Genomic DNA, 560,656 nt, shown 5'->3' with positions numbered 1-560,656 from the left:
AACCCATTCTATCTTTTCCCTTGGTACTTGAAATGACTTAAAAAACTGTAATTTACATTTAGAAACACCCCCAAGTATAGGAATACCCCATATGCATGAGTAGGGTATGCCTCTTTGGTGCTGCAGGTTCAAAATTTGAACATACACATTACAGTGTCATGTGAAGACCGATGAAACCTTGGACCCTGCTCCTGAAGCTGCCTCTGCAGCAGGGACACAATTGCCGGTAAACCTGTAGGATTGATCAAAGGGCTTGTGGAGGATATTTTTTGTTGTTGCTGGTCTGCCTGGGCTTTCCGACAATGTCTGCCTCAGTATATAGTGGTAGGTGTTATACCGTACCCCGGTCAATGTCTGCCTCAGTATATAGTGATAGGTGTTATGCTGTACCACTGTCAATGTCTTCCTCAGTATATAGTGACAGGTGTTATGCTGTACCACCGTCAATGTCTGCCTCAGTATATAATGATAACAGTAATGCTGTACCACCTTCAATGTCTGTGCCAGTATATAACGATAGAAGCTATGCAGTTTTAAAGTGTTTGTGTGGGGGGTGCCACATACAGGATCTGCCCCAGGTGCCAAATACTCTAGGTACGCCCCTGGTCCGCACAGGGCGCCAGAACACTTAAGGCCGGCTCTGCTCGTACAAAATGGGTATTAACTCCTAAAATGCTGGGATTGCAGAATATTGATCCATAGGTATAGTGGGCAAATCACAGTGATAGTTCCTATTTTCTGTGATGCATGCCAACGTATACACGCAACCAACTTATTTTCATATTTTGAGTACTCTGAATGCAGTACTATGAACATCCATCCCCTGAAGGAATATCGGTATTTATACAAAAAATGTAGACATAAGTAATATTTCATACCTGGGTTTTATCTTGAGTTTCTTACCTGGGACTATGACCCCGCCATACCCACTCACTGTCCAGGTTTTGCCCACTCCTGCCTATTCTCTGCCCACTCCATGCACCTTTCAAGTCCAACAAGGGTGAAGCTTGCCCCCTTATTGTAGCCACACTCACAGGAGAGGGGGCTCTGGGCAGGTAACCCATGGAAGTTCGACTAAATGCCCATAGGCACAGGTAAGTTCTGCAAGCCGTGTCGAGAGCTCAGGCACTGCTGGTAGATTTTTCATTAGTATTAAGAATTACTACCGACGTGACCTTCTAAAGGCCCTGATTGTACTCTATAAGAATAAACCCTTCAAAGCTTTGATTTCAAAGTTTTATTTCTATTGTTTTCAAGTAAATGTCTTTTGTATGTTCTAGGCAAAGATTCACGTAGGTTTGCAAGCCTTCATTATCATCGCAAGCCCCTTACTGGGTTGAGACAGGACAACTCACAAAAGGCCTTCTGTGAACGAACAATTCTCAGTGGTTCCCTCTAAGAAATGTGACATTGTAAGCCTTTCACTTTTCCATCGCTCATAGTTGTTGTTCTTGCTTATCTGCCCCATTCTCTTGTTTTCTGTTAGTTTTAGGCAATCTATACTTGTCATGGCTGCTGGGCGGATGTTTATGCTGAGCGGGGCTTTGTTTATGGCTTGAAGAGACACTTTAAAATTAAAACTGCACCGAAATTAAGCCAGATGTCAAGAAACGATCGGTTGAATTCTTTCTCACAGCCACAAGCATTACTCCGATATAAACAGCCCTTCCACTCAACTTTGGGGTCTCCGTCTGAGGATGGAGTGGAGAGACCATGGAGTTACATCAAAAATGGGAACAAGCTTATTATTATGTATACAAACAAAACGCAAAGAATATTTACTTATTTTACAAGCTTCTTCTAAAGAAATGAGAAGCCTAATGCTCTTTACCTAATGTATACCCATTGTACAGCGCTACGGAATTTGATGGCGCTATATAAAACAATAAATAATAATAATATGCCTGTCAATTCTCGTTTTGTTGGACACTTTGAATGTATGGACCGTAAGAAGCACTGCTTAAATTGTCGTAGCTATATAAATAAAACTATATGTATATCTATATCTAATACATTTATTAACCTCTACTACTTCTGCTGGGAGGCTGTTCCACTTATCTACCACCCTCTCAAATTATATTAAGGCCTTTCAGGAGTTACTGAGGAGCATAATGTAACCAAAATAAATGTCGTTAAATGTAGTGAATGACAGCGTGAAACATTGGTGTGTCACTGGTTTACAGCAACCTGGATTGCAAACAGATAAACAAATGAAGGTAGATAAACAAATGATCTGTGTCAGGACCAGGCTGCTAACCAGCTGGGAAAAATTGCCCGGGGTGACTATATTTACCCCTGCCAAGTAGAGGGCAGCTTGGGGTACAAATCCAGAGAAATCGCTCAGTAATACAGTAGTACACAACCAATGCAGAATACCAAGCCCTGTCCAACACACGTTCAAGAAACAGGACTGCACCGAATGCTCATGAAATGAGCACATAAAGGATCCAGTAGTGTCTAATTGCTATGCCGCCTTTGCACCTCTCTTCCCTTTGCATCTCTCTTTCCCTGCTCTCAGTTTTCTCTCAGTTTCCCCATTTCTTTAAATCCTTGTCCTCCCTAAATGGTTAGCACCTTCGCTTCCCAGCTGTCCCACGTTCTCTATTCCTTAACCCTTTTCCTCTTCCTCTCTTCCTTGACTTCCTGCTTCTATGTCCTCTATCATCATCAGAAACAAACATCAGACTACTCATTAATAATTACACATTCATATTGATGCTGTGAAAAAAGTGCAGCATTTCATTCAAGCGAAAAATCCCATCATTATCTAATTTGGAAATATTATATTAATAATAATGGTGACACTCGAGGCTGTCATTTATACTTATTGAATTCTTCATGATTTTTTAGAAGTAGTTGAAGGGTTACTTTTCACTTCTTGATACAAATATTTGTGGTAAGATATTTCTTTCAACATGGGAACAGTAGCATCCAGATATTGGAAACACATTTGAAATTGTAGCAGAAATAAAATTGGTCATGGAAAACCGGAAGTGAATTTCACAATTATCCAATGATTCGCCGTTTTGTCATGTTTTAAGTAACCTTCATATCCATGTACTTTGTTTTTGAATTTCTTTACATAAATGCTAAAAGGCTCATTAAAATGATAACTAATGAAACTATTTTGAATAATAATTCATTTTCTAGCAAATATAATGGCATCCAAAATAAATATTCAAGTCAAAGATGCCAAACTGGTAGGTCCTTGATAAATGAAACATAAATTCATATCATTTTGTTCAGCGGCTTCAAAATAGCCTCAGAAATAGTAAGAATATTTCAGACTTGTCTATTTGCACAATGAGCATACTCTTTTAACCCAAGGAAATATACAATATTAAAGAAACATTAAACAGTTTCATGCGACTTACGGAATCCGTAAGAGAACGTTTATCAGGCATCTGTGATGAAGTAGGAGGAAAGATGAGGATCAGCCCTGTTAAGAGTTTGGTGAACATTGAAAGGCAGGAGAGGAGAGATGAAATTATGAAAATGGATAATCTTCATCCATGATAATAGGCTCGTAGAAAGGTCTGGCATTATAATTGTACTAGGTATATGTGTCTAATGTAATGACTTGCAGAAGAGAAGTGCCCAGATTGGCCATCTGTCACACCGGGTAAATATTCACCCGATCTGCCTCCCCTGTGCAGTGAGCGTACCTGGGAAACCTCCAGGTTTGGCTCGGAGAACTCCAGGAGAAGCGTCGCTCCGCTGGTTCACCCAAATCCTCCGGGTAGTGGGAAGGGGGTCCTGATGCACTCCCCGCCCATTTCCCCTTTAAATGGGGGTGTTCCCCACAATATCAGTGAGAGTGCCCACTAATGTCAGTGGGAACACCCACCGATGTCAGTGGGCAGTTCTGGCCGCGTCCCGCAGGGGTAGGCTCCGGGTAGCCGGAGCCCACACGTTCCCAGGTATGGCAATGAGTGGCCAGCGACTGGATATGCCCAGCCACGCATTAGATTAGCAAGAAAATGTAAAAGTACCAGAGCCACCTCGTCATCGCCAGTCTGGCCCTGGTGGGCATGTACCTGTCATATATGTCATACGGTATATCTGCCACTCCTGAATGTGAATGGATTCTATCACTGCCTGAATTGTAGACACCCAGGGAAAAAAAAGGATTCTTACAATTCTTACAATTCTTTTTTTCATCACTACAGAAATGAAAAGGAGGAGACTGAAGAACACCCTCATAAATGAATATCTAGTGAAGGCAGACATGATGGCGTAGAGCTTGAGAGGTGTAGCATTGGTGGATTTTGTAATATTTCCATGCTTTCTATGAAAAGTGAAAGCCAGTCTGTGAGAGCGTGCTAGCAACACCCAAACTTATACCTTTGTTATGTGATAATGAGAATCAGAAATATGACAACAAGTTGTAACAAACCCCCTAATTTCTCAAACGCTGCATGTTTAGAACTGAAGCTCAATAACAGGAAATATCTGAACACATCTTAAAATATATATGTAAAATAACTGGAAGAAAGCGGCATTTTTTCTTCTGTAAGCAGTGTACGCATAAAGCAGATTAATACAAAACCACAAATCTATATTAAATCTTCACAAATATAATACAATACAGCTACTGTGCTGACTTTAGATTTATAACATCCATTCATTCTTTATCACACGTTGTGCTGCAATGCCATTTTATCCACAGACCAGATCTGGGTAAAACTCTAGCACCATTAGGTAAGTCCTCAACGTGCTCTAAACTCAGTTTCTTTTAGATTGTAAGCTTTTTGGAACAGGGGCTTTTGTTTCTGCTAGTTCAACATGTTATATGATGTTCTGTTGGCTCATTGTACGGATTATGGAGGGTTCCATATAAGGCGATAAAAATAATACGGTAATAATTTTCAGAATCTATTTGATTTATCAATCTGTTTACCTTTAATTACATGTTACGCTCAGTGTATGTGGTATGCTGGGAATCATAATCAATAAGCTATTGTTCCTGGCTTGCCTTGTCACACATACTCCGTTTTACTCTTAAATGCCTCATTGTAATTCTTGTTGAATAAAATTAGTTTTCAAATTTACAAAGACTTACATTTTACACAATATGCAATCACTAAACATTAGACATGGGAGAAAAGGGGAAAATGAGAAATGGTTTAACAAAAGCACGGCCCCTCCCAGACTCGCTTGGGCTACGTCTCTTGGATTTATTAAGTAAAGAGAGATTGCATGTGAGATGACAGTTCTTGTAAGCCTCTCCTGAAGGTAATAATACAGGCGGTAGAAGAAACAGGACACTCATAGACCCACTTGGCTCTCTTTTTAAATGTAATTATTTTATTATTAAACACATGACCTTGATTGCAACTCACAAACTTTAAAGACCAATTAGTATTGACAAATATACACGTTACTTAGTCTTCATTCAAATCTGGTTAGTCTTAGCTCAACTTTTTTGTTAATTGAACCCAAAGACCTAGAGTCAAAAACCTTGGATGGGCTGTCATCAAAGTGTCATCAAAATGAAATGCTACACAGCATTACAAGTTGCTTCATATTTCTTTGTATTTTGAACACTAGACATCCCATTTTTTCTCTTGATAGATGAGTCGCTTTACAGTGGACTCAGGTCAACTGTGTCCGGGGTACTAAAGGAAGCGAACAAAAAATAATCTGCCCAAGGAGAACAATCACACCAGTCAGGCAATGTCTCTAATTCTAAATGCCTAGAACGACAAGCAAACAACAAAACAATCAATTAAAAAGAAAAGCAAAAAGAAAATCGTTGTGGCCGGACCAATCTCTTCTAAAGATTAGTTCGACCAAGACACAAACGGAGCTCTACATTTTATCCATGGCTCACAGGGACAAGATAACAATTTTCAGCCTAGGGAGAAAGCTTAGATTTGCAGCTCTATAGTATCTCATCCATAAATAAATCTGGTGCCCTAGGACTTCAGCAACATGACCTATTGGCCAGTGTTGAGTAAAATCATTATTATTTTTCAAGAGAGGATAGTAAAGAAACTTCACAAAAGGATCACAGAGGAACGAATCGAGTGTGAAGTATCTACTAACTAATAGAAAAATACACATTAACAAAAATACTAAAAAGAACAAAATCTTCATATCTGAGCATCCAAACCCAGTAGACTTTGCCCATGTACAGCAAAAACTTGAGTAGTTTATTGTTGTGGGAGTTATTGATTTCTAGTGCCGCTTTCAAGATTTTGGGTTTCATTCCATCTGCCATACTGGAAAGGTTCATAAGCATTGGCTAAATTGTCTCTGGGTTACCCCTTAGACCTCTTATACTAGTATATCAGTACTGTATAGAACGGAAGGGTATTCAGAATGTTGCCAAATTATATGCTTACACGTTCAATCAGTAGAGGAGACATCTAAAGTCCTTAAAACATATGTAGCTTCACATCATTTTTCTTGGATGGCTCAATAAATGGTATCAGCTTTGACTATAAAGTCCAGCACATAGAGCACCTGGTTTCAACAATATCCAGGCCTAAGTAGTACCTCGATCATTTAATTTTACCTTTCCGCACATTTTACATTGGCAACGTTGTGAAAACAATCATATAATTTGGAATGCAAAAAAAAAAACCATGTAAAAAAAGATACCATATGCTATGTAGGCTGTGCCAACTAGATTGGCCCTTTAAGTAAGCAGTGCACTGAGGAGCCTGATTGCCCTATATAAAATAAGCCATTGGTTATATAAAGTGTATATACTGTATATCATATTTATCAACACATTAAAAATGTAGAACTCAACAAAAGGCAATGGACAGTAGTCTCCATCAAGCTGAAGGCAAAGTTGAACATAAAAAGTTCTCAGATGCCTGACTGATAGATCTTCGAGTCATCTGCAATACATTTTACATCACAGTGGCTAACATCTTAAAGTCCTATAGTGTTAAACTTTGGTGATGCAATAGAAAGGCATGTTTTACCATTTCATTAGACTATACTTTATACGTTTACTTTATACGTTGACTTTATCTGCTTTGAAATTGTGTGTTTGTTGAAGGATGATCTTACAGGCATTTCAACTGGACCAAGGAACTCAAAGGCTAAAAGCATCCTCTTGTTTTAATAGGCACTGGAACTAATGCAGATCCAGTTAAATGAATCCATGGAAATAATGTAGCTGGAAAGGACTTTTGCTTTCATTTGAAATTAATTAGTTCACGGTAAATGGCCGGATTCACCACGCAAAATAAAAAATAACTCTAAAAATCAACTGCATTGCATAAAAGGTTTCAAATTAAACTGTATCCACTGAAGCATCCAGCCAAACAATTATTTACTGGGATTTCTATTCATTAAGAGTTATTGTTACTATTATAAACCACAATTATTTTAAATATTATGGTAGCACTGGCACTTTGCTTCCAAATGCAGTGTATTTTTCTATAAAATGTGTTCTTTATTCCTGCTTTCAATTCTTTCTGCTAAAAGTAAACAAAATAGACCTTTATCTTTTTGAATCATCCACTAAATAATCAGGGGAAAATGTGATCCATCCATATCCTTCTCTTTATCCCTTGGGAATGTATACTACAAGACATCACACATAAAAGACAGAGGTAATATGTACAAAGAGCAAAATGCAATGTGATCAAAGCAGAGCAGTAAGCAAGAACTTTACTATAGTTGCTATGGTGATTGCACCAGTGTTACCATTTTGCACCAGAACTACTCTTTGTGCAAATGATCCAGTCTGTCTCTAAATACATGCCTTAAACTACATAAATATTTAGTTCACCGTGTTCCTAGGCTTTAAGTTATTATATTTACTTTTTATCCATTCTATTCTCTTCTGCATCGTTCATACTGAGACAAATTCCTTACATTGGTTTACTAGCGGTATAATACTTGTCATTTTATCTAATTAGATTTACAGTGGATGTATCAAAATAATCAAGAATATATATATATTTATATACAGACTGGGGTGTTCTAGACCAGTATGAATAAACAAGAGGCTTTGTTGACCTCACACTAGGTTATAGAATGTGGAATGATAGTGTTTAACGTTTGTTAACATTCTATATACATATGTTTCTTTAAATACAATCCTTTAAAGGGACATTGAAGGATGGGAAAAGCAATCCCCAAAAATATTTTAAATTGCAATAAAATGTTTATTTCAAAAAAAAATATATATATATAAATAAATATTCTAGAAGAGTTCTAAATAGCCACATGTGCTAAAAAAGTTTCAACTGACTTTTCAAGATAAGGTTCAGAGAAAGAGAATTAAAATGGTGAATGGGTTGCAGGCTATCGGGATACTAATGGATTTCAGAATGTTGGAGGAGAGAAAAGAAATGATGTGATAGAAACATTTAAATACATAAAAGTACAGGAAAAAGGAGAAATGTTAGGACAAGAGTTTATAGTCAAAAACTATAGAGTCAGAGGTGAAATGTAAGAGAGTTTATGTTTGTATAATATGTTTTGTATAATCTTGTCTTTGTTTCTTCATTTTTTGTTGTTTGTTAAAATATTTTAAAAAATAAAAATTTGCCTACCATGAGTGGATGATGATAAGTAAAATAACTTCCCAGCAGAAGTGGTTGAGGGTAAAACAGTGAGGGCACTTAAACATGCATGGGATGCAAAAAAAAAAGACCAAAGAATGATTAAGGCTTGAGAGTCGATGGTTGTTCCTGATATGTTAAAATGATGATGTTCAGCATAAAACCTGTAAAGCTACAAACAAGAGAGAAAAAGATCAGGAGCCTCTTATCCTTGTCTACCAGTATGTCTTATGTATTTTATTGTTAAATTGTACATTGTCAATTATAATGCTGTTACGTCCCACTGCCCCCCTATTGTAATAGGACCATGGAATATGCATACGCAGCGTGTCGATGGTACCATTCGAGGTTTGTGACCTGCAGAAAGTCTCTGAAGGTCCTGTTGTCCTGCTGCAGGGGTACATGGGCTAAATGGGGTGCTGCATAAAGAGCAATTCTGATGACAAGTAGTAAAGTGCTGTAATCACTATAAAACGATTAGCATACACGGGTTTACTATCCCTATTTATACACAATAACCAGAGCTACTTGAAACAATGAATTTTGCACTTGGGAAATGCTATGTAGTCATTAAGAACCTTAACTACCTACTGCTTCATGATGCTGCTTTACATACAGCCTGAATAAAAGCAAGAAGATTTATTGTGCCCTCTATGCACAAATTAGCTTAAAACCTACTGAACACCTCCACAATTCTATCATGGGAAATATATTTACCAGATTAACTAGGACTTGAGCCTGATGTTCTGCTTTGAAACTCTTTAATGCCTCATGCCTTCATAAAATAATTACAAAGTATAGGTGATTAGCTAGCCGGAGGGAGAGATAAGCCAGACCAGGGCTCAGCTCATGGAGTAATGTTCGAGCCAAGCTCATCTGCAACATAAAGAAGATCAATGTTAACATCCATATGGACTCTCTTGTCAATAATTAGCAGAACAGAAGTCAGTTCAACCTTGGCTTGCACCCCCCAGTCTAGATGAGCTGGGCCATCCCATATGTTGGCCCAACTATAACCATAAACTTAGAACTTTCAAGGGTAGGTTACCAAGAGCTCTCCTTCTTCTTGGGGGTGGCTTTGCAGAAGCCCAAACACTGCTCCACTGCCCAAAGAAATAGGACACTGATCCGGAAATCAAATCAGAGACTTCAGGTCAAAAATGTTTACAGGCATGGCTATAAAACGAAGAGGATATTTTTTAATTTCTATCCCAGTGCCCAAAATCTTATTGATATTAGTAGTACCACTAGACAAAATTCCATGCAACATATCCAATTTTCTATATCAAAATGTACGCTTGCTATATGAATCTGCCCATTAAGGGGACAGAGTAATGTGAACTAATTTAAAAGAAAAGAGAACATTGGTAAATAACCTGTGTTCTATCAAGTTCTCAAATGCTGCGTGTGTCTGTCTACGGCTCTCATGACCGGATTAAAGAATAATTTCTGCCAATATATACCCCTGCTCTCACTGCAGGGTGGAAAGATAAGGAATACTCACTATTCTGGTTTTAAGGAAAATGGTGGTGAATAAACCCAATTTTGCCATTTTAAGCATTCTCACAGGTTGCTGGGAATATGAAATGTGTTTATACTCATGAAGTAAAAGGAATGGAGCACTATAGTTATGAAGAAAGGTTAACAAATTTAAATCTGTTTAGTTTAGAGAAAGTCGCCTCAGAGGGGATATGATAACATTATATAAATATATTCGGGGCCAATACAAACCATTGTGTGGAAATCTGTTCATAAACAGGACTATGCATAGGACACGTGGTCACGCGTTTAGACTGGAAGAAAGGAGATTTAGACTAAAGCAGAGGAAAGGGTTTTTTACAGTAAGGATGTGGAATTCTCTGCCTGCCGGTAGTTTTATCGGAGTCTATACAGACGTTTAAACTGCAACTGGATGGATACCTGGATAAACATAATATTCGGGGATATAATCTTTAATTATGGGGAAACAGCTTATTGATCCAAGGAGAAATCTGACTGCCATTTTGGGATCAAGAAGGATTTTTTTCCTGGCAAAATTGGAAAGAGCCAAACTGGGTTTTTTTGCCTTCTTTTGGATCAACAGCAACAAATTAACAGATATAGGAAAGGCTGAACCTGATGGACGCATGTCTTTTTTCAGTCTATATAACTATGTAACCATGAAAAAGACTCATTCAATTTAAAGTGATCAGGAAAAAGCATTTAACTATGTTGCATATTTTTTCAGTTTTTTTTATACAGTATAATGTATACAGTGTCTTTTATACGGTTTCTAAACTACATAATTTGCAGCTATTCTAACGCAGAATTTACCAGCCATTATAACGGAGCCTTCTCCCATTAACTATTAATTTATATATATCTTGTAGTGATCCCTCCAAAGACTCTTGAGCACTCTATCCACAGTATAGGCCAACAGTGCTATTTTATTATTAAAAATCTTCTTTTGTTTGATAGTTTATGTGCCTTTTGATTCTTTTGAGTTAGAATTGAGACACACATTGTCATAAGTCACATTATGATGTCACAGGATTCTGTCCTCACAGATGTGGGTATAGCATTCCTTCCCTACTTGTGGATGCACAGTGATGAACAGCTTTTACAGACTAAGTTGTACATTATAATTATGTTTCATAAGAATAAGAAACCGTCCAATCACATTTTTCTGCAGCTAGCACTCAAATATGTATTGTTATTTGGTTATGTATTAAAATCTAATCTGCTTTTTTTCATCATGGTGCCCCAACCATCAATTAAATATGAAGTAGCCAAAAACCTTCTCTAAAATCTGCCCCTTTTTGTGATATCATTTTACAGTACCTTATCCAGATTATCTCTTCAGCCTCCCAATTTGTTTGCATATAGTGCCTTGTGGTGACATCATAAATAGGGCACAGTGCAAACAAATATGAAATTACTGTAAAGACAGGGCTTTTGACCAAATAGCTCCCTAGGAAAGAAGGCCTCTACATGCACACGCCACGTGTTTTCATATGTTTAAAATGCCACGGTTGGTATAGATCTCTTCTGAGCGTACCCCATACATCGTGGTGGCTTCTGTTAAACCCCTGACAGGTACCAGATTGACTTCTACACTTTCTAGAGTGGCTGTTGGCACCCCTTAATGTTTACTCACGCTCCACTGTAATGACGATGACTCAGATAAAGTTATATATGGACACACAATTAGGGCCTGCGCATCCATGTTATCATGGGGTGGGGTAAACTATGTCGGCTTGCAAACTCTCTATGTGTGCCCTGGATATTACAGCTGATTACTTGGTCTTCAGGGAAGTTTCTCATCTCCTTGTGAAGGGATGATTTCCCCCGTACTACCCATTTGATTTCCATCTCCACTTTGGCAATATCCTGTCTATAGCTAAAAAAACCCTTGGTTTGGCCAATCCTCCCACTCTGGCAGATACCATATGGAGAGAGAGTTGGAGATGTTTCCAACCAGCACACCTGAGAAGTCCCTAGACATACCTGGGAACTTTCTAGTGTGCCATCCAGAGCTCTCCGGGGCTAGACAACCTTTAGTGGAAGGAAAAGGGGCATGGACCAGGTGAATGTGGGTGGAGAGTGGGCATGGGCGCCCACCGCTCCCCTGCCCAGAGAAAGGAGAAGTTGACCTGGATAGCCAGGGAGACTGTTTCAGTGTGTCCAACCCATATAGGTCCCAGCTATGTCCCTAGGTCAGGTGTTGGGTACGTTCATGCATAGCCGAAATTAGTTGGTGGTGCCCACTGTCCACTTGTTTCTAGGGGCCCTTTGCATAACTCTCGTTGCCCAATAGTTAAATCATGAGTATGGCTGTCATTTGGCTTTATTAAACAAAATATTGATACGTAATAATAATACATCTTATAAAATATACATGTCTATTTAAAAAGTATATAAAATAAATGTTATTATTCGAACACACCCTCGAGTGCATATTTATTTTGTGTAATGTTTCAACATTACCTTTTTAATTGCCCAATCCTGCATTAGAGATTAAATATTAAATCCGATTCTATATTTCAATCACTTAAGCACTGAATTTTAGAGTAGCAGATGCTTTATGTTGGAAACGGTACAGAGAAATATTTGCTAAGTGATACCAAATTAGTGGGAGCAAAGCAAAACGAGGAAAAAAACCCAATCTCCTTCGATGTGAAATCATATTAAAATAAATAGAAGCTTTTTGGTTAGATCCATTTTATGCTCTGATAAGATTGGATTTGGACTGTGTTACAAATCTTTCAGCATGAGAGAGAATAATTGTATAGATGTAAACGCTAGTTATTTGTTATAAATTCTATTTACAGTAATAAATGTGTGCTTACAGACTGAAGGACACCTGAGCTTGTGTCAAAGAGTTTGAAAGGAAAGCAAAAGCCAGGTTTAAAGCATAATTCTTTTGTTATATCCCTGTCTTTCCGTATCAGGCCATACGGTCTGATTCAAACCTCATTGTACAGCCCCACAGAAAATGATGCCGCTAGATAAGTCAACAAAGGAATCTTTTAGGTTGGTGCTGGGATAAAGTCTGTGTTGGAGCAAAGGAGCATCACCCAAAGTTTCCCCAGAGGTTTAAGGTTGCTCGTTAATAAAGGATATTTAAAACAAGGATATCATGGGTAAAAAAGACTTTGATTGAAGGTTGAAGATCATGAGTTCAGTACAAAACAAATGTAGCATGTATGTTGCTTAACAGCTAAATAGTTGGCAGAATGGATTGTTAAATCTCTCTCCCTATCCCCCCCTCCTCTCTCCATATCCCCAGCTCCTCTCTCCCTATTCCTCCCTATCTCTCTCTCTCTCATTTAAGTTCATTTTGTAGAAGTATAAATGTTTGTAGGAATAGCAGGCATCATAGTTACATTACTTTCCAGGATCGGTGTTCATCCACGAGTGTCTAGAACCCTTGGAACAGATTAGTAGGTTACACCTGATTTGTAGAGATGGATGCCAGCTATCATGGGGGTAAAGCTGTATGGAGCCGAGCCAATTGCGCTCAACATTACCTTAAATACCGATGCATTATTTTCAAGGATGGAAACTTAAACACAGGGTCAGTTGGGGGGGGGCTGTACTTTTTAAATATTGGAGCACCTAGAAGGAGAGGGCTTTTTTCCAACATGGTAGGGCTCTTTTGGAGCGGATTAACATGGGGGGCCATGACCTAAATTGATACTTGGACCAAAATTTGTGATGTGGCCCTGTTGATACACCTTTTAAACTAGAAAGGTATGTTAAGAGAAGAATAAATGTTATTTACAAATGCATGCTAGGCTCTGATGTACTGATGTATTCATTTTTCATAAAAATTTTAGAAATACAATTTACCATAAAGGAAAGTCACCTTGAATATGTACCACAAAACCAGAAAATGCATTAGCAGTTTGGTTTAACACTTGTGTGTGACCTTCCCGGCTGACACGAGAAATCGTAAAGCAAACTTCTCCGTTCACTGAAAAGCCAGTGTTCTTGCCCAAATAAGCAAAATATACCACAAAAAATAACTTTCATTTCTACTACTTGTTGCAAATCTCTGCACCTTTCAAACATAAGCATCACCGTGCAAAACAAATTAGCATTACAAATGACATATTACAGCAATCGCCTAGAATACTCTTTCCCGATGGTGCATGATCCCTCAGTTTCCTTCCTACTGAATATTGAGCTGCATCATGTCCATGGACGTGACCACTATGCCCCGCTGATCTCTTCCTAGCAGCTATAAATGTTTAAATGCTCCTGAAAAATCTCTCTTCGATGAATTACGTTTACACTTAAACACCCAAATACACAAGGAGAACTCTGAGACTGCCCTTGCCATCCCTTCTCTCCTTTTCCAAATATTTTACAGGCTTTGCACTTGGCTAAAACCCAGAATGTCCCTGGTTTATCTGCCTAATCTCAACATCTGGCCCTGTAATAGCTAGTATGTGGATTCTGATATGGCCCATGTGATTTGAGTTTGCATGGTCTTGTGAGACTCAGTTTATAGACCTCTATCTTCATGGCTGTGACATACAACTTGTTATTCCTGGAAGCATAACACATCAGTGTGGAATTTGTCAGTGTTTTATAAATACACATGAATATCGGAAATGTGTGGTTAGGTTGGTTGGCTTTGGTGGTTTCTATGTGTAGGAAGAAGTTACAAGAAGACCCGATATGTACTTCAGAACACATTCATTTTTTATTGGATTAAATTAAGATATTGAGGATTCTTTTACCAGTGATTCTTGCATGGTAACAATGTTTTGAAGGAACAATGACTTTAGTTGTTTGAATTCTTTTAATCTGGCCCTTCTGGAATCCTTGCTGCTAAAGGAGAAAGCATCAGAAGCACACAACAGCATACCCAGTGGGGCAACTGGTAAAATAAAAGCGTTCTGTTTCTAACACTGGCTCCTTGGTGCCAAGAAAAATATATGGCCGCATCACCTCATTAAAACACCAGCAGGCCATTTTAGCTCCGCTAAGGAGAGGTATCAAGAGAGTTTGCATGAGAGTTGTGGTTTCCGCTCTATTGCTTCACTATTCATTATGGATGTCCAACAGTGACGCATTTCTCCAGCAAGATGGGTCGAGTTGGACCTCTATATGGGTTAAGGAGACTCTGAACAAATCTTGCAGGCATTAAACAGAGCCAGCTAAGTTATTCATGCACCAACAGGGTTGACCCTGTATAATGAATTTTAGTACATAACATAAAACACTAGATTTCACAGAGGTTGATACAAATGTCTTCCAAGGTATCACTTTCTCAAAGATAAAGTAAGGAACATGCGCACATCAGTAAAGAGAAAAAAAACAACTAAAGCCGAGACAAACGGTCGGTTGAGCACAATTACAACATATTCTAAAATATTTTAAGAAAACCGCACTTTATTTTGACAGAAGAGGACAGATGTTTTTTTGTTGTTGCCATAGGAGAAACTATAAAATACTGGGGTCTACTGAAAAACATTTCAACTTAACTCCCTTACTGCATTATATATTGTCCTCTGCAATCTGTGTCCTGACATGCTGCAGCTTCTGTAATATGTATCTCTACCACTAGTGGTCGCTGTTTCATAGACTTTATTTTATTATCTACCCTATCCAAATAAGACACAGCATACATAAAACATTGAGCTTTATTCACTAAAGAGAGAGTGGGTAGAATAGTTGTGGCTTTAACTCTCTCTCTCACTTGAGTCTTATGAAAGAGCAACACTAGCATGTTTCTCCAGAGAAAAGGGCTGAGCTGGCCCTGTATAATGCATATTTCAAACTGTAAGGATAATATGAAGGAATCTCACCGATGTAACTGTACATTATACAGGGCCAGCCAAGCTCTTAGTGCAGCAGAAGCTCACTAGGGCTGGCTCGTCATAATGTATAGTGAAGGAGCTGAAACACAACTCTTCAGCTATCTAATTAGCTCTTAGTCCTCCCACTGAGATGTGATGTATCACGGATAATTCCACTTGTGATGCCAGGGCTATTGGGGAACTGTGAACTCTCCGGGTCAATACCGGAACCCTCTGGGTCCCGGGAGCGGGGTCTTGACAGGCCCCACATCCCGCCTATTTCCCCTTCAAAGGGTGGTGTTTCCCACTGATGTCAGTGAAAACGCCTCTTGACATCAGTGAGAACTCCTCAACGTCAGTGGGCAGTCCTGGCAGAAGGAGCCAAGAAGTTCCCAGGTATGGTTACTGGGCATCCAACATATTTGTTTCACAGAAGTGGCTAGCACAATATATAGGTGAAATGTTAAGCAGATCCAGGGGACGGCAGCCCTTCTGGTGCATAACAGGGAGCCTCAGGCTCAGTGCAATGCCATTACTCAATGGGCCAGTTAAAAAGAAGATCCCTGGCCACCCTAACCAGCCCATTAACACTGTGGAGGACTGTGCCAAGTATCCTTCTGTGCTGCACTTCCTTAAAAGTAGGGTGCTGCCTTATGGCGTCATAGCCAAATGCCAGAAGTATGGACAGTGGCATGGAGGGGGGGGGGCTGCTATACAGTGACCCTTTTTCATTCTTGTCAATTTAAAAATACAGTTGCGTGCAGATGCTTTTTTGCAGGATATTCCATGTTTTCGGATTCAATTTACAGAGTTCAGCTAAACCTCCAATTCCTTAACAAGTCACTGGAGATTTCAATCATTAGAACTTGGCAGAATCATCATGAAACACAACAAACATTCTGTTTACTGGCTGCCGCTCGCTGGTCCGGCTTGAGTTTGGCCGAGCTTTAGACCCAAGATTGTGTTAACATTTGAGGTTTGAAGAATACACCCAGACTCTGAGATTGGATGTTCTCAAATTCCTACGGATACCGGTGGAAAAAGAAACTCTAGCGAAATTATCATACCCACACACCCTGTTTGAGAGGACAGCGAGGAATTGCTTTGCAGCGTGATGCAATTTACAGCTGGCAGCCAATGGATCTCACTTAGATCATGGCTAAAATGCTGTTTGGTTGCTAACAAATTGGAGCAAGTCACAGTTTGCCTTCGTTTTTTTCAATTATTCGGAGCAGATCTTCCAAAGATGTCTGCAACCTAAAGCGCGGTAAGGTAAGCGGATCCGGCAATGTCTACCGTAAACAAAATTGTCAAGCTTCTAGACGGGGCAGACACATCTCTAAGCAACCTTACAGCTATAATGACAAGTGGTAAGAAAAATGAGGAGCTAATCCAAAGAGGAAAAAAAAATGGTGTAGAATGACCAACAATATGACAATAGTGTGATGTGTGTAGAATGTTGCACTCACAAACAGACTTGTGTAAACAAGCTCATCGTAAAAAGCAATTGCTTCCATGGTGTCTAAAAAGAAAAAAAGAAACATCAATGGCACAGAGCACTTCACAACAAAAAAAGTCCAGAGTCCCACGCAGGTGGGATGGTGCGTGCAAAAAACGGCTTCCATAAAGCGCAGCAGCCAGCAAATGAATGATTGTAAGCTTGCGAGTCTCAGTCTGTCAGTTCTCGTCTTGTCAGACCCCTTGAATTTATGTATTATATTAAGCGCTGCGTAAACTGCTGGCGCTATATAAATAAAAGATAATAATAATAATAATGGACAATGTGTTAATGTAAGGCAGTCAGAAGGTTTCTCCTCCGCTAAGCAGATCCTATATCCTCTCTGTTTAATGACTGCCTGCTTGATAACAGTTGCTTACATTTCTGTAGCCACTTTTTACTTGTTCAGAAGTCAGGAAACATGGGGGAGGTTTAGATAAATACTCCGATGCTCATATTATATGGAGTTCACGAGAGGCAGGCGAAACCAGTTTTTTTTTAATAAAAAGTCATATAGCGTGCTGAAAAATGATAAAACAACTGAAAAGTCCTAGCGGATTTTGCACGGACTATTTAACCATTTAAAAACTAGAAGCCCTACAAACCATGGATCTTAAGGCCAGGATTGCTTGCTGGGAATTTATTAACCAATAAAAGACACGGCACTTTGCACTGAATCCGATTAGCGCGTCCATATCATATGCGCTGTATAATTATCTCTCGCATAGAAAGCAGGGTTAAAATAAGCCACTGAAATGCCTGCAAATAGAAACATTAGAATTGGAAGGCGGATAAGGGCCGTTGGGCTCCATCCGGCCTGACCGTTTTTTCCAGTTATAAAGATTCAATTTCTTAATCAGTCCTTGGACTCATCTTGGACTCAGGATAGCTTTATCCATGTAAGAATTCCGTTGCTGTAATTGCCTCTACCACCTCTGCTGGGCGGCTGTTCCACTTACGCGATTATTTGACCAAATAAAGCAAGTGAGCGGCTGCCTGCGCAATGTGCATTATAAGGAAGGCCATGCACTCGCTGTGTCCCTTTATTTGTGTCTGTACAGACCATTATACAAAGAGAACATGGAAATCCCTGAAGGCTCGTCTCAGCCGAGCTCCCACCACAGCAAGAAACACACACAGCCAGCAGAGCGAGCTGCATTGGGGGTGGGCGGGGCTTCGTGAATGACATGCATTTCTTCCAATGAAACTCCCCCAAATTCCAGTTCCAATATAAACATCCAGCTCTGCCCGCTATATCGATGTGGGAAGCAGGAGAGGGGGAATCGTTGTTCGTGCGTCTGCCTGTCGCAAGCCGTCCGAGCTCTGCGGAGTAGCGCAACCATTACGGCTGGGGCAGTGTGTGGATACACGGAGCGAGAGCCCGGACTTCTCCTCTGGGGCAAAAGTGGAGGTTTTCTGGGCGTGAGGTGGCAGCAAGTCCCGGGGGCGTCGGGCTGATCCGCACGGAGGGGGAGCTCGCAGCCCGGCCGGATTGTGCGTTCCATTGTTAGAATCCGGAGCGAAGTTTAAGCGTTCCGTGCGCCGGGAATACGGAGACTGTTGATTTCCTTTGGCGGGGAGGTCACGACCCCCGCATCATGATATGCAGTCAGTAGAAGTCCCGATCTCGGAGAGGAAGGCGCCGGGCTGCTGGGAGATGCACGGCTGGAGCCGCTTTCGGTGCCCCGGGAGTGACCCGCGACGGGTTAAATGGAGTCTGCCCTCAGTATGATCCTCAACTCCCCAAACTTTGCTCATCGCCTCCTATGCTGCAGCCGGAGGGGGGCTGCGAGCAACAGCGTCTCCGGATAATCTCCTCTCCCGTCCCCGCTCTAGCCGCTGGCTCGTTCCCCGTAGCCCAGGATGAAGGTGTTCCGCAGGAAGGCGATCATCCTCTGCCTGGGCTACATCCTGCTGCTGGTGCTCACCATGCTGAACCTGATGGACAAATGGCACAAGGAACCCCAGCAGTGCAACGACCAAGTGCGGTACACGCCGTACCAGACCCGCTCCGATATCCGCTACCTCTACCGACCCTCCCCGCCTAGGAAGAGGCAGCTGGTGTACGTGTTCACCACCTGGCGGTCCGGTTCGTCCTTCTTCGGGGAACTCTTCAACCAGAACCCCGACGTGTTTTTCCTGTACGAGCCGGTGTGGCATGTGTGGCAGAAACTGTACCCGGGGGATGCCATGTCTCTTCAGGGGGCTGCCCGCGACCTCCTGAGTGCCCTCTACCGGTGTGACCTGTCCGCCCTGCAGCTCTACAACACGGCGGGCGCTAAAAACATCAGCACCCTGGGCATCTTCGGCGCAGCCACCAATAAAGTCATCTGCTCTTCCCCCATCTGCTCGGCCTACAAGAAGGACGTAGTGGGGCTGGTGGACGACAAGGTGTGCAAGAAATGCCCCCCACAGAGCCTGAGCATGCTGGAGGAAGAGTGCCACAAGTACAACACCATAGTCATCAAGGGGGTGAGGATCTTTGACATCAACGTGCTGGCCCCATTGATGGTAGATCCTTCCTTGGACCTGAAGGTCATACATTTAGTCCGGGATCCCCGGGCCGTGGCCAGTTCCCGTATAAAGTCCAGGCATGGCTTGATCAGAGAGAGCCTGCAGGTGGTCCGTAGCAGAGATCCCCGGATCCGCAGGGTTCCCTTTATAGATCCCGGGCACAAGCTGAACAAGAAGGACGGCTCTGACTATCATGCTATAGGTGCCATGGAGGTTATCTGCAGCAGTATGGGGAAGACCCTGAGGACTGCCCTCAACCCACCGAGCTGGCTCAAGGGTAACTACATGGTGGTGAGGTACGAGGATCTGGTGGTGGATCCCATTAAGACTTTGAGACAGGTTTATGGCTTTGTAAATCTCTCGGTGAGTCCAGACATCGAGAAATTCTCTCTGAACATGACCAGTGGCTCGGGCTACTCCTCCAAGCCTTTCGTGGTGTCGGCTCGCAATGCCACCCAGGCTGTGAGCGCCTGGAGGACACTGCTTACCTTCCTGCAGATCAGGCAGGTGGAAGAGTACTGCCAGGTGCCCATGAACATCTTGGGCTATGAAACTGTCAGAGGCCTAGAAGAAGTCAAAGATCTTGGCAAATCCTTACTTAGGAAACCCATGTTGTGACAACTTTGAGTCAAAAGATGCATTGCCTGCAAAAAAAACAACCCCACCAACTTCATTGCTTCCTTAGTGGTAACTCACCTGTCTATCACTGCAGTTTAGCTCTCCTAGTCTTCTGATCGACCAGGACGGTTTGAAGGGAATCTGGAAGCTTTCCATGTGTCTTATGATAGTCTACTTTAGTGCATTGGGTGCCCATAGAAAAAATATGTTCCAAGTGCAACTGTGTTTACTGGTTGATGACCATTGGGGAAGGAAAAGGGCATTAAGATGTTAGACAAAATCCATTTAAAAGCTGGATGCACAAAATATTTGTGTCACTGTTCTCCACGTTAATACTGGGGATGGAAAGCACCAACATTCTGGTTTGTAAGAAATGTGACCACTTGTTGAGTTTACAATGCTGGGTAGCAAGCACTCTATAACATACTCATTGCATATGGCATGAGCACCCCAAAGGGCAATGCTATATGGAGCAAAAAGCCCAATGGGAGGATATGCCTAAATGTTTAAAGTGCTTAATAAAATGAATAATTTATGTTCATTTCTAATGTGTTGGCTAATGATTATTTTTGTACTTCTTTTGGATTTACTAATGTTTTTCATGTTAACGAGTTGGTTTCCTTGTGCGCTGTTAACATCTTAAATTAGTTTCTTAATCTGGAGCTGCAGCTGCTTCTTTTCCTATTAAATGTAAGTGACAGATATAAGTAGTAAAGGAACTGCTTTATTCAGCAGATTGGCTGTCTGATTAATAAAATCTCTGATTTTTAACTTTTAAAATGCCAATTTCCTACATAGACAAGAGGATACATGCTAAGCCATAGATTCACCCAGATAGTTCTAATATTTGAATTAAAAGTAAATGTACATTTTTGGCATGTTCCCTGACATTTAACTTTTTGTGTTCTAGTTGACTATTTGGTGTTGGAAGGGGGCAGATTGATTGATTGAAAGTGTACAATCACAATTATACTGTTCTTGGCTCCTTAAAGAAACCTCTATATATCCTTACATTTGTACATATAGACAGACGTATGTGCATGGATGTTACAAGAATCCATTTAGTTGGTTTTTTTTTTTACTTATTTATTTTTATTTTTTTTTCACCCAGTTTTTAAAACAAGTTGCATTAATGCAATTTCACTGCCCCTCCTTCTCCGTGCCTTCAGCTAAATTCCTCCATAGGGCCGGGGGGGGGGGGGTTGTGCCAGTTTCATCTTGTGTTGTCTTCCTGCACAGCCCAGAATGCAGTGGTTTACAATTATTCCATTTGTGGTAACGTGTAACACACCCACACACGCTTTCTCATATGATCTGGTATGGAAACTTCTGTATTGGAGGCTAGTGCGGTGTTGTAAGTATACCTACGCTCACAGCGTACAAAATGTGAGCCGCGTGTATGTGTCTGCACTTAACAGCATGCAGTCCATTAAAAGGTGTGTAATTCTACAAAGTGTTGTATGTTAAAACCTTCTTTTATTAGTGGTGTGGGAAGATAACTAGCATTTAGGCCATGGTTAAATCATGAATATCCCCACCAAAAAAAAAAAGTTGAGTAAAATAACAGGATTTTTGTAAACGTAACTCTGCGGTTTGTGGTCTAATGTGCCGAAAGTGTGAATGCCTAAGGAACCTTCCATCCGTATGACATTACATCTTATCGCCCAAAGTGATAGTCAATTTGTGTTAAGAATGGTCTACAAATATTTTAATTTTACTGACGTCATCATTACTACTGCTTGCTGACATCACACACTGAGCCCTATCCTTTTATTAATATAATGCAGGTGGACACGTTGTAACGCTATATGGAACGGTTAATTCAGTGATCTGGAAAACAGTTCAGGGTAATTTGATAGATCTTACAATAGCAGAAGTGCCCCTTCTTGACAGTTCACTGTTTTTGTTCATATGTTTTGTATGTGTAGTGCTCTCTGTGCTGTATTTATTTTATTATTCCACTGGTTGCATTAATCGGTAAATTCTTGTACATGCTCAGTAAAACTCCTGCTCTAGTCAGTGGCCTCTAAGCTTACATTAAAATCAGGGGGTCTTTTTTTTATTTTGACGCAGGCCTGTGAATGGCCGGCTGCTGCAATAGGAGCGCCGCTATGTGATATTTAATGTTGTAGCAAAGCGTGTGACATTGCTTGTGTTTGACAATTAATAGCAGGAAATTAAAAATGTGTTGCATTGAAAAGGTTAAACATTTTGTAACAAGTAACGATGACAGAATACATTCTTTTCAAGGGTCCAACTTTCAATTGTTTTGTAATAAGTAATGTTTGGGGCCACAGAAGGCTGACATTCACACTCACACCCTCACACACATAGTGGGTTTCTTAGCTGGTGCTGACTGCGGCTTATAAGGAGCGCCTTGTGAAGGAGTGACTCAGCCAATCAGGTGCATTGAGAAGTCTTTCCTGATTGGTTGAGAGTATGACTGTAAAGGGTTCTTCTGTGTATTTTTTATTTTATTTTTACAAATGTATTAAAACAAAACAGGAGACTGTCTCCTTAAGCAGACCCCCAAGACAGCTGTGCCCCTTCCAACTGTAATGGCTGTACCTCCCTGGTGGTGGCCCTGCTGAGCAGGTGCGGATTACACTCCTGGTTTTGTAGAAGTCAGCCAGGCCTACACGAGACAGAATCCCTAGTTTCTAACACCAGTAACTAAACAATGGATGCTCTGATTTGCCTGCAGTCAAATGCTGTCAACATGGACTTCAACATACATAAAAACGGACCATTTATAGCCTTTTATTGAAAATGAGCCATTATCTATGAGACCGCTTCCAAAACCACCACTCTATGACTTACAGCATTCCTTATTTAACATTGTGATGTTATATAGGTGGGACTCGCACAAACCGTCCAGCAGCGTTGATGAAATTCCCATAAAACACAAGTTTTTGTTTTTTTTAATTACATTTATATAATGGGTAGGCACATTATTTAATGTTATGTTTTGGGAGAAATACACAGACTAGGGCTCATGTGCTGTAAATGGATTCTAGGAAACGTAAATGGTGGAAATCTTCGGTAATTTACCAGCAAACAAGACTGTTGCAATCTGACATTGGTCATTCCTTTCAGCCCCCAGAGTGCCTTTTCTACATGACTCGTGGCTGGAGGTGTTAATACCGTATATACAGGTTTAACCCCTCTTTTTTTTGTGGGGGGGCTGGTTAATTTGCTTGGATTGTGGTACGATTGCATCAGATTCTTATGCTTCTTGGTTTATTTTTACGTCTTTCCTTTTAGCCTATGCATTTGCATGAGATGATTAATGCACAGTTTCGGTGTTCTGCTTAAATTCTCTAATAATGTAATTCAAGGCTAATTGAATGCATTTTCACTGGGAGATGTTTGTGTTTGAATTGGCGCAAAAAGGTTGAACAAATGTTTTCTTTTTCCGCTTAACATATTCAAAAGACTAAAATAAGCAGAAAAAAAGATTGCTTTGCTAGAACTCTTACCGCTTTGCTAGAAGCGATGGCATGGAGTTACAGGCGCTCTTCCACACAAGACTGGGCGGCAGCAAAAAATAAATACTGTATCCGTATAAAGTGACAGATTCTAGCGTTCCCAGCAAACACACAGAATGAACCGAGATGGATAAAAAAAGAGGGTAGACTGTTTATTCTTCTTTAAAATTATTTTAGCAAATAAAAGTAAAATGCACTGCTGCATGGCAGGGTCAGCTTTTCCTTACGAGTGCATGCGCTAAATGCCTGAGGTGACAATCAGCAGGGGTGTTTTTTGAGCAATAATATACCAAATAGCAATGGTTTTAGTAAACCGAGTGAAATTAATCAAAAATCAAAGCTGTGTTCCTGGGTGACTGAGTTATAAGCCCCGAGGGCAACGTGTTATATATATATTTATAATATATAGGAATAGACCACGCAATTTAGTTTTTGTATAATGTTTGCAGGTAGCCGCGTGCTAGCCATTTGTATGTGTTATCTTAGCCCAGTATACCAGACGTACTTCCTGCCTCCTTATCAAACTGCTTATGTAAAGAATAGAATGAGTAAGTCTTACTCCCACAGCAGGATACACTGACTAAAGAAAGTCTATGTATGAAGGAACTTCACGGCGCTGCCATAAAGCATCAGCTCAGTGTGGCGGTTAAACAGGGAAACCCAACACATTTCACGACAGAAGACAATGGCAGCTTCCAGGTCTGCAGATAAAGGAAGTTTATTGGAACGTCGTGAGATAAAATCAAGTTTTTGACAACGCTACCTGACATTACTATACACATCAGTGGATTTTATGCTGAAGGAGAACACATGGTAAAATGTTTACTGTGTTGTCACTCGCCTTTATATGTTATCTCATATATTATGCACCAACCACGTGCTGTTGAGAGCAGACTAATCTTACTTTGAGAATCAATCTTACATGGAACATGCTAACCCTGCTGCTTATCTGGCTTACATGGGGTTGTTATAATACAAAAAGAATAAAATATGTGTGAAGCTAGACTGTCTCTTTTAAAATGTGAGATGAACTACATTCATTCTCTCCAATTTCAGTCTGCATTATGAGGTTGTCACCTTTTTTTATTAAGTCACGGCTCACAGATTTTTTTTTCTATCCCCCATGAATGCCTAATGTTGTTTTTATTTTTATTTTGCCTGATGCCAAATGTACGTTGTTTTTCCCCTTGTTTCTTGAAGAACTGTGCTCCTGTGCAGTGACTTGGTGCTCCAAGATGTAAGGTGGTGGTAGTGGATACCAGGTCCCCAATCTTTTTCTGAGCTGGACTCCCCCACAAGAGGATACGCAGCCCTTTTTATTCCTACTCTGGCCACGACTACTGGGGAGCAATTGAATTCTTCAAAGGAGCGATGGTGGCCAAAAGACACAGCCCATCCCCCCCCCCCACACACACACACACCAAAAACCATATCTTCTGGGACCCAATTCAACTGTGACATCATTGTCACGCAGCCACAAAAATAAACTAAATCGGTGTGCTAGTGAAACCTGGGAAGAGAATCCCAGAATTCATTAGTTGTGACTATGCTGTACTAATTCTGACACCTTTTTCATTTTTACCATCCGTAACATCAAAATAAGATTACTAAAAACTGCCGTGTTTCTCTTAATCAAGACAGTGATGACACACTATACACTATAGGCGGTGATGACACACTATACACTATAGACAGTGATGACACACTATACACTATAGGCGGCGATGACACACTACACTATAGGCGGTGATGATACACTATAGACGGTGATGACACACTACACTATAGGCGGTGATGACACACTATACACTATAGACAGTGATGACACACTATGCAGTATCCATCTATACAATTACTGAATATATCGGCAACATTCTCATTCAATCCTCATATCCGTAAGGCTTATTCTAAATTTTAAGTACTCAAAATGTACTTTAAAAACTCAACAGGTATACTTTATACTGTCTCAATTATTTACTCAATTACTTTGTTTATCTTTCATTAAAATTCCTTTCACCTGCCTGAGAGATTATAATAATAACTCACAATATGGTAATTTGATGTAAAATATACTATAATTACTCTCTCAATTCCATGGTGGATACAATACTGCCATGTTTTTTCCAATATACATCGCACTCTTAAAATCATTTATAGCGGTCACTTCATTAAAGCGGATCACTTTTCCAAACCCCATCCTCCTGTTGTTAAGTCAACCTTTGTAAAGGTCAGTAAAAAGATATTTGAATAGATGTGCTAGATATCAGATTCTGCCAAACATTTTAGCTTCCGTAAGGTCCGTTACTTTTAACACCTTGGGGGCCAGCTGTGGAGAGGATACACAGCAGCCAATGTTGACTCGGACTGCCTTCTAAGTTTCTCCTACATGGTAGGTGGTACTTCACGCCATCCGGTAAGTGGTGGCTAAAAACAATGCATTAAATAGGATATGATAGCTGGAGTATCTCTTAAAGAAAAGGTGAGTGACGGGGAAGAGCACCATGCCGTCATTAGAAAGTTAAAAGACTGACTTAAATGAAAAAAAGAGCCATTTGTGGAAGATGATAAAGGTAATAAGTACTCTGGAATCAACTGGGTCCAGTATGCATGGGTAAATTTTTAATTGTTTGTGTCTGCATGTTAAGTGGTCAGCTTCCCCAAATAATCTGTCGATGTTATTATTCCACAATACGGTGATATATTACCCAACGGTATTGATTTGTGACCTAACAGTAGCCATGGTGCAGCTCTCCGGACTGTCATTCTTCAATGTTCATCATCACCTTGATGGGTAAACATAGAATTTGCCAGCAGATGAGAACCACTCTGTCCGTCTAGACTGTCTATTAGTCCCGCTATAAAGACTTAAACCTGAACGAGTCCTTGGTCCTGTGTGATTAAGGATGTTTCAATTATCTCACTATATTAACCTTTACCACTTCTGCTGTTCCACTTCTTACCTCTCTTAATGATATAAAATTATTTAAAAGAATCTGTGGCCGAAGGTGGCATAGTAAGCATATCTAAGCGATTTTGTGTCCTAATTTTCCTTTTCTTGACACACAAGCTGCCTGGACCAATGAACCACAATCAGCAACAACAATAATGGAGAGATAACTTGAAATTGAGTGGAATATCATTCAGATCCTGAGTTCAGGAGGTTTTATACATGAGACAGGTTTTAAATACATAAATAATGCCAAGTTCATTTGTCAATGTACTTAAATGGGTTAATAACCCCCACCAGAATTATTTCAGAGAGATAAAATGGCTTTAAGCCATTGTGTCTACATAGAACAGGGGTTTCCAAGTTTTTTCTGCAGTGGACCACTTCATCAGATTTGTATAGGTGCAGTGGCGTCGCTACAGGGGGGCAAGGGGGGGCAATTGCCCCCCCTAGGTTAATCCTTGCCCCCCCTGTTGCCCCCCTGCTAAATTTGGATCCCGTCTTTCTTTCTTTTTTTTAATTTATTTTTTTAACGCGGAGGAGAGAGAGGTACGGCCCGAGTAAGATCGGCAGCCAAGGCAACCGATCTTACGCGGGCCGCACCTCGAGCCCTGCTACTTACCTGTGGGAGGGTCTTCTGTACTGCAAAGAGGAAGCGGAACCTAGCAGAGTTCACGTGACATCACATGACTCTGCTCCAGTCCCGCTTCCTCTGTGCTTTACCAGAGAACGCAGAGGGAGGCCGCGCCCTCTGCTGAAGTCTGTGAGCGGCTTCAAGGAGCTGCAGTGCAGGTAAGGGGGTGGGGAGGGAGTTTAAATGAGAATGTATGATTGAGGGAATGAATCTGTGAATGAATGATTATATGAATAAATGAGTGTGTGTGTGATAGCATGGATGTGTAAGTGCTGGAACCTAGGCATGATGGGACTGTGATTGCTGGGGGTTATGCTGCACTATTGTCAATGTCTGGCTCAATGTATAGTGATAGGGATTACGCTGTACCACTGTCAATGTGTGCCTCAGTATATAGTGATAGGTGTTATGCTGTACCACCGTCATTGTCTGCCTCAGTATATAGTGGTAGGTGTTATGCTGTACCACCGTCAATTTCTGCCTCAGTATATAGTGGTAAGTATTATGCTGTACCACCGTCAATGTCTGCCTCAGTATATAATGATAACAGTGAGAAGAGGCAGAGGTGGTAGATAGTGATACAGGGGGATAGATAGTGAGAAAGGGGAGTTTTGTTACAAGTTTTTATTCCTTTCTTTTTTTGGGATGGGGGGGCACCAGAGGAGTAGTCCGCACAGGGCGCCAGAACACCTAAGGCCGGCTCTGCCTTAGAGTGGCGGACCCGGTTGCAGTTGCGGCGGGCTTAAGGGGCTCTGCCTTAATGCGGCCATATAGGCCCAGTCAGTCCGGTCCTGACTGGGCCTATTTTAAGGTAGGAGCCTGGAGCTGCAGCTCCATCAGCCCCTAAGTCAGTCCTGCCCTGCCACAGGCGCGGTCGCAGTTGCTGCTTGCTCTGGCAACAAGGTAAATAGGGTGAGGGAAGGGGCTGCAGTGAGAAGGGGCAGAGGGGGGTTAGGTAGTGAGAAAGGGGGAGAGGGGATAGATAGAGGCGGTACATATTGAGAAGTGGGGAAGGGGGTTACATAGTGAAAAGGGGGAACATAGTGAGAAGGGGCAGATAAGATGATGAGAGGGGGTAGTGTGAATGCGTATGAGAATGAATGAATAAATGTGTGGATGAATTGTGTGAATGCGTATGACAATTAATGAATTCATGTGTGGATGAATTGCTTGAATGATTTGTAAGACTGCATTAATGAATGTGTTAATGATTTGTGTGAATGATTAAATGCAAAGATGGTACATGAAGGGTGGGCTTTAACAATAAATAAATAAATAAATATGGGCTGCTCAGGCTTAAATGCCCGGGCCTATTTTTTGTCCCAGTCCGGGCCTGCTTACAGCAATCACAGTCCCATCATGCCTAGGTTTCAGCATTTACTGGTTGGATGTGTAAGTGCTGGAACCTAGGCATGATGGGACTTTGATTGCTGTTAGCAATCACACTCCTATCATGCCAAGTCAGCCAGTACATGCTGAAACCTAGCTAGCTGCCCCCCTTGTCTATGGATGCTGCCAGCAGTATGGGGTCTGCACATCACTTACAGCCATCCTGTACCAGCATGTACTGGCTGACTTGGCATGATAGGAGTGTGATTGCTAACAGCAATCACAGTCCCATCATCCCTAGGTTTCAGCATTTACTGGTTGGATGTGTAAATGCTGGAACCTAGGCATGATGGTACTTTGATTGCTGTTAGCAATCAAACTCCTATCATGCCAAGTCAGCCAGTACATGCTGAAACCTAGCTAGCTGCCCCCCTTGTCTATGGATGCTGCCAGCAGTATGGGGTCTGCACATCACTTACAGCCATCCTGTACCAGCATGTACTGGCTGACTTGGCATGATAGGAGTGTGATTGCTAACAGCAATCACAGCAAGCACAGTCCCATCATGCCTAGGTACCAGCATTTACTGGTTGCCTGGGTATGATAGGAGTGTGATTGCTGTGTGGACGGCAGGGCCGGCTTTGGGGTGCGCAACCTGTGATCTATGCATGTAATTTAGGGGGTTTTAAATATACCTTTTAATGCTGTGTTTTTATGTGAATTCCAATTGATCTTTACTTGCAAAGCTGGGTTTTTGCGTTATTCTGTAGATCCATATCTATATATTTCCATACATTATTTATGTATACCTGCAAATACAGTGTTTGTATGTCTTATTCAGTTGATTAATACCTGCAATGCTGTTTCCATGTATTTATTTGATCTATACCTGCAATGCTACGTTTCATATACTACTGTATACCTGCAAATACAGGATTTGTATGTCTGATTCTGTTTATTTGATATATATCTTCAGTGCTGAGATCACAGGTGAATTTCAGTTGATCTATCCATGCAAAGCTTGGTTTGTGTGTTAATGTGTTGATCTATACCTGCTATCGGCAACTGGGGCTAATATTAATATATATGGGCAGCAGGGGCAAAAACACTAAGGGGGGTATAAACGACAATGCAGTGTGAAAAATCCATCCTGATGCAGACGTCTGTGACGTGGATTGTGTCCTGCTGTTTGTGTGTTTTTGGTTATCAGTGTGGCAGAGCCTGTCCTCGGGTGTGTGTATAGGTGTTGGTGTGGCAGAGCCTGTCCTGGTGTGTGTTCAGTTGTCAGTGTGGCAGAGCCTGTCCTAGGGTGTGTGTTTGGGTGTCAGTGTGTCAGAGCCTGTCTGTGTGTGTGTGTTTGGATGTGGGTGTGGAAGAGCCTGCCCTGATGTGTGTGTTCAGTTGTCAGTGTGGCAGAGCCTGTCCTGGTGTGTGTGGGTGTCTGTGTGGCAGAGCCTGTCCTGGTGTGTGTGTGTTTGGATGTGGCAAAGCCTGTCCTGATGTGTGTGGGTGTCTGTGTGGCAGAGCCTGTCCTGGTGTGTGTGTGTTTGGATGTGGGTGTGGCAGAGCCTGTCCTGATGTGTGTGGGTGTCTGTGTGGCAGAGCCTGTCCTGGTGTGTTTGTGTGTATGTTTGGTTATCGGTGTCGCAGAGCCTGTCCTGGTGTGTGTGTCTGAGTGTTGGTGTGACAGAGCCTGTGTTGGTGTGTGTGTCTGAGTGTTGGTGTGACAGAGCCTGTGTTGGTGTGTGTGTCTGGGTGTCAGTGTGTCAGAGCCTGTCCTGGTGTGTGTGTGTGTGTTTGGATGTGGCAGAGCCTGTCCTGATGTGTGTGTGTGTGTGTTTTTGGTTGTCGGTGTGGCAGAGCCTGTCCTGGTGTGTGTGTGTGTGTGTGTGTGTTTGGATGTGGCAGAGCCTGTCCTGGTGTGTTTGTGTGTATGTTTGGTTGTCGGTGTCGCAGAGCCTGTCCTGGTGTGTGTGTCTGGGTGTTGGTGTGACAGAGCCTGTGTTGGTGTGTGTGTCTGGGTGTTGGTGTGACAGAGCCTGTGTTGGTGTGTGTGTTTGGTCATCTGTTCCTGGCACTTAACTTACAGTAGGAATTATTTAATTTATATTTATCCAGAGATAAAACGCCCTCCTGAAGTTGTAGTGACTTCAGGGGACAAAACGTTCACGGTTCACTTAGCCAAAACCGAAAATGACCCCCCACCTTTTAAAAATAATAATAAAAACTCACATTTTTAATAAAAGTAGGTAACACACCACAATTGGACAAAAAAAATAGCAATATGACTTGGCATGATAGGAGTGTGTTTGCTAACAGCAAAATTTTCAGTTTCGGTCCAGAATTTTAATTTCGGTGCATCCCTACTATATACTATGCCAGTCACTGAAGTGTTAGGCCTACACCACATCAATGTTTGGCTTAGTATATAGTGATAGGGGTTGTACTGCAGTATTGTCAGTGTCTGGCTCAAAGTATAGGCACACATTGACGGTGGTACAGCGTAATCCCTAAGTATATAATGATAACAGTTATGAGTTATGCTGTACCACCGTCAATGTGTGCCTCAGTATATAATGATAACAATTTTGCTGTACCCCTGTCAATGTTTGCCTAACCATAGAAAATATGCAGTTTTAAAGTGTGTGTGTGGGGGGGGGGTGCCAAATACAGGATCTGCCACAGGTGCCAAATACTCTAGGTACGCCCTTGCGTCGTGCGGCAGTCAGACCCAATGGCCATTTCTCAGCTCTTAGTCCCACGTCTTAAAAGGGGTGGGATAAAGAGCTGAGGCACGGCTATTGGGCGGCGCGGTGCGTGCACGCCGGCCGCTTTAATTTCATTAGGCGCCAGTGGAGTGACTGCTATCAATGTCGCTCGCAGCCGCTTTGGTGGCGCAATGGGTCACTTGACTAGACTTGCCCCCCAGGCCTTAGGCTGCCAGCCCTCCCCTGCGCGTAAGATAGGTTGCCCTTGCTGCCGATCTTACGCGGGCCGCACCTCGAGGTCTCGCGGGCCGCATGTTGGACGCCCCTGACATAGAATCTTAGGTAGAGACCTGTGGCTAAGTTAGAGTTAATAAATGATAACACTGGATTAACAACGTGATCATCCAATACTTCTTATCAAATGTCATTATCCTTACGCTAAATGCTATAGATTTCAGCTTTAATTTGGTGATATACGATCCAACAATATTCTTACCGCAAACTCAGTAACACCTGAGGGTGAGTCGGAAAAATATGGTGCAACTGGTCCAGAGAATGCAATGGTTTAGAACATTTCAATTCAGTTAACCCTTAAGGTGAATGGAACTCAAAAAAAGAACTCAGGTGACCCTTTGTAACTCACAGCAAAGAAAGATGATCTCACCAATTTAATTATGCATTATACAGGGCACACTCTTGCAGGAGAAACTGCAGGGTTTCCAAGGTTGGTGCTTCATGATGCATAGATAAGTTGCTGCGATAAAATGTTATTTTCAAAATAATATGCAAATCTGAGATTTAATAAAAGAGAAAGAAATGCTTAGACCGTGCGAACAATTTTATACAAATTGTTGATAATTAGATTTCTTATTTGTAGTATTTTTTGCTTTAGAACTCAGTAGATAAAAACCACATAATAGGACGATGAAACCCTGTAAGACAATTTATCAACTAATATATTCAATTTCTCTATAAACGAATGTATTAATTGGCTGATGAAATTTCCATGTAATGTGCTGCATATGGTGGCTCGGTATAAAAGCAGCATTTGTAAAAGAATCTGCTTTTAAGAAATAAATCTCTCTTGTATGCATGATTAATGTCAACTGAATGTTTTATGAAGTTGCCTGTATGTACAGCCAAAATAACATTTAGATCAAGCACATAAAACAAAAATATTGAACAAGATGCTCTCAGAATAAATATTTTTATAGGTTATCTTTTTATGTAAAGTGGAAGTTAAGCCAAACTTTGAAAGTTTTAGCTTTGTGCAGAAGAACTTGGCAACTTTAATTCATTCAGGGCCAGCCTAAGACATTGTGCTGCCTGGCTCCAAGGATGAAATGCTGCCCCCACCACCACAACCACCAAAACTGTGCTCACATTCATTATGTTATATCATGATTAATAAATTCACTCTCTCATACTCTCTCATGTTCATTCACAGTCTCTCATAATGTCTTCCTAACTTCTCCACCAACTGCTTCTGGGCCCCTTCCATTATTCCAGCAGATCCGCTTCTTCTCTTGTCTCTTCTTGTTCTTTTGTCATCTTTCTTCGTCCTCTTCTCCAAGTGTCTTTTTTTCTTTGTCCGCATCTCTGTGAGCCTGGACTCCTGAATCCTCTATTTGGCACCCCCATTGGCCCTTTGCCCCCCAATAACTTACGTACACACTGACACACATTTTTACACACACATACATACTCAGGCCAGCACACATACTCACACACACCTACACATACACATCAATGCGCACACATACATATTCATACTCACATACAAGCATTCACAAATTAATGCTCAAATCTACACAGATATACACCCATGCACACACACATACACAGATATACACCCATGCTCACATATACACATCAAAACTCACACAGAAACACTTACACATCTTTGCTCACAATCACGCATACACATCTATGCTTACACGTACACATTCATGGTTATACACACACATCTAAACACATCCATGCCCTCACACAAGACCTGGTAACTCACATACACATTGGACCACATTTTTACATTCACTCTCACATTTGCACAGACATACACACTCACACATACTGACACATTTACCTATACACATTCATGCATACATACACTTATACATGCTCACACACACATCCATACTCCACACAAATCCACATCCATGCATACTTTTTAGGTAGCTGCATATTAGCTATTTATATGAGGTCTAGCTGTTACCTTATCCCAATCTGCTAGACAAACACACTGATGTCTTATCTTACTGCCTGTGATAAACAATATAATGGCTCACTGTTAACCACCCAGCCAGACTAATGAAAATCTATGGAGGAACAGACTTCATTGGCATTGCCATAAAGAATTGGCTCAGTGTGGTGCTGAATAAGAGAAAGTCACCCTTGAGCAGACACATGAGTGACAAAAATGGTAGGATCCAAATCCACATATAAAGAGTGAAGTAGCAAATAAGGAGTGAATCAAACAATAAAATAGCCAATAAGGAGTGGGTTTACGGTGCTAGCTGATCTTTGTCAGTGGTATCCTAAATTACTGTATACAGTCTTTAATGTCCAGGAAGAAAAATATTTTTTCCCATGAGATTTCCACTTTAAGAAAAAATAGTTAAAGAAGTATATGAGCAATGACACACCTTCACACAGCTAACAACTTTCTTTCTTCAGAAAATTAGAATTATCTTCATAAATTAGAAATATCTAAATTATTTTGAGATCTTTCCAATTTTAGCAAAACCCGCTACCTAATTTTCTACAGCAGACACATTAGCAAAGCCTTTGAGAACATTTTGCTGGTATTAAATAATTGGTTTCCAATCCTAATTGAAACATATCTCGAATGAGCTGCAATTCCAATTAGGCTACCGTTTATATCTATATCGGATAACACCATATTCTTAGTGGAGTTCTAGAGCTCCCGCACATAAAACAATAAGACAATGATGTGCAAAAAAGTTGTTGAGATAAGAGGTTGCCTGCAAGTAGTCCAGACCTGCACGTCGAGCTAATGTTTCTTGTCTGATGAAATAAGAGAATTATATGTCAACCTGCCACAGTTTGAGCAATAAGGGGAGGAAAATCAACTAATAAGATGTCTGCCAACGTCAAGACAGTATAAAAACAGTCTACACATCAGGTGTAAACTCCTATGTTCCTTAGCTTACCGCAAAGTGATGGCTGTACCATTTACTGCAGCCAACATCTCTTTGTAATATGGACTAAGTCTCCTGAATATACAGTTGGGGTTACATAGAATTTTATGGCAGATAACCATCTAGTCTGCCCATTTTCCTGCTCAAACCTTCATCAGTCATTGGTCTTGTCTTAGAGGCATTTGTCCATCCCATGCCTGTTTAAATTCCCGCATTGTATTAACATCTATTATTTCTTCGAGGGTGTTCTACTTATCTACCCTCTTGGTAAAGGAAAAATAAGTGCTAATTTCAGAGACTAGCCATTTATAGACTATTATAGAACTATACAATCAATGACAGAATTAAAGAGACATCTCTCTTATTATACCGTTAGTGTTGGAGATTAGTGGATTTAAGACCATGCATATAAATTTACGCCATTGTGCTTGAATATACACTAAATAAGTAGAGTGCTTCAGGAAATAAAATATTTAACAGACAAAGCTATTTTAGAAAACCAACACCAACACCAAAACCATTGTGTATTGTCTGAAGATGCCATTTGGAAGTCACTAGGGTGCTCATGACGACCTTTAAGCAGGCTTGGTGGTGGGTAGCTTTTGAATCTATGGCCGCATTTATATATCAGAATCTCTCAAGTACAAATAATAAAAGCTCATTGGTCAAACACTTTCAATCACAATGTTTGATGGGGCAGGGTGTGAACAGAAATGGTTTTGAGAGGGGTATGCAGAATTGTTGTTGACCCACAACCATTAAGTGCCATGTCATATTTCATGAGAAATCTATCTTCTTTCACAGAAGTCAATAATATATATATATATATATATATATATACACACTCAGTACTTCTTTCTGGTGTTACAATATATTTATTTAATTCACATCTGTGTTGCGAACACATATAAAATGTATTAGATTTCAGGCATTAAAAAATAGACTGTAGCAGTTGTTTGAGTGGCATTTATTAAATTTAATATAAAATAACATGTAATATACCAGAGGGTGACCTCTTGCAACAAATCAATCGTAAATATATTGTGATTGCTGGTAAGAATTACGCTCTTAAATGTTACTGCATGTGTTCAACAGCAGTGACATTCTGCAGTAAATGTGAGAAATGGTGTAAAATGGAATTTCTTTGTTAAAAGATTTAATTCTTTAAAGGTATACTCCAGCTCTTATGTACATATGATAGCCGAGTGCTTTGTTAATTGTTTCCCGAATGAAAATGCATTGAGGGATTCCTCAGAATTTTGCATGGATTTTTAAGGGGGGGGGGCTAAAAATGGCTATTGGTTTTCCAAGTTTCTGCTAACTAACTGCATAATAGATACCAAAAAATGTTAAAATACATGTATTCCTGTTCATTAGATAAAATACTGTTTTACTATTCCACTAATGTGTATTTTTTCTTTAAAAATACATTTTTCTTTAAAATAGCACCAAACTATAAGGGTGCAGCCTATACTCGAGCCAATACGGTATATAGTATAGCATGCAGCTGTTATTTTTTTTTTGTCTGCTAACTCCACCATACAATACAATGTTAAGAGGAACGCCGTGCACACTCAAGTCTTAAGTTAAACATTTACGATATATATGTTGCCGTACAACAAAGCAAAGAATCGGCACACACCCAGCAAACACTATGTAAGAGCACCTATCTCAATCATTAATATTGGGGACTCCATCACACCGTATGGCTATAGAATGCTTACCCAGTCACTACATCAAAGTACCACAATCTGGGCAACTCCTGTCCAATCATAACTTGATTATGCATTATAAAGGGCCATCCCTGCCAAATGTCTCTGCAAAAAATGGCTGTTCTGGCCCTGCAAAATGCATAGCTCTTCCAGTGAGGTGACTTTACTAGTCTCACTGATTTTACTATTAATTATATTACTACAACAGAAGCTCACTGGGGCTGGTCATTCATAATGCAACGTAAAGATGAAACTGCAATTATCCATCAAACTCTCCTGCCAACCGCCTCTTTAGTAAATACATCCCAAGTGTAAGCATGTATGCTAGTGTTAACCTTGACATGGATTGACTAATTTGTTTATGTCATGTTTGCATAGTATAAGGTTGCCAAAACCCAGTCAATTAAATCTAGCACCTGTCAGTATTTTTGGAAAATGCGCTATATAACTGTTATTCTCTTAAAATAGCTATTAAGAACAGTGATGGCTTTGGATATATATTTGTTTTCCGAGTATCACATTACAAGCCTTCTTCTCTGTTGAATATTAAAGAGCAACTGGGGACATAGAGGATGATTCTATTCAACTGCCACAGTTGTCCAGATGTATTCTCCGGAGATATGGCTGAAAACAGAGTTAAAGTTATCATGAGTATTATCCTGGAAATAACACTAGAAGTACAAAGCCATGCAGACACTGCTCTAATGGAATACTGTATACCAGAAGGCAAGTTTTCATACATGACATTGTTTTCTTTTCTCAAACATATGACATAATACAGATGTCACATTGTTTCATTTTTACATTGGGAGACCCAAATATGTAGCCAGCTGTCATTATAAAGGCGTGGGACTGATTTTATGTCACTTTTTCCCACAGTGCTGTGGAACTGTATTTCAGATTAGCTTGTACAAAATGTATTTTCTATAATTGGGCCACTTTGACTAGGCCTGGCCCTGGGGTTCCCATAGTAGATGTTTCCTTGAAACAAATGGCACATTTTTACATGTTGCTGGCCACCACCAATCCTTATGTAGGGGCCCAGGAATGCTGTTACTTACCGCTCTCACTTGTGCTTGCGATCTTTCCAGGTCTCAGTGAAGTGAAGTGATGAGGTCATAGCCCAGCCAGAGCCTCACTTGCCCCTTCCTAAGGTCAAATCAGCCCCACAAATCCTGAGGACAGCTTTGAGTGTTTGGGTTATCTAAAAAGGAAATCAATTACTTCATCAAGATTAAGTATCCCCCCAATGTAAGGAAAAATAGGATGAGGATAGCAACCCCACCCCCAGACAGGAAGCTGACATATCTCTCTTGTCTTTATATATCTACAATTGAATAATCTGTAAGTCTTCTACCACCAAGTGTCAGAGTCGCGTCAAACAGGAAGTAAAAACACAAGAACCATTAAGGGCTCTTAGACAAAACATATGACATCAGTTGATAGGACTGAGTTCTGAAAACATGGATAAGGAAATGGATATGCAATTAAAATTGACTCCAAGGCTGCACAAAGATGTGATCTTTATGAATAAGACATAATTAAAGGAAGATGGGAACATGAGAAGATTGATGAGCAGAGTGACTGACAATACTAAATAAATAATAGAAAATAAATCATGAATTAATAATGTGAGATCAAAGATTATTTCAACTGAAAGCCAGGACAAATCCTTACACATATCCAGAAGAAGTCTGAACATTATCAGGATATGCCCTTGGCGACAGACATTTTAACACCGTAACAAACCTGGCAATAGGAGGCATGCTCTGTCTAGAATGGGTATAATACTCCAAAAATGTCAGGACAACCATCAGCCAACAGCATACCAACAAAAATGGCATTGTCCTAGTTATTAAATTGGGGAACAAAGGAACACCAAACCCTTTTTTTAAATTTTCCAAATTGAAGGGATATTAAACCTCTTAACAAATGCTATCATGGTTAGTGATACCAATGGGAAAATGTTTGGGGAGTTAATGACGGCAATGAACTTTGACCCTCCAGCAAACTCCTGGACTTCCAGCCTTGTTTTCCACTGGAAGTTCACAGGGGGGCAAAGTTTTACAATGGCAATCAGAGTAGAGATTTATTCTCAGATTGATCTTCATTAATAAGAAGCTCACAGCAATTTGTCCTCCACAATGCACAATAAAGATGGCGAGAAAAAACCACAAGTCCTATGCAAACTCTCACTTAAGTGAATAAACAGCATTATCAGGAGTACACAGAGGAACACTTTAGATGACAGGCAATAGTTAAATCACTGGCTTTAAGAGCCACACATGATCTAAAACAGGCATATCAATAAAACATATGTTTTCAGTAATAATTAAGGCCCAGAGCCAGTGATTGCAATCATGAAGCATGACTGTTGAACATTATAAAGAACTCAGGTTGAAAAACACAGGGAATACAAAAGCACAAGAATAACTAAATATATTTACTGACGCTTCCAAATAAATTCTGCAAAATAGACTACAAAAGTTTAATATATGTGTATAGCGAATTATGGAGGTACTGAACATTACAGCATGCACTTTATTTTCATATTTTTGCTTATTAACGTATCGAAAAAAAGAAAAGTTCTACAGGAGAGGACGTACTCTAGCGAGCTACAAGATTTATCTCCACATAAAGCATAGCTATATTTGAAGGTCGAAACACCTTTTTCTCTTCACTGTTTTTGGCCCCTTAACGACAATCCACGTACATGTACGGGGTTGCCGTGCAACGTGATAACGACAATGCCCGTACATGTTAAATAGCTGCGATCGGCGGCTTTGCAGCATCCACGGAAGCCTCACAAGTGAAAGCCCTCCCCGGAAGAAAAATGTCGGGCTAAAACAGATTAGGAAGCGATCGGAATCGCTTCCTAAGCATAAACTGTGTTTTTGACATGCCTCGTAACACTACCCCCATACCCCGATACCCCCCTACCCCCGTTGCCATCATTCACAGGATGGCATTAACAATAGAAAATGAGTTCACAGAGGGTCTATCCAGACCCTCTTAAGAACTCTCGAGCTCCTCCTGCAGGTTGAATGCAAAAAATATGGTAACGTAAAAATCCCCACTGTCACCAAAAAAAAAAAAAAGTTTTTAACTTAATTGCAAGTCCTACAATTCTTTATCTTCACAAAAATTCCAGCATGGAAAGAGTTAAAATATTGGCATTTTAAATGCCCATAGGGTGTCTAGTTGTATGAAATGTATGATTTGATGGGGTAAATTGAATTAGCCGGGTTCAAAGATGTCCCAAATATGGGACATGGGGGCAGTAGGATCAGATGTCTTAATGGCAAAAAAATACACACCTCACAAAGGTGGCCTTTTACCTCCCAAATAATCCAACAAACCCATGCATGTGGTGTATCACTGCGCTCAGGAGATGTTACTGAACACATATTGGGGTGTTGTTTCACATGGACATATACCAGGAGCGATAAATTTATACACAATGTGTGTGAAAAAAATACACCTTGGGGTGTCTAGTTTTTAAAAATATATGATTTGATGAGGTAAATTACATTGGCCGGCTTCAAAGATACCCGAAATGGCACATGGGGGAAGAATTACCAGATTTGGAAAAAATGGTTTTAAAATAGCAAAACGCTACCTGTACTTATTGCCCCATAATGTGCAGAAAAAAGCAAAAAAAACATAAAAACATTGGGTATTTCTAAACTCAGGACAAATAGTAGAATCTTTTTAGCAGGTTTTTTTTCATTAGTTTTTGCAGATGAGTAAAAGTTTTTTGTTTAAAAAGTGAGAAAAAATAATTTTTTAACAAAAAATACCCATATTTTATCATTTTTTTATAGTAAATTAGATGATATGATAAAATTAATGGTATCTAAAGAAAACCCTGTTTGTCCTCAAAAAAACAATATAAAATATGTGTGGGAGCATGAAATGAGAAAGAAAAAAATCACAGCTAAACAGCAACACTGAAAAATGTTAAAAGAGCCATTGTCCCACGATATACTTTGAGTAAAAACCCCTATTGTCTTTAAGGGGATAAAGAAAATGTACTACAAGACTGCAATAAAAGAAAAATCACTGGCATTATACATGATATTTTTCGATATGTGTCCTATTAAACAGTATGTATGTGTGGTTGGGCGGAAATTTGGCTGCCCTAACTTTTTTTTTGGCAGTTAGCATAATTAGACTGTATGACCCGCTTTCGGCCCACTTTCCCCCTAAAAATCAGCTGAACTGCTCGCCAACGTCATCGGGACATTCTACTCGTATCCCGAGCCATAGAGCTCCCAGGTATGATTAGTCACCATGCATGGCATGGCTCGAGTGTCCCTTTAAGTACTGTAGGCTTGTAGACATAGATTAATTCATTGTCAACATCCTGACGCATCATACAGGGCAGCAGATATCGACAGTATCTATTTTCCAATTTTTCAATAAAACTTTTTTTTTTTTTTAAATCTATTTTTTGTGTGGGTACATAGGGAACCTACCCACCCTTATATTGGTATGTAGGCTGAAAACATCTGATGTAGCATGTCAGTCAAGCCAAAATATTAGTGTACAGTTATACAACTCATTAAAAACAACAGCGTAGAGGTGAGGCACTACTTTATTAATTAGCTTTGTTATCTACTTAAAGAAATCAATGTAATACATATTGTAATATGCTGGTTCTCACGAGTCCTAATCTTCTGTTTTCAGATTTGAACTCATCACCATCACTGTCCCCAGCGATTAGTCTATCACTTTTTTTATTTGTCTTTATGTACTTGATACTGATGAGTTAATGATTTACTAACAATCCGTTTCAGCCAGTGATTTGAATGATATGCTGGCTGAACATTATTTTGCTGCAAAATTAGCCATTAGGTAAGATTATGTTATGGATATTGGCACCAACGAGGCCACTGTGCACACGACAAACATAAACTCATCATTAAATGATAAATTAAAACAATTTGTTTTAACTGTGTCATCATTGAGATTATTTTTCCTCTTATGACTTTCCGAGCCTCCCCTGAATTTCCATATAATTGTGGCCATAATTGCTAAAACTGTATTGTGTTGCACATAATTAAAGGAGAACAGTACAGTTTATCATTAGGGGTTTATGGCATAATTCAGAATTCAGAAATTTCAGTAATGCAAATTACATCTAGTAATAAACTCAAACTGATCAATTTATTATAGTAATGTGTATAATTGGGGGGGGGGGGTTTGCACATCATATGACTTTCTCGAGCATTTTAAAAAAGTATAAATTGAACACTTGGACTTTTATCCAAAGTACCATGGTGGGAGATGCCACTCAGTGCACATCGTGCTAAATGAATACACTCATGGAGCAAGTGCCCCAGGGGCTGTTTTGTTGTGTGAAGTGTGAGCAACACCGAGGGACAATGATAACATGGAGAGGATCCTACTCCTTACTGAGCCAGCACTGTCTGGGGTCAGTGGTGGTGAGGGTGGAGATGAGGTGGAGACAATATTTAGAGCACAAAGAAGGGTACGTTGGAAGAGGGGAAGTAGGGGTAATAGGTTTAGGGAGATCAGTTCGGATTTGGCATTACTAAGGCAGGCTAATTTACATAGCAGCCAGGTTAGTAGCCTCTTTAGTACAGATGGGGAAGAAAAGGCTTAGGAAGGTAAGACAGGTTGTGGTGGTAAGGTAATCTGTCGCCAAGACCATGAATACCGAACACTTTGCTGTCTCCCGGGTGCTTGGGTTCTGCATGCTGCGAATCGGGTGGACAGATTGCTGGGAGAGGCTTGTGATGATCTATTGGTCTTTAAAAAAGTTTTCAGGGCACTAGGTGACAAACATAGGGGTTATGTATTATGTGCTATGTCAAGAAGGCATCGGGAGCTTCAGGTAAATGCGTGGCTGCAAAAGTGGTGGAGGAAGGAGAGATTTGAGTTTTAAGACAATTTGGCAGACTTTTCAGTCAGCTACAGACTCTATAGCTGTGATGAGGGGGCTTCTGTAATGTGGAGAAGATGGTTAGAGAGCTGGATGAGATTTGATGGGGTGTGTGATGAGGAGGGTGAAGATAGCATTAAATGGGTAGCTATTGTAGGTTCAGGTCAGGGCTTAGCTTTGGGGAGTTGGGAAAGAAATGGTGGGATCAGCATACGTACATAAATAGCTAAACTTGTGGTGATACATAGGTTGAAAAATTTCTTGAGAGTGATGTGTACAACTGCTGGCACTACTGCATTGGTAACAAGTGATAATGTAGATATATAGACTAAGACCTGTTACAATGAGCAAAATGATTGGAATGTTGCCATTACAGTATACATGTTATACCGAAAGGATAGAGATGGCAGAAAAGGAGGATGGGTTGGCCCTATTAAAAATATAGCTTTAAAGTCAATCTTATACAAAGTAATAGGGAGAAACTAGAGACAGTTTGGGTAACTTTAGATCTTAGTAACACACAGTGGAGCTCGACCATGTCAAGGAAAAGATGTCAAGGAAAGGCGAGGTTATCATTACAGGGGCATTAGCTTCCTGGATGTTGATTGTAAAAACCAAACAGCAGGGTCAGCCTGGAGTAGAGACATCCTAAATTCCTTAAAGGGACAGTGTCTAAAATAGTTGGAAAAGGAGCCAACAAGGAAGGAGGCTGTGCTGGATTTAGTATGTAAGAGGAGGTTACTGTAGGAGCATTTGGGCTCCAGTGATCATCAATTCAGATTTCAGTAAGGCAATTGACACTGTCCCCATAGAAAAAATAAATTGCAGTCTTTGTGTTGGACATCCATAGGGCATGTGCATGGGATAGACACAAAATTAGGACTTAGGACTTTTACATCAGGAAAAATGGGTAGGCTAGATAGGCTGAATTTTTCTTATTTGTAATCAAATTCCATGTTTCTATGAGAACAATGTGGTCCCTTAAATTTGAATGTTATACTCCTTGCAATTCTGCAGAACCCTCATATGCATCTGCATCCCCAGCCATTTGCTATGCAGGAGATGTGCAAAGATTTCTCCATGCATGTGATAAACTTACCATCAGGGCCAAACTCGCAGCGGCCTGCTGGTCCCGGCACAAAGTGGTGGCCGCATGATGACACTGCCTGGCTGCTTTACAGATTAATTACATATGCATTATCCTTTGGTGGGAGTGTCAGAAACAGTAAACCGTCCCTCTAATCCATAACACCCCCATAACATATCACAGCTTCCAATAGCATATTAAAAGTATAATTTATCGAGGGACAGTTATTTTATGAGTGGTTGTCTTGCTTTTCTCAAACCCCAGATTCATAGCACCCGTGATTTACGCAATTACAATATATACAATACATACAACACATTAGGTAAAGAGAGCCGACTCACAATCTTACAATATAGACAAAATGAACAAGTATACACCAAAAACTGACGTGTCAATAATAATGCTATGAGAATGTTTTCCAATTTACCCTTTATCACAACATAGTGAACTATGGATGGATATCGCATTGCACTAATAAACCGTGACTGCTCCCGTGGTATAACATGTGGTCAGTACTGCGGGGTCATATTGCTCACAATGTTTATGACTCTATTGTTTGGCTATTGAAGTCATGCTGCGCTCTTGTGATGCCCCAGCACTTCATGTGACTCGTGGAATAGTATGCACACCCGCATCATAACTTTATCATCGTGGAAGTATATTGTCAGACTGAAAAAAATGCTGTTTGTGGCCAGTATTACTTTATTGGTTTACATCCAGATGATGTAAAGCAGTAATAACATATTTTCAAACGTGGAGATACATATACGTTACACAACTGTTCAAACGTTTGGGGTCACATAGAATTTTTTTTTATTTTTTTAAAGGAATAGCTAATTTTGTCCATTGAAATAACATGAAATGGATTAGAAATACAGTGTAGACGTTGTTAATGTTGTAAATAATTATTGTAGCTTGAAATGACTGATTTTTTATGGAATATCTTCTTAGCGTCCAGAGGCCCTTTATCACTCCCATCACTTCTGGGTTCCAGCAGCATGCTGTGTTCTTTAATCCAAGTTTAAGTCTAAAAGGCTAATTGATCATACAAAAACCCAATTATGTTACAGCTACAAAGTTTCTTGTGACCACAAACTTTTGAACGGTAGTATATATTTTATAAGTACACCTACTGTATACCCACAACATATCCATTTAAAACAAAGCCTATGCTGTACGTGGAACGGAACGGTGGTTCCCAGACTCCCAGTTACTGCCTGCGCTATCTGCGTATTAAGCTAAATAAGCACACATATTTACCTATTTAGAGCTGCTCATAAAAACACCCTAAAATGCAAATACCAATATAAGACTATGTACAATGAGGTTAATATTTGCATACTCGTACATTTAAAGCACTGAGCAAATATTTAACACTTTTAGGTATTCCAGCATTGGCTCTAAATTCATAGCGACTATGCGGTGAAAGATAGAAGTCACTATCCATGAACAGAGGGCAGTTACCTTGAAATCTTGGTTATTTGGGGTTCTGCACTCTAGCTTTTCTGCATAGTTGGCAATTGGCAGAAGCACGATGCATCCTGCGCATAAGCAAAGACTGCTTCTCGAGGAAACAAGCTTTGCATCGGTACAAATTGTGTTTCGCTGGGATATGGTGTGAAATCACAGCCACGTTCTGTCCTGACAGATTGGCACAGAATGGGGTCAGCTATAGTTCTGTTGTAACCTTTTCCTAGTTTTATACCAGAACAAGTAATCCTCGATTAATAGTAGAAACCACTAGTATCTTCGAAATGGGCACATTCACATAATGCAACTTTTATTGAATTCTAGAACAGTATGTACATATCCAAAGACACTGTACATAGGGATAATCATTTCAGAGGTTCCCTCTTCTAAACCCCCTGACTGATGTGTTCCAAATTTAATTCCCTTCATTATTCTCTTATGACAAAACTGTCCCAGAGTATGGTGATGATGGCTCTTGGATAAACCCCTTTCTAAAGTAGACAAAAAAGTTTAGGGACCACTGTATTGGAATATTTGTACTCTACGGCATTCTTTAAAGGGTGGTAGAGATCTAGAGACAAACATATGGGCAAACCATGGACTTGAAGTGAGAATGGGGCAGAGGGGGGTAGATAGTGAGAAGGGGCAGAGGGGGGGAGATTTTTTTCCTTTCTTTTTTTGGGGATGGGGGGCGCCAGAGGAGTAGTCCGCACAGGGCGCCAGAACACTTAAGGCCGGCTCTGACTGTAATCACACTGGGAATACTAAGTAAATATCTCCTTCTTGAATTTGCAGATTTTTATACAAAGGTTGTACTTATTAGAATAGTTTTGTAATTGTTATTATTATTTTTATTATTTAGGATAATTAACTTACTTATTATTTACTTATTTCAGGATAATTTCTATTGTCATCCTTGTTTTAGGGGTGTTGTATGAGGTATTATTGTGCACAGTATGGTTAAGATAACTAGAGATTTTTTTCTCTTTTATTTAGTGATTCAATACAGTGTTTATAGCACCCAGTTAAATTTTTTACTATATCGGTAACAATTAAGCCACTTTGTACAGTTTTTTGAGCTAGAAATGGTCGCTTTTCTGAATTAGCTATACATATTGAACTGACATAACCATTTAGAGGTCTGTAGATCCGTGGAAATGCTTCACATTTCTGGCTCCCTAAGGTCTCAACAAAAATAAATACAATGTTATAAAAATGAAATTTGAGTTCTCGTTTATAAGGTCTTGTCTGTGACATTTCAAATACCGACAGGGTTGTATAAAGAAACATTTGTTCCGACGTCTACTTTGGTGTACATTTTGAAAAGGGTAACATTTAATTAATTGAGAAATTCATTATTTCCTCATCATTCTTTTTAGTCACAAAACGTAAATCATTGTTATCAAGACAGAAGAACAACTACAATGACAAATATATCATGGAGCTGATTAACAAGTGCTACATCTTTGATCTATATTGTATTTGAAATCATTGCTATTAGAATCAAAACATAATTGGCTCCACCATTGAAGCTGTCGAGGTCCCCACAAGTTTATGCCCCCTACGTGAGAAACTACAGAGACCTATTCAAGTAGCACACATACAGTATTTATCATAGAGTTACATCGCGGTTAATGTCTGAATATGTGTCAGATCTCTTTATGTAAATACAAAGGGCAATGATAGCTATGCTCGATGCATTGAAATTGAACTATGTACAATAAAACATAACCTTTATTCCTTGCTCCTCAAATACATACTAGTCAGTTCTATTTTCATCACACAATTATATTAAAAACAACAAAGAATACTATCTCTACTAAATTCCTATATAAGAAGAATTCTCCTAATGCTGTTCGGAGAAGTAGAATTGAATGGCACAGCTACGCTCATGAGAGTGGCCTTTGGTATTATTAATAATATGACCTTTATAGGGAGATGATGAGGGATGCCTTGTTTTCTATGACTAATTCTCTAAATCGTTCACAATGTAATAGTGAGGTGCATGATATAAGCCCATACACACTTATACTAAAATATGTTACATTTAACCATGGTGGGGTCCTGCTCAGCATGCACATTATCCATACAGGTACATCTTGTACTACTTATGTTTGTTGAGTGACATATGTCAAATATTTACCTTCCTCTTTAGATATTAAGTGGCAGTTTTCAATATGAATTTTTCAAACCTGACTCTTTAATATCATATCCTATATTTTCTATTGCAGCTCTGGACCTACTTGTACTCGGCCCAGTTGAGTTGGCCTACGCACCTCATGTCTTGCCACTCAGTTGACATTAATGTAAAGTCTCCTATTAACTCTACATCTGTGGTTTATCCATGTGGTTATGAAACTCAATCTGGTACAACAGACACATAATTCCTTTAGTAATGAATTTGCACCATCTAAGTAGAGTTTGTTACTAAAAGTATGATAACTATGCAGTAAATTACTGTTAAATCCTGGTTACTTTATTGAATCAGCATAAAACTTCATTAACGTCCAAGGACCTGACCTTTTATTGTGTAATTTGCAACATCTAATTAGTATTTTTCTAAAACCCAGGTATCAGGGAAATACAATGATAAATGTACTTTATTCCCTTGCATGTCTTTGAAGTAATTACTGCTTGGGTAAGTCCATGGCATTGGCAAGCTAATTCATTATGTGCTTTAAAACCAATAACAATTTACATTAACTAGGAACGTAGGTCATTGAACTTTGGAATATGTTAAAAAGTAAAATATTTAATGTAGAAATGTAATGACATTGAATTTATGAAGAAGAAGGACCTATGCATGCAAACTCAGGTTTAATTTATAAATCACTGGTTTTAAAAAAAATACATTCTCCTCTTCAATGACAACAGTTTCCATTCAGATTAAACCAGATCCAAAATCCTTACAGTGATGAATTGAGTTTAATAATATTTTTCTCCATAATAATAATACCAGCAACATTACAGTAGATATGGCATTTTTAATAGATAAGAACATTAATTTCCTGTTCAAACCCAGTAGCGTGAAAAAATAGCGAACACTAACAAAAATTACATGTTTAAGAGAAATGCCATAGTTACAAATATGACTCTGCCTCAGCAAGGTGCTTGGGTATCAGTGTTCTTTGATGCTTCATCATAATTGAGTATTTAACCAATGCTTGTACAGTAGAGAGTACAATGAGGCATCCAGTACCTAAAGAAATTAAAAATGCATTAAAATATACAACAATACAAACAAAATTCTCAGGCAAAGCCCCAAATGGGACATTCTATCAGTTGCTATGGTAATTTTTCCCATTTATTGTTCAATATGAGCACGGTCTATTAATATAGACTTTTCAACTGACAATTTACCTGTTGGCTACCCATGTTCCAGACGTTCTGTGAATGCTCAGGGTCCCCAACCCCTTAAAGGGTAGTAGTCGGTTTACATTGACATAGGGCAGTTCATTCTAGATCTTTTAATTATTATGGGTTGTAAGCTAGATTTAGCCACATAGTTGGCAATTGTAGTGATTTTGGTCAGGACAGTGTGAGAATTGTCTGTCTCATTAGAGGTTAAGCAATATAGACAATGCATGCCAAGGTCATACACAATAGGACAATCCAAAGCAGAATCAAATAGCAAGTCAGGAGCCCGTCTGGATGGGTTTAGGCAGGATCACTGTGTAGCCAAACATGTTAGAGCAGTCCAAGCAGGGGCAGGTAGCAAGACAGAAGGGTAATGGGTACCAACTGTTTATATAGGCGCAGGAAGGCACATGGGAGGGGAAAGAGTTAAAAAGGCTCCTTAGACTCAAAGTAAGTTGCTGCCTTCCATTGCAGAATCACTGCTGGCAAACAGTCTGCTGGAAGGACCACCTCATTCTGGGTAGCAGTGGCTCTCTGCTATCTACTAGGTACTGATATTTAACTGGAGATCAGGCTCGTGTGCATGAGCAATGATTCAATTTTGGAGAAAAAAAAGCTTAGTCATGTGCAATGTGAGGTTTACTGGGATTTGGTGTTAAGTCTCAACAAACTGGAAAAAAATAGTGTCAATTTAGCTTCTGCTTTCCTATCATTCTTAAAAAAAATACAAGTCAGTCGTGATCTTAATTAACCATGGACTCATAGAAACGTTTAGAATGGTCACATTCATATAATGCAACATGTATACAGTCTTTAGAACTGTAAATGGTGTATGCGCTCTAGCTGCACGGTTTGAATGTTTCATCATTCGCTCATGACAAAGACTGATTCACTTGGTTTTAATTAATATCCTTAATAGTTGGCAATATGTTTAATACTTTATGTATTTTATGGCTTCTAGCAGTTTGGGGAGACCAAACATAGTTTGAAATCACTGTACATGCAGGAGTTTCAGTCTAACTCCCAAAAATATTAAATGTGGCAAAAGGAATTATACTGAAATATCCACTGGTTCTCACTAGACTTCTCTGAGTCTATGACCTCTCATTAATATAAAGGAAACTCAAAACAAACTTATTTAATTTACAATACATACAAATGCATAGGAATAATATGCGTTTAGCATAATTAAATATAAATACAAAAAAAACCCCCAAGAAATACTTAGCAAATACCTTTAAGTGTTACAGTCTATCAATAACCCTGAGTATAGCAAATTATGGAAGGCTCAGAGGTATCTCACGTGGAACTGCTAATTCACATCGTCATTCACTAAGCATCTCCCACCTGCTGTCAGTTTTTTTGAGTTGAATCTGTGTTTGTTTCAATAGGAACTCAACTTGAAAGCACAGATACTTGGATAGTGTTGGGGAGAAGTTGCCATTCCCAGTAAATGCATTTCTCTTGCTGGAATGAACACACTATACTTTTTGTGTAGGTTTAAGTGTGGAAATATAATGTTTTATCTAGTATTTTCAATAGTTGATTTACAGTATTTACATTAGAAGTACAGCAAAATGCTGGTTATAAGTAGCCATCTTGATTTAGCGTGGAAACATCTCAAGAATCACATCTTGTTTTTTTTTCCTTTTTCTATTTTTTGGAAAACCAGATAATGCTTGAAGTTGTTACTCTTTATAAATGATGAGTGTTACTCTTAATGAGTGAGCCAAGTTACAACTTTGCCAAGTTTCCCTGCTTCTGCTGTCTGGACACTGCAGGACATGCTACAGAAGAAAGAGTTGAGGGTGATGGGGCAAAGTAGTAGATGGCTTAGTCTTCTGTGGTAAATGTGCTTTCATTATGTAATGCACCTGTGAAATTAAGATATCTTTTTGATGTACAGGATTTTTTTTTTTTGTGTGTGTGTGTGTGTTTATAGTATCCAGGTTTGGATTGACAATCTGGCACATTGGGCAAATTCACAAAGAGCCGGTTGCTAATAGTTACAGATACTGCTGCTCCAGAATCAGATTGGGTCTAGATGGAGGCTACACTGAAAGGCACACTGAAAGAGTATAAAAACATATCACGGGTATGCCGGCCGGCAGAGACCTCTCCGCAAGCAGTTTTTCCATTATGGCAACATCATCCGCTACTACAGAGAGCAAAAAGATATGATGTCATGTCCTGGTGCCAAGCAGCAGATGGCATGAAAACCATGAATGATGGAATGTTTTTGGGCAGCTCTATGCTGGAGGTTTTAAAGCTCTTCACCTTGCACTCGGGTAAGGGGGTGCTACATGTTGGGAAGCCTGCCTCAGGCCCCATTAGATATAACGAGAGTCCTGTTATAGATATCCTGTTATCTGGGTTATTCAATCAGACTTTAGAACCTGAAGTTATTTGGACACCAAACATTCTCCTCTTGGAGTGTTAAATGCTTCGGTTTAATGGTAGCTCAGCTTCTATGAGACAGATGATTCCTTTTAACAGCTAGAAGTATCATATATTTCACATGCATAAATCACTCGAGTGGGGCACATTTTGTCTTCTGGCCATTTCAGTAAATGTTTCATTCCTAAACTATACCATACCTCCTCCTTATTGGCTTCGGGAAGATTATCTGGAAGTGAAGAGAAAAAGTAAGGATACTGTTACATAATGGAGGTGATTAGTGACCACAGATTACCGTAATTTGAGGCAGCCCCAGAGATTATTCTAGAAATAAATACTTTGCATTCAGTGAGATATTAAAATGTAGTTGTTCCACTTCATAGACATATTCTTCTCCCTCCCAATGGTTTTTAAATGACAACAATTTTTTAAGTACCCAAGCTGACCTGTGTTCTACCACGATGAGAAATGGTAAAATTATTTCTGTCTTTCATGACTTTCTCATGCAAATAATTGATTTGTTGGCTCATAATAGAAAGATGCAATCAATCAAAGTAATCTAAGTTTAATGGGCAAGATGAAATTAGCCTGATACATTCTGCATTGTCCTATTTGAGCTGACCTAGAACAATTTGCATTTAACTATTCTCAAGAGGCAAGATCTGCACTACCCATCCCTCTGGTGTTCAAAAGTTTAATTTCAATAGCTATTGAAATTCTACTTTTTAGCATCGTTTTAGCATTATTTCGGACATCCTCCAAGGAAAAGAAAAGTTATAAAGAAACAAATTTAAAATTTTTTTTAATTGTTTTTTTTATTTTTTTTTTAAAAGATGTTTCAAAGCCATATTGAAGCTACAGCTGAAAAAATATTTTTGGAGTCCGGAGGTAGGACAGCACAGCTGCCCAACAAGACATTGGCCTGCTGTCAGGAATACCCCAACAGACTCAGGATAGTTAGCAAGTAGGCTTTAGGCTACCCAACACATTGTGCACCCCTCTGTTGCTTAACGGTGATCACAAGTAGTATAAAAAGGCCTAGGGAATTAATGAAAATATTCAAGAAATATGTTTATGTCAGTAATATCAAATTTAACCAAACATGCCTCGGATATGTGCGTGTTGGATCTGTGCTTGAAACGTTGAGGTAAAAGGTACTTAATATAATGTGGTGCTATTTTGGGTTGTTCCCCTTTTGTTTTGCTCAGAATTGACACTTTATCAGCCTGAGGAATCTGAAAAGCATCTGTAACATTTGATGAAGATGCTAATGGATAGCCTTTTCTAGTTAATGGCACTAACACGGCCTTCCTGATACTCCGTCTGTATTGTATGCCTTCATAACGTGGCTACACAAAATCAGCGGAGCTCCGTCATTATTCAAAGTACTTTCAGAAAAGAAATGTCCCTCGATTAAAATGAATGACTTACATTGTTAGTCCTGGATACGGTAGAATCGCAATGACCCAATATCATGTAAAATACAATTTATCAACAGATATAGCATAGTCATTTGATATCGTCCCCCATAGAAGACTCATAAATTAATTGCAGAGTATGGGTTTGGATGTTAAAATAGTTGAATGGATTGTACATCATACTGACATCTATTGTTGCCACTGCGGTGGGAAGAGTTAGGCTTATCCAGGCTATGGGATGGATAGTTAACTACATGCCCCACAGGCACCAACACAAGCCTCAGTACAGATGCCGGGGTCTGCATACCCTTTGTCTACACCTGCCGGGCAATAGTTTGATATACCTTGGCTTTTTATATAATGCACAAAAAATGCAACTGATAATTTACTGCACTGTACAGAAACGCTAAGACCAGTTACAAACCAGTTGATCCGTGAAGCCCACCTGTTTCCTTCTGCCGCGAAAACCTTAAATCTTATTAGTACATGCGAATTTAATATAACAGGCTGCTGATTCCTCAGATTATACCTGTTAGCGTATGTAGAGGACAACCCTTTCTCCTACATGCCTACCGGAGAAGATAAAACAGCTTGATGGGACTAAATGGAGCATGGCACAGGTTGTATTAGATATAATAGAGTTCATGCTGCTACAGGTCCTTAAGTATTTAATATCTTATGGACAAACTATTCACCCATTTCTAAAACTTGGGTGAAAGGAGAATTTCCACCCAAAGGAAACACTCATGGGAAAAACCCAAGGCCTGCATTCAAGCTTCTTTCCAGGTAGTCATTATGTGCCCACATTGGAAGCAGATAATAAAGCTAGCTCTTATAATGATGACTTTTGTAATTATTCTGGTGAGGACATCTAATGTAGTTTTCTGCTCTAATAAATCTCGGTATAGCATAGGGCTTCTTTTGTTTTTTAAAGCATCAGTTGCAATATACATATTTGACTTTGGTAATTGAGATCTTCCAGCCTTTGAAGGGTATCGGAGATTGCAAAAAACTTCATTTTATAGATAAGTATGCTCCCTGATGAGTTCTTTCAAATTACGGTATGAAAATAAATGCATATACATGGGTTTCTTGCTATTATCATAATGATTCCATGGAGACCGTGAGCAGTTTTCCAAGTATTATTCTAAACACAGCAGTGGACTTGAGTTGAAAAATATTCTTCATTAAATGAATGGACTAACAATGGACTGGTAAATAGCATCTTCTTTAAATTGCAAATTGTTTATATTGTTCTTGATTCATAGGCTTTATTCTTTTTACTTTTAATAATCAGACCTTTCCTTTGCTGCTGCCCAGGCTACAGCTCTGAAGGTTTTTGCAATATAGGATACAAAGAAAGATAAGATCAAGGTAAAGTATTTGAACCCTTTTCCTCTTAGGAGACAACATTTAATGTTCAGATAACATGGGGGGCAGCAGGTACCACATCACGTAAACATTAGGAGGTTTTTAACCCCTTAATGACAAAGCCCATACATGTACGGGCTCAAAATGCATTGTTTTCAATGGGTTTAGGGACCGCCCATTGTCCTTAAGGGGTTAAATGCATTGCATGTTTTCATTTGTTACATACATTTTACCAAGCTATTATTGGTCTGCTTTAAGGCCTCCTCCTTGATGCAATGTGTCATGTAAGACCTGGTTGAGAGCAGTGAAAGTGGATGTCGGTGAATAATATATATTTTTATGAATACATAAGATATTGTAAATATGAAATTTAAATGAACACCATTTTGTATTAAATATACATGTTGTTGTAGACACTTTTGCCAACGTAGACAAGTCTTGTTAATGATTTCTTTCTCATCCTTAAGTAACAAGATAACATATGTTTACCTGTCTGGATGCTAGGAAGATATTTACTCTTGTGTAAATAAGAACTTTTTACCTTAGTCTATGTTTGATGTGGATTAGTTGTACCCACTATATGCTGAGTGTTACTTTTATTTTTCTTTGCGAATGGTTTTGTAACAGTCTACCTGAAATAGTATTTAAACCCGCTCGCAACAATGGATAAAGTGAGAAGTGACTGAGAACGAACACCTTGTGTGTGTCTGAATTATTTACTTCTCCCAGATATCTGCGCTTGCCACTCTGAAGGTTCTGCAGATTTACTCAAGAGCTCCCAGGAGGCTTTCGGCTCAAGAGAGGTGTCCCCCATAAGAGGAGGGGCGAAACATTTTCAGATATTTTGTAGCTATTTAAATATTTAGCTTTGCGACAAGCAGTGGCGTCGCTACAGGGGGGCAATTCCCCCCCTAGGATATTCCTTGCCCCCCCCTGTTGCCCCCCGCCGAATTTGTAACCACCCAGGACAGACCTTGACTGCTAACGATGGCATGGTGCCGTCGCTAGCAGTCCCAGTCAGGTGCTAACGACGGCACCATGCCGTCGCTAGCACTATCTTACCTTGATGGAGGTCTGTGGACCCCCATCACCACCTACCCCAGCGATCTGCCCCTCACACTGAAGGGCATCACCGGGGCCACCCGATCCGGCCGGTGACGTCTCGCGCAATGACGCGATGACGTCACCGCGCAACTTTATTAACAACTGACAATTGTCTCAGGCATCTAAGCAGCTACAGACCCCCAACATATACCGTTGGAAAGCTAATTATCTCACCTTTCCAACGGTATATAGCTTGTAAAAAAATAATTTAAAAAAATTATGTTAAAAAAAAAGTAAAAAAAATGATTTAAACATAAAGTAGTTAAACTTTAAAAAAAAAAAAAAAAAAAGTTTAAGTATTCTAGCTAAATGATCACTGTGGTAGCCAATGTTACCACAGCGATCATATAGCTATAAAAAGTCACATTCCCTTTTTAAAAACGGCCGATACTAATTTTTAATCCCATGATCCCTTTGATCATGGGGTTAAATTTAGCCAACAGTAGAGGGAGGCAATTTTTGAAATCCTGATGAACTGCAAATATTATTAAAATCAGCCAGTTAGCCTGTGCGGTACGTGAGTAACCATATCATCCCTGGAGCGCCTTGCATTTTTACTGCAAACCTTTTTTTTCCTGTAAAAGTGATTTTTTTTTCTCCCTTTACCATCATTTCTTTGGGATTGTAAGGGGAAAGAATGGTGTGTGCTTCTGTGAGTGAATGTATGGAAAGTATGGTGTGTGCTTCTGCGAGTGAAAAACGATATATTCCATCATTATTTGTGCACTCAACTTTTGTCCTAGAATCACATGTAGCCCCTTATTTGAAGCTCCAAGGGGCGTAGTTTCTTTAAATGGATGAATTGTCTGAATGAGGGAGAGCATGAGTTAATGTGTTTGTGTGTATCATAGATGTATAATTGTGGAAGGGCAAAGATGGCACTAGCAGGATGTTTGAGCCTTGGACCCCGAGATGGCACAGCCCGGGTGTATATGGGACAAAGATGGCAAATCTAATGTGTGTTATCTGGGTGCTGGTCAGGTTCTATGTGGGCAATGGGGACGCCAGGGCTTGCTTTGGGGTGTGCAACCTGTGATCTATGCCTGTAATTTAGGGGGTTTTAAATATACCTTTAATGCTGTGTTTCTATGTGAATTCCAATTGATCTGTACCTGCAAAGCTGGGTTTCTGTGTTCTTCTGTAGATCCATATCTGCTATGCTATGTTTCCATACATTATTTATGTATACCTGCAAATACAGTGTTTGTATGTCTTGTTCAGTTGATTAATACCTGCAATGCTGTTTCCATGTATTTATTTGATCTATACCTGCGATGCTACGTTTCATATATTATTATTGTATACCTGCAAATACAGGATTTGTATGTCTGATTCTGTTTATTTGATATATACCTTCAGTGCTGAGATCACAAGTGAATTGCAATTGATCTATACATGCAAAGCTGGGTTTGTGTGTTAATGTGTTGATCTATACCTGCTATCGGCAGCAGGGTCTAATATTTATATATATATTTATATATATATATATATACATATATATATCGGCAGCAGGGACTAATATTAATATATATCGGCAACTGGGGCTAATATTAATATATATGGGCAGCAGGGGCTAATATATATATATATCAGCAGCAGGATCTAATATTAGGCCCTGAAATCATTTAGTGCAAAAGTTAAGGTATTGTGTTGTTAAAAGGATTTCAAGGATTAGTCGTACTAAATTGTGGCTTCAGGCTTCCCATGTTGAATGATCAAGTATTGTATTGTCCAATAATAAAAGTATCATTCCATAGCACATTACTTTTGGCTATATATATATATATGTATATATATGTATATGTTTCTTCAGTGGTATGATTTAATGGTGGAAATTATTAATGCCCCCCCAGTTTGACTGTGGTATCTTGTGTGCCCCCCTATATACTGTCGACAAGGGACATGCATAGCTTTTTTAGCTCTTTTAGTATGTGGTTGCTGGAGGTGTAATACAATAAGCTGCAGAAGTATGCAGAAGGTCTGGTGTAGGTACATCATATTATAGGCGTGTATCTGTGTTACATGAGAAGGTACATAGACACACACATGAATGCCTTTGCTAGTTATCACTTAAGGCTGAATAAAGGCAGAGAAAGTTACCAGCGCCTGCACTGTCTCCTGTGCGATACACAGTCCTCAGTTAGAAGGGAATTTGAATTCATAAATGCACACTTCTTGTTAAATTGCGGTAAATATGTGTATTTAGAGGCATGCGTGTTTGTGATCTTTAGATACAAAAACAAAAAGTGAGCTGTAATATAAAATGTCTGTTTAGATGGTCTTGTTCAAGGCTATAGAAAAGGCGTCTTGATGGGTAGCAGTTCTTCCAGAAGCGGGCGTTCTATTCGTTGCTCATATTGGATGCAGCATTTTCGTAAGGTTAATACATGCTTTGCGTTTTATTAGATTACAAGATGGTACAATTCTCAATAAACTCTTAAAGAGGGCAATATTACCGGAGTTGTTTTCCAGATAATATAGCTCCAAAGATAAAAAAAATTAATAAGTGTTTCCACCAGTGTTAGATGATGCACATTAAATGCCTGGATGACCGTAAAAAGAAATGATATAGAGAATTATATAGCAGAGCAGCTGAGCTGGCAGTAGTTACCAGGTAACAAATATATACACATATTTATTCTATTTTTTTAAGGCAGTCATAGAATGTAGCTTTTATTTTTATTTTGTTTTTCAGGACGTTGTTTCATAACCCCTTTGTACCAAGGTGGAGGGTTCTAGTGCTATAAACGTCAGCTTATATATCATTTTCATGGTCATCCCCATACCTGGGAACGTCTGGGCTTGAACTACCCTAAGACTTCCCTTGTGGGACGCGGCCAGGACTGCCGGCAGCGGGAAACACCCCCTTTTAAAGGGAAAATGGGCGGCTCCCGCGGCCCGGAGGATTTGGGTCTCGACCCGGAGAACCGGTGCTTCACCCAGTAATCTCCGGGTCAAACCCGGAGAGTTCCCAGGTATGGTCATCCCACATCAAAGCTATTTAATTATACAAATACAGACATATTTGCATACTTGTCCCAGGGGGTCTGGAGCTCATTTACCATAGTTTGAGCTCTGTGTGTCGCTCACACCTACACCACTTGTATGCAATGCTGCCTGGGCACAGTGTAATGCATAAACAGAGCCGAATTTGACAGGACCGAAAAAAAGGGACTGTCTCAAAAAAGTCGGGTAGGTATTTGTCATTAGACACGAAAGCCACAGTAACTTAAATATAAACAAAGTGGTTGTTTAATACCCAGTACTTACAAAAAAAGATTTCAGGAAGAGTCACAATCTACTAGAAGACACAGGTTTCTCATGAGAATATGTAAACCAGTCGCAGGTCTAGGATAAGTCCTTCCATGTATGCTTGTGAGCTCACCAAACAAGATGAAAAAAAAAAAGAATACTTCCATAACTCTCTGCAACCCATGGAACTCTATGATAAGTTAAAGTCCTACAGACCGAGGAAAAGGGCCTAGGACATGGAAGGGCAACAGATTCCTCTCACCCCCAGAAGACTTCTAGGAAACACATTGTTCACAACTAATGATTTTGATAATGTTATAATAAAAATTGCCACCAGAAATGATCTAAATCTTAGTAGTTGGATTTCCGCATCTTTCTAATAGCATGTTCTATAAGTTTACAATGCTTAGGGCCATGTTGAAGCACATTTATTTAAAGCCCCCATGAAGGTGCTATTATTATCTCTTTTTTTTTTTCAGAAATTGTCATAAAATTACAAGGATATAACGGCACTCCCACAATCCATAATTTAAAAAGATAAATTTTGTGGCAGATGTTTAGACAAGATCTTGGCCCTCAAGGCATAAGAAGTAGAGTATCATATCCTACACAACATACCCTCCAAATACAGCACTATATAAACAATTCACACATGGCAAACACGCCATAAAAATCAAGTGCAGGCATATATGTATTCTGGATCCTTGTGAATTAAGACCGAGGGCTTTTCATTCCGATAGTGTCCCACCACCAATCATACCGATGACACGTATTATGCAAAAAAAAATTGTCATAACATCAGTGCGGTTTTTAGCAGAATTTTACTTTAGCTACCAGAGTTTAAATTTGAATGTATCCCTTTAGTCCCATGATGGTAGTAAACAACAAATGTAAAACCCAAATCACATAAAAAAAACCCCTATGTATCAAGGTTAAAGAAATGTATATGTAAAAAATTTTTCAATTTTCAAGATGTATCTGTATTTGAATTCACTTTTAAGTTGTATTTCTTAAATGATATGTAGTTTTATCTTCAAGCCCCACCTTTCAGTCTAACAGTGTGTGACCGCCTACAAAAGGTGTCGTGAATTTTGCATTTTCCCTTCTCATTAGAATAATGCTAATCACAGTATAATGTCATTAAAATTGCCTCTAGTGCATAACACTTGTTAGAAATCAATTATATTCAACCATGTATCTTACTTTGCAGTTAATTTAGCTTTAAAAAAAAACATTAAAGTCGTTACTGAGCTCTTCCGTTTGAAAGCATTGTGATGACCTACTACTACTACTCGCTTAGTTACCCAAGTCTGTCTTATTATAGACAAGATGCAAGAGAACACTTTATTGGGACTGGGCTCGGTTAATACAGCCACTTTTCCAGGGGAGGACAAATTGACATATACAGGAAATGGTTGACACAGTTAACATAACATAACATAACGGCAAGGGATTACACATTGGCTCCAGACTAATCACTAGACTTGGGCACCAGGGGGCTCTTCGTGTTCGTCTTCGTGCTCGTCTTCGGGGAAAAAAAAATCTTCGTATTCCGCGAATATTCGCCCGTTCCTGTCTTCTCTTCGGGCGAATATTCGCGGACATTCTTCGTGCTCGTTTAATCTTCGTTTTCCTCCTGGTTGCCTAGCAGGGGTTAATACGGGGTTAATAACACATCACAGCAGCAGCAGCTGCCGTGAAGGTACGTGTGTGCAGCTCTATTGGTCGTTTCGGCAGGGGGCTGGTCTGGCATCAACGAGTGAATTGCAGAACTGCAGAATGCACTTCATTCGTTGATGGCAGGCGAGCCCCCTGCCGAAACGACCAATAGAGTTGCACACACATACCGAGGTGTACTGTCCATAGATGTTTAATAAAAGAATAGGGAATATTTTACATTTTTAAATTGATTTTGGACCACTTTACATGCCTAACATTTGCTACCTATTTACAATGGCATACTTTGCAACAACCCAACTTACTTATTGGACAGGACTGGAAAATAGCAGGACTGTCCACCAAAATCTTGGGTGTGTTGGCAGGTATGCTGATGGAAAAATGTTGGACAAGAACTAAAAAATAGCTTAGGGTTAATGTACGGTTATGTTTAAGATTAGTAGCAGTGCACTGGTTTGGTTAAAGATGGATTATGTCTAAATAATAATAATTAAATTTTAATGTTTTTTTTTAAAAAAAAATAGGGGTTTATTTAAATGTATTTTAAAGTTAGATTTATTATTTAGTACTTGATTATATTTATTAAATGTTTATAGTAGCGTTACCTACCGAGCTATAACTACCTATGTGTATTTGCATTTTGCATACCTAGTTTAGCTAAATTAGATGGGACAGGACTGGAAAAAAGCAGGACTGTCCCTGAAAAAGTTGGGTCTGTTGGCAGGTATGTGGATGGAAAAATGTTATAGGGTGAAGTGTGAGTTATAGTGTTAATGTAATGCTATTAGTGAGTGAAGGCCAGGGCAAATAACAAGGAAAAGGTCCTTGTGTTTTGTGCATTGTAAGTGTGTGTGTATGTGTGTTATGTGTGATGTCACTGTGTGTTATATGTGTTATATGTGTTATTGTGTGTGTTATGTTTGGTTGGTTGTGTATCAGAAGGAAAATAATGAAATGGAAAAGGAAATGGGAAAGGCAAATGAGTGGGCAATTGGCGACCCGCTCACCTGTTTCACCCCAGGGCAAAGCACCCAAACACTGTCAGTCTTAGACGTTTGGCAGCAGACTTCCAGAGCTCAGACACAAGGCCCTAGCGTAAGCTGGCCACTCCGGCGGAGGTAGCAGGCGTTGCCACACCGCAAACAGAGGCAGCCAGGGGGGAGAAACTGCCCTTACCATTAGGGACATTTTGGGCATGACTCTAGCCAGGAAGCGAACTGGCAGAGAAGAGATGCTGGCACCACCACCAGCAGCAGCATTGAAAAGGCGAATGAGTGGGCAATTGGCGACCCACTCACCTGTTTCACCCCAGGGCAAAGCACCCAAACACTGTCAGTCTTAGACGTTTGGCAGCAGACTTCCAGAGCTCAGACACAAGGCCCTAGCGTAAGCTGGCCACTCCGGCGGAGGTAGCAGGCGTTGCCACACCGCAGACAGAGGCAGCCAGGGGGGAGAAACTGCCCTTACAATTAGGGACATTTTGGGCATGACTCTAGCCAGGAAGCGAACTGGCAGAGAAGAGATGCTGGCACCACCACCACCACCACCACCACCAGCAGCATTGAAAAATTGGAAAGGCGAATGAGAGGGCAATTGGCGACCCGCTCACCTGTTTCACCCCAGGGCAAAGCACCCAAACACTGTCAGTCTTAGACGTTTGGCAGCAGACTTCCAGAGCTCAGACACAAGGCCCTAGCGTAAGCTGGCCACTCCGGCGGAGGTAGCAGGCGTTGCCACACCGCAGACAGAGGCAGCCAGGGGGGAGAAACTGCCCTTACAATTAGGGACATTTGAGGCATGACACTAGCCAGGAAGCGAACTGGCAGAGAAGAGATGCTGGCACCACCACCAGCAGCAGCATTGAAAAGGCGAATGAGTGGGCAATTGGCGACCCACTCACCTGTTTCACCCCAGGGCAAAGCACCCAAACACTGTCAGTCTTAGACGTTTGGCAGCAGACTTCCAGAGCTCAGACACAAGGCCCTAGCGTAAGCTGGCCACTCCGGCGGAGGTAGCAGGCGTTGCCACACCGCAGACAGAGGCAGCCAGGGGGGAGAAACTGCCCTTACAATTAGGGACATTTTGGGCATGACTCTAGCCAGGAAGCGAACTGGCAGAGAAGAGATGCTGGCACCACCACCACCACCACCACCACCAGCAGCATTGAAAAATTGGAAAGGCGAATGAGAGGGCAATTGGCGACCCGCTCACCTGTTTCACCCCAGGGCAAAGCACCCAAACACTGTCAGTCTTAGACGTTTGGCAGCAGACTTCCAGAGCTCAGACACAAGGCCCTAGCGTAAGCTGGCCACTCCGGCGGAGGTAGCAGGCGTTGCCACACCGCAAACAGACGCAGCCAGAGGGGAGAAACTGCCCTTACCACTAGGGACATTTTGGGCATGACTCTAGCCAGGAAGCGAACTGGCAAAAGATACTGGCACCACCACCAGCAGCAGCGTTGGAAACGGAAAAAGGTGAATGAGTGGGCAATTGACGACCCACTCACCTGTTTCACCCCAGGGCAAAGCATCCAAAGACTGTCAGTCCTAGGCGTTTGGGAGCGGACTTACAGAGCTCAGACACTAGGCCCTAGCGTAAATTGGCTACACCAGCGGAGGTAGCAGGCATTGCCACACCGCAGCAAGTGCAACCAGGGGGAGAAACTACCTTAAACATTAGAGAGAAAAAATTTAACTTTCCAAGCTAAGAGCTGGGTAACCCAATTTGGGCAGATTGAATTTAAGAAAGGCAATCTGCTCCATCAGATGAGGTGCCATGCGTGAGCGCTGTGGACTCAGTATGTTTCCAGTCATAGAAAACACGCGCTCACTTTGAACAGTGGTTGGCGGACATGATAGAAGCTGCTGCGCAACCCATGAGAGTGCAGGCCACACACTCTTCTTTTCATCCCAGTAGCTAAGAGGATCAACATTAGGAGCAGAAGGAACTTCACAGAGGTAAAGTTTGACCATTTCAGCAGCACTACTCTCCTTTCTGCTGCTAGCTCTGTCAGATGGTCCAACTATACTGCCAAGTGCCTCTTCCCAAAACGCAGCTGCTCCACTCAGCTGTGTTGTGCTGCTTGTGGCACTGCTGCTGATGCTGCTGCTAGGGGTAGCAGACCACATCATCTCTTCCTCCTCCTGCACCTCACCCTCCTCGGACAGCATTCCCATTTTACGCTGCCAGTCACGCACCTTGTTGACCAATTGCTCCCGGTAGCTACTGAGAACATTGAATTTCAAAGCTAGCTTTCCCTTAATTCTTGGATCACAAAGGCACGCTAGCATCATTTCGGGACTCTCTTCCATTCGCTTGCGAAGGTGTACTTTTAGCAGATCCTTCAGCTTCCTGACTATGGCTGCTACGTCAGGATGTAGAGTGCCACCTTGAACAGCCTCACGGTTTCCAAGGAACACATCCATCTTGCTGCCTAGATGGGAGAACACTGGGATTACCTGGGCCAGACTGGCAGTGTTTGAGCTTAAATTTTCTGTGGCATCCCTGAATGGTTTAAGGACTGCCACTAGCTGGGCGATCACTGTCCAATCCTCCCTATTCAATGGAGAGGTAATCCCAATATTGTGCTCTGAGGCAAGATTATGGATTGCCCTCTGCTGCTCCAAAATCCTCTCTAGCATGTCTAACGTGGAGTTCCACCGTGTACTGACATCCTGACGTAGGCAGTGTACGGGAAGACCTGACCTCTCTTGCTCTTCCCTCAAAAGTTGGCTAGCCTTAACACTATGGTGAAAGTGCCCAGCGATCTTTCTGCAGCGGGACAGAACTACTGCTGCCACATTAGTTCCTTCTGACATTGCTGCCTTCACTACAAGATGGATGATGTGGGCTGCACAGCGCACACCAACAATATGACCATCTCGCAGCGCTTTCACCATATTGGCACCTCCGTCAGTTACCACAAAACCAACTTCAACATTGGTGCCCGCCTCTGCTCCCACCCAAAGGCTAAACATTTTCCTAATCGCATGCAGAATATTTTGGGAAGTGTGCTTTTCATCCATCACTTCTGCATGGAGAAGGAATGATCGGTAGCCTGCTGCAGCAACTTCCTTAGACACACCGGGCTGCCACCAGTGTGCTGTCAAAGAAAGAAAGGCATGCTGGGCGCTAGGTGCACTCCACAAATCTGTAGTGAAATGAACACACTGACCAGCAGCCTTGGAAAGCTCCTCTTTCACTGCTGCAACACAGGACCGATACAGCGAGGGGACAATGTTCCTGCTGAAAGTGGAACGTGACGGAACTGTGTATTGTGGAGCCACAGCCGCCATCAATTGTTTGAAAGGCTCCCCTTCAATCATGGAGAAGGATGCCCCTCCAACAGCAATGAACTGACCAATAAGTCGCGTTACTTTATTGGCCTGCTGTTTGGGCATCGTTCTCTTGGAGTGGAATGCCCCAAATTCTTCCAGGGTGGGCTGGGCATGCAGTGCTCCAACCTGCCTTGGTCTCTGGCTGCCAGCACTAGTTGCTGCTGCTGCTGCTGCTGCTGCTATTGGCTCAGAAGAAGAAGCTGTTGGGGTTTTTCCACGGCCACCAGCTATGCTGCCTGCACTAAGTTTTACCTCTGCATCTTTCCCCAATAGCACAGCGTTGTGTTGAGTGCTGAGGTGATGCTTCATGCTAGCACTGGTAAAATGGCCAGACACTTTCCCTCTGCTTATTAGCTTCCCACAATGTTTGCACTTTCCATAGCGCCCTTCTTCAACATTTTCAAAGTGCTCCCAAATTGGGGCGCGCATAGCCTTGGAGTGTGCCTTGGGTGCTGCTCTTACTGCTCGGGGTGGATGAACAGAGGCAGAACTAGTGGTGGTGGGACTGGTGGTAACAGTACTGGCCATAGTGGGACTGCTAATTGCTTTAGATTTGCTAGGTTTTGCTGCTGCTGCTGGTGGTGGTGATGGTGATGATCGTAGCGGAGAAGGTGGAGGCTCAGGGGAAAATTGTGCACTAGTCATTTGGACACTGCTCCCTGAGGAATCTGATTCCTGACCACTCATCTCCTCTACTTCCTCTGGCTCATAGTCTAGCTCTTCATTAGCCAGATCGAATGGAATTCCTGCTAGGCTGGAGCTAAGACTGATATCGTCGTGAGACTCGTGACTAGTAGTAGTGCGAGCAGGAAGAATAGACTCTGCACTTGGCCTCTCAGTCTCAGGCTCCTCTGCTACCTCGCTAGGTGGAGTTCCACTATGTGTAGCCCTCTCTCTAACTGTCTTTACAAAAATTTTGTAAGGACTTGGTGGCTTGCTAGAGGTACTAGGAGGACATGGCGTGGCGGTACCAGTGGGAACAGTAGGCGCAGCACTAGTGGTGGTAGAGGCGGGGGTGGTGGTGGTGGTGGTTTTCCCTACAAAGGAATGAGATCGCTTTGGTTTGGGACCCCTCTGAGTCTTGCTGCTAATTTGGCTCTGCTTGGTACCTTGCATGCTGCTGGTGGATGGGGAAGATGCTGCTTGGGGCAAAAGGCACTTCTTTTTAGTCACTGGGCTGGTACTACTTGTGCTACCCTTTAACTTTGAACGTGCTTCTGGTGCTTTAGGCTTTCCGTAAAAAACCATAGAGCTTGTGGGCCTAGCCGCACTACTACTGCCTGCTTTTGGTGCCTTTCCTTTACTTGATGATCCTTCAAGCAATGCTTCCCCAAATGATAAGCGAGAGCTTGGCCTACTTGGCCGACTAGACTGACGCAAAGGCTGCATCTTAGAGCTGGTGGTGGTGCTGGTGGTGGTGCTGGTGGTGGTGGTGGTGGTGGTAGATGGAGCTTGTCCCTCCTTAGTCCCAAAAGGAGGATCCATTTCAAATTTTGTGTTGTGTGTGTAGTGTAGTGTAGTGTAGTGTAGTGTAGTGTTTAAAAAACTATAAAAAATAAAATAAAAAAATAAAAATAAAAAAAAGGAAAAACGAATTAAAGACAAAAAAATTAGAGGAAGTTCTCTTCAGTGCTACTGCTTAAAAAGTAAAACTATGCACTACTGCACTGTGCTGTGTGCAATCTGCCAAAATCCTAAAGTTATTGAAATTATTAACTCAAGATTAACTATTTAATAACTAGCAGTATTTTATTTTTAATTTGAATTTACACGGGCCTAAGAGCTTAGCCTACCACTATGCTAGCCTAAAGCTATATTTCCTTACTATAAGTCTACCTCTAGGCAGACGCTCTCAAACCCACTAAGCTAAAGTGAGGTTAAATCAGATTCAGTATATGATTTATTAATTAATATTAAGTTATATAATATTAATAGATTAGAACTAATTTACTTATATATTATGTATTATAGATAGAAGAATATAGATTATGAATTAGAATTTAGAATTAGAATTACTTATATTATAGATTATGAATTAGAATATTATTATTTATAATATATTATAGATTAAGATTAAAGAAGATTAGAATTATTTTAGTACTACAGCTAGTAGCTTGAAGCTTTGCTTAGTACAGCTCGTCACAGTCAATTTTTCTTGAAAAGAATTAGAAATAAAATAAAATGTCACAGCAAAACGGTTATCTTCACTGCTTGCTGCACTCACTAGCCCAACAAGTTCACTTCACTGATGGACTGAGGTGAGCAAAACACTAAGGGTACTTTTAATAAAATTGAAATAAAATGTAAAATAAATGAGAAAATCTTTGCAAAACAGTTAACGTCACTGCTTGCTGATCAAAAAAAAACACAGCACTTATGCGGCTGCACTCACTAGCCCAACAAGTTCACTTCACTGATGGACTGAGGTGAGCAAAACAAATGAAATAAAATGAAAGATTAATTAAGAAAAATTGACTTGGTCTCTTACTGTTGCTAAAACAAAGCACAAACTATAGAGCTGCAGCACCAGTACTAATAAGATTAGCTGAACTATACGCTAGTAGTAATTAATTAATATTATTACTTTTATTTATAGCTAATTTAATTAACTATTAAGATAAGAAAGAATTAGAGAATTATTGATATTACTGATTTTAGATTAGACACTAGTAGATGTTCTGAATGTCTACAGTACACTCTACACTAGTATACTATTACTAACTATAACTGACAAATATATATATAATTTTATAATGAATTCAATTATTAATTATATTAATTAATATTACTGATTTTAAATTAGACACTAGTAGATGAATGTCTACAGTACACTCTACACTAGTATACTATAGTATATATATATATGACTGACAAATATATATATATATATATAATATTATAATGAACTATTAAATTATAGATTCTATTAAATTGTAATTTATAAATTCTATTTAATTTATTTAAGCAGGACAGGCAATAGGCACTAGTGCCAGCCCAGGGCAAGGGCACCCCAGTGCCACTGAGGCACTGGGTGCACTGTCAACTCAACAGCACTTACACTAAAGTTGATGACAAATTAATTTTAAAAAAATTAAATTAATCAAATTATTATTATTAAATATATTAATTAAGTAGCACTGAAGTGAGGATGAAGTACACAGTGAGAAATGGCAGGCTAAGGCTTACCAGTCTCACACAGAACAGAACAATCTCTCTCTGTAACGCTCGGATGCAGCACAGCAGTGTTGCCAAAGCAGTCACAGCGAAAAATGAATGGATCTCTCAGGCAAGCTCTGGTCTTATAAAGGCGCCTTCAGAATTCAAAAAACAGCAGCACAGGCATTGGACGAGACCCTTAGCGTTACGTCACAAGAGTGAGCTGATTGGACAGACGAGGATCAGCTCACTCCTGTTTGAAATTTTGGCGGTTGCGCGGCAAAAACGAAGACGATCACGAAGAATCTTCGAATCTTCGTGATTGTGAGTCTTCGTCTTCGCCTACGGTTTGCCGGCACTGTATTCTGTTCTACGTTCCTTCGGAACGAACAAAAAAACGGCCTCTTCGTGCTCGTTTTCATGTTCGCCCGAAGACGAATGCACAAGTCTACTAATCACACATGCAACAATGACACGTGCACAACAGAGGCAAAGGGATTAGGGAAGTAACACTTAAACATAGAGTCATTTTAATATTCTTAAAACAAGGGTCCAACATTATAACTATACCCAACGAAACAAATACATTTTACACATTTATACACAAAACATATCAATATGCTGAACAAAACAAATAAACTATAACAGAGATATAACCAAAATAATCACATATTAACAGGACCGTGTTCTGTTACAGATGGGACACCACTAAACTTTATACTGAAACCGGCCGTAACGAATTAGAATAAAAGAGGGGAGAGCTTGCAACATAATGAACCTCATAAAAGATCTACTCATCACAGAAATACCAGCTAAGGTCCATCTTCCTCTCAATGTTATGGTGTGCTATATGTAAAAGTGCTATCAAAAAATCCAGAAAAGCTTCAGGCTGTGACCCAAAATTATATTAGACCAGCTCAGCCCCTCTGTCCCAAAGAATATAATTTGCCTCAATGGAACGATAGGCATAACTGCGCCTTTAAAACCATTTATTAAAGTCATATGATACATTATATCTTCCATCGTGAGACTGTCTGCTATGCCTTCAGGTTAAAGGTGGACTGGAACCACCCTGTCCAAGTTTTTAAAAATGCAGAATTACGTGTGTGAATAATTACATACTGAGCTTTTTTTGTTTTAATTCACTTTTAACATTTGATTTAATTTACCTGAATCTTTAATATGACTATTTGCCAATCCATTCACCATCTGGAGGCCTCGCAGATGTAGAGTAGCATGCAGTGACATCACATTAGTGCAGCAATTTGTGCCACACACAAGGGGTGTCTGACATCATCAGAGGATGTCACTGCCCTGTCAGCGGTCTGTGTGGGAGAGGAGATGCTGGGGCACTGAGAAGAAACAAGCGGCTGCCCTTTAAGAAACAATTGCAGTAGACACACAAACTGTAGACTGTATTGCAAATAGCTTAGGTTACCAAGAGTTTTGCTGCAGTCATATTTGTTTTTTCCCATTAACAATCAGGACAATGGATTTTTTTTGTCATTTCTTACTCTGACATATGTCCAAAATATTTTGCTAGGAGCACATTTATTTCTTTAAATTGCATTAGTCTCTCTCCATGATAGATTCATTGCCTATAGCACTGGCAAGTACGTGGTGTACTTAAAAGTCCAGGCTGGGTAGCAGATATCGAGGGACCAATTTTTCAAATGCATTTTAAGTGCTTTTCTGCTCGGTACGTTTAGGGACACATCCTGCGTCGATTGTAGAAATGTGTTGAAATGATTAGAGCAGCGTTTGGAGACCGGACAGCCTTAGAGATGCATGGCAAAACAGGGGACACAAAGTGATAGATTTATTATCTGCTGTGTATGTCTTGTATTACTACCGGCAACCTATAAAACTGAGCCAAGGCTATGATATTATACTGTAATAATACAGCTCCCAGACAGGGCTGTCACTTACACAAATCAATCAGGGCAGCTTCACACGGTCCATCTACCATAAGGTACCAAAACCATTCCTCTTTAATCGCCGTCTGTAGAAGGAAGGTAGGATACAGAGGTAACCGTGTCACCACCGTGTCAATATGCAGCCAAAAGTTTCCTAGGTCCATCTGGATCTATTCACTAAAGTATTCAGAAGGAGAGTTGAACATCTCAAATCCATGATATCACTATTGAGTATCAAAGGCAAACCTCAGTGAGCTTTTTCGTGGAAGAAGGGCTGAGCTTGCGCTGTATAATCCATTGGTAATTTGTGAGATTCTTAAAACTCCCCTTGGTGTATACACCTTAGGTATAACGTATATATATCTAGCACAGGGCAGGCTCAGCCCCTCTTGTGGGGGAAACGTACCTCAGTTTTCCCTTGATCTACATAGTGATATCAGTTGATTAAAACAGCCAACCCTTTCTTCACACTTCCTCTTTGAATAGATCCCACTGACATTGAAACCAATTAGTAGGGTGAGGACATCCGCCATGTTTTCCATGACACTTAATTTTAAACGGCTGAAGTGAAGTTTGCGAGATGTATAATAATGATTGGTTCCATTACATGAGTTTATGCATTCCACATACTTCAAGGAGCAGAACTTCTCATGTGCTGATCAGCAATTTGTGCAAATTATATGTCCCAGAAAACATGGCTGATGTAGTTATCCAATGCCGCAGCCGGGTTAGCCCCTAGCATATGTGTGTCCCTATTACTCCTACTTGGTTTCCAGGTAAATATACCTCTTTGAGTTGTATTCACAAAGTGCTGAGTTGCTCAGGCCAATGTTACAGAAGTGACGTAAGCAACACTTAGTGAACCATACTGTAAACTTGACTGCCGTGCAAATTGACTCAACGCCGTGTGTCACAACTTATCTCAGGAATTGGATGTTCATCAAGTTGAAAACGTTCCAAATTGGCAAAAATCAACTTGCCTTCTTGAGTAGGGGAAGTAATACAGAACACCTTTAATTAACCTTTAATAATATTGACAGGCTCCTTAACCTCCAATTTAACCATTTCACAGACTTTATTCTTTGTGAGATTAAAGATTAATTACATATTATTTAGAAAAAACAAAATCAAGGATAATTTCCCAAAATAATGACACACCTGAATTACAGATTATAAAGATTCTGGATCAGTAACAGAAATTCTAGTAGTAACAAATCCTAATGTTAAGTTATTTTAAATTACACATATACTTTAATAATGTTGGGTGTGCAATCTGCTACAAATTATCAATAATGGAACCACGGTGAAGCGATCATGCATTAGAGCTTGTATTGATAATATGGTTGAAAAGGACTAGACACAGGCACTGTTGCTTTAAAAAAAAATAAAAAAAAATAATAATAATAATAATAAAAATAATAAAAAAAAAATTATATAAATAATCATTAAAGAGCCCGCTGCTCAGCGTTACCAGTTTAAGGGAGGAGAACCCAAAATATGAATGCCTCGGGCCCCATATTTCCACCACTAATTCTAAAGCTATATTTTTATACCTGTACTTGCATACGATGATGACTTTAAGAGTTTTCTTGATTTAAAATCATTTTTAATGTATTGGCTTATTAGTGATAATTTATAGTAAATGTTTTGCATGGGTCTTTAGTTCCAGGTCATGTCCTTTACTCTAAGTGAATTTTGCTGATTAGGTAATAGACTTGAGCTTTATTATAGAGACGCATTAGCATGCATAATAGCAAGTGCTCTTAATACTGTTGGAATGTAAATGTAATAATTACTATATCGTTTTCAGTTTATAATGAGAGAATAAATGCATGAATCATATGTAGATCTGCTTCTCTGATTCAGCATTTTTTTCAAAGTAATGTTTCCTTATTTTCCAGAAGTAGAACTGGAGCATTTAACTCTTGCCCCTCCATTTACAATGTGATTTTGCTCTACTTCCCACTGGAAAAATATGTAAATACTAAAAAAATGTATTAGCAAAGGCCAACAGACCACAGAAATGGGCAACTGGGTGGAAAATGTATATACAGGTAAATAAAAATAGCCTGTGTGATGAATGCTTTTCGCTTGATGACCCCAACTCACTGTTTATTACCATTGATACTAGTATTTGGGTGTTAATTACATTTTTATATGGTGGTGTATATTCTGTGTGTTTCTGCAAGGCTGTCAGGGTGGTGGGGCACGTTTTGATGTGCTTTGGTTGTTTCGTACTGTATATGGAGTCTCGTTTTATTCAATGCGCTACTCTGGTGACAAATGTATCTTCCCTTCTTCTTTCTCTATGCCTGTGACGTGAAGCTCATTAGGTATCAGTTTCTGTGTCCCCTGTGCTGTCATTTTTCAGATTTTTTCCAAATGTTTTTAGATTTAAGATTGTATTATGTGTGTTTTACATGCCGATGACTACGTACCACCTGAACTGGGACATTCATATCATGCATTAGTTTGTATGGCACAGTGATATTACACAGAGCTGTACAACATAATTGCCTATAATTACTTCTAGAAGCATTATAGGAATACTATCATCATAGGCAGGAGTCACAAGTTTTGCAAAAGTTCTTTTCATCACTAAGATTCATGACAAGACCCATAAGTACCAGTCCATTATGATACCCATTGCTTGATAAAATATGAGACTGCCTTCTACAACGTGACCTTGGGTTAATAATTTTCTAACATGAGGAATTTCCAAGTTCAAGGTATAGATGAATCAACTTGTTTGAAATATTACACTGTTCACAAGTTTCATGAGCTGTCATTTGAATTTTACACATCAAGAATGTGACTTTTAATCAAATTACAAATGCAGGAAAGGTGAAATGCTTTTCAATCAGCACTTTGGCATTTAACATAGAAAAGCAAACGCAAAAAATGATAGCCTTTTCCTGAAATCATACACTAAGGTAAGATAATGTAAACATAGTTAATGCCAATGAGCAAACACATTGTAAAACATGCATGCTATTAAGCTGTGTTTTGGCGGAGAAAAACAAATAAGATATCTCGTCATTTTCTTCAACCTACTGTGTTGGGTTTAAAAGGGGACACATGCTTAGTACGTAACACCAAGCTTTTCACCTGGCTGAATAAAGGTATAGAGGCGGCACGAGGAGATGGGACTTCAGAACCTTCTAAAGCCAAGTGCTGAGATAATACATCAGCTATGGTCAGGTTCTGTAGCTCTGTGGGACAATATAGGGAGTTCCTCGGACAGCCACTTATGGCCAATGTCTGCAGAAGTGGGCCAGTTCAGCAGCTCGGCAGTACATCTTTCTTACTAAAAACAGGACCGTTGGGAGGTATGTTAGTTTTCTCCCACCTTTTGTCCACATAAAGTGGGATAGGTCTTATTAATATAATGTCAAGCTTTTTACTTTACCCCATCCAACCTCACCTACTTAGAACACTGAGATTATATTTAAATAGTCATTCTGGGGCAAGCGGTCATGTCCGCAGAGCTACTAATGAAATGTCCTTATTGATTGGCCGGTTTCATTGGTTGTTATGGATATAAATCACTTTCAACATATAATCTCTTGTATTCTAGACAATTTGCTACAGAACTTTCAAATGCTTTCTTCATTTGAAACATTAATGGTATTTTTTTTATTTTTTTTGAGAACAAGGTAGGTACTGGCGATATTTTTTAGACCAAATTTGTTGCTAATGTTGCTGAGCAAGGCAGAGAAACGGTAGCCTAGAACTGCAAACACCATGAAGGTGCAGCAGAAGACTGGCATTCGGACGTTCCCAGATGGTTTATGGCAGATGCATTATGGCTGTGTAGACTCAGTAACGACATCGTAGGGATGTCTGTTACTGAAGGTGGCGTATGTATAGCACCCGAATGAATGTGTAAAAAGTTCATCAGTGAATGAAATGCGAAGTATACAGACTCAGTTAACTGTGTGTAACATGCAAGCGCGCAGCTCAATTACTTACCATGTGCAGACAGTTAAATAAATGAAGCATACAAAACAGACTGTCAGTTCACGGTAATGTGAAAGAGCGTTTATACATATCTGACTGGGAATAGAGCGCTTCTAAATTCATCCAGTGGCCTCAAGCTCCTGAGGGTAACAGCAACCCAGTTCCAACCCAGCAGAATCATTTAATGGAATCATAAAATGCTATTGGACTTAATGATGTATCAGGAGAATCTGCAATGGACTTAGACAATTTATGTGACTTTATTACAAAATCTAGGCCATCCATTGGTGTAACACACAAAAATACATATGTTAACCATATTAACCCCTTCAATCCCAGGGGTTTTTGGTACCTCAAAGCCCAGAGCAATTTTGCCATTTTTGGGGTATGTCGGTTTAGCGATTATTCTCCTTTCCTGTGAATAGTTTACCCATGTAAACTATATATTGTTTTTTCAAGGAGAGATAGAGCTTTCGTTTGATACCATAGTTGGATGATTAGCTGAAAATTTAGAATGAGAAATTTAGTAAAAACTAGCGAAGATTAGAAAAATAAACTAATTTTTTTTTACATTTTCCCTCTGAATCCTCACAAAATTAGGTAAAGTGATGGAAAATCCCCTCCAAGTTTATCAATTCAGGTGTCCTGATTTCAGAAATACCTAATTTATATAGATTTTCCAGACTTTCCCAGCACCAGGGAGCATACTATTAGGTGTACAATTTTGTATAATTTTTATGCCTATGGCTTAACGGGTTTGGGGGTTGTGAACGGGGGCAGGAGGGTTATACTGGCTAGATGTTATGCTAGGGCAATGGGATGTAAGGTTTTTTTAAGAATTTTTTTTATTATCTTTTTTTATATATTTTTTTTAATTTTTTTTTATTTTAATTTTTTTTACATTTTTTTTATTTTTTATATTTTTTTTAAACAGTAATGGTTAGAGGTCCTCCTAGGGACCTCCTGAACATACCAGTGATGTCACAGTGACATCACAGCTCATATTATATTTTTTTTTAGTATTATTTATATTATTATTTTAATGATTTTTTTAATATTATTTTTAAATGGACTAACGTTTTTTTTTTTTCTGCTTTTCTGTTTCAGGACGGGAGGGGGGGTGAGAGAGATGGTTTCTCACTCCCCTCCCCGCGATCCCCCTGCACCGATCACACTGTGATCTCTATGCAGGTCCTCACAGACCTGCATAGAGATCGCAACGTCTCTGTGCCTCATCGGAGGGCAGGATATCCCCGCAGGGGATATCCTGTCCTCCGATGACCTTCCGGGTTACGTCAGCAGTGACGTAACCCGGAAGGGAATGCCCGATCGCGCGTTTGCAACTGCGCGATCGGGCAGTTTACCGGTAACAGCTTACCGGCTTTCATGCCGGAAGCTGTTGCGGGAGATCGGACAGCAGAAAGCCGGCAAAGCCGGCTTCTGCTGTCAGTGGGGAGTCCAGGCTGTCAAACGACAGCCTGGTCTCCCGTGCAGCGGCAGGGATGTGTCCCTGACGCTGCACGAAGGGCTGGACGTACCGGGACGTCCATAGGGGTTTCTTTGTGGGCGTTTTTTGGACGTCCCGGTACGTCTATAGGGGATTGAAGGGGTTAAGCAATATACCGTATTTGCTCGATTATAAGACGAGGTTTTTTCCAGAGCAAATGCTCTGAAAAATACCCCTCGTCTTATAATCGAGGTCGTCTTCTAATCAGACCTCATTCTGCTGGGGCCAGGCTGCTTACCAGGCTTTGGTCGCGAGCAGCGTCACTCCTACTAGCAGCAGGAGAACAGGAAGCTAGCAGAGTGTCACATAATTCTACCTCCCCCCTCCTTCCTCTGGGGGCGGGGCCAGAGAAGTTGCTCGCACAGCCGGGCCCCTGCAGAAGTCTGCGAGTGGGAGATCTGCAGTTCAGGTAAGGGGGTGGGGGAGGGTTTTTGTGATTAATGTGTGAAGTATGTGTGATTAATGGAATGAATGAGTATTTAAATGTTTGTGAATGAGTGTGTGTGTGTGTGTGTGTGTGTGTGTGATAGCATGGATGTGTAAGGGGGTGGTGGTGGTAGCATGGCATAGGGAGGCTGTAATCCCACTACTATCATCCCCAGGTTCCAGCATGTACTGGCTGCCTTGGCTTGATAGGAGTGTGATTGCTGTTAGCAGTTATATATATATATATATACCTCCAGAAATGCATTTTAACCCCCTATATGCCACTCAGCCCAATGATGTGCATTTTAACCCCCTATATGCCACTCAGCCCCATGATATGCCTTTTAACCCCCTATATGCCAGAGTGGCATATAGGGGTATAAGGCATATCATGGGGCAGAGGGGCATATATGGGGTTAAAAGGCATATCATGGGGCACAGTGGCATATAGGAGGGTAGAAGACATTTCTGGAGGCAGAGTGGCATGTAGAGGGTTAAAAGGCACATCAAGGGGCAGAGTGGCAAATAGGGGGGTATAAGGCATTTATGGGGGCAGATGTGCATAACTGGGGGGGCAGGTTGGCAAATAGAAGGAAATAAAAAATATATATTTTTCTCAATCATAGCTTTTATTAAATATGAAAAAATAGTTTACATGAATTAATATTTACTAGTAAAACGTTTTTCCTATAGGGTAGTCTTATATTCAGGCTTTTTGGTTTTTTCCTAAATTAATATTTAGATTTTGGGGGGTTGTCTTATAATCAGGCAAATACGGTACTCAGAAGCACTAAAGTTAATTATCTCTACTATATAAGTGGGCTGTAATGTGACTCAGAGGAACAAGTCTCATCATCAACTAAAACTGGTTACCATAGAATGGTCAACTGAGAAGGATCCCAAGGAATAGAGCATAAAAATTAATATTTTAATAAAAGAGGTCAGTAGTTAACAGAAAAACTTGCCTGCCTTTTGAGCTCTGAAACATTTCCAAACTGGAACTTCTAGGTACTGCACTATTTTGGTATTTATGTGACATATGCATTCTGTCGCTCCTCAAGCTTTGCAGTTGGCTCCTGTTTTTTCCACCTGCACCTATTACCTGTTTAATTCGCTATTAAACCGACCTCCAGCCTGAATTCCTTGCTCAGTGAAAGTTTACCTGTTGAGCTTGCGCTCCTGTACCTGACTTTTTCTGTGTTTACCTGACTATAAATAGTCAGGGTACTAGAGTGGGAGCTCACAGACACACACAGACACACACAGACACACACAGACACACAGACACACAGACACACAGACACACACACACTGCAAGCTGCACTAAAGAGAGTGCTCTGCACTAAGTAGGACAGAGGGAGCGAGATAGAACCGTACTTATAATGGAGGAGAGAAATGGAAAGAGTATACATGTGTAAGTATGTTTATGGATAGTGTGTGTTAGTGTGTACATGTTAGTGTGTAGTGTTAGCATTAGTGTGTGCGTGTTAGTATTTGGTGTTAGTGTGTATATGTGTATAGGTTTGTGACCCCTGGGGGAGGGGAAGATATAGCGTGTGTGTGTATGTATGTTTAACTGTAGTGTATGGTGTTAGAGTGAGTTTGCTTGTTAGTAAGTGAGAGTGTTTGTTAGTTTTGGGGGGGGGAGGATAAAAAAAAAGATTTCACCCAGATGCCACTAACCATATGGTTTACCCATGGATTTTACCCTTGGTTGATCTGTTCCCAGTAAACACATTATCAATGTATTAACTTTTTTACCGATACATAGGTTGAGTGCCCTTATTTTTCCCTACAGGCTATGAAATACCCTATATGTGTATATATACGAGTACTTTTTTATTATTAGTTTTTCTAATAATGTTAGGATGCATGTTAGTACTAGATACAATACATTTTCAAGGTGTTGCTTGTGTTTGAAATAAAAGCAGCTAATAGTTCATGTTCTTTGAGCAAAGTCTTGCATGTATATAACTGAAATTTAATGAATCATTTTCTTTGCTTGGAAACTTAATTTCATATTTCATAGTTTCATATTACTTAAACTAGTGACTCCTGACGGTTGCAAAAATTCCACAGATCAAAAGGATACTTGTCTAAAGCATGTGGAAACAAAAAAATAATTAGTGATGCTTTCAAGTACAGACGTGAGTGCAGCTCTCATAATTAATCAGTTTTCCATTTTTTAAGTTTTAATTTCAGAAGTAAGTCATTAAGTTCTCCTGTGGTAATCAATAAATGGTTAAAGCATCAGAAATGACTGCAAAAGCCTAATTTTATTCTTTTTACTAAATGTAAGGTTAAGAATGATTGATTTTTTTTTTTAATTTGCACAAATGTTTCCATTAAAGTAAGAAACACCATTCTACTTTCATCTGTGAATTCACAAGCTCCATGGCTCAGAAGAAAGTTTAATTTGCTGGTGAAGACTTTTTTTAATCAACATGTTATATTAAATGGAAACTCCAGTCATCATGTGCACTTTAATGTTTATGATAGCTAAGTGGTCCCTTTAAATTTTCATGGTGTCCCTCTAGCAAATGCTTGGAAGTATACTGCAGAATCCCACCATACGCATTAGCCCCTTTCTCTGCTGCTTTAATAGTGGAATACCTCTTCAGTACTTTTAGAAAACACAGAAAAGAATAAATGAATATGGAAGATAATACATTTGGGGTATCTCAATCCATTGCCCCCCCCCCCATCATTTTCCCTTTATTCCAATCCTAAGCCTCAGAATATTTGGCGGGTGCAAAGATATCGAAGAGACTCAATAATAAAACTCACAATAATTTGTTTAAATTGTAGGAATACTTTTTAGCTTTGTTTGTTTCATTAAAATATTGTTTTATTGTTAAACAACATTACAACCACCTTATCAAAATGTTATAAAGTCTCCTAAGACATGTTTGTAAAGCCCTGACCCTAACAGGGCTTCAACTATTGGAACTCAAATTTTAAAAATCCACCTTTTGCCATACATCGTGACAATTGATCTTCCCAGATATCAGGTCTAATTTCTTGATTTGTTAATTTACTGTGATTACCACATCCTGTACACCAAGTAAGTTCCATTGATGTTTGAGGAGGTGGAAGGGAGGCTCGCAAGTCACCTTTGCAATCCACTTGCGAGCCTCCCTTCCACCTCTCAAAACATTGATGCATTTTAAAAAATTAGACCAAAAAGGGGGGGGGGGAATGGAGGTTTCCCAGGACCCCAGTAACCAAGGTGGAGGGGCTGATGATGTCCCCCTTCTCCCACCCTGTGTGTGGTTGGTAATAAATTAACTGGTAAAAATGGGTCTATTCAAGTATTAATTGGATACCATTAAAGTTAAATGAGTATGTGGTGCATCGCTCCAGGCTGCTGGTAGTCATGAGTATATATATACGCTCTCATGTGCAATGAGCTGCCATTTTTCAATAGATGAATGACTTACACATTTATATATATTTGTGGCATCACTCTTTGCCTTTTGCCTTTTAACTGTCCTGGATTGACCCTGGAAAGGTGAGCGATGGGTTTTTTTCCAGGTTTGCATATGGCAATGCTCAAAACCATAGAGTTAGAGGGGTAAGTAGGACTTCTAGCAGCCACAATATTACCACCGGGTTATATAACATTGTGTAACATTGGCACTCACTCCAGATCGCCCCTGCTGTTTAGCCTGCTAGTTGCAGTGGACTGCCAGTTGAGCTGCACGTTGAGCTGCACGTTGAGCTGCACGTTGAGCTGCACGTTGAGCTGCACGTTGAGCTGCACGTTGAGCTGCACGTTGAGCTGCACGTTGAGCTGCACGTTGAGCTGCACTGTGCTAAAGGAATATTCCCTCTTATGATTTGACCATTCAAAGTAACCACAGAGGTTGGGTTTACACAGCTGCAATCTCCAAGTTGCAAAAAAGGAGTCTGCTCTAAATATTTTCAGAATGATGTATTGCGTATGATACAGGAACCATCTCCACACTGCAATCTATGTACAATACCGCTATGTGTTGGAGCATTATGTATGTGTATACCATTAACATTACTTTTTTAGCATTCATATGGCTTACTTACACAGTTGATGCATTGCACAGTTTTCCTCTAATGGAAAGGACCCTGCAGTGAAATATGTACTCCAGAAAGTCAAGCTTATGATATGTACATTTTGACTACAGTAAGATTGCAGGGAGCAACAATATTGTTTTGTTTTTTTTATAATTGTTAACTCATATATTTTATACCTATGATCAAATAAAAACTTTGCTATATTATGCAGAACAATTGCAGATGATTCATAGCTGTCATCGCGGAAACAAATTCTGGTGCACCCAGTTCCTGTCCAATAGTTAAAAGTGAAACTCATTAGCCATCCTTGTCATAAGCAAACATTTTTCTTGAAATGAGTACAGTCAAAGGGTTGCAGAGATGACACAGATCAGTCCATTAAATAAAAGATATATCTCAAATGATTACCCAACAAGATGAAGCATGATGATAATGAAAAATGTATCCCTTTGATCAAACTGCTTCGTTTGCCATATCTTCAAAACAGAAATATCTTTAGACTCGTGCTGCTTAAACATTTTATGTATTATCGATCCCCATTCTAATTTGTGTAATTCATTGCTTTCCTGGTTTAAACGCTGCTTTTAAAAAAAAAAAAATTACACCGATCTTCATTTCTTCCCCTTTTTCAATTTTGTTCAGCCACTCATTCTGATCTGTTTTTGTTTTATGTATTTGTTCTTCAGGTGGTCAGGAATAGCACATCCTTCCAATGACTTTTATGAAGATTAAGCACTTTCCTTCAATTTATTCTCATAAATAATTAATCTTTATAGTTTTGCGTTAGGAAAAACTCTTGAGAATTTGATACCCTGTAATACTCTGGTTTAAAGCCAACCTGAAATCATGTAAGAGAGAATCATTTAACAAGATGCTCGTTTGTATAAAGAAATGTCTACACCTTAATTAAACCATGCAAAGCAGATTTTTAGTTGGTTCTTACAAATGCGCCAGGCACTTGACACTTTTCTGCATGCCTTTATTTTTGTTTTTCGATTGATAGGTTAAAGGGACAATCATGCCCAGGAGTGTCCATAAGTGAATCAAACTGTGCTTTAGGCGATGGCTTACAAGAGTGGCCTGGTGTCCCTTGGGCTGATCTGATAACAAAAAATGGCCCACTACCTTAAACTGGTTTGTGTGTTTGCAGTTCCACATACAGCCACCAGGGTGACTAGAGCAACAAGGACTTAACACCCTTTCTGGGTCACGTCTGCCAATTGTGTTCTGTTGGCTTATCACTGGGCCACATGGTGATTAAATACAAAACCTTATGACATAATATTATACAATAACATATATATATATAAATGGACTGAAGAGGACATCGCTCCCACGCATTACATCCAGGCATTACTAGTTATTGTTTATTTTGGAAAAAATAAACAAACATTGTTCGCGTTTCCTTCCTAAAGACATCTAAATCCTTGAGGGGATGCTGTTATCCTTTCATTTATCTTGTGTTGTTTTTAAATTTTTTTTTAAATAGCAGCGTTTCTGACCATGGCATTGTTTGTCATCGTTCATGCCCCCTCCCGACTTCCTGCACCACAATTGCCATAGCCTAAAAACTGCCATTGCTTTGAAGTTCCTCCCTACGTGTATTAACCAACTTTATCTGAAAATAAAAAAGTATTTTCTCAATTGCATCAAACTATAACTAAGAGGATAATGAAGGTATGAAATTAAAAGAAGCAATGTTATATCCACATAGCATATCAAATTACATTTTTGGAATCATTAGCTGGCTTATAACCACATTTTTCAACCCATAGTCACAAAATTACTACATATTTGTTATCATTAATTATGATTTGAGGAAGATGACAGTTTTTTCCATGTCACTTATTTCCAGTATTGAAATTTTAATTTGATGAATAGCATGTGTCATATGTTTCCAATTTTTAGCAAAGCACCATGTCGTGAATTAGCATAGAAATATTATATTCTTATGTAGACAACTTTTATTTAAAGCAAGAACTGGACCTAACAATATTAGTTTATTCAGAACCAATTTATACCAATTCTATCTATAATACAACATTCTGTATCCAATGCTTAATCCAATTACAGATGATTCTATTGTAGCTTTGGAATTTGACTAATAATTGTTAGTCAACATATAAAGTGCTGTGAAAAAAATATTTCCCCCTGATTTCTTCTATTTTTGCATATTTGTTACACTTAACTGTTTCAGTTAACCCAAGTAAACACAAAATGCATTTTTTTAATGATGATTTTATAAATAGGTTGTAAAAGCTGTCCAACCCTACCTGACCCTATGTAAAAAACTGATTGCCCCTTAGTTACTAATTCAACCAATTAACCCCAGGCATGATTACTGCCAGCCCTGTTGAAGTCTTGCAAGATGACTTCTGGTCCCATTTTCCAGACTGATAGATATACATGACTTTGTTTCATGTGTTCTAAAATCTTGAAGGAGAACGTTCGGCCATCAGTTTGTGGCCTAAAGCTCAAGCACAATTGGGTTATGTAGTAGGACAATGATCCGGAACACACAAGCAAGTCTCTGAAGGGCTCAAAGGAAATAAAATAAAGGTTCTGGAGTGTCCTAGTCAAAGTCCTGACTTGAATCTGACTGAGATGCGGTGACATGACCTTAAAAAGTTCATGCTTGAAAACTCTCCAGTGTGGCTGAATTAAAATAATTCTGCCAAGAAGTAGACTTGTGCATTTGTCTTCGGGCGAACATGAAAACGAACACGAAGAGTGCGTTTTCGTGTTCGTTCTGAAGACACGCCGAAGAGAAGACAGCGGCGGTAAAACATAGGCGAAGACGAAGACACACACCACGAAGATCTTCGTGATCGTCTTCGTCTACCACTCTCCCCGGTCCCTTCCCTTCTAACTTACCTTGGCATCGCGGCAGTTCCCGGAAGTGGAAATCCGCAGGTTCGCCGTCACGGGTTACAGGGCAGTGTGAATGAGCCTATTGGTCGCCTACAGCTGACCAATAGGCTCACTCGCACAGCCTTTGTAACCCCTGACAGCGAACCTATGGATTTCCGCTTCCGTTAACCCCTTCGATTCTGCGTTAGATAACGGGAGCGGAAATCCATAGGTTAAAGGGCCGTGCAAGGGACCAATAGGCTCACTCGCACGGCCCCTTAACCCCTTAAGGTGCAACAAGTGCACCAGGAGCCTAAAAGTCTGTACGAGTCGCTCGTACAGACTTTAAAAAGTTAACCCCAATGCTGCAACTTACCCGGCATATCCCACTGGTCTCACTGTTCTATCAGTTAAATGTCCGTACGAGCGACTTTATTGGTCGAAGACGAGCACGAAGACGAACACGAAGAGCCCCCTGGTGCCCAAGTCTAGCAAGAAGACTGGGCCAAAATCCCTCAACAGCGATGAGACTCAATGCCAGTTATCACAAAACAATTGATTGCAGTTGTTGCCACGCTGGGTGAAGCTCCGCTTCTCTGGGCGTCCAGCCTACTAAAGGGGATACTCCGGGTCGTGGGAGCAGAGTTGTGGCACACCCTGTAATAGCGTGTGTCCCGAGACATCAGCGGGACATCCTACAAGGGGGCTTCGAGTAGCTGGAGCCATTTATTTATTTTCCTGTCAATTACTGGCTACGAATATATCCCATGATTTCTAATTGTTAATATTTCAGTTTTGAGTTAAAGGACTGTGTGTCTTACTCACACTCATCCCAATATACTGTTTAAATGTGTTTGTCAATATACGCTTGCCAAGTTTGAAGGACCTTACCCATGCAAGATATACCCTTCCAAAGTAATAAGCTTTCCCATATCATATGTAAAGCAGTAATTAGCCCCCACTAAAAGTTCAGACTTAGCCATTATAGTACTACAGCTCCTGTAAAGTATACAATATGGACTCGTATCTTTTTCCTGTTGGTTTTGGCCAGGAGACTTAATGGAGGTGACACTGCTTTCCAAATCCTAAATGTTACTATACTATATACTAAATAAACTAAGTGTAACGATGCTTACAGATTAAAATAAACAATACTTATGTGTTACAAACTTACTTCATATTGATAACATGGGAGCATTCATCTTTCTTCTCTTGAGATCTTGATGGGCTGGTTGGGCTCCAAAGGGCATGACAGCAGTTGTAAGGGGGGACCTGCAATACTGCCGAGGTAAGATGTCCAGGGTTATGCTGAGGTAAGATCTTTAATTTTTGATTAATTTATGTTGTTGGTCCCCATAGCCATGTAAACTTTATCAGTGTATGTTTATAAAATTTTCTTGACTTTTTTATACCTGCTCATCATCCTTTTCACTTAATTCCAAATGTATACCTGCATATATAAAGTGAGCACCAGTCCTTCCCTGTCCAATTCTAAGCTGCTGAACGTATATGTGGCAGTTGCGTCCTGTTATATTCCATTGACACACAATGTAAGGAACTGGCGGTATTAAAGAGCCTGGCATGTTTTCTCAAATAGCTTGGCATCTACATCCAGACATGAGCTCAGATCTTCCAATCACACTTCAAATGAATAATAGTTGAAAGCTACAGTCCCGCAGATTAAAAATAGTCTTTATACATGTGGGAGCTGCAGCTGTATGAACTGAAAAGTTAATGCTGTCTCATCGGCTTCTTGAAAGGGAATATTTCATTAAAATAAAAGAACCCCTGCTGAGATTGTGTAAAATTCAGCTTAACAACTTACAAAATTCTCACTTTTTTTAAGAATTTGTTGTTGTCAACTGAACAATTAATCAACAATTTAAGAAAAAATGTTTCAAAAAAGGCAAAACTCCAATTTGTTAGAAGAAGAAATTCACACGAAACTGTGAAAAGGGTGAAGGACAATGCTTTGTAAACTTCCCACTTTGTATCAAATGTTGATGTCAATTTTGGAAATAAAAATCGTGTCGTTTATTTTGACATTCAACATGCGTGCCAAGTAGATCTTTTCGTAAACAGTTCTTTTTAAAAGTTTAGTGTCCTATAGTTTAAGTTAGATCTTCCTAATTTAATCTTTTTATTTTTTTTGGTTGGTTTATTAATGGACAGGTTTCCCAAAAGGTATCCAGTTAGTACCCAAAAATTGTCATCTTAGTTATTCTTTTTATATCACAACAACTATCTATTTCAAACATACCAGATGTGTATACTACAGAGAAAGGTATTGTAACAAGATTATCCGATTATCTTATCTCTGCTTTTAAGGTGCTGATTTTTTCTGATTGGTTCAGACAACTCTTGTAAGGGTGAGGTAAGGAAAAGGGAGAACAAATTAGGATAAGAAATTGATTAGGTAATGATGTCACAGATAGCAGCTTTCATGGTGTTAATGTTTAAACTAAGTATCTCCAAAACAAATTACGCTGACATTTGCTCTAAAAAACCAACAGGTCTTATATTCTAGCAAATACGGTTATTTAAGAAAATACACCACAGGGTAATATGTAGGGGACAGAAGTGACCCTCTAGAACATAAAACCAACTATGGATGTGGCGTATTATTGTAATCAGGGAAATTTGCTGAACATAAATTGGGTTCACCTACTCTGTGGAAGAAATCCTAAGCATTACGTGTGGCCATGCATATCCAGTAGCCACATGTATGTCATTTAATGGCCACCTGCCTTAAAGTGCCAGCACTGATTTTAATCCCCTGTACGTTTTTATGCCTAGAACCAACTTCAACTCTGATTCAATCGTATATTCATTTAATGCTTAATATGCAATCTATTACATGATCAGTGAAGAAACACACTCCCTTTACTGTGGAAAGAACGTTTCTACCGAGCCATTTATATTAATACTTATTTTTTAGTGCAACCACAATCACAAATGTTCCTAAATCATTGCATACAGAGCAAGATGAAGTGATCTGTTGAAAATGTTCAATCTATCTCATTTGAAGAGATAAGTGCCTTCGGGAAAACACAAGAGCCCATTGCTTTGCACCTCGTCTGTACAGATACAATTTTTAACTTCTTAATGAGTCGGATTGTCAGGTTGCTGTGTTTCCGTTAAAGGTAATATAAACAAATAAAGCCGAGTTAGTGTCTCTAGAGAAGGTGCCGGTAATTCGGTGCAATAGGACCTACAATTGGAGCAGAATATGGATTCAAGCTTAAACAGAATGCAGCGTGTAAATACTTTAAAATATATCTAACTACCGTTATATTTTACAGGCAAGGGGATTGATATAACGGTGTCAAAAGCATACAATAGGCAAATTCAAGTTTGTGGCTTAATGATATGCAGACATTGGATTGTCTGCCTTTATACGTTTTTCTAGATGTGATATTGTCAATTTCATCTTTTTTTTTTTGCCATAAAAACTAACATTTATACTTGGGATGCATCACATTGTATGCACTCACTATAACTTAATACATAACCGCCACATTGTGTATTCCATTTTTACATGAAAAAATCAGTACGGTAATAGGAAGAAAATGTAATATACTGTAAGCTCACCGGGCATGAGCCTGTTCTTCTTCAGTACTGGTATGCCTTAATGTGTGTTCATATCAGCTTTGTATAGTATTAAGTTTAGTGTTATTGTGAACTCTTACTATTGTACTGGAGTTACGTTTGTTGCTGGCGCTCTATGAATAAAAAGGTTACGTAATCAAGGCAGGGCTGGTACCTTCTGGCCTGAATACTGGGGTTGGCAAGTGGCCCCTTTCCCCCCTAATAACATACACTCACACTAACACACACTCACTCTAAAACATCATCTCACACACATCACACACCCTTACCTTGCCTTGAGCATTTCTTTTATAGCTGTTTATAAAAATATCATAGAAAACATGTTCAAAAATACTTTCATAGTTTTATTAAAATATTTGTTTCATACAATATTAGACAGAATTTAAAAAGTTTATAAAAAGTGAATAAGTTGCTCACATTATCTGTTTACATATTGCTTCGTGTTCTTCCATGTGTGGTGCCAGGAATAAGGGTGAAATGCACACTGAAGTTATTCTGCCACACCATGTCAGCCATTCTTCCGCAGACACATATAGATTTCACATGTTGATGATCATTGATGATCATGTGCAGGGCCGGCCCAAGGCAAAATGCCGCCTGGGGCGAATTTTAAAATGCCGCCCCCCCCCCTTATTTACCCTTCCTCGCCGCCCCCCCATTATCTACCCTCCCCCCCCCTTGTACTTACCTTTCAGCAGTCCTGCGGCGAGTCTCCCTGTTCGGTCTCGGTGCCGGCTTGTAATGCTGAGCGCCGGAAATCTTCCGGCACTCAGCATTACAAGCCGGCACCGAGACCGAACAGGAAGACTTGCCGCAGAGGAGAGAGAGAGGCGCCCCTCTCTCTCTTTCGCTTTCAAAAAAAAAAAAAAAAGGGGCTTGGGGCGGCAAAGTGCCGCCTGGAGCGGTTGCCCCACTTGGCTCCATTGTCGGGCCGGCCCTGGTCATGTGTAGTATGTGAGATTTTTAGTTTCTACATACCACATACTAAAGGGCAGCACCGTGCATATGCTGGTCAGCAATACGGAAACGTACATCTGTACTGGAAAACATGATCACCCAGCATGGAAGGACGGAGTTAAATGAATTTTAACAAAATAAATACATTCAATATCAAACTATTGCTGACTTAAACCAAAAGCAATTAAAAGAAAAAAAAAATACATTGAACATTACAGTAGTTCGAATGTACAATTAACATAATGAGGATTATTTCTGCAAAGCAATTCAGAAGCAACAATTAAAAATATGCCCTTCTTGTCATAGCAGCAGGTAGAATATTCCTTTTATTGAAGTGCTCCATTGGCTGCCATGGTGATAAAACCATTCCATAATCAATCTTTATGAATAACCACCTGAGGATTGCTCACCAATCTGGCAGTCAAGGATTACAATACATGGAAAGATTTCTAATTCTAAATCAGATGTTGGAGGCCCACATAATGATCAAGATAAATCCAAAATAATTTATCGTGTTAAACACTATTGTGTGCAAGGATCTTTCTACCTGAAATGTGTTTGAGTTTGTACACACTATACTGGGATAATAGTTTTTCCAGGACCTGTCTTTATGTATACTCACCGGTACTCATGTCCACTACCAGGACACAAATCTGAAAACCGGTAACCGCTGAAATGTGTACCACTGTACACATTTAGTGAATATATTTATTTATTTATAATCCTAGTGTGTGCTGCCTCCGAGTCTAAATCACTGTGAGCCTAATAAGATCAACACAAACGTCAGCACATCTAAGTTAGATGAAAGGAACTGACAAATTAAGTTAAATTCAGTTAAAACATACATAAAAATGCGTAGAGCTCATCGTAAGTTACTCTTGCTATAGCCAAAATATGTTGGGATCCTTAAGAAAATCTCAAAAAAAGTCTCACTTGCACAAAAAAGTTTCTTATAAGTTTAGGTCTAATTATACCAATTACTAAAGTTTATGTAGCACTGGGGTAGCCTGGATTTATTTTTGTTACTAATTAAATATGGACCAGCATTGAAAGGGTTAACATTGCTACCACTATTCAATTGAAATAACCATTAGTTGAACTGCTTTCTACATATTTGTTTCTTTTCTCACTAAGAAAGCACTGAAAAGCTCTATGTAACAAACTGGGATACCGGAAAACTAAAGCCGAAAAAAAATGAACCCTTTTCCTAGTAAGGATGGAGACCTTTCATCCAGTTCTACTGTAATCCTGCATTCATTGGTTTGCTGCTTCTTTGAAGTTTTGTTTTTGTACATTTACTAACTATACATTTAAAATTATTTTCATCCTAGCAGAAAGATCCAAGTCCCTTTTTTAAGGTTACATGTTATAAATTATAGATCTAGGTGAGATACAAAAATGGTTTTATATTTGAAGAACATAAAGAAGGTTAAAGCAGTTAACCACAGGTTGACTACACTGTAATCAAGAATAAGTGCTTAGCTTTCACAAGTGGGATAAATGACAGCTTTGGTTCTAAAAGTAGATTTAGTAGAAAACAAAGGTCAGATGTATTTATGAGGGGAAAACATGTGGAGTCCACTGTCCACATGACATGGAGTGACTGGACGCTCCTGGAATGTCCTGAATGAACTTAGGACCACAGTGACATCAGTCTGTGAATACAAACAGATCGTGTGTGTGTTAGCAGGTATAGCCTGTCTTTGACATACTGCAAAGGATTGTTAGCGCTATCAAGGTTGAAAATGATTTCTGACCCTAATTGAGCCTGGCTAACATAAGTCAGTTTAACCATTTGAAGACCACACAGGGGAGCAAGACTTTGTAATTGACGCTACATACAGAGATATAGCTGCTCAAAGGACAGTATATTGACACAGTACTGGTCACAGCAACAGAAACTAAAAACAATGAAGTCCTGTAATTATTTTTGTACAGAAGGCATCTCTTACAGAATGAAATACGGAAGTGTTGATCTTTACTCCTTGAAGCCTACAACTGCAATGGGCTTCCAGGATAATCACACATTACCCATGACAGACAGTATTAATTGATTACGTACATCTTTGATTAGAACAATTCTAGAATGGAGGTATTCTGAGAAGGACTGAATGCAGAGCACCTCTCTCATAAAAATCAGCATATCAACAGTAATGCATTTATCTTGAGCGCTCTCCTAGGTCTGACCCAGGAAAGCACCCCCAGCCATCCCCTGGGCTCACATCCGCAGCAGCTCTCCTTATTTTGAGTGCCAGGATAAGAAGTCATATCTCCCTATGTTCCACTTCTTAAGATCACTTAAGAGCTGACAAAACTTGTTAAAAGGTTAATGCTGTTTGCCCCCCGGGCAGTTCATGAAGCAATTTGAATATTCTGTCAAACACCATTGAGTTAATGGTGTGCTTCTAAATAAGTAAGTGAGGCAACCAGCAAGGTTGAATGAGACTACTCAACAGCAACTTGTATTTTTTAAAATTTATACCATGTGAATGTAAAATCCTTTTAATACCGTATTGGCTCGGATATAGGCCGCCCCCATATATAGGCCGCACCCTAAAAGTTTGGTGCTTTTTTAAAGAAAAAGTTTTTTTCTTTAAAAAAGCACCAAAAAAACATGCTGCCACTCTGTCTCCCCCCCGAGATATGCTGCCACTCTGTCTCTCCCCCCCGAGATATGCTGCCACTGTCCTCCTCCCCCCTCGAGATATGCTGCCACTCTGTCTCCCCCCCGAGATATGCTGCCACTCTGTCTCCCCCCCCCGAGATATGCTGCCACTGTCCTCCTCCCCCCTCGAGATATGCTGCCACTGTCCTCCTCCCCCCTCGAGATATGCTGCCACTGTCCTCCTCCCCCCTCGAGATATGCTGCCACTGTCCTCCTCCCCCTTCGAGATATGCTGCCACTGTCCCCCCCCCGAGATATGCTGCCACTCTGCCCCCCCCGACTTACCAGAGGAGACTCCCGGGTGTCTTGCGGGGCTGGCGGGGGACATCTACGCAATACGCGTACACAACTTCCGGTGCCGGCACTCAGCCGTGTACAGTTGTGTACGCTTATTGCGTAGATGTCCCCCGCCGGCCCCGCAAGACACCCGGGAGTCTCCTCTGGTAAGTCTTGGGGGCAGAGGTAAAACGCATCGTGCGGACCATCCGCACGATGCGCTTAGACAACCTCCCGTGGCGGCACCCCCCCGTGGAAAGTGCTGGCAGGGGAGGCTGTCTGAGCGTATCGGGGAGTAGGATGCAGGTCCCCTGCACCGCTGCGGGGGATCTGTATCCTAAAGACTTAAAGTGGGGGGAAAAAGTGCGGCCTATATTCGAGTATACGGAATATAAGAATTAAAAATGAACATCCCGAAAACAACAAAAATGCATTGAAAAGACTGCCCTTCGTTAATTTGTGCCTGTAAAGAGCAATTAAGAATTAATTCATACAGAATGAATTTCTTACTGGGATGGTAGGTAATTTAATAAACATTTTTATTTCTTATTCGTCAATACCCAATCCTTAAACATAATATAAGAAAGAGCCTTCCTCTCAGTGACAAAATACTTGGAAGTCACTTGTTTAATCATACCATCCAAGTATCTATCTATCTATCTATCTAAGCATGCACCCCACCAGATGTAAGGCTACATTCTGATGATATGCAAGTAAGCAGTAGAACCAGGGCAAGCATTTTCTTTCCACAATAGAATTCAAGGATATTTCGTGTTAATTTACTTGTTGGGGAAATCCCAAATGGGGTTGCCAAGACCAACAAAAAATAACGCAGGAATTTTAAATATATGCTCACTGAATGTCATACCTCATGTGTCAACTCAACTTACTTCCTGAAACGTCATGATGCAACTAACTAGGGAAACGAATTAGTTACAGCGAAGGTTTTCTGCCGGCTTTCACCTCTAGTCTGCAGCCCTGATTAACATGACACCTAGTAATCATATGTACATGGCTGCTGGAAACTCACACACATATTAAGGAATTGTATTGGACATGTACACAAGCTTTTGTGGACCCCGATTTCCTCCATCCAACATCAAAGAATGAATGAAGGCAATGGAAAATGTATTCCGGAACACATAGAAATTATCAACACACCATGGTTAACGGATTTTGATTATGTAAACAAAGAAATATTTCCCCTACGATATAAAGTAATTTTATGTCCAGGAGTGAGGACACCTTGAATAAAGAATATATATAGGTTCTGTTTGCAACATCCTATTATAACTGCATGGTTCCACCAGATGTCTCTTGATGAGGTTGATGAGAAGTAATATCAAGTTTAAATGCATATCCTCCCAACCCAAGATCTCCTTCGTTCACATTTTCTCTGGCCTCCTCCTGTGCGGCCTCCCTCTCCTCTCGTGGATGTTGCATTGTTGGTGATAGATTTGAGGCTAAAGTGTTTTCTTCATAAGCGGCAGTTAGTTCATCATGGTTTACTATGCAGTCCGTGTCATCATTCTTTAGTTCTTCCTGTTTGGTAAAAAGATAAATAAATCTGCATTGATTTGCATGCAGTAAAATAAAATAGAGCCTGTGCCATGTGGTTTGATAAGAAAATAATGGAGTACTCTTAAAATAGCCTACTACCTCACTGTTTAGTTGATTTTTTAATATCATGAACTCAACAACCCAATCCAAGGGCTAGACTGGGCCCATCCATCTTGATTTTTTCAAAATCAAAACATGCCCCATTACCCAATGGCTAAGGGGAGGACTCTTCATTCATTTAATTGGAAAACAACATTCTTGACATGATTTTGTAACATATAATTAACTCTCACTCCTTCCCTCTTTGACATTCCTTACCCATCTCTTGAAGAATGGTTTGACACATAGCATGGTTTTATATGTCTTTAAATATGCTTTAATAACACGCTCTCTCTTATCATCACTTATCCAATCTTTCTTACTCTTGCTAACATCCCCCTCCTACAGGGTCCCAACGTTTCTGTCATCTGTTGCCTGTGCCACTATTTCTTGGCAATCTAATTATCTTATTTGGTAATCTGATTGTGTTGCACAATATTGCCTTTAAACTACTCCAAACTGTTTGCAAATACATTATTTATCTGTTCAAAATACATTTTAACTTTAACTCCTAACGTACAAAATGTCCACAGTTATGCTCCTCCTCTACATCTTGCATGACTTGCAACTCTTTCACCTACAAGACTCTAACTTGCTCATTAGCAACATTCCTCACACTTTACTAATAACAACTCTGGCTAACATGTGTCCCATCTTCATCCATGTGACTTATCTTCTCTGACCATTGTAGCTTGTGTTATCCATGCCCTGGCAAAACAACCAGTGCCAAACACCAAAAACCAAAGGTTTTGAGCTGTCACTTAGCCTTGCCTAGATTTATATTCCCCATTCATTGACTGATATCACACATTTCACGAGTTGCAGGTAAAGATACTGAAGTACTTCAATTGCAACCCTTCCAATATTGCCACTTCAAGGAACTTAGCAGAATATTACTAGAATTCAGCCCTCCTCCTTTCTCTCTTGTGGTCCTCAAGCTACAATATTACTGTGCCCCTATTGAATAGTGCCTACCTTTGCTATATTCAGCTACCTTTGGAGCTATTTAAATAACGCTACATGTGAGCACTAGGAGGCATCCATTATATGAGATGACTGGTTAGGAAGCCCCTCTTGTAAGTATTATTGTGGGAACGAAAATTCTGCAGGCTTTCCAAATGATTAAAATATTGGGTGGTCCCAATGTTGAGAAGCACATCAAAGACGTGCTAACTATAAAGGAGGAGACTCAGTGAATCCCCACACTGTATAAAACTTTGTAAAGTACATATGGCGGAGAAAGTTGGGGGACAAATGGGTCGTTGGCTGCCATGAACATACCAAAGTATAGCCAGATAGATGGATAGATGTAACGTGATTTAACGTATAATACCATGCTAAAGGAGACCGGCACACTGACAGCTTGGCTCCAAACAGCAGTTCTTTTCTACATTTTAGAATTTCCTTAAGATTGAAGAGGCTTTATAGTTTCTATTTAGCCTCGGAAAGTTCATGGTATGGCTATTGGCTGTATTAGTGTTTTTTCCTTAACCAATTAAGACTGTTATTGTTCTAGAATTAGGTATTCATGTTGCTATCTTCCATATTGGTCTAGATAGAGTACGTTTGGCAACCCTTTTAATTTACAAATGCTACTGAGAGTCTCGGGGTGTGTGTCCTGTTTCCTGAATTCTGATTATTGCAAAAGAAAACAAAAGAACAAAAAGATCACCAAAAGTGAAATTTAAAAAATAAAAACATCAATAACAATAGATTAATAAACAATTTTCACTTACGGCATAGGCTTTGGGACTTGTCAGGAGCTGAGCGACGGGGCCACACCATTGCGGGAAGGTGCTTGTGAGGGGGGGCCCAGTGTGCGTTAATATCGGCTTGAGGTATCTGTTCAAATTGTTAAGGTTATAAAACTGTGGGGGGGAAAAACTAGTCGAAGCATCACTATACGCAACCAACCACATATAAATTATGCATTGTCTTCATGTTGGGCCAAATGTAGGTTTGCTTTTTCCCATATCTATTAGTCACTCAGAAGACCCATTTGCATACCTGGGAACTTTTGGCCTCCGGCTACCCGGAGCCTTCCCTTGCGGGACGCGGCCAGGACTGCCCACTGATGACGGCGGTACCATTGACGATGGTGGGCGATCACCTGTCATCAGAGGGAGGTACCGCTGATGTTAGGGCCGTTCCCGCCGACGTCAGTTGGAAACACCCCTATTTCAAGTCAATTTACATGGTAAAAAGTAAAGGATCGGACATTCTAACATGATAGAATATGCGTTTTGGGACGCAGCACCCATAACATAACCTACATATCATAACAAAAGGGCAGGCAGTCTATAACTACCATGACCCTCAGTCACAATAATAATGAGGGTCATTTTAGCTGTTCCCTTCACGGGCTTTGTGTAATCTACACGCAGATACAACCAAATATATCAAGTACACTTGAATATGTGGTTTCGCAAATACAGAGAAATAAGTAGGGACATTTTTTTTTTGCATTCGTAAGATTATTTCATATGCTGAAAAGCATCATTTCCCTTAAACTAAGCATCTATAAAATAGGATAAAATGGTTAAAAGACCCATTCAAATTTTAATTAGATTCTTTTAACTAAAAAAAATATATAAATAGATTTGATCAAATCAGTTACCCCAATGAGATACAGAACGTTTGACAAGGACTTGCCTGACAGCTGATGTTTTATTAACAGAAAGAAAGTAGAATCAAAGCAGGTGACACCAATCCAAAAAAGATATACAAAACATACACACTCTGGCAACATTAAACTGCACTACACTAAACAAAACATAAATGTTTTAACATCAGTATAATACACGTTAATGTCCATCTTAAGATGAGACCTCTGAGGTCCCAAAAGCTGTTATAATTTTACATATATGTGTTGTCTCAATAAAGGGTATTAACTAGGACTCCCTCTTCTCTTGGCCCAATATGGCTGTATCCGTTTTTCTTATAAAACGTGGGCAATGCAGAACAGCTCCAGTTGATTTAGGTCATACAATAAATACTGGGACTATTCAGTATTCTGGCTCGTGACATCATACACAAACAATGTGAGCTTTGCAGATGTGAGAGAGCAGGCGACAGTCAGACACGTACCAGGCTGCTTATAAAAAACGTCATTTTCCACATAACTGTTGCTGGCAAAATGGCACAACACGGTGTGAGTGAGCTCATCGGAAATGCCGGCGACTAGTTTACTTCACCCTAAATTCAGGTCAAGAATGATCACACAGGGAAGGTTTTAGGATAAGGTGGGGACCTTATAGATTTAACATTGTCTTAAAGGGACAGTTATGACACCCCCACTAAAAATAATTCATGTTAAAGTGCTCTGTAAAAATGAAAAAAACCAAAACCTGATGTAGAAGCAGCTTCTTCTAGATTTTGCGAGCAGACCCCTGCCCACAGCGGGACAGAATCTGGCAGGGGCACCATGAAATTGTAAAGGGCCCCCACTGCTAACATATACATTATAGTACATATAATGTCTGTAGTGTCCCTTCAAGCATCTGCTTGATGGTAGAATATATAGTCACTTTTTAATTTAATATGAAATAGGTGTAAAAGACCCAACTCATTGGTTATATCCCCATATGTTTGTCTGATTTTTTCCAGATTCAGCAGAAAACCATACTTCTCAATTTAATACCTGTTTTAAAGCAATAAAATGTTTAATTGTGCAACTACCATGTTTTGTGTCTATACATATCCTGCTAGCTAATTATCGCCGGACTGCTAACTGCAGCTGACACTGGGGTTTCACATTTTAATTGGTGTCGTGGCTCATGTTACAGATATAGTTGACGGCTAACAGATTATCTTGTGTTATAATAGCCTTACAAATAAATTGCATAATCTTAACAAAAAAAATAAAAAATCTCATTCCGTAGATCAGGTCAGGATTAGAAACTTGCACAGCAATTACATTTTAATTGGCCAAAAGAGACCCCTGGGGGTATTGTGTAAGTGCATGGTAGCACAGTGGTAAAAATCTATGTTGATATGCATACTTCTATTGCTGATCAGGTATGGAGTGGTCATCTGGCAAACCAGGGAAATGTCAGATGATGTGGGCTACTTAACTTTACTACTGCTAACGTGGGATTTACCCCTTTACTGTACGGGCGCACACAGCACGAACGTAAGAGCATAGCATGCGGCCGTGTAACAAGCTCGTAATTTAATGGCTACTGGCCTTAAAGTGCCAGAGCTTCTTTTTGATGCTAGCCCTGGATACAATACCACCACTTTAAATGTGCAAAACCCAAGAAATATTTCTACATGAGCTGCAACTTGACTGTGGACCCTCTTGCTTCACAGTTCTATGTTTTGATGTCACAGTCATATTCTGGAAACTTTTTGAAGGTCTGCTTGAGAGTTCCGGGGGGGTGACTGACTTGTTGCTTTAAGCAGCCAAAAATGGAGTAACAACCAGACCATTGGGTGGGGCAGCGTTTGGAGCTGCAGCTTCACTTAAAGGCAAGTGACTTTTTTGTTCCTAACAAGTTAAATAATGCACATTAGAGTACATGCAAAATACTTTAATATGCATGTTTGGTTGGTGGAGCTGTATGGGACACTTGTATTCTCCCTTTATTGTATTAGTGCTAATGAATCTGCTGGTGCAGAGTTAATCCCTTAGTGAAATGTTTGAGACAATCTTTGATTAAAATTCACCCAGTCCCTATAGGTAACTCAAGAAACACAGATGTTATGGGATTAAGATACAGATCAATAAATACAACCAAGTTAGTAGGCCTTTTTTGACAGAGCTCTGAACCTTTGCAAAAAAACATGTTAGGGGAAGGTTAGGAAAACAGGTTAGAGAGACTGTGGATAGTGTATTTTTATCCTGCCTTTTGAGAGAAACACTCTGGCCTCCTACCTGATGATGTTGCAAAGCACCCAAAGTTTGATAAAGGTGGAGGAGGTAGGACATGAATCCAGTTTAAGATGACCAGGAGACCCTTTTGGCCTATGAAGTTATGGCCATGACTAGAAGAACTGTGCCATAAGTGTAACGTATTTGCCTGCTTACACATGCATCCAGCAGCAAAACTGATTTCATTTATACACCTCCTATAATATTATTTTATTCCTAAATATCCCATTCGCAGTGAAATTCTCAGCAAGGCGTGATACCTGAACCTGTTTGTCAGTTTAGAGTTTTGCCTTGATTTGGTTTACTGAAGTTTAAAGGGGTGTGCTACATGGATTGGGATTGTTATGTATTAAACATTTCCAATAACTCCCAGTATAAAAATTTGCTTTACCATAGTATGCCAGCTATCCTTTAGGTGATGTTATTTACACATATTAATGCATACCAAATGTGTGTCTTCAGGTTTAATGCATGTAGAAGGCAATATTGCAATGTACCGTATGAATGTTTTTTTTAGAGTTTGAGAATTAGATTTATGACTCTTCTTACCAATCGAAATAGACAGCATACATATTCAGGGGTGTGCTAAATCAGCTGCCTACTGCGTTACGTAATCCAGCAGTAGCAGGGCAGCAGCGCTATGGCTCACACGGAGAGTGCAAGCTGCAGTGTAGACAGGGCTCTGTGCAAGGTAAGGAGGGAGGGCTGTGTAGATAACCGGAGACAGAGTATGTGTGTGATGTTAGCGTGTGTGTAATGTGTATGTAAGTGTATGGTGTTAGCATGAGTGCGTGCATCAGTGTGTGGTGCTAAAGTGTCAGGGGTAAGCATAGGGTTAGTGGTTTGAGGCAGAGGAGGTACATAGCAAATGTATTGTGTTAGAGTGAGTGGGTGGGTGTTGCGCTAGTACATGCACGTTTAATTATAAGGAGGCTGAAGATATACAGTACCTAGGCTCAATCATATATATTATATACATACATACACACACACACCAACTCGTTACTGCACAGAAGTGGATGTTGGCCCAGCACTGACATATGCACTTGATTTCGATGAGAGCGATGCTAGGAACCATGAATGTGCATTTTACATGAGAGGAGTGGCTGAAGTGTTCTTTTAAAAGGAAAGCAAATTTAGACTCATTTCTGCTCTACAAAAGAAAATTTTCTAGTATTCACAATGATTTCGTTCAGGTCTGATCACAACACGCCGCACATTTCCTGTTCGCTTATTCTCCCACTTCTTTTACTTCCTGCACATCTGAGTGCTGTAAGACACAACAGGAATTAAAACGAGGGAGCGGTAATTGCTTCCTACAGCAAAATGGGAATACCCCAACTAAAAAGGTTTTGAAAGTGTTTTTTAAATGTATAGAAACTATGACTATTTCTGTCTGTGTAGCAGGAATGGAAGAACCCAATACACTATGTAAATGTGTAAGTTGCTTAATACTTCTCTAGGAATGTTGTATCTCAATCATTACAAAGAGTAATATCTAAATGAAAATACTTATCCTTGGTAAGAGTGATAGGTCTAGAGGAGGTTAAAGTTTCCCCCTTTTTGCCACTTATAATTTCTTATGAACTTCCACAAACTAAACTTAAAGTTTAGCACAGGTTAGGCATAGGATTTGGTGAATAAAACCCAGTAACATATATAAAAACACTTAGAAAACTATATATTTACTGTATATACATAATACTGTTAAGAAAAAAACACAAAGATTTTCTTTGGGGTGGGGTTTAAAGAAATTAGAAGCCACCTACGCAGCCTTTGTCATTAAATCTAAGTGTGAATTGAATAAACTGCGCACTTCACGATTATTTTCAACCATGACAAATGATTTAGAGGTCTTTTGGTTTGTGACCAAGGGCTATTTACCTTGGGATTGCTATGTTTCAGTGGCACTTGGGAAAAAGAACAGCTTACCTAATTATACCTGTCCCTTTCTCCTCAATCCTTCTTCTCGGCGTATACTGACCTGTGAAATGCTTAGTTTTCTTTATAAGCCTGCATAGAACTTGCATTTCTATTTAATCACTCAGTAAAAGAAATAAATTGGTATGGGGCCTGAATACTGACCTGATAACCCACATTATTCGCTCTAGACAAGTAACACTGCCAGTTTTTGTAAGAGCTGTAACAATGCTTAGAATACAAGTGATAGTGGATGGAATAACAGAAAGTGTGGAAGGGAGGAGAAGTAATTACTAGGATTGATGTGGGAACAGGAGAGACACTGGTGAGTGGCCCGAATTGGCAAACAGATAACAATGTCAGCATAGTCTAGAGTAAATCTTTCCAAGCAAAGAGGCTTTTAATCTTAGGAGAGGTTTCGCTTTTGGGGATTGCATAGCACACAATGTTTTGTGCATTTAATTTCCACTTAGCGAGTTTTATTATTCATTAGGGGAAAGAAAACATCTTGCTAAATATGTGTAATTCTGAAGAACTTTGAACTCAATTTTCACATGTACAAAAGACTTCAAAGTAGTGAGCGCCAAGGCATAATTACCATCCTTCTTTGGATAAGATGGCAAGCTACAAAGGAGAGTCGTGAAGTTTTCAGAATATGTTGTGGGGGATCATGGAAACACTTGCAGAAGCGTCCAGCAAGCCTAAAAGTGTTGCCCTGTCCATCTCCAATTAAGTATTACTACAAGCAAACATAGGCTTCCAACGCTATGTTCTTGCCAGTCACATTCAGCAATGCAGGATGTTCTCAGCACATTCAAAAAGTAGGACTTGTTTGCCACAATGTATTATTGTAGTGAAGCAGACTTCTCTATTAAATGTGGGAGAAAGTTCCACCCATCTGACATCACAGAATTCAGGAATCAAAGTCTGCTACATTCATATTTATGCCAGATGCTATAACATGATTTTTTCCCTTACATTTAGTGACTTTTATGCTCAGCTGGCAATGTACAGGACCCAACTATTCCAACACATTGGTTATTATTATTATCATTATTATTATAGTAAGGTCACATTACACACTCATTATTTTCATACGTATACTTTAACTATTAAAAGGACACTCTCGGGCCCCATCCAGGCAAATCAAAGAATGCATATTAAAGTGATTTGATGTAAAATAAGAAAAAAAAACAATTACTTTTAGGACATGCTGCAGCTCCAGAGATGCAATGCACTGTCCCTCAGCTAAATTTGGATGCCTGAAACATCCAATCACTGTCAGGAAGACGCTAGCATTGCTGAATCACTCCATGCATTTGTAGAGGGCATACAAAGTTAACTGAAAAGGGACACTCAGCTATCATATACATAAAAATACTTAAGATAATATGTTATCTTAAAGAACTATATAACACTTAAGGCTCTTCTGGTAGTACTTCGGAATGTCACTAGTTTTCCATTTAAAATCTACCCTATCATGTGAACAGGCCCGGACTGGCCATCGGGCAAACCGGGCGTTGGCCCGGTGGGCCGGGCCGCGGCAGGGCCGGATTGATTTAGGGGCTGATGGAGCTGCAGCTCCAGGCCCCTACCTTAAAATAAGCCCTGTCAGGACCAAACTGACTGGGCCTATGCGGCCTCTACGGCCGCATTAACCCAGGGCATAAGGGGCACCTGCCCCTTAAGCCCGCCGCAACTGCGACCGGGTCCGCCACTCTAAGGAACCGGGAAGCCCCCACCAGGGCCGGCCTCACGGGTGTGCGGCCGCACAGGGTTTAAATTAAAACATATGGGGTTTTTTGGTTTTTTTTTTTTACTTTATTTAACATCCTCCATGTTAAATAAAGTTTTTTTTTACTTTATTTAACATGGAGGATGTTAAATAAAGTAAAAAAAAAAAACCCACCGATGTTTTAATGTAAGCCCTGTGCGGCCGCAGACCCCTAAGAGGGGCTTCCCGGCCCCTTAGAGTGGCGGACCCGGTCGCAGTTGCGGCGGGCTTAAGGGGCAGGTGCCCCTTATGCCCTGTGTTAATGCGGCCGTAGAGGCCGAATAGGCCCAGTCAGTCCGGTCCTGCCGCGGGCCCGGCCGCAGTTGCTGCTTGCTCTGGCAACAAGGTAAGTAGGGTGAGGGAGGGGGGTGCAGTGAGAAGTGGCAGAGGGGGGTTAGATAGTGAGAAATGGGGAGAGGGGATAGATAGTGAGAGGGGGTACATAGTGAGAAGGGGCAGATAAGATGGGGAGAGGGGGTAGTGTGAATGCGTATGAGAATGAATGAATAAATGTGTGGATGAATTGTGTGAATGCGTATGACAATTAATGAATTCATGTGTGGATGAATTGCTTGAATGATTTGTGAGACTGCATTAATTAATGTGTTAATGATTTGTGTGAATGAGTAAATGCAAAGATGGTACATGAAGGGTGGGCTTTAACAATAAATAAATAAAAATGGGCTGCTCGGGCTTAAATGCCCGGGCCTATTTTGTGTCCCAGTCCGGGCCTGCATGTGAATCAGACAGAGCTGGAAGGACTTGTTCCCCGATGCTTCTATATCGGAATTTGGGGTGTCCAAACATGCTCCAGGAGGCCACTACTCAACAGTAAGCTTTAAGATGTCCAATTTTACAGACATACACATGTCAATTTACTGTAATAAACAGACTGTGACATTTTGCATTCAAATCACACTGGCTACAAATAATCAATAGTTTGATATGGGACTTTTTTGCTACACCTTGTTAAGGACAGCTCCCTCAGCCTTCCTCAGGACCTATCTTACACTGGGTGTCCTCTGTACGCATTCTGTTCTGGTCAATGTTGGATATGCAGTCTTGAAGGACAAAGCTAATAGGCCCAACTGGCGCATTGAGCAAGCAGTGGGCCAGTAATTTACTATACACAGCCAATTATTGCTCTAACGCATTTGAAAATTGCCATTTTATACTGGTATTATCCTACTTAGTATAGGATAATAGGATGTATTCTTGCATTTAAAATGAGGTTTCTTGAATATCTCACCACAATCCTTTCATTATTTTTTTATTACTAATAATTTTTAAATTACTACTGCAAACGGTTTATAACAGCAATAAGCACAAACTTCCAAAACTAGCTCAAAACGTCCTTATAAATAAAGCAGTTTAGACATAGCTCATCTCAGTCTGAAATTCTATTAGAAAATTACATAAACACGGGGCGTGTGAAATTAAATTGAAAATCAAGCTTAGTTTATATTATTTATGTTTTGCTATTAAAAACGAGATATCACACCATGAAAACCAGAAAAATATAGTTTTTCCTTTATACTTTTAATCAATAATGTATTTTCCATTAGTGATTCTAGCTCCATTACATTATGGATTTCAATTTTGTGAACAGGAACATTTTCTTTTGGATTCAATTTTAAGCTCTATTTTACATTTCCCCTCTGTTCCTGCAGTGACTTTTTTCCATCCATAAATTAAACAGCATAGTGAATTGTTCCCTCAGTGTTTCAAATTAATAGGCATCATGGTTGGTTAGTAAAAGCAACACACCGAGAGGCAGACAATGCTAAGAAGTATCAAGGGAAAAAACTATCCAACCTATGCCTTTAGAATACATTCAAAAATTACACAAGCCATTTATGTATGTTCAAAAAAACCATAGATCTTATTTTATACATTCAAAACGCATTCCCCAATACCATATCATAACTTGATCAAGCACGGCACGATTATCCCTCCCCATTAAGTTATCTCTAGCCTATAGTTAAGTTGCTGATTGTCGTTGACTGGTTTGGGCAGGGTAAGGGAAATGACTTCAGGACATTACATTGAATAGATGATGCTAGTGCTTCCAGATCTCAACTCCCTGGTTTAAAGGTGTTAATAGAAAAACACCAACACAACTGAAAAACATTAAGAAACTTTTTTCGTTTCTATTGGAAAATCTATTAAATGTTTGCTTTTATGTCACATGACAAATAAGTGTTGCCTTATAGTGAAATATTTAGTGAATGGAAGTGCACTCAATCGAAGCAAAAAAGAGCCCAAAAAGAGATATACATACCAAAAGTATTAGTGTGATGCTGTTCCACAGTTAATATGCAAAAAAACAGCAAATCATTTAAAATAAGTTTCAAATTCAGACATTCAGGGCAGATGAGTGGAGAAATGCGTGTAAGATCCCCGATTCAGGTAAATAATTACCATATTTACCTGAATATAGGCCACACGTTTCCCCCCACAATTTAAGTGGGGGGTGGGGGCACGGCCTATAATCGGGGTTTAGCGCAGGGATGTGCAATTCTTATTGCCTGACGCCTGGAACATGCAGTTCCGGGTGCCAGGCGGGTGTTTTTTTTCTTTTAGCCCTGCTGCGGGCAAGGGGACTCTCTGGCAGCTGGTGGACTTCCCGGCGGAAGTGCTGGCAGCGGAGGTTGTCTGCGCACATCGCACAGGGGTCCAACGGCCAGCCCCGCTAGACACCAGGGAGTCTGGGAGTGCATTGGTAAGTATCGGGGGGGTATTTCAGGGGGGCATAAAGCATATCTGGGGGGCGGAGTGGCAAATATTGGCTTTCCAAATGTCTGTATATAACCTATGCTGCCTAACTGCATAATAGATACCAAAAATGTTAAAATACCATATTTGCTCGATTATAAGACGACCCCCCAAATCTGAATATTAATTTAGGAAAAAAGAAAAAGCCTAAATATAAGACGACCCTATAGGAAAAAAGTTTTACCAGTAAATGTTAATTCATCTAAACTATTTTTTTTTTAATAAAAGCTATGATTGAGAAAAATATTTTGGTTTTATTTCCTTCTATTTTCCAACCTGCCCCCCAGTTATGCACATCTGCCCCAGAAATGCCTTATACCCCCCTATATGCCACTGTGCCCCATGGTATGCCTTTTAACCCTCTAAATGCCACTGTGCCCCATGATATGCCTTTTAACCCTATATGCCACTGTGCCCCATGATATGCCTTTTGACCCCCTATGTGCCACTCTGCCTCCAGAAATGCCTTATACCCCTATTTGCCACTCTGGCATTTAGAGGGTTAAAAGGCATATTATGGGGAAGAGTGGCATATAGGGAGGTTTAAGGCATTTCAGGAGGCAGAGTGGCGTATAGAGGGTTAAAAAAGGCATTTCTGGAGGCAGAGTGGCATTAAGGGGGTTAAAAGGCATTTCACAGAGCACTCTGCCTCCACAAAGAAATAATAAAGGGTGGATCATTTGCTCATTAGTATCATGGTTATCATTATTAGTATTAATACAAGTTATTTAAGATCTGTTCAGGGCTACTCACTGATAGGTAGGTTTCTTTATCTGCAGGGAATCAGTAGCTGTTAAAGGGTTTTATTGCTTGTTTTTCATGTGTTAAGAATAAGAGTAACTGTCTAATATCATTGTAAAGTCCCCTGCAGCATTTTTCAAGGGCAAAACCCAATAATTCAGAGCTACAGTGACAGGAACATTAGTTAAAGGCGGCTCAAATATATTAACTCCTGCATAGTGCATATCCTCTTTGTAGGGGTATTTACAGATATAAAAGGAATATTGAATTACTATGGATTACTCTGGCTGACATGCAATCGGATTAGAAAACTCCTTGCAATTGCATTTTCTAGCTTTCCCAATAATATCTCATCTTGCTTATTACTGGCACATTTGTTACAATTAGAAGGACATTTTTCTGTCCTAAATATATGTAGCTGGATTTGTCTTTAGAGCAGCACCTCCTCCCAGATTCATTCTTCTTTTCATTAAGTTAATTTTCTGGAAGTTATTTCGAGAAAAGAGGTCATCACTGAAAACTATAAACTTCTCAGAATCTTTAGCATCTCTTAAAAAATTTGATGCTGACCCAAACAGGCTACATATATAAGTAAGCCAGTGACTGTGCCCTCAGACAGGGACTGAGGGCCACTGGTGTAAGTACAAGGGTCACAGAGCTTGCAGCTGTGGCTATAGGGGGCACAGTGCAACCTCTTTCTAAACTATTTTGAACCGGCACGGGGAGACAGAAGCGTATCGTTATGTCATGTGTCCCCACGGTGAAACAGAGGCATGCCTGCACAGTGTGCGAGCAGCTGGATAGCAAGCTGCATGAGCGGTGAGAGGTAAGTGTGGTGGGGGGGTGTTTGTATATATGTGTGTGAGCATGAATGTGTAATTGTGTGTGTGAGCATGAATGTGTAATTGTGTACGTGTGTGTAAGCATGAATGTGTAATTGCGTGTGAGAGCATGAACGTGTAATTGTGTGTGTGAGAGCATGAATGTGTAATTGTGTGTGCGTGAGCATAATTGGGTAGTTTTGTGAGTGTGTCAATAAAAACATAGTTTGACGTGTTTGGTGTGGAGGAACTCAAGTGACCTGCATAAAGCTCTGACCATTGACCATTGGAAGCCAATATATCACAAGCCATCTGATCTCAGCCTAAAGGCACTAATCTTTTTTTTCTTCTTCTTCGGTGGTTAGAATAGTATTTTTTCAATTTTGTATTAGAGTCTATGGCCAATCAGCAGCTTTTGCTGCTGGGGTCTACAGCAAAAACCATACATGGTTGGCTCTAAAAGGGTTACAATGCCAGGGCTGAATTTTATCCATGCAACTCATTCTTACATATACTTACTGCCCTTATTGTATCATGTATACTGTATTGTATATATACGTTTCTGATATTTGTAAAATTCAGTTAAAGAGAAATATGGACAGTACAACTTTTCCTTTTTATGCTGCATTAAATATTAAAAATATCAGAAAGAATTTGGTTTCCTAGATCAGGAGTGCTAAGGTATACACGTATAAAAACAGGATTACATCTGAACTAGGTGCCATGTACATATTGTTATAAACAATGCAGTGAAGATTATGCAGAGACGTAAACATTGTCCCTTACATCTAAAAATATGAGATGCCAGTCTGATCGGCTGCTACAGGCAGGACTGTGCTCCTTTACTTCACAAGTTTTGGAATATAGAAATGGAGGTTAAATTGCCCGGATGAGACAATAATAATGTATGGAAACAACTTGTTAAGCCTCACAGTCACAAGCAATCTGATAGACAAGCATTTCTAAGTAAAAATGCTTGTCTGAAAGTAGGTAATCACTTCTCGTTTAAGGCTGTCTGAAAAGAACTCAAGACTACGAATGTAAACTAAGTAAAATATGTGACCTGGAAATTGTAGTCATGGATAAACAATATGATATTATTCAAATTCTAGACATTTTAAATCAGGTCACTGACAAATGCTCATCTACAATATATGAGACATGCTAACTTAGCTTATATATAAAAATATTACTTCTTCCATATAGTCTTAGGACATAATACTCATTTCCTTGTACTTTGGCACATATCTTCGTTCCTCTAACATAGAAGGATAAATCCTGAAGATGCAAAGTATCCATCTTTCACAGTGTTGGCCAATTACCAAAAAGTGAACGTACGTTTTTATAACTCAATAACCACTTTTACAGTGGTGTACACCTAAGAAATATTATACCGTATTATTATATTCCAGAATTAATAGTACATATGATACAGAATTACCAACACATATATGTAAGCATTCATGAGGATTTTATGCTTAGATGTATTTTTAATCAGCTTCAACAAACATCTCAAATGTGCCATCTGGTGAGATCAGAGATGCAGAGGAACAGCTGCTAATGCACTAACTTTTAACCATATCCGTTCTGAACTATTTTAAAGGTACTTAGCTTCATATTGCCTATGATTATTTCAACTTTAACTACACTGTTCATCCTTTCCTGACCAGTTTAATGCCACCTCTATCTAAATATTTATCAAACACGTGCATCCCTCCCCATGTTTATTAAATACGTTACAAACTGTATACACGTGCATGTATAATGTACATGACACTAGATATTCACCATTCCAGAATATGGTTTTGCCCCGAGACAAAACATTTCTTAAGCAGTCTCAACATACTCTGAGATTCAAAAATGGAGAAAAGGAGAGCTGTCATATTTCATTTTCCAGAGTAATTGCTGTTAATGGCATTTCTGTCGTTAGCATAAACGCCTGTACCCAAGGCACAGTCACAAGACTTTTTCTAGAACGTCCTTTTACTACTGTCATGAATGGGTTGCTTTATATGCTGATCGCTGCTTAATGTGTAGTGACATCACAGTCACACACTATCAACGCGGGAAACGTAACTTCTTCAGGGAATGCTGTGTAAGACAAGAGAACAGTGGCATAAGATTAACACTAACTGTTAGAAATACTAACCCCTGTATGTTTGCGATGTATTATATACATCGCATTGAAAAACTGTAGGCAGGCCAACTATCATGATTGCTGGGTTTTCTTTTTTAAATTACAATTATCTTTGGAAGACACACAGATTTTTAACTGGTAGCTCACTTTGGATTTCCTTGTAGCTAATCCAAAACCAGAAAATGTCATGGGGTATCAGAGAGAAGTTCTACAACATCCTCGTTCCCTGGAGCCTGATTTTAAGGCAAGCATAGAGGTATGGCAACACAGAACCGTGACTGCGTCTACATCAAGCAGAGCATAACAGCACTATATGTTTTACACCATTATGTAAGAATATGCTATATAAATGGTGTGTGCCCCTTTAATGCCATCTGTTGTCACCAAAATAATACTGACACATTTCTAAATGTTTTTACTTTCTCAAACTCTATATTATTATCTTCTCTACATGTGCCCTCCTACACACAGAATATACATATTACTCCTTATTCTGTATGTAGAATTATACAATAAATAAAACATTAGCTCTGTTTTCCCTCCGATACATATACAGGGACAGGCAGGCTGGCTGGCTGGCTGGGGAGGGGGGAGGGGGGGCATAACCCATAACCCTCCTTACTGGACCAAAATTATTTTCAGGGGTGGGAATGCATCAAAGTCACGTAATGCGATGTTACATAATCCCACAGTACAAGCTACAAAGAAGGCTCTGGGCAAGGTAGGGAATGAGGGAAAGAGTATGAATGTGAGGCAGTTAGGTAGAGAATGAGCATAAAGTGTAATTGAAAATTAAATTCAAAGTGTGGATGATGTCTTCTGTGAGACAAATGAACCGCATCTCACAAGGGCCACATGATGTTCTATGCTGTCATAAATAGGTGTTCCTAACACCTACAATGATGGCATAGTACACTGTGTCTTAAGTAGCACTGTTCGTATCCGTGCACACTACTATCTGTTGGCTCCAGATGCACGGGACTGCCTCAGACTCTAAGGATTGGTGGGGGCATGCAGTACAGTCTTGCAAAAACACCATTGTACAAATTAATCAGAGAATATAAATATTCAACAGTTTCATAAGATCAAGGTCCTGTGTACTGTGCTTTAAAAAAAAATCACTTGCGTATGGAAAAATCAATAACGTGAATTAATTTTCAATTTCTTTCTGGGTTTTTATAATGTAATATGCTGCACCACCTCCGTAGACTGCTTGCATATTGATTTCTTTTGCTTGGGGCTTGCACTTAAAAGAATGCTACTGCCGTATATCTAGTTAACAGTTAAATAACTCCAAACGTGCAGTGACAGCAGGTAGTTCCCCTGCTGCTAAACCAGGGGGCAGATTGTCTATTGGGAGATCAGGCACTGGTGGCCCGCTGCTCATTTTCTTCAAATATAATTGTACAGGTAAAATAATAGACACAGTCACGATAATCCCAGAGCATTCCACGGATTTGCCTCAGAGGCTCTGGATTTAACATCTTATTTTAGTGTACCTCTTCCTCTTCTCCAGACTTATTCTCATCCTCCTGGGGACATGATCTGCCAGTACAATACTACTCACTGTCCTGTCAGCTCAGAGCTCTGTCCTTTTCACTGATACAATCATCAGGGTTAGAAGGGAAATGAGAACTCAGAATGTTATCTCCCTCTTTATTTATTTACATTATAGTTCTCTGGGGGCTTGGAAGCTAACTAGATTTCTTCATTTTTTGCATATTTGTCACACTTAAATGTTTCAGATGAAACTAATTTTATTATTAGACAAAGATAACCCAAGTAAATCCAAAATGCAGTTTTTAAATGATGATTTATAGAAGAAAAGCTATCCAACCCTTTCTGACACTATGGAAAAAAGTAATTGCCCCCTTAGTTACTAACTTAACAAATTAATCAAACTGAATTGACAACAATTAAATTTCACTAGACGCACCCAGCCCTGTTTAATCTAAATACCAATTGAATAGTCTTGCAAAGTGAAGTGGGCTACAAGGTCTCAAAATGATCAGATGAGAAGCATTGAGAACTATCAGTCTGGAAAGGGTTACAATGCCATTTCTAAGGCTGTGGGACTCCAGTTAACCATGGCGAGAGCCATTATCTACTCATGTCGTCTTTGTCTTATATTAAAACTAGTTGGATGATCCAGCACTGTAAATATTACTTTGTTAAAAGATATCTATTATATTTTTTAAAGGCAAAAACAGTGGTTAAAAAAAAAAGTGAAAGTGATAATTTCCTTTTCTAAAGGTCACATTAAACAGCTTGCTGAATTTCAATTTATATAATGTCAGCTATATTTTGATATTTTTTTTTTTTTTTTTAACAAGTTAAAGTTTAACAAGGAATACAACTGAAGGAACGTCAAGCATAGCATATGATTTCAACTGAAAGTGTCAAGAAAGAACAAAAAAAGGAGAAATTTGTCTAGTGATCTCAGCAGGAGATTTCCTACAATAGAAACTGGCTTAGACAGTCTGTACAAATGTGTTGTTGCACAAAATAAAAAATGAGGATTTATATATATATATATATCTCATAGAACACATTTATCCCCTAACAGGTGGTGTAACATATACCTGCCAACCCCGAAAGGGCAGTTGATCCAACATGAATCCACATGCCACTGGTCGGTGGAGTACATTATTAATAAGCGAGTTGCTTGATCCAACCTCCATTGTGTACTTTATAGCTATTCTGGACTTTTTCCTGACCTTGTGGGTGGAAGGAGAACCCGCAAGGTACCACAAGATGTTAAACCAATGTAGATAACAGTACATGACTAACTGGTACAGGGAAGGCCTTTCTAAAAGGAGTTTAACTAGAATTGACAAATGTATTATTAATATTTACTGATTTATACAGTGTTATCTTATTTCACTGCCCTGTACAATGGGTAAAGCGTATATGGCAAGTAGTGCATAACAGCAATTTGGGCTTACAGAAACAAAATATACAATCTAGAAGTTCCATGGCTAACCATGCAAGTTCTCAGCAGGATCACAATAACACATCACTTTAGACATATGTTCATCAACCTTGCTACACAGTCATACTCAGATTTGCACCCGAGTCTCAGGGTGAATGGGCCAAGTCCTGGGGACAGTCATTTAGAAACTGCCTACTTCACACTACTGTGATCTAATGCTTAATCTTCACATGAAATTGGTGCTTTTCTCCATGTTGTATTAATGTTGAAATACATACAGTGCATTCAGGCGATTAGTTCAGAATGACTGTTAGTGGAACAGTTTGGTTGCCATCATTAGCAAGCTACTACAATCTTATTTGTGTTATGCTATTAAAGAGTTATTTTAAACAGAGTCTCATTGGCGGATCTTTTATAAAGCTCTCATGTATGAGTTTAGTCTTCCAGCTGCTTCATCACCCAGGTTGCCTCAACTAGCATTAGGGCCAAAAAGACTTAGCAGTGTAGAACATGTTTTGTGTGGAGGGTCCAAGTGAATTACTAGACGCACAGTGGTCACAAGAGGTTTGCAATGCACAATGATCTTCACTAAAATTACAGACTTGCCTCCTGCTTCTGCCAACGTGTGGGGAGTGGTTTTTGGAGTTGTCCAAGGCTGTGCATATGACACATTGTGTTTAAGGATCAGCCAGGCAGCCCCAATAGGCTTTCTGTTAAAGTCCAGAACCTCCCCAGTTTTTGGCATCTCAGCACGGCTCTCACCATGCTCTTGGATCACAGGCCAGACTCTGAGTCAGAAGTCTCCAGCAAATCCATCTTGTTTTGGATGGATCAACCACAATAAACTTCTTTGTCTCCGACAGCTTAGTGAAATCACACTCAGGGAATTTATAAGGAAAAACGGAAGATGATCCTAAAAGAGAACTGTAGGCTGCACTACATTTATTATTAACCCCATAAACTAATGAAAGATTAATAATATCTGCAAATCACAGACATTTCCACTCCCAAAAGCACATGCAATTAGATAAGAAATATTAATTTTGTCATTTGGTTCACTAAGCGCTCTTAAAACAACTCCAATTCTATGATAAATATATTTTGAAATATAGCATATCCTATATCAGAACACAGGGGGATTGTAGCTAGAAACCCATCAATACAGATGTTGGCTCTTGAAGGTAGGCAATCGATATCAGGAACGTTTAAAGTTTCCGCTCCACCTACTCTTCAGAATTTTGCATTTTTAGAGCAAAATGCTGTATTAGAAACATCATTCCCAGAACTTCTGACTTACCAAACACTTCAAAGACATAATTTGTTTAACCATGTAACATTTTAATCATGTGAAACAAAAGCAAGCACCTATAGGATGTTGGCATAGAAACTAAAAATGCATCTTAAACATTTGTGTTGTTTCACAGGATTAACCCTTCAGAAAAAAACCAAGAATGATCTGCCAAACATGCCAGGGAGCTCAATTAAGGATTAATTGCAACTTTATACTCTCGTCTCTCTGTAAAACCACAAATCCCGGAAGAAACATATACTGAATTCTAAACTTTCATGTAATAAATTGCTTTTGTGAGGGAGCTGTTAAGCTAAGTACTGCTGCGTGATGCACTGCGATGTGCTTTATTACAAAGTATGGTTTGAGTATGTCTTAAATACTCGGTTACATCTGCAGAACAAGCAACATTGCCTTTATTCATCCAGGTTTAGTGGCAGGATAATGCACATGTCTGTTAAAGATGAAACTTCAATTAAAAAAACAAAAACAAAAGATGTTTAGTTTAGGGATCAAGGCAGATAACAAAAAATCTGTAATTAATACGCACAGTAAGCGGAACTTAATTAAAATTTTGTAAATGATCTGCTTTTTTTCTTTAGATCACTAAAGACCTCTTTATATCTTGCTGAGAAATGTAATAAACTTAATGTGCTAATTCATCTCTACCTCTTTGCTAATTTCTTTAGCTTAATAAAATCATGAACTATTTATTGAACAACTGGAGACAATTTAATAATTCTACCTAAGTGAGACTAAAAAGACTTCTAGTAGTCGTTCTTTGCAATATCCATTGAAGAAAAAAAACCATAAAAGTTATTCTTTGTGTATAGCATTATATCACTCAGACATATGGATAATTTATAAAATAATGTTACAAATATTCCGTCTCTAATATAACAAAGTATAAGGCAGGTAAATGCATTCTGATTACAGAGCCCAGACCTCAATCCCATTAAACACCTTTGGGATGAACTGGAATGGAGATTGCGAGCCAGGTCTTCTCATCCAACATCAGTGTCTGACCTCACAAATGCTCTACTGCATGAATGAGCAAATATTCCAAAATAGAAGCTGTGCAAAGAAGAGTGGAAGCTGTTATAGCTGCACATGGGGGATCAACTACATATTAATGTCTATGTATTTAGAATGTGATGCCATCTGCAGATCTGCAATATCTGCAGATATTGACAAGAAACCACATTATTATTATTTATAATATAAGTGAATACTTAAACTGCCCAATCTAAGTTATGGAGTTTTCACTCAGATAATAACTTTAGAGTTATACAATATAAGAGTCAGTTAGTTGCAGTAGGATAATTGCAATGGAAATCCCAGCATGATTATTAAGGGCCAGTATGGACATCCCCTATGATTTATTTGGTAAGCAGAATACTGTATATACCCCATAGGGGATCCATTTTGATTTATAAAAAAGGCAAAACAGGGACATCTTTTGAGGTTAGAGAAGAAACAGTTCCTATTAAGTGATTCAGTTGATACTTTCAAAACGGAGTTGCTTTTCTAAAGGACATATGTAACAACAATTTACATTTACTTTAGGTTGCATTGCCCTTATTTTGTGGAAACAGAGGCTGGTCAGCTCAAAACTGAAATTGGTATTTTCATCAAGTGTCATCTACAGAGAACTGGACTTAAATGGACACTTAGGCCAACCAATTTACTTTAATAGATAGTCTAGTGATCCCTTAAATTCTCCATTGAGAGGTCCCCTTTCCAAATGCATGGAGGGATTCTGCAAAATCCCCCTATGCATTTTCCTCTATCCTCACTCCACACATCTCCTGCTGCCTGCACCCACATGGTATATTCGCTGCTTGAATCCGTGCTGTAAAAACTAGATCACTTAGGGGAATTGCACTCAAGCCATGGACCTGCAGCTTCTCCCAAACGTAAGTGCCTTTAACATGCATTCTTTTGTTGGTGAGGCTGCATAGGTTGACTTCATAGGCTGACTTCCCTTTAATCTACTCCTGTATTTTAGTGCCATAATTACCGGATGTTTTTTGCCATTTGTACCATATGTGGATTTCATCTAGATTCCTCTTTACCATGTGTAATGTACCCAAAAAAATAGAGCTTTCAGAAACATGCAAAGCAAAACTGAGTGCTTGTATGTAAAATAACTATACTAAAAAAACTGATTTTTTTTTTACAATTTTGCATACAGTTTCTTCTACACAGTAGGTGCCACAGATGAACGATGATCCAATTCATGTTCAGCACCATCCCGATTACAGATATACCCCACATACATATTTAAGGTTCTAGAGGTCCAAATTCATCTCTTACATAGTACCCTATTGGGTAATATTTTTTGTACTTCTAACATAAGGGGTTGGGGGCAGTGAATGGTAAAAAAATATATTTTAATTTCCTTTTGTGGGAAGAGGGAGAAATGCTCATGTCTCCACTGCACTGATCACAAGCCATAGTCTAGGCAGACCCTGCTGAGTCTCTCCTGTCCTCCAGTAAACTTCCAGTGGGCATCTGCCAGCAGGGGGAGCAACAAGAGAGCCCAGACCCTAGAAAGACCCTGATTCCCCTCTCTCTCTTTAAGTGAGCACTGACATCCACCAGAAGGCAACGTCCAATTGTGTAATCACATTCCTGTGAGCAGCATTACACATGATCAGTCAGAAGGCAGCAAGCAACTGACAGCATGATCTTCTGGGCGAAAACAACAGACATACAGGTATATCCTAAAGGCCATCTTGTCACACCTTTTGTGGACCTACCTGTATGTTTTCCAGTAGAACCCAAAAGGCAGGTGCCTATACAAGAGTATAGGATTCTCGGGAGGTGAATCAGGTAGTTTCCAAACACAACGCACAAAAGAGGCAATCCAAGCTTTGTAGGCAAAACATAGAATAAGTATACCTGGGAACTTCTAGGCTCCGGCTACCCGGAGCCTTCCCTTGCGGGATGCGGCCAGAACTGCCCACTGACGTCAGCGGGCAGTCCCGTGACGTTGGTGGGAGTCCGCACTCACCGTAGCTGTGGCTCCCACATTTTACTAATAAAGGTGATAAATACATATTAATACTTTAATATGCATTCCTGACTGGTGGGGCTATGTGGAACATTAAACTGTCCCTTTAACTTGTGTAGCACAACACCCAGTGTCAAAATGAAAGAAACCCACTAAATAACACCCTGCTTGCTCACCTAAGATATTGCTCTGCTCCATTCTGTATAACGCGTCTAATAACAACGTGGCTCATATAATTAATATCACTTTATCATTGACATGGGTTTAAAATTGATCAGGTCATTCTACCCTGAATGTCTTCCTAGTGATGGTAATCTTGGGTGGTTGTCAGGATTACACAGAATCTATATCACCAATCAATGATGGCATTATTTCAGGGATGCAACGCAATAAAAGAGGTGTATTGAATCTGATCTACTGTTCGTAGATTCTAAATGGAATGAAATATAATTTTGTGAAATGACACAAATGATAAAGGGTTTGTTCAATAAGGTACGCAAGCTGAGAAAATAAGTATGAATTTGATATCATTATAAAAAATTGTCTTGCTAATGGCTGAAAATAGTTTTAGATGTATTTTTCTTTACTTTGCACTTGTCTTTATTTAAAGTAACAATAATATGAAGAAAATTTACTCAGTAATTTTAACGTTTTGTGTGCCAGAGGTTGGGATATGCAAACAGTAGGGGATATATCCTAAAGTGTTGGAAAATATGATCATGATCATCAGACTCAAGGTAGAGTTACTAGGAGACAGCTGGAGTCTGGAGAACTATACTCTCTTTATTTAGAGTTGTCACTAGTATTTTATCTGAGTTATCTCTAGTGAGTGTTGAAAATGAGTAACAGCTAGATTATTGGGGGGGGAGTGCGTAGAATTGCAAGAGTAGATACGGTCATAAAAACATGTTTTTGAAAAAGAATTATACACAACTAAATAGTCCATCCTTTTTTTAAATTTTCCTTCTGGGCAGGAACTGTACGCCAGAAACCTCTGCCATAGCATACATGAATAAGGAATACTACGTTTATCCCATTCTACAAAACCAACTCATTTAAAAAAAAAACCAAACACTCGAGAACCTTGAACTTCATATAACCTATAGTTCAGTTCTTGAAGCCCTGTCCATGGGCCAAGCATCTGTCACTCAAACATTTTTATCAAAATAAATGTAAACACAGTTCTCCATCTGTCAAATAATTTACTCCTCAGTCTCATGTGTATTTCCACAAGGGCCAAAGACACTAACAACGAGAATAAGCAATTATAGAGCATTTACAGATGCCTCTCTTAATAACATCGTTTCCAGTGTGCCCTGGTCTGACATTGCATGTCTTGTTATATTTTGCCATTTAGAGGACAGCGGTGTGAAATGTCATACTGATGCAGACAGATATGCAATCACCTCTCACAAGACTTGTCAGCTCATGAAATTCGGAATTAGTTTCAAAACTGCTAGGTCACTCAGGACAGTGTAACCCAAATATGTGGTCAGAGAATGTGATGGTTGATATTTACTTACATATTTCATTTAAATAACAATGAGATGTGTACCAATTAATGGTAAACCATTTTAACAGATATCTATAAGTATAGTCTATATACTGTACATGGCATTTTTACAGGATAACAAAACCCTCAATGTCTGGAGGGAAGAATCTGGCTTGAGGAGCTGTGGTTTTGGAGGAGGTGTCAGTATTATTATTACTTGTGTGTTCCAGACAAACAGGGCACTGGAAGAAAAGCCTAAGCAGAAGAACCTGGATCCAAAATCAGGACAGTCTCCCTGAATACAGGAATATGAGAAATCAAACCTAGTGTATACTTACTATACATAGTGTATAAAAATGATTTAAATGTTTTAGGCATGTATGATATGGTACATTACTGGTTAACCATTGATTTTCTTTAGATTGGACATGTTTTGGCTGGTTGACACTCATGAGATTTGTAAAAAACAAACAAATGCAAATATAGCATTGTGTTATTCTCGTCTTCCAACAAATCCAGTTCTTATCTACATGTTTTATCCTCATTTAGAAACACCTTAATAAATATACATTTTCCCTGACAGAAGACTTGACCTTTGTGAAGGTGCTTGCTTTGTCATAACCTGAAAATCACATTTTATTTCGAGCAGAACGGATGAGAGACATTGTCAGCCAGCAGTCGCATGAACATTTTTTTTTCTTTCATAAAAAAAAAATAGCTTCCCGGTTTAAATATTTGAATTCACAAATAAAATGTATAATTTTTAGTTTGATTATAATATATGTTTAAAAGGGGACTGCCACATTCCACATTTCTCAAGAAATCTTACTATAAAACATTGCTGTGTGTGAATATGTGTGATACTCTTACAGAGGAGCTTCACAGTTCTACACAATACATAGCGTTAGACAATCATGCCCACCCTGCTAAAGAAGAGTCCCGGAAGTGTGCGACAACTGCATACTGCACATGAGTAATTAAAAAGACAAATCCTTACGTACCTATATATTATAGTGGCAGATGGTTTTCAGTCCGGGTTTTTTTTTTTTTTACATTCTACAAGCTGTTGTACAATTAGAACATTTTAGTATGTAAATGATTTCACTTTTCACAACTTGATCTCCTGTGGCCTTAAATAATTATCAACCCAAATTATTCCATAAAAGTTTAGAGCACTGGTGGTGTTCGAAGCACTTGATCATGTTAAGTCAACTCAGCTCAGTACAGCAACTCTTTATCTCTAGCACAACTCTCCTTTCTAGCCACAATCTTAATTAAGGGCATTTCTGAGGCTTGAGCAGAGACCAAAACAATGTGTAAAGTATACACTATGTTCAGTGTGCATTGATTTTTCCCCAACACATCACATTAAAGAATAAATGGGCCATCTCTTGAATGGATTTTCTTGTATCTGTCCTGATGTTGTTAGTCAAGATGTGACAGCTCCTTAATAAAGAGAGCATTCTAGGAGAGATACTCTGAACCTCAGTCATTAAGGTACTTGAAAGATGTGCTTTCTCACTTTGGGAAGAGCACAATGAATGGACAGAAACAAAAGGCAAAGAAGTATAAATTAATTAGGTTGTGTTGACTGAAGGTCATCAGCTTTGCTTGATTAAGCTCTCATACTGATGTAGTACTACTGTGTACTGATCTCCTGGGACCTGTTAACTATTTTCAGAAAACCAGTTCCAGTTTCATTCTTCAGTAGCCTCATACTACCTTAGCCACCATCTGCCTCAGCCTGTGCAAAGAAGACTACTTATTGACATATACTGTATGTTCCTACTCAAAAGAACCATTGCATATGGAAAGGTCTAAAGTGTAGACATACAATCTATAAATTAAATATATCAATAAAACCAAAACGTTCACTGGAGGATTTTGCTAAATGTGATCTCTAGGTCTATCTTTTATTTTTCACTTAGCAGATTATTCATGGGCGAGGGGATGTGTAAGGGGTAAGCTTAATGGTAACTCTGCCTATGCTGCCAAAACGTTAAATGTTTGCCCACTTCTTGATGATTTGCTGCTCACCCTTTTAATGCCTATGCCCCTCCTACACAGCCAGTTTAATGTATTTACAATTTTTGTAACAAGAGGGGCGGTGGTCTTTATGTCTAAGTACCCCTTTATTAGAAATCTTGGCTTGTCTACCATTATGCTTACAGGCTGAGTTAGCATTAGAGCCCGTAATAACACATATATATCGGTAAGCGGCTAGTTACAATACTTCATGTCTTGATTCAATAATTCCTACCTTCCAATGAGCTTCTACCTGAGGGTCGATCGTCTTTTGGATTATTTTATCACACACGTCTGTTTTAGTATTGTTTAACAATGCGTGATGCATGACTGGCCGCCTGGATGCCTTACAAAGTGCCCTGGTAAAAAAAAAAAAAACTATTCCCCACAGTCTTACCTACTGTATTACCTACTTCATGCAGATCTCACTAAGGAACCATTAAAATGAGGACTTTGTGACAACCGTCAACCCGAACCGAAAGCCTTCCCTTATGGAAACGTATCTCAACCATCTCGTAACATGTTTTAAACCACCTTCCCAACAAGATCACTAAACCTGACTGTCCCTGACTGCCTACTGTAGAAAGTAGAGTCCAGCTAACTAATTAAAGTTGGCATTGGAGTAATGGTGGCAAAAACACATCACATGAGAGCTCACAATACACACATACACATTATGCATTTCCTTTTTGTTACAGAGGCCAATATCACAACATACACTATATGCCACTGTTGTCAGAAAGGCAGTCGGCCTATTCTATTAACAGCAATGAAAAAAAAACCTATAGCACAAAGTCAAAAGGTGATTTAGCAATATGAGTTATATGCAGCATGACAGAAACAAGCCAGATAAAACACTTTTGCCTACAATTGCGACAGCAGTATTTATTTGGCCAGGAGATACCACTGTAATCTCTACACACATTTGATCTAGCCTATAAAGCTAATCATGTTAGCCTGCAACACCAAGGGAAACTCATTTAGAGGTGGTGAAGAAACATACCATAGACTAGGAAAAAAATGCTTATCCTAAGCTGTGAGTGGCATATCGTTTCTGAAATCAGACAGACAGGACCAGACACGCTTCAAGATAAATTGTTTATGTGTCTTTGCTACAAACTGTTAAGGAAGCCAGTTGATGGAAACGTCTCAATTTTAGACTAAAACCTGCACAGCCATAAACCTGTTTCTGTTATTTATTGGAAAATCACCCTTGGGTGGGAGATACTTTCATATGCACCACCATGCAACTTGCTTCGCTGGTACATTAAACATATGGAGCACACGCATTTGGAAGGTCGTAATTATTGTCTACCGTGTTAACCCATTGGGTGCCAGAGCTCTGTGTATTTAACATCTTAGTTAAGGGACATTGTTATTTAGTACTTATCTTTCATGCGGTTAAGTTCTGCTTTTTTCTTTGGTGTGTGTGTTAAGGATTGTGCATGACTCAGGAGCGAATCTGAATACTTGCCAGCATTCTTTCAAGGGCTTTTGAGAGAGGTACTTCTAGTGGTTGTTGGTGGATGAAAAGTTTCACCCACATTCTAAACACGGTAGAAAATGCCTTGTGAAAAGTTTGTCAGAAAACGTATCATTTTTGTCAAGAATGAGGCACATGAGGAAGTAATAGTCATTGTGTTTGTAAGAGTGGGTGGATATAAAAGTTCCATTCAAAAACCACATTTCCACCCTACTTCCCCAGGTGTTGGTATTCCCAGCAGGGGTTTTCCAAAAATCAGAAAACACACAAGGGTGTTTCCAAATACTACCAATGTCAAAAGTATTAATCGTGATTAACAACAAAAATATAATGCTCCTTAACCACAGTCTACCTCGTTAAATGCCATGAAACAGGAATTATTAATGATCAGACTTTCAGTTAGTAAGGACAACTGGCCAGCTGGTCATATTTTAAATTAGGACACTGACAGCTGCACATTAGATGCTGGGTTGTGACCATGCCTAAGTTTCCAGGCAAAAATTTAATTGCTGATGGATACTATCATGGAAGCAAAAAGCTCAATGGGTATATGTTTCTGATAATGTATCAAACTCACTACTCTGTTGGAATGTCCAAAACATCAAAATGTACACATCTAATATACATATACATTATATAAATGAATAGCAGAATGATAAAAGGAAGAAAACATCCATGAATCACCATATTCAGTTGATGTTGAATTTCCGTTTGTTGTCACAGATGTACGGATTTTAAAAGGGAAATAATGTATAGCTTATTGTAGATGGGATTAACAAATCATATATATGGCTTACTCCTCCAATTATATTCCTCCTGACGCTGCAGAATCAAGCCACTTCACAAAAAGGGGAGAACAGAGGTTAAAAATAATCATGAAGTCAAATCAAAAAAAAATTTGCTAAAAAATACAAAATGACCATCATGCGCTAGGAAAAATTTATCAGAAAAAAATCCTATTTGTATGCATAAAATCAACACTGACAGGGTGGATTCATCAGTTTATGAATTATAGTCATAGCCACAAACAGGGTCTTCTGCTTCACAGATAATTTCTTTGTGATTTTTCCTATGCCACGTGTCCAGCCATTTGAAATAAAATGATGGGAAACGTGAGCCCCAACAATCTAATTCCGGTCATATAAATGATGCGTTGCATATGCATATGTCTGATTGCTATAAAATATAAAAGCAATTTATATTCCATATCTAATGAGTTGTTTTGTTAGAAATTGACCAGAGGTCACCTTTTGGGTGCTGTATCACAGATGCCAATAAGCTTACACAGAGATAACACCTGTCTACCCTGATTACCTGTAATGGCACCTCAGTTATGATAAAACCCTGTGGATTAAACACAGGGTTGCATGTGGTTGTTGGGGATGGTAGTTAGGCTGTAAGGGTTAATGGCAAGAGGTCAAACAAAGGACACCTTCAGAATGTGCTTAGTTTTACCGCCTTTTTGTCCTGGAATGCGCTCGCGAGCAGCTTGCGCGCAGCTCACGCCGCTTAGTTAGCCCGCGCTTTTGCATTTGGTTGCGCTCACGGACAGCTCGTGCTATGTTTGGGCGGGATTTTAAGCTATAAAAGAAGGGCATCTGAGGCGTCCGTTTCACTTACCCCTGGCTAGCGCTAACTGACTGCACTGACCTTAGAGTCTGGTGAGCGGCGGTTTTCAGCAGGGCCACGGGGAGCAGCATGGAAGAGCTGCTGAATTGTCTGCGTGAGCGAGCCGGAAGAAGAGGCTTCGAAGAGTGGCTTAAAACTTGCTTGTCGTCCTCTCCGGTCCCTGAAGAGATGGAAGCTGCCATCGACGCGGTTGACGCTGGAGAAGTGGCGGATGAGGAGTCAACAGCTGGGGAAGATGGCGGTTCTACTGTGAATGTGTTCCCGATCTCGCGAGATGTTCCGGTGTCATCGCGGGATCAAGAGGTGGTCGCGGCTACGTCAGTGTCATGCGCGGAACGCGGAAGAAGATCTGCTAGACCGGCTTCTTCTCAGCGTTCTCAAGCATCTAGGGCTGTTAGAGGGAAGCAGCCCTGTAAAAAGCGGAAACACCGGCAGACGGAGGATGAAGAAGATTCTCAGAGTCTCCCGGATCTAATGGTTTTAAAAATGGTTTTAGGATTCCATTATATAATGTTGATGAATATATTTGGGTTAACAATCTAAAATCGGTTGCTGAAAATGTTCAAGTGGTTCGTGACAAGATTGGGAAAGAGTTATGTTTGGGTAGGATTGAAGGTCCTTTCAGGAATCCGCCATTTGAGAGGTTTAGGTTGTCCCCTTTGGGGCTAGTGCCAAAAAAGGAAAAGGGTGCTTTTAGATTGATTCACCATCTGTCATTTCCCAAGGGTGAATCACTGAATGACCAAATCAGTACGGACGATTTTCCAGTGAAATATGCATCGTTTGAGGATGCATTATTCTGGGTTAGGCTTTATGGTAAGGATGCTTTGTTAGCAAAAGTAGATATAGAATCTGCATTCAGATTGTTGCCAATACATCCGGAATGTTTTCATTCCTTAGGTTTTCAATTTGAGGGTCAATTTTATTTTGACAAATGCTTACCGATGGGTTGTTCAATTTCATGTTTGTATTTCGAAGCATTTTCTGTTTTTTTAGAATGGTTAGTTAAGGAGGTTGCTGGTTGTAGTTCGGTTGTGCATTATTTAGATGATTTTTTGTTCATAGGTAGAAAAGGTTCAGATGATTGTAGTATGTTGTTGAATTCATTTATTGAGATGGCTGAGTTTCTAGGTATTCCATTAGCTAAGGATAAAACTGTTTATGTCTACAGTTCTTAGGTATTGTTATTGACACTGTTAAAATGGAATTTCGTCTACCTTTAGAGAAGATTAATAAATTAAGAGCTATCATTAATGAGGTTTTAGTTTCTAAAAAGGTGACAGTTAAAAAATTTCAGTCATTATTAGGTCAGCTTAATTTTGCCGTTAGAGTTTTTTCTCGGCATATGGCAAAAAGTATAGCTGGGAAAAAGATAGGTTATCATAGGGTGAGGGTTAATAAACAGGTTAAGGAAGATTTAAAAGTTTGGAGTATGTTCCTTAAAAATTTTAATGGTGCTATGGTTTGACAAAGTGATTTTATAAATGCGAGTGATTTAGAGTTATATACAGATGCTGCCGGTTCTGTAGGATTTGGCATATATTGGCAGGGTAAATGGGCAGCTGAGATGTGGCCAGCAACTTGGGTTTCAGCAGGTTGGACCAAGAATTTAGTATTGCTGGACTTATTTCCTGTGGTGGTGGCTGTTTTTCTGTGGGGTAAAAATTGGGCTAATAGAAGAATTCTATTAAATTGTGATAACATGGGTGTAGTCTGGGTGATAAATACACTTAGAGCCAAATCAATACCGGTCATTAGTTTGCTTAGGCATTTGGTGTTCTTGTGTTTACAGCATAATATCTGGTTAAAATCTAAGCATATTGAAGGGATTAAAAATGGAATCGCTGATGCATTATCTCGATTTGATTTTAAGATTTTCAGGCATTTGGCGCCGATGGCGTACAAGGAGGGCTTAGCAGTTCCGGGGGATGTTTGGCAGTTAACATCGCCGAGTTAAGTTATTATTTGTTCAATTCTATCTCCAAGGCAACTTGGGTTAACTATTCTAAGGCTTGGAGGGAATGGGTTAATTTTATGCATGAAAAAGGTAGAAATGAGTTTGAGAGTACTATTGAACAGACATTGGAATTTGTTTTCATGTTAATCAATAGGGGTTTTTTACGCAGTAGAATTGATTGATCTATTGGGTGTTTCGTTCTTCATGAAGTTAGCAGGCAAACAACCAGTAGGTAAAGATTTTTTTAACAAAGCAAATATTGAAAGGTTTTGGAAAAAAGCAAAAGAATTTGGATAATAGGAAGCCAATTTCATTTCGTTTATTGCAGGATTTGGTTGGTATTGTACATAAAAATTGCTGGGATGACTATGAAGCTCTGTTGTTTAAAACGGCTTTTATTATGGCATTTTTTGGCGCCTTTCGTGTAAGCGAATTGGTGGCAGCAAATAAAAAAGGGGGTTCTGGTATCAGGTATGGGGATGTTTTGTGTAATGATCAACTGTTGATTTGTTTAAGATCGTCAAAAACGGACACATCGGGTAAGGGTTGTTGGGTCAAACTGAACAGAGTTTGAAATTGCGAAATTTGCCCGGTTAAAGCAGCCGAACTATTCAATAGAAACAGGCCAGACTGCAACGGTAATTGTTTAATACACAGGTCTGGTTAACCTCTAACGCAGTTTCAGTTTAAAAAAGTCTTGCAAAACTGTTTGATAAGCCTAGGTTTGGGTTCTGAGAAAATCTCTTTGCATTCCTTTTGGATAGGTGCTGCAACGGAGGCAGCGCTGCTGGGTCTTGATGATTCTATTATTAAAAGATTGGGGCGGTGGGACTCTAATAGGTTTAAGTTATACATAAAACCTCATTTGTTGTAATAATCATAATGCTGTGTTAATATCAATTTTCCTTTCAGGTAATCGTCCAATAGTGGTTTGGATAGTAGGAGACTCTTATTTTCTGGGCACATCGAAGAGCCGCTGAGAGATGTTATGGAGAAAATCTCGGTTTCAACCCAGAAAAAAATCATTATTTATTGGATTGGTATAAGGGGTTTAAGCATATTTCAATTAAAAGTTAATGTGTTAGGTTTCATTCAGGTTTTTCCGTGGCCGGATATTATGATTATACACTGTGGGGGAAATGATATTGGTAAAATTAAATGTGTTCAACTGTTTTGATGGATTTTAAAAGTATTTTGGAGCAGCTTAAAGATGTATTCATCGGTACTATGTTTATATGGTCTGAGATTGTTCCACGTTTAATTTGGCTTCAAAGACAGGGTTTTAAAGCCTTAGAAAGAGTAAGGCGCAAATTGAATAGATCCATTGAAAAATTCATGGTATTGGAGGGTGGTTTGAGTTTGACATGTGGATTTGGAAGGGGGCTGCGAGGGCCTTTACAGAAAAGATGGCATTCATTTATCTGCGATTGGTTGTGATATATTTAATGCTGATTTGCAAAGTATGGTGGATAAGGCCGTGGTTTTTATGGAAGGGGCCACAAATGGTTTTTAAGTATCCATTTGTGGCAGTTGGGGGTTTTTATAGGTGTCAGGCTGACCGGCTTTTGGGGCAGTTGGCCTGGTTTAAATTATTTGATTACTCTGTGGTTTGGGCCAAGAGTTTCTGTTTGGTTTGATACTTGTTGATACAAATTGTTTTGATTGGTTATTGTGTAATAAATTGGTATATAAGCTAAATAAAAGACCACGGCCTTTGTTCATCCAAAATTTGTTTCAGTTGTCATTTATTTATTATTGGTACAGTTGGTTACAAACATTTACACCATACAACCACATGTTCCTGTCACTTGTTACTACGTATAAGCATAGTTGTCCATAAACAAATAAACATCATCCAACACACAGCTTCTTATCACCATTCCATGTTTTCAGGATCTCATCAGGGAAACTAGGTGACTTTTTGAGCAACCCACTTGACTCTATAGTGGGTAAAACAATAACCGTGTGTGGATACCCTATAGCTGTATTCTAACTACCGTATTTGCTCGATTATAAGACAAGGTTTTTTTCAGAGCAAATGCTCTGAAAAATACCCCTCGTCTTCTAATCGGGGTCGTCTTATAATCAGACCTCAAATAGAGGTCTGACTATGAGACTAAGATCCAGATCCCCCGCACCGCTGCAGGGGACTTGGGTCCTTCTGTCTCCCCCCCATTTTCCAATTTTCCCATTTTCCAATTTTTCCGACTGTCAGAGATCTCTGATCTCTGACAGTCGGGGAAGGTCTGCGCGATGGACGCAGACAACCCCCGCTGCTAGCCACACCTCCTTCCGGCTGCAGCGTAAGGAAGACTGCTGCCCCGGTATACAGCAGGAAATTGGAAGCACCGGTAAGTGTGTGTGGGGTGGGGGAGTGTTAAATGGGGGGGGCAGAAGGAAGACTGCTGCCCCGGTATACAGCAGGAAATTGGAAGCACCGGTAAGTGTGTGTGTGTGGAGGGGAGTGTTAAATGGGGGCATAGGGCATTTCTGGAGGCAGAGTGCTCTATGAAATGCCTTTAACCCCCTGAACGCCACTCTGCCTCCTGAAATGCCTTATACCTCCCTATATGCCACTCTGCCCCATAATATGCCTTTTAACCCCCTAAATGCCAGAGTGGCATATAGGGGTATAAGGCATTTCTGGAGGTAGAGTGGCACATAGGGGGTTAAAAGGCATATCATGGGGCACAGTGGCATATAGAGGGTTAAAAGGCATATCACGGGCGACAGTGCCATATTGGAGTGGCAAGCCTGGGGGCAGATGTGTGTAACTGGGGGGCAGGTTGGAAAATACAAGGAAATAAAAAGAAAAAAATATTTTTCTCAATCATAGCTTTTATTAAAAAATGTAATAGTTTACATGAATTAACATTTACTGGTAAAACTTTTTTCCTATAGGGTCGTCTTATATTCAGGCTTTTTCTTTTTTTCCTAAATTAATATTCAGATTTTGGGGGGTCGTCTTATAATCAGGGTCATCTTATAATCGAGCAAATACGGTACATTACTCACAGTTTTATAGTTTTAGGTTAATACATTTTTTTGGGGAAATGAGAACAAACATAGAATAAATCTGATGTCTCTAAGAAGGAATTCATTACCAGGTGAAATCTAAGTTGAATAGGTCAATCTCCGTCTAGGGCAGGATCATTCAAACAGAACTCTAAATCGCTTATCCTTTATGTTGACATTATTAACATAATCAACCTTAGACAAATCTTAAAGGCCACAAGACATATTTTGGTCACACAAAGATGATCCATTATTTCAGGTTTGAAATAAAGGGTTACGGGCAAGACTGAATAAGGCTCATTTGTAACCATCCTCATATAATGGAAGAGGATAAGCATCATTTTGGCAAGCTAGAGCTAAGCAGATATAATTAAAATCTCTGAGGTCATACTACTTGAGATGGCTGTGAGCTACAAACTTTCAACAGAATTCACCAAGGACGAGATTTACTCCTTATGTAATAAAAGACTACAGAAGATTATTTTTCTAAGATGAAAGGAGAGATAACAAGATTCTTGCTTCAGGAAACAGACATCTCTTTAACAAGAAGCAGGCAGAGTGAATTCTGAATGTTATGCTAGGTTTTAAATGCCATTAGACTGAATTTATTGAATGCACTTCTGTTGATAAGTACCAGATAAAATACAATACATGTACCAAGTGAAATCAACCTTGCCAAATCCCATGTCTGTCATGCCGTTTGAATCTAAAAACAAAACTCTGTCCTTGCCACCAACTCCATGTGTGTAAGCTGTTTTGGGGCTTATATAATGTAATATAATAATTACATAATGAGCAGTGGTGACATTGGTCCTCACTTATGTACGGTTATATTATGGAATAATTAAAGGGCTGGAGATGCAGCATGTTCGTTCTGTATAAGCAATTCTTTGCTCCTGACTACATACAGTGCCTTGCAAAAGTATTCACCCCCTGGGCATTTGTTCCTATTTTGTTGCACTACAACCTGGAATTAAAATTGATTTTTATTTAGATTTTCATTTAATGGAAATACACAAAATAGTCCATACTGGTGAAGTGAAATAAAGAAAATATTTTTTTGAAAACAATTCTAAAAAAATTAAAAATGGAAAATGATGCAAGTCACATAATTGGTTAAGTAAAGTCTACCTGTGTGCAATTAAAGTGTCACATGATCTCAGTATATATACACCTGTACTGAAAGGCCCCAACACCGCAATACCACCAAGTAAGCAGCACCATAAAGCGCAAGGAGCTCTCCAAACAGGTCAGGGACAAAGTTGTGTACAGATCATATATCTGTTATAAAATAAAATATCCAAAATGTTTAACAACTCACAGAGCACCATTAAATCCATTATTAAGAAATTTAAAGAATATGGCACCACAACATACTTGCCAAGAGATGGCAGCCCACCAAAAATCATGGACCAGGCAAGGAGGACATTAATCAGACAAAGATAACTCCACATAGTTGATTGGAGTATCTGTCCACGGGACCACTTTAAGCCGTACACTCCACAGAGCTGGGAGTTCCATAACAGTGTTACTAAAAACTTCTAAAGGACACTTGAATAGTGGTTATAATATTGGTTTACTGACTGATGCAAATACTTTTCTGACATGTTCACTTTAAAATAAAAATGTGATGTTCTGCTGCTATATGTTACGCACTAGCACCTTGGTCAAGTGTAAGGAAAGACCGAACAATGTTTACCTTACAAAATTGCTGGAACAAGAAAAGGAGCTCCAGTGGAGGCCAGCAAAGAATTTTGTATTGTATATAATGGCTCAACTCATAATCAACAGCAGAAATGCAACAAATCTATACATTCTTCTGAAAGATCAGACAATGTGTGCCGGGCTAAAGAATAAACTAATCTTTAGAAACATGGCAGCACTGGCTTTGTATGTAAGATGGCAAATATGTTAAGCATGATGAGAAAAAAAGCAGACGCAATTAGAGAACATATGTAAGAATGCCAGATGAGAAGTATGAAGTCTAAAGCACCACCCCTGGTTGCGGTGCTATGCTAAAAGAATACAGAAGGGTGACACTCTGAAATGAAAGTCATTAAAGTGATGTTTTAGCAGCTATTTTTTCCAATTCTCAAAGTATAAAAAGAAACCTCAGAGCAGCGTAGTGAGTCACTGTGCAAACTGCATGGCGACAAGAAATCAGACGAAAATATCCTTGTCTGTCAGGATCACGGATGAAGCCACAGCACTGCTTATAAACTGTGTTTATGGGAACCTGGGTGTGTATGCAAGTAACTGTAATTATAGACAACGGCATTCTGCAGCTCTTTAAAGTGGAGAGACATTCATTCCTTTACAAATAACTGTTCAGAGTATTTTTTTGCATATTTTTTCAGATAGATTTGGTCGCTACACCCACTTTTATGTAACAGCATTTTGTGACCCTGCAAAATGCAAAGCTTGTTCATACACAAAGATCACTTTTAATGTAACAGAGAATAAAAGGATACTTGTGATCAAAGCCATACCATATCCTGAACAGCCAAGCACTTTCTGCCTTTGTTGAGCTCTTATTCTGGGATTCTGTTCTCTATAATGATAAATAAAAAAAAAGAAATAAAAATATAATATCAGAAGTCTGTTTTTTCCTACAATAACATTGTAAGCAAACAATGTTTGCATCTCAGGTAAAGCTTATCAGAACTGTGATTGGTTAGTTTGCTTTGCCAATTACGACTATATTAAGCATGCCATTTTACCAAGCCACAAGGTGACAAGCTGGGATTACTCTTGATCAACAATTGGCCCTTCTGAAAATGCAAAGGCCATTAATAACCATGAGCTAAATAGAAAATGCCCTTAACCGCAAATTATAATCAAAATATATTTATTATATAGCGCCATATATAGGATGTTGCATGAAAGTAAAAAGAACAAATATCTCACAATTGTGATCTGCGCCCATCTAGGCATCCTTACTGGAGGTTGAGTTTACAATTTTTAATAGCCCTTTATTATGTATGATAAATAGTCGGTCTATTCTTTAAATAAAAAATTTCAAAGAGAGTTGAATTCGCATTATGAATTTGATCATAATTGATCATACAATTTTATTGGCGAGATGGAGACTCTTTCTTATTAACCCTGCATTATGGAGAGCCAGATTATGTGGGCAAAGCGAGTACAACAGCAGCAGGGCCCCACCATACCCTATGTGGGCCTATGGGACCTGACAACTTTTCCGCAGCAAGACATATTCTTTTGGGATAGATTTGTGGACAAAGAGAAGCATTTCTACACCTCTTGTTCTTCGTCGAATTTTGGCCTCTTGTTGCATTTTCGCAAAAGGGTGGAGTCAGAGAGACAGCCTCTTCTCGTTCTTCCAATAGGGGGAGGGTGTGCCCAGAAGTGCATTGCGGAAGTGCACCGGGAGTACAGCATGAGAATCGTGTTTTTAACTAACCGCAAAATTGCTAAACAATAGTTAATAAACATAATCACGTAAACAGATAATTGTGTAGAGTTTCATGTATTACTAAAATATATAAAAGTAGGACCCTGCAGACTCTGGCCCTTTAAAGGGCATGAGATGCCTTTATTCCAAGACTTCTCACTCATTACTATTCACTTCAGAAGAGCACTTCACCCTATTACCTCCACCATAGGTACCTATGTCTACCTCCGATCCAGTTGGAGGGCTGGTCTTTGATCCGCTTCTTACAATCTGTGCTACATGCTGGACATTCTTAGAGTCTACTCCCAACGTCTGAGATGTATAAGGGCAACTCAGCTGCCTGGTCCCCTGGCCCCATGGCACTCCAATGGGGAATAGCTCTAAATGATCCTCATTGGAAACTAACTGGAGATCTCTCCTGGGAGCCAATTCATTTTTTTCTTTTTATTCTGATCAAGATATAGCTCTCGTTCACCCACACATCATCTGGGTGCTGATGACAACTGTTATGGACCATACCCATCATAGCTCTCACCCTCCTTTGGTCGGCCACCCAGATTTGTACCAAACTCAAGTCCCACATTGTACTTTCTACCATAGACTACATTGATTTTCATAGATAAACTCACAGGTAACCCCACGTTCATGTCCACACACTTGGCCCTGTTTGTTTGTCCCCTCAGATGTCTCGCTGCCATGAGCAGATTTCATGGGTGGTACCCTCCTGCAGGACTACCTCGCTCTGTATCCTATGTTTGGCGTGGCTTGCCCACAGAGCCCAACACCTCACATGCCATCCTGACAGCGGGTCGCATTACCTGGCCTATGACTTATCTAAATTTGCAGTGTTTATGGCATTTTTCCTACAAGATTATGTTTCTTCATACAACGGTATAACTTTCTACAGCCAGCGCTGCCCTCTAGCTACCACCCAATATCGTTGCTAAACATAATCCTGAAGATTTTGGGGGGTTATCGCCTCCAGGATCAATCGTGTACTGCCCAAGCTGATACAATACTATCAGAGCCCTTAACCTAATGCACCTGTCCAGTTCATCTGATCAAGACTACCTACTACTATCCACAGAGGCCAGAACTGGTCTTCGATACACCATTGTATATTCCTTCCTCTTTCTACTTGTGTTCCTTGCATCTATGATGTGTGAAAATATACAATGTAATATAACCATGAAATTCTGCCATAACCTTGTTGCCATGTCCTCTGCGCAAGTTTTTCCTTTCTCTCTTCCCTCATTTGTTTTTCCTTTTCATCTGTATAACAAGCAAAAACCTCAAACTTTGATCAACAAAAAATTAAACGGCTTTACTATAAAAGAACAACCTAGATTTAAGAATTACCATTATATCATATATGCTTGGTTATATAAATAGTGGGACAGCTCAGACCACTTGTGTCACTCATCAAGGCTGTAGCAAATAAAAACATCTAGTGTTACAAATGAAGCAATCACAATTTCAGACAATGCAAACTATTGACAGTAGTAGAAATAACCTCCTGGCTGTAGAAATTGGAAAATCTAGTATCACAAATTCTCTTGTAATTTAACAATTTTTACAGATGTGTATTAGGTTCAGCAAGATGGAGATCCAAACCATAATTTATTAAAGATTATTTAAATATTCACATGACACAGGGTACTGGTCACTGATGGGTTAGAAAACAATGCCTATCTGCTATATTATCTGTCTAGATACAAGACCATTCTTTACAGCCATGCAGAGCTTATGTAGTGTGTATTTTATGTTTGGTCTAATAAATAGTGCTTTTATTTGTCATCTAACCCTCATTGGTATAAACTTCCATTTGGGAATTAAGGAATTACCGCAGTCCAGCTCTGGAATGGTATTTTGGGCCTGGTTGATTTATTATGTTTATTCATATGTTCATCATTCTAGTATCAATGCATTGTATCTTCATGTGTTGACTTGAAGATAAACCCCCTTGGTCTACAGTGATTAGTTAGCAATTCTACCTGTTTAAAGGGTAACTCATTAAAGGATTAGTAAATGCTAGCTAAGAAGTGTACTGTACCTTTAACTAGATTTGTTCATTCATTTTAATGAAAATTGTGCCTGATGTGACAATGCCTTAAGTATATTGACTGCTATGAGACGGCTGCTTAGCCAACAATCATGGACATCACAGTTACACAGTGACTAGTCACCAAACTATGGGTTACATCTTAATTACAGATGATTACTGCTCAATGAAAAGCAATCATTAATATACATGGACATCAAACCGCCCATGTCATAGCAAAGCAGTTGGACCAAATGCAAATCAGAACACACTTACCTGAGCCTTGGTATCAGACAGATTAATCACGAAGTGGTCAACAGCATGATGCCCGGAATAACCTATTTATCATGGTTTTTTTATGTTGTCTGTAGCTAGAAAGCAAGAGTCAATTCTGAATAAGGCTTTGTTATATTTGTGTTCTGAGCACCACTGGGTGTGTAGCAACTTCTCGTGACAATGAAGACAATACCTCAGCTTTTTGTAAGCACTGCAGTGCATCTGCCCCAGAATCACAGGAAATTAAACACAACTGCAGATAAGTAATGTTAAGACAAATTGGGTCTCAATGCGTAACTTTAAGTATATACTGGGATCTGATATGAGAACACGGTGCTTTTTGTTATTAAGAAATGAGGTCTAATTTCAGAATTAAGGGAGTTTCTAAAAGATTTAGAAGTGCTGTTATCACTATGGAAAAAACAATGCAATTTTTCTTCTGCATCCACCTTCCCATTAGAGGATTGCGCTATTCCGTTGGTTCCTATGGTGATAAGACCACTTCTCAAAGTTTGCACCAGATTCACTTTTTACTTGTAATCTCCCTCAAAGAGTTTCATCTGTAGCTAGTTGATCGGCCCCACAAATGTGTGACTTGCAAAAGTCATGAAAAGCGCACAGACAAAGGCTAAATATAACTATGTGCCTTTGAAATGGCCTGTATAAGTGCATTTTTCGCTTTTCTCCTCCTTTAGATCATTGTGTCCAGATGGTTTGCGTTAGGATAAAATAGCGAGAGAAAGGGAGAAAAGTCAAGGAAAGTTGGATACAAGACCATTCTTTACAGCCATGCAGAGCTTATGTAGTGTGTATTTTATGTTTGGTCTAATAAATAGTGCTTTTATTTGTCATCTAACCCTCATTGGTATAAACTTCCATTTGGGAATTAAGGAATTACCGCAGTCCAGCTCTGGAATGGTATTTTGGGCCTGGTTGATTTATTATGTTTATTCATATGTTCATCATTCTAGTATCAATGCATTGTATCTTCATGTGTTGACTTGAAGATAAACCCCCTTGGTCTACAGTGATTAGTTAGCAATTCTACCTGTTTAAAGGGTAACTCATTAAAGGATTAGTAAATGCTAGCTAAGAAGTGTACTGTACCTTTAACTAGATTTGTTCATTCATTTTAATGAAAATTGTGCCTGATGTGACAATGCCTTAAGTATATTGACTGCTATGAGACGGCTGCTTAGCCAACAATCATGGACATCACAGTTACACAGTGACTAGTCACCAAACTATGGGTTACATCTTAATTACAGATGATTACTGCTCAATGAAAAGCAATCATTAATATACATGGACATCAAACCGCCCATGTCATAGCAAAGCAGTTGGACCAAATGCAAATCAGAACACACTTACCTGAGCCTTGGTATCAGACAGATTAATCACGAAGTGGTCAACAGCATGATGCCCGGAATAACCTATTTATCATGGTTTTTTTATGTTGTCTGTAGCTAGAAAGCAAGAGTCAATTCTGAATAAGGCTTTGTTATATTTGTGTTCTGAGCACCACTGGGTGTGTAGCAACTTCTCGTGACAATGAAGACAATACCTCAGCTTTTTGTAAGCACTGCAGTGCATCTGCCCCAGAATCACAGGAAATTAAACACAACTGCAGATAAGTAATGTTAAGACAAATTGGGTCTCAATGCGTAACTTTAAGTATATACTGGGATCTGATATGAGAACACGGTGCTTTTTGTTATTAAGAAATGAGGTCTAATTTCAGAATTAAGGGAGTTTCTAAAAGATTTAGAAGTGCTGTTATCACTATGGAAAAAACAATGCAATTTTTCTTCTGCATCCACCTTCCCATTAGAGGATTGCGCTATTCCGTTGGTTCCTATGGTGATAAGACCACTTCTCAAAGTTTGCACCAGATTCACTTTTTACTTGTAATCTCCCTCAAAGAGTTTCATCTGTAGCTAGTTGATCGGCCCCACAAATGTGTGACTTGCAAAAGTCATGAAAAGCGCACAGACAAAGGCTAAATATAACTATGTGCCTTTGAAATGGCCTGTATAAGTGCATTTTTCGCTTTTCTCCTTGTTCTTCGTCGAATTTTGGCCTCTTGTTGCATTTTCGCAAAAGGGTGGAGTCAGAGAGACAGCCTCTTCTCGTTCTTCCAATAGGGGGAGGGTGTGCCCAGAAGTGCATTGCGGAAGTGCACCGGGAGTACAGCATGAGAATCGTGTTTTTAACTAACCGCAAAATTGCTAAACAATAGTTAATAAACATAATCACGTAAACAGATAATTGTGTAGAGTTTCATGTATTACTAAAATATATAAAAGTAGGACCCTGCAGACTCTGGCCCTTTAAAGGGCATGAGATGCCTTTATTCCAAGACTTCTCACTCATTACTATTCACTTCAGAAGAGCACTTCACCCTATTACCTCCACCATAGGTACCTATGTCTACCTCCGATCCAGTTGGAGGGCTGGTCTTTGATCCGCTTCTTACAATCTGTGCTACATGCTGGACATTCTTAGAGTCTACTCCCAACGTCTGAGATGTATAAGGGCAACTCAGCTGCCTGGTCCCCTGGCCCCATGGCACTCCAATGGGGAATAGCTCTAAATGATCCTCATTGGAAACTAACTGGAGATCTCTCCTGGGAGCCAATTCATTTTTTTCTTTTTATTCTGATCAAGATATAGCTCTCGTTCACCCACACATCATCTGGGTGCTGATGACAACTGTTATGGACCATACCCATCATAGCTCTCACCCTCCTTTGGTCGGCCACCCAGATTTGTACCAAACTCAAGTCCCACATTGTACTTTCTACCATAGACTACATTGATTTTCATAGATAAACTCACAGGTAACCCCACGTTCATGTCCACACACTTGGCCCTGTTTGTTTGTCCCCTCAGATGTCTCGCTGCCATGAGCAGATTTCATGGGTGGTACCCTCCTGCAGGACTACCTCGCTCTGTATCCTATGTTTGGCGTGGCTTGCCCACAGAGCCCAACACCTCACATGCCATCCTGACAGCGGGTCGCATTACCTGGCCTATGACTTATCTAAATTTGCAGTGTTTATGGCATTTTTCCTACAAGATTATGTTTCTTCATACAACGGTATAACTTTCTACAGCCAGCGCTGCCCTCTAGCTACCACCCAATATCGTTGCTAAACATAATCCTGAAGATTTTGGGGGGTTATCGCCTCCAGGATCAATCGTGTACTGCCCAAGCTGATACAATACTATCAGAGCCCTTAACCTAATGCACCTGTCCAGTTCATCTGATCAAGACTACCTACTACTATCCACAGAGGCCAGAACTGGTCTTCGATACACCATTGTATATTCCTTCCTCTTTCTACTTGTGTTCCTTGCATCTATGATGTGTGAAAATATACAATGTAATATAACCATGAAATTCTGCCATAACCTTGTTGCCATGTCCTCTGCGCAAGTTTTTCCTTTCTCTCTTCCCTCATTTGTTTTTCCTTTTCATCTGTATAACAAGCAAAAACCTCAAACTTTGATCAACAAAAAATTAAACGGCTTTACTATAAAAGAACAACCTAGATTTAAGAATTACCATTATATCATATATGCTTGGTTATATAAATAGTGGGACAGCTCAGACCACTTGTGTCACTCATCAAGGCTGTAGCAAATAAAAACATCTAGTGTTACAAATGAAGCAATCACAATTTCAGACAATGCAAACTATTGACAGTAGTAGAAATAACCTCCTGGCTGTAGAAATTGGAAAATCTAGTATCACAAATTCTCTTGTAATTTAACAATTTTTACAGATGTGTATTAGGTTCAGCAAGATGGAGATCCAAACCATAATTTATTAAAGATTATTTAAATATTCACATGACACAGGGTACTGGTCACTGATGGGTTAGAAAACAATGCCTATCTGCTATATTATCTGTCTAGATACAAGACCATTCTTTACAGCCATGCAGAGCTTATGTAGTGTGTATTTTATGTTTGGTCTAATAAATAGTGCTTTTATTTGTCATCTAACCCTCATTGGTATAAACTTCCATTTGGGAATTAAGGAATTACCGCAGTCCAGCTCTGGAATGGTATTTTGGGCCTGGTTGATTTATTATGTTTATTCATATGTTCATCATTCTAGTATCAATGCATTGTATCTTCATGTGTTGACTTGAAGATAAACCCCCTTGGTCTACAGTGATTAGTTAGCAATTCTACCTGTTTAAAGGGTAACTCATTAAAGGATTAGTAAATGCTAGCTAAGAAGTGTACTGTACCTTTAACTAGATTTGTTCATTCATTTTAATGAAAATTGTGCCTGATGTGACAATGCCTTAAGTATATTGACTGCTATGAGACGGCTGCTTAGCCAACAATCATGGACATCACAGTTACACAGTGACTAGTCACCAAACTATGGGTTACATCTTAATTACAGATGATTACTGCTCAATGAAAAGCAATCATTAATATACATGGACATCAAACCGCCCATGTCATAGCAAAGCAGTTGGACCAAATGCAAATCAGAACACACTTACCTGAGCCTTGGTATCAGACAGATTAATCACGAAGTGGTCAACAGCATGATGCCCGGAATAACCTATTTATCATGGTTTTTTTATGTTGTCTGTAGCTAGAAAGCAAGAGTCAATTCTGAATAAGGCTTTGTTATATTTGTGTTCTGAGCACCACTGGGTGTGTAGCAACTTCTCGTGACAATGAAGACAATACCTCAGCTTTTTGTAAGCACTGCAGTGCATCTGCCCCAGAATCACAGGAAATTAAACACAACTGCAGATAAGTAATGTTAAGACAAATTGGGTCTCAATGCGTAACTTTAAGTATATACTGGGATCTGATATGAGAACACGGTGCTTTTTGTTATTAAGAAATGAGGTCTAATTTCAGAATTAAGGGAGTTTCTAAAAGATTTAGAAGTGCTGTTATCACTATGGAAAAAACAATGCAATTTTTCTTCTGCATCCACCTTCCCATTAGAGGATTGCGCTATTCCGTTGGTTCCTATGGTGATAAGACCACTTCTCAAAGTTTGCACCAGATTCACTTTTTACTTGTAATCTCCCTCAAAGAGTTTCATCTGTAGCTAGTTGATCGGCCCCACAAATGTGTGACTTGCAAAAGTCATGAAAAGCGCACAGACAAAGGCTAAATATAACTATGTGCCTTTGAAATGGCCTGTATAAGTGCATTTTTCGCTTTTCTCCTCCTTTAGATCATTGTGTCCAGATGGTTTGCGTTAGGATAAAATAGCGAGAGAAAGGGAGAAAAGTCAAGGAAAGTTGGATACAAGACCATTCTTTACAGCCATGCAGAGCTTATGTAGTGTGTATTTTATGTTTGGTCTAATAAATAGTGCTTTTATTTGTCATCTAACCCTCATTGGTATAAACTTCCATTTGGGAATTAAGGAATTACCGCAGTCCAGCTCTGGAATGGTATTTTGGGCCTGGTTGATTTATTATGTTTATTCATATGTTCATCATTCTAGTATCAATGCATTGTATCTTCATGTGTTGACTTGAAGATAAACCCCCTTGGTCTACAGTGATTAGTTAGCAATTCTACCTGTTTAAAGGGTAACTCATTAAAGGATTAGTAAATGCTAGCTAAGAAGTGTACTGTACCTTTAACTAGATTTGTTCATTCATTTTAATGAAAATTGTGCCTGATGTGACAATGCCTTAAGTATATTGACTGCTATGAGACGGCTGCTTAGCCAACAATCATGGACATCACAGTTACACAGTGACTAGTCACCAAACTATGGGTTACATCTTAATTACAGATGATTACTGCTCAATGAAAAGCAATCATTAATATACATGGACATCAAACCGCCCATGTCATAGCAAAGCAGTTGGACCAAATGCAAATCAGAACACACTTACCTGAGCCTTGGTATCAGACAGATTAATCACGAAGTGGTCAACAGCATGATGCCCGGAATAACCTATTTATCATGGTTTTTTTATGTTGTCTGTAGCTAGAAAGCAAGAGTCAATTCTGAATAAGGCTTTGTTATATTTGTGTTCTGAGCACCACTGGGTGTGTAGCAACTTCTCGTGACAATGAAGACAATACCTCAGCTTTTTGTAAGCACTGCAGTGCATCTGCCCCAGAATCACAGGAAATTAAACACAACTGCAGATAAGTAATGTTAAGACAAATTGGGTCTCAATGCGTAACTTTAAGTATATACTGGGATCTGATATGAGAACACGGTGCTTTTTGTTATTAAGAAATGAGGTCTAATTTCAGAATTAAGGGAGTTTCTAAAAGATTTAGAAGTGCTGTTATCACTATGGAAAAAACAATGCAATTTTTCTTCTGCATCCACCTTCCCATTAGAGGATTGCGCTATTCCGTTGGTTCCTATGGTGATAAGACCACTTCTCAAAGTTTGCACCAGATTCACTTTTTACTTGTAATCTCCCTCAAAGAGTTTCATCTGTAGCTAGTTGATCGGCCCCACAAATGTGTGACTTGCAAAAGTCATGAAAAGCGCACAGACAAAGGCTAAATATAACTATGTGCCTTTGAAATGGCCTGTATAAGTGCATTTTTCGCTTTTCTCCTCCTTTAGATCATTGTGTCCAGATGGTTTGCGTTAGGATAAAATAGCGAGAGAAAGGGAGAAAAGTCAAGGAAAGTGGCATGTTTGTCTGGCGAGAGCTGGCATCGGCCCTGCTCCCCTCTAGGAAACGCTATTCACAGTTCAGCTAAAGAGAGTTTGTTGCTATGGATACAGATGTAACAGAGAGAATAGAAAAGGACTGAAAAGCTTTCACTGAGCATGGCGGTGGCTGGTTCACAACCATTCTGTTTTGCTAAATTTGCAATTAACCTCCTGACTTTCATTTTTTTGCTTACCATATATTGGTTTATTTCTCTCATACATATAACTGCACATTTTCAAAAAAAAAATGACACTCATTTTTTATTATGCTGAAAGGCATTTCACGTAAATCAAATGCTAAAAATGAAAGCAGGTCAGAAGCACTTACTGCTCTAGTAATGTGCGAATTTCTTTATTTGCCAGACACAGTTTACTTTATTAGCGCAATACGTGTAGGCCAGGGCCTGCTGAGCACAATTCACAAGAGTAAATAACAGGTCAGGCTTCCAGGGCAGTACATAACTAATTAATTTGCTGTAGCTAAAATTAGAACTATGCTAATTGGTTTATGAGGCCCTAACAATAGAAGTCTTAAAATAAAAGAGATTTATTGCCGGATCTTTAAAAGACTTATCACGGAATGATTCTCTAACGTATCTTTTACAAATATAATAATGGGAATTAACAACGTGAATGACGATGCTTTATCAAGATAGATGGATGGATAGATTGATGAAGCTCATCTAGCTACTTCATAATGCACAACTGTACCTAGCAAAAATGATGCTGTATTTATTTAAGTGATCTTTAATAAACTGTGGTTTTAATCTCCATCTTGCTGAACCTAATGCGCATGTGTAGAGTGGTACCCATGAATTACAGGAAAATCTGTGATATTAGATTTAAACTAGTGTCAGTAGTCTGCATTGTCCCACTGTGATATGTATACTTCATGATTCATCCTTTTGTTATAGTGTTCCATAAAAGTACTTTTGAAGACCCCCAAATCACCCTTTTAATACACCACACAATCCTTCCAATTGGCTCAATGTTGAGTGTCATGAGGGGGGCCACACGGTGAGGTAGACAGGAAGCTCTCCCCTACCTCCAACCACGTCCCTCAACAAAGGTGTTCTGCTCCCGACCTAAAATGTTATGCCGTATGGTCATTATTAAACCTGTGCATTTGGATTTGTAAGATCTTTTTTTTTTTAAAGAATTTTGACAATTTAGTACGTTTGTATGAATCTCCGATAACGAGAAGGACCCTCAATGAAAAAGACGAATGGCAAGACCTCAGAAATTTTAAGATTCATTTGTTTGCCTGCTGTAGCTGAGTTATCTCTCTTTCTCCCTTTCACACATTTTTGGGAGGTTGCCAGTTAATTAGAAGAGGTTACTTTTGTTAAATAAGCTGTGATTGGCATTTTGGCAATGTTCCCAGAAAATATGGTTAGGGTTCAATGTGGGTACATGTGTTAAGCATCCACAAGTCAAACAAATCTAATAGGTGCTGCTATTAAGCATTAGCAAATGCAAACTCCCCAGGAAACAATCAAGGCCATGTTGCAAGAGGTTACATACAGCAAAACCATTGCAATGCCAGAGGTATATAGCACCATTACTACTGTTTAAAAATCCTACCTCAGGTCACTCTAAAACTAAGTTTTTAATTATAGCTTTAAAAATCTCCACCAAAGTATAAAAGGTACAAAGATGAGAAAAATAAAAACCCTCAAGGGTTCTCTGTACTTCAAGCAACTTTTGGTGGGACGCTGTTCCACATATCCACCACCCTATCGGTAAAGTAAATCTTTCTTACATTAAGGAAAACATCCTCAGATTAAATTAAAGTAGAAATCTAAAGGGGTTTCATGGACCTCAAGCTACTACAATGAAATATTAGTCTCAACTAGTGCTGTGGAAGCAGCAAAAGATTCCCCACAATTACCAAACAGTGTCTTGAATAGACAATGACGGTGGTACAGCATAACACCTATCACTATATACAGAGGCAGACAATGACGGTGGTACAGCATAACACCTATCACTATATTCACTATATACTGAGGCAGACTTTGACGGTGGTACAGCATAACACCTATCACTATATACTGAGGCAGACATTGACGGTGGTACAGCATAACACCTATCACTATATACTGAGGCAGACATTGACGGTGGTACAGCATAACACCTACCACTATATAGTGAGGCAGACAATGACGGTGGTACAGCATAACACCTATCACTAGATACAGAGGCAGACATTGACGGTGGTACAGCGTAATCCCTATCACTATACATTGAGCCAGACATTGACAATAGTGCAGCATATCTCTTATCACTATATAGTAAGCCAAACATTGATATGATGTAGGCCTACCACTTCATTGTCTGGCTTAGTAGTAGGGATGCACCGAAACAAATTCTGGACTGAAACCGAAAATGCAGCATTTACCTGGCCGAAACCGAATATGACCCCCCACCATAAAAAAAATATCTCACACTTTTATTTAAAGTAAGTAACACACCAAAATAGGACAAAAAAATAAACAATATTAATATATATATATATATATATATATATATAAATATATATATATATATATAAATATATATATATATATAAATATATATATATATATATATATATATATGATTGTTAACAGCAATCACAATCCTATCATGCCCAGGCATACCCAGATTCCTGCATGTAGTAGCTGGCTTGGCATGATAGGAGTATGATTGCTAACAATGCATTCTCACAAACTCATTCATTTTATCCCTCATTCAGACAATTCATCCATTCTCTCACTCATTCTCACAATGCATCCACACATTCATTTATTCTCTCACTCATTCTCACTGTTTATTTATTCCAATATACTTTCTTCCCCCCTCCCTTCCCACTCTCTACCTCCCTCCCTCTCTACCCCCTCCCCCGGAATTATTTCCTACCTTTCCTCCTCTTCGATCTCCTTCTTCTGTCTTCTTCCGGTTCAGAGGGCACGGACGGCGGTGGGCGCGGCTTCAGTGTTGTGCGCCGGGATCTGACAACAAACCCCGGCGCACAGCAGCAGTTGAGTGATTTTAAGCCGGTTAAAGGGAGATCCTTGATCTCCCCAACCGAGCTTGCTCCTCCAGCGGCGGACATTACTGTCCGGCAAGTTGGCACCCCCCCCGGATGACCGGCACCCGGTGCGGAACGCCCCCCCCCCCGCTAGGTACGCCACTGACTATAATATCACATTGTTCACATTTGTTCAGAGTACTGTAACTTAATCAAAGACTGTCATTGTGAATCATTGTATGTCTATGAGAACATCAGAACTCTAGTCATTAATAATCATTGGGCTCTTGGGAAACATTTGTCACAAATTAGGTGCTGTGAATGAATGGTAAACTAATTATTCTTAATATCAAATACAAAGCAATAATTTATCATTTATGACTTTGGCCATACCTTTTGAGGTTCTTTGTTGTCTAACAATTCCTGCAGTTGGCTCCACTTACAAAAAAAGTACACATCTTAACTAGGACAGGGAATCAGAAAACTTCTCAGAACCGTATGAGATCATAACTTCAGGTGGAATAGAGATTATTAGCCTGCCATTGTAAACTCCACAATGTTGTAATTTTGTAATTTTTTTTGTAACAGTTTTTTGTAGATTTTCCACATATTCCTTTGTCATCAAATCATCTGCATATGGAGCAACAGTACTTGAACTATAGCTACATTATGATGTCACTGGATTCATATTTACATAGGTCATTTTACATTAAATTCATTCAACAATATATAACTGGAACCTCGACACTTTCTTTTCATACATTTTGTTAATGCAAGTAAAAGCAACATAGTGTTGGGCAAGTATCAAAGTGCTTCAAAAACTGCATTTCACATTTAAGAACGGAATTATGTTATGTTATTATCCCTTCTTCCAAATCCTAAATATTTTTAATCTTATGTCTATTTATGTCCAAAAAAAGTTGTTGTCACAAATGTGTAGCATATATTTTCTGCTGCTTCCTCCTCATCTTGTCACTCCCAGAAAACCCCATGAAGAATCCAAAGAGATGTAATGCCAGCATCAGAAAGACATTTGCTAACTATAATACACACCTTAGTAGATCTGTCATTGTTTTGGTTTTTATGGCAATAACCTATCAGTGCTTGTTTTGTGTCATATGACAATTAAGTGTTCCCAGCAAAATATGAATGAGGCAAATTGTGATTAAATTAAATAATTTGTTCCAGGAAGGGGCTGAGCATTCAAAAGTACAAATAATGGTATTTCTGATGCCGCGGTTAGTTATAAAAGTGGTTAATTAAGCAGGGTATGTGAAACAGCACCTCCTGCTTAAACATGGTGCAACAATTTGATTTCTAGAGCTACTCATTTGAGGCAGCTGACATCTTATATATTGACTTAAAATGACCAATGTTGCCAGTTCCCATTTGTTTTCTTCAAACTAACCTGATCCGCAGATTCTCCTCTCAAGTCCTGGTCTGGGTCCACACCAACCCTGTTCAGAAACAAACTAAAGTTAGGATTGCAGTCTACTGTAACAGTACTATAATGTAGTCCATACAGCATAATAAAGCAGACATTTGAGCATCATTACCTCCTGAATATAGTATACAATATTGAATCTGCAGTAAATATAGATTGTTATTATTTGGCACACAGACAAATCTAGGATTAGAAGTGAATCTGATGTTTTAAGGGCTATTAGAGATTAGAGAGATCAATAAGATAAAGCAAAGGTAAAATGTTATGGTGAGGAATTTCCTCTGACCTTCATAACTGATAAAAGGTATTTTTGAAGCAAGTTACAATTTTGTAAAGCGGATGTGTGTATTGATCTAAATGTTTTATTAAATAATTTAAATCATGATTAATGTTAAAAAACATTATCTATGATGAAAGGTACCATGTCACCCAAATGAATATTCAACCATTAATTGCTGGGTTTTTAGAAGAGACGAGCCAAAAACCAAACATTAGGATTTAATATGACATGGTAAGTGCTTAAATTGCATAGTAATTTCTGAGTGGGTACATTTAATAGTGAAAATAGCACGTTTGTCCCGTTTCAATCACTTGGAAGGCCACATAACAGCAATTTAAATCACATGAACGTTGCATCGAGTATTTTTATCCAGTGAAATATGTGTAGTTAGTGGTATCATTTATATGAAAGTGTGTCGTATGAACAATTGTTTTAATTGGGATTACAGAGTATAAGGTTGAAAACGTGGTTGGAATTTGCACGAAATACAATTGTGAACAGTTCTAACATAGTAACATAGTTCATAAGGTTGAAAAAAGACCAAAGTCCATCAAGTTCAACCTATATACATATTGTGTTCCTACTGTGTTGATCCAGAGGAAGGCAAAAAACCCTTATGAAGCAGACGCCAATTGCCCCATACCAGGGGGAAAATTCCTTCCCGACTCCAAATATGGCATCAGAATAAATCCCTGGATCAACGTTCTGTCCCTATTAATCTAATATCTATAACTTGTAATATTATTGCTTTCAAGAAACACGTCAAGGCTCCTTTTGAACTCTTTTATTGAGTTTACCATTACCACTTCCTCTGGCAGAGAGTTCCATAATCTCACCACTCTTACTGTAAAGAACCCCCGTCTGTGCTGGTCTAGAAACCTTCTTTCCTCCAGCCGTAGAGGATGTCCCCTTGTTATAGATACAGTCCTGGGTATAAATAGGTCCTGGGAGTGATCTCTGTACTGCCCTCTTATATATTTATACATAGTTATTAAGTCCCCCCTAAACCGTCTTTTTTCCAAACTAAATAACCCTAATTCTGATAATCTTTCTGGGTACTGTAGTCCTCCCATTCCCCTTATTACTCTGGTTGCCCGTCTTTGAACCCTCTCCAGCTCCACTATATCTTTCTTGTACACTGGTGCCCAGTACTGTACACAGTATTCCATGTGTGGTCTGACTAGTGACTTGTACAGTGGTAGAATTATTTCCTTGTCGTGATGCACCCCATGATTTTATTTGTCTTAGCAGCAGCTGCCTGACACTGGTCGCTACAGGTAAATTTACTGTTAACTAAAACTCCTAAGTCCTTTTCCATGTCAGTCGTCCCCAGTGTTTTCCCATTTAACACATATTCCCAGCCTGGATTTCTCTTCCCCATGTGCATAACCTTACATTTATCTGTGTTGAACCTCATCTGTCACATCCCAGCACAAGCTTCCAACCTATGCAGATCCATTTGTAATTGTGCACTGTCCTCTATTGTGTTAACCACGTTACAGAGCTTAGTATCGTCTGCAAAGATTGATACTTTACTATACAATCCCTCTACAAGGTCATTAATAAATATATTAAAAAGAATAGGACCCAAAACTGACCCCTGTGGTACCCCACTAGCAACAGTCACCCACTCAGAGTATGTACCATTAATAACCACCCTCTGTTTCCTATCACTAAGCCAGTTACTTACCCACATACACACATTCTCCCCCAGCCCAAGCATTCTCATTTTATGTACCAGCCTTTTATGTGGCACCGTATCAAATGCTTTGGAAAAATCAAGATATACGACATCCAGCGATTCACCCCGATCCAGTCTTGAGCTCACCTCCTCATAAAAGCTGATCAGGTTAGTTTGACAGGACCGATCCCTTGTAAACCCATGCTGATATGGAGTCATACACTTATTTTCATTGAGATACTCCAAAATAGCATCTCTTAGGAAACCCTCAAACAGTTTACATACAACAGGGGTTAGACTAACAGGCCTATAATTCCCCGGATCACTTTTTGTCCCCTTTTTGAATATTGGCACAACATTTGCTATGCGCCAGTCCTGGGGAACAGACCCTGTCACTATAGAGTCCTTGAATATTAGAAATAGGGGTCTGTCTATTACATTACTTAACTCCCTTAGAACACGGGGGTGAATGCCATCTGGACCTGGTGATTTGTCTATTTTGATTTTTTTTAGGCGGCACTGCACTTCTTCCTGGGGGGATATCCTGCCCTCCGATGAGACGCAGCGATCTCTATGCAGGTCTGTGAGGACCTGCATAGAGATCACAGTGTGATCGGTGCAGGGGGATCGCGGGGAGGGGAGTGAGAAACCATCTCTCTCACTCCCCCTCCCGTCCTGAAAGAGAAAAGCAGGAAAAAAAAGTTAATTCATTTAAAAAATAATATTAAATAAATCATTAAAATAATAATATATATAATAAATAAAAAAAAATTATAATGTGAGCTGTGATGTCATTGTGACATCACTGGCATGTTCAGGAGGTGCCTAGGAGGACCTCTAACCATTTCTGTGTAAAAAAAATATATAAAAAATAAAAAAAATGTAAAAAAAATTAAATTAAAAAATATATATAAAAAAAGATAATAAAAAAAATATTAAAAAACCTTACTTCCCATTGCCCTATCATAACATCTAGCCAGTATAACCCTTCTGCCCCCGTTCACAACCCCCAAACCCGTTAAGCCATAGGCATAAAAATTATACAAAATTGTACACCTTATGCTCCCTGGTGCTGGGAAAGTCTGGAAAATCTATATAAATTAGGTATTTCTGAAATCAGGACACCTGAGTTAATAAACTTGGAGGGGATTTTCCATCACTTTACCTAATTTTGTGAGGATTCAGAGGGAAAATGTAAAAAAAATTAGTTTATTTTTCTAATCTTCGCTAGTTTTTACTAAATTTCTCATTCTAAATTTTCAGCTAATCATCCAACTATGGCATCAAACGAAAGCTCTATCTCTCCTTGAAAAAACAATATATAGTTTATTTGGGTACACTATTCACAGGAAAGGAGAATAATCGCTAAACCGACATACCCCAAAAATGGCAAAATTGCTCTGGGCTTTGAGGTACCAAACACCCCTGGGATTGAAGGGGTTAAGGGGCCAACGCTTTAATTTTTAACCTTTTTACTATTTATATAGTTAAAGAACATTTTGGGGTTTGTTTTACTCTCTTTGGCAATGAGTCTTTCTGTCTCCATTTTTGCTGCTTTTATCTGATTTTTACATATTTTATTTTTTTCCCGATAGATTTTTAGTGCTTCCTCACTGCCTTCCTGTTTTAGTAGCTTAAATGCCTTTTTTTGCCATTTATTGCCCCCTTTACATTTTTATTTATCCACATTGGTTTTCTCTTGTTCCTGACTCTTTTATTCCCATACGGTATGTACCTTTCACAGTGAGAATTTAAGATATTCTTAAAAATCTCCCATACCTGGTTACCTTAATTGCCTTATCTCCAAATTGTAAAGGCACTATCTGGCTGATGGAACCTTGGTCTAAGGATAGCCCCAAGAGAAAAGATCTTCAGCCCATAATAGTCAGTTGGGCCTCCAGGTGCTGTGACTGTCAGGACATCTGCTGCTTCAGACGCCATTTATGTCAGAGCCCAGACCTTATACTTTAGATATCTCAAGAAAGCCATTCACACCAGACATCCTAAGAATATGGCTGAGCTTAAGAAGTTCTTAAATACCTCCTGAATGTTGTCTGATCCGCAGCTATGGGAAGCTTTCGTTTGAGGTTATTGCTACCAAACGAGGTTCCACCAGTCGTTAAATCCAAGGGTTCACTTATTTTTTACTTTAATTGATTAGTTCAATAAAGACATGAAAGATTATCATTGTTTGTGTGTTATTAGTTTAAGAACATTGTGTTTGTCTATAATTGTGACTTAGGTGTAGATCAGATCACATTTTATGAACAATTAATTCCAAAAGGTTTCATCTACTTTATCTTGCCACTGTACTTTAAGATACTATGCATCCATATCAAGCGTGCATATTGCTAAAAAAAACGAGAATCCCAGAAAACATGGTATAAAATTAGTACAAAAAATAATAATCTACAGTGTTGGGTAACACTCCAAATGTTATATACAGAACCATGCTAGACTGGGCGAGAATTCATGGTAACATATACACTGCAGGGTTTTTTTGCGTTTCTATATGTGTTTGCATGCACTTGTGTTTTCTCAACATCAGGCAGCACCACATTGGACTATCATTTGAAAATACACTGTGACGGAAGCCTCCATCACTGGGACCACTGGAGAAGCCTGACTGCCAGACTCCTCCCTATTGACTATGGGCCCTGGGTTTGTAAAGGCTTCTGTGGCTACCCCCAGCAGTATCATCTCATCACTGGTTGAGGGGATTATCTCCAGCAGACAGCCAGGATCTGCCACCAGGCAGTGACCACCATTCTTTCAGTTTAATGTTATATAAATCAGTCTCCCCCCACCTATTGTATTGTTAATCTCGTTACTGCCCCTGTTGTCTCTGGGAGGCAGATTAAGGGGGCGATTTGTGTCCCAATATCTTGTTTTATGTAAATATGTGTTTTGCTGGATATATCCAGCCCTGTGTGTCCAAAATAAATCAGTCTTCATTTGGTTTTACCCTACACAGAGTCTCGGCTAGTGACTGGGGAACCGGGGAAAGTGTGTTGTCCCAGGCTAAGGGAGCACAAGACAGTGGAGGTAGTCGGTCGGACTAGCCAGCTCCGTGACATACACATTGTTTCCACTGCATGTGCATTGGGTGCTTTTAGATTACAATAATGAACCTGATTATAATAGAATGTCTTATCTAATCTTGGAATTTTTTATTCTGAGTACATTGGCGCATGTTCCCAATGAAAATGTCTTGCGAAATGCATGTTTATGGGATGAATTATTTTCTATGAAAAAAAAAATTGTGAAATCTTGTTTCTTAGCAAAGTGTGAAAAAGAAAGTACACCCTTATTGCTTCCATAGAAATTAAGATGCAAAGTAACAGACAGGTGTTGCTAATCAAATTCCCTTGATTAACTGATCATCAGCAAGTGTGACCACCTCTAGTCTGGAGCATTCAGGTGTGTGTTAACACAATGTCAAAAGGGAAAAGACATGAGCAATGATCTTAGAGAAACTGTTGCTGAACATCAATCTGGGAAGGGTTATAAGGCAATTTCAAACCAATTTAAAGTTCATAATTCTACAGTGAGAAAGATTATAAAAAAAAAGTGTAAAAAATTCACAGCAGTGGATGTCCCAGCAAATTCAACCCAAGGTCAGGCCGTGCAAAGCTCAGAGAAATTGCAAAAAACCCAAAAGTTCCATCTCAGACTCTAATCTTAAATGTTAAAGTTCAAGACAGTAAAATTAGAAAAAGACTGAACAAGTATGGTTTGTTTGGAGCGGTTGCCAGGAGAAAGCCTCCTTTATCTTAAAAAAAACAAAACATGGCTTTTCTTTGCAAAGTTGCATCTCAACAATCCACAAGACTTCTGAAACAATGTCGTTTGGACAGACAAGACCAAAGTGGAGATGCTTGGCCATAATACACAGGGCCATGTTTGGCGAAAACCAAACACAGCATGTCAGCACAATCACCTCATACCAACTGTCAAGCAAGTTGGTCGAGGGGTGATGATTTGGGCTTGTTTAGCAGCCACAGGACCTGGGAATCTTGCAGTCATTGAGTCAACTATGAACTCCTCTTATACCAAAGTACTCTATAGTCAAATGTGAGGCCATCTGTCTGAAAGATAAAGCTTGGCTGAAATTGGGTCATTCAACAGGACAGTGATGCCAAGCATGCCAGCAAATCTATAACAGAATGGCTGAAAAGGAAAATAATCAAGATGTTGCAATGATTCAGTAAAAGTCCAGACCTCAACCCAACTGAAATGTTGTGGCGGGAGCTTAAGAGAGCTCTGTATAAACAATGCAATCAGGGGAGAAGGTGTGCCTGGAAGCGCCTCCCTTTTGCAGAAGTGCACCGGGAGGCAGGATCAAGGAGAAGCATTAAAAAAAAAAAGAAGACACAGGGAGAAAAGGATGAAGATAGAAGAACAAAAAGGGGCAGGAGAAGAAGAGCTGGAAAGGAGACAGGGACACGGAAGCAGTCGGCTGACAAGTTAGGAAGACATACAAGAGAACGTGAGAGGACGTGAATGAGAGTGTGAGTAAGAAAGCTGAGAGCATGAAAGAGAGATGTGGATGTGGTGTGGTTTTGGTGGGCATGGTTTTTTGGGGGGCAGCATTTTATCCTTGGACCCAGCCAGCACAATGTCTGGCTGTATACCTACTTTGTCCAGCACCTCAGACAAGAGTGTGTTTTGTCATATGTATCATTTTTTCCATATACAAAGGGTGTTTTATAATAATGTTGCCTGCCTCAACATTTTCCTAAACACTTCACTTATGATGATCTCCTTCTGACCCAGAAAGATCAGTCTCCTTAGGTAGAATTAATCTAGTTCCTCTGCAGTACTTTGCCAACAGGCTGCAGGTTGTGACTGATTATGTGTAAAAAGCTTGTGATGGGTTTATTATTGACATTGCTGAGAAAACACAACTCATTTTGTGTGTTAATTTAAAAAACGGCAGTACTTGATGTGAAAAGCGATTGACTGAGACAAGTGTTAGAAGTCCCAATTCCTCCCTGAATTTAAGCTTGCTTTTACTATTTTAATGTGAGATTAAATATCTCTCAGATGTTTATATATATATATATATATATATATATATATATATATATATATATAGTTTTGATGTGCATCCAAAAATGTAAATAGAACCAAAAAATAAACCTCTCTGTGTAGAAGTTTAATTGATTGGAATTTAGCATATTGAGAAAATCATCTTATCAGTGTGGGATAGAAACATTAAAGGGACAGTTTAGTGTCCCTGACACCCACACTATAGACGAATGGATATTAACCTCTTACTGACGGTATTTTATATCCAAAAACCTAGGGCTTTTTTTGTATTTGTACGCCATGTCTTTTAGCCATGATTCTTCTTTTGTGTGCACCCGCACAAATTATATACTGTTTTATCAAGTGCATATGATGGATGGAATGTCCCTTTAAGCTGCCATGAGGCCTGTTAGGAGACAAACCAGCAGAAGGAGAGAACAAAGGTATGTTTTTAATTTCATTTTGTCAATCAGTATGCTTGTTTCAGTTTAGTTTAAAGTTTATGAATATTTTCCTACATATTTTCCTAATTTCCTGTCTTGAACGTTTCTCCCTTCTTCTCCCTCACACCTTTCAAATGCTGTCTGACCCAATCAACAACAATTCCCCCTCAAAGATTTCAGTTTGTTTTGCAATTGAATTGTTCACATTATAGGTCACATTAAAGGTGGAAAAAGTTCTGACATGATTTATCTTTGTCTCATTCCTTAACATCACAAGAACCTGTTATTTTAACAGGGGTGTAGACTTTTTATATCCACTGTATAATATTTCGTTTTTATTTTATTTTTAGTGTACAGAACCGTATAATGCAACACTGTTACAATGTCAAGAATTTATTTTTGTGTAACATCGTTCTATTTTACTAATTATCTATATTACGTAGGCTGTGACCTTTATCACCATTTGAAATACTACCATTCTCCAGAAGTTTTTTTAATGCGGTATTTTGGGGATATTTAAATTAAAGGTAAGGGACTATTTTAGTACATAGAAGCTGGTATCTTAGGAAAAAGGTGGCAAAATCACTTTCCATTTTTAAATCTGTCTGCCTTTTCTTCACCCTACGCTTGTCTGAACAATAAATTTGCACCTTAATAAAGGAGTTAATTCTAGGCCAAGTCAAGAAGGCTGCCCCAGGTAGAATACACATATGGCATATATATATATACCGTATTTGCTCGATTATAAGACGAGGTTTTTTTCAGAGCTCAAAAAAATGTCCGCTGGGGCCAGGCTGCTTACCGGTGCTTTGGTCGCGAGCAGCGTCTCTTCTACTAGCAGCAGGAGAACAGGAAGCTAGCAGAGTGTCACATAATTCTTCCTCCCCCCTCCTTCCTCTGGGGGCGGGGCCAGAGAAGTTGCTCGCACAGCCGGGCCCCTGCAAAAGTCTTCGAGTGAGAGATCTGCAGTTCATGTAAGGGGGTGGGGGAGGGTTTTTGAGCAAGTATGTGTGATTAATGGAATGAATGAGTATTTAAATGTTTGTGAATGAGTGTGTGTGTGATAGCATGGATGTGTAAGGGGGGTGGTGGTGGTAGCATGGCATAGGGAGGCTGTACTCACACTCCTATCATCCCCAGGTTCCAGCATGTACTGGCTGCCTTGGCTTGATAGGAGTGTGATTGCTGTTAGCAGTTATATATATATACCTCCAGATATGCCTTTTAACCCCCTATATGCCACTCTGCCCCATGATATGCCTTTTAACCCCTATATGCCACTCGGCATATAGGGGGTTAAAAGGCATATCATGGGGCAGAGTGACATATAGGAGGGTATAAGACATTTCTGGAGGCAGAGTGGCATATAGAGGGTTAAAAGGCACATCATGGGGCAGAGTGGCAAATAGGGGGTATAAGGCATTTCTGGGGGCAGAGTGGCAACCCTGGGGGCTGATGTGCATAACTGGGGGGGCAGGTTGGCAAATAAAAGGAAATAAAAAAAATATATTTTTCTCAATCATAGCTTTTATTAAATATGAAAAAATAGTTTACATGAATTAATATTTACTAGTAAAACTTTTTTTCCTATAGGGTAGTCTTATATTCAGGCTTTTTGTTTTTTCCTAAATTAATATTTAGATTTTGGGGGGTCGTCTTATAATCGAGCAAATACGGTGTGTGTGTGTGTGTGTGTGTATATATATATACTATATGTATAGTATAGTATATGTATATGTTTATAGTATATGTATATATATTATATATATATAATCTTAATTTCAGCTATACCTCTTCCTGAAGTAAGTAATTCGATGTTAACCATCTGCATCATACTACACATAAACTGACCACTCTGCCTTTAAGTGACAACAAGATGCTAAGATTTATTTTCTACAAGGATCATTCATCCATCAAACAAAAACCTGCAAAATCTACTGTCAGAAAATGAACTCCTTAGCTCTGGAGCAAAACAGCATATACTGCGGCATTTTATTCCGTGCACAAATGTATTGCATGAGCTTGTTCATAGTAACACAAACCTTATTTGATTCATATAGAAATCTTTAGGTCCAGCGTAAGTGGTTTCAACAGGATTTCAGAATTTGAAATGCATTTGTGTATTACTTTTAACTAGATACTTCATGTATTCGTACACAAATGTATCCGTAACGGCAGGCACATCAGAAAATATATAAATAATACTGAAGGACCCTGTAATGAATGGCAATATTATGCATTCAATACATCAGGGCATTGTATATCCACGGATTAAGCACGGTCATTCTAGCTTGGAACTTACACTGTTAGTCAATGGAATTCAAGACCATTTTATGTTATGTTATTCATAGCATTTCCTTCAGAGATCTTATTAAATGTCAGTTACCTAGTGAAAGAGGTAATTTGTAATGCTGACATAGGTTGCTTAAATATACTGATGTGGAAACTCCAATTTTATGGATTATCTATACAAACAGGAGACACTAGCTATACTGACAGCTAAGTACCGTCAGATGATGTTTTTAGTGCACTATGATGGTCCTAGTTCTGGTAATTCTGGTCAAGTAAAATCAAAAAAGGAAAGCCTTTAATATTTGTGATAAAAAGACTTTCTGTAATGTTTTGTGTACAAAGAATTCAACAAGATATTTTGTCAGGTGAATAACATACCTTTCAACAGTACCAGTATCTATGAGACAGTCACAATTTGTGGGCTCTGTCTTGCTGTCCCTGGCAGCTGCCCACTATCCTGCTTTTACAGATACCTGACCAGCCCAGGGAGATATTTAATCAATGGAGACCTCCGTCACAGATCCTACATGGCTACCAAGTGCCTTTACAGGCTCGTTTGAGTAAAGTTGACAGTGCCCTGCCCAGTCTCACCTTTCTCCATCTCTTGTCACAACCCACAACACAAGTATTCCAGAATGATTGGGGGAGTCAAAAAGTGAGGTGTACTTTAACTTGCTAAACATTACATACATTCATGTGAACAGCACGGGCATTTCTCAGAGTGCGTGCCCACCAAACTGTAAACTACGATGGTGTCATCTTCGAAAAACGTCTCTAAAAGTCTTGGCTAGCCTCCCCAATTCATGTCCTTATTCTATTTTTGTTTAAAAAGTGCAAAGAAATAATCTGAGAATAATACAGTTGTTAAACAAAATCATTTTAAATAAGTAAGCAAGTAAGCAATGCAATAAAGTGTCACAAAAAGCAAGCAGGGTGCTGGGTTGTATAGTAAGAGGCAATACATGAAGAGGGAGGTGGTTCTGCCACTTTAGAGATCTCTGGTCAGGCCTCTCCTATTATTGCGTACAGTTTTGAAGACCCCATCTTAACAAGGATATTATCATATTGGAGAGGAGGGCAACCAAATGGGGAATGATTGGCAAGAAAAAATTATCAGGAAAGATTATGGGAACTCAAAATAAATATATATATAAATGGGCAGACTAGATAGGCCCAATGGTTCTTACCTGTCATTAGCTCATTTTGTCCCTGTGGTTTCTTGATCAGACATCTTACTTTTTGTGATACCACAGTAGGAGAGCTGAAAGCTTCCCGTGACTCGATTATGTCCTGTAGCTGATTTATGTATATGTCAGCAGTAAAGAAGATATGGAGTCAGGAGCTAAATCCAGTCTTTTTCACTGAAGCATGTGAGTAATTTTCATAATTCCACAATATGACAGGAAATCAATTAATCTTGGGGGTTAACAGATGGAGATAAATGCTTGCGAATCCAAAAGATGACAGGGCATCACAGTACTAGTTCGATGAATTGTACGGTGTAATTAATATGATTAAAAAAATCTTCTGATAAGCACTTGGGGCTCATAACACAGAACTTACATTCTAAAAACAAACATGCAGTGTCTAGATCTGTATGTGAAGTCTAAAGATCATTAACTATGTACGTATTTATTCTAAACAATGACGTTTATGGTGCATTCCAGACAGGTGGACATTCATGGTTATCAGATAATTGACATGTTATTGGTTACAAGGTGTTTTGGGCTTCATGTATGTTGACTTTATAGGGTAATGTGTTATTTTAAAGTAAGGTTTGGCCTGTTAATTTTTGTTGTTGGTACCGCTTTATGTTTAGGGATAGCCTTAAGCATATTTTATGCACGCTTAAAATGTTCTACTGTATTAACCTTTACTATTCCCTCTGCAAGGTGATTTCACTTCCCAACCACTGTCTCCGAACAAATACCTGACTACCTTCTAGTTTTAGACTATAGCCTCTTATGCTAGTATTTTATCTCCTCTGAATGAAGCAGGGGCTATATAATAAAATCCATTATTACTATAACAATAACAGACACATTTAACTGGGGAAGCAAATGCCTGTTTAGATAACCATATTTTGGGCAAAGTACTTGATATCCTGGTGATTATATCATGCTAGTCAAACAGATGCATTCTGGAAGTCATCCAACAAGATGTTTCGTGACATCTCCTTATCCAATAAAGACATGGAACTATCTGGCACATGTTGATACGGAAGCATATTTTAACACAAAGCGTGTGGCTATGGAGCCAGATTTTACAATTCAGAAAACTACAATTGATATGGTTTATAATTAGGCATTTCCTAGAGAGTCCTTTGTTAACAGTGGAGGTAAAAAAAATAATATATATATATATACCCTCTAGATTGTAAGCTTGCGAGCAGGGCTCTCTCCACCTAATGTATCGGTTTGTCTTAGTCTGTCAATTCTTGTCTTGTCATATCCCTTGACTTTATGTATTGTATTAAGCGCTGCGTAAACTGTTGGCGCTATATAAATAAAGGATAATAATAATAATATATATATATATATATATATATATATATATATATATATATATATATATCCAGAGGTCTTTTGGCTCTCCTTTAGTTTTACATCATCCTTTTGGAAAATAATTTTTACAGATAATTATTTCAATGGAAACTCTGATTTCTGGAGTTGCCCATTTTTTCAGTCAATACCACTGACCAGTAAACAGACTCCATGCCAGCAAATTTGCTACAAAGTACTTTCATTGTTTAAAGTAAGTGGAACAGAACATTTCTTGAGGAAAATGAAAAGCAGGAGCCTCAACTTTATGAACTGCTTATTACAATTTTCAGAATACTGATTTAAAACAAGAAGTTCAAATGAGGTAAAGACACCTAGAAAAGAATGTCAGTAAGAATGAGACAACTGTCAGAAACATGTCTGGTATGGTCCAATTTGCTTTTTTTTTTTTTATAATAACCGACGAACACAGGGGTATTTCATTTCTTATTAAAGTTTACAAAAACTCATATCCCACTTTGCAATCCCATAACTCATAGACTATAGTTACTGCCAACTCTAAAGCTAATAAAAAACAAGACCTCATTTAAATTAATAACGAGAATTACCACTTAGAAATATCTGTTTACAACACTTACACATCGACTGCTATTGTATGTATGAGGTTCTTGTTGCAGCTCAACTCTCTTTTTGAGCTACTTTTCTTCTATGCTGTATTAAAAATGTGTGCTTAAAACTATGAGCTCATTGTAATATGCAGTAAGACAGGTCCCATCACTGTCAACTGGATGCGGTCTTTACAAGGAGCTCTAACGGGTGAAGATCCTGCTAAGTTCAGTTGCCTTCAAATTAACCTCACAATAGGTATTGGTAAAATCCAAGTTCCCAGTGAAGTGTAAGGTATAGTTATTAGCTATCAGATCATTCAACAAATCTGATTTTGTATAACATCTGGAGCAGCTCAACCCTTGGGTATGGCCTGTTTAGGTTAAGGGGATCCAATCATTGCTATAGCCTGATACCATTGCTCATTATCAGCAATAAAGTTAGAAACAAAACAATTCATTATTAATGAATGGCAATGCACATGATTATGTGATTAGGCATACAATCTGAAGTACTTAAAATATAAACGAGAATGCAGCTCAAGAGGCACTCACTAATTTTGTGTATTCCGGACCATTTTCTTTCTGACAGCTCAGTGGGGGATAGTGCCAAATCCGTTACAGGACTTGCACTTCTAAAAGAAAAAATGCTCATCAGCAGAAGGCTGCCATCCATGTCTTTAACAGCCATATCTCCTGCTTCAAGCTCTCTGCTTCTAAAGATAAATCCCTCTGTCCCAATGTCTTCATGGTTGAGCAGTTAGTCCTGCTGACTTCAGAAATGTAGCCTTTCCAAAAAGAACATGATAGTTTAAGTTAAATGTACTAAGTAAGCCAAGGAGGAAGGGCAGGCAGCTGATAAACTACTGCAGTCGGACTAACCCTCTTGTATTTTAAATTGTGGTGTTTCAGAAACTAAAATAAAGAATTCTGGGAATTCTAAAATACTTCAAACTGTTCTTTTTTAATAGGTTAAACCTTCCTTGAATGGACTACTACAAACATAAATCACTTTCTCACAAACGTTAACAGTGGATTTCACCCGTGACTTGTCCAAAAATGGTTAGTATATTATATTAGGGCATTAATGGCCAGACTGTCACTCCACATCCGTTTTGGATTAGGCCATATCTATATACTGTATAGCTGAATTTGTACCAGTTCTGGGTAGGCATTCCATATTCCAGTTCATATTTGTCTGTCAAAATTAATTTCTGTAGAATGATATAATGGCCATCCCTATTCCATTTGTTTGTCCAAATAGCTGTTGCATTTGCTAAGTCCACAAATGTCATGTAGCCGACATATTGTTTTATGCACATTGTTTGAAAGCATTTTACAGACAAAGGTGTCCCAGTTTGCAGTACATGAACGTTGCCCCGTTCCCAAAATATAAAAATACCCTAAAAGGTCTGTAAATCACTATGGTGCTGTTTGAAAAAAAAACTGCAGGGATTCAAGCCTAAGCCACATTTATGTGTCCTTTAAACGCTCTATTTTTTTCCTCCTGTAAATACCTCAAATCCTATGTAGTCCTTGTTCTTGTCTTAGAGTCAAGAGGATACCTTTTAAGCCACATTTTCATTTTTTTCTATATATCCCAGGTTTAATATTAAATACCCTAGGATGACAAATAGTCCAATATAAAGAAACTGTTAGTAGCCATCCATTGCTGAGTTGGCCATCTTCAGTCTGTAGAGGTCATCTTTATATAGTATCAAAAAAGATCTGCATCTCTTTACAATGGTGCCTTTTAACAATAATTAAATTTTAAGACAAAGAGAGGACATGGTGATTTCTTGTTCATTTAAAGGTGACTCTTATGCAAAGCAAGTGGCAGAGAAAAGCATTAGAAAAGCATTTTGTTGAGGAAATTGTTTCACATATTGCTGACCACCAGAGGCATGGAGTAAGCACATCATGCATTCCCCTTGGCAAACTGCAATGGAAACGACTGCCATCCAGGGGAGCATTAAAGTGGAATAAGTTAACTTGACAGACCTGCTAATTCAGCACCGTGTTAAATTGATGAAGTGGAAAGTTGTCAGAGAACAAAGTCATCAGGAGGTAAGTGTGATGGAGCACATTCACATTAAACATGGTAGCAGGCTATAATTTGATTAACAGTGTAGAAGTTTTGAAATCTGATAGCACCTACGATGGCAGATGATATAGTTAAGGACATGATAAAAAGATGGGTCGCTACTTTTCATATAATCAAACAGAAATGTAGAAACAAACATAGAAAGGTCTTATTTCAGTTAAATGCCTAAATAATGAAGTATTTCTATGTAGCTTATACGACCGGCTGCCCTATGCAGTTGAGTGATACATGAAAATGAACTGTTTTGAACCCAATAAATAGAACACTGTTATCACATGCTACCTGTGTTATACTTGAGAGAGCTATATATTCCAGCCAAAATTAATTTAAGAGGTCTGCTGCAGAAAAGTTTCAAATTACAGATAAAGCCCAAAATACTTCAAGCAAAGGTTAACAAAAAGGTAAAATATGTGCATATTACATACTGTGAGCATGTTCCAAAAGCTCAGCAATTGTATTGATACCTTATAACATGACCTGACCTGTGCCTTTGAGGGACATTTTCAATTTGAGGGGCAATGCTGAAGGCGCAGATTGTGGCACATCCTTAACAATATTTTAGAAGTAAGCCGATGATCTTTTAGTAGCTATCAATGTACAGGTCGTAAAACAAGGTAAACAAATTTCATTCTGTCTTATTCATAGTTGCTAACAGTCTCACATTCCAAACAACCTAGCTTATGTCCTATCTAACATCTGTACCATAACTATGCATGCACAAGGGCCTAAATATTTTCTATTTTCATCCAAATATGCCACTTATTTTGACAGGACAATCACAGTACTGTAACCAATGTCTACATCAATTGATTCTTATTTGGGAAAAAATAACATTAAATAACACAACAATAAGTAAATAACATTGCCGCTGAATGATATACCGTTTTTAAGTCATCTGTGGGCAAGAGATTTCATTTTTACAGTAGTCCTGCCAGGTTTTAGGGACAGAATTAGAGGAAAAACAGGTAAAGAATATCACTGTCTGCATGGGTACCGTGGCGTGTATCTCTTCTGCATGCATAGAACCTCAGTGACATCTCACATGAATAATACAAAGCTCAGTGACAACACACATGAATTGTAGGCCAGGAATAAACATCTACAATCCAGTATGGATTACTAGATGTCACCATTGCTTTGCAAGTCTTTATAAAAAAAGCAGCAATCACTTTATAGCACAATATAACTATTGTTACCTTACAGGCAATTATGTATTATTCCAATGTTATTATTTTAATATATTAAAGAGGATTGATAACATCAAGGCAGAAGACGGTATTTCCCTCCTTCATTATGTCTTTTAAATGAGATTGCCGGTTAAATAAATGTGTCAGATGTTTCTAATATATAGCCATAAACCCATTTTGTTGTAACCACCATTGTAACATACTATTTCCTACATATGTTCAGATGCAATTGTTGATGGTGAATAATTTAGGTCAAAACAAAATTAAAAAGGAGGTCTATCCGGCGGTCACGTCTCCTGCAAGTGAAATACATGGGAGGATATCAACCTCCCATATCACCTTACTGCAAAACATTTAAAGTGATAAACAAACAAAACACAAAGCTTTGGGTACTTTTAATAAATAATTTCAGTCATGCTGACTGTTCCCCTTTAAGGGTGAAAACTGTGCATTCAAAGGCTGAAAATGTCCAGCCAGATACCTTAATAAGAAAATCTGCCATTCTCATCTATTCCCTATTTTAATTTCATTCCACTTTGCAATCTGCTCACAAAGTTACGTGCCAGTGTTTGGATCACCGTGATGTTTATTGGACAGATGGAGAGTGGTCCTCACTGCCTGCAAGCTTACAGTATGTGTGTGTTTTATGGAAGACTGATTTCCAAAGGTGGTTCTGGGACGTAAACATGTCAAGGTCCCTTGAAAGTCACTGTCTAAAATGTACTTCCCGTCAGAATGCTAAAAGCTTAAAATATATTTGACAGTTAACCTGTTCATTGCCATAGAAGGGTTTGCTTTTTTTTGTTTACATGATATTAAAAGTCAGCTGTCTACAGCCAAGAAGTGACTTTCGTTGAGGTTCCTTAATCAAAATATGTATTTCCCTCCTTCATTATGTCCTTCAAATGAGATTGCCAGTTAGATAAATGTGTCAGATGTTTCTAATACATAGCCATGTGCCCATTTTGTTGTAACCACCAAGTTCATTTCTTTCAGGACATGGGCCAGGTTTTAAAAGCAATTTTTAAGAATTATAGGATTTAAACAGCAACCCTTCTGCACTCAGTGTCCAAACAGAAAACATCTCATATGGACACAAATCAGCTGATCAAACTCATGGTTACTATATATCACCACAAACTAGAAAACATTTCATTACATGCGAAAACCATGTCTTTTGCACACACAATGTGATTGTAGGGCAATAGCCCAAATTCTAACTAGAATAGACACATTAAATAAAATGATTGACTAAACCAAAGAGTTACTATACAATATCCTGAAAGTGCCTCTTCCACTCTTGATCTCTGATCAACATGAATCATGTAACTTGTCATAAATCTTGATCTAAAACCACATAAAATATTCATGACATCATGTTTCCTTTTTTTCGCTAGTGCTAAGCATGACCTCGATCAGATTATAATGCAACAACAGGAACACCATGAAATTGTTTTACTTTACAGAGAGGGTAGATAAATGGAACAGCCTCACATTAGAAGTGGTAGAGGCTAACGCCAGTGTTATTGAAGGAATTGAAACATGCATGGCATTGGCAAGAAGCCAATCTAAGATAATATCAAGGATTGATCAAAGTCCTTACGTCATTAAAAATGGGCAGACTAGATGGGTTGATGGTTCTGCCGTATAATTCTATGAAATCCACTTCCTAAGCAATTGCATGGATCAATGGGAACAAAAAATGTTAATGAAGGCAGCTGGTAAAAATATAGGCAGATATTTATACAACATTAAACAATAAACATTTGGTCATTAGGACTGGATAGCCTTTTTAGCATTAATTTAAATCAAAACTTTGTATTTTGCTATAGCAGAGCTATAGGGAGGTTCCGTCCTGTTAAGAATTACCTAGACAAGGATCAGTATACTGGCTCTCCCTTTACATGGTTGGTATATGGTAGCCAGTGGAAAAACTGGCACAATGAGGCAGGGAGATGGGATGAAAGGTAGCCTGGCAGAGGTGTTCAAAATTGGTTGCGGTGCCGAAAGGTTGGGGAGGGGGTGGCAAATTAGTAAGGAGTTGCTATAATCGAGACAAGATATCACTAGGAAATTGATTAGTACTTTAGTAGTCTCTTGTCTGTCTTTTGTTTTTCAGTCTTTGTGGCTCTTACCTTGACCAGTAGTGCAGACATGTATACCATAAGCTTAGATTAGAGTTATCCAAAAAAATCAATTTGTGAGCTATTCACATTCATATAGTAACCTGGGCCTATCTGTGTTTCTGGAGCACCCTGTTATTCTACATAAGTCCCAGGATGGGGTTTAGTCCCCACTCCCCCCTACTTCTGATAATTACAGCATATAGACATATTTAAAGAGCCACTCAATGCATATAATTACACTCATAGAAACATGATATAAACTTTAAGAAAACTAAATAACAGCTAAAATAATATACTTTACAAATATGAAATTTTCCTTTTAAGTGACTAAGCAAAGGATGAGTCAGGAATAAATCTTATCTCCATTACAGAAGGTAGGAAAAAGCCATAATGCGTTGGAGTTATAGCTTAAGACAAAATGTAATTACAGCCAAAGGACTTAGCAATGAATAATAGGTAGTACTTAAGGATGCCCTGCAACAAGTTCAATATTGTCCTGAACACTATAACGACTTCTCACAATAGAAAAAGGTCCCTTAAGGGCACAAGTGCTTTGGCTACAAGAAGGGCTGTGCAGAGCTGTTTCCATCTTTTTAATGAGAACAATACTTAAATGTAATTTAACTGACAAATCCAATCTACTTGTGCCTCCAGCAAAAGTATTTTGTCTTCTATAAGGATTGATCAAACCACAATTTGTATTGTATTAAACAAACTTCTTTTTATTGTAACCCTGCAAGTGAGTTTGGAATATATTACTCTACAAATTGCAAAAGTTCATAAACTCTCAATCTAAAACTCCTTTTAGTATAACGAGGGCTGAGGGGTCTAGTATAGCCAGATGTTTAGCTACTCCCAGGTTGGTAATTGTCATACTACTCAGCAGCTCCTTTTTGTCAAAACCTTTTTATTGTAGACAAGGATGAATGCAACATTTTAGTAATTAGGATAATGTAGAACAGTTACAATGAGGAAGACCAACTTCTGTGTCAGTTGCACATATTAGATATGACCATGCCTCCTTGGTTACAGATAGGGTACAATTAAGAGAAAAAATAATGTTTGAGTTAATAAAATGTGTGACAATTACAATGTTGTAATGAACTGTGCATTCGCTTGTCTCTGTCAAATGGTCAAGTGTCTTGTGTAGAGTGTGGATAGGACCATCTCCAAGGGTGCAACTCGATTTTTAGAGTGCAGTTGCCTTATATATGAAGAATTGAATTATGCATCCCATCTCGAGCCCCCATACAAAAAGGTTCTCCACCTCCATGTCTAGCCAGTAACAGAACATGACTCTCAAGATGTCAATTATCTACTTTCTGTATTTATCACACCCTGTCACCACTCTTCCCGCCATCACCCAACAAACCTATTGTAAAGTGTGCTGATCTAATATGCGCAATTGATACAGAGATCCCAGCTGTGGCTAATAACTCACATTAATGTAGTTGAGACTCTAGCTCACTGGAGCACCAAATGGTCATCTTGTGAACAAAGCATGGGGTGAAAGATAATTGTTAACTAATTCATCTGTATGTATATGAACATGTTTATAGTTCCACTCTTTTATTATCCACCCCGTATCTCCTACTCTTCCTAATCCCTTTTCCCCTCTTCTTCTCAGAATCTTGCAATACATTTCTCTGTACATTGTGGTGGGAATTTTAGGTATTTCTAAAAAGCAGCTCACACTTTTGCCATTTTATAATGGGGGTACTAAGGAGTTTTACATGAAGTCAAGGGAGCTAGATCTATGGATACAGTTTAAATTCAGAATTTGAAGCCATAATTTGTGTCTGTTTTGCAATCTGACAAACTGGAGGCAAAGGAACTCACAAGCTGTTTGGGGCAAAGGTGGCACTCTGGGACATATTGCTTGGTGAAGTTGGGGGGGCCCAGGGCACTTTTTTGCACCAATGTCCTGTGGTTTCTAGTTATGCCCCTGCACAAAACTATTCTTGTTTATGAAGAAAGTAATTTGTTATTGGTCTACATGTCAAAATAGACAAGCAGGTGTTTTGCAATCTAATTATTGCCCAGATGCCAGAAAAATGGCAGATTTAGGAGATATCTTTACTTGAGCGCATGCAGTTTAACCTCTGGTTCTGTCGCTTTAACACATTCTCCTATAAACAAGCAATGATGTCTGTAATAGCTGCCTTAGGACTGACATTGAAACCTCTGTTCTAATACAATGCCTTTTTTCTTGAATTCAATTGCCGCATTAGGATAATCAATTCTAGATCATTACAGGAACCGGTGGTATAGTTTTACAGTCTACTGCCTAACTTAGATAAAACATTCTAGAATTATCGCTGGATACTTATGGCCTCTGTTATCTTCCTAACCCACATAAAAGCATTGTTTAATCTAACTGTCTAGACAGACTAATGCAGGCTTGCATCATTATTACTGTTTAATACAAACTTTGTTATAATCTTCTTACTACAAATGTTTACTACAATCTGTAGTTAATCCTATTGAAATACTTGAGAATATTTAGATCTAAGGGAAAATCGGTAAATTAATAAAACTGATTATAAATCAAGTAAAATGGTTTTAACTTATTGCATGACAGATCATTTTGTCACTTTTATAGTCATATCAGGTTTGATATAATTCTGTTCTTTTTATATTCATGTGAACAGCCACAGTTTCTTCTCTGGGTAGAAGAGCAGCTTGTGGACCCCCCCCCCCCCACTTAAGGGCTTTTGGGGCTAGCCCTGTCCATACATGCAGCTACCCAGCCCCCACACAAAGCCAATGTCCCCCATGAGGGAGAGCTCCAGGAAGACAACACTGGGATGTACCTAGGTATGCTTTCCCCCAGGCTGCATGTACAATAAAATGTAAAAAAATAAAACTAGCAATAAATAAAAGGGATGCTCTAGCCATCACATGCACTAAAACGATACAGCTTATGTGTTAGGTAAAATATTTTTTTTGTTTTGTTTTGAAAGAATGCACGTTAATTCGCTTACAGAATACTTTAATATGCATTTTTTCTACAGTGTTAGTGTCAGGGATATTAAATTATATATAGTGTTCTTTTGAGACTTTCAGCACTAAGGAAAACAAAATGGGATTTTTCTATATTAATACTTAAATTAATACTTAAAATGAAATGAAAAGAAAATTTGATCAAAAAAATGAAGATCTGGAGTTTTTATGAATGGGCAGCTCCCTTGTAACAGTGTTTAATTGGCTTTTATTGGAGAACATTGCCTTACATCTGCTGGATACGTTTTTGATGATCTCCGAGAGAAGGAGAGGTGCCGGCTAGGACTACGATGGAAAGACAATTGATTTAATTCTTCTCTTCAAAATCATATAAAGTATTTCCTTCGGAGTCTAGAAAATAAACTCAGGCACATTTCATCTATGGATCCCCTTCCGTAAAATGTTCCCATCTATATATAATGGATTGCCTGGCCCTTTTTGTGAAACGAGAACAAATTTCAGATGCATCTCTTTCAGATACCATTTGTAACTGTGACATAACGGTGTCAGCTCCTTCAAAGGAGAAAAGAAGAAAAACAGTTTCTAGTCACACAATAACACTGGCATTATGTCTTTAAATGCCCGGAAATAAATTACTTTCTTACCTAGAGTAGATACTTTTTGTCCCCGTGTGTCATACAATACAAATGTTGACAGAGTGAGGATAATTGTAGTTTTGCACAGTAATTGTAATACATTACAGTGTAATCTGGCATGCCCTATTTCAGCATTTTTCCCCCAATTCACAGGTGCTTTTTATAATAATGTTAACAATTTTAAAACAGGTTTGCATAAGGTGATTCTACTCCCTCTTACATCGTTGCAGAAAAAAAGCTTCCAAGGCAGCGTGTTTCTCAAGGCTATCTAAATTATGTGTGGCGTGCCATGCGAGCCTCTGCTTGTGGGCCACCATGAAATGTTGGTCCACAAAATTAACAGTCAATAGCACTAATTAAGGGTGCATATATATATATATACACATACATCATTGCTCTTCATCCCTTAAATAAATGCAAATCTCATCCCCCCAGTGCTATTGTGGCTCTTTTAATGCTTCACAACAGATGGTTAGGCTAAAATCACATTTTAATTAGATAATATAAACGTTGCTACCACTACTACTGACCATGTAAGCCCCCCTTCAGCGAGCTCAGAGACTTATCTGGAATGACTGCTGAGTCATGTTTAGAACCGTCAGATCAAAAAGTGTTCCGATTGGAGCAAGCTGTTGCCATGGATACCTGGATTTAGAAATGCTGCCTCTTTGACTATCAAAATATGCGCGTCTATTGGTGTGTACTGTGTAGCTATTCTCTAATCTATAATAAATTCATGGATTTAGAAGAACCTTGATTTATGCGATTACATGATGCCTATTAATGGATTACAGAGAGCTAAGAATTACCTGCGCTTGACCACTTATCCTCTTTGACCCAGATGCTGAAATATCATGTGATCACATGAAACGTCTGAACAGCTACAACGTCACAGTAAATCTTGTGACCTTGGGTGAAAAATTACAATGTCGATACAGCAGTTTAATAATAAATGTTAGATGTTCACCCTCCCATAAAACAATACAGAAATCTCACTCACCATTATGCTTCCAGACACAATGGCATTTTCATCTAGCCAACTATGCGTTAGTAAGTATGGAAAGTATGTGATGCTAATAAGATGCTGTTGGGTTCCCTTTACTTTCTTTTAACAGCTAAAGTCCACGCTGGGATAACTGATGCAACATATTTTACTCCATCAGTAACTTGCACTATATTACTTTGAAATGGAAAACAAATCACCTCCAAAAGTTTTTTCTTTGAATTTTGGATCATTAATAAAGAAAGAAGTGTTCGAATTAAAAATCACTCATATACTAAATGCTGTTCTTTCACTAAATTAACTGGTTATGGCGACTTTGAATCTGCTATAACCACATTTCACAAAACTTGTTGGAAAAGCCTGACCTACTCCAACCACTTTGGTGTATTATCTTCCAGTTTAGCCCCCCTTGTTGAGGTAGAGCTCTTGTCCCCTGTTTACCATTTCAGACACTACAACAAAAAAAAGTAGTATTTGTAATAGTGCATGGAATGTTTTGGCGGGGTGTATGAGCCATCTCTCTGCAAAAGGTTAGGCGTATAAATAAACTAACAAACATTTTCTGATTTAATATGTTGCCCGCTTCCCATAAGTGCCCTGCTGTGTGTGTGTTATCGTTGTTTTTCTTTCCATATGAAAGAGGTCTGGTGCATAATTAATTCTTCTCTTTCTCAATGTATAATTAAAACTATCTGGTTATGTCAACCGGCTGCACTGAAGGGCCATTTTCTCCACATACTTGTGGATATTGGATCCACTACTTACTTCTAGAATCTCCAATGGCCCTATGTCAGCTTGAGAGCCTTTTGGTCCAGCACATATGCCCCATATTGGTCACAGGCTTGAGGGTTTCTGAAAATGCCACCACTAGTGTCTGGACCAATCAATAACCTAGGGTAGCCCACCCACAAACATGGGAAGGATGGAAAAAAAGCAAACAGTGTCTAAAATAGTTAGCCAAGTAATGATGTAACATAATAAATACTGCATTATACAAAATACAAGATGTTTACAAGGCTGAGTTGTATATCTCCAGCGAAAGAAATCCCCAAAGTCAAGTGGCCAAATGTTCCATTTAATCAAGAACACACATGAAAAATGCATTCTATGTAAATAATTGCTGCTCTCCATGATGCATATTTTATATGTCACCCTGGTTAAGTGGGGGCATCTGCTCACTTGATCTAAAGCTCTTATTTTATAAGAGCTTTGTGAATGGCCAATCATTTAAAATCCAGCAATTAGCTAATTATTCTTGAGACCTAATTTACCCCACTGTTACTTCGCATTTGCATTAATGTAGTTATGTTTAGAGGGGTAAAAGGTCTATAATATTTCTATCACCAAACAGCAGAATCGCATTAATTAAGTTCTTAGAAAGAAGCTAAGCACATACTCTCACGTATACTTTATCCCTTACTGTACCTCATAGGCAATTATAAATGATGCTGTACAATAAACCCCCAACATAAATATTTTTAGGGTGTGTAAAAATAAACAGTAACATCACAAAATATATATTCTTTAGTTTTAAGGCTTTTAGTCTTCTTCTTTAGTGAAATCAGTTTGAAAAAAGTCATAGGTATTCAAGTAGGTATTTCTTCCAAAGTAAGCAAGCTCAAATTAGAAAGTCTGTCTTCATCTTGGTCACATACATAATGAAACACCGTACTCTAAAGCACACCCACACACCAAAAGTACAACAAACGTTCCGTCTGCCCTCCATGTTTAAGAAATACAGCCCCACCTCTGGCTCCCATGTCCCTACAGTTAGAAAATACATTGTTATTCAAGCTAGTGACGTGGGGCTACCCCAGTGTTGGTGGCTTTGCTTGGGTAAACAAATTATGGTTATATAAAAAGACATGAAAAAATACATAAAAAATGGGTACCACAGCTTTTCAAGCAAAGACCTTTGTGAATACAGCTATGTAACAAAGGTCATAAGGACAGGATCTCAGTGCGCAGTCCTGTATCTTGACCACGGGGATGCCCTAAAGCAGAATTGAGCCCATTTTCTCAATAATTTTCATGGGGGGGCAACAAAACCAGCTTGTCTGGAGTACCAGTTACATGGAGGCCTGGAGGGAATGAGCTGAGGAATAGTCACAGGCAGATGCAGAGCAACTCTGAAGTCTTAAGTAAAGTGAGAAGGCAAGCTGTTTGGGGACAAAGATGGCACTGGCAAGTGACAAGCTGGTTGGGGAGCAAATATGTAATTTACAGCACTGTCTTGTATATATATGATGCAAAAGGTGTGTGAATGTACAATAACAAGCTTAATGTGTGAAGTTACTGCTCACATCATAGGCTGACCGTGTGCTAATTCAAACAATTTGAGTGTCTGTGATTCTTCTAGTATAGCCGACATGGATGACTACTCCAGGTGAAAGTGGTTGAGTTTATACTTTTCATTATTGTACTTAAAGATTATTTAAACATTTGAAACAGTGCACAAGACAACACAATATACATATAATTGTTGATATCCATGTTTAATATACAGAAAAGGGTATGCCTAAAGAGGAAGAGGTGAGAGCAAAAAAGAAAGTGTAGAGTTTACAGAGGAAGTGGTGGCTCATAAACAGGACAAGGTGTGGCCTGGGCAGGAAGGGGTGGGACCAATGAAGATTAAGAGAGTGCATGAGTTGAGTCAGATTTAGAGCAGGACACAACCTACACACATCACTGCTGATACTGAAAATAAAGGAATGATGTGCTTTATATAGCATGAAATAAGAATGAATGGCAGACTTTTCACCTCCACATGATTAGAATAATAAGACAAACAAAGGCTCAGCACAAATTGTGATGTATTTTAATGTCCACACACAAAATACGTCACAATTTGAAGTGCTGAGCCTACCGTAAATGATTATGTCACAGACTACACAGTGGAGCGACCTCTCCTGACAACTCTCCCTCTAGAGAACAAACCCCATAGTATATGGTGTTTCCTGTGATGCGCATGGGGTTAATGGAATGGTAATCTTTGTTTAAACTTCTGTTAACCCTAGTATATGGACTGAAGACCTTCATAGTTAGTGTACATGCATTGTATTTGCCTAACACTTTTTCCCTTTATCGTTTCACACATTTAGTACTGAAGCGGCTAACTACGGCACACCACTGGTTAGAAAACATGTTTAACGGTGTTTAATTGGTAAAAGGTAACAAGCTGATTTTTACAAAGAATCGATCCATGAAATAGTTTCCTATTCCCGGAACACGTCTGCAGTGCAGAGACACCTGTGAAACATAAAATAAATATTTATGGACCTTGATCCTTAAATAATTACTGTCAGTTTCCTTTCATTGACTGCATGGAGCTGGATTAGCTAAAACAGAGAGGGATTTTCTTACCGAGTGAAGGGGGCATTATTATTTTTAACCTAATCTAGAGCAATGCGTGTATTTTTACGGTATTACGGTCACAGGTATTGAAAAACAAGTCATGTGGAAATACTGAGATGACTGTACATTTGGTATCAGTGTTCTCCTCAAGTATGCAATATATCTAGTTATCGCTTCCAGCTCTTTCTCTTTTTTTTTTATAAGAAAGAGTAGCATTAAAAGATGTGATTTTGCCCACACAAACATGAACACAAAATAATTACAAAATGACGAGGAAACCCATCTGACTGACAGAGAGTGAAACTTTGGGTGGACAACATTACAGATAATCTCTCCAACTCTAGAACACTTCTTATTCATCACTCCACACACGTAATATATCCCGAAGGTTCTTAATATCACTCATCTTGTGGGAATATGATCTGATTGCTGCCAGCATCTGCAGTTTAAACGTGGTAACTCCTTTATGTTAGTAGGGAAGGTGCCTTATTTGTATTGCCTTTTAGGAGTTTATGAGAAATAAATAGCTTCCCCACATCCCCATAATGTCTTGAATATGAGCTCTGTCTTGACTTTGGTAATGATATATTGCCCAGAGCCATGGTGGGGTTAACCCTTTAAAAGCTCATGCAGTGAGTAAAACATACATTACTCAGCCCTTCGCGTCTCGATGGTTTTATTGCAAGCAATTCTCTTATATAGCTGGTTCTGCACCCCGCGTGTTATTAGCTTCATGTAAGGCAATGCATATATGGGTATAAAATACACAGTGCTTCCCTACTACAATAGTGTGTTTACATGTACACAATACTAGGGATTATCATCATACCTGGGAACTTTCTGGCTCTGGCTACCGGGGAGGCAGTCCTGCTGATGTCGGTGGGCTGTCTGGCTGATGTAGCGGGACATACACTATTGTTAATAGGGAGGTAGGCAGGGAGTCTGGTGTGCCGCAATGCCGCTCCTGCGACCCATAGCTTCTCCGAAGTGACCCGGAGACCCAGAGACGCGGCACCCGGAGTCTTTGGGTGAAACCCCGGACAGTTCCCAGGTATGGTTATCATGGGTAAATTTGATGTCAAGGTGAGAAGGGGGAAGCTGTCAACACAAAGCATTTACAATATGTCTATTGATCAACTGGTGTGCAGACATACTAAAGTGTCAAATAGAAAAAAAGGATTACCACATATCACAGTACACATTTTTCACTTTTATACCACAGGGCTGACACAGCTATCCCCCATACTAGAGTATCTACATGCGGAAAACATACACAAAAGTTTGTTATATTTGGAGATCATAGGATCATCCCTATCCACTTTCCAGTGTCCCACACCAGGACATAGGTGCATGTGTGACACGATGTGTAACCCATCAATACATGGGTAACATTGTCATGCCATGACATCATGGTGCACTGCATTGAGCATGCAGTCTTCCAAGAGAGCCTGCATCCAGGCCTTAAACTCAATCGTAAAGACTGCTCTGGAAAATTGTACTGCGGCTTTGTAAGATATGCTGTTATTAGGAAAAAAAGGAGCAGGCTACTTTTATGCATTTATTTACATGACAATTACTGTGCTGATGCAATTTCCCATTGGAGTAAAGCTTTCTAAATTCTATCTAAATGCGGTTAGAGAAAGATTTTATGAAGCTGGATGGTTTTTGACTTTCAGTGCAGATCTGCTGTGTTTTAATTAATTTCTCACCCGGTTGGCTATCCCATAGGAGATATTGTTTAGCAGGGATTCTGGTTTTCACGCTGCTGCCTCTAGGCTGGTCATGGTCTAATAAGGTCACAAAAATAAGTGGATGTAAGTAATCCTTTTTTTTTTAGTTTCCGGCAAAAGGGGATTTACAGATCAGAGTAGGTTTTGAACTAAGAAAACCCTACACACAAAGTAGATGGGATTTTATTTAAAAAGAACTGAAGGACTAAAGATAAACTGTTTAAACGACAAAACATACTCAGAAACAGTGTTTTAATGGTCATATGAAATGTACAGTGCCAATTAAAAGGAATTAAAATATCTGTGATTTTGGAAAATTGATTTTGCAGCTACCCAAGCAGTAGAATTTAAATCTTTATAATATGGTTTGGGCTTTCCAGAATCCATTAACTCATAAAAAGCACGCAAGTATTAAGACGAGGTGCAGTCAAACTAATGTAGGTTGACCACATCTACAAATTTTCAGGACACATATGCATTTTACATGTTGCTAACAAATACATGTAAAGTGGTGCCCAGCAGTATGACAGATGTATTACCTAATAGCAGATTTGTTTCTGTATGTTTATACATTCCTCATGCTGCAGAGAAGAAATGCACATATGCTGATCAGCAACATATAAACAGTATAATGTGTCCCTTAAATGAATGGCCAGTGCTCAGCCTAGTAGCAAGGAAACACACTGAGTAGGCAATGAGCAGTAAGGCGGCTGGGGTGGCAGTAGGTGCCAGGTCAGGAAAACAGGAGCCACTGGCACCCTTCATGGTTTGCCCTGGACACTCTGAACTAGCACACCAAACATGCCTCATTAGCATTTTATACCAACTGCCGTTATATATGTTGTCTTCATAATGACAGAAGAAGGAACGTTCAGAGGGAAAAATGTATCTTTTGTCTTTACATTTTTCCTTTTTGACTATTACTCAACCATGAGAAAAATATTTAGAAATACTATTTGCCCCAAACCCACTGCTCAGCATCAAGCCTTGTTGAATTTGGAATAAAAGGTTGTCTTTTCCCCCAAATTGAGAGCAGCAGAATATTCAAGACAACTGAGAGAAGCTTTGCTAGATTGCAATGAAAGGTGTTGTTTCCAAGCAATTAAAAATACTGTCTGGTATTTTCTAACAGCAAGACTGTTATATTGGTTCCTATGGAATTTCTAGAAACGTGTACACTTATTGCCCTAACACAGGTTGTGTTGCAGTCGTACAAATGGTTGGTCAGAGCACTGGTTCGTTGCAATGGTATATTAATTTCACTTATGTAGCCCAGATAGATTCATTTAATATTAGTTCTACATTTATCACATATTTCCCAAACTCAATTTATGGTACTTTTCATATATTTGAGACTTCTACAAACTACACAATTTCTTTTATTTTCTTAATCCTGGATTCTGCCTCTGTACCCTGGTAACATATCTAGAAGAAAGGTCAATGACTACAATTCCAAATAAAGATTGTCAAGGGCACTCCAACCACTGTGGAAAGACACAAAAGCACACATCATGTGTACATGGCACACATACATTGTTCTGATTTTTAGGTACTATTTTGCCTCATTTTTGAGAGCAGTGGGGATCATGGGACGTTTGGGGAGATCCTCTGATCTCCCCTGACCATCCAAGGGAGCTGTAAAATCATGTGGCCATGTTACAACACTTTGAAACTGAGGGCCCGAAAGGTGGCTGTATGGGTATGGTGGGTAGCAACTTGTGTTAGAGATGCACCTACTAAAAATTGTGACCTGTTCCTGATCATTTTACTTATACATGGTCTTGCCTCCAAACACTGGTCCACACAATACTCTTCAAGAGAGAGATTAGAAAGGCAATGTTCACATCAGCTGCTCTTTATTGTCATTGGACCTTTTCACTCTAGCGCTATCTATATTTTGCCTTTTTACAGACTGGTGGATTGTTTTTAAGTGATGTTAAACTTTGGCATTCTTAAAGAATGTTAAACATCAATGCACTCATTAGAATGGCTCACAGTGATAAGCTTTAAGAGACATACATTAGAGGTCTCCATGGATGGAAATACACTGCAGAGGCCTTCTGAACATTCAAGATTGTTCAGTGACTACATAATACATGCGTAAAAGGAGAACTAGCCTGTCCAAGCTGGGAACAATGCCTAAAAAGATAACTGGAGCTATGACTTACCTGCATTTGTCTAACACAGACACAGTTACGAACATGAAAAAGAGCTTTCTCGCAGTGGTATGCATGCTGTGAACTGTATTAAGAGCTAATGTTACTGCGTAAAAATAGTAAGGTGATATTATAAAATGCACCAGTATCTTAGTATCTCACATACTCCCGTGTGAACTGTACATTGGCTTATCGTAATTAGCAAAGTTCCTAGTCATTGTTCCTGTTTGGTTTATTAGCTTTTCCACTTCCACAATGAGCATGTAGGAATTTAATCACTAATTTACAATGACTATGCATTCATAAAACCTATACACACAAATTTAGTACAGTAACAGTGAAAATACAATCATAGAAACATATATTAGTTTAAAATGTAATGTAAAAGTTACTCACCTGATTTGCAACCATGTTAACATTGGGGTCGTACCTCCTCCAAACACCCAGACCGTAAAGAATACAACGAGTAGCGTTGTAGTAAACATCATTTGTTTCGGCTGTGAATCTGTATCCCTTATAGCTAGAGCAAATGCTATCGCTCCACGTAAACCTTAGAGAAAGAAATGACATACGCACTATTAGCCTGACATCTTGGCTCACACTTACTGATCATTAAATGATTTTCAAGGTTTCAGAACAATTTTTTTCCAGAGTGATTCCAAGGGATTTCAGGGGACACGGGTGTTGAACGCCTGTCTTTCAAGGTCAAAAACTCATCCCTCAATAACGGTATCTGTCTTACTATATGGTAATTAAACTTAAACGTCAATAACGGGGTCTGTCACCCTCAATTAAGGTTTGATCATTAGGATTGTTTCTACTCAAGTGAGAGAAAATTCTTAAGTTCCTGGAGGCTACTGGAAGGATTTCTAAAGATGCTGCATGCTCCATAGTATGTATATGGAGTTACAAACTATTATACATAAGGTGTTGTGGATACAGTACGTCACTACAGATGTGGCAAAACCCCAACTTTTCTATAGGGAATGCGTAAATTTTCATTGTGCGCCTCTGTGTTCACAGATTTCATTTGTTGGTATTAATACCATGTATGTCCTAAATATTTAGTATATAACTAATGTTCACATGGATTATGAGGAGTACAATGGATCACTTCATAGAAGGTCACAGGACTTAATTGTGTATAATGGACATTAGACAGGTGTGTAACACACTGCAAAGGGTTAAGTCACAGCATTAGGTAAAAAGAAAATGTCATCTCATTGACAAAATGCTTGTCTGCCTTGTTCTGACATTTTCAGGGTTAACATACTTTAAGTAAAGCAAGCTCTTCCAAACTGTCAAGCACTAATAAGTAACTAATAATAGTATAATGCTACTCAGCCAAGTATAACAAATTTAACTTAGAGGATGATATTAGCACCCACAGTATGTAACGATTAAAGCATAATTAACACAACCAATTTGATTTTTATTTACTACCGAAATATCTGCTGGAATATGTGAAAGATTATAGCACTGGGAAATAAAACAATAATATTTTATTTTGTCTGCAATAACTGATTACGTGAGAAAGCCTCTTTTCGCACAGGAGATGTCCCTACCGCCCAATATTTCAACGGTCAAAACAAGGCACTTCTACTTAGAAGTATGGTTAGAGGTATGGCCTGGAGGGAACCAAAGAGACTTTGTATGTGACATTGTGACCCGTTTATGTAAGGCATCTAAAAGAATAATAATGCATGTTACTTACAAATAAAATATATATTTTTTTCATACACAGTACTGTGTCGTCTAGGGCTCTAGAACACTGTGATGCATTCACAGCCACCAAACACTCTGAGGACCGAAAAAGAGGGGCATCAGGAGAAGAAAGACATCTGCCCCAATAAAAAGGTACACTTGGGACATATGAGCCTTAGTAGCAACACAAACGTATATTCTTTATGGATAAATAATTTTAACTGGACAGATTAACGCTTCTCTGCAATTTACAAAGCTGATTTTTCTGCGGATTTCTTGAGAGGATTATTATTCTAAGCACTATTATTTAGCTTTGGTGCTGCCCCTCTGCATCACAAATGCCGCAATCTCCCTATTAATTGCCCCTACAGCAGTGGCACTACAGGGAGCCTGATTGCTGGAGTTGCTGCCCTACTCATCCTAAACCAGAATATGCTGCTGACTATTATTATATTAATAATTATTTGAAACCCAAATAGTTCCTAAATGCTAATGTCAAAAACCAAAATACCATAGTTTTCAAATGCATGTTTCTTAACCTCCAACATTTACTCTCTCACCAAGTCCACATTAAGCGATAAGACCAATGCAACCCTGGGCTCAGTGTCATGCTTGGGGCAGAAAGGTAGGCAAAATGCTGGGGTAAAGAAGGGAAATTTATTTTTGCAAACAATACATTTATTGTGGGTGTTTTTACATTTTAAAGTGTGGAGGGTCCCAAATATAAGATTTGTCCCAGGTCCCAAATACTCTACAGATATGCCCCTGCTTGGGCTATCCATTCTATTATGTTAGACAAATGCATCGAAGATGAGCTACACATAGATGTTTTGAAATTTCACCTTGTCTTTAATACCATATATGCTGATGTCTTCTTTATAAATGTCATAATAACCTTTATAAAGTTTAATCTTTGTACCATCCGCCAAGGCTTTTCACAGCTGATCTATAACTCTCATTGCCTCTGCTCTCACTATGAAACAATCATCAGGCAGAAGAGCAGAGGCACAGCTATTAAATCTGCCAAAACCTTTGAACCTTATTCAGTTCTGGAGATACTCATTTAAAAAAAAAAAAACTTCTGTTTGCAGCTTTCTGCTTTGAGGATTGGCAATGACCCCAAGTATGTTTCTGCTTTACTCTTTGCCTTTTCATATTTAATTACAAGAAAAAGTCAAGTATGCAAATTATGAAATATTCTTTTATAGGAGTCATTAGATTGCTGTACGCATCAAAGTCTCTAAACATAATTGTGGGTTTCACAAAGAGAAATATTACTGTTCCAGATTTCAAACCAACCTTTAAAAATGTTTTTTTTCATTTATATATAATAAGTGTGTAGGTATAGATGTAATAACGTAACTCTTTGAGTACCTAGGGTGACGGCAAATCTATCCCAATGAGAGGCTTGGACAGTTTTCATAGTTTTGCTATAGTTAGACATAGCAGAAAACAGCTTATAAACATCACAGAATTTCTCAAGACAAATTCAGGTATTCATGATACCTAGTCAAAGGCAAACTGTGCCTCACATAATTTGACATTGTGGGAGGCACGGGTATGCGGTGGGTTGCAAATCCTTTCTGTGTTGGTGACGGTTGCTGACCTCTGCCATCTGTTCTTCATTCCCTGCTGGTTCTCAGGGATCTGATGTTGGTGGTAGTAGGCTGGCACGGTTGTTGGCAGAAGGGACAGCACATCCACTCACGGAGGCAGTGCCTCCTTTTCTCAACTCTCCTGCTAGGCTGCAGGGCTTCTGATGTCACGTAGGGGAATTACCTAAATAGCCTCGAACTCTCTATGCTAGCATTCAGGTATATTGCTTCCACTTGTGTGTATCCCCTGAGTGTTCTCAAGCTAATTTGCGCCTGTACTTCTGGTTTTGACCCCTGCCTCCTGATATCCTTTTGCCTGCTGCCTGCCACTGACGTATGGATTGTGACCTGGTTATCCTATGTTTGCTGTCTGCCCCTGACCCTTGGACCGTGACCTGGATATTCTATAGCCTGGTGTCTGCCTTAGACAATTTGAATCGCCTAGGTTTATTTTGTTGTCTCAGTGGAGTCTATGGACCTGCATATTGGACTCCTAATCCAGTTCCGTGTGCCTGTTTTAATTAAAACTGCGGAGAACTTGTGCCATCACAATAAGTGATCTCTTCATGGCAGCAGGGATCAGGCTTTTTAATAGTCTCACAATAAATCACTTGCCACCATGCTGTCAGTACAAACGCAAGGCTTTCCTCTTTAGTTTCTCTGGAACGGGGAAATTGGCTTCTGTCACCTCAGATGCCAAACTACAGCCTCTTTTTCTTTAGGAGACCCTAAAGTCAACCATCTACATGGTTGGCATCAGAGACCATTTTTACATTTTAAAATATGTAGTACCAGATATTTTCTATGGGATTGATAGTGACTTTGACTGGGCCACACTAGGACACTCATAGTTTGCTCTTAAACATAACCTCTCTAGTATTTGTCTGACCTCGTCCTTGGGGCCGGTGTACTGTTAAAAGATGGACTGAAGCAGGTTCTCTTGCAGTACCTGCCTGAACTTTGCACCATCCTTTTTCATTTAGTTTAAACATGATGCTCAGGCTGAATCTGCACAGTATGATATACGGATGGTTTGTTCTGAGGCATGGGCAGTGTTAGGTTTGTGCTGCACAGTGCTCTGTTTTTATTTCAACTCGTCACAGGTGTTCCCTCCACACTGCAGATGGGCACATTTCCACTTTCTGGCAGGGGTGTTGCTAGGTTCCAAAATAAATTCTTGGCTAAACCCAATGAGAGTTATGACTTGTGCTTTGCACCGCACTTCAACATTTATATCTACCTTTTCTGTGAAAGGATACGTGCTAAAATAGAAGCAGAATAAATATTTTCCAAGTGCTATTTATCCAGGTGATTTTTGCCTACTTGTGGCTTCTCTCCTCATGAAAGCAGTGCCACTTGTAACATGGACAGCCTACAAGAGTATCCAGGTGTCCCTGTCTCTGCAGTGTTCCCCTAACAGATTGGTTTTCTTAGTTTCCCTTCCCCTACCCCTTACTCTAACATCATACATTAACACTCACTCTTACATCATACAGACACACACACTCTCTCTCCCAGGCATTATGAATCAGAGGTGGATCTGTTTGTGTAAGGATCCTCACTTCAGTTCTTTATTCCGAATGTCTGCAGGGTGTAGACCATGGAATTTACATATAGTCACAAAGTATATAATGTCCTTCCAGGACTGCATCTTTAACTGAATAAATGCTTACTCTACCATCGGAGTGCATTTTTTTTTTACAATGCAGATGCCAAAGCAACTTTGTCTGGTTCTACTTCATCTTCTGCTGAGCCTGTTACAATGTTACACAGCTCTACGGACATAGAGCAGAATCTCATGATACATTGCCTAGCATCATATTATCCAGGTGCCCCTGGTAGCAGAGGCCTTGCTCACACAGAAACCAATGCACTATACTTAATCTTGTGAACAGACGAACCTTGCGGTAACGCTACCTATAATAACAAAGACCTTTTCATAGCACATGCATCTTATTATAGCAGATATGGATATCTATTGTAAAAATATACTGGTGAGTCTGCAAAGCAAGAACGAAAAAATCCCAGATGATATTTCAGTATATGTCATCTGTAAGGTCATAAAAGGTAAAAATGTCAACCTGACTTCAGTATTGATAATAAAATGGTAAAATTGTGGAAAAAGCGCTTTCTGATAATGCACCTGGCAGTACGGAACCCTCATGACAAGGGGGTAGGAAGGTTCTCTTGTTGTTATTCTGAAGGTGACAAATAAAAAGCCTGGAAGGCAAGCAAAAAGCAATGCCAGACTGAAAAGTTTGACAACAGAATTCTTAAGGAAAATAACCGATGACTGTAGGCTGCTGATAAAGACAAATTTCAGTCTTTTAAAGCCTTGAAAATAGCTGTCAGACACCAATGCAGACAAATGAAAAGTGACTTACAAAAGACAGATATCAGATAAGTTTATGAAAAGTGCGCACAAAAGCATTAAAATAGTAGTGAGTGTGACATTAAATATGAATAAGGTGATGAATAAAACAGTAGAAAAACACGTCTGTGCATTTCATTACTGATCACAAAGCCCTGGGAAGCATTAGATCTTCTATACGTGGAAGACAATGTTAGGAACACGTCTTCTCCTGAAGATAAAGTTGATTTATTCCAGGTATATAGATAATGACAGGGTTGTGTAGCTGGATCTCTTCCATTAAATCTAATGCTGTTCTGAGTGCAATTTCACTAGCAATCTTAGATTTTAAAAGATTTCATTACATTTTATCAACCTTCCCAAATGTTTTTATTGAAAAGTGTTGATCAAGCTGATAGTTTTATTAAATGTGTTGATAGCTGATGAAAGATGATAAAGAAATCCTTATGCTCTAAGTGTCTAAATTCTAGATTTCAACATAAGGGAAATATGATGAGTTTTTAATTTCTCAGCTTTTTTCATTGAATGCCTCCTCCCCTCTCAATGTACTTCAACTATGTCAGTATAAAAAGAACATAAAATTCACACATTTTGGGGGAACATATTGAAAATCCTGGAACGAAGTTGCATCACATATGGTTTTTAGATCTAAAATTAATGTGTGATATTTTGAAGTAACCCAAATGAAATGTATCAGAGGAAACTACAATTACAATGAAGTCCATCATCTAGCAGAATTTTACATCAAATAGATAAAATGTGTATATGCACTGCCATACTGAATTGAAATATTGTAGCCATTTGGGTATAAAAAAAAAGTTTAGAATGCCTGCTGGGTGTCACAGTATTCCACATCGCTAAAAATTACAATATACATAGCAAAAGCAGAAATGTGTTTATAGAAATTGTGATTAAAATGCATTCTTCTAAATAGCTTACCCTATTCCATAAATACAGATTGACATGTCACACTAGAAGTTCTAGTCCCTCTACCCCCCATGAAATAGTAAATCAGTGTGCTAAAGCTTAAGGCATCTCTATACTAGCATTCTAATCAGTTAGTCTTCACAATATGAATCATAACCGGATGACGCAGTCAACGAATTACTAATTTCCCATTTACTGTACATGGCAGCTAACAAAAAAGGTATAATGTTGTCTTGGACTTTGCATTTAATAACTGAACCAGGCGTGATGGTCAAATCTTTACTTACACATTCATACACATATTTATGTAAGTCGAATGTGTGCAGGGGTGGGCTTAATAAAGTCTTGGAGACTTGGCCCTTTGTTTACTTCTATTACTTTATTTTCTTATCTCTCTATTTTGAGCATTTCTCTCCTCTCCCATGTTGACGCATGACTACATTGGAATCAAATAGAATATCTTTACTAAACAATGTATCCTTAACAAAAGAAAAAGCTTCTAATAGTTTTTATTATTATTGTATATTTATATGCTGGACAATAAGATTGTACACAGTTTTAATGAGACTATATAATATTTTTATGTGTTTTGTTTTTTTTTTGCCATTAATGAATATTTATTTACTGCTCATAATGTGGATATATAAATGCACCATAATACTGAATAATGTTCAGGAGATGATCTTTTTCAAGCTACTGATCGATCTGAAGGATGGATAGAGTAGAAGAGGAGATGAGCACCTGAGGAAGCCTGCTGATAGGGCAAAATTCAGAGTGCGTACCTCACTACACCCACCAGGAGGTAGGTCCCCAATAAGTGAATGCAACTGCTATAAAACCTCTAAATACAGAGGTCTCCTGCCCTTACCAGAACAGTTGCAAACAAGTTATAAGTAGCTCAGAATAGAGCGCATGTGCTTTTGAAAAGGAAGACATATAAAGTTAATTAAGGGGGATGATTTTATCGCTTGAACCAAAGTTTGTGTCTGATCATTTTCAATTTGCCAAAGTATTAACAATGAACTTTAAGTGCACTATTAAAGTTGCTGAGATCATGTGCCTAGTGACTGATCTCTACAGTTAAAAATCTCAGCAAAAAGTTCACAATTTCCAAACAGTTTGACCCTGGGCATTTCACTGCACAGAAGACGAGATACAGATTCTCAGCAATTCATTTTCCACAAGGCCATGAAACAATAATGCTTTCAGTGAAAGATGACAGACATTATCTTGACTTGACTGATAAGGGTGAATAACCACTTGCTCAAGAGTAATACAAGTCAAATGAATGCTAAGACACCAGGGTAAGTGAATTCATGGTGAGATAACCAATGCAAAATTCTACAATATTTATTTTATGGCTAAACTAAATCTTGGATACTGTCGCTTGATCCAACAGTTAATGCAGTTGCAGAAAAACTTATGGAAATATGTGGATTTCTGCATTAAATTGAACATTAAATTTGATCTGATATTCAACTAAATCAGACAAACACAGTCTGTTTCAACTGATAATACACAAACATAATCATGTCTTTATTGAACATAATGTGTAAACATTCAGAGGGTGAGGGTGGAAAAAGTATGTAAACCATTGGATTAAATATCTTGTTGATCTTGCTGGCAGCAATAACCTCAACAAAAATAGTAGTTGTGGATCAGACCTGTGCAATGGTCCTGAGGAATTCTGGAATATTTCTCATTCAGATCAGCAATATTCTTGGGTCATGCCACATCATTTCAGTCAGGTGAAGGTCATATTATTCTATATATTATTCTACAAAATGTCTTGATAAAGCTGGTAATTATTTTTCTTCTTACACAGTCCTACTGTGGACTGATGACTAGCAAGGCTTTTAGTGATACTTCTGTAACCCTTTCCAGCTTTATGCAAGTTAAAATGTATTAATCTTCAGAGATCCTTTTTTGGTTTGAGGCATGGTTCACATGAGGCAATACTTCTTGTAAATAGCAAACTCAACTTTGAGTGTTTCTTTTTAATGGGACGGGGCAGCTGTGACCAACTCCAATCTCGTCTCACTGCTTACTCCTGACTTCAACTAGCTTTTGGGAGAAGTAGTTAGCTTAGGGGTTTACGTTTTGCAGCCCACAAAGTGAATGTTTACACAGTATGTTCAATAAAGACATTGAAATGTATAGTTGTTTGTGTTTTATTAATTGAAGCAGAATGTGTTTGTCTATTAGTGTGACTTAGTTGAAGATCAGATCAAATGTAATGACCAATATATGTATAAATCCAGGCGACTCCAAAGGGAACACACACTATTTCTTCAAATTGTAACTGAGTAAAGTTCTGTTACATGATTTGGTTATAAACATCTAATTGTGGATGTAAGGATTTATAGCATAGGTTTGACCCAGGCTTCTGGAGAGAAATGCTGGGATTCTGCATGCCTTTCTTCAATCTCTGGCCAGGGAAACAATGTTTCCACTCTTCTCACCTCCTATCTACTCCTTACTCAATAGCGCCTAATTTACCTACTTCTTACGTTTTACCCACTGGGGCTAATCCCACCACTTTATGCAATTAACACCCCAGTAGAGGTCGCACTTCAGGTAGCCAACCTTGAGAACTTCGTAGGTAAGATTTCTTGGTTAAATGACTAACCAAATTGTTGGAACTGATCTTTATAAGGCCATGTTGACTTTAACGTGCCATAACACAAACATAATATATACATGGCTGTAATGCAGCTGAATGTAATGACGTAATACGATTAGTCATTGCAATATTTAATAGATTAATACTTCAAGGTATATTTATTAAATTGATGAGTTCAGGGCTATGGGTATTTTTAATCCTGATGGACAGTGTGGCCATATGGCCCAAAAACTACGGAAACACTATTAGGGATATCTAGCATTGACATACATTTCCCCCCAAAATGAGTATTTCAGTGGTCTTCAACCTTTTTTCCCCATTACAAAAATATCCCATACACTCACAACTGTGTGTGCTTACAGAAGAGGACATGTAACTTTCCCCAAGTGGCCTATTAAAATAATTGTGCAGAGGAATATGATCTTTATAGATTTGTACCACAAAATTCTTTGCAAATACAATAGCATTCAACAATGTAATTGTAAGGAATATAAGGCACACACTTTGTGACTGGATGTATCCAGTATGTTTTTACAACCATTATTATTGAACACATGTTCTGTATGGCAGCTCATTCGCTTAATTATTGAAGTTCTTAAGATGATGCACATCAGGTAGTGAAGTCACATCCCAGCAGTTAGTAAAGTTAGAGCAGAGTGAGAGCCTAGACATGACTTAGTGTTTGAAGAACACTGGACTATATAGAAAGTCCATTCAAAGTGCCATGTAGTCATTGTGAAAATGATGCCTATGTTCTTGTTCAAGTATATTTCTGTGGCTAAATGTAGAGGCTCCACATGTTACCATGAAAACATCCTTCTCTGAGTGGTCTACTTATATCCTCACATATATACAGTATGTAGTACTTCAATGTGTATTTTTATATTGGAGGTACAGTAAACACACAGTATTTAGCAACAGTAGTTACAATATACATGCCTGCGTTAGGTTAGCAGGTTACTGTCCTGGAGATCTTACAATCTAAACAGAAGCAAGATACTATTAGGGTATCTTTAGACCACTAGTTGGCTGCATTTATTTTCAGATCAACAACCTTAAAGAAAATGGCTCCTCAGTAAAACCAGAGCTAATCTGTAATGTACGAAGTAAAACCCTTGATCTGATTCATTCAATGGTTTCACATATATAAAACATTAAATCGCAAACCCTGTACAAAGAAATAGCAACATAATACATTTATAATCCTTTTTTCCTGTACAAGAACATTAAAATAGTTGGAAGAAAGGATGTAAAAAAAAAGGTCATACTTACCAGAAAACATCATCATATGCTGAAAGTTCCAGGGGATTTTTTTTCTCCGACCCAGGTTCAAGAAAAAGGTTAGAGGATATATGTTACAGGCTCTTGCTACAAATATTGATATCTGCACTCCAAGAATCAAGGGACAACATTTTTGTTTGCTAAACAGTGAACATACAACTTAACACACAAAATGCAAGTTAATGAGTCTAGCGTTTTCAGACTTGTTTATTTTTTTCTGTTTTAATCCTTGTCCCTGGCTATGTCTTAGCATTACAATGATGCCCTTGCTCTACTGCTGTTTGACCGATCCCAGTTGATGCTTTTCTTCTTGCTTCCAACTCCCTAAGACCGATCTGCTGTTCTAAATGAGTGATGCAATGTATAAATCCTTAATTTTTTTGTGAGAACATCTATTTGTTGACTCTAGGCATCTAACATGATTAGGTACCAGCCCAACTTTAATCACTGTAAAAGCAATTTACTGTATTTAAAAGTTTTTAAGCAAAAACAAGATACTGGTTTCATGTACGCGCCTTTAGTAACACTATATTCTCAAAAAAATGCCGATGGAGGCATGAAGGGCCATACTTTTTACTGCAAATACACTATATTTATTTTATTACACTTTCCTTTAAAGTGACTGCAATATATCCAATATACATAACATATCCAACGTCAGAAAGTCAATAATATAAGGAATAAAATTAGGCGAACGGAAAATAAAAAAAAAAGGATACAAAAGCACCACATATGAAAAGAGCATTAAATATATGATTCTGGAATGTAAACAAGGCAAGTCCCATATAACAGAAGATAAAGTTCTCTGCCAAAAAATTCATGAACTCGAACAGCTGAAAGAAAAGAGACACAGAAAACATCATTAGCTACTGAAATAAGTAAAGTAAAGATTAAAACAAAAAAGTAGAATTTCTGTCCTACGGCAAAATGACCATTTCACTTCTACAATCATTGCAATATCCAGTGACAAGGACATATTTCTAAATGATTACTGCTGGTAATTAAAAGCACTTTATGAAGTGATAGCGGCAGAAAATTTTAATAAGCTCAGTTTATTGAGCGACTGCATTTAACTCTAACATTCAGCAGGACTTGCGGAGTCCTACAACGACAAGCTTGAACTAGTTTGTCACATACTTTGTGGGTTAGTGAATAGGACCCTGAAATCACTTGCACTGCACATGCTCTTGTGAGCAAAGCCCTTTTTGAGATTACTCGGTAACATGAAGTTGGCAAGTGGAATGGTGTTCCAAAATTTCTCGAGTTCATAAATGGTGCAGAGTGATCAGTGTGATGTCCAAAACGTTGGATGCTATGTGTGATGTCATAGAAAATACATTGTGGAGTTACCATATATGTTCCAGAGAACAGTAACTGAAACCTATTGTTTCTGGCTCTCACAGATGTGTTCTGATACTTGCACATTTCCTTAATTATATATATTTTTTTATTTCAGTAGACTGCATGAAATACCTTTCATTAAAATATATCTTTAAAAAATGAGCATTTCTCTTAAGATGGCAATTACATTTTTATTTCAAATTTCGAGGAAATATTTGTCTAATTGTTCAGTTCTGTATTGAAAAATTATGATTGAAAAAAATTGATTGCTTGCTAGCTAATTTTTTAACTTACCAGTTTTAGTTGCTGACTAATAAAATGCTTTGCCTATTTAGTCTGTTAAATACAGATTGGTTTCAGTTAGTTGTAGATGAATGAGCACCGGAAGGTCATGTGACGCCGGCGCTCAGTCATATAAGCCCCAGCAGAAGTGCTGGCAGCAGCGGAGGATGTGTACGTGCATCGCACAGACCTCCACCGGCTGCCAGAGAGGAAGATCCAGGTCCCCTGCAGCACTGCTGGGGATCTGGATCATAGTCTCATAGTTAGACCTCTGTTTGAGGTTTGATTAGAAGACAACCTTGAATATAAAACAATGGTTATTTTTCAGAACATTTGCTCTGAAAAAACCTTGTCTTATAATCGAGCAAATACGGTATTACACATGAAGTTATATGCCATTGTAACAGCCCATGATCAGCATTGTTTGTACACAGAATAAAACATTGGCTTGTGCTAAAGGGAACTGGGAAGGTACTATTCAGGGTTCCTGCCTCCCTTAGGGTTTTTCAAAAATATATTTAAATGGGCTATAGAGAGGCACATAACTTCCCCAGGTTTAATTACCCTGCCCATTGTGCACAAGGTGGTGGAAGGGGAGCAATTATCGGCCTCCACCTGGATAATAGGGGATAATGTTTCATATACTTTTAGTTATTTTAATATTTAATATAGTGGGGGTGGGAGGGCAACATTCTGGGATTTTAAGATTATATTTATGAGCAGGAACTACAGTTTCACATTAATTTTAAGTCACAGGCAACTTGCAAATTAGTGCCTTTTCAAACTACATGCAGTCTCAGCTCCTGCTTGTCAGAGCACGCAAGATTTTTCTTCTAAAGCTAAAGCGAGTTGGATTAAGTGAATTTGCAATGAAAAGACAAGAAGTTATGTTGAGTATTATTATCATTAACCTATACGTTAATTAATAAATAAAAGTGATAGGATATGATATTTCTCATTAAAAGTAACTACAGTTGAAATATGTTTGTGTAAAATGGAAAGGTGTGATTAAACAAATTTGATAGATCTTCACTTTTTTACTTTAAGTATCAGAATACTCAATATAAGACATATTTCCTAATGGATGAGTTACAGAAAATTAGATTAGATTTTATACTTGCTTATTGAATGAGTCATCTGACACAACAAAGCACACTACGTTATTTCCAATCTACTGCCCTGGGATAAGGCTGCACACAGTGATCTCATGGATATAAGTCCTCAAGCATCAATGGTCCTGTGCCAACACCACATGGTTGGTCTGTATTAAAAAGGTAACCCAGACAAATATCTGTAGTAAAAAAAAGGTAACAACTGATTTTATAGAGCTCTGTTTTAAGTTGATGCTCACAAATACACGTCAATGTGTGTTAGTCCTCTTTTTAGTAATTTAGAATAATAATCTTTAACAATTTTTATCAGTAATATGATCACATAGAAGCACAGAACACACCAATATTTCCTATCTATAGGTTAAAGGGAAATATTATATTGAAGAATAATAAATGTAGATTTTATTATTACTGTTTGTACGATTAAAAAGGGCATCTACTTTTTGACATTATTTTGAGTTCTAATTTCACTTGTTAAAAGCCTTTTACTAGCAAAAAAAGTGTTGATCGGGATTAATATGCCAGGCACATTTTAGCACAAAGACTAAAATGTGCTAAAAATGTAAGTAGAATTTTTTTTTTAAAAAAAACAGCGCAGTATAGAAAGAAAGAGCAGAGGGGAGTCCTTTCATAACAAGGGAACATGATCACAAATAATGAGTGGGTGAGGAATACGCATGAGTGGTGAAGCTATCACTAACTTCTTGTATACCCTGTGCTACCCAATCTCTTTAGTTAATGCATTTTATGAAGAAAAAATTATGTTAGTAACACATTGTTAGATTGTAACATCATACATGTTGTATGGTGGGTGGAACATTTATTTTTTACCTGTTTAATCTTCTAAAACCAAATGGATTAGCATTCTACTTCTCTCCCCATTCCTGTGGCACAATTAAGGTTTATTTCAGAACATTTGAAAGGAATCTCCCTTCTTACCTACAAGCTGCTATTTGGGGGTTATGTGGGTTAGCCAAGGAGGCACCAGTGGAAGGCATTTATTTTTCCAAGGAGTTTGACACAATTATAGCTTTCAGTTGCTCTGCTCCATTTTTGTTGAATTGTATAGCTGGAGGCCCTCTATTGTAGCAACAGACTAATGGAAGATTTACTAGCAAATTCTAACCAGACTGTAAGCAGCTGGATACTAATATTACTATCTCTATGAAAAGGCTTCATCAAGTGTTCAAAGCACCAAGCACAGTAGTGACATACAGAAACAATATAATTACTTTTATCATAATCACCTTTTATGTCTCTAAGTACCAGAAAGGTGAGCAATGCAGCTGATGTTTGTTTCATCATGTTTTAAATTAATAGATTATAGGCAAAAGGTTTTCGCTACTTTGATGTCTTCAGAGTGAACTCTAAATCTAGAAAGAAATAATATATTTAGAAAGTGTACCTGACATCTGTTTAAGCACGCCTGCTGCATGCGTAATATAAGACTTAAAAGAGCAGATCACAAGCGTGGAATATTTCCTTTTCATACCCTTTCACGTGATCTGCTTATATTGACAATGGTTGCAGTCGGTACATAGGAGTGCTAAATTCTGTTTTGGCAGCAAATGTGAGTCTCCTGTTAGCATCTTGTTATCATTTACTCCAGGTCCAAAAGCCAATTGACTTAACATTGTGCTAAACCTCAAATCTTGACAGGATACCAGTATGATGATAATTCTTTGTAAAACATAAGGGTTTGTATGCATGGAGATATCTACAAGCACATCTAGTATGGGTTCTATCAGACAATGGATGTGGACAGAAACCACTTGGGACATAATGCATGTGTGGCTGAAGGTGTCAGATTAAGGATGACCAGATGTTCAGATGTCAGATGTGGCATTTAGCAGAAAACCTTAGAGTTCAAATGTATGCATGCCACATCAACCCAACCTGAAGCTCCATACAAAAGGATTTATTCTCTAAAGCGAGAGGTATCAGGAGAGTTTGCAGAAGAGTTGTGGTTTTAACATCCTCACTTCACTATTCATTATGAAGGGCTAAAGTATGCAAATTTCTACAACAAGAAGGGATACGCTGGCCCTCCATATTGCACATTTAATGGGTAAAGAAATCATGTTGATTTAACCATGTATTATGGTTGGCCATTCACAATTTACTGTATAGTGAAGTCACTTTTCGTGAACAGACCCCTAAAGAAGCCAACAAAGCCAGGAAGCAAACTATTTAACAATGCTTATCTGGCTTGTACACCTAGAGTCTACAACAGCTATCGAGGTGGTGTGTGGTGGCAGACAAACCTGCATAGTCTGCACAATTGTACCTACATGTTTGAATTTAAAGCAGCAAATACCACCAATCATTCATACCAGGTCTGGTAATTTTAAAACAAGTAGCTTCCTCATAAAGGTTAATGCCATTGATATACAGTAGGATAATGAAATGCAGTCAATTCCTGAATATTTAATGTACGATGCATTAAACAGCCTTTTAAAGTGCACAGAATTTACTACTGCAATTATCAGAGCAAATACACAGGGTGTTAAGTATATATTGCATCTATTATATTAACTGTAGATTTGGGGAAAATATCTAGAAAGAAAACATTGGAAACAAGTCAGAAACGCAAGATTACATTTATGTTAAAAGCTTATTACTCAAGCTTATTAGCATGAGGAGGAATAGGAAAGGACAAATTTCTGATGGTACAAATTAGACACATACTATGCCCTTAAAATGGAAGCTCATGAGCTAAAAAGCCCACCATTCCCGCTAGGAACTTTGTGTAAAAAGAGGGCAAGCTTGCAAGCAGGGTTCTCAACTCCTGATGTGTCTGTATGTTTTCATATTATTTTGTTGTGTGTTAACTGCCCCATTTAAATTGTACACCACTGCATAATTTGTTGGCGATTAATAAATACGATAATAATAATACATATTTATTTTTAGGTTTTTATTATCTATTCCTATAAATTGAGTTGGTATTGCTTAAAAACATTATTTGGGGCCACTTCTAATTTAGACAAAGACATTGGTATATCACCATGCAGTGACTCTGAAATAACGTAGACTAGCTGCTTCTATAAGAAAGCTACAAAACTGTAATTGAAATACATAAGCCAACATATCAGATGACATACTAGTTGCTCTTTTGCAATCACTTGTGTGATTTTGCCAGAAATCCCAATCAGTAATATTAAAAGGGTTCTTAATATTTCTAAAGGAAAAGATAAGATACTGCATTAGTGTCTATCCCTCCGTCTAACCATACAGAGAGATCAATATAATTGTGTATGGAGCTTCTACATGATAGGTCTTTCTGTGAAACAGTTTCGAGGAGCCTGTAAAACAAACCCACGAGAATATTGTTTCCAGAAAATAAGATTAACATGCGTCTTTGTGGTTAGATGTTAAAGTATTGTGAAATACAATTAAAAAAATAAAAAAAAAAGACTACCCTACCAACACAAAAAGGTGTCCTTTACAAAAAGAAAAAGCTGTCAAAACAGTATCAACAGATTGGGGTACGAGGGGTTTTAATCAGTCACTGAATGGTAGTCGGTATTTGTTATCAATGTATACATCTTGCGTATGCGTTCTTTAAACAACAGGCTTTCTTAGGAAGTGGAATTTCTAGGCGTTACTATGGCACAGAATAATCCCACCCAAGTGAATAGGCTTTATCATTTCCTTAACGCATGAATGAGTACATTATTCACACACAGTGTCATTACTTATTTGAAACTCCTTGGCATATAAGCCAAAAGATAAAACTCGGCTAGAATGGATCCAATTTCTTCACACCAGTATTGTTGGAAATGAATACAGGAAACAATATAAATAATGGCCCGTAGAACGCTTTTCATAAAGCAGTGACTTGTTCAAGACCCCGCTTTGCAGGATGAATGCTGGCAAAATGTATTTCTCCATTCGTTTTGTTTATCATTTGTGTTTTTGCCAGCGTTAACAATTTCAATATAACGTAACCGAACTAGAGAACAATATATTCGAAGTGATTGCTTTGCCTGTGCAGTGCGGATAGATGGTTAATCTGATTTGGAAGCATTTTGTTCTTGGTAAACAACAAATGGAAATTTGCTTTGCAAACCAAATGGAATGGTTTCACATAACACATTTACAGTGTGGTTTGTTTGTTCTTAGGAATAAATTATCTCTGTATAAATATCTAACCTTTTTGATTATTCCAGGTAAGAATATAAATGTTAGGAGGGTCTATTTTAAAACCTACCTTTTACAGACAGGCACAGACATGGTTAATACCTCCCAAGTGTGCCTCTTTAGGATGCAGTCCCTCCATGGGACCCAGATGCGCTGCTCACTTACCATTAGTACCGTATTTGCTCGATTATAAGACGACCCCCCAAATCTGAATATTAATTTATGAAAAAAGAAAAAGCCTGAATATAAGACGACCCTATAGGAAAAAAGTTTTACCGGTAAATGTTAATTCATGTAAACTATGTGAACTATTGTTTGTTAATAAAAGCTACAATTGAGAAAAATATTTTGTTTTTATTTCCAGTTATGCATATCTGCCCCCAGGCTTGCCACTCTGCCCCAGAAATGCCTTATACCCCATATATGCCACTGTGCCCCATGATATGCCTTTTAACCCTCTATATGCCACTGTGCCTCCATAACTTCCTTATACCCCTATATGCCGCTCTGGCATTTAAGGGGTTAAAAGGCATATTATGGGGCAGAGTGGCATATAGGGAGGTATAAGGCATTTCAGGAGGCAGGGTGGCATTAATGGGGTTAAAAGGCATTTCACAGAGCACTCTGCCTCCAGAAATGCCTTATGCCCCCCATTTAACACTCCCTCCCCCTCCCTCCTCCAAACTTACCGGTGCTTCTGAGTCCCCAGTGCTTAGTCCGGGCAACGTGTAGAGCTCTACGTGATTTGCGTAGACAACTGAGCGGAAGTTGTCTACGCGAATCGCATAGAGCTCTACACGCTGCCCGGACTAAGCACCGGGGACTCAGAAGCACGGGTGGGGGGGCATAACACAGGAGGATCCAGGTCCCCTGCATCTGAGTCCCCGGTGCTTAGTCCGGGCAGCGTGTAGAGCTCTACGTGAATCGCATTGAGCTCTACACGCTGCCCGGACTAAGCACCGGGGACTCAGATGCACCGATAAGTTGGGGGGGGGCATAACACAGGAGGATCCAGGTCCCCTGCATCGCTGCGGGGGATCTGGATCTTAGTCTCATAGTCAGACCTATTTGAGGTCTGATTATAAGACGAGGGGTATTTTTCAGAGCAAAAAACCTTGTCTTATAATCGAGTAAATACGGTAATATAAATGAATGATGTCAGGCAGCACTCAAATTCTAGGTGTAGTAGTGGGACTCCACCCAATACAAACTTATATACCAAATAAAGATGTCACTTTTTGTATTAGCGTTATTTATTTTACCACAAGTGGCAACTTTTCAGTCCTACACAGGGATCTTTTGCAAGTCATAAAAAAGTGCCAAAAAACAGTGCAATTTTATAGATAAACACATTAGCGCATGAGGCTATCATCAAATTGTTAGATTTTATTTAAAGAGGCAAATCGTATAGCGATAACATGAAATTCATTAATAATCAATATATGCATCATTCATAATCAAGTACAAAATCTCTAATTCATTCTAAGTACCGGTAATATATATTATATATATATATATATATATACACATATATCTCTATATACACATATATATCTTAGGTATCAATCTCCTAAACACATTTTCCCACGTGCACTATATGGAATAGATATATGAGATGGATACATATTTATTATTTTGATTATATGATTTGTGTTCGTATTTAATTATGATTTTTTTAATCATTTATTTGCGAGTGTTGTGATATCACCTTGAGATTCATAATTCTGCTTTCAATTATATTACATAGATAACTCACGTGGGGAAAAGGAGATAGATACCTGAGAGTTATATATATCTATGACTTAGAAGGAATTAGAGATTTTGTGCTAATGATATTATTATATTGGTGAATATCATGTTCCAGTTTTTTAATCCACGATACTGTGTACCCAAACAGCAAACAAATCTGTTTAGAAATATCACTGTGTAAATAAAATACATTTGTCTGAAGATGCATTATTCTTCCAACTGTCTTACTTAATCATCTAAATAGCTATCAATATGCCACAAATGTACCTAGGAACCTTCTACATGAGCCCACTCTTAAGTCTTTAAATAGGCTAAATATTAACCCCTTAATGGCCCATCATGCAGATTCTATGTAATTGCTCATCATATGTGTCAACCAAATGACTCTAATACCTGTTCTTATGCAAACCTTGACATGTTTCTATTTAAATATACATTTCATTAAGTAACATGCTGGTAGCAAAAGCACCAATTAGGAGTCATAGATATCATCAGATCAATGTGGAATATGAAGTCATGCAGATAACATAGCTCTGCGATTTGGACCTTTTATCCTAAAAAGACTATTCCCAGGTATGGTCACAAACCCATGAAAGTCTCAGTAAGGCGCTGCCCCTAGCCACACCCCCGGTTCCAACCTGCGACTGCCTGGACAGGCAGGGGTTAACAGGTTCATGGATACAGAGATGATGCTTTCACACAATGGATGAAATAACGCATATAGTTTATTAACCAAATCAACATGCATAATGACCAGCTAAAAGTAGAATGAAAGTAATCATGCTTACACCCCTTCCTGCACTGCGAGACCCTCAAAGATATCTGCTGCTTCACAGTGTGAGACGGGCTGCAGGGCTGAGCGCTGAGCGCTAGACATCATATGCTGATCCGTGGCAGAAACTCGTCAATGCTGGAAGGGTCTCAATTTTCTATCTTTTAGTAATACATGAAAGTCTTTGATTTAAATTCCCTGTTATGCAGAGAATAACTGAAAAAAAAAAACATTTTAACTGCTTCCTCAACAATTAACCTTTTAACCAACACTATTCTTCACACTATTAACCCCTTTTGCTTCACAATTCACTTCCGGCACTATACTCCTAATTAATAAGTTGACTCTATGGTCATTTGGAATTTTGGCAGGTATGCACACAGAAAAATAACATATCATTAAAAATACACTGACTTTAGCTGTCAGGAAAAGCTATTCCACAGGTAATTGAGCTTGACTTATATTTTCACATTTAACTGGGTAAGTATAATAATACTTTAAAATGTAAAGCAAACGCGACACCAAAGATAGGCAGGATTTTAATATTTTTCCTCCTGTTGTCAGACATACGGTTACATTTAGTGTAAGGCTGTTCTAGCTTTGGAAACCTTGAAACTAGGTACAGGTTAAAGAAGGAAATCTCTATATGGCATCTCAACCAATTTCAAAGCAAATAGAAACCGGCAGGAGATCAAAGGTACTGGGACAAAGCCTGAAGCTGTCCTTAAGTGAAAAGGAACCCAAGTGTGCAGCAGGTAAAGGACAGCTTTACTGCCTACTACCTCTCATTAGGTCACCCCACAGAGACTGAATATGAATCAAAAGATGAAACCCCTAACTAATATTAAATGAATAAAAAATGAAACCAGATAGACATGGACAAAGAATGCGACCAGGGCCGGACTGGCCCACCGGGATACCGGGAAATTTCCCGGTGGGCCGGAAGGTCCGTGGGCTGGGCGGCCGGCAGACTTACCATGAAGACAGCCGCTGAGCGGCTGCAAATGGCAATGAACGCCTCCCTCGGTGCCAGGGGCGGGCTGGGCAGGGGGGCAATTGCTCCCCAGGCTTCCCGAAATATAATCAAAGCGGCCGCTGGGTGCTGATGCGGCCGGCCGGCATCAGCACCCAGCAGCCGTGTGCGATGGCCGTCTATTGATGGGAGCAGTGTGAGGGGTGAAAGCTCCGCCCCCTCGCACTGACCTTTCACCCCTCACGCTGCTCCCATCACTATGCGGCCATCAGATTGCTGGGAATGTAATCTGAACGGCCGGTGCGTGCTGATGCCGCCGGCCGGCTCTGCTTTAATACTTTTTTTTTACTTTATATGGCAAGCCGATCCAGCTTACCATATAAATAAAAAAAAAGTGTTAAAGTAGCTCCGGCCGGCGGCATCAGCACGCACCGGCCGTTTAGATTACATTCCCAGCAGTCTGATGGCTGCATAGTGATGGGAGCAGCGTGAGGTGGAAGCTCCGCCCCCTCGCACTCAGACCGCTGCAGCACCGGATGTCAGGTCAGTGACTTCCTGTCAGCGTAGAGGAGAACAGTGTGCAGCTACCAGGAAGTCAAGACAAGTAGAAGGTGAGTAAAATAATGTATTTTTTGTACTGTATAATGTTTTTTGTATTTGTTAAAAACAAAAAAAATCTGCATGTGTGTGTATGTAAGTGTGTCCCCCTATATGCCACTCTGCCTCCAGAAATGCCTTATACCCCCCTATATGCCACTCTGTCCCATGATATGCCTTTTAACCCCCTATATGCCAGAGTGGCATATAGGGGTATAAGGCATTTTTGGATGCAGAGTGACATATAGGGGGTCAACGGCATATCTGGAGGCAGAGTGGCATAAAGGGAGTTAAAAGGGATGTCATGGGGCAGAGGGGCATATAGGAGGGTATAAAGCATATTGGGGAGGCAGAGTGGCATATAGGGGGCATAAGGCTTTTCTGTAGGCAGAGTGCCCCATGATATGCCTTTTAACCCCCTTTATGCCACTCTGCCTCCAGAAATGCCTTATACCCCCCTATATGCCACTCTGTCCCATGATATGCCTTTTAACCCCCTATATGGCAGAGTGGCATATAGGGGGTTAGAAGGCATATCATGGGACAGAGTGGCATATAGGGGTATAAGGCATTTCTGGATGCAGAGTGAGGGTATAAAGAGAGGGTATAAAGCATATCAGGGAGGCAGAGTGGCATATAGTGGGGCATAAGGCTTTTCTGGAGGCAGAGTGCCCCATGATATGCCTTTTAACCCCCTATATGGCAGAGTGGCATATAGGGGGTTAGAAGGCATATCATGGGACAGAGTGGCATATAGGGGGTATAAGGCATTTCTGGAGGCAGAGTGGCATATAGGGGGTTAGAAGGCATATCAGGGGGGCAGAGTGGCAAGCCTGGGGGCAGAGGTGCATAACTCGGGGGTAGGTTGTCAAATGAAAGGAAATAAAAACCAAATATGTCTCAATCATAGCTTTTATTAAATATGGAAAAAAATAGTCTACATGAATTAATAAAGAAATAAAAGTTTCTTACCAGAATATCGTGAAGAATAATGTGATCAGTGTTTTGTTCCACTAAATAAAATGGAACTCTTTCATCTAACAATGTTCGCAGTAGCAAATGTTTTGATCCTATTATGTGTAATGTATTTAATTTATTAGGGTGTTTTAACACTTTTGCTTTCTGGCATTTTAATACAAATAATGAGATAAAAAGAATTGCACATAGTGTGACGCGGGTATGTATAAGGGGTGCGTGTGGGTATAAGAGCTTGACCGTGACATAAACTTTATGGGGCTGGTCTCCAAATTTTTCCAGGGCTGCTTTTCAGTCCCAGTCCGGCCCTGAATGCGACACATATTGCTAGACATGTGAGCTTTGGTGAAAACAATGAAGTGTAACAACACATTTATAAAAAAAATGCAGCAATGGTGTAGAATAACCTAGTGCACAGACTTTTAATCACACTTCCCACTTAGTGTAACATTAGGTCTAACCCTGGATAATCTTTATGTTAAGTCTCTGCACATATGTCAGTCCCGGAAAGCTTTTACATGAATCAATAACATTGCTGTGAACAAGTACTTCCTAGAGCAGGGGTTCTCAAACTTCGGCCCTCCAGCTGCTGCAGGACTACATCTCCCATACTCCTCAGCCAGCCCCTTAGCTGAAGGAGCATTATGGGAGATGTAGTCCTGCAGCAGCTGGAGGGCCGCAGTTTGAGAACCCCTGTCCTAGAGTGTATACCTAGGTTTACCCCATTAACACGGTGTCAGTGAGAAGCTACATACATTAAATCAGGCAACCCAGTAACATCCATTACCCAAGATCACAATTCGACTTAGCCTTTAAAATGCCGCACAAATACCAGGTCTAGCCTGATCCAGCCTTCTCATCACACACACACACACACACACACACTGTGTCCAGGATTCTACAACATTTTATATATACTTTACACTATATACAGTTGGGTGAAACAATATTTGTCTCCTATTTTATTTTCTTCAGTGCAGCATATTATCTTTAACCATTCTTGCTACATGACCAAGTTGTATTCCTGGTAAGGGTTGTATTTATCTTTAGTGCTGCACTAATCCTAACCCAGGGCAGTGCCAGCAACCGCCCGCCTCAGCACCACTGTCCTCACTGCCTAGCACATGGATATGCCTCTAAGGTGTTAATGGGCCAGTGGGGGAGAACCGTAATCTCCCTTTTAACCACCCTACATAGCAGTTGGGCTACAGGGAGCCTGGTAACCCGGGAGGGCAGATGTCTACCTGTTAGGTAGCAGGGAGGCTGACAGGACCTGCACCTGCTGACCTGGGAGTAAGATTTCTGGTGAGAGTAGATGACCTGACATTTAGCTAATTGTAGGTTGTTCAGACTGATGCAACAAAGCACTCTCAAACAATGACACTGATTACATCATTCTTCGGTGTTGGAATGAGGCTCTTAATGTGGACATTTAGGGCCTAATAGTGATACCGTTTTGACTCATCTGTGCATTGATGTGGCTTTGTACCCTTGTGTCTTGACCATACCTGGGAACTCTCCGGGTTTGGCCTACATCATTCAGGTGAAGTGCTGCCTCTCTGGGACACTAAGGGACAACTCTGGGTCACCCACTTCCTCATTAAATAAAGCACCCACTAAAGTCAACGGAAATGCCCACTGACATCAGCGGAACCTCCTACCTATATTCTGCAGGGAGGGGGCTCCAGGTAGCTACAGAATGTTCCCAGGTATGTTTCTGACTGATTCAATCTGATGGCAAGAGCCAACATCAGATTTATATTGGGCAGGCCCAAATCAGGACAGATTATTTACCAAGGTCTTCAAATGCCTTATGCTAATACCGGTACTCCCCTTCATTAGGTTTACCTAATTGTGTGAGGGCCATAACCTTTTTACTTATGAGGTTTACATGTTTGGTTTCATAGTTCACCAAACAAAGGAAACAAGCACCAAAGTGCTTGTTCTCTCAGGCTTTATATAGACTGATATATTTCTACAGTTTACAAAATGACCTGACCATAAAATATGCAACAATGCCGACAATTAGAGGACTGATGTTTTTTTAACATTTCCCCCATTGATTGAAAAAGTATACGCTGACAATCTCCTCCTATAAAAGTCTAGGTTTGTTAATCCAACAGTTTGCTAAAAAGTATTTAGCAAAAATGATTTGGATGGGATTACACCCATTACTGAGACACACAATTAAAATGTAGTTTTCTGATTTGGGGACATTTATGAGTACGTTTAAGTTGCTTAAGCAATCTAAAATAATATGCTATTTAGTAATGCAACTGTTACCATATAAACTTCAATTCGTGGTCACAGTGCATGCTGAGGTGGGTGACACCTTTTAAGCTTAAGAGGCGATAATCAGGCATCCGCCGCCATACAGTATATGGCGGACATTGATGTCTGGGGGAGGGGTCATATGGGGCCCCTGCAGTAAATTTTGTTGTTGCTGAATGCCTCGACATCAAGGCATTACAGCAACACCATTTAAGCGAAGAAATCAGTATTAGATCACTTTTTAAGCTTGATCAATGCCATGACATGCCAGCATTGGTCCAGTTGCTAAGCAATGACGGTAGATGTTGTGCAGAGAAATATAGGGTATTAGACATACTGTGTGATCGCATATAACCAAAATTACACCCCAAATCCACATAGCACTTGGTCTTGGTACAATAATGAGATTGTACAAATAATTAGTACAGACAGTCTTTTTCATTTTATTATTATGGGAGACACACTGTATAAATTCATACATCAGTAAAGTATAAAATATTGTATATACTGGGGAACAGAAATTAGATGTTTTACATTAAATACATTAGTTTATGTAGTGTAGGTACTAACATCTTGTTTTTGGTAGTCAGATGTTTAGAAGTAATTAGAGGAATTGGATAACTACACGATTTAAAGAAAGGTCAATGAACATCGTGGGTTGTGTGAGTGGTCATAGCTATTACTAAAACCCACACATTAGCAAAAAGTTGTTCCAAATTCCAATTGTTGTAATATTTAAAGCTTGTGGGTGTGTAAAGATTTGACATTCTTCATTTATTTTCCCGTGGTGCCATGGTCACCTACACTCATAATAATTTAACAATTATGAGAAGGCTTAGTGTCGCAAAAAGCTATGAAATACCAAAACCCAAAAAATCAACTAGGCAGAAAATATATAATAGGCACCGTGTGACAGCTATGAATGATTTGAGCAGAAAACCTTGTTCTCTCATAAAAAAAATAATGATTTTCTAAGCATGTTCCCCCAAAGAAAGCAATCTAATGCACATTTTGGGCATTGCTATAGACTCATTTACTCCTGACAGCTTGTATTCTGAAATATGTAATTTGTGAGATCAAAGTCTCAATGACTGGTACAGTCTGAAGAACTAAGTAATATTTAATATTCCAGCAGAGAGCTTAGTCACTAGAAACACAAGGTCTTGCAACATGAGCCATTACACGTACCATTATTCAGACAAGACATATTTAGCTATTTGACCCCGAACTGGTGAGAAAATAAAAATGGGTTCTCTCTTATCTAATTATTACATTAGAAAAAAAAACAAACATACTTCTATCAATCCAGACTGCTCAATGAAAAAAACAGACAAGACTTGATCTCTTTTATAACTTTGAACCCAAGTGCTTTCCATTCCAAGAGCTAATATAGCAGAATCGTGTACTATGAAGTGTTGAGTAAGCAGCGAACAGACAGAGCTCTTCAATATACTCTCCTTTAAGTTCCACATGCATCCTAATTTGAATTCTAAATTTCACATTGGTTTGGCTGAACAGCTCTTGTGAATTTAACGTTTTATAAAACTGGTTCTACCTTTATATGTTTGATCCAGTGACATAGGAATTTAACTTCAACGCAGCGGAGAACTTCCTCGGTGATTCAGATGGTCAAGGTATGTAAGGCCCAGGACAGTGGTCCCAATAAACACTAACACTGTCTCGCTCAATAGTACAAAAGTATAATATAATAATATGCCTTGTGGCAATGTAAGAGAGGCTTTTTATATCAAAGGCTGAAGTGCTCGCTATTCCCTACCTAAAAGGGTTAAAATGGCAATTCCAGCCCTTTTCCTTTAATGTAGTCGCCTCTCCTCTGTAAGGTAAAAATGACAGTTCTGAAGGCATTTGGCTGACAGTGGGAGAAATAGGGGTCCATAAGCCTTGTACCCACAGACTCTGTGTAAGCCATTGTGTGTTCAACTGTTTTGAATATTTGTTCTGTTTGTTTTTTTTTAATGAGAACTGGAATAGTTGGAAAAGAAAATGTTTAGTTAGTCTGGAATAGGATTTGATTTCTCCTTTGTTTATTTGTTGGATGTCTGATTTAACCCCTTAAGGACAGAGCTGTTTTTTATTTTATTTTTCGTACCCTTCTTGACAATGGTACAAGGCACGTCAATTGTTGTCAAGGGGCTAAACACACAGTGACTACTCGGGTAACATGTCACAGTATGTATGTATGTCTTGTGTGTGTGTGAGACGGTTATATCTATCTAACAACCAAGTCTTGCTGCTTTTCTTGGCTTGAGGTATAGATGTGTGTTTGTGTGTAACAAATTAAAAAAATATATATTTTGTATTTTGGCCAAAGTACATAAGCTCATCTAAAAAGTCATGGCACTCTATGGGAGGCGAGCGTTATCTGATGTTAACCCTTAATGCACACAGAATGAAGTGCATGAAGACATCACGTTGGTCCTGTGAGCTTATGACTTGTGACTTGCTAAAAGGGATCCAAGCAAAGATGGAGTCTTTAGTTCAAGTTCCTAAACACAATATCTATTTGCCTGTTCTAAATTAAGTAAGCCTACTAACTTAGCTGCCAACATCTTTAAATGCTCACATAATGTGCTTTCTTGTTTGAAAAAGTGCTTTATTAGTGTTTTTGAGACGTATAAGGCGTACCCTTTTTCTTATAACTGTCACTTACTTGTAGGGCTGGCGATGTTTTGTGTTTTGGCTTACATTTGCAGGTTTTGATTTGAGCGCTGTTAATTTGTTTTAACTATTTCAAGTCATTGCTGCTGCCCTGTAACTTGGGATTGAGTGCAGATGTTGTGTGTCTCAATTTTTTAAAATTCTATCTCAGAAAAAAAAGTTTCTTTCTGAATATTCTTTCATTATTATGGGACAGCATTGGCACTTCTTACTACTCTGCCCACAGCTGGTTGTCATCAATGTTGCTGTGTTGGTCAGTTTATCGTCTGAAAGTAACGTCCCCTCATTTCGCAGTGAGAGATGCCCTTATTTAAAAACATATTACAACAAAACATGTACATAGAAAACATGGAAGGATGGGTGTGTTTCTTGGAAGAACCAAACCTTCAAAGAAAGTGCTGTTTTTAAGCAAAGTGACTCAGCTACACAAATGAAATATATGTATGGGGGCTCAATTAATTTCCGAGTGTGCTTGAAATACCATGTTATGCTTCTACAAAAATAGCACAGAAAATTATAACCGTGGACAGTCTTTGTAATTAGACTTGACTTTCTATCAAGTAAATTATTTTGACAAATCAATGGAACTATAATGAATATTCCTTTCTATGCACCATCCTATTTTATTACAATGACTTAAATTGGAGTATGCCTATTAAAAAATTTTCTACTTTCTGCTTTTCTGTTGAAAGCACAGTAGCAACAAAAGATCCCCAAATTAGGTTTAATATGCAAATGAGGGAAAATAAACAAAATTAATTGGCATATGTCAAAAGGACAGAAAATTAACAATACTACAATAATGTGAACGCTTAGAAACACAGTATTAGTGCGGGGTCATTGTCCTTTCCTGTTCAGACACAGCATCCTCTTTGTATAACAATACACTTGCCACATCTCTCGACAGCATAGCTCCAGTTACTATATGTTACCCCCTGACAATTGAAACACCAACCATGGCATACCAAAATCACACGCTTTCTTCAGAAGTGCTATCGAAAATCCAAATCCAGCGAAGACTTTACTCACTATAAATTCATGCTTCGCACATACAACTCTGCCCTCTCTCTCGCCAAACAGCTCTACTTCTCAACTCTTATATCCTCCCTCCTATACTACCACCACTCTCTCCACTCATCCCATACTAACTACCTTTTCCCCTACAACTGAAGAAGATATAGCCACTCTTCTTTCTTTTTCTTCCTCTCACCCAACAACCTATCCCCTTGACCCCATCCCATCACATCTCGCAAAGTCTCTATGTCCATCACTTGGTTCATCATTTACCCACCTCTTTAATCTTTCTCTATCATCGGGAACTGTACCAACAGCCTCCAAGCACGCGGTAATCACACCCATTCTCAAAAATCCTTCCTTAGATTCCATCTGTCTGACTAATTACCGCCCTATCTCTCTGCTTCCTTTTACCTCTAAGTTGTGTACAATCAATTCCCTCATTGACCTTCTACAGTCTGGTTTCAAACCTCTTCACTACACTGAAACGGCTCTAACAAAGCAAAAGGTCACTTCTCCATTCTAATACACTTAGATCTCTCTGCGGCTTTTGATACTGTTGATCACCACCTTCTTCTTGACTCACTTGCTTCTATAGGCATTCGAGATACAGCTCTCTACTGGATCTCCTCATATCTGTCTAACCGTTCCTTCTCTGTCAGCTTCTCTGGCAAGACATCACCACCCCTTCTACTTTCGGTTGGCGTCCCTTTAAGGTTCAGTCCTTGGCCCTTTGCTGTTCTCTCTCCTCTGCAGTCTGTCCTAAATGCTGCTGCTAGGCTTATCTTCCTTGCACGCCTCTCCTCTTATGCTTCCCCACTCTGTGAAATCCTCCATTAGCTCCCTGTCACCTTCAGAATTACATTTAAAATCCTGGTACAAGGCCCTCCATAACACTGATCCTCCATACATTTACGTTCTTCCTATGGGCTAGGGCTCTCCTCCTCACTTATCTAATCTACTTTCACCGAACCTTCAGAATTCACTCTCCCTCCCAACGTTCAATAAATATCTCAAAACCCACTTTTTCAGAGAAGCATACCATCTTAGCTACTAGAACTTCCTTGTCACAGCCACCACACTACCTCTCACCCTCTCTTCTCTGTGCCCCATTCCCTCAAGATTGTAAGCTTGCGAGCAGGGCTCTCCCCACCTAATGTATCAGTTTGTCTTAGTCTGTCAAGTCTCGTCTTCTCATAGCCTTTGAATATATGTATTGTATTAAGGTGTAAGGTGCCCTAGGGGGTGCCAGGTAAATGCTGGTGGAGACCGGTATGCAGGTAGTAGACAGGAAGACCTGGAGCCGGGTCTGGTACACGTGAGAGCAACACCACAATAAGGATAGCCGGGTCTGGTACATGGGAGAGCAACACGACGATAAGGATAGCCAGGTCTGGTACACGGGAGAGCAACACCACGTTAAGGATAGCCAGGTCTGGTACACAGGATAGCAATACGCAAATGAATGAGAAGGCACGAAGGTCTAACCGGCACAATAACTGAGCACTGATTGAGTCTCACTAGTCCACTAGTGGACATCACGCCTATGTGCGTGACATCACTCGAGCGCTTTCCCGCCGTTTTTGACGGGGAGCGCATAAAGTCGAGTGAGGGGGAGGCATGCCGCAAGTGGAGGAGGACCTGCTGCATCAACCAAATTCTACTGAGCTTCAGCTGGTGGAAAGCGATCCTGACAGTATCCTGTATGATACCTTCAGAAATTTGAAAATTAAATTGTCCCCTTGATGATGGCATTCTTTCCAGGCCTCAGGTAACAAAGCAGCCCCAAATCATGATGCTCCCTCCACTGTACTTTACCATCGGGATGATGTTGTTATGTTGGTATGCGGTATACGTAGTACTGCCTATTCTTCCCGAACAATTCAACCTTAGTTTCAATCAGTACACAAAACTTTGGTGAGCAGTTACTTGGTAACCCTTTTCAGCTTTGTGCTAATCTGCAATTTTTGATTGTAGGTCTTCTGAGATTTCCTTTTTTAAGACATGGTTCACATCAGATGCTTCTTGAGAATAGCAAACAACACTCAAAATGGTTTTTTTATGTAAAATTAGCTCTAAAACACACCACCAATCACACTTCATTGATTTGACTCAAGGTTTGCTAACTCTTAGCTCCAATTAGCTTTTGTTGAAGTGATTAGCCTGGGGTTAATACTTTTCCCAATCAACACTGTGAATGTTTGAATGATGTATTCAATATGGGCAACAACAATACAATAACTTGTGTGATATTAGTTAAAACAGATTGTGTTTGTTCATTATTATAACTTATATGAATACCACATCATATTTAAGATAAATTATACACAAATGCTGGTAAGTACAATTAGTTCACTTATGTTTTCTTGCCATTATTATGTGACTGCCATGTTATATATCATAAAGTAACAATGTATCAGAAGTTCTTCACAGTCTATTTATTAATGAAGAGTTTATTTGTGGTTATAGGACACATATAATACATCTGATTCATCATACATATGCAAATATGTTATCTACAATTATGTTTTACTATCTACAGGGTGTGAGTAGTATGCCAATATGCAAAATTAAACAGTCGGGGTGCAAACAACATGTTTCCCCAAAGTGAAGAGCACAGAACTGAAATAATTTCCCTTTTAAAATCCAGAGAGATACTCATATGAATTGACTTTTGTATAGTGACGGAGGCTTGGGTTTAACGAACGTAAGGAAGTTTTATTTTGAGAGGGAGGTAGATAAGCAGAACAGCCTCCCAGCAGAAGTGGTAGTGGCTAATACAGTGGGGGGAATTAAACATACATGGGGTAGGCATATGGCTATCCTGAATCTAAGATAAGACAAAAGACTGATTAAAGTCTGAGGATTTACATAAGGAAGGCTAGATGGGCCGAATGGTTCTTATCTGCCGTCAACTTTTATGTTTGTTTACATGGGATGAAACAAAAAATAAATAAAGCAAAAAAGAACAAATTACTACAATTTACTCATCTTTCACTCATAATAAACTAATAAAAATCAGAATACTCATGTGCATGACCTGTATATCTACCATTTTGAAAATAATTTACAGTGTAAATCATGGAAGACAGTAATATCATCATTCCAGAACTGCACAATAAACCTCTTCAAATTGATAGCAGTGTAAAAATGAATGGTGAATAATATTTCAGATATTGCTTCCTTCTTGGTGTAAGCGGGTAAACACGGCTCACTGAGAAGCGAAGATGAGTTTCTTTCCCTTAGTAGAAAGTTCAGATTAGTATAACCTGAGTCTCTAAATCTGCATTATACTTTGCAATAAAGGACATTGGAGGATCTTTTACTACGTCCAGCCGTGCCAATTTTTTATTCTCCTACTGTTCTTACTGCCTAAAAATTAAAGAGAAGGCTTTTCTGTGTATTTCCCCATCCCTTCACATGCAGCATTCTAGATAACATTCTTCTTCTAACCAAGTTCTGGCTACAACAATAATTATGTTGTCATGTAAATTTTCCAAAATAATCTACCATGAGCTAATACTTTTCTTTGAATACTGTGTAAAACGTAGTGCTTGGGACTTTTCATTCTTAATACTGAGGATAAATTTACCAAAACACAGATGAACTGAGCCCATACCTGGGAACTGCTTTTCCTGGTCAACATCCGAATCCTCTGGCAAGAGCAGGTCCCCCATTCCCCCTTTAAATGGGGTGCTTCCCGCAATGTCAGCTGGAAAGTCTACTAACGTTAGTGGGCAGTCGTGGCAGCATCCCGCAAGGGTAGGCTCTGGGTAGCCATAGCCCACAAGTTCCCAGGTATGACTGGACCTACTGTATGAATTCTGATGACAGTATATTAGTTAATGGAAATGATACAACCTTCATACACATTTATTTCTGCCACAACAAATAAAGTAACTAATGGGTCAAAATCGGAAGGACATTAAAACCAAGCAGATTGCTTAAATTTGTATTAATACAGTACAATTACATTACTGATATGAAATGTTTAAGAGTCAAAGCACTAGAATTTTGGTTGTAAATGGAGGAGGATAGAGCTGTAATGTTAAGTAGCCAATATCTGGACCAAGCAGGAAAATAAGACTAAGATAGACCTAATTGTGGCAGAGTACCTTCAAGACGCAGAGTTAAGCTGAAGTCGGATGCACAAAAAGATCCAAAAAATAACAGGGAACGGGAAACTGCCCAAACCTATTTGTAACGTTGAATGATTTAGAACAGATGAGTTTAGCGTTAGTACGTTGTATGTTTGAAGAGCTTTTTTTTTTAAGTTTCTCAACCAGTCTCAGCTTTTGTGTCACATAACAAGTATTTGCTGATAAGTTATATTTGACATTCAATAGTAATAGGACTGATGCTGCATTTAGCTATGAAAGTGTAAAAATTCTGCAGAATAGGTAGAAAAGACCCTTTTAATATTTGGATGATTATATGGAGGATAAAAAAGTCTACACACCCAGGTCTCATGTTAAAGAATAAGACAAAGATAAATCAGCAGGGAAGCCCCGGATAATATCCGACGTACCGTTGATCTGATTGCTGCAGCTAGGATGACTCGTCAGGGCTCTATGTTGTTGGCGCTTGACGCAGAAAAGGCCTTCGACAGAGTCGACTGGACCTATATGTGGGCCGTCTTGGAGAGATTCGGCCTGGGAGACAGCTTCCTTCGTGGGGCCCGAGCCCTGTACTGCCATCCTTCAGCCACCATTGCCCTGATGGGCTGTGAGTCGTCGACACTTGCCATCCGCAACGGCACGAGACAGGGGTGCCCGCTTTCTCCACTCCTGTTTGCGCTCTGCATTGAGCCTCTAGCCGTGGCTATTAGAAACCATCCGGACATTGCGGGCATACGGATCCATGATACTCAGTACAAACTGAGCCTGTTTGCGGACGACATTTTACTCACCATCACCAACCCCCTCGTTTCGCTTCCAAACCTCTACAATACTCTCGGTTTGTTCTCCAGGCTCTCGGGCTACAAAATCAATAAAGCCAAATGCGAAGCCCTGGATCTCAACCTCGCTGACTCCACCAGGTGCTCAGTGGCCGCCAGCTTTAAGTTCACCTGGCAACCTTCCCGACTCAAATATTTGGGCATCCACATTACCAGGGACTTTGCCTCACTGTACCGGGCTAACTTCCCCCCTCTCCTTTTAGCTCTTCGGCGGGAGCTCGACCAATGGTCCCACTTCCCCATCTCTTGGCTGGGCCGCATATACGCGGTGAAAATGAACATCCTGCCCCGCGTTCTCTACCTATTCCGAGCGCTCCCGATACCTATCTGCAAAGCCGACATCACCACTTTCCAAACCCGTATCTTTCATTTCATTTGGAGCCCTCGGCGCGCCAGGATTAATAGGGCTACGATGTACAAGCAGAAGTCGGCGGGGGGTTTGGCCGTCCCTCATCTGTACCTGTACTACGTGGCGGCTCGCATCTCCCAGCTGGAAGCTTGGTCCTTCCCGGCCCACACTCTACCCTGGATAGACATTGAGCGCACCTACATATGCAACCAACAGATTCAGCAGGTGCTCTGGTTGGATCCTCCCTTGCCTCTGCGGACCGACGTTTTACCTACCATTACGGCGGCCCTTGCCTTGTGGCGCGTATGGAACATCAAGCTCCGTCTCCGTGGCTCTGTCTCCCACCTCACTCCTCTGTTGCACCACCCCCTCTTTTCGGAGGGCCACCATGCATCCCTTTTTCGTTGGTGGAGAGACGCAGGTTTATGTACATTGGGATCGGTGGTAAGAGCGGGGGCGATGATGCGGTTCCAGGAACTCAGGGATTCAAGTCGCATGCCTCCGGGCGAACTCTTTCGCTACCTGCAGATACGCCACTTTGTCGATTCCCTCCTCAGGGTAGGCACCCTGTCTCCGCTGACTTTATTCGAGAGGCGCTTCCTTACTGGCAAGAGGTGTAAGGGTTCCATTTCCACTAACTACTCTCACTTTCTGGACATTACCTTCCCTCACCCTCCTTCATACCGCGCAAAATGGCATGAGGAGCTCCAGCAGACCTTTCCGGACGACGTCTGGGATGTGGCCACGGCAAATGTGCACAAACTCACGGTTAATACAGTTACCAAGGAAAGGGCATTCAAAGTTCTTGCACACTGGTACATGTCGCCAGTTCGGATTTCGCGTATGTTCCGGAACAGTGATGCCAGCTGCTTTAGGGGCTGCGGTGAGAGAGGTACTTACCTTCACGCCTGGTGGACTTGCGACGTGGTGCGCCCAATTTGGTCTGCCTGCTTTGATATGCTGTCCTCAGCCCGGGAGTGACGATTGCTCCTTCGCCGGCTATCGCTTTGCTGGTCATGGATGCCCCCGACTTGCCCCTGTCGCCCGCTGCCCAGCGCCTCATACACCGCATATGCTCTGCCGTTAAACAGGCCCTGGCTCGACATTGGAAAGGCCCTCCTCCAACTCAGAGTGAAATCCTCGCTCGAATCTGTCACCTCCTCACGATGGAGCACATCACCGCCAAACTCAGAGATGAGCTTCCGAAGTTTGAGAGTATCTGGGATCCTTGGCTGGCGGCTTTTACAGATACTAGAGCCTCTGCGACCTTGCTTCGTCTCTAGCCTCGGCCGGATGGGTACTTGCACGGTTCGCTCGTACTCTTTCCCTTTTTTTTTTTTTTTTTTTTTTCTCTTTCTTCTTTCTCTCTTTCTCTTTCCTTCTTTCCGATTCTTCTTTTCTTCCCCTCTTTTGCTCTCTAGTCTCTCTATATGCTATACTCCACTCAGCATCACTCATACTATGTCACCTTTGCTGCATCTCCTACGTTGTTACTGCGTGGCCATGTACTGGTGCTCCTTCCACGCCTTGAACGGTTTACCGGGGAACAAGACACATAAATTGTAAAACTGCATCTAGGTCACAGCGTTATCCGGTCGCGTAGACATTTCTGAGGTCTATTGCTGGTTGTTTTATATGTTTCAGTTTCGCCATTGGTATACTGCCTACTCCGCCTACATGTAAATACTGTATCTGTGTTTCTGTTTGCGTTACAGAAGTTGTTCTACTGTTGATCTTGCATCACTATGTTACACTATCTATTTCTGGTTTGTGACTGATGCTAATAAACTGATATAAAAAAAAAAAAAAAAGACAAAGATAAATCAGGTCAGAACTTTTCTACCTTTAATGTGACCTATAATGTGAACAATTCAATTGCAAAACAAACTGAAATCTTTGAGGGGGAAAAAACAAAAACCTCACAATAACATGGTTGCATAAGTGTGCACACCCTCTTATAACTGAGGCTGTGTTCAGAATTAACCAATCACATTCAAACTCATGTTAAAAAGAAGTCATTACACACCTGCCATCATTTAAAGTGACTCTGATGAACCACAAATGTTTACCTGACATTTGCTTAGTTGCATCTAAGAGCAGAAGCCACGGTCTGCAGAGAGCTTCCAAAGCATCAGATCTAATTGTTGAAAGATATCAGTCAGGAGAAGGGTACAAAAGAATTTCCAAAGCATTAGATATACCATGGAACAGTGGAGAAAATATAGCACAACAGAGACATTACCAAGAACTGGACGTCCCTCCAAAATTGATGAAAAGACGAGAAGAAAACTGGTCAGGAAGGCTTACAAGAGGCCTACTACAACATTAAAGGAACTGCAGGAATTTCTGGCAAGTACTGGCTGTGTGCTACATGTGACAACAATCTCTGTATTCTTCGTATGAATGGGGTATGGGGTAGGGTGGCAAGACGGAAGCCTTTTCTTACAAAGAAAAACATCCAAGCCCAGCTGAAGTTTGCAAAAACAAACATCAAGTCCCCAAAAGCATGTGGGAAAATGTGTTATGGTCTGATGAAACCAAGGTTGAACTTTTTGGCCATAATTCCAAAAGGTATGTTTGGCGCAAAAACAACACTGCACATCATCCAAAGAACACCATACCCACAGTGAAGCATGGTGGTGGCAGCATCATGCTTTGTGGTGGTTTTTCTTCAGCTGGAACTGGGGCCTCAGTCAGGGTGGAGGGAATTATGAACAGTTCCAAATACCAGGCAATTTTGGCACAAAACCTTCAGGAGTCCATTAGGAAACTGAAGATGAAGAGGAAGTAAACCTTTCAGCACGACAACGACCCAAAGCACACATCCAAATCCACAAAAGCATGGCTTCACCAGAAGAAGATTAACGTTTTGGAATAGCCCAGCCAGATCCCAGACCTGAATCCAATAGAACATCTGTGGGGTGATCTGAAGAGGGCTGTGCACAGGAGATGTCCTCGCAATCTGACAGATTTGGATCGCTTTTGCAAAGAAAAGTGGGCAAATATTGCCATGTCAAGATATGCCATGCTAATAGACTCCAACCCAAAAAGACGGATTGCTGTAATAAAACCAAAAGGTGCTTCAACAAAGTATTAGTTTAAGGGTGTGCAAAGTTATGCAACCAGGTTATTGTGAGGTTTTGGGGTTTTTCCCACTCAAAGATTTCAGTTTGTTTTGCAATTGAATTGTTCACGTTATAGGTCACATTAAAGGTAGAGAAGTTCTGACATGATTTAGCTTTGTCTCATTCTTTAACATCACAAGAACCTGACATTTTGTGCGTAGACTTTTTATATCCACTGTACCTGCTACAAGAGCAGTTTCAACTGGTCCAACCCTATAAAAACAATGCCTAAGAATAGCATTATCTGGTGACATTTCTACCACTATAGTATTAGATACCTGAATACAGACATATGCACGATTTGGGATTTTAGCTACATTATATGTTTTTTAGAATTAAAGGCAAGAATTTAGAAAAAGAGATAAAACAGCCAATTCTACATTTTTCATGTGTATTTGAATTATAAGGATAATATAAATCATTTCCAACGGTTATCCCCATTATGTGATATAACCATAGAGAACCCTGACTGTTACACATAGATAGCAGCTACTCTACAGCAACGGCAATCTCTGTATGTGCAGGCTCTACAATGTAACTTCTGATTGCTGGCCACAAGCAAAGCCTTGCCAAGTAAATAAAGAAGCACATAGAAAATAGATCAATGGCTTCTTTCATACAGACTGGGTCAGCTTCAGATATTTCCTTTTATCTATTGAATTTTACAGAAATACATTCCTTCCCAAGCTTCATGTCAGCTTTTTACATTGCCTTTGTGCATCTGCCTTTCAGTTCGTGTAGTGCATGTCCCCAGATGTCTTTGTGCCACTAGGAAATGGATCAAGCAACTGACAATAAAATAATTTTCTAGAATTAGTGAATTGAATTTCAATTTTTCTCACACTGAATATCAAAAGCTTTCCAACTCATCAGTTATGTCCTCCTCAATGAATCAAAAATAAATAATACTGACTAAATCAGCTTTCTTGAAATTGAAACAGAACAATAAACTTAATTACCCATATTTTTGAAATGATCTGAATTGACAGGAAACAGATGGCCACTCAATACTTTAGCAGGAAAAAAAAAAAATATACATATATATTTTGAATATAATTTACCGTATTTGCTCGATTATAAGACGACCCTGATTATAAGACGACCCCCCAAAATCTGAATATTAACTTAGGGAAAAAAGAAAAAGCCTGAATATAAGACGACCCTAAAGGAAAAAAGTTTTACCAGTAAATGTTAATTCATGTCAACTATTTTTTCCTTGTATTTTCCAACCTGTCCCCCAGTTACGCACATCTGCCCCCAGGCTTGCCACACCAATATGGCACTGTGGCCCATGATATGCCTTTTAACCCTCTATATGCCACTGTGCCCCATGGTATGCCGTTTGACCCCCTATGTGCCACTCTGCCTCCAGAAATGCCTTATACCCCTATATCCCATTCTGCCATTTAGGGGGTTAAAATGCATATTATGGGGCAGAGTGGCATATAGGGAGGTATAAGGCATTCCAGGAGGTAGAGTGGCATTAAGGGAGTTAAAAGGCATTGTATAGAGCACTCTGCCTCCAGAAATGCCTTATACCCCTATATGCCACTCTGGCATTTAGGGGGTTAAAAGGCATATTATGGGGCAGAGTGGCATATAGGGAGGTATAAGGCATTTCAGGAGGCAGAGTGCTCTATTAAATGCCCCCTTAACGCCAATCTGCCTCCTGAAATGCCTTATACCTCCCTATATGCCACTCTGACCCATAATATGCCTTTTAACCCCTAAGTGCCAGAGTGGCATATAGGGGTATAAGGCATTCCAGAAATGCCCTATTCCCCCATTTAACACACACGCACACACACACACACCGGTACTTCCAATTTCCTGCTGTATTGCCGGGGCAGCGGGTTGATGTCTCCTTCCGCTGCAGCCGGAAGGAGGTGGAGTTGGCAGTGGGGGTTTGTCTGCGTCCGTCGCGGATACCTTCCCCGGCTGTCAGAGATCAGAGTTCCCCGCACCGGTGCGGGGAACTCTGATCTCTGACAGTCGGGGAAGGTATCCGCGACGGACTCAGACAACCCCCGCTGCTAGGGGGGGGAGACAGGAGGATCCAGGTCCCCTGCAGCGGTGCGGGGGATCTGGATCTTAGTCTCATAATCAGACCTCTATTTGAGGTCTGATTAGAAGACGACCCCGATTAGAAGACGAGGGGTATTTTTCAGAGCATTTGCTCTGAAAAAAACCTCCTCTTATAATCGAGCAAATACAGTAATACAAATTAGCTCTGTGTCTGTTTCTAATACAAAGCAATAACTGGTTACAAAATCCTTACTCATAACTGCCCTCTTCAAGTAATGGTTGTTAAAAAATAAATGTAGTGTCAAATATATCCTGAGCAGTCCCTACCTATATATAAACGTAATAGGATTCATACGCTCTGACTCATGCCTTGATCACTAAACTTTGTAATTCTGAGATCCAGAAATCTCTAAAGAAAACAACCAAGTAAGGATTCAAATATTTTTTTCTCATTGCAAAGACATGAATCTATGCAGTGTCTCCTTCTATGAAATGTGTTCCTCTGCCCTACCGCTAGGGCTCCAATTTTCTCCATCAACACATCTTCCATTGAAAAACTAATATCTTCTTTCTGTTCCCAGTATCACATATAAGCAGATGACACTCTAATCTACATTTCCTCTCCAAAATCTTTCACCCTCTCTTCTAACTCGCCTCAACGACTGTCTTTGTGGAATTGCATCATGGATTATTATCCATTATCTGAAGTTCAACATCTGCAAGACAGTCCTCATGGTTATTCCGCCTTCCCATTCATCCACAATTCCTGATATCTCTATCCCAGTTGACAACTCCACAATCCATTCGACAGACCAAGTTCGCTGCCTTGCTGTCACGCTTAATGCTTTCTCTTTCATCCATCTCATCCAGTCACTCCCCAAATCCTGCCACCTTCATCGGAGAAACATCTCTAGAATCCAATTCATTTATGGCCTCTTCAACCCAGGAGATTTATTGTATGAATTACTAGAATTGTTGAGTTAATGTACGCAGTAGATACATTTTTCAATTATAAATGATCATCTACAAAGAATTTGAATAATATACTGTGACATATACCCAATATCTATTCAGTATCCTGTCAACACTTGGTCAAGGTAAGCCCTACGTGCTAGATTTTATTGGAAAAAAAATAAAGATTGTTGCTTGTAACTGATGCTGGACCATACTTTTTGAAATTTATTGGGACTGCCATTTTGCACTGATTTACAGAGGTTACATTTTAATATTTTGTATTTTCACCTCTTGTTTCCATTTGTATGCATATCATGAATGACTCACTGTCTACATTGAAATGTTTCTTTCCCCAATCACTTTACCACTGTTGTGTATTCATTGTATTGTGTATTGTTGTAATGTGTAATGGAATTAATCTGGTGTCAGCGTTGTCTGCATATTCCCTTGCCATTGTATTGCCATTGTTTTATGTGTTAATTATATGAATCCTTTCCTTTTTTCTATGTTTGTTAAATTCCACTCCCCCTGGTAAACTGGCTTTATAAAATATGCCCAATCCCAAAAGAAAGTGTTCTCTTGCATCCTGACTGGTGCTTTCTGTTGTGGTTAGTGGTACTCTTGTTTGGGAGACCATTTTTGTAGCCGTCTTCGACTACGAGGCAGCATCGACTGCCAGGGACGTCCCGCTAGATCCCCTGGTTCCCATTACATTGCTCATTTGTAGTGCAGATGATCTATACATCTTGACAAATGAGACACACAGTTGTTACAAATTAAATAGGTAATATGCAATAATGTTAAATATGTAAAGGCAAGTGCTGATAAACTTGGCTAGAATCTGTGCCAATTTCCTTTTAATCCCTGCTCAATCCACTCAGTATGCCTTGCTTTATACATCTTTATAAACTGAGGCACCCACACGGACTCATTTTAAGGAAGCTGTAAAACGTATCCACGCACAGTTACAAGAAGAGACATTAGAACATGTTACTCCCACAGAAAATCTTTTTTTGGAAGTAGCAAAACCAACCATCAATAGCACTGAGGTGTGTAAGAGACATGAAAAGCATGCATCCCCTTGAGATCTAAATCTTTTTCTTCTCCTTATTTGCTTTATAAGGAGCAGTAAACATGTTTTTTAACTGAAATTGTGTAAATACATTTACTTTGCCTTAGTTACATAAATTCCCATCAATATGTAACAAAGGTCTTTGTAAAGTCTTGTCCTCCAGCCATTGTACAAACATTCTGTAGGACATATTGCAAAAAACAACATAAAGAATATGTACTTTTTTTGGCAATAGTTATGGACAATACATGCCTTCAAAACTTAACTAGCATATAGTTACAGAAGAATGCAAGAAGGTTAATTTAAAGATTCCTGACCAAATAGATGTGATAGTTTGTCTGTATTCAACAATTATCTAAATGAAACATAACTCCTTCCACCATTCACAATGGTCTATGTTTTCATGAATAGGTGTTCCTTAATGACCTATATTCACCTGTGCACTCCACTATCCAATGGTTCCTGCTGCACTCCATAGGAACCATCACAGAGCCACCCTCTCATGCCAGAAGTGACTTCTTATAGGTATAGAAGCCTCGTGTTTACACAATACACAGAGCTCCAAACACAGAGACGGACCAGCAACCACAGAGATGTCTTCAAAAAATATGTACAGACTATGACCTCTCTGTGTCGATTAGGAACTATATGGTAATACAACGAGGAAAACATATATTACAGAAATCAAAAGACACATTGTTATCATTTGGAGACGTGGACATTTGTTCTTAGGAACATGGAAGAAGCAAACATAAATTAAATTAAAACCAGAAACCCAGAGTCAAACCTGGAGAGTGTCCAGGTATGCCTACATAACAAGTGGTACCCCAAAAATATATTTTGCTTCCATTTTTTTCTTTATTTTTGATTTTAGATAACATTATGTTTTTACACTATTGAGTGCTTACACAATTTATTTTATAAAACATGTTTCCTTAGCCTTGCTGTTTTATCTAATACAACACAAGGATAACAATGTGTTATAGGTAAGAACACTTACTAACAACCACTTTCTACAGCATTTCCTTAAAACAAATGCAATCGCTTTAACATACAGTACAAAGGTTATGAATACAGATAAAAACATAAAACAAATTGTGACATAAAAACAAGCAGTGCACATATATCAATTGAGTTTAAATATTTTGAGTGTTTGTTTTCCTCTTCTTTATGATTAAACAAGAATATTTCAAACCTAATACATCCTGCATCATTGTGAACCACCTCATCTTTAGCAATTCCTCAGTTATATGGCATCTCTGCTGGTTCTTTAAAGAATTCTCCAACACCACTAACACGTTAGCTCGCTATAGAGGGTTTTTTTGTTTAATTACTCAGGATTAGATTTGAAAAACTTGTTGTAATGCAACTTAGAAAAACATCCATCAACCCAAATCTCACAGGCATGTAACTTTCTTAATTAGTTTTAATGGCTGCAAGACAATTTATTAATTTTACTCAACAGAGACTGTAAAGTATACAGTGGTGGCCAAACGTTTTGAGAATGACACAAGCATTGGTCTTCACAAAGTTTGCTGCTTCGGTTTTATATGGTATACTGAAGTATAAATACAAGCATTTCATAAATGTCAAAGGCTTTTATTAACAATTACATTAAGTTTACGCAAAGAGTCAATATTTGCAGTGTTAACCCTTCTTTTTTAAGACCTCTGAAATCTGGCCTAGCATTCTGTCAATTAACTTCTGGGCCACATACTGACTAACAGAAGTCCACTCTTTCATAACCAATGCTTGAAGTTTGTCAGAATTTGTGGGATTTTGCTTGTCCACCTGCCTCTTGGGGATTGACCACAAGTTCTCCTTTCACTGCCATACTATATAAAGATGAACTAAAAGAGAGAAATAAAAAGAAATAGAAACAGAAATGGAAAAAGGGAGAGGGGGGGGATAAAGAGAGTGTTATGACCACCCCCCACCCACTCGATGCAGTACTAATCCTGCTCCGGTATACCAAACCTGGGCCAGCCTTGACTAAGAATCTGCCTTGCGACCCTTCACTTTCTTGCTGTTTTTACTGTGCCATGTTGTCCATCAGGTGATACCTGCTCTGCATTGCGGATGCGTACGGCGACTTTAATACCTGATGTGACATCCTTGGAAGGGCCAAAACATGGAATCCGGATCAAGTCCTTTCCAAGTCATTACGACTCAGCTGGTACGGCCCTCATGGATGCCCATAACAGTCATGTTGAAGATACCTCACAAAGAGGTTCTTGTCCGCCTACTGGGATTACTTTGACTCCACATCCGCTTTACCATTATGTCACTGAATTGCTGCCGGATACTATGCCTTCTAAAGGAAGAATATATCCTCTGTCCATACCTGAGAATGAGACCTTCCCACAATACATCCAGGAAAACCTACACTGGAGATTTATTCTGGGCCGGTCAGGAATATGTAAAAATGATATGTGCCCTGGAAAATATGGCCGATATGGATACCCTATCTCTAATATTTTACAACTACACATTAGTGATGTGTTGGCTATATTGATTAGTCCTTTTAAAGAGCCAAGATGTGACTTTATGAAGGATTTTATTGGCATGATAAATTATAATGATAAAAATTATAATTCCTTTTTCCTCGTACAATTTTGTTAGATAAAAAATATACTTTGAGCACAAAAATTAATGAGTTAAACTGCTTTACATTTTTGTTCTACCTACTCTATTATATTTAACACTTTTTTTTTTTTAACTAAAAACAGCATTAGAAACCCAGTTCTCATGTGAGACAAAAGTAGGCCCTGGTAGACGGTTGCCATCGAAACAGAATAAGCTTATTATATATATGCTAATTTTATGTGATTAAAAACAGATTTGCTAATGTGTTTTTGTTTAATTTGCTAGGGATCTCAATGATTTAGCTAACATTCAGGCTGAGATTTGACGACCTTTGTCTCTTAGGTCAAAATTATTTTCTTTCTTACCATCAGACAAAGTACTGTTTAATCATTCTTAATTTAGACCTCAGGTCTTGGAAATCATTAAAACTACATTGTATAAAATTGGACACCTAGGAATATGGCTTCATTTTAAAGCATTGTGTAAATATGACAATGGTTCATATGAGAGCCACTTATGTCTTAGAGAGGGAAAAAAGGAATATGTCTTCTTCACAAATTATGTTTGGGTTGGTGTACAGTACCGCTGGATTTAAAAGCAGCTGAATGTTATAACCTTATACAGGAACCTAAAGTATGAAGAAGCTTTGAGTTCTCTCCAACTGCTCCATAAAAAGGTATAATTTGCCTGGCTATAACAAAGGCGGTGAGTTCATTTTCATGTGGTATTTGGGAAAAGGTTGTTGAAATACATGTGGCACTTTCATGGTTACGTGGTAAAGCGTTAAAGGGGTTATGAACTAAAATATTTAATAAGCATGTTTCTTAAGACATGTAAAATGCTTGATATACACGCATGCTCAGCAATACAGAAGTTTCACCCATATTTGGAACGTGTTAGGATAAAGAAAGTACATTTTAACAACATGGTATTGCTTGTCAAATGACAAACATACACAAAAAAGCTAACAGTTAAAATAATAGCACTAATTTTTCATACCATTAAACATCAATAGCTTAGTCCCTGCAGAGATCATTTTCAGAATAATAAAAACCAATAAAACTTTTAGTGCAGCCTCTAGTGTCATAAAAAGAGCTAGCGCAGAGACTGAACTCAAACTACCAGCTGACACATGCATGGACTGCCACTCTGTCACCAGCAGATTCCCTTTATGCGAATACCGGAAAAGGCACATTTCATGAGAATTCTTTAACAGTTGAGTCAAATTAGAGTGAAATGCTGGACTTTGCACCCATGAGTAGTGCAGGAAACCACCGGCAGAAGAATACAGAAGACGTAGGACGGGCAACAATAATTTCCTTTCCTACAAGGCTTAATGAGCCACATTCGGGTAGCATGGTTCTATTATGTAGTATCTTTTAAGATATTCCCAAATAATATTTTCTGACTGTGTTATGTTTACCCCTAGAAGTACTTCAGATGGGTCCAGGAGAGTATTTAAAAAAACTGCTTCATTTCATGAGCTAATTGTTCCTCATGGGAAACAGCTTTTAGTGTTTACAAACAGATACACATTCAAACATTACTAGGTAAGTTACGAAGCATGGGTGCTTGGATGGAAAAAAGTTGCGCAATTGGTTTTAAAGCGCCACAAAGCCTTGTTTTTTCACACTTAAGAAAATGATTATTCTCACCTAATGTACAGTAATGAAAAGTAAAGTTTGCACAAGCATTATCTTAAGGGTTTGAATTTAAAAGGAGCTTTATTTAGTCACTGTCAGTTCTTGCTGCCTGCTTTATCTTGCCAAAAGTACAGAAGAGCCCTGCCTAATTTACATCTGACTAATATTGGCCCTGGCCAATATTGAGTTTTATATTGAGTTTAAAAAGTTTACCTAATGGAAGCTGAGATCTGCAACAGCTTGTGTGGTACAGTTACCATTATCTGATCATTTTATTGTCCTGAAGTCCTCTCCCTTCTTCTCACCCTCCCACTCATCCTCCACCCAGGCATGCTGGTCAGGATACGTGACCCAACAGTAGTAGCTTACAGAGACAAAGAGCTGCACTAAAGATAAAGGATCCATAAGAGGTTAGAGGCAGAGGGAGTGTATGTATCTGTAAGGGTATGATGTTAGCAAGTGTGTATATAGGTGCTTAGTGTTATGAGTGTGCATGTGTGTGTTGGTTTTAGGATGTGTGGGAGTGTATGTTAGAGTGTGTTACTGTATGGTGTTAGTGTGGGTGTGTATGTGTGTGAGTGTGCATGTATGCACAGTGCTAGAGTGAGTGGGTGTTAAAGCATGTAGACGGAACCCAACCAGGGCTGACTCAACCATACAGGTAAACTAAGGGAACAATTCATATTTACCCTTCCAGCAGCACAGGAGACCTGGGTACCCCTGGATGCTGCCCATGATACAAGTGTCACAACTTTAGTATGAAAGGGCAAGGCCACAAGCACAGAAATAAGTTGAAAAGTAGCTGGGACTTAGGGAATATTTCTTCTGCTTTTATTTTTAGCTAGCTTCATTTTTAGATGCAAAATATTAATACAATATTTATGAAATAATACTTCTATTACATACCGTATATACAAAAAGTAAGAACAGAAGTGGTAGGTAAAATGTCGGTGTACTGCACAAAGCAAAGCAGACGCCACAGTTACTGTTGGTCTTTAACCCCAGATCATTTTGGAATGTAGAAACGACCAGGTGAAAAATGTAGGATTTGCTTAAAACTACAGATTTGCTTTAAAATAATAAGTAATATTAGAAACAAACAAATAAGATTTATACACAATAAATACTGAATGTTCTGAATCCAATTAGACACTCGGCATGTTAATGATATGGACATGATGTCTATAATTCTACTAAATATCCAAAGGATTTTGTATAATCTCTCTTAAAAGATCATGTCAGTGGTATGATAAATATTCACCTATAATAATTGAACGAGGAAGTACTGATAACTGCTGTAATTGAGAATCAATTTTTATTTGCTTTGTTAGTTTTTTCTAGTTTTTGAGTACAGTAAGAACAGGCCAGTCAGTAATGGGATGCTAAATATATGAATAATGCATCTGCTTAAAAAGAAAAACGCAAATTCAGCAAAACAAGGCAATTTGCAAGAACTATTCCATTTCCATCTGGGAGCCATTTAAACATGCATAGTCAAGCAACCACTGTTTTTTTTCCATATCTAAGAAGAAACAATTTAGATTTAAGTTACAACTAGAAATTAGGTTCTGATTGCATTGATTGGTGTGAATAAAGAATGATAAAGACTGGTTTGAGGTGTCATAGGCACACTTCCTAAACAAGGTGACATGCTGAACTTTTCCGCCTACTTTACAATCAAGTTCTGAGCAGACATTCTGCTGATTTTGAATCTTGCGTCTTTAGAAGAATATTGGTGTTTAGATCAAATTCCACTGTCCACATTAACCTACCAATTACTCTGTGTGAATATTACCTAAGTGAAATAAAGATGTTGATAATAATAATACATGCCCCCCAACTGTCCCGATTTACGCGGGACAGTCCCGCTTTTGGGTCTCTGTCCCGCCTATCTCTTCCTCTGTCCCGCAGGGGCAGAGGAAGGGTGAGGCGAGAGCGATACTCACCTCAGGTGCAGCTGCAGGGGGGGGGCAAAGCCGCCCGATCAGCAGCTGCAGCCTAGCTGTGAGATCGCAATCTCCCTATAGTCGTTTCAACATTAGGGAGCGCAAGGTCTGTCACTTCAGACCTCGCTTTACTGCTCCCTAATCACTACGCGCCGGCAAATAATGCAGAGCGAGGGGATATGACGTCATCCCTGCGCATGACAGACCTCGCGCTCCTGCCGCATGATACAGGATAGAGGCAGAAGGATGAAGGATGGTGGAAGAGGTAAGAGATGTGTATGTATGTGTATGTATGTGTTTGTAAGCTTGTGTGTGTGTGTATGGGCCGGTGTGTGTGTAAGAGCAGTATAGGTATTTGTTAGCTGGTGTGTAAAGGAAGTGTACGTGTATATATGTGTGTGTAAGGGCAGTGTACATGTATATGTGTGTAAGGGCAGTGTACATGTATGTGTGTGTAAGGGCAGTGTTCGTGTATATGTGTGTGTAAGGGCAGTGTTCGTGTATATGTGTGTGTGTGTAAGGGCAGTGTACATGTATATGTGTGTGTAAGGGCAGTATACGTGTATATGTGTGTGTCTAAAGGCAGTGTATGTGTATATGTGTATGTCTAAGGGCAGTGTACGTGTATATATGTGTGTCTAAGGGCAGTGTATGTGTGTGTGTGTGTGTGTGTGAGGGCAGTGTACGTGTATATGTGTGTGCAGGGACAGTGTACGTGTATATATGTGTATCTAAGGGCAGTGTATGTGTGTGAGGGCAGTGTATGTGTATATGTGTGTGTGTAAGGGCAGTGAACGTGTATGTGTGTGTGTGTGTAAGGGCAGTGTATGTGTATACGTGTGTTTATGGGCAGGTGTGTGTAAGGGCAGTGTAAGTGTATATGTGTGTGTAAATGTTTTAATTGGCGATGCAAGCACAACATTGTAAAGTGCAATTGTATCGGTGAGTTTCCGCGAGATTTAAAAAAAAAAAAAAAAGTGTCCCTCTTTCACATTTTTAAATGTTGGGAGGTACGATAGTATGTTAGTTGTTAGTTCTTTGCAACACAGGATCCAACAGGGCCGGACTGGGACTGAAAAGCAGCCCTGGAAACATTTGGAGAGCAGCCCCATATAGTTTATCTCGCGATTGAGCTCTTATACCCACACGCACCCCTTATACATACCCGAGTCACACTATTTGCCGTACAAATAACTATAAAACATTCTTTTTATCATATTATTTGTATTAAAATACCAGAAAGCAAAACTGTTAAAAGGCCCTAATAAATAAAATATATTACACATAATGGAATCAAAACATTTACTACTGCAAACATTTTTAGATTGAGACATTTTTTTGTTTTTGTTTTTATTTCCTTTTATTTGCCAACCTGCCAACAGCCCCTTCTACCCCCTTTTTATTTTCTTTTGCACAGAGCCCCATGTCAAGGAGCTTTCAATTACTTAAGTTAATAGAACCTGATTAAGTTAGTAGAATCTGATGTCTTTTCGTATTGCAGGGTACATCCAGAAAATAAACATAGATCAATTCTGGTGGAGTGCCAGACATCTGCCCCAGGCTTGCCACTCTGCCCCCTTTTAACTCCCTATATGCCCCTCTGCCTCCAGAAATGCCTTATACCCCCTATATGCCACTCTGCCATATAGGGGTTAAAAGGCATTTATAGAGGCAGAGTGGCATATAGGGGGTTAAAAGGCATTTATAGAGGCAGAGTGGCATATAGGGGGTTAAAAGGCATACCATGGGGCACTCCAGAAAAGCCTTATACCCTCCTATATGCCACTCTGCCCCATGATATGCATTTTAACCTCCTATATGCCACTTTGCCTCCAGAAATGCCTTGTAGCCCCTATATGCCACTCTGGCATTTAGGGGGTTAAAAGGCATATCATGGAACAGAGTGGCATATAGGGGTATAAGGCATTTCTGGAAGGAGAGTGGCATATAAGGCATATCAGGGAGGCAGAGTGGCATATGGGGGGCATAAGGCTTTTATATAAAAAAATATTATACAGTTTGTTAAAAAAAATAAATTTGTTTATTTACCTTCAACTTCTTCCACTTTGGGGCTTTTTCATCCTGGCCTCCGTCCTCTGGTAGCTGCAGGCCGCCGTTTTCTATGTTGACAGGATGAGTGTGAGGGGGCGGAGCTTTCACCCCTCACGCTCCTCCCATCACTATGCGGCCATCAGATTAATGGAAGTTTAATCGAAACGGCCGATGCGTGCTGACACCGCCGGCCGGAGCTACTTTAATTCTTTTTTTTTAAATTGAATATGCCGGATCGGCTTGCCATATAAAGTAAAATAAAAAAAGTATTAAAGTAGCTCCGGCCGGCGGTGTCAGCACGCATCGGCCGTTTCGATTAAATTTCCATTAATCTGATGGCCGCATAGTGATGGGAGCAACATGAGGGGTGAAAGGTCCGTGCGAGGGGGCGGAGCTTTCACCCCTCACGCTGCCCTCATCAGTAGGCGGCCATCGCACACGGCCGCTGAGTGCTGATGCCGCCGGCCGGCGCTGCTTTAATACTTTAATAAAAAAAGAATTGAAGTAGTGCCGGCCGTTTAGATTAGATTTTGAGCAGCCGCCCGGCCTAGGAATCTGCCGGCCCACCGGGAAATTTCCCGGTATCCCGGTGGGCCAGTGCGGCCCTGGGATCCAAATGTAAAACTTCAGATCAGATGTAATACAGTGATAAGGTTAAAGCCTAACACACCAGAGGTAGCAGGTAGGTTACCAGTAGCTCACCCCAAGAGGGTTCAACAAGTATGTTGTGAAAAAACCTTACTGCAGGTATATTGGAAACTAAAACATATCATTATATTGTCAGCAGGTGTTCCTTAAAACATATCTGTGAAGTTAACCTCATCCCAACAGCAGCTTGAAACCAGTTTGTACAAGAATAAAAATGGCAGGGCATATTCTTTGAACTGGAAAAAAATATCAATAAATGAAGTGTGATATATACTTGGATGCCCCAATGCCTTGATTTTGCGGCCAGCAGGCATGAAGGGTCAGTAAGGGAGATCATCTTAAATGTTGGAGGTATGTAGAGAACTCCAATTCTCCACGTACTCCAATCCAGTACCATTTAGTAAAATTTTGTTAGGCACAGAGGAACTCAATTGGAGTCGTATGACCAAGCACTAATTTTCCAATGACCCAATACAATGTTCCTGTTATTGAATGTTACATTTTAACCTTCTCCTAAGAGTGTGTTTGTGTCTCCAGATAACAGGAAGCCTCAAACAACAATTAGCTCACGCAAAGACATGTAAATTGTATCTTGTAACACGTGCAAATGCAGCCCAATAGGGTCTATGAACACTACTTATTGTGCAAACATTCCCCAAAAGGGACTGCATAGAAAGGGTATTGATGGAGTACACAAGATTCAGCTCCATTACAGATGTCACCTAAAACTCTGAGCACTTCCCAGCCATATAATTCTTACTTCAGTCATTCTTAAAACGAGCTCTCTTGGAGCACAGCACAGTTTAATAAAGCTTGGTATGAGCTGTTACCTTCAAAGACATGTCTGATAAGAGTTGTGTATACAAGTTTTTATGTTCATCTAATGTTGCAATCATGTTGTCACGTACTTCGCCGCATAAACTGTCAAGTACCTCCCCGCACCTCTAGCAGCACATAGAAAAATGTAATATCACGCTTGTGAATGCTGCACAATGACAAATATGTAATAGGCCGAAATTACCTTAGACTGTTTTTATAACAAGAGATGCATGGCTGACTTCTATAGCATAAGAAGAACTTTAACGTACATATTTTGAGAAGTATTAAAATAATTTCTATAAATAAAAGGTATAGAAAGTATATTAAATGGTAATCAATGTACATGATCCAACTAAGGGTTCCTGATCAGATGTGTGGGCAGTTACAAGTTACATGGAATTTAGACAATTAATTGCAGCTGTTGTTGAGTGTGCTATCGCACCAAACATCTCTCACTGAAGCACATATGTTCACTGCTGACGGTCGTGTTGATTATTTTTCTAACCCACAGTGTGATTTCTCCATGTACCAATTATTACAGGGACAGGTAGCCCCCAACTTTGAATGCAGCTTTAATTGTTAATAAACCAATGGTGACCATCGTTAATAATAAAGCAAACATAATAACTCATACTAAATTAAAACTTAGGGTAATAGTGCGGTCATATGAAGCTAAATAGAAACAGTCTACTACCAAACACAGATTCTAAGCCAAGTCCCACTGCGCTATTGTCCTTTCTGAAAATACATTTCTGAGAAAATAATCAAGGACAATACCAAATTATTCACCACTCATATGATGATAGGATACACTTGTTAGGAGCATATCGTGCTGCCTTTCCCTACAGCTTTGTCAGTGGGGGTCAAGTAGGCTACCTTTGGAAAGGTGTCCCTCCTTCATAAATTAATAAACTTCTGTCTTGGATTCAGTTCCTTACCTTAATCTCCAGTTACTAGAAGGGAATTGGATGACATGATTTTCTCCAACGTAGCCAAGAATACATATTATTTCTTTATATCAGTATGAACACTATACCAATGTTTAGGTTATATTTCCTGGAGCTATTTAAATATAATCAACCAAGCTGAATAAGACCTCATTTGACAGATACTGTGTTATAACAAAGAATGTAAATCTCTTAGCACCTGCAAAATATTCAAATTCTTAATTACCTTTCTCTCTGTTATTTGAATAAATACAGTTTCAACTTTGTTCATTTCCAGGCAAAATTGTTTCTGTAGATAGAATGGCTTTGAATCTTACCAAAATGCTTCACGGCATTGATTTATAATAATAAAACTAATAATAGTGAAATTCATGTGTGTTTATTCATCCAGTAGAGCGTTTGTGAAGTCAGGCACTGATGTTGGATGAGAAGGCCTGGCTCACAATCTCCACTGCAGTTATTCCCAAAGGTGTTAGATGGTGCTGAGGTCAGGGCTCTGTGAGGGCCAGTCAAGTTCTTCCACACAAAAAACTCATCCAACCATGTCTTTAAGGACCTCGCTTTTTGCACTGGGGCACAGTCACGCTGGAATAGAAAAGGGCCTACCCCAAACTGTTCCCACAATGTTGGAGCATAGCATTGTTTAAGATGTCTTGGTATGCTGAAGGGGACATACCAAGACATTTTGGACAATGCTATGCATGCAACTTTGTGGGAACAGTTTGGTATTATTCTGTATCGTTCTACAATTTAGACATTGGTAATACGTAATATTAGTAGATTTAGGTACAGACTAACCGAAAATTAAGAGGGTAAGGTCATGAAACTAGGAAAGGTGCGGTAGTGGTAGGTGGGAGAAGGGGAACTAACCTGTCAGTTGATAGACTTCCCTATAGATGTTTTTGACAGACTAAAGACAAGAGGAAATTCTGATTAACTGGGACATTCCAAAGGACAGTGGTAGCCCATGAGAAGTCTTGTATATGAGTATGAGAGGTACATATCAAGCAGGTGAACAGATGAGTAGAGGGACTCAGCAGGGATGGAGATGTAGTCAGATGAACTGCTACAAGGAGTTCTATAGGTCAGAATTTAAAACTAAATCCACATACAGCCAGTGAAGAGACTGGGGAGGACAGGGGTTTTAATAGGGGGACATGTTAGGAGGATAAGCCTTGCAGTAGCATTCCTGATGCATTGTAAAGGTGGGAGATGTTTATGTGGGAGACCAAATTAGACTGACTTGCATGTAGGGAGATAATTGCTTATGAACAAGAGCTTTAATTTCATCTTATGTTAGGAAAATGCAAATCATAGTAAGATATTTATACAATGATCAAAGCATGGTAAAAAAAACAAGTACTATTTTTTCATACATACACCAATAACCACACAATGGAAAATAAAAAACAATCTCCCACGTTCAAAAGAAGAATGGTAACAAACACATAATGAAACTAGTTAATACATTTCCTTTATCTACTTTGATTATAATAAAATAGATTAACATTACAGTTGGAGAGGTTAGTTGGCAGAAGGCCAACAGTATCTAACATTTTAATTCTAAGACTGCAGATAATCAGTAATATGTAATGAAGAATGTCTCTCTAGGAACACCATGTGGCCCAACTGTATAATTAACCCAAGAATTGTAACAGAGCCTTGCACAAAGACTGCCATTCTTCTGCCTTTTATTGTTAAGAAACATCATGTGGTATCAAGCTCTGTAAAAGCTAACATAACTACTTCTTTCCTTCTTCGGGACACTTAGAGGGAAGGTTAACACAAGTGCCAAAAAACAGGACATTCACATAAAATATTTTTTTAATAATTGAATTTTAAATCAGGCACGTGCATTAAACACTGGTTTCAAAGCTTTTACAGTATTGTGAAATATTGTGGTATATATACACTAATGCACTGAAAAAGATGCTTTGTACTTTGGACCTAACTTCAGAGATCACTTGCTGAACCCAGTGTCTTTTATAACGCAATACAAATGAGAATAAAAATCTAGTAGTAGCTATAATTGGGATGTGTGTATATCATTCCTTTTACGATCACTGGCGAACAGTGTGTATTTATTTTTCATTTTGCTTTTGCATCTTACAGATTTTTTAAGTAATTGCGAATGAAAGAATACACCAAGTGGAGAAGATACATATACATTTTACATGGTGTTAAAGGGACACTCCAGCCAGCTGCATGGTCTCTTGGAATTTTTATGGTGCCTCTTTTGCAAATGCATAGAGGGGATTCTGCAGAACCCTCTCACATACATTTCTTAGTTTCAGCTATAAAGACAAAATATCACATCACACCAACAGGAACTTTTATGACATTGTATAATAAGTACAATGTGGAAAAGTTTTCCACAAGATTTTGGAGTGTTTATGTGGGAATTTCTATGTGAAATCACTTCTTCCTAATCTTACATGTCACTTTACACATCATTCTCTCTTTTTATTAAAACAGAATGTTTTATTTTGCTAGTCAGAGAAATATTTAAGAGATTAAAGTCCCTATTGTTATAAAAATCAAATAAACAAGGCAGAGAAAAAATACAAATGAAAATAAATGAACCTCCCAGTAAGGAGGAAATATTGTAAATTGTAGCTCACCACAGCTATCATTCATATTCAAACTAACGAGGCTATCTACAGTCTTCTAGGCAAATTAGAAGTGATTAGATTAAAATTATTGACTCTGATTAGCATGTAATGGTAAAAAAAAAAAAAAAAAAAAAGACAGGAATGAAGCTTATGCCTTGTGATGCAGAAAGCTTAAAACTCAGACATGCCAGATAGATCAGCTCTACTGAACACATCACAAATAAAACACATAATATCACATATAATTACAGAAGTGCAGGAACAAAACAACAGTGATTATCGGTAGCGATATTATCTTATCAGTTTTCGTTTAGAAAACTTTTTGAATTTTCCAGTGGTGCCAAAACCTCATCTGATTCTTATTTGTAAAAAAAAGTGGGTCATTTTGTAAGCAAAAGAAGATGGCCCACTTTTTCTATAATAAAGAGATCTAGAAGAATCAGCAGGGAGCACTGACCTTTGGATTTAGTAAAGAGCAATTTATTAGATATCCTGAAGGAAAAGGCTCTGAAGGATGGTATAGCTTTTAGCCCAAAAGAAATGATGGTATAATCGCTCAGGATGGAAATTGTAAAAGCAGTTGCCGTAATACGAGCTGTAACAGAAATACTGTTAAGAGAACGCGTATTACTCCTTATTATACTTTATAGGTTGAGTCCTGTTTTTTCATATGCCTTTCTATCTAATGCCTGCCCCCCCTTGCTTAGTTCAGTCCCCCACTGCTTCATGATTTACAAAAATATCTAATGTTGCAGGTGGGTACCCAGAAAACATCATGCACAGTAGGAAAAGAACACAGAGCGCCAACGCAACGTAAAAAGAGTGGAAAAGGGAAGCTGAAACAGTGCAACATTGTGAGATTATGGAAAATGTGAGCTGGCCAGGTTAGAATCTGATTTTTTTCTACAGACCCTACAGTTTTAGGGCATTTAATATCCTGGCCAATACAAAAGACGTGATGCCACCACATAGAGATGCCACATAGAGCTGCAGAAAATCCAATGCAATGTCTTTAAACATATACAGTACATAATTTTTTAACCAATGTTAAAAAATGGTTCCATCATCCTTTCAATCTCAGTAAATTCAAAAGTCCCTTCACTTTAAATGGGCATGTCTATTAGATTACAAGGCGTCACTTGCTTCAATCCTTAATCCAGACGCAGGGAAGAATGCATTGGGAGCACCAGAATTGAACTTTCCTTTGAGGTAAAGTAGAACACGTTGGTTGGCCATATGGCATTTGCATAGAAGCTGTCCCAATTTCCATGTTTACAGTCTATTTCCTTACTTTAAAATAATTTAGATTGCATTAAAACCTAAATCTTTAACATGCATATTAATTCAGTTTTTAATATGCAAACATTAGTATTTAGACACAGCTGTCTTTCCAAAATTTGCTCTGAATATTGTATTACTTAGCTAGCCTATGAGATGTGCACTTAGTTTAGGATATACAAAATGCTGGAAATCCATTAATGTTTTTTTGCTCATTTCTGTTCATCTGGCACAGTATTACATAATTGGAAGCAGATACATTTTTTTTTTACTAAATTAACCCAACAACTGTAAAAAAGTAAATCTCCATAAGAGACATTTAGGGCTTTAAGTCTTACTTCTTTAGTCAAATCTGCCTCTATAGTGGGATAACTCTAGAGGTTGAAAGAGATGCAGTGGCACCTAGGTAGGGGGCAATGTGGAAAGCCCCCAGGGTGATGGTCTGTTAGTATATAAATGTTATTGAAACGTAGGCACTGTTATTTATGTCTTTGAAACTAAGCCCAGGGCTGGCTTTAGGTGTTCAGGCGCCCTGTGTGGACTACTCCTCTGGCGTCCCACGAAAAAGAAAGGAAAAAAATCTTGTAACAAACAACTAGTTTTAATTAGGGATTTTTTATGTGCAAGTGCAAACAAGTACAATAATATATAACTGGAAACACTGGTAACAATAATGTACATTAAACTTATGGGGAGAAAATGCTAATCTTTGTAACAAACACATTTTTTTAAATATTGAAGGCAAGCATTTCCTTCGGCCCCGATCCACGCTCCCTAGCATGCAATCACTTCCTCCGTTACCACACCAAAAAAAATATTTGCCACACTGACTGCAGATTAGGGGAAGACTGTGAAAGTCAGTGCAGTCTTCCTTCCTTCTGACCCTACTGTGACATTGATCCCCCGTAATCATCCCCAGAGTCCCTTTGTCCCCTCTTTCACTAAGCCACACCTCTTTTCCTTCCTCCCTGTAGTTCAGATAATGATCGAATAAACAACAAATATAAACAGCACATGCATGTATAGGTACCCTGAATGAGACATACAAACCATATGTTTTCAGGTATACATAAATAATGTATGGAAACATAACATAGCAGGTATAGATCAACAGAACACCACAAAAAAAAACAGCTTTGTATGTATAGACCGTGTAAGGAGTGCAAGGCCTTTGTCTTGCTGCTCTGCCGCGGCTTCACTGCTGAGCCCCGGGATTTGACGTCATATTCGGACACTCAGCATTAAGCGCTCCCACCACTGCAGTCAGGGCAGCGCCGAGGCGGGTAGTGGCAGGAAGTGTTGGAGACAGAGGGGCGCCGAGTGGTTGCTGAAAACTTTTTTTATGAGCGCCCGCTCGGTGCCCCTCTCTAACCTCCGCTCCCTGCCGCCTGGGTGCCGTGCACACCGTGCATCTGCCTCAGCGCTGCCCTAGCCTTCATGATAGGACGGCCGTCTGGGGCCCCTGCTGCCATGGCGCCCCTGGGGCGGTCGCACAGCTTGCCCTGACTAAGCTAATAGGGATAAGATCTCTCCCACACCTAGAAAATAGGTAAGCTGGCAGGGAGTAGTGTACGCCTTAAGGGGATGACAAAACAAAGTAAAAAGAGCCCTGGTCAAAAAGAGGTATTAAAACTAGCAAAAATGGGTAAAGGGAGGAAAGCAGATGTGAGGAAGGACTGGGAGCCTTTGGGAGCCCAGCGATCACTCAGCCTGCATCTACAATAATGCAGAATACTAATGCGTTGCTTTCCAGAGTTATTGCATGGCAAATATACATACCCTCTTTACTTTACACACACACATATATTAGTAGAAATGATTCAGACACTGACAATGACTGAAAGGAATCTTGCTCTTATATATATATGGTTGTTTTTATATTATATTATATATACTGTATTTGCTCAATTATAAGCATCGCATTTAATTATAAGCATTCCCCAGCGCTGCGGGGAATTCTCTTCTCTGCCAGCCGGCGAACGTCCGCTCGATGAACACAGACAACCCCCGCTACTACTTGTACTTCCGCTGTAGCTTCTATGACCCAGCACCGGCGTCACATGACCTTCCGGTGCTCATTGACGTTCCGACAGAACACCCGCTCCCCCCACCAGACACCAGGGAGTCAGAAGCACTGGTAAGTCGGGGGGGGGGGGAGGTAGGTTGTTGTATGGGTGGCATAAGGCTTTTCTGGAGGCAGAGTGCTGATCGCGGCAATGAAGGTATTAAACAGCAGCACATACATGTACGCGCTTTGTCACCAATGCAGTGCATCGTGACCCCGTACATGTACGGACTTTGTCGTGAAGGGGTTAAAATAGCCTCAAACTTAAAGGGTGCAGCCTATAATCATGTGCGGCCTATAATCGAGCCAATACAGTATATATAATTTATATTATAACTTATTGTTATAATTATATTTAAATCATATTACTATATTCATATATGGGTTCCAGTACATCCAGACAATCAAAAAGTTTATTGTGAAAATCATCTACACGAGAAAGCCCATGCTGCTATTATTCGACCTCTGCATGTCTGCAAAAAAAGGTTTTTTGTGCTGCTAAAGTCCTGTGGGAATGTGTCATGATCAGTAATTTTGATAAAGATACATCCAGTACTTAGTACTTTACCTTTAATTTCCCAGGAACAGTGTACAAAAAACCTAAGCGTTGCTTGGTGCTCTTAGGACCATTACTGCTTTTATAGTGATGATCTTACAACCCTAATCAACCCTATCCTGCTTGAGTTAAGTGACACCAACAATAACAACGCCATGCTTTCTCAGCTATGGTTTAAGATTACGTGTTTCAAGGTACATAGTTTAAAGAACTTTAACTGCTGAATGACGTCACATTTTCTGTTGAATACTCTATTATGTAACTGGATCACTTTAAGAAACAAATTTTAAGAGATGGTGTAAAGACCAAATAATGGGATTAAATGCATTAAACAAGAAGAAAAGCCGATCTAAAAATCAAGATGAGGGCGTTGGCACTACCCATAGCGTATGATTATTATTAGAAGCCTAAAATCAATTATTTTACTGACACATATCTAATCTATGATTGCAGCTAAAAGATTTTCTTTTTGGCAGATGCTAATATGGGCAGATGATTAATTACAGAGCCTCGCTAAATTTGAGATGACCTCAAGTCTTCAGTTTTGAAAAGCCTCTCTGTATATCAGAAGGCACTCAAAACTTTCTATAAACATGTTTAATTAACGCAGACCTGTTACCACATTCGCAATGAGACACATTATTGTGCAAGTTATATTAGGAACAAGTTCTACAAATTAAATCGTTAAAAACATTTAAAAAAATATATTAATAATGAAACATGATTTAATCTGCCTAAACTATTATTCATTGCAAAGTCCTGAGTATCTGTTTTACAGAATAAATAATAAACGGACAGGCTGGGGGAAGCAATGCGGGGGGGGGGGGAGGGGTTTCTGGCTGCTTTTTGGAAGTTGAGATGGTAATAAAATGGTATGAGGTCACTAAGAGAGGGGCCCTGAAACAGCTGTTAATGTCCAATGAAGGCTCGGTCATATCATGCCTAGTGGCATGAGATCCCATGCTGGAGGCTACAGTATACAGGCTAGACTTGGGCACCAGGGGGCTCTTCGTGTTCGTCTTCGTGCTCGTCTTCGGGGAAAAAAAAATCTTCGTATTCCGCGAATATTCGCCCGTTCCTGTCTTCTCTTCGGGCGAATATTCGCGGACATTCTTCGTGCTCGTTTAATCTTCGTTTTCCTCCTGGTTGCCTAGCAGGGGTTAATACGGGGTTAATAACACATCACAGCAGCAGCAGCTGCCGTGAAGGTACGTGTGTGCAGCTCTATTGGTCGTTTCGGCAGGGGGCTGGTCTGGCATCAACGAGTGAATTGCAGAACTGCAGAATGCACTTCATTCGTTGATGGCAGGCGAGCCCCCTGCCGAAACGACCAATAGAGTTGCACACACATACCGAGGTGTACTGTCCATAGATGTTTAATAAAAGAATAGGGAATATTTTACATTTTTAAATTGATTTTGGACCACTTTACATGCCTAACATTTGCTACCTATTTACAATGGCATACTTTGCAACAACCCAACTTACTTATTGGACAGGACTGGAAAATAGCAGGACTGTCCACCAAAATCTTGGGTGTGTTGGCAGGTATGCTGATGGAAAAATGTTGGACAAGAACTAAAAAATAGCTTAGGGTTAATGTACGGTTATGTTTAAGATTAGTAGCAGTGCACTGGTTTGGTTAAAGATGGATTATGTCTAAATAATAATAATTTAATTTTAATGTTTTTTTTTAAAAAAAAATAGGGGTTTATTTAAATGTATTTTAAAGTTAGATTTATTATTTAGTACTTGATTATATTTATTAAATGTTTATAGTAGCGTTACCTACCGAGCTATAACTACCTATGTGTATTTGCATTTTGCATACCTAGTTTAGCTAAATTAGATGGGACAGGACTGGAAAAAAGCAGGACTGTCCCTGAAAAAGTTGGGTCTGTTGGCAGGTATGTGGATGGAAAAATGTTATAGGGTGAAGTGTGAGTTATAGTGTTAATGTAATGCTATTAGTGAGTGAAGGCCAGGGCAAATAACAAGGAAAAGGTCCTTGTGTTTTGTGCATTGTAAGTGTGTGTGTATGTGTGTTATGTGTGATGTCACTGTGTGTTATATGTGTTATATGTGTTATTGTGTGTGTTATGTTTGGTTGGTTGTGTATCAGAAGGAAAATAATGAAATGGAAAAGGAAATGGGAAAGGCAAATGAGTGGGCAATTGGCGACCCGCTCACCTGTTTCACCCCAGGGCAAAGCACCCAAACACTGTCAGTCTTAGACGTTTGGCAGCAGACTTCCAGAGCTCAGACACAAGGCCCTAGCGTAAGCTGGCCACTCCGGCGGAGGTAGCAGGCGTTGCCACACCGCAAACAGAGGCAGCCAGGGGGGAGAAACTGCCCTTACCATTAGGGACATTTTGGGCATGACTCTAGCCAGGAAGCGAACTGGCAGAGAAGAGATGCTGGCACCACCACCAGCAGCAGCATTGAAAAGGCGAATGAGTGGGCAATTGGCGACCCACTCACCTGTTTCACCCCAGGGCAAAGCACCCAAACACTGTCAGTCTTAGACGTTTGGCAGCAGACTTCCAGAGCTCAGACACAAGGCCCTAGCGTAAGCTGGCCACTCCGGCGGAGGTAGCAGGCGTTGCCACACCGCAGACAGAGGCAGCCAGGGGGGAGAAACTGCCCTTACAATTAGGGACATTTTGGGCATGACTCTAGCCAGGAAGCGAACTGGCAGAGAAGAGATGCTGGCACCACCACCACCACCACCACCACCAGCAGCATTGAAAAATTGGAAAGGCGAATGAGAGGGCAATTGGCGACCCGCTCACCTGTTTCACCCCAGGGCAAAGCACCCAAACACTGTCAGTCTTAGACGTTTGGCAGCAGACTTCCAGAGCTCAGACACAAGGCCCTAGCGTAAGCTGGCCACTCCGGCGGAGGTAGCAGGCGTTGCCACACCGCAAACAGACGCAGCCAGAGGGGAGAAACTGCCCTTACCACTAGGGACATTTTGGGCATGACTCTAGCCAGGAAGCGAACTGGCAAAAGATACTGGCACCACCACCAGCAGCAGCGTTGGAAACGGAAAAAGGTGAATGAGTGGGCAATTGACGACCCACTCACCTGTTTCACCCCAGGGCAAAGCATCCAAAGACTGTCAGTCCTAGGCGTTTGGGAGCGGACTTACAGAGCTCAGACACTAGGCCCTAGCGTAAATTGGCTACACCAGCGGAGGTAGCAGGCATTGCCACACCGCAGCACGTGCAACCAGGGGGAGAAACTACCTTAAACATTAGAGAGAAAAAATTTAACTTTCCAAGCTAAGAGCTGGGTAACCCAATTTGGGCAGATTGAATTTAAGAAAGGCAATCTGCTCCATCAGATGAGGTGCCATGCGTGAGCGCTGTGGACTCAGTATGTTTCCAGTCATAGAAAACACGCGCTCACTTTGAACAGTGGTTGGCGGACATGATAGAAGCTGCTGCGCAACCCATGAGAGTGCAGGCCACACACTCTTCTTTTCATCCCAGTAGCTAAGAGGATCAACATTAGGAGCAGAAGGAACTTCACAGAGGTAAAGTTTGACCATTTCAGCAGCACTACTCTCCTTTCTGCTGCTAGCTCTGTCAGATGGTCCAACTATACTGCCAAGTGCCTCTTCCCAAAACGCAGCTGCTCCACTCAGCTGTGTTGTGCTGCTTGTGGCACTGCTGCTGATGCTGCTGCTAGGGGTAGCAGACCACATCATCTCTTCCTCCTCCTGCACCTCACCCTCCTCGGACAGCATTCCCATTTTACGCTGCCAGTCACGCACCTTGTTGACCAATTGCTCCCGGTAGCTACTGAGAACATTGAATTTCAAAGCTAGCTTTCCCTTAATTCTTGGATCACAAAGGCACGCTAGCATCATTTCGGGACTCTCTTCCATTCGCTTGCGAAGGTGTACTTTTAGCAGATCCTTCAGCTTCCTGACTATGGCTGCTACGTCAGGATGTAGAGTGCCACCTTGAACAGCCTCACGGTTTCCAAGGAACACATCCATCTTGCTGCCTAGATGGGAGAACACTGGGATTACCTGGGCCAGACTGGCAGTGTTTGAGCTTAAATTTTCTGTGGCATCCCTGAATGGTTTAAGGACTGCCACTAGCTGGGCGATCACTGTCCAATCCTCCCTATTCAATGGAGAGGTAATCCCAATATTGTGCTCTGAGGCAAGATTATGGATTGCCCTCTGCTGCTCCAAAATCCTCTCTAGCATGTCTAACGTGGAGTTCCACCGTGTACTGACATCCTGACGTAGGCAGTGTACGGGAAGACCTGACCTCTCTTGCTCTTCCCTCAAAAGTTGGCTAGCCTTAACACTATGGTGAAAGTGCCCAGCGATCTTTCTGCAGCGGGACAGAACTACTGCTGCCACATTAGTTCCTTCTGACATTGCTGCCTTCACTACAAGATGGATGATGTGGGCTGCACAGCGCACACCAACAATATGACCATCTCGCAGCGCTTTCACCATATTGGCACCTCCGTCAGTTACCACAAAACCAACTTCAACATTGGTGCCCGCCTCTGCTCCCACCCAAAGGCTAAACATTTTCCTAATCGCATGCAGAATATTTTGGGAAGTGTGCTTTTCATCCATCACTTCTGCATGGAGAAGGAATGATCGGTAGCCTGCTGCAGCAACTTCCTTAGACACACCGGGCTGCCACCAGTGTGCTGTCAAAGAAAGAAAGGCATGCTGGGCGCTAGGTGCACTCCACAAATCTGTAGTGAAATGAACACACTGACCAGCAGCCTTGGAAAGCTCCTCTTTCACTGCTGCAACACAGGACCGATACAGCGAGGGGACAATGTTCCTGCTGAAAGTGGAACGTGACGGAACTGTGTATTGTGGAGCCACAGCCGCCATCAATTGTTTGAAAGGCTCCCCTTCAATCATGGAGAAGGATGCCCCTCCAACAGCAATGAACTGACCAATAAGTCGCGTTACTTTATTGGCCTGCTGTTTGGGCATCGTTCTCTTGGAGTGGAATGTCCCAAATTCTTCCAGGGTGGGCTGGGCATGCAGTGCTCCAACCTGCCTTGGTCTCTGGCTGCCAGCACTAGTTGCTGCTGCTGCTGCTGCTGCTGCTATTGGCTCAGAAGAAGAAGCTGTTGGGGTTTTTCCACGGCCACCAGCTATGCTGCCTGCACTAAGTTTTACCTCTGCATCTTTCCCCAATAGCACAGCGTTGTGTTGAGTGCTGAGGTGATGCTTCATGCTAGCACTGGTAAAATGGCCAGACACTTTCCCTCTGCTTATTAGCTTCCCACAATGTTTGCACTTTCCATAGCGCCCTTCTTCAACATTTTCAAAGCGCTCCCAAATTGGGGCGCGCATAGCCTTGGAGTGTGCCTTGGGTGCTGCTCTTACTGCTCGGGGTGGATGAACAGAGGCAGAACTAGTGGTGGTGGGACTGGTGGTAACAGTACTGGCCATAGTGGGACTGCTAATTGCTTTAGATTTGCTAGGTTTTGCTGCTGCTGCTGGTGGTGGTGATGGTGATGATCGTAGCGGAGAAGGTGGAGGCTCAGGGGAAAATTGTGCACTAGTCATTTGGACACTGCTCCCTGAGGAATCTGATTCCTGACCACTCATCTCCTCTACTTCCTCTGGCTCATAGTCTAGCTCTTCATTAGCCAGATCGAATGGAATTCCTGCTAGGCTGGAGCTAAGACTGATATCGTCGTGAGACTCGTGACTAGTAGTAGTGCGAGCAGGAAGAATAGACTCTGCACTTGGCCTCTCAGTCTCAGGCTCCTCTGCTACCTCGCTAGGTGGAGTTCCACTATGTGTAGCCCTCTCTCTAACTGTCTTTACAAAAATTTTGTAAGGACTTGGTGGCTTGCTAGAGGTACTAGGAGGACATGGCGTGGCGGTACCAGTGGGAACAGTAGGCGCAGCACTAGTGGTGGTAGAGGCGGGGGTGGTGGTGGTGGTGGTTTTCCCTACAAAGGAATGAGATCGCTTTGGTTTGGGACCCCTCTGAGTCTTGCTGCTAATTTGGCTCTGCTTGGTACCTTGCATGCTGCTGGTGGATGGGGAAGATGCTGCTTGGGGCAAAAGGCACTTCTTTTTAGTCACTGGGCTGGTACTACTTGTGCTACCCTTTAACTTTGAACGTGCTTCTGGTGCTTTAGGCTTTCCGTAAAAAACCATAGAGCTTGTGGGCCTAGCCGCACTACTACTGCCTGCTTTTGGTGCCTTTCCTTTACTTGATGATCCTTCAAGCAATGCTTCCCCAAATGATAAGCGAGAGCTTGGCCTACTTGGCCGACTAGACTGACGCAAAGGCTGCATCTTAGAGCTGGTGGTGGTGCTGGTGGTGGTGCTGGTGGTGGTGGTGGTGGTGGTAGATGGAGCTTGTCCCTCCTTAGTCCCAAAAGGAGGATCCATTTCAAATTTTGTGTTGTGTGTGTAGTGTAGTGTAGTGTAGTGTAGTGTAGTGTTTAAAAAACTATAAAAAAAAAAATAAAAAAATAAAAATAAAAAAAAGGAAAAACGAATTAAAGACAAAAAAATTAGAGGAAGTTCTCTTCAGTGCTACTGCTTAAAAAGTAAAACTATGCACTACTGCACTGTGCTGTGTGCAATCTGCCAAAATCCTAAAGTTATTGAAATTATTAACTCAAGATTAACTATTTAATAACTAGCAGTATTTTATTTTTAATTTGAATTTACACGGGCCTAAGAGCTTAGCCTACCACTATGCTAGCCTAAAGCTATATTTCCTTACTATAAGTCTACCTCTAGGCAGACGCTCTCAAACCCACTAAGCTAAAGTGAGGTTAAATCAGATTCAGTATATGATTTATTAATTAATATTAAGTTATATAATATTAATAGATTAGAACTAATTTACTTATATATTATGTATTATAGATAGAAGAATATAGATTATGAATTAGAATTTAGAATTAGAATTACTTATATTATAGATTATGAATTAGAATATTATTATTTATAATATATTATATATTAAGATTAAAGAAGATTAGAATTATTTTAGTACTACAGCTAGTAGCTTGAAGCTTTGCTTAGTACAGCTCGTCACAGTCAATTTTTCTTGAAAAGAATTAGAAATAAAATAAAATGTCACAGCAAAACGGTTATCTTCACTGCTTGCTGCACTCACTAGCCCAACAAGTTCACTTCACTGATGGACTGAGGTGAGCAAAACACTAAGGGTACTTTTAATAAAATTGAAATAAAATGTAAAATAAATGAGAAAATCTTTGCAAAACAGTTAACGTCACTGCTTGCTGATCAAAAAAAAAAACAGCACTTATGCGGCTGCACTCACTAGCCCAACAAGTTCACTTCACTGATGGACTGAGGTGAGCAAAACAAATGAAATAAAATGAAAGATTAATTAAGAAAAATTGACTTGGTCTCTTACTGTTGCTAAAACAAAGCACAAACTATAGAGCTGCAGCACCAGTACTAATAAGATTAGCTGAACTATACGCTAGTAGTAATTAATTAATATTATTACTTTTATTTATAGCTAATTTAATTAACTATTAAGATAAGAAAGAATTAGAGAATTATTGATATTACTGATTTTAGATTAGACACTAGTAGATGTTCTGAATGTCTACAGTACACTCTACACTAGTATACTATTACTAACTATAACTGACAAATATATATATAATTTTATAATGAATTCAATTATTAATTATATTAATTAATATTACTGATTTTAAATTAGACACTAGTAGATGAATGTCTACAGTACACTCTACACTAGTATACTATAGTATATATATATATATATATGACTGACAAATATATATATATATATATATATAATATTATAATGAACTATTAAATTATAGATTCTATTAAATTGTAATTTATAAATTCTATTTAATTTATTTAAGCAGGACAGGCAATAGGCACTAGTGCCAGCCCAGGGCAAGGGCACCCCAGTGCCACTGAGGCACTGGGTGCACTGTCAACTCAACAGCACTTACACTAAAGTTGATGACAAATTAATTTAAAAAAAATTAAATTAATCAAATTATTATTATTAAATATATTAATTAAGTAGCACTGAAGTGAGGATGAAGTACACAGTGAGAAATGGCAGGCTAAGGCTTACCAGTCTCACACAGAACAGAACAATCTCTCTCTGTAACGCTCGGATGCAGCACAGCAGTGTTGCCAAAGCAGTCACAGCGAAAAATGAATGGATCTCTCAGGCAAGCTCTGGTCTTATAAAGGCGCCTTCAGAATTCAAAAAACAGCAGCACAGGCATTGGACGAGACCCTTAGCGTTACGTCACAAGAGTGAGCTGATTGGACAGACGAGGATCAGCTCACTCCTGTTTGAAATTTTGGCGGTTGCGCGGCAAAAACGAAGACGATCACGAAGAATCTTCGATTCTTCGTGATTGTGAGTCTTCGTCTTCGCCTACGGTTTGCCGGCACTGTATTCTGTTCTACGTTCCTTCGGAACGAACAAAAAAACGGCCTCTTCGTGCTCGTTTTCATGTTCGCCCGAAGACGAATGCACAAGTCTAATACAGGCTATAGTATTACTTCCAAAGGCCGGTTATTGTCGAGAGTGTGATAATCCCTGTGCCAAGGAAAAAGCATGGCATTGCACACACCTTGCTGAGGACTGTAAAGGCTTAATGTTTTTATACCAACCTGTTAATTTCAATATACACCTGAACAGGTTAATAAAGGGCTAGTTAAAGACGTCCTTAATCAGACCTTGGTCAATAAGTTGAAAAACCCTATCCGTCTTCAGTCCTGTGCTGTGGCTTCTCTTTTAAATTAGGATGATTACATATCAAAAATGGCTTTATCCTTTGAAACTCTTATTTAACAGCCTTTCAATGCAGACTTTCACCAAGGATCCTATTCTAAGAGTGCCGGAAAGTAGATTGGGCATTTTTTGTCTATTAACTTGGACTGAGAGTAGTACAATTTAACAGGACCTCATTTTCATCCCATAACAATAAAGCCAGAATCTGATCTGAAGAGCAAAGTCTATTGTGCCATTGATTTTGTCAAAGTATTTCTGAAAGTATGAAAAGAAGTTATAAGTAGCAGCGCTGCACAGCATATGTTCTATTGCAGAGGAAAGCGAAATGCATTTCAACAGCTTTCAAACAAATAATCTTTTATCCATGGTAAAGCATTAACATAAAATCATTTTCCCCATTCAGAGGAGAATGCCCCTTAACTCTGGTAACCTTAATGGACGCAGACACATGTTTACCTTTTTTATATCCCTTCCTGGGAATTCTTCTATGTTGCCTCAGATCCCCAGGTTCTGGACAGGGGTGCACTCTTGTCTCATAGTTCGGGGAAATGAGGCTTAGATCTGCTGACTCCCTACCTAGTTCTGCCTATGCAAGTGTATTATCTGGTCAATTCCTGCATTTACCCCATTAGCTGGCTCCACCTTTTAACATTAGATTTAATGTATAAAACACCAGCAGATTTTGCAGCATTACTAAAATAGGGGAGAATACAAAATATAGCAGGTGTACTGCTTTATAACAGTCAACAAACAATGGGGGAGAAAAAAATACATATTATACATATTATCCCATCTCTATAAGTAGGTATATCTTAATTCTATATTTATACATATACATCTCTTGGATGTCCCCATTTATACTTATTTCATATCATAATGTCTCCACGCGATCATCATCATGCGACTTAGCCCCTCTCCTTGGACGTCGTATGTCATAACAACGCACCATGAAGCTTCAAACACATCAAAGCGGATACCACATGGAAGCATACACAGCTCCTATTTGATTCTCCCGAGGAAGCCATAGATTGATTGACGAAACGTGTTAAGAAGAACTACAGAATCGTTGGACATTTACAGATATCATTTGTAAAATTTTGTTATTTAATGAGCGAGTTTGCATAACATTGCTGTTGTGCCAAAGTTATTTGTAAGTGCATTTCTTTTTTTCTTTCTCTTTATATACTCTTCAAAGATTTTACTTAATTTGTTTGTGAGTTATATTCACATTAAAAACCACTGAGTATCATTTAACAATATTGCACTATTGTTGTTTCTTTATTTATTTTATTGTTTATTATTTTATTATTTTTTTTATCCCCTATGCACATGCGCCCCATTGTTTGTTGACAAGCTTTTCCATACATCCTGAGGAGTGTTTTTTGGGCAGCCGCAGTGCTTCCGGGGGAAGTATTTTTTATTTATTTATTACACCTTTTATGTGAAAATTGTTTTTTCTTTCACTGCACTGCTTAATAACAGCCTGGCATCTCCTGATGCCACATGTAATCAACCGCAGGCCAACCAGAGTTAGCCCTTCATATTGCTTAGTTCATAGAGACAAATAATATATCTTATAGATTTAAATATGCGTTCATCATGACCAGCTTAGTCATTCCTGCAGGAGAAGCTCACTGGGTTTTGTCCTTCATAACATTTAGAAAAGTCAGCGAACTCTAATACCTGAGTAATCAGCAAAGTCCCAATTAAGTGAATATACTTTCCGTGATTTAGTGTATCCTTCCTCTCTTTACCTAAATGTATTAATATTAAAATGTTCATGACACAGAAAAACAATGCTGGCATTTAATGAGAACTATTTTGCGATTAGTCATTTTATACGCGGTTGGTATTTTATCATTTGATGTGAATTGTCAAGTGACAACATCCAATAAACAGCTACAGACTCGCAGAACTTTCTGAGATGACTTTACCTATGACAAGCAGGTCAGGAAGAAAGCAATGGAAGTCCTTCTGCAATATTAACTGATACCTAGAAAAAATAAAACCCAAGGGCAACGGTATCTTACACTTAACCAATCTCACAAACATTAACTTCAATTACTTCTAAGGAAAGGCAACAGTTTAAAATGAAACCATAAGTATCCACAGACTGTTTCTGTAAATGTATAAATTAAACATTAAGTGTTCCATTTTTGTCATTACGCATGCTTTAGTTAAAATATCAACCACTTTGTTCATTACCCACTATAGAGTGATATAAAAAGAGCCTGTTAGCTAAATGACTTTCTTCTTTGTTTCAAAATTGAAGGATCACGCTAAGAATATGACAACATATACTAAAAATAATACATAAAAACCTTTTGTTTACATGAAAACATCACATTTTTAGATTTTTTTGCCATTAACAAATTCTTGCAATGTAAATGGTGTTTAGCCAAAACTGAAAAGTACATCATTTCATAATAGTAAATTTAACAAAAGGGGCCCATGCATTTAATGAACATACCTATTACACACCTTCTTGCTATTTTTCGGTTACGTCAAAAGGCAATAACGTTTGGTATATTTCACTTAATGGAGAGTAATGCACTTGCAGAGACATGGAGATGCAATAGTGGGAACATTAAAATTGTGACTATATCCATATGAACATCAAACTTTGTTGTTTCTGTATCTACACTCATCTTGTACAAATAGCCTTTTTACCCAGTTTATCTCATCTACTCTTGTCCTCAAACTAGCTCATATCTTCAACCATGGTCTCTGACAGAACAGGGATTTTTACATCCCAAGTACATTATTTTACATTACACTCATGACCAGTTTTCTAATTTATGCCATATTCTACCTGGAAGGTCTGCCCTGTTGCAGGCATTTCTATCACCTGTAACAAGACACACCTTATCATTAAGACCTTCTGTAATATCACCAATAAAAATATTAAAATGTATGTTTCCTGAAACTTGAGGTAACCCAATAATAACAAGTCCTTCTTCTGAATATACACCATTAACTACAACCGTCTCATGTCACGCAAGCATTGCCTTATCCATTCAAGTATTTTGACAAATACTGCATTTTATGTATGTCTTCTATGGGAGACAGTGTCGAATGCCTTACCGATATCTACATAGGCTTAATGAACAACACCTCTGCTATTATCTTAGTCACCCAGTCAATAAAATAAATTAAGTTAGTTTAACCCCTTCGTGACAAAGGCTGATTTTACTTTTTGTACCCTTCGTGACAATGGCCGTTTTAAAATTTCTGCGCTGCTCGTGTTTAGCTGTAATTTTCTTCTTTCCCGTTTACTGAACCCACACACATTAGATATTGTTTTTTTCAGGACAAGAAGGGCTTTCTTTAGATTACATTGTTTTGATTGTATCATATTATTTACTATTAAAAAAAGTATAAAATATGGTGAAACATTTAGAAAAAATGACTGTTTCTAACTTTTAGTGGAAAAATCTTTTACTCATCTATAAAAGGTAATGAAAAAACCTGCTAAATAGATTCTACTATTTGTCCTGAGTTTAGAAATACCCAATGTTTTTATGTTTTTTTGCTTTTTTCTACACATTATGGGGCAATAAGTACAGGTAGCGTTTTGCTATTTCAAAGCCATTTTTTCCAAATCTGGTAATTCTTCCCCCCATGTGCCATTTCGGGTATCTTTGAAGCCGGCCAATGCAATTTACCCCATCAAGTCATATATTTTTGAAAACTAGACAGCCCAGGGTATTCCAAATGCTAGTATTTTAACCCTTTCCAAGCACTAATTCTACCATCAGCCTTTGTCAAACTTTATGGTAGTAATTTTTTTTGCATTTGTTTTTTCACACACATTTTACTTCAGGTATGAATAAACAGGTTCTGGTATAAGTCACTATCATAAAACACCCCAATATGTGTTTAGCAACATCTCCTGAGTACAGCGATACCTCACATGAATGATTTTGCCTGGCTGTTTGAGGGCAAAAGGGCCACATTTGGGACATGCGCATTTTTCAATGTTGAACTTTGGCATTTGGGGATCCACTGCCCATGTCCTATTTGGTACATCTTTGAGCCGGGCCATTTCAGTATGCCCAACAAAACCATATATTTTTGAAAACTAGACACACCAGGGTATTTTAAATGCTGGTATTTTAACTCTTTGCATGCACACATTTTACCACCAGAATTTTTTCAAAGTTTGCAGTAGTATTCTTTTGTGTGTATTTTTCCCCCACACACCTATGTTTTGTATGAATTTACAGCTCCTGGTATATGCCGCTGTCACACGACACCCCAATATGTGTTCAGCAACATCCCTTGAGCGCAGTAATACCCCACATGCATGGGTTTGTCATTTTTGGGGGGAACTAAAAGGCCACATTTGGTATGTGTGCATTTTTCTAATTGTAAATTAGATGTGTGGCCATCCTTCCCCCCGTGTTAATTGGGACCTTGTTGAACCCGGCCAATTCAATTTACCCCATCAAAGTAGACATGGGCATTTAATATGCCAGTATTTTAACTCTTTCCATGCGAGAATTGTTTTAAGCTAATGTGCTAATTTTAGGACTTGCTCACAAAAATATATTTTTTATATATATATTTTAATATTTTTTTGCCTTTTTAAAAAATTTTACATTTTTTTTCAACTTGACATCAGAGGGAAATTATTTTTACATTTAACAGTTTTTTTACTATTTTTTTCTAATTATTATTAATTTTATTTTATTTTTTAATTTATTTTTACTAATCACACTGTGATTAGAAAGCTGGGCTCCATTGACTTGCATGGTTGAATGCAGTACCTGTATTCAACCTGCATGTGGAGCCAGAGTTCTCTAGAGGGTCTGGAGACAGTGTAGCGAACTTTTTCATCTTTATTTCATCTTGCTGATGGCGAAGATCACCGGCAGCTGCGGCTGTGACCGCTCTCCGGAGTGGTCACAGTCCATCAAGAGGTAAGTGTTTGGTGTCGCTGGATGTCTCCTGATCGAGGCATTCCAGCGACACCATTTAAGTTTAGGAGGTGATCGTTGATCGCCTCCTAAACGCTTTTAAAACGGGCGTCCGTTTACACCTACAACAATCTGTCAGAAGAGTCTAAACTGATCCCCCGGGGAGGGGCCAGACAGGTCGAGGCATTACAGCAACTCCGTTTGGGTGTAGAAAGCGAACGTAGATCGCTTTCTGCACCCGTTTAAAGACGTGCCGGTCCTGGCACGTCATTTGTCGTAAACCACTTGTTTTTCCGTGCCGTGCCAGAACCGGCAATTGTCATTAAGGGGTTAAGGGGATATTCCTGTAGTAAACAGTCCTGTTTCTGATCATGCAAACCATTTACTTTCAGATATTTCAGAATCCTATAGCATGGCTTCAATTAATTTGCCAACTGCTCACATAAGATTTACTGGTCTGTAGTTGGCTGAGTGTTCCCTGCGGTTTTGGAGATGCTCTGACCCATGCATCTAGCCTTCACAATTTGGCCCTTGTCTAAGTTGCTCACATCTGTACGTTTGCAAATCTTTCCTGCTTCTAACACATCAACTTTGAGGATTACATTTTAATTTGCTGCCTAAGATATCCCATCCACTGACAGGTGCCATGATACTATTATCCGTGTTATTCACTTCAACTGTCAGTGGTCATAATGTAATAACCCGGAATTTGCCTTTAATAAGATATAGACACTACACAGAATCCCTTTGGTGGCACATATATGTTTTTATCATGGGTCGCTACAATTTATGGAGAATTGTAATCCTACCTGCTTGGTTCTCAGTTTAGACTCTTCTGACAGATTGTTGTAGGTGTAATGAGCCTGTGTGACGCCACAAAACAGAACAGCAACGATGCCTGCAGCAGAAAGAATGCATTGGTTAAAAACACATAATATCAGAGGGTTAGTAATAACTAATGTGACCTAAAGAAAGAAGGTGGAAAGTACAATCTAATAACACAAGGAACTGTTCAGATGATGTATGAAACATTATTATTGTTCCACCCACGGCCGGAGTAAGAGCATCATGGGCCTGGTGCTTAGGATTTTGGTGGGACTTTTTATGGAAATAAATAAAAGAGGCAGAACAGACCGAATCTTAACTCCTCGGCTCCTCAAGGGGCAGTTGACCCTTTTTCCCTCCATTAAAGACGGCCCTGGCGGCAAGGCCGGACTGAGAATGAAAAGCAGCCCCATGTATTGTATTGTGTGGTTGAGCTCTTGTGCCCACACCCCACACCCCTTACTGAGCCGCACTATTTTCCATCCAAATAGCTATAAATTATTCTTTTTCAAACTATATTAAATTGTTCCTTTACGATAACAGAATACCGAACACACACACACACACATCAGGACAGGCTCTGCCACACCGACACCCAAACACACACACACCAGGACAGGCTCTGACTCACTGACACCCAAACACACACCAGGACAGGCTCTGCCACACTGACACCCAAACACACACCAAGACAGGCTCTGCTACACTGCCTACCAAACACACACACACCAGGACAGGCTCTGTCACACCGACACCCAGACACACATACCAGGACAGGCTCTGCCACACCAGCACCCAGACACACACCAGGACAGGCTCTGTCGCACCGACTCCAAACACTCACACACACACATCAGGTCAGGCTCTGCCACACTGAAGCATAAAAATGTATTTTCTACACTGCTCTATCATTAACTGTCCCTTATTTTGGCCCCTTGTGTATTGATGCCCCAGACAGGCTCCCTTTACTATTGATTAATGTGCCCCCCATAACCTTGTGTTTTGTCCCCCTTTGTGCATTTATGCCCGCACATCCTTGTGTATTGATTTATGTGATGCCTCAGCCAACCCCCTCCCTTGTGTGTTGATGCCCCCCCCGTTTTGTATTGGTTAATGTGATGCCCCCACTGCCATGCCATTACATTTTAGTTTTTTTCTTTTTTCCTGCTCTCCTCCGACGTGAAGATCCTCTCCTTGTCACGAGGAACACGTCTTCAAAGCAGCAGCCTGGCCACGTAGTTCAAAGCAGCCGTCGTGTGGCTGTAAGACCGTGTTACAGCCGTACAACGGCTGCTTTGAACTTTGCGGCCGGGCGGCAGCTTTGAATGCTGGTCTGCCGGCCTGCGGCCCACATCGGCCACGCATAGGCCCAGTCAGTCTGGCCCTGACTGGGCCTATTTTCAAGTAGGAGCCTGAAGCTTCAGCTCCATCAGCCCTACGTTAATCCGGCCCCGGTTCCACCTGCATCTCATCACATGAGTTTGACAACATGTGTGAAATGAACATATGATATTCAAGTTCATCATAAAATGTCATAATGCTGACGTTAGTGTATGTCTACCCTATGACCAAAGATCACATATATGTTTTCCTTTTAAAGACTTCTTTTGGCATCAATTTCCTACCAAAATGGTGGTCTTTGCTAAACTTAAGCAGAATTAGGCCCTGGAGTCTATGTGGCACCCATTCATACATTCTGCACCATAACAGGCATTATTCAGATAGCTTTACATATTTACAGTATAGAAAACACTGGAGGCTTTTGTATAAACATGATTTTAGTGAAAAACTTTAAAAAGTTTTTCAGCAGGACCTTTCCATCAATTGCTAAGCTTATAAGACCCCTGGTAACCTCTGCCCCAAGATCAATTTTCACTCATTACTCCCAATGTTTTTTCTTCTTTAACCAGAAGATTAACATTTATGTTTTCAACTAAAGGAAATGAATGCTGAGCTCTAGAAATTCTGCCTGTGGTGGCAGTGTGGGAGAAAACAGGATTCTCAGCACTCACAGCGCAATGTGCCAATGAACCGCCATACATCCAAAGCCAAAGAACTACATCTAATGAAGTGTTTTTCAAGATCATTAACTTCACACAGCTGTTAAAGAGCTATTGACAGCACAGGGAATCATAACGTTTGCATACAATATCACACTGTTGGGATTCATCGTGCTTGAAGCGCCTTGGAATGATGAAATTAAGCAGCCATTACATTGGGCTTTTATCTAATGTAATAATGTCTGGCACATGGTAACTCTATAATGGCTACTGTACACGTATTTCTTTTCCCGAAGCCTTGAGCAATGGAACCGTACAAAGTATACTAGGACATCAATGAGTCACAGTTTGTGGATGTTAAATATAAATCCTAAGGTCAGTATGCAGTTGACCTGTAGTTGTGGGAGCGACGCTGGTTATAACCAGCGCCCTCGCTATCCTCAAACTGACGTACATATTTTTGGTTTCACCACTGAACCAGAGGTGACATAACAGCCTACCCGGAAGCCATTTAGGACAATCACTGCGGCCTCACTAACTGCTACATCTGCGGGTCAAACGTCAACAGGGTATAAGCTCTATTAGAGCTGGGTATAGTTTAACATGTCAGGCCCTACTTGGTTATTTGTTCATAGGTTTCGGACAGCCTCACCTAGGATCAATCATACACTTAGCTATTACATTACATCAAGCGTATAGTACCAGTGGTATTATGTTTTTATGTTTATACTACAATTCTTCAACTTTAGTTGACAATATTTTAACAAAGTTCTATTTTCTCATACATTCTAGAGGCATTTGGATACTATATATATATATATATATACTCTTATTTTCATGCTGTTTTGCAGTTAGAGCTTCACCTTTTGTAGATTTTATCCTGTGTCTATACAAGTAACTGCGATAAATGTATTTTCTATGAACAAGCAACTTTTTTTTAGACAACTTGCTGTGAGTGTACTTTTCTTGAGTTTGTGAAGTATAACCACAAAGTAAAAAAAATATTTACATACTGTTTACATTTTTCTAGAAAGTATTTTTATATTTGTGGGTTTTTTTAACTCAATCTTCAAGTCTGATTCTCATTTTAACAGGTCTAGTTCTTACTTAGCCAGTATATATTCGGTAATAAATGAAACATAACACAATCCCAATAACGATTAAATGATTACATTTTAAGGGCTGAGCATTATATCTCATTTCATGAGCAATGCATTAGTTATGGAGATCATCTTGTCAGAATAAATAAATCTGTAGCATCATTTACTGTCACTCAGCGTAAGAAAGATAAACAACTACAGGCAACACTAAAACACGCATACGCAGTCGCAGGTTCATAGCTCAATCCGCATGATGGTAACGTCTGATTCACACTTCTATAACAACAGATGTTAAATTGCTGCTGTACTGCCATAAACAAGCAGGGAGCTGACAGATCAGCCGGGCAAGCTTTGCGGCTTATGAGGTTTGAGCATTGTCTAAGGTGTCTTTAAATATGAATTTCAACAAGATAAGTGGCCCATCTTTACCATTAGAGTTCATTTTGCAAGCTTTAGTTCTCTCTGAAGGGTCTGTGGGTAATTACAGTAGTTGATGACATCATCTGAAAAGATTGCTCCTATCTATCTAGCTCTCTGCAGCTGGCTAACTTACAATACTATCGGCAGATGCATGGTTTCAAATTATGTGTCCCAGGCTGGTCCTTTGTGGCACATCAGCTTGAGGCATGCTAAAATGACAGTACACTTTATTCAAAGCAATTATATTCTGGGTTTTTTATGCCTAACTAGTGTAGTGGATTCATATACCATTTACAAACGATCAAGAGAACAATCACAAACCTTTGAGTGCTTGTGAAAAAGCAGGTGTAATTGCATTATGGGGCAACAAAAGTTGTTTTTGTCATTCCATTATGTTGCATATACTGTATGTTAAGTAACAATTGGCCTCAGAGGCGTAGCTAGCTCTTTTTGTGCGCCAGAGGCAAGAATGAAAAATTGTCCCCCCCAGCTATTTTTTTTTACAGAGGTTATTTTATTTAAACTGCCCTTACACGCACTTGTCCATAAACACATATACACATACACACTGCTTTTACACACAGCTGCCCATTAAAACACATACACTGCCCTCACACATGACTGTTGTCACGGAAGCCTCCGTGCCATGGGCTCCTGGAGGGCACTGAGTGCCAGCCTCCTTCCTACAGACTATGGGCCCTGGTAAGGAGTGCCACGTTATCCAAATCATAAGAGACTCTAAAGGCTGTGGAGCTCGGAAACAGATTTGGGGTTCTTGCATTTTGGGACTGTGAGGTTTTGTAGAGTCACCCCTCAATTAATGTTATCCAGTGACATGAAGCCCTTTTGTGTGTTATTAACCCCTTAATAACAAAGCCTGTACATGTACGGGCTCAAAATGCATTGTTTTCAATGGGTTTAGGGACCGCCCATTGTCCTTAAGGGGTTAATAAAAATGTATTTTAATATTGCCTTATTTCCTAACCGTTTACACACAGCACACTAAGGTCTAGGAGATAATCTAATCAAGACAATGTGTATTCCTTATTTTAGTGGTGTCTGTGTCCTTTTGTATTGTTAATCCCATTATTGCCCCTGTTGTCTCTGGGATGCAGATTAAGGGGGCGGTGTGTATCCCAGTATCTTGTTTTATGTTAATGTGTGTTCTGCTGGATATATCCAGCCATCTGTGTCTAAAATAAATCAGTTCTCCTCTTGTTGTACCTTCAATCAGCATCCATCATTTTCTATCTTCCATCCTGTGGTGAGAGTGTGAGGTCTGTCACTCCAGGCCTCTGCTTTAGTGCTCTCTCATCACTATGCGCTGGCTATTGATGCAGAGCGTGACGCCATATCCCGGCGCTCTGCATCATTTGTGGCACGTAGTGATTAGGGAGCACGGAAGCTGAGGTCTGAATTGACAGACCTTGCTCTCCCTATTGTGATCTCCTCAACCAGCCCTACTCATCGGACACCTCATACCCAAACCAGTGCTGATCACGGGGGCGCCTGGGGAGCAGGGCTGGTTGGGGAGAGCACAGTCGTGCAGCTGCCTCGGCAGTCCCCAGAAGACCGTCCCTGGGGAGGTGGCCTCTCTGCTCGCCCCTCCCCTATAGATACGTTACTGTTTTTTAGGGGCTTTATGGTGAATCACAGGGCCATTGAGTTGGTTAGAGAGATCCGTGTCCTCCCCAACCAGTCCTGGAGGCTGCAGCTGCTGATTGGGTGGCTGTGCACTCCCTCGCAGCTGTATCTCTTGCCTCACCCTTCCTACGGCCCTAATTGGCCTTCAAACTCCCTTTAACGCATGTATGTCATTTAGAGGACCTGTTCTGCCAACAGGAAGCTAATAGGATGCTATGAGGAAGCAATCTTTTTATCATTTTATTTAACATATGACTATTCTAAGGATACACAATATAGAATAGAATATTCTAGCTACAAAAAAAAAGTATGGATTGTACCGATATATCCATTACTATATCTTTCTTGCGGCAGCTCTATGAGACTACATGAGCAGTAATTTCAGATAACATTTTAGGAAAGTTCCTAATGAACTCCTATGAAATTTAGAAATGCTGCTGCGTCTGTAGACATATCAGCGGACAGGATCGGCATCACTTTTTAGTTTGAAAATGAAGTGTACCGCATGACTGATTATTGCTAAATGAATACAGTTTGAGCAAATTAAAGGAAGCCGATAAAAGCGTTTGAAAGGTCATCTGCTTAGCTCACCATCAATCGTTACTTTTTACCAGCTGCCTCAAAATAAGTCTTCTCCTGTTTGGTTCATAATTAGCGGCTGAGGATTAACCTTGGAGAGGCTTTGAGTAATGGGAGCCATGTTACAGAATTGCTTTTGTTTTAAAAATAAAAATAATAATAATAATAATAAAAAAAAAGGTTTGTCTGCATTTAGTTGAAAAAGTAGTGGTTGCTGTCCATACAAATAAGAAACATGTTAAACAAAAAAGAAAATTTTTATTCTACTGCCAAACCGGGAGTATAAATAATTAAAATGCAAAAATACTACATGCAGTGTCAGGTATATTGATGGTCTCATTCTCCATAACTGGATTTTTTTTTTAGGGGGACTAGAACATCGTTATTATAGACAATTTTTATTCACTATAATAAAAACTCAAATCTAAACTTAATATGCTTAAAAAGTAAGAAATGGTAATATTTTAAAAAAAAAATCTCCACAAAAAACTCCTTTTATACATTTCATGTAAATACATTTATGTCGGGTGTTTAATGTAGCCAGGCCCACACTGGCCATCTTGCACAAAGGGAAAATGACCAGTGGGCATCTGGCTGACATCACCATAAATTCATTATAAATAATAAATACCTTATATTATCATATGGACTGGCCTTTTGGCATATCGGGCAGGAACGGTTGACTTTTGATTTTGATTTCTAAAGTTTTATTACTTTTCTAAATGAAGAAGCTAAAATGTGTTTTTACAATGTCTGGTGTCATTTTTAACATACATTTTACATTAAACATTTAGATATATAAAAATCAATTTAGATATCTCATTTAGACCTATATACACCTATCCAGGTATCTTTATCCAAGTTTGTGGCTCTTTTCTGCTTAATATTTGACTGAAGACCACTTCCAAATGCAGTTTACTTGTAAAGATTATTTGGTGGCTGTGTCCCCAGTGTACTATATCTAGAACTGAACACAAGTTTGGGGCACAATTAATGTTAAAGATATCTCTTTTGAAGGTTCACATGCAGTAGATCAATTATAGTTTTATAAACTCCTTCGACAATAGTGACTTGGCCATTCAGAGAACCACTTGATATCTGCAATGATGTAAAAGGAAGTTCCGTTAATACTCTTCTCAATAGGCTAAACATAGCTTTGGAAGGTTATAGTAATCTTTATTATCCTTTAGGCCTTGTTACCCATTCAACTCTAGATCTTGTACGTGGATTTGATAATTACCGTATTTGCTCGATTATAAGATGTTCTGAAAAATACCCCTCGTCTTCTAATCGGGGTCTGATTATCAAATAGAGGTCTGATTATGAGACTAAGATCCAGATCCCCGCACCGCTGCAGGGGACCTGGATCCTCCTGTCTCCCCCCCACACACACTTACTGGTGCTTCCTGCTGTATTGCTGGGGCAGCGGGTTGACGTCTACGCGATCCGCGTAAACAACGTCCGCTGCAGCCGGAAGCACGTGTGGCTAGCAGCGGGGTTTGTCTGTGTCCGTCGCGGATACCTTCTCCGACTGTCAGAGATCAGAGTTCCCCGCACCGGTGCCAGGAACTCTGATCTCTGACAGCCGGGGAAGGTATGCGCGACGGACGCAGACAAACCCCCGCTGCCAACTCCACCTCCTTCCGGCTGCAGCGGAAGGAGACGTCAACCCGCTGCCCCGGCAATACAGCAGGAAATTGGAAGCACCGGTAAGTGTGTGTGTGTGTGTGTGTGTGCGTGTGTGTGTTAAATGGGGGCATAGGGCATTTCTGGAATGCCTTATACCCCTATATGCCACTCTGGCACTTAGGGGGTTAAAAGGCATATTATGGGGCAGTGTGGCATATAGGGAGGTATAAGGCATTTCAGGAGGCAGAGTGGCGTTAAGGGGGCATTTAATAGAGCACTCTGCCTCCTGAAATGCCTTATACCTCCCTATATGCCACTCTGCCCCATAATATGCATTTTAACCCCCTAAATGCCAGAATGGGATATAGGGGTATAAGGCATTTCTGGAGGCAGAGTGGCACATAGGGGGTCAAAAGGCATACCATGGGGCACAGTGGCATATAGAGGGTTAAAAGGCATATCATGGGCCACATTGCCATATTGGTGTGGCAAGCCTGGGGGCAGATGTGCGTTACTGGGGGACAGGTTGGAAAATACAAGGAAATAAAAACAAAAAAAATATTTTTCTCAATCATAGCTTTTATTAAAAAAAATAGTTTACATGAATTAACATTTACTGGTAAAACTTTTTTCCTTTAGGGTCGTCTTATATTCAGGCTTTTTCTTTTTTCCTAAGTTAATATTCGGATTTGGGGGGGTCGTCTTATAATCGAGCAAATACGGTAATATTCATATGCACAAAGAACAATGTCATGAATTGCATGGTATGTATCAGTAATGTATTATTTGGTCCTTAGGTACGAAATCAAACAAACTGCATTTTGAATGTTACAGAGGTTAATAATGGCTCATGGTTAGCTGCGTAACTAATGCATGAATGAAGAGGGGGAAAAAAATGATAGACTGGCAATCTAAAATTGATGAGTCACATTAACATCTGTTCATGAAAAAACCTCCTTCCATTAATTCAAACGGCCATTATCCATATCAAAACCCAAGCAATGTACTGTGACATATTGATGATGTGAGACACATTTTCCAAATGGCTCTTTTAATACCAAAACAATCAATATCGGAATCTAATGTATAGCCTGCTGTCATTTTAAAACAGGATCAGTGTAGCATTCAAATTCCTTTCTCCCTGTGCTTGTTTTCAAATCACTCTAGGCAGCAAATACATTTTTGTTAATTAAAAATAAGGAAATTCAGTATTGTTATTCACAGAGCTGAGCTGAAACAGCTGGGGCATTGGTTCACTGCATTTTGTGAGATTCTAAAACAAATTCAGCCAATGTTCACCTCTCTATGTGACATTCAATGCAAATTAGCTGTCGGGTCTACCCTGTGTGTATGCAATATCATGAGAGCACCATGTCTACTCATCTGGAATCCTCAGCATGTGATTACCAGGTGTTGTCTTGGGATAGTATGTGAGACAAGAGAACTAACATATGATATATTTGAGCCCCTGGCTTCTTGAATTCCATATTTACACATATTTGCTGCTTTTTCCTTGCACTGGTCAGATAATCCTTCCTTACCCAACAGGGATAGGAAAAACACAGCAAAACATAAAAAAGTAGTGCAAAGAGAAGGTCTAAATGTGTGCTTTCAACTACACAAAGTTTTCCAAGAATTTCTTCCCAAAGGGGAACATCCATAACTCAATTACTTGCCAAAGAATTCCAAGGGATTTTCAAAAAAGTATATTGTTTCAAAAATAATCAGGGATAATAATATTCCCTGAATCATAACATTTATTAAATCACTTCGTCTTAGTCTGAAGAAAGTCAAGGTGTTGAACATTATGAGGTCACTCCATGGCTGGCATTGCATTGTTCAGTTATGAGTCGAGATGTGCCTGCTACAAAAAAAAAATAAAAATAAAAAAAAGAAGAGATCAGAGGCACGTTGCTCTTACTATTACATGGCTGCATGATAGGGAGCTAAAACATGAGCATTATGCGCCATTCTCCAGGGGACTAAACATGTTTATCCCCCTCAGTTCTCCAGGCTGCACACCTATCTTCCCTTCTTCTAAAGTGATTTAATAATTCCTGTAAAACAATTATGTAGTGCTTTATGTGTTATGCTCAGTTTACCCACTACAGCACTGCGGAATATGATGGCAATATATAAATCAATGAATAAATAATAAGTTATGTTTTAAAGAACAACGTTATTGCTAATTCTTTGAGAAATAATTAATAATAGCAAAGTCTGGGTAACCTTCGTTTACATTTGGCCTTGCAATTCTCAAGTCAAGGGAAGAAGACAAAGAGTAAAAAAAAAAGTAGGTTGAAGAAGACACAGGAAACCCATAAGAGAGGAATTTCAAGAGAGACAAAAGAAGGAGTCGCAGACAAATAACACAGAAGCCATTACACTGAATTACTGAATATTACTTTCCTCATAGATTTTAATAAAAAGTTCTCCAAACCTGCATTGGCAAGTATACTTTAGTCGAAGAGCGGAGCACAAATCAAACAGAATCTCAAGCTGTTAATCAGAGGGTCCCTTTGCGACGATTGCTTCACTGTAGTCTAGACTTGCCATATATTAACTGTTCCCTGCGAGCCGGGGTAATCCAAGTGTATGCTGCGGTTATTAAAATCTTCACAGCAGCCTCAAGCAAAGTCAAGGCTTTTGGAATAAGGACCCTAATCCGTGACTTACAGGCGGTGGCTTTACATCGCACTGTGATTTATTACATCCGCAGCCACTTCTGAGCGTCCTAAACACAGATGATCATGCTGTACTGCAATCTACGCAGTGAATTCACTTTTATCTGATTGCTTTCTGGTTTTTTTAAATTCTGTTGTAGCAAGAAAAATCAAACAACATTTTCTACTGCGTCAAAAAGGCTAACTATTCATAATCTATTATTTTATTAATATTGTATATTAGGGCAGATTATTCGTTTAAAGTCCAATAGGTACTGATATATAAGGAAAGGAATTCCTTGCCCCATAGAGCTTACAGTCTAATTGAATGGTCCCATTTGTGGTCTTACTTGTGTTCTTACTACAGATCCAATACACTAAAAGCCGCTATCAGCGTATAAGTACGAAAGAGTATGCAAACATCAGAATACATCTACCTACAGCACCTACAGAAATAGAGCTGGTTTTGTCTTAAAAGAAAACTTCTGCCATTATTGTGCTGATTATTTTTAAACCAGTTCAACTTTTTGCATAATATATGTTTCAAACAACAGTTTATTAGCCATTTGTATGTGTTCTAGCTTTATTATCTTAGCCCAATGAGACCAATACTCAGACTTCTCTTTCTGTCTGTGGTAAAAAAGCATGATGTCTGAACAGGAATAGTCTCTCAACATATTACATTACTGACAACAACGGCAGCCTGCAGATACATTTAGTTTTTTGGAGCACAATTAAGTAAAAAGTTATCTGCAATTCTCATCTATATTACTGTATGTAGGACTGTATTTACGGACAAGTGTATTTTTTTCCCCTCATGGGACTTCCCCTTTAAGCACAATGCTAAATGCTCTGTGGGTCCAGACCAGCATTTTGTACCCACTATCAAATGTAAATGTGTACATTCCGAGGAATCCCTGGAAGCCATACAGCCTACAGAGTAACATTTGAGAGACCTTCAGAGATCTCAGCAAAAAAATGCTCAAAAGAAGGTTTGGTTTCCTACCATCCATCGAGTTAAAGCATAGCATAGCTGCTGGAAATAACAAAAATCCCTTCAAAACAATTTAAGGTATTCTGATGTGAAGCATCTGTTCAGTTCTAACATAACAGATCTTCATTTCTGACACGTAAATTAAATTAACAATTATCAACAACTAAAGTATTTACTAATAGGATTTTATATGTTATATATATATATTAATCAATTAAGAAATAATATTATACTTCAAATAATAACTGAAAATAGTATTACTGCAGGACATCTCATTTATACTGATAAATATATGCCTGCCTATGAGGCTAGAAAGGTAGACAGATATATAGGACAAATTTATGTTTTCTATGAAATTTTAAGTCATATATTTATCTTGATTTTGAGTGTATTTCTAATGGAAACATGAACAGTGTTTATTGGGACACCACAACCTGGTGAGACTACTGACGTAAGAAACAGCATGATGCCTTCACGATTAGTCTCTCGAAAATGAAAAGGTTTATGGAATAAAACTATTTGCTAGTAAGAAATGTGTATTCTGCATTAGTCCACAAACAATACACATATACAAGTTTTCTTCATAAACTGTGACAATTTGACTCTTACCTGTGAGTCCTGCTGCTTCTGCAGATAAGAAAGCACTCCACGACAGCAGAAAAAACAGTCCGGTCTCCAGCATCGGAAACTCGCATAGCTTAGTAAATTTTGTCAAGTGACCAATAGCTATTAAGGAAAACACATGGCTGTCATAGGAATAATTCAGCATTGTCTATTACTCCCTAATAAACTCACTTGGGACTAAAAAAAATACCGCATTGGCTCGTTTATAGGCCGCACCCTAAAAGTTAGGTGCTTTTTTAAAGAAAAATTTTAATTCTTAGAAAAAAAACAACTTAATGGATTAGATATGCTGCCACTCTGCCCCCCCCAGATATGCTGCCACACTGCCCCCCCTGGGATATGCCCCCACCTAGATTTACCAATGCAGAGTCACGGGGGTCTAGTAGGGCTAGCGGGGACATCTGCGCAATACGCCTAGACAACTTCTGGTGCTGGCACTTCCGCCGTGGGAAGTGCCGGCAAGGGATATTGTTAAAGCAGACGTGCCGACAGAGGAAGTAGTTTACGCGCATCGCCGCAGCCGGTTAACGTTTGCGGGATGCGCTTAGACAATCTCCCATGCCGGCACTCCCCCAGTGGAAAGTGCTGGCAGGGAGGCTGTCTCAGCGTATCGGAGTATAGGATGCAGGTCCCCTGCAGCGCTGCGGGGGATCTGTATCCTAACCCTGCTGCCTGCCCGGCGCATTCCTGGGCTAAACCGCGATTATAGGGGAAAAAAGTGCGGCCTATATTCGTGCACATACCGTATATTGCAGAGAAAATTGCTTGCAATGTGCGCTTTTGGGGTTTATTCACTACATGGAGCATTGGCAAGACAAATGGCAGAAGAGTTTGCTATTCCTTATGAAAAGCCAACACTAGACAGTTCCCCCAACTAGAAAGCCAACCTTAATAATCAAAATCAATGGTGAAATTTTTCAAAATAAACACTTGCAGCAACCCTTAAAAGTACTCCTCCATTACTTCTTTAAAGTGTATCTCCGTTTATTAACACATTTGGATGATGATACTGTGCCATTTTTATTTGTTTTAGGAATTGTAGAAATATGGTGTTTTATATCTGATGATCCTGCTTTATTAACCCCTTAATGACAAAGCCCGCCCATTGTCCTTAAGGGGTTAAATACTTTTTGTAAGTGTATACATAAATACACACACCAATCAGCCATAACATAACCACTAACTGTGAAGTGAATAACACTGATAATCTTGTTATCATGGCATCTTTCATGGGTCCTGCCATTCATGTGGATTTTACTTTGACGTGTACCACCTATCTAAGCATTGTTGCAGACCATGTACGCTCTTTCATGCCATAAAGCAAAAATGGTTCAGAAATGGTTCAAGGTGTTGACTTGGGGGCCTCCAAATTCCCCAGGTCTATGGGATGTGCTAGACAAAAAAGTCCGATCCATGGAGGCCCCACCTCACGACTTACAGGATTTAAAGGATCTGCTGTTAACCCCTTGGTGTCAGATACCCCAGCACACCTTCAGAGGACTCGATGCCTTGATAGGTCAGGGCTGTTTTGGTGGCAAAAGGGGGACCTACACAATATTAGGCAGGTGGTCATAATGTTATGGCTGATCAGTGTATACTCCCACGTATTGCTCATTTTCAATATTGTGTTACACTATCTCTGTGTTATCTTTTAATGAGATGTCCTCCTGAGCTCATACCCTACTAAGAAGGCTTTTCCTGGAGAAGATCACTGTGGTTGGGCTTTCATAATATATAGTGAAGTGAATAAGCTGAATTACAAAACTCCTCAAGCTCTCCTGTCAACAAACACAGATTGGTTATAATTTCCTAAATGTTTTTGTCTGGATAGTTGTTAAGATATGTTAAATAATATTAAACATTTTCATGAAATTCACTGTATGTTTGCACAAACATGCTTCATCTAACTCCTGCAGTCGATGGATAGTTAGTACCTGAAATACCAGCTGCAGCTGCCAGCAAATCCCATAATACTAATTCAGATATGCACCAAGTGTCCCATTGGGGTCAAGATAGTGATCAGTTCCACTGGTTGGTCGTTGTATGCAATATTCAGGGTTCTGGGCAAATAGGACATCATAATGTATTACTATGTAAAGAAGGACAGAGATGCTGGTAATCCCATTGAAGCATTTGTTGTGTGGAGCTATTTCATTTGCTTTTGTTTGATTTATTCATTGCAAACAGCCGAAAGCCTGTAAAGTTTGACAATAAACCTGGTTTGCAATGGGAGTTGAATAATTTTGATTGCAACTGTACATTCTAATACTTCAGTGTTTAAATGTTCATACTTAATACATACCTTTTATATGTGAGATGTTACAGTAAGTATTCTGCCCTGCTAGCTTAAAAAACCCTCCTGTGAGTACAGCCTTGAAATCCCAAAATTGATTTTCCGGAGGAATTTTATGCACAACCTTTTGAACCATGTTCGTGAAAAGTTTATAGCAAGTGATAAAGTTAATGGCTGTGGTAAATAAAAGGCTATTAACTGAAATGTCACTTGTTCTGTACTTTTTATAGTGAATGTAAATGATGTCCAGCAACAACGACTAGTCTTCCTTATCAGGGACAGGGCTCACGTCTGAGTGAAATCCTAATTCAGTACCACTTACACAAAACTATGAGTAATGATAGACCTAAATTAATTTTAGTGCCTTGTGCCCCCAGGTACACTCCATCTTACTGTTCATTATAAAGTGGATCTGTTACTTTTTTGTAAGTTTTATAATTCTACCCTAAGTAATTCTATCCTATGTAATATGAGTACATATTAACAAAATACGTAACATATGGGTATTAAAAGCCAGCATACACAAAGACATACAAACAAAAGGCACGAGCTAGTTTTAATAAATTAAATCAATTTAAATTAAATCATCTATTAAATCATGTATTCATGGAATGTTTGATGATGAAAAGCCTCCGACATTAAGTATAAAGATAAATTAGAATTATTATATATTAAATGACTTACAATAAACTTCTTACGTTTTCCTAAATTAACAAATAGTTAATCTAAACAATAGCAGAAATGCAAGCAAATGAAAAGATTAGGACAAACACTGTTACCTTCTTTGTGACTTCATAGGACTATATGCAAATTATTATACTAAAGGTGTTGTTCTGCCTACTCTGCTGAATTCAACACTTTTGTTACTAAATGCAGCATTAGACACATCAGTCTTGGTACTGCTGAATATTCAACCCTTCCAAAAAAGATACCTCTTCATTCATGTAAACATTTGTCTCATTCATTCCTGAGCAGAAAACAAAAAATAGAATTCAAAGGATATCAAAGCTGTGACTACGGCGTAAGCTGAGCCCATTGCAAATGAACCAGCAAAGATCCCCAGGAAGTTGCCCACACTTTGGAAAAAAGCAGCTGCATCAAATACGTTTGGATTCTCCTTTGGTCTGTATATTGATATGGAGCTAAGAAGAAGAAAAAAAAGAAAGAAAAAATGAAATGTGATTTGTAAAAACTATGGTTCCATGTGTACCAAACACTTTATGTAACAACAACAACAACAACAAATATATACAAAACAGACAAAATAATCATACTTTGTAGTACTGTTTGTGGTCTACAGAGAAGTTTTGAGGCAGACAGGTGAGGAGATAAATGGGAGAGAAATCTAATTTTCTTTCATAAAAGATATTTTGCATACAATAAAATGAATTGGGGTCAATGTAAAATGGACTTGTAGTTAACATGAAAATAGATCTCAGCCCTACAGCACTAGAGAATGTGATCGTGGAGAAGGCACACTACAGTGCTTCCACATATATATGTGGTTGGCATCCTGGGTCCACTTTGCCAGCCATGTATGTCATACATAGTCAGCCCTGAAAGGGTTAAAAAGAAGAGGTGATCTATTGAGCTTCATGAGGAATCCCAGTCTTACCTTTCCTATGTCCTTTCAGGAATACCCTCAGACAAAACAGAAGAGACCTAACCAGGTCTCTTTAGTTAAAAAGAGCAGAGTCACTGATCCCCAGTACCTTCACTTAAAGCTAATGAGATCTTTTTAATGATGTACATTTTTTTTTCAAGTACAAGTACAAGTTATATTCATTAATTTAACTTATATTTTTTTTTCAGATTTGGAATAGCTAATGTTTTCTAAGAGTTATGTGGGTTTTTATAGTGGTATGCTAAATATTTTTTAAGGAATTTATCGGAAAAAAGGGATGTAATTAATTTTTAGGCTTAATGAGGGTGCAGGGGATATTTCCGTGAGCAGAGTCTTCAGTTAGGGGACTGCCCACTGAAAATGGAGACACTATATAACCATATTCAAGTTTTGACCATAAGATTGGTACCTGACAAGTATTATTTGGTAAACAACTAACAAAATCATACACATTGTGAGTTACCATTGTCTGCAACTCTCTGTGTAAGGCTGAGGAATCCTTTCATGCTATTATTCAGGAAAATAACATCAAGTGTGCATTAGTGCATCAAGGACCAGTAGAAGTACCAGCAAAATAAATACACACAAAACCCCCATAAAACAAATAAGGACATATGCAAGGCTGGAAACATTTATCAGTTTTGTATACAGTGATATATTTTCTATTGGGGTCAGACCCCCAGCCACTTTCCCTTCAGTGGCTGGCATCCCAGGTACACTGAAAGGAGCTTCGCGCCTTTAATAGACGGAGCGCCGGGATATGACATCATGCCCAAGAGGGCAATCTGCACCCCGGTTTTGTACCAGCTGGAATGCCGTGCCCTGGGCCTGTCGGTCCAGGTCAGGGTATGTCACAGTTTACATAACATTGTTTCTTTCCTAAATTCTAATGTATGATCTAGAAAACCCAACCCCCACATCCTTGTACATCCTGAGTCTTCAATGTAACAAATATACAAGGAGAAAATGTAACACCACAAAACCATAAAGCTTATTGCATTTACTGGAAAGGGATGCTTATCCTGTAATCAATTTAGAAATGCTTCCGGAAATCTGGGGAGACTGAAAGTGATAAATTCCAAGGCATTTATAGAAAAATAAACAAGCAAACATTTAATGCCAGATTTCTATAAAGAAAAAAAGAAACATCCATGATATCAGTAAGGATTAGACGAGTATCACATATTTATTTACTGAAATCTTGTTTCTAAGCTTCTTGGGTAATGCAGATGCATAAGCAAAACATAACAAAAACAGATAGCTTTGCATTATTGATTGTCCATATGTCTTCTCTGCTGTTGCAAACTTATAAAAGGTCTTGTTATTACATTGCCTTAGGCAGTCCCAACAAATAACGCAAAACAAAGCATACTTTTCATGAAATAGAACCCGTCTTATTATCCACCAAGCAGTTCAGTTTTCCCATGTACCCAATGTCAGCCACACACACTTTGCTTTTATGCTCACGTAGCGTGCGGGCATATCCAGCCACTGGACGCACGCTACAGCACCTGAGCTGCTGATGGATTGGATGCCGTAAAACTCACCTAAAAGTCCGGGCAGGTTATCAGGTATTTATTATTTAATTCAAATATATCCCTAAGTAAGTATATAAGGCAAATAATCTAAAGCAGGGGTGTCCAAGTTTTTTCTGCAGTGGGCCACTTCATCAGAATTGTATATGTGCGAGGGCCTTTAATAAAATATGCAGATTAAAATAAAGTAAACGACACAAAACCTGGTTGGCTGGGCATGATAGGAGTGTGATTGCTGTCAACAATCATATATAAATTAATGGTTATTGCATTTTTTTGTCCAATTTTAGTGCGTTAACCACACTTGTTAAAAGTAACACCACAATTGGACAAAAAAATATAAAAAATATATGACTTGGCATGATAGGAGTGTGATTGCTAACAGCAAACACACTCTTTTTATACCAGGCAACCAGTAAATGCTAGAACCTAGGCATGATGGGACTGTGACTGCTGTTAGCAGATTGCTGTTAGCAATCACACTCCTACCATCCCAAGTCAGTCAGTACATGGTGGCTGTAAGTGCAGACCCCATACTGCTGGCAGCATCAATACACAAGGGGGGCAGCTAGCCAGGTTTCAGCATGTACTGGCTGACCTCACATGATAGGAGTGTGATTGCTAACAGCAAACACACTCTTTTTATACCCAGGCAACCAGTAAATGCTAGAACCTAGGCATGATGGGACTGTGACTGCTGTTAGCAGATTGCTGTTAGCTGTTAGCAATCACACTCCTATCATCCCAAATCAGCCAGGACATGCTGGTACAGGGTGGCTGTAAGTGATGTGCAGACCCCTTACTGCTGGCAGCATCAATACACAAGGGGGCAGCTAGCCAGGTTTCAGCATGTATTGGCTGACTTGGCATGATAGGAGTGTGATTGCTGACAGCAATCACAGTCCCATCATGCCTAGATTCCAGCACTTACACATCCATGCTATCACACACACACACACACACACACACACAAATTCATTCATTCACAGATTCATTCCCTCAATCAGGCATACTCATTCAAACACCCACCCCCTTACCTGCACTACAGCTCTCGATGCCGCTCACAGACTTCAGCAGGGGGCGTGGCCTCCCGCTTCCTCTGTGCAGGACAATAAGACCTCCCACAAGTAAGCAGCAGGGCTCTTGTGATCCTGGCTGCCGATCTCACGCGGGCCGCACCTCAAGGTCCCGCGGGCCGCATTTGGCCCGCGGGCCGCATGTTGGACGCCCCTGATCTAAAGGATCAACACATTAATTAACATGTAGATGAAGAATCAAAATATATAGAAGAATAAAATTTCAGGGCTGGTGCTAGAATAATAATGACCAATAAGTACAGAAAACAAAGCAAGAATTCAGCGCCTACCCAGAGAAAAACATTCAAAAAACACATTTCTAAGGCATAAATATTGGAGATTCTGTCACACTATATAGCCGTATATATTGCTTAACTCGCTACTACGTCAAAGTATCTCAAAAACTTTTGTTGTTTTAGATGCAACAATAAACGAAGAAATGAACTCTTACTGTATAGATGTGGTAGAAATCCTCCATGACCCAATTGTAGAGCGGCCAGATAGGCTGCGTGATCAGACAATACTGTCCTTCATACTTATCGGAGATTGTGGGTTTTTTATGAATACACGAACAGGTCAGAGTGTGTTTTTATAAAGACCAGTTATTATATTAGAATCTAAGCATAATCTCATTTACTAACTGGCACCTAGTTACCACCAGCAGCAAATACAAAGGGCCAGTTAGATCTATCCAGGACATAAAGTGTCACAGATATAGGGTTAGGTGTAAGACTGACATATGATAAAATGATGTAAACACAGGTATGCACTCTCGCTTTTAAAGATCTAGTTCAGTATTGTTAATCCCTTTTTTTTGCAAATGGTTTTGTGACATTAGCAACAATGTAGAAAACAGAATAAGAATGGAGTTGCAACTGGCAACTGGCCACATTCCCTGCAGCCTTTCTTCTGGTGGTCGTGTAGGTTGGGAGTATCATAGTCCATTCTTCTCACAGCCCTCAAAGAGTGTGGTTTTCAGGATTTGGTAAAACAACCAAAAATAGACAAGTCACATGCCTTGTTACAATGAAAATACAAATAATATATTTGCAAGAAATACTGTACATGGATGTCTCCAAACAATATATTCTCAAGCGATACTAAATTATCAGTTATTAGTTATATGGGTTGGCCTGGGTGGTGACTTTGATACTAAACAGTTAAAAACAAAGACGCCAGCCCAAATAACCCTTTCAGTACCAAGACTTTGTATTAAGGGCATTAAGATAAACAAAAGTATGCAACAAAGTCTACCGGCTGTGGTGGGGTTGCAGGGACCCAGAGCACCCAGGAGCATCGGAGGTTACACAGTGAGCAATTACCTTTTGCACTGAGCTTTGCAATACTTCCTTCATTAACTGATTAAGACAATTAACCACAAAACCACTCAACATAATTTATTAGCTTGTCTGTTGTTTTTTTTTTTTTTTGCAGCACTCACAAGGGGCACCCGGTTTCTTATTTGTAATAAAATTCAGATGTTAAGTATTCAAAACATCAGCAGTCCCTTAGTCTTGAGCTGTAGAATCATAAATCAAACAAGATTTTTGACTTTGCAGCCGCGTTGTTATTCCAGTTCTGCACCAGAGCTAGAATGTATTATGAGTGTCGCAGTAATGCTTGTAGCTGGAAAATCTATGTAATAATAATACATCTGAGATGTGCAGTCTTGCAAAAGTCCCATTTATGGCAAACCATGAACACAAATACATTTCTATTTCTTAAAGAGGCAGCTATTTGTACATGCCAGTCACTGAACTGAGTTGACTCGTAAGGAATGCTTTGGAAATAAACATGACCTCCGAGAAATCTGCAAAACGATATGTTCAAAGCAGAGCCACCAAACATTTTCTGTTATAGATTAACATTTACAGCCTCTCACAAACGTGGCAACCTGTGAAGCTCTGGTGAACTCCATGCCCAAGAGGGTGAAGGCAGTGCTGGAAAATAATGGTGACAACTAGGGCTGCAACTAACGATTATTTTAATAATCGATTAGTTGGCCGATTATTTTTTCGATTAATCGATTAATCGGATTAAAAAAAACAATATGCAAATTTTTTGTTTATTTAAAATAATTTAATGAACTGGATGTTAAAAAACAACTTAAAATTTACATTAACATTCTTATTTTGTTATGATGTAATAAAAAAACAATATTTTCAAAGTACAAAAACCCAAACACAATATTTATGAAACAAAATAACCCCAAACATTCTGAAAAGAGGTGGACTATTACTGTTCAAGAAACTTTGCACCCAGCACTTTGCACCCGGCACTTTGCACCCAGCCCTGGCACTTTGCACCCAGCACCTTGCCCCACCCCTGGCACTTTGCACCCAGAACTTTGCACCCAGCACTTTGCACCCAGCCCTGGCACTTTGCACCCAGAACTTTGCACCCAGCCCTGGCACTTTGCACCCAGCACTTTGCACCCGGCACTTTGCACCCAGCCCTGGCACTTTGCACCCAGCACTTTGCACCCAGCCCTGGCACTTTGCACCCAGAACTTTGCACCCAGCCCTGGCACTTTGCACCCAGCCCTGGCACTTTGCACCCAGCCCTGGCACTTTGCACCCAGCACTTTGCACCCAGCCCTGGCACTTTGCACCCAGAACTTTGCACCCAGCCCTGGCACTTTGCACCCAGCCCTGGCACTTTGCACTGTGCCCCTGCACCCAGTCTCCAACTCTGCCCTGCACCCAGCCCTGCCCCCACATTCTGCCCTGCCCCCACACTCACACCCTGCACCCACTCTGCTCTGCACCCACACTCACACTCTGCCCTGCACCCAGTCTCCAACTCTGCCCTGCACCCCCACCCCCACTCTGCCCTGCACCCAGTCTCCTGCCCTGCCCCCACACTCACACCCTGCCCTGCATCCCCACCCTGCCCTGCACTCAGTCTCCTACCCTGGCCTGCCCCCCCACCCCCACTCTGCCCCCCCCACCCCCACTCTGCCCTGCATCCCCTGAAACCCCACCCCCACCCCCGCGAATCGCTCTGTGCGAATGGAGCCACTCGCACAGAGCGAACCGCAACTAAAAGAAGGCGCGTGTAGCGGAAGCGGGGAACGCTCGCGGAGGTAAGTAAATGGAGCCGAGTGCTCCAACAACGAATCGATCACTCGATTAATCGATAACGGAAATCGTCGACAACGATTTCCGTTATCGATTATTATCGATTTTATCGATTCGTTGTTTCAGCCCTAGTGACAACACAAAATATTGACACTCTGGGCCAAATTTGGACATTTCCACTTAGGGGTGTACTCACTTTTGTTGCCAAGGTTTAGGCATTAACCCCTTAAGGACCAGGCTGTGTTTTACCTTTTGTACCATTGTGACCGAGGCTGTTTTAACACTTTTGCGGTGTTCATGTTTAGATGTAATTTTCTCCTCACTCATTTAGTGAACCCAACACATTATATGTTGTTTTTTTCAGGACAAGAAGGGCTTTCTTCAGATACCATTGTTTTGATCATATTATCTAATTTCCCAATAAAATATGATGAAAAATGTAAAAAAAACTATTTTCTGACTTTTACCCCAAAAATCTTTTACTCATCCAAAAAAGCTAATGAAAAAACCTACTAAATATATTCTACTATTTGTCCTGAGTTTAGAAATACCCAATGTTTTTATGGTTTTTTTGCTTTTTTTCTGCACGTTATGGAGCATTAAGTACAAGTAGCGTTTTTTCCAAATCTGGTAATTCTTCCCCCCATGTGCCATTTCGGGTATCTTTGAAGCCGGCCAACGCAATTTACCCCATCAAGTCATATATTTTTGAAAACTAGACACCCCAAGGTATTTCAAATGCTAGAATTTTAACTCTTTCCATGCACTAATTCTACCACCAGTCTTTGTCAAACTTTGTGGTAGTAATTTATTTGGTGTTTTTTATCGCTAAAATTGCTCTTCAGGTATGGATTTACAGCTCCTGGTATACAACACTTTCAAACAACACCCCAATATGTGTTCAGCAACATCTCCCGAGTACAGTCATACCCCCCATGCATGGGTTTGTCAGGTTGTTTGGGAGGTAAAACGCCACATTTAGGAAGTGCACATTTTTTAACTTGGAACTTTTACATCTGGTCATTCTGCCCCCATGTCCTAATAGGACCATCTTTGAAGCTAATTCAGTTTACCCCATCATACCATATATTTTTGAAAACTAGACACCCCAAGGTACTTAAAATGGTAGTATTTAACCCTTTCCATGCATCAGATTCTACCACCAGCCTTTGCCACACTTTGTGGTAGTATTTTTTTTGGTATTTTTTTTACACAAATTGTACTTTGGGTATAAATTTATAGCTCCAGGTATACGTCACTATCAAATAACACCCGAATGTGTGTTCAGGAACATCTCCCCAATACAGTCATACCCCACATGTATGGGTTTGACTGGTGTTTGGGGTTAAAAGGCCACATTTTGGAAGTGCGCTTTTTTTTCCCCATTTCGGTCAGTCTGTGCCTATGCCCTATCTTTGAGCCCGGCCACTTCAATTTACCCCATCAAACCATTCATTTTTTTAAATTAGACACCCCTTGGGTATTTGAAATGCTTTTATTTAAATTTATAAGATGTTCAGTTTTTGTTCAGTTTGGGTTGTTTTAGAAATCTTCAAAGGGAAGAATTAAATTGCAGATCTGCTAAGGTTTATTAACTAGGACAATTTTCTGGGCCAACAGAGTAAGATGCAGTCACATAAGCTTTTTGGACCACAGAGGTCTCTTCTACCAATATTTTGCTTCTTCCTTAATAGAATTCCATCAATGTTTTGTATAAATGAAACTGTACAGTATCTTTAGAGACTTTTTGGTGCATTGAAATATTTGGTTGGCCCACACAAATTCATAGTGCAGGTACTTGTGGTCATCAATGAATACACTGAATTTTGCCCTCAATATTTGTGTGATATTCAATAAAACCAGCAAACCAAACTTTGATTCAGTTTACACACTAAACAAAATTTCGCTAAACAAAATTAGACCTGACTGTAGATTACATACTGAGATCAGGGTTCTTTCTTAATAGGTTTGTGAACAGATTTCATAACTGCATATGGAATATTCAGGAAAAGGGAGCATTTATTTAAAAAGCTTATTGGCAGTTAGAAACGTTATAGATTTTCTATGGCTTCTTTCTGGGAAATGACCGAATTTACTGTCCCAGTAGATTTTCCAAAAAATCCAACTGGGAAATACTGCTCTAGCAATGTTCAAAAGAAGACAATTTTCTGAGCTGGCAGTGTCATTTTGGGCTGTAATGTGTCAAATCAGATTGTATAATTCATGTCACCAGGGAGCCACAGCCATCTAGTGTATCAGAAATTCAGAGGCTGAAAAGTGATAAAAGCAGAAATAGCCTATTCGGTTTGTCTCAAAAAAGGGGTAACTAATAAACCCATGAAGCAAAATTATCATAAAAAAAATAAATCAGACAGCAAGACTAAATCCCACTTTAAACATAATGTAGTAAAAAGGATATATTAGAAAAATACCAACTATACTTAAATAATATCAAGGCTTGGAATTAACATTGAATTGCAAGCCTTGACATTATTTAAGTATATTTGGTATTTTGCTTATATATCCTTTTTACTAAATCTTTCCCCGCCTGTACAAGCCAAGTATTGGTCTCTTTCTGTATTATAAAGTACCTGTTGAATACAGCTGAGATACAGTCAGGTTGAAATCAGTTTGGGGGTTTTTGGCCCTAGGGTTACCCAAGACCTTCCGAACCTGACCTGTGTGTTTAGCCAAGAACTCCCGGTTAGCTATGAAACCTAAAAATACCTTTGCCTTTGGTTAAACCTTTTCATTAAAATACCTAGGTAGGAAATATTACTCACTTCAAAGCCACATCAACAAGATTACTATATATACCGTATTTGCTCGATTATAAGACAAGGTTTTTTCCGGAGCAAATGCTCTGAAAAATACCCCTCCTCTCATAATCGGGTCGTCTTATAATCAGACCTCAACTAGGTCTGACTATGAGACTAAGATCTAGATTATAAAACGACCCTAATTGGTAATATTACATGTTTAATGGTATCTTTATTAACTCAGCATTACAAAATATGTTCTACACCGAAAGAGTAGTCTGCAAGAATGGCATATAACATCCACTCTTCTATGATATGCACTCCAGAATCTAGTTTTGTTTTATATATATATATATATATATATATATATATATATATATATATATATATATATTACATCGTATCATGTTATATACATTGTATAATTTTTCATTCAGTGGGATTCTTCTTTGCATTGGTGCATTAAAACAGTAATACAATGCTCTTCTGTGTGTTGACGAAACGGCTCTGAAAATATTCCTGGAGTACCACACACCCTATTTCTACAAACAGTACCAGGAAGCTTTCAAAATTGAAACAATAATACCTTTATATTTAATGTTAAGTCTGGGATATTCTTTACTTCATGTTTTTTTTTTTTTTTTTTTTTTTTTTTTTTAACAGTTCGCAAGGCCAGACAAGCCTCAAGCTACTGGAAAAGTACATCAAGCAAGAGATGCTAATCAATTGCAAGCAATAACTTGGAACAAAAGGATCCATGACCTTAATGGAACAACATTGTTCTACTGGCAGTTAGTGTTTTCAAGAATCTGTCAGAAAAAGACTACAATCAGAAGAAAGGTAAACAATTGCATTGGATAGATTGTTCCATCAGTGAGAACTGGATTGCTAAATATCATTTAATTAGTGAAAATCTAAGTCTAATAACAAATAAAAATATAATACAGATGAACTCCAACTTAAGTAGCTCATACAGGTAGATCATAGATCTGAACATACGTAAAAAAAAAAAAAAGAAATTCGTTGTCACTCACCCTCATTCACGTTCTCACTCATATTCTCCGACACTCTCTCGTCCACTATCATGCTCTCTCAATGTCTCCCTACCGTCTTCGCTTCCAAGCAGGCCCGGACTGGGACAAAAAATAGGCCTGGGCATTTAAGCCTGAGCAGCCCATTTTTATTTATTTATTTATTGTTAAAGCCCACCCTTCATGCACCATCTTTGCATTTACTCACTCATTCACAAAAATCATTAACAGATTCATTAATGCAGTCTCACAAATCATTCAAGCAATTCATCCACACATGAATTCATTAATTGTTATACACATTCACACAATTCATCCACACATTTATTCATTCATTCTCATACGCATTCACACTACCCCCTCTCCCTATCTTATCTTATCTGCCACTTCTCACTATGTTCCCCCTTTTCACTATGTACCCCCCTTCCCCACTTCTCAATATGTACCCCCTCTCACTATCTATCCCCTCTCCCCCTTTCTCACTATCTAACCCCCCTCTGCCCCTTCTCACTGCACCCCCCTCCCTCACCCTACTTACCTTGTTGCCGGAGCAAGCAGCAACTGCGACCGGGCCCGCGGCAGGGCCGGATTGACTTAGGGGCTGATGGAGCTGCAGCTCCAGGCCCCTACCTTAAAATAGGCCCAGGACCGGACTGATTGGTACATAGCATGTGGCGCACCAAAAGGGTTAACAGTCCGTGTGGATGTTTATTTTAGCTTGACTGCGCATGTGTGTTTAATTGGCTCTTCTATGGTGTGTACATTTAGTTTAGTCAGGTCAAGTGGAAATTACAAGAACAATTTGATGGTCTGAAATGTACGGGCAAAAATGTATCCATTTTAGGTGCTCGGACACCCTGCGCACCTTATTGAATAGCTTTCAGGCAAGGGTTTTCTTTGAGTTTGTGGCGTTAAATGTATGATCCTCAGCTGTTGTGCTGCTTATTTTTGGTTATAATTTCTACATACCATGCACTTCAGCACTTGGTGACTCTGCTCTGTGACCTTACGTGGTCTTCTGCTTCCTATGCTGCTGTTCATAAACATAGAAAGTGACGGCAGATAAGAACCACACTCTGAATACTTTCCTTGCTTCCAATAATACCACTTACAGTTGAACGCAAAATATTTAGCAGGGATGAAATTTCACAAACTGACTTAATGCAAAGGTGGCATCCTGTCAAAGTACCACACTTTAATTCAATGAGCTCTTCACAAATGTTTTCCAATGCAGACTGACTAGGTACTTGCTTTTATACATCTGTGGCTATGGGTGAAACACTTGAGTTCAATAATTAAGAGGTGTGTCCCAATACTTTTGTTCATATAGTTTAATCTTTATGTCTGTACTAAAAATGTTGGAGGATTTTATTTTTAAGCTTCATCTAAAAAGGACCATCACGTTACACACTGCTGACCAATGGTTGCATCCTTCATTGATTTATCAAAATGCACAAGGAAAATGCAAAAGCATATATATATAGAAATCAGATGCAGTCTTCCCTCTGGCATTGTACTTGCAACATGGTGACAAAGTGTTTCATGAAGTGGTATATTTAAGATGCATAGATGGTTTTAAATGTAATGGATGTAGAGTGACAGAACAGGTATGTCAATCAATGCAGAAGTGCATTGTCATGTAGCATGTCCATTAGGACAGGTAAAATTGCTTGTATGGCAACATAACAAGTACCATTAAGAAAGAGACAGTCAATTTGGTTTAGCTTATTAAGCTGGAAGAAACAAACTAAAAGAAACAATGACATTTATAATTATATAATTGTTATTATCATTATTATCTTTTATTTATTAAGCGCCAACAAATTACCCAGTGCTGTACAATGTAAGTGGGGCAGTTAAAGCACATAACAAATATACATTAACACATATGGACACACCAGTCAAGTACCCTGCCCATAAGCTTGCCATCAGGCCTTATAGTTTTATACAAAGTTCCAGTCAGGAATGGTGGGCTTTTGAGGTCCTTGCTCGAGAGCTTACAATACATTTTTGTGTAAAAAGTGATAAAAAATACAGAGACATATCTCTACATTTACCTTTCATAATTAGTTAAATTACACGTTTTAACGTTGAATTATTAGAGTAGCTTAATTTTAGCAATACAAAATAAACAAAAAAAGGGCTAAAAAGGGCCATCGTTAATTGCTTTCTAAGCTCTTTTTCCTGAAAAGCCTCAGTCCTGAGGCTTCCAAGAAAGTTGTGATGCCGCTTGCAATGATTCTGTACCAAAAAACAAGTTGAACCATGAAACCACAGAAAACTGTATGTTGTGTGTGTCACGATCCAGCTTCTGTATTATATTATACAAGATCCCGTTTAAAAAGTCTTTGCATTTTGTGTTTGGGGACTTGTCTGTGTACAGTTGTGAATGGTTCCTGACAATGTGCCTTATTAAAAATATTACCCCATGAATACTGATATCTTTTGCAAGAGCACCTGAGACTGGTGAATGATTTTCAGCTACATCTTAACAAGAGCTTGAATCAGCCTATGTATTATTTAATATATTATTACAACTAATACTAAGGTTTCAGCGTACATTTCACGACAGGTTAAGATACTCAATTCCTTTAAACCACTTGCAGGAAAATAATATAGTCATGTAAAGCTTTACTATATACAATGTAATGATAAAATACAATGCTAGCTGGTGTGGCTCCCTCCTCTAACTGACAATGAAGCTAAGCCTTCCAAATTGCCAATTTTAAATGGTCGTCTTACTTGTAGTGACAAGTTGCATTAGGAATTATGGACTCTCTTTATGATGTATGTATGTCTCTTTAACAAAGCACTGTTGGCCAAATTAGCCCTCCTGCAGGATAATTAAGCGTCTTTGGCCCTCCATGATGTGTAGTAAAGTCAGAGGGCTAAAATGGGTCAACTTACAGTTCAGCAAATAATAACATTTGGCAACAAATACGTGTGGTGCATTGTGGGAAGGTAGTGTTGTTGTGTATGTACGAGATAACTTGCTGCACACACTGCTAAATATCCTGTGGTTGAAACATATTTTAACCAATACATGTACTAGGACAATGTAAGGACCATTCTACTATCTACTTAACCAGATCTACAAAAAGTATCTAAAATCTTAAGGAATACATTAAGGTTTGAATATACTAGTTGTGCTCCACTAAAGCTCAGTTCTACTAAAATAAAAATAGCACGTTTGAAAATTGAGGTGCTTTTTATAACATATGAAAATGTGACAACCTTTCTGAACTATGTCATGTTCATTAATGCCATAAAAAAAGAAAACTTAACAGTTCTTCTTAAGTAGCACCAAGAGAATGTTAAAATGTGCATGTTTTATGGACTGGTATCAAAGTAAAAACATACAGTATGAAAATAAATGTCTTATCAAAATAAAAACCTATGAAAAATACACCTACACCTAAGTGATTTTGCCATTAGGTTCGTTGTAGATGATAATTAGTTTTAGTTGTAAGGAAGCATTATGAAGGTCATTTCTTCCCACCAACATTTTACAGAAACTTGGGAGAAAATGTGTTCCTTACACATTGGAACCAAAGACCATCCTAAAAGGGGGCCACATATTATCTACATGTCAATCACCGATTACTGCTGTTTACCAAGGCTGATGGATACTTTTTTTCCCAATGTAATTACAAGTATTCATTTTCAATGTGTTTATTATTTTATATATATATATATTATATATATCTTATGTAAGTAGCCATATACTGAAACGCTATTACTTTGCTACTATATTATACATATACTATACGAACTAAAGTATGTGGACATCCCTCCAGATTGGCATATAGGGGGTATAAGGCAGGTTGACAAATAAAAGGTAATGAAAACAAAAAAACTTTTTTAATCAATTATAGCCGTTAAATATGAAAAAGTTTACATGAATTAATATTTACCAGTTTTCCTAAATTATTATTCAGATTGTCTTTTAATCGAGCAAATACGGTATTTTTGTAAGACACTACCATATTTACTTCAATGTTCAGGGTCATGCTCCTGCTGCATCACCCAACTTCTATTGAGCTTAAGCTGGCAGTCAGCGATCCTAACATTATCCTGTATGACACCTTGATAAACGTGTCCCTTCAATGACCGCATGCTGTCATGGCCCCGAGGCATCAAAGCAGCCCCAAATCACAATGCTCCCCCCACTGTACTTCGTTGGTATGCAGTGCCTTTTTATGCTATATGTAGTGCTTTACTGGATGGCTAGTTTTAGGGAGAGTAGACATTAATAAACAATTTGTCTAACTGTGGACTTTCAAGATTTTTTTTGTGGGGCATTTTGAGAATAGCAAACTCAACACTCAAAATGGACTTCATGTTTGCTAACTGCTGACTCCAGTGTTTATAAGTTAAAATGTGTAAATAAAATACATTATTTGTCTTCTATGTCACAAAGTCACATGAAAAGTCTTGGTAAAGACTCCAGCTGCAACTCTAACCACTCCCTGCCTAAAACAAATGCATCTCTCTCTTTGGTTACCAATCTAAAGAAGCAAATAATATACACAGCCCAGACACCACCTCTTTTGCGGTAAAATATTAGTAAATCATCTAGGGTATTTGTAATGTGTTTCTGGAAAGGCAGGGGCTAGTGTGTCCGTACTGGTTTTGTAGGCCTAATTGCACAATAATTCAAGAGAGACAATTGCGGTAACGTGTGCTCCTGGCAGTCAATGACATTTGACTTCATGCTAACTGTAATTTGTGAAATGCCTTATACACGAGGGAAGAGTAAAGTCAGCGTGTCGGAACTGCTTCAGTGTGATGCAGAAAACATAGGTTTACAGAATGTTCATTTTCATACCGAGTATGGTTTTTATTGTGTTTATATAAGTATATGTTTTAGTAACAGTGTGTATCTGCCAAGAGCATTTTTTAACAGGTATGTATTACATGTTAGGTGCTATGTGGTATATGAGTAAGGCAAGAGCAACAAAGTCATGTTATATGAAGTAGGTGGAACTTGGAAAAAATGGGCAGGACACAGGTGGGATATATTAAGCCCTTCCACGCAGAAGTAGAAAATGGCATGTCTAAGCACAGCGCCAAACCATAGAAGTCACAAACTGACACTCGGAGTTCACATTTGGTTTTTTTTGTTCAACTTCATGGCAATCCCTAAGCGATAATTTTTTTTTTTACCCGTCTGGTTCTTTTTACTTTTAATAAATGTGTCCAGCCCTGGGTGAGGAACACATGTTTAAATAGTATATGAATATGCAGGATATCCCTTGGCAGCAGAGCTTTAGATCTTTAATCAGTCACAATGATGTATCCCTTCAGGTGATATGTAGATGTCAGAAAGTATATAAGTAGAAACTGTAGCTCTTTATTGTAGAATTTAAATATCATGGATCTGATTTTGATATACCTTCCAATTAGACTAAAGCCAATATTTAGACCCTGATAATCTTTATAAGGGTTTGGAAAAAAGTACTTTAGTGAATTTATGCATCTCAATTAATTTATTGTATCTCCATTGACTTTCGTGAGGACTCCTTTAAGGATTTCAACTTGAAGGAAATTCAAGTAGTTAAGCTTTTTAAAAGTTTTAAATGGATTTTTTTTTTGGGACCTATCTCAAACTGACCCTTACAAAAATTTTATTTTTAGGGGAGAAAATGTTGCAGCTATTCCCTGACCAAACATCCTTTCCATTAGAATTATAGATTGGTCATTTATTTGTGTGGTTTTTTTCAGGGTTACATTTTCTTTATTTCAGGATATCTCTGCAGAGGGAATCTCTTCAAGGCAGCAGATGCCTTTTTGAGTGATTTGTTTTTTGAAGACAGCTTTAAATATGAATTAAAATGCACATTAGCCAAAAGGTCTCTTTAAAGTTTCATGATGGCCGCCTTGCAAAGGGCTGGGCGTAATCAGCAGGATCCCCACATGCATTTGCCCATTTGTCTTGCTCGATTATAAGGCAAGGTTTTTTTCAGAGCAAACGCAAGTACCGACTTGGTGAATACTGCAAGGTAGTATAACGAGACTCCCTTTGTGTCCATGTGCAGACTTATTTCATTGGGAACACTTTCCTGCCGCTGATTGGCTACTTCAAGCAGCCAATCAGTGGCAAGAATCAACAGACCATGGATGAGGTGGGTAGCTGCAGCTCTAGAACTGCAGATTCTACCTCAGGTATGTCTTATTTGTTTTGTTAGTTTTTAAAGAATGCATATTAAAGTACTAAGAAATACTTAAATACACATTCTTTTGTGAGGCTACAAAGGGACACCAAAGTGTGCCTTTAAGTAAAACTTGAAACCTCCTATCAATACTTTATAAAAGGGAAGATTAACATGAGATGGGGCAAAGCAAAGTACAAGACTGAGAACAAACAAGTAAATAAAAACCAGGGAGATGGGGGAAAAAAGATAAATAATCCACAAAGAGCAAGACACACTGCATGGAACGTGTATGGAAAGCGTAAAGTGAGGACTGGTCGGGAGAGTTAACCTAAATAACGCAATGTTTGTCAAACACACAAAAGAAAAGCAATACGGAAATCCACAAAGTAGTTTAAGTATGTCATGGCAAAGTCTGAAATATGACACAGAAATTAAAACAATATTTTTTAATGATATTTTAATCTCCAAACCAACTGCAAGTAGCTCTATTTCCTGTTCAATCTATTTTAGCCTGGGGCAGACAGTGAAGAAAATACAAGTCATTTTAGCGGTTCTTTAACTATTACACTAATACCCAAATGTGAGAGATACCTATTAGGCAATAATTGCTGCCACTGATTGTATGGCTATCTAGAATTCAGGCTGTAAATGAATATTTTTAGCAATAATTCTTATGTTCTCATTTAAATATTCATATACCTTCTGCAATATATTCTTTGTGATGTATTCATTGGACACAATCTGTTAATTATTAAATTAAACTCGTAAAAAGCTAGGTTGCCAGATTGTTTCTGAAACATCATATTCTTCCGGACCAGAAGGCAAGTGGAAGAGCAAGAGGAAGAAGAGGTGTGTGTGTGCCAAATACTGTAGACACACCCCTGTGCTTTCTATCCCTGTACCAAGCTGATTTCTTTTTCCCTTAAATGTGGTTCCCACTGGGCCAGCAACCCCTCTGAATACTATTTCACTGCTCCCACGGCTTACTTTTATTAAATGGTCCCACTCCAGCCGATTAAATGGGCTTCCCTGATTCTCCAATGCTCAGGGAAGCTGAAACTCCAAAGCACATGTGTGCGCACTATTGCATAGTGTGCGCAAGTATTGCACATTGCGCAACTTAGCCCAGGATAAGTGGAGCGGCTATATTTGGACTGTGTATGCAAGTGCAAGTAATGGACAGGTATGCTAAATCAGTATGGTAAGTGTGCACTGTATAAGTGGGCAGCCGTCACGTGGGCTTCCCGCCACTAGGCAGTTCCCTTTCACAGTCTCCTCCTGCCTGTGATGACGCAGTGAAGCATTTTATCTAAATGAAGGCCTTACACCACTCAGGGGTGAGAAAATTGCAGCAGAAAAAACCCTCTACTCTTGAAATGTATCCAAAACACTCCCTTATAGGTCCATCACTCCCCTAAGCTGCCACCACCCCCTTGTGAACCCATCTCATTACTCCAGGCAAAAAAAAGGGAAGAAGAAAAAATGTCCGTGCGCTAAGCTAGTCACAGGCTCAAATAATACAAATGTATAATACGAGGCCTACCAAACAGGTGTAAGTATGCTGCAAAAACAGTGTATTGGCTGTACAATGTATACAAAAATCAAAAACTGTCTGCGCTTCTTACCCTAATAAAGTTGGCAACAAATATATAAACATAATATAAATGAGAGGTTTTGGTTATATGAATTTGCCAAAGCATAATCAAGCTCACCCGCCACGTCAAGGCACACTCTCAATAGGGTGAGAACCTACGCTCACCTCCTACATAGTGGGCACCAAAACCAAAACCTTATTAATGGGTGCTCAGGTGTTAAAATATGAGAGAACTCCTGACTTCAAATGCTTAAAGCAATCCAAAAATAGGCATTCCCCGCCAAACAATTAATCAAAACTTCATATATAGCTGGTAAAAAATATATTTCCTTTATTCGATTCTTAATATAAAACATTCACATGTAGTGAGGACTAAACCAACATATAGGCTCACGCTTTCTCAAAAGCTGCCTAACCTTGGTTGGCACTCAAGAGGGGTCTGGGATAAAGTTAGGAGTGTGATCTGTGGGTCTTCAAGTGGGTGTCTAGAATGACATCACGTTGAGGGCCTATGACACCCTGAGATGCCATCAAAACCCTACAGCCCCTTGCCTTCACACCAGACAGTCTGGGTTGAAGGGATCGGCACCCAAGTATGGGATGACAGCTCAGGGGAGTTATGTGCCCTTAAAGGGCAATCATTCCGGAAATCCCCTGATATTTGGTAAAACATTTCTATTTGAGAAGACCTATTTTGTTTCAAAATCTTAATTGGCTTTCCATGGGCCTTTGTAGTTAGTTCTTGTTTACAGTGATAGTAAATATATTTACTTTTATATTTTCCATATTGAGTTTCTGTATTTATATATTTTTTTAAGATTGTGCCATGGCGTTGTATTTTTCAACTGCTGCCCATATTATTTTATATATATATATATATATATATATATATAGTAAATAAAAATTTGATTTTTGTGATGTGATTTTTACACTGTTTAAAAGTGAAGGGCTTACCCTGGCCATGGGTAATGGCTAAGAGAGGGGCATCGGCACAGGGAGTCCATGACTTTTTGTTGCTGTGAGCCCTTGATGTTCTCAATCTGCCCCTGGCTACAGATAAATATATATTGGGGCTAAATTCAAGCAATGCCCGTGAATAGTACAGTAGCCAAGAGCAGAGAACTGAATACACACTGGAATATGTGAAACAAAGCTCTGTACAAAATTGGCGGATGTGCTTGAAGGTTCTGAAAACCAAACACGAGCCAACCAAACACAACTGGTAGGTAGCTGTACTGAGCTTAATATATGATGTGCCACTAATGTATTCTGTGAATGCTTCACGGTTTGCTTTGTGATCCTCTCTTGACACATATCAGTTATATTCCCACTGGCTTCTAATGACAAGTTGAACTTGTTGCCATGGAGATTAAATTTTTTAATGTCTCAGAAGATTTAAACAAAGGCAACAAAGGAAGCATAAAGGAAAATGTTCAACAGATGCTTCAATATCCAGCAGCTCCTGACAAAGGGGTTAATGACATAACAATCGCAATTTAACTACCGTGGCAGAAAAGACTGATTTTTGTACCTGGTAAGTAGTAGATGAGAGATTTGGATTTCCCTGATGCTTTGACCAAGGAAGCTTTCGACAGAGGTAAACATAAAGCAATCAACATATAAACCTATGTTGCAACTTCCAAGAGTCCCAAATTTGTCGAAAATAACCAGCCCTATGATAGCAAAATGTCTGGTTTGTTTGGTCGGCAGCTTAGCATGCAAACTGGTCACTGTGCAAGCAAGACTGATGAGACCGAGTGCTCTATAGGCAGAATGCCTCATAACTGTGTTCCAAAAACAAGAACGGGGCATGGCATGATGAACCGGTGCTGGCTACATGTTTTGGGCAAAGCTAAGGCATCAGATGCTGTGGAACTCTGGAAAGTTGATAATTACCGGTATGTGATGGGAAGTTCCTACTGATTACTGGTTTACACAAAGTTTAGGTTTATATTCCATGAAATTCAGTATGTTACTTCAAAAATATGGAAAAAACCAAAAGTTTTTAAAGCTACTCATGTTCAAACTAATATTATTTGTATTGGACAGTAAATATCCTGATTATTACTGATAAAAGAAAAAAAAGTTGATTGAATATGAAAGGGCCAAGGCTAAAAAGATTTTCTTGTTTCGAAAGTACGAATCACTAAAAATAATAATCAATATTTAGAACGTGTTATCTCCTTTTACCCTTTGAGTGTCTGAGTTATAATGCAGCCCGATCTCTGCATGATAGCACGGCTTTTTGATCAGAATGCCAGGCAGCTGATCTCACTGCAGGTCTGCCGATTGCTCTCCACAGAGGAAGCCTCAGTAAATGTATGTCACGAACCGGGTGAGCAGGTCTGATAGGAGCCCAGGTGCAGGGGATACGAGGGGCTCTGTCTGTACCCCACGATGCATGATGGCCTGGAGTTGTTACAGACAGGCGCAGGAAATAACCACAGACAGAAGATGTGGATTAAGAGTTGTATTGTAGATGATGGTACAACATACAAACAAGGAAAGTCTCTTGGCTGAAAGCCCTCTGGATGGGGCGCACACGGCAGGAAGTCCTCGGGATGGGGCGCACACGGCAGGAAGCCCTCGGGATGGGGCACACACGGCAGGAAGCCCTCGGGATGGGGCGCACACGGCAGGAAGCCCTCGGGATGGGGCACACACGGCAGGAAGCCCTCGGGATGGGGCACCCACGGCAAGAAGCCCTCGGGATGGGGCACACACGACAGGAAGCCCTCGGGATGGGGCACACACGGCAGGTTGCCCACTTGCAGGGCACACGGCAGGTTGCCCACTTGCAGGGCACACGGCAGGTTGCCCACTTGCAGGGCACACGGCAGGTTGCCCACTTGCAGGGCACACGGCAGGTTGCCCACTTGCAGGGCACACGGCAGGTTTGCCCACTTGCAGGGCACACGGCAGGTTTGCCCACTTGCAGGGCACACGGCAGGTTTGCCCACTTGCAGGGCACTCAACCAGGGAGCCCGTATGCAGGGCACTCGACCTGGGAGTCCACTAGTGGGGCGCTGGTCGCAACTCAGGAACAGATCAGGAACCAGATCAGGAACCAGATCAGGAACCAGTTCAGGAACCAGATCAGGAACCAAACAGGCAGGTTTATAAAGGCTGTCTTGATCAGGTAATCAACTGCAGCTGGACCTGATAATCAGTCTGAGTGGTTCTGAGTGGCAAGGGCGGCCATTAGTGGCTGGAAACGTAAAATGAGTAGCACCAAGTTTAAACAAGTCCATGCAGCGAAGGGTGAACGTTACAATGTAAGGCTTTCTTTTTGAGAGAAGGAAATTGCTGCCGATCACCTCAGAAGCTACTCTACAGAAAAACGATGATCAAGGAGGGGGTAGCCTGATGTGCACCATATATAAGATACGTAGTTTACAATCTGGTCCCCCCCCCCTCGATCACTTATCACATAATTTGATTAGCACTGAAAGGGTTTGATGTAATGGATATGAAGTTAAAACTGTATTATAAATGTAAATACGAAGCCAGATATTTTTCTCACAGCTGCCGTATATTCTAAATTACTTTAACCATCAGCATAAACTCTGTTTGAGCTACTTCCAGAAAACAAAAATAAATTCGAAATGGAGAAGCAATGTGTGAAAACCCTTTACTGCTTCCATAGGAATTAAGATGCTAAGTAGCAGACAGGTTCTGATAATCAAATGCCCTTGAATCAGCAAGTGTGACCACCACTATAAAAGCTGAAGCATTCAGGTGTGTGTTAACACAATGCCAAGGAAGAAAGACATCAGCAATGATCTTAAGGAAGCAATTGTTGCTGCCCAACAATCAGGGAAGGGTTATAAGGTAATTTTCAAACAATTTAAAGTCCATCATTCTACAGTGAGAAAGATTATTCAAAAGTGGAAAACATTCAAGACAGTTGTCAATCTTCCCAGGAGTGGACATCCCAGCAAATTTACCTCTAGGTCAGACTGTGCAATGCTCAGAGAAATTGCAAAAAACCCTAGAGTTACATCTCAGACACTACAGGCCTTAGTTGGCACGTTAAATGTTAAAGTTGATAACAATACAAGTATGGTTTGTTCAGAAGAGCTGCCAGGAGAAAGTATTTTCTTTTTAAAAAGAATGTGGCAGCACACCTTAGGTTTGCAAAGTTGCATCTAAACAAAGAACATGACCTTTGGTAAGATGAGATCAAAGTGGAGATGTTTAGCTATAATGCACACCACCAGGTTTGGTGAAAACCCAACACAGCATAAACACCTGATACCAACTGTCATCACGGTACTGGGGCAGTAATCATTTGGGCTTGTTTTACAGCCATACGACCTGGGAACCTTGCAGTCTTCCATTAATTCCTCTGTATGCCAAAGTATTCTAGAGTCAAATGTGAAGCCATCTGTCCGACAGCTACAGCTAGACTGAAATCAGGTCATGCAACAGGACAATGATCTCAAGCACACCAGGAAATCTACAACAGAATGGCTGAAAAAGAAAAAACATCAAGGTGTTGCAATGACCCAGTCAAAATCCAGACCTCAACCTGACTGAAATGCTGTAGCGGGACCTTATGAGAGCTTTACATAAACAAATGCCCCAAAACATCAATGAAATAAAGCAACCTTGTGCCAAAATTCTTCCACAACAAAGTGAGAGACTAATAGTCATACAGAAAATTACTTCAAGTTACTACTGCTAAAGATGGTTCTACAAGCTACTGAATCATAAGCTGTACTTAGTTTTTTCACAAAAATCGTGAACACAGTGTAATATGTCATGTGTTGCTGTTCATCGAAGGTTGTATTTACCTAATTTTTATACCTTCTAAGGAACATATGATTGTTGTTATGTCCTGATATGTAAAACCATAGAATTTAAAATGGGGGTACTTTCTTTTTCACACAACCATACATACACATACACACACACTATTTTAAAGGCACTTTAATGTCAAAGTTTCATGCATGACAGACATAAAACTACCCTAACTGATTAAAGTTATCTGGACTTGCATGTGTAAACTAAAGCTAAATAGTCATGCTTCTCGGGTATGGTTTTTATGTGCCCCCCCCCCCCCCCGCCAGCTCAACCTGAGATAGAAGCTGCAATTCTGCAGCGGCTGTCCTCCTCTGTGGTCCACCCATTGTTGCCAATAATTTTATGACAAGACACAGAGGCTCCTATTGCTTAACTCTTTCTTTACTGTAACAAATAGCAGCAAATAAATTTGAACAGAAAAAACAAAATACAATATGTGGCTCCAACAGCCAATCACCACACAGCATACATTATAATACAAGTCTCCAGCCGGAAATCATCCTCTTTCTTTGCTGCTCACTGGATCAGATAAGTATTATCCAGTGTATTCCATTCCTCTATATGTGATTTCATAATTATATATATTCCCGTTTGATTATTATTCTGCTCTATCGTTTTGACCGTTTTCTGTGTGTGCTTTCATGTTTTTATTTCAGGTTTAGTAATTCCTAATTTCTTTGGGTTTTGGGCTTTGCCCTCTCTTGTTGGTTTCCCCTTCTTTAGGGGTTATTTTGTGTTGTTTTTTCCCGTTTCGGGTTCCGTTTTCGTTCTCCTTTACCTACCTTTTCTTTCCGGTATGTCCTGCTTTGGTGTTCCCCCTCTTACTTCTACCGGCGTGGCTGCCGTGATTTTTTCTTTTACTCGCGTCTCTCCGCGAGTAGATCTCTATTGACTTTCCGCGCATGCGCGGCGACCGTTTCTCCTCAACTTCTTCTTCGCGGTTTTTCCTCCACGCGGATCGGCTGCTCGGTGGTGCTCTCTGTCATCTCCATTCTTCCGGACAACTCTCTGTACGCCCAGGCAGGGGTAAGCTCCCAACCTGGTGCTTCTACTTATATTTTCATTTGTTCAACTCCCGTTTTTTCTCTATTGCGACAGTGCAAATAAACAGGCTGATCTGATTATTATTTGGATAATTGCTCCTGATTATCATCATGCCTAAGCCTGTCAAAGAGATGCCTTCTCAGGCAGACAATGTTCTCCCCCTGGGGGATTTAGATGCTGAACCAGTTTTGCCTGTGGCTAGTGGGAGTAGTAGTCTCCTTTCCACTTCTGGGACGCACTTAGATTTCCAAAAGTCTGTATCTGATGCTATTCTAGCTGCTATGGGTTCCATGACATCTACTTTGTCACAGTCAATTGCCCAGGCAATCAATACCTGTTCTCTCCAAGCTGCTGCGGCACCTCTTAAAGTGACGGCTCATAAAAAAGCAGTGGCCAAACAAAAACACCTTGAAGCCCCGACCTCCAGAATTGTTGAACACGGCGATGCCCATGCCGCCCTAGATAGCGTGACATTAGCACGCAAAAGAGCCTACCCGCGCCAGGCAGAACGGGCGCGGCAGTGGAAGTGTGCTAAAACACTCCCCGAGGACTCAGATTCGGAGCCTGACTCCACTGAGGAGGTCATGCCGGTTGAAAATTCCTCTGAGGTTGATGAGGATTTGGATGAGGAGCCTTTTGATTCCTCGGAACCAGGTTCCCCCAAACAAGAGGACCCAGGGGTCTCTCACACTTCACCCTCACCAGGGATTCTTGATCCTCAGGGAGACTCCCTTTTTGACCCGGAAAGTCTTCACCATCCGCGTTCATCCGAATGGGTACCATCCGCCCATATTGCCCAATATCTAGAAAAGTGGGTTAGACGCCCCCTATCTAAATCCGCAAGGAATAAATTACGAGCGGAATGCCCACGCCCTATTGTCCCAAATAAAGTCTGTGAGACCCCTTCGGTGGACCCAAAAATGGTCCAGTATTTAGCCAAATCTGGCTGGAATCCTAGGAAGGGTTTAGAGTCTGCCCTTAAGTCCTGCCAGGATAAACACCTGGACGTGTTTGGCCCCCTGACAAAATTGTTTGAATTGGCGTCCCATGCCAAGGAGAAAGGGGAATCTGTTGACCCAGACACCCTTTTGGGGTGGATCCAGAGGGCAATCTGTATCGCAGCAAATGTAAACACTTCCTTCTGCATTGAGAGACGCAAGGCCATCCTTCTAAAGGTAGAGCCTAAATTAGCCAATCTCTCCTTATCGGAGGCGGGCAAGGATGCTCAAGGTCTCCTGTTTGGGGATTCTTTCATTAAAGAACTAGGGCAATTTGTTGGGGCTTTCACCGCGTTGGACAAAGCCCAATCATCAATGAAACGTGTGTTTGATCCTCGGGTTTCCACCAGGGCCGGCAGATTCAGGGGCCGTCTGGCCGGCCGTAATGCCTTCAGTTCTTCTCGAACTTCCAGAGGCTCCTTCACGCAACTCCCTCCACGTCGGGAGTTCAAGCAACCTTCTCCATTCTTCCCGTCACGAGCCAGGCCATGGCGGGCCAGGGGTTCCGGACGAGGTCATCGACGTCCCTATGGTGAGTACACTACTAACCATTCCTTCTTTCCCGTTTCAGGTGGGCGGACGTCTCCGTCATTTTTTCCGGTCTTGGGAAGATCTCACAGCGGACACGTGGGTCCTAGATTGTGTCCGGGGCTACACGATCGAATTAATTTCTTACCCGTGTCAACGGATTCTCCCCTCTCCCATTATGTTTTCTCATCAGGACCAAATGCTTATAGACACCGAATTGACCGAAAAAGGCGCTATAGAAGCGGTCTCAGACGACAGTCCAGGTTATGTCAGCAACATATTTCTGGTCCAAAAGAAGGGCGGCAGTTTCCGCCCAGTTATCAATTTAAGATCTCTGAACCTTTTGGTGCGTTACAGGCATTTCAAGATGGAGGGGATTCATCTGCTTCGCGACCTACTGTTGCGGAACGATTGGATGGTGAAATTGGATCTGCAAGATGCCTACCTCACGGTCCCCATGGCGGAACAGTCACGGGATCTCCTGCAGTTCTTTTGGAAAGCACGGAAATGGCGTTTCACGGGTCTTCCGTTTGGGCTCTCATCGGCTCCATGGTGTTTCACCAAGTTGCTTCGTCCTGTGGTGTCATGGCTTCGCACGCAAGGGGTGAGACTTATCATTTACTTGGACGATATTCTGATCATGGCTCAGGATCGTCACACTCTGCTGTCTCATCTGCACCTGTCAATATCGTTCCTTTCGGAGTTGGGTTTCCTCATCAACAAGGAGAAATCCTGTATGGCACCTTCCCACAGGATGGAGTTTCTCGGCTTCATGGTGGATGCGGATCAGGAGATGCTCAGTCTACCGTCTTCCAAGATTCGTTCTATCCGCAAGGAACTGAATCGTGCTCTGCAACGCCCGTCCATCTCTATCCGTTTCCTGGCCAGGATTGTCGGTCTGCTAACCTCTTCCATCCAAGCGGTTTTTCCGGTTCCGCTTCATTACCGGGCTCTCCAACGCTTGAAGATTGCTCATCTTCGCGAAGGGGCGTCCTATGCGGATCTCATTTCTTTGGACACGGATTCGAGGGCCGAGTTGCAATGGTGGATCCGAAATCTGGAAGCATGGAATGGCAAGGCCATCGTGGGTCCTCGTCCGGATTTCACCATCGATTCGGATGCCAGCCTGCATGGCTGGGGAGCTCATTGCGACGGGCTCACTACGGGAGGCAGATGGTCCCCAGAGGAGGCTGGTCTTCACATCAACTCTCTAGAGTTACTGGCCGGGTCCTTTGCTGTCCGCAGTTTCTCCAAAGACCGTGCCAACGTCTGCATCAGACTCCGGATGGACAATGTTTCGGCGGTACGGTACGTCAATCATTTCGGCGGGGCCCATTCCAAGACCCTGACGGATTTGGCTCATCACTTCTGGGATTTCTGTCTCAACAGGAATATTGTGGTCCAAGCGGAATATCTTCCCGGATTGCACAACTCCGTGGCCGACTGGTATTCTCGATATCTACGGGATTCCAGCGATTGGAGGTTGGATCCAGAGGTGTTCCGTTCTATCGTGTCACTTTGGGGTCCTTTTTGTACGGACCTGTTCGCCTCCAGACTCAACGCACAGCTTCCACGGTATTTCAGCTGGAGACCGGATCCAGGCGCACTGGCGGTGGATGCGTTCGCTCAGGATTGGACCGGCGGGATCCAATATGCTTTCCCTCCGTTTTCCATGATACCGCGCACCCTGCTTAAAGTTCGGCGTCAGGGTGTTCAGTTGGTCCTCATCACCCCGCTTTGGAGGTCACAACCGTGGTTTCCTCCGTTGTTGGAGCTGTCGATCGATCCTCCCAGGTTGTTGTCCCACTCTCCTCTTCTCCTACTCAGTCCGGAGGGTCATTCCCATCCTTTGATTCTGGACGGGTCGCTACGCCTGCTGGCGTGGCTGCTTTCGGGGGACCTTGGGCAATCCACGGAATTTCGGACACGACTTCACGCCTCGCGGCAGCGTCATGGGCCCCGGGAACCAGGAAGGCTTATGGATCAGCTTGGGGAGTTTGGTCTGGTTGGTGCTTGGCTAGGGACTTGGATCCCTCTTCTGCACCTTTAAATGCGGTTCTCCAATTTCTCTCATCTCTCTTTGAGGCTGGCAGAGCTTACCGCACCATCAACGTCTACCGATCGGCGATTTCGGCATCCCATGATGGTCTCAACGGCTGTCCGATTGGACAACACCCTCTGGTTTGTCGCTTGATGAAGGGTGCCCGGCTTTCCAGACCTCCCCGTCCTAGGTATTCGTCCACTTGGGACGTTTCTTGTGTTCTCTCCTTTTTAGCGTCTTGGTCTCCTAATGAGTCCCTTCCTCTCAAGGACTTGTCGGCTAAATTACTTACCTTGCTGTGTTTGGTGTCCTGCAAGAGGGTAGCGGACGTTCGCGCTTTGGATGTTGATAGTCGTTCTTTTGACCCTTCGGGGGTTACTTTTAATATCTCCAGGCGTACCAAGACTTCTATTAGGTCTGTGTCTTATCCGGCTTTTCCTTCTTCTCCTTCGTTGTGTCCTGTGGCTTGTCTTAAGGAATATGAACTACGCATGGCACATTTGCGATCCTCGTCTCATCCCAATCTTTTTATATCCTTCAAGGCTCCGTTCGGTCCAGTTTCCTCTACGACCCTGGCACGTTGGTTGAAGAGGGTTCTGGGTCTTGCTGGGGTGGACACCTCGGTGTTTGGAGCCCATTCTTCTAGGAGTGCGGTGGCCACGAAAGTCATCAGTCTTGGTGGCCGCTTGGAGGATTTGATGAAGGCTGCGGACTGGTCCAGGCCCTCTACCTTTAAGGAGTTTTATTTTCGTCCTTCATCGCATATTTTCTCTCCTATTGTTGCTCAGCTTTGAACTTGCAATAGGAGCCTCCGTGTCTTGTCATAAAATTGCATGATTTTACTATTACCATGACGTAAAGTCATGATTTTATTAAAGACACGGAGGTGAGTATTGCTTCCCCCCCTTTCTTCCACTGCGTGGGACTCATTCCCACCCTATGGCTTATGGTTTGTATGGGGTGCACGTTTATTTATTTCGTTAATTATTATTTGCCTCCTGTGCTACGTTAGGCTGTGTGATATTGTGGTTTGTCTTTCATCTCCTACACTTCTTTATTTCTCCGAATATTTCATGCCATTTTGTGTGTTTGGTTTTCACCCTTTTTCCTGCTTTACATGCACTGGAGTTAACCTGTAGATTTTGTTTTCTTGTTTCCATGCAGTTTGATCTGTTCGTCCGTCTTTTTCGCTTCCATCCTGATTTCTACGGATGTTCAAGAGTTTTTCGTCTGTTCTCATGTTGGACGCTTCGTTGGTGGGACTGATCAAGTTCGTCTATCAAAGAAAGAGGATGATTTCCGGCTGGAGACTTGTATTATAATGTATGCTGTGTGGTGATTGGCTGTTGGAGCCACATATTGTATTTTGTTTTTTCTGTTCAAATTTCTTTGCTGCTATTTGTTACAGTAAAGAAAGAGTTAAGCAATACTCGCCTCCGTGTCTTTAATAAAATCATGACTTTACGTCATGGTAATAGTAAAATCATGCAATTGGTTGCTTGAAGCAACACCACCCGCCAAACCAGCGCTGGAGTATGTTACGTGCCTAGAGATGTGTTTGGCCAAAATAGAGCTGGGAAAAATGCATATGAGGGAATTTTGCAGAGTAACCCCATGCAAATGCAAAAAAGCCCTCATAGTTATCATATGTGTTGAAGTGCATATAATGGCTAGAATGTCCATTTATATTTATTTTTGGGCTTTTATTTTTGAAACTCTATATAATTTTTTTCAAAACATGAAACTTGCCATCTATTTACTTCTTATTTTGCATAAAATAGTTTGGCTAACTTTTCTTTTAATAAGTTTAGGTCCAAACATTGTCGGCTGGCTGTATGACATCATCCAGCATGAGAAACTCACAGGTTACACCGTATCAGAATATTCATTTTCTACTGTTATGTACCTTAATCTTCCCTTCTGAATCATATATGCACCCCTCATCCACCATCAAAACTTAAGGTGCCACTGCTATCATAAAAACGGAATAGTTTACTATGAGTTTTTGTCTTTATGATAAGATGTAATGTCTCTTTGGACTTGCATCTTAATAAAAACCCTAACTAAACTAACAATCAACAAGTGCCATTTATATTGTTGTACTGCACTTAAAGCTCCTCCTTTATATTGCAACTGTCTAGCAATTTTTTTTTTATTTTCCAAAAGGTACCGAACATGTATTCTGTTGGGTGTAAAAAAGATCTAGGAATAATATTTGTTATATTAAGTTATAATAATATTAAGTTATATCTATGTCTTACTTAGGTTTTGTCAGGTATGTTTATTTCCAATTTTAAGAATATCTTAAGAAATTGAGAACATTTTTAGATATTCCTTATTATTTTCAAGGCTGTTTCGTTTCAATGCTAAAATTTTGACCATTTTAAAAGAATGATATTTATGGGGACCAGAAAGTCTTGAATTCCATCACTTTTTGACCAGTAACAGTTTCATTACTGGTCAACCACTAAAATTATTATTTATTTTTTTAAATTCTCCGTTTATTGAACAGTGTAAAATACAGAGACCATGAACAATATGCAGGTATAAAAGTAGATGGTAGCAGGTAACATATCAATCACAGATCCAAATGAGAATAAAACAGACCATCAAATAACATAAATGTCGCGGACGATACTGTTACATGAAGTCTCCAGTGCGTGAAACCAAAAAAAAGGAAAAATAGATGCCACCAGGTCAATCCAGCTCAGCAACAAGAGGCAGAGAGTCGTGGAAAAACCAGCAGAGGTAAGGTGACAACGCGTTCCGCATACATCAAATAAACGGTGCCGAAGAAAGAAAACTAACATGAATAACAGAACCATAAAACAGCTCCACAATTAGTTGCTCCGGATAAATATGAATACATCAGAGGCGAGACGGTAAAAATAAGAATGTATAAGGAGGACAAATGCAACACAGTAGGGACCTGTCGCCACTGAGGATAGAGAAGGGCCAAAAAAAAAAAAGAAACCAGGGACCCAAAACGTAATGCGTCAACCATCCCTATCTGTCACCAGAGGATTGTAGTGAGCTGTCGCGACTGAGCATATTTAGGGAGGGGAGCGCGGGGGAGTAGTAGCCGTGAGGTACTGACCCAGAATGACCCTAAAATCCGCTGAGGCAACAAATTCATGCCACCAGAACCAGCGCCTGGTATGTTGGTAACCCTTGCCCCTGGACGTCCAGACTAACTCCTCCATTTGTTCAATAAGATTTACCTTCTGAAGCCACACAGAGATCGGCGGGGGAGTGGAAGTGCGCCAAAACTTGGGTATCACGGCTTTGGCCGCATTGAGGAGGTGTATGGTAAGTGTGCGCTTGTAAGCCTGTGGTGTAAGTGAGGTAAGGTGTAACAAAACTGCTTCTGGCTTATCCAAAAGATCCATGCCACCCACACGTTCCACCACCCGCAAAACTACTCGCCAGAAGGACTGAACTACCGAACATTGCCACCATATGTGGTACAAAGTCCCCCTGTCGGACTCGCACCTCCAAGTATCGGAGACTGAGAGAAAAAACCTATGGAGATCCACGGGTGTCCTGTACCACCTCGTCAAAAGCTTGTACGAGCACTCCTGAATCCTGCTGGAGATGGAGCCCCGATGAATAGCAAACAAAACCTTATCCCAGTCCTGGAGGGATGGCGAGACGGAGAGATCCCCCTCCCACATGCTCATAAAATAGGGTTTCGACCTGGATGCGGAATCCAACAACAGGGCATAGAGCACTGATAACAGATGTGGAGTCTCCGAGGTAGAGGAACATAGCAATTCAAAGGGGGACAACGGACGGGACAGGAGGGGGTCCTGGGGATAGACAGCACAAAGTGCCGAGTCTGAATGTAAAACAAAAGTTCTGCCGAAGACAAGGATTGCTTACCGTAGAAGGTCTCAGCCGACACGAGCCTGTCACCCGCAAACATGGAATGAAAACGCATAATACGCCATGGGAGAGAAGGCTGCAGAGGGGACCGGTGGACAGACATACTAAGGGGGAAATTAGGGAATGATCGGATAAAGGGGGCAAGGACTGGAGGACAAGGCACCCTCCTTCACAATCACTAAAATTATTCTTTATACAAGAATGCCTCTGGAAACATTTGTAGGAATGTGCCAAGTCACATGATTTAACCTCCTAATTATGATAATAATAATTATAATTCTCCACTGGGTTAACAAGACATATTAGTATGGAACATGCCCAGAGCTGCAGAAACAGTGGCAGGTTTTGGCCCGAGGTTTGATGCAAACAGTAGAGACCCTGGGGCAGATGTGACATTCTACCCTCTTCTCTTCCTGCTCTGGAATTAACAGTCACAGCCAGAGAGTCCAGGGCAAACCCAAATTATTGCAAAGAAAATGGCACAAAGTTTTACCTATACAGAAGCCAAAAAATGGTCACTTGTATGTTATACGTTTCTCATTTAAGCAAATTAGATTTGTATTATTTGACATGACATCTGCTGCAATCAAAAGCAATGCAGGGCAGTTGGTTCACATTTCGCCTAATCCTTCAGAAAAGACTGCATAGGAATTATCTCATCAGCATGGCGTTTTTATCCTAGACTCTGCTTAGACTGTGTTTGGTCCTCTAGCATAATAAACTGCTTACAAATGCCCACTTTCCCTGAAAAGCTATTCTCACAAATACCTTAGGGAGTGGCAGCAGCTTAAAACATAAAATGTAGCAGCAAGATGGCAGCTGTCACATAAAAGAAGTATTTTTATTCATACTAAAGTGAAAAAATATATAAAGTATCCTATTTATAGCTGTAAGAATAAGGATCTATCATATAATGTGACAATCCTGCTTTACAAGTAAGGGATGCATGATAACTAAAAGAAACCATTGACATGAACCCTGCAAACTAGCAGCATTAGAGCATCTATCACCTAGACATGAAAATTCCTGCAGATGACTCTTGGAATAAAATGCTTTAATAAAGTGTGATCAGTGCCAATTGGAACAGCAGTTCCTGTATATCGTCTGAGTGTTTCTGTTAACTGCTGGACAGAAAGCCTTCAGCTTGCTGTCAGACTGTTATGATTCTATGGCCGCCCTTCCAAAAAAACTCAAGACAAACACTAGCTTCTATCAGATTAATGGTCCTTGTAAGTTTAATGTCCCTGAGCACAAACTGAAATTAAGAATGCAAACAAGCAAAGTCATCTACACCAGCCTAATTAAAGTCAATAGCAAGCAGGGCACTCAACCTCTGTCAGTACAAATGCAAAAACAAAAAGAAGTCAATATGTCATTTGTATGCCCTTCGCTTTCTGCTTCCAAACACTTCTACTTGAAGTTTTGTAGGTTCCGGTGCTATAAGTACAAAATAGATGTTGTCTGCACAATGGGTTATTTGTAACGAATTGGAATGGCATGAGAGAGGTTGTGAAGAAGGCCAAATTACCATTTTGCTAGTGGTTAAAGGGGGTTGTTTAGTCAGTTAAAAAATATGTACAATGTACTAATATTACAATATACAGTTAATTTCAGAGTCACTACAACTAAAACATCTATTTGGGGGATGCGATGGCATCTTCATAGAGACCTGACTCTGTGGGTACACTGTGGCAGTATATACAGAGTGTTATATTTATCATAACTGGGAACCACCTAGGGTAGTGGCCACCCTTAGCTCTCTTTTATGGGGAAGTGTATGGGGGCAAGACCAGTTGCACAACGGGTGGGGCTATCCCCACATGGGGGTGGGGCTAGGCAAGATACCGTTAAATAAATTTAGAGGTAGTGGACATGACCAAATGTAGCTTCCCCTGTCTGGAGACAGGGGAAGGTGAACCAGAGACCTGAGGAAGTGCTTCACCCAGAGACTCTAGTTCAATACCAGGCACGTCTATTCTACAGAAATAATTCCCTGGTATGGAAATTCCAAGTAAGTGTCTTTAAGCTGTTGACGACTGACCTTGTAAGCACAGGGCTTACACAGAAATAATGTTTTGAATGTTGGCTTTGCCCCTCTCTTACTCAGGTAGAGAAACATTGGTACATTCTACATACTCCTTTTAATTAAATGCTACAGTACTCTGTACATAATTTAGTGTAGTGTACTGAAGGGGTTAATTTTCTTTCGTGTTGGTGGCAATTGGCTTGGGTGGTGGGTGGGTTTCTTAGTGGGTAGTTAGGCAGGTTTACATTTTAGGTGGGTAGGAAAAAGAAAATATAATTTGTGTGGTTGCACTAAACGAGAAAGTGAAGTTACAGTTAAACACATACGGAGCGAAAATGTCAAAAAGAGCTCTGGTCTTTCAGCAACACTTTAAGAAAAATAGGTCTGGTCAAACATCCAACTAGGGCTAGCCTCACTCAATTTCACAGCCATTCCTATAAGGAGGGAGAGAAGGGGAACTTTGGGTTGTCAGCCCTTGGAAGGTCCTGGGTATAATTATGTACAAGAAACAATTCTGGTGCAAAGTGGAACAACCACCATATCAACCACTTAAACTACTTGAACACATAGAATGCCAGTGCTGTACAAGTTAATGCCCCACATTTGTACGTGTAATAGCTCTGTTATCTTATCCAGTCAACTAGACAAACACTAACAACAAGCCACTGTAGTTTACCGCAAGCAGTTTGATAAGGAGCGAATCACCCAGCCAGACACTCTTAACTAATGAAAGTCTACTGAGGAATGGACTTCATTAGCACTGCCATAAAGAATCAGCTCAGGGTGGTGACTGTGCAGATAAAGTCACCCAAATATCACAATGACTGGCAACAATGACACCAATCTCCAGATCTACGTAAGTTTATTGAAACAAACAAAATTAAACTTAGTTAAATTTTCCAATGCTAAACTACATTACTCTGTCCAGCACTGTATTTTATACTCAAGGAGAACACACTATTCACAATGCACAGCAAACGTACCTTGCAAACATACAACAAACAAGAAAAACACACATTTATTCTTTATTCTCCAAATGGCTCCAATGTTTATTAAAGAATAATGTAATCAATGTATTTTCATTTAACAAATTGCAGGGATCTATTGTTGATGCTTTGGGAAACAAAACCCCATGTAATTTACCATACAATGTTAAGAAATACAAGTCTATTTAAACTAAGAAAACCATCTGGTAAGACTTAATGCATGCTGGCATGTGGGACTGTGTTCTTTGAAAGAGTTTCTAGCATAAATTTCAGATGTAAGGAGGCTTTGATGCCAGAACCTGCCACTCCACTAAGAATCCAGCAATATATTTACTTGGAAAGGTGACACCCAAGTCATCAAGAGGCACAATGTCTCATTTCCGATCTGCTTTTTGTCTTTTCCTTCTCATGTGTAGATAAAAGAGCAGCCCAGTCTGCTATTGTTCTGATGGGATTTGAATTGACAAATAAATACATTCCTGTTTGGATTAAATTAACTCACGTTTCTATATGTTCCCCAGGGTACATGCAGTATCTGCTTTCTCCAACATCATAATCTGGCCCCTTATACATGGAGTAGAATGCGGCTATGGAAATGAGATAAATGCACTGTACAGCCTCAAAGAAAATACAAGGTGCCTTATAACATCATATACATGAAATGCTTAATTCTAACGCGCAAGCTCAGAAAAAAAAAAGAAAATGGTTTAGGCACTGTGAATGTGCAACGCTAGTGACATTTAAATAAGATGAAAACAAAAACCTAGCAGAAAATATTTAACCCCTTAAGTACAGAGCTGTTTTTTTGTTCTACCCTTCATGAGAATGGCTGTTAACATTTCTGCGAAGCTCAAGTTTAGCTGTAATTTTCTCATTTAGTGAACTTATAATTTTTTTTTTCAGAAGAATGGCTTTCTTTAGATACCATTACTTTGATCATATCAAATATATAAAATATGGTAAAAATTTAGGAAAAGGAACTTTTCTGACTTTTATTTGAAACATATTTTACTCATTCACAAAAGCTAATGAAAATACTGTTAAATAGATTCTAATAGTTGTCCTGAATTTACAAAATAAGCAAAGTTTTTCGGCTTTTTTTCTGTGTGTAAGTTATAGGGCAATAAGTAGCATATTGCTATTTCAAAATGCTATTTTTAAATCTGGTTATACTGCTTCCATGTCATATTTGGGACATATTTGAAGCTGGTCAGTATTTTAACCATTTCCATTAATTAATTCTACTACCAGCCTTTGTCAAAATAACTGAATGTAAAGTAAGATCTAATAGATAGCTATAGTTAAGTCAGAGCATCTTTGATTCATCTACTCCCTAGTTAGAGGGACCATAAAACTATTTGGCACATGAAAGATGCATGAAGGAGTCAAATGTTAGCATAAATAAGTTAGTTGTAGTAATTCAAGGTTTGTAAAGGGATTATTACTTCATAAAGCTATATCAGGAAATAGATTCCAGTGATTAGGTCATTAAACAGGCATAAAAGTTTGACCTCCCATATTTGTCTCTCCTTCTCTGTGCAGAACAATCCCATCAGTACTTTGACTTCATCACGGATGCTGTGCCCAGGTTGACAGAAATGCTCTCCAACAGGTCTATATATTTTTTCTAGTGGATAGTATGTCTGTGGGAATTAAATTGTTTGTGTAATGCTTGGTCTGTTTCACCCACATATATTTCTGTTTGGCATTTCACACACATAATGAGGTGCATGTGATTTGCATGTAAAAGGACTTCATCAACCATGGTTACCGTGGATAAATATTTTTTTTCTATTAATTTATATATAATCAATACATCGTAAAATCAAACATGTTGATGAGGTTCTACTGCATAAAACTTTTTTATATTTGGCTACTCACCATTCATTTGAATCGCTATTAAATTTTTTTTAAGGGCTAGCAGACTGGCAATGATGAGGCTGGTACTTTAAGGCCATGTGGCTGACAACTGGATATGCACAGCATAATACATGTTACATTTTTTTAAGCTCATAAAGCATGTGGCTGGGCATATGTAGCATGTGGCCAGATAGCAGGTAGCAGAACTGAAGAGGGTAATCAAACAGGCCCTAGGGTTTCTCCATTATTTAAATGGGAGCCTTAGCAATCACAGGTTTTAACTAAATTAATTCAACCTACTTACGGCATACCTTGAAACATTTTAAAAGGCCAAAGAAGGCCAATCTTTGTTAGACGTGAGATTTTATAAAGACTGTAGTGGATGGAATTGTGACCTGTTAATAACCATTTATGAGTAAGGAATTTAACAGAACTATAATCTATTTTATTAACACAATTTATAGAGGAATTTTTAGCCAAGGCAGGAAATATCAAACCAGACAGATAGAAAACCAAGACTGCCAACAACCACCTTAATAAAAGACTGTTAGTTTAAAAGTAAAAACACAGGATATGAATGTTTTCTAAAGTAAGACAAATCATATTGGATCACTGAAAAAATATATATCATTCTTCCAAACAGTTAGTTCATCCTCCGGGTATTTGTCTGGAAAGAGAAAGCAATAAGAAAGGATAATCCTGTGCATCCTGCCATCCATATTAATAAGGAACAGCCACCTTCCCTCCCAAGAATGTGATCCCCAGTTCACATATAGCAAAATGACTGTAGCTTATTCTCACATTTTTTTTTATCAAAATGTTTTCTTCACTGCCTTAATTGAAGTGTCATGGAGTATGTGTCACTGTAAAGCATTTCCTTTGCTAAACTTTCACTTCCCCTTCATTGACTTTATGCTAAAATGGTTCAAAATGAAACCTCCAAGTAGTCAGAGCCGGCCTTAGGTGTTCTGGCGCCCTGTGCGGACTACTCCTCTGGCGCCCCCCCATCCCAAAAAAAGAAAGGAATAAAAACTTGTAACAAAACTTGTAACAAAACCCCAATCACCATATACTACGCCAAACATTGATGTGGTCTAGGCCTACCACTTAATTGTCTGGCTTAGTAGTAGGGATGCACCGCAACGAATTCTGGACTGAAACCGAAAGTGCAGCATTTACCTGGCCAAAACCGAATATGACCCCCCCAACACCATAAAAAATCTAACACTTTTATTTAAAGTAAGTAACACACCAAAATAGGAGAAAACAATTAAATAATATTATATATATATATATATATATATATATATATATATATATATATATATATATATATAAAGTCCAAAAATAGTTACCGGCACTCCAGGGACTTTCCAAATAACCACAAACACAACTTCGGTTTTCAAGTCTATATATATCATATATATATATGATTAACAGCAATCACATTCCTATCATGCCCAGGCATACCCAGATTCCAGGATTTACTCGCAGACTTGGCATGATAGGAGTATGATTTGCCCTATCTACCCCTTCTCACTCCCTTCTCCCTATCTACCCCCTTTCCCCTGTCTCACTCCCTTCTCCCTATCTACGCCCTCCTAACTATCTACCCTCTCCCACTTTGAAGTTCACTTACCTTTCAGGAGTCCTGCGGTGGGGGTGCAAGGCCTCTGCCTCCCAGCTCTGCCACTGTATGGAACAGTATAGAATGATGGGAGTTATGATGTACTTTTAGAGCATAATTAGATCATGAAAAAGACATTGGAAATGGTACAGCATAACACCCATCACTCTCACACATTTACCAATCCACACGCATACCAATCCACACGTATACACTAATCCACACATATATACCAATCCACACGTATACCAATCCACACGTATACCAATCCACACGTATACACCAATCCACACGTATACCAATCCACACGTATATACCAATCCACACGTATACACCAATCCACACGTATACACCAATCCACACGTATACACCAATCCACACGTATACACCAATCCACACGTATACACCAATCCACGCGTATATACCAATCCACACGTATACACCAATCCACACGTATACACCAATCCACACGTATACACCAATCCACACGTATACACCAATCCACACGTATACACCAATCCACACATATATACCAATCCACACATATATACCAATCCACACGCATACCAATCCACACACATACCAATCCACACACATACCAATCCACTCTCACTGAATGCTTTCCTACCTTTCCTCTTTTCTCCTTACAGCTCCTTTTCCTCCTCTTCGTTCTTCTTCTTCAGTTCTTCTGTCTTCTGTCTTCTTCCGGGTCAGAGGGCACGGACAGCGGTGGGCGCGGCTTCAGTGTTGTGCGCCGGGATCTGACAACAAACCCCGGCGCACAGCAGCTGTTGCCGCGCGGATCACAAGGCAGCGGTATCGGAGGTCTTTAACAGACCTCCGGCTCCCTTGAGTGATGTTAAGCCGGGTTCAAGGGAGATCCTTGAACCGGCTTAAAGTCACTCAAGGGAGCCGGAGGTCTGTTAAAGACCTCCGATATCGCTCCCTTGCGAGCCTGCTCCTCCAGCGGCGGACATTACTGTCCGTCTCTGGAGGGGTGCCGGGTGCCCCCCTGATGAGCGGCACCGGGTGCCGCTCGCCCCCCTGATGACCGGCCCCCCTGATGCCCTCGCCCCCCCGCCGCTAGGTACGCTGCTGGCGGCAGCGGCGCCCCCTGGAGTGTGGCGCCCTGTGCGGTCGCACAGGTCGCACACCCCAAAGGCCGGCCCTGCAAGTAGTAATAATGTCATAGATCATTAATATCTATATAATGATATATATGAACCCTAGTTGCCTGATTTATGGGGAGCCCATTCTTTCCATGGAGCAGTATAGAAAATAGTTTTACGTATGCCCAGTAAAATGGGCAGCATTTATTTATGCCCTCTCAAAGCTTTCAATCCATCAGTAATAGGCTAGCATATGAAATCATGGAGGGGGAATAGCCAGGTTTTTTTTTTCTAGAAAAAAAAAAAACCTGGCTGTTCCATGAAGGCTGGATATTAAAAGGGATAGTCTAATGTCAGCCAGGGCTGACTTAAGGTGTGTACATCACGTGCAGAGAGAGTTTGTAGCTGAGGGGTGCATTTGCAAAACAGACTACACAAAAAAGGATCCTGCACAAATAATTTATACTGAGACAACTCATTGACTCATCAAGGTGAAAGGGCAATTTATAAAGTATATGCGTGCCGCTGGTCAGGACAAGTTTTTTCTGGTGATTTTTCTTTTCTTTTCAGCACAACTTAAGCTATTCATAAGTACACAGTTTAGGGCAAAATGAGTATCCCCTAGCAGTATATGATGGTAAGAACACAAATAAAAACAAAATTAAGAAAAAAAACACAAATATAATTTACACCAAAAAACTAAAATAAATAGTAAAATTGATGGAAACAAAACAATTTTCTTAAACAAGCCTACTTACTTTTTCCAGCATACCAGCCAGCTGATCTCATAACAGATCAACTGGCAGCATGCTGGTGCTTTTAGATGTTTTAAGCTTCATTTTTATCATAATAGAAAACAGCCGTATTCCCTCCATGGATCCTACCACTGCCTAAAGGCTCAGAGATAAACTGTCAATTTGCCACAGACCTATCAGGAGGTTTCCCTTATCCTCGTTTGGAGCTTCACCTTTAGGAGCAAAAGTGACGCGTACGTCTTTAACAGAAGTCTGTGCTCTTAAACACTCAAGGCTTCTTCTTGATTTTCTGATATCACGGTTTTTTCCCCCCAAGATTGGTACTTTAAGTATAAACCCCATTTGCTTATAAATATGACCCAGGGGCTAGTAGCTGCGGATTCCATAGGAACCTGAGAGCAACTGGCTAGGTTTCCTTGCATTATACCATCTACAGGAGGAAAGCAGAAATGTATACTACCCAACGGAGTTATGCAAAGCATTAGCGCCACCTATCAGACAGCAGTTGTTTTTGCCTTCTAAACATTGAGCAAATAACTACATTTTGTAAATTCCATCTACGCTTTCTCCTTCCCCAACCCATACCTCAAAGTGATTACAACTTCCTTTGAGAGGACTGATCAAGAAAAGGTAGAACATGGATGGCATCCCTGATTGCTAAACTCACATTGGTTATTTGTTTTAGAATTTACCACTTCATATCAGTATTTTTTTTTTACGCCTTTGGAGAAAAAGCTGTATAAAAGACATTCTAACTGCATCCTTGTGGACATGCTGTTTTTTTAGAGGGTATTGGAACAGCACGGCTCAAGAAGTAATTCACAATCTAAAAATATTGGGTATCGCTAGAACTACAAAAATAATAGTTTATTTCTAACGGCTAATATAATTTTTGCAATATAGTCACTAGTTATACAGTCTATATCGTAGACTTGGGTGTTCCGCATGCCCCTAACTAAAGATCTTACATGGAGGAACGTGGAGCCACCACCGTAGAAAGCAATAGAAAGTGTCAGCTGAATCCATATTCTTCTTATTCAAAATCCTTAGATGAAGAAAAGCAATTTGCTGATTTTTTTCACAAGGTCATATATATCGTTAACATCAATAAATTGACACATTTTGTAATTTTACCTAATGTTTAAAACAGCTGGTACTTACTATGTGAGGACTATGGCAACTGCATCATTGAGAACACTTTCACCAAACAACAGGGTGTACAGATCTGTATCCACATGAAGTTCATGGAAAATTGCCAGCACGGTCACTGAAACAATACTTGATATTATTAACTCTGTATCCATAATTTTCAGAAAAATGGCATTACTGATAAGGTCAAGCTCTAGCAAAGTAACCAAATAATATTTACAATAATTGCACATGGAAAACTGCCAACCGTTTTCACAACATGAAGCTAAACCCTTGATAAACAGAATTGCACAATAATTTAGGGACACGATTAGAATAACTAACAGTTTTCCCAAAATCCTTCATTATAGCATCATCTAACCCAATAATTGACAGACCCTTCTCAGAAGCAACTCTTTTTTGCCAGGAATTGCTAGGTTGTTGCCAAGGAAACTGCAGCATTTCTTAATGTTTATGTTGTTTTTATGTGATTGAACCTTCAGAAAAGGAATAAAATGACAGATCTTTGCTGAACCTTGAAAAAAAACATTTAAATGGAACAGCACCTTTAAATATCTGTAACTTTATAACTTTTCAAAAACCAAGAGGGTGGCAGGGGTTAGATTTATGCCTTCTTCTAAATCCTTTTATAATCATACCTGGAAACTTCATCAGTCTTCTTCCCCGGAGGACATTTACAACTACAACTGGGAGGTGGTAGGAGCAGAGTAAGTTGGACGTGGGCAGCATGAAATAGGTAGTTGGAAGAGCTGACATTTGGAGATCAAAACTTTGCCCTAAACGTGAGTTCCATCTTAGGATACAGAGTTTATGAAAATCCTTAACAAGTTTAAAATGCTTACTAAAAATATCTGATAATTATTTTATATGTTCTAATGATTAAAGTAAAGGTGCTAGCTAACAGACCAATGTGTATTTTCCTTAGACTGTCAAGGGGGCCACCAGCATGTTTACCCTTAATGCACAAATCACACTTGTGGCACTCAAACTGATCGATCACCACACATTATTTAAAGAAGCCAACTAAGAAAGCATTAAGTAGAATGTCTTCCCATTACACTAGCAGCATGCTGCAGACCATGGTGCCCATGCATGCAGACATTTACTTAACATTGAGTTTGAAAGAGTTTTACATCTAATTGCATTGCTCCTGTTCCTCGTAAATAGCCAACTCTGGTAAGACTGACAACTCAACATTAAATGAATCAACCCCTATGGGTTATAATTCACATTGGAGATAGTAGAAGATATGCTGCAATCTTTATGGACCTGCTTGAACTAAATAGACAGCTGTGCTCCTAGAGGCCCATTACAGACCATTACAGTTGTAAGGGGCCCAGATGTCCTGGGGTTCCAACTCGGGTCTCCTACCATAAAAAAAAAAGTCTACAGTAAAAAAAAAAATAGAGGGGACTGGAAGAGGAGCCCTCATTAGGGTGAAGGAAGTCTCAGCCAATTAACTCTCTAAAGTGGCTGAGATTTCAGAAGCCTCTCCTAATTGGCGAGTCCCTCCACACAGAGCTCAGTGTAAGCTGCAGGCGGCAAGTATTGTGTGTGTGTGATATGTCTGTGTCTGTGTGACTCTGTTTGTCTGTTTCTGTGACTGTGTGTGTTATGTCTGGTAATGAAGGGGGTTAATTTTCTGAGATTGCTCATGTCTAGTAATGGAGGGGGTTAATTGTCTGAGACTGCTCATGTCTGGTAATGGAGGGGTAATTGAGACCGCTCATGTCTAGTAATGGAGGGGGTTAAATGTCTAAATTTCCTCATGTCTGGTTATAGAGGGGAAAATTGACTGAAACTACTCATGTGTGGTAATGACTGCATGTATATTATAATATAAATATATTAAATCTGAAATCAGCGTGGTTCCCAAGGCTTCCTAATAATCTATATAATATAAAATATACTTCATCTGTATGTGTCGTGCATATGTGAATCAGTGTGCATGTTATATATACACACACAATACTGTGTCCCTGAATGACAGAAATAAAATGATGTCCCCCAGTGCTTACTGGTAGAGGCATCACAAGTCTCCCGCAACGCCTCCCCAAACGGCCTATGTTATCTTAGCGCCCAAACATCTTATCCGTGCCCCCAAACAGCTTGTCTGTGCCATCTTTGGGTTCAAAAGGCTTGTCAGTGCCCGCAAAGGGCTTGTCTACTCCATCTTTGCCACCAAAACAAATGAGCAGAAGAGAAAATCCTGGTTCTGTAGAGGGAGGGTCATTTGGGGAGGGGGCCCAGACCATTTAATCTGTAAAACTTCAGATGGCGGCCCTGGCCTCTTCCTAAATTAATATTTGTTTTTTAAAAAGCCTTTTACATCAAGGTATTTCATTTACATTCGGATGACTTGACTATCTTATAGTTGAGGGGGATCCGGTCTTGAGCTAGGTTATATCTATTTGTATTAGCACAGTCACTCATCTGTGCTGGAGCTATAATAATGAATAACCTTAATTTCAAAGGACCTTCTAGTTATTAATGCAGGAACTGTACCTGTTGTAAAAGAAGAAGCTAATTGAACTTAATGTTATTGTACTTGAGAAAACCTTCACAACAGACAGTATATTGCACAAATAAAACAACGTATACTTTTCTATATTATAAAACTCACATGAAGGAAAGACTGATGTCAAGAAAAGATCTAAAAAGGTACTGGCAGATTTGAGACAGATCAGGAAAGACTAAGGGATCATACCGTATTTGCTCGATTATAAGACGAGGTTTTTTTCAGAGCAAATGCTCTGAAAAATACCCCTTGTCTTCTAATCGGGGTCGTCTTATAATCAGACCTCAAATAGAGGTCTGACTATGAGACTAAGATCCAGATCCCCCGCACCGCTGCAGGGGACCTGGATCCTTCTGTCCCCCCCCCCATTTAACACCCCCCCCCCACCCCACACACACTTACCGGTGCTTCCAATTTCCTGCTGTATTGCTGTATTGCCGGGGCAGCGGGTTGACGTCTACGCGATCCGTGTAGACAACTTACGCTGCAGCCGGAAGGAGGTGTGGCTAGCAGCGGGGGTTGTCTGCGTCCATCGTGCAGACCTTCCCCGACTGTCAGAGATCAGAGTTCCCCGCACCGGTGCCGCACTGGTGCGGGGAACTCTGATCTCTGACAGCCGGGGAAGGTCTGCGCGATGGACGCAGACAAACCCCCGCTGCAAACTCCACCTCCTTCCGGCTGCAGCGGATCGCGTAGACGTCAACCCGCTGCCCCGGCAATACAACAGGAAATTGGAAGCACCGGTAAGTGTGTGTGTGTGTGTGTGGGGGGGTTAAATGAGGGCAGAGTGCTCTGTGAAATGCCTTTTAACCCCCTTAACGCCACTCTGCCTCCTGAAATGCCTTATACCTCCCTATATGCCACTCTGCCCCATAATATGCCTTTTAACCCCCTAAATGCCAGAGTGGCATATAGGGGTATAAGGCATTTCTGGAGCCAGAGTGCTCTATACAATGCCTTTTAACCTCCTAAATGCCACTCTGCCTCCAGAAATGCCTTTTAACCCTCTATACGCCACTCTGCCTCCTGAAATGCCTTATACCTCCCTATATGCCACTCTGCCCCATAATATGCCTTTTAACCCCCTAAATGCCAGAATGGGATATAGGGGTATAAGGCATTTCTGGAGGCAGAGTGGCACATAGGAGGTTAAAAGGCATATCATGGGGCACAGTGGCATATAGAGGGTTAAAAGGCATATCATGGGCCACAGTCCCATATTGGAGTGGCAAGCCTGGGGGCAGATGTGCGTAACTTGGGGGCAGGTTGGAAAATACAAGGAAATAAAAACAAAAAAATATTTTTCTCAATCATAGCTTTTATTAAAAAATGTAATAGTTTACATGAATTAACATTTACTGGTAAAACTTTTTTCCTATAGGGTCGTCTTATATTCAGGCTTTTTCTTTTTTTTCCTAAAGAAATATTCAGATTTTGGGGGGTCGTTTTATAATCAGGGTCATCTTCTAATCGAGCAAATACGGTAATATGTATAACTAGGAGGAAAGAAGAGTGAGGGGTGCAATAGAAATATTTAAGTACTTAAATGGACTAAAAGCACAGGAGGGAAGCTTATTTGAAAGGAGGAATGTTAGAACAAGAGGTCATAACCTAAAAATAGGGGGTCAGAGGATGTAATGGAAGAAAGTTCTACTTTACCAAGAGAATAAATGGTGACGGATAATACCGTGAGGGGATTAAAACAGACATGCGATAGACATAAGCTATCCTAACTATGGGACAAAACCAAGGCCTGATAGAGGTTTAAATCCCTTCCATCAGGCAGACTAGATGGGTCTAATGGCTCTTATCTGCCATCAAATTCTATGTTTCTAACATGCACCTACATTGACATAATCCTGTTATCACTTACATAAAGTATATTAAGTGTGTATCTGCATTCCAACATTATCAAAGTATAATCTCCTTCACGGATGGGGCAAGGCTAACAATTAAAGAAATGTTTCAGAAGCTTTTCTCTGTTGTTGTGGCACCAAAGCATCTCATCTTCTGTGTTGATTTGATGAAATAGGCAGTCATGTCTATTTGTGTTAATCAGGACTCCGTAAAGCCCATTATGGGGGTCTCACCATAGCAGTTTTAGCAAATTACTTGCCCATTAGCTACATCTTGAGAGCTTGTCTACATGGCCATTATGAGACCATGAGCATCGCCACTGCACTCTTCTTTAAAATGGGCATTAATGAAGTCAACTGTGTCCCATCCATGCCAGCGACACTGAAACTGGGTTGGAGATTTCAATATATAATCATTATTTCAACAAAAATCTGGGGGTCGTTCTCTTAAATAAGAGCAAATCCAAAAACGGAATTCTAATATAAAAAAGTACATTTAAGAAAAACGGACCAATGATACCTGTTTAAAAAAAAATCCATTCAAAGGAAGGGTATTACCTGGATCAGTGGCTGACATTAACGAGCCAAAACACAAGCAGTCTGTGAAGTGAAAGTCGCCATGCTGAATTTGCCCCAACTGTATCATGGCCTTAACAAAGCCGTACATCACCAGCCTGTCAAACAGAGAAACAGACATTCACATATCAAAGAATCACATAAACATTTTATAGGGAGAGGATGGCCTTTAATATATAAATGGGGAACACTTTAAAATTATGTACATTAAGGTGCAGTTACCTTCCTGCAGACGTAGCCCTTGATAATGCATAGTGATATGAGGGGGTTAAAATATTCCACTCCCCTGCAGTTCCTCTCTTTAGTGAATAAACCACTTTTAGACCTCATTCCGTACATCAAGTGGATTACAGTTCCAGTATTTACAAAAAGCTACGCGGTATTTTCACATTTAAACCAATTACAAGAAACGCCAAAGCAACTAACAGACATTCACAGCATACTGACTCGAAAAGCAGGCTTGAAATGTTTTACTTTCGCTGTAAGATTTGACAGATTTCCCCCTATTTTATAAATCCCGAGCACCTCTGCTGTTTGAACAGTCTGTATACCAAACACATTAATCTTCATCTTCGCAAACAGAAAGTGATTATTAAAAGGTTATCCGTCTGTAAAATGGGAAAAGTTCTAGGATGGGTGTCTGAGTTTCTGGAAGGTAGTCGGCTCCTAAAGTTTCAGATATTAAAATAAAGAAAATATAGCATCTGACGATTATATATACCGGTGTATATATATATATATATATATATATATATATATATATATATATATAAATCTGCATCTTTAATTGTGCCTTTCAAATGTTTACACATGTTTACACATGTTTACATGGTGGCCATGAGTAGAATAGCAAGTAAAAGGGGAAAACAGATTCTGTTGTGGCCCCAAATCTTTAAATCAGAGCAGCCCAGGAGGGAAATTTGACTCCTTTCTCAGTGCTCCATTAACTGAGCTTCAAAAGGTAGTTCACTTCTTGCTAGCATATTTTAATGTCTGCTTGTTTATATGGGGAGATAGGGACTAGACCTTAACCTTTGTGAATTAGGACTTCAATGAGGGAATGCATACATCAGATACTGGGCTGAATATAGTATATACAATATATACAGAATCTCAACACTGTTTTCTATTTGAACTTCTCCAAATCCTTGTAGTTGTATGTAAAGCGCTCAAAAATCTGGGAAAAAGAAGAGGGAGATATGTGCCGCTATTGTGGTTTATTCACTTAACAGTGATTTGCAGAACGCATTATGATAAATTATACTGCACTTACTATGCATTATGACAGGTTAGCCTGTAACCTTCTGTAGGAGACACTTACTGCAGTGAACCCTGCATAATGCATATTTAATACAGTGAGATTACATTTTTCAACCGCACAACTCACCTCCAATCCACTGTTTAGTTAGTAAACGCCAATGTATTTCCTGGCACCTAGGCTGACCTTGCAATAATATTTTAATTTATTTAAATACCCGTTACCTCCATGTTTTTATCTAGCGATTCCCTGTAAGAATTGAATACAAAGCTACAGGCATCTGGGTATGTGAAGTGCAAAACCATGCTGCAAGAGAGAAGTACTTTAGGTTAATAATCCAGCGAAAAGATTCTTGCTACTGAATTTCCTGTACAACAAACCATTAAGAGAGGAGTATTCTTGTTGAGCTAAATCCACTGATTAACTTGGGGCTCCTTTCTGCAAATGCACATCAGGAAAATTGCTGACGGCCCAGTTCCTGCATTAGATCTTCCAAAAGCTCATTAAATATTGTACTCGTTCTGCATACTCTTAAGGTCTTTATTTATATGGTATTAATGCCGTTTCGGGGCATGCATCCATTTATTTTATCATAATCCCATTATTACCTCTATCCTTTCAAATATTCTTTTATTACTAAGCTGAGATATTTTCGGCAGCAGTTAACATTAGGAGACAAATTACAGCGCCTAGAACTGAATAAAGCATCTTTACAAATGTACCCCTGCTTTTGTTTGCAAGAAAAAAAGTGTTTTAATATGCTTTATTCATATTTATCTTGAGTCACTGCCATGCTGATGATACATATATTCCACATGAGCCTTAAGGCCTGAAATAATTAAACTTCTGCATAATATTGCCTCAAATCTTCAAAGTGAACGGAACTAACATTCAAGGCATAGATATGTTTGAAAACAAAAAAAAACAAAAAAGGATTTTGAAATACGATGATTATTATTCTGGACAGGTCAGTAAACAAGAATGCCTCTCTGCTTCAGTCCACATCATAGGGACACTGAACGCAACTGTAATGAGTGTGCGATAGCCTATATTTGTATTACATTTTTTTTATACAGGTTCTGTAGCTCTGTTATACGGGGACAGTGAAAATTAACAATAAAAATATACAAATATGACAATAAGATAAACATACATTGATACAGAAGTAGAAGAGGGCCCTACACTTGTGAGCTTACAACCCATTTACATTTACTGATGTATTATTACTCAATGTTACACTTGATGGGTGCTGTGTCCAATATGACTATTATAGGTATGTATAGGGCACCACTGAGTGGCTTTGTGACTGAATAATTACATTTCCGGTGTGAGGCTGTTCTTTAGAAGAGCATATACATCTATATTGTTTGCTCATTCATTCATGGTGGCCCGGACTGTCCATATGGCACTCCAGAAAAATGCCCAGTCAGCCGGTGGCCAATTGGGTCTTATATTTTTTTACAGCAGCAGATTGGGTCCTGCAGTGTGCGCCCTCTGGCTGGATAGGCACAGCCACACAATAGTGATGGGGTAGCTTTGAATTTCCCAACCAATGCCCAAGAAGCTACAAGCCTAGACATCTTCAAAATTCAATGGTATGTCCATTTCAGGGTGCTAAAACCGTAAAACAAAAAATGGAGCCGAACTGGATCACATCACTGGGTAGTAGCTGTATGGAAGAACCCCCGTTGCAAACGCATTGAAGAACTACAGATGCTGATAGATGTATGCATAAAAGGCCCATAAAAATTCACTACTTGGGGAATATATGCCATGTATCTCATCTATAAAAATAATTGTTCTGCATGGGTTTAAATAATCCATTTGATTTAGATGCTATTTGGGTGGTACAGGGAACACTTTTACAAGATAAAATGCAAATATCTGAGTGTTTGTCAAATAAAAAAAACAAACTACAAAAAGCCTATGAATGAGAAGTGATAAAAGTCCCAAATTACTAGATCTTGATAAATATGAACAAAACAATAATAATAAAATGTTCTAAAGGATATGGTTTTATAAGGCCGTATATCAGAGTGACACAGATGTAGTAGTTAAACAATGTGCTACCATTTACATTTGTACACAAGCCAAAGGAAATAGCACGTTTAATTATATGAATTGTAACTTTTAGATGTGACAGCTATTAGCTGGCATCCCCAATTCAATTCCCCAAAATCTCATTTTACTGCAAGAATTAACGTTAAGCTGATTTACATGTGAGTGAGAATAATGCAGGAAGTGCACTGACAGAAAGATATCTAATCCGAGAAACCATAAGCTAAAGAGCACATAAAGTAAGGTTTTATGTGTTCATTTGAAGACATAAGACTCAATGCAATCCACTTTAATGTAGCCAATAACTTGACTACAACTTTTAGCATTCCCAACCAACGTACCCTACTTTAATTAGAAAAACGTGGTTTCACTGCATAGTAACGCTCATCTCATGTAGAAAAAGTTAACATGTGCCCGCTTTCTTATGAAGATAGCTGATGAGCACTTTCCAATCATTTTGTATGAAACACTCACTCTCTGTATCACCTGCAGAAAGAAATAGCCAATAAATTGGCCAAAAAAAAATGGAACATTAGGTCCATTTTCTACCTGGGAGTTGGAGTAACAATGTACGTTATCATACAGCTGAGCTGTGGGAAGTTTTTAATGATCCGCTGCGATACCAAACAAGTTTCCCAAGATAGAATGACGATGGTCCATGTACTTACTCACCCCGAGTCAGCCTCTCTCAGAAGCAAAGCGTTCCATATCGTAAGGCCAGCTAATCGACTTCCCTATATTACTGCAATTTGTGTCACTGCTGGTGGTCTGTATAACAGAATCAAGACCTTGAAGAATCCCCTTACAACGTAGACCTTAATGTGCCATCTGCCTGCTCTGTTTATTTTTATCAGCTGTTACCTTTTTGTATACTAACAAATATATACCATCGGCAAAGTAATAAATGCCGCCTGCATTTTAACAGCGTTGAATGCCCATGAACAATAGAGAAAAAGGAATGTTTCAAAATATTAGTTCCAATCAAAAGGTAATTTAAATGATTTTATTAAGATTAAATGAAACTTGGCTCAAAAATGGTACCTGGGGTTGATTCCATAGCAAAACAGGTCAACTGGGTTAGAACATTTAATTAACAAAAATAGCACCCTTCTCTTGAAAGATGATTATTTAGTAATAAAATTATTTAATTCATGAATTCTAACATTAACGCACTGTCTCCTACATCTGCCTTGTTTCTCATTCTATGATTAGTTTTCTAAATTAATTGCGTGTGCTGGGGAGGGTTCTTTGTGGAGACGTAGTCCCACTTTACCAGATGGTGTAAAGTCCCACGCCATCATGATGTTTTTATGCAACCTAATAATCGGGATGCATTAGAGATGAAGGGGTTAAAGCACCAGCTTGTTACATTAAATTGTATCAAAAGCCAAAGAAGCAAACACACAAACATCTATAGTATCTATACAGTCTTCCCAGGGGTATGTTATGTGTAATAAAGTGACATTTTTACATTTAATAACCATAGTCATTGATGGTAAGAGGGAAATTCTACTGACAAAGATAGCAGGTTCAATGTTATGAAACAGAAGGTTTCAAATATGACTAATGACCACAATCTGATAATTACTCAGGCAAATGAGCCAGAAATGTATGGTGTCCAAAACATGGCGGCAGTGAATATGTCTACAATCTGCTTCAAGGCGCCTCGACATTAACTCAAGGATTAACACGAGCAATAATCGTTCCAAAGCCTGCAAAGGACACCAAAGGCATCCTACAGGGTTTGTAACATAACAGTTTTTTAATGAAGTGATGTGTTTTTCAAGTACCCTTTAGAACCTAAAGTGAGTTACGTATTTTGTCTATAAATTAAATAAAAGTAAATCAAAATCAGAGAATTACACTTCTAAAAATGCTATAATCTACTCTACCAGAACATTGGTAGAGGTCAATACAGTGGGCATAGTAACCACGTATGAAATAGGTATAATGCTATGGCCATGGGTAAAATAAGGTTTGCGTTCTTACAGCAGGTTGCTCAAAATTGGCAGACTAGATGGGCTGAATGTTTATTTTATCTGCAGTCACTTTCTATGTTTCAAAGGAAAACCAGGGGCCAAACATGGCTGGTGCCGAGACAGTACCAGGCGCAGTTCATGAAGCTGCCATCTGAAATCTGTACAAATCCTCATTCATGGCATGTAGAGAGGCAGGGGCGGGCTGGGCCGGGGGGCAATTGCCCCCCAGGCCGCCCTGAATCTACATTAAACGGCCGCGCAGCCGCCCATTTAAGTGGCCGATTCGGCCACGCCAGGGCCGTCTTTAATGCCCGCAGCATCAGCGGTGGGCCGGCCGAACTGGCTGGCACACCGAGATGCCATTGCAGCCGATGTGGCTGCGAGTCTTAAAGCGGCCGTAAGACACGCTGGCCGCTTTAAAACTATTAAGCGGCCAGCGTGCCTGCCCAGTGCCGCACGGTGTCCTGTTCGATGTGACTCCGCCCCCTTGAGAGACACGTCACATTCAGCTGAGAATTAAATACTTGATCCCGGTGCTGGCAAGGGATAGCTTTTGCAGAGTCAATGGCTTCCCATTCCCATCTAGGTTTTCCAGAGCAACATATTTAAAAGAGCGATAAATGGCACTTTATATAATACACTACGACATGACCAGGGCTGGCCAAAAGTGTGCACAATGGAAGCAATACATGTGTACGACCATTGCTACCAAGCTCTTGGATTTGTAAACAAACATTTTTTTTTATTTAACCCCTTCATGACCGGGATTTTGATACTAACGTGTCGCTAAAGAACCGGAGCCGTTTTTGTGTTTTTGCCATGTCTTTCTTCAACTGTAATTTCTCTCTTATCAATTGGTGCACCTACACAAATCATATATTGTTTTTTTCAGCACAAGTAGGGCTTTCATTTGAAACCATATTAAGCTGGGTAGTACATTGTTTTGTTTGAAATAAACTGGAAAAAGTGGGGGAAAAATGAAAAAAAAATAATTGTACACACATTGAACCAATGGGAAAAAATTATCCCAAATATATTCATTAAGTTGTCCTGATTTGGAAACCACCCAACATGGCCAGGATTTTTATCTATTTTGACCAGTATAGGGCAAATATTGCAAGGCATGCATCACGTTTTTGAAATGTAATTTTTTTCAAATTTGGCATGGTCTAATAACTGCAATAGTTGTCACAGATACTGATTATCCCCCCAAAATTATATGTTTATGAAAAGTAGATAAGTCAAGGTGTACAACTAGGGTCATTTTGACACTTTTCAAACAGGGATTTTATCGCCATATGCTGCCAAATTTTGAGGTATTTTTATATTTTTTTGGGTTTTTTGCATATGTTGCAATGTTGCTTTAGATTTCATATTATATTTTGTATAGAATATGTGCAACTGCATAAAAAAACACCAAATTGTTTTCACCAACATCCCCCGGTTCCAACAAGGCCTCACATGCATGGTTCATGCATTTTTTGAGGAAGCTATGAGAGCAAAACTGGAACATGCGCATTTTCGTTTTCACATTTGGAATTTTTAGAAATTGGTTTCCTGGGCCCATATCCCATTTGGGACATTTTGGAAGCCCCCCACTGTAAATTACCCCATAAAAGTATATATTTATGAACAGTAGACAAGTCAAGGTGTTCAACTAGGGTAGTTTTGACAGTTTTCAGCTAGCCATTTCTTCACTTATGTCTGCCAAACTTCACAGGGAAATTATTTTACTGCTTTTTTAACGCATACATTTCAATGTTGCACTGAATTTCTTGCACACCATAAGTGCAACAGTGGAAGAAAACACCAAAGATCCCCTGATTCCAACAAGACCTCACATACATGGTTCATGCACTTTTTGAGGAAGCTATCAGGGCAAAACATGTGCATTTAAATTTTTTTAAATATTTTTTTTCATCAGATTACTTGTAAGTGACAGGTTTAGGCCGCTGACATCAATCAGGGAGACCGATCAATAATCAGCGACTTAAAATGTCACCGACAAGTGATCAGATAATAATTATGATTATTTCATTTATTAATAATTTGTGTTTTTTCATTATTACCCTAGATGACCCCTCTCTCTTTGTAGAGCAGGGTCATCCGTGGGCTGCCATAATGATCCGATCACTCCTATTGGCCAGGAGCGATCTGATCAGCCCAGCCCAGCATTTGACCTGGAAGCACCCTGGACTTTCAGGTCAGTGCTGTTATTTATTTTTTTAATTATTATTATTATTTTATTAATTTTTTTAATTTATTTTTTTAATTATTATTAATTTTTTTTACATTTTTTTTTAACTCTTTCAATGCTGATGCTCCATTGAAGCACAGCATTGACTGATATTTAGTCCCCACAAGCTTGTGGGGACTAATATTAACCCCTGCAATGCTGCGATGGGGGTCATACACAATCGCAGCATTGAAGGGGTTAATTGAGGAAGAGGTGGGGTAGGGGTTAACTGAGGAAGGGTGGGGGGGTCTGGTCTCCACATGAGACCAAAGAACCCTGTCTCCCTGTCCATGAAGCTGCCTCTGGCAGCTGGGACACAATCTCCAATAAACTGGAGATTGTAGGGGAGGAGTCTCTCTGATCAGTCCTACAGGACTGATCAGAGGACTTCTGGGGGGTCGTTTTTGCTGTTGCTGTTGCAGCAGAGCCCCCTACAAAACGGGAATTAACCCCTTCAATGCCGCGATTGCGGCATTCAATGTCGCGATCGCGGCATTGAAGGGGTTAACGCTGCACTGACGCTCTCATGGAGCGATCAGGCAGCAGGGGGGTGTTGGATCAGGTCCCCACACTTGTGTGGTGACCCATTCAACACCCCCCCCTTCCCTGAAGCTGCCTGTGGCAGCTGAAACCGCGATTGCAGATTTTTCTGCAATCGCTGTCTCTGCCTACAAAATCACTCCGTGGGAGCGATCTTAGGCTTGGGGGCGGTCTTAGACAGGCTGTGCTGTCTGCCCAGGAGTCCTGGGCAGACAGCAGCAGCAGCGCCCCCACGATCACCGTGATTGTGGTGATGTGGGGGCGTTTTTTGGAGGAGACGTACCTGGTACGTCCCGGTCTACCAGTGACTGTTAACCAGGAAGTACCAGGTACGTCCCGGTACTGAAGGGGTTAAACGTTCAATACAAAAGAAAGTACCGTATATTTTTTTCCTGAAACATTCAATTTTAACATGTCACATTGTATACGTCCAAAAACCTCATACTGTGATAATTTTAGTTTACACAACCCCCTTTACCCTGCAGCATATATAAATCTGTTTTAACAACTCTAAAAGGCCTGATCACATATTTCAATAAAAGGTTGGAAATAAGTATTTGGCTTTTTTAGTAGGTGCTGAATTTTACTAACCACGTCACTTAAGAATTTGGAATTCAAATGCACCCGGAGTATTTAACCTGCCGTTCCACCCACATTACTTCCTCTGTGAGGTGCATGAGGCTCTGTTTTCTTAATCTGTAAAGCAGAACAATACTCCTACTGTTTGATGGCTGATGTGGTTTCCAAGAGATTAGTACGTGCGTGGTACAAGAAAAAGTAAAGGCAGGGGGCATCAGAGCAGAAAATGAATTTTAATTAAATGAAACACCTACAGCTGTGAGTCAAACCTAAAGCACTGTTTGTTTTCTCATTGCTTTGACTGTGGAAAATGGAAAAGTTACGAATTTTGAATATTTTAGAACTTGCAGCTACCTTCAGGTGGTTATAGGATACAATCCATCAAGCACTGCGTTACGGACTCTAAAGTAGCTACAAGTCAAAGCAAAAAGTAGCGTTCATACATGCGCACTAGCACAATACAATCTAACATATTTAAAGTAAAAATTATTATTGTGTATAACACAACTGAGCGAGCCTCCATGATTACAAATTGAATGATATGCATTAAAAAAATACCTTGGAGTGCAGTAAAGTACGACTTTTATAGCAATGAGCTACAAGATCTCCCATCTCTTTGCAAGAGACCTAAAGATATGTACAAAAAGTAGTAACATGTCATACATTAGTTTGACAAAACTGGAAATTCTGCTTAGCCTATAGCGAACATGACTATGCACCATACTGCACAAACCGAGAGCCGGAAACTGTTTAGGCGTCTTCTGATCTGTTGCTGAGTATTAAAGAGGTAGCTGTGACATCTCAGCAGCAGGCCCACAATGTCCCTGCTTGTACTATCAAGGAACCTTCAATATATTAAGGAAAATGTGTGTTTTTCACACAAAAAATCTAACAAACTAGAAGTTCTACTAAGTATTGAAAACAGAAAACCTTGAAATAGAGCAACTCAACTTTTAATACCATCAAGAGTGATTTATAAGAGTTCAGGTCCTTGTTCCTTTCAGCCTGAGGTTATCAATCATGGGATAAAAATGACAATACCCCTCAAGGCAGATAAAGGAGCTAATAATGATGAGATGTGCAGTGTCTGGGCACCGAAAAGTACCGCTTCACTTGTTTGAGAGCCTATGTATTTTTATCGCCAGATAATTCCATAGTGTATGTGCTCCTTGTGAATACTTGAAAATATGTTGGTGTTTCACAAATGTATTTATCAAAATAATAAAGCATTGTGAACTGTTTACCTGAGATGGGATATTGGGTATTTAAAGTTTGGAAAATGGTCCTATTGCCATAGCAACAAAAGAAAATCTGACTCTTAGCTAGCTTGAAATGTGGGTATCTGTGTCATAAATATATATTCCCATTAAAATAATAATCTGGGAAGTGATAGAATGGAATAGGCTATCACATACATAAAATGTGTTAGGCTATGATCTGAGCAAGTACTTGGGCATAGTGGTGGTTGAACATTGTGCATGATATATGATATTATGTCTTGCCTTTTAGTTTTGCCATAGTCTACTCATCAAGTTCCTAACACAGAGATAATGTGTGACAAATGTTCATAATTGCCATCTGATCTGGAAAACCGATAGGAAACTCTTTCAGTTAAAAATACGCAGAGGAGACGGAGAATGTATGTCGGATAATCGGCTTTGTTGCACTTCTATTCCAAGTGACATCATTAACCTTGGCTAGTACACAAGGGACAGCATCAGAACCAGAGCAAGAAAATAAACAGCCATTATCATTTCAGTGACTCATCTAAAAGGGTACGGAGTTAAAATATATTTGGATTATCTCTGGTATTTTAATCCCTTTAACCATAGAGGTTTATTCACTACACCATAGGTTTGTGGATACGTTGAGGGTGAGTTGACATTTCAAGTCTCCAACTTCACTGTACATTATGAACCCATTCTCTATGAATCTTCAGTTTAATAAATAAAATAGTAGTGTGTAGGATACCCACCGAATCATGTACTTGCTAAACAAGTGAACATCTGAAAAAATACCCATGAAAAGAACAGCAAATAATAGTCAAATATCTGTAGAGCCACCATTTGCCACAACTGGGCTTAGAATGAGGTGCAAAGTTTATGGCAATATTGCATCCTAAAATGACTTATATTGCCCTCTTTATAGTATGCATTTAATTAGAATGGTACCATTTCTACCACTATGGATCCCTAATAACAAAATGTGGTTAAACTTATAATGAATTGTGTGACCTCAACAAAAGTGCAATTCTGATGCAAAGTGATAAGAATAGATCCATAAGCAGGAACAATCCATTTGTTGCTATGATAACTGCACCAATTATGCACAAAAAACACTTAACCAGAGGCGTATTTAAGATATGGCTCCTATGAATTTGTAGTGACTTCAGGGGGGAAAAACATTCAAGGCCCTGAAATCATTTAGTGGAAAAGATAAGGTATTGTGTTATTTACTCTATAATATTTATTTCAATAATTAGTCGCACTAAATTGTGGCTTCAGGCTTCCCATGTTGAATGTCCAAGTATTATGTATGTATATATATATATATATATATATAAATATATGTTTTTTCAGTAATATGATTTAATGGTGGAAATTATTAATCCCCCCCCCAGTTTTGACTGTGGTTTCTTATGTGCCCCCCCATTATATTGTTTCTAAAGTCACCACTGTTTATAATAGATGCACAAACATGAGTATAATGCACATGCAGTAATGGACATGTACATATGCATAATACAAATAATATACAGATGTATAAAATGTAATACAAGAGTCACAACTTTTTTTTGTGTGAAAGTGATCTAAAAGATGGGTTTTAGATATTTGGGCAGGGGCGCAATTTCAGTGCTTCAGTAGATACGCCTCTGCACTTAACCCATAATGTATTAAACATTAATTTTAAAAACTGGCTTGATTCGAAAAACATAACTGGTTTACAGGAAAAAACTGTAAACACAGAGTTCAAGGACCAAGAAAGGTCAGCAAGTCTGAACAATAACTACAATGACATTCAGCCGACAAGCATGCTTTCTTGGAGTCATGTGAATTGTAGTCCAGAACAGCCAGTGGTTATGCAGAACAGATAGTTTACAGTAAATCCTTGCAAGCGCATATTGTGAATAAAATATATAAGCAAAGAAATGGAAAGCGAGTCTTCTTAATCATTTTCACATCACAGCTGAATCCAAGCAGGCAATCGACTATACCGTATAAACAGCGGCTAGTAAAATCTATAGATATACAGCATACAATTCAGAATATCACAATCTAAATATAAACTGCTGAAAAGGGTTTTATGCATTTTTTTTTCTAGCAGTTAATAAAAGAAACTACAAAACATTAAGATATATAAGGTAATGTCTTGATTTTATACAGCACTGTGTAACATTAATAAAATGGAGACAATCCTTTGACCTGGTTTTGCAAAGGGACTGCTATCTGCCTGTCATGTTAACCTGTTGTCCCGTTGGTGTGTACACTTCAGTTACCCCTATAATTAAATTACTGCAAGCAGCTCTCATCTTTTCTCTTGCGGGAGCGATTCTTTGGCAGTCTTCATGTGCCACCTGGACATTCCATGGGACAACAGCTATGCAGGTAGTATGAGAACTCATAGATATGTATCCCATCAACAGAACCTTGCATCAAGGTCATAAAGGTCTGGACAGATGGGCCACCTAATCTAAAAGTATTAAGCGTATCTTATCTGTTCCTGGATATAATAGCATATGAGACTTTGTTGTTTTCCGTCAGGGCGTTACTCTTAGAAGCTATGGAAGAGCTATCTGACTTGATTTCTACGGTGTTGTGATGGTATGTGTAAGTGTCTCCTTGAAGGAAGGGTTAACTGCTTGAGTCTAAGCCCAGTACCGCAATCTAGATGATTGGCATCTGCTGCTGTAGCCAGGGGAGGGCTGGCAGCCTAAGGCCTGGGGGGCAAGTCTAGTCAACTGGCCCATTGCACCATCAAAGCGGCTGCGAGCGACATTGAAAGCGGCCGTCGTGTGGCAGTCACTCCACCAGCGCCTAATGAAATTAAAGTGGCCGGTGTGCACGCACCGCATGCCTCAGCTCTTCATCACACCCCTTTTAAGACGTGGGAAGAGGAACTGAGGCATGGCCTAGAGTATTTGGCACCTGTGGCAGATCCTGTATGTGGCACCCCCCACACACACACACACACACACTTTAAAACTGCATAGTTTCTATGGTTAGGCAAACATTGACAGGGGTACAGCAAAATTACACAATTATTCTAGACTCGATGACCGAATAATTGGAATTTTAATAAAGACAGGAGGCGAATATTTGCTTGACTTTCTTTACTGTCACCCTAGCAGCAAAGTAAAAATAGAACATTGGTAACCAATCATAAAAAAGTCCAACAGTATAAGCTTGGATGCAGCCCCTCCTACTTCCTCTTTCTGCAATCTGCGAACCATGGAACGGAAGACGAAACAGTTAAGAAACCTCTGAAGAAACTTGATCGGAGCATCAAATTGAAGCCCTGGACATCAGGTAAAACTGGAACCAGGAGATCCCACAGAAATGTTTAGACTGAAAAAGAAGAGAGACACGTGACAGCATCTGAATGCCATAAGCATCAAATAATCAATATACCAAGAAAAATAAAATATATATGTATATATATATAGATATAGCGAAGGTAGAAACCTTTCACCAAAAGGCAATAATACAGGCAAAATATATATAAGAAAAAGGGTGGGAGGGAGGGAAATATTCGCCTCCTGTCTTTATTAAAATTCCAATTATTCGGTCATCGAGTCTAGAATAATTGTGTAATTTTATTGCAAGACAGGAGGCTCATATTTGCTTTTTTAACGTCGGGTCAATAAAGGCAATACAGCCGAAGATAAGGGCCGAAAATAAAAGGACCGAAAAGTGGATGCGCGTGACCAATCAGCTGTGTGGAGAATGTCGGAGAGAGAAGCTCCAGCGAAGAAAGCACCCGAGGCCGCTGCACCTCGGACAGAATGAGCCCCAAAATGAAGATCAATACCCGCTAGCGTGAGAAGCCAACGAATCCATCTCGCCAAAGTAGGAGAAGAAACCGGAAGAAAAGGATTAGAATAAGAAATTAAAAGTTGAGAAGCTGAAACTGGACGCAGAGGACGAGTAACAGCAAGGTAAGTCTGAAGACATCTAGCGATACAAAGTTTGGGATCCTCGGAGAGGTAAGGATAAGAAATAGAAGTCGAAGAAGTTTTCGTACGTCTATGAATAGAAAAAATGACTCCTTCAGGAGAAAAGGAAATTGCTCCAACCTCCAAAGCCCTAACATCTGACACACGACGAAAAGAGAGTAAACAAAGTAACAAGGTAAGTTTTGCCGATAATTGACGTAAAGTCAAAGAATCATTATCGGGCCATTGACGCAAAAAATCAAGGAGAATGGAAACATCCCAGAAGGAATCGTATTTAGCAGTCGGAGGTCGTCGTAACCGAATACCTCTGAGAAGACGACAAACTAAAGGATCCTTTCCAATGGGCCCTTCCTTGGATCCGACATGACCACTGGAAATGGCCGAACGGGACAAATTAATAGAACTATAAGATTTACCAGAAGAAAACATGTCTGCCAAAAAATTTAATACGAAAGCTACAGGGGCAGAATGGGGATCAGTCTGTCGTCCCACACACCAAGCAGACCAGGACTTCCATGCGGCTCTATAAGCCTGGTGTGTACCCGGAGCCCAAGAGTCTCTGAGCAAGTCTCTAGCGTCCTGCGATAATCCCTGGACAGGGTGAAATCCCCGGAAATCGTCCAAGCAACCAAGGAGAGACGGCCTTCGATAATCAGAGGATGGGATTGACCTTCTGGTCCCCTGAGAAGAGATGGGAAAAGAGGGAGAGCTAGAGGATCCTGGATCGACATTTCCAGAAGAGCTGGAAACCAAGGCTGGGAGCGCCACAATGGAGTCACTAGGACGAGAGATATTCGCGTCCTGAGGAGGTGTTGGATGACTCTGGGAATGAGAGAAAAAGGAGGGAAAGCATAAGCTCCCGATGGTGGCCAAATTTGTAAGAAAGCATCCGTAGCTAGAGCCTCCGGATCTGGAAGCCAACTGAAAAAATTTGGAGTCTGATGGTTTATGCGGGATGCAAATAGATCCAGCGTAAGAGGACCTCGGAGGGAATCGAGGGAACGAAAGACACTTCTGTGGAGCATCCAATCGCTGGCATCTCGCCAATTCCTGGAAAACCAATCCGCGGTTTGGTTCTCCACTCCCGGAACATATTCTGCCAACAGGGATATGTTTCTTTCGAAACAAAATTGATAAATTTGTTTCGTAATCTCCGTCAGACCTTTGGAACGAGTTCCTCCCAAACGATTTATGTAGCGGACTGCTGAAAAATTGTCCATACGTAAGAGAAGACAGCAGTCCGAGCGGTCTTTTGCCAGACTGCGAATGGCGAAGGATCCTGCGATCAGTTCTAGATGATTTATGTGTAAAGTACTCTCCTCTCGAGACCATCGACCTCCCGTGGCCTCCGTGAATGATCTCGCTCCCCAACCTAGCATGCTGGCGTCGGATTCTAGAACGAAATCCGGTTGAGCGCCGAAAATCGCCCGGCCGTTCCAGGCTTGCATGTGGAGCAGCCACCACTGGAGTTCTTGACGTACCTCTGTAGTGAGATGAACCGGTTGGTCGTAAGATGGTATCCGTCTGAGGTAGGATGCTTTCAGTCGTTGGAGCGCTCTGTAGTACAAAGGACCTGGGAAGATCGCTTGGATCGAAGAAGAGAGGAGGCCCACCATACGAGAAAGTCTCCGTAAGGGGCAAAAATCGATGCGCAAAAGAGCGCGAATCTCCTTCTTGATGTTGGCGATCTTGGATTTTGGAAGGCAAAGAAGAGCGGACACAGAATCGATGTCGAATCCTAGGAAACAAATTTTTTGAGTCGGAATCAACTCTGATTTCTGCATGTTGACCAGGAAACCCAAGAGATGAAGAGTCTCTATGACAAATGAGGTTTGGGAATGGAGAAGTCCTGGATGATGGGAAAACAGGAGGATATCGTCTAAATAGATTATGGACCTTATGCCCCTGGATCTGAAGAAAGCCATTACTGGCTTGAGGAGCTTGGTAAAGCACCAAGGGGCTGAACTGAGGCCGAAAGGAAGGCAATTGAATTGCCATAATTGATGATTCCAATGGAACTGAAGGAATTGGCGGTGATGAGGATGAATGGGGACCGACAGATATGCATCCTTCAGATCGAGACGAGTGAACCAGTCGTCTTTTTTCATGAGGTCTCTCAATAGATGAATGCCCTCCATCTTGAAATGATGGTAGGCCACGAACTTGTTGAGAGCCCGTAAGTTGATAACCGGGCGGAGATCGCCTGTGCGTTTCTTGACCAGAAAAATTGAGCTGACAAAAACGGGAGGACCGAAGACTCGTTCTATGGCCCCTTTGTCTAGCAGCAACGATAACTCGTTGTCTATGAGGTCGGAAGCAGAAGTGGGTCTGAAAACCGGAGCAGGAGGCTGATCTTGTAGGGGAGGAGAAACAAAATCTATTAGATAACCCCTTACCGTATGAAGAACCCAAGGATCCGATGTGATCTCCTGCCAATAATGGTAGGAACGGGATATTCTGCCTGCTACCTGTGGAAGGGAAGCATGATGATGATGAGACACAGTACTTACCGGAATTGAAGCGGCCTCTGGAAGATGGTGTAGAACCTCTCCCTCTGTAGCCACCACGGGTGTAGGAAGCACGTGGACGGTATGATCCTCTGTAGAAAGAGGTATTTTGTTGCTGGAAATTCCTGGAGCCTGTGGGCGTGAAGCGGCTGGAGACACGGCCCCTCTGTCGTCCAGCCCTGGCGGAAAAACGGGTGTCTGGGTTGAAGACCTTGCGCATGGAAGACTTGGCTTTTGTCCATGATGTCATGACAGAAACATATCTGTTTAATTCTTTCACGAAAGTATCGCCAAATAAGAGTCCATTGGCAGAAGAGCCCAACTCTTTGGAGCCCAGTTCCGCTAGGCGAGGATCCATTCTGAGCAGTGCCGCCTTTCTTCGTTCAGTGGAAATAGCCACATTTGCATTGCCTAGCAGGCAAACGACCCTGAGGGCCCAATCTCTGATAAGTCGAGGATCTAGGATAGAATCTTGAAGAAGGGCACGGTCCGCCAAAGATAAAATTTGAGTAATGGGACCCACTATATCCAACAGTTTATCCTGCGTGGATTTCAGGCCTTGTTCCAATCCTTTGCGTGGGTCACGACCTCTCTGGGAGAGGAGAGAAACCACATTCTGGTCAAATTCAGGAGTGACCGTTACTTTTCCCGGAATGATCGGGCGAGGACATTCTGCTCTTAATTTGTTACGCACCTCCTTATCTAATGGTTTGCGTAGCCATCGTTGTAGGTATAAACTCAGGTGTTCTGGAGGTGCCCATTCTGTAGCCTTAGGATGGCGCATGTTGGATGGCTCAAATAAAAGAACCCCTGCAGGGTCATGCACTGGAGTATCAGCAGAAGCGGTTTGGCATAATAAAGACGTCTCATTAGTAGACTTCTGCTGGGGCTCACCCACAGTCGACTCACGTATATATTGTGAGTGACGATCTCTGGACGTAGCCAGAAAATCTGAGTGCTGCGAGTCATCCGAAGATGTCGCTTTCCATTCATCGAGGAGTTGAAGAACACCCCCGGAATTAACGTCCTCGAGCTCTAATGATTGAGATCTGTCCTGAAGCAACTTGGGGCGTTTTGCAGGACCTTTGCCTTTGCCGGCAGTTATACTATTCCCTTTCCAGGGACGTTTTGATGTATGGGATACTTCAGATTTTTCTGAATCACCATCAGATATTTCCTGCGGTAGAGAGGGATCTAGTGGAGCAGGAGCAGGAACCGTATGTGCCATTTTAGCCATGATAGATTCCATGGAGGAAGAGAACTTAGCTTCCAACCAGGATAAAATAAAGTCCTGAGAAGGACTAGGATCCTCAGACATATTTTATGATAAATAAAAAAGGAGCAATGAAAGGGTTACAGGATGAGTCTGCCAGCAATGTCCATATATTAGGGGATACACTGCAGTAGATCCAGGCACAGAAAACAATGGCTCACCGTAGTAAATATAGATTTCTTTAAAAGTAGCGGTTTTTTTTTTTTTTTTTTTGGTTTTTTTTTTTTTTTTTTTGTAGATGGTAGCCTCTAGGCAATGTCCGGAGGGAAAATAACTCCTCCGGTAACTGAAACGAGGAGCAGGAGCTTAATTCAAGCACTGGACACGAGGTAGAAGAACCTGCTTGTTAGAAGACTAAATCACAACTGCGCGGCAACGTTGCCGAGTATCGGAGAAAAAACAAAATGGCGCCCGAAGTCTCGCGAGAACGAGATGAAGAAGATGGCGGCCGCAATAAGGAAGACGGCAAAACGGAATAACGGAAGAAAAAAGGTAAAGACGCAGACGCACGAGGAAAAAAAAAACACAATGCAGAGGAGCCAGGGCAAGCTCCCAGCTAAGTAAAAAGGTAAATAAGAACCGGAGAGGGGCAAATAAGAAAAGAAAAAACGAAGGAGAAATAACGGAAATATACAAATATAAGTACCTCACAAAATATGAGAAAATGGGTACAAAAGGACCAAACACAATAATATATACAGACAAAAAACTATATATATCAATTAGAGTGCAATAAACACGGAATATATATAATTATGCAATATATCCGCATAACACAGAAATTACAATGTAATAGGGCTGACCTGACTTCATGGTGAGCAGCAAAGAAAGAGGAAGTAGGAGGGGCTGCATCCAAGCTTATACTGTTGGACTTTTTTATGATTGGTTACCAATGTTCTATTTTTACTTTGCTGCTAGGGTGACAGTAAAGAAAGTCAAGCAAATATGAGCCTCCTGTCTTGCAATAAAATTGTTATCATTATATACTTAGGGATTATGCGGTACCACCGTCAATGTGTGCCTATACATTGAGCCAGACACTGGCAACCCCTATCACTATATACTAAGCCAAACATTGATGTGGTGTAGGCTGGCATAGTATATAGTAGGGATGCACAAAAATGAAAATTCTGGACTGAAACTGAAAATTCAGCATTCACTTGGCCAAAACAAAAAAAAAAAAAAAAAAACAACTTTAAAATACTTTATTAAAAGTAACACCAAAATTAGACAAAAAAATCAATAACAATATTAACATATATATATATATATATATACACACATATATATAACAACAATCACGATCCTATCATGCCCAGGTTCTAGCATGTGCTGGCTGACTTAGCATGATAGGAGTGTGATTGCTGTTTGCAATTATATATATATATATATATATTAATACTGTCATTGAATTATTCTGTCCAATAAAAGTGTTAACACACCAAAGTTGGACCAAAAAATTATTTATAACAGCAATCACACTCCTATCATGCCTAGGCAGCCACTACATGCTGGAATCTGGGCATGAAAGGAATGTGATTATGGACTCCCTATGCCAAGCTATCTCCCAACACTTACACATCCATGCTATCTGAAACCCTCATTCACAAACATTCAGCATAACACCCATCACTCTCACACACTTACTAATCAACTCTCCCTGAATCTTGTCCTACCTTTTCTTCTTTCACTCTCACTTTTCCTCCTCCTCTTCTTCTTTCTGTCCTTCCGGTGTACTGAGCGCGGAAGACGGTGGGCGTGGCTTCAGTGTTGTGCGCCGGGATTTGACATCAAGTCCCGGCGCACAGCCACAGTTGCCGCGCACATCGTTTCTGAAGGCGTGCCGGCATGGTGGCACCCCTCAGATGAGCGGCAGCCGGGGCGGACCGAAACCCTCCCCCGCCAGGTACGCTACTGGCATGACGGCCGCATTCAATCTTGCTCGCGGCCGCTTAGTTTTTAACTTTGCGGCTGCATTGAATGCTCGTCTGCCGGTCGTCCGTCCGGCCCACCGGCCCGGATTTAGGGCGGCCTGGGGCAATTGCCCCCCTGCCCAGCCCGCCCCTGGCTGTAGCAGTTACTGGGGTTTAAAAGAAACAAACCTTCACTTGAACAGGTTGTTTGTTTGTGGATCTCACGCAGGCAGTGACAACACTAAGCAGCCTGGATTTATGTTGTTTGGATGCCTTTTTTTTCCGCCCTTGAGTGGTGGGATAATTAAGTGGCAGTGAGGTTATATTATATGTGTAACCTGTATATTTTATGTCACTGTGAATGCAACAGTGTTGATTACTTTGTATGCTGAGGAGTCAGGAACTCCATACAATAAAAAAATAAAAGATAGCAGAAAAGATATATTCGGCTGGTGTTCCATCCAACAAGGTCCACGCCGTTACAGGAGTCTTTATTGGCGAGGCTGTACAGTTTCCACAACAAAAAGCATTTATTCTCCAATTTGCTTTTTGATAGAATGAAAAGCAAAATAATGAGATTGGGCTTTCAATGTCTCCACTTTCTTTAGGATGCATTATAGCCATGATTACCAGCCTCCAGTAAAACCATCTTTCCGGTGCTTCTTGGGTGGCCCCAGCAGATACCTCAATATCGAGAGACCTGTGATACTTTACCCTTCCACAATTCTTTGTTTTATCTCCAAAAGTGTGTAGAAGGGGTCAGGTGGGTTGGATGAATGATGTGGGCGCTAATATAAATGGCATCGACCGTTTTATACTGCCCACCCCTAATAAATTAGCAATTATGCGTGTTATATTAGACCACACCATTATCTTTTCTCACATACCCGCAGAAGGCGTACTATCTGCAAATCAAAATTCCACTAATGCGATAAGCTCATACACAGCAGCTGATTAGAGCAATCTTATTTATATCTTTGTCAGTAAGTGGTTGGTTTGCGAATATATTTCTGCATATATTATTTATGCAATAATTACTGCGTATATTTCTCATCTCTGACAGTAGATATATGTCTCATCTGCTCTTCCTATGCCCTACTCATTCATTTAAATCTCATGAACAATAGATATATTATGCACTACAGCTTTTCATCAAAAATAGCTTTTAATCTCTGCCACATGCTACCAAGCCAGCAGATACACTACATCTTCTTTGTGGCAGGCATAAAACCAATATTATGTAAAATAATGTTATAACTTGCGACTATAAACAGGGCTTTTTATGGTTGGTATCCTCCGTTCTCCCTATGTAAATGCTTTGTTATGTCTCGTTCAATTATCCTTTAAAAAGAACACATCTTTTGCTTGGATGATTTCAATACTAATGCCTGGGGCTTAGCCATATACCGATTCTGCGAGGCACAATTTAAGGCGGAATTATTCTTAGCTTGGAGATTGATATATGATGTTTCAGCCTTTATACCACATTATTTAACATGGCTAACTTCCAAAGTTTTTATTCCACTTTTTGCAGGAAAATAGAACGGAGTTTGCCTTGCAAAAACTTGCATGTTCAACACAGTAAAAGTATGCATGGGCCAAACTGGGAATAAAAGTCATCCATAATGGAATAGTGCCATTATTTGTGGGGTCTCTGCCACATCAATGATTTTATGTTTTGGCTCCACCATTTTACAGTAGCGCTCCAGGAGGGTTCATTAACGGAGCGGATAGCGGGGAGAAGCAGACGATGAAAGAAAACAAGAAGAGGCAACAGAAGAAGCAGATCTGCGGAAAAGGAGCAGAAACGGTCAGCAGAGACGGTAGGGAGACAGCATGAGAGCGTGACATCAAATTCCTCCAAATTTTGTCCAAATCGAATGAGCAGGAAATATAATTAGTTGTCAGAAAACAAATGGACCATAAACAAAACATAAAATTGTCCAAGTTGTTTTTGGTCCATGTGCACAAGCTTGGTGCGCTAAATGCACGCCGAACACTGTCATCAACTGAATTAGAGTGCAAGCTTTATTGGCAAAATGAATTACATTAAAATACAAGCTTTATTAGATACCAAGCTTTATTGATTAACTGAATGACATTGAAATCTGAGCTTTATTGGAGGGCAGCATTGGACCCAGGCAGCACAATATCTTGGGCCAGCCCTGGCCAACCCTTCACCATTTGAACTGAAGACAGACAAAGAGAGGAAGTTGGTATCAGGGGCGTAACTAGAAAACGCAGGGCCCCGGTGCGAAAACTGGCCCAGGGCTCCCCAACTTCACCAAGCATGTTGCTTGGTGTCCCATAGTGCCACATTTACCCCAAACAGCTTCTGAGTGCCACCTTTGCCCCAAGCAGCATATCAGTGTCCCCAAACAGCCTGCCTGTGTCATCTTTGCTCCAGCTTGTCAGTGCCCCCAACACCTTATGTAGGCCATCTATGCCCCTCAAACAGCTTGTCTGTGCCCCTTTTCCCTTAACATACACTTTGGCACACATTTGTAAACACACTTACACATGCTAACAATTCTTCTGTTCGAGTACATTACCACTTCTACCTTTCTTGGTTCCTGACCCTCTCTATTAACGCACCTCATTTACGTTCTCTTTGAAATAGCATCCTGCATGGATGTGCTATGTAAGAGAATACTAAAAAAAAAAATATATTCCCTTGTGATATCCTGTTTAGAATATTCCAACTTCATAAGTGTCCTCTCCCTTTCTTGAACTATTGGTTGAATCCATTGTGAAAACTTTTTTTTATTATCCCATTACTCTTCATCTCCACTATACCAATTCATCCATGGGCTCCCCACTTATCACTTCTTAGCTCTCGCGTATCCAATAATTTTTCTATGGTGTACATGTTCTCTGGAATTCCATGCACCTTTATGTCACAATTAGGATGCATTGGAATACCTGCAACTTGCATCTTGAAAAGAAAACATTTTTCCCCTCCCCTTGATAGATTAAAATGATTCTCCCTCTGTTTCTCTTTTCTCTCTTTTCAATCTTCTAATAGATTGCATGCTGGCAAGGATAGGGCCTTCTTCATCAGTATGACTTAATGTGTTAAGGTTATTGTCAATTCTAATATTATTTTCAATTTTTACTGTAATAGTGCTACTGAAGCTGCCTGGTGCTGTATTAATAAATGTAATCATGCATGCTTATCACTCTAGCAGTAGGACTCTTAAGATTCAGATTATATAAATCTATGCTGTTTCGTACAATGTTAAAATGTCGAATTCCTGGTTTATCAGAGTTGACCCTAATGAGGACTGAATGCCAAGCAGAACTCATGAGAAAGCTCAATAATTTCCACAGGACTAGCCCATGGCAAGGAGATTGAAAGAAGGGCCAACTACTACGGTGAACAGTGCATAGTGAAAATATTTGTGTGCCAAAGCTGTCTTTAGTGATTTACCCCCAAATAAGGATTCCATGAAGACACTGCTATTTATGACTCATACAATACCCTTGGATATAGTAACATACACATTTTTTGTGTAAAGACTAAATACTACACGGATGGAAATGAGTAACCAGATGCTTATATTAATCTTGGAATTAACATGGAATGATGAAGCTGCAACATTATCATACACAAATGTAATTTAAATAAACATAGATTTTGCAGACACATGCATCTGTCTGGGATCATGATATGTAATAGAGATTATTAAATAACCTATGGGTTCTAGAGGAGTCAAGAGAAAACATTTGAGATGAGAGGAAAGCCCAACAAAGGAAGGCTTCTCATGTTGGCCCTGAATATTGCCTAGTTAGATCAGCGACGCATCGTGAAGGTCACCTTCATTTTTATATATAGACTGTATATAATTTGAGAAATGCATCTAAGTATGTCAGTTCTGACTACCCTATGTAATATCCTATAAAGGATGAAGAGGCAGATTTAAAAGAAGAGCCGCTGAGAAAAGATCAGGAAAGAGAAGAATGTCTGTTCTCAGAAGCTCCAGAACACATGACCCAAGTCCAAGCTTCTGCAGATCCTCTCTCTTAAGGAAGCCTGTCTTGATTGTATATGTTCATATTGTGGTATGGCACTTGTCAGGATATCTCAAGGCCCATAATTCAGTGAGGCTTTTGGAGATTCACAAAAGAGGTACAATTCCAGCCACCAATCCATTTCTTAAAGCACAGCTAGAAACTCCTTATACTATAAGCATGTGAGAAGTAGCAGAGATCTCACATAAAAAGCATTGGTAGTGCAGCTCGAGGTATAATATGTTACCATTTCTACGCTCATCGAAGTTCTTTAGACAATGGCATCTGTTTCTTTATCTGTGCTGCTCCACTCTTGAATCGTGCTTAGAATCCATGTGAAGTGTTTTGCTCGAGCAAGGCATAGGATGCCTTTTAATAAGTCTTTACCTTAAGTATCTACACCATACCCATTAGCATTTAAAATGTATATACACTTCCAAGTGAAAGGCCATTGGTGTATTTTGTCTATTTTTGGGTATATTCTCAATTATATATATATACTCAATTACCTAAAACCAAATGTCTAAGAAACTATCTATAAGCAAGTGGCATCTTTCAAAGGAGGCAAATGTTGACTCATGGCCAAACTCACATTGACCAACTAAAAGAAGTTACAATGTTTTTAGGTAAAAATAGAGAAACCATTTTAAACAACGTTTATCCAAATTGCTCTTTGAAACCCTTAATGTACTTCAGAAGACAATCGGATTTTAGAACTTCCATATTCGCAAGAAAAAATATGCACACACTGGGTGTTTGTAAATGGTCATAAATAGAATTTTATTAAATAAGAAAAAAAACTAAGATTCCTACTTGTTTTCCTCTGATCAGGACTGACCTGCACAAGACAACGGAATCATATCAATGGGAGACACTGTCAGACACAGATTATATCCTTCACCTTTTTAGATGAGACTTTTATGTCACTATTAACCTCTGTCTCTCGGTGTCAGACAGTCTGGCCCTCTGTTATAAAGCGGGACCTTTATTAAGTGACACAGCTTGGCACTTCCTAAATTCAAATAGAAGGTCTTTAGATCTGAATTTAAATCTCCAACGTTCAGTTTCAAAAATCTAAAGTCTCAATATGCCTGTGCATCAAAATGAATTAAGAACGTATTGCCGGTAATTTCTGTAATCAAGATACATCTGATTTAAGGTAGGATGATTTTAATTAAGCCAAAGCTAATCATTAACGTCATGTTGTATTTCTAGGACCAGTGCGAAAGGACAGTCTTCCTAAAAAACTGTCTGGCTCCTAAACTACGATTAATCTCTACTGGGAAAAAACAAAGGAAATTTACATATTGGTAAAAAAGCAAAATGCCCATTCAAATATGTTGGAACATTCTAATTAATTGCCATCGGCCATCACCAGTCTCAGAAGTGATATCACCAAACAGAAAATGGAAGAGTTGACGTCATATCACAGCTTTTGGGAACACAGTCTTGGTGTGCTACATGTCTCACGTTAAGCACAAATAATGCACCATCTCCAGAGTACTACTACTATTATAAAGCTGGAATCTGAATCAAACAGCAGATTTAGTAACAATAGCTTGTCACAAACATTTAAAAACATTTTGAGAAAGCCTGTATCCAGTACTCCACCATGAATAATATTATGAGGCCTCATAGCTTCTTGCAGAAATAGCTGACCCAGGGAAAATTATTTTCTGGGATAACACTGATGGATGCTATCAATGACCTAGAGGTGACAGACTCTGCATTATCTCTGCCTGCAGGGTTACAAAGACCTAACAATGTAAATAAGCATGGTTCCAGATCTCATTGGAGAGGACAGGGTATATGACTTTATATTACACAACAGGCAAACCACTGCAGAAAAAAAATACATTGAGCATGACTCTCACGCCCCCTCCTGGTTAATCAGTTATATTGCACGGGTCAACTACTTAGGAATTTTTCCATCTATCCATTCATCAATAAATAAATCTAAGGAAATATTTTTATCTGCTAAAATACATTGAGCTTGCATGGTGCGGATTTATCTCTGCAGTTTATTCTCAATTAAGTTATTATTAAAAACCTAGGTATTAATAGAATATTTACCATATTCTTACCAGATGTGGTGGAAGTATTAAGCAGGAGTGGGCTGTCCTGGGGACACTTGGTGACAATGTAACGTCACCCTGCATTAAAAGTGAGGCTTTAAAAAGAGGTTCCAAACAAGGTAAGGGAGTGATGAAATGTGTATATTAGCATGAGTGTGGAACTGTGTGAGTGATAGCATGAGTATGTACCAGTTATTGTGAGTGTGAATGAGTAACGGTGTAGTAGTATGAGTGTATAAGTATAAGTGTGTATCAGTGTGACAGTGTGTGTAACTATGTGCATCAGTGCGTATGTTAATTACCGGGTTGGGCAATAAGCCAATGGAGCTACCCCAGACCTGAAGATACCAATACCCCCCCCCAAACACACATTCATCACTGTAAATGTGTTCCTTCAGTGGGTTCCGTGTTCTATAGCTCTAGCCCTGTACATATATTCACACACACACAAAACACCTATGCACATTAATGTATATGCTTCTTCAAACGAGAGAAGCAAAGAATGTTTTGGTCTGTAAGAGGAGGGATTCTAATGCCTAATCATGTGTACTATTCAATATGCGTTATTGACATAGTGCTTATAACACAAAGCACAGTCCATGTCCGCCACCTTGTGGTTTTAAACTAAATATTACAAACGGCAAAGTCAATGGTCATAGGGTGTAGGGTTGACAATAATAAATATTAAAATGATTGTTTTTATACTACCACGCTGTATAAGTTAACCCCTTAAGGACAGTGGGCGGTCCCTAAACCCATTGAAAACAATGCATTTTGAGCCCGTACATGTACGGGTTTTGTCATTAAGGGGTTAAACGAGCGCTCCCTCTAAGGCACCACTATTGTACAGTGTTGGTAACGGCTACAGTATTTCTCTTATTTTTCCGCTTCTCTGGTTTCTTTTCCCTTTCTCCTGGCACATACTTATACAGAATTCCTGGTCATTAGGAATTTGGCAGGAGGCCAGCATGGTTATAAGGAAAAAGTAATGTATGAACTGAATGCATTGTTTGTTTTTTATTTATTTTCTTATTTATTATTACCCTATCCCCCACCCTTTTAGGATGACCCGCATGATGGAAAACATCTAATTTATCTCACATTCTGACTACATGGCAAGACTTTTCTCTTATGGTTAATACACTTGGGCAACCTGAGCCATGTGTTCATGCCAAAACATATGACATTAAAATTGAAACATGAAACTTTACACTCAGAAGTCTTGGAAAAGCAGGAGGCATGTTGTGTGCAGGAGGTCTACTGCAATCTACTGATTGGTTCAGTAGAATCAATCATATAAAAAATGGAAAATGGGATTTTTTTACTTACCGTAAATTCCTTTTTCCTTAATACAGTGGCAGTACCAGTGGGGTAATGTTCTTTCCTAGGGACAAGTAGAATCTAAAGAGAGTAAAGAGTTAAATTGCCCAGAGCCCCTCCTCCTTACCCATAAAACCCGGGACCTCTCGAAGAGAATCAGTAAGTAACAAGACACACACAGAAAGATGCTTGACAAAATATAAGTTTATTCCACCAAAACAGGGGAGGGAAACCTGTACTGCCACTGTATTAAGGAAAAAGGAATTTACGGTAAGTAAAAAAATTTCCATTTTTCCTGGCATACAGTGGCAGTACCAGTGGGATGTAGCAAGATCCCGGAATTGGGAGGGAAAACGCATCAGGAAACCACCGCCTGGAGCACCTTACGCCCAAAATCCGCCGCAGAGGAGGAGAAGATGTCTAGCCGATAATGATGAACGAAGGTGGAGAATGAGGACCAGGTAGCAGCTTTACAGATGTCCTCAGGGGAAGCTGCGGCCTTTTCTGCCCAGGAGGTTGCCATGGCCCTCGTGGAATGGGCCCTGATGGGCCATTGCAGAGTGAGGTTATTGGACTGGTATGCCACCTGGAAATGGATGATTTCGAAGCCGCTCTCCCGGCCGAGCGCCCGAAAAAATTCACAAACAGCTGGTCCGAGGTACGGATGGAGGAGGTACGAGCAATATAAATCTCTAAAGCCCGTTTTACATCCAACGTGTGCCATGCAGACTCTTCAGGAGAGGAAGGAGACGGGAAAAAAGTGGGCAGAATCAAGGGCTGATTGAGACTGGACCTGGAAATCACCTTAGGGAGAAATGAGGGTTTGACATGTAGAACAACCTTATCCTCATGAAAAATGGTGAACTCAGGAGAGGAAGAAAGAGCTTGGATTTCTCCAATTCTCCTAGCCGAGGTAATAGCCACCAGAAAAATCGTCTTCAGCGAAAGCAGCTTAAGGGACACTTCCTCCAGAGGTTCGAAAGGCGCTGAACAGAGAGCATGAAGAACAAGGGAAAGATCCCATGATGGAAAAACAGACCTCCTAGGAGGACGACGAATAAGGGCGGCCTTAAAAAAACGTCTAATAAGCACGTGAGATGCCAAATCCGAGAGAAAAAAATGACTAAGGGCCGAAATCTGCCCCTTAAGGGTCGAGACACTAAGGCCCAAAGCCAGACCCTCTTGCAAAAACTGAAGGATGGAGTTGATGGACAGAGGGAAAATCGAACGATTCTTGTCGGAGCACCACAGGAGGAACTTGGTCCACACCCGCAAATAAATTCTGGAAGTAGAAGACCTGACTGAAGACAGAAGAAAATTAGACATATCTTCGTCCAGACCCTGGTAACTCAAAATCAGCCTTGCAACAGCCAGGCTGTCAGACGGAAGACCGACGTTCTCCAGAAGCTGGGACGAAATCGGCAGTTCCCAATAGGAGACGGTCAACTGCCTGAGGAGGACAAACCAACTCCTGTTGGGCCAGTACGGAAGGATGGCCAAAACCCTGGCTTTGTCGAAACGAATCTTCTGCAGCACGCGAGGAATCAGAGCCACCGGCGGGAAGACGTAGGCCAACCGGAAATTCCACACCATGGACAGACCGTCCAGGACATGCGGCGAATCCCATCTGTTGAGAGACGCAAACACCGGAACCTTGCGGTTTAGACGAGTCGCCATCAAATCCACTTCCGGAAGACCGAAACGTGCCACCAACGTGCAGAATGTTTCTGGGGTCAAGGACCACTCCGTCTGAGACCATTTTGACCTGCTTAAATCGTCTGCGATTAAATTGTAGCGGCCTCTGATATGAGTCGCCGAAATATCCGACAAATGAAGCTGGGCCCATTCCATAATCACTGCACACAGAATCTGAAGACTCCGTATCCGCGTCCCACCTTGTTTGTTGACATAGGCGACGGCCGATGCGTTGTCCGATTGGATCTTTACCGCCTGCCCCTCTATGAAGGGCCTGAAGGCCAGGAGTGCCTGAAGAACAGCCTTGAGCTCTCGGAAATTTGAAGAGCGGGCCGCATCCACTGGAGCCCAATCTCCTCTTCGAAAAAGGGAACCTAAATGGGCTCCCCATCCGCGGCCGGAGGCATCTGTAGTGAGAATGATCCAACTTCTGGGACGGAAAGAGAGACCTCTTGTGAGATGGGTCGACTGTTTCCACCAATTTAAGTGGGACAGGACCTGGCCACTTATTGTGAAGGACGAATCCAGGTCCTCTTCTTGCTTGGACCAGCTTGAGAGAATCTGCCACTGCAAGGGACGAAGCTGACACCTTGCCCAAGGTACTGCCGGGATGGAAGCAGTTAGCAGACCCAAGACGCTCATAGCCTTCCTGACCGAGCAAGTTGGACACCTTTGAAGTGCTGCAATTTCCCGTCTTATCTTTATCTGCTTGGGACGTGGAAGATAGACGCAAAGGGACCTTGAGTCCACCAAAAAACCCAGGAACAGAATCTTGGAAGAAGGGATAAGGTAAGATTTTTGCTTGTTTATCAACCAGCCGTGTTGTTCCAAAAAGTTCATTGTTGTGGACAGATCTAGTAACAATTTTTCCCGGGAAGCTGCCATGATCAGCCAGTCGTCCAGGTAAGGAATGATGGAAATATTCTGTTCCCTGAGGTGCGAAGTCAACGGACAAAGAATCTTTGTAAAAACTCGTGGGGCAGATGCCAGACCGAATGGAAGGGCCTTGAATTGATAATGATGCACCCTCTGATTGACCCGTAGAGCAAATCTCAGAAACTTCCTGGATGCCTCGGCTATGGGGACATGAAGATAAGCGTCCTTTAGGTCTAAGGTGACCATCAAATCTCCCTCCTTTAAGACCTGAGTGACTGAGGCGATACTCTCCATCCGAAAATGCTGATAGGGAATGCAGCGGTTGACAGTCTTTAGGTCCAAAACCGGACGAAGGGAGCCGTCCGGCTTCGGCACCAGAAATAACCTGGAATAGACTCCTTGAAACCTGTGGAGAACAGGGACCTGCTCTATAACTCCCTTTTCCAAAAGCTTCATGCTTTCTGAGAACAGCATCAAATTCTTTGTTACCAAGGGGTAAGATGAAATCTGGAAATGGCGGACCGGAGGACGAAAGAACTCTATCCTGTAACCATGAGAAATAATGCGTCGAATCCACGGATTTTGCGTGGTCTGTTCCCAGGAGAGACTGAAATGCTGCAGGCGACCTCCTACTTTGTCAGAATTTCCTTTTGTCCTGCTTTCTCGGCCGGTCTTGGAATTTCTTATCTCCAAAGGGCCCACGAAAATTCTGAGATCTAGCGGATTGGAGAAAAGGCCTCGGGTTCCTATATGGATATCTACGACTCCACCTAGGTCTTCTATCCTGTGGTAAGGCTCTCTTAGTATCAGAAATCTGTTTTATAAGGTCTTCCAAAGGTGCACCAAACAACTTCTTCTTTTCCAAAGGTAAGTCACAGAGAGCCGCTTTTGAGGCGGAATCAGCCGTCCAAGACCGTAACCACAGGGCTCTGCGCGACACAGAAGACAAAGCCATGTTCTTGGCTGATAACTTCAGAGATTCATGCGCCGAATCCACAAAAAAACTGTTAGAGAGCTTTAAGTTCTTTAAAAGCCTAGAAATCTCCGAGTCGGAATCATCCGCAAGACGATCCTGCAAAATCTGAATCCACATGTGCTGGGCTCTAGCCACCGCTGCACTGGATACCGCCACCTTACATTGAGCTCCTGCAGCCTGAAAAATACGCCTGCACGAAGTTTCCGCTCTCCTGTCCATGGGGTCTTTAAGCCCGGACGCCTCACCAATAGGGAGAGTAGTCTTTTTAGAGAGCTGGGCCACTTGTACGTCCACTTTGGGGGGCTCATCCCAGGAATATTCCCCTTGAAGCCTGAACAGCTGCTTAAACTGTTTTGAAATGAAAGCTCGCTTCCCAGGGTGCTTCCATTCCCTGGCAATAAGGTCATCCACTTTAGGCAGGACAGGGAAACCCTTAATTCTTCCTATATCATCCTCCAGGAGTAGGCGAGACACCTCCTTGGTGAACTTACGGAGGTCGTGGGGAGGAAAAACCATCTCATCCTCCGAACTGTCACTTGATGAGGACTTAGAGGACCGGGAGATCTCACCCAAGGAAAGGTCAGATGGAGAGGAAGACCTGGACCTCTTGCGCTTGTGAGCTGACCCACTCTTAACTTTCTCCTGGGTCTGAGCCGCGGAGAACTGAAACGCCTCAAATGTCTGCGCCAAATTTTCCTGGAACCACCCAAGGAACGATTGCAGGTCTTTACGCTTCTCAGAAGCAAGCTGTTCAGCAGAGCAGGAGTTACATAATTTTTTCCTGCAGCCATCGGGAAGCGGAGTAGCACATTCAGCACATGTAAAATGCTTAGCTTTAGCAGTGGCTTTTTTGGGAGCTGGAGCAGGTCTCTTATCCTTATCCGGATTTTCTGACGGCACTGGACTAGACATCTGATAAAACAAAAGCAAGTATAAAAGAAATGTTTTTTTTTTTTGTTTTTTTTTGGAGGGAAGAGGAAAAGAAAGAGCAAAGATAAATAAATATCTTACCCTAACCTCCTCTGAACCGTGTGGGGGGGCTGGTGACACGGTTGCACTGTACTGACGAAAGCTCCAGCAGTCAGACAGGCAAAGCGCATTATAAGCAATTTAAAATTGCCGCCCTCCGGAAGATCCGACTCGCGCATGCTCAGTAGCATGATCGGATCTTCGGTGGAACGCAACGACACCCGGGCGTGCGTTCCACCAAACTGCGCATGCTCCCGCTTCCTGAACATCAAAAGGAAGACTCACCACATCCTCCGTAACGCGAACCGCTACGGAGGGACGACCCCTCTCTGCTCACCACCCGGGGAGCAATCGGAGGCAACGAAACCCCCAGGCAGCAACCCGTGCGCCTCACCAGCTTGCCGAAAATGTCCGGACCTGACGATTCCACCTGTCCGTCCCTGAAAGGGACAAGAAAAGAACTGATTCTCTTCGAGAGGTCCCGGGTTTTATGGGTAAGGAGGAGGGGCTCTGGGCAATTTAACTCTTTACTCTCTTTAGATTCTACTTGTCCCTAGGAAAGAACATTACCCCACTGGTACTGCCACTGTATGCCAGGAAAATATACCTAAATTGCCCCACGCAAGCTAAGATCTGTAGGGCACGTTGTGATAAAATCACTCCACGAAGATGTTGGACTCATACTAAAGGACAGGGAAGATTTAGAAGCATTGTTCACTCTTTTGACCACTAGATGGCAAGTTCTCTTGCTTTGCAATAATGATTGTATATTTTTTTCTGTAGTATAAATATATAATGTACTCCACAAAATTACAATACTGACTAATATACATACCTGGGAACTCTCCTGGGAGAAGCACCGCTTCTCTGTGTGACAACACTCTAATCCTTCAGGTCGTGAGAGCGGGGTCTTGACATGCCCCACACCCCGGCCATTTCCCCTTTAAATGTGGGTGTTTCCTGTGATGTCAATGGGCCTACCCACCAACATCTGAGGGGCCGCCCACCGACATCAACGGGAGTTCCAGCCACTCAAATTTAACACTTTTGTAATGAAATGCACCAATAGAGACATCAGTCATGGTACTGCTCAATGTCCATAGCCTTTCCATGAAATAATTCTTTAATTATGGCCCTTCTCACCTGTTGTTTCTGTAAGCTGAATGGTTATGTTATACACCACTTGTTTTGTCCTGTTTACCCATTGTACAGCACTGCGGAATATGATGGCATTATGCAAAACAATAAATAATAATGACGTCACTGATAGGCTGTCGCATAAAAACTGAAACGGCTCCTTCAGAGGTCGCTAAAATGTATTTGCTAAGCATACTAGAAAAGGCAATTAGGATATTTTTTCTTCTTCTAGAACAACATCTTCAAATTGAGTGCTTTCATTTCAATTGTTCTTTTACCTCATTAAAGCCGAGTTTAGTGGCCATACCTTATTGTCTGTGGTGCTAGCTATTTATTTGGATTTATAATTATAGATGAGATCCCAGGCACTATACAGCGTTTCCTTGGAAATGCGAGAATTTAATATTAAATTGTGATTTATGATTTATGTAATAATGTCTGTTTAAACAGACTTTAAAGACCTTTTGGTTGGGTAAACTAGGACAAGATGACCAGGAACTCTATTTTTCACCACAGTACTTTCTACAGAAATGAGGATATACTTTCAGGTCCTACCAATGGTATCATACCCAAAATGAATCTCAATGTATGCCCGGTTCAGCAAAGGAAACTGTATAGGAGGTCTAAAGAAACACAGAGTCTCTAAATGCCACCTAAAGTCACCTAAATTAGCTGGCCCTGTATAATGAATACTTCAATATGTTAGAAGAAACTGAACAAAGAATGCACTAAACAGAAGCTCACTAGGGTTGGTTATATATAAAATTTAGTGAAGTGAGAAAGCTGAAACACAACACTCCTGCCTACACTATGTTTAGTGAATAAACCTCTAAGACTTTTAAGGCATACCCATATGAGAAAGATAGTGAGGGTTAACAGGAACACATGTTAAGCAGATTAGAAGTGTTGCGGAGGGAAATGGCATTGGCTGCCTTTTTATTTCTCGCTCTGGATGTTAATTCCTGTCCAGGACCAAAAATTTAATGTTTCCTTCGGTTTTAAACACTCTTACAAGAAGAGCTCGTTGAGGAAAACGTTCCATCTGTGAGCAGTGGGGAGACAGAGCCATCCATTCAGACGTGTGACACGATTTGCATTTCTAAAGAGAAATTCAGAATCACATTTTGAAACCCCTTCCAAAGTACATTTCACGCTCCCTGCTCACAGGCAAATTATTTGGCTTCAGTCATGCTGGGAGGACAATAATTTAGCTGTCAATGTTCATCTTTATTAAATACCTTCATTAAAATAATTACTTAATTTCTATGACTTGCCTTATAAAGTCATGAATAGTGCCTTTTTTATTGTAAAGCAGTATGGCGTAAAATAAAACAGTTCAGCTTGTATTTGGCAAAATATACTTATTTGTAAAATAGTTTTTTAAAAATGTACAGTAAATAATGAATAATGTAGATGATCATATAATCACAAGATAATGAAACAGAAGCAGTGACTTGTCCAGGCCTTGGCCAACTACAAAACCAAGGAAGATCACCCTCTTGGGCGATCAACCCCATGATGTCCAGTTGCACCACTTACTTACACTATAGATCAACCCAGACCACACACTTTCACTAACATACTCAGACATGTGTTCACACACATACCCAGACACACACTAACATAGACAAAGACACATGTTTACACACTAAGACATCCACATACACTAACATACCCACACAATACATACCAAGAAACATGTTCACACAGTGACGTATCCCCACAAGCACATACTAACATATTTAGAAACGCATGCTAATGTACCTAATGTCACATGTTCACATACCAACATACTCACACACACTAATACACCCAGACATACACACACATATCTAGTCACACACGAACATTCTCAGACCTTTCGACATCGCAAGTTGTCGTGCTCCTCTGACGGGTCACGCAACGCAATGTTGAATGACCCTTCTCAACCCTGTCTCCTCCTGGAAGTTTGGGAAATAAAGAGGTACGTCCGGGTGTCAGGACTCACCTCTTTATCCCTAGTCATGGAGCATGCCTCAGTCTTTCACGGGAGGGGATGGACCCATTCCCCCCTGCAGATCACATATGGGCCACCCATCGATGTCTGCTGGACCGCATTTGGCCTGCATGTTGGACGTCCCTGCCATGGAGACTGTGTCGGCTCAACACAGACTCTATAGACTGCATTAAAGCACAGGACATCATATTTTGGCACATGATCTTAAAGGTGTACACTGCCTTTTAATTCATTCAGGATGGCGACTGCAGAGGGGGGCACTGCCCTAGACCCAATCCAAGGTAAATACACCACTGAGAAGAACCTAGTATATTTTTCATGTAGCACGAATTATAATATCTAGAATATCAATGAGGTAACACCATTTCAATGACAGGAGCATAAATATTATTAAGGTGGTGATGGGGTTTCGTTTGACCCCGGAACTCTCTCGCCATATCCGTACTACTATGCCCTTTCGGTGGAAAGTAGACTGCATTAAATATTTAGGAGTCCGTATCCCTGCGGCTTTGTCTAAGATTAAGGATCTCAATTTTGATCCCCTCCTGTGCACCCTCCTAGCTGATTTGCACCGGTGGGCTTTCCCTCATGTGTCCTGGTTCGGGAGGGTCAGTGTTCTGAAGATGAACATTCTTCCCCGCTTTTTGTATTTTTTTCAAACCCTACCTATCTTTCTTCCCCGCTCCTATTTCCGTAAATGTCATGGGGCTTTTCTCCGCTTCATATGGAAGGGCAGGCCGCCGAGACTTTCTTTCTCTTATCTGACGAGACCTAAGACGCAGGGAGGGTTGGGTCTCCCTAACCTGGAACTTTACTGGCGGGCGGCTCACCTACGGCGTGTTGTTGAGTGGTCAGTTGGGGCAAATCGCCTTTGGGTATCCGTTGAGGCTGCTGCTATATCTTGCCCGACTGCTGCCCTCCCTTGGGTACCTAATCCACAGCGCTGCGTAGTGCAAGCTCCCCATCCCCTAATTGGCCCCACTCTGAAGGCTCTTGGTCATGCAATGCGGCCGGGGGGTCTTGTGTCTGTTCCTTCCCCCTTGCTTCCCATCACTGGCAATCCGGACTTCCCTCCGGGTAGGGATATTGCTCGCCTGGCGCCCTTGGCGCTTGCTGAAGTCTCTGTTTTACGGGTGTGCCATGTGACACGCGGCTCGGCTCTTAAACCCTTGGCGGAGCTGACGGGGACTGTACATAACTCCTTTTTGACCCTTTTCCTCTACCACCAACTTAAGCATTTTCTTTCCTCGTCCGGGGCTCTCGCTGGGGGTGCATGCTCTCCCACCGCTTTTGAACGACTTTGTCTCGAACCCCGAGAACCCCCTCACCTGCTCTCTGTTCTTTACGCCCTTCTTCTTGCACCGGTGGTCATCACTAAACCTTACTACTTCAGCCTTTGGGAGAGTGATCTGGGACTAGCCCTTTCTATGGAGGATTGGGAGAGGATGCTCATGATTGTACATAAAGGGACCGTATCCAGTAGGGTGCAGGAAACCCTTTTCAAAATTGCTACCCGGTGGTATAAGGTTCCCCTTGATTTACATAGATTCCTGCCCCAAATTTCTCCACTCTGCTGGCGTTGTAACTCCCATCCGGGCTCCCTTTTCCACATATGGTGGGATTGCCCTGTTATAAAGCCCTTTTGGAATGCGGTAGCTGTGGTAATTCGGGAAGTGTCGGACCCTACATTCATGGCCGCACCGGCCTCTATCCTGTTGCATTATAACAAAATTCCGTACCATACCTATAAGGGATCTATCACATTCCATTTGATTAATGCTTCCCTCACCACCCTTCCGAGATCCTGGAAGTCCGTCAACCCCCCTTCTCTTGCTGCCTGGTTCGATAGGGTAGAATTTATTTATCAGATGGAGATCCTCTCCGGAGCCTCTGGGGGGCGGGATCATACGGTAGAGCTCAAGTGGTTCTATTGGCGCTCCTATATTTCCTCCCTGGAGGATCGCCCTGTTCCTCCTCTGCTGTAGGTATACGTTGGCAGGTTCCTTATCTCTCCTCTGATCTCTGTTCATGAGCCATTTTCTTGTTTTCTTATCCTTATTTTGACTTTGTACCACCCACGGTCTGGTTTGGTTTATTTTTATTTTTATTTTAGACCACTTTGGTCTTCGTTGTTGTCCGCTCCGTACGACCATTGCGTAGCTCTATGCCTTTGACACATGTCTTTCTGATTATGTATGCTCAAGGTGCTCAGCTGTTATTTGCAACTCGCCCGAAACATTTTCACCGGATTACATCTGTAACGATGGCTACTGACTCTGCTGTTTTTTGTTGATATGCTCTGTACCTTTTATCACTGTGCCTTACCATTACTGTGACATTGTGCATTGTCATGTTTCGCTTTCAATAAACGGAGAATTGAGAAAAAAAAAAAATATATTATTAAGGTGGGAGGCCAGACCCTGCCTGTTAATACCGTATTTGCTCGATTATAAGACGACCCCCCAAAATCTGAATATTAATTTATGAAAAAAAGAAAAACCCTGAATATAAGACGACCCTATAGGAAAAAAGTTTTACCAGTAAATGTTAATTCATGTAAACTATGTGAACAATTGTTTGTTAATAAAAGCTATGACTGAGAAAAATATTTTGTTTTTATTTCCTTTTTTTCCCAATCTGCCCCCCCATTAATGCACATCTGCCCCTAGGCTTGTCACTCTGCCCCAGAAATGCCTTATACCCCATATATGCCACTGTGCCCCATGATATGCCTTTTAACCCTCCCTCTAAATGCCACTGTGCCCCATGATATGCCTTTTAACCCTCTATATGCCACTGTGCCCCTTGATATGCCTTTTGACCCCCTATGTGCCACTCTACCTCTAGAATTGCCTTATACCCCTATATGCCACTCTGGCATTTAGGGGGTTAAAAAGGTTAAAAAGCATATTGTGGGGCAGAGTGGCATATAGGGAGGTTTAAGGCATTTCAGGAGGCAGAGTGGCGTATAGAGGGTTAAAAGGCATTTCTGGAGGCAGAGTGGGGTGGCATTAAGGGGGTTAAAAGGCATTTCACAGAGCACTCTGCCTCCAGAAATGCCTTATGCCCCCATTTAACACTCCCTCCTCCAAACTTACCGGTGCTTCTGAGTACCCGGTGCTTAGTCTGGGCAGCGTGTAGAGTTCTACGCGATTCGCGTTCACAACTTTCGCTTGAGCCCGGACTAAGCAGTGGGTACCCAGAAGCACTGGTAAGTTTGGGGGGAGCATAACACAGGAGGATCCAGGTCCCATGCATCGCTGCAGGGGATCTGGATCTTAGTCTCATAGTCAGAACTATTTGAGGTCTGATTATAAGACGACCCCGATTATAAGACGAGGGGATTTTCGTCTTATAATTGAGCAACTACCATGCCATATGCTAAATTCTGAAGTAAGTGAAGTGAGAAATAGAACTTTAGCCTACTTTGCATACAACTTTTAAGAAACAGAGTTATTCTAAACAGATTATTTCATTAACAAGTAAAGAAAGGGCAAGCAGAAATACTACTTGCTAAATACTATTTTTTTAATCATGGTGCAGGGCAGTTTATTGATCCATTTGGCATTCTACATCCACATTACACTGGCATAACTGCTCAATCAGTCTTTTACCAATATCCAATACCAATATTGCCCTTTATACTTAACCCCTTTTGTTTCATTATAAACAAACTAAAACCTAAGATATGTTCTTTTTAATGCCCGACTCAAATATAATTAAATGTTGGTTTATTGGTATTACAGCAATCAGCTCGGATGTTTGACAAAAAGTTCAAGGTTCATCCATTATTAGCAAGACTACATAGAGCTAAACAATTTTACTAGGGTACACCAAACGGCCCCACGTTTGTAATATATAGACTGCCAATTAAATTATCCCGCAGAATACTATCTTAAATATAAAACATCAGTTTATTAATCCATCAATATACTTTGTCCGCTGGGCAAGGCATCATAGCGATACAATGTCTTCAATACAGTTTTTAAAGAATAAGGATATGCACAGAAGAGGACACTTATGGTCCAGCAGCCCAGAAGCATTTTAATCGGAAGACACTGATTATTTAAGCTGCACAAAATCATATGTATAAAAATATCTCTAGCTAAATGTGAAAAGCTGTACATGTTTTCACGCAGCAATAATGTGATACGACATCAATGTACACAATCTACATTTTTTAGTCAGTCTTACATAGTTAGTAAAGTTGTAAAACATCCATCATTTTCAACTTTTCCAAAAAATCCCCCGGAAAAAAAAGTTTAAGCAAACAGAATTTAGTCAGCCTCTTTTATTGTTAATATCGAAAGAACAGCATTTTTTAACTTACCCAATCACAAAGCAAGAGATAGCAGTCCCCAAAAAAGCATATGTCAGAATAGTTCCCAAGTTTCGGAAGAAATGTCTCTGGATGAACAAATGATACATACAAATATTTTAATAGGTCCAGACAAATTAATATAGTAATATATGATGTTTTTAAAGAATAAATACTATAATGAGATGTTACCAGTTTGCTGCCTTGCACCAAAAAAAAGAGGGCAAAGCTTGACAGCGGCCACCAGTTAAGACGTGAGCTGCTGTTACACAGACCGTTTCTGACATCACACAAGTTAATTGTGGCATCATACATTAATCACACTGCAGCCACCTGTGTGGCATTGCTCAGTAATGTCAGTAATATAATGAATCCATGTTAATAATGAAAACACGTTAATGGCAGAATCATATCATACTCTTCATGATGTGCAGAAATATCACTAACACAAAATGGTCCAGCTTTATGGCTGGAAGGATTTTTTACATTTAATAAAAAAATATTTTGTATTTCTGTAGGGTGATCAATTATATATATTTTTATGGTTTCTGTATGTTCACACTGATTGCTCTCAGCCACATAGATACATGTAGTGACCACTCTGTCGCAGTGCCGAAAACATCATCCCACTGGCCAATCCTACTGACCACTCTCAACGAAAAAAATGTTAGCTACGAAAGGTGAGGCCATGTAAGGTTGGAGATGGGGAGTTAACCTATCAGTTGATAGGCTTCTCTAAAGTGGGTTTTACTGGATTTTTTTAAGGTCTGGAGAGAAGCAGAGAGTCTGATAAGTGAAGGTAGGACAGAGGCAGTCCTTGAGAAGTCTAGTATAAGAGCGAGATGTAGAGAACATCTAAAGATCATCAGATGAGCAAAGAGAACATGTCATCTGAACAAATTACATATTTATTATGAAGAACCAAATCCAGCAAGTTTCTCATAAAAAGAAGGGCTGAATTGACCCTGCATAATTCTTAATAAATATAAAAATTACATCTTTCGAAAAGTCGCTTGTACCTTCTTTAAACTGTACCCAGCGTGGAATATTATAGGAGGCAGAAGCACATTGAAGAAAACCTCTGGGTCAAAAGTCATCTGGTAAAAAAACACACAGCTATTGATGAGATGCAACAGAACATAATCACTGAGGTTTATAATGCAGTACGTTACGACAAAGTATTGGTTACTCAACACAAACATGCCAGAACTTACCTTTCCAATACCTTATGAATTTAGCTTATATTTACAAAACTGCAGACGATGTTTACTTATTACTAGTTTATTTAAGAATGTTTACCGGCAGATAACCACTTATGAGTTACAGGTTACGGGAATCGGGACATATTTTCTTACCTATAGGAAGCCAGGTCAGTCCCCGACTTATCACCGGCATCGACTGCTTTTCCACAGATCCTCTGAATTAAATTGTAAAAACAAGGCGCATGTCTTTAACCGAAGTCTAGCACGTACCATTTAACATGCAAGACTTCCAGGGGAGGAGGCAAGAGATGTCCGCCAATTGACCGTCTACATTACAAAAATTTACTTCCCATTGTTAATGGGAAGTACAAGGACGCTAAATACATAATAAGTACTTGAAGGCCTCCCAGGCCCACTTTACTGTCCGTGCGCATTGCTGCTACTGAAAGGGTTAATGCCAATATGACCTTTTCAGTTGTTCCTAAGCCAATGCTATGTAGAAACATTATTAAACACTCGTCAGCATGAGGTTGTGACACTGGCTTAAAACTTGAGGCTTGGGGTAACCAAGAAATACCATTACATAAGTTATGGTGGGTAAAGGTGATGGAAAACCCTTCCACTATAATTTAGGGGTATGTAGAAGCATTATTAAACACTCATCTACAGACAATGCTATAAGCATTAATGGATCTCGCACTACAGTGAGCAACACATTTGGGGTTACAAAATGACTTTACACGGTTTTAATTGATACAACTACTATATCAATAGAATCTTCCCATGGACTGGATCGATCCTTTTGATTGATGTGATGACAACCCTTTTCTCATTGGGCACCAGAATCACTTATATAAATTGCACAAATAACAGGTTTTGTTTTTTTATTGCTGTGACTTGGGAGCTCACTTTCTCAGACCTACCATCATAAGTTACAGTTCCAAGAACCAGGTATGGTTTGTTCCCAACTGAAGAGATTATGAAATGCAAGCTACTGGAGAACTTCAATGTCAACTAAAGTGTTTTGTTTCTTCAAACTGAACTACTCAGGCCAGATAAATCTCACACGGTTTCGGAATATACAACGAGATAACATGTTAAGGGGTCTTGTTGTTAACCTTGACCGACCTACACAGTAGAATGTATCTGTAACCTCTTGGGGTCAGAATACTTCTTAGAGTTATTGTATATTTGTATTTAATATTGTTGTCCAAACTCAATTTGTTAATTGCTGCTAAGTGTACATTCTTTATTTAAAAAAAAAACTGTTTAAACCAATGAAGAGAAGTAAACTTTTCCCCTCTCATCTGTACTGTAGTTTACACAGTCCATTTCCTTCTTTGTGACAAATATCATCACATGATGTGTCTCAATTCTGCTTGTCAGTGAGGATGGTATGAATTTGCTGATTACGCGTTTTATCTAACTGATGGAGCTCAAAATGACCTCTAGTGTTCTGAGGAAGGATATCAGAGAAAATGAAATGATACATCAATGATACATCTGTCACAACCACTAACACATTAACAATAAGGAGACTTTTGGTGCCATAACTATTCTTTAACCCATAAAGAGCTGCATGCTGAGGATACAACTGGAGGTTCCACAACATTAAAGGAACTTTTCTTATGTACTGTCCTTTCAGAGGCAATCAAGCATGGAGAACAGTAGTGCAAACGCTTTGAGGGCAGCAAACACATTTTTGGATATTCCAATCATGTGAATTCCTTGTTATTTGAAACATGGTGGGACATGAGCATGACCAAACAAGACTCCCCTGCCCCAAGAAAGAGGACAGTGACCCGAGAGGCAAGGCTTTACATGGAGACTCCAGATTTAACCATTGTGTTCCCAGGTATAAAGGGTAGAGAGTCAATATGAACCGTGCTGTTTGTGGCTTGAATAAGAGAGTTGGACAAGCCTGATTCAGATGATTTTTTAACCCAATTAACTTGTTTATTTTAGTAACAGTGGTGAGTGGTTTCTGAGCAGTATTTATACGCAGCACGTTGACATGTGTCTGACCTTTTGTAGCATGGCATTGCCCTGGTGACTGTTGACATTGTTTTTGTTGACTTCGCCCCTGTACTCGTACTCGTAGACTTTGCTGGTGACATTAATGAGAAGCAGTGAAGGGTTGCTTTTCAGGTTTTCACAGCCATAAACAGTTCCGTTTTCCAGTTCAGATGGTTTTGTAGCATAGCGTACAATCAGCCCCATCACCAGGCCTGCAGATGGAAATGCATCAAAATAAACACAGATGGACTGCTGGAATTGTTTTTGGGGTTTTTTTTTAACACTGTTGGGAGTTCTGAACACTCAGAATATTACAGGCATATGTAATACATAAGTAGAAAAAGACTACATTTATACATACAGAATAATTATAGATTTGATATTCACAAGCATCTATATTAAATTATTCAACTAGGAAATGTAACCTACTTTTATTTTGTTCTCCTCTAGTTTACTGGCATCACATCCTTTATATCCTGGGTCTTAAACCGAGTGAAGACTCCAAAAAATAAAGAGAGATCCTTTAACCTCTTAAGAACATAGTTTTTTTTAAACTTTTTGTAACCTGGTGACTGTGGCTGTTTAAACATTTGTGCGGTGTTTGTGTGAGATCATACAGTGGAAGGGGACCGATCGGGAGTACCTGCCAGGGATGGCATTGCCAGAAGGAAATGCCTGAACGGAAAAGCCTACACAAATTTTGGCCCCAACTGTCAGGGGAGAGCCTAGGACCATTTTTGTTGTGACGTATCCCCTACATCACCGGTCCTTAATGGGTTAAAGGTAAATACCATGTAATCATGTATTTAACCTAAATGTATATTGAAGTCAATTTTACATGGAAACCAGTGCCTTTTATAGCACATACATTAGTGTATACATACACGCAAGCAGAAAGTGCGCTTAGATATATAAATTGAATTAAAAAAAAGGAATTGTATCATTCTGCTTGCATGCATCCTATTGGCTGCCATCAGTGACATTGATTTCTGTGAGTCCTTTAATATGCATTCTTCCAATACACAATATTAGGCAGGCGGTCATAATGTTATGGCTGATCGGTGCCATAAAACTATTGTAAATACCGCTATATACGGTATATAATCTGGTCAATGGCCTATACCTTTATAATACTAATCCATTCACTTTCAAAACAAGCATGATATCTATGATAAAATAATGTTAAGTAAATTCAATTAAATATCAACAGCATTATTAGGTGTTCATAATAAGACATATAACTTGAAACCTTAATGTATATGTATGATACATAAATACAGGCATCTCTGGCAATACAAAGCTAAATAGCCATTAGAAATATGTATAATGTTAATGTTTGCATTATAGAATATACAATGTATCAGTAAATTTGCCTTGTAAAGTATCCAAAATTAAACATATAAACATACTCTAAGACATCCCTGGGCACTTTTTAGTTTCTGAAAGATCAATAAAAAGATAACACAACCATTTTAGGAGTCATGGTTACCTGGGTCCTGGGCAAAGCGGGTCCTGCACCAAGGTGCCATAAGGTGGCAGAGTGGGCCCAGCTGGGAGATCAGAAATCTCCCTGGAACAAACTCACAATTAGTTTGAAAAGGCTAGAAAAATATGTCTGTGGCTCAGTCTACACTGACCTCCATATTAGGGTAGATAAGGTTCTTAAGTATGTCTCACACACACAGAAACTATATAGCTATGGATAATGTATATTATATATTACACATCATGGATAGAGCATATGGTGTGTGGTAAGTGGTAGGGCAGGCAGTCATGCGGTTAGTATACCTACAGCCACCTATGTATGCCACAAAAAATGTTTTTTCACCTAGGTGCAGGTCCCCAAATCTCATCTTGGTCCTAGAATTTGTCCACTCCTGGGGGGGGGGGGGGGGACCACAATCCTATCCAATATAACATTTATCCAATATAATAACTGATTGGAATAATCAAAAAAGCTATTCCCGTTAGCTGAAGTCACACTGCTTGTTTCTGCAATGTGTCGCCAAGGAGTGAAATGTTAATAATTTGTGTTTTCTCTGTCTGTTAGGAAATAAGACCATGTTCCTCATGCTGCATTCTATTTCAAAGTGGTCACAAATGAGATATGACACAGTCAAGTGATAATTGACAAGAAAGGAGCAAGAATGCTGACAAAACCACTTAGCTCAGCTGAAGATTTATCCCTATGCTTGGTGAAACAGTTCTTGCAGTAATCTGAAAGATGTTGGCTCAGCTCCAAACCTTTCAAAATGGCAATTTGACAATAAGATGCTGAGTGCTCTGGAGATTTAAGGCTCAGACAGGTATCCAGACTTTATACCTTAAGGTGGCTGAATAAATGTTTTTCTCCGGTAATATACTTTCTGAACATAGCCTGGGTAAACGTACATCACAGAATTCGTTATCTGTGAAAAGGTTATAAATAACAGGAAGCAGCTGAAAACGCGCCTCGACACTCTATGTCTTCCCCTTATCCTACTCAGAAAAAAACAACACTCAACAGAATATAAAATACAAAAGTATATTAATTATATAATCTGGTTGTTGTGGGTTTCTGTCCTTTAGAGTTTAATGTTTTTTTAACGAGGAGAACTGAAATGCGAACAATCACTTCTTTGTCGACACTCGCTGTTTTGTCCAAAGCAAGTTGTGTTACTGCGCTAGTCGTAACAAAGGCCTGAAGTTAGTTAGAACTTCTACTCCAAGTTTCAACTATTTTTATAACATGATAAGGTCACTTGAGCAGGGCTTCCTCAACGTTTTTTCCAAATTGTTATGTTGTGCTACTTGTTATGTCCTATTTGTCCATTATATACCTCTTTGGAATATGAAGACGCTATAAAGATCAATCAATAATAACGCTACAAATAAAAACATTTATTATACATATATGTCCAATGCTGGCTGTGAAGATGCAGCAGCGAAGCAGGCTTAGGCACTGCACTGAAGTTCTGACCAAGCTCCAGGTCCCAGCTACTCTTCCCCTCTTGTGCCCTGTTCTTTGTTGCTGTCAATATAATGAGGTTTATTCACTAAAGTGGGCTTTGGCATGAGGGTTGTGGTCTCAACCTACTGAATTTATCACACACATGATGAAAGGCCATCCCTGTGAAGTTTCTCCTACAAGACTGGGCTTAACTGGCCCTGTATACTGCATAAAGCGAAGTTTTTTTTTTGTTTTTTTTTTGGTGTTTTTTTTTAACATAATCTCAACAAATGAAGAATGATGGAAATTAAATGAATTGGGGGGGATTCTCTGTAAAAGTATTTACATCACTATTCATATATAATTACCACTGCAGTGATGTCACAATATCCCTATGTCATAATATCCCTATTTCAATTAAACCCAAGGATTTTTTTTAGTGAGAACTGATGCTCATTGACTCAGCATGTTATTATTTTTATTTTATTTATACAACGCCGACAGTTACGCAGCACTTAAACCAATAAACAGAAGAGGGTCCTGCTTGCAAGACTACAACCTAGCACATGTTATTCAGTGCCAGGCTGTCCAAGATGGTTTTCTCTACTGATATTTTTTGATATTGAAATGATGCCAGTTGTACCACTGATTATGAGCATTCAATGCCATCACCATTAGGGTGAAACGACTGTGAAGAGCATTGTCACCATGCTACATATACGGTGACTTTCACATGGAACCTCCATTAATGTGGCAGAAACCAGACATGGGAAACAAGAGCGCACTGTGGACCATATTGCTGAAATGTAAAGATGATATGGAATAAACAGAGTTATAGCATGGAGGGCAGTTGAAAATAGAGGTCTGATATGGAAAAATGGCGGCATGGGGAAATAAGCGTTCACATATAAAAAGAAAGCCTACTCAATAGTGAACCATGAATCAGACAATTGGGTTATACCCTAGTAACCTAGTCAGTTGCCAGCCTAAACCCAGTGCCAGGTCCCAGCACCACCATCACCTGGACACCCAATTACGTGCCCCAAAAGGTTCCTACAGGCCTTGCTTTCAGTGTTTCATGGCAGTGTGCGGCTTTAGAGCTGATGTGATATCCTGGCGCTCACCATCAGTAACTGGCCGCAACCTGTCCGTGTGCCAGGATAGGTTCACCATCTCTGTACTAACACGTAGCATAGGAAGTGGTTTTGTGTGTCAGTTTTGTAAATTGTACTGGAAGATGCATTCAAAACCACATACTTCTCCTGTATAAATAATTAAGGTCAACGCCTGCTTAAAGAAAACGATCAGTAAAACACAGATTGCCACAAAGTTGAGGGCTGTTAACAGAAATTAATCTGGTGTAAAGTTTACAAAGTAATCTTTTCATCATAGCAACCAATGGAATGCTCCAACCAGTAACATCCCTTAGATTGCTATGGCAATAAGAGCCTTTTAAAGACTTTGCAACATAGTTACTTTTACCACATAAACGGTACATAGATAGGTGATGGATAGATAGATAGATTTACCGATATATAAAAGTTAACACACTACCATAGGCAAGGTGCCAAGCTTAACTCTTAAAGTGTCACAGGGTGAGCAATGCATTACCTACCCCCGGCACTCAAACTGTTAATAATTTCCTTTCCTGCGCTGTAAGAGATATCGCATAGGAAGTGGCTGTAATTGTGCTGCGGTTGCAAAATCTACTTATGGGACCATAGAGAAAGCAGGATGGGGCATTGCACATCCATCTTCCTGCTTGTCTTCATCACGCAGGTTAACCCATTAAATAGGAAGTAGCATCGGGTACGCTGCTTTACAACAACTCGCAGGCAATTACTGCATGCAAATACTACTCCTGAAAGGGTTAAAAGATTAATAACGGTTGGTTCTACTTCGGGGTTCCCACACTCACCGTACACCATGGCTCCTCCGGTCTCATGTAGGAACCTAAAGCGACGGTTTTTAAAGAGCCAGATAGTCAAGATAGTTAAGATGAGCAAAAAGTTAAAGACCAGCAGCTCCAAAGCTCCCTGATGCTGAAACAAATCCGAAACCCCCGATGACGTCGACATCTTCTCATCCCACAGCCTCCGGTGATTACACGCTGAATGGAATCGGTGCCCAAATTACCAAGTGTCACATAACGGCACCCGAGGAGGAGCCAGCATCTGCTTGCACAATCCTTGGCAAGCTGCTCGCAGCAGAGGGGCGCGGTGGATGTTGGGAGATGTAGTTCTCTCGCTCGCTTACAATGCAGAATACGTAGGCTCTCTGGAAGACTCTGGACTACAAGGTCCACATGTATCAGCTGACACTCTCATCCTGGAGCAACCAGGTGCTCAGAGACAAGGTGATGTTTACCTGGCATTTGAGGGCAAACCTCCCCTTCAGTCATGTCAGGCTCTGGGAAATGGCAGCACTCTTTTTTTCCCAAGAGATAATTTATGGTGGATGTTATGCAGTCATTTATAAGCTTGTTTGGAGGAACACTGAAATCCTAATGATTGTGCCATTAAGACAAGGACAGGCTAAGATGAATGGCCCAGTTAAAAAAAAAAAAAAAGATCACATACTTGCATTAAAAAGAAAACAAAATCAAAGTCAGTAAACCAGAGACATTTATTTAAACAAAGTATAACAAGTACCCCCAACTTGCTGTCTATTCCTATACCTGGGAACAGAGCCGGCCTTAGGTGTTCAGGCGCCCTGTGCGGACTACTTCTCTGGCGCCCCCCTCGACAAAAAAGAAAAAATCTGGTAACAAACAAGTATTTTTAATTAGAGACTTTTTATGTGCGAGTGCAAACAAGTACAATGATATATAACTGGAAATACTGGTAGCAATCATGCACATTAAATACATTAAATATAGGAAAAAAACTATCTTTGCAACAAAAACATTTTTCCTTTAAATATTGAAAAAATTGGACCCTAGGAAATTAATTATTTTGCACCCCCTCCACGCTCCCTAGCATGCATTCACTCCCTCTGCTCCCACACCAAAAAAATATATATATTTGCCACACTGACTGCAGATTAGGAGAAGACTGTGAGAGTCAGTGCAGTCTCCCCTCTTTCTGACCCTACCGTGACATTGAGAGGTCCTCTCCTCCGTAATCATCTTTGCTCCATTTCTTCTAGATTGTAAATTTGCGGGCAGAGGAACCTATGGGTTTGTCTTAGTCTGTTAATTCTAGTTTTGCCAGACCCTTTGAATATACGTATTGTAAGAAGCGGTGTGTAAATTGTTGACGCTATAAAAATAAAAGATAATAATCTAATCTATCAGAGGTGAGTAAACACTCTGCCAAAAAGTAGAACCCTATGGAAATTCCTGATGAAAGCATTTGTGCAAAATGTCCACGTCCGTTTGCATCATGAGTTGTGATGTTTACATTACAATGTATGCACCTGTATGGGGAGTATTACTGTTATCACAAAACTGGGTGAAACTATAAGACAGGCTGCTTTTGGGTGAAATTATTTGGACCCTAAAAACCTGAGCTTAAACATGTTCTTGATATTTGAAGGCAAATAAATAATAGCATTTATTTTTTGATCACACTGTTGGTTTAACTATTCACATCCATAAAGTAAAGAAGATATCATACATTTTCACAATTATTTATGATAATATTGCATACATTGTGTAGCACATTAAATTATGTTACCTGGCTTCTAGTTGTGCCTAACTGCCTGAGGAATATATATATTGCAGTGGTTTTAAGGTATAGGCTTTCCAGCAGACATGTGCACCAAGTACCCTTTGGTTTAGCAAACATTTTTTTGTTAACGAAAAGAATAGAACAAAAATAATCTTGTGTAGGGTGTCGTGCTCCCTTTATTTCGGGCCCATTTAAAAAAAAAAATTCACCACTGAAGCCGTGCACTGAGATCTGTGGGAACAGACATGCAACCTCAATTAAGAAAGGTTAGAAGTGGTGAGATAAAGAGAATGATGTGGGGGAGAGATATATAGAAGGGGAGATAAGAAGAGAGATGAGAAGGAAGGGGTGATATAATGCGGAGAGAAACTAACACACAAAGACCCATACACTTACACACTCTTACACCATACCGTAAAAGACACAAATGCTAATATCATATGCTCACAAACATTAACACCTTACAGTAACACACACGCACATGCTAAAATTATACACCCATGCACAGGCACGCTAACCCCATACACCAACACACACTATAACACTACATGCGGATATACACACTCATGCTAATGCAATACAGTAACACACAACCATATGAACACACACACGCTAACATCACACTCTTATTAACATGCACACACCATCCAACAAGATACACTAACAGCCATACATTAACTGGGCACTTCTTTGCAGCCAAGAAGGGGGCACCGGCCTCCCTTATCTTGCATTTGAGAAAGTCCAGTAGGCACACTGGCCAGCTACACTAGTACCAGTTGTACCCACCTGATAGCAGCCCTGTGTATATAAGCATATTTAGATTAAACAGGATGTGTGCAAGGTAGTGTGCAAGGTAATATAAATGAAACCCATGTGCTGCTGCCACACGTTGTGTTGGGGGATAAATGCAGCCATTTGGTGTGCGCAGTACTTTTATACCTAACAAACTTCCTTTCCATGTCTAATATGCAGTGTTGGCACTTTGACATAGTCTGCAACTTGGTTTCATGCAGAACATTGGGCACAAAAATGTTCTAGGGTGGCAAGAAACTCTAGGGTCAGGCCTGCTCACAAAGGTCATCCAGGAACATTTGAATTTGAGATTGTCACAGTTCTTTCTCTTAGTCATGCTCCAGATCATATATTTGGCATCTGTGAAGCTTTTTTCAGTGCACAGCCTTCCTTTGTGTTTATCTCAAAATCTTCCAAATCCTGATTCATTAAACCATCACGTTGCACTATAATGTCTATTGTTAGTTAACATCAATGTTTCTTTTTAGGCTGTCTAGTGTCTTCCAGACAGAAATCATTACCTCTAAACTTTAAACTAAATGATTAATGAAGCCCCAGAAAGCTGAACTTCAGTGAAGCATAGAGTTTCCCTATAATTAATTTAATAGTGTGGCTGGCAGGCTACTGAAGGCTATCTAATAACATGCAATAACAGTCAAAACAAAGTTACAGTTGAAGTTACCCTGTGATTGGTCGGTTATTACTTTCAGAAGTCTTAAAGATGTTTTGCAGTGATTACTATTTTCAACAGGATATGTTTGGTATGCATGTTTGATTATGTATGTTTATACAAGATTAACAAATAACAATTTAGTGTCTAGCTCAAAATAAATGTATAAATAATTAACTTATGTAAATGGAAGACATACATATGGTATACTTTAAAGGAACAATTATTGTTTTATTTCTATTTTTATGAAAATATTGAAGCCCCAATTACATTACATTTTATTTATAGAGCTCCAGCAGAATTTATAAGTCAGTGTCTTTGAGATCTTGAAGGTGGAAGAACAGATTTTTCACAATGCAGATAATGGGTATTAGGAGGATAGATTGTATGCTTCGTTGAACAGGCATGCTTATGGTGAGTGTTTAAAGTTAGAATATGAAGGGGAGAGTATTTCAGAAATTTCAGAATGGGGTACGGAATTCCAGAGAATTGGTACAACTCTGGTAGACATGAGTGGGAAGTAATAATGGTTAAAGACACAAGTCATAGGCAGAGCAAAGAGGAGAGGTCAGAAATTGTAATTCATTTCTGGATGATATGAGGAACCAGTGGATGGACTTAGAAGGGCAGAAGATAAAGGGTGGCAAGAGAACAAACTTAGTCCGGCAAAGGTGTTCAAAATGGATAGGAGAGTTGAGAGGAAGGAGAGGGGATGGCTAGTTAGTAGGAAGTTGCAGAAAATCACAAGGAAATTAAAGTATTTTAGCATCTAGAAGTTTAACGCGCCAATTGTACAGATTGTACAGTTATATGCAGGGAAAGCACTGGGGGCCCATGAACGCCCATGTAATGAAATGGACATATGAATATGCCTGATGCCATAAGGCAGCCACCAGGTAAGTAAACAGGGTAAAAGGGACTAAATATAACTGAAGCAAAAATAGTTTGTTTCACTGACTCATAAAAAATAGCATTATTGTCCATTAATTAAATGTTCCTTTGTACAAATATATTATAAAGGTGATTCTAGTAGGTACACACACTAGACTTGTGCATTCGTCTTCGGGCGAACATGGAAACGAACACGAAGAGTGCGTTTTCGTGTTCGTTCCGAAGACACGCCGAAGAGAAGACGGCGGCGGTAAAACGTAGGCGAAGACGAAGACACACACCACGAAGATCTTCGTGATTGTCTTCGTCTTCGTGTACCATTCCCCCCCTTCATCTTACCTTGTCTTGTCTTCGCGGCTTCGCGGCATCGCGGCAGTTCCCGGAAGTGGAAATCCGCAGGTTCGCCGTCACGGGTTACAGGGCAGTGCGAATGAGCCTATTGGTCGCCTACAGGGACCTCCTCTGGCATCAACCAATTGGTTGATGCCAGAGAAAGACCCTGCAGGTGACCAATAGGCTCACTCGCACGGTCTTTGTAGCCCCTGACAGCGAACCTATGGATTTCCGCTCCCGTTAACCCCTTCGATGCTGCGTTAACACAGCATCGAAGGGGTTAACGGGAGCAGAAATCCATAGGTTAAAGGGCCGTGCAAGCGACCAATAGGCTCACTTGCACGGCCCCTTAACCCTTTAAAAAAAAGTTAACCCCTAACTAATTGAACAGGGATGGAGACCAGTGGCATCGGCAGTGCCGATGCCACTGGTCTCCCTCCCTGTTCAATTAGTTAAATGTCCGTACGAGCGACTTTATTGGTCGCTCGTACGGACATTTAACCCGGCACAGACTAACTAATTGAACAGGGAGGGAGACCAGTGGCATCGGTCTCCCTCCCTGTTCAATTAGTTAAAGACCAGTGGCATCGGCAGGGCAAGTTGCAGCATTGGGGTTTTAAAACCCCAATGCTGCAACTTACCCTGCCGATGCCACTGGTCTCCCTCCCTGTACAGAGTTAAATGTCCGTACGAGCGACTTTATTGGTCGCTCGTACGGACATTTAACCCGGCACGGACTAACTAATTGAACAGGGAGGGAGACCAGTGGCATCGGTCTCCCTCCCTGTTCAATTAGTTAAAGACCAGTGGCATCGGCAGGGCAAGTTGCAGCATTGGGGTTTTAAAACCCCAATGCTGCAACTTACCCTGCCGATGCCACTGGTCTCCCTCCCTGTACAGAGTTAAATGTCCGTACGAGCGACTTTATTGGTCGCTCGTACGGACATTTAACCCGGCACGGACTAACTAATTGAACAGGGAGGGAGACCAGTGGCATCGGTCTCCCTCCCTGTTCAATTAGTTAAAGACCAGTGGCATCGGCAGGGCAAGTTGCAGCATTGGGGTTTTAAAACCCCAATGCTGCAACTTACCCTGCCGATGCCACTGGTCTCCCTCCCTGTACAGAGTTAAATGTCCGTACGAGCGACTTTATTGGTCGCTCGTACGGACATTTAACCCGGCACAGACTAACTAATTGAACAGGGAGGGAGACCAGTGGCATCGGTCTCCCTCCCTGTTCAATTAGTTAAAGACCAGTGGCATCGGCAGGGCAAGTTGCAGCATTGGGGTTTTAAAACCCCAATGCTGCAACTTACCCTGCCGATGCCACTGGTCTCCCTCCCTGTACAGAGTTAAATGTCCGTACGAGCGACTTTATTGGTCGCTCGTACGGACATTTAACCCGGCACGGACTAACTAATTGAACAGGGAGGGAGACCAGTGGCATCGGTCTCCCTCCCTGTTCAATTAGTTAAAGACCAGTGGCATCGGCAGGGCAAGTTGCAGCATTGGGGTTTTAAAACCCCAATGCTGCAACTTACCCTGCCGATGCCACTGGTCTCCCTCCCTGTACAGAGTTAAATGTCCGTACGAGCGACTTTATTGGTCGCTCGTACGGACATTTAACCCGGCACGGACTAACTAATTGAACAGGGAGGGAGACCAGTGGCATCGGTCTCCCTCCCTGTTCAATTAGTTAAAGACCAGTGGCATCGGCAGGGCAAGTTGCAGCATTGGGGTTTTAAAACCCCAATGCTGCAACTTACCCTGCCGATGCCACTGGTCTCCCTCCCTGTACAGAGTTAAATGTCCGTACGAGCGACTTTATTGTTCGCTCGTACGGACATTTAATTAATTGAACAGGGAGGGAGACCAGTGGGATGTGCCGGGTAAGTTGTAGCATTGGGGTTTTAAAAGTCTGCACGAGCGACCAACAGAGTCGCTCGTGCAGACTTTTAAAACCCCAATGCTGTAACTTACCCGGCAGATCCCACTGGTCTCCCTGTTCTATCAGTTAATAAATTATAGAACAGGGAGACCAGCGGGATCTGCCGGACAATTACGGCACCAGGAGTATAACAGTCTGTACAAGCGACCCTATTGGTCGCCAGCAGGGGGCTCGTCTGCCATCAACCAATGGCAGACGAGCCCCCTGCTGACGACCAATAGAGTTGCTCATACGGACATTTAAACTCCTGGCGCCAGAGCAGCTTTAACCCCGTTTTAACCCCTTAACCGGGGAAAACGAAGAAAACCCGAGCACGAAGAATGTCCGCGAATATTCGCCCGAAGAGAAGACAGGACCAGGCGAATATTCGCGGAATACGAAGGTTTTTTTTGCCGAAGACGAGCACGAAGACGAACACGAAGAGCCCCCTGGTGCCCAAGTCTAACACACACACAGAGCTAAAGTTATTAATTTTATGTTTCACATTGCAATGTCTTGATAAAGTACTAATGATCTGATAAAATACTAATCAGTGGCAGACAATCGGCTTTGAGTCCTAGCCATCTGCTTCTTCTTAAAGTATTGCACAATTATGCTCTGCAAAAGTTAATGAGTTATCATATAATGTAATAGTGCTGAGAAAAAAATTCTGTGAATTTCTCCCAGGTACACACCAAAAATTTACACAGTGGAGATTATCCACCAGAGTGTCAGGGCCCTCAGAGATTGAGAACCCCTAGGCATGTACCTGTTGGACCTAATGGATATTCAGCCACTGGTATAGTAACTTTCTTCTCACCCAAAAGCTTGTGTGGTAGGAATAAGACAATATTCTAAAATATCAACTTTTAGAAGTACTTTGATCTCCCAGTTAGCAGAAGCCAAAATGTAAAAGGTGTTGAGATTAGCAGCCTTTTCTCACATTTCATAAGTGTTATATCACAATGTGGTATTATCTTTCAGTTTGAGATAAAAACACTCACAGGAGAAAAAAGCAAGAGACAACACACATTTTTTGTACCTTTCATGTATGGATTTTTTAAACATGTAGCATTTCTACAAATTATTTACAAATAATTACAAATTATTTCTATTTATTTTTTAGGTTTGCTTCCAATACCAAGCACAGGGTTAGACATGGGATATCCCTACTATTTTCACTTTGTCTAGATTGACGATCAGGGCAAACCCATAGCTGTCCCCTGGGTTTCTCTGATTTGAAATATTTAGTGCAAGCAGGGGTATCCCACTGGTAGATCTCTTGCTATACTGCCTCCTTTGCTTATTGGCCATTAGCTACAAAGTCAGGCTGAGAATCATTGGCTTTGCAGTTCAAAAGCATCTGGAGAGATTCCTGAGGACTACCATTGATAAGGACAGGCAATATGTAGAGTAGAGTCGCCCAGAGAAATCTTGTGTCCTCCAGAGAGAGCGCCAGACAAGAAATGGTAAAGACCTCTGACCTGGAGATGGTAATGCCTTGGTGTTTAATGTAAATTATAATTTTAATCATTATATATCACTAATGAAGAAAGGTCTTTTCCTTTTGCATGCATTCTTGAAATCCACTCTTGTAGAAGCTGCCTCATTATAAGTAGGAATGTATTTCTTAAATCACAAGAGATCTCAATGGGATTTTTAAAAAAAACTTGCAAAATGTTTCATTTTCCTTGTTTTGTCTACTACAGTTGAGATTTATAGCTACAAATGGCATTCTGATGACTGTGCATTGCTACTCTAATGATGCCATTGTAGACCAGCGACGGCAAACCTACAGCATGCATGCCACAAAGGGCAAGTCAAGTCCTCTGTTGTGGCACGCAGTAAGAAAATGGAGATATATAGAGAAAGATACGGGAGAGAGACAGAGGGAAGGCACTCCTCCTGTTTAATCTAAATAGGATGGGTGTCAGATGTTTGGTAGCTTCTCATTTGGAACACATGTGCTGCTGCCTCTGCCCTTTTCTTCATTAAGATATGAGAAAAGAAGGGTTCAACATAATGCAGATTATTCTTCAAATTGCTGCATTTATCCCCCCCAACAGAATTATATATATGTATATGTCTTTCCACAATAAACTGTATCTGCCAAGATGTGTGATGTATGTAAGTGTGTGTGAGTATGTATGTGTATTGTATAGGTATGTGTGTGTGTTTTTTTCTGGAAGGTGAAAGCCACACTGCAGTACACCAGGGGCAATGCTGGCACTTTGAGGTCAGCGACTTGGTTTTAGGCAGAAAGTATGGGCTAACTAGATGGGCGGAATTATTCTTATGTGCTTGTTTCCCTTAAAGCTTGTGCCCTAAGAGTAATTCTGAGAGTTTATAAAGCGAAAAAATATTGTGAAGATAAAAAATATGATATTTTTGTGTTCAATGGATCACTTAAATGGTTTCCAGATAAATCAAATGGTATTTAACATATAATGGTTTGAAATAAACTGCCCACCAGAGGTCTCTGTTTATCCATAAAATGTTGCATTTGTATATAATCCACATCCTTTTAAGCACATATTCGAAGTTCACAGGAAATGAAAAGTAAAGTCGCTGCAAGCAAAACACAGCAATTAACTTATTATAATTGAGAGTCATGGACCATCATGTTCATCGCAGATCCAATGAAGTAGGCTTTTTGATAAGTTGATCAGCAAGGGCGTAACCCTTGTTCCTGTCTCCTCTCTTTCTAAAAAATTTTTTAGAAAGGGCCCTTCTGACCTGGACCGCTCCTAAACTATTTTGAACCAACATGGGGAGACAGGAACCTATCGTGGTCAAGTAATGTAAGTCACCCCGCAGTGAAACCGAGGCTTTTCATACAGTGTGTGAGAGGCATGAGATAAAGCTGCTGCAGAAGTGAGAGTTAAGGGGTGGGGGGCCGTATGTATGTATATGTGTTTGTATATAATGTGTACGTGGGTGTTAGTGAGTATGAGTGTGTATAATTTGTGTAAGTGTGTTTATATATGTGTGCCAGAGTGTATGTTACAAGAGGCAACAATGGCACAGAGCAGCTGCCCTAGAGGGACCCAGGGCAATTTTCATTCCAGAGCCCTGTGGTTTCTAATTACGCCCCTGTTAATCAGGTTCTTTATATCTTTATACAAGAACAGAACCTATCAATTGAGAAAAAAAAAAAAAAATATATATATATATATATAGATATATATCTATATCTATATCTATCTATCTATCTGTCTGTCTATCTATCTATCTATCTATCTATCTATATATATATATATCATTACATAAGTTATGGTGGGTAAAAGGTGATGGAAACCCTTCCACTTAAATTTAAGGGGTAGTAGAAGTATTATTAAACACTCATCTACAGACACCAGACAAGCCAGAAGGCTTGCTTTTCCCTCAGAAATCTCATGGTGCTTTCACAACCACAAGGGATTCTGGGTAGGCACATGCAAATAAGGTTAACAATTATCACCTTTGCCTCTATATCCACTTTATACATGGATCCCTTGAAAGTAATTGCCCGCTGTACAAGACAGCCTTTAGACAAAACTCAGGAAGAGGTACAATAGCCAGATCACCACTCATGGACAGCTGTTAGGACGACACAGCTGTCCATGAGTGGTGATCTGGCTATTGTACCTCTTCCTGAGTTTTGTCTAAAGGCTGTCTTGTACAGCAGGCAATTACTTTCAAGGGATCCATGTATAAAGTGGATATAGAGGCAAAGGTGATAATTGTTAACCTTATTTGCATGTGCCTACCCAGAATCCCTTGTGGTTGTGAAAGCACCATGAGATTTCTGAGGGAAAAGCAAGCCTTCTGGCTTGTCTGGTGTCTGTAGATGAGTGTTTAATAATACTTCTACTACCCCTTATATATATATATATATATATATATATATATATATATATATATATATATATATATATATATATTTGTTAACCGGGATCATATAGCCACACACCCCTTAAGGACAAGGCTGTTTTTTACTTTTTGTACCCTTTGGAATACACTTTTGCGGTGCTCGTGTTTAGATGTAATTTTCTCCTCACTTATTTAGTGTACCCACACAAGTTATATATTGTTTGTTGTTTTTTTCAGGAGAAGAAGGGCTTTCTTCAGATATCATTTTTGATCATATTATCTAATTTCCTATAAAAAAAATTAATCAAATATGATGAAAATTTGAATAAAAACCTTTTTCTCACTTTTGAAAAAAAGCCTGCTTAATAGATTCTACTATTTGTCCTGATTTAGAAATACCCAATGTTTTTAAGTTTTTTTGCTTTTTTCTGCAACTTATTGGGCAATAAGTACAAGTAGCGTTTTGCTATTTCAAAACAATTTTTTTTTCCAAATCTGGTCATTCTGCCCCATGTGCTATTTCGGGTATCTTTAAAGCCGGCCAATGCAATTTACCCCATCAAACTAGACACCTCAAGGTATTTCAAATGCTGGTATTTTAACCCTTTCTATGCACTAATTCTACTACCACCCTTTGTCAAACTTTGTGGTAATAATTTGTTTTGTGTTTTTTTTTTTATCACATAAATTGCGCTTCAGGTATGGCTTTACAGTTCCTGGTATACGTCACTTTCAAAAAAGAAATATGTGTTCAGCAATATCTCCCAAGTACAGTGATACATGGGTTTGTCTGGTTGTTTGGGAGGTAAAACACCACATTTAGGGAGTGCCCATTTTTTTTTACTTGGAACTTTTACATCTGGTCCTCCTGCCCCCATGTCCTAATAGGGCCATCTTTGAAGGCAGCTAATTCAATTTACCCCATCAAACCATATATTTTTGAAAACTAGACACCCCAATGTATTTCAAATGCTAGTATTTTAATCCTTTCCATGCATGAGATTCCACCACCAGCCTTTGTCAAAGTTTGTGGTAGTAATTTTTTTTTTTTTTTTTTCACACTAATTGTACTTCAGGTATAAATTTATAGCTCCAGGTATACGTCACTATCAAACAACACCTCAATATGTGTTCAGCAACATCTCCCGAGTACAGTAATACCACCTCATGCATGGGTTTGTCTGGTGTTTGGGGGCTAAAAGGCCACATTTGGGAAGTGCGCTCCCCCCCATATTTTGGTCAGTCTGTGCCTATGCCCTATCTTTGAGCCTGCCACTCCAATTTACCCCATCAAACCATTCAGCTTTTTAAATGATTTTATTTTAACTCTTTCCATGTTAAGATTTTTGTGAAGATACAGCGCTAATTTTAGCACTTGCTCATAATAATAAACTTAATTTTTTAATTTTATTTATATTAATCTTTTTGGACTTTTTTTTACATTTTTCTAGATGGTTCCTCTGATGCATAATTATTTTTAAATGTTACCACTTTTTTTTTTTTACTTTTTATTATTTTTGTTAATATTTTACTTATCACATTGTGATTAGAAAGCTGGGCTCCATTGACTTTCATTGTTGAGTGCAGTACCTGTATTCAACCTGCAAGTGGAGCCAGAGTTCTCAAGAGGGTCTGGAGACCCTCTAGCGAACTTTTCCAAAGTTGTTATTTGTTTTAAAGAAGGTGCTGCCGTCTTGCGAGTGGAACGGTCACAGCGCGTCCTGGGGGGAGTGTTCAGTGTTGCTGAATGACTCGTTATTGAAACTCTTTTAAAACGGGCCTCTGCCTCTATACAGTGTATTGCAGATGTTTATGCCAGGGCAGGGGCCAGACATGCCAATCTCAGTGTTGCTGACTACAGCAACAACCTTTAAGTGAAGAAAGTGATCGTAGATGACTTTCTATGCTTGCTTAATGAAATTATGTTCCAGGCACGTCATTGGTCGTCACCTGACCGTTTTTGGCCCATCCATGGACGTTAAGGGGTTAAAATACCACACACAATTGTATCTTAACCACAAGACCACATTGCTTTAGGCAAGTAGTGATAATTTAAACTATACTATACTGTAGCTCATGAGCAATGGGAGTATTTTTTTTTACTAATTTGACTCCATATTAATTAAATCATGTTAGGCTGTGACAAGCAGCTATGTTTAAAAAAGCAATTCACTGGAAGGTCCAAAACACAGAGAATCATATATATTTTATGGGAATGCACAGATGAGCCTATTATTCTTCTCTTCAATACATAGAGCCTTTTCTTCCTTGTGTATTTTGTTACTATGGTGATATCATAGGGCTCTGAAATGTGTCACTTTGATTGTTATGTATCTGGTTTCCATGGGGAACCTGGTGGGATATGTACTTGGTATATATCCTTCATAAGGCCATCGCTAAACCAATGTGTACAAGGTTCACAGAGAAAGATATTTGCTTCCACGCAAAGAAGTAAAGCTGAAGGTCTATAGTCAGATGATATAAAAGATTCAGCACCCCTGGAGAATTATATTACAACAAGCTCAAAGTATTTGGTGTAAGAAATATTAAATCAAAAGCTTAAAATTCCTATAAAATAATTTTGAAGTTTACAATTCCTGGGATGTACAAAATATGGTACTAGAGTCTGTTCCAAGTTGGTAGTGGCCCTACTGGTTCTGTTTCTGGAGTATTATAAAATATATTGTATAGTACGTACTCCTGTTTTGCCACTCGAAAGAGGGTTATTAATATTATACCGGGGTTATACAGTAATCAAGTCTTATTGGTGTACATAAATCATGGGGAATTATAGGGTTTGTACCCATCGCAATATTTTATTGTAATTTTTCAATAAAATTGCTTTAGATAATATTATATTAATAGAGTGTGGGCCCGGGGGGTTCTTTGGTAAAAAAAAAAACATTATGAAATTTTTTTTATTGTTTTAAAATTTGTTTTAATTTGTAATTTCAAATCATTTAAAATGTAATCTTATTTTAATGGGTAGTTATGCACATTATATTGGTATTTGAGAAATCTGAGCAGCATCTACTAAACTGGCAGCTGCTTATTAACATCTGTCAGTCAGCAGCAATAGCAAGCTATGCATACACAAGCATCTGGGCTCAGCACGATTAAGAGACAGGCTGGGGTGCAGGAGAGTGCATAGAGAGGGGCTTCCACAGTTACGCAATGTGTTTATTAGAGCACTTCTCATGCCAAAAAAGTTGATGTGACTGCATGTCATGTCATGACATATGTTATGTTTTATATTTGTTTATTTACATACAGCATATTAATTGGCAGGAACAACAAACTGTTGGTAACTAGATGTAGATCGGTGCTCTCTGAGTTATTCCTTGGTAAAACACTAATTTGAGTGACTACACAAGAACAATGCACCTGCAGTAATATTATGAAAGATAAAGTGGTATTCTCATCAGAGAAGTTGCCAGTGCTAGAGTGCAACAGGTCTTGACTCTTAAATAAGTCTTGTATAGATATAAGATTTTAGGACCTGCAACCATCAAAACGTTTACCAGAAATAGGATGTAACAACATGCTCTCTCAGTATGCTTTCCTGTACAGGAGATGGTGGGAAACCTCCACCTTTTATACTACTTTATATCCAAGATACTTTGGATAGGAATTAATTTGCTACATTGTATTAGTGTACAGCCAAACGGGCTGGATGAATGTCTGAACAATGACTGGTCATAAAGTGTTTGGGCATCTTGCCCAGGAGGTCTAATGAAGAATTAGAACATACTGGCCTTGACTCTGAGATGCGATCATATGCCGTCAATCAAGTGACCTTTTAATGATCCCAGTCAGCACAACCAGCTTGCTACAGCCCGTGTGTGTTGCTGTGAACAACCAATGAATGTGTCAAAAGTGTCAAAGTTAAACATTGTGGCTTACAGAGGGTAACCGCACCTGTACTGCCATTGCAACACCCTTGTTGATGTCGCTGGTTACTCTCGGGACAGATTGAGCTTGATCCCACCATCATTCAGAATTGGTCTTCATAAATGCTGCATTTCCATCACACCTCTATGTTTTATGGTTGGGTGTGCAGTAGAGAAAAAAATATAATGGTGGTAATAAAGTGAATTAGTATGGTGAAGACGACTTTTACAGAATCACCTTTACAAAAAAACAGGACCTAATGTGGTTAGTCAGTGACATTGATGCTGGTGCTGATGGTAATGAAGAAATTACCCTACAGCACAGTTATAGGCTGTGAGTTCTAAATGTTCTGGCAAAATTTGGTGTAGAAGTACCCCTGCATTGTGTTAATAAGTGAATATTACACCTAACATTTCACAGCTAATCTCTTTTACTCTTGCTTAAATGTGAAAAGACTCCACAGTCTAGCAAAAGTTTAAAATTGTCTCAATCTAGCAGCTCCAGGGGAATCCTGACAGTGACAATTTCATAAGCTCAGCTTCTAAGTTCTCCATTAAAGAACCAGAAGTTGAATCTTCTGCGTAGTTCTTCCCCTCATTCGTTTTAAATGAACTGTAAAACATTATAAGAAAAAACCTGGCATTAACAAAATATTCAAAATGTGAAATTCAATTTTAAGACATAGCCAAGTGTCTTCAAACCACCCCCATGTTCTATATATGATTAGGCTCATATCCCAAGAAATTAGTTTGTTACATGGTATTAGTGTGTGTCTGAACAATGACTAGTTATAATGTGTTTGGGCATTTTGCCCAGGAGTTCTAATGAAGAATCAGCTCATACCGGTCCTTGACTCTAAGATGCAATCTTCCCCAGCTGCCTTACCTCAGTCAAGGTTGGGGAGATGTGAGTCCTGATGGGCTCCTCAGCCTAAAAAATGCCGCTCTTACCAACAATCAAGATGGCCGATGCAACCTCGCTCTGGAAACACACCCACAGTATGCAGAGCAGCATTTTGCTATGCTGACACAGTCAGGTTGCCATGGGAGGGTTTAGCCCTTTCAATATATTGAATGTGATCGCTCCAGAGAGTGACCACACAGCACTCCGGCAACATTTCCGCTTTGCGTAATGCATTCATTGCAACATTGGCTGCAATGCAATGTCGTTAACTGCATTTTTCTGTGATGTGCCTGGTACGTCAGTTATCGTTAAGAAGCAGAAGATGGACATAGGTCACCTGTTTTCAAGGGGAGACTAAAACTAAGAAATTGAATTAAAACCAAGTCAACGTGGTCCAATTTCTTTCAGAAGTCCCTTGTACATAAATTTAGCCTTGGATGGTCAAAATATGATTTTCTGCACAAGCATCTAAGCCCCAACTAAACTTCTTCTAAGAGATACTTCTGTGTCACTGACTGTCCTCCAGGGCTTCCAGTCCTGCGTCAATTACTTGACCTTGTCTTCAGCCTTCCATAAGGAAGAATGAGGGAACATAGCTCCCAACTATTATGATTCCCTACATCATCCCTGGGAAGCCTGGCTTCTCTGGTTATCATGGTCACGGAGCTCAATCTCTGGGTTGTGGGAGCAGCGTTTAGGTGCACCATTCCCTGTCCTATGCCACCTACTTAAGGTATTAAATTTGTCCCCCTTGAAAAGCCACCATCGGCTTCCGGATAGACAGAGCCTGGAAATTCTTAGGTATGCCCTACATCTGCCAGTTTCACATTTCCTTAAATGCACCTGTTGAAGATGTAGTGAAAATATATAAATATGTTTATAGACAATGTATGGATTTTTACGGATTGTAAAATTACATCTTCCAGCAGAACAGATTATTTTATTTTTGCGTGAAAAACATCCATTTTTGTGACATTGAATGAACTATTGCCTCTTGTCAATAGTTTCTTGGCTGCACACCATACAAAACAACCAAGCTGTGATCTTTGTGAAGGAGTAAAACTACTTCCAGAATTTTCAAGACACAAAATTAAAAAAACAACAACGGTATTTTCTTCAGATGTCCAGTGACATAAAAAGGAAAAGTGTTTATCGCCTATTGAGTCCTGAAATTAGATTTCACAGTCGTCTATACAATATTGATCACATCTTGAGCAGGAGGTCTATAATATCATTGCACCAAGTCTCAATACAAAAAGAACGGTGTACAAAGCCACATGCTCAATTCTCAGATTTGATGGATTTTAGAATTCAGTTTAAAATAAGAATATGCTCATTTCCCTTTCAATCAAAATAATCTAGGCAGCCTGTTAATTAAAGCAAACTATGGCCGCTACCGTTATAATAGTAAAATGAAGATCAAGTTGGCTCTTCTTTAGATTTTCCAACGCTTGAAGATTTGGCTTTTCAAAGTGATTTATTGCACACCTATGGGCACTGAAATAAAGTGACTGGGATTACCCTCTATAGTCTCATGCCTTGGGTTATCTCCTTTATCAACATGCAGTGTCCTATAATGTAAAAACACTAATACAGGATCTACTATGCAAACCATGTGATGATGTCATGTCAGTGATTTATTATGTTTTGTGTTTATTTGTATATTCTTGAGTGTGTATATATGTAAAATAAGGTTTTGAGTCAAAAATGTTTTGGGACCTTGGAGGCCTCTTCTGCAGATGGAATGAGGGACAGTGTGTCTTGGAGTATTACTAAAATGCAAGCGATGTGTAAGTACCTAAAAGTGGAAAAGCCTTACTGCATCAGGATACACATTTTCAGGTGAGCTTTTGTAGTTCACCAATACACAATCCTTCACTGAAGTCATACATTTAGTGTAGCCCTATCCCCCGATGAACATTAATGTTAGCGGAATATCACATTATATTTTAGTTTGATGTGCGTTCATTGTTAATGAGGCTGTTTGGGGCAGTAGGTTGTCTATTTAAATTGTGAAAATGTTAAGCATGATTGTCAGAGAGATATGCAGCACCATAATTCTGAGAGCTTTGAAATAATGAAGGTATGACAAAATACCCTATACATGGCTAGCCTTGGATTTCTAGTCCCTAGTCAACTATATTCTGGAACCCATCTCCTATACATACTTGCTTGAACCTCATGGAGACACCTCCAACCAGCTGATCATCCAGTAGGTCACTGCCTAGTTTGCCTATGCTGAGCTCATGTTTAAATCTCAGACAAAGATGGGTAAGCAATGGAGTGTTCTTTGGGTGCTCAAAAGGGTAACAAACAGTTAAAGTAGGAAAAAGTCTGGAGCTCACTTTCCTCATTTGCATCAAATTGTTATTTCTTCCATAGCTTGAGGAAAACATTATCAAGACATGAAGATCTTGTACCCGAGCTGTGACAATGCTTCGCGCAGTGATTAATCCCTGCGGTGCTGTAGGGGCCGGCGACTTGATGCACAGTTTGTGTTTATTTGCTATGTTTTAGACCAGTTTATGCGGGAAAGGCTTATGTGCACGTGTTTTATTTTTTTTATGCTTCATGAACAAGATTAATAATGACAGCAATTTTGTATCTCTACTTTCATCAAGAATCGTTTTCCCAAGTTTGATGTTTTTAAGTAGCTCCTAGTGTTGAATAACTACATAGCTGGAATGCATACACTAAACGAAAGAAACCAAGCTATCAATCCCTTTATCTATATACTTGGTGTTGCCAGATTTCTGCTTTAATTTGAATTGTTAAGAAAAATACATGCTGCGAGGCTGCCAGATTAAACTATAGATCTGTACTTTCTTCAGTTTTGCAACTGGCCTTGTCTGCTTGGCAAACACTCGGAGGTCTATGTATAAAGAGCAATTCTGATGCTATGGTAATTTCATATTTTTCCATTTAGGCAGTGGATGAAACTCTTAAATTAATCAAATCTAATAACAAAAATCACTGATTCTAACTAAAACTTAGTAAAACTTAAAGGGGACACTCCAGCCATTTTACACACTTTAATGCATACGATAACTGAGTGTTCCCTTTAAATTTCTATGGTGCAATTCAAGAGAAGTGTTTGGCCGGAAACATCTGTTGCCATATGATATATATCGCAAGTGTAACAAGACCCCACGTGCGCATGTCTAGAAAGTGCACACACTTTGATTTCAATGTGAGTGCTTTCTTGCCACTTATCAGCATACCTAAGAACTCTCCGTGTTTTGCCCAGCGACTCCTGGAGAAGCGCTGGTTCTTCAGATCGACACCCTAATCCTCCTGGTCACGGGAGCGGGGTCCCCAGTCCTGAGAATGGGGGTATCCTGCAATGTCAGCAGAACCACCTACTGACATTAGCAGGTAGTCCTGGCCGCTTCCTGCAAGGGTATGCTCCGGGTAGCCGGTGCCTAAAAGTTTCCAGGGGTGCTTATCAGTCCCTCAAAACATCAGACAATGGAGGAGGCATTCCTATGCAGATCTGGAGCTGCAGCCTCTACTAAGGTACAGTTATGGTCAACATTATTGGTCCCCTTAAGCATTTTGTAGATCATGTACAATATCTTCAGATGTAATTGGAAATGTATCAGAATATTTTAATGGGCCATCCAAAGGTTTAGTAACATTGCCCTTGACAGCATGCCTGTAATTTGGTCTCTAAGTAAAGGTTCAGGACTGTGAGGGATTGATTGCTTCTGGTCAGTCTGTGGGAAGCCAGCAATACTGGCAGGTGGCTGCCACCAACAAACTTCGTCTTGAAGAATGATCGGTATATTCATTAGTCAATGTTTTAGTGCCAGCTAACTAGCAGTTGTGCTTCAGCAAAACCTGAGGAGTTACATTTGGTTAATTTAATTAAATTTGTTTGCAATGTATATCCTTGCACAATTTGGTGTATGTTTTATTCATATATTATACTAAATTAGCAAGTACAGTTGGCATGAGCATTGGGGTTAATGATCAGAACTGCACTCAACAGAAAAGTTAAGTTACAGACACTGTGATTTTGGAAACGGATTCTAGTCTGTCTATTTGTTTCATTCTCTTTGGCTACAGACTGAGCAGACTGAGCCAATGGGAATATAGCTCTTCATTATGCCTTTCATTTATTATTCACAAAATAAGATCACAAGTCTTCCAAACACGCTGGTGATTTAATTTAGGTCCACTTATAAATTTTAATGAATTTAGAAAATTTTAAAGCACCGAATCAGTTTTCTTTTTTTTTTTGCTTCTGGTGCGTATCGGTTGCCGCAGTAATGTGATATGTTAAAGTATTATAGTTTCCCTGTATTAATTTCCCTTAGTTTGCCTTCCTTTTGTAACATATAATCATTTATCAATCATTATAATGTTTTGAAATTGAGTAAAATGTTTGACAAATTGTATTCTGTGCAGACATTCATTTTAAGGGATTCAAATAGATGGAATTGTTCCAGGGCTAAAACGAAGATGCTAACAGTGGTTACAAAAACTTAACCAGAGATTTCGGTATTTCTATTTTTTATGTTTAAATAATGCATGCAGTGGTATCCTTTGATGTTAAATGAAACCTGCTAAATAGATTCTACCACATTTTTTTGGCACAATATAGGGCAATAAGTACAAATTAGCATATTGCCATTTCAAAACCATTTTCTTCAAATATGGTCATTCTGCCCAATGTCCTATTTGGGACATTTTGGAAAACAAGTCAGTTCAACTTACCCCCATCAAACCATATATGTTTGAAAACTAGACGCCTAATTTTATTTTAACCCTTTCACATCCTGCTTCCTCTGTGCAGTACCAGAGAACGCAGAGGGAGGCCGCGCCCCCTGCTGAAGTCTGTGAGCGGCATCGAGGAGCTGCAGTGCAGTGCAAGTAAGGGGGTGGGGAGGGTGTTTGAATGAGTATGCTTGATTGAGGGAATTAATCTGTGAATGAATGAGTATATGAATGAATGAGTGTGTGTGTGATAGCATGGATGTGTAAGTGCTGGAACCTAGGCATGATGGGACTGTGATTGCTGTTAGCACTCACACTCCTATCATGCCAAGTCAGCCAGTACATGCTGAAACCTAGCTAGCTGCCTCCCTTGTGTATTGATGCTGCCAGCAGTATGGGGTCTGCACATCACTTACAGCCACCCTGTACCAGCATGTACTGGCTGACTTGGCATGATAGGAGTGTGATTGCTAACAGCAAACACAGTCCCATCATGCCTAGGTTCCAGCACTTACTGGTTGGATGTGTAAGTGCTGGAACCTAGGCATGATGGAACTGTGATTGTTGTTAGCAATCACACTCCTATCATGCCAAGTCAGCCAGCTTGGCATGCCCCCTTGTGTATTGATGCTGCCAGCAATATGGGGTCTGCACATCACTTACAGCCACCCTGTACCAGCATGTACTGGTTGCCTGGGTATGATAGGAGTGTGATTGCTGTTAGCAATCACACTCCTATCATGCCAAGTCATATTGCTAATTTTTTTTGTCCAATTGTGGTGTGTTACCTACTTTTATTAAAAATGTGAGTTTTTATTATTATTTTTAAAGGTGGGGGGGTCATTTTCGGTTTTGGCTTAGTGAACTGTGAATGTTTTGGTCCAGAATTTTCATTTTGGGGCATCCCTAGAATAAATAGAACTATTTCATTTTTATTTATCCTGAGTCGTGAATTTGTAGTCACAAAACTTTCTAGGCCCATTAATCAGTGAGAGGAAAAGTAAAGGTTTTGTGTCATTTACTTTATTTTAATCTGCATATTTTATTAAAGGCCATATTTTCTCACAGTGAAAAATTAGTGCGGCCCGCACACGTATACAATTCTGATGAAGTGGTCCACTGCAGAAAAAACTTGGACACCCCTGGGGTAGACAGTGAGAAGGGGGGGTAGGGAGAGGGTAGCTAGTGAGAAGGGGGGTAGGGAGAGGGTAGCTGGTGAGAAGGGGGGGTAGGGAGAGTGTAGCTAGTGTGAAGGGGGCGGTAGGGAGAGGGTAACTAGTGAGAAGGGGGCGATAAGGAGAGGGTAGCTAGTGAGAAGGGAAGGTAGCTAGTGAGAAGGGGGTAGGGAGAGGGTAGATAGTGTGAGAAGGGAAGGTAGGGAGGGGGTAGATAGTGTGAGAAAGGAGGGTAGGGAGGGGGTAGATAGTGTGAGAAGGGAGGGTAGGGAGGGGGTAGATAGTAAGAAAGTGTGAGATGGGGGAGAGGGGGTAGATAGTGTGAGAGATGGGGAGAAAGTGGGGATCTGATGGGGGAAATGCTGCCCCCCCAGATTTTTAGGGGTTCCTACGGCCATGCAAATTACATCCAATGCCCTTTACGCAAACACCGTATTAGTAAAAATTGGCATATGGGAAAAAAGTGTTGGAAATGAATAGATGCATTTTTTTGTCAAGCCTTGTACCTTTTACCAAATAAGTAATCCCCAAAAGGCATGACAATCAAAAACAATGGTATACACACAGATGCCACTAGGGTATTTCCTTAGGTTTCACACTAAACACACAAAGGGAAATATTGTGGGACTGCATACATATTTTACCCCACCCTATTAGTGGCTGACCCACTGTTAGTGTGTATGCTGCTTGCCAATTTTGTAGGTAGGACCAACTACTACATGAGATGGAAAAATGGAAATACTCCTAGAATTAAGTAAAAGAAAAGACAAATGCCTAAAAAAACTAAGGTAATACACTAAGATGATACCTAAGTAATCCTTAAGCGTTAACATTACATACACAATTAAGGCATAGGTCAACAAGCCAGTTTCTAGGACAGGGAAGAATAGGAAGAGTCTTTCTGCTAGGAATACCTGATAATAACTGATAAGCATTGCATTCCACAGCATCATCCAGCATGTCTGTACAAGCTCAAAATCTGGCAGTGTTCAACAGTTAAATTGAATTAGTACCATCTTTGTAATACTCATATAAGTGTCAGTCATCAGTGACCTGCCATCTTCAGCATTCCAGCAACTACTCATCCTCCTCCTGATAACCTTGAAATAACTGCTTTCTAACAAGCCTACAAAATGAACCCATTAAACACTAAAAAGGAGGTGTCCAACTATGGCAAAAATTGGCATACCTGACAGATCAGCACCCTCTTGATTGAAATAAGACATCAATTCCGGCAATATTCTCACTGAAACAATTCTCACAAAATGAATATATATATATGTATATATATATATATATATATATATATATATTTTGTGCTAACATTTCTATTTACACAAATTTATTACACAACAGTAACCGGCAGAGCCATAGTTATCAATTTCCTGCACTCTCTTTTCTCCTTGTTGGTCCATACAAAGGCTGCCTGATCTAATCGGCAACAATCAGCAACTTGACCACAGGACAGGGATAAGTAACTGTAGAGAATAATCACGAAAATCCTGAGAAAAGGAAGTTAACATGTGATTGTAAGGGATATAACTAAACAAACAGACAGAGTTGTCGTGCACGTCATACCATAGACAGGCAGTGTCTGTGTGTGCTACACCCGCGAGCGTCATGGACTTGGCACGACTGAACACTAACTACTATCACATGGCGTGCGCACAATGTTATACTCACATGTAAATGAGCGAGTTGCCGCGGGAATGCCGCAGCGGCTTGTATAACATTGTGCGCACAGTGAGGGCAGGGCACAGGGCTTGGGCATAATTTTTCTGTTCTTCATTGATTTTTCTCCTGAGGAAGCCGACGTACAATCGGAGAAACGCGTTGAGAAAGCAGAGACATATAGGATAAATACACTGGAATACCTGCCGATCCACATTGGAACATTTGCTGATCCTGACCATTCCATCCTGAAACGTTTGTGCACTCTATTTGTTTAGTAGTGCCACGTTTAACTGTGAGTGCATTCTTTGCCTTACTTAAGATCATTGCTGTGGAAATATTGCACTATTGCCGGTCCATTTGTTTTTTAGAGATTTTAGAAGATATTAAACAGAATTTTCTACTGACATCTGTGATGAGCTCGTTCTGTCCAGCCCGCTTGTGAGTGGATCAGACACCACAGTATATTATTATTTAGTGTTTACATACTACACTATTGTTTTTATTATTCCCCCCCCATGTTTACGCGCGCCATGGTGTATCGTTTGTTTGTTTAAAACACTTTGAGGTTGTCTGCAGCTGCTAACATTGGGGAGTATTATTATTATTATCATTATCATTATTATTTTAGATTTCACACGTGGAACTCCAGTTTTTTCTTGTTTTCTTTATCACACGGCTTGGAAGACCTCAGGCAGGGCACATGGCTTGGAAGCCCTCTGGCAGGGCACATGGCCAGAGAGACTCACTGGTGTCTAGTGGAGGCAGCCGGTGGACGTCTGCGCAATGCGCATAGACAGCCTCTGCTGCTGCCCTCTCACTTCCGGCAGGGCTTCTATGACAGAGCAACCAGAGAGGAGGATCAGGATCTTAGTCTTATAGTCACACCTCTATTTGAGGTCGGATTATAAAACAACCTTGAATATAAGACGAGAGGTATTTTTCAGAGCATTTGAAAAATGTTGTCTTATATGCAAGCACATACGGTATATACATAATGTCTACTTGCCTGCTATTTGCAATGTGAGATATTTACTGGAATCGGGACACATCTATTCATTATTCATTCATTCGTACAAACTCTCAAAAGTTTATTTTACTTTAAAAGTAAATAGTATTAAAGGAAATAGCTAGTTATATCCATACAATTAACTGGGACATGTACTAACAACAATGTGAAATCAAACGCATCTGGTTTTTAAAGGGAGTAATGCATCAACATGTTAATGTTTATATAAGGATCAACTAGTTAATTCCTGATGGAAAGAAAAACAATTGTCTTTTTTTTATTAAATAGCAGTAAGCCTTATTTAACCATGTAAAACATACCACAAACCCATAGATTATTTTGTCGTTAAATATTATGGTCTATTTAAAATGCTAACAATCTCCATATTAATGCCGTTTCAGATTTCAGTTCTCGGTGCTGTGTGGTTAAAATACTACTGGAGAATGTGGCACTTGAAGATATCATTATTTTTTGCCATTCCTATCACTCATTGTTGGCTTCAAGGTTGGATGTAGAATTTAGACATTTACAAATCCATCCTAGTCATGCGTCAACAAATCGCATATTGTAAATGAAAGGTATTATTTACCTAATGATAGTTCCATGTATGTTGTGCTAAGCTCCTTTTGACAGAAGTCTTGGGATGTTTAATTTACAAAAGTAAAATGTGTATTATATTGTGTTCTGCAAAATAGCTGCTATTATCTATTCAGCAATTCATGTAACCATATATGAGACCATTAGGCTTTGTCCATAACCTGTAGGTGGTTAAGGCATGTGATCACTAATATGGTTTTATTTAAATGCTTTGAGAAGATTGATCTAAAGAAAATAGCCTTCAGTTATCATTTGGTATGTGTCTGAGTTATGTCTAGTCATTGAGTCACCTTTCTTTCATCAACTATGGTATGTTCATATTGTGACAGTGTAAACCCCAGGGAGATGCCTATTTTGGCATTTGGGTACAGGTGCTATCCAGAATGTAAATATGGGTCCCTGGGGTGGAGCAATTGGAGAGCAGGGTGGGCCAATGCTCCTTTCCCCCATTCTGTGGAAAATCCATGCCAGCTTTTCCAGGAGGCTGGAAGTCTGCAGGATCCGGTCCGGTATTTCTATGAGGCCGGCGTCAGGCACAGGTGCTGGGCATTAAAAACCCCTGGAGCCTGATACGTAGAGAGACTGTAGGGGAAGAGGAAGTTTCCCTGAGCTCCCAGGGCAAGGAGAGGCCCTGAACAAGAAGACCATCCCTGAGCCAAGTGAGGCAATACCTGCCTGGACATTTTGTGTGCTGCCTGGGGGAGGTTTTCGAGAGCGTGGCGTAGCTGGGCCTGGTTGGGAGGTTGAGTTAGTGGGTGATTAGGCTGGTCAGTCTGGACCAGCATAGTTCAGTTAGAGAGGGCTCCAATTGGGAGCTAGGTTTTCTTTTTATGATTTGGTTTTTTGGGGTTTAAGCAATTAAAATAAAGTGCTGTTTTGTTCAAAGCTGGTGTTCCCGATTCTGATTGCCCTAGAGGACTGTGCTTAGGACCCCTAAATGTGACATATATGGTCCTCATGCAACAGGGTTTGTCACAATATACATACATTTATACCCATAACCAGTGGCAGAAGAATGACAAGTACATTTAATTAATTAATTCATTAATAAAACAAAGAGTTGATAGAGGTTACAAGGATGGGCATGGAGCATCAGCCTGGTGATGATAACCATGGTTGAACCAAGGGTCACTGGCACCTGGGTGCAGGATTCCTTTGGTGCTCCCATAATATGCACAAACATACAAACTCGCTCTAAAAGACACACTAACTCTAACATCATACATTAACACATGTTCACTCTAGCAGCATATTTTAAAAAAAACAACTCACTCTGGCACCATATGCTGACACACACACTCATTCACTCACCTTGTGGTTAGTCTTTAGAGGCAGTTTAACAAAAACTGTCACATTCATAAAAGGTGTGCATCAGCATGAAAAGGAATAGTCATGAAAATGAGAAGAACAAGAAGCTCAGATGATTGCTACCATGGGATATACATGTTATGGTTTGACAAGATACTGTAGCTCAATTGCTGAAAAAGTTAATACTGGTTCTGATAGAAAGGTGTCAGAACACACAGTGCTGAGTAGCCGCAGACCGGTCAGGGTGCCCATGCTTACCCCTGTCCACTGACGACAGCGCCTACAATGGGCATGTGAGCAAAAGAACTAAACCATGAAGTAATGGAAGAAGGTGGCCTGATGAATCAAGTTTTCTTTTACATTGCGTGGATGACCAGGTGCATTTGCGTCGCTTACCTGGAGAAATCATGGTACTAGGACGGCCTACGGGAAGACGGCAAGCTGGCAGACTCAGTGTGATGCTTTGGGCAATGTTCTGCTGGGAAATCTTAGGCACAGTGCTCCACAATATATATCGGCAGGTCATAAAAGAAAATCTCTGATCTCTCTAATCAGCCCAAGGAAGCAAGCCTGAAATGTCAATACGGCAATCTGCCCAGGTTTTCGCAGCAGAGAGGCTGTTGGAACTGCTCTCTTAGTTTTAGGCCTAGACCAGAATATGCAACAGGGTAAATATACTTTGCTAGAGACTTAGAATCAATTCTCCTTTAATTATTTATATTTACCAAGCGTTCCTCTTCATCCTTTGCTTTAAGGAGCTTGGGTGGTATTATTCAATGCTATGGCACTGAAAGAGTTCCATAAATTGAAATAACAAGCACTGACTTATTGGAATTGTAATGGTGTTTGAATAAGTGTTTGACAAAAAAATGTACCCATAATCCGACCAGTATGAATATCATGCTGGTATAGCTGAAAAATTAATCCCTTACGCGGAGAAATTTGTAGCAGATCTTAAATGACATTTTAAACCGCTCATGTTTGATATATTTTAGAGTATATTGTTCTCAGCTTTCAGGTTTGATAACAGTCATCTTGCAGTAAGAAATCCTATGAAAATGGTATATTATTTCTGTCTATTCTTCTTCTAGACTGCAAAGCTACCTACTGATTACGTTTAGTCAGGTGCACATAAAATGTTACGTATATTACTTGCAAAATGTAATTTAGCACATGGATTGATTTACCTAGAATTTTTCATACTTGCACCAGTATTCTCAATATAGAATTGTAGTTGCAGTAATACTTAGACTTGGGCACCAGGGGGCTCTTCGTGTTCGTCTTCGTGCTCGTCTTCGGGGAAAAAAAAATCTTCGTATTCCGCGAATATTCGCCCGTTCTTGTCTTCTCTTCGGGCGAATATTCGCGGACATTCTTCGTGCTCGTTTAATCTTCGTTTTCCTCCTGGTTGCCTAGCAGGGGTTAATACGGGGTTAATAACACATCACAGCAGCAGCAGCTGCCGTGAAGGTACGTGTGTGCAGCTCTATTGGTCGTTTCGGCAGGGGGCTGGTCTGGCATCAACGAGTGAATTGCAGAACTGCAGAATGCACTTCATTCGTTGATGGCAGGCGAGCCCCCTGCCGAAACGACCAATAGAGTTGCACACACATACCGAGGTGTACTGTCCATAGATGTTTAATAAAAGAATAGGGAATATTTTACATTTTTAAATTGATTTTGGACCACTTTACATGCCTAACATTTGCTACCTATTTACAATGGCATACTTTGCAACAACCCAACTTACTTATTGGACAGGACTGGAAAATAGCAGGACTGTCCACCAAAATCTTGGGTGTGTTGGCAGGTATGCTGATGGAAAAATGTTGGACAAGAACTAAAAAATAGCTTAGGGTTAATGTACGGTTATGTTTAAGATTAGTAGCAGTGCACTGGTTTGGTTAAAGATGGATTATGTCTAAATAATAATAATTTAATTTTAATGTTTTTTTTTAAAAAAAAATAGGGGTTTATTTAAATGTATTTTAAAGTTAGATTTATTATTTAGTACTTGATTATATTTATTAAATGTTTATAGTAGCGTTACCTACCGAGCTATAACTACCTATGTGTATTTGCATTTTGCATACCTAGTTTAGCTAAATTAGATGGGACAGGACTGGAAAAAAGCAGGACTGTCCCTGAAAAAGTTGGGTCTGTTGGCAGGTATGTGGATGGAAAAATGTTATAGGGTGAAGTGTGAGTTATAGTGTTAATGTAATGCTATTAGTGAGTGAAGGCCAGGGCAAATAACAAGGAAAAGGTCCTTGTGTTTTGTGCATTGTAAGTGTGTGTGTATGTGTGTTATGTGTGATGTCACTGTGTGTTATATGTGTTATATGTGTTATTGTGTGTGTTATGTTTGGTTGGTTGTGTATCAGAAGGAAAATAATGAAATGGAAAAGGAAATGGGAAAGGCAAATGAGTGGGCAATTGGCGACCCGCTCACCTGTTTCACCCCAGGGCAAAGCACCCAAACACTGTCAGTCTTAGACGTTTGGCAGCAGACTTCCAGAGCTCAGACACAAGGCCCTAGCGTAAGCTGGCCACTCCGGCGGAGGTAGCAGGCGTTGCCACACCGCAAACAGAGGCAGCCAGGGGGGAGAAACTGCCCTTACCATTAGGGACATTTTGGGCATGACTCTAGCCAGGAAGCGAACTGGCAGAGAAGAGATGCTGGCACCACCACCAGCAGCAGCATTGAAAAGGCGAATGAGTGGGCAATTGGCGACCCACTCACCTGTTTCACCCCAGGGCAAAGCACCCAAACACTGTCAGTCTTAGACGTTTGGCAGCAGACTTCCAGAGCTCAGACACAAGGCCCTAGCGTAAGCTGGCCACTCCGGCGGAGGTAGCAGGCGTTGCCACACCGCAGACAGAGGCAGCCAGGGGGGAGAAACTGCCCTTACAATTAGGGACATTTTGGGCATGACTCTAGCCAGGAAGCGAACTGGCAGAGAAGAGATGCTGGCACCACCACCACCACCACCACCACCACCAGCAGCATTGAAAAATTGGAAAGGCGAATGAGAGGGCAATTGGCGACCCGCTCACCTGTTTCACCCCAGGGCAAAGCACCCAAACACTGTCAGTCTTAGACGTTTGGCAGCAGACTTCCAGAGCTCAGACACAAGGCCCTAGCGTAAGCTGGCCACTCCGGCGGCGGTAGCAGGCGTTGCCACACCGCAGACAGAGGCAGCCAGGGGGGAGAAACTGCCCTTACCATTAGGGACATTTGATTCATGACACTAGCCAGGAAGCGAACTGGCATCGAAGAGACACTGGCACCACCACCAGCAGCAGCAGCAGCAGAATTGGGAAAGGCGAATGAGTGGGCAATTGGCGACCCACTCACCTGTTTCACCCCAGAGCAAAGCATCCAAACACTGTCAGTCCTTGGCGTTTGGGAGCGGACTTCCAGAGCTCAGACACAAGGCCCTAGCGTAAGCTGGCTACATTGGCGGAGGTAGCAGGCGTTGCCACACCGCAGCAAGTGCAACCAGGGGGGAGAAACTGCCCTTACCATAAGGGACATTTGAGGCATGACACTAGCCAGGAAGCGAACTGGCAGAGAAGAGACACTGGCACCACCACCAGCAGCAGCAGCAGCAGCATTGGAAAAGGCGAATGAGTGGGCAATTGACGACCCGCTCACCTGTTTCACCCCAGGGCAAAGCATCCAAAAACTGTCAGTCCTTGGCGTTTGGGAGCGGACTTCCAGAACTCAGACACAAGGCCCTAGCGTAAGCTGGCTACACCGGCGGAGGTAGCAGGCGTTGCCACACCGCAACAAGTGCAACCAGGGGGGAGAAACTACCCTTACCATCAGGGACATTCGAGGCATGACACTAGCCAGGAAGCGAACTGGCATTGAAGAGAGACACTGGCACCACCACCAGCAGCAGCAGAATTGGGAAAGGCGAATGAGTGGGCAATTGACGACCCGCTCACCTGTTTCACCCCAGGGCAAAGCATCCAAGCACTGTCAGTCCTTGGCGTTTGGGAGCAGACCTACAGAACTCAGACACAAGGCCCTAGCGTAAGCTGGCTACACCGGCGGAGGTAGCAGGCGTTGCCACACCGCAGCAAGTGCAACCAGGGGGGAGAAACTACCCTTACCATCAGGGACATTCGAGGCATGACACTAGCCAGGAAGCGAACTGGCATTGAAGAGAGACACTGGCACCACCACCAGCAGCAGCAGAATTGGGAAAGGCGAATGAGTGGGCAATTGACGACCCGCTCACCTGTTTCACCCCAGGGCAAAGCATCCAAGCACTGTCAGTCCTTGGCGTTTGGGAGCAGACCTACAGAACTCAGACACAAGGCCCTAGCATAAGCTAGCTACACCGGCGGAGGTAGCAGGCGTTGCCACACCGCAGCAAGTGCAACCAGGGGGGAGAAACTACCCTTTCCATTAGGGACATCTGAGGCATGATTTCAGCCAGGAAGCGAACTGGCAAAAGATACTGGCACCACCACCAGCAGCAGCGTTGGAAACGGAAAAAGGTGAATGAGTGGGCAATTGACGACCCACTCACCTGTTTCACCCCAGGGCAAAGCATCCAAAGACTGTCAGTCCTAGGCGTTTGGGAGCGGACTTACAGAGCTCAGACACTAGGCCCTAGCGTAAATTGGCTACACCAGCGGAGGTAGCAGGCATTGCCACACCGCAGCAAGTGCAACCAGGGGGAGAAACTACCTTAAACATTAGAGAGAAAAAATTTAACTTTCCAAGCTAAGAGCTGGGTAACCCAATTTGGGCAGATTGAATTTAAGAAAGGCAATCTGCTCCATCAGATGAGGTGCCATGCGTGAGCGCTGTGGACTCAGTATGTTTCCAGTCATAGAAAACACGCGCTCACTTTGAACAGTGGTTGGCGGACATGATAGAAGCTGCTGCGCAACCCATGAGAGTGCAGGCCACACACTCTTCTTTTCATCCCAGTAGCTAAGAGGATCAACATTAGGAGCAGAAGGAACTTCACAGAGGTAAAGTTTGACCATTTCAGCAGCACTACTCTCCTTTCTGCTGCTAGCTCTGTCAGATGGTCCAACTATACTGCCAAGTGCCTCTTCCCAAAACGCAGCTGCTCCACTCAGCTGTGTTGTGCTGCTTGTGGCACTGCTGCTGATGCTGCTGCTAGGGGTAGCAGACCACATCATCTCTTCCTCCTCCTGCACCTCACCCTCCTCGGACAGCATTCCCATTTTACGCTGCCAGTCACGCACCTTGTTGACCAATTGCTCCCGGTAGCTACTAAGAACATTGAATTTCAAAGCTAGCTTTCCCTTAATTCTTGGATCACAAAGGCACGCTAGCATCATTTCGGGACTCTCTTCCATTCGCTTGCGAAGGTGTACTTTTAGCAGATCCTTCAGCTTCCTGACTATGGCTGCTACGTCAGGATGTAGAGTGCCACCTTGAACAGCCTCACGGTTTCCAAGGAACACATCCATCTTGCTGCCTAGATGGGAGAACACTGGGATTACCTGGGCCAGACTGGCAGTGTTTGAGCTTAAATTTTCTGTGGCATCCCTGAATGGTTTAAGGACTGCCACTAGCTGGGCGATCACTGTCCAATCCTCCCTATTCAATGGAGAGGTAATCCCAATATTGTGCTCTGAGGCAAGATTATGGATTGCCCTCTGCTGCTCCAAAATCCTCTCTAGCATGTCTAACGTGGAGTTCCACCGTGTACTGACATCCTGACGTAGGCAGTGTACGGGAAGACCTGACCTCTCTTGCTCTTCCCTCAAAAGTTGGCTAGCCTTAACACTATGGTGAAAGTGCCCAGCGATCTTTCTGCAGCGGGACAGAACTACTGCTGCCACATTAGTTCCTTCTGACATTGCTGCCTTCACTACAAGATGGATGATGTGGGCTGCACAGCGCACACCAACAATATGACCATCTCGCAGCGCTTTCACCATATTGGCACCTCCGTCAGTTACCACAAAACCAACTTCAACATTGGTGCCTGCCTCTGCTCCCACCCAAAGGCTAAACATTTTCCTAATCGCATGCAGAATATTTTGGGAAGTGTGCTTTTCATCCATCACTTCTGCATGGAGAAGGAATGATCGGTAGCCTGCTGCAGCAACTTCCTTAGACACACCGGGCTGCCACCAGTGTGCTGTCAAAGAAAGAAAGGCATGCTGGGCGCTAGGTGCACTCCACAAATCTGTAGTGAAATGAACACACTGACCAGCAGCCTTGGAAAGCTCCTCTTTCACTGCTGCAACACAGGACCGATACAGCGAGGGGACAATGTTCCTGCTGAAAGTGGAACGTGACGGAACTGTGTATTGTGGAGCCACAGCCGCCATCAATTGTTTGAAAGGCTCCCCTTCAATCATGGAGAAGGATGCCCCTCCAACAGCAATGAACTGACCAATAAGTCGCGTTACTTTATTGGCCTGCTGTTTGGGCATCGTTCTCTTGGAGTGGAATGCCCCAAATTCTTCCAGGGTGGGCTGGGCATGCAGTGCTCCAACCTGCCTTGGTCTCTGGCTGCCAGCACTAGTTGCTGCTGCTGCTGCTGCTGCTGCTATTGGCTCAGAAGAAGAAGCTGTTGGGGTTTTTCCACGGCCACCAGCTATGCTGCCTGCACTAAGTTTTACCTCTGCATCTTTCCCCAATAGCACAGCGTTGTGTTGAGTGCTGAGGTGATGCTTCATGCTAGCACTGGTAAAATGGCCAGACACTTTCCCTCTGCTTATTAGCTTCCCACAATGTTTGCACTTTCCATAGCGCCCTTCTTCAACATTTTCAAAGTGCTCCCAAATTGGGGCGCGCATAGCCTTGGAGTGTGCCTTGGGTGCTGCTCTTACTGCTCGGGGTGGATGAACAGAGGCAGAACTAGTGGTGGTGGGACTGGTGGTAACAGTACTGGCCATAGTGGGACTGCTAATTGCTTTAGATTTGCTAGGTTTTGCTGCTGCTGCTGGTGGTGGTGATGGTGATGATCGTAGCGGAGAAGGTGGAGGCTCAGGGGAAAATTGTGCACTAGTCATTTGGACACTGCTCCCTGAGGAATCTGATTCCTGACCACTCATCTCCTCTACTTCCTCTGGCTCATAGTCTAGCTCTTCATTAGCCAGATCGAATGGAATTCCTGCTAGGCTGGAGCTAAGACTGATATCGTCGTGAGACTCGTGACTAGTAGTAGTGCGAGCAGGAAGAATAGACTCTGCACTTGGCCTCTCAGTCTCAGGCTCCTCTGCTACCTCGCTAGGTGGAGTTCCACTATGTGTAGCCCTCTCTCTAACTGTCTTTACAAAAATTTTGTAAGGACTTGGTGGCTTGCTAGAGGTACTAGGAGGACATGGCGTGGCGGTACCAGTGGGAACAGTAGGCGCAGCACTAGTGGTGGTAGAGGCGGGGGTGGTGGTGGTGGTGGTTTTCCCTACAAAGGAATGAGATCGCTTTGGTTTGGGACCCCTCTGAGTCTTGCTGCTAATTTGGCTCTGCTTGGTACCTTGCATGCTGCTGGTGGATGGGGAAGATGCTGCTTGGGGCAAAAGGCACTTCTTTTTAGTCACTGGGCTGGTACTACTTGTGCTACCCTTTAACTTTGAACGTGCTTCTGGTGCTTTAGGCTTTCCGTAAAAAACCATAGAGCTTGTGGGCCTAGCCGCACTACTACTGCCTGCTTTTGGTGCCTTTCCTTTACTTGATGATCCTTCAAGCAATGCTTCCCCAAATGATAAGCGAGAGCTTGGCCTACTTGGCCGACTAGACTGACGCAAAGGCTGCATCTTAGAGCTGGTGGTGGTGCTGGTGGTGGTGGTGGTGGTGGTAGATGGAGCTTGTCCCTCCTTAGTCCCAAAAGGAGGATCCATTTCAAATTTTGTGTTGTGTGTGTAGTGTAGTGTAGTGTAGTGTTTAAAAAACTATAAAAAAAAAAATAAAAAAATAAAAATAAAAAAAAGGAAAAACGAATTAAAGACAAAAAAATTAGAGGAAGTTCTCTTCAGTGCTACTGCTTAAAAAGTAAAACTATGCACTACTGCACTGTGCTGTGTGCAATCTGCCAAAATCCTAAAGTTATTGAAATTATTAACTCAAGATTAACTATTTAATAACTAGCAGTATTTTATTTTTAATTTGAATTTACACGGGCCTAAGAGCTTAGCCTACCACTATGCTAGCCTAAAGCTATATTTCCTTACTATAAGTCTACCTCTAGGCAGACGCTCTCAAACCCACTAAGCTAAAGTGAGGTTAAATCAGATTCAGTATATGATTTATTAATTAATATTAAGTTATATAATATTAATAGATTAGAACTAATTTACTTATATATTATGTATTATAGATAGAAGAATATAGATTATGAATTAGAATTTAGAATTAGAATTACTTATATTATAGATTATGAATTAGAATATTATTATTTATAATATATTATAGATTAAGATTAAAGAAGATTAGAATTATTTTAGTACTACAGCTAGTAGCTTGAAGCTTTGCTTAGTACAGCTCGTCACAGTCAATTTTTCTTGAAAAGAATTAGAAATAAAATAAAATGTCACAGCAAAACAGTTATCTTCACTGCTTGCTGCACTCACTAGCCCAACAAGTTCACTTCACTGATGGACTGAGGTGAGCAAAACACTAAGGGTACTTTTAATAAAATTGAAATAAAATGTAAAATAAATGAGAAAATCTCTGCAAAACAGTTAACGTCACTGCTTGCTGATCAAAAAAAAACACAGCACTTATGCGGCTGCACTCACTAGCCCAACAAGTTCACTTCACTGATGGACTGAGGTGAGCAAAACAAATGAAATAAAATGAAAGATTAATTAAGAAAAATTGACTTGGTCTCTTACTGTTGCTAAAACAAAGCACAAACTATAGAGCTGCAGCACCAGTACTAATAAGATTAGCTGAACTATACGCTAGTAGTAATTAATTAATATTATTACTTTTATTTATAGCTAATTTAATTAACTATTAAGATAAGAAAGAATTAGAGAATTATTGATATTACTGATTTTAGATTAGACACTAGTAGATGTTCTGAATGTCTACAGTACACTCTACACTAGTATACTATTACTAACTATAACTGACAAATATATATATAATTTTATAATGAATTCAATTATTAATTATATTAATTAATATTACTGATTTTAAATTAGACACTAGTAGATGAATGTCTACAGTACACTCTACACTAGTATACTATAGTATATATATATATGACTGACAAATATATATATATATATAATATTATAATGAACTATTAAATTATAGATTCTATTAAATTGTAATTTATAAATTCTATTTAATTTATTTAAGCAGGACAGGCAATAGGCACTAGTGCCAGCCCAGGGCAAGGGCACCCCAGTGCCACTGAGGCACTGGGTGCACTGTCAACTCAACAGCACTTACACTAAAGTTGATGACAAATTAATTTAAAAAAAATTAAATTAATCAAATTATTATTATTAAATATATTAATTAAGTAGCACTGAAGTGAGGATGAAGTACACAGTGAGAAATGGCAGGCTAAGGCTTACCAGTCTCACACAGAACAGAACAATCTCTCTCTGTAACGCTCGGATGCAGCACAGCAGTGTTGCCAAAGCAGTCACAGTGAAAAATGAATGGATCTCTCAGGCAAGCTCTGGTCTTATAAAGGCGCCTTCAGAATTCAAAAAACAGCAGCACAGGCATTGGACGAGACCCTTAGCGTTACGTCACAAGAGTGAGCTGATTGGACAGACAAGGATCAGCTCACTCCTGTTTGAAATTTTGGCGGTTGCGCGGCAAAAACGAAGACGTGATTCTTCGTGATTGTGAGTCTTCGTCTTCGCCTACGGTTTGCCGGCACTGTATTCTGTTCTACGTTCCTTCGGAACGAACAAAAAAACGGCCTCTTCGTGCTCGTTTTCATGTTCGCCCGAAGACGAATGCACAAGTCTAGTAATACTGTAAACGGCATATTAAAGGGACACTCATATGATAGCAGAGTGATCCTTTTAAATGTACAAATATAATCAGGGATTCTGCAGAATACCCCTTTATGCAATTGCCCCTTTCCCTGCCCACAGCTCCTCGGCTTGCTTGTGTCAGGCAGAACACGATGATTTCAATGAGAACACTTTCCTGCCGCTGGTTGGCTGCTTGAAGCATAAATGATTTATGGGACACAGACAAATAATTACATTTTTAGACAGGAGATGAAACAGAAAACACGCCAGATACCGTCTACGTGAAGCCTTGAGCTATGTAAAGCAGAGTACAGATCCGGGAAACAGCTTAACGCACACAGACCAGTAGTTAGCTCATAAAGAGAAACTCCAAGTTCTAGATTATTGCAGTGCTTTTTAGCTCATATCATAAAACACATTATTTACTTGCATTCAATGGTTTCTTTTTTCTTTTCCTTTTTTCTAGTTTATAAAATATACAAACCACTGACAGTATTGAAAATAAAGGAAACTTAACAGTCAGAGGAACAATAGTGAAGCATGGATGCTTTCTAATGGAAGGTTTTATTTTAGAAGTATTCTCCATCATATCATAATAGAATATTGTGCATGAAACTAGCACTTGGTGGATATTTTCAGGTTAATGACTTGGTCTGTGCCTGCTTCATATAACAGGAGATGCTTACTTAACACCTGTAACCACTAAAAATAGGATACATAGCTTTCCACCTGCATCTGCCCCGTGCCCAAAACACATTCAAGAATGTTTACCATCGACCAAGGAGCTGAATCAGTGGGACTGCATGTTTAACCCAATGAGACCAATGCAACTGGAAGCCTTACCTGGACACCAGTGGTGGGCTAAGCAATATACAGTATGGCTATATAGTGTAATAGAATCCCCAATATCTTTCCCTTAGATAAGTCTTTTTTTAATGGTATTGCTGGCTTTGCGTGGAATTCTCTCTTTTGTTTTGTGTACTTATTGGTCATAATTGGTTATTCTAGCAGCAAACCCCTTTTTGGGTTGTGCGCTCCCCTTTCTGGAACATAACGCAACTAAGGGATTTTTTATAGAATGTTTAGAAATTACATTATTAAATTATTTACATCACTTGCAGTAGTATTTGAAATTACTTATTGCATTATTTTTTCTGTTTTTTTATGCTCTGTTTTATATTATTATTCAGCTTAACATATTTTTATATTGTAACATCCGACAATGTTATTTCACGCAAAAGACACATTTTTTTTTTTTCTGATTTAGATTAAACCTTTCTATTTAGTTCATCAAGGTTTTAATTTACAATTGCAATCCCTGAAAAAGTTTATAATCTCAACAGGTTTGATTTGCAAAACAAGTATTTTTAGACTAACATAAAATGAAAGAATAAATTGTTTTCCACCTAGAGGTCAAAAAACTGCTGGAAATATCATGTGTTTTTCATTTTGTTGTTTAAAAGTCTGCAGTACTGGTACTGTATATAATTCATGAAAGGGTCCCCGGTGATTTCGTAAAAGTAGTGGAGTACTTTTAGAATGTACGAAAAGGGTCAGTAATTACAATAATGAAGAAACAGTCGTTTCTTACTGTGTAATTGATTTTTTAGCCCGGAGCCTTTAATTCATCAAACTGCGGTAACACAGTGGGACCGAACACTGCAAGTTTCAAGATTGGCTTTAATCAAGACACAATTATAATTTGAATGCTAATTCAGCAGTAGGCTTGTCAAGACTTCATAACCCACAGTGACGACTACCTTAGGAGTCCTAACACTATGTCTTGTATAGTAAGCGCTTTACCTCTGTTTCTTTATGACAGTTGCTCAGCATCATAGCTAGCATTTTGTGTTACTATAAGCCTTTTGTGTAAGGTGACATTGTAATGTACGCTAAATGATAGAGCTTAATTTTGGTAGTGTTAGAACATTATCGTAAACAATGAGGTCATCAGAGTAAGAAAGGTACAATCTTTGGTTGGCTTTAAGAATGCAGGGTGGACTGGTCGCTAAACTGTGGTTTGGCAAGACTAAGAAAGACAATATTCTTTTCACGTCACCTATGTATTGTTTAGGACAATGTTTCAAAAGTGGTCTTATCACGGTAGAAATCATGACTTCACTTTTTATACATATTTTAAATTTGCTGTAAACCAATATAGCAAAGAAACATCAGGACCATTCCATTGGCTGCTAAGGTGAAAAATGCTAAGTTGCCATCAAAATCAGTTTTTCCACTGAAATTATTGCCTCAAATCACAACTCCTCTTTATTTTGAAACACACCCATGTGGAACAGTATACGTGGAGGACCTAGAATTCCATATTATACATAACTCCACTATGTAAAATATTAACTAGCTAAACAGGTTTTTTAGGGACTATAAAATAAAACTAGTTAACAAAGCTTGTAGCCGAACGCATTTATAAGTGTTTATTTGAGCTACAATCGTTTAGGATGGCAGCTTGCTTGAGAATCAATTCTCTAAATGAGCTTATATGACCTGCAGACAAACAAATTTCCTGCTAAACTCAGTTGACAAATGTAAACTTGCTTTGTTTTTTGTTAACATCTTTAACCTTTATTCTACACAATTTAACCTGTCCAAAGAAAACACTGCCAAGGCAACATGGGTAATGCAAACCAAAATAATACAATTTAAAACTTAATCATATAAAAATAACAGCATATACAATTACCACTGCCTTTATATTATTTACCATAACAGTTTAGCAGTCAGTAATATCTCTGGCATCTTGTTACTCTGGGAACATCATAACATCACCTCCTCATTACCCGCTGGCTCGACTTTGTCTATGTGGCTAAAGAACCGCCGCAAATGCAGCACAGACTACTCATATGCTTAGAAATAATAATAGGTTGCCGACCCTCTCTGTTGGTGGTAGAGCTGGACCAGTATCTGAAGCATGTGGCTGACAGCTAGTTTGGGCCTGAAAGGAACTCAACTACAACTCTATGGGCACATCCAGTATCCTCTAGCATATTGGGGACAGAATTATGTAAGGTAATTAAATATAAACTGATGTCTTTTTAATCCTAGTTTTTTGTTACCATCTTCAAGATTTGTTTTACTCCATTCAAAGAAAACAAAGTAACTATGTAACAAGGGATTAATAAAAATGCAGCAGGAACTGGCCACTAACATTTTTGCTGACAAGTCAAGCTGTAAATAAGAGTGGCTGCTAAAGTGAATAGGAACTCTATCCTATAGTTGTTGGCTACATCTTCACATAATACTGAATGCGCCGAGACAAACTAATGTAGATACATCCTGCACATTGATCCATGCTGATTAGAAGAGAGGAGAAGATAATGCTAAAGCAAGTATTTTCTTTTAAAAGACAATCCCACCATTTGAAAATATTTGGCTAAAATGAAGTTGGAGGAAATCTAAATAAATTAAAGACATATATGGTATCTACTCCAAAGATTATTAGGGAGCTTAGTGCAGTGAAGTCCCGATCTCTGTTTCCATTTGGGGACACATAGAAAAGACATCAAAAACACTTAAGCACACAATGTTGGCAAGGCATATCGGAAGCAGCCTCCCAAGTATCCATGTGTGCCTCCTATAAAGAGCAGGCATACAAAACCCTATTATGTGTTAAGTGCACAACCCCTGTGTGCTGAGAGTTGTCTCCTGGCACGGGGAGACAGGAACATATCGGGGTCGCAGTGTGCGCAAGCAGCCAGAGGGAAAGCTGCAGGAGCGGTGAGAGGTAAGTGGGGGCAGGATTTATGTATTTGCATATAAATATATATATATATATTTGGATGAGTGCGTGCATGTGTGTGAGAGGTGTGAGCATGCATGGGTACTTGTGTGTACTTGTGTGTGTGAGCATGCATGTGTACTTGTGTGCATAAGCATGCGTGTGTGTGCGTGAGCATGCGTGTGTGCTTGTGTGTGCGTGAGCATGCATGTGTGCTTGTGTGTGTGTGAGCATGCATGTGTGCGTGTGTGAGCATGTATGCGTGTGTGAGCATGCATGTGTGCTTGCGTATGTGCTTGCGTGTGTGAGCATGCATGTGAGAGCATGGGTGTGTAATTGTGTAAGTGGGGTAAGATGGACTGTGTGTTAGTGAGTATGAGTAAATGTGTGTAATTTGTGTAAGTGTGTTGGAAGGGGGAGGCAAAGAAGGCACAGACCAGTTGTGTGGAGGGAAAGATAGCATAGACTAGCTGTTGAAGTTGGGGGGCCCAGGGCAATATTTTGCACAGGGCCCGGTGGTTTCTAGTTCCGCCCCTGGTTTCTGAAGTAACCCAAAGCTAAGAATATGCTGTTTTGTTGTCTTTGATGCAATAAACTATTTCTGTTCTTTTAGAGCATATTTTGGTATTATTTTATTATTTTGGGATCTGAACTACTTTATTGGTGTAAGGTATTTTCCGTCAGCTTACACCCTGCTTTGAAATGTTTTATGTTTTTGTCACTTGCAGGGTTTGCGGACATAAAGGGAAATATTTGTAGATTTTGGGGGGATTTTGTATGTGGTAAAATTATATAAATAAAATGTGTTACAAATTCTTAAGCATGACATATATAAACTCAAGATCCTAGGTGGCGAGTAACGTTAAAGGAACATATTTAACAGATTGTATCGTTAGGCAGGCTCAACAACACTGACAATTAGAAACTGCAAAAAATAATCTTTAAACTTGTGTGATTTATGAATTAGTAAATGTATAGTGCATTTCCAGCCTGCATGTATGTGTATTTTACAGTACGATTTTAGGTTGCAAATGACTGCAATAAATCATTAAAGGAGCACTCACGCCATTACATGCACTTTATTGCATTTTAATGGTGTCCTGATATTGCATTTGCCCCTTTGATCCCCCTGCCTTTAACATGCAGCTAGAAATGCTAAATTCTCACCCCTTTTTAATAATAAGGATGATTGTTACTATAATGCTCTATGCAGTTTTGTTTCAGATACTTGCACCATTATTGCAGAAACAAAATGTAAGAAGGGTCCTGCTCAAAGGATCACATTCCATATTTATGTGAATATTCTAGATAGTTTTTACCTCGCTCTGTGCCTTTTCCTAAATTAGGTGCACATGCAGGTAGCTGAAAAGGGTAATCATGTTTTTTATGTAACCGTCAGAAGCCCTTATATCTTGTTCTAGAACCTACCTAAAAGTTTATAAATACAGCTTCTTGGTACAGTTACCAACCACAAAACAGTTTATTGAACTGCTGTGATCTAACCAATTTTAAAGCTGTTATTTTTTTTTTTAAATTAAAGTGATTCAGACGTTGCAGAAAGAAACAGAGCAAAACTGATCAATGTCAAAGAAAGACGCCTCCGCATTACTGTTACTTTTTATGTTGAAAAATGTCTGTTACTGCTATTTTTAAACCGCACAGAAGTATAATTGCCTTGGACCTATATTGCCGGCTGATTTACATACTTATCATATTGGCACATATGCTTCTGTTCCTTCTCTTGCCTACACAAGCTATTCTAATATACCTCACGGTTAGCCAACACTCTCACATTCAGCCTACTTCTATAAATTACGTGCATGGATCAGGCGTATTTGCACAGTAGACATGTTTACAATAAAAGAATGCTGTTTTCCACATAAAGTGTATACAACTGGTATTCAATGTACACAGAATTACTGCAATATAGAAAAACTGCATGTGGTAGAGGAGCTTAGCCGGATGAAAGGGAGCATCAGAGTTGAACCATGTTAAAGAAAAACTGTGCCATGACAGGACTTGCTCATGTTTAATTTAGTCTTCAGCTCACATGAAGTATACATCACAACTCACAAGCGCCCCTCTTTAACACTCAAATCCCTGTGTCCTTCTTTTCTATTTATTATTATTACTACTTATTGTTTTATAAAGCACCATCATAGTCTGCAACTCTGTACAACATACTGAGTATGAGTGTACCACAGTATTCTAAACATACCTGACAACTTGGCATAAATCTATCATTAATTAAGTTATTCAAAACAGGCAGATGCACAACTTTTCTTCCATCACTATGTATATATCTATGTATAAATAGCAGCAGAAAAATGCATTAGTAAATTAACCGCTTTCGAGACAGAAGACAAGTACGTCATCACAAAATGCCCCTTTGAGAATGAATGACTTGCCTGGTACATTCTGATAAACAAATGTTGCCACAATGGCAATTGTGGGGGGCACCCAGGGCTGCACTACCCTACGGGGAAACCAAGAGATTTCTTGTCCACGGGCTGGTGAAGCAGAACTATGTGGCCCAATGGCTACCTAATCTTATTATTGTCGGTCCAAGTGGTGTCGCAGGGGTCACAGCTGTGACTGGGTCCACCACTCTAGGAGTCCTGGAAACCAATGCTTTGCCACACACATGCCCTCAAATTAATGAATATATGTGTTAACATAGATGTATTTGGGGCAAAAATAATACAGTCAGGGTGTTTGGGGGTGAAAGTGGCACCAGCAGGCTGTTTGGGGGCACAGACAAGCTGTTTGGGGGAGATAAGATGGCACAGTCAAGATGTTTGGGAAATAAATGATGGAACAGACAAGCTGTTTGGGGACAAAGATAGCACACACAATTTGCTTTGGGGCAAAGACAGTACAGACAAGCTGCTTGCTGCAAAGATGGCACAGACAAGCTGTTTGGGAGAAAAGAATGGCACTCAACTCTTCTGGGGGCAAAGATGGCACTGTGGAACATGTTGCTGGTGAAGTCGGTGGGCCGGGGATCTTGTTTCTAAATATAGTTTTTTCTAAATATATAGTTTTATGGAATTAAATTAAAATATGGGACCTCTACTGTGTCTCAAAGGAGACATTGACCTACTAAGGTAATCTCAAAAAACAACGCCAGTAGTGGAGGGTTAAGCAATATATGGCCATATAGAGTGATAGAATCCCCAATATTTATGCTTTAGGTAGGTGTTTTTTGAAAGTTATTCACAGGGCATGTGCTGAATTGCTTTGTTTTGTGTATGTATTGGTCATTATTCTATTCTAGACCTCTGTGCCTTTTTTTTAGCTGTGCAGCAAAGCAATCTGTCAAACTTCCAAGTTTGAAAACCGTAATGCACATGTTCCAATTTTGAACCTGTAACATTCAAAACGCATGCCCTGCCTATGCATGTGGGATATTTCTATATTTTACCGGTGCTGCTGGCTACAAATTATCAGTTGTTTCTGTACTTGCGCATATCCTGGGAAATATCTCTACTGAAATATTTCAGTGATCCAGTAGTGATCCAATATTATTAGAATGGATCCTCCTCTCTGGCATCCAGACCACCTCTGCTGCTGTCCGACACTTCTGCCCGGGCTTCTGTGATGGAGCACCAGTGTGACATAACCTTCCTGTGCTCAGTCATAGAAGCCCCGGGTAAGTGCCAGTAGCAGCGGAGGTTGTCAATGCACATTGCGCAGACGTCCACCAGCTGCCCCCACTAGACACCAGGGAGTCTAAAGTGGACAAGTCTGGGAATGCATTGGTAAGTCTAGGGGGGGTGGGCAGGGTGGTATATCAGGAGGGGCTGAGTGGCATATCAGGGGGGTATAAGGCATATCAGGGGGGTAGAGTGGCATATAGTTGGGTATAAAGCATATCTGAGGGAGGAAGTGGCATATTAGGTAGGCAGAGTGGCATATAGGGGGGTATAAGGCATAACTGGGGGCAGGTTGGCACATAAAAGGAAATAAAAACAAGAAATGCATTTTTCTCAATCAGTTTTTTAAAATATGGCGAAATAGTTTATATATGACTTAATATTTACTAGTAAAACTTTTTTCCTACAGGGTACACCTATATTAAAGCTTTTTTTTCTAAGTTAATATTCAAATTTGGGGGGGTTGTCTTATAATCGAGCAAATATGGTGCATATATTTGCACCCATTGGTTTTGAAATCCTTTTTTCTATGGAACAGTTTTACTATGATTTGTTTTGGTTTTAATTCCCATCTGGTAGAGAAGAATTTCAAATTGCTTTTTCTTCCAAAGCATTGGAACATAGATTTTTCTTCAGGCCATAAAAGCAGCTACTCTCTGGACTTTGTAAGTGACTTGATAGTCTGGTGTTGAAAGTGCTATTGGCAAGGCTGTTGTTGCTCTAATCTACCATAAAAATATTAAATCCAGCAGCAAAGTAATTTAACACAATTTTCACAGACTTTGATAGATGAACTACAAGCCTTAAACAAATGCAGTTCACCTTTTATGTTTCTCATAACCAACGTAAATATTGATTACAACTGTGCCAGACTATAATTAAAATTAGACGTATTACAAATGATTTCTGTAGAAATTGTTAAATGCCATTTAGCACAGTGTCGCTGGCTCTGAGGCACTTTTTACGGAGCACAAGAATTTTTAATACCAAATTCTGTCAACACAAGCTTTAAGTAATATCCTTGCAGGCTTTCAGGATCCTCTAATATGAAATCAGTAGCCCATTTGTAACCCATCAAAGCCCTGGAATTAAGCATTAATGAACAAGCTACATGACTGAGCATGGGAAAGGGATTAAAATATACATAGTCCAGGAATTATATACTTAACCCCTTCAGTCCCCTATGGACGTACGGGTAGTCCAAAAAAACACATCTCAAGAATCCCCTATGGACGTGCCGGTAAGTCCTGCCCTTGTTGCAGCGGCAGTTTGACAGCCTGGACTAACCCCTGACAGCAGAAGCCAGCATCACTGGCTTTCTGCTGCTCGATCTGATGTAACAGCTTCCGGCACGAATGCCGGAAAACTGTTACATTTTTAAACGTAATCGCGTCACTGCTGACATCACCCAGAAGGTCATCGGAGGAAAGGATATCCGATCGCTCCGATGAGGCACAGGCACTGTGATCTCTATGCAAGTCTGTGGGGAGATTGAGAAACCATGTTTCTCACTCTTCTCCCATGCTGAAACCCGAAACGAAGAAAAAAAAACACGTTAGTGATTTAAAAATAAATAAATAAATCACCAAAATAATACAATAAATAATAATAATAAAAAAAACAAAGTGAGCTAAGTGATGTCATTGTGACATCACTGGCATTAATAAGATGTTCAAGAGGTCCCTAAGAGGACCTCTAATCATTTTTTGAAAATATATAAAAAAATACAAAAATTTTTAAATATATAAAAAGATAATAATAATAATAGTAAAATAAAAAAACCTTACATCCCATTGTCCTAACACAACACCTACCCAGTATAACCCTCCTGCCCCCATTCACAACCCCCAAACCCATTAAGCCATAAACATAAAAATTCTACAAATAATGTACACTTTATAGTATGTTCTGGGAAAGTATGGAAAATCTATATAAATTAGGTATTTCTGAAATCAGGACACCTGAATTGATGAACTTGGAGGGGATTTTCCATCACTAAGTGATTTTACTAAATTTCTCATTCAAAATTTTCACCTAATCATCCAACTATGGTATCAAAGAAAGCTCTATCTCTCCTTGAAAAAACAATATATAGTTTACATGGGTACACTATTCACAGGAAAAGAGAATAATTGGTGAACCGACATTTGGGCAAAAATGCTCCAGGACTTGAGGTACCAAAAACCCCTAGGATTGAAGGGGTTAAGACTTAATGTTATATTTTGTGGTTAAAAATATAATACAGTTGCCGTGGTGTTTTCGTAAACACTGGCCATTATTATCCAGCATGCCTACGTGTCTTTATTATAGATTAATGGCCTTTTGACATTGCACAGTCATGTGAGTACTCTTTGTTCATTGCTCCGTCACCGCTTTGATAATTTCACCTCTATCTCCTTTCCATTGTCACTGTCGAGTCCCCACTTGCGAGCGCTAAAGATTAAAAGCAGTAAGAGTTTTTCAGTCACATTATAAAATTGCAACAGAGGGCTTTGTGATTGCTGGCTTCAAAAACACAAACTTTTTTTTTTTTTTTTTTAAACTATATATTTGTTAGTGTTTTGCAAATAATTATTTCCTGCACAACTAATGCAGCTAAAGACAATTATCCAAAATATTTCATTTACTTGTCCTAAAGTGAAAACCACCACAACTTCAAATGCATATATGTAGCAAAACAATGTTATCCGTTATCTCAGGCCTATGGGGCCAAGTACATAGGACGGGGTGACCAATCAGTTCAAACTCAGTGTGGAACAGCATCCAATAGAAACGGCACACTGAGGAGGGGCACAGACACTCAAACTGGAACAGCCAATAACTTCACATAAAGAGGATAAGGTACTTTGAGAATGACCAATCAAAAAGGTGCCTAAGAGTTGAATTTAACAGTCAGGGCTAGACACCGGATATAGGGGAAAAGTGTACAAGTATACATTTGCCACTGGCACTATACATAGCGTGAAACAAATCCAACATTAACAAACACATAATAACAGGATCAAGTCATGTCACATGTAGCATTTAAGAAATTTGCAGAACACTACAGCCCAGCTTTGCAGCAGTTTTAAAAATGGCTGCCTCTCCTGGCCACTCAGAATAACTGGAAGGTTCCTAACACACAATACTAGGGTCTCTATTTTAATAATGAAAACACATGCAATACCTCTTTTACTTATGTCCAAAACCATCATGTTTCTCAGGCTACATTACATCCACCATATCAGCATAAAATGTTATGATTTAAGTAAGTGGGGATCTCTGGTGATCGTCAATACCTGCAGGGATCCACCAACGGGAACTTTAATTAATATGTAGTTGGTCCCCCTTTGCAGCTATAACAGTTCCACTTCTCTGGGAAGGCTTTTCACGAGATTTTGGAGAGTTTCTGTAGAAATTTATGTGAGCATTTGTCAGGCACCGATGTTGGATGAGAAGGCCTGGCTCGCAATCTCTGTTCCAGTTCATCCCAAAGGTGTTCGATGGTTTTGAGGTCAAAGCTCTGTGCGACCAGTTAAGTTTTTCTGCACCAAACTTATCCAACCATGTGCTTGGTTTCTCAGAGAAACACCCCAAAATCCCATTAGAGTGGAAGCTGTTATAGCTGCAAAGGGGGGACAACTACATATTAATGTCTTTGTATTTAGAATGCAATGCCATCAACGTCCCTGTTACTAGAATCACCAATTGTCCGAGTACTTTTTGTCCATATAGTGTACTTTAGTCAAATAATGTGTATTTAGGATTATTGCCCTGCTGGAAAATGAATCTTCTTCCTGAATTGTTAATGCAGATGCTATTCTATAACCTAATGATGTCGGCTTGATACACTGGTCTCCTGATGGTGTGGCCACTTTAGGTCTCCCGGGTCTTGCTTTGGATGAAATGGATTTTGTTACAGAAAATGTCTTCAGCGTGGGGTTGTATAGCGCTCTTGAAACAGTTTTGAAAAATTTAGACGCAAATGGTGTGTAAAGAGGATATTCATATAGGTGGCAATTTTACATAACGCTTTAACAAAAATTTATAAACACTCAATTTGATGGCACTGTATCTAATATGGGCCTGCAGCATTAAAGGCCCTTTTACTCTGCCCATGTTTCCTGACGCAAAGACTCATACCTTTATTAATCCTTGGTCTTGACTAAGATTCAGGATAGCTTTGTGTCTATCACATAAATGTTTAGACGTCCTTATTGTTTTAGCCTCTACCACTTCTGCTATAAGGCTGTTCCATTTATTTACCACACTCTCAGAGATAAAGAATTGATTACAAAATTGATTTTGTGTAAATGTTAAATAATGTATTCCCGAAAAATAAGTATTGGCTAATTTTAACATTTTACTAGTTTTTAATACAATAACTCAAGATGAAACCCTATCCCATAAGACTTAACCTTTTACAATAGTACACTAAAAACCTAATATAGCATCAACATAATCTAGAGCAGTCCCCAACTATATCTCACACAGCAGACAGGATTAATAGGATATAACTCACGATGCCCTGTAAATCTTAAATAGAAAATATATCTGTGTGTTTGCATAAGACTAAATAGCAGCGATCACTATGCCCTACCTAAATATCAAAACTTGACCGTAGAATCTTCATAAAATACCGTATTTGCTCGATTATAAGACAAGGTTTTTTTCAGAGCAAATGCTCTGAAAAATACCCCTCGTCTTCTAATCGGGGTCGTCTTCTAATCAGACCTCAAATAGAGTCTGATTAGGAGACTAAGATCCAGATCCCCCGCACCGCTGCATGGGACCTGGATCCTCCTGTCTCCCCCCCACACACACTTACCGGTGCTTCCTGCTGTATTGCCGGGGCAGCGGGTTGACGTCTACGCGATCCGCGAAGACAACGTCCGCTGCAGCCGGAAGGAGGTGTGGCTAGCAGCGGGGGTTGTCTGCGTCCGTCGCGGATACCTTCCCCGACTGTCAGAGATCAGAGTTCCCCGCACCGATGCCGCACTCTGATCTCTGACAGCCGGGGAAGGTATGCGCGACGGACGCAGACAACCCCCGCTGCCAACTCCACCTCCTTCCGGCTGCAGCGGAAGGAGACGTCAACCCGCTGCCCCGGCAATACAGCAGGAAATTGGAAGTGTGTGTGTGTGTTAAATGGGGGCATAGGGCATTTCTGGAATGCCTTATACCCCTATATGCCACTCTGGCACTTAGGGGGTTAAAAGGCATATTATGGGGCAGAGTGGCATATAGGGAGGTATAAGGCATTTCAGGAGGCAGAGTGGCGTTAAGGGGGCATTTAATAGAGCACTCTGCCTCCTGAAATGCCTTATACCTCCCTATATGCCACTCTGCCCCATAATATGCCTTTTAACCCCCTATATGCCATTCTGGCATTTCTGGAGGCAGAGTGCTCTATACAATGCCTTTTAACTCCCTTAATGCCACTCTGCCTCCTGGAATGCCTTATACCTCCCTATATGCCAATCTGCCCCATAATATGCATTTTAACCCCCTAAATGCCAGAATGGGATATAGGGGTATAAGGCATTTCTGGAGGCAGAGTGGCACATAGGGGGTTAAAAGGCATATCATGGGCCACAGTGCCATAGTGGTGTGGCAAGCCTGGGGGCAGATGTGCGTAACTGGGGGGACAGGTTGGAAAATACAAGGAAATAAAAACAAAAAAAATATTTTTCTCAATCATAGATTTTATTTAAAAAAAATAGTTGACATGAATTAACATTTACTGGTAAAACTTTTTTCCTATAGGGTCGTCTTATATTCAGGCTTTTTCTTTTTTTCCTAAGTTAATATTCAGATTTTGGGGGGTCGTCTTATAATCAGGGTCGTCTTATAATCGAGCAAATACGATAATAAATCAAAGTACTTCCAACGCACGTTTCCCCTTAGCCATCACTATGGTGTCATCAGGGGATATAACCTTGACAATTAATAAAAAATGTGATGCATACATAGTAGATATTTCTTCAGTTGCCTTTGTGGGCACATGATGTGGGGGTCCCTTTCATCCCAACAAATCTTCGTTCAGGGAAGTGCAACATGGTTTCTTTAAAAGGTTTATTTATTTATTTATTTATTTTAAAGAAAATCTACAATATACATGTCTTTCCTTGTGGACTTGATTCATTTGACAAGTGTAACTAACATTTGGCATATCCTGTAACTAAAACTATCTGATCTCTTGGTTATGTAGGCCAGCCAGTAATGTGGACTGTGGAAATCTCTGTTAATGAAATCATATCATTTCGAGCTGCACTGGGAAGGCTTTCTAAGCGTTTGTATCATGTACGCTCGGTCAAGCTTAAGTTTGTCACTTGGACAAGGATCGATTGCCAAGCAGAAAATAAAAAACTGGGCTGGCCATTTGTTCTTTATATACATACAGATACAAACAGGAAAACGTTAGCCGACATCTATGCTATGAAAAAAACATATTTTACTTGTAAATGTGTAAGCGAATCCATGGTGAGGACTGTTTGCCAAGAAATGTAGTTTTCTTGGCTGAAACTTGTGTTAATTGCCAGTTGTTAAGAGATGAAACGCATATAGTGAATGAAGTCGCTGTAAATAATCTGTCGATTAATTAGCAGCGTTAGTGAAATTAAACCAATGCAGCAGCGAAACCGTTTTACGCTCACAATAGATTGATGTCTGGGTAATCCAAACAAAGCACTTTTTTGTAATTTATAATTCCATATTTAAAAAAAAAAATGCTTGTATTATATTTTATTTCATTAGTACATGTAGCAAAAACAAATGTAAGAGACAAGGAATTGTGGCAAAAGCAGTGCCTTGCTGATGCGTTCATTTTACAAAATACAATTAAAAAAAAAAAAGGGCATAGTTGCCTGCATCTCAGGATATAACTAATCCTGTTTTTGTTTTTTACCCAAACATTTTTTTATACCCACATGTGGCATACCAGTGCATCTTATATCCACATTTCCTTAAAATATATTTCATATAGTCCCATATTCTCTGGTTAATGGTTTCAATACATTCAGTCTTGAAGAGTTGCTTTGGGGATAATAAAAAGATCTATCCAAAGCCTTGTTCATAAATCATTGAGACTTTGCATTTTTATTCATGGAAGTCACGCTGCTCATTTGTGCATCAGCTGGAAAAGCCAATGTGGCGAGAGATGCACTTTTGGTATCACAATTATACTATGGAGGTGGTTCATTGGATTGCCAAGGTCAAGGTATGATACAAGTCTTGAATATATTTAAAAGAGCCATAAAAAGGGACCTTTAATATAACTGGCCCTTATGCACTACATGGAACTTGGATCTGCAGCATAAATCTAAATATTATATCTATATATGATTGTATCTCATCTAATTTATCTTCAACAGCAACAATTAGTAATGAGAATTTGGTCTTACAACTAAATTCAGATGACAGACGCAGTATTTAGTTTGCTGAAACATTATGTATACATTAATATGACAAGAGCCCTTTTCTACTTAAGTTGGGCTGGGAGAAATAACAAAGAAGCTATTTGTGCACCTCTGCTATTGTTACAAGAAAAACCTTGGTTTTGGATATGCTCACATTCTTTGTTTAAAATGTATTTATATATATACAATCATAATTCAAACTTATATGGTGACCCAATTGTTTTTGGTATATTACCCAGTAAGTCACAATTCGCAACACAAAATATCAACTCCATTGAATCCAAACGTTTTGAAAACAGTTAAACAAATTTTAATAATTAAAGCCTACTTTTTGGATTGTAACATGAACAGCAGCCTGCGTAGATATTTTGAAGGTGCTGTTCCAGACTTTCCCCCAACCTTCCTAGATATTTACATTATGTACTAATATCGAATGCATTTAAATAAGCTTATTCCTTTTTTCGAAACATCCCATTTTGCTGTATTTTCTGTTGAAAACATTTCAGCTGTGGCTCTGAATCCTGTCTGTCTTCACTGTTAAGCCTGCCCATATCTGACATCACAGATGTCACAGTCTGCTCTTCTAATAACGCATCACACAGAACATCTAACTCAATCACGCTGACTGGCCATCGCTGTGTAAAGGTGGACCTGTAAAGCTTTGCTGTTTCACATGCATGAGTGTGAAATTGCAGGTGGTCAGATTGTGATATAATACATAGGGAAGGGCCTTGAAAGAATGATAGGACTCTGTTGCTAGGCAACTGCAGTTTTTCATTAAACTTTTAAACACAGTTTTTAAGAGACAGGAAGCATTAAAGAGAAAAACAAAGACAGCTTTTCTTTTTCTCTACATAATACAGATGTGTTTAAGAGGCCCCTAGATAGAACTGCAGCTTTAAAACGCACTTGTAAGTTAAGCAGGAAAATTGCTCAGAGACATAAATGAAATTGACTACTATGCTAAAGTGGGGGCCGATATAGTTACATTGCATAAAATGCTCTCAGTTCTAATGACTGATGAGCCTGTGGAAGTATTTAAGGTCATAGACAATAAACTTTATCTTACTAATCAATTACAGGCAATGTGTTGATGCTTTCACATGAAGAGATCCAAATATAATTTCCCTGTCGATAGGTCAATGTCTGAGCAAAAACAGACGCGTACAATAAACGGTACTGGAAGCAGCTAAACGCAAACATGATTCACGTCTTCATTGTTCACACTATCCTTGTACCCGAGGTCCAGCTAAAGTAAACCGGATACAGTTGTAATGTTTAGGGAGACGACGTTGGTGAATAGGCCATATTCTGACACTGTATCTGCGTGCATGTTATCAAAAATCGGTTTCGTTTCACTGATTGTGTTTCAATTTTTATTTTATTTTTACAAAAAAAAAAAAAGGGGCTGGAGATGGGGGATCAGACACAGCGGCATGAAAAGGAGAGCCAGCAAGGAGGCAGAGAAACAGAGACAGCACATAACCATTCGGCTCATCTGGTCTGCCGGTTTACCTGATGTAGCGACTTAGACCTTACTCACTCCTTAGGATATTTATCCCATGCATGTTTAAATTCCCTCACTGTATTCACATCTAGCACTGCTCCTGGGAGGCTGTTCCATTTCTCTACCACTCTCTTCGTAAACTAGAACACCCTTACAGCAGAGCATCTGCAAGGATTTACCTGTGTTTGCTGCTTTTCTTTTTTGGCCAGGCTCGGCCCCCTGGGGAGAAACTTGTCAGTGCCCCACCCCAGTATGTGTGTGGAACTTCAAATAGCTATGGCAACGTGGAAAACACCCCCATTTTACAACATCAGCAGAATCACTAATGCTATTACAATACATAAGAATGCATAAAAATGACAGGAAACCATCACTATTCCTGTCCTTATAGCCAGTCATATACCTGTATATTATTTTATACTAACAAGTAACAACCCCATGTTTATGAGCATCAATTGGATTTGACAGCACTGTCTGCAGATTTCGAATTCCCCATCTTTATTGTTCCAACTGTAAAGAGCCCTTTCAGCTGCTTTAACGGAAAACTACTTCCAATCCTGAATGGGTGACCTCTCGTTCTTCTGCACATCCCGCCACTACATGTACTAACACAGATTATTTTATTTACTCAAACAGATGCCAGTCCCGTTAATGCGCCCCGGCAGCCTCCTGAAACGGTTACGCGGAGCAATAAGTATAAAGTCCCTGAGCGCCAATCAAAGCCAACACCGTCGCGAATTCACGTGGAAACCCAAGCGCGCAAAACTCGCGCTGCCAGCATCACCACATCCTTTAATACCATACCTCGCCTGTGCAAAGATGGCGACATGAAACCGCACGTCATCTCGTCCCGCCCCCTTTTGTAGCGTCAGGTGACACAACAAGCCTGGGTAGGTGTAGCGCCCCCAGATTCTGGCCACGCCCCCCGGCAGTTGGATTCGGAGCTCCTAAGCCGCCTCTCAGTAAGTTCATATCTGTCCGAGAGTGGGGTCTGCAGAGAGTACGACGGGGACAGAGGGAAACTCAATCTGAGCGCAACCCGCTATCGGACCGGGGGTACGCGCTGGCCCCGCCGACGATCCAGCAGCCGCCGTGGGGAGGCGAACCCGCCGCTCCCCTTCCCAGGGAGGGTGGCTGAGGTGAGAGCGGGACCATGTTGCGCCTCGTTTCGCTGAAGTTCGGCCGCTTATACCGCTACGTAAAGCTGTTGTTTGTGGCCAGCCTGCTGGTGGTGATGCTGCTCAACACGCACTCGCTGTTCGCCTCTTTCCAGCGGAACGAGCTCACCGACCGCCGCTTCCTCAGTTTCAATAAGTGCCCGGCGTGCTTCGGGACCAGCTGGTGCCGGAAGTTCATGAACGGGCAGCTGAGCTTCGAAGGCTGGGCCAGGCTCCGGCTCCTCGACTTCTTCAACGTCAAGAACGTGCACTTCGCCCAGTACGGGGAGCCCCGGGAGGGTAGCCGCCGGGTGGTGCTCAAGCGCCTGGGCTCCAACCAAGAGCTGGCCGAGTTGGACCAGCGGATCTGTAAGAGAGCCACTGGTCGGCCACGCTGCGATCTCATCCAGGCCATGTACAAAACGAACTTCGCCCGCCTAAACGGGGATGTCAGGCTGCTGACCCCGGACGTGGTGGAGGGCTGGTCGGACCTGGTGCACTGCCCCTCGCAGCGACTGCTGGACAGAGTGGTCCGGAGATACGCCGAGATCAAGGACTCCGGCAGCTTCTTACTCAAGAACCTCAAGGACACGGAGCGCATGCAGCTGCTGCTCACCCTGGCATTCAACCCCGAGCCGCTGGTGCTGCAGGTGAGTCACCCAATGGCCCCTCTGCCCCTGCCAACTCTCATCACTCTCAGCCATTACCAAGCTGGAGGTCAGGCTGTGTTGGTAACTCTAATTCAACTACCTGTCCACCTCTTGGCACCTGTAACGCCTGCTGTACCCGCACGGGGTATTTGGGGCTCCTGATGAGCCGATCCCTGCTCTTCCCGCAATAACCTGCTGTGGTCTGCAATCCCCTTAATGCTTTTGCGCATGCTGGGGATTGTAGTCGGCAGAAGTTCCGTGGCTCTGGGTGAGTGTGGAAGCGATGCTCGGGGTAAACACGAGGCGGGGGTGGGATGAATCCTCTCGGTGTGTTGGACGAGCCCAGCTGCTCTTCCCTTGATGGTTGAGGTGGCAGCAGGTGGCTTCCGTGTGTTCTTCTCCTGTCCTCTTGTTGCAATTTACTGTTAAGAGTCGCCCCTGGTCCGCTCTGTCTCTGGGCACATTCTTTGCTCTCTGGGCTAGGAGTTTATACCATGTCTAGTGTTTGTCTGAGATCCAGAGAAGAAGACAATCAGCCTGCTAACGGCATCTGTGTGTCCCATCTAATGATTCTGTATGGTTTTGTATGCTTCATAGTAACATAGCTGGTAAATCCGGGTGTTAAATTCCCATGTAATGTTTTATTTTAGTGAGAGGGTGGTAGCTAAATGGAACGGCCTCCCGTCAGAACTGAGAAGGGCTAATGCAGTGAAGGAATTTAACCATGCATATGGTTGCCATAAAGCTGTCCTGAATCTAAGACCAGACCAACTACTGATTAAGGTTTGGGTCTTTACATCTGGAAAAGCGGGCAGAACAGACGGGCGAATGATTTTTAACAATCGTGCACCCTCTATAAGTTTGTATTCCATTCACACCCTTCCTGATATAACTTCTGGATGGATCACTACTGACTGTAGTTTCTGTTCCAGATTATCTTTAACCAGCAGAGTTTTCTTATTGTTTTCTCCTTTTGGTGTTTGTAGCTGTTTTTATTGGTATATGAATGTAGATGTTCAGTTCATCCCTTGTGTAGGCAGTGCTTGTTGGCGCATGTTGGTAACAGCTGCTCGGTGCTGCCATGACTTGGTATTTCTTATAGGAGACTAGTTGGCCATCAATACTTATTCTACAGAAGCCTACGACTGGTTGATTGACAGGTAATCAAACTGTAAATGTTGGGGGCTTTAAGTCCCTGCGTAACGCGAGAGAATTACGTGTTCGATTCTAAAGGGGGGTTCAGTTTCTTTTCTGGTCGCCGGTGTTGAGTCATGTTTGTGAGTAACTGAGCTGGAGCCGGGCGCTCCGCCGCTTTTACATATAAAGTACACGTTTAGTCGCGCAATCAAGTAGTTGCTCATGTAGTTTGTGGATGAGCCGTCAGGCAAGCGAAACGTGGGGGCGACATAATAGAACGTTTGTCTGTTTCTGAAGAATAAGATCCATTGATGCTTTGTTGTTAATATTTGTCGGGTTGCGTAATTTTGTCGCCGGTTGCTTATTTTAACATCGCTCGGCGTGCAGGAACTCTGAATTTCTTGTCTGTGAAAGAAATGTGTGGAGTGAGTGCTGTAGATGGCAGTGCCGGCAATGCTGCTGTTTTATTTTTTTATTGTACAATCCGCGCCTTATGATAACCTGGTGGCATTCGATTTACGGGGGCAGTCCTGGTCCTTTAGGTTATTAGGATGAAAGATTGTCTTTACCTCTGTAGATATATTTCTCTGATCTAATACAGAGTAATCGAGCTAGAAGATTATTGAAGAAGAGCAAGAATGTGGCCACCAGATGCCCGTCTGCGGCTGTTCAGATAGCGGGACTCCTTGTGGTTTCCAGGTGCCCTGAGAACTTGTAGCGTGCGATGTTTCTGTCCGCATCGTGTTGTGCATCTTGTGTGTTTAGCTGCCCTTTACAATACTTTGATGTCGGACCTGAATGTCGATATAAAACCAACGCGGTGATTTGTAGAAAGTCCCGTGTGTGTTCATACATCTTAACTCAAAATCCTAACGCCGGGATGCGCTGGAGGAAAACTGTTTTTCCGAAGATTCTGTGGCAGTGATGCCACTCAATGCCTTCTATAAAATATATACCGAAAGTAGCTGGAAGGTATGTTTGCTCCAAAAACATTGAACGTTAATGGCACGCATTTTTTTCACGCGTAAGCCTAGCGGTTACAAATGAGTCTACAGAGGTGTCTGTACAGAACGGTCACCTGATTTTATACGGGAGACTTTCTGGTGTAAATCCGTCACAATGTGTAAAGGCTGTTGGTAAACCGGACACTTGATGCATTGTTTCTAGAAGCTGCTCTTGTATGTTGACTGTGACACACACACACACACACACACACACACACACACACACACACACACACACACACACACAGAGCAGTTGGTGCTTTGGTTTCCAGAAGATCTGTTGCATGATAAAGCACAGCCTGGTTCTTCTGCTTCCAGATCCCTTTCCAGCTGTTTACTACTCATCTAAACTCTTTATGGGTTCTTTAACCCTTGTGCTCGATCTAGCTATGCGTTTTTATAGCTAAATACGTCTCCCCTTAAAACGCCTTAACCGAGCAGAAACAAAGTACCTGTTCAACACACCTTGTCGCAGGTTGAGATTTAATCCGGAAAGGTATTGTGAGCCGCTTTGTAGCTCATGGCTTCTTAGAAGTATTTTTAGCTTTTGTTCTTATGAAGCCTTGTAAAGCTCTCACCTGTTTTGTTTTTTTTTGTACTGTAAACGTTTTCTAAAATTTTCTGGAGGCGAATGTTTAAAGGGACATTCAAGCCGATTACTTCACTGTCCCAGCCTTGCACTCTTACTGCTGATGGCACGGGCCAAGCTAAAAATAAGTAATAAGAAGTCGGGGATCCTATACCAATTATGCCAATATGTGTAAGGCTCCGTTGAATGACCATATTTTTTATATATTTCTTTGAATATATAAAAATGTATTAACATTTTCTCATTGGAAGAAAACCGGGTAGTGGTTTATTATCAAAAAAATGTGCTGGGCGGCAGTGACCACGGCATACGTATTTCTTGTGGTCAAACTCTATTATAGGCACCGGTTTCTCTCTGCAGCAGATTAATGCCACAACTCGCAAATCCTTACTACTTGTTATGTCAGGTTCCATCTTCTGCCTGCAGTTCAAATTGACAGCGAATGTTATTACTTAACGCGGTGCAAGTTGTTTCTGTGAACTGTGAATCATTTATGACACTTGGAAGCTTTTCCGTGCTGAATGATGTATGTAGTCTGCGCTCTTACATGCTCAATGCACACTCGTGCCACTTGATGGGTCATACTTTTCATGAACGACCGTTGAGCATCCAGGAATGGGTGGTATAAAGCTTGGTACGGAATGATGATTTTATAGCATAATTGCTAAATTAAATTCTTTGATTTCAAACAGACCTATAATTATTGGGTTAAAAGAGAGCCATAATATGATTTTGTTCTCACAGTAAGAGCAAAAAGCCATTTGGCCAGGTTTTTCTTGAATGATAAATAAAAAATAAATTGTCCAGTAATGGCTATTTATGTCTTTCTTTCACAATTAAACCCCATTTTATGTGTACTTTTTTAAGAAAATATTTTTACAATTTATTTTGTTAATCTTTGCTTCAGTTTAAAGAATATTTTCTGTGCCGCTCTTCTGAGAGCTGGAGTTGCTGCTTTCTCTATCTGAAAGAAGTAGACTTTTTACTATAGATTTTATTTCTTATGTGTCTGATTTATCTTAAATGTAGCTGTCCTATCTTACCCTTTGTATCATACATATTGCAGGGTGCAAAATGTTCGTTTCAATCCAATGCATGACTATTTATATCCACTAAACGTACAGTGCGGCGGAAAATGATGCTTTATAAGTTTAATTAACCAAAAAATCACTATCTCTGGATTACTTAGTTTGCCCCCTGAAGATTGTGTGGATCTGCATTGATAAAAACATAGAACTTCACAGCCGATGAGAACCGATCAACCCGTCTGCTCTGCCCTTTTTTCCTGATGTAAAGTCTTAACCAATCCTAGGTCTTAGATACCGGATAGCCGTATGCCTATCCCGTGCATGTTTCAATTCCATCACTGTAATAACCTTTGCCGTCTTGGTGAAGTAAAACTTCCTTACATTACATCTAGACTTCTTACCCTCTAGTTTTTGATTATGACGTCTCGTTCTAACGTTTCACCTCCTTTCAAATTAGCTTCACTCCTGTACTTAGTTGGAAACATTGAAGTATTTTAAGGGGTTTATCACCTCCCTCTCTCATCTCCTCCGAGCAATACATATTTAGATCCCCTAGTCTTTCCTGATGATTTTGTATCTAGCAGACCATTTACCATTTTGGCAGCCCCCCCCCCCCACTCTCTTCAATGTGTCAATATCCTTCTCAATAGGAGGTCTCCAGAACTGTACACAATAGTCTAGGCGAGACGTCCCTCTTCCTGCTACTAATGCCACCGGCTATACAACCCAACACACTGCTTGCTTTGGAACAATAGTAGCCAGGCTTAGTAATATTTACTTTCTATTACTAGAAACATTGTTTGTTTTTATAGAGCACCAGCAGATTCTGTGGCGCTAATACAATAGGGATAATCAAGATAAGCAATAACCCTAAAAGTCACGATAACTAAACTTGGCAAGCGTTGCACACGTTCAGGTGTCGTAGTATAAACTACTTGCGAGTTTAGAGCCTGTTAGCTTTTATGACTGCATACAGTTATGAGAAATAAATGATGTCACTTGACCTTTCCTTTTAATTTTATAAACTCATTTGGTGCCTGTATATGCTCGGTCCTGCTATTTTATGTGTGATTTATCTGCTAGGTTAGAACCCTGACGACCCCTGATATTTAAACCATTTGAGCTAGGTTCATCGTAGGGGTCTATTCACTATGGGGGTGTTTCAACTACACAGCTTTACTATTCATTAGGAAGGGCCTACCACAGAAAGCTTCTGCTTCAGTGAGAGCTTGACTAGCCCTGTGACATTTCAGTCTCCTCGCCCATAGAATTATGCATCATACAAGGCCAGGTCAGCCCTTCACTATGCATCATAAAGTGCTGATACTGATAAGCGCTTCCAATATGATGCAAAACAGTTGAAGCGGCGACTCTGAGGCCACCTCACCCTGCAGTAAATCAGCTCTTCAGCGTCCCTCTCAGCCCAGTTACTTAAACACTTCTTAGTAATCGTGGTTGGAGCAAGGTGGCTATTCCTCCCAGTAGCCTCCAGGCCCAACAAGACACTGCTCTGGCACTGTGTGTTTTCCATGGCGTTTCTGCTTTCTCTCATGTGGTTTTCCGTTCTCATGAATGCGATTGGTATATTACAGGGGGGGAAGGCAACATGCAGCTTTTTTGTGACAAATGAATGAATAATTTAGGAGCCCAGGATGGATGCGTGCCCAGAGATCAGTGTAAAATGGAACAAAACTCTTCTCCAGTAGTAGCGTTTTAGGAGCCGACCTCCCGGGAGTTGTTCCTCTCTGCATTTATATGTTAATCCATATCCAGAATTACCCAGAAATTGGAGCGGTGCAGCAAGCTATGTGGCTCTGACTACTGACACTGAATGAAAATAAATCTTTCACTTGGGCAGCCTCGTAACACAACTGAGTAGCTTTTACTTTCATACCTCATTGTTGATCTAATGAAAACGGCGTGTGGAAATAGCAGAATGCATTAGCGGTTACGTTTTTAGCCCCTTTTACAGGCTCGATCCTTTTTTATTGGTGTCGGAATGCGGTGGTAACTAAATGCAGTGTTTGGATTACGATATTTAGGGATTTGAATCTGATCTTGGAGGTTATTTGTCGTGTGGATTACTGTAAAGCAGCATTTCTAATAAAACTGTCCCAATCACTAATGATTGTCGGTTAAGTTAATCCCTCTGGAGGGTGGTTGGCCCTGTTGGGATATCGAGCAGAGGTCACTGGATTAGTACTGCAGCTGTAGGCGTTATAGGCTTGTTCATGGTTGGCTATACGTTGCTTTAACAAGTGACTGCTATCTAATGCATTATGTTGTTGGTCATCAACTAATTGACCTGTGTGGAGGCTTTGCACGTGCAAAGCCGTAAAATAAGGTCACGTGATGGATTCTCGAAGGGAAACAGTAACATCTTTAGCAAGAAGGGGGGAATTAATGCCATAGTATGACGCGTAATGGATTCCTACTTTTCCAGACCATCTAGGTCTCTTCTTCAGGCGTTTGAAACAGACGTTGCTCATCCATTATACGTGAGTTTGCCAATAAATGTATCATCTTTACCAAATTTGCTTTCTCTCTTTCTATGGCAAACACGGTATGACTCTGTACCTGCATGGAAGTGTAAGCTTCTTGGTCAGTGCTGAGGATAAATTGGAGATCGGATGAGTTTCCACATTCCGCTATATTAACAAATAATCATCTCGGTCTTTTTTTCTTCCTCTTTTAGTTCTAATCTGTTTGCAAAGCTGTTAAATCTAATTGTACAAAATCCATGCAGGGATAATTTGTTGAAAAACTTATCTGCCTTTTAAATCCTTTATCAAAGTGTGTTAGTTTGAACATTTTAAAAGTTGCTGTTTGATTTTTTTCTTTCTTTAGAATTATTAGCATAGCTGAAATTTAAGGTTACATAATATGATGCAATAAATTGCTGAGAGTGATCTCCATGTTAAAAAATAAATAAATAAATATATATATCTATATATTTTGCTTCTGTTTGAAACAAGAAAAAAAAAATAATCTGGTAAAATATTTTTCCATCTTGTATACCCTGATATTTAAATATCTCCAATCTGCATAATTTCGTGAAGTTTATTGCCTATAATTGTTAGCACTTGACAATTCTGCAGCATGAGGAAATGATTGATTCAGCTTTTATGGCTAATGTACAAATCTTTGACATCTGCTGTCTGAGTTCTCCCATCCTAAGAAGAGATTATCCTCCATATATTTGACAGACTGAAATAATTAAAGCATGGTGCCCTGCCTTTGGTTTACTTGCTAACCTCTGTACTCTACTGTACATCTGTCTGTGCTAATCTACAGGAGGCAATTCATTAACCTATTTCTCACGAGGACCCCGTCGCTGAATATACATTTTTTTCAGCTTTAAAAGTTCTCCACGTTCTAAAAACTGATACTTAAAATATATGTATATTCTTTGTCTTTTGAAAGCATGGCTTGATTCTGCGTAGCTGTTAATATCATCATGATAGACCTATATCTGCTGTTTTAATTAAATCTTGGGACTGGAGCACAATCTCTTATGTTTTATATGTTTTTTCTTTCCTTTTTTCCATATTATTGTATGTGCTATGCATTTTTTATGTTCTGAATGCATAGTTTTACAGTCTTAGTCATGTATTTGGTAGATACAGCTTTGTTCTTTTTTCCAGCCATAGATAGGTGTGTTGAGCTGAACACAAGCTAGGTTTTCAGGAGAGTTCCAGTTGTATGACTCTCCCCGTTTGGGGTTCTGCTAAGCGCAAGGAAATATTTAAACATAGCATGGTGGCAGGGCTTCACTCCTGCAGACGGGATGCCGGTTTCGGGCCGTGTGATCCAGGCGCGCCCTTCTCTGTCTGTAGAACCTGCTCCTTTCAGAGTCGAAGAGGCTCGCGCATCTGCAATACCCATTCTTCTAGTATCCTGGCGGTGAAGGGATGCAGATTGCATTCGCATTACATTGTTTCACGGAAGCTCTAACTAAACACAGCTGTCAAAGGTATTTTTTCTGTTGTGTTAAGTAAATTAGAGCTCTGCGTCTCTCGTGACATGAGATTACAAACACAGCAGCCTCTCGGCTTTTTTCACCAGGACTTCATTAAAGGGTTAATACGAAGGGCTGCACAATGGTTATGGAAGATGTTACTTTTCATTTGAATGATGATATCATCTGCTCAGTGACCATCTCATGTGCCTTCAGTAGAGGGTTAGGCAGCTTGTGTCCAGTTTTTTTTATTACTGCCGTTCTCATTCAGCGTTGCTTGTTTTTTATTTATTTTTTTTTGGTTTTCTTGCTAGTTATAAAGCTTTTTCTTTCTGTTCACAGTGTATATGTAGTGTGAGGGATTTTACATTGTGTTTTTTTTTTTGTTTGTTTTTTTTTTCTCTGTCTACATATATATAGATCTAATATAGTAATAATAATTTGTCATATGGCTTGCATAAAGTCATCAGCCCGTTCTGGCAGAGGGGTATGATTCTTGCCGCTGCTTCCAAAAAGGTCTAAGAAACACAGCAAGGTTTGATGGCACAAGGATAATGCAAATCTATTTCAACGCTTAACCCCCCCCTCCTTTTTACTGTGCCTTCATACCATTCTGGTGAATTATAAGACATGTTACAACCTGAGCTCTGGTATGTGCAAGCCTTTATTTGTTCTGCAGCACATGTTAGGAATACCTTGATGTCATTGTACAAAGAATTATACATACAGTCTAGGCCAGGGGTGGGCAATTAATTTTCCCATGGGGCCACATGAGAAATTGGAATGGTTTTAGAGGGCCAGACCTCTGCAAACTACAAACTCCGAAGCCTTGTCCATTTTGTTAACTTATGTGCTGTTTAATAAAGTTATTCAAGCCTACGTCATTGGTAGAGGTGCTTGAATAAGTAAGGCCTGAATAACTATTAGCACAGCACAGAAGTGAACAAAATGAACAAGGCTTCGGAGTGCATACCGTATTTTTCGCTCTATAAGACGCACCTGCTGATAAGACGCACCTATATTTTAGAGGAGAAAAAAAAGGAAAAAATATTTTGAGCTAAAAAATGGGCTAAAATATTTATTACAATAACTGAATAAGCTATGAACACAGTAAGACACACGCAGTAAGACACACGCAGTAAGACACACGCAGTAAGACACACACAGACACAGTAAGACACACACAGACACAGTAAGACACACACAGACACAGTGAGACACACACAGACACAGTGAGACACACACAGACACAGTGAGACACACACACAGTGAGACACACACAGACACAGTGAGACACACACAGACACAGTGAGACACACACAGACACAGTGAGACACACACAGACACAGTGAGACACACACAGACACAGTGAGACACAGACACAGTAAGACACACACAGACACAGTGAGACACACACAGACACAGTGAGACACACACAGACACAGTAAGACACACACAGACACAGTAAGACACACACAGACACAGTAAGACACACACAGACACAGTAAGACACACACACACACAGTAAGACACACACACACAAACACAGTAAGACACACACACACAGTAAGACCTCCCTCCCTAACCCCCCTTCTCAGTATCTCCCCTCTAACTCCCTAACCCCCCCTTCTCAGGATCTCCCCCCCCGCCCCGGTCACTTACCTTAAACTCCTGTGTTGGAAGCGTGAGGCGTTTGTCTCGGGTGCCGGCGCTTCACTGCTGATCGCCGGCGTCTGACGTCATATGCCGGCGCCCAGCGTAAAGCGCCGGCACCCGAGACAAACGCTTCCAACACAGGAGTTTAAGGTAAGTGACCGGGGCGGGGGGGGGACACCGGACTCATTGGTGAGTCACCAGGACACTCTTTGCGGGCCGGTCCGAGCTATTCAGCGGGCCGGATGTGGCCCGCGGGCCGTGCTTTGCCCAGGTCTGGTCTAGGCTGTGACTTCATTCCTCTTAAAGCCATAGCAGCGCATTCATGATAAGGTAAAAGTTTTATTTAAAATTAGGACGACACATGCGGGTTTTCATATTTGCACAACATAAAATGACCTGATAGGCCCTCCAAAACTGCCCAGCAGCGCTCACATGGTATATAAAGTGGCAGCGAGCTTTGCTGGAGGATGAGTTGGAAATATATGAATTTTGACCGGAAATGTCTTCAGCAATTTGCCATAACGGACGTACCCGATAGGTACCCATCCGTTTGGCGTCATGATCTATGATCAGTGTGATGACCAATCACATCTTGCAAGGCATAGCTGATGTTTAGACACTGGATGTGTCTCCAGCTCCAGCCTTGAGAGAGAGAGAGAGTAAAAATAAAAATCACCCAGTATCATGAGGCACTCGGATTGTTTATCCAGCCCCGTTTGTTTAACATGATCGTTTGTTTTACTGTCAACAGTTCACTACCTAAGTCTGGCACTATGCATGGCCTATAAGGTGCTGGGATGGTGTGGCATGTTATGTTGTTGTGCGCGTACCTGCATGTACCCGTGTGTGCACGTCTTTTTACTTCTCTGTGAAGCAGGCCATTCTTCATGAGTACCTGCAAATGTGATGAACCTTTTTGAGGTACCTAAAGGCTTATGTGATTCTTGTGAACCCCTTAAAGTGATTTATAATATCTTAAACACAAAAAAACTGATCTCGATACCGTTTTAACACTTTCAAGATTTCACTACAGCATATGGTGCAGTGGCAGTTATCTTATTGGACTATCATTGGCCAAGACTTAAAATATATCCCAAAAGTCAATGTACTAATTTTTGTTTGATTTGGCGTACTCTTGCACTAGATTATTTCAAGAGACTTTCCAAAGGGAGCTTCACCCCTTCCGTAATTCAGTGCGTACATTGCTAATTTAAGGGCTTCTTTCTGTAATGCGGTGATTTTCCGAACATTCTCCTTTTAATCCTTTTGTTAAACATGCATGATAAATATTTGGGTTCTTTCAGGTATTACTGATTTTAACCAAATTCTGGTTAAGAGAGGTTCTTGTACTGTTTGATTTATTATAACACACATCTATTAAAACTTTATTTATTATTAGATTGGTAACAAGTTCTAGGCTAATTAACTCCCTGATATAGGTTCCTGTTTTCACATGCAGTTGTTGACTTGTTTTATTTATTTTATTTTTTTTTAATTTAAATTCCTATCCAATGTAACCCTGAAGGGCGCTTTGCATTTAGCGACTAAGTAAATAAAGCTTTGTAATGTGTCTCATTTTAACTCGGCCTCCATTACAACTGACCCAGCTAAGACAAGGCATGTGAGTTGCTTTGTATTTTTAAACTGTTGCTAAGGAAATTGCTTAAAATGTCATTGCTTTTGTATGTGTTATGCTCGATGCATGAGACAAAGTTTCACATAAACAAAACAGCATGGGTGGAAAGCTGCGTCTTAGCAGAGCTTTGAGGTGTGAGACTGCTTGGAAGAAGACTGTCAACACGTCTCCAGAACAAACACCTAATAATTTAAGTGAAGTGTCTGTGCTGTGAATAGGGAGTCTTTGAGAAGTGAGCAGCTCAGACAGGTTTATTGGGTCACATCTGCTTTGCTGACAGAATAGTCCTCTGTGTTTCACCGTGCCATGCATCATCTTATTCCTGGCCTTATATCTGTGAACCAGGTCGTTCTTCATTATATGCACCTTTAGAAGAATGCTAAATATTTTCAGAGATCTATGAGGGGGGAAAGAAACTGAGCACAATGTAGTAGAAAACGGAAGTTATCCACAATGCTATTGGATGGTAGGACTGATAGTCTTCATAAGAATCAGCTGGATATATGGAAGAAGAGCAGAAAAGACTCCCGTATAGTGTTTCAAAGTTAAAAATCAGAATACAATTTATTATCGACTAAACAAACAATTGGCAGTGAGACCAGCTCAAGTGCTAAAGCACTTGTACAATTATACAGGTTACTGGTCTTGATGTCCTACCGGGGTGCAATATTTGTCTTCTACATGTTTTGTGATGAAGCGTCTGTGTAGGTTCATTCTGAGGTGCAGCTTAAGTCCCGTTTCTCCAATGTAGCCCCCCTTTGTCACATGCTGAACACTGTATTATGCATACCCCATGTACATGAGTATGAATCCTTGATGTATGTTTTGTTGTGACTGGCTGTGTTACTGTCTCATATGTAGACAACGTTTGCAGCGGGATTTGTTGCATAATTAGCATTTTTATTTGCTTCTGAATGTATATCTTCTTATATATATTGGAATTTGTATGTGTGTGTATATAATGTATATCATACAAATGTTTGTATTTTAGTTCATTTTAATGAAAAATAGATTCTGGTTGTTCTGGAGAGAAGCCAGTTCCTGGCAGTTACTAGATGAGTTTCTCATTCTAAATAGACAGACAGTTCTGCTGACATAAGGTGGGGTTATTTTGCGCTAGACTTCAAAGTGTGACTAAAACAAAGTGATCATCGTGCTTTTAATCTGAGCAGTTAAAGAAATCCAAGCGTTATAACCGTTTTATGCAGCAGCCTGTCAGCCTACGGTTTATGCATGCCAGCTAGCTTAATTCTGCCATTAAAGTCATGAATACTCCTACTGGATATATTAACAAAGTGGCGAGGTCAGATACTACTGCAGTCAGGGCTTTACTTTCACAAGAGGAGAACAAGCTGCTATGTCTGCTCGCTGGGCTTTAAGCATCTGTTAAATAATGTGTAAAGACGATGCTACATGCTTGTCAGGCAAATACAGCGTCTGATATGAAGATGGTTTTTAAACTGGGACTTTCTGATAACCTTTTCAAATTCCTAATTAAGTCACTGCACGCATGTCTCCATGCTAAACACGCCGTAGAGATAAAGATCTCTCATGCTCTGCTCAACACGATGAACATGAACCCATTCTGTCCAAGTAATGTACATTTTAAGAATTTTTCCATCTCACGTAGAGTAACTTTTGCCGACCTTATGTTTGCATCTTGTACAAAATCTGGCTGTTGGCTCTCTCATGTTCATGGTAGAGTAGTAACGATTTCAGGTATAGAGACACGTTGTATGCTTCTTTGAATAGGTTGGCCATTAGTGTTTAAAGCTGGAATATGTGGGAGAGTTTCGCAAAAAGAGGAAGGAAATTCCAGAGATTAGGGTCATTACGGAAAGTCCTGGGTAATGGCTGAGAAGAAAAGCAAGTTGAGGAAAGAGCCAAGTTTTGGAGCATATTTGGAGATAAGAGCAAAGATATTGGGTCACAGTGTTGAGTAACTGGTGCAGTGGGGTAATACATTGGTCTGACAGAGGTGTTCAGAATTGATTGGGGGAACTACATTGATCCAAAAGGAATATCACAAAGTAATTTAGTTTTTTTTGTTGAGACAAGGGAGTTTTCATGCAGTTTAGTCATGCCCAGTATAAGCTCCCCCCCATGATATTTTCCCTAGTAATAGTTATACACACAATAGTGTAATCACATCATTAGACTTAAATATTAAAATGTGTATGTATATAAACACACACACATCTAATTGGAACTGTGGCATCTGTAAACTCAAAGCAACGATTGCTGAGGTGATAGGTAGTTGTCTTTATAATGTCCTAAATGTTACTATTCAGCAAATTAAGTTACTTTGCAATTTATCCCCTCTGGGCTTAAATAACCTTTAGAAGCTTCTCGCACTGTTCTGCGTGTAAATGCCAGATTCCTGCTGAAGGGAGATAGATCTCTAGTGAATTTGAATCTCCTTCCCTATCCGGCAAAAATAAGTAATTTGCCTACTGAATTTGCTGTTCACAGCCCTAAAGAAGGAAATAGTTATACAAAATCAGTTTTGTACTGAAAGATTTTTGGCACTGCATGTTTTCTTTAGGTAGTCCATAAAATGTGTCAACAATGATTGAAACTCAGCCGTGTGTATATGTGTGTGTGTGTGTGTATGTATATATATGTGTATGTGTATATATATATATATCTATCTCTCATAATATTATTTTTTTTCTGAGAAGAACAAACAATGTTTAGTTGGTGCTTGACTAGTTTCCATACCGAGGAATAAATAGCCCTGATGTCCTAAACGTTTCAAGTCTTGAAAGTCCAGATCCTACCTTTTAAGTAGGAACTTGTTTAAAGTAAAGTTGGGCTTCTGAACTTAGGGATGTTCAACTTGGTCCAAGCTCAAAATGAGGGTTTCCCCCTCTTTTACTTTGTTACTCCAGCAATCAAATGTACTCTGTGGTGTCCCTCCATGCAAATGGTATAGGATTCTGCAGAACTCCCCCATATGAGTTTGCCCCACTCCAAGGTTTTTTCTGTGCAAATGTGTCCAGCCAAGCATTTCCATGTACGTGATATGGGTACCTTCAGTCGGCAGCACTGCTAGCTTTGCGGGCATGGGTCTATTTAGACCCCCATGAGCAGAAAGCACTTCTGGGTTTTGGACATTTCTTGTTAGTAGGTAGCTAAATGGGAAACCAATCTAATATCCATTCCTGGAAGGAAGCAGCCATCTAATGAGCCCCAATCACTCCTAATGTGTTTGTCATTCTAAACATGGTAGAATGAGATGTTCAGGTTTGTTAAATGCCATCGCAATTTTCACCTAAGATGTTTCATTTCCTCTTCAGTTAACCTGATTAGTTTGAGATGTATCTCTTGTAATAAACTGCTGCTCCACTAAGTCTAAATAACAAGGTAATGAAATTTTATTCAAAGTCATTTGAGGTCAAATTAAACGACATCTAATGTAGGAAGATTTAAGGTAGTCTATTAAAGAGACCCATGACACCTCCTGCACATGATGGGAGGCAGTGGAGAGCAGCAGCTCATTGGAACGTTGGCAAACAACCAAACGGCATGATGAGAGCGCCACTTACACTGATCAGATGTTTCGGAGATTAAAGATTAAATATATCCTGCGTTACTTGTTACGCAAATGATGTTACGTGAATTGATTGCAGTTATGATCATGGTATGACAAACTTCATTACTTATTTGTTAAAAAGGCAATAAACTAATGACAAGTTGGACGATGCACCATCAATGTGCTTAGCTTGTTTTGGCAGGCCTTTTTTAATTAAGGCTTGTTTGTACACTTTTTTAATTCATTTGTGATATTACTAATAAGTAATATTTTTTTCAGGTGGTTTGTTTAAAATAATGCTGTAAAATTCCTCTTTTTATTGGGAGGATGCAGATTTAAAATAATTGCAGTGGAGGGAGTTGGTTTGACACAAGACATCTATCTTTAACTGAAGTGTTATATGTAGTGCAAAACCAGCAAGACTTCTCTCGGGGCAGGTAGGCGAAAGCAGCTTGTCGGCTTAGCAGACAGTGGTTCAGGTGGATTCAAGTTCAATAGACTTGTGAGTATTCGTTTTTCCCTCTCTACTGTAAGATAGTTGCCACAATATTCCACTTAGTGTTGTTGCTCTTCTTGGCCAAGAGCTGTCTCTTCTGTCAATCATGTGCTATTCTTATTTCTAGGGGGGCATTATTCCTTGGCAGCAACTTTCAGGTAGTGCCACGCTAAGGTGCTATTGTGGAAAATTAAGAGGAGATTAGATTCTCATGGAAACACTCTGGCACCACAGACAGGTGCCCCCCCCCTCCACCATTCACACAATTGTAAACATGACAAGACCTTTCCTATTAATAAATGGGTTCTCTGTGTATAATTTTGTTTTAGTATGTTATCTTATTTTGCCAGGATTAACATTAATTTTCCAAGGGACTGTGCAAAGCAATAAAATCTTAAAATGGCGTTTGTCTATTATGTCATGTTAAGGAGACATGCCATTTGTACCTTCATGTCATATTTTAACGCTTTAGGCAATTTTGTCAGTGTCTAAAACATAATGACAAATTTTGAGCATACTTGAGCATTTTCAACGTAGAATTTATCATCATTCTAGGAATCCTTTATAATTGCTTATAACTCTAAGCATTCGGAAAGAGCTTGTGTTGGTATAAAAGGTTTTGCAGTAAAGCTAAATTCAGAACGTAACTCAAAGTGCGGCTCAAAACACGCATGCTAAATATTTATTTCTTAGCCTTACTAATAAAGGCTAAGCCGTCTTGGTTTTTAACGCTATGCCTGCTGTTGAACTCGTTCGCAGGTTGATGTTACTTTTCTTATTTGGAATCATGAAGGTTATTAATGAGTTTACAAAGCCCCATATTGCAGGTGCTGGAATGTGCTGGCAAATATGCTAATTGTGTAAACACTGATATCATCTGGCTTCGGAGCTGCGATGATTACAAGTCTCTACATATGGCATTGTTTTTCTTTAGGAAGTCTGCATATTGAATCCACTGCGGGCCCCTGTAGTAGCTATTGGCTTTGGAGGCAAGTTAGTTTTGATGTGTTTGTTTATAAAATATCGTGTGAAATAATAAATAAAAACAAAGTTTGGATAAGACGATTGCAGTAAGCATATTTGGATAATCCATAGCATTCATGTTATCTGTATGATGCATGGTGAATGTGGGACATGGACTGACAATACTGAGATCATAACATTAACAGTCATTAATCTTTGGAAGCCTCTCTGACCCTCATTGTAATGTCTAACAGGGCAGCTATGTGTTATGTGCTGTAACAAAAGTGGGTTTTGGTAGGTCTGTCAAAGGCTAGTCTCTTAGATCTGTCAGCAGCTTTACAGCGGCAATGTAGCTCCCATGTAGCCTAACAGGTTCCAGCTGTCTTCCGGGTATTGTTCTGTATTACATCATTCCCTGTGTATTCTCTCAGGGGTCCTACAACAGTTTATCCAGCTCCTAAGTACTAGACAAATTAGCCTAACTGTTTAAAGATACACACAGCCAATCACCGAGTTGCGTTTGCTGCTACTTTTTCTTTGTCGTCTGTCTACCTCAATGTCAGATGAAAGGTATCTTATTCGCTACAAAAATGTAGAAAAGTCACTGCATGTTCATGGATTTTGTGGTGGAGCCCCATATCTTTGTCTCATTGTATTTATCTATGTCAACAACTCCAATGATGACCCTTGCATGCCTGTTTTGTATCTCTTCAACATAACCAAAAAGGGCACGTTAAGAAATGTTTCCTGCTAGGGTGTTTTTTTTTTTCTTTTAGGGGTGACCTTGGTGTGATATTGAACCATGTTATGTTGGTGTTAAAAAGACTTAGTGGCTCGAATCACTTTGGTAAATAAATCAATATTTGTGAAATAACCAGTGGGTAACAAAGGACTCCCATCATTGAGATCAATATATGGGGAATAGGCTGCTATAAGAATAGCAAATATTTCTATGCTCCATACATTACTCTACAATTCTGAGCGGCCACAATAATTCACAAGTCAAGGCAATTACAGGAAGTTGGTTTAGTTGCTTTATCTTTAATCTTTTTCTCATAACCTCAAAAGATTTTTGCTATTAAGTAAATATTTACGTATTTATAATATTTCGGTTTTTGCTTTTTCACATTCGAAAAATGAATTCAGAATTGATCTTAGTTTCTTTTTGTAGTGAAGCAGAAAGCTGTGTTAGTGAACATTAAAGAAAACACAAGCGTGTGTGTGTTTGGTTTTTTTTTTTTTTTTTTTTTCTTCAATGCGTTTCTTGTTGCCGGGCTGTACAAAGACCCAGAATACTCCAGCATGAAAGCTGGCAGCTCATCACAAAGTAACTATTGTGACAGGAGCAAACCTAGAATGTATGATTTGCTTGATTCAGCCTTAAAATACATTTCCAAACCATCTGTGGGCTTCGTTAATTTAAACAGTTTAAGTGGAACATAGTTTTAATTTCCTAATACAATTTGGTTTGGATTGAATTTATCACAGTCTACAGGAAAAAATAAACTATGTTTCTGTAAACATATAGCTAAATATCTTATCTCATTTTGCGCCAATAAACCTTCCTTTATCTACATGCCTAGAAGCTCCCGTTGTCTGGTATTATCGTGGATGACACTTGCTGCTCAACCATTGAACTTGGCAGTCTTCTTAATGGCAATGCTAACGAACTCCTGCTTGTACAATTTTTTTTTTATTTTTTTTTTTAACACTATAGACTGAATACTTCTTTTACACGAATAATCTTCAATTTAAACAGGTTATAAGGACATGATTATTGTGTTCTACTGAGAAATCAGATTCCATTTGAAGTCAAGATGGAAGTGTTTAATGGGGTGGCCTTCTGGGTCAACAGCAGGGTTAAGGGAGTTACTGTGTTGCATCGTTTGTATGTGTTCTAACTCTAGTATGCATTTATTGGTTAAGTTATACTAAAACTAGAAGCGTTACCAAAAAAAAGTCCTGTTTAGTTTTGGTACTAGCATCAGATTAATAAAATCTTTCTATTTAAGCTTTTAAGGACCAGGGTTTTTTGTTTTTTTACACTACAGGACAGCAGCAATTTCCATTTTTTAACTATGTCCCATTTTCTCAGTTGGTGTACCCACACAAATTATATGTACCAAGAGTATTTTACTAGGACATATTTGACACTTTTTAAACTGCTCTCTGTGGAGCTTTGTTGGCACAGGTGAGCCCCTGTGATGTCTATGCTCATAGCGCCTGTTACTGTTCCCCTGTACATCATTCAAGGGGTTCCCCTGATAACTTTGCTAGAGGGTGATGCCTGATTTTCCATTTGGACATTGAAAATAACACTGCATAGAGCGCTGTTACATTCAATCTGACGGCTCGGCGCCACATATTTTTGCCCCTTCTATATGACCAGTTTTAAAGTGCAGTATCCTCTACAGCCTTGGTTATGAAGGGATTCAAATTTTTCACATTGGAACATGTACACAGATACTAACATTGTAAAATTACTATAATCTAGTATATTTTGCTTTGTATGGAAGTGATCCCCGCTTGCTCTTTCACTATTTAGCTTTAAAATTAAACCTTCAGTTTAGTCGTGGATTCAAGCAAACACGAGTAGGCGATAAGTACGTTTTATTCAGCCCCCCCCATGAAACTTAGATTTAGAAATTCGATTTTAAGACAGAAAAAAATAATCAATGCATCAATCCATTGGGTTTTTAATTTACTTCTAGATACTTTCAACTTCTTAAATTCTCTGTAAAATGAAAGTTCTTACAATCCCATTTAAATATTTATACATGTCTCAGGCGTAACACAAGTTTCATGAGCCGCTTTGATGAATGTATTGCACTGTAAACTCGTCTCTATTGATCTTGCAAAGTCTGAGTGGGAATACACTTCTATACCTGAATCATGTTTTTCCAAGGAATAGACATTACTTTTCTAACCTCTGACCTTTCTCAGAGGCCATCTGTGGTTGTTGCATTGAATACTTATGGATCTGACCACTCTGGCAGTAAAATGGTAAATTGATCTTGGGTCTAAAGTAACTAACCATTTAATTTGCGTTACTTGGTGGATGCGATGGGGGGGTTGTATATTGCTAGCTTTCCTGTTCATGGCCCCATAGTGAAAAATTTAAGGAAAATCGGAGCCAATTTAAACCAATATATTTTATAATTACCCAGACTTTACGGCAGAGTGCAGCGTGACCTCTCTATGTCTTTGACCCATGCTTTATTTTTAGGTTTGCATTTATTATGCTCTCTGGACCCGTCCTTGAAGAGCCTCTATGGCTTTTTTATCCTTGTTTCTGACCTAATTAGCTGCCCACTGGTCAGAGAGCATAGAGAGCATAATTAAAATGTTTATTCAGTCTAAAATCCCAATATTCACCCACCATGGCTTTTACAGAAATTAATGAGGATTATAAGAGCTTAATCAACAAAGCTAAGACGTGCAGTCCTGCTTAGCAGCATGAATTGAAAAAAGTCAAAAAATCTTCAGTGTTCTATCGCCTTACCCGGTACGCTGTCTATTTCATAGTTAGATTTATTGACATCTGTAGATTTCATATTTGATCTGTATGTTATGTATATTAGGGCTGCAACAACTAATCGATAATGAAAATCGTTGCCAACGAATTTCATTATCGATTAGTTGAATCGATTTTTATTGATTATAAAATGAGGGTATTTTCAGAGCAAACGCTCTGAAAAATACCCCTCATTATATAATGCGTTTCAGTGACTCGCAGCAGCAGCTCCTACTTACCAGTCCCTCCCTGTAATCACTGTTACAACTGGCCCCGCCCCCTTCCTTTTCTAGAACCGCATTGCTGTGACACTCATCTAACTGTAAGTATAAAACGAATATTTGGGCTGCTGAAAGTTAGGGGAAGTGGGGGTTAATTTAGGGGAAGTTATAGTTAATGGGGTGTTTGGGGTTAATTTGAGGCAGTTGTGGTTAATGGTGTGTTTAGGGTTAATTTAGGGGCTGTTGATGGGGTCTTTAGGGTTAATTTAGGGGATGCTGTGGTTGATCGGGTATTTAGAGTTAATTTAGGGGTAGTTATGGTTAATGGGGTGTTTAGGGTTAATTTAATGATGAGGACTGAGGGTTAATTGAATTAATTTTCTAAAGTTAACTTAAGGTCAAGTTAGAGATAAAGGGGGGGGGCAAACTAAGGGGAATCTAAATCCTGGGGGAAGTGAAGATTAACCCAGTACTTATTTATAAAAGTATGGTGTCTGTGTGGTGTGAACGGGTCTGTGACTCTATGAGGGCACTATGAGATATCTAGGGGGTATAAGGCATATATGGGGGTAAAAGGCATATAGGGTATGTAAGGCATATGTGGGGAGGGCAGTGTGGCATGTCTGGGGAGGACGGAGTGGAGTATCAGGGTGTGTAAGGCATATCTGGAGGTAAAGTAGAGTGGCATGTTTGGGAGGCAGTGTGGCATGACTGGGGAGGATGGAGTGGTGTATCAGGGGGTATAAGGCGTATCAGGCACAGTGGCATGTCTGGGCTCAAATGTGCATAAATTGGGGCTGGTTGGGAAGTAAAGAGAAGAAATGCATTTTATCAAAGTTTTTTTTTTTTTATTCTGTAGTTTGTATTTAACATCATTTGTTTATTAAATTATTTTAAATAATTGAAAAATTTACATTAATTTTTTTAATCCGATTAATTGAAAAAATAATCGGCCAACTAATCGATTATGAGAATAATCGTTAGTTGCAGCCCTAATGTATATACATGCTCAATATCTGGGAGAATTTGGACATTTTACTTATCCAGGGGGAATTTAAGAGGTTTTGGGTGTAATCATTGTCACAGATGCCCGAACACAACAGCAGAAGCCGCTTCTTGCCTTCTGGCTCTCAGCCTTGACATTAATTGGGAACGTGAGCGTGAGAGAGTTAATGGATCCTGCAAGTTTGCTCACTGCTATCCCCGCAGGGCCTGGAGCAACTACACCTTAATCCCAAACCTGTTCACTCCACTACCCCCAAATGTTATTTACCGCCACCACCAAGTTCTATTTAAGGTTTTCAAAATACCTAAGGAGGATTTGGTAACCCCCTGAAATGCTAAAACGCTGTAAAAACACGATTAAGTAAAAAAAAAAAAAAAACTCCCTAAAAAACCATAGCATGTTAACTCCAAGAGCTAACAGTTCAAAATTAGAGCACACAGACAGGACAGATTCATTTATATTTAATCTGAGCAAAATAGTCACAGTGATTATACAAAAAATGGTTAAAGAAGGCCTTTAATAAATCACAATAGATAACAGTATAGAAATGAACAGGAATAAAACACAGAAAACTGACATAAAACAAAAAGTGGGAATCTCTCAATGGTACAGTCCCTTGTACAAAATATAAATAATTTCAAGCTGTTTTTCTTAGGTTTCCATCATATTTAAAAACTGCTAATTGCAGTTTAAGTCTAAATAAAAAAGCATCAGAAGAGTGCACTTATGGCAAAGATTCTAATTAAATATTATTAAACCTGACTGAATCACACACACTTAAAAGAACATGGCTTATAATTTTTCTTTTAATGCTGGTTCTGATAGAAAGGTGTAAGAATATACAGTGCATTGCAGTTTGTTGCCTATGGGGCTGTGTAGCTGCGGATCAGTCATGGTGCCTTCAATGGGCACGTGAGCTTAAGAACTTGACCAGGGATCACCGTGCACTGCTTACCTGGAGAACACATGGCACCAGGATGCACTATGGGAAGAAGGAAAGCCAGGCGGATGCAGTGTGATGCTTTGGTCAATGTTCTGCTGGGAAACCTTGGGTCCTGCTATTTATGTGGATGTTACTTTGACATGTACCACCTACCAAAGCATTATTGCAGCCTTTCATGGACACGGTATGCCCTGATGGCATTGACCCTTTTTCATAGTTCAGGAATTGTTTGAGGAACACAACAACAAGTTCACGGTGTTGACTTGGCCTCCAACTTCCCCATATCTCAATCCAACCCAGCATCTGTGGGATGTTGCTGGACTTCTGATCAATGGAAGCCTCACCTCACAACTTACAGGACTAAATAAACTGGGACACCTGGTCATTGCGCTATGCTGTCTGCATCAAGGCATCTCAGTTGTAGACCCTTTCTGATAATTTTTTTCTTACACCATACTGATTACTTATCTCTTTAGATGTTTTTACTTGATTAATGTATCCCTTTACTGTTGACCCTAATAGAGATTGCATTATAGCTTCTTAAAGTCAGCAAGGTATCTCTCACTCTTGTCATCCCAACCCACAAAATACAGTAACACTGGCAGCTCTCAATGTTGGAAGTAGACTAGAGCATTTTATGGCAGCAAAGTTGGTCAACAATGAAAACTAGGATATTTAATTCTATGGAGAGTATTACCTTCCAAGAAAATAAATGAGCAGTCTTTTGAACAGTAAAATAACACACTCCTCTGTGTTGCTCTCGCACTGTGCAAATACTTGTCCAGGGTCCAATCAATATTAAAGGCAGCCCTGATTAAACTAAACAAGCCCCATTATCCAGGAGGAATATGTCAGGTTTGCTTAAGGCATAGTGAAGTTACTGATTTGGAAATTGCAAACACTTTTTTGTGAATAAAGCCATTTCCCTTCTTCTTAGAACCTTTCCTTAATGAATCTTTGTCCTTTCCCTGAATAGCTTGGAACTTTACTGTGAGGGAACCATTATAAACTAACGTAACGGCTTAATGCTGGTCAACAGCAGGTGTTCCCATTAGCTGTTAAGAGCTTTTCTCTATTTATGGTGCTGGCAGGTAAAATCAGGAAGATGAGCTTTTTGGCTCCAAATCATAAGAACGTCTTGAGTGGGCAGCATTGCAAAAAAAAAAATGTATCGACAAAACAAAAACGTTTCAAATGCACTGGCTACCTACAGCAACAACTACGTGAGACAAAGCTATGCATACAATTTATTAACTGGTTTTGCAGCATAATTGGTGTCATATTAAGATGTTCCATTAAAAGGACATACCAGTGACAAGTGCATGGGGTGGGGGATTTCTGCTGAATCCGAACATCACTCAACTATCATATGATCGTAGTGGCCAGTAGCCATAGCCACATAGAAATAATGGGTTATTTCCTGTTTATTGGGTACGTCTCATTTATATTGTTTCTGATGAAGTACGGTAGTGTTGTGCATAATCTATATACCGGTTAGTCCTCAATGATTGTAGTAATGAGGCCTTTCTCAAGACTTCTATGTTCTGAAAGGTTAACACACTGTAGTGTTTCCTAATTATACTATCAAACTAAGCAGGGAATATCCATGGCGAGAACAGCTTTTAGAACAAATGTTTCTTGGCGTTGGAAATCATCCAAGCAGATAAATACCATATCGTAGGGATAAGATGTAAATTGGGTATGGATTTTCTTGAAATGTGAGAATGGGAATAATTACATTGCGTAAAATAAGTTTGACGCGGATTTTCCAGGTAAGGCACAGAATGAAAGACTCTTGCCTAATGTATGGACGTCAGTGTCCAGACTGGTAATCAAGGCACTTGTCGGCCCTGAAAACTGCTATAGATGTTGAAGAAATAGACCTAATTGGTAAACGTTCACATAAATTAATGTGAGTTAAACACAAACAACATGAAAATGAAACCGTCTAGATTGTGAGATCATAAATTACTGTATGCGTGACTGCTAGAAAAGCTAGTGTTTTCTAGATCGTTTTCTTGTAGACGTTATTTAAAATAAACCATGTGTGTTCCATTGCAGGAAGATTAAAACACGGTAGCTTTTTAATGTTATCTCTTGCCAATTGCCAATGGTTTTCATGCAATCCCCTAGTTTCCCATGTTTACATTTTTTTTTTTCATTTTTTTTTTTTTAACATTTCTAGAATTAAGGTATTTGTTGACAGTTTATTCTACGGTAAGATTTGATTTGAGACCGGTAGGGTGGAGATGTTGCAAACTGGATTGTCATTTTGTTAACACAGCCGTTGAATTGGAAATAACTGAAATACCACACTACATACATTGTTGATACTATATAAATAAGGGACAACCTTTGGTATCATTACCGAGCTACAAATTGGTATAACAATACATCTATTATATATAAATATTTAGTTTGGTGCCAGCAATACCATTCTTTGCGGCTGGCTTTGGTTGTTTTTTCAGCCCTCATAACAAAAATGTTTTCTTGTTCGTTCCAGACCACTGAGACTCACATTTTGATATAATAATCAGATCTCTTGGTAACTGATCATGCTCCTTTAGTGTTCCATTTATATACAGCTGCATCTAATGTGGTTTGAGTCTCAAGTAAATGCCATAGCTTTCCCGGAACACGTGATGGGGCTTAATGTTGTAAGCTTGCGAGCAGTGGCCTCTTTCCCTAATGTATATGTTTCTTGGTCTGTCACTTCTAGTTTTACCACACCTTTTCAATATATGTATTACTGTGTAAATTACTGGCGCTATATATAAATAAGATGTTAAATGGTGAGATATAGACTAGACGTATATTGTGTATATTTTATATACCGTATTGGTTCGAATATAGGCCGCACTTTCCCCCCCACTTTAAGTCTTTAAATTCGGCCTATATTCGGGGTCTAGCGCCTGACCCCCGGGACATGCAGTTCCGGGCGCCGGGCAGGCAGCAGGGTTAGTATACAGATCCCCCGCAGCGGGCAGAGTGGCAGCATATCTCGGGGGGGGGGGGGGGAGGAGGCGGACAGTGGCAGCATATCTCGGGGGGGGGGGAGGACAGTGACAGCATATGTCGGGGGGGGAGGACAGTGGCAGCATATCTCGGGGGGGGGGACAGAGTGGCAGGATATCTCAGGGGGAGGACAGAGTGGCAGGATATCTCGGGGGGGCAGAGTGGCAGCATATTTCGGGGGGGGGGCAGAGTGGCAGCATGTCTATTAAAAAAACTTTTTCTTTAAAAAGGCACCAAACTTTTAGGGTGCGGCCTATATCCGAGCCAATACGGTATATATCTGGCACTATACCTATATACTATGCTGCCTATATGCTGTTTCACAGGTTTTCCCCCCAAATTTGTACCTTCTGGATTCTCCACTGGCTGTCTTCTCTCACACCTCCTGGCTGTCTGATTGTTACAGCCCAGAGTTGCTTGAAGAATCTGTAGTGATCATCAATGCCCCCTTTCTACAATGTGCAGATTTGTAAGATTTAAGTGGCTCCAACCAGTGATTCTAATTATGGCATTCAGTGTCTCTTCTCTTCTTTGGAACGTTACGTAAACAATGTTTTGTGCCTTGAAGCAAGCAAGCTCCGTCTAGTATTTCTTCCTTTTTATTCTGCACTGATAATAGTGCAGAAAAAACATTTTAATGCCATGAGCTATCCTGTGACTATAGTAAGAGCAAAGAGTATTTTATTTATTGAGTGCTTCAAGCTTTGAAAGTTGGTTGATGCTTCAGGGAAAGGCATTTGAGCTGCTTTCTGACATACTGTCCCCAGGCTTTTGTGGAAATGCAAACGAAGGGGCACACAAGCAAGTTTGCTAATAATGCTCTTAAAAGGGTAAAAAGCATGTGAAGGGCGGGCACTGAAAAAAATGTACAGTGTAATACTGGAATTGAAATCAGATCTGTACATAAGTGGGTCTTTAATTTTCAAGCCATCACCTCTCCGTACTAATATGTTTAGCGTGTGTATATGTGGGTCCTTTTAGATGGCCCATTACCTTGCGATTTTAGTAGCACTGTGTTGCATAGGTTTTTTTGTTTCATTTTTTTTCCTCTCTATGCAGTGCAAATGCGGAGTTCCTTCATGATGAGCAAGTCAAAATGCGTCTTTTGCACAACTAATGGGTGTATGTATGTGTGTGTATATATCATATATAGATCTATCTATCTACATACATACATACATACATACATACATACATATCTATATATCTCCACTATACCTATAAATCTTGATTGCACATAAAACACTGTTTGGCTTTCGCAATGATACCATAAAACTGTTATGGGCAATGGAATAAACTTGGTATTTAAGTCAAGGGCCATTAACATTGAATGAGATTATAGTACCCTGCATTGCTGCTTGGTCACAGCCTGTGTGCTGTTGAATAGGGATTCAGAAAAAACATGCACATCTCCTATTACTTAGGGTACATTTAGTCACAGCAGGGAAGCACGTAGCCATTCTCTTTCGTGGTAGAATGGGCTCTTGCTGTGAGGCGATACTGGGAGAATAATCAATGGGGTTCTTTCTATAACCATAAAAGTAAACTGACAGTCTGTATACAGTCTACTCCACTTATCCTATTCAATTTTTCTTTAACATTTGAAAGATAGGAGGTGAAGGAGTTGGGTCAAGTGCAACCTCAGAAGAAGGTTGGGAACTCTGTTATCCTCTGTGGCTCTTTCTTGAAGAGCATGGCACAGCAGGTCCCATCCTTACATTTTCACCAAAGCACTGTACTTCAGTCTTAAAATTACACTTTTGAATGTGTGTTATTGTTGGTAGCGCAGCTTCTTAAGCTTGGGTAATTTCTAGGCTGTCCCATAGCACCTTGTTTTCAGTGTCTGTAGTACAGCTGCTATGGTTATCCATTTCAACATGACTCCACTTAAATCCATTTCTAAGCCCAGTGATGTATGTTAACAGACATATATACAATATTTTGTACTCGCATATGTTGTTACTGCTCATGCCTGTTGAAGCAAGAGCTTTAAGTGTCTTTATTGAAGTGCATTTGTATAAAACCTTTTCCTTAACCTTTTACATTAAAAACATCCATATAACTAGTGTGTAACATTGCTGTATTCCATAGAAACTCTGGTTTAAACTGTAGTCACACACATTTTACCATTTACCCACTTTAGTGCTGATTAGTTTCCATCATTCAATGAGAAGGCAGTGTGTATGTATGTGTTGTAGTAATGTATAAATGGTTGAACTTTGGTACAGTGCAAAAGATTTAGGCAAGTGTGGAAAAATAGTGTGACGCAAGAATGCTTTCATTGCATGTTAGTATTTTGGTTTTGTTTAACTAAATGCAAAGTGAGTGAACAAAAGAAACATGTAAATCAAATCCATATTTGGTGTGACCACCTTTTGCCTTCAAAACGGCATAAAAAAGCCAGGGATTTTGTAGGCATATAGTGAGGTGTATGACTAAAAATTATACCAAACAGGTGCTAATAATCATCAATTTAATATGTAGATTGAAACCCAATCTGAAACAGCTGTGTAAGAGGAATAAACTGGATGAGGAAAAGCCAAGCTCCTTACAATAAGTCAAGTCTTACACCATGGCAAAACTGAACTCAGCAACAAGACACAAGGTATTTATACTATCAGTAAGGTGCTCCTAAGCAGAAATTTCAAGGCAGACAGTGGTTTCCAGATGTTTTAGGATAACCGAAACATAATATTCAACAAGTCGCCCTATGTGCAAACGTAATTGCATCCTAAGAGTGGGACTACTTCACCTTATCAGCAATAGATGATTCTGTAGTTGTTGATCAGTCTCTCACAGTGCAGTTGAGCTGCTTTAACATTTGTGCGTGTGCTAGTGCAGCAACTCAGCGGAGCTTAGGCATAACTAGGCTATTCCAAAACATTCTTGTTCCTCCTATATCTTGATGTAGACCTGCTTGTTTTTGTACAATTCCTTAATACAAAGCAAAAACTGGTTTTCAAGGTCCTGATACACCAAGCATTCCCAAACTATGATTAGTGTTTCTTGTTCTCTCAGACCTCTTATATATTATTACAACCTACAAGCTCGTCTTACCAAAATCAATGAAAACCATGCAGACATACCATTTTGTTCGGAATGCTATAGCATTAAAATTGATTCATGAAAAACAGGTTTACGCAAACGTTCACAGAACATAGAAGTATTTTATTCTGGATTCTTTCGTTTATTTCCAGTAAATGATACCCATTTCTAAGGTAGCAGACTTCATGTTCTTTTAACTGTAGATGCCAGTTCTGTTACCCCCAGCTGATTTCCAAGGTATTTGGTTGCTCTTACAGTTTGAGATGACACATTCCATGTGTAGACACCAAGAGCGGTGTCAGCTACTGGTACAGTCTCTCTTTAAGCAGACAGATTGAAACAAAACTAATTTATTTACTTATTGTGTATTTGGAGGCAGAGGAAGTAAATGGGAAAAATTCCAAATACAACATTTTATTCAGGGTAAGAGTGGCACATTTTGGCATGGGGTACAGACAAGTGGCCTCCTGGCCTGTTAAAAATCACACACAAAACCACTCGCTCTCTTCAGGATTACCTGCATGGCCATGGCTCACTTCCCATTGCTCATACGCTGTACTAACTACAAGGCTACCAAAGAGAAGTTATATCTTTATGTGACCTTGTGTTTAGTGTCGCCTCCCAGAACGGATTGGCCAAGCTTGAAAAACTTCGGTGGAGAGAGTGCCCCACTGGCAATCCTACCCCATTTTTGTTTAAGTACCTATGCATCTAATTTATTCATTATTTAACAATTCACTGGTTTGGTTGAATTAGGCAGCATGACAGAGTGCAGCTGCTGACTTTGGTCTTCCTTCTGAGCACGTCCGCATCTCTTAAACATCTTTCTAACAGCAGTTCTGGGGCTATTCTGACTTGTTCTTGTAACCATGTGTGCTCATAACCCTTAATTGTAACTGCAGAGCTGCTTCCCCTAGCGTGTGCTTGTACTCTTCTCATTCCATTCCTTAAACTCATTAACAGTTTTGCTTGTATCGTTGGCATTCTGATACTTCCGTCCTATGATACAAACCAAATTAAAGGTGTTGAAATTGTTTGTAAATGCATTGACTCCTTTATAAATGTTTATGCTCCATTTAGAGTAAGCAAACCGAACGTCTAGAAATTACTAAAAATAGCCAAAAACAAAATAAAAGGTCATAAATGATATAAAAGTGTTATTAAAAATAAGACCCAAAACAATTTAAAAGTGCGGTTGTAACACTGCAAGCACATTTTTACGTTACAGTTAATGTCTCTTGAAACCCATTATAAATACCTACTTTAAAGACACAGGATCTGTGTGGTTTGAGACTTTTAACCAAATGGTGCTCACACTAAATTATGGAGGGGGGTTGTCAGGTGAAGATGTGTACAAAATGTCTTTTTACTAGCTACCTCCAAACGTGTTAAATTGTTTTTAATACATACATTATACAAAATTAAAGCTGATCTTTTACTTTATACACTATAGACTATATTTATATTCTTGCTCACAATCCCACCTTCTGAAGACTGACAATGCAAGGATAAAAATGGTCAAGATTAAGTTCAGCTTTTGATCTGAATAATTCATTTTTTAGTTCATTTACAAAATAGTTGTCTCACTGCTTCAGTCGCTAACATGCCTTAAGAGGCAGGTTGCTGTTTGCAGAGAGCAAGAATTTATTTAATATACCAGCAAAACTACCGACCCTTGCATTAGATGAAATAAAAATGTGTAACAAGGTACATTATTTCCAAGTAATATTATCTTGGGAAAACGCCTTAATTATGGTCTACTTATCTGACTTGATGAAGCACTTTTGATTTCCACTGTCCTATGCAGCCGGAGCCAACAGAACATGAAAAAAGACATGGCGAGAAATTGCTTATCTGATTAAATAAAACAGCCTTCAAATAAAATAAAAAGTGTGGTACCATTAGGCTTTTTGATAATTGCAGTTGCAGTCCTTTGTTTTTCCCGGGGTAGCCACCTTGTGTTTCCAATAAGCATGCCTCAAAAAAGCCAGGTATGGGAGGTGTGATAACTGATACGTAACACACGGCATGCTGCAGAAAAGGAGCAGCTCAGATGACTTCCCCCGTCCCTCTTAACCAGTGTAAAGTATTAGGAAAAAAAAAAAAGTACATTTGCGTTCTGTTGCTATTCAATAACGTTATGGATTGGTTCAGAAGCATTTGCTCCTTTCTATACTCATACCCTGTTTATGTATCTTTGCCCAACATGTGCCTCCAATGACCCTGTTTTCTGTGTATAAAATCTTTACAATTTTTTGTAAGCTTGTTTGGGCAGGACCTTCCTCACCTTTTCTTCCTACAAGACCAAACCGTTATGTGGTGGACTACTTGTTACGTGCTGTTTACCTATTGTGAAGCTATATAAATCTATACATCTTTTTCTTTTGACAGAGTTTCCCATCAGATGAAGGCTGGCCTTTTGCAAAATATCTGGGAGCTTGTGGCAGGATGGTGGCTGTAAACTACGTTGGCGAAGAACTTTGGAGCTTCTTCAACTCCCCATGGGAGAAACGTGTGGACCTTGCATGGCAATTGATGGAAATTGCAGAACAGCTTACGAACAATGACTTTGAATTTGCACTTTACCTCTTGGATGTCAGCTTTGACAACTTTGCAGTTGGACCTCGGGATGGAAAAGTAATATTAGTTGATGCAGAGAATGTGCTAGTGGCGGATAAAAAGATGATAAAACAAAGTAAGTCACCTCCTATACAGCCCTCTTAATTGTTGCAATAGTTTATTAGAAAGTCTGTCTGAAACACTACTAAAAAGCTGCTCTAACAACAAAGTCTCTGGTTCACCTATATCGTAAGGATATTTGTAATCTGGTATTTTTTAGAGGAATGGGGTCTTTCAGGACTTTACAACATCAGTCCCCAGGCTGCAAAAAAGCAACATATTTTGGGATATCCCAGCTCGAGCACAGCTTTAGTAACTTATAAATATATTAATTCTTAACCCCTTAAGGACAAGGGGCTTTGTCATTAAGGAGTTAGAGGCAAAGTCACATGAAATAAAACCCTCTGATATCCGCCTTGAAACCTCCTTACATTTTATAAACAAACTTGCTATTTAAGATGAGGTTGGTGCAAAATGTTTTATTCTTGCAACAACAAAAAAAATTTGGATCAAGTTATTTAACAGCAACGCTTTACAAAGATGTAATTTTTTTATCGCTATTGGATAGTGTAGGAAAAAATGTAGTAAGGTTAATATGCAGAACTGCGTGTGTGTGCCCTCCCTTTTTTTTTTTTTTTTAATATATAAAGAACATGTGCTGGGTCCATGTGGGTGAAACTGCATTCTGTACGTATGAAAATGTCCAAGCAGATATCTTGAAAGTGTTGGCTTGCTGCTACAGGGGAACCGTATTAATCTTGTCCTGCAAGTTCAACATCTGTTCCTTTGTGAGGCAGACGTGATTGATTGGTGCCACTGAGCGTATTAATCTCTCAATCATAATCCCATATGTCAAGAATGATATAATGTCTCCATTACTTGTAATCATTGCCACAACAATCTCGGGGGAAACTCCGAGGAGGAAAAAAAAAAACCAACCAATGCTGCAACATAAATTGAGACATTATACAAACTATTGTAATTTTATTAGTGTGGATGTTGCAAAAGCTGAAACATTGTAAGTGTAAAATGACGGCGTTATTCCTGCCCTGCCCTTGCTATGATTTTTGTAGATTTTTGTAGCCACGCGGTATATAAGGCATTCAAACAATCTATATTGTGTCTGTAGAGAACTTGAATGTTTCAGATTTCCTGAGAAAGTAGGTGAAGGTTAAATGTGTGACTGCTTAACATTAAGCATATACAAGTATAATCATTTATATCAGAAGTATTTAAGATAAGAGGGGGAAATATCACTTACATTACAGAGAAGCTGCAGAATCCAGTAGCTTGATAATTGATATTTGAAATAAGGTCCTTTTGTAGGGAGCTTGTATTTAAGCTGAATTCTATTGTATGATCAATGGAGAGTGTAGAATGTAGTAGGCAGGAAAATGGCGCATCAACATAGACTGTGATGTTACTGTGGTTAGGATGAAAAGCAATTATTGATAGTTGATATTTTTTTAAGTAGATAATACAACAATGCTGAAGTAAGCAAAAAAACCCAAAAAACTTCACAGTAGATAGTTGTTCTGGCTGGTTTCCGATTAACTAAGGTATACTTTTATGTTTTTCAGATAAACCAGAAAATTGGGATGTGTGGTACGAAAGCAAGTTTGATGACTGTGACAAAGAAGCATGCCTGTCTTTCTCAAAGGAGATCCTTTGCTCCCGTGTCACTGTGGACCATAATTATTATGCTATTTGTCAGAACCTCTTATCCAGACATGCCACCTGGCGTGGGACTTCTGGAGGGCTTCTTCATGACCCTCCAGCAGAAATCGCCAAAGATGGCCGTCTCGAGGCATTGCTGGATGAATGTGCTAACCCAAAGAAAAGATATGGCAGATTCAAAGCTGCTAAAGAATTAAGAGAATACCTTGCACAGCTGAGTGATAATGTGAGGTAGTCCACGCAGTCTTTTTATTTTTTTTTTTCTCCCCTTTTCTTTCTAAGGATCCATTTAGCAAATTATAGGTTTAATTAGTTAGAGCACGTACGTATTTTTTTTTTACTATACATACTACTGCAGTGTATATGCTGAGGTTTTAACTAGATGCTTTGTGGATGCCATGTTGTTGAGCTTACATGGCACTGACAGGATGATATATGATCCTTTGCAATCATGCCGGGTACGTGTTCTGATCTAATTAAAACTACTGAAACTATTTACTTTTGCTCGCTGATTACCTAAGAGGTAGATCAGATGAGGATCTCCAGGTGTCTGGTGATTAAATAGACTTTGATGGCATAATAGACTCTTCGTGTGTCAATAGTAGTCGACATGACTTTACATTAGTATCACAATTTTTGTGAAGCTGATGCCTTTACTTGGAAAGTTCAAGTTACAACCTCCGGCCTGTTTTAAAGGCTTTTTTCTTTTTCATAAGTCATTTCATATTTGTATGTTGATATATAAAAATTCTCGGATCTTGGTATATATTTTGGGTCTCTTTTTATTTTGTTCTTGTTCATCATACAGAAAACACTAAATATGTAACCCCTTAAGTGATGCTGAAAAGAATATGAAATTCTTATTTCCTCTCATGTTCTAAACCTTGATGCATTGTAAATATCTTTTTAATTATCCAAACTTCAATTAAATATTGATCATTTTTTGGTATCATCCAAAGTGTTCATTTGATTTAGCCTCCAGTGCGTTTTTTGCCTGCCCCCCACCATCACCAATGCTTTCCTGTTTTAGAACACTACATTAACATGTAATTCCTTTAGCAGCAGGCAGTTTTATTTCTTTTCATGTGGAAGATTGTGTTTACAGCAGTAAAGTACACACCAAAGAAGAACAAAATATGAAGGGCATCATATAAAATTCACATTGGCATAAGCTGTGGAGGCTGCGAGAGAGCTATTGCAATCAGGACATACAGCCACATGGTTCATAGAGCCATTTTTCTTTTCTTTTTTTTGTTGTTGCATGTCAAGCTTAAACACTAATAATTAATAATGTACAAAATACAGAAGTGTTCATCTAAAATGCATACGGACTACAATTCTTAAAGGCGGAACTGGGTATTTTCCTTCTACCCTCTACATGCACATTATGGGGAGTATTTTCAATGTCTATTTAGTCTTAAAGCGTGTTATATTATTGGCCTTAGTTAATACTACTGACAGGCTTAAAGGGGAACTCCCACCATACCCCTAATGTTGTCAGATGATTGTGAGAAATATGTGCAATACCTGTGGGGGGGAAAGTCTCATAAATAACTATGCCGGTGAGAAAGCTCAGTTGGTAAATGCATGCAGAGCCAGATCACACCTCAGGGTCTCTGGTCCAAATCTTGGCAGGATCAACTCAGCCCTTCATCCTTCAGAGGTCTATAAATTGGTACTATCACTTGAGTAATAACGTCTATTATTCAGCTGCCGATTAGGTTAATTAACTAGTTATGTGTCTAACTTATTTCTCTGTTTCACATGAGTACTTTCCCACCCATGGTCCTCTGCTATATGTGAAGCTAGTTCTTGTGGCATGGAAGCCCCTTGGAGATTGGAACACAGTGATCCCGTGATACGATGACACTATATTGTTTGCAGTTGTGTATTTATTTCACAGATGACGTTTATCATCCTTACACAAGCTACGTATTGTTGCAAAGCAACATGCCCGCTCAGGCTTGTACCACCCCTTAGTGGCTAAAGATAAACACTAGAAAGGTGATCCTGAACTGTAACAGGCACTGGAGTAACACTGGGAATTACAAGGAAACCGCTGTAAAATTGTGTCAGTTTTCCTGAACTTCTGCCTCGAATAACAAAAACATACTTGGTGCAAAATGCAATCTATAAATACGCGCATAATATGCCACGTACAGAAAAATGGTGGTTGTTCCCCTTCCAGCTGCTAAAGGATAGTTTAGTTAAAATATGAAAGTAGCATTCATCAGGATAACATGGCACTTACAAAATCACGTGTTTGGTTTATTTTCACCTTAACAGAAGGGGGGCACAAATGAACCTGGTATGTGTGATACCAATAATTCTCATATTCATGCTATACAATTATGATAGCTGTGATGCTATACAATATCAATAGCCTGGTTTTTAAAGTACATTGTACTTGATACTTCAGATTTACATTTTAATGTAGCATTTTTTGTTTTCTTCTGGTGGTCAATTTGACATAATACTCTTTGTTAAATGTTCCTAATAAACCTTTTTTCACTTCCAGCTTTTGATATTTGCTGCTAAATTAAAAAAAAAAAACAAAAAACTGTGTTCCTCCTAAGATTTTGTGATATTCTACAAACCATGCTTTCACAAATCTAAAGCTATATATATTTTTATAGCATGGTTTTCTACGTATCTATGCTTTTTGCGTGAAAAAATGTAAAACGATCATAAGGCTCTTACAACAAGGTCTTGTGATCAGGCGGGAAGTGTATATGGCTCTAATTGCCGCATAATAGTCACACACGCATTTTGTTTGACATCTTATCGGTTTTTTTTTTGTGTGTTGCATGCAAGAGGCTCCAGTGAACAGGATGGTGCTCAAAGAGCCAACAAGCTTAAATCTTTAAGCTCTAAAATGGGGTTAACCATTTTAATTGACTTAATTAGCCTTCAACGCAGGATGTCAAATTAGTTGCCGTGGCAACAGGTAGCTTTTTGTATTGCATGCCACAGTTTTTGTGGCAATTAATCTTTTGGAAATATCACAGCTGTGTTCTTTTGATGAAATAAAAAATATATTCTAAACCAAAAGAAAGCAAGTGCAGCTGAATATTCTTGTTGCAAAATGTATTGCAAGTCTGGTCTCCTAATGTGATCATGCTTGGAAGGTCTTGTTTTATCACAGGAGTTGATTGGAAATTACATGCTCCTTTTCTGAACAGGTTTGACTTTTTTTTTTATGATGGCTAAACCACAGAAGAGGAAGCGCTGCCAGCTCTTATTACTGTTCCAAGCCCCACAACTCTCCTGCTGGATTCCATTTGTATGCCATACTGTACATTCAAGCATAAAAGCAGAACATATGGAGAAACTTTTATGGAAGAGCAATAAGTATTTTGTTCAGGCTTGCTCCAGAATTATGTCTAGTTTATTGTATAAGGCAAATATATTCATTTTTTTTTTAGTTGTTTTACATAGTTTCTGCAGAATACTTTTCAGTGACCAGTTTGGGGATGTGTATGTGCTGGAACATTGTCTTTTTGTAATGTAAATTATTTTGTTTTCATTTCAATATTTTATCAGACCTGTGCCTTTATATGGACAGAAAGCTGTTTCTGCAGCCCCTAATGCAATTGATTAATAAAGAAAGAATACTTTGAGAATCCTTTCTTTGTAGTTTTGTTTTGGTGTTTTTTGTGAACTGGTACATATGATTGTTGAGTTGTGTAGTCATGGAAATGCAGCCTTTCAGGGCAATATTTTCTATGGTCTTTTTCTTCAACCATTATTTAGGTATTTTTTGTTGTAAACCGAATCCCCCCCCCCCCCACACACACCTTAACGCTAAACCTGATCTTATTAATCCCTCGGTAACATTAACCACGCAAACTAAAATTGTAAATATTAAAAAAACTCTTTAAAAAAAGAATATAAAAAAAAAACAACCAACCTTCGAGTCAAGGGAAACTGTTTTCTTGCTGCTCTCATTCTTTCACAATCCCAGTGAGCAGGAGAGAGGCAGAGAACAGACAATGCATAGCCTTTACCATCCGATTGTATCTGTTTTTTTAACGGATGACATACCAGGTACGTCATAGATGCTGAATGATCATCTTTTTATGATGTACCTGGTGCATCATTGGTTGTGAAGGGCTTGAGTTTCTAACTGATATGATTATGGTTGCATGGTTCGTCGAGTTATTGCCCTCTTTTGTTTGCAGCCAAGTGCCTTCCAGGGCAGTTGGATTGCCGTGTATTTCGCATAATTTTTTCTGTTTCTTCATGGAAAATTTTCATGCATAAAAAATTGGTTTTGCATGCCAGATCCTGCTCTAAGTATGCAAATGAACCATACTTATAGTATGGAGAGCAGTGTTGTTTTTTTTTCTACTTAAATTTGCATTGTCAAAAATTAGAGTTGGAAGCTACAAATTGAAAGACTGATATGCATTGTATAGTGATGCAGAACATGACACTATATAAAAAAAACAAAAAACAATGTGGGCATGAACACGTGCCATGATGATATAGAGGTACCACTGTGTTTACTCTAAGCACTCATTAGTCTCCCAGAGCACTTTATAGATCCACCGGGTCTGATTCTGAACCTGGCATCAATGTGAGGAACCCAGTGAACGCTTTTATTTTTCTTTTTTTATATTCAGTCTCTTGCCTACTAATTCTACCATTCCGTACAAATTTACAAATGTGTGTATAGGTAACACCAGCAGATTCCTTAGCATGTTACCTTAGGTACATAAGTGACAATGATGAAAAAAGTTTTTTCAACATCCAGGCACGTTTTATCAGTCATCACAGAATTTCAATCTGGAAGTCTTTATTTCTTCTGATAACTCAGCAGTTCAGACCTGGTGGCTTCCAGCTCCAACAAAGTTCCTTGTTTTATCTCCTTGCTTCCAGTGGGAGACCTAGTGGCTTGGGTCTTTCTTATTACCCCAGATTGGCCCAGATAACTCTGGTGCTCTGACCTGATAAGAATGTCAGTGGCCAAACCCTTTACACTACCAGTTAGGAGAGATCTACGCTTTCATGGTCCAGTTTTGCATTCCAATCCGAAGTACCTAAAATTGACAGCTTGGATGCTGAGTGGAGATTGCTTAACTGGTCAGTTTTTCTTCCAGTGTAGTTAACACCCTTCTACAGAGATGTAAGATTGACTTCTATTAAGTACACCAAGAACCCAGAGATCTTTCCTTTATGGTGTCCGGAATGGCTCCACTGCCGAGGTAGGACTTGACCTGAGTATATTTAAGAAGCATTGCCTATTTATTCTAGTCACGAGTATTCGGCCTCAGAGGTTGCTGAGCTTTGTTGCTTGAGATCTGTATGTTTTGTCCCAGATGATGTTCGCTCTGTTTAAACCTCTCCAGGATGTCTCCCTTGCTTCCTCACCTTCAAGATGGCATTCTTGGTCGCCACCCGTAGAGACGGCTCTTTCAATGTCCTAGCAAATTCTGGGGTTTCATGATGATAGTGTTTCCCTGCATTAGACCAAAGATGTTGTCTTCATTTGACCTGAATCAAGAGAATTATTTGCTCACCTTCTGCCCTCATCTGGCTAAAAGTAAGGAAGAATGTTTGTGTTTTTTGGATGTCAAGAGAGATCCAATTCCTGGAGTAGATCTTCTGTCCTGTTTGTTTCTTTCTTGGTTGTCAGAAGAGGTCTACAGGTCTCTAAAGTTACCATTGTCTTTGCTATAAGAGAGGCGTATATATCAGCTGGTCTTGATCCTCTCCTTGGTCTCAAGGCTCACTCCCCTGTTTCCACTCCCTGGGCTGAATCGGCAGACATCTGCCTACTACTATTTGTAACACTGCAATGTGGAATAGTTTCAGGCCCTTAACCAGACATTACCAGTTGTCATCCCTGTCCTCCTGAAGATTCAGATTGTTTCTCACTCTCCCTAATCTTTTATATATTTCTACCTATGTGTCCTTGCTTATCATCTGGTACCATAAATATATAAATGGGTTCCCATGCAATAAACTTTCCCTTGCAATTGTCAGGCTTTGTTATTTCAAAGGGAATGTAAGGGGTATTTAAGTGTTGTTTCTGCCCTGCCTAGGTAGAGGGGGAAGCTATATCTCCCTGTGTGCTACCGGATGATAAGAAAGGTAAAAAAATCCCAGGTAAGGAGATCACTTTTTGGGGGGTTTGCCAGTTGCCACTCCCCCAGATCCAGCCATGCTAATACAAATTGTTGCCATGTCAAAGTGCCACCTGGGTCCCATGGACACACCAGGACCACATTAGGGCCTTTCTCTGGTGCTTGGTCTGGCCGGGATGGCTGGAAATGGTACTCCAGCGATGCTTTGTAGAGCCATTAATGAGCAGCATTTTGTAAGAGCATTGCCTTTAGCAGAAAAAACTGGATCAATATTGCAAAGTCGATATATATCTTAAAAATGTCCTCATCATGTCTGTCATTTTAACAGTGTCTTAAAAAGTTATTACATCCTGACTTGGTTGTCTCCTGTTTCTTGGAGGACAACTCTCACTTTTAGCTTTTTTTTTATTTTTTATGTATAGTTGTGTAGTCAGTAGAGTACCTAGTAGTGTGTTCTTAGTAGGTAGGTATTAGGTAAAGCAGTTAGTTGGTACATATCCCACCACAATTTGGAACCATACAGGACAGTCAGTATCTTCTAATGGTATCAGATGACCAATGCATGAAGCTGAATCTCACTGAAAATAAGGCATTTTTGACAATATGTTGTTGCATATGGGATATCTTTGCAGCCTTTGTATTTACCCTATTACATTGCATGCTATGTTGGGTGTTATGCTAGCACTGCAGTGTTCCTGAGCTCCAAGAGGCTTCTAGGTCATGAGGGCAGAGGTAGGAGAGATCCAAAGGATTGAGGGTAGGTGAATATGCATGTTAAATGCAAAGGTAAGCAAAGTAAAACATTTAAAGAGGTTAAACATTTATTAAAAAAAATTGGGCTGGAGAACGTCCCATATCTAGTCCAGTTATTGGGTCTGTTATTAAAATGCTGCTGCCTGTCCAAACATTGATGGATGGGTACATGGAATTTTTCATAGACATTATTATTTATACTTGATGTTTGCTGTGACTTATTGATGTGTCAGAAGAACCACACTAAATTACCAAAGACACTCGTACACGAGCCACACAGATGACAGTCATTCATGAGTGTGTGATCACTCAGGGAACCATAATGAGGGGAGGCACCACTTGGTCACTGTGACTGCATAATGTCCCCTACAATCAGTGCAGATGACCTATGGTGAGTCCTGAAACTTTTAACTGTGACTTGAAGCCCTCCCCTAACACACCATAAAGAAGTGTTATACACTTGAATTGGTGGATATTATGATTTAAGTATTGTCTAACTTGAACCGTGTTTGCCCCTCTTTGTCCCATGAAATCTATGATGGGTAGGAACCCTATATGTAAAATTCCGGTCAGTTGTAATCTATGTGGACAGAAAGAAGTTAGGAAACCACATGTCAACTAATGTAAAGTGAATAAATATAATCGGAACGAAAAATACTTCCCTTTAAACACGATCGGACACTACAGCAGCAACCCTGTAAACATCCTCCACGGAATGTTTGAAATATGGAACAAGCTAGACTTCCGTCAAGGGGCGCTTGTAATTCGCGATCTTATATAACTCAAAAAGAACAGATAAAAAAGAAAAAAATATATATAGTGTAGTATATTATAACTATTGTGGAATCCCAGGGCTATATTCCAGTGTTTGCACTCACAATATATATGACCTTTAAAGCTTCCAGAATCAACTCCTTGGTGTGTGTGTCAATCCGTCCGTATCATGAAACATGCAAAACAGAAATCTACCATAGAATGATACCTTCCTATAATAATGTACACGCAAGGGTGGAATGCACTCACATTTAGGCAGATCAGTCCCGCTTATCTGTTGTGTGTCCTGGAGTGGTGCTGATATTGCCTGCAAATCTGGAACTGGATTTTCTTGAACTTCAAGGTCTTTAGGTCCTAGTGAGGTAAGTCCTCTGGGTTCCGCTGACTGTGTTAACAGAATCTCTTTAAAGTGCAGGTGCAGATACTACTCGAAATCAGGTAGTAATCAACGAATAGTTAGTATTAAGTGTGTGTTATGTGTAATTCATGATTAGTGGAAAGATAATAACATGATCAAAAAGATAAATAAATAGGTAAATAATTTAAAAGAGGACCTTTTTAAATTACAGGACATTTGACTTTTTATCCATTTTTATTCATCCAGTTGTTTTTATCTGATCTTTTAAATATCCACCTGTTTCTGGTATATTTATTGATCGTCTATATTGATGAATTACAATTACACTTTTAGGATTTAAGGGCATAGTCCCAGAATAAATTATTCACCTATTTATTTATCTTTTTGATCATGTTATTATCTTTCCAAGCGCCCCTTGACGGAAGTCTAGCTTGTTCCAGTTGTAATCTATTACAGTAAATAATCTGTGAATGTCCTATTTTAAAAGGCAATTAGAGGATGCCGAGAGTCTGACAGGAGCTCACATTATTTATTTTTATGGGTAAATCCCATATGAAATCATATTGAGCCTACCCTTTTCCATTAACTTTCCTACTAAATGTTTGATACAATGAATTTTTTACATAATGTGATATTTCTACCGAGTTCTCTCTTTTTGTGAGACATGATATGCTTGTTTAAAATTGGAGTTATAAACAGAAACGCAGTCCTTACATTATCACCTGAGTGTTAAATTTGTGACTGTAATCAAGAGTAAAACCCTTAATTATATTGCTCCTGCTTAACCAAGCTCGTAATGCTTATGGGTCATCTGTTGGCCCAATAAACTTCATGGTAGTGCCAAACCATCATTAAATCATTGGAGCATTTTTTTTTTTTTTTATTTTTTTTTTATGCTGTATAATCACAGGGTCTGATTTAAGCAAAGTAACAGCATTGAGGTAGAACAATACTTCATATGCCGTTTAGAACAATACTTCATCAGCTGTTTATGCATTACTGGAAGTCCATATAGTAAAAATTAGAATGTTTGTGTGGAATTCTTCACTTCACTTTTTTTTTGTGCAGGACACCCAGATAAGTTTCATAAACAAAAATGCCTTACCTGGCTAGTTCATTCTATTTAGTTTTAATTCTGTTATAGGTAATTTGACTATAAACTGTTTTTGGACCCAAGTGACTTTAATATACGCTACATTCTTTTTTTCTATACATTTTTTGTGAATTTTTGATGAGGTGTATATTGATGGTTTCTGACTAGTATTAATCCTATATAAAAAATAAGATAGTTGCATTATACAAATTTATGCTGAAGGGCTACCCAATTTGCTGTCCCTACTCCTGCAGGGCTCCATATGGTGGATTAAGCTTTGTCACCTTCTACTTGAATGTACTTTTTATTTCATAATTAATGTTTGCTGTGCAGGGACCTTCCGGGCTATTGGAAAGGTTTCTGAAATGCTAATACTGGTTTAAAACATTTTAATATATGTAACCCTGACAATGCATTTGTCCTCATCATGCTCACATCTTCTTTCTTTCCCCATTGTTAGTACACGCAGGCTAGTTTGCTCCCACTAGTTATAAATCTAGATATGTTTCCTGATCATTCATGGCCATGTCTATAGCAATAAGAATGACATTCACAATTCATATTCATATCACATTTTTACATTGCAACTTTTAATGCAGTTTGAATCAAATTTTCCATTCTATAGAAAAGCAAATGTCCATTAAAACAACATTGATTGCATAACAAATATAGTGTAGACATTGTTAATGTTGTAAAAGACTAGTGTAGCTGCAAATGGCTGATTTTTAATGGAATATCTTCATAGACGTACAGAGGTCCTTTATAACTCCAATCACTCCTGTGTTCCAATGGCATCGTGTGCTCTAATCCAAGTTTAACCCCTTCGTGACAAAGGCTGATTTTACTTTTTGTACCCTTCGTGACAATGGCCGTTTTAACATTTCTCCGCTGCTCGTGTTTAGCTGTAATTTTCTTCTTTCCTGTTTACTGAACCCACACACATTAGATATTGTTTTTTTTCAGGACAAGAAGGGCTTTCTTTAGATGACATTTTTTTGATTGTATCATATTACTTACTATTAAAAAAAAAGTATAAAATATGGTGAAACATTTAGAAAAAAATTACTGTTTCTAACTTTTAGTTGAAAAATCTTTTACTCATCTATAAAAGATAATAAAAAAACCTGCTAAATAGATTCTACTTTTTGTCCTGAGTTTAGAAATACCCAATGTTTTTATGTTTTTTGCTTTTTTCGTTATGGACCAATAAGTACAGGTAGCGTTTTGCTATTTCAAAGCCATTTGTTCCAAATCTGGTAATTCTTCCCCCCCATGTGCCATTTCAGGTATCTTTGAGCCCGGCCAATGCAATTTACCCCATCAAGTCATATATTTTTTGAAAACTAGACACCCCGGGGTATTCCAAATGCTAGTATTTTAACCCTTTCCATGCACTTATTCTACCATCAGCCTTTGTCAAACTTTATGGTAGTAATTTTTTTGCATTTGTTTTTTCACACACATTTTACTTTAGTTATGAATAAACAGGTTCTGGTATATGTCACTATCATAAAACACCCCAATATGTGTTTAGCAACATCTCCTGAGTACAGTGATACCTTACATGAATGATTTTGCCTGGCTGTTTGGGGGCAAAAGGGCCACATTTGGGGCATGCACATTTTTCAATGTTGAACTTTGGCATTTGGGGATCCACTGCCCATTTGGTACATCTTTGAGCCGGGCCATTTCAGTGTGCCCAATAAACCCATATATTTTTGAAAACTAGACACCACAGGGTATTTTAAATGCTGGTATTTTAACTCTTTGCATGCACACATTTTACCACCAGCATTTTTTCAAAGTTTGCAGTAGTATTTTTGTGTGTATTTTTCCCACACACACCTACTTTATGTATGAATTTACAGCTCCTGGTATATGCCGCTGTCACACGCCACCTTGCTGATGGCGAAGATCACCGGCAGCTGCGGCACCACTTAAGTTTAGGAGGCGATCGTTTTTAAAACGGGCGTCCGCCGCCATACAAAGTAAACAAAACAATGCTAAAAAATGACTACCACAAAGTTTGACAAAGACTGGTGGTATATATGGTGCATGGAAAGAGTTAAAATACTAGCATTTGAAATACCCTGGGGTGTCTAGTTTTCAAAAAATATATGGGTTTATTGGGCACACTGAAATGGCCCGGCTCAAAGATGTACCAAATGGGCAGTGGATCCCCAAATGCCAAAGTTCAACATTGAAAAATGTGCATGCCCCAAATGTGGCCCTTTTGCCCCCAAACAGCCAGGCAAAATCATTCATGTGAGGTATCGCTGTACTCAGAAGATGTTGCTAAACACATATTGGGGTGTTTTATGATAGTGACATATACGAGAACCTGTTTATTCATACCTGAAGTAAAATGTGCGTGAAAAAACAAATGCAAAAAAATTACTACCATAAAGTTTGACAAAGGCTGATGGTAGAATAAGTGCTTGGAAAGGGTTAAAATACTAGCATTTGGAATACCCTGGGCTGTCTAGTTTTCAAAAATATATGACTTGATGGGGTAAATTGAATTGGCCGGGCTCAAAGATACCTGAAATGGCACATGGGGGGGAAGAATTACCAGATTTGGAAAAAATGGCTTTGAAATAGCAAAACGCGACCTGTACTTATTGCTCCATAACATAAAACATAAAAACATAAAAACATTGGGTATTTCTAAACTCAGGACAAATAGTAGAATCTATTTAGCAGGTTTTTTTATTACCTTTTATAGACGAGTAAAATATTTTTCAACTAAAAGAGATTTTTTTCTAAATTTTCCACCATATTTTATACTTTTTTTAGTAGTAAATAATATGATACAATCAAAACAATGTCATCTAAAGAAAGCCCTTTTTGTCCTGAAAAAAACAATATCTAATGTATGTGGGTTCAGTAAACGGGAAAGAAGAAAATTACAGCTAAACACGAGCAGCGCAGAAATGTTAGAACGGCCATTGTCACGAAGGGTACAAAAAGTAAAATCAGCCTTTGTCACGAAGGGGTTAAAGACGTGCCGGTCCTGGCACGTCAATTGTCGTTAACGACTTGAATTTCGGTGACGTGCCCGGACCGGCAATTGTCATCAAGGGGTTAAAGGCTAATTGTTCATTAGAAAAACATTTGCAATTATGTTACACAGCTAGAAATCTCCTTGTTTTCCATGAAGACAGCAAAGCTACCCCAAAAGTTTCAACGCTAGTGTGTGTATGCATGTACATTATGAGCATATAAAGTGTATATACATGTGTGTATATATATATATATATATATATATGCAGTATTTATAAATGTGTGTATATATATATATATATATAGATATATATATATATGTGTATATATATATATTTCCTGGGCATTTTAACTTCAAAGAGCAGCAATATGTGATATAGATCAATAATCTGGAACTTTATTATCATAACACCTTGTATAAAAAGGTATTTATTTAACCAATATCGACAATGCGGTTTAAAAAGCGCAAAATCCCTTGTTTAATTGTAGTATTTTTATTATATGTATATATTTTATAGTATAATTTCTAGTATTTAGTTTCCCCAAATCTCAAAAATGACTAATTATATGTGTAACAATATAACCATTCGATACTGGCCTTATGTCGGTTTTTTTACCGCCCCTTTAATTTCTAGCACTTTTACGTGTGCTAGCTTCCTTTTTTCATATTGAAAATAAGTACTGAAACTTGTGTTTCTTGTAATAATGATCATATTTCTTAGAATATTTCTATTTCCTGGCATGTAATTTTAGTCTTGGGCTTACAATTTTTCCTTAATGTTGTTTTTTGCATTCATGGTATACATACATAGCCTTTTTTGGTAAAGAGACTGCTCTCTTAATTGGCCTTGGCCTGGGATCAATTTCTTTAGAAATGCCATCTGCCCAATTCTAAATTGACATGCTATTTTTTTATGTAACTGAACTTTTGAACACATCATTTTTTGAAAAGTAAGCCATCTGCCAAACCTTGAATTCATGCTCCCAGAAATTGTGGTTCAAAATATCTGAAATGTATTTTTTCTGTTTCCCACTAACATTATTTTAACCTGTAAAACGTGGGCTGAAGAAGCAAGCCAGCCAAATGCAATAAACTAGTGTTAGGAATAATTAAAGTGAAATTGCCGTAAATGTGTTTTTTTTTTTTGCCTGGTGATCAGCATTCTATGTGTTAAATGCTATTTTTTCTAATCCTAACTATTTTCTGTAATTAGGTGTGTGTGTGTGTGTGTGTGTGTGTGTGTGTGTATGTGTGTATATATATATATATATATATATATATATATATATATATATATATATATATAAAAATGTATTGACTTAATCTACCAAAACAAAATCATTTTAGAGAGCATTCTACGTTCCTGCTCTAAAATCCATGGTACTCTGAACAGGAAATATCTTTTGCTATAACCTTAATGTGACATTAAACTTTTAGAATAACTTGGCTTTTCCCAAAGGGCTCTCATTTCCTCCGAACTGAAACTATTGGCCAATGCATGCTCCAATCAGCTGAAACAGGAAGTAAAGCAAGCACCTTTTCCTCTCACTGCACATGTAATGCCAATCACCTGTTTTTGCCTCTGATTAATAGATGACACGTAAAACCTTAACATTTTTAAAGTTTAATAGCACTTTAACCAATGTCCTTATTTTGGCTGTGAACTTGATGTACATATGGGTTACAAAGTGAGAAATCAGCACCTGGTGTCATCAAAGTACTGCACATTTATTTACTAAATTGTTGTGACGTAAGTGTCGTTATGTGACATTATGACATTGGTAGCCCTTCTCTGAACTCTCTCTCCAAAAGGTCAATATCATTCTGAAGATTGGGCCTCCAAAAGTGTACACAGTACTCTAGGTGAGATTTGGCCAGGGATCTGTAAAGTGGAAGAACATTCCCCGCATTCTACTACAATAAAAGAGTACTGAATATACTTATTTTGCAGTGTAACCATACTCAAGTTGGACACTTTGTTTCCATCATATGCACCTTAATGTATCCGCAGAGTCCTCCAAAATGCATTTGGCCACTTACCCACCCCCCAAGCTAAATGCCCTGCTGAAGATGTAGTCGGCCAATACGGCTCCTGCATATGATGTATTCCCCTCCGGTCAGTTCCCGGCGCTGACTACTGTGTGCTTGTGTAAATTCTTCCCGTTGATTTTAGTGGGGTCGCAATACTGCCACTGATTGGCTGCTCAAGCCGCCAGTCAGTGACAGTAACATACTCCTATTGATTGAGAGTAGACTTCGGCAAACACTGCTCCCCCACGCAGAGATTAAACACACTGACCTGGAGGCCCAGGAATCAGCTCTGAAGTTGAAAGCTGCTGAGTGAAATCAGAGTGTCCCCTGGTTTGCCCATATAGAGCCCCCAAAATACACTGCATTCTCGGTTTGTGTCTGGCTTCAATTTCTATAACCATTCAACGTATACTTATCTGATAGCAGTATAGAGCTTACGCATGGATCTTTATTAACATTAACCTTTACATATTACATTCATAATAGAGCTATTTATTTGCATGCAGCACTAATTGCATTTTAAGATGTTATAGTATGACTCCTACATCACTGCTTGCTGGCACTTTTTTCAACTTTTTTGCCGACTGTGTGTTAAGCTGGTCTTGAAAATTGCAGTCCCGCAATATTCCCCTTTTAAGTTACTTTACTAATGATGCATATGCTAATGTCTAGCATTTTAATGTGCTGATCTAGTAGGGGACCACCATAGGGACAGAATTGCTGTTGAAGATACTTTTCTAAAGTACATAAGGGGCTAAGTATCTTGCACTAGGAATTTTACTGCTGCAACATTAATTTGGGTTGTTTGGTTGCATTCAACACTTGTCCTTGAACCATTGATTATAAAATTAGATTGAAATGTTAGGGTAGAGCTGATATAAAACAGTAATGAAATACCAGATACTGCCATTGCAATCTCAGATATATTTTTGTCCAGGAAAGAAAGGTTGAGGCAAGATCCATCTACATAGAATCGATAAACAGCATGCTCAAATTGCTTTCCTGCCTCCTCCACCAAGAACGTATTACTGTTAAAATCCATTTTCAAAACCAGTCGTCGCAGGCATCTATCGTCCACCTAGTCTACCTGCACAGCCTCCACCAGACATAACCCGAAAAAACTACTACCCGAAAAACAAAAAAAAATATATAAATGTTTGGCTGCTTGATGATTTTAATGTAAAGTGGCTAGTTCCCAATAACTGCAAACTATGTTCCTAGTTTAAGGCAACGGTCTTGACACATAATAATTCATTTACATTGCTAACAACGTATAAATACATTCTTCAGTTCTTGAACTTTCCAGTCTTGTTACATAAGCTTGACAGGTACATGAATGTGGGGATTTCAAGGACAGTAATTGTTAACTTGCTGTTTTGAAGATCAGTCCAAGTGAGCTTCTTCTGCAAGAAGAGCTTTATTAGAGCTTTGTATAATGCAATTATCCTAGTAAGATTTCTTGAAAGTCTCCTCTTTGGGTTGTGCCTTATGTAGGACCAGTTTACATGTGAAACATGTCCCTTGGTGCTGCCCGTTTATAATGCATGGTGAAGTGAGAGAATTGAAACTAAAGCTCTCAAGCAAACTTATGTGTAATTGAATAAACCCCTACACACACTTCTTAAAACTTCAAGTAAATGTATTGAGTGTCCAGTTTGGTGAAATCTGGTATCACATAAATCTCTTTAAAATCCAACCCTACCTGCCACTAATATTTCTTGAAAAGATTAAAACCTAAGAGGCTGTTTAAGCCAATACAAAAAATTAACTATGAAACCCAACACAACACAACACAGACATTTCCTAGAAGCATTAAGAAAATTACTTCAGGGTACTAAGCTCAATTAGACAGCTAAGACTATTAAATATTTCATAAAATATGTTCTTAACCATTAAAAAAGACTTACAGGCATTTCAGCTTTTCATGAAATACAAAGTTTTCTACTTTAGATATATTGGGAGAGGCTTCCACCCATAAAATAGATGTTCTGGTATAGATTCATGGTAAATTGCAACCCTAGTGGGAATGCATCTCGAAACTAGTTTATTTAATAACCAGATTGTAGGATTCTAGGCATTTAGTATATACAAAAAAAATAGACCAAAATATTCTCCTTAAAGTGGATATCTGCAAGACTTCTCAAATCTCAATAAATATAGCCTGTAAAAACCAGAATATCTCAACAAAAATAGTTCTCTTTGTAAAGCCAGACTGGTGGACATATGCAAGAAAGGACAAAACGACAAAAAAGTTCCTCAGGGCCTCTGTGGATCTAGAGCACCAAGGATTTCAGACAGCATTTTTCTGTGCTTACTCTATAAGTTAACTATGTAGTCCTCAGTATGTGTTGACAAGAAGATCCCAATACTCTCCTAACCATCATATCTGATATGCCCATGGCCGGCATATCTCCCCTCTCAGTTGTGTCTCCAGAATTTTGAAAGTGCCGTTACCATTTTCTGGAATTAAATACCGTGTTCTGTCCAAACCTCCTCTACCTGTTCTAATTTTAAATGCTCACCATTATTTAGACTCCTTTCTTAATAATACAACCCATCTTTCTCCTCTGGTATCCACAACCTGCATTCTGAAATGAACCATCTGTTGTCCCCACCACCACCAATGACCTTTCTACATGACTCTTGTTACAATCAAATAACCCAAGGAGTCTCTCACTTTCTGTCTCGTTACCTCTCAACCTCATAGTAGACTATAAGCTCACAAGCTCAGCTTCTTGTTCATTCTAAAGAGCAAACCCCAGGAAGCATCTCCTGCAGGAAGGGGTGACTTGGCCATGTGAAATGGGAGAATTCTTAAAACTCTCCTCACTGATTTAGCTATCCCTTCATGCAGAGGAGTTCACCAAGTTTGCTCTTCGAAAGGCAGAGTTACAGGTACATCAGGGCTTTGAACTGTTCAAGTCTCATTCAGATTTATCCTGGTGAATAGACAAAATTGAATGTTGCCTGCCTTGCCCTGCCCTGCCCTGCCCTCTAAGCTTTTTCACAATAGTTAAGATGAAACATTGCATCTGTCTAAATTCCCCCAGTTTAGAGCATTCATTTCTTTCATTTCCCTGCTGCCTCCCTAATTTAACATGTATTTCTTGAACAAGTCAGTTTTAGCTCTCTGCAAAGCTTCATTGGATAGATACGTCCATGATGTCTGTTTCATTGGGTTTCTCAGCTTGAGGCAGCATATAATCACCATCATCATATACCCTATCTTTATTACTCTACCCATGTCCCTGCTCTTCTACAGAGTCCTTCAAAAAAAGGAACTGGCTTATCTACATAAAATGACTGTAACAGAAAAAGATGTGATATCCAATGGAGCATACGTGACATGATGACTGGCCACATTATACTTATCTATATTTTGTACCCCAATTTCTTGGGCTAAGAGGCAGCCTCTGTAATAAAGTTCTGCTTCGGTATCTAAATCATAGATAATGTCTCTTGATGGCCCATCAGTTCATGAATTTGTGCACATTTTGCTTAAACACAATTGGTCCCACACCTTTGCATGTGCACATGATGGACTACCCAAAATGATGTGCTTGCTTGCCTGTATTTAAAAAACTTTCTGTCCCCTATGCGTTAGAACGTATCTACTCTGCAGACTCCTTTCTTAATACCCCAATGATAAGATAAAGGGATCTAAAAAAGAGGAAGCTCCATTAAATATATTCCAATTAATAAAATAGTTGTTTAATAGACATATGTGTGACCTACTTTTAGTAAAGGAAAGCAGCTAATCAGGACAAGTCCATCAGGAGGCTTCTCCCTTATGTACTTACTCTAGATTGGGCTAATTCATTAGAAGTGCAGGATTCGTTAAAGTGACTTCATTGCTTACTTAGGAATAGATCTATTATTAGCCACGTGGCTTTTTTCCTAGCATTTATTTTTCTGTCTGTCCTGGGCCCTGTGCCCCAATCCCTAGTCACAATGTTCTACTGAATTTCTCTGTCCCTTTTGTTTAATGAAGAACCTAAATATATAATACCATTAAATGTTCAATTACTTTTATTGCCTTCTTTTTATATTCTAATAAACTTTGTTTTATCACCCAGTTTTTTTTTTTTGTTGCACATGCTTTCTATCAATAGGAATTACAAATTTCCTTGGCTGAACTCTAAATATTACCTTGAAATAACTGTGTTTTATGTTCTCATCTGAATTCAAATACAGCCCCTGTTTCATTTATGTGGGCTGCCAATATCTGAGATTAAACTTCAAAGCGTTCGCAGTTTTCTTTCACCGTAAAAGAAAATCTTACCAGCATTTCTCCAAATTGCTTTTGCTTCCTCTTCCCTCGCGAATTCTGCAAAGTAATGTTCATACTGGTAGAAACTTACTTACATTTGGTTAGTTGATCATTTGCCAATTTATAAGGCAAAAAAGGTAAGTTTTTTTCTGTACTGCTGCTTCCCCTAGAAATTCAAACCAGTCTAAACTATTGGCCATTTTGCTTTGTGCTTTTAATATTCCTTTTCAGCACCAGAAAGTACTGTGTATATTGTCTGTATCCGCCAATCTGCTGGTATAATGTAGGTACTTTAACAAAATAGATGTAGTGATTTCTAGTATAGAACCATTTATTATTGTATAACACAATGCATGATACAATAGTGAAGACACCTCCGAGAGCAAAGTCACTGAATAAATGTGAATAGCGTAGTCAAATTGCCATCAAAACAAGTACAATCTGTCTCTGCTGTTTTAAAATGCTGTTTTGGATCTTGAATTTGTTGATAAGTATTTAAATGTAAATATTAAGTACCATGTTGTTTTTTTTGTTGTTAATTACAAGGTCACTTCAACCTGACGCAAAACATGCGCATGTCTTCTCTCAGAGCAAATCACATGCACTTTAGGTGGCAACTGATAATTCCTTTGTGAGGGTCAACATTTGCCTGTCTAGTTGATGAGCTGGAGAAAGTGCTGTGATGGATTTGCAAATGTCACTTAGCTAAACTATGTTTGATTTATTCATTTCAATTATGAATCATATATATGTTTATCAAACAAGACATTAAATCAGTAGAACATAAGAACATACATTTTTAAGCACTCAGGTAAAGTACAAACTCAAATTTACAGAAAGCTCAGAATAAAGTAATAGCAGTTGACAACCACAATTCCAGAAATGTTACATATGGTTCAACTCACTGGAAAAAGACCTGCGGAAATGTGGTGGTGGTGGTGTGACTGGGATAGGTGCAGGGTGTGGGTTTGGGGCAGGGTGGCACTAAATAAGACGAATGAGGAATGAGAAGTGCGGTCCAGGGGAGTAGTGCGATTAGCCCTCCTCCTCTAGGCTGTCCATAATAAAGAAGTTCTTCAGTAGGCTCTGGATGAGTCTTGGACTGAAACTTGCTCGCTCTTCAACAATGGCCTTTGCTTTAAATGTACTGGATTATGTGATGTAACACATTTAATTCAATCATCTGCATTAACAGTACACCTTTGATACAACAGTCTTCATTAGCATTCTATTTAACATTGTGTTTTGTTATCCCTGCATTGTATACAAATTGTGCAGTCATTAAAAAATTTGAATGGAAAATCCAGAACCAGGGGTCCAGATTGACAGCTCTGCTATGCTTCACAGGAATTCAAAGCATCCTGCTGGATATTATGCACTGGTCAGCAGTGAATATCCACTGCACTGATCTTTTTTTTTAATCCATTAATGGGATTCCACTGGGGACTATTTAAAGATGACTGACTCATTTTCTTACATAGCAAATCCTCCTGGGCCCTCAAAACTGGGTCATTTACATAGTGAGAATATCTAGTTCAAACTCTGTTATATTTCAGTTTTGCCAAACAAGAAGATATTCAGTAACAGGTATATGACAAGGAGCCATATCGCTATTCTACCTCCAAAGAATCCTCAAGTTATATCTTTTCATGTTGAGAAATGTTCTATAGAGAGCGAAGCTTAGTACAATAAGATGTTAAAAAGGCATCATGCACAATACAGAGCATATTCTACCTAATAAGAGCTTCAAACGAGTGATGCTCAGAGCTGGAGCACTTTATAGAGTCTATTCTTCAAACTCTGATACTGTGCTTCGTTCCTTCCAGAATTTCAAAAGCCGGAAGCCTGAATAATGTTTTCCGAGCCTTTTAAAACTGAATATTTCTTGATCTTACAAAGTCTATTTCATGGTCTGCTAGACCCTAATAGAGATGGTGGGTAATGAGAGAAATTTATATATAATATAAATTTCATGCCTGCTATATAAAAACATTCAGGCGTCGGGAAACGACAGTTTAGAGATGGGTTACACAGTTTCAATTCGTCAATGCTCCAGTTTTAACTATCAATGGGCACAACAAACTATTTCTTCATGCATGGATTCAGTTTAGCAACATACACTTTTAGGAGATGTATTAACCTTTCCCATACCTGAAGGGACAGCAAAAATTTTTTGTTTTTAAGCATGTTACATAAATCGGGCTTAGAGTAATATTGGCTAATGGACGCTTTATTTTTACTGTTTTTAGGCAATTTAACCAAACAAAAGTTGTGTTTCTTTTAAATAAAACTAAGGTGGTCAACGTGGTTTCTGAAAACAAAAATGATGAATATATGAACACAGCATCAGGACCTAGTTGGCTTATCTCTGTTGGGCTGCGTTGTTTGCCACCTTGTGTCAGCCAGAGCATGGGTGAGGATGCTGGGTTTTTTCTCATGTACCTTGTTTTCTCATGTAAGGCCATGTTCCACAGATTTGACCTACAGAGGCACCAAGACTCTCACTTATTAACAAATAGCTCTGTTGGAGATTGCACACAGATGCTGTTTAATGTTATTCAGTATCGATATGGTATGGATGGATGTGGACTGGGTTACTGTAAAGTTGCCCCTTATCTCCAGAAATCCCTCTAAAAAAAACAGTAGTCTAGGCAAATGTTGAATCTGCCTAGTAAAAAGCATCATATAGTGCTACAGGAAGCATAGAACTTGGGTTTAGAAATTCTAAAGCTATTATATTTAATATAAATGTTTAAATAGTGGTTCTGATGAAACATAAGGAATTATTGCTGCAGAACATTCACATCTTAATGAGTTTACCCATACCTTTACTAGAGCTGATATCCACTGGGGATAATTTCTATATACATGGTTGGAAAATTAGCATATCAATTATTCTTCGTCCAAACAGCATTGTTAAACATGTCTGCTTTCCTGTTTTATGCACACAATACTTTTGTATGGATAGCTGTTTATTTTTTTTTTTTTAGCTCACTCGCTGAGGGATTCTTAGCTGTAGGCAAACTCTGCAGTATTCTGAACAAGTCTCAGACAGAGCCCCTGCACCACCTGTCTGTTTCAATTCTCAATAATAATGTTCTAATCTACTGGGAACAGTTTAAAGCTGATCTATAAACGTTGGAAGATAAAACACAACACAATAGATAATGCAATCATTCTATGCATGTTTCCTTATGGATAACATTGATCTTTGACTTCCATCCATGAACCCAATGATGTTCAGGCTTTCAATATGTAAGGGAAAGCTTACGGTTTTAAACTGCAGACATATAGGAATACAGCTGTGGAAGGTTCCTATTGTTAGCACCAGAACTGCTTGATACATAACATACTATTTTGTTGTTCTAGGCATGCTTGAAAAAAGTAATGTCTATTATGTATAAGGTAATTTCATGCTTATGCAGAATGGATTGCTAAAGTCCAGTGATATATATGCTGTCGTAATGATTGTCTAAAAATGTGGCAGCTGTAACTGTTGGAAAGGATCGTCCCTTTACCTGCACTAAAAAGCAGCTGAAACTCAATAACATGACGGCAGACTGTCATCACTTTTTGTAATTTTGCAGTTCTTGCAAATGATGTGTCAGCTCCAGGCACTAAGAAGGTGTCATCTTGTCACTATGGATTTTCGATATGTCATCTGTGGTTTTCATCATCGCTTATCTTTTATCTTGATTTGAATAATTATGATCTCTCCTTCTTCTGTGTAAACACAACTTTTCAATAATCATGACACATGGAACATTCATTTGCCATGGATAAAATCCATGAGATTAATCTGTATAAACCATATGGTTTTGCACTGTATTACACTATATCAATATGATGCATTCTGGTAGCTTTGTGAAAAACAAAACATTTATAGAATGGAAATACTTTTAGGGCTGGAGAACACTGTGATAAATTCATCCATTGCAGACAATCTGAGCTCTTATAAAATGGACATTAAGGGACACTAGGAAGTATGTCACTTTGAGAGTGAACAGAGTTGGAATTGTATAGGCCAGGGATTTTTACCTTCATTTTTCTAATTCCTGAGTTTCAGTACTTTAATCAAAAAAATGTTGGATAGCTGCTTTAACCTTGCTAGATCCCATCCATGTGAGAACAGATCTAGAGGCTTTATATTTTAGATACCAACTCATGATTTAGCATTAAGGAATGTGTTACATGCCTTGGTATGAAATATTACTTACATACACCCTGCATGCATTGTCGTGTGCCCAACATTTTTTCCACATTAATGCGTATAAAGAATAATTAATGTTGAATGAAACAAAACAGTTTATTGCATATCCCTCTTCATTCCTTCAATGTATCCCACCCTATGCATATTAACCATTGGCATCTCATTATATCCCACCTAACCTAAACCCTTGCCACAGCAAATCGGTGAAACGGGCACCGTGCGAGGATGGTCAAAAATGATTTTAATCAGTACAACCACTTTCTTATTAAATAAGACTCATACATATATATATATATATATATATATATATATATATTAAAGACCATATTACAATGTGTGGGAAGGCATTGCTATTGTGGGAAGATATATCAAAATGTTAAAAAGGCAAGTCACATTGTACCATATCCTTCTCTCAGGAAAGCATATTAAATTTGCTTGAAAAGAACTATAAAAAGTAATTGTTTTGGAGTGCAAATAGCAAGGAACATATTAGATGCATTAATATGTTTATTGAAATTATAACAGCAATATCCTTATGATGCTTCCAAGTTTGAAAATGCACAAAAGAAAACCTACACAGAATGGGAGTGTGTGTGTGTGTGTGTGTGTGCTTGGCACCAGTTTGGTGAAGGAGCCGCAGTGTGGATCTTATCCAACTGAGATAACAAAGGAAACCTTGGTGTGCTTCACTCATGAGGAAAGACTATTTAAATTAGGCCAATTCCTTTGTGTAAACTGGGTGGTTGCTATGGGATACTTTTCCTCCCTAGCAACTTAATCGAAGCATCAAGGGCCATGCCTCACTAATCTGCACCTGGCGTTTGCGGTACATTTGGTTTCAAATGAAGGGTGTCTCTTACAGAGGACTTGACACTTTCATTGCTGAGACACACCTTCATTGGCAGTACTGTGCTTTTATTTTTTGCTTTAAAAACCGTAGCATAGAATAAATCAGGTAGTGATCTGCTCCATTCCCTGGGTTGACATCAACACTCATTACACTTTGTGCCCTGCTACCAATAATTGTAAATAACTGGCCTTTGAAGAAGTTTGGTCTGAAGGTATCAGAGCGGGTAACTGGTGTTTGGCCCGACCCACTCCACACCCAGGAACTGCCCATCCCTGCCTCCTTTCACAGTAATTATAGACTAGCTCTGCTACCTTGTATGAGTGGCCATAGCTTTCCACCAATATAGAGAAGTTCCCAGGTAGGCCACTGGGATATTACTGCAGAGAAACGGTCCCCTACGGCAGGGCTCGACATTACCCGGGTGCCCCAGGGCATTGCAGGATAAGTAGGTAGCACTGAACAGAGCCAGCCACCATAGGGAATCTGCCCCTCCGCTTGGCTGCAGGGGTGCGGTAAAGCAGGTGCTACAAGGCACCCAGTTGGTTATGCAACGTGCATTATGTGACTCTAAGATAGAAGACAGGTCTCCGTGAGGTGAGGGGAGAGGTGTTAGTGTATGTGTATACTGAAGTGTCAAAGACAATGTATATGTGTGTACTGTACTGTAGTGCTGGATCAGTGTGTATAAGTATAATGGTAGAGTCAGTGTGTGTAAGTGTATAGTGCCAGTATTGTAGTGCCAGATTCAGTGTATAAAGTGGCATGAATAAGTAACCAGTTGGAAGTACCAGCATTTATGTGTACATTTGATATGATTTTCATCTAAGTTACAATAACAAACACAATCTGTATCATCTAATAATACACAAATTATTGAATTGTTCTTATCCATATTGTATACATTATCCAAAAATTCACAGTGTGGGTTGAAAAAGTATCTGAACCCCTAGGCTAATAACTTCAACAAAAGCTAATTGGAGTCAGAAGTTAGCAAAACCTGGAGTCAAATTAATGAAACAGGATTGGGGGCATGTTTTAGAGCTACTTTAAGATAACATTTAAAAAAAAACAAAAAACATTTTGAGTTTGCTATTCTCAAGAAGCATTTGCTGATGTAAATCATGCCTCAAAAATTGTTGTTTTGCATAAAGCTATAAAGTGTTACAAAGCGTTTACATATTCATCAATCCACAAATTGTTTTTAAATGAAAACGATTTAGTTCAGTGGCTACTGTCCATAGAAAATTACTCCAAGGGCATGATGCGGAATGCTCAATTAGGTAAAAAAGTACCCTAGAGTAACAGCTAAATGCTTGAAGTAATAGTGAAACTGTTTAACATCTCTGTTCATGAGTCTACCATAAGCAAAACATTGAACATGCGTGGAGTCCATGGCATGGCACCACAGAGGACACTGCTGAATGTTGTGTATAGCAGTGTAGTGTTAGCGTGTATAAGCATATTGTGTTATCCTATGACATTAGCATCAATGTGTATGTCAGCGTATATTGTCGGAGTATGTGTATTAATGTATGGTGTTAGCATGTGTGTTTTACTATAAGATGTGTCTGTGCAAAGGATGTTAGCGTGGGTCTGTTACTTCTGGTGTGGTGTTATATTGTGTAAGTGTATGGTGTTAGCATGAGAGTGTTAGTATTTGGTGTTAGCGTGTGTGTGTGGATGTCAGAGTATAATATTATTGTAAATATTTTATATTAAGGGGACATATGATGGTGGAACATCCCCTTAGAAGGGAGATATGACCGGATCTTTAAATAAATAAAAAAAAACATGATTAAATTAGAAAGCAATGTCTTCTCCATTTTTTGGCCGGCTACCAAAACAAATGAATCGACCACTGCCCTATGTTTCTACTTGCTGTGATCTTCTGATCAAAACTAAGATTTAAGACTAGTGAGAAGGGGAAATGGCAAGCAGATACAAAGGGTAAATAAAATTCATAGGCACTCTTGAATATGATAAGGGAGCAGAGGGGATAAATAGGATTTGAGAAAACAAGAAAGGGTTGAAAAGAAAAGCTGGGTAAAGAGGAGGAATCAAGATCAGGGGCTCTCTCCACCTAATGTATTGGTTTTTCTAAGTCCATCAATTCTTGTCTTGTCATACCCTTTGAACATATGTATTGTATTAAGCGCTGCGTAAATTGTTGGCGCTATATAAATAAAAGATAATATTAATCACACTTTAGTACTATGTTCCAAATTTTGTAAATGCTGACCCTGGGGAATTTGCCCAATGTTCTGGCAAAACGTTTACTTGCTCAGAATCTAAAACATGGAACTTAACATTACACTATGCTTTTAAAATGTGACCATCTCAGCCATTCAAAAATGGATTTTATTAAACCGGCTTGATTTAAGGTGTCCCTAATTCGATGATATAGTGTTAACTTTATTTAAGAAAGCTTGAGTATTTAACATCTGCCAATGAAATAATTTAGACTGGTATTTATCAACAAGAAGGTAAAAAAAAAGTTTACGCTTGTAGACGTGCTTCTCTTTAGAGGATACAGCTGTTGTGAACCGGCAATTAAATTATAATGACAGGAAGCCATTTCACAAACCCATTATAGTAAAGTAATGAGTCTATTCAGAGATATCCAATCATCAGTCATTCCTTTTTATAATAAGTACACTTTTCTCCCTGATGTAGATTCAGATTGTAAAGAGAAATGTGATCCCCAAAATCTGGCCAAAGTTCTCAAATGACAGTGAACAATAATGTATAAAGATATGCATAGCTGTGTTTTTCTTATATAGCTTTTTACTACATGAATCCTAAAATCCCATGATCTTTGTGGTGTTTGAGAACAAGGTTGCCACCATTATTTATTTTCAACTATAGCAAGAGAAGGGTACATTGACAATTTTTATCATAGGCTTTTAGGGATTTTTTATTAGGAATTACAGTGGCTAAGGCAGGTACCATTATATGCGTTCTTGACATGGAGTGCTGAATTATACCAGATTGTAAGTAGAAGGGATATTTGTTTCAGAATGGGGTAAATGTCCACAAAGGAACATTGTACTTGCTTTCATACTAACAAGAATCCTACAGTGCTGTGAAAAATATTTGCGCTTTCACAATTTCTTCTATTGCTGCATATTTGTCACACCTAAATATTTCAGATGATCAAACTAATTTCAATATTAGAGAAAGATAACCCAAGTAAACACAAAATGCAGATTTTAATTCATGATGTAAAGTATAGAAGAAAAAAACTATCCAGTCCTGCCTGGACCCATGTGAAAAAATAATAGCCACCTTAGTTACTAAATCAGCCAATTGACCAAATGTAATTGATAATTGGCTTTAATTTCACTAGACACAGGCATGGTTACTGCTAACCCTGTTGAATCTAAGCATCAATGAAATTAGGGCTGAAAAAACTAATCAACTAAATTGATAATAATCGATAATGAAAATAGTTGTTAACGATTTTCATTATCGATTAGTTGGCTGTTCAATTAGTTGATCTGGGTGCAGCATGCATGTTTTAAAGATGCACCAGACTGATGGCTGCTGTGAGGTATGTATTAGCTCCCCCTTATCTTTCAGTCTGATCAGGTTCCCAGTCTATCTCTCTCATCCCATCATTAGCTTCCCGGGTCCTCTCATTAACCCCCTCCCACCCTCTGACCTGCACATTAAATAAACTCCCTCCCACCCTACGGTCTGATTTGGTTCCCAGTTGCCATCAATAACTTTCCTGGGTTCCCATTAAATTATTTTAAATAAACAAACAAAAATATTTTTTCTTCGATTATGAAAATAATTGTTAGTTGCAGCCCTAAATGAAATAGAACTTGTCTTGCAAAGTGTTGTAGGCTAAAAGGTCTTAAAAGGCAGCACATGATGCTGCAATCTAAAGAAATTCAAGAACAGATGAGAAAGAAAATCACAGTCATCTATCAGTCTGGGAAGGGTTATAAAGGCATTTCTAAGGCTGTGAGACACCAGGGAACCATGGTGAGAGCAATAATCTACAAATGGACAAAACTTGGAACAGTGGTGAACCTTCCCAGGAGTGGCCAGCCTGCCAAAATGAATCCAAGAGTGCAAATTTCTGAAGTAGAATGTCCGGCTATTCGTCTGTGACCTAAGGCTCAAGCACAGTTGGGTTAGGTAGCAGGACAATGATCCAAAGCACACAAGCAAGTCCACCTCTGCATGGCTCAAAAGAAAGAATTGCCTACTTAAAGTCCTGACTTGAATGTGATTGAGATGTCGTTGCATGACCTTTAAAAAGTGTGGCTTAATTAAAAAATTGTAAAAAAAAATCTGCCGAGAAGAGTGGGCCAACATTTCTCTACAGTGATGTAACAGTCTCATTGGCAGTTATCGCAAACATTTGGTTATATGCTAGGTTTAGGGGGCAATTACTGATATAGTAGGTTTTGATTAACTCTTTACCTTCAGTCATTGAAATGGTAATTTAAAAGCTGCATTATGTATTCATACTGTAAGTAAAAATAGGAGAAATCAAGAAGTAGGCAAATACTCTTTCATGGCACTGTACTTGCAATTTCTTAGTTCATTAGGATTACACTGAGCACCTCCATCATACCACCACTAAGGCACACAAGTACACATCTTACACTTGAGAGTTTTAAAACTCAGACTGATAGGAAGTGCTATATCCTTCTTTTGAATTCGTCTTCATTCACACTTGTACAGACATCAAATTGAAATGTGGACACATCAACATAATCAGTTGTAAGGTTTAAGGATGGCGCTAGTAGATAGGTAGGCCAACTTGCAAACACCACTGACCCAAATGATAGGCAGGATGCAGACACTCAAGTAAGAGTGATGGCAGGAGGATCAAGGTAGAGAGTGGTCGGTAACTGTCGAGAGATCAGAAGGCAGTCAATGGAAAATACAAGGCAGAGGTCAGATGGCAAGGGGCAGACTTGAATACCATATAGAAGCCAAAAATGAAAAAATAAAGAAGTGTAGCCAGGTAACGTATGCATACTAGCTGCTGCCCAATATCTTCCTGAACCCCTTCAGAGACAGTACTGGGGAGGCCGATCTTGTACATGCATGTCCGCCAACCAGGCGTGAGCAACGATGAAGGGCCCTGCTGGAAGTGGGGAAAACTGGAACCCGATTATGGAGAGTGCAGCGCTGGATCAGGCTGTAGGGGTCTTGAGGTAAGTTATGACTGCAGTACCTTAACTGGGAAGTATATAACAGTTCTTCCAAATAAATAGTAAGGGAGTGAAGATCTTCAGGTGAGAGGTTGCCGGATGTGATCAATCCTCAAGAATGTCTACAAAATCGAAGACTGAGATAATAAGCGTATGCTGATGAAATGTCTTATTATCTGATTGTCTCTGCTCCTGAGTCCCTGGCAAAAAAGGCCCTTGTTAGTTAATACTAAATATCCTCTAGCTGGGCTTTCCAACTGGTGTATACAGAGCCACAAAGGAACCTTGAATGAATGCTTGGGGATTCTTAAAGGATAATTTCCAGAGAACAAAATATTTGTAAGCACTGACGAAAATCTGGTTTTATTTCATTTTGCCCCAATAAATTCTGTTTATCTGCAGACCTGCATGCTGCCATTGTTGTCAGTCCTTAGGTTTTGGGTGACTTTTTTTGCTGAAACACAATAGCGGGTTGGTTCTTTAAAGGACTTCTATAGAAGTCTGTTTATTCCTCCATAGACTTTCATTAGAGTATCTGGCTAGTTGATTAAGGCTGTGCTATTCTATTGATTACCACAAGGCAGTATGATAAGGAATCCGTGTTTGTCTAGTAGATTGGACTAGAATAACATATGTACAACACATACAAATGGCTAATATGCAGCTTCCTAAAAACATATTATGCAAAAACTAGAACTCATTTTTAAAATGTATTTTTAATCTGATACTAGTAATGACTTTTTGGGGGGAGGAGTTCTCAATTATGTGTTCCATCTGATACTGATGTGGATATTATTGTTCTGTCTGGGGCAGGTTATCCATTTTTGGGATATCATTGTTTCCTTATGTCGGGGCTCACCAAACATCAAGCACTAGGTCACCATGAAGACATAAAATCACTTCCTGGGGCCATAGCCACGCTGCCAAGTCAAGGATGCAGTCCGCTTGATAACTATTCTTGATGTGGCTGTGCTGGGAGGGAGCCCTGATTCCCAGAGGTAAGTGCCTTACACTGTATTTGTGTAAGTATATGTGTGTAAGCATGTTACTGTGTGTTAGTATTGTGTAAGTAAGCATGTTACTATGTGTGTTAGTGTGTATGTATGCATTTTACTGTATGTGTAAGTGTGTTAGTATACATGTATAAGCATGTTACTGTGTGTAAGAAAGTATATTCGTGTGTTTACTAGTATGTGTGTAAGTATGTTCCTGTATGTACATATGTTAGTGTGTCAGTGTATGTGTTAGTAAGCGTGTGTAATTCCGTTTGTGTGTTTGTTAGTTTTTGTCAGTGTGTTAGTATTCTTGTCTTGTCATATCCCTTGAATTTATGTATTGTATTAAGCGCTGCGTAAACTGTTGGCGCTATATAAATAAAGGATAATAATAATAATAATAATAATAATAATGTGTGTTAGTAGAAAATAAATGGCTTTATGTGTTAACGACTAAACACATAAACTCATAAAACTGTGACCTAGTAAGTATTTTTTTCAGAATTACTGATCTAGTTTTTGACTTATATATACAAGTCTATGCACGTACTTAGCAGACCACAAATATGAGACTGTGTTCCTTGGCGGATTTGCTTTGCAGAAGGAATTGAGTTATTTTTGTTTCTTGTGAGTGGCCATAGAAATAAATCAACTAATCTATGGAGAATGGTGGATTGCACAAATTATTCAAACATATCAAATTACTGACATACCATAATTCTAGTTTGTTGTATACATTATGTTGATGTCTAGTCTGTCAGACTGTTTTACCACCTCTGTATTATGTGCTCAATGTATACAGCACTCCATAAACTGATCAGCATGTGCGTTAATCAATCAGTTGATGCTTCAATCATACTTTTTGGGATGTCTGCGGACATTGGGTACCTAAGAATAATGACTTGAGAACCACTTGCTGCTCAGCCGTACCTTTATAATTTAGTGTGCATACAATGCCTCTTAAAAGTTAAACAAAGACAGTGCATGCAATTTATGTGGATTGCTGTGATCATTTTATTAAAGTTTTATAAAAAAAAAATCTAAAAATCTAAAAAAACAATAGAAATAGTACTACTCTATACTAACGCATCCTAAACTTTTGAATACATAATAGTGTTGAGGATGGCTGTGTTAGTCCAGTGGTATAACAAGATCTCAGTCCAATGAATCAGCAAACTGCAATATTTGTTTGCTTTGTTGTGATAAAGCATGTGCTTATTTGACAGTGGACAAATAATATATTTTTTTATGGAATTCTTGTTTTATAAGTGTTGGGAGTTGGAACATGATTAATGATGAAATATTTAACTATGCAACCAATATAAACATTTATAGTCAATAATCATATGTTTTTAGCAACCCTAGAGAACCTTATAGCTGTTGACATGTAAAATGGTATTGTATTCTTTTGTTGCATGGGTTCTAATGCATTTTACATCATGTATATTAATGCAAGCATACATTTGCTTAGGGGCTGCATTACTAGGATCAGACAGGGCAGGAGGAAAATGAAACAGACACATGATGTAAAATGCAATGGAGTCAATTATTATTATTATTTATTGTTTTATATAGCGCCATCAAATTCCGTAGCGCTGTACAATGGATAGACAGGACATAACAAGTAGTATGTAACACGACAAATTGACTTACAGAGACAACAGGTGAGGAGGGCCCTGCTCAAATGAGCTTACAGTCTAGATGCAAAATGGCCATTGAAAAATATCTGTAGTTATGGACTAGAATGTATTTGTAACATGCACTTTCTTTTGTGGGACCTGCTCTTAACATTCAGCACTTTGTCCAAGAAGTTCTACAGATAAGGGAAATATTAGTATATCCATCAGTACCTAGGTTTTTAGAGGCCACATCGCTTACAGGTGGCTGTAGTTACACACAAGCTAAGGAATGAAATATATGTACTCACTTTATTTACATTAAGCTAATCTTGCCACCCATAGGTCTTTCCCTACCATTCTGTAATGGAAGCACTGAAAACTGCTAGGGGCCCATGTCTACCTGGTTCTGCACAAATTGTGTTTTCTTTTCACCCATAGATATCCCTTCCTCCCAGCCGCTAGGCCTGCTAGCCTCTTCTAGCTCAAATTTTTAAACTGTCAGGGACTAAGAATTACTATTGCCTGTGGAAGTTGTGGGCTTTGCATTCACTTTGTAGGGTGTTTTCCAGGGAGAGGGCAAGACTCAAATTTTAGTGTAAGTTAAAGCCTTGAAGTAGGCAGATCAAGTATATGGAAAAAGAGAATCAGAAAGTCCAGAGTATGTGTTTTAGGGAAGTGCAGCACATTTATACAAGGTTTACAATTATTGCATGAATACACTATACATATGATCATGTATAAAGAGCACTGTTGAGACAAATGTCTAAATGTAAGGCAATCACTATGCTCTTTATAGAGGACCCGGCACGATACAGCGTTGTTGAATCTTCCATTAGACTAAAGCTCTAGATCTATTACGAGAGTATCAACACCCCTGCTTTGTTATAAGCAAATTCCATTTTATTTTCCAAAAGTCCAAGACTCCTGCAGTGCATGTTGTAAAGAAAGTAGGATTAAATATAGGAACCAGTTGTGGTTCTCATGAATTAAAGCAATATGTTCCCTTGCACATTAACACCATCCACCTCCCAAACAGGTTCCTTAAGCATGCCAAAGAATAATGTCTGTGTTTGATAGCATACAAAGTGTGAGCACTGTGTATAACTTCCATGAGACAGTCAAAAGGTTACACATTTAAATATCTATCATCGGTTTGTATCTCCCACTCTACTTTGGTAATGCCATCAGTTATACATGTCTCAACCCAATGTTATTTTTCACTGTTTTTACCGTTGCTATGAACTTAGTCTTTACACATTAATATGCATGGAAGCATATTTTTATGTGCCATATGGCTACTCTGGCCTTTAAAATAGCACCCTGAATAATAATCAAAGAGCATTATAGCTTACATAGTGATCACAGCATATGCTGTGCTAATTGCAATTAATAAAATCAGATTTCTTGTAAAATAAGCACCTGTTTTCACATGCATATAAATTATATATCATGCCACAGGAAAGTTAAATACTTTATTCTCTATTAAGTTGTATACATATTACGCCATGGGGCATATTGAAAATCTTCAAAAAAGAAAAAAGCGGTATTTGCAGATGAACATTGTTTTCCATATTATCTGATCTGTCAGTTCTGAGTTGCAGGGAACACATGCTTCCTCTGTACACAAAGACTCACAGCGGGCCCTCTCTTCATCTATATGGGAAAATAGTTCCAAGTCTTATTAATTATCATTAGCAACTCTTCTTGAAGGTACTGAAGGAAGGAATGGTTTGTCGTGCTAAAGGTTTTGAAATGGAATGCAGGTCATGTAGCTAATGAAGTGTGGTTCATATTATTGCCTAAGGGGAAAATGGATAGCAGCTTAATTGCAATACACAGCTTGATAAAAATACTGATAACTGCTTCTAAATCTGCAGATAATCAGCAAAAGTATCTTAAAATTAATCAGGGCCTATCTTATCTTGTATCATTATTTCCTCGAAGCGCGTAAATGTTATTTATTTACTTCCACGGTGATAATTATTAACATTCCGTCACATCAAAGGAATGCACTGCAAGGTGGAACAATGGAAGCTTTATGAGTCTGAATCCCAACGGATTCTAACTGTATTGAGTGCTTGAGTCATGTGGAGATAATTGAATGTGCCCCCATCTCCCACTCAGTCTTTTATCAAACCCCCATAATTGCTTCTTCTTGTTAATTTTTCTCTCTTGAATGGAGTACTTAACTAAAATAAATATTCAGTTATTTTAGCCTTACTTATTTCCATGTTGTCCATGTTTTGCATTTGACCTCCAACAGATGTGTGTATGTATGTATATATACCGTATTGGCCCGAACTTTTTTCCCCCACTTTAAGTCTTTAAAGTGGGGGTGCGGCCTATATTCGGGGTCTAGCGCCCGACATGCAGTCCCGGGCGCCGGGCAGGCAGCGGGGTTAAGATACAGATCCCCCGCAGCGGTGCAGGGGACCTGCATCCTACTCTCGGATACGCTCAGACAGCCTCCCCTGCCAGCACGTCCCACGGGGGGAGTGCCGGCACGGGAGATTGTCCAAGCGCATCGCGCAGACGTGCTTTAACAATCTCCCTTGCCGGGAATTCCCACGGGGGGAGTCCCGGCAAGGGAGATTTTTAAAGCACATCTTGCAGACGTGCCGGCAGCGGTGGTTGTTTCTGCTCGCATCGCCGCTGCTTTTAGGGTGCGGCCTATATGCGGGTGCGGCCTATAGCCGAGCCAATACGGTATATATATATATATATATATATTGTAGGGAACAGCTCACGCATGGGGCGGCAATGACAGTATTCACACAGGTTTCAAACGTAAAGCGTGTTTATTTGGATGCTGTAGGCACAGAAAACAGTCATCTACTCATCTACTGTTCAGAGAAGTCCGGTCAAAATTGGTCTTCATGGGAGACTTGCTGCCAGAAAGCTATTGAAACAAGGCCAAGCAACTCAACTATTCGTAAAAACACAACAACTTTGGTGCAGAAAAATAACAGTAGGTGTTTGCAGGCAAAAGTGAAGCATGGCGGAGGTTCCTTGGTAGAGTGGAGCTGCATTTCTGCAAGTGGAGTTTGGTCAGAAATAATGGTCTCCTCAATGCTGAGAAGTACAGACAGATACTTATTCATCATGTAATGCCATCAAGGAGGCACCTGACTGGCCCCAAAATTTATTTTGCAGCATGACAACAGCTAAAGTCATTAAGAACTAGTGGAAAGAAGAACAATGAGTCCTGGAAGTGATGGTGTGGTCTCCCTGATCTCAAAATCATGGAGTCTGTCTGGGATTACATGAAGAAAGAGAAGCAACTGAGGCTGCCTAAATCCATAGAAGAACTGTGGTCCGTTCTCTAAGAAATTTAAAACAATCTTAGAGAGTTCCTTAAAAAAAATGTGCAATATGTAGAACGATTGGTTCTGTTTTGAAGGCAAGGGATCACACCAAATGTTGATTTGATTTAGAGTTTTCCTCTGTTCATTCACCATTCACTTTGCATTTTGTTAAAAAAGAAGTAGACTTTAACATGTCATAACATTCTGACCACTGGCTGGGGAAATGAATAATACTGATAATTATGTTATCATGGCACCTGTCAGTGGGTGGGATATATTAGGCAGCAAGTGAACATAGCGGCAGACCAGTCAGGGTGCCCACACTGACTCCTGTGCACTGCTGAAAGTACCTACAATGGGCACGTGAGCATAAGAAATGAACCATGGAGCAGAAATCACGTTTTCTTTTATACCACGTGGATGGCCGGGTGTGTGTTGCTTACCATGAGAACACATGAAACCAGGATGCATCCAAGTAGGCCCCATCTGGCAACATACAACGTGGCAGAAAGCATCTGCTGCTGTCGTATACCACAACACACCTTCAGAGGTCAGGGCTGTTTTGGCGGCAAAGGGGGGACCTACACAGTATTCGGCAGGTGGTCATAACGTTATAACAGCTGTAGTCACTCCCAAAGATCACCCAGATATATCCTCCTGTTGTCCCCGAAATGCCTTCCAGCACCAGTCAGCAACCACACCTTGGAACCCTGCTGTGTGTACCCAGTAAGTAGACACAACTACCTCCAATTGAGTACAGCAAGAATGAACATTTTATTGAACAGAATATAGCATATTTATATACAGAAACATCAAGACAACAACCAGGTGGAACCATGACCCAAATACCCAGGCTGAACTGCAGATCACGGGAGGGGAGGGCTGTGTCTGGCCCAGCAATGTAGTTCCATCACAGGTGTATTTACATACATACATACATACTACTGTTCGATAGTTTAGTGTCAGTTATCTGTTTTCACGGGAAACAAGGAAATTGTAACATGAGTGCAAGAGGGTTATCTATTGATCAATTAGCCTTTTAAATTTGGATTTACTAACACAGAAGTGATGCTTGATGATAAAGGGCCTTTGCATGCCTATGAAGATATTCCATTAAAATTCAGCCGTATCCAAGCTACAATGGTCACTTAAAACACAGAACTGAAAAGGCTACTAAGAAACCACCATTATAATGCGAAGGGTAAGAAGTATGACCCCAAATGGCCCAATAATCTAGCAAAACAGTAATAATGAAGGCTTCAATCGTTGCTACCCACAGAATCCACAGTTCCTCTTCATGGATAACCCTGAAATAATTCAAAATAATAATAAATGGGCTTAACCCAAAGAGTGATTGTAAAAAATCCTTTACACCATCCTTGTCCAATACACCCACTGAAAGCATCCAGTATTCTTTAAAATTTCCACCTGGCTACATTTTACTTTAGATATCATTTTAGACCATATACGATCCAGGAGTCTGAGCAGTAAAAAAGAAAATGCCTCAAGTATTTTAAAAGTATGACTGGCCTCTGCCCCAACTATTAGCTTGTTTCTCACAAGCAGTATTTGTAGTACTGTGTATCTGCAAGTGCATGGCTGAAAGTGTTATGAAGCCTTGGGGTGTTTCTCTGGTTGTACCCAAATTTGATCAGAGTCTGCGTGTGTGTATGAGATTTTACACTGTGAAGCAGAGGCACAGTTTTTTAAAACACACCTGCACCAGACACTTCCAGTCCTTTCGGGCAGTTTTTTTTAAATTTACTAGCCACTGCCTTTTTATGCGATATAGGGAATTTTAGGACACCGAGCCTAAGAACTGGGACTGGCTTTGCATTTCGCAACTCTTTTGTGATGCTGCCTGTGATTAATGCTGTTTGCTGGTATACAATGTCATATCTCGGGTGGGAGCTCCAATTAGAGGCATGATCAGAGGTCTGCAAAGAGGAGGCCACAGGAAGGTTAATGATGAGGAGCAAGGGGAGCGACAGATATAGAATAGATGGTAAGAAAATAAATAAGGAGAAAGATACAGGGGCAGATAGAGAGAAAAAGAAGATATTGAGAAGATGGGGATAAAACGGGAGAGATTGTGAAAACAAAATAAGGGGACAATAATAGAGAGAAAAGGAAGATATAAGGAGAAGGAGAACAGATGGGGACAAAAAAGAGAGATAAAGAAGAGAGAGGTAGAGATAAAGAAATCATAGTGAAAGAAGCGAGTTTAAGAGAAAAGGGAGAGATGAAGGGAAATAGGAAGAGAGAGAGACAGGGAAAAGCATGAGGTAAAGAGATAGAGAGAGAGAAAAGAGAAGATAAACCGAACAGAGAAACATAAAAAGAAAGGGGAGAGATAGAAAGGAGAAATAAAGAGAAAGAGACCCACTTATCAGACATACCTTCTTTTTAGCATTTAAACATCTGTTTTCCTTTTCTTCAATGGAAAGGAACCATCACAACAACAACAAAAAGAGAAGATTTTCTTAATACATGATTTTACACGGTTTGGAAAGGCTAGCTGCTATTGTGGCTTCCCCTGTGAAGTATAAAAAGATCATTTCCAAAATGCTCCAATTTAGGCAGCTAGCAACTTCATAAATATATACAGTAACAAGAATTTGTTTTTCTGCATTTATTGTTCATAAAACGTGATCTGATCTACATCTAAGTTGCAAACAAAATGCGCTTAAGCTAATAACACACAGACAATGATCTTTCATGTCTTTATTGAACACACTTATTAAACATTCACAGTGCTGGTGGAGAAAGTGAGTGAACCCTTAGATTTAATAACGGGTCCAGCTTTGTTTGGCAGCAATAACCTCAAACAAGCGATTCCAGCAGCTGCAGATCAGATCTGCACAATGTTCAGGGGAATTTTAGACCATTCTACCTTATAGAACTGCTTAAGTTCAGCCATATCTTTAGGATGTCCCCTCGATGATGGCAAGCTGTTCAGGCCCTGTGCCAGCAAATCAGCCATAAATCATTATTCTCTCTCCACCATACTTTACCGTTGCAATTATATTTTCATGTTAGTATGAAGTGCACTTTTTATGCCATATGCAATGCTTTGTGCTCTTCCCGAACAATTCAACCTTATTTTCATCAGTTTTCCCAGTAACATTGTGGAGTGTCAAGGTGCTCTTTGGCAAACTTCAAGAGCAGCTTCCTCCTTGGTGTCCTGCCATGGAAGCCTGTTCAATGTTTTTGTATGGTAGATTCATGAACAGAGATGTTAACCAGTTCCACTGATTCCTTCAAGCCTTTAGGGTTGAGGGTGTTGTGCCCTTGCATTTATCTTGCACAAGTTGTCTAACTGTGGATAATGTGGCATTATGAAATCTTTTGAGATTTGCATTCTATGCATGTTGAAGTAGTGTAACACCACCACAAGACGGTCAATACAACTAGGGTGACCACACCCAGAACTTTTATATTTTACATACTACTGACCAACAGAGAATATGAAACAATTATTTGTACACTAACAGCAAAACAAAATCCCTGTACATATACTGATTAGCAGTATAGAACAATAGTCAAAACAGTGTAGATGAAATGACCAGCCTTTGCGCTTCCAACTTTATGCTGTGCTTAAGACTGCATGCATATACAAACAAAAATACAGAGTACATTTAAGCTCATATTTATAAAACTATCACCATGCAGAAATACGTTGATGCATTATGAGATATGTTGCACAATTATGTCATAGTTAGTGTTTTCTAATGTAACTAGATTAAACAGGGATGAGGTTGTATTGTTTACAATGTGACATTCATCTCAGTAGCATTCAGAACATCTGAATGTAACCCTTGTTAAAAACAGAATATCGAGTGTAGTTGACTCCCTTTTGCCAAAGCATGAGGCATGACAATAATCTACAAGCAAACATCTATCAATCGTCTCGTCTGAACATAATTGGGAAGCAACCTGAACCAAGCGTACATTGGAAATGTTCATGGGTTTTGAGTTAAATTATACGCTAATAAGAAATAGTTTAATAATAACTTTCTACTATTTTATGAAAAACTAGGATCAATAAGAAAACATTGTCTAAAATCATCAAAAGAAGCATGCACATTTGTACTTGTCTCAAATGCTTTGAAATAGAACATCTGCCCCAGGGCCGGCCTTAGGGGTGTGCGACCGCACAGGGCGCCATGGTGGGGCGCCTGCCCGGGACTTAGATTAAAGCATCAGGTTTTTTTTTATGAATGATGTTAAATAAAGTTTAAAAAAAAAACAACGATGTTTTAAGTTAAGTCCCGGGCAGGGGCGCCGAGCGGTTGCTCGTGAAATTGCCGGTGCCGGCATCTCATGTTGAGACATGAAATGCCGGCACCGCCACAGAGCGAGAAGACGGATGCCTCCTGCTCTCACTGCAGGGCTCCGGCAACAAGGTAAGTGGGGGGTGTGGGGTGTAGTTTGAAGGGGCGGGGGGTGTAGTTTGAAGGGGCTGGGGGTGTAGTTTGAAGGGGCAGAGGGGGTGTAGTTTGAAGGGGCAGAGGGGGTGTAGTTTGAAGGGGCAGAGGGGGGGTAGCTTGAAGGGGCAGAGGGGAGGGGTAGTTTGAAGGGGCAGAGGGGAGGGGTAGTGAGGGGGGGCGCCAGAGCAGTAGTCCGCACAGGGCGCCACAACGCCTAAGGCCGGCTCTGATCTGCCCATATTATTTTCTACACTATAATCCTATACTGTTGTTTTTTTAATCTTTGATTTACTTACTTTCTCGAAACCCCTAGATATGGTCCCAATAGGCTTTTAATGCAGTGTGATAGAAATACTGTAGCAAATTTGTTTAACAAGGCTTTTTATGAGATTAGCCATGGTCTGATACACATGCAGAAGACCTTATTATAAATGTGGCCAGTGTAGCAGCTGTGTACCGGAGTAATGAGTTTTGCATTTTTTTAATGCCTTTTATCAAATGACAACCGTCTAGGAAGGTCTTACTTAGAGAAACCAGAGATATAAAACATGCAAATGATACTGCTGCTGGGTACAAACCGATTCAGAAGGAGGAAAGTTTGCAATTTATGATAACATTCAAGAGGTGATCAGAGCTGATGTTCTTTTCACTATAATGCAACCTGTAAAACACATTTTCTTCTATAATGAGTCTGAAAGTTCAGTTCCCTAGATTCCAATATGGAACAAAAGAGAAGCTTCTATATCCATTTAAATTGTGCAGACTTGCAAAATTTGTTTACCTACTACTTCCAAGAAAAAAGAAACCTAACAGATATTTAAAATTATAACAAGGGGTGTCTGTTGTCCATTTGTCACACAATTGTGTACGATACATGAATGTCAAGACAAAAAATCATTATGCTTGTCATATTGGTACTGGATGTGTTAAAAAAATATACAGTGAAAGAGTTATAAATCTTTCATTCTGGGGGGCGGGGCCGGCGCTGAACCAAGATGGCTGCATAAGTTCGCAGCTCCGTCTACCGTCTCGGGACTATTAGCCTTTTTTACGCTCCCGCGATCATGGGGAAGTCGAACCGCGCTGCCGGTACCCCTAAAGCTCCTGGCACTCGGGAGAGACCTCCGGCGTCGTCGGTACGCCACTTCTTTCGGGGCTCTCAAGACTCCGAGACTCGCGGCCATGTGTCCAAGATGGCGCCGTCTCCATCGAGCCGTGCGAGCGAGTGCTCTGACGACGCCTCGCTCGACCAGGATACCACGCTTTCGGATCCTCCGGCGGTGTCACTTACCTGGCAGGACGCTTTGAAGCAGCTTCCCACGAAGGCAGATCTCGTCTCCGTGATTGACGCCGCCCTGGACCAGGCCTTGCAGGGAGTTCGTGCTGATCTTACGGCGATTAAGCAAGACGTCCAGCATATTGGTGATCGGGTTGCAACGCTGGAGGAGGACCATGCTAAGACCTGTGAAACGGTGGATGCTTTATCCGCGATGCACCGGGATCACTCTGAACTTTTCCTTGCCCTACGCAGACAGCTTGAGGACCTGGATAACAGGGGACGCCGTAACAACTTGCGCGTCCGGGGCCTACCCGAATCAGTGTTGGCCGATGATGTCCGTATGACGCTACAGACCCTGTTTAATCGGCTCCTTCAACAGCCCGACGATACCCCGATAAAGTTTGATCGAGCCCATCGGGCGCTTCGTCCGAGAGGCCCTCCCTCGGCTCCACCGAGGGACGTGGTCTGCTGTCTACATGACTATTCCGTCAAGGAGGCTGTGCTCAAGGCATGTCGCCTCTCGGGCGACTTGGATTACGAGGGGGAACAGGTCAAGATTTTCCAGGACTTGTCCCCGATCACCCTTCAGAAACGCCGGGCCCTCAAACCCGTTACCGCCGCGCTTCGGGAGGCGGGTATCCCCTACCAGTGGGGTTTCCCGTTCGTCCTTATTGCTCGTAAGGACAAGGATGTCTTTACCCTTAGGCACCACGGCGATTTGGAGGACTTCCTTACTCACCTTGACCTTCCAGCCATTCGCCTTCCGGATTGGGAACTCTCTCTGGAGGTTCCGAAACAACTCACCAACCCTGCTATGTCCTGGACGGCTCCGGTGCAGCGTAGGAAGAGGTCTCGGCGGGCCGCGTCTGCCGCGCCACTGCCGGAGGGAGATGCCTGATGGATTGGCCCCGCTTGCGACGTTCCGTCCCTCGTTGGTTCCTGCGTCTTGGTTGGCGGTCTCCCTTGCCTAAGACTTTTCGCCGGTTTGGGTGGTGAGTTGGTGGAGTTGCGGGCATTGGTGTTTGTGCTCCTGTTCGCCCCTCCGGATGGAGAACTTTGGACGCTATTCTTCGGACTTTTCGGACTTCGGCATTTTTGTTTTGTTTTTTCAGTTCTTTTTCTTTCGCGCCCGCCCGTTTCGTTCCGGTTCTTCGCTGTGCACTCGCCGTCCCTCGTGCACCACATTACACTATTGTTGTCCGTTGTGCCGTGACTCTGCAGTCTCCGTATTTTTGCATTGTCAGGTCCCTTGTTCTATGGGAGGTTTGCTGTCTCATGGCCTTGTGATTTCTCTGCTGCTCTTCACTTTGTTTGTTTTTTTTCTCACCTTTTTTGCCTTTTACTTTCATATATACTGCAATACTTACCTGCTGAGCGCTTATTGCCTTCGGCGACCGTCAGTGGACGCTATAGCTCTTAGGTCTCTCTTCCTCTGCGCGGTTCATTTAATTTAGCTCCTGTCCCGTAGATGGGGACGTTTGGTTTGGCTCCCGCCACCTTTGTTCCCTGTGACCGATACGGTCCTCTCCTTTGTGCTCTTTTTGGCACCCCCCCCCCAGAGCTTTCCTGTCCGTAGGCGGACAGTTGATTTGGGCCTGCTTGCAGTCCCCGTGCTCACCCTTCATATTGCTACAGCAATATTACTAGGGATGTTTTCCCTTGCATCGCACCACACCTTACACACATTTCACACAGTTTGGTTTATGTTTTGTTTTCTTATGTTTTTTGCATGTCCCAAGGGTCCCGGGTACAGGTTGTACTCTTTCTGGTGCTCTCTACTTTTTTTGTATGGCTCCTCAGTCTCTTAACTTGGTCTCCTTGAATATTAGGGGCCTTAATAAACCTCAACAGCGTTCTAAACTCTTAGCGTTTTTTCACTCCTTTAAGACGCATATCGCCTTCGTGCAGGAAACGCATTTTTCTACTAACAGGGAATTTCCTCTTTTAAATAGGCACTTTACTCACTCCGTTCTGTCCAGCTCTCCTTCCTCTAAAACCAAAGGGGTAGCTATCCTCATACATAAGTGTATCCGCTTTCGTCCCTCTGCGACGTGGAAAGATGACGAGGGGCGAGCTGTGTTTGTTAAGGGCTTTGTGGGCTCTCATAAAGTCACCTTGGCGAATATATATGCCCCTAATAGTAACCAAGCCCGCTTTGTTGTCTCGACCCTATCTAAATTGGCTGATTTCCAGGAGGGTATCACCATCTTGGGGGGAGACTTTAATATGGTTTTGGACCCTAAAATGGATACCTCCTCTGGGAGTTCCCATATCCCCTTTTCTATGATCCGTAAAGTATCCCACCATTTGCGCTTGAACCAGCTGGTTGATGTATGGAGGGCCCTCCATCCTACGGTGCGGGATTACACCTACTTTTCCCCTAGCCACTGTAAATATTCGCGTATTGACGCTTTTTTCCTGTCTCACTTTCATTTGTCGGTCCTGCGTTCGGCTAGCATCGGTGTGGCAACGATTAGTGACCACGCCCCGATTTTTCTGAAGCTCGCCCTCTCTGGTCTCCCTAGGTCTTCTTGGCATTGGCGTCTCAACGAGAATTTGTTGAGCGACCCTCACCACATTACCCAATTGACTTCTCATATTAACCAATATTTCGCGGAGAATGCCACCCCGGACGTCTCGAAGCCGACTCTATGGGAAGCCCATAAGGCAGTTTTGCGAGGTCATTTGATCAAGTTGGGTGCTTCAGTTAAACGGTCCCGGGCGGCAACTATTTTAAACCTTACGCAGCAAATTGCGCGTCTGGAGGCCCGCCATAAGCTGACCCTCCTCCCCTCCGCCCAGGTGGAGCTCTCTGCATTGCGTACGAGATTGGCGGCGCTTCTGGATGATAGGACTAGGCGTAATTATCTTCTGGTACGGCGTCAGTTTTACGAATTTGGTGACAAACCTGGCAGGCTCCTGGCTCGGGCGCTGCGGGCGAAGCGAGCTCAAACTTATGTTCCGCGTATTAGAGACTCTGCTGGCCGTCTTCGCTTTCGTTCGGAGGACATTGCCGACTGTTTCAGACGGTACTATGCCTCCTTGTATAATTTGCCGGGTCCGGGATCTCCCTCCTCTGAGTCGGAAGCGGCCACTGCGGCTTATTTATCTGAATTTATTTCCACTACCCTACCGCCCGAGGCCAGAGCTCTCCTTGACCAACCGTTTTCTTTGGCTGAGGTAGCCGAGGTTGTGAAGTCTTCTCCCGCTGGCAAGAGCCCTGGTCCGGATGGTTTTACCATTTTATATTATAAGAAATTTTTTTCTGTTCTGGGCCCTCATATGGTTTCGTGCTTTAATGCAATCGCGCAGGGTGTTCCGTTTGCCCCGCAGGCTTTGTCCGCGCATATTGCGGTCATCCCTAAACCCGACAAAAATTTAGATCTCTGTAGTAGTTTTCGCCCTATCTCTTTGATTAATGTTGATTTGAAGCTGTTTTCCAAAATTTTAGCCAATCGCCTATTACCTTTTTTACCCCATCTTATCCATTCCGACCAGGTGGGTTTCGTTCCTGGACGCGAGGCCAGGGATAATACAATTAAGGTGATCAACATAATAGCTCATGCCCAGTCCTGTGACCTTCCGTTGGTCGTGGCTTCGATGGATGCCGAGAAGGCGTTCGATCGGGTGTCCTGGTCCTTTCTTTTTGGGGTGTTGTCCGGGATTGGTGTCGGTTTTAACTTTTTGACTTGTGTCCAGGCATTATATGATTCTCCGACCGCTCGGGTGACCGTTAATGGCTTGTTGTCGGACCCGTTCACGCTGGCGAACGGCACGCGACAGGGGTGCCCCCTTTCCCCTCTCTTGTTTCTTCTAGTACTTGAGCCCTTTGCGAACGCCGTCCGAGCCCATCCGGATATCACGGGGGTTCAGATTGGACCCCGGTCTTATGCCTTATCGTTGTTTGCGGATGATATCCTCATGACTCTCACCCATCCTATTCGGTCCCTCTCGACTGTCCTGTCGGAGCTTGACAGGTTTCAGGAATTGTCCAATTACAAAATTAATTTGTCCAAATCCGAGATTCTAGGGTTTCGCATTCCGGCGCGTCTTCGTGACCGCATTCGGACTGAGTTCCCTTTTAAGTGGAGGGAGGACTCTATCAAGTACCTTGGTTTGTTTATCCCTGGGGACCTCTCGAGGCTGCGAGTTCTTAATTTTGAGCCCTTACTCTCCGCGTTGGAATCGGACTTGCGTAAATGGGCGTATCCTCATGTTTCATGGTTTGGGAGGGTGGGAGTTATAAAGATGAATCTATTGCCCAGATTCTTATACCTTTTTCAGACGCTTCCCATCGCTCTCCCGAGATCTTTTTTCCAGAGATGCAGGAGGGTCTTCCTGCGATACGTTTGGAGGGGTAAGCAGTCCCGCCTGGCGTTTTCCTATCTGACTCGGCCAAGGCTACAGGGGGGGATGGGTCTTCCAAATTTGGAACTGTACTGGCAGGCGTCTCACCTGCGCCGCGTTGTTGAATGGTCCGTAGATTCTGTTAAGCAATGGGTATTAGTGGAGGGATCTTTCCTGACGTGTCCGGTGTCCGTGTTACCGTGGATCCGTGTCCCCGCGAGGTGTGTCACGTTCTCCGCCCATCCTTTCCTTCTCCCCACCCTACGGGTTCTTCGTAGATTGCTGGGTGCTGGCGTGGTGGCTAGGGTCCCCGGCCCATTGACCCCCTTGGTTGGTAACCCGGACTTTCCCCCGGGTTTGGCGGGGAGGGGCATACAAGCTTTCCTCCCTCCGGGGATTCGCACTCTGCGTCTGTGTCACGTGGTCGCCGGGACAGCCTTGAAGCCTCTGGAGGCCCTGTCGGGTCCGGGACCCTGTTCTTTCTCCCTCCGGTTCCTTTATCATCAGATTAGTCATTTTGTCTCGTCCTTGGCGGTCCTGTCGCGCATGGACCAGCCTCTCTCTCCTCTGGAGAGGCTTTGTTTGGATTCGAAGGAATCCCCCCATCTTTTGTCTAAGCTGTATTTACTTTTGCTCTCCCCTGAGTCGGTCGCTAAGCCGTATTATTTTAGCCTATGGGAGAGGGACTTGGCCTGCTCGTTCGACCCGGAGGATTGGTCTAAGATCCTCTCTGTTGTCCACAAGGGAACGGTGTCTAGCCGGATGCAGGAGACGTCTTTTAAGATTCTTACTAGATGGTATAGGGTTCCCTTGGATATTCATAGGTTCGCTCCCCAGGTTTCCCCATGCTGCTGGAGGTGTGGGACCCACCCGGGCTCCTTGTTACATATTTGGTGGTCCTGCCCCGCTATTAGGCCCTTCTGGGATTCCGTTACTGCGGTGATCCGTGATGTGGCCGATCCCGACTTTCAGGCTTCTCCTGAGTCCATTCTGCTCCACCACACACAGCTTTCTTATTCCTGTTATAAGCGGTCCTTGACATTTCACCTGATTAATGCTGCCAATGTGGTTCTCCCCCGCCACTGGAAGTCAGCCACTCCTCCCCCCTTTCTGGCCTGGGTGAACCAGGTCGAATTCGTTTACCAGATGGAGGTTTTGGTGGGGTCGGCTAGGGGTGCGGGGCACAGGGTTGAGCTTCGGTGGTTTCACTGGAGGACGTTTGTCACGTCCCTGGAACACCGCCCTTTACCTATTTCCATTTAGGGGGTTGTGACTCACTCTCTCTGGGTCGTTCTCTCATCTTTTGTGTTGGCTCTCGGTATCCTTCATTGGGCGACTGTGTATTGGAGCTACCCGATAGACCTTGGGACGGACATGTTTTATTTTGTTTTGGTTTCTTTCTCATGTAATGCATTGTGGCACTGTGATTTTGGGTACCCTGTTTTATCCCTGTATTACACTGTGCTGTCTCCCTGGGGGATGGCTCTTTCCCGCTGATGTACCTGCGTGGTTCTACTTTTGTTTGTACCGTGTGCAGTATCCTCCTATGCTGTTTGGTAATCTGATCACTTGCTGTTACTCTGTACTTCTTATTTTGTGCCCTGCGTTTGTTACCACTTATGCAATAAACTGAGAATTGATAAAAAAAAAAAAATCTTTCATTCTTTGTAGTGTATGCATTATGAAACAGTTTATAAGTCTGAATCAGCTTTTCACAATGTGGTTAAGCTAACAAAATAAATGACCATAATGAAAGTGAAATATCTTCGATGAGACATTTATATGGGTCAGCTTTACCCCAGAGATAAATAGAATAAAAATGAACATATTGTGCTGCCTGTTTTTATTGCATGCATTTTATATATTTTTTGGATCAGTTTATTTTATTCTACATTGGATTACCTTTTTTAATTTGTTTTCTTTTGTTAATTCTCTCTGTAACTAGGGGTATATATTTATTTTTATATGTATTATGAGATACATGGGGAGAATCCATTTAAACCAAAATCTCCCCTCGGTAGACGATATGTTTAATAAAAGCTAAGCATTCAGTTAACGTTAACTAAGTTTTTCTTTCTTTAACTTTTGAACAAATGTTACTTTATGTACAGCTAACTGTTTAGTAAATAAATTCCAACCAAGTGCATCTCTCGCTTCAATAAAATATATGTGGAAAAATGTATTCTTTACTGCAAGTTAGTACAATAAATAAAATAAACATTGTTGCATAGCACAAACTACCCCATGCATGTTTCTGGTCCTGCAAATCCTAGCAAAGTTCACTAATTTGGTGTAAGCACTGCTCGGCTCACCCAAGAGACATCTATGTCTTAGAAATTGCCACTTACTCATCTCTGAAAGGAGTACAAATGTGCCTTAAAGCACAAATTCACTCATGCTAGGTAGTTGTGGGATCATAAACACTGACCTTAACTGAGGAAAGTGAGTCCTGTAGTTCTTAACTTGCTAGTCTGGTTGCATTTGTGACCTCCTGAATTAGTCATTGATGCACTCTTGGAGGAATTTTGGTAGGCCAGCCACTCCTAAGAAGGCTCACCACTTTCTCAATTTGTAGATAATGGCTCTCAACATGGTTTGCTGGAGTCCCAGGTCCTTAGAAATAGCTTTGTAACCCTTTCCAGATTGATAGATGTCAATGACTTTGTTCTTGAATTTCATTAGATCACAGAATTGTGTGCTGCTTTTTGAGACCTTTTAGCCTACTTCACTTGGCAAGGTTCAATTTATTTAATATTTAAATTCAAACAGGACTGGCAGTAATCATGCCTGGATTGGACCAAATTATCAATAACATTTGGTTAATTAGTTGATTTACTAACTAAGGGGTTAATTACTTTTTCACATAGGGACCAGGTGGGATTGAATAACTTTTTTTTCCTTCTATGCATGAAAAAAACGGCATTTTATTTTTATCGGTTTATCTTTGTTTAATATTAAAATTAGTTTGATGACCTGAAACACTCAAGTGTGACACTTGTGCAAAAATAGAAGAAACTGGAAAGGGGCAAATACCCTTTTTCATGGCACTGTATATAAAACTGTTTCCCTGTTTTGGATCCAAACAATGCATGTTTCTTAGGATGTTAACTATACCTCATCTCTGCCATGACCCATGTAATGCAAGTAATATTATAGTATTATAATGCACGCAAACATATGTGTGTAGATGCATGATCCAATAATGTGAGTTAAGTTCAAGTAGTAACAATGTTTTCCTTTGCAATATTCATTATAGTTAAGATAATTCTGAGAATAAATGCAATGCAAAATATACATTTTTAATAAAAAGATAGTAAAAAATTGTAAAAATAGAAGTAGAGAATGTGTTTAAAAATATAATACAAAAATAAAGATTATATACAAGAACAAAAGTTCATATGATATCAAAATTGTAAAAGTGTCAGCTACTGAGCATCTAAAGGAGTACATTTGACTTAGATTAAGGGATCAGAGGTGAACACAAACATTATGAAAACCCAGAGCTCTGCTAAGAGTATGTAAATCCTTGTTTGCTGCATATGGCTGCATATTTCAACTTTCAGCATCTTGAAGTGTGAATTCCCAGGCTTACAGTTTAAGGATTATGAAAAGTGCTGCAGATATAAATCTGGTATTTCTCTTGCTCTGAAACCTTTGGCGAGGGCAAAAGTAGTCTGTTCGCCTTGAGTTTTTAGAACAACAGAAAAAATTGTGTGAATTTTATGGTCTTTTTCATGCCTTTAATTATGCTGTTTTGATAAAAGGGAAATCTTTGCATTTAACCCTGAGGCTTCAAGTGTGATGCTGATTGTCTGGCCTCCTGGTAGCTCTTAATTCTCCTGGTTTGGGTGGCTTTTCACCCACGTTCACTTATCCTCTGCTCTTTGTAATATATTAGGTGCTTGGAGTGTGTTTCTATACCTTTTGTGTTTGTGGCCTCCATATTAGCACCAGCTTCCAACTAGGGTTTCTTATGCTGTACAAAGAGATGACTATGTTGTGGGCACCAACTAAATAAACTAATAAACAAAGAGGCGACACGCACACCTTACAATAAATACAGTATGATAATCTGTAATGTAGATCAGAGGATATTTACAGCAGGTGTGTGAATGTTCCATATTTTCTCTGAAAGTTACAGAGCATCTAGGGATTAATTACAGCTCCTAGCTTCCTGTTCCAAAATGCCTAAGATGAAAAAGAAGGATCCTTCCGGTTACACATTTAACTCCCAGTGTAATGAGTAATAGCACAAAAGGAAGTAGAGAAATTATGAGATTGTATGCATGTCAGTTATTTTAGTGAAAGATCTAGGGACCAGATGAAAACAACTTTCAATGATTTTCAGGAAGACACTGTGGACTTAATTGATGGTAGATTTGGTCACACACATCACATATATTTTCAGCTGGAAAATAATGTTGTACTACTTTGTGATGGTGTGGAACAAGCAGTACAGTTAGAAAAGTACATGATGCGTGAACTACACTTACTCATTCTTCCAATATGTCAAGTACATTGTTAAAGTATGAGCCATTCAACAACAGAGGCGGACCATCCGAAGGGAAATACCTTTGAACTTAGCACTAAAATAATGTCATGTGTAAATCAGGCATCAACAAACCCCAGGCACCAGCTTGCCAGGGTGACAAGAAATTACTTCCTGGCACCTGGGAGTAAGGATAAAGAGGTAAGTCTCGACTACTACCTTTTTATTTCCCTGATTTCAAGGAATTGTGAGACCCCACTAGGTATGTCACAGTTGTGATTATGTACTAATGCATTTATCCAATTTTATTTCATCTATATTGGATTGATCTTTCTACAATTATTGTATTTATCAATGCATTTATCAATAGAATATTTATCAATTATTAACTTGATCAGCTTATTAAATCAATATTTTTATTAAATGGATGTATTGATTAATACATTATTTAAAAAAATATTTGGTGAGATAGCTTTATTAATTATCTTTATAATGGGACATATTTCTTAATTATGGTATATAATATTATGATATATTAAGGGGACATATGATGGTGGAGCATCACCTGAGAAGGGAGATATTAAGAAACTTTAAATATATCAAGGGGTTAAACACAAGAGGGAAGCTTTTTGAAAATATTTTTGGGCTGGCTCCTGCATTCAAACCAAATTAGTCAACCCCTGTGTACGTACATTAGAAACACCAGTGAAAGTAATAAATACTTGCCTGATGTCATGGGTGAATAAGAATGTCACTCTTTTCAGAAGATACCAGGATACCGGGAGATTTCCCTGTAGACTGCCTGTCCCAGTTATACGTGTGGCAGTGGCCGCCAATGAAGCTGCAGGAGCAGCACGTATGCCAGTCAGTGCTGCACCGGGTATGAAGTCATATCTGGTGTGGGTGATCCAGCAGTAAAAGTGAGGTGTGCAAGTGCCAGAGATGTGAGGTGCTCATGGCGTGCAGGGCAAGCGTGCAGGGCGAGCAGCTTTAAAGGGATGGATAAAGAGAAAGCTGTGGGTGAGGTAAGGGGTGCAAGAGAGACTATGTATGTGTGTGAGTATGTATGTAAGAATGTATGTGTTAACAGGGCCGGCCGAAGACTTAACGCCGCCTGGGGCGAAGTTTAAAATGCCGCCCCCCGCCGACGCCCCCGGTACTTACTCTTAAACAGTCCTGCGGCGAGTCTCCCTGTGCTGCCACGGTGCCGGCTTGTAATGCTGAGCGCCGGAAATTCGCGTCACTTCCGGCGCTCTGCATTACAAGCCGGCACCGAGACCGAACAGGGAAACTCGCCGCAGAGGAGAGAGAGAGGGGCGCCGAGCGGGTAAGCGAAAATCACTCGGTGCCCCTCTCTCTCTCCTCCGCTTCAAAAAGTGCCGTCCCTTCTGAAGTGCCGCCTGGGGCAATTGCCCCAGTCGGCCCCATTGTAGGGCCGGCCCTGTGTGTTAACATGAATGTGTCAGTGTACGTGAGCATGAATGTGTATGTGTCCTTCTGTAGCCGTTTATGTGTATTAGCAAATATTGTACAGGCAGGCTGTTTGAGGGCACTGACAAGCTGTTTGTGGGCAAATATGGCATAGGTAGGCCTTTTGAGGCCACTGATAAGCTGTTTGGGGTCAATGATGGCACATACAAGCTGTTTCAGGGCACTGAAAAGCTGTTTGGGGGCAAAGACAGGCCAGACAAGCTGCTTGGGGGTTAAGATGGCACAGGTAAACTGATATGGTTGCAAATATGACACTGGTAAGCAATTTGGGGCACAGACAAGCTTTTTGGAAACAAAGATAACACATGCAAGTTGTTTGGGGGGTGATGGTGCAAACTATCTGTTTTGGGGCAAATATGGCACATACAGCTGTTTTTAAGGCAAAGGTGGCATTCACAACTGTTTGGAGACAAAGGTAGGAATCGTAATTATTTGGGGACAATGGTGTCACTGTGGGATATGTTGCTTGTAAAGTTGGTGGGGCCTGGGGCAATTTTCACACCAAGGTCCTGTGGTTTCTAGTTACATGCCTGTGTTAAATTGTAAGAATTAATTAAACTTAATTGAATATCTATTAATATGATGCGGAGAGCATGCTAAGGGAGGGGTATTTAGATGAAGGGGAAACAAAGGATGAGTATAGCCTGCCTGGTGTCACCTGGATTCAGAGCAAACTTCTACAAAGATATCCCAGCTCCAGTAAAAGGCATGTTATAGACTATAATGGTGTCCTTTATATGACCCACGACACTAAATGGATAAGGTCCACAAACTTTGCTTTCTTTATTGTGTACAGCACAAAGGCGTGTTGCATGATGTTTACAGTGTGTTTTCCTCGCTGTTCTACACTTGGAGAATTTATTGTGTTCCCACTAAAAGGACTAAACAGGCTAAAGGTTATGTGTTTTCCTTAAAAATATATGGGAATAAATTCTCAAAATAACGCAGATTTTAATTTGTGCTTTAGAAGAAAAGTTTTCCTGCTACAGCCATGAAAGTGACATGTTAGTCTTTGAGATGCAAATATGCTTTGTAAGTGTGCTCAATTTGTTTCTGCAATGACAGCTCTTCATGTCCAGCTTGCTGAGCAGTATTGATATAATCAATTAAATAATGTCAAAACTAATATTATCTTTAAAAAATAAACCATACTGGAAATTTCTCAACATGATATCCACTGACATTGATTTAATCCAAACAAATACTTCTCTAGCAGTTTCCTGAGCAGCAGTTTGGATGAGAAATAGTCATAAGATCTAATGGTTCTTTTTATGTCCCATGTGCCCTCTTTATTGGGCACTATTACACCTATGATTCTTCTGCTTAAGGGGATTCTTTATTCAACTGCTGCTAACTTATCACTCAGGAGGAGCATCTATTGCTGTAAATATTTACTCCTCAAAGTTGATGAAGAAGGAAAAATTGTCAAGACTTTGACCTCAAATTGCTAAAACAAGTTAATGCTGGTTCTGATAGAAAGGTGTCAGAGTGCCCATGTCCAATGCTGAAAGTGCCTACAATGGGCACGTGAGCATAAAAACTGGACTACAGAGGAATGGAAGAAGGTGACCTGGTCTGATGAATCACGTGGATGGCAGGGTGCATTGCTTACCTGGAGGACACATGACACTAGGATGCATCCATGGAGGCCCCGCTTTACAATTTACGGAACATAAATGATCTGCTGCTAAACGCTTTAGAGATCTAGTGGAGTCCATGCCTCGACGGGTCAGGGCTGTTTTGCCAGCAAAAGAAGGACCTACGCAATATTAGGCAGGTGGTCATAATGTTACATATATATATATTACAAACAAGAAACTCCAAACACCAGCAGAATAAAAGCAAAATGTGGTTTATTGTAGCTTTCTTTAAGGTCCGCAGTGTAAATAAACATAAAACAAATCCTACTCCATCCATACAAAATGATTCTCTCTCCCTAACCAACTGGCCAGCTAATCCAGTCCCAGTCATAAAGTAGTAACAGCACAACACAAGTTTGTTTGGACCGTACCTTTTTCATAAAGTCTTAGGGCCTCTGGCTTGACTGCCCTCTCCCTAATGCCTCTAACAGCTGCCCTTTAAAAATCTCTGTGCAGGTTAATAGGATCACCTGCTGACTTCCAGCAATTAACCCCCTCATGCGGGGAATATAGAGAGCCCTAACCTGCCACTGATATAGACAGACTCCGTTACCTTGTCACAATATATATATATATATATATATATATATATATATATAGAGTATGTGTTGTGTGCAACATAATGAGAAAATTGATCATTTTGTGTTCCTGGATTGGAGCATTTCGGAGAATAGGGTGCTCCACCCCACAGTTTACAGACAACCGAGAGAAAGAGAGTCCAGGCCAGGAGTTCAGACTGACTCCAACACACTACTGAGCTGTAAGTAATTAACAGCACAACTACTAAAATATTAACTAGGTAGTTAAGCTTTCAATAAAATATTTGCCACATATTGGTGAAGAAAGAAATCATATTGGAGAGTTACAGGGACAATTTACTGTCCCTGACAGCCCCATTAAGAAAAAATGTGTATTAAAGTACTTATATAAGGTAGAAGCTGCAGCTGCCCTGCTTCTCTGTGGTCTCATAAGTCTTACCACTGATTCGCTGCTTGAAGCATTCACCAAACCAGCTCTGGAGCTGACTGTTATTAAGTACCGTATTTGCTCGATTATAAGACGAGGTTTTTTCCAGAGCAAATGCTCTGAAAAATACCCCTCGTCTTATAATCGAGGTCGTCTTCTAATCAGACCTCATTCTGCTGGGGCCATGCTGCTTACCCGGCTTTGGTCGAGAGCAGCGTCTCTGCTATTAGCAGCAGGAGAACAGGAAGCTAGCAAGGTCCTCGCATAACTCTACCTCCCCACTCCTTCCTCTGGGGGCGGGGCCAGAGAAGTTGCTCGCACAGCCGGGTCCCTGCAGAAGTCTGCGAGTGGGAGATCTGCATTTCAGGTAAGGGGGTGGGGGAGGGTTTTTGAGCAAGTATGTGTGATTAATGGAATGAATGAGTATTTAAATGTTTGTGAATGCGTGTGTGCGTGTGTGATAGTGATTGGTTTGATGGTTTACCTTGTGGCTCTTTCCATTCTAAACTATTGTACATATCTTTAAGATAGAAGGGGGCCTTGCCGCTCATAAAACCATATTTGTAAATCCCGAAAATATATTTTCGAGCATCAATTGGCCGGGGATTCTCTATAGTAAGGGTGTATCGTTGGTTATCACCAGTTCCGGTGGATATGAGAGTCATTCGTGAGAGCAATGATTTACCATATTGATCTTTGAGGGCTAGGGCTTCAGGGGGCTTATATCCTCATTTGGTACCTGAATTAGTTATAACAGAGCCCCAATACCTACAGTTGTCCCCCCATTGCCCTCCAACATAGCATATGTACCCAACACATTCTCCTATTTGAACATCACAATACCCGGGGTCAAAATTGTCGGTGGTATCCCCTTCTTGTGTCATCACACCGGTATATACATTGGTGTAGCGTTTAGAAACATAATCTATAATGTGACAAAATTGGAATAAGTATATGGCTACTGGAGTTGTACCAAAAAATGGGAGGACCTGCCTGTCGTGCGTCTCTTGTAATGGCTACCCAACCCCCCTGGTGACTGGTAGCTTGTGTTGGTTTTCCCCATGTATGTTGGAAAATAAATAATAATAATAATAGTGGGATGCCCACTCTTTTGCAAAGGATATGCATTTTAGGAGTCAATTGCTGGAGGATTGTATCCTTTGACTCTTGCAGTGCGATGTGTGTATCCACATGGGCTTCTCTTCAACTTTTACTGAGATAGAAATTGTTAGTAGCACTTGATAAGGGCCCTCGAATTGCGGTTCCAGAGTGGATCGGACGTGTTTCTTCACAACCACCCACTCCCCAGGCAATAGGGAATGGGTACCTTCGAGGTATTGGGATCTGGAATAGAAGAGAAAACTTGGGCATATATATTAGATCACTGAGTAGTCAAAGCAATAACATATTTTGCAAGTGTTTCATAATTCATTTGCAAGTGCTGTGGGAAGTACTGTCCTAGCCTGGGACTACTTCCAAAAAATATTTCATGTGGAGTCAGTTTATGTGACGCCTTTGGCGTATGTCTAATAGCAAAAAGTACGATGGGTAGGCACTGTACCCAATTTAGACCAGTCTCTTGTGTCATTTTCAACATTTTTGACTTGATAATGCTATTTAGTCTTTCCACTTTCCCGCTACTCTGGGGTCTGTAGGGAGTGTGAAAAGCAAGATGTGAACCTATAATCTTCCACACTTCTTGGGTGATATTTGCAGTGAATGCAGGTCCCTGGTCGCTTTCTATGACCTCAGGGACCCCGAAGCGACAAATAAGTTCTTGAATAAGTTTCTTGGCGGTAGTGGGTGCAGTTTGGTTTCGTACTGGATAGGCCTCTGGCCATCCGGAAAACACATCGACCACTACCAGTACATATTGAAATATCTGACACATCGGCATTTGAATGTGGTCAATTTGAATCCGTTGGAAAAAGTATTGAGCATTCGGTAAACATTTGGATGGTGTAGGTTCTGTCCTTCCGGTATTGCACTGAGCACAGATTAAACATAATTCGGTGGTTCGTGCTAGCATCGGGGTGATTCCTGGTGCGATCCAGATTTTCTCGATAATCTCCTTCATAATGGTTTTAGACTGATGCGTCAGTCCATGAGCTAGTGATACGACTAAAGGATATAAAGTCCGGGGTAAACAAAGATTTTGGCCTCTGGCTCAGGCTCCCCGCTCATCCTTGGATGCTCCTTCTTGTATCCATTGATTTTGTTCCTTGGTTGAAGCTTGTTGTTGTAATTGAATTAAAATATCCCAGTCTAATTCCATTGGTGCTTCCTTGGTCACCGTCATTAAAGGGACCGCTGAGTCTTCATTGAGGGCTGCTTGCTTGGCTGCACTATCTGCTAAGGCGTTTCCTTTTGCTTCCATAGTGTCAGCCCGTGAGTGTGCCTTAACTTTGATCACTGCAACTTGTTTCGGGAGTAGGGCCGCAGTCATCAAAGCTTCAACTGCTTTCCCGTTCTTGATTGGAGTCCCTGCTGCAGTGATATAATCTCTTGCCTTCCAGATGACTCCAAAATCATGTACAACTCCGAAGGCGTACCTGGAATCCGTATAGATATTTGCGGTAGAATCTTTAGCCATAATGCAGGCCTCGGTGAGGGCAGCTAGTTCAGCTTCCTGAGCTGACTGATCCGGTCGTAGAGCTTTTGCACAGAGTACAGTGGTGTCAGTCATAACCGCCATTCCCGTATGGAAGCGACCCTTGTCATCGGCATATCTGGAGCCGTCCACAAATAGGGTCCATTCTGGGTTTGAGAGTAGAGTATCCTGTATGTTCGGAGGCGAACCGACTTCCGCTTGCATCATGGTCAGACAATCATGTGGATCGTCCTCGGGTGGTACATCTGGAAAATCGACATTTGATGACTGTATATGCCACAATAGCTGTTCCTGAAGATCTTCTTCTGTGGCTAGATCAATAAAATCCGTAGACGGAATATCAGTATACTCCCCCCTTGGAAGTGGAAGGAGGGCAGCCGGATTGAGAACACTGCATCGTTGAATAGTAACATTGTCGGGCAATAACAGACTCCCTTGGAGACGAGGATGACGCTGAGCAGTGAGATGTCTGGGTTGGGTCTGTTGTAAAATAGCTGAGATGTCATGTGGAGCTAGAATTGTCAAGGGATGTCCGAGGACAATATCTGAAGTGACGTCCAGAAGACAACTGGCAGCGTGAATAGCCCTTACACAGGAGGGTGTCACGCGAACAACTGGGTCCAATCGTTTGGAGTAGAATCCGAGGGGACGATGTCGACCACCGTGCATCTGAGTGAGAATGCCTGTGGCATGGCCTTGCCGTTCCATAACATAGAGACGGAACGGAAAAGAATAGTTCGGAATTCCTAAAGCTGGAGATGAGGCAATCATTTGTTGTAGAGCGTCGAATGAGTCCAGTGCCTCTGGTGTTAAATAAAAAATTGCTGGTAGTTCTCGAGGTATACAGTCATATAGTGGTTGCATTAGAACAGAAGCGTCGGGAATCCAGGGACGATAGTATAAAATGAGACCCAGAAAGGTCTGTAGCTGATATGGAGTTTCTGGCGGAGCCAACTCCAGGATGGCCTTTTTCCGTGCCATTGTAAGGTGTTTACGGCCTTTGGTAATACAATGTCCCAGAAAAATCACTTTTTGAAGACATAACTGTAGTTTCAATTTGGAGACCTTACAGCCAGCTGTAGCTAGAAAAAATAGAGTAAGTCCAGGGTAGTTTCTTGATACATGGATGGGTCTGGAGCACAAAAAAGTAGGTCATCCACGTATTGCAGGAGCTCAACTTCCGGGTGAGCGTCCTGCCATGAAGAAAGCACAGAAAACATAGCTTTGCTGAAACTGGACGGGCTGTTTTGAGCTCCTTGTGGCATCACCGTCCAGGTGTATTGCCGACCAGCATGTGTGAATGCAAAAAGATATTGACACGAAGGGTGTAATGGAATGGAGAAAAAGGCATTAGCAAGATCAATTACAGTGAACTAGGATGGAATGCTGGATAGAAGAGTATGTGGATTTGGCACAATAGGGGTATCCAGAACCGTGGCTTCGTTGACAGCGCGTAAATCTTGTACCATCCTGTACACTGGAGGTTGGCCTTTGATCTGCTTCTTTTTGACTGGATACAGCGGAGTATTGCAAGGAGAAGTAGTAGGTATTATTGCACCGGATTCTAGGAGTGCAGCTACTTGAATAGATATTGTATCTAGTTGGGCCACTGAAAAAGGATATTGGGCCTTGTATGGAAGAACGTTAGGATCCTTAAGCACAACTTGTACCGGTGGGACGTTGAGACGTCCAATGTCCATAGGTCCAGAGGCCCATAGGGTAGCTGGAAGATGGTCTAGCAAGGTATTCAAAGAATTAAATAGATCATCCCAGGTTTTGGCACCAGGATCATGTATTACTGCCATAAGCATACAGGTTTCTTCAGGGGCAAGAGCAGTGTTGAGAGTGACAGTTCCTTTGTCAGTGACGGAAATATTGGCTTGGATTTTGCTGAGAAAATCCGCTCCTAGAAGATTGAAGGGGCAAGTGGCACTGACCACAAATTGAGCTAGAGTAGATGAAGGCAGATGTATTGAAGAGCTTGTGACGGGTAAGGGGCGTGTGAGTGGGTTGTGTTGAACCACGCTTTCTAACCCACTACAGGGGAGTTGTAATCTCTGATAACCAGGATGGGTGTGCATCCGTCTCACAAAGCACGCTACGAGCAGCGCCAGTGTCAACAAGAAATGAGCAAAGTTTTCCGGCTACATCAAGAGTGATCTTAGGGGAAGGGCCGGAAGGAGGGGCGGAGACGTCCATGCAAATAGAGTCCCCCTCCTCCATTTGCTCGCCTATTTCCTATGGCTGAGGAGGAGGAGGTGGAGGAGGAGTTCTGGTTCTGGTTTTGGTTCTGGGCTTGATAAGCGGCCCACAGATGGCGACTACGACATACTCTTTTAAAATGACCGACTTTTCCGCATCCATAGCATTTACGAGGTTGTCGCTGTCCGTCCGTGGCTTCATTAGTGGCGTCGGCTCCGGTCATTACCGCCACAATGGCGGACTTTTTCTTGCTGTTTCCTGCCTCCAATCCTTTAGCAACCTGTATAAGGACTTCGAGTTCCATTGACCTCCATTCCGGGCGGCAAATGGAAAGTACTTTGTTGAGATCAGAACGTAGGCCGTCTACAAAAGCACGACCCAACATACGGAAATGTGCCATTTTTTGGAAGGAGAATCCTAGATCACGAAAATGCTGCTTGATTCTATGGGCAAACTTTTCCACTGACTCTTGGACTTGGGTTATATCTTGTAAAGATACCATTTGTTCGGACAATCTGTCCTTTGCCCAGATTTCTAATTGTTTGATGAACAGTTGACCCGACTCAGTAGATCTGGGATCACAAGGTGGGAAAGATGGGTCTCGTATCTGGTCGAGAATGAGGCCTGCATAATCTCCTGATTTGGCTTGGACAATACTAACAAGGTCAGACCAAGTACATCCATAGGTGGTCCAGGCTTGTGAGATTTTGCGATAGAATGGCGTTGGGTGTGTATCGGGCTCGGGGAGATCTTTAACAATTGTTGTGGATTAAATGCTACATACTTGGAGCGCGGTTCTGTAGAAGAGAGACCATCCCGTGGAGAACTTTCTGTGGCGAGTCGGGTGGCTTGCACTATAGCCCCGGACATTATCTCGGCAAATTGTGGAGAGAAAGGGTTGTTAGGATTAGTATTTCCCATAGATGGAGGTGGTTGAGGGGCAGACGTACTCGAAGGCTGCTTAGGGTTAGAGTGCCGTGAACGGCGGCGAGGGCCTGGGGAAGATCGTGCGAGTTGACCTGGATCAGACCTGCGTCTTCTTCGTCGGATTGGTCAGTATATGTATCTATTTCTGTGGGAACGAGAACAGGTGGGTGTTTGGGTCTAGACCCTCCTTGGGGTTTAGCTGGTGGTTTTGGTCCAGGCAACTTTTCCCCCTTCATCGGCATAGGATTGAGTCGGGGCAGCTGTTGCGCCCTCGGTCGTATCTATTTCCTCCCCTTCTGCACTGTTGCCCGGGCCCATCATCATTATCGGGGCAGTAGTGCTGGGTGTAGGTCCCGGGGGTGTAACTATGGGAGGAGCGGGTGGAAATAGTACCGCTTGAGTGTTTTGCCTCCCTGGAGTAGTAGGCCTTCCTCAGCCTGGTGTTGGGCTGGAAGCATAACAGCACTAGTAGATATATTCGCCTTCTTTGTTTCCTCACCACTTCCCATTATCATGATTGGGACCATATGTCTGGGTGCAGTAATCTGGGTAGGTAATACAAATGTGCCATCCGGATTAACTACTGGGTACAATGACACTGTGGGAATAGACATAGAAGACAACGGAGCCAGAGGTAGGCCAGAATTTTGGGCGTTGTCAGTTAACAAACATGGCACCGATGCCTGTACCGGATATAACAGAAAACGGGGCAGGCAATTGGTGGGGATTTTTCACTAAAGACAGTTGGTGAAGTGCGTCACAAGATGGCGCTGGTGTCTGTGTCAGACACGACACAGTAGCCGGAGTAGACAGGGGGCGGGGGGCCTCACAGTACAGACAAGAGCGACGGCCTCCTGACCTCATTGCATTACAGGCTGGGCAGCTCCACCCCTTGTCCGGCGACTCGGCGCCATTATAGAGCGGTGGCGTATGAGACATTGGAATTTTACACAGATATCTTGAGTGTTTTTCATCATACATTTCTTCGCCATCTAACGATTTCAATTCTTTGCTACAATCTAGCCAGATTTTAACAGTATCTTTCAATCCGTCGTCGTCTAATTTTCCTGCTTTTTCATTTAGGAGGTTTTGCCAGGTGCAAATTGATAAGGTTCCTCCTCTGGGTATTTTATATCATTTTTCCAACTTAGATAATTGCTTAATGTATCTTTTCCCTCGTCTGTCAACTAATTGGGAGGGCGTACAGAACCCACTTGGAACGCTGTTATCGTTCCCCATTCCGCAACGATATCGTAACCTTGTCCGCAACCGTCCGAAACCTTCTGATACGAGCAAGGCACACACACACTGTAGTAATATTATGCACTGGGGACAGGCGACTGGGCTGTCCAAAATAGTGTTAGTCTTACGGCACCGTCTGGGATCAGAGCAACTGGGTTGATCAGGTGTAGACTTGAAACACTTTACCGATTCCTTCCTACTACAGTGTGCTTGGGACAGGCGACTGGGCTGTCCAAATTAGTGTTAGTCTTACGGCACCGTCTGGGGATCAGAGCAACTGGGTTGATCCGGTGTAGACTTGCAACACTTTACCGATTCCTTCCCACTACCGTGTGCTTGCCAGAAAAGGGAGGCACCACAGTTCAACAAGTGACTACGACAGTATATTTACATGGGGTTCTTTTATTGCCTCTCGAGGGTGCGTTAACCACCTGAGTTCCCTCCTCCGAATACACACGTGAGTAACGAGTGACACACAAGGTAGATAAGAAACGATCTTACCTTGTAACTGGGCTGCAGTCCCAGGGTCCAATCGTCAGCTCACGGCGTGAACTCTCCCCGGGAGGGACCTCCGACAGGTACGACTTCCTCGAGCCCCACGTTGGGCGCCAACTGTTTTGGATGCTTTCCAATAAAGCCTTTCTTCAATTGTTGAACTGCTCCAAATTATGTGAATATAAATGTACGTGCACGGAGAGAGAAATAAGACACACGACACACTCTGGGTCAGGTCCAAAATCACTCTGCTTTATTTTGTTTATATTATAGATTATATAGTGTCCGGAAATAGGGACGTCAGGTTACGTAAAGCTTATTAATTGGTTAATCCTGAAACTATGCGGAAATAGACAGAAAGGCAGAAAACAGTTAGATACTTTCCTGCAACTAGATATAGTCAGGATGGCGCTTGCGGTTAGTAAAACATAGATAATTGAATACACTGCTACTTGCACGTATCTGCGTGAGGTGTAACCCTTTATTGGTCGAGGCCAGCTTATATTCATTAAAGCAATAAGCGTTTCTTGCTGATATATAGTGGTTCCATAACAATTCGCTGCTTGAAGCATTCACCAAACCAGCTCTGGAGCTGACTGTTATTAAGTACCGTATTTGCTCGATTATAAGACGAGGTTTTTTCCAGAGCAAATGCTCTGAAAAATACCCCTCGTCTTATAATCGAGGTCGTCTTCTAATCAGACCTCATTCTGCTGGGGCCATGCTGCTTACCCGGCTTTGGTCGAGAGCAGCGTCTCTGCTATTAGCAGCAGGAGAACAGGAAGCTAGCAAGGTCCTCGCATAACTCTACCTCCCCACTCCTTCCTCTGGGGGCGGGGCCAGAGAAGTTGCTCGCACAGCCGGGTCCCTGCAGAAGTCTGCGAGTGGGAGATCTGCAGTTCAGGTAAGGGGGTGGGGGAGGGTTTTTGAGCAAGTATGTGTGATTAATGGAATGAATGAGTATTTAAATGTTTGTGAATGCGTGTGTGTGTGTGTGATAGCATGGGTGTGTAAGGGGGGTGGTGGTGGTAGCATGGCATAGGGAGGCTGTACTCACACTCCTATCATCCCCAGGTTCCAGCATGTACTGGCTGCCTTGGCTTGATAGGAGTGTGATTGCTGTTAGCAGTTATATATGTATATATATATATATACCTCCAGAAATGCATTTTAACCCCCTATATGCCACTCAGCCCCATGATATGCCTTTTAACCCCCTATATGCCAGAGTGGCATATAGGGGTATGAGGCATATCATGGGGCAGAGGGGCATATAGGGGGTTAAAAGGCATATCATGAGGCACAGTGGCATATAGGAGGGTATAAGACATTTCTGGAGGCAGAGTGGCATATAGAGGGTTAAAAGGCACATCATGGGGCAGAGTGGCAAATAGGCGGGTATAAGGTATTTCTGGGGGCAGAGTGGCAAGCCTGGGGGCAGATGTGCATAACTGGGGGGGAGCAGGTTGGCAAATAATAGGAAATAAAAAAAATATATATATTTTTCTCAATCATAGCTTTTATTAAATATGAAAATTAGTTTACATGAATTAATATTTACTAGTAAAACTTTTTTCCTATAGGGTAGTCTTATATTCAGGCTTTTTGTTTTTTTCCTAAATTAATATTTTGATTTTGGGGGGTTGTCTTATAATCGATAAATACGGTATATTGCATGCAAGATAAGTATTTGGTCGAACACATCTGCACAGAAAACAGCTGGGTAGCGAGTGAAGGGCCAAATGCATGTGGGGAAATTCTGCAGAATCCCCCCATGCATTTGCAAAAGGGACTTTAAGCTGTCATTTGTATTAGAGTGCATGTGGTGTCTGGAGTCTGCGAAGTAGAGAAACCTTATCATTAATAGAACAAAAATGTTCAGTGCAGTTATCCAATGTTGAAAACAAATTATTTATACAGCTTAACTATAGAGAGCACCATGGCGTCTTCTAAGAGAGGATCCTTAGTTGGTGAAATGGATAAGACACAAAAATAAATACTATTTAATACTATTTATATGAGACTGAACAAGTACGTTATACCATATTTTATCAGTTTCAGAGTAATTGTGACCAACACAGTTGCTAACTAAAAAAGGTTAAAACATGTAATCATCATAAAACATATAAAAAAAGACTTCACTACAGCAAAATTCAAGTGCACTGCACATGAATTGTGATGAGGTTAAAAACAAATTATGTAATATCAGAGAATGTATATTTTTCTAAGTTCTTGTGCCTAAACGGTATTGAAGGGTGTTTTCCCAGTGAGGAATATTGGTGGTCCCTTTTGTCATTATGTGGAATCTTCATTTAAAGATCTTTCGATCATGAAAAAAACTGCTTAACTAAACCACATACCCCAACCCCCTTTTTTTTATCCTCTGGTGCCACTAAAGATGGGTCTCTTGACAAGTGCCAAGTCTACTTTATAGAGAATACAGCATATAGAAGATGTGAGAACGTTCCTTTAAACAGTGCCTCCTCTAAGTAAAGGTTCACCTAAGAGGTGGGCTGGCTCTGGGGTCGGGAGGGCAATTTTCTCCTGCTCCAAATTTCTTACAAAAAGGCTAGTCCAAGTTGGTTGTGGAAACACCAATGGTGAAAAGCAAGGCTGTAAAGAATGCTACGGGCAAGGTGAAGGATTGAGTGAATATTTATGTATGTTAGAATGTATGTGTTAGCACAAGTGCTTACGTGTAAGTCTGTGTGTGTTAGCAATTAATGTGTATGTGTGTTTGTGTATTAGAGGGAGTGTGTGTTAGCATGAGTGTGTCTACATACATGAATGTAAGCATGTGTGTTAGTCTGTGCGTAACAATAGTATGTATTTGTAAGTATGTCTGTAGAAATATGGGTGCCAGTGTGTATGTTAATCACCTTAGGAGGGCAAGGTCTACTTGGCTTTACCTGCCCCTGCGCCAGAAGGTGATATCCCTCCCCTAAATGTGTTCTCTTTTTGTTTGAATGCCATTTTTATGAATTGTTTACTCTTACTCTTAAGAACATCAAGCAAACTGTAGTTTTACTTTTATTATCATGCCTTACTCTCATTATAACAGATGCATATGCCTAATGAATACGCAAGAAATGCATCTGAAGTCATAGTTTTAATCAAAGTTACTGAATATAGGTCATATGCAGTCAAGCAGTATTCTTATTCATACATCAAATATATCCATCTTGTCATAACTTTTTTCCTGCTATAAACCTGCTTATGGCAACAAAATATAATACATCATAAGGATTTATGCTAGTTCATTTTTTTTTTTACAAAGGAATTTACATATCTTTTGCTCAGCATTTTGTTGCATACGTTACCTAGTTTTAGCTATCATTTTTTCACTAGCTATTGTTGATGCTTTATAGGAGAATATTATGTTACCCATTGTTTTTGACAGGATTACAATAGGATGATTTCCTCAGAAGATCATGAGAATTTACCAAAGTGAAGTTAGGGTTATTACACAAGAATCTGAGTCGTTGGATTAGAAGTGCTTTCCATGGCCATCAGCACTACTCGAGTTACTTTATCTTTTCAAAATCCTCAATGCAGCTACACCTTGGTACCTGTATAACAGAAATTTATTGGGCCATGGTAGAAAAAGATGTAAAGTTACATAAGCTTTCAAGACCTACGAGATTTGGATAAATAAATTTACATATTTGTCTGTGTTGGCCTATTAAAAGGCATCAACTTCAAATAAAGACTCAATTTTCACTCTGGCTAATACAGCTATGTCACACTTTTTCTTTTTATAAACAACTACAAAGACCAGAAACATCTTCTCAGTGTTTAGAATATAATGCATGAATTCATCTGAAAATATAGATATTCCTTTCACATTAAAAAATATGAGTTCTAAAGACATAGTTCTCTTCATTTTATTGTAATTCGTGAGTAAAGGTTAAGCAGTGCAAGCATATGTGTGAGGACTTTAAAACAGGGATTACTGAATTACTACAAAAAATGGGGAATTTATGTGCCTTCTGGCCTCTGAAATCTGGCAAACTGAAATATAACAGCAGTGGCAGCTGATTTGTGTTTTTTCTTAGACTAGTGATTTATCAAATTACAATAAAAACAAGAGTTATAATTTAAATTCTGCCCATGCTAGCTTAGACTTGTCAGAAAACAGCAGCCAATTTCCTGGCTTGAAAAGTTGCTCAAATTCTCAGTCTAACTGTTTGAAGTTGTTTTGTGGGAAGATTGAAATGCTATGTTGAATTGCAAAGAAATGGTTGAATGGAAAATTGTGGAGATATAGATAACAGACTCATGGCCAATTTCATGTTTAGAAGGATCTAATGAATAGTGACACTTTACACAGAGCCAGCTTGAATTTGTATCCTAAAAAACAACATTTAATCGCCTCTAGTGGTTGGACCTGTTTAATGAAAGTAATTGACTGGACGATATTTTTTTTCCATACAAGCATAGAACCATGTATCATCTCCAACATATGGTATTTAGTACACAGGGTACATTGTAAATATATACTTGTACAGGGCCATCAAAACATGTAGGGTCTTGAACAAATATGTGGTACCAACCTTCTAACTTTCTCCCCCCTTTTGTTTTATTAAATCTATGTCTCTTTAGGATTATTTGTGCCCCATTCTCGTAATCCTTTTATTACTCCTACCAAACCTTTTAGTGGTCTTTCCCCATTGCCTTACCTTGGTTGACCACATGCAGACCACACTCCAAACACCACCATGACAGGCTGCAGCCTTCACATTGAAGTCAGCAAACACAACCTTCTGTCTCAAACCCCCCCAACCTCCTAATAGACTGTAAACTTGCGAGAGTAGGTCTCTTTCCTCCTTCTGTACCAGTAGGGTGTATGTTTGTTAATATTACAGTTAATATTGTATATTATTAGGTTTAATCTGCTGATGCTTTATCAATCAAATGTAATTATAGTAGTTTATTTGAAAAGGAAAAAATGTACTTGAATGACCAAATAGAAAAGTTATATGGAAAGGGTTAATGTATGGGAAAACTGAATTCAAGCTTTGTTTTTTATATGAGATGGACACTAACCTTCCCATACTTGGTTATTCAACAGTCAGTATGGCTAATTATACTTGGTACTTGACCATCTGAAAGCGTGCTGAAGGCATAGCTCTCTGGTAGAGAGTTAAACATCAAAAGTAGAATTAGAAGGTTGTGCTGCAACTATATGATAGAAGCCAGGATAAGGGTATAAAGTGACTCATCGTTCTGCTGAGGATTTTTGCACTAAAGCAGTTCAGTGAAGGTCACTGCATGGTTCTTGTGATTGAAAACATCAATCCTAACAACCCAGTGGTTAAAGAAGTAGGCTAAATGAAATCTAGAATCACATATTAGGAGAAGCCAAAGACTGGGCATATGATTTATAAACCTTTTAGTTATAGTCTTGCCCTGTTGATGGTCAAATCTGAGACTTTGAAGCACCCAGTAATTATCTTGCTTGGATAGTCTACATTTCTTGTTAGTTTCTGGCTATGAATGCTTACTGTTACTTGGACCGTTCATGTTATTTATTTGTCACACAACTATTCATGTATGCTTGTGCCTTGTGCCTTCGGTTTTGTACGAACATTAATTGTTATGAAATTTGCCAATTTTAGTTTTTATGAATGTCTGAAATCAAGTAAGGGGCCCCAATGAAGGAAACGAATATGAAGAAGAAAGCTCAGAATTATAATTGGAATTTCCCCTCACCCTCTTTCACGAAAGGAACACACTCTGTAGGTAAAATCTGCATATAAATGTATAAAGGCTCCATAAAGTCATTTTCCTTTACATTCTCTATAATCTGTATGTGGAATTCAAATTAACATACAGAAAGCAATAAAAAAAAATTCTTATAATGTCCCAAATCACACAGCCCAGACGATAGTAGCCACTCACTTAGTGTACGTCATTACATGTTCCAGTTCTAGGACTCTGATCTGGTTTATGAGTCAATGAATACTGTAGACTTTACCATTGCACAATTAATTTTCCTTAGAAAACAGTACTTCTGCTAAAAATGTACAGTTGATAGTATGTGACTTTTTTTATTTATATCCATCATAAGACTTTAACATAGATAGTTTGCACATATAGTTTGGAATATTAATAAAACATTTCAACTCCCTAAATGCATACATTATGAAAGACCAGCCCTAGTGATCTTGTCTTGGCAAAGAGGGTAAATTGGCATGCATAATGCACACTTCGGGGTGGGTGATGTCTTGAACACCCTCTCAACACATTAAATATGCCTTATGAAATCCTTTCATGTAGTAGAATCTCAGAAATGTTCTCATGTGATTTAACTAGTTATACATATGCAGCACTGACTTTTTTCATAAACATGCTATTATTTTTAATATATCAATGAGGGTAAATGTTTCTAGAGAAAATAAATTTGCTAGATACATAGGAGATGACAGTCCATCCAAAGTATGTTAATTATATCAGTATGTTTAAGCCTGTAATGCGTGTTATATTTAGTCATTCTAGGCTTATTTTCTTTTGCAAAACCATGGACTATTTAACAATTATTAAGCAATTTGATATTAGTTCTGTTACTATAAATAAAATGTAGCTACAATAAAATCCAAAACTTAACAGAAAGATTTAGTCATAGATCTGTGGATTGCAGACATCTCGCCTCAACTCACTTGTAAACTTTCTTTAGTGATTTCATCCATCATCCATCAAAGTACAGAATTCCCAGAACAAAAATTAGATACCTGAATTGGACTCAGTTATCACAATTCAAGGCACCTTGTACATTGAACCATACAGATCAGACAATGGCATGCAGTCATCTGGAGGTATGGAGAACTGAATTATGTTTTGAAGAGTACGTGTTTTTTTCAGGTTTAGGTTGTTATAGAAAACTGATAACCTCTGAATACTTACAGAGTACATATTCTCAGTGTATATGATAGCATCTCTGATCACGTTCTCTTAGAATACTTTGATCTTACAACACGTCTAATCGGATAGCCAGCTTAGTGAAGCCTGGGATGTTATCACGAAGCATCTTTCAGATCGGTTACCTTCTCTGTCTTGACCAGACATGATTCTCTCCAACGTGAGTTGCACAGCACAAATTCAATGTTTTAAAGATGTGTTGATAGATATGCGTTTATAAAAAAAAGTAACAAATAGAAAAACAAACCTACCCAAAAACCGCATAACTGGGAAAGTATAAAAATCCCTATTTAGTGCAGCATTCCATGAGATTATAAAAATCACTTTTGTCCCACATAACATATTTATATGTCCAAGGATGTGTTTGTCAATTGTGGTTATGAAGTAAGCAAAGTGCGACCATGCGGGACAAATGCGTCTATGGGTTATTACCCAAGTAAGGCCATAAGTAAGTACGAGAAAATATATTTAGATTTTTGTGTGTGCACAAAATCTGAAGACCATTTTTAATTGAATGTATTAATATAATTTTGCAGCTTCCAACACATCTATCTTTTGCAACCATACCCACCTGATCAGAATTTTAAAAGAGGTTTTACAGAACGTACATACACAATCCATACCCATATTGGTTGATGCAGGAGAACTATTTTAAATAAGAATTTTATCTTTCACCTCTACCTAATCAAAAATGACAGAGTCCATTTCTTTCTCGGTTATCCCCTGACTGGAACTAAATTGTATTCTATTTTATCTCAGCCTTAGTTTGCTTCATTTTTTTCAATGTTCTGTTTGTTCTGTTTGTAAGAATTGCTTGTCACATTCATGCATCGAAAAATGTGGATGAATACTTGGAAAAACATAATATTCAGGGATATAATCTTTAATTATGGGGAAACAGTTTATTGATCCAAGGAGGGATCAAGAAGGATTTTTTTTCCCTGGTTAGTGCAAAATTGGAAAGAGCCAAACTGGGTTTTTTTTGCCTTCTTTTGGATCAACAGCAACAAATTAACAGATATAGGAAAGGTTGAACTTGATGGACGCATGTCTTTTTTCAGCCTATATAACTATGTAACTATGTGCCTAAATGTATGTACTGTAAAATACATGGCTAGCTCTGTAATACAAGGACACTGAAACTCAACTCAATTAAAAACATACACGTACAGTCCATAAGATAAAGGTGAGCTACATAAGTGTGTATACCTGTTGCTTTTCATCACTTACTTTTCAGGGGTAAAAAATCAACATGTATTTGTCAAGGGTGGGATAGAGACAGAGCTGCAGGCAGTACTGCTAGGATTGGGGCCAATGAAGTGGCCCTGGCACTTTAAGATTGGCAGCCGTCAGTGACGTAAGTGTGGCCATGGCTGGATATGAGAGGCGACATGCTACGTATTCATACTCATACAGTGTGTGGCTGATCAGGTGTGCATGGAGTTATGTTGATGACCAATCTGGGCCTAATATGTTTATCTATCAATCTGCATTTTGTAGATTAATAGCTTCTAAAATAGCTAATCCATTCATATATGTTTTTTATTTTAGCATTTTTCATGGAATTTGTTGAAAAGTGGGAAATTATATATATATATCCTGCGTACTAGTACGAGCAAACAGCTTTATTATTCCCATACAAGTGGCAATAAGTTAAATTTTTTAGTTCACGCCCAAAAAATACTCATAACGTCATCCAACCCCACCCACTGCCTAATCCCTCATTTTATTCTAATTTAACCCTCTATAGACACCCTATAAATGTTACTCTTCTTCTGCTTCCCCACAGTGTGAAATTCTTTGGAATTAAATTTAAAATCCTGGTACTAACATATAAGGCCCTCCATTACACTGCTCCTCCATACATTTCTGCCCGATAAGCAAATACTCAACTACTTGATCCTTACGTTCTTACCATGCGCTAAGGCTCTCCTCCTCACTTATCACCCCTTCCTTTTCCCATCTACAAGATTTCACTCAGGCTGCCCCATATCTCTGGAATCTACTCCCACCAAACCTCCCAATATTCAATAAACATCTCAAAACCCACTTCTTCAAAGAAGTCGCACCATCTTAGCTGCCAGAACTTCCTTATCATTGATACAACCACCACACTACCTCTCACCCTTTCTCTGGTCCTTATGTTTGTCAACCCAATCCCTCAAGATTGTAAACTTGCGAGCAGGGCTCTCTCCACCTAATGTATCGGTTTGTCTTAGTCTGTCAGTTCTCGTCTTGTATGACCGCTTGGATATATGTATTGTATTAAGCTCTGCGTAAATAGTTGGCTCTATATAAATAAAAGATAATAATAATAAAATAATAAATAATAATAAATAAATTGCATTTATAAGCAATATATAATTCAGCTGACTATGTATTACAGCTTATATTAATGAATGCTAATATAATGTGTTATCCAATAATCACTAAATAAAAAAATAATAGCGGCCTATACTGGAATGAACTAGGAGGTACATTTTTAACAAAGGTTAACAGCTATAATTCTTTGAATCAAAAGTTGTGCTATATTGCACCCTTCTTCTCAATGGCAGTGTGTGATCATTTGAGATAAATTTCAATGAGGAAAAAGGATGTTGGACTGCCAAAAAATGTTTTGCAATTGGTTTGTCTATGGAGCCACCCCGGTAAGCAGTTCTGATTGCTGATCTGTGTCCCTGTATCCTGTCATGCACTGTCAATTCAGTCTTGCCAGTATATACAAGTCCACACGGACACATGATCAGGTGTACACATTATTTTAATCTTATATTGCTTCCTAAACTGTAAAGACTTCTCAAGATCTTCTGGGTGAAAACCACCCACCCTCATAGTGTATTCTGATCCATGGGCTTTCTAAACAAGGTGTAACCCACTGTTCTATTTGAAAAATCTGAGAAATTCAGTGGATGGTTTTTCCCATTACTACATTAATATTTGTGGCAGTAGGAAGAAGAAGACATAATTGGAATTATATGCTGGTTGTTCAAGAACAACATCTATAAAATATTGTAATATATTATCATTTTGGAACTTTCTACAACCTCCCTTTTATTTTTCAAGTGCGGTATTTGGGCACATTCTCGTTGGTGTGAAACTATTTGCCATTTATTTTTCTCACTTTCCAGGTTTACAGCTTCTTGAAAATTGTTTTGTTTTATATAATTCAACCTGCAGATGAAATAATAAAATTACATATATACTAGACTTGTGTACGGCAAGCAAAATTGTTTTGGATAACATTTTTGTTGCCTTTTTGTAGCTTTCATTTTCGTAGAATGGATTTTGTTTCTCCAACTGTTCAGTTCGGACAAACTTAAGAGGGCTTTTTTGATTCAGAAACTAAATTCGGAAGGGGTATTTTCAGATGGGGGTCCCTTCCACCTTCTGGAATAACCTTTCATTTACAGAAGCATCTCAAGGCTTAGGAAAAGATCCAGACTGATCTGCAATGATGTACCCTCTTACACATAATCTCTTCCCACTTTATCCAAAATGGGTTGAAATGGCACTAAACATAGCAAGCAAATTAATAAATCATAACAAACTTTTGGAGATTTTGTCATTGATTTTCATGGGTCCTGCTTATTATCAAAGATTTATACAAACGCAAACAAAATGGCAAATTTCTTTAAATATAAAGTTTGTATGACTCCAAGTGCACAAGTCTAATATCTACTAGGGGTTAATTGTTTAACAACTTTTTTTCTGTGTGATTGATTTAACAATTATGAAGTCCCCAAATATAAACTATAAACAGGAGACAGTGATATTATTTTAGTGTTTCCAATGATTTTCAATATCGACCTCTAGTTGGCATAAGGTAATTTACAGACGAAATAGAGCCAAAAATAAATTAAGAGTGGTGTATGAGAAAGCGGAAAACAATGATAATGGATTTTTGCATGTAGAGATTTCTGATCAAGTAATTTGCGTATAACCTTGAACAACATCCTACTGCATACTCTGAATTAGATTACCAAGTGCTAAAATATCTATTTCAGAATTCCAAATAAAGAATTATATATATATATATATATATTTATATATATATATTAGAGTAGAGGTTGTAGTCGTATTAGTCCAGTGGTGTCAATATCAAATAACAGATGAAATAAGTATCTTGTGATAATACCTTTTTTATTGGACTAACAGAATTTTGGAATGACAAGCTTTCGGGAGCTCTTCTCCCTTTCTCAAGTCTAAAACAACTCACAAGTGTCACGTACAAGTAGTAGGAGACACCGTGGTCAGGTAGGACTCCAGGACAGAACAAGGTCAAACAAGCCGAAGTCAGGATTCCGGAGAGCAGGATAGTCAAAAACTTGGCGAGGTCAGGATTCAGGAGATAAGGATAAACGGTAAACGTAGCCGAGGTCAGGATTCAGGAAAACAACAAAGTCAAGCAAGCCAGGATCAAGCACGGGAAAACAGTATAGAAAACGCTATCTGGGTACTAGCACAAGGCATAGACAACCATCAGAAGGCAACGTATGGCTGAACTGAAGAGGTTTAAATAGGAACCTCAGGGGAAGTTCGAATCTCCCGCCAAATCGTTATGACGTCGCTTCCGGTATCCCGGAATTGCGGCCATCATGAGTGTGGCGTAATGTCCCTTCATACAGACCTGCAGTTTGGGAGTTCGCCAACAGAGGGCGCGCGCGAGCACAGAAGCAGGACACCGTGTACCAGGAGGTCTGCCTCTCCTGCACGGCACTTCGGGGGACGGCGGCGGAAGCGGCTGTGCGGTGGAGGGGGGTCTCCCTCTCCTTCGTGGCGGCTGTTGTGGAGGTGGCCGTGTGTTGGAGGGGGGTCTCCCTCTCCTTCGTGGTGGCTGCTGTGGAGGTGGCTGTGCGTTGGAGGGAGGTCTCCCTCTCCTTCGTGGCGGCTGCTGTGGAGGTGGCCGTGCATTGGAGGGGGGTCTCCCTCTCCTCCGTGGCGGCTGCTGTGGAGGTGGCTGTGCGTTGGAGGGAGGTCTCCCTCTCCTTCGTGGCGGCTGCTGTGGAGGTGGCCGTGCATTGGAGGGGGGTCTCCCTCTCCTCCGTGGCGGCTGCTGTGGAGGTGGCCGTGCATTGGAGGGGGGTCTCCCTCTCCTCCGTGGCGGCTGCTGTGGAGGTGGCTGTGCGTTGGAGGGAGGTCTCCCTCTCCTTCGTGGCGGCTGCTGTGGAGGTGGCCGTGCATTGGAGGGGGGTCTCCCTCTCCTCCGTGGCGGCTGCTGTGGAGGTGGCCGTGCATTGGAGGGAGGTCTCCCTCTCCTTCGTGGCGGCTGCTGTGGAGGTGGCCGTGCGTTGGAAGGGGGGTCTCCCTCTCATTCGCGGCGGCTGTTGCGGCATCGTGGGAACCGAGGACAGGTGAGTAACAACAAGTCACAATTTGTGATCCTAAATAAAAAACTTTTACTTCCACTTTTTTAGGTTATAACTTGTAGTCTCATAAACCATCATATGTAATAATAAAATACTATTTTCCCAAAAAGGAAAAAAGTTAAAGACAACATTCACCTCTACTTAATATAATAAAAATATTAGTGAAAAAATAATTTGAAAATAACTTTCTTTAAATTTGGCGACTGGCACAAAATTCCAATTAGCCAGGAGAAGATAGTAAATATGAAGAAATCATTTTTTTCCAAGTTTTTTCCTTTGGCTTCTAAATTCAATGTTTATTTCTCATTGATTGAAATCCTCCAATGAAAATGTTTCTTCTGTTCACTTACTTTGCATTTTGTTAAATTATACAAATTAACCATCACCATGTCTATTTTTTAAATTATTCTTACTTTACAGCACACCTGCCTAAAACATTTGCATAGAAGATCTCTCCACCTGGTCTACGTCTGTGGGACAGGGCCCAAAAATTGGAACTGGGCTCCACAAAACAGAATGATTGGCAGCCATTCTAGACAGCCATCAGTTAAATTAAAGCAGATACTTCCAGTTTACCCCCTTTCCACCGTAGTCAGAGGGCTTGCATCAAAATTTCAATGCAAAAAGCTTTCAGTGAGTCAATACTCAATAGACTTTTTCATGGTAAACAAAATCAACCCTGTCATCTTCTATACTCACCTTTCACTTAAGGCAAGGTTTAGGATAATCCATCACAGGAACACCAGCAAAAGCAGCACAGCAACCATGGATACACACATCCAGCAGCTTGCTTTGAGACTGAATTTCTCCAAAAATTGAACCATTTTGATAAATTGATACCTCAGAGTAATGAAGGTGATGAAGCAGCAGTAGTAGAAGTAGATCACTGGGTAAACAGTAACACTGGCGGCTAGACACATCCATCCCCATGGTACAGGACACTGAAATTACTGATCACAGGAAGGAGACAGAGAAAAGACGGCAATATGGCATTGGCCTGGGCAGGCACTGTCAGACAGACACGTGTTTGAGACTGAATCTTCCCAATATTGTAAAAAAAATAGAAAAACTGATCCCCCCAGAGTAAGGAAGGAGACAGAGGAGCAACAGTAGGACATTTAGCCTAAGCGGGCATTGGCAGATAGACACACCATTTACATACATTTTGAAATTAAAATTACATTACATTAAAAAAACATCTTAAGAAGGAGACATAGGAGGAGCAGCAGCAGCAGCAGCTGTAGGGCACTGGGACTGGGCAGGCGCTGGTAGACAGACACATCCAGCCACCTGATACAGTACTGAATTTCCACAATATTTAAAGAAAAAGGAAAAAAAAAAAACATCCCTCAGCGTAAGGAAAGAGACAGAGATGCAGCAGTAGTAAGGCATGTGGTTTGAGCAGATATTGGCAGATGACAGGGACATGCAGCATCTTGATGCATGACCGATTTTCCACAATATTTGAAACATCAAAAGAGCTGATTCCTAAGAGTAATGACAGAGCAAGAACAGTAGCACTAGAACCTGGCAGAACACCATCTGCTTCATCAGATGTGGGCAGAGCTGTGTTCTCTGGGGGTTGAATATGTTGCCTGTCTCAGAGAAAACTCTCTTGCGTTGGACACTGGTGGGTGGGCATGAAAGCAGCTGCTGCCTGGCAAAATAAGAGCTTTTGGTCCCAATAACTTCGAGGGTCAGTAGTAGGAGAAGTGGCAGTCCCTCAAGATAGGCTTTGACCATTTCAGAGGCAGTAGTCTTACTTTGGGAAGCTTGGGTGTTCAAGGGCTCCTGCCCAAATGGCTGATGCGCCGGTTTATCTCTTCTTTCTACACTCTTTCTTCCTGTTTATCTCCGCAGACATGACCTCTCAGTGGACTTCCACCAAAAGGTCTGCCATTGCGGATGTTCATTGGGAGGTCATGTCGCGGAGATGCAGACAAAGAACGAAGAGCGTAGACAGAAGAGAGAAAAGACTAGAGAAAAAGAGAAGAACAATAAGATGCAGAGCTGCGGGACACAGAAGCAGAGGTTGTCGGCATAGAAGGATGGGGAGACATTTAGAGAGTGTAAGTGAAAGAGCACGTCAATTTCAGACAAAAGAGCTTTTTTAAAAATCTGTTTTGTGGGGGGGGGCGGTCTGGCCTCATTTTTGGCGATTCGGATGTATTGCCGAATCAGCAAATTTTATTTACACAAAATCTATATCATTACCACCACACCCTTTGCTAGAAAAAGCATTTCATTTTTAAACTATGCTAAGTTTCTGGACCAAGAATCCCTGTTTTTGATGTACCTGTACCCAGTTTAACAATATAATATGCCAATGGCTCAGACAAACCATCACTGAGTTGTTTCATTAAGAAACAAGGGTACAATATCCTGGGAGATGGTGAGCTGGTTGCCTAACATGCCAGGACTGATTTTGCTTCTCCGGTCCCATATAGGGAGTATTTTTTCATAAATTGGTATTAGAACACTACAATTTTTGGTGGAACTAACAAAAAATTATCATAGAAAATGTAACTGACACTGCATTACAAATCATTAGCCACAAAATGTATTGTATGTAATTGGGTAAACTAGGCGTTTGTTTTGTTATTCCACTGTATATGCAATGTATAACCATTTCCTGACCTAGAGGTCTGAATTACCTAAGGGGGAGGCTCTGATCTAGATGAGGTCAAGGATCAAAACTCAGAATACTTTAACTCTCTTGAACATCATTCTGTGCTTTCAATTAAATCCACACTACTAGAATCTGACCTCAAGGTATGGACTACACAGGTCACTGGAGATGTTGAATTGGATTTACAGCATAGAAACAGACAAAATAAATTACAAGAATAGTGGTAGGGGTGATAATAATAAGGGATAGTCAAGTCAACTGTAAGAGCTCAATTCATATTAACTTCTTCAAGTATAGCACAATCTGACATTTCAGTACAATGTTGCTCAATTGATATGCAGATGACTTTGCCTTTTCTGTAGATATTGGTCTCACTCTTTGTTGGGTAACTCATACTGTGTAAATTGTTAGTTCTAAAAATATAAATTATAATAATCTGTGATATGTTAAGTTTTTCATTTTTTTCTATTCTTGTTGACACCAAGTTTTTGTGACTGTATGTCACATCTTATATTCAACCCAATAACGCTTGAATTAAAAATTGATCACTTTATTGGGAACATGCTTAAGAACACGAGATGAAATGACAAAAATTTGAAAGGTGGAAAGGTGATTGGGAGAGATACAAGTTAAAGCAGCTAAAGTGTTACTCATATATAAGCAGCTGTTATAACTTCCTGTTGTTATTGATTATTTTAAAAAAGTTGGTAGCATACAGTTGTGTGAAAAAAATGTATGGTTTTACATATCAGGACATAATAACAATAATTTGTTCCTTAGCAGGTCTAAAAAATAGGTAACTACAACCTCAGATAAACAGCAACACATGACATATTACACTGTGTCATGATTATTCAACAAAATACAATCAAAATGGAGAAGCCATGGGGGACAAACTAAACACACCGTTTGATGTAATTGGTTGTAGAGCCACCTTTAGAAGCAATAACTTGAACTAATCATTTTTTGTATGACTTTATCAGACTCTCACATTGGAGGAATGTTGGCCCACTCTTCTTTACAATGTTGATTCAGTTCATTGGGCATTCGTTTATGCATAGCTCTCTTAAGCTCCCACCACAGTATTTTAATAGGGCTGAGGTTTGGACTTTGACTGGGCCATTGCAGCACCTTGATTCTTTTAATTTTCAGCCATTCTGTTGTAGATGTGCTAGTGTGTAGGGCCTGAATGCTCCAGACCAGCAAACTGCTAAGACTTTGGCTTTTATAGAGGTGGTCACAGAGCTGATAATGAATCAAGGACATTTGATTGTCTGCTACTTAGCATCTTAATTCCCATGGAAGCAGTGAGGGTCTACTTAATTTTTCACACAGGGCTCCCCCATTCCAATATCCATTGGATGTTGAATAAATCATGACACAGTGTAATATGTAATGCGTTGTTGTTCATCTGAGTTTGTATAAAACTAATTTTTAGACCTGCTAAGGAACTGATATGTAAAACCAAAGAATTTAAAGAGGGTACTACTGTATGTTTGCATCCAAAATATATAAATTTAAATGTATCTTAGTCTGGGTATTTAATGGACAATGCATAATACAAGACCTAGTTGTTATAAATAAATCTATTTTTATATGTTACTCTACTGAACCCATTCAAATGCTATTTTTTTAATGAATATATTTTGGAGACAGAAGTAGTCTCCCCCCAATCTTAAATAATCAATAATAAAGTAAAAAAATAACAATAATAAATAAACAAAATATTTTAATGAAACATTCAAATGGTTTCAAATATGATTGTTTCTTCTTTTTTTCCCCCTTCATTCGTTCTTGAAGTCTGAAAGGTAGCACATAGTTTATTAATATCTATCATACCTTCTGGCCATTGGAACATGCCCCTCCCCCCAACACCAGAACTCAGTATTCTATCAGTGTAGTACATTCATGTTTGTTTGTACAAGAGTATATTGCAATTTGACATAAAACATCCTTAGTAATTTGTATTCCTCTAGGGGAAATCTGAACAATAGATAAACAATATAACCTAACCTAAGTACACCATAAATCAAAGTAATATTTGTAAGCCTTAAAAATGCTTGTCCAGTGGTTATATGTAATGCTCATCTTAATATTGCAAAGGGAAATCTCAAATTAAATAAACTTAAAATTGCATTTTAAGTTGAGATGTGATAGGTATGTAAAATGACTATAGTAAGAATTTGCTAAAGTCATGACTTTAATGTTATTTGTACATGGATATGAAACACTCATCAGAACTTTCCACAGGACCTCATATAATGAACCATCCCAGGGCTTTTTTAAGTATTACCCGAGAAGGATTACATACATTTTAATCAATTATGCCATATTTTCTACATGACATTTGCTTAGCCAAACTATGCCAAACCTAAAAGATGTTCTACACAAGGCATTTATAGGGATGGTGCCCCAATCACAATCTGTCTACGCAACCAAGAATCCAAGTTGTGCACCTGCCAAATTGTCCTTTAGAGAACAGACTCCATACTTTACAAAATGTGCCCCAGTAATTAACCTGAAATTGGGAATTTAATACCATACTGAAAGACTATTACAAGTGTGTAAAATTAGCCCACTTTAGTTCATATACAATAGGCTCATATTTTTGGCTAGTTTATATTTATTGAGTCTACATTACTGTTTAGTTCATTTTACAGACACAGAATGAGGATTTCCAGCAATATAGTAAGATGTTTTCAGTCAGGACAGGAATTAAAAACAAGATTTTGTTTACTTTTCTGATTGGGCAGATAATTTTAGTTTAGTTGCCATCCAGATTAATCACTGAAATACAAATGGCTTGGACCAGGAAATTTGGATGCCATCCATTTGAGAGTATTTAGAAATTCATAGTTGTCTATTAATTTAGTGTGTTAGTTTAGCAGGAATTGAGGCTTATCTACCATTTCAGGAACATAACTCTATAACCAAGAGTTTACATATGTTAACTAATATTTTTATAGCAGTAACCCTGGTTATAGAGTAGTTTAGGCACTATCTACTGCTAACATGAGAAATAGAGTTAAAGCAGCATAATCTACATGTATTCATAATCTGTACATGAACAGATAGCTGCAAGACTGGACATTAAGGCCAGTGGTTGATAAATTTCAGGTGAGTGACTGCAAATAACCATTAAGCAGATACATGCTAAAGTAGTACATGGGACACCCAAGCAAACATTACCCCGTTGGGCATTTACTTGGCGTGTTTTATGGCCAGCCTGGACCTGGATAGGCTGCTACCTTGTAGCAACTTAAGCCTGCTACATTAACAAAGTCCCAATGACATAGTAAAGGACAGAAGTGCCAATGCTGGAAATAGTTCAGTGTTAGAAGCACCATAAAAGAAGCCAAATTACTGACATACATATAAATGCATTTTGAAACACCACATTACAATTAATTATATGGTGCTGGCAGATTCGGTACCACTGTTACACATGGAACAATGAAAATATTTAACAAAGAGGAGACCATTGGTGCAAGCTTACAATCTACAATGTATATTGCAAGAACACCTACATTTGATGTCTTCTGTTACATATTTCTCATAAACATTGTTGATATAGGGAAGCTACACTTTTTTTTTAATCACAGGAAGTGTTTGCATTTTTCCAGTAAGTGATAGTTCTACGTTACTGCAAAGTAATTTGTATATTTTCAGGTCTAAATTGCTTTTCTGTTTATTTTTTTATTTCAGCGTTTTATGCTAATGTGTTGTGTAAAAAGAAGGCATTGTGCTCCTGTAGATGTTGTTGAAGAGCCCAGATTCAAGAAAGTGACAGCAGTTTTGTGTCCAGTGGGCTTCAAGAGCTAAATGATAACTTGCTTTATCTGCTGAAAAGAGTCTTCCTGGCAGTAAATCTGTATGCACACTAGGCATAAAACAGGTTACACAATTCTTAGAAAACACTAGTTTATATTTGCCAAATTACACTGCCAAATGTAGTCAACAGATTCCCAGTTTAGTGAAAAAAGCAAAGTAGGGGAAAGTCTATGCTGCAAAATGTATTTGGGCATGGTTTGTGATTTTTAGCAATATCTATAGGTGAGACTGTCACCTGGGTAATTTGCCATAGACATTGCCATGATATATTGGCACCCTCTTGAAGAATTTAAATCAGTCTGAAAACCTGAAGGTCATTGCTGTAAAATTAGCCTCACCTGTGTTAAAATTTTCAGTGCCCACACGGTTTGAATTAACCAATAAAGTTTACGCTTATCAACATTAAAATGCAGCTGCCACACTTTCAACCTTACTTCTATTTTACTTAAATCATTTGCTATTTGACTTGTGCCACCCAGAATGCCTTGCCATTAAGACCTTCTGTAATCACTAATTGTTATCACTAATAAAAATGTTGACCCTTGAAGTAACCCATTAGTAACAAGACCTTTCTCTGAATATACATCATTAAGCACAACCTTCTGTCTCCTATCACTGAATTATTGCCTTAACCATTAAACTATTTTGACATCTAAACCCAAAGATTGCAATTTATTCATGATTTTTCTTTTTTGTCAATTCACCTTTATTGAAACATGCATAGTAAAAATACAGAGGCGTATAAAGAGGACACAGAGAGAAAATGCATGAGAAATGACACAAACAGAATACTCGTGAAAAACGACCCTGAAAACCAGCATATCGCAGATATTACATAAGAGTATTTGAGGATTTGGGAGGGTCGCATAAAGTACAAGCGGCACACCAGGGTCTCCAACAACACGGTCAGTAGAGACCACCGCGGGTAAGTATTGAAGGGTGTCATTCACACTAGAGGTGGACAGAGAGCATCAATACAAATCAAAGAAACAGAACAAAAACAAAATACAACGAGAAGGTGCACTGCACGGCCAACCTGACGGGAGCGCGTCAACCCATGATGAGAGCGCAAAAGAAGGTGCTAATTGCCCAGAAATAGCATACATAGCCAAAGGACACCCGGTAAACGGTGGCGACAGTACGGGGAAGAAGGATGTAAGTCTAAACCTGGGGGGGAGTTACCACACCCAAGACCCGCATACGTGGGGAGGAAAGGAAGGACGACCAAGGGAGCCATCGGCGAGTGTTCCTATACTCCTCCCCCTTAGACGCTGCGACTAAGTCCTCCATATGGGAGATTGCATTCACCCTTGAGACCCAGGCGTCCAAGGGAGGAGGGCCTGGCATTTTCCAGAACCTGGGGATAATCGACTTAGCAGCCTGAATGAGGTGAAAGGTTAGCGACCTCTTGTAAGAGCCATAGGAAGATTGCGTGTGATGAAAAAGGCACGCCGCGGGAGAGGGTACAAAATCGGGGTCAGCTATTTCCTTTACCACCGCACCCACCAATTGCCAAAACGGCTGAATGTCCGCGCAGTCCCACCAAAGGTGTATGTAGGAGCCAACAGCAGCTCCACATCTCCAGCACAAGGAGGAGACAGATGGTAAGTAGTAATGTAGGTCTTGCGGGACCTTATACCAGCGGGAAAGCAATTTGAAGGAGCACTCCTGAACCTTGCTAGAAATGGAGCCCTTATGTGTGAGCAGCAGAATCTTATCCCATTCCGATTCAGATAGCGGGGCTGGAAGAGAAAGGTCCCTTTCCCACAGACTCAAGAAAAATGGCTTGGTCTTGCAATATTCATCAGTCAAGAGGGTGTAAATTTGAGAGAGGAGGTGGGAGGGTTCGCGAGAAGAGACACAAAGGTTTTCAAAATTAGAGAGCGGCCTAGTGAGACGTGCATCTGGCAAGAGAGAGGATATATAGTGTTTGAGTTGATGATGCAGAAAAACGCATCGGAAAGAGGGAGAGGCCTGTCGAAGCAAATCTCGAAGGGGTCGGAAGGCCGAACCCTGGAGAAGTTGGTGAAGGCGTAGGCGTTTAGTACCGAGCTGTGTACACAGACTTCCGAGGCCCGCTAAAATAGTGGGGTCGAGAGCGGGGTTGTGTGAAAGGGGGAGTAGGGGGCTAGGGGCCGATGAGAGAAGGCACCGGGAGGTCAACCTTTTGAAAACACGCAATGAGGCCGATATAGTGGGATGATTATGTGTCGTCAGACGCTGAAAACGCTCCGGAAGCCACGGTACAGCCGCGACATGGTGCAGCAGGAAGGAATTTTCCAAGGGAACCCAAAGCTTCGGGACCTCCAGCGACCACTCCACTATGCGGCGGAGATGAGCAGCCATCCAGTACCACTCCACACATGGGACCCCTAAGCCACCCCTGGTTTTGGGCCTAATCAAATGAGAGAAAGATAGACGGGGATGTGAGTTCCCCCAAATATATTTACGGAACACCCCTTGGCATGCCTTAAAGTACGCCCTGGGAAGAGAAATCGGTAAGCATTGTAGCAAATAGAGGAATCTAGGGAGAATACTCATTTTCAGGACCCCTATGCGACCGAACCACGATATGTGTGGGACCGACCATCTACGAAGATCAGTAATAACCAAAGACAGCAGGGTGTCGTAGTTCAGTTGACGGAGTCGGGACAAATCTGAGGGTAACCACAGACCTAGGTACTTAATCGCAGAGGACTGCCACTTAAAGGGGAAGGAGCGCGTGAGCGTTTCCCTGAGCGGGTCAGGGACATTAATTCCCATAATCTCGGACTTCTGTAAATTTATTTTATAGTTCGAGAGAACCTGGAAGGCATTGAGTTCCGTGATGATATGCGTGAGGGAAGTATGGGGCTGCGTGATCATACAAAGCATATCATCAGCATAAATAGCGAGTTTGTGGGTGTGCTGGGCAATGGTTAGGCCCGTGATGTTGGCGTTGTCCCTAAGGGCGCAAGCCAAGGGCTCCAAGGTTAGAATGAACAACAGCGGAGACAGGGGGCAACCCTGTCTCGTACCGTTACGGATATGCAGAGTATCAGACAAGATACCATTAACCTTAATTTGGGCCGTGGGGTTGGAGTATAGAGCTTTAATGAGATTGAGAAAGTTCCCCTTCAAGCCAATTACATCCAACGTTTGGAAAAGAAAGGGCCATGCCACCCTGTCAAACGCCTTTTCGGCATCCATGGATACCAGCGCATAGGGGAGTTTGTGGTCATGAGCATACTTCATTAAATTTAACACCCTAATGGTGTTATCTCTGGCCTCTCTTCCAGGGACAAAACCAACCTGATCCCTGTGAATCAGGGACGGGACAAATTGCTGAAAGCGAAGCGCCATCACCTTGGCCAACAATTTAAGATCCGTGTTAATCAAGGAGATGGGGCGGTAGTTAGCGCAGCAGTCCGCGTCTCTGCCAGGTTTGGGGATAACTACAATATGGGCCAAGTTAGTGTGCGGATCAGGGGTATGACCGGCAGCGAGCTGATTAAAAAGAGTTGTTAAATGGGAGCCCAAAACCGGAAAGAAGCGATTATAATAACTGCTCGGTAGACCGTCCGGGCCTGGGCTCTTGCCCTTAGGGGAAAGTTTCAGCGCGGCCTTCACCTCATCACATGTTATAGGGGAGTTTAAAGCTGTTAAAGCCTCCTCATCCAATCGACGAGGGAGGTGTCTACGAAGATATGAGTTCATGGAATCCAAAGAACGAGACTGAGTCAAGTCCGAGGACGGCAAGTTATAGAGGGCTTGATAATAGTCAAGAAAGCAGCGGGCTATCCTATGGGACTCATGCTGAAGACGGCCATCAGGACCCCTGATTTTAGGGATGAACGAGGCCGACCTCTGGACCCGAAGGGCTCTAGCCAACAGCTTCCCCGGCTTATCGCCTAGCTCATAGAACAATTTTTTCGTCAATAAATAGGACCATTTCACCCGACTATCCAAGAGGGACGCCAACTGCTCCCTAAGAGCCTGTAGTTGCAATAAAGTGGCAGCATCTAACGTGACTTTGTGGGATAGCTCCAAGCGGAGAATTCGGCTAGTAAGGGCAGTGATGTCAGCGAGTCGTAGCTTTTTGAGGGTGGCCCCCAGATTTATGAAAATTCCCCTAATGAAGGCTTTGTGTGCTTCCCATACTGTAGGAAATGGAATGTCGTCAGAGATATTATCCTGAAAATAGTTCTTAAGGTGGTCCGAAAGATCCGCTAAAAAGGAAGGGTTGTCTAGGATATTGTCATTGAGTCTCCAACTCCAAAGTTTAGGACAAGGCTGGGACAATTTGAGAGAGAGGTGGACCGGGGCATGATCACTCAAGGAGCGAACATCAATGCTAGACGAGTGTAAATGTAGTAAGTGATGATGGGAAAGAAAAAGCATGTCTATACGGGTGTATCTGTTGTGGACTGAAGAGTAGTATGAGTAATCTTTTGTATTAGGGTGTTGCGAGCGCCATACGTCCACTAGTTGGTTGTTATGTAGGGCCCGTTTAACTCGCTTAATGTGTTGGAATGGAATGTGCGAGGATTGCGCAGAGGAATCCTTAAGAGGGTCCAATATCATATTGAAATCACCGCCAAAGATGGCTAGACCCTCCTGAAAATCCGCAAATTTAGATAACATATTGCAGAGAAAGAGGTGTTGTCCACGATTGGGCGCATAGACATTCCCGAGCGTGACCTTGTGATTGCCCAGAAACCCCTTCAGGAAGATGGCTCTGCCCTCCACATCTCTCCAAATATCCAACAGGCGAAAGGAAAGTAATTTATGCAGTACAATGGCTACTCCTTTGGTTTTGGAGTCGGGGGAGCTGGAGAGGAACACATGGGAGTAATGATGGTTTGTAAGTTTAAATTCCCGTGAGGACCGGAAATGGGTTTCTTGTAAAAACGCGACATGCGTCTTGGATAAATGAAGATTGTGAAGCAATTTAGATCTTTGCTGGGGCATGTTAAGGCCTCTCACATTATGAGAGGTGAAGTGGACTATGTCAGGTATCATCTATGGGAGATTTGGAGAGAGCAGAGTGAGCAGTCAGTGCCATGACAGCGCAAAAAAGAAAATAAAACCATATACAACAAAAACATAAGTAACCAAAACAAGTAGAAACAGACGGTGGCACAACGGGTACCACAAAAGACCCTGGATGCCGAAGCATCGAGTAATGAGCCCAGCGACCTAACAGTAGGTCAAATACCTGTACTCCACTCCTCCGAGGGAGAGAGACAGGACGGCTCTGGGGGGTGAAAAGGTAGGAGGAACTCCTACAACACAAGCAAGGAGATCACGAGAGCGACGGAGAAAAGGTAAGTCACGAAGGACTACGAGGTACACCCGACCCCGAAACGCAAGGAGGGCATAACGGTAGGGAACCCCACACTAAGGAGGAGTGAGGGGAACAGCGCAACCACCGTCCCAGCAAGCCCCATGTTCTTAGCGCACCATGGCAACGAAAAGGCAAAAGGAGGCGGACCAGAGAAATGGGGAGAGCAATCAGAAGTGCGTATAGCTGGAAGTATATATAGAGCATCGACCCAACACAAAAAAAAAAAAAAAAAAAAAAAAAAAAAAAAAAAACCCAAAAACAAAGCATAACATAACAGAGCAAATCAAAGCATAACATAGAAGTAGTACCACGCAAAATAGGGCAGATATGGTACAAACACGTCGCCAATGGAACAAAGAGGAGCATAGGGACCCACAGGGGTGCCACCGACCACCCGCCACTTCAAGATAACCCACAGGACAGTGGGACGGAGCGCCCAACCCCCCGCTCCCACCTGGGACCCCCAGTTAAGGTACCGTCACTAGTCCTGGAAAACAGCGATCGTAGTAGTCCCGAAAAAGCAGTCCACAAAAACCCACATCGCGTGAGGACGTACGGGTTCAACAGCCCGGTGGGGGGAGAAGGCAAGGGCCGAGGCCTCTCGGCAACCGGAATCCTCCACGGGTGTGTGAGTAGCGGTCGGTTGGGCAGGGGGGAGATGGAAAGTAGCGGACATCAGGTCGTGGAGTCTAGGAGGAAGGCAGCTAGCAGGAATATACCGTCCTTAGGTCGAGGCGTCCTCCAGGCGGCGTCGACGTTTGTATCGCTGCGGTCTCGGGGACCATACCCTGGACGGGTCCGAGAGACTGGCCGGGGGGGTAAAGGAGTACTCCCAAGCAGGGATCTCACAGTGTGGGAGGCCCAGGGCCTCAGTGAAGGCAGGGACGTCTCCAGGTTGGCGGACCACAAGCGTGTTGGCGCCCCGTCTCACCATCAGGGCAAAAGGAAAGCCCCACTGATAGGGGATACTTGCCGCACGGAGAGCTTTGGTGAGTGGCTGAAGCGCGCGCCTGTTCTGGAGCGTGGCAGGCGACAAGTTATTCATGATTTTTCTATGGAGGACAGTATCAAACACCATACTGAAATCTAGATAAATATAGGCTATATTAACTGCTCCTCAAATGTGTATTATTTTAGTTACCTATTAAAAAAATAAAATAGGTTAATTTGACCAGATGTCCCTGCAGTAAACTCATGTTATTTCTGATCATGCAAACCGTTTAATTCCAGATATTTAACAATCCTATCCTTTAGGATTTCCATTAATTTCCCAACTACAGATATAACACATTGGAGTCTTCCCTGCTACCATTTTTTGTGACACTAAATTATTATCATTATTTGTTTTATATAGCGATATCATATTCCATAGCACTGTACATAACAAGTAGTATATAAAATATAACAATTTGACTTTATAAACTAGAGTGAGTTCAGAGAGAAGAAATAACATCTAAACTTGAGCGCTGCAAAAATGTTAAAACAATCTCAGTTATGGAGTACAAAAAGAAAAGAACATCCCAGTCCTTAATGGGTTAAAGAAGCCCTGAGGGAGAGGGGCAAGAACCGAAAATTGTGCACTCCACTATATTTTTATTGAGGTTATTTTGGGGAAAGCTGATAGATAAATACCAAAGAAATTCATCATATGACTACAGAGAGTTAAAAAAGAATCGTAAAATATATTTCCTCCACAGAGCAGCGAGACAGTGGCCTTGCGCTCCCACCACTGCAGTGAGGACTGAGGCTGGTGGAGGCAAGGAGTGGAGGAGAGGGGAACTAACTGAGAACATTTTCAGTGACCGCTCGGTACCACTCTCTCTCCTTTATTCCCTTCCCTGGGACCATGGAGGAGGAGGGCTGCAGTCCTAAATTAGGTAGGTTTTATTTTTTCATTTGGAAGAATGCATATTAAACTACTTTCAGTGTACTTTAGTATCTATTCTTTTTTAGAGGCAATTTGTAGACTTCCATGAACTCAAATTATACAGTATCATGCACAAGTTGATTATTCCAAAAACAATGAAATGCTATATTAGACTGCATAGTATCAGACTGGCACTGAAAATGTTATTGCAGTGTACTTCCAAAAACTTGTTAGCAAGTTATCTGTTAAATGCTTCTATTTCCTCCATGCCAATCAATGCCTTATCCAATTTATTCTCTAAAGAATAGCTTGTTGTGCTGTTTAAATTGATTGAGGCAGGAAGGTGAGTTTTTATCAGTGAGTCAGAAATCTCAGCAGCTCATTAAATACATTCCAAAACTGCCTTTATCTGCTTTGTATTCTTTGGTTTTAGTAGTAGTCAGACGTAGATTTCACAAACGAGTATATTTAAGTATTGATGGGCATATCAACATATTAATTAATTAAATTACAGAGATGCTTAGGCTTTCATGGACTAACAGGAAACTGGGGTAGCAAGGAGGAAAATGGTCAACCTCTGGTTCCTTCTGTGCTGTTTGATTACAGTTACTGTGATAAGCAATGCAAGGCTAGCAAGCCTCCCAATTATGAGGTGCACCGTCCTGGTTCAGCTGTAAAAAAGTTGAAACCAGTTTGCGTGCTCATAATTAGGGGGCGTCTTGTGACTGTGTAAAGCTGACTTATCGTACAGATATGGTATCCATTGCAAAACCTTCCAAACATTGACATGTAAAAAGGTAGAGAAAGCCCCTCAAAATCCTGTTATTGTTAGATTTGTGTTGGGCCACAAAGAAAGCTACGCAGAATGTCTTTAACCCCTCAAGGATCGGGCATGTACCCTTCGTGACCAAGGCTGTTGTAACATTTTTGCGGTGCTTGTTATTTATACACACAAGTTATATGTTGTTTTTCTTAGGACAAGAAGTGCTTTTTCAGATACCATTTTTGATCAAATCATCTAATTTCCTTTTTAAAAAAAAAATATGGTGTGTCACAGAGCTGGATAGTCCGACCGCTTACCTCTGTTGACTTGTGCTCCCTTAGCCTGGGACAACACACTCTTTCCCCGGTTTCCCAGTCACTAGCCGAGACTATTTTTCACACACATGGCTGGATATAGCCAGCAAAGCACACATTAACATAACTCAAGATATTGGGATACAAACCGCCCCCTTAATCTGCCTCCCAGAAACAGTAGGGTCAGCAAAGGGATTAACAGTACAATGGGGTCCCAACCTCCACTATCTATTACCGACTGAAATCAGTTCCAGGGATGGCTTGGCCGGGGAAAATGTCTTACAGACCCCTATTTATAAATTTTCTGTGTGCCAAAAGAATTCACAAAATAACTGTTTGTGACTCACGGTGTGCTTATATTATTTCTGATGTTACTGCCCTTGATGTGAGATTACATATAATATATACCATATACTAATTATTTTGACACTTTATACCAATTTGACCCTGGAATTTATCACTTGTACTTAAAATATATATCTATTTTATGTTAAAAAAGCTTTTGTATTATTATCAATATTCAGTATATGTTTGTGAAAAAATATATACTGAATATTGATAATAATACAAAAGATTTTTTAACATAAAATAGATATATAATTTAAGTACAAGTTGTATTAGGTAATAGAATATGAAAAAATTGTGTATTTAAAACTTCATACTTTGTCTCAGGATGCAAAATTCACCACAAGTCAGCTATCACTGAAAACTTTTGCTGAAAAAAAAACTTTTAGTTTTCCATGGGTAAAGTGATAACTTTTTCCAGGAACTATAGTTTAATGAAAGGATGCAGAAATTGTTAAAAATGTCCTGGCCTCCCAGGGGAAAAAAATCATAATATCACAGCAGATTAATGTGCAGTTTAATGTAAGTGACCATTTATGTCCTTGACTTCCTCTAGTTCTTTTGTTCTCAATATATTACACTATACCATTTTTAATTGTGTTTTACCTGTATTATATGGTCTTGTGATAAGACTTACAACCTGATTAGTATCACAGAAATAAAAACATAATTATTTTGTGGATGCTTTAAGGACTTTCTTTACCCTCTATATTTCATCCTTTTTTTGCACCGTGTTTACATTTTGTACTTTTTATGACATTATACATGAAGATATTTTTATATATTTTATACATGCATGTATTGCGCAAGAAGCTTTTCCATAGAATATTTTTGCATAACATGAGCCAGATATAATTGTCCTATTTTTGTGCTTCTGTATATTTACAACGTTAGATTTACAGCATATGCAAGTAACAGTCATTAAATCAATATTTTCAGAATAAATCAAAATGATTTCTAGGTAACACAACACCGACAAATACATCATGTAACTGAGGCATAAATCCATGTAGGTTTACTTGCGAGCGTTGTACAACCGGTAATTACATTTTTCAGGCAAAGCCTTTTGCTTGCTAAAGAAACAAATGGTGCAATTAAATCTGAATGAAAACATAATTGAAAGACATGTTAATTCACTTTTATTCAAACTACTTTAAAATTAACTTGCAGTACACTTTTGAGTATCTTTAAAATACTGGTTGGCCTTATTGGTTAGTTGGTTCTGTTTTGATGAAACCAGCCTTTAAAAACTGAATGCCCCTCCTAGAGAAGTATTTGCAGAAAACGGAGAGAAAACAGAACAAGCAGAGACTGTCTCTGTTTCAGCAAGCAATCCAGTATGATTGCAGCACTAGCTGAAGAGACAGGATCAGTCATAAAATATAACAGACAATGCATGGTGCACATCAAATTAGATTAAAAATATTTACAATACATTCACTTAAAATCTTCAGATATGTACATTTCAAAAAAACACAAAACAATGAAAAAACTTATAGTGTAGTAAGTCCAAAAATAAAATAGTTATAAATAGCAATAATAGGGACTCGTACAGTATCCAGAGCAGACAGTACTCTGATTTGCAGGCACTGGACAACCCTCTAGGGTATGGTAGAAGGGGTCTTCTGATCCATCCGATTCAGAGCAAATAATGTCACTGGTATGTATCTCCATAATTGGTATAGTGAAAAAGGCAGAAACAGGCATAAGGATAAACTATATAACTTTAATAAATATAATAACATATCTGATCTTACATAAAGCTTCCAAGTCCGGAGTTGGAGAGGTGTAAATTTCCCTACGATTCGGATTGCAGCAGCGCCACTGAATGCTTGTGGACGTTACATCTCTCCGGACTTGGAACTTTTTCATTATAGCTATTACGGAGATACATTCCAGTCACCTTATTTGCTCTGAATCGGATGGATCAGAAGACCACTTCTATCATACCCTAGATGGTTGTCCCATGCCTGAACATCAGAGCACTGTGTACTCTGGATACTGTAAGAGTCTGCAAGAGAAGAAATGGAGCTACAGGAACGTAGGCAGGGACAAGGAAGCGGCCAGGAGAGAAGGTTGGGAGACATTAAGATAGAGTGAAAGGGTGTTAGAGAGAGTGAGTGAGATAGTAAGAAATAGTAAGAGAGCTTGAGTGAGAGTGCGACAGCATGACTGAGAGGGTGAGAGAATGTGAGAGAGTGAGCGACAACATGAGAGCATATTTAAGTATGTCAGCTTAGTGATAGAATAATGAGAATTTCTAATAAGTAGTCTAAATAACAACAAAACAGCAAGTAAAACAAAATGCCATGCCAATTTACTTTAAACCCTATAGATTTACAATTAGGCTTTTGATATGCCTCTAATTCCTTTCAATCACAGAATGCACACAAGGAGATGGTACCCATTCTGTTCAATAAGACTTCGCTATCCAAACAACTAATAGATTTCAGCTTCGTAATACATCAGGTCCTTTCGGATGAATAATTTACCTTATTGATGGTGCTCTGGGCTTGCAGAAAACTTTTTTAACAGAAGACAATTTCAATTATTTCTCGACAGCCTTATCTCCACCTCTGCAAACAGAATATTGGGAATACTGGTAAAATACAGGTAATTCGTGAAAAGTATCAGTGTGATTGCATTTAGAACCACTTGTTGTAAATGCAATACTCCTGGGGAATGAGGTCACGCAATCTCATCTAATTGCCACTTCCAGAACTTGTCAATTTACTAGCTCCCTAAAGAAGAAAGAGCACAGACAAGGCAACTAAGTGACCTTGATATATTGTGTAAGCACAGAAAGTCTTAAAAGCACAGCAAGGAAAACATTTATAGAAGCACTTTTCAACTGATATCATTCATTGTAATTACTTTATTTCTTTCTTGAACTACCTTAATCAGTAAAAGTACCTCTGCATCTTCTGAAAGATATCCTGATATCTGCCAAATTACTGGACTTCTGGCAATGCAATATCAGATAGGCTGGTGAAGTCCATGATTGAAAACCCGTTTAAAGATCCAAAACCACCCTTAAAGAAGCTGTATTGTTACTCAATGTTTTGGTCTAAAGTTTTGTCTGAAAACCTTAATTCTACAAAGAAAAAGCACATTTTAGAAAGGGACATGGTTTCAAAGAGATATTATAATTAAGACACCACAGAGTGTAAGTTTTCAGATTTGTCTCAATCTCATGACATTAGACGAGGATCAAGTCATTCACCTGTGCTCAAGCTAAGAGCCAGGGTTCTTGAAGACTACCTGAGAGAATCTCTCTAGATAATGTTGGTAGGTAGGTTAATACAAACACCTGGCCTCCCTTTAAATTCACACTATGCTTATATCGTTGGTTTCTTTTAAACTTGGGTGGCAGACATTCTCTGTTTTTCCATTAGAAAGAGGTCCATATCTGTGGGCCCAAGATCAGAAAATAGACCCAATAGAAGAGGTTATTGGAATGCTGTTATTGATACGATTTGCAATATGATTCTAAATATAGAAATAGAAGTGATACCCCAGAAATTGGAGAAGGAGGGAAACAAGAGACTCCTCAGCAAAGAGAATATAGATGAAAAACTGTAAGAAGCCTAATTAAAAGGCCATAGATTGAGGATAGAAATGCTACAGTTTCTGACACTCATGAAGTGGATTTTTTAGATGTATGCCTTTAGACTCACAGGTCACACATAAGATTGAAATACAGAGGAAAAAATTCTTCAATCATCATCAGATCAGCAATCAAAGGTTGTTCTATTAAGTAGACAATATTACATGAAAGAATCATTCAGGATCTTGAAAGACAAGAATACCTATAAGAAATTACAGGCGGTCCAAGTTCTTGAAAAGAGTAGAGAGTCTGTACTATTTACACAGGTTTCTGTCTTTTCCCAACCCTATTGTACATTACTTCTATTACTTGCCCAAAATACACAAAAGTCTAGAGGAAACGCCAGGATGCACCATAATCTCGGAGTCTAACCGTGCTAATGACGCTAACCCTTTCAGCACAAACCTAGTCCAATGGAAAAGATTCGTTGATGATGTCATTTTTATATGGAAAGGGGCTGAATGTGACCTTGAGATATTTAAAATATATTTAAACAACAATAATTTTAGTTTGAAATTAATTTTTCTCTCATGCAAGATAGAGATTGATTTCCTGGATATCAATTTCTACGTTGAAGATGGGTCCCTTAAATATGAAACCTTTTTTTAAGCCACTCGCCAGGAGTAACTACATAGATACGAAAAGTTGCCACCATTCCCAATGGCTAAAGAATATACCAAAAGGGAAATTCAGAAGAATCCGTAGAAGTTGTAGTGACATTGAAGTATTTAGAGAACAAACAAGAGAAGGATTTTTCCTAGGAACTATATACCAAAACTACTAGATGCATCAGAGAAAAGTTGGATTCAATAGATATTCTTAATACTAAAAGGAATAAATGAAATGTTGAGTTGGAGAGAGAGAGAGAGAGAGAGAGAGAGAGAGAGAGAGAGAGAGAGAGAGAGAGAGAATATATTTAGCTTCATATTTTGGATATACTGTTATTCAGTAGATTCAGTATTTATTTAAGTTTTAGTATTTTTTATGTAGGGTAAAGGATTCATTTTATGATATGTTTATTTATGGTGACGGGTTATAAAGTTTTCTCATGAAACCTATTAATCTGATCTTGTATAATTTACAGTTACGGGTTTGCGGATTAAAAGGTTGTTTCTACATCCCCAGATAGTTGGTTTGCCTTCTTGGCAGGGCGGCATTCGTGGGGATAAGATGTGATTTAAGTGAGGATCCAAAGGCAAGTGTGCCCCTCCTGCGTGCACTACTTATGCTCCTATGTCCATAAGAGCTCTGTTTATGTGATTCAACATAATATATTCATATGTGTCATATTGTTATTGACTTACTGCACTTTTAGTTGTGTTCATTGATTTTTTTAGGTTTTAATCATCTGTTTATTGAGCCTTATTGGAACCATATCCTTATGTGACATAAATTATTATTAACCCTGGTATTGTGCATTTATTATCTAAGAGCACTTTCAGCATTGGTGTTTACTTTATTGATATTCGCTCATTCAGTACATTTGCGCATCTAGCATTGGTATCGCCCATTCATTATATTTGAGGCTGTCTTCAACACCTACTGATTTTCACTTATATATTTTCACTCTTGTTCTAGTGGCTATGCACTGTGCTCTTTTTGTAATCTCTGTTTCCAGTCAGTTATGTGGTTTAAGATAGATCTGTGCATTTGTATTCATAAGAACATGAAAACAAACACAAATGTTCAGTTTTTGTTGTTCAAACCAAATACTGAATAAACGGATATGGCGGAAGGTAAACGTATACGAAGACAAAGAAGCACAACACGAAGACTCTTTGTTTCTTTGTGTTTGTCTTTGTAAATATCTCCTAGCTAATCTCCCTGGTCCCTTCCACCCCATACAAGTCACTCCCTCTAGCCTACCTTAAGTCTTCATAGCATAGCAGGGGTTAACGGGAATCTTAGCATAGCAGGGGCCGTCCCAGGGGCAGCTGCTCTTCATTGGTTGATGCCACATGACTAATAGAGTTGCTCTTACAGACCTTTAACTTCTGGTGCTGAAGCCAATGGTTTCTCCAGGCCAAGTTTCGGCGTCAGGTGTTAAAGGTCCATAAGAGCGACCCTTTTGGTCGCCGGCAGGGAGCTTCTTCAACCAATGAAGGGCAGTATCTGTGAGTTAAAGGCTAAGACGGAGGTCAGTCCAGCAAAACAGAATCCATGAGACAGAGCCTAAGGGCAAACCAGAGGCCAGCAGTGGGTTAATAGTCCAGGTAGAGATAACCACAAGGTAGAGGGATGCAATAATCAGGAAGTAACATAAACCGGAGAATGGAACAAGACTCAGGAGGGAAAGCACTATAAAGAGAGCCAAGTTGCAGTGGTGAGCACAAGGAGACAACGAAACACATTAGCTGAAGGCGTCAAAATCTTAAGTCAAGCAAGAGCAGCTACTGAGCTCTATCGGCATATGTACATAGAAGCATATTGATGAGAAACAAGAAGGATATTTCCTGACCACCTTCAGTAGCAAGCACCTGCTGCGGGACCCTGCTAGGACTCTAGGACTGCGTGCCACATAGGTATCATTGCCAACCACTGCAGGAGTCGAAAAAACACCTAGGGGCTAAATAATGATCTGACTGTTCATCTATTTTGGCATATGTAACATCCTCTCACTGATCCTCTGCCTGCCCTGATTTTTTTGGTGAACACAGAGCTAGGTTTGCCCTTTAACTTTATTATTCTAGATTAAAGCAGCTGGTGGTGGACTCAGTACCTAGTGGTTTAACCAAAAGTGGCTGGGACTATTAAAGGCAATTAACATTCCTGTCAAGGCCTTTCCTATTAGTCTCAGACCAAAAAGTACATCTGTGAACCAGTATCATTCCAGATGTATGTGAAATGTATTTTGCATTTCGCTATCAAAATAGTGCAAGAAGCAAAGTATAATATTATCCAGGAAGTCACTGCTGGCAGCAGCCTGCCTGTTGCCACAGGGACCCAGCGACATGACAGAGAATCAACCACTTAAAGCAAGGTAGAGCAATTCTACATGCAAAAATCGGTCAATATTCTTCCATGGTCTTGTGATCAATAACTAATAGAAGTGACTTGTTGGAAATTCCCAAGCATCCTTCTCTTCCCTGAGCCAGGGTTTGCAATGAATGGGTGATATTTGGTGTTAATTAAACAATGTTTAAATCTCAAAATGATTGCCCCAGAAACCCAACAATCTGCTGTTATACCCACAGCCTCCAAGATAATTTTTGTATGAGTTTATATGTACACACAAGAGCCCATGTGTTCAAAGAATGAACAAACCAAAAGGTACCAAGCTGATATATACACTATATTTTTCCTAAAACACTGGGTACATGCTTACAAGCTATATAGTAGCTCAGAAATAATGGATAATTAAATATTCAGTTTTAATCATCTTTCTATGAAACAAAATTCAGTTTGACCATGCTTTAAGAAATTAGAGATGTTAGAAGTAAGATTTTCCAATATCTAAGATTCTGTATCAGGATCTTAGTTAAACTGAAGAATGAGCCAAATAGAAAAACATGTATTTTAGGTAGCAAAGTTCTTCTTACTGTTAAGAAAAGAATCAAATGGAGAGGTAAGAATAAGATACACGTTCACAACACCAATCTGTTGGTTTCATTTGATTTATATTACATTTTATAGTCAGAAAAACAATGTTAAACAAATGTTTGCTACCTAGAATTCATAGTATCATAAATGCCATTCAAACCACCCTAACATATTCTATTCTGACAGTATGGTATCTTGATGAGATCTTTCTGCAAACTACCCATCCAGACCCAACATTGAATCATACAAATTCTTAAGGAACTCAATTCCAAAGAAGAAATATTTATTTAAGCTGATAGCAAAAAGTCACTAACTTATCTGTAGATAGGAAATTTACAATTTGAAAGTGTAAATGGTATAAGATGGAAAATATTGTGTGAATAAGAAAACAAGTTTGGAACGCTCAACCAGTGTATGAATATTTCATGTTAGTGATTCAATTGGCAATACGCATTATTTAGGTATATTGGGCTTTAGTACATTCTAATATGTTTTACTTGTCTTTTCTTAACCCCTTAAGGACAATGGGCAGTCCCTAAACCCATTGAAAACAATGCATTTTGAGCTCCTACATGTACTAAACTCATGTAAAATGTTCAATGTTTGAAGTGCTGTAAAAAAGGATTTGCCCCTTCCCGATGTGTTCTATCTTTGCATATTTGTTATACTTAACTGTTTAAGATCATCAAAATAATTATAATGTTATGCAACAATAACCTGGGTAAACACAAAATATATACAAGGAAAAAAGCTATCCAACCTCACCTGGCCTGACCTGTGTGCGAAAGTAATTGCTCCCTTACTAAATCAACCAATTAAAAAAACTTAATTGATACTTGGGTCCAATTCACCTGGTGCAGTGTATATCCTTTTTCTAATATCAATTAAATAGAACCTGTTTTGCAAGTGTTGTAGGCTAAAAGGTCTCAAAAAGCAGTACATGATGCCACAATCCAAAGAAATTCAGGAACACTTTATAAACAAAGTAACTCACATCTATCAAAAGACAAGACTAGAAAGGGTTACAAAGCCATTTCTAAGGCTTTGGGACTCCAGCGATTCATGATAAGAGCCTTTATCTATAAAAGGAGAAAACTTGGAACAGTGTTGAACCTTCCCAGGAGTAGCTGGGCTACCAAACTTCCTCCAAGACAGTGGCGTAAGTACAGGGGGTGACAGCGGCCGCAACTGTGCCCATTCCTCTAGAGGGCCTTGGGCGACCCCTGTGACCACTTGTTTCTGTCTCCTCTTGCGGGTTCAAAATTATTTAGAAAGGGCCTGCATCGGCCCAGGTTGGAAGGGCCCTTTATAAAGTATTTTGAATCAGCACGGGAGACACAGGAAGGTATCTGGGTCACCTTATGTCACGTGACCCCCTGGTAAAACCGAGGCTACTCGCACAGTGTGTGAAAGAATGCTGCTAGAGAGGTGAGAGGGAAGAGGGGTGGGAGGGGGTTATGTTTGTTGGTATATATGTGCAGTTGTGATCAAAAGTTTGCATACTCTTGGAGAATTGGTAATATATGTACCAAGAAAACATGAGTGAGCAGGCAAAACACATTTCTTTTATTTCTTATGGGATTCATATTCAACTTTAGGTTATAACAGAATGGCACAAAACAATCACAATCACAAAACATGGCAACAAAGAAAAAAGATGAAATGACCTCTGTTGAAAAGGGGACACATTTTGCCCATTCTTCATGGCAAAATGCCTCCAGGTCGGTCGTCTTGCATGAACCGCATGTTTGAGATCTCCCCAGAGTGGCTCGATGATATTAAGGTCAGGAGATGTGATGGCCACTTCAGAACCTTCACCTTTTTCTGCTGTAACCACTGGAGGGTCAACTTGGCCTGTGCTTAGGGTCATTGTCCTGCTGGAAAGTCCAAGAACGTCCCATGCTTCGTGCGGAAGAATGCAAATTGTCTGCCAGTATTTTCTGATAACATGCTCCATTCATTATGCCATCCGTTTTCACAAGATTCCCTGTGCCTTTAGAGCTCACCCCCCAAAAAAACATTAGTTAGCCACCACCATGCTTTACAGTGGGGATGTTTTTTATTTTCGCTATAGGCCTTTTTGACCCCCTCTCCAAACATAGCGCTTATGGCTGTGACCATATAGCTCTATTTTGGTCTTTTTTCCATCTTTATTAAGTTCCATTCTCTTGTTATGCAGGTGTTTTCTATTCCCCATGGCTCAGTATCTAGCCTTCTCAGTGCATCCACATGAGAGCTAACAAACTCATTGACTATTTATACATAGACACTAATTGCAGTTTAAAAAGCCACAAGTGTGGGAAATTAGCCTTAAATTGCCATTTCAACCTGTGTGAGTTTGTAACAAGGGTATGTAAACTTTTGATCAGGGCCATTTGGGTTCTATCTGTTATGATTTAAAAAGGAGCCAAACAACTATGTGATCACTAGCCTTAAAAAAGACTGCATGATCAGTCATATTTTCAGTCATATTTTCAAGATCAATGCCAACATTTCACAATTTCTGCTAGGGAATGCTAACTTTTGAGCACAACTGTATGTATGTATGTGAGCATGGATGTCTATATATAAGTATGTTTGTGTCATTTTATGTGTATTAGCATGGATGTGTAATTGTGTGTATGTGAGCATGGATGTGTAATTGTGTGCATGTGAGCATGGATGTGTAGGTGTTTGTGAGGGAGCATGCATGTATGGGGTGAGATGGAGTGTGTGTTAAAATGAATTTATAGGTGTGTGTTAGTGAGTGTGAGTAAGTGCTTGTAATTTGCGTAAGTATGTTTACATCTGTATGCCAGACTGAATTTTTGGGGGGTAAGGGGCACAGACAGACTATTTGAGGGCAAAGATGGCACAGATAAGTTGTTTGGGGGCACTGACAAGCTGAGGCAAAGATGGCACAAACAGTCTGGGGGTTGGGATGGCCCTGATAAGCTACTTAGGGGAAAGGCACTCAGAAGCTGTTTCTAGCAAAGGTGGCACTGTGGGAGATGTTACTTGGTAAAGTTGGGGGTCCGTGGGCAATTTTCTTACCAGGGCCCTGTGGTTTCTAGTTATGCCCCTGCTCCAAGAGCACATTGACAACTCATCTAGAAGGTCAGAGAGGTACCCAGACTAACAGTGCAGACTAACTGCAGTGTCCATGATTCCACAATAAGAAAGTGGATGTGCAAAAGATCCATCAGATAGTTGCAAGGCGAAAACCACTGATGACTACAAAGAACAAGCCCCCCAAGACATTTGGGATAATATTATGTGGGTTGAGATGGGTGCTCTTACATCTGGCTAACAACAATACACAATAGTGGTAGTGTGTTGGTCTGGGGCTGCTTTGCTGCTTCATGAACTGGGGGACTTGCCATAAGTGATGGAACCATGAATTCTCTCTCTCTACCTGGAAATCCTAAAGGATAATGTCTTTGTGACCTAAAACTCGAGAATGGTTGGGTTATGCAGCAGGACAATGATAAAAAGCACAAAAGCAAGTCCACTTCTGAATGGCTCAAAAGAAACAGAATGAAGGTTTTAGAGGGGCCTAGTCAAAGTCCTTACTTGAATCCTTACTTGAGATGCTGTGGCATGACCTTAAAAAGGCAGTTTATGCTCGAAAGCCCTCCAATGTGGCTGAATTAAAACAATTCTGCCAAGAAGAGTGGCCCACAATTCCTTCATAGCGCATTTCGCAAACATTTGATTGCAATTGGTTTTTCACAAGAGTGATATAGGTTTTAATTAACTATATACCTACAATAATTAAAATGATCTGCCAATCACGTCCACTTCAGCATCTTCTATCTTTTATCTTCAATCTTCTTCTGCATCTTTGTAGACATAACCTGGTGGGAACTTCATTTTGCCCTAACTTGCAATATTGCAGCGGTTTTGGAGATGTGCTCTCCATCGATCAGAAGTTCCCGCTGGGTTATGTCCACGGAAGGTAAAACATTGAAGACAGGAGATTGAAGATAAAAGAGAGAGCAGAAGATAAAAGATAGAAGATGCAGAAATGGTCTGTGGAGGTGGTTAGCAGCAGAGAAGAAATGAGAATGTGAGAGAGTGAGAGTTTAGTTGGGCACTGGACAACAAATTTCATTCTAGAATTAAAAATACCCCCACACCTATATATACACCAATCAGCCATAACATTATGACCACAGACAGGTGAAGTAAATAACACTAATGATCTTGTTATCATGGCACCAGTCAGTGGGTAAGATATATTAGGCAGCAAGTGAACATGTGAACATTTCATCCTCAAAGTTGATGTGTTAGAAGCAAGAAAAATGGGCAAGCATAAGGATCTGAGTGACTGTGACATGGGCCAAATTGTGATGTCTAGACGACTGGGTCATTGGATCTCCAAAACTGCAGCTCTTGTGGGGTGTTTCTGGTCTGCAGTGGTCAGTACCTATAAAAAGTGGTCCAAGGAAGGAAAAGCAGTGAACCAGTAACTGGGTCATGGGTGGCCAAGGCTCATTGATGCATGTGTGTGGGGGGGGGGGGTGAAGGCTGGCCTGTGTGGTCAAATCCAACAAACAAGCTACTGTAGCTCAAATTGCTGAAAATGTAATGCTGGTTCTGATAGAAATGTTGCAGAACAGACCCCTGTCCATGGCCGAAAGCTCCTACAATTGGCTTGTGAGCATAAGAACTGGTCTAATGAGTCATGTTTTCTTATAACATCGTGTGGATGTCTGGATGCGTGTGCGCCGCTTACCTGGAGAACACATGGCCCAAAGGATTCATCCCTGGAGGCCCCACCTCGCAACTTACAGGACTTAAAGGATCTGCTGCTAATGTTTTGGTGCCAATAACCACAGTGCATGTTCAGAGGTCTAGTGGAGTCCATTGGCAGCAAAAGGGGGACCTACGCAATATCAGGCAGGTGGTCATAATGTTATGGCTCTTAGGCTTACTACTTTGTTAAAAAAAAAACAGCTACAGTAAAATACATTCACATGTCGTTTGGAAATATAAGCATACATTTCTGTTTACAAGTAGAAAATAATTAAGTGGATTTCAATTGGAATAAGATGTACAATGACATTTACAGTGTTATATATGAAAGCCAACAAAACTGTATCCACAAAAGTAAAACTGATCTGTTTTCGATGAAACACACTTTGCCAAAGAGGAAAAACATACAACTGTTCAGGGAACTTGCCAAAGTACCAGATGTTACATTGAGAAATATATTTCATCAGAAAAGTCTGTCTCTTTTCGCTGATGGGCACATAGTCAATTAAAAAAGAGAGAACACACGCTTTTCACAGCATGAAGCTAACTGCAGACTATTAAATTTAGTAAAGCTAACTGCAGACTATTAAAATTGTGGTCATGGGAGATGGAGTGCTTGTCAAATTTACTATCCCCAAGGAAATGGTTAATTATTAGACTGGTGCATTCGTATTCGGGCGAACATGAAAACGAACATGAAGGGTGAGTTTTCGTTGTTCACCCCTAATACCGAACGTACGAACATGGCGGCGGCAAAGCATATACAAAGACGAAGACACACAACACGAAGAATCTTTGTCTTCGTTTACTAATCTCCCTGGTCCCTTTCCCATCTAGCCTACCTTATCTACGCAGCATTGCAGGGGTTAACAGAAGCGGAAATCCGTAGGTTCACCGTTAAAGGGTCGTGCAAGCGACACTATTGGTCACCTGCAGGGGCCTCCTCTGGCATCAACCAATTGGCCCTTTTACTCCTGAAGGCGAATCTACGGATTTCCGCTCCCGTTATCCCCTGCGAAGGTGCATAGATAACGGGAGCAGAAATCCGTAGGTTCGACGTCAGGAGTTAAGGTTCATAAGAGCGACTCTATCGGTTGCCGGCAGGAGGCCCCTGCATGAGACCAATAGAGTCGCTCGCAGAGACCTTTATCATCTGATGGCGGAACTTGGCCTGGGGAGACCACGAAGACTGTCCAGCAACACGATCCTAGTTACCCCTTATGTTATCACCTAACACATATTTTCACTAAAATAAAAGGTAAGGGGTGACTTTGAGGTCCTTGGGCTTCGTCCTTGCAGGGAACATATAGTTTTATTGATATTTGGGACCTTTACTGTGTCTCAAATGAGACATGGGCCCAGTAAAGTGATCTATCAAAATTCCAAGTTTGAAAACAGTAATGCGCATGTTTTGAACCCCAGTGCCGAGATGACATGCCCTACCCATGCATATGAGGTATTCCTGTACTGATACTTTGGATAGTATTACGTTTTACTGCCAAAATAAATGAAAATACCAAGTATATGGAGTGTTTCCAAAAACAGAACAAATACCTAAATACATTTTTGGAGTTTTTTTTTCATTTGCACTGGTTATATAGAGTTTTTATAGGTGAAACTGTGAAAATGTTTTCCCGACAATGATGGTTTATAACTTATATATATATATATATATATATATATAATTATTATTTCAAAAGAAAGCCCTATTTGCCCAGAAAAAAAAAAATATAATGTGTGTGGGTCCACTAAATAAGTTAGTGAGCAATCAGAGTCAATCCAAAAGACAGAAGAACTGCTCTGGTCATTTAGCGCAAGCCTGAAGAGATTATATAAATCTAATTTTGATCATAAAAGCAAACACCTATGTTCCTATGAAGCCTGACTCACGTTTTAGCCCTAGCTAAAGCAGCAACATGGGTGTGCTGCCCAAGAGGACCATTGCCCCTTAGTTTTGTCCAAATTCTTTAAACAAGACCAGTCTGTCATGGGAAGGGGGAGCACAGTAGGGTCACATAAAACAACATTACTTGAGCCTACAGTAGCAGCATGGTGGAAGCAGGAAGAAGAGGTTTCAGGTTTGAGTATGAATGAGTGTGTGCTGTTGAGTGAGAAAGTGTGTTTTACTGAGAGTGTGTGTGCATGGTGGGGGCATTTGATTTTACTTGTCCTCTAGGTAAAAAACAGCCAGCACTCAACCCTATCTTGTCTTCAGTCTTAAGGAGTAACTTTCACCTTACTCTGCTGATTTCGGTAACTGGCTGCATGTTGGGCCTTCTACACACATGGCCAATCAGTCCAGTATTTACACTCAGACAGTTTTGCTTTTATTAGCAGTATAAATAATGTTTTAGAGGACAGTCAAAACACTGTGCAATAGCTGTTTGGCCGTATGCAGAAAACAGCCCTAAGCAGGGGTCACATATTACATTCACAGCTTCCACAAGAAAGTTCATTGGACCTTAGAATAAATTATATTTTAGCACTTTGTAAGAATGCTTGCCAAGACTTACTTAGAAATTATTAAGACATTATATTACACCATTCCATCTGATTCAATTGCAATACAAGCTTTTTTGCTGCAAAATTGTCTTCTTACCCAATAGAATTGGCTTGTTGCATAAAGGATTCATCAATGTCATTTGGCAAGATTAGAAGATGCTTGTCCCAGAAGACACGATTCTGCCAAAAAGGTGTCACTCATTTCCGAGCACAAAACATACAAAGTTATTTTCCAAAGTCTTCTGACTGCAAAACTGGAGAATGAAATTGTACATTTGTACTTATTTCAATGGTGTGATTATTTTTATTAATTTGTTTTATACAGAGATGTGTGCATGTAAACATATAGTATATATCGTATATATATGCAACTACATATTTTATAGTATTAGTGACCTTTTACCTTTACCTTTTATGCGCGGTATAAATTCATAGATAGACAGATGGATGCCATAGGCTCCCAATGAAAATAAAAGAAACAAAATATTTTTTCAATAATATTGCAGATAATTAATAAATTATATAGATGATGTTTTAATTGACTTTTCTGGTTCACACAGCTACTTCATGCTGCATATTAATGTTCTGTTTAACCTCTGTTATAAATCTACACAACTTTCCCATTCTGCCTCTCTTAGAAAAAGCCCATTCAGTGAAACTAGGAACAAAAAGCATCCACGAATGCCAAAAAGATCTGCTTTAGAGTAAACACATCACTATGCTAAAAAGAGAATGAAAAAAAAACTGTTTAGGGAACTTGCCAGAAGACCAGATGTTATGTTCAGCAATAAATCTTAGATGGGCACATAGTCAATTACAATGAAAAACAAGTCTATTTTCAGTGTTATAATATGGTGTTACACAATCAAATAATGTCCAGCTGTGATTATATTTATTATAACAGTGTCCGGAAATAAAATAAATAAATAATAAATACATATCAGAGAAAGCGTTACAGCTGTCAACTGAAGTAAGGAGATAGCATTAAACACAGACAATAGTTTTGTTAATTCCCCATCTGTTAAACATTCAGATTTGGATTGCTCATTAGTACATGTCCTGGTGGGTTGCAGTACAGTGAGCCACTAATCCTTTTTCTCCAAGATGTATGTCGTCCAACATCCGTTAGTGGCGCATAGCTTGTCTCTCTTGTTCACAAACTATTATAATATGTGATAAAGTCTCAAATGTTTACAGTGGGGTAAGTTTTATATCTTACTATTTACAGGGCATCATGTAATAAAATGTAGACCAGTGAGTTATACTGGAAACAAAATATGGACTACAGGGTCAATTAAAGGAGACTGCTCTTGGAAAAACGGTCTAAAGAAATGTTTGATACCCACAAATAATGAGTATTTCTAAGAAAATGTTATGTTTAAAAATATTTCCTCCTTGAAAACTAGACTACATTAGGATTGTGTCCTGGTTGTTCTAGTCTAAAGTTGAGGCTTCAGCGATCGTTTGCAACAAGATTTAAAAAATATATATTCTGAAAATATTGGCATATCTTTCACACTAGTTGGTTTATTATTAATATAATATTATAATAAGGGATGGATAGAAATGGTTTAGCAATGCTGTTATTTATAGTATTAATTGATGCTAATTTGTAATAGAATTTCTCCCACATATACTGTATTATTTTTCTGTATACACACCAGTTCAGTCACACTTCTACCACGTAACATAGTGGTCTTGATCTGATGCAAGATCATACATATGTACTGTATACACAACAATGGCACCATGAAATACGGGGCTGATTAGACTGAATGGACTTTTTCTTAGTGGTCTAGTATAGAGAACTTGACTAGACACATAACAGAGCTAATAGAAGATATAACAACGTAGATTTGAATCAGGATTTGAACCAGAAAAGTAAATTAAAACATAATCCAATGTTCAACAAGAACCTCGCCCCTTCAATGTGGCTTTGGCCCTCTCTGCAACAGCCCATCAGTTTATCCCTTATATTATTTTTGGCCCCATACCTGTTTTCCTGTGGTTCTCCCAAAGATTAAAGGCTCACGGACCCTGCATACCCCTAATGTTGGTCAGAACCCACGTTCGCCCTGCTTGGCGCCTGACCAGGACGTACCGAAAATTCATGGAACTGTGCGGAGGCTAGGAACCGCCGACAGTAGGAACAGCATTGCTACGCCCTTTGCCGCACCACATCGCTCTTCTGAGGCTACATTAAGCACATGGTGGGCAACACTTGGTGGTGGTTACAGAGAGGGAGCTTGTTCGGGAACCCTGGGTTTATTACCAATCATTGGGACCAGGGTTTACCCAGCCTCTGCTATGGAACTGTTCCCGGGGATGTTTCCGACGCTGTCGCTCATCATCATAACTTCTTCAGACCCTGAGCTCTCCATTGGTACCCCTGGATTGGGTGGATATTGTTGGCCATATAACTCCATATGGCAGCGCCGGGCTGTCTGGTGGTTGATGGGATTAAACCCCTAATCCTATCATGTTTGCTGTATATATATCTGTGATGTCCTCAATAAAGAGAGTTCTGTTTTACCCCTACACTATTATTATTATTATTATCTTTTATTTATATAGAGCCAACAGTTTACGCAGCGCTTGGGATATGAAGGGTTAATCCCTTGAGCAATTAAGCTTTCAGTGGTAAGGAAGATCTCTACGGCAGAGCTACTCAGTCTGAGTATGGGTCTCCGTCACATACAAGTGCCACATAAACAAGAACAACAGGTGGATAACAATACCCAGGGTCCCCCAGAGTTCCCCTGTACCATTTACCTTTATCTATATGGTTGTTAAGATACCACTTTACAGGGGGAGCTGGAAGATTGTACTTTCATTGGTACAGGGTTCTTCCCTCTGCTGCCCAATTGAACAAATGGACAGGTAGATACTCAGGTAGTGGGGGAAGAGAGCCCTGTGTGAAAGGAAGGTCCCAGTTCCACATTCTCTTCTCTAGCCACTATGCAATGGAAATGCAAAATCCCCTCAAAATAATTTGTTCCTTTCTCCTCCTTCCCTGATGTACTCATCTATAGCTCCAACATGGCTCTGGTTAACACTGCATGCAGGGGTCTCTGCAGACCCCAGTAGGCTTGTGTAAATTCTTACCATTCGCTTTAATGACAGCACTTCCCTGCCGCTGATTAGCTGCCTAAAGCTGTCAATCAGTAGCAATACATTTTGGATCCTAGCGGCTGGGGGCAGTTTTTGCAGCATTTCTGCAAATTCTGTGCCAGGTAAGTGCTTTGTTTTTCATTTTGGAAAAAAGCATATTAAAGTACTTACAGAGTACTTTAATATAGATTCTCTTTTTAGTAGGGTTGTCAGGGACTTAGACTGTCCCTTTTATATGAACACATTGACATGACACATGACATTTACAGTAAAGATGGCTACTCGGAAATAGAACAGAGTTCTGAAGAATGAAACCACACTTTCTGTCTCTTTAGTTGAAGTTGATAAAGCATAGAAAAATTGTAATGTTACAAAAGCTTTCAGGGGTCTCTTCTTCAGATGCATAATCTTATTGGACAGCTCTGTACTATATAAATAAAATACTATAATATGGAAATAATGTAAATAAAAGCCAATAATTAATTTAAATATAGTAAAGCATATTGAAACCATGGGATTATATTTAATTTCTTTTTGTGGTAGCAAAAACATGCAGCTATATTTTGAATTTCTGATCATTTCTGCTTCAAATAACATCAATTCCTTCAGGTACACTTACACAAGTCAGGGATTTTGTGGGCATATAGTTACGTGTACGGTTAAACAATTATACCAATCAGATGCTAATAGTCATAAATGTAATATGTAGGATGAAACACAATCATTCATTTTGTGTCGGAAGAATAAAATTGAGGGAGAAAGAGCCAAATTCACTAACAAGGTGAGGTTGCTGAAGACAGTTTGACGTGTTAAAAGTCATACGCCATAGCAAAACTGAACACAGCAAAACTGCATTAGCAAGGTCACGCCATGCAGAAATTTCAAGGCAGACAGGGTTTTCCAGATGTTCTGTCCAAGCTCATTTGAAATACAAACACACAGAAGAAAGCCAAGACAAATGGAGGTGGCAGGCGAGCTTCCATTTTAATGGCCATTGGAGTGAAACTAAAAACCTCCATTTGTCTAAATAAGCACAGTTGTTTGGGATAGTGCGCAGGTAACTATTTTTCGGTGCAAGCTCATTTGAAGAAGCACAAATAAATAAGCAATGTTGAAGACCATAAATACAGTGGTCGGCCAGGAAAACTTAGTGCAACCAATGAAAGACACATCATGCTTACTTTACTCCACAATTGGAAGATGACCAGCAGTGCCATCAACACAGTGGGACCCTGGTACACCCATCTATAGAAGTCTGGTCAGTGGTCTTCATAAAAATATATACAGAATAGGGAAGTGCATAAACTTAAAAGCATAAAAGGCATACACATTCAGATTTCCAGGTAGCTGCTAGAATAATAATGGCCAATAGGTACACAAAACAAAGCAAGAATTTAGTGCATACCCAGCAAATACTACTTTTAAAAAAAAACAAACAAAAAAACCCCCACCTATCTATTGGGGATTCCGTCACACCGGCCATATATTGCTTAGCCAGCCACTATGTCAAAGTACCACAAGTATAGATAGTACTATCTAATTTTTCATGGCTCTATTGCTTACAAAAGAGTTGAATCAGTGGGGCTGCTTTGCGTTTTAACCCAAAACAGTCTTTCAAGCTATTTAAGACATTAATGAGGCCTATGTGTGGCAGGAGTGCTTTTTAGATTGTGCACGTTCTTATTTTGTATATATATATGTTGTGCTGTGCATATTTGCAGGTTCTGATGAAACCTTAGATAGGTGGTATTCGCTGGGTATGTGCTGAATTAGTGCTTTGTTCAGTGGTCTTCATGGAAGACTTACAGCCAAAAATCAATACCTCCGATGTGAAAACAAGGCCAAGCGACTCAAGAAAAAAATGGCAGGTGCTCTGGACTGATGTCAGAATTTGAAATAGTTGGCTGCAGCAGAAGGCAGTTTGTTTGCCAGGCTGAAGAGCGGTACAAGAGTGGAGGTTATTTGCAAGTTTGGGGCTGCATTTCTGCAAATGGAGTTGGGGATTTGATCAGAATTAATGGTCTCCTTAATTCTGAGAAGGACAGATAAAGTTAAGAAGCAGATACCCAACCTTCATGCAGTACCATCAGCAGTGGCGACTCTAGAAACAATATATAGGGGGGGCACACAAGATACCACAGTCAAACTGGGGGGGGGGCATTAATAATTTCCACCATTAAATCATACCACTGAAAAAACACACACACACACACACACACACACATATATATATATATATATATATATATATATATATTGCCAAAAGTAATGTGCTATGGAATGATACTTTTGTTATTGGACAATACAATACTTGATAATTCAACATGGGAAGCCTGAAGCTTAGTACTACTAATCCTTGAAATCCTTTAAACAACACAATACCTTAACTTTTCCACTAAATGATTTCAGGGCCTAATATTAGTCCGTGCTGCCGATATATATATAAATATATATATATATAAATATTAGACCCTGCTGCCCATAGCAGGTATAGATCAACACATTAACACACAAACCCAGCTTTGCATGTATAGATCAATTGAAATTCACTTGTTATCTCAGCACTGAAGGTATATATCAAATAAACAGAATCAGACATACAAATCCTGTATTTGCAGGTATACAATAATAATATATGAAATGTAGCATTGCAGGTATAGATCAAATCAATACATGGAAACAGCATTGCAGGTATTAATCAACAAAAAACCCTGTATTTGCAGGTATACATAAATAATGAATGGAAACATAGCATAGCAGATATGGATCTACAGAACACACAAACCAAGCTTTGTAGGTACAGATCAATTGGAATTCACATAAAAACACGGCATTAAAGGTATATTTAAAACCCCCTAAATTACAGGGATAGATCACAGGTTGCACACCCCAACCACGCTGCCCACATAGAACCTGGCCAGCACCCAGATAACACACATAAGATTTGCCATCTTTGTCCCATATACACCCTGCCTGTGCCATCTTGTTCCCCAAGGCTCAAACATCCTGCTAGTGCCATCTTTGCCCTTCCACAATTATACATCTATGATACACACAATCACATTAACTCATGCTCTCCCTCATTCAGACAAATCATCCACATATTAACTCATGCTCTCCCTCATTCAGACAATTCATCCATTTTAAGAAACTACACCCCTTGGAGCTTCAAATGAGGGGCTACATGTATTTCTAGGACAAAAGTTGAGTGCACAAATAATGATGGAATATGTCGCTTTGGCTTGAAAATATGTTTTTTCTAACCATAACGACATGTTCATTTGTGTCTTGCGCACTCCAGGTTTGTACTAGAAACACATGCAGCCCCTCATTTGATGCGCCAAGGGATGTCGTTTTTGCAAATGTGTACTTTTTGTGCCATAATTTAACTTCCCACGTGAGCAGTAATGCCACGTCAAGACTTCAACCCTAATTACTGATCATTCGCACGCCTTTCATATCTCAATTCACTCACAGAAGCACACGCCATTCTTTCCATACATTTACTCACAGTAGCACACACCATTCTTTTCCCTTACAATCCCAAAGAAATGATGGTAAAGGGAGAAAAAAAAAATCACTTTTACAGCAAAAATAAGTTTTGCAGTAAAAATGCAAGGCGCTCCAGGGATGATATGATTAATCACGTACCGCACAGGCTAAATGGCTGATTTTAATAATATTTGCAGTTCATCAGGATTTCAAAAATTGCCTCCCTCTACCGTTGGCTAAATTTAACCCCATGATCAAAGGGATCATAGGATTAAAAATTAGTATCGGCCATTTTTAGAAAGGGAATGTGACTTTTTATAGCTATATGATCGCTGTGGTAACATTGGCTACCACAGTGATCATTTAGCTAGAATACTTAAACTTTTTTTTTTTTAAAGTTAAAGTAGTTTATGTTTAAATAATTTAATTTGGGTCTCTAGGCAATTTTGATCTTTTTTTATCTGCCTTTAGAGACCCCCAAATCATTTTGTTTACATTTTTATTTTTTTTGACTTAATATTTTTTATTCTTTTTTTACAATCTATATACCGTTGGAAAGGTGAGGCGATTACCTTTTCAATGGTATATCTTGGGGGTATGCAGCTGCTTAGATGCCTAAGATACAGGCATCTAAGCAGCATGCCCCCATACCTCTTTAACTGACAATTGTCAGTTGTTAATAAAGTTGCGCGGTGACGTCATCGCGTCATTGCGCGAGACGTCACCGGGCAGATCGGGGGGCCCCGGTGATGCCCTTCTGTGTGAGGGGCAGATCGGCGGGGTAGGTGGTGATGGAGGTCCACAGACCTCCATCAAGGTAAGATAGTGCTAGTGACGGCATGGTTCCGTCGTTAGCACCTGACTGGGACTGTTAGCGACGGCACCATGCTGTCGTTAGCAGTCAAGGACTGTCCTGGGTGATTACAAATTCGGCGGGGGGGCAACAGGGGGGACGCCACTGACCATCAGGGAGGCATCTCATTGGCCCCAAAGTTATTCTGCAGCATGACAACAAGGCCAAACATACAGTCAAAAACTATCTTTGGTGTTAAGAAAAACAACGGTATTTGGAAGTGATAGTTTGGTACCCACAGAGCCCTGATTTCAACATCATCAAGTTTGTCTGGGATTACATGAACAGAGCAACTGCAGCTGAAGAATAACCTAACTTCCATGTTCCTAGAGGTATTGCAAGTGTACCTAGAGGTATTGATGCTGTTTTGAAGGCAACATGTGATTTATATTTAATTTGATTTAGATTATTCTACTGTTCACTCACTTTGTTTCTTTTTATAATTCAACTATTAACATGTCTATTTTGAGAGCATTCCTACTTTACAGCATTTTTTACACCTGCCAAAAACCTTTGCATAGTACTGTATGTGGCAGTACATATTTTGGCAAAGACTACATAGGCTTAGGGTAGCAGGTGCAGGGAGGCAGAAGCCCTTCTACCTTAAAACTGAGGCAATTTGAACTAATGGACAATCAAGCTGCTGCCCAATAGGCCAGCTATAAGGGAGATCTCGAAGGCTTCATTGCATGCTGTACCGATCACTGTACATTTTTAAGAGGTGGTGTCTGAGATAGTGAGCAGCTGGGGCACTGCCTTGGGTCAAGCTTAATGCAGCTCCCAAGGTAAATACAATGCTGGTTATATGGAGTTAAAAAATAGCTGACAATTTACTGGAAGAATATTAATGTTGTGCTTAGATGGCACTGATAGAATAGAGTGATGACAAATTACCTTTGCTGTCATTTAATCATTTTGTAAGGGTAACGGTTCATTCGCAGATTGGAAATATTTCTAATTACATCATTTATGAAAAAGCATATGCCCCTCAGCTACTGAATTAAAGTCAGTTGTATATTATTCCTAACAGCTTCATTAATAATGGAACAAATATTAGTTGTAGAATAATTAAAAATAATGACATGCAAAGAAAAAGAGCAATGGGCAACATTGACTTGCATGGCTGTTAAGTTATACGTCACTTGAAATAACTGAAAATATATGAGGGTATTATAAAATGTATCCTTATGGCAATTGTTATGTTCTTGTGCTAGATGTTATCTTTGACGGAAGCATTAGTTTGACAAATATAGCAAGTTACAGTTTAATAGAATGTGAATGGCCCAACTGTTATAGTGTATTAGAAAGGCATTGTTCAGTTTCTAAGCTCTATTAAAGCTTGGTCATAAAAATATGTTTTTCACTGAATATTGGCTTGACTGGAATAAACGGTGCAAAAGTAAACATTATTTATAAAAGCTAGGTCTCCAGAGATTATCCATGTTTGCCGTTGGGTCCTGTGTGGTTTTATGGAACATTAATCTTCCTATCTACTCTACTAAGGAAAATGTTGATGCATCAAAAGTGAATGAAAGTGGCAACGTAGCAAATATTCTTTATATTCGATAAATCCATGGACCACAATATCTCACTGACAAGAAACCAAACTTGCAATATGCAGCATATTTTAGTTTGTCCTAATTTTTTAATATCTGCATTTTTTGAGGAACTGAAAAGTACATAGGGAGAAATTGATAGGCCTACCATAAGTGCAATAGTTGTGAGGAAAGTCTCCAGCATTAGTCAAGACAGGTCCAAATCCACATTTTGTATCCCACAAATCCAGCCCTGGATTGCTTTTGGCTTTGGAGTATTCTATTTTTGAATCCTGAAAGTTTAGTGAAAATAAGACTACCCTATAGGAAAAAAAATTTAACTATTTATTTATATTTAATACAAAATGAAAAAAAATTCTTGGTTTTATTTCATTTATTTGCCAACCTGCCCCCCAGTTATGCCTTATACCCCCATATTTGCCACTCTGCCTCCCCTATATGCCCTATACCCCCTATATTCCACTCTGCCCCCGACTTACCAATGCATCCCCAGACTTGTCCCCCGTGCTTCAGACTCCCTGGTGTCTTGTGGGGGCAGCTGGTGAACATCTGTGCAATGCACGTGGACAACCTCCACTTCTGCCTGGCACTTCTGCTGGGGCTTCTATGACTGAGCAACGGAAGGTAATGTGACGCCAGCACTCTATCGTAGAAGCCCCAGTGGAAGTTCCGGGTAGCAGTGGAGGTTGTCTGCGCGCATCTTGCAGACGTTCCCCGGCTGCTAGAGAGAAGGATCCAGGTTCCCTGCAGCGCTGCGGGGGATCCTCCTCTTTGGCAGACGGTGAACGTCTAAGCTCTAAAACTTGTCTTATATTCGAACAAATACACTATTTGTTTGGTACGTATAAAGAGAATTTGAAGTTGTGTGCATGACATGGCTCCAAGTATAAAGAGCACGGTTGAAAAACTATAATAGAGACTAAATTTTATTTTAAAAAAGCATTTATCTTCATACTGCAAATACGGCAAATTGTGATGACATCAAGTAATAAATAACATTGGTCTCATGTTCTAGAACAACTGACTACAGTAATTTGCTTTTTTCCCTATTAACATACGGGGCTACATATACATTAATGGTTATTTAGTATAGTAGAGACACACACAGGTTCATTTAATCAGAGTAATAAATATACATTAGTGAATGAGTTTCCTTGAAAACTTGTCAGATAATCGTATATATAATCATCAGGTGAGTGATGCCAGTTGTTTATTAATGAATGAGAGGAACATTTTCACCAACACAATAATTGCATATAACACTTTAAGTACTGAAGAAGTAGCCCCCAAATAGTTATTAGTACTGTAGTATACAATATGCATGTAAACCATTTGTGATATATTTATGTGATATTATGTTTCTAAGTCAAGGAACAGGAAGTAGGTATCTTTATCTGCTTTATATATTTTCTTAAACACACCCTGAAATAAAATACTACTCTACTCTATGTAAATTGTAATTATAATATGCTTGAAATGTAAAGAATTGATGACTACATGTATGTTCCATCTCCTATATTCTGAAAAAATAATTAAAATGGAAATCATCAGTAGCAGGAGTCAGAATTCTGACTTTATTAACTCATCTCTAATTTACCAAATGGATATTGCAAGGCCCCAAAGCAGAGTCTTTCCAAGGTACCATGTGGGGCTGAAACAAAGTTGGATCTCATAAATGGTTATTTTATTTAACACGTAAACATCTCAAACCTTGGGCTCTATTCGAAAAGAGTCCAAGCATGAGGTTTTAACAAAGATAATAATACCTCACATTTTAAGGTGTATTAAAAAGGAACTGTTCATTTCTATAACAGCTACTATCCATCAGAATTTAAGAACTGCCTTATTAATTTCCAGATATCCTTCTTAGGAAAACAGGGTACTTGGTATACGTCTGAAGAGAGCATAAAAATTGACATGGTAGGACCATGTAAGGTCCAAAACAAAGGGTTGACCTCTGGGATCATACGTAATGTTATTCAATAGAATAATAACTCTGTAGTAAGCAGAGACTATTTGCATTCCATATGAAAAATTGCTGTCTTCATGCCAATTGTTATGTAGCATATAAAACTACTGAACCAGGGCAGAAACAGTTATTCGAGTTCCAAGAATAACCCCCAATGATTTAACAGAGAATATTGTCCTGTTTGTGGTGGCCAGTGATGGCTGATAATCCAAAGATTATATTGATGCAAACTATGAATCATACAGGATGGCTTTAGTTATTTGTAGGTAGATAGAAGCAGGCTTCAATTAGTAATTTGGTGGCATGAACCCTACCATTATTTAATACTGGTATATCCCCAGGCTAACCCTAAATATGGGAGAAACAATAATTTTATGTCTGATTTTCATATTATTAAACTTTCAGAGGAATACAATGACTAATTTACAAAGGTTTATTTGCTGAACATACCAGAGAGTGCAGTCAATGATAAATGTAAGTCTGCATTTTTGTAGAAAAATTAATAGGTAAACTCCCACTCATTAAATATTATGGGAGATTAAGATTACAATGGGCATTATTTAAATATGTTGTTTATAGTTTGAAAAAGAGGCCTTACCATAGCAACCTTTTGGATGTCCCCGTTTACCGGACCATTCAATTTATTGACTTAATGGGAACACCATTTTCCCCCAAATGTGCTTACCTTTGCCACAAGTCAGTATGTGAAATTTCCTGGTCTGCTGTAAGTGCTATTATTGTGAAGTGGAAGCAGCCACAAGCAGTAGACCACACATACTAATAGAGAAGTGCTGAATCCTGTAGTGCATAAAAATCAGCTATACTTTATAGCATGCCTCTGTTAGTAACATCAGCACAAACACTGAGTTGGGAGCTAAATAAAATAGGTTTCGATGGCCAAACAACTCCACACAAGCCAAACGTCCGCTGGAGTGGTGTAAAGCACATCACCACTGGACACTGAAGCAGTGGAACTGTGTTCTCTGGAGTGATGAATCATGCTTTTCTATCTGGAAGTCTGATGGATGAATTTGGGTTTGATGGATGCCAGAAGAACGATACTCACCAGAATGCATAGTGCCTACTGTAATGTTTGGTGCAGGAGGGATAAATGGTCTTGGGTTGTTTTTCAGGGTTTAGACATTTTTGATAATTCTATGTCTGCAACTTTGCGGCAGCAGTTTGGGGAAGGGAGTTTTCTGTTCCAGCCTGACTGTGCCCCAGCACACAAAGCAAGGCCCATAAAAACATGATTTTATGAGTTTGGTGTGGAGGAACTTGAGTGATGTGCACAGACCCCTGATTTTCACTCTATTGAACACTGATTGTGAGCCAGGCTATTATTTAATATTGTTAAATATTGGTTAAAACATTCCCTCGTGGCTCCAAAGGAAACCCGCATTGCTTGGAATAAACATAACTTAAGCTAGAGTTAAGCTAGAATAACTCTGAACACCTCTCCCAAAAGGACACCCAACCTTTCTTTCTCTATTAAAAACCTTCATTCTTCAGTACTTAAATATGGAAATACAAATACACCATTACATACAACGGTCTGAAAAAGGTGAATGTCAAGGTTTATGTGGATATTCTGGCACAACTATGCATATTACATTTTCAACAGGAATGGTAGGGGAGATATATAAAATAATGATAACATTTGCAAACAGGGTTACTTTACCCAATCTAGATAACACATTTAGTATGTTGGTCCCAAAGGGGTAAGATCCACATTTCCAAAAGCATACAATTCTATATTCGCCAGCACAGAAAGTGTTACTTGGGTGGATGGGCTAAACAACATCCACTGAGTGCAGGAGAGAAATACATTTCCATTTTAACTGGAAAAATCTCCTGCCCAGCTCTTGGCACATCTCATTGCCTATTTATTTGTTCATTCATCCTTAAGACCTTGCTTTTTCAGTCACGCAATGTATTCTCATTTAACAACATAAAATGCAGTTTAATAAAATAAAATAACCCATGCATGAACATCCCACTATTTTATTATCTGCACAATCAATTTGAGTTTGAATTTAATTGTTTGAAGCTACAAAAGCATAAACGTAACAGTATTTGAAGTGCTTTGAATCCAATGCCTTTAACATTTGCAGTGTTACTGCATGGTATAGTGTGTAGTGTAGGGTGCATCTACTGTTTTTGGATCATAAATCCCGTCATCCTCTGCTATGTTTGCTTTTTTTTTACTAAACCTTCATTTTTGGTAGAAGAGGAGCTTAGGACCAGATCGCTCAACCTGACAGAAATCATAGTCTAAATGACCTGGCATGAAAAGGAAGTCTTAATTTATTTAGACACATACAGACCTCATTTTACATGGACACAGTGATTCTTACTAACATCGTGCCTTTTTTTTTAATATGACTCTCATTAGATCATTCCAGAATCAATTTTACATAATATGGCTTCTTTTTGACCACAATAGGCAACACTACTCTATGCTTGACGCCACTTGGTCAAAAATTACAATATTGCACAAGTTGAGCCAGGGCTGAGCCTGGTCCATCAGATTGATTCTAAGAAGGGCAATATTGAGAACTGTGTGTTGACCTCTTTTAAATGGAAATGATAGATGGCTTCTTTAGGATGCAGGTTGGGGGTATTAAGAGGGGAGACTGAGGCTTCTTTGAAGAGGTGGATTTTTGGTGAACATTTGTAGGAGACAATCTGAGAATATAATTCATACAGCACAGATGAAATACTGAATAGGCAATGGAAGAAGAGAGATGCATGTCATGGAAAGGAGATCAAGTTAGAGAATGATAAATAAGTTGGGAGGTGCAGAGTTGTTAAGGGATCTTTAGTCAAAGTAAGATGTTTCAATCTGGGAATTTATACTCTGGACCAATGGTTTACTAACTTTTTTTTATAAATTAGAACAGACTTGCACATCTTTTTCCTGGAATCTAGCCTGATGTAATTATAAAGACTGCTCATATGTTACAAAAATACTCAGCTGTCACCTTAAATGTAAAGCAGGTTATTTAAAAGGCAGGCAACTATTGTAGTTCAAAAGAAGTTCTCCTAAATAAATGCTTTAGCTTAAAAAAAATAAATAAATAAACCTGGAGAAGAAATGTTGGTCAGATTTGCTTTCAATTTTCTTAGGATGAACAGAATTCATTACTCAATGTTCAATATTTCGGGCTCAGAAAGCACATGACTTAAATGTCTATATTGGATTAAACTTCCTATGTAGTGTAAATTTTGTATTCTTGAATAATAAAGGATGGAATATGAAAGTTGTGTAAAATATAAAATTGATGCTTTTCATGGTATCCTTCTTTCAATACATTTTGTATTCAAGTCCATGCAAGTTGGACTCCAATATTTGTTAAATAAAAAATACAATATTTGGTCCTTTAACTGTAGAGCAGGGATACCATAATGGGGGCATTAAATGAAGTTAAGATGCTTCCTCCTATAAAATAAATATGCTGCTGGTTTCTAATACATATATACTGCTTAATCTGTTATGCCTGTCACATTGGTTGATTTAGGGTATAAATGTGAATTTTCTTTAAAAAAATGAGACTTTTTTGTTATATTGCTGTCATTTAGTTGGCATTGAATACTTTGTTATTAAAAGCAAATGGTTGTTTACTGTGTTCATCATTTAAACCAATTGGCATCTCTACCTGTAAATCAATGGTGTTCATATAATCTGGCGCCACAAACTCAGCAAGTTTTGAATGGTGCTAATAATTTATCAAACAAAATAAAATCTCTATTACAATTCATGAATGAGGATTTGAATAAAAAAATCAACAAATAAAATTAACCCATACAATTAGCACATGTACAGATTATTTTAGGAAGGGGCAATTTCTTTTCTTGAAGTGCATTGTGTTTGATGAGGTAGCAGCTGCTTGGTAGGGGGGAAATGACCCAATCTACATTTACAAATAAGATTAAGTGGCTCTTTGATTTTTTATTTAGTAGCAACAGACTTAACTAAAACCTCCACTTTCAATTTTAATCTGATTGTTATCTGTACACATAGCCTCTTTTGGGTAAGATTCCCTCAGTTGTGTCTTTTTTAAGATGATGCTCCATGTTGAGATATTTGCATTTTTTGCTTGTCTCCTATGATTTACAATGTAAACGGGTTACTTTGTTTTATCTTTATTCATCGTGGTTTAGTGGTTTGAATGTCTGCCAAAGATACAGTTATACAAGAGAACATTAAAAAGCCTTGTGGATTTGCTATACGAGTCAAGATGTGTACTGAAGTTACTGTACAAGGGCAACATATTTTAATTTCAACATTCCCCTTGGTTGAAACATGATGTTTAAATCTGGACTTCAGAGTTATACATGCACAATTTTATCAAGTTTAAAACAAGAAACTCTTGTTTCATCAAATATCGCCCATCAAATTATATCTTACTATGCTGGTATAGCATGACATCTAGTACTTTCGGAATATATTATTATAAATATATATACCGTATATATATATTATAAGATGTGTTTACTGGACAATGCATTCACTTATTTTTATGTGACCCTTATACTTAAGTGCACCTAAGTATTTCAATTATCCCGATTACCCCAATATCAATTCATATATATAATATAAATATGGTTACTAGTACCAAGATACGGGATGTTTTGGGTTTCTTCAAAGGGTGAATGTGGTCATATTGTGTCCAAACATAAAAGCAACATCTCTCGAGTACAGTGATACCACCCATGCATGGGGTTGTCTGGGGTTAAAAGGCCACATTTGGGAATTGCTCTTTTTCCCCCATTTTGGTCAGTCTGTGCCTATATCTTTGAGCCCAGCCACTCCAATTAACCCCATCAAACCATTCATTTTCTTTTATTATTTTTAAAATATTTTACTAATCACATTGTAATTAGAAAACTGGGCTCCATTGACTTGTATGGTTGAATGCAGTACAGCAACACAGTTTAAGGGAAGAAAGTGATCGTAGATCACTTTCTAAGCTTGTTTAACAAAATGACGTGTCAGTGACCTTTTTTGTGTGACCTGCTTGACCCGTCAATGGACGTTAAGGGGTTAAGGGCCTTTGGTCATGAGGAATCTGGGTGCACTGAGCTCCCAGCCTACCTCAGCGCACCCAGACTACAAAGCTCAGCCAGAGACTCTCATGAAGTCTCCTAAAACAATAAAGAAACAGCCCTGTTTCAAAAGTAAACTCTGCGGTCCAAAAAACCCCACAGAGAGCAGTGCAAAAAAAAATTCTATATTGCAATATAGACCCTGTAGCATGCCAGACCAAATTGATGTTTGTTTCTGTAGTTGAACATACCCTGGGCCAGAAATCTGGATTTTGGTGGGAAATTTACACCACAACACCAAATTTGGGAAATTTTACAATTTAGAATAAAAAGTGTGTGTACCTTTTAATATTTGCCCTATAACTACCAAAAATAAATAACCCAGGCCAGGTATACAAATATATATTCAGGGTTTCATTTAAAAAAGAGCTCTCCTTTTTCTGAAAGAAAGATATACCGCACCAACCCCCTTTAATTTAGTAAATTTAGCAGCTGTATGTAGTTGCGCATGTAGATTAGACATGCAGTCCATGTGATAAATACCGTATTTGCTCGATTATAAGACGACCCTGATTATAAGACGACCCCCCCCAAATCTGAATATTAATTTAGGAAAAAAAAGAAAAAGCCTGAATATAAGACGACCCTATTGGAAAAAAGTTTTACCAGTAAATGTTAATTCATCTAAACTTTTTTTTTTTAATAAAAGCTATGATTGAGAAAAATATTTTGGTTTTATTTCCTCCTATTTTCCAACCTGCCCCCCAGTTAAGCACATCTGCCCCAGAAATGCCTTATACCCCCTATATGCCACTGTGCCCCATGATATGCCTTTTAACCCTCTAAATGCCACTGTGCCCCATGATATGCCTTTTAACCCTATAATGCCACTGTGCCCCATGATATGCCTTTTGACCACCTATGTGCCACTCTGCCTCCAGAAATGCCTTATACCCCTATATGCCACTCTGGCATTTAGAGGGTTAAAAGGCATATTATGGGGAAGAGTGTTATATAGGGAGGTTTAAGCCATTCAGGAGGCAGAGTGGCATATAGAGGGTTAAAAAGGCATTTCTGGAGGCAGAGTGGCATTAAGGGGTTAAAAGGAATTTTACAGAGCACTCTGCCTCCAGAAATGTCTTAAGCCCCCATTTAACACTCCCCCAACCCCAAACTTACCGGTGCTTCTGACTTCCCTGTCATGTAGCCGGGGCAGCGTGTAGATCCCACGCACTTACGCTGCAGCCGGAAGGAGGCGTGGCTAGCAGCGGGGGTTGTCTGCGTCCATCGCGCAGACCTTCCCCGACTGTCAGAGATCAGAGTTCCCCGCAGCCGGGGAAGGTCTGCACGATGGACGCAGAATACCCCCGCTGCTAGCCACGCCTCCTTCCTGCTGCAGCGTAAGTGCGTGGGATCTACACGCTGCCCCGGCTACATGACGACTAAGATCCAGATCCCCCGCAGCTGCAGGGGACCTGGATCCTCCTGTCCCCCCCCCTCCCCGCCCCACTTACCGGTACTTCTGAGTTCCCGGTGTGTAGCTTGGGCAGCTTGTAGAGGTCTACGCGATTCGCGTAGACAACTTCCGCTGCAGCAGGAAGGAGGCGTGGCTAGCAGCGGAGGTTTAATGATGGGCTGCAACAATTGCTTCTCTAAGATCATTGCTGATGCCTTTCCTCTTTGGCACAGTTTTAACACATACCTGAATGCTCCAGACCAGAAAACTGCTAAAACCTTTACAGAGGTGGTCACACTTGCTGATGATCAATTAATCAAGGGCATTTGCTTAGCAGCAACTGTCTGCTACTTAGCATTTTAATTCCTATGGAAGCAGCAATGGTATACTTAGGTTTTTAGACATGGCTTCTCCATTTAGGCTTTATTTTTGTTTACTAAATCACAACACAGTGAAATATTTTATGTGTTGGTTTTCATCTGAGGTTGTATTTACCTAACTTTTACCTTTTAAGGAACAGATGATCGTTAGTATATCCTGATATGTAAAAACCATAGAATTCAAAGAGGGTGCACTTTCTTTTTCATATGACTGTATGCTGCATTTACACGTCTAAAACACTCATAAATAAATCAAGTTACAAAGTCTGATCCTCAAATGTAATAATTGACACTCCATTACTTTGTTTTAGCTAAAATTATTTTCCAAGATTTATTTTCAGTGATCATTATTGGAATGTTGGCTATATATTATATGCATAAGTGATCTTAAAAAGGTTTAGTGTTTTTTCCTTTTTTCCATTCATTTTAACACATGTTAGAGCTGTAGGTAATTTGTGAGAATGTGTAGCATATCTGACAGCCACCTGCTTCAGTGGTCAAAGATTAATTACACCTGACCAAGCATGAAAGCATGCTGGGGCCATCTGCCTTTTCTTAAACTAGGATGCTTCTTTGTATTTTCTTCTTTGGCAATTTTCATATAGCTTGAGTAATAATAGAATTTATAATTTCATACTTCTCAAGCTGACCCAATTCTTGAGGAAATGTATTCAATAGAAATTCAAGTACATCCATTGTTCAATATATAGGACAACTTGTGAATGCATGTCAACCTAGAAAAGAGATTATTTGCACTAACATCATATTGCCTGATGCAATCTGAGGGCATATTGAATTGCTGAATGTTTGTTTGGAAGGTGATTGCTAATGAATATTGTCATATACACAAGAAGGTCACTTTCCTGCTATTATCAATTTGAAGGAAAAAAAGCATGTTACATGCTGTAAAAATAAAGTTTTGCCATTCTAGTGCAATACTAACTATATGTGATATTGTGGTATTGAAAACTTTTGGTATTTTTGACAAATAACTTTGTCTTAATGGAAGACTGTTTCTTTGGCAGCTCTAGCACAATTATATACTTTTTAAAACTATATTATATATAGTATACTATATATACTTTTTATTTTGTCATTAACTACATTGTTTTGGGAGATGCTCAAGGTAGTTGTGATATATAAAGTAGCAAAACTAGGTTAATCAATCTACTGCCCTGAAGTTATACTTTTTTGTTTACACAAACTTTTTAAGGCCCATGAACCATCTATATCAGGGGTGTCCAAGTTTTTTCTGCAGTGGGCCACTTCATCAGAATTGTATACGTGCGCGGGCCGCACTCATATTTCACTGAGAGAAAACATGGCCTTTAATAAGATATGCAGATTAAAATAAAGTAAATGACACAAAACCTTTACTTTTCCTCTCACTGATTTCTGGGCCTAGAAAGTTTTGTGACTACAAATTCAGGATTCTGGATAAGTTAAAATGAAATAGTTCTATTTAGTTTAGGGATGCACTAAAATGAAAATTCTGGACCAAAACCGAAAATTCAGGGTTCACTTAGCCAAAACTGAAAATGACCCCCCCCCACACTAATAAAAGTAAGTTACACACCAAAATTGTACAAAAAAATTATATATTATGATTGTTAACAGCAATCTCAGGCATACCCAGATTCCAGCATGTACTGGTTGGCTGGGCATTGTACCAGTAATTTTTGTCCAATTTTAGTGTGTAACCACACTTTTATTAAAAGTAACACACCACAATTGGACAAAAAAAATCAACAATATGACTTGGCATGATAGGAGTGTGATTGCTAACAGCAAACACACTCTTTTCATACCCAGGCAACCAGTAAATGCTGGAAACTAGGCATGATGGGACTGTGATTGCTGTTAGCAATCACACTCCTATCATGCCAAGTCAGCCAGTACATGCTGGTACAGGGTGGCTGTGAGTGCAGACCCCATACTGCTGGCAGCATCAATACACAAGGGGGGCAGCTAGCCAGGTTTCAGCATGTACTGGTTGACTTAGCATGATAGGAGTGTGATTGCTAACAGTAAACACACTCTTTTTATACCCAGGCAACCAGTAAATGCTGGAACCTGATGATGGGACTGTGATTGCTGTTAGCAGATTGCTGTTAGCAATAACACTCCTATCATGCCATTCAGCCAGTACATGCTGGTACAGGGTGGCTGTAAGTGCAGACCCCATACTGCTAGCAGCATCAATACACAAGGGGGGCAGCTAGCCAGGTTTTAGCATGTACTGGCTGACTTAGCATGATAGGAGTGTGATTGCTAACAGCAATCACAGTCCCATCATGCCTAGGTTCCAGCACTTACACATCCATGCTATAACACACACACTCATTCATTCATATACTCATTCATTCCCTCACAGGCATACTCATTCAAACAACCTCCCCCACCCCCTTACCTACTACAGCTCTCGATGCCGCTCACAGACTTCAGCAGGGGGCGCGGCCTCCCTCGTTCTCCCCACAGAGGAGGCAGGACTGGAGCAGAGAATAGACCCTCCCACAAGTAAGCGGCAGGGCTTGTGATCCTGGCTGCCGATCTCACGCGGGCCGCACCTCGAGGTCACAGGAAGACCAGTGGGATCTGCCGGGTAAGTTACAGCATTGGGGTTTTAAAAGTCTGCACGAGCGACTCTGTTGGTCGCTCGTGCAGACTTTTAAAACCCCAATGCTACAACTTACCCGGCACATCCCACTGGTCTCCCTCCCTGTTCAATTAATTAAATGTCCGTACGAGCGACCAATAAAGTCGCTCGTACGGACATTTAACTCTGTACAGGGAGGGAGACCAGTGGCATCGGCAGGGTAAGTTGCAGCATTGGGGTTTTAAAACCCCAATGCTGCAACTTGCCCTGCCGATGCCACTGGTCTTTAACTAATTGAACAGGGAGGGAGACCGATGCCACTGGTCTCCCTCCCTGTTCAATTAGTTAGTCCGTGCCGGGTTAAATGTCCGTACGAGCGACCAATAAAGTCGCTCGTACGGACATTTAACTCTGTACAGGGAGGGAGACCAGTGGCATCGGCAGGGTA

The 560,656-nt window shown here is 39.9% G+C and overlaps 3 protein-coding genes across 3 annotated transcripts; 2 read left to right on the top strand and 1 right to left on the bottom strand.

Moving 5' to 3' along the window:
- The first annotated feature begins 19,181 nt into the window (after nucleotides 1–19,181).
- Nucleotides 19,182–20,450, top strand: LOC149300271 (carbohydrate sulfotransferase 2-like). The gene has a single exon (XM_089485450.1). It carries the CDS (start codon nucleotides 19,182–19,184, stop codon nucleotides 20,448–20,450), a length of 1,269 nt encoding a protein of 422 aa, XP_089341576.1.
- A 70,016-nt stretch (nucleotides 20,451–90,466) lies between these two features.
- Nucleotides 90,467–351,933, bottom strand: LOC149300270 (sodium/hydrogen exchanger 9-like). The gene is made up of 16 exons (XM_089485270.1): nucleotides 351,774–351,933; nucleotides 346,936–347,138; nucleotides 344,728–344,805; nucleotides 343,721–343,797; nucleotides 304,802–304,917; nucleotides 299,882–299,987; nucleotides 259,205–259,343; nucleotides 255,894–255,999; nucleotides 244,240–244,328; nucleotides 182,903–183,016; nucleotides 182,175–182,286; nucleotides 172,079–172,232; nucleotides 141,555–141,603; nucleotides 127,188–127,267; nucleotides 92,575–92,680; nucleotides 90,467–90,721 (listed from the first exon to the last, which is right to left on the bottom strand). Exons 1-16 carry the CDS (start codon nucleotides 351,931–351,933, stop codon nucleotides 90,467–90,469), a joined length of 1,944 nt encoding a protein of 647 aa, XP_089341396.1.
- A 52,728-nt stretch (nucleotides 351,934–404,661) lies between these two features.
- LOC149300269 (divergent protein kinase domain 2A) lies at nucleotides 404,662–437,592 on the top strand. Its single transcript, XM_089485444.1, has 3 exons — nucleotides 404,662–405,315; nucleotides 435,453–435,756; nucleotides 437,261–437,592. The coding sequence occupies exons 1-3, from the start codon at nucleotides 404,662–404,664 to the stop codon at nucleotides 437,590–437,592; spliced, it is 1,290 nt and encodes a 429-aa protein (XP_089341570.1).
- The last annotated feature ends 123,064 nt before the right edge of the window (nucleotides 437,593–560,656 follow it).

This window comes from Sceloporus occidentalis, unplaced genomic scaffold, assembly GCF_023333645.1.
Source record: "Sceloporus occidentalis isolate IW3139 unplaced genomic scaffold, rSceOcc1.0.p SCAF_25, whole genome shotgun sequence".
Classification (NCBI taxonomy): domain Eukaryota; kingdom Metazoa; phylum Chordata; class Lepidosauria; order Squamata; family Phrynosomatidae; genus Sceloporus; species Sceloporus occidentalis.
Note: the sequence above shows the minus strand (reverse complement) of the source record. Positions and strands in the feature narration are given on the sequence as shown.

Coding starts and splice junctions, on each gene's coding strand:
- LOC149300270 (XM_089485270.1), bottom strand. CDS start 351,933: ATGTCGACGTCATCGGGGGTTTCGGATTTGTTTCAGCATCAGGGAGCT. Junction 343,798..344,727: donor CTGGGTACAGTTTAAAGAAG/GTACAAGCGACT, acceptor TTGTTCATCCAG/AGACATTTCTTCCGAAACTT. Junction 299,988..304,801: donor AATGTCAGCCACTGATCCAG/GTAATACCCTTC, acceptor GTATTGTTTCAG/TGACCGTGCTGGCAATTTTC.
- LOC149300269 (XM_089485444.1), top strand. CDS start 404,662: ATGTTGCGCCTCGTTTCGCTGAAGTTCGGCCGCTTATACCGCTACGTA. Junction 405,316..435,452: donor CCGAGCCGCTGGTGCTGCAG/GTGAGTCACCCA, acceptor TTCTTTTGACAG/AGTTTCCCATCAGATGAAGG. Junction 435,757..437,260: donor TAAAAAGATGATAAAACAAA/GTAAGTCACCTC, acceptor TATGTTTTTCAG/ATAAACCAGAAAATTGGGAT.
- LOC149300271 (XM_089485450.1), top strand. CDS start 19,182: ATGAAGGTGTTCCGCAGGAAGGCGATCATCCTCTGCCTGGGCTACATC.